We start from the raw sequence: 460,632 nt of genomic DNA, 5'->3' as shown, positions 1-460,632 counted from the left end.
TATGTGAACTATGGGATTCAATCAGAAGAACAAATACAAGAACTGGGGTTCCAGAAGGAGAGCAAGGGAGGAAGGGGCAGGAAATTTTATTTGAAGAAGTGATAGCTGAGAACTTCCCAAACCCAAGGAGAGAACTGGACATCCAAGTTCATGAAGCTAAATGATCACCCTCCTATCTCCATGCACAAAGAACATCTTGAAGACACGTTATGATGAAACTGTAAAAAATGTAACATAAAGAATTCTAAAAGCAGCTAGGGGGCAAAAAAGGTTATAACCCACAAAGGAATCCTTATAGGCTCTCAGTGGGTATCTCAGCAAAAACCCTATGGGCCAGAAATGAGAGTGTGATGACATCTTCAAAGGGTTGAAAGAAGAAACTGCCAGCCAGTGAAGAATGTTCTGTCTGCTAAGTGCCTCTTCAGATATAAAGGAGAAATGAAGATCTTCCCAACAAAAGCAGGTCCTCATCACCTGCCTTACAAGAAATGGTAAAAGGGTTTCTTTGGAGCTGAAGTGAAGACACTACTTATGACATAAAAACAGGAAAATGGGGATCCCTGGGTGGTGCAGCGTTTTGGCGCCTGCCTTTGGCCCAGGGCGTGATCCTGGAGACCCGGGATCGAATCCCATGTCAGGCTCCCGGTTCATGGAGCCTGCTTCTCCCTCTGCCTGTGTCTCTGCCTCTCTCTCTCTCTCTCCGTATGACTATCATAAATGAATAAAAATTAAAAAAAAATAAAAAAACAGGAAAATATAGAGTCAGACTTGAGAAACTCTAATTCTGTAATAAGATGGTGTGTTAGCCATTTAACTGTAAAGGCAAAAAGACAAGAATATTAAAACTAGTTGTACTTACTATCATTTGTTGCTGAGTACATAATATAAAAAGAGGTAATGGCAAAATAATTTAAAGGGAAGAGTGAAAAGTGAAGCTTTTGTACCTGATCAAAGTAGCATCAGCTAAAAAGTGGCCTGTTTTACCCATGTGATGGTGTATGGGAGCCTCCCGGGACCCACAAAGCAAGAACCACAGTAGATGGACAAAAGTAACGAAAAGGAAACCTGGGATATCACCACAGAAAATCTCAAATTCACAAAGGCAGACTAAGCCCGTGAAAAGAAACAATGGGAAGAGACAGCACGATGGCACCAGTCAGTTCTTACATCTCAATGGCAACTCTGAAGGTAAACAGGTTGAAATGACCAATCGAAAGGTACAAAGTAGCTGGAAGATAGAAGCACAAGACCCAACCATATGCTTCCTACAAAAAAATCAACTTCAGGTCTGAAGACACACACAGGCTCCAGGTGAAGGGATGGAAAATGATACTCCATACACGCGAAAACCAGAACACAGGGGTAGGTATACTTCAGTCCCACGAGAAACACTAGGCAAGAAACGGTAACGAGAGGCCATGACGGTCAGTACATCAAGGGGTCAGTATATATGCACTTGACATTGCAGCACCTACATACATCATTAAGCAAGAAGTAACACATCCAAAGTGAAAAATAGTGCAGTAAAAGTAGGGGGACTTAGTGTCTTACTTCCAGCAACTGACAGATCATTCAGATGGGAGATTACCCGGTGCACGTTACACTTCAACCAGACACACTGGACCACATGGACCTAAAACACATTTAAGACCTTCCCTCAACAGAAGCAAAATACACGTTCTCCTCAAGTGCACATGGAACGTGCTCGGGATAGACCATGTGAACAGTATTGGCAAATTGAAGACAAATCGTAACAAATATCTTTTCCAACCACAATGTTGTGAAGCGAAAAATCAAGGAGAAAGAAAACCTATGAATACCTGCAAACTACATAACATAGTCTGGAACAACTCATGGGTCAAAGAAGAAATCAAAAGGAAATTACAGATTATCTGGAAACAAATGAAAATGGAAGTAATACATACAAAACTGATGGAATGCTGCAAAAGGGAAGCTTACGCCAATGGATGTGTATGAAGAAAACAAACACCTCAAATAAATACACCTCAAAGAGGTAAAAAAAGAACAAGTGAGACTCAAATTTAGAAGAAAGGAAATATCAAAGATCAGAATTCTTTGAAATATTCTCTAATCAGCTTCGGTGCCCATTTTTTAGTCACATCTTTTATGTTAAGTTGTCTCAGTGCTTTGTACATTTTAGATGTTAACCCTTTACTAGATATGTTAACCCTTTATTGGATCATTTGAGAATATTTTCTCCCATTCAGTAGGTTGCCTTTTTGTTGATGGTTTCCCTCGCTGTGCAAAAGCTTTTATTTATTTATTTAAAAAATTTTTTTAAATTTATTTATGATAGTCACAGAGAGAGAGAGAGAGAGAGAGAGAGAGGCAGAGACACAGGCAGAGGGAGAAGCAGGCTCCATGCACCAGGAGCCCGACGTGGGATTCGATCCCCGGTCTCCAGGATCGCGCCCTGGGCCAAAGGCAGGCGCTAAACCGCTGCGCCGCCCAGGGATCCCCTGTGCAAAAGCTTTTAGTTTGACATCGTCCCACTTGTTTATTTTTGCTTCTGTTCATCTTGACTGGAGACAGATCTAAAAAAATACCACTAATAAAAAAAAAAAAAATACCACTAAGACCAATGTCAAATACTGTCTATGCTTCCTTATGGGAATTTTATGATTTCAGGTCATACATGTAAGTTTTTATTCCATTTTGACTTTATTTTTGTATATGGCGTAAGAAAGCAATCTAATTTCATTCTTCACCTCATGGTCCAGTTTTCTGAACACCGTATGTTGAAGAAACTGAGTTTTCCCCATTGCATGGTCTTGTCTCCCTTGTTGTTGATAGACCTGTAAGCATAGGTTTATTTTGGGCTCTCTATTCTGTTCCATTGTTTGTTTGTTTTTTAATTTAAATTCAATAGCCTACATAAAGTACATCATTAGTTTCAAAGATTTATTTCAATACTTCATCAGTTGCACACAACACCCAGTGCTCATCATGTGCCCTCCTTAGTGCCCATCCCCCAGTTACCCCATACCCGACAGCCCCTCCCCTCCAGTGACCCTCAGTTTGTTTCCTTTAGTTGAGTCTCTCATGGTCTGTCCCATGGATCTGTGTGTCTATTTCTGTGCTGGTACCACACTGTATCAATTACAATAGTTTTATAGTTTAAAATCTGTTTATGTTAAAAATAATAATAAAATCTGGTATGATGCCAGCTTTGTTCTTTTTTCTCAGGATTGTTTTAGTCGTTCAGGATCTTTTGTGTTTCCATACAAATTTTAGGATTCTTTGTTCTAGTTCTGTGAAAAATGCCATTGGTATTTTGATACAGTTTGCACTGAATCTGTAGATTATTTTGGGCAATATGAGCATTTTAACAATATGAATTCCTCCAATCCATGAGCATGGTGTATCTTTCTACTTTTCTGTGTCATTATCAATTTCTTTCATCAACGTCCTACATTTTTAATTTTGGCATGCAGGTCTTTCACCTCCTTGGTTAGATTTATCCCTGGGTATTAGTTTTGATGCAACTATAAATGGGATAGTTTTCTTAATTTCTCATTCTGATAGTTCATTATCAGTGTATAGACCTGCAACAGATTGCTATATATTGGTTTTGTATCATGCAGCTTTACTGAACTCATCTATCAGTTCTAATAGTTTTTTGGTGGATGCTTTAGGATTTTCAATATATAGTATGTCATCTGTGAATAGTAAGACTTTTATTTGTTCCTTTCCAACTTGGATGACTTTTATTTCTTTTCTTGCCTAGTTGCTGTGGCTAAGACATCTGATACCATGTTGGATAAAAGTGCCAAGAGGAAGAGCTTTCAAATTTTCACTGTTGAATATGATGTTATCCGTGGGTCTCTCATATATGGCCTTTATTATGTTGAAGTACATTCCCTCTCTACTTACTTTGTTGAGAGTTTTTCTCATAAATGGATGTTGACTCTTGTCAGATGCATTTTCTGCACCTATTGAAATAATGATTTCTATCCTGTGTGTCCTTTACATGGTGTATCATGTTGATTGATTTGCAGTTACTGAACTATACATGCATCCTTGGAAGACATTTTACTTGATCACGGTGTGTGATCCTTTTAATGTATTGTTGAAGTCAATTTGCTAATATTGTGCTAAGGATTTCTACATCTATGTTCATCAGGGATACTGGCCTATAATTTTCTGTTTTTGCAGTGGCTTTGTCTGGTGTAGATATCAGGATAATGCTGGCCTTGTAGAATGAGTCAGGAAGTATTCTTTCCTCTTCATTATTTTGGATTAGTTTGAGAAGAATAGGTATTAATTCTTTAGAGTAGAATTTACATGGAATTTAAGAAACAAAACAAATGAGCAAGGGAAAAAGACAAGGCAAGAAGCAGACTTAGCTGCTGAGAACTGATGGTCACCAAAGGGTTGATGGATGGGGGGATGGCTGAAATGGGCGCTGGGGATTAAGGAGTGCCCTTGTCATGATCAACACCAGGTGAGGCATGGAAGTGCTGAATCACGTACACCTGAAACTAATGTTACACTGTATGTTAACTATACTCGAATTAAAAAAATATTTGGGGGCAGCCCCGGTGGTGCAGTGGTTTGGTGCTACCTGCAGCCCGGGGTGTGATCCTGGAGATCCGGGATCGAGTCCCACGTCTGGCTCCCTGTGTGGAGCCTGCTTGTGTCTCTGCCTCTCTCTCTCTCTCTGTCTCAATAAATAAATAAAATCTTTAAAAAATTTAAAAAAATGTTTGGTAGAATTTGCATGTGAAGCCATCTGGCCCTAGTTTTGTTTGTTGGGAGTTTTTAATTACTGATTCAGTTTCATTACTAATAATCTGTTCAGATTTTCCATTTCTTCCTGATTCAGTCTATGAAAATTATATGTCTCTAGGAATTTATCTATTTCTTCTAGGTTGTCCAGTCTGTTTACATATAATTATTCATAGTTGTCTTTTAAGATCCTTTGTATTTTGTGGCATTTGTTGTAACTTCTCTTTCATTTCTGATTGTATTTATTTGGGCCCTCTTTCTTTTCTCTCGATGAGTCTTGCTAAAGTTTTATCAACTTTATCTTTTCAAATAACGAGCTCTTAGTTTCATTAATGTATTTTCATATTTCTTTTACAAAATACTTCACCAAACTTTCTCTTTGATTTCTTTGTTGACCCACTGGCTGTTTAGTAGCATGTTTAGAATTCATGGATGTGATTTTTTTTCAGTTTTCTTCTTGTAGTTCACTGCTAGTTTCATACCATTGTGGTTGGAAAAGGTGCTTGATATGATTTCAGCCTTCTTAAATTTATTGAGCTTTGTTTGTGACCTAACATGTGTTCTGTTCTGGAGAATGTTCCATGTGCACTTGAGAAGAATGTCTATTCTATTTTTGGATGGGATGGCTTATATATATTTGTTAGGTCCATCTGATCTAATGTATTGCTCAAAGCCAATATTTCCTTCTTAATATTTATTTTTTAAATTCAATTAGCTAAATTCAATTTAGTACATCATTAGTTTCAGATGTAATGTTCAGCAATTTATCAGTTACATATAACACCCAGTGCTTATTACATCACGTGTTCTCCTTAATGCCCATCACCCAGTTATCCCATCTCCCAGTAGAATCCCCAACCAAGTTCCAAAGACTTTTTTTTTTTGCATTAAAAATTCCATCCTATATGAGAGTGTACGATGAGGACCAGAGTGTCCTAGAAGACCTGAGAGTGTACTGCAGGATGAGGACAAGAGGGTACTATGAGAATGAGAGCATACTAGGAGAGATAAGTTGTATAGTTTTGTTTGCTTGGTTTGTTTTTTAGTAAATGAGTTTAAGCACAATTAGACTTCAAAGCAAACCTTTCTTAGTCCTGTAATGTTAGTACAACGTACCTAGGGAAAGTGCCTATTCAATGGCAACAAACTGTGTAGCAGAATGACTATCTCCAGGCCCTCACTTAGCTGACTTCAGAAAATTTCAGCTAAGAAATAGGAAAAATAAAAAAAATTAAAAAACCTTAAACTAAGTAGGAGAAATACTGTGGACCAAAAATGTGTGCTTTTAAAAAAAAAAAAAGATTTTATTTATTTATTCACGAGAAACAGAGAGAGAGAGGCAGATACCCAGGCAGAGGGAGAAGCAGGCTCCGTGCAGGGAGCACGTGAGACACGATCCCGGGACTCCAGGATCAGGGCCTGGGCTGAAGGTGGCGCTAAGCCGCTGGGTCACCCGGGCTGCCCTGTCCTGTGCTTGAACATGACTCAAACCCCCAAACACATAAAAGTTGATAAATTCAACTACATAAAAAATTTGGCATGACAAAACACAGATTTAAGAAAGTAACAAAGTAAAAAACATTTTCAACTCATACAAAGGGCTGACCTCCTTGATTGAGAGTGCACAGCTGTAAGGAAGAAAAGGTTTTTACCTTTTTTATTTTTAAAATATTTACTTACTGGGATCCCTGGGTGGCGCAGCGGTTTGGCGCCTGCCTTTGGCCCAGGGCGCGATCCTGGAGACCCGGGATCGAATCCCACGTCAGGCTCCTGGTGCATGGAGCCTGCTTCTCCCTCTGCCTGTGTCTCTGCCTCTCTCTCTCTCTCTGTGACTATCATAAATAAAAAATAAAAAAAATATTTACTTACTTATTTTAAAGAGAGAGAGAGCATGAGCAGTGGGAGGGGCAGAGGGAAAAGGAGAGGGAGAGAGAGAGAGAATCCTCAAGCACACGCTCTGCTGAGTGGGGAGCCTGATACAGGCCTCAATTCCAGGACCCTGAGATCATGACCTGAGCTGAAATCAAGAGTCAGACACTTAACCAATGAGCCACCCAAGCACCCCAAGAAGAAAAAGTCTTTAAAATGTTAAAGAGTTACAATCATGACACCATTAGAAATGAAAAATAATTAACATGTATCAACAATTTTACTTAGTTCATTAATGAGAAAACATGGAATATGTTATAATTGGTTCAAAGGGGGATTCCAAAAGTACCACATATTTAGAAAACAAGGAATTCTGAAATGAATTTATTTATGTATTTATTTTTTAAGATTTTATTTATTTATTCATGAGAGACAGAGGGAGGGCGCAGAGAGAGAAGCAGACTCCATGTAGGGAACCCGATGCGGGGCTTGATCCTGGGACTCTAGGATCACGCCCTGGGAAGAAGGCAGGTACCAAACCGCTGAGACACCCAGGAATCCCCTGAATTTAGAAGTAGATATGAAACATTACTATTCACAGGGAAATATTCAATTGTAATTCATGGAACGTAATTTGCTATGGACAAGAATAATTAATACTATTATCAGTTTTCCACAATTTATAAATTGTAAAGTAGCCCAAAGACAAGAAAAGACAGGGAGACCTTGGGTAGGTGAGCTAGACAGGGCATCTGATAATCTTCCCTCCCTCCACTTAAAAATCTTTCACAAAATTTTCTTGCAAGTTCAACAACCCAGTAGCTTAAGGGACATGAACAGTTCAAGGGAAGAGAAATATAAATGGTCTATTAAAATATTTTTAGAATCTTCAACCTTAGCTTTATAATAAAAGAAATGCAAATTAAAGACAATCCCGGGGGATCCCTGGGTAGCTCAAAGGTTTAGCGCCTGCCTTTGGCCCAGGGTGTGATCCTGGAGTCCCGGGATCGAGTCCCACGTCAGGCTCCCTACATGGAGCCTGCTTTTCCCTCCTCCTGTGTCTCTGCTTCTCTCTCTCTCTCTATCATAAATAAATAAATCTTAAAAAAAAAAGACCATCCCTTCTGCTGGTGAAGCGCTGCTGGTAAAGAAACCCAAACCACGGAGGGTTCTGTGCAATCCGTCAAAAGCATAGATGCATCTGCCTTTCGACACATCAATCCCGCTTCCAGAAATCTATCCATCAGATAGTCTTGCTCACATATAAAATGAACTGTTTTTTGTCCAAACAAAACGTGATTGTTTACAACAGCAAGAGCCTGGAACACGGCTATGCATCCACTGGCAGGAGTGGGGCTGCAGTGTACACGGAGCACGAATGCTGCTGCGCAGAAGTCAGCCCTCAGAGACATGGGAGAAAACGAGGAGGATACACCACAGTATCTTTTGAGTTAGAATGAAAGACAGCAAGAATATTCACATGCAGAAACCTGAAGACAAGTTGGGTGCGAGTAGTTACCTGTCATAGGCTAAGTCCAGTGAGGGGCAGGTACCGGACAGGAACGACGTCACCATACGTCTTCACAGAGTTGCCATACTTGGGCTGTGTGACTGTAACGACTATTCAAAACGTCGCATATGTTTAAATGGTCTAAATGCTCCAATGAAAAGATACAGGGTGACTGAATAGGTTACAATAACAAGACCCGTCTGCGTGCTGCCTTCCAGAGAGTGCCTCAGACCCGAAAACACATACAGCCCAAAGGGATGGGGAAAGATACTGCAAATGAAAGTGAAAAGAAACCTGGGTAGCAATACTTCTATCAGACAAAATGGACTTTGAAACAAACGCCATAATAAGTGACAAAGAAGGGCTACATGGTGACAGAGATGGATCTAACGAGAGAACCCAACAACTGTAAATATCTAATGACCCAGCACAGGAGCTCCTAGTGCAGAATGCAAATATTAACAGACACAAAGAGAAAGTAAGAGTAATACATTAATAGTAGTGACATAAAGACCCAACTTATTTCAAGAGACAGACCATCCAGGTAGAGAATCAATAAGGACACAGTGGCTTTGGACAACACATTAGATCATATGGACCTAACAAATCTATACAGAGCATGCTGTCCAAAAAGAGCAGAATAGACATTCTTCTCAATGTACGTGGAATATCCTTCAGGACAGATCGCATGTCAGGCCACAAGACAAGTCTCAATAAACCTAAGAAGACTGAAATTATATCAAGCATCTCTTCTGATCACAACAGTATGAAACTCGAAATCAGGTAAAAGAAGTAAACTGGAAAAAAAGCACACACATGTGGAGGCTAACCAACATACCACTGAACAATATAAAGAAATCAAAAAAGAAATAAAAAATACATGGAGACCAAAGAAAATCAAAACACCGTGGTCCCAAATCCTTGGTACCCAACAAAAACTGTTCATAGCAATAGAGGTTTACCTCAAGAAAAGTGAAAAACCTCAAATAAACAATCTAACCATACACCTAAATAAATGAGAAAAAGAAGAACAAAGCACAAAGTTACTAAAAGTAAAAAAAAAAAAAAATTGGAGCAGAAATGAGTGAAATACTTCAAAACAAAACAACCAAGTGAATTTTCTCCACACTGTGTGCTCCAGGCACTCTTCACATCACTGTTTCCACACTGCCTACTGATGTTTACAGCCCCACTGCTTCCAAGAACGCAAGAAATTCAGCCCCTCTCATTATCTAACCAATGGCTTTGGGGAAACATTCTCCTTGTGCCTTCCCCTCTTCCTCTTCCTCTCCTCTCTCTGTCTCTCTCTCTCCGCCCCCCCGCCTCATTTCTCCACAAGCATGGCTCCCTCCACTCCCAAGGACCCACAGTCCTCTTCTCCTTTAAACCATGTCTCCACACTAAACAAAACCAGTAATCAATAGAAAAGATAAATGAAACCAGGAGCTGGTTCTTTGAAAGATAAACAAACTTCATAAATTTTTTGGTGGACTCAAGAGAGAGAGCAGACTCAAATAAATTAAATCAGAAATGAAACAAAATAACTGACACCAAATAAATACAAAGGATTATATGAGATTATTACAAAAAGTTTTATGTGAACAAATTGGACAACCTAGAAGAAATGTATTAAGTCCCAGAAACATACAATCTTCCAAAACAGAATTAGAAATAACTAAAAGATCTGAACAGACTAAGTACAAGTAATAAAACTAAATCCGTCATCAAAAAATTCCCAAAAAACCAAAGTGCAGGACCAGATGGCTTCACCAGATGGTGAGTTCTACCAAATGTTTAAAAAAAGTTAATACTTATTCTTCTCAAACTATTCCAACAGAGAAGAGGAAGGAAACCTTTCATATTCATTCTACGAGGCCAGCATTACTCTGATACCAAAACCAAAGATCATGCAAAATAAAAGAAAGCGATAGGCCAATATGCTGGGCAAAGACGCAAAAATCCTGAAGAAAATATTATCAAAATGAATTCAGTAATACATTAAGAGAATCATTCACCACAATCAAAGGGGACTTATTCCAGGGATGCAAGGATGGTTGAACGTCCACAAATCAACCAAGATGATACATCACATTAACAAAACAAAGGATAAAAACTATATGATCATCTCAATAGATGCAGAAAAAGCATTTGATGAAATTCAACATCCATTCATATATAAATTGTCAACAAAGTGGGCTTAGTGGAAATACACCACAACATAATCAAAACCACAGCTAACAATCATGCTCGGTGAAAAACTTAGCTTTTCCTCTAAGATCAGGAATAAGACAAAGATGTCCACTCTCATCACTTTTATTCAACACAGTACTGGAAGACCTAGCCGCAGTGATCAGACAAGAAAAAGAAATAAAAGGCAAAGCTTCCAGGGAAGATGGCAGAGCAGGAGGCTCCTTCGCTCATCTCATCCCACAGAATAACCCAGACAACGCCCACATCGTGTAAATCATCCAGAAAGCAACCCACAGACTGTCAGAACAGACTCTCCACAGCTAACTGTAGAAAAGGGGCCACATCAAAGAGGGTAGAAAGGGCAAGGATGTGCTTGGGAGCAAAAAGGACCTGCAGGACTGTGCTCAGGTGGGAGGGACGCTGCAGGCATGGAGAAAGTAGAGAAGTGGACCCCGCACCGGGCACCACAGGCACAGGAGACCCACACTAGGAAGTCGAGTCCCCATCATCCGAGCTGGCTTTGACAACCAGAGAGGCTTGACTTCATGAGTTTTTACAATCAGTGGGGCTTAACTTTGGGAACTCGGCTCTGGGAGACGTAGAGTGCAATGGGAAACTGAGTCCCTTCCCTTAGAGAGACAGCATAACAAGCAACCCACTGAGCTATAACACCGAAGCAGCAGCATGAAAAACTGTGAGGCACACAAGAAGATTTGTTTACGAATCTCAGATTGTGCACAGGAGAGGAGGGATTTCTAGATTTATCCAAGAACAAAAGGTGCCATTCTTCTCCCCACTACAACCTCAATCCATGTTCACCTGCATGAACCAGCACCAATACTCTCCACCTAGCTTTGCCAGAAGTGTGCCCTGCCCCAGCTCCTTCTGTGGATCTCCCACATCCAACACACCCCACCTCTGTAGGAGTCCAGCCAAGCAAGCAGCCCTGAAAGTGGAGAGGACCTCTCCGAAGTGGCTGCTTCTCTGTAGGAAACACGCGTGCCCCTTCAGCGGCAGCCCTACCAGTGGGCAGGGAGCAGATACGTGGTCTGACTGCGGGCCCCACCCAATGAAAGCGTCTCAGGGGACAACATGGGGAGGGCAGCCTGCAGCTCAGTGCCACTGAGTCTCTGCCTAACAATTGGTCTCATCCAACTCAGCCAAGGCGGCCCTGCCAAGGAATTTCACAGATACAGATAAACATAATAAAGAGTAGATTAATCACATACAAAACATATGAAGGTTAAACTACAGAAACAGTAAAATAAAGTATACCTATAAAATCAGTCAAGGGATTCACAAAATAAAAAGATGTAAAGTACAATAGCATATACACAAAACATGGGTGGGAGTAAAGTTTTAGTGCTTTTAGAATGGGGTCAAACTTGAGTGACCATCAAGTTAACAGAGACTCTTACAAGCATAAGATGTTAATATAAACTCAATGGTAACCACAACTCAAAAACCTAGAAAAGAGATGCAAAAAACAAAGAGACAGGAATGTTAGCATATCATTAAAGAAAGCCATCAAACACCAAGACAGAAAGAGAAGAAACAGAGAAGAACCACAAAAACAACCCTAAAAGAAGTAACAAAATGGCAATAAGTACATACCTATCAATAGTTACTTTATTTTTTTTAAGATTTTATTTATTTATTCATGAGAGAGAGAGAGAGAGAGAGAGAGAGGCAGAGACACAGGCAGAGGGAGAAGCAGGCTCCACACAGGGAGCCCGACGTGGGACTCGATCCCAGGACTCCAGGATCTCGCCCTGGGCTGAAAGCGGCGCTAAACCGCTGAGCCACCAGGGCTGCCCTCAATAGTTACTTTAAAAATAAATGGACTAAATGCTCTAATTAAAAGACATATGATGACTAAGTAGAAAAAAGGAAAAAAAAAAGCAAGACCCATCTATACGGTATATATATACCTTTTTGCAAGTTCATAGGGAACACTCTCCAGAACAGAGCACATGTTAAGCCACAAAACAAGTTGCAACAAATTAAGAAAGACTGAAGTCCTCACATCTTTTCTGACCACAATGGTATAAAACTAGAAATGAACCACAAGAAAAAATCTGGGAAGACATGAATAGATGGAGGAGGCTAAATAACATGTGACTAAACAATGAGCGGGTCATCCAGGAAATCAAAGGAGAAATAAAAATGTACATGGAGCCAAATAAACTGAAAACACAATGGTCTAAAACCTTTGGGATGAAGCAAAAGCTTTTCCAAGAGGGAAGTAAACAGCAACGCAGGCCTACCTCAAGAGGCCAGAAAAATCTCAAAGAAGCGAACTAACCTTATACCTAAAGGAGGTAGAAGAACAAAAGCAAACAAAACCCAAACCCGGAAGAAGAAAGAAAATAATAAATATTAGAGCAGAAATAAGTGAAATATATACAACAGAACAGATAATAAAACCGGAGCTAGTTCTCCGAAAGATCAATAAAATTGATAAAACTTTAGCCAGACTGTTAAAAAAAAAAAAAAATGAAAGAGAACTCAAGTAAGTGAAACCAGAAATGAAAGGAGGAAAAATAACAACCAACACCAAGGAAATACAAAGGATCATTAGGGAATATTAGAGAAGGTCATGCGTCAACAGACTGGACAGTGTAGAAGAAATGGAAGAATTTCTAGAAACCGATAACCTCCCCGGACTCAGCCAAGAAGGAAGAGGAAACACGAACACAGTGATTACCTTGGATGAAGCAGAATCAGTAACAAAACAAAACAACCCCCAAACCCTAAAACAACAACAGTGAAGCCGCCCAATAAACAAAAGTCCAGGCCCAGACGCCGCACAGGGGAATTCTACTAAACACTTGAAGAAGAGTGCGTATGTGCGTATGTATTCTTCTCAAACTAGTCCAAAAAATAGTAAAAGAAGGACAATTTCCCAATTTATTCTATGAGGCCAATATGACCCCGATACCCAAACCAGATGAAGACATGACCAGAGAGAACCACAGGACAGTGTGATGAACCGTCAGAAAGGAAGAGGGTGGACGAGAGGGAGAGAGAAGCTCGAGCGGATGCCCCGCTGCGCGGGCACCCCAACTCGGGGCTCAATTTAACGACCCCAGTATCACGACCTGAGCTGAAGCCAAGAGTCGGTCACTTCATCGACTGTGCCACCAAGGCGCCCCCACTCTCCTCTCTTTTACCCAACATAGTCCTGGAAGTTGTAGCCGCGGCAAGCACACAACAAAAAAGAAGTAAAAGACATTGGAATCTGTAAGGAAGCGGTAGCCCTTCCGTTATTTGCAGATGACCTGATACTGTGTACCGAGGACCCTAAAGATTCTATCAAAGACTAAAGACTCTACTCATAACGCAATTCAGTAAAGTCGCAGGATAGAAAACCAATATAGAAAATTTTGTTGTAGTTTGATACACTGATAATGAAGAAACAGAAACTCACAAAATCCCATTTACAACTGCACCAAATGTAATTAAGTACCTACTAATGACCCTAAGCAAGGGGGTAGAGATCCGTACTCTGAAGGCATAAACCCCATGAAAGAAGTTGACGACAACACAGAGAAACGGGACGTTCACGCTCATGGATGGGAAGAGCCAGGATTACTGAGATGCCCATCCTGCCCGAAGCAATGTGCACACTTAGTGCCGTCCCTATCCGAGTAGCAACAGCATTTTTTCATAGAACAAGAACCAATAACCCTAAAATTTACACAGAAACACAAAAGGACCCATAGAGCCAAAGCAATCTTGGGGGGAAAAAGGCAAAGCTGGAGGCACCACAATCCCATACTTCAAGCTGTACTATGATGCTGTAGTGACCCAAACAGTATGGGACAGGCAGGGAGAGACATGAGGGTTGATGGAACGGGCGAGAAGGCTCCGACGGGCACCCGAGATTATGTGGTCAAGCCACGTACGACAGAGGGGGAGGGAGTATGCAACAGAGAGTCACTTCCACCAGTGGTGCTGGGAAAACTGGACAGCCACAGGCAGAGGAACGGAACCGGGCCATGCTCTTGTAGAAGACTAAACTCAAAATGCATTAAAAATATGAAACTTGAAACCATAAAAACCCTAGGAAAGAGCATGGGCAGGAATTGCTGCGATATCAGCCACAGCAACATTTTTCTAGATGTCTCCTGAGGCGAGGGAAACAAAAGCTATTAGGACTTTGTCAAAATAAAAAGAGAAGATATTTGCAAATGACACGTCTGATAAAGGGTTCCTATTTAAAAATATTTGTTGGCCCTCTGAATATCTTTTTTTCTTATGCAAAAAGGTGTTTTTATTAAAGCATGGGGATGGGATTCCTGGCCAGAAAGACCTGCCTGAGTATCTTTAAAAATTTTTTTTTAAACTTGTTGAAGTGTTTTGTCCATTTTTAGCAGGTCTTTTAGTATCCAAAACATATAAAAAATGTATAAAACCCAACGCCAAATAATAATAATAATAATAGTAATTCAATTAAAAGTGGGGAGGCGGAAGATATGAACCGACGCCTCTCCCCAGAAGAGCAGCAGGTAATCGGCGGCGAGGAGGCGCTCGGCATCGGGCCGTCGGGGGGAACGCAAGCCGCGGCCACAGGGAGCGGTCGCCTCGCAGCCGTGGGGATGGTGGCAGCCAGTGGGGAGCGGCAGCTGTCGGCGAGGCCGAGGCCGTGCGGGAGGGGGCCCCGGGGCTGGTGGGTGCAGGGTGCGGCCCTTGCACTGCCGTGAGGGGCAGCCTCAGAAGCCGGACAGGGAGCTGCCCTGTGACCCGGTGGATCCCCGGCCTGATTGTGACCCGGTCAGTGCCTGGCCTTTGACCCGGTGAGTCCCCGACCTGCCCTGTGACCTGGAGGGTCCCCAACCTGCCCTGTGACCTGGTGGGTCCCCAGCCTGTTCTGTGACCTGGTGGGTCCTGGCCTGTGACCCCGTCAGTCCCTGACCTGCTCTGTGACCCGGTGAGTCCCGGCCTGTGACCCTGTGGGTACCCAGCCTGACTGTGACCCAGTAGGTCCCCGACCTGCCCTGTGACCCGGTGGGTCTATGACCTGCCCTGTGACCTGGTGAGTCCCCGACCTGTGACCCGGTGTGTCCCCGACCTGACTGTGACCCTTTTGCCCCGAGCAGGCATTTACCCAACTTCGTGGAAATACTCGCGTGGAAGGCCCGCGCGCCACCTGCAGCATCCGTCACGGGGGTGCGGCCCCAGAGCCCCTGGGCAGCCGAGCCGCAGGACGCAGGGAGCCGGGGGGTTGCGGGGGGTGGGGGGACCTGCCGCCTCTGCGTGGAATCCAGAACCACCACAAAGTGAGAAAGGGACGTTTGCCAGGCGGGGTCCCTACCGTCAAGACCCCGCGGACCGTCCCAGAGGGAGTTGCAGGGGGTGCTCCCAGCGACGCAGCCGGGCAGCACCCAGAGCCACCCCCGCCCCGGGGCTCCCTCGCCTCTGAAGCTCCCCGATGATGGAGCTGCGGGCGTCGCCTCTCACTCACCTGATCCGGACGCCACGCTCCCGGCCCCGCCATGGGCAGCAGGCAGTGGCCCTTGGCGAGGTGGGCTCCTGCTCCACTTGGCTGTATGGGCCGCGCACCCGTACGCACATGCACACACACACACACACTCACACTCGCACACACACGCTCACACACGTGCATACACAGCCCGCATGTTCTTTATTCTTCAGCTGATGGACGTTTGGGCGTCACACTCGCACACTCGACGCCCCGCTGCGACGCTGTGATCGCCGGGACGCCGTGGTGCTGACACGGAACACGCAGGTCAGCGCCACAGAACAGCGAACCCAGGAGTGCATCATCCAGGGTTTTGCCTTCTTTGTGGAGACTGCACAGCCCCCGTGACCTCGCGTGTGTGCAGCCCACATGGAATCCACGTGCCCCGCGAGCGCGGCCCGGCCGAGTCCCGGCTCTGCTGCTGCCGGGTGTGCACCGCGCAGACGCGGGCTCCCCTGCCACCCCACGGCCACGAACGCCGGCGCGCAGGTACTTGCTGGTAAGTGAGCGCCACGCGGTCTGGAAGATTACACTTTTCGGTGACCAGACGCGGACTCCGCCTTCTGTTGCGGGAGAGATCAGACTCCGAGCCTGGCTCTGAGGAGTCGGCCTTAGGCCTTGGACCTTAGGCCACAAACCAGCCAACGTCCCGGGCCCATCGGGCTGCCGCGCCGGGTCGAACCCGAAGGCGAAGCAGCACGCTTGCCCCTCACAGCCGGAAAGGCCGATAGGGTCGTGTTTTGTGACGAGGCAATTACGCCAGATCCAGCTCTCGGGGCCCTATGCGCAGTGGGTGCACGGCAGCCCCGCTCAGCCCCACGGCCGCCTGGTGCCCCGGCCGAGCGCGGGGCGGGTCGTTGGCACCTGGGCTGCGGAGCCCCCGCGACACGCCGTCGCCCTCCGAACCCCGGCTGCGTCCGCACCGCCCCGCGCAAGCCCAGCTGGGCCGTGGCCACACGCGGCCGTCCTCACCGGCTTCGGGCCTCGTGGGCACAGGCGCCCACGCGGGATCCATGACACTTCTGGGCACGGACCGAAGCCCGTGGGCGCCGCAGCTCGTCCTCGGAGCCGCAGCCTCGAGAGCGCAGTGTTGGCGGCCCAGCCTCCCTCCCTGTCAGCGGAACCGGAGGGCCAGCTGGTCAGTGAGCCGCAGAGCCCAGCGTCCCCGCCCGGGCGGGGCTCCACAGTGGCAGCACCCCCAGGGACAGTGTGTTCCGGGAAGTCCCTGCGTGTTTTGTGCCAGGAGCGGAGCACACGCCCGGGCTCATTCTCTCGGCCTGTGACCGCCTCACCGGAGCCGCCAGGCCCTGGTCGGCCGGGTCTCACGGGCCATCGGCGGGGCCTGCGGAGGGGACGCCACGGAAGTGTCCCTACGGGGTGGGGGACATGGCGCCGGGGCTCCACAGCTCACCGTGTGCCCGTCACCATCACCGGGGGGGCTCAGGCCCCTGCAGAGCCGCCCCGAGGGGAGGTGGGGTACCCCCGGTGCCCCCCACTTCCCACTCCCGTCATGGCCGGTCCTCCTGACAAGCTGCTGTCTGGCAAGGACACGTCCGCTCCTATCCCCCCACTTTCCTGCGCTCGTACTTTACCTTCTCCGTCCTGCGGCGGGGGCACCCGGGCCCCGACCCCCGTCCTGGCGGTGACACGTCCGGCTGCGGGGCCCCGGCATCCTCGTATCCAGGACATAAGCCGCATCCTTGGTGTTTCCACGCGCTCCGCGGCCACAGGCATCACCCTGACGCACACCGGGTGAGGGCCGCTCCGTGGGGCACTGGGGGTCACCTGCCCCCTGTGGCCTCGGGCACCTTCCCCGGGGGTCACCTACCCTCCCCGCAGCCTCGGGCTCCGGCTCCTTCCCCGGGGGTCACCTGCGCCCCCACCAGCCTTGGGGTCCTTCCCCGGGGGTCACCTGCCCCCTCGCCCCCTGCAGCCTCGGGCTCCTTCCCCGAGGGTCACTCGCGCCCCCCCCGCAGCCTTGGGCTCCTTATCTGGGGGTTACCTGTACCCCGAGGATGGACGACCGACCACCTGGAGTCCTGCCTCCTGGGGACGCCACCCCATCACCCGCCTGGAGCTCTGGGCAGTCGGGGCCCCTAAACCCTGGAACCCAACCCGGCGGCGCCGCGAAAACTGCTGTCCCTGCCACCTGCCACTCTGTGTGCGTGTGTGTGTGTGTGTGTGAGTGTGTCTCCCCTCGGCAGGTGCACGGACCGCCCACCTGGGCGCCCAGGACGCTGCGGGGGAGAGGACCACACAGGGACACGACCGAGCTGCCACCAAGCCGATGCCGGTGACGCCCGGCGCCGGGGTCGAGGTGCTCCGGGGCCTGTGACCCGCAGGCTAAGCCCCGTGACCTGGGTGGTTTGGGCGCTGCTGGTTCTCATGTGTCCACAACTTCCTCTGACACCATTAGGCTGAAGGTCGGTTCGCCCGCTCCACCTTCCACGAGACAAACCTTTTAAGAAATGCTCAGATCTTGGGCAAAAGACCGAGCTTTCGTGGTCCGCGGAGCAGGGACCATCGGGGCTGGCGTAGCCCCTGGACCTACCTCCTGCGATGCAGAGGTGCCCGGTCACACCTGACAAAGTATTTGCACACAGGACTCATGCTTACTCTTTTTCCCGCAAATTTACCAAGAATCTGTACACTTGCAGCAAATGTGAACAAATATATTTAGATATATTTAAAAGAATTAAAAAAAACATTTCACAAAACATTTGTTGCCATAGGAATTTTTTAAGCAATAAATGCCCACATCAAAATTTAAACATTGTTCAAAGTATGATCATCTGTACTAATAAGTAATGCAACAAATTATGTAAACAGAGTCAGATACATTTCCCATTTCCCTGCAGGAGTCACTTCCTTCCTGGGATTGAAGCTGTCCCAGACAGTTTTCCAGGGGAGCAATTAAGAAACTGCTATTTTCAGAGCAACAAAAATAAAAGCTTTTATTTGTTCATTTGAATATAAAACAGGCGTTATCACAGATGTACAAAGCTTACTGGTGGTTTAACATACGAGAAGGTTGCCGTCCTTTGCACATAAAAATTTTGTTTGAAACCGTGATTGGTTGAGTACATGAATTTCTCTAACCAGTCACCACACTCTATGAAATAACGCTGCTAACATTCAACTGATAAAAGGGGCAGTTTCCCTTGGGTAAAGTGTCAAGCAGGATTAAATATATATAATAAACAAGCACCATGAGGAAGCCGCCCTGTTGGGTTAGGTCTGTGTTCCAATGTCCGTCGTGTACCCTTCCTTGTGCAAGCTGATCACACGGTTTTGTCTGACTTCAAAGCACAAGGTCACAAGACAAACATTGTTACATTGTCATGAATGATTTACCTACAGCACAACTCCTAATACGGAACGATCCTTCTTTATTGCTGAAACGGGTTTCCTCTCCTTTTCCTTGCACAACCGACCTTCGGTCCCAGCCCCCAACCCTTTGGACCTCAACTCTAACACGAGAGAGGACAGGACGTTGCTAACGCGTTCACAACCGCACCGTCTTGCACGTGAAGCTGATGTGGGGAAGGTGACGGTCGGAGCGGAAGGGATACCTGACTGGTTTGCTCCCGACATCAGCTAGACCTCACAAGCTACCCTGCAGTCGTGGGTTGTCATCAGTATCCCACCCGAAACCCCCTTCCCCTTACACAAAGTGGGTGTGTGTAGGACAGGGTCTTTTTCCTGTGCGTGGTGGGGTTTTCTCCCCCTTGGGAAGCAGAAGACTGTAGGAATGTGTATCTGAAGCGTGTAGAGAAATAGTCACACATGGCAATGAAGTCAAACGGTATTTTAAAAATCAAATAATTTGTGGAGATGGAAGGATGCACCTCACATGCAGACAAATTGAAAAGAAATGACACTTAAAATTTTTAAAAAACAATTAGCCTTGGATCTCGGAAGTCAAACAAAACTCTCTTTTAGCAAAGGGCTTACTGCTGGCGCATACAGCAAAGGCAGGTGAAGACATCGCCTACAACGTAATGAAAAGAGACTCTAAAGTTTGCCCAGCAACGATCTTGGTCATGCATTTCTAGCAACGAGAGCCACGGCAGGGTCATGGTGGGGCAGTTACGGCATCAATCCCGCCCGGGCAGCAAACACCTCTTCTTGGCTGGACACAGATGGGCCAATCGGATCGAGGAGTGTACGGAGGAGACGTGGAAACTGGAAGGCGTGTGGGGCGGCCGCAGCAGCGAGAGACGGAAATCAGACACGTGTTATCCACAGGTGGGAAGTGAAGGCAGCTGGGAGGTTCTCTTGCTCCAGCCGGTGGCTCTGTGGGGAGTCCTGGGGCCGCTCCTGCGGGTCCCCGGGTCCCGCTCTCGCCAGGCTGGGGAGCCCAGAGCACTGGCCAGGGTGACGGTCTCCACGGGAGTCTTTTCCCTTAAAGCTGTTCTGGACAGTCTGTCCACTCCACACAGCGGCCGTCGGAGGGGAATCCGCACGACCCGGCACAAACGACCACAGAAGAGCATTCCTTTCCATACCAAGGACCGGAACGGGGGACGCTAACAAAAATTATAAGAACAAGGAATTCCTGCAGCTAAGAGGACAGCGCTCCTTGCCACCTGCCTTCCCTAATGCCTGCTCAGCGCAGTGGGCACGCGCCGGCGCCGACCGTCCCTCGTTGCCCCGCAGCCAAGGGAACATAGTGCACATGTAGCCTCACATTCCTTCCCCATCTCGGAGATGGTGATAATTTCACTTGCTGGTCTCTGGTTCTAGAAGAAACATTTAGACCGGGCACCGGCGATCTGGGACTGCTCACATCACAAAGTGGGTGTGAGAGAATCTGTCTTTATCTACAGTACAGTGGAGGGGACACCATGCAAGTGACAGGTTCTGCATTTTAAACTTTAAAATCTCCTTTGTTCATTAGTGAATTTATATTTCATATATATATATTTGTTGTGATACTATCCACGCAAGATAATACAACACTTTTTTATATTAGCAAACATTACAAGACTTTAATGTTCTTGAATGTTTTTTCTCTTTTATACTTCTAAAGAGATCAAAATAAATTAAACGTTTTGTACATAATTACATATGAAGAAGTTAACTTATTTTATCTTTTTAGTTTAGTACAAAGATATCTGCAAGATAGTTGCCGAAATACACCTTATTTATAATTTCTTCTCATTCTATGCTAACTTCAAAGGCCGTATGTCAGCCTTTGTTTCTCCAGCACGTTTCTGACAAAGAAAGCTGCTAAACTCTAATTGGAAGGTGCTATTTGGAAGGTTTTCTCGTACCTCAACAAACTTCCCTAAAAGGATGAGATCTAGCAATGGCTTAAATTAGTAACAAGATCCATGTCATTAAGATTTCATGACACATTAAACAGAGAAAACAATTCTTTGTCACACTACATAAATTGTTTAAAAGAACCCATCTGGAGGGCAGAATATTTTTTTAATTGCTATTTTGGCTTTAACAAAATACCACATTTACGAAGAAAGCACTTCTTATCCAATAATTAAAAAAAAAAAAAAAGTTTTTGAAATGGGTTTTTCCAACAAACTGAAGGCAGTAATCCAAAGTCCTTCTGAGCAAACTTCAGTGGTAAATTCACATTTCACATTTCACCCCCATGCCAATCGGGACCGCTGTGGAAAGTCTCACCGCCGCGAGAACAGAGGCTCCGTTCCGGTGAATGTTGCCCTCATGTCTGCAAACTTTAGTGACACTGAGAAAAACGTTTACTTTCCTAGAAAAGTCTACGGGAGCCAGAGACAAGACTACATGTTGTAGGCCACATAGATGGGGTCCAGCTGGTCTGCCAAAAACCCATCTCGCAGGTGCATGCGCTGCTTCTCCCCCCGGGAGTTGATGGGGATGACGCCTATGTCCACCACGACCACAACCCCCACCACCAGGTAATGCTCCTCCAGGACCACGTTGGTCACCAAGGGGACGAGGTCCAAGGCTTCCTGCTCTGACCCGTCCAGCTCCACCACCACCACCAACAAATTTGTCCAAGTGAACACGGCGCTGGAAGAGAGAAAAAATTATCACTATACCGAGGGACTTTTGTTTAACAATTTTGTTTTCTCTTCAACAGGTACCATCTGGTTCTTTCCTGATCTGCCTGCGCAGTGCTGGTCGGTGAGCCTGGGGCCTCCAGCTCACTAAGCCGCTGCGCGGTCCTGTCGCTAGCGTGCTCTCGGGGCGCACACGCCATCCGCACCCGGCCTCCCCTGCCCTCTGCTCCCAGCTGTCGCTGGTGCCCACACGCTGGAAGGGCACTGCACGGCGGCCACCCTGTGAGCGCGAGATCCCTGCGGTGCCGCCTGGGTCCTGCCCTCGGCCTTGGTCAGTTGGGCTGGCAGAGGCTGGATGGCATCGGGGCCTTTGGGGCTGGTCCTGACCTCCCTCGCGCCACAGCAGTGGAGGGATGTGGACGTGGAGGGAGGAGGAGACACGTGCGGAGCCACCCACTCTGTGCCTGGCTGACCGCGGGTCCTAGTCAGAGGGGACAAGCCGGCGATCTGCTGCACACACGGGGCAGACACGGGCTACTGCCGGAAGGACTGTGTCTGGAATGAGTGCCACGAGCAAGCGGTGACCCATGTGAGGAGAAGGCCCTCCAGAGCAGCGGGGATTCATCCACAAGCATTTTATTTGGGATCTTTCGGAGGAGAGTCGCCTGGAGCATCTGCTCTGGCCAATCCGTGGAAGCTGAAGCTTGGTGCTTTATACACTAAGCCACCTGCACTTTATAAGGTCAGTCTTTAAACAGGGGTCGTTAGGGGCCTGGACAGACTGAGGTCAGCAGGGGAGTGGGTCAGAGGGTCCTGGGCGTAGGGGGAGGCGGTGGGTGGGCTCCAGGGCCCACAGCATCCTCCCGCCAGCCACACAGAAGGGGATGTGGGGCAGCAAGGAGTCGGGAAACTCACTCCTGTAACCACAGGGTACGTCTGCTCAGAAAACACAAAGGCGCATCTTGTTTAGTATGAGCAACGTACCCATAACGTGGAAGGGAAATACCGGAGACTGTGTTCACCAGGTGACTCTACTTCTGGAGTCGCTGTGACTAGCGTGTGCCTAGGCCAACAGCTCTGCCACGGTCTGTCTCCGAGTTGTGCCGTGACAGGTTCTTTAGGACGCTATAATAATCGCTCTGCAAAGCCCACATGTGGGCCCCATGGGCTCTGTGATGTCACAGATTAGCCGCCTGGGTAAAATCTTATGGCAGCATTTGACACGGATGACACAGTAGGAGGCACGGAGTTGGATTTCTGTATTTGATGGAGGGGGTTTGCTGGGAAGCTCTGGGCTGGATGAGCATCACTTCCCCAGGGCCACCGATGTCCAAGGAAGGGGAAGGGACAGATTCGGTCGGCTGGACAACGCCACTGTGACAACAGCCACGTCGAGCGACGTGAGTGTCTGCCTTCTGGCTCGGTGCCGGGTTGGAGGAACACAGGCCGGGCGAGGAGAGAGCAGAGGGAGGTTTCCAACCCACTAGAGCCCAGCAGAAGCTGATAATCGGTGCTCATGTGAGCACAGGTGAGTGTGAGGCCCCGTGGCAGGTGGCAACAGCAGTGCTTACAACAAAACCCCACGAGGTGCCACAGGACCCCCTGCCACAGACCTTTAAGGTTGAAACGGCATTTGCAACCAGATGGAAAGTGCTTGAAAAAAGCAGTACAAATGACTCTAAATTGTTTTCTTAAAAATACAGACATGGAAGGCTGTCATCGGTACGGATGGCTAGTTATGGGTAACCGAAGCAGCCCTGTGCCACATCTGGATGTCCTGGCTCCTGTCCACCCTCTAGCGGCCGGGCAGCTTCAGCAGCTCTGGGGGGAGGACGGATGCAGCCAAGTCGGGAGCACAGGGCCGAGTGTGGGGACGCAAACTCTCCTGCAGCCATCGGCTCCCAAGGGGCAGTGACCGGTCCTGGGTCTGCCTGCGCCCGGAGAGCTGCTCCCGAGGGATTCTGGAAGGTGCCTGCCTGGGGGTCCCTGCCTGGACTTGGGGAGCAGCTGCGTCAGGTCTCTGCCGCTTTGGGACCAAGCGTACCAGCAAGCTGACCTCTCGTGCTGTGGGGCCCCGTCGCTCTTCCAGTATGCCTCCTGGCCCCAGGGCGGCACCCATCTGGCGGGCCGCGAGGGGCGACATCCCCGGGTCCCCGCGGGCCCTCGTCTGTGCCAGCACCACTTGCTGCAAGTCTTCTCTCCAACCCTTGAGCTTCCCTGCGTGACTCAGTCGCTGCCGCCTCCCTGCCCTCCTCTCCCTCCTGCGCCCAGAGGCCATGCACCGCAAGGCAGGACAGGCCTGGCGGGCCTCGCTCTCCCGAGGCGGGCCGTTACAGCGCCGGCGCCCCTCCCGACTGCCAAGGCCCGGGTCACGGCGGAGACTCCCCTGCACGGGGCTGTCCCCACGCCCGCTCACCATTCCGTGACGCTCTTGTGGGCTCTGATGACTGAGGTCTCAATGTCTATCGGGTGGTACCTCATCCCGCGCAGCTCCATCGCTTCGTCTAGGGCGCCCACCACGTACAGGGCATCGTGGCGCTCTGCGAGGGAAACAGAGAGCATGAACCTCACCACAACGGCGCTCACGCCGCTTGTTAGCAACAAAGATTCAAACTCCCAAGTGAGCGACCTGACGCCAGGAGAGACTGGTGGGTGCGGGCAGGTGGGTGCAGGCCGCCGGGTGCGGCCTGCTGGGTGCGAGCTGCTGGGTCCTTTGTTCGGGGCGCTGCGCAGCCCGGGGCTGCGGGAAGTGGCCGGAGGGGGACGCCGCCGCCCGCAGCACCCCTGCCCACGTCGGCGCGCGGGGGAGAGAGCTTCCCGGGCCCGGGCGCCCTCCCGGAGCCGCAGGCCGGGGCGCAGCACGGCCCGCGCCACCCCGTCGCCTCTGACGTCACGCGAGCTCCCACCTCCTGGGGAAGGACGGGCTGGGGAGGGGTTCGAGACGCCGCCCGACCCCCGGGGCGCAGGCCCGTCGGGGACAGGCACGGACGCCGCCCGACCCAGGGCGCGGGCAGGGCACAGCTCCTGGTCGGCTCCTGGCCGCTCCTGGGCTCTCCCGCCTCGGGGCCCGCGGGGTGAGGAACCTGCCGCAGCGCGGCCCCGCCCGCAGAACCCCCTCCCCCCCGAGAGCACCCCCGGGAGCCCACGGTTTCCCCACGTCGTACACGTGAGACCACGTCTAGGGCAACGCGGCCAGGCTCCCGCAGCTCCCGCGGCAGGTGTCAGGAGCCTCCCGGGCACCGAGCCCCGGGGTCGGCGGGGCAGGCCCCCGGAGCTGAGCCCCGCCTCCCCGGCTCCAGCTCTCCTGCCGCCCTGGCCCCTCGTGGGGAGAGGTGCCCCAGCTCCGGCCCGAGCGCCCTGCTGCCCCCCTTCCTCCCGGAGGCAGGCGCGAGGCGCGACGCGCGGAGTGGGGCGGGGTCCGGCCTTGGGGCGCGCGGCCCCCTGGGAACGCGGAGCGGCGGCACCTGGCGTCAGCTTGCGGGACTCACACCGTCCTCCCCGCGCCGCGCTGCCCGGGGCCGCTGTGCAGCAGCAGGTGCAGCAGCAGGTGCAGCAGCAGGTGTAGGTGCAGCAGAGCACCACTGGGTCCCGCCCCCACCTCCGGGCCCCGCCCCCGCCCCAGGAGCCCCCGCCTCGCCCACCTCCGGGCCCCGCCCCTCCCCCGCGCCCCGCCCACCTCCGTTGGCGTCCGTGAGCTCCGTCCTCCGCAGGAAGCCCAGGTAGCCCGTCCGCGCCCACACGGTCTGCGTGTCTCCGAAACTCAACCTGGAGCTGAAGTGGTCTGACTGCAGGGACTCGTCTCCGTAGATGGTGAAGTAGCCGCTGGCGTTGTGGGCGCTGTGGACCCAGATCTGCCCGGGAAGCCGCGGGGCGGTGAGGCCGCGGGAGGGGCCAAGGGCCGGGGGCCGGGGGCCAGGGGCCGCCCCCCCCGCCCCCCCCCGGGGCACTTAGAGCAGCCGACTTGCGCTAGCTTGCTCGGACTTACTCAAATACAATTGTTTCTAAAAAGCAATTTGGAAAAATGTTTAAAAGCTTTACAGCCTGTTTTCCCCTTTCGCACGGTTTGCCTACTTCCAGGGAGTCCGGCGCCTGCGCGGCTCGGCCGCCGGGGCCCCTGACTCTCGGTGGCGGCTCGGGTCCTGGCCTCTGGGTCCTGCGTCCCCGGGGGCTGGCGGCTCGGGGCGGTCGGCTGCGGATCCTCGCCCCCCGCCCCCGCCCCCATCCCTGCTCCGGCTCGCGAAGGATCCGCAGAACGGAAAACCCAGCACACACCCGGACGGCCGAGCGGGAAAGGCCCGTAACCGCAGACACGGGGATTCGAGACCCTGAGTGTGTGACACTGGGGCAAGCGGGGAAGGAGGGGAGCGACTCCGGGACACCCCGAGTCTGCAAGCCCAGGGGGAACGGGGCCAGCTCTTCCAAGCTACACGGCATTCACAGCGAAGACGTCTGCGCCTGTTTTCATTATTTACACTGAAAAACGGGCAAGTTCCTGAAGTGAGAGACCATCTGCCTCGCCAGAGTCCCCATGGCCCCGGGCACCGCGGGCACACGCGGCCACCGCGCCGATCCCCGTGGAATGAACCAAACCCTAGAGCAGAGACCGAAGCGCCGCCCCGTGCCCTCGAACGTCTGGTCTCATTAGGACACATGCCCGCTCAGAAAACGAGCGCGCTGGGTGGTGGCGCCCGGCCGGAGCCCGCTGCGAGCCCAGCGCTGGAGGACCCTGGCCCGGTGCCGGCACCGCCGTCCTCCCCGAGCTCACACCGGCCACTACACGCCAAGAAAATTCCTACCTAGGACCCGTACGGGATTCTATCACCTGGGTTCTGATCGTTACATGCAGCTGGGATCCCCATGAAGGATCCAGCAACAGCCCGGGAAGGAAGGGGGGGGCGGCGAGCCGGGCCATGGCACAGCACGGCTGTCTGTTCACCGGGTGTGACACACGCGGCTGCTCTCGGGCTCCGGGGCTGGCGGCAGGCTGTGCATTTTAGCTGCACGAGGGCGGCCTTACTGTATCACGTGAGGTCATGGAACAGTCCGTGTAGCCTCTGCCCCCCCCCCCCCCCACGGGCACCGGGTTGAGGCTGTGTGTGGGGCAGTGGGGTCTGTGATGAGCAGTCAGCCGAGAGCAGGTGTGCACACAGCGGGGGAGGGGGGTAGAGGACCCCACAGCTGGTGTGTCGACACCTGTCCGGATGTCCTCTGTGTGTGTGGGGGGGGTATGGGGGGGGCAGTGGGATGAGGACATGTCTCCTCCAGCCACACGCAGCCAGCAGCAGAGGGCGGCGCAGGGGGCGGCCAGGCGGCTCTCTCCTCCCAAAGTATGAAGTACGAACAAGCCAAAGGGTCAACGCCCCACTGACTTTCCCACACCTGCCGTTTCCTAGGCTGCTTGCTCAGCTCACCAGCCCCTTAGGGTCCCAGATGGGGTCGCACCTGCTCCCGAGCCCCACAGCTCATGGGGACGCACTCGGAGAGGGGCGCAGGAGCCAGCTACTGGTGTCCCCAGGACAGGAAGTGTGGTCTAGGGGCTCCACCTCTGAGGACACCCCCTACTCCCCTCACAGGCAGCACCCCACATTTCATCCAGGTGGATGCTCCACATCTAGCTTCTCCGTGAGGGGCACCCCATCACTCCCTTCACTCGGGGGTGCCCCGTCACTCCCCTCTCCCAGGGGGCGCCCGGTCAGTCCCCTCTCCTGGGGGGTGCCCTGTCACTCACCTCTCCCAGGTGGGAGTCACCCAGGGGTCCTTTTGTTTCTGGGTTGGCAATTATGATCCGAACCCCTGGAAGTATCTATGTGGAAAGAATGTTGTGGTCAGTGAACAAACCTGCTCCACAACCGTCCACCCGATCCTGCCCTCACGCCGTATGCCTACTTCTTTCCTAAAATTGTTTAGGAGGTAGTATGGCTTTAAATCAAAATTACACACAGCACAGCATGACAGAACTACGACGTGACACGTTGCATCTTCTTGTAATTACTACGGTGATAGAGCTCATGTTGACATGATCCCAAAATGAGGGATCTGAATGAAAACAGGATAAATAACGTAACTCAGCTTGATGCTTACAAAATAGGAATTTTCAGATATTTGTATTAATTTTCCAATTACGTTTAACACTGCCGTGGAAGGAAGGCAGTGAATTAAGGAAATCACGGATCACATTTCCAGAGCTGTGCGTGCACTCAGGGCTAAGGTGTGCGCGGCACACGTCCCGCCAGGACGTGGCGGGAGCGAGGGAGGGCTAGTGGTCCCGGCCTGCAGTGTGTCCTCCAACTCGGAGGCCTGTCCAGCTCCCCTCTCCTCCCAGAAACGCCCTCCAGGTTCCCCGCACACCAGGGTCTTTTATTATTGTGTTCACAGCAACATCTCCTTAGTGGATGTTTGCTTGGAAACATTCTGAACGTCACCAACAGCACATGCACATGTGGCGGCAAAAGCTGGTTCTGCAAATTTAGGACACAGCTCATGTCGGTTCTGCTAATCGGATGTCATGGGGTTGAGATTTGGCAAAACGCTGCTGGTAGGAACTCCTGGGCTGTCCCTGGAGTCTGAAGCGTGACGTGCTGGCTCTGGTCGCTGCGTCTCGCCAACAGCTGGTGTCCTGCCATCAGACGGGTACCAACCTGGTACCAAGAACACTGGCTGTTGCTCATGGAGACACAGGTGATAAAAGGTCCAGAGGAGCATCACGTCCAGTGGAGGACAAAGAGGACAACCGGAGCCAAACTCAGGGAGAGGAGCCTCCGCTGAGGTGTAAATCTATGTCCTGCCCCCCTAACTTGGGTAAAGCCTGCCCTCGGCACACTTTGTCCCTGATCACCCTCCTCTTCGTCTGCTGTCCCGGCAGCCGGTACCTGGGCTTTTAGTGAAGCCCGCAGACATGAGAACCACTGTGTTTCCAACCTTCCTTTCGGCCGGTGTGACCGTGGGCCCTAATTCTGGCCAGCGGTACTGAGTGTGTCTAAGGCAGCCTCGGAGCTGTCCCTGAGGTCTGCACCTGTCGTTGCCTCTTCCTGTGTCTCCTGCTGCTGGGATGTGGGAGTGATGGCCAGAGCTGGAGCAGCCACCTCTGACCCGGAGGCAGCCTTGGGGGTGGAATCCGTGCACAGCGCAACACGGCAGGGCCTCTGGGGTGTTTGGGAATTCTTTAATGTGAAAGAAAAAATCTAAACTGTTTCAAACACTGTTTTGAGTTTCTGTACTCGTGCCAAATCTCATCCTGATATATTATTACACTTGAGAAAACTTTTTGGAGAAAATATTCTATACATTTCTTAAAAAGTCAAAGCCCACATGCAGAGATGGAGCCTTATGCAGAAATATAGCTTTCTTCCCTCAATACCTACTTTTCCCGATTCCATCAGGGGCAAGCTATGAGGAGAGCCTCTTTCCACCAAGCGGACCCTGCAACACAAAAGAGAAGGTATGACTCAGGTGGGTTTTCCAGCCCATGGTGTCCTTCCTCTGTCTTCAGCGCCTGGTCAACACCGGGCTGGGCAGTTGCTAGGGATGTTACATCTGCCGGTGAACACTGTCCAACCCATAGACATTTAGAAGTCAAAGAAAAGGGGGTCCAGCAGCAGGGAGCAGCTATGCTCCGTCAGGGAGATGGAGACACGCGTCAGGCCGCAGGCACAGAGGCGACGTCCACTCAGCCTGCACAGCACCGGGGAAGCGACTCCACGTCCGGAGTCACCAGACCTCCACTCGGCACTTGCAGAGGCCAGGAGGGAGGCCAGGAGGGAGGCCCGGGGTGGAGGTCTGGAGCGCTCGCAGCTTGCAGGCCCGGGGCTGTGGCAGCAGGGAATCCACCTCCTGGCCTGGGTGCATCTGAGGCCCAAGAGACCCCGTCTCAGCCAATTCAGACGGCAAACCTTTCAGAAAAGACTTTTTTCTGTTAAGAAGTATTTTCCGTTAGGAAAAATACTTAATGGTGATTTAATCTTAAGAACCGCGGATGGGGGCCCCAGGGGGGCTCAGCGCCTGCCTTCAGCCCAGGGCGTGATCCCGGGGTCCTGGGATAGAGTCCACATCGGGCTCCCCGCATGGAGCCTGCTGCTCCCTCTGCCCCTCCCCCTGCTCTCTGTCAAATAAATAAATACAATCTTAAAAAAAGACAAAAAAGAACTGCAGATGACACTGGTGTGGTCACAACCAGAGCTGACTAAATCCTTCCCAGCTGTCTCAAACACCTGGTTTTGCGTATCTGCCGAACTGCCACCAGACTGTGACGCTGTCCATCTAAAAGGCAGTTTTTATTTAAAGAGAATGAAGCATGAGAAAGGGCTAGGACAGTACGGAGGGGGGGTCAGGGACGCCAGGGGCCACGTCTCGAGCCTGTGGATAGGTGAAGCTCAGCACGCTCGAGCCTCCCTCTGCACGATCGCAGCGGTCCTCCTGCCGAGGAGCAAATGCTCCAAAGACGGAAGGGGCAGGGGAGAGGCGCAGTGGGCACCAGAGGGCGGCTCTGGGCACGCGAATGGAGGCCCGGGGTGAACCTGGGGGTGGAGGCAGGAACAGGGCCGACGCCTGGTCTTCAGCAGGCCTAGGGATGGAGCCAGATGTGCAAGAACTTTCTACTCCAAGTTTGGACTGGACGGTCGGTAACTGCGAGGATCCCTGGGGCGGCCGTGGGGAAGACCTCGGTGCCGACGGCAGGAGATGAGGCTCGTCAGGAAAACAGCCCAGATCTGAGCGGCATAGGGCTGGTCTAGGACACGCCCGAGGCTTCGTGGTGTTGACCTCCGCAGATAAAGTGCCGGGTGCGTGGCGCAGAATTGTGTGGGCGAGGCCTCTGAGGACCAGTGGGCTGGACGGATGGCTCCCGCGGCCCCTGCCTCGTCGCCGCACACGTTCTGCACATTCAGACACGCGGTGTGCGAGTGAGCACTGCTGTGGCCGCGCGGCCAGGAGGCGGACCGTGAGCTCGTCCCAACAGCGGCTCCGTGGACACACTTGTGGCCGGCGCCCGCCTGGGCTTCTGGATGTTGGCAGTTTGCTAGAGACGGACAAAGCCGGGGCCACGAGGCCAATACGGGTGGCCTGGTCCTGCAGGAAACCTGACGGGTCCTGGGGGCAAACGCCACAGGAGATCGGCCCTTCATCCCCAGAAACGATAAACATCCAGAGGGTCAGGTGGAGAAAACCAAACCAAAGCCTCCTTGAAGAAACAGGCAAAGCTGTCTCCTGAAAGAGCTGGGGTACGCGGCACATGCAGGACTGTGCACACGTGGAAGTGACACGGCGTGCGCTGGGAGGGCAGCACGGAGGCGGAAGGCCCCGCTCGGCCTCTGACCTTCCCAGGCTGGGCCCCATCAGGGCGGGAGGCCCTGACCGCCAAGGTGCCCCTATCCTGGCCTAAGAGGCTGCGGCGGGGGACCACATGCCCCGGGTGCAGCTGGCACGGGCTCCTGCTGGAGGGCGGGCTCGGAAGCGGTGGAAGCGGTCCTGTCCTCCAAGGGCACGGAGGTGGCGTCAGGACGCAGGTAGCGCAGCGCACGCGGGGGCCGATGAACCCTGTGGGCCCGGGACATGGATCTTCCGCCCTGTGTCTGGCTTCCTTGGGGCCACGGCCACCCAGCCGGCTCCAGGGGCAGCGAGACCCCTTCCCACGCCCTCGCTCCGCTCACCCTCTGACCTTGCTGCGCAGCTGGCTGCCAGGGCCCTGCCCGGCTCGGACGCCTCGAAACTCAAGCACAAACCCGGGACATCCGAAAACATGTTTTTCTACCGAGGTTGCTGCCTACACTTCAAGTGTTTTTGCTAGAAAATAGGAGACACAGGGGATCCCTGGGGGACTCAGTGGTTGAGCACCTGCCTTCGGCTCAGGGTGTGACCCCGGAGTCCCGAGATCGAGTCGTGCATTGGACTCCCTCCGTGGAGCCTGCGTCTCTCTCTCTCCCTCTTTCTAGGTCTCTCATGAATAAATAAAATCTTAAAAAAACAAAAAAAAAAGACAGCAAGGAAGAACGGAAGCGTGGAAGTGTGACTCCTCCTCTGACCCCTACCCCGCGCTCTGTCCTGGCCCCACCCTCGCCAGCTGCCAGGTGATGCCTGGGGCTGCAGACACGGGGTCGTGGCAGCAAGAGGCCCGTCTGTAAAGGGTCCCGGCCTCGCGGGACAGGCTCTCGCCTGGGGGAGAGGAGTGAGGAGCGCCTTCCCTCCTGGGCCACACCGGCTTGCCGATGTCCCCCCACACAGCCGGCCGCCTCCCGCTGGTGCACCATGTGCTCCAGGGATGGCATGTGCCACAGATGCCACCAGGAGCTGACACTCAGGATCATGGATCACAAACCCAATGCAGGTGCGTCCTGGAGGGACCTGGCCACCCCGTGGGCGCCCGTGGCCTGGATGGGGGGGCACCACTGGCACCTCGGCCCCCACTAGCCGCTCTGCTACAGCAGACGCAGCGCCGGTGCCACCGTCAGTACACGAGACAGGACCCTGAGTGGTCGCCGTGTGAAGGGGCGGCCCTGCGTGTCACGGACGCGCCTCTACAACCCGGCGGGTCTTTCACTTAAACGTCTGAACGGCATCTTCTTCCGAGATAGTCTGAAGGATCTGAAGGACTGAACGCAACGCAGTAAGCGCATCCGCATACGTTTCTGAAGTTCCAGAAGACGGAGCAGAAATCCCTAGAGATGGGGGTGGTCGCTGCCGCAGGCGCCGCACTGCCATCTCCTCCGCGGCCCCGTGTCCTGTGCGGCTGGCGAAGCGCGTCAGGCGGTGGGGAGAGGCCCGAGGAAAGCTGACACGTAGGGACATCACGGTCACATCCCGAGCAGGCGCAGAGCCACAGATGGCACCAAGCCCCGCTGCTGGGGAGGGAGATGCCCCTGTCGCAGCTGCGGGTGACACGCGGGCAGCCCCCAAAGCCTGCAGCGGCCAGTGTCCTGGGAGCCCTAAACCAGGAGAGATCCCCCCAAAACGAGCAGGCAGAAAGGGGAGCGAGCTCACCTACCACCACCCCGTCCAAGGAAATGCCCTGGAACACTACTGGCCTCAGGTGCCCTTGCCCCGACATCCGCCCTCCGGATCCTGAGGAGTGGGTTTTCTCGCCTTTCCTCGGGTGGGAAGGAGCCCGCAGTCCTTTTCTTCCTGTTGCGTCCAGGGGCCACCCGGCCGCGGCTGTGGGCCAGGCCCCGCGAACCCCTTCCTTCAGACCTCCGGGCTTTCTCTCGTAACCGACAGCATTACTCTGAGGACGGCTTCAGATTCGCGAGCCCCGACAGCGCAACGCGGGCGCGTCAGGACACCGACATGGGGTGTGGGGTGGGAGGGCCGCCGCCGCAGCCATGGGCCGAGTCAGCACTGTCAACTCGAGTCTATCCTTTGTCTCACGTCCTCGGCTTCTGGGGAGGCCCCTCTGGGTCCCCGGGGAGCTGGGCGGCGGCCTGACAGCCTCGAGGGGACGGGTGAGTTGCTCCGTGGGCTGGAGTCGGGGGACCTGGAGCACTGAGTGAAGCCCTTCTGGTCCGGTCCCGTCCAGGGCATGTGCTCCACGGACGCCTCCCTCCTGCTGCCTGGGCGGCCTCACACCCCAGCCTGCGGGCCTGCGACAGGGACATGAGCTGCGGGTGGCAACGTCCTGTTGGGGGACACACGGCTGGAGTCGGCAGGGCCCTGCGGAGCGTCCCCGGGGCGTTCTGCAGTCTGCTCCGCGCCAGCGGTCCTCAAGACGCTCTCGCCCTCCCACTCCAAGCCATGTGTGGACTCGATACGTCCTGCGCATCGTTCCTCCGAAAGTTTCCCTGAAGGTCGTGTCAACATCGCAGGAGACTCGCAAGAATGGAGAGTACGAAGAACACGTTCACCTTCCGTAAGATGCACCTGCTAATGTCTTGCTCTGTCTGCCTCCTCGCCTGTGCGGGGTCCTGCTCACACGCTCCGAGCGCCGGCGGGATGGTGTACGTCCTGCCCCCTCAGTCCTCCACATGCTCGGGGCACGGCGACACCGGGCGGTCCAGCGCTGGCCCGGCCGCTTCATCCGCGCTCCTCCTCCACTTGTCCGCTGCCCCGACGACAGCCTGACCACTACCCCCTCACGTCCTGCCTGCTGAGCGCCAGGGTTTGCACTCGGTTGTCACATCTCTTTAGCTTCTAAGGAGGAACATCTCCAAACCTCTTCTGTCTTTATGAAATCATTATTTAAAAAAAAAATACAGCCCCTGCCTTTTAAAAATACCACCTAGGGGTGCCGGGTGCTCAGTCGGTTAGCGTCTGACTCTTGACCTCAGCCCAGGTCTTGATCTCAGGGCCATGAGTTCAAACCCCACATTGGGCTCCAAGCCTACCACGGAGCCTACTTGAAAAACAATAATTAAAATTAAAATACCATTTAAAATCATTAAACAAAAGGGATAAAAAACAATGTAAAAGTTGAAAGTACAAAAACGTTATGAGAAAATATAGGAGAAAAGCTTCACAACCTCAAATTTGATTAAAAAATAGAATCTCAGCTCGGCAGCAAAAGACAGATCAACTGGACCACACCAAAATTAAAGACTGTGCCAGGAATGAAGTCAACAGATGAAAAAGCAATTCATGGGATGGAAGAAAACATCTGGAAGTCACACATCCAAGAAGGGCCTAATACCCAGAACACAGAACACCCACCACTCTAAAAACAATTTGATTAAAAATGGGCAAAAGGCTTGACTAGACATTTCTTTGTAAGAGGCCGATAAGCACATGAGCAGACGCTCGGTATCAGCAGTCATCAAGGAAACGCCAATCCAGCACGGTGAGAACCACCGCAGCCCCGCTAGGACAGCTGCTACCAGGGAATGGAAACAACGGGTGTCGGTGAGGACGTGGAGATGGGAGCCTTGCGCCCGGGTGCAGCTGCCCCGGACGCCGTACAGGGGGTCCTCAAGGTCAACATGGGGCGAGCATACGGCCCAGTCGCCGCATGTCTGGGTGCGCATGCCTCGAGACTCTGAAAGCAGATCTGGAGGAGAGAGCTGGGTGCCGTCCACAGCAGCATCGTTCACCGCAGCAGAGGTGGGCGCAGCCCAAGCAGAACGCGGCCCATCCCCGCAGCCCGACCCCGACACGCTACGACGTGTATGAACCCGGAGGGGGATGGGCTCAAACAGTTGTGAGCCCTGGTGGACCTGTGAGCCGGGCCTGGCCATTCGGAGGCTCCTCCCGGCCCCCGTCCTTGGAATGTGGTGTAGACGTGCTGGAGCCTGCCCGGGCCCTGTGTACGATAGCCTGGTGGGTGGTGCAGGGCCCCACCCTCTGCTCCCACCCAAGACAAGCCCTGTATCTAAGTTCCCTTTGCTCGTGGCCGCCACTGTCCGCCTCCTTCCCGGGGCCAGCCCTGGCGCGCACGCCCACAGAACTCTGCTCAGGAGAACAAGCCGGGCGCAGAAGGAAGGCGCCATACGGCCCACTTAGGCACCTGGGGCCGTCAGGGCCACAAGGGCAGGAAGGAGGCCAGGGCGCTAGTTTTGCTGGGGACAGAGTTTCGGTTCGTGGGGATGGTGGCGAGGCGGCCGCCCCACGGTGGATGGACCTTACATGCCCGAAGACGCTAAGAGGGTGACTACGTCACACACGTTTACTCAGTTAGGACCTCATCACTTAGACATTATCTTGGGGTGCTCTAGTACTTCCTCAGGGCTGACCGGAAGGGCTGAGGGCAACGCGCGGCCCTCCTGGGGATGCCACCCGGAGGCCCATCGGTCCGTTCATGCCCTGAGGTTGGCTTCTGAGCTTGTCGGTTCTTTGTCCCTCCCTAGGAACATTCCAGCACACGGTACTGCCCGCTGGCACTGTCCTGTAAGGAGGCAGGGGCAGGCGGCGCGGGGAGGTCACGGACCACGCAGGAATCCCAGGGAGGCAGGGGCACGCCGCCATCTCGTGGCACCTGCCACACAGCCAGCCCCGAGCTCCGTCCCTGGGGCCCCGTGCTGCCCCCGCTCTCCAAGGGAAGTTCACTTAAGCAGAGAGGCTTTCCTCCAGGGAAGAACCTTCCAGGGTCGAGAACCTAGGACTTTTTCTTTTAAAGCAGCTTTCACTTCCTGATGACACATCAGGAAGATCACTTCCTGCACACGGCCCCACGGGAAACACTGAGCTGGCTGCCCTCGGTCTCGTGGGGGAGACACACTAATATCCTAGAAGCAAAAGGCATTCCTGGTGTGGGGGAGACTTTGTTCATGCACCAGGACACGGAGGTCCTCCTCTTACTGCCTACCCACAATCCTGGCCACTCAATTAAGAATCGCAGCGTGCGTGTGCAAAACCACAGAGCGAGGAGGGACCAGAGTCCAGGTGATGACAGAGCGCGTGCCCTGCCGAGGGGCCGAGTGGCCTTTCTCTGCACAGCTGGTGTCATGGAGCAGGTGCAGGAGGGATAGGCGCTCCGGCCGGGGTGGGGGGCCCGCCGGACCCCTGCTCCTTCGGAGGCCCGAGGCCCGCCGCCACACGACAGGGGCCCTCATAGCTGCCCCGGGAGGGCTCATGGCTCCTGAAGGACCAACCGTGTGAGGCAGCAACTTGCAGGGCGAGGCGCCCCCAGGAGACCAGGGGGATGGGAAGCCAGTCCTGGTACGTCCAAGAAAACCCAGCACTTGTGATGTGGTGGCTGTGAGGACACAACGGACGTCTGGGTCTAGGGTTGGGGGGCCGGGACGAGCAAAGAGCAATCCAGGACGCTTGGTTAAATAGGATTTTCAGATCAACAGCACTTTAAAAGCGTATGCCTCCCCGTGCATATTTGGGACATATTTGTTCTAGAAAGAGGATTCCTCCTGGATCTGAAATTCAAGCATAACTGGGTTTCCTATCGTTTACCTGCAGCTCCAATTTAGAGGATTTGGTAAAGGGCTTTGGGGTAAGATTTAGCAAACAAGCCAGTGGAACAAAAACTATCCAAGCAAATACGTTATGTTTTAATTATTTAAATTTGATCTTTACTGAAAAACGACTACAGAACAATTTCTCAGAGGAACCTAAGATGTTGTAGAAAAAGAAGGAACGTTTCGTCAAAACTCAACCAACTCTGGAACTGTGGAAGGGATTCAGAAACGTCACCGGATGGTTCAGAACCAGGTGGGGGCGGGTGGGGGGCGAGGGCGAGGTGTGAGGTGGCACCGCCTGGATGGGCACCCGCACGTGGCTCTCCCAAAAGGACGGCAGGTGTCAGAACACGGTGCGGAGATCTGAGCTAGCAGCGGGCTCTCTCTAAGGGATGCCGGCTGGGAGAACGCTCAGAGACGTGGGGGGAGGCGCTCGCCCGTCCCGAGGTCCTGGCCGCAGGGCTGGGCCCCGTGCTGCCCCCACCTGCCCAGGGCTGCCTCGGCCGCAGCTAGGGGGCTGCCCGCCCGGACCAGCTCGGGGTGCTCACGGCCGCGTTACGCTGGGCTGGGTGCTGAAGACGAGAACCACAGAGAAGGGAACCAACCGTGTCTTTTCATGGAAGCCGCCAGCTGTGGGGAAGAGTCTGGCTCACAGGGAAGACAAGGCGGGAACTCACCCGTTACCACGAGAGACACTTCACAAATGTCAACTCTTCCCTCTTGCTCAGTTTTCTCTGTCGGTGAAGTCGGGTTTTCAGGACCCTCCTCAGGACCTGCCCCTGCGGCCCTGATCTCAACCCGGAGTGCGGAGCCACAACCACGTCGGCCAGACGGTGTGTTAGAAGACGGTGGGCGCATCTGAGGACAGCCAGCAGCGGACGTAGGGGGCAGCAAACACTGAGACGGGCAAGCGAGTCCCTAACTGCCGACAGAACGCACGTGTCTAGAGGAGCGACACATCGTTTACATGCACTGACCTACACGGTCATCGCTCGGCTCACGGGACGGAGCCCAGGAGGGGCGGGTCCCGCGCCGCGTCCAACGTCAGGAACTGCTCACGCTCACACCAGGAGCCGACCACAAGCTGGGTCCCCTTCCTCTGGTCGGCCTGCCCCCAGGCCCCTCCTGCCGTGGACGAGATCACAGGCCTACTACGCACGCATGTCCGCCCGTCCCTCGGGGTCTGGGCACCACGGACCAGGAACTGACGGACTCCCCGTGTTTTCCCGAGACTTGGGGCCTCAGGTGAGGAGTACGGGAAGCTTTATGCTAGCGTTTGTACGATTTAACTCCTCTTTAAACACTGAAAACGTTCTTTCTTTCCTACCTCAAGTCTGCAAAAACCAAGTGCTTAAGGAAAGACCCAACTGGAAGTGGCTGAGAGACCATGAATTCACCCTATGTGGACATATCAGAAAGAGCATTTTAAAAACTAATGGTCACTTTCAGGCCGTCAACCCTCTCCGGGTCAATTAGGTCCTGGCCAAGCAGGTGTCCCGGGGCTCCTGGTGGACGGGCTACACGAACCCGAGAGTGACCAACGTGCCTGAGTCTCAGTACGTCTCAAGTCAGGACCACAGCCCTGTCTTTATTTTACACGAACGATGAGAAATGGAGAGGCAGCCAACACCTACGGCTCTCCTGTTGCAGCTGCATCCCCGCGGGACCGAGCGCCAGGCCAGCCCCTGCCCCCGGGTCACCCCGGCAGCCAGCGCAGGATGGACAGCCTCCACACCCCCACCCTCACCGGCCAAGGGCAGCGTCACCAAGCCCATTCAGAGCACAGGGACACCAGGGCCACAGAGCCCGCCCAGACCTGAACTCTGATCAGCCGCGTCCCACAGCCCGTCCGTCATGTGAGACGCAGCGAACACGCTTCTGGCTCCGTGGTGGTAAAGGGCCGAGGGGAGGCTGGAGAGTTCCAGCTAGATGAGGTTCGCTCTGGGGAATACCCCGGGAGGACGGTGCTGAACTGCCCTGGGCTTGAAAGCACGAGGAGCCACAGACTGGGATGCCTTGGATGCTGGACAGGTCCCAGGGTGTGACTCCTGGCAGGAGCTGCAGCCTTGGGACGTGGGTGCCTAACGGGGGAGAGCGGCGGTACCAGGGAGGCTTCTGCTCCAGGAAAGGGGTGAGCAGCCTCTCAGCCAGCGGCACAGCCTGGCCGGCCCGGAGCTCAGCTGCAGGTGCTGGAGAGCTGGTGGTGCAGGAGCCGCCAAGGGCGTGGGGGTCGGGCTCCGGGGATGCGGGGGGTCGGGCTCTGGGCATGGGGGGGTCGGGCTCTGGGGACACAGAGGTCGGGCTCTGGGGATGGGGGCTCCAGGGATGTGGGGGGTCGGGCTCTGGGGATGGGGGCTCAGGCTCTGGGGATGGGGATGGGGGGTCGGGCTCCCGGCAGCTGCGGCTCTCGGGACAGACCACACTACGAGGGGCTGAGGAGGCAAGCCCAGCACAAACTTGCGGGGTCTCAGGCCTCCCTCAGCTCCCGGCCACACGGGCCCCCGACCACAGGAGGCTCTGCTGCTGAAGACCTCAGAAGCGCTGGTCAAAGAAATTTTACGAAGTTGTGCCTGCGATTTCTGTTCTGCTCCAGGAGTGAAAACCCTTGGTCCCCTAAGCCAGACACCCCCGAGACTCTGGGGCACTCGTGATACAGAGTGAGACTAACTGTCCTCTGACGGCCACTCGTGCAGTAAGCTGTCCGTCCTCTGCCAGAGGGTCGCATCTCTACCCGACTGGTCCCAGGGTTGCCCCCTGCGTGTTTTGGGGCCAGGCCACACACAACTGTGTGAATGTTACTCAAACGGATTCTTGGGGGCGCTACCGCTCACCTTCCAAAGATTTAAAATGTATAATGTTATTTCCAATAACTTGTAGAGAGTAAAGTAACTTCGTTCTAAACCCTAAAAGTTACATTTAGAAAGGTCTGTGCTCCTGGTCAAGTTACTGTGACTCTTCAAAGCAAGTTTCCAAATCGTGGACATGATCCTGCTGGACTTTGCGGCAGGGGAGCGGGCACGGTGTGGTGGGCGCATGCTAGGCTGTGCCCTTGGCCTCCTGGACCAGTAGGGTCTAGAACAAGGGCCACAGAGGCCAGGCAGGCTCCAATGGGACAGGGTTGGGCGAAGGCGGCACGCACCCCTGGGGCTCGGCACACTGGGCTCTTGGATCGTTGGCGTGGGGCTGTCCCATGCGCCGGAGGGCATTTTCAGCTGCACCCCTGGCCTCCATCCCTGGGACGTCAGCCATACTACTACTCCCTGAATCGTGCAAATCAGAGGTGGCCCGATGTCCACGGGGCCCGAGAGCCCTGCTGGGAACGTGTGCTGGCGCGTGCACAGCCCGCCGGCGCCCTCCTCGGCCTCCCCGCCCCAGCTCACGTGCAGGATTGTCATCTAGGGACCCGCTCAGGCAACCCACTCAGCCGGGCGAGTTCCCCGTCCACCAGCTGTGACCATGAGCTCCTTCCTTCCCTTTGTCGTCAGTAGGCGAGCAAAGGAGGAGACACAGTGTGCGGCCATCGCAGTGCGTCCGCGGGGCACCTGCTAGTAACGTTTGGGAGACACCGGCACAGGTGCCCCCCACCTGCCCCATCACATAACCAAGGTACGGGCACCCCTGTCATTCCCAGACAGTAACATCTACTCAGCAGGGAACCTCGGGGGTTTTGGCAGGTCCTCCTGGATGGGGCAGACAGTCCTTGACAGGTTCTCATCTTGCTTCTGTCTCCACCTCCTTCCCCCACTTGAGAAAACTTACAAATGCTCACCTTTCGTTCTTGCTCAAGGCTGCTTGGGAAGCTGCAACAGAAGGTAACTTCACTCGTGTTTTAATTTTTCACGGGAACACCTTAACACAACATTTCAATTCACGTAAAGGAATGTGGGCAGCGTGCTGGTTGCTTTATAAGGTGCGGCACGGTGCCAGCTACAGTGGCAGGGAAAGAACCGCCGGCTTCCGGCCCGACTGGTAGAGGAGAGACTCCGGCCACCCCAGCCCGTCGGCGTCAAAGCGCAGAGTGGACCGCCCCGCTGGGAACCAAACACGGGTGCAGACATGTCACGGTTCAAGCCAACTGGTGTTGCTCTCCACCTTGCCGGCAGGCGGCACCCACCGAAGCCTGGATGCCCTGCTCCGTCCCTCGCGAGGCGGCCCCAGCACGCTGGGCAACCAACCAACCAACCAACCAACCCACAAGTGCATCGTACCTGTCGTGTCTCAGAGCTCTCATATCAACATAGACGGTGGTTGGGTCAGGTCCCGAGGTCCCCTGCAAGCAAGGACACAGCGCGGTTAACTCAAGTTTGTGCGGGAGGCACCTGGCTCTGTGCTTCCTACTCATTAGGGAGGATTTCTTTGGCAAAAATCTCAAACTGAACAGAACTAAAAAGCACTAAACCCACACCTGTCTCTAAGAAACGTGTTTGTGTCCAGTTTGGAAACCTCGCTTCTGAAAGGAGCATCTACTGGGAGCATACTGGGCTTTCACGGGGCTCGACCGCCAATCCCGTTTACACAAGTGAGAGAGAAGAGGCGTGCCACACGCCATGCCCAGGTGCCCGTGGGCAGGCTGAGGAGGACGGAGGCACGGCTGGCTGAGAGGCTCCCACCATGGGCGTCCCAGGAGGCGGGTCTTCAGAGACGCTTCTAGCTCCGCTTGCGCCTTGGCTTCCCTCCAGCCGAGGGAGGTAGATTTTGCCTGTGACACAGTTTATCAACAGTACACAGCCGGGGGCATGCGTGGCCAAGCTGCCTGTGTCACATGGGGTCCACGTGCTGGTCCTGGCGCCAAAGATCCCCTCAGAACATGCTGGGGTGACTTCTGACCCTGTGGGAGCCACGCAATAGAAGCTACGTTCCACACCAAACGTCTAGCTCTGCGTCTCGGGAAGGCCATGTGAAGCCGTGGGCAGAAAAACACGGTGCCCGAGTGAAACTCCAAAAACAGACAGAACCCCTCACGGAAAATTCGGAGAATACACGGAGATTCTCCAGGAGACAGTGTTCACCCTGCACCTCCGAAGAGTGAGATGAAGACGCCTTGCCACAGCATCCGCCCCCAACACGCCGCCGCCGGGCTCTCCCCTCGGGGACAAACCAGCACCCCCGTCAGCCCCCGTGCGGAGCAGACGCCCTGTGGGACCCCAAGAACCACCTCCCAGCCTCGCTGCTCAGCGCAGCAGCCTTCAGATGGGCGCCGGGGGGCCAAGGGCCGGCGTCCTAGGCAACGCAAACGCAAGGCTGCAGGAGGCCGATTGAAAAGTCCGAAAACACACCACCTAACGTGGGAAGTGAAGTCACACGGACCAGGACCCAAGGTGGCAGAGAAACGCCAACCTGCCAGGCGCCACCGACACGGCTGTCGCACGCGGGTGCCAGGCCTGCAGTGCGGCCCCAGCAGCTGCCCGGCTCCGCACCAGCTCCGGGCCGCGGGACGCCGTGGGGCAGGCCACAGGGACCTCTCTACCTGCTCCTGGAGCCCAAGCGCCCAGGACAGCCGGCGGCACGGACCCGCAGGGACCCAATCACCACGGGAGGAGGAGGGACAGGGGGCGGGGGGACAAGGCGAGAGGCAGAACAAAGCAGAAGGATCAAGGACAAAGTCACACGTGGAAACCACCGCAGTCGCTCTACCATTAAAGGCTAAAAGAACCAAACAAATCCTGGATGTTGACACCACGGCCCAGGGGCGAGCGTGCCGATGGGTGACCATGGACCCGTGGCCCTGGGAAACCTCCCCACACACAGGACGGTGGCAGGAGCAGACGTTTAGTGGCCACACATTCAGATCCTTTCCTTTGTGAGGGAGGCGGGAGGGTGACTCGTGCCCAACCGCCAACTGCTCCCCACGGCAACGCAAGTGCGCCTGACGGCACGGCGTCCATGTGGACTGCTCTGACAAAGCAGGACTTTCTCCTCCCTCTCGACGTTCTCAATGCCGCGGTTCCTTCTCCAGCTCACTTCGGGACAGGGCACAGAGGATACGCACCCCACCCCACACAGCGTGACCGGCCACATCACACGAAGGCCTCTGCTGGAAGGCAGCTCTGGGTAGGGTTTCCAGGCAGTCCGAGGTCGCTCTCCGTGGGTTTGCACTGCTCATGTTCGACGGTCATTGGATGTCTGTGTGACAACCCTGGGTGAGCTTGCACGCCCCGCACCTGAGCCACAGCGTCCACCTCTGCTCCTCCACAAGGGAACGGACAGGACAAGGGGCCCAAGGATGTTCCAAGCTCCAGGGAACCAAGCACTGAGCTTGCACATGGTCACGGTCAGCTCTCTGAAGAGGGATGTCCCTCCTCCCCCCGAGCACCTGCCCTGCATCACCCCATGCACCTGCAGGGATGTTCCCCCCCTCCCAGGCACCTGCCCCGTGTCACCCCACACACCTGCAGGGATGCTCCCCCGAGGACCTGCCCTGCATCAGCCCCACAGGGACGCTTCCTTCCAATGTGCTGTCATCCTCCATGGTCTGGGTGCCCAGGTCCACCCCTTCTAAATTTCCTACGTGGCAGAAATGTCAGGAAGCACCGGGCGTCAGTCTAGTGAGGCCACGTGTCCCCCTAGGTGAGTGCGGGGTCTATTCCCCGGAAGCGCAGACACATAGGAAGCTGTCCAGGTGCACTGCAGTCGGAGGGTCCCTGGGGCGCCCACCCCCCACCCTGTGCTCATCCCAGGCACCCCGCAGAGATGACCGTAGCAAGATCCAGCGGCCTCCAGCGGGCCCTCCTGGCTTGGGGATACACAGAAGCCAGACCACTGGAGGGACAGGCTCAGGACTTCCACTGCATCTGCCCAGACTGAATGACTCCTTGGATCCCAAATGCTACCTGGGACAAAATACGCCTGCGTTTTTTCTAAGTTAATGTAACTCCAGGTGCTGTATCCTAGAGAACAGTAGGGACGACTAGGATCAGCCTCCCACCTGCGGGGGCGCAGAGGAGACATGTCAGCCCCTGCAGCGGAGTCGGGCTGCTGCAGCTGGAAGCGGTACACCAAGAACGCGGCAGAGGGGGCAGCCCAGGGGGCCCAGCGGTTCAGCCGCCTTCAGCCCAGGGCCTGGTCCCGGAGGCCCGGGACCGAGTCCTGCATCGGGCTCCCCACAGGGAGCCTGCTTCTCCATCTGCCTGTCTCTCTCTCTCTCATATGAATTAAAAAAAAAAAAAAAAGAAAAAAGAACGCGGCCGAGAGTTAATAAACAGGTGTTTCCAAACTTGAAAAACCCTAAGGTACAAAATACTGAGATTTCAGCAGATAGGAGGGAGCGTGTATTTAACATAAAATTTCCTCACTTGCGCAAAATTAACTTCACTTTGCCAAAGAATGTAAGCTGGAGTTTCAATGTGGAGATTCCTCAATGCATAAAGGAGCCCCAAGTAGTCAAAGATCATCAGAGATTTGCAAAAAGGATCATCATGAAAGAGAATATTCACTCATTCCAACTGGAGCTTATTCAGACATGAAGACAGAGCATGTTTGAAATTTCAAGTTACGTTAATCAGAAAAAAAGAGGATTCCCTCTAAAATTTAGCTGTAAATATGCGGCGTATGCACATATTCATCCTAAAAATCACTTTTTTCTATTGGTATAAAAGTATCACGATAGTCAGGCGTCAAATACTTCCAGAACAAACGTGTGATATCTCCATCTCAGCTGCAGGTGTCCAGACTCCCATCCCCGACACAGCAGGGAAAACCCGCCCAGTGCTCGGAACGCGTCACGACCAGGAGCAGTGCTCACCGCGATCCCCGGAGCGCTGGCAGCGGCTGGAGCCAGCACTTCAACCCCGGAGCGGCACGAGGGGCGCAAAGCCACGTTTCCGGCGTACCAACGTGGGCCTCTCCACGTGCTGGCTGCAGCAGGGGCCAGGGACGTTACCGAGTGGGGGTTGTGGGAGGCGGCGCCCGGGGGGCACGCCGCATGCCCCGGGCCTCGTGAGCCTCGTGGCCGCGCCAGCAGCTGACCCGGAGCAGGCCAGCCTCGTGGCGGAGCTGCTACCACGCCCGTCTCACCACGCTCAATGGAGTAAGGTGCAGACGACACAGCGCATATTCAAGCAGCAACACATAAAAAGAGGATGTCGTAACCACGCGTGTTTTAGCTCGGGAATGCGGTTGCTTCATCATTTAAAAACAATCAGTCCAATTTACTGTATTACAACAGAACACAAAGGGGAAAAACACGATCGTATGACGGATCAGTGGCAAGAAACCCCTCACTCGTGGCCCAACTAGGAAGACAAGGGAGCCTCTTGTCTGAGAAGGGCCGTGCTCACCCCGGGGCAGGACGACGGCCTTCGTAGCCTCTCCCGGAAGCCGCACCCTAACGGTTTCCTCACTCAGGCCTGTGATCCACCCAGAACCGACTTTTGTGTATTCTACGAGGAAGGGTTCGGGCTCACTTACACTCATCCAAATCCTCAGTTGTTCCAAAACATGTGTCAAAAACACGGTTTCTTTCTCTATTCAGTGGACTTGGTGACATGGGTCTATTTCTCATTTTTTTCTTTTCCAGTTTTGCTGTTTTTGTTGTTTTGCTTCTCTCTGGTGGTCTCTCTGGATGCCAGTACACGTCTTTTTTTTTTTTTTTTTAATGGCATTTTCTGTAGGTTTTTTTTTTTTTTTAAGATTTTATTTATTCATGACACACACACACACACACACACACACACACACAGAGGCAGAGACACAGGCAGAGGGAGAAGCAGACCCCCTGCAGGGAGCCCGATGCGGGACTCGATCCCAGGACTCCAGGATCAGACCCCGGGCTGCCCGGTACACATTGTCTTGACTAGCACATCTTCACAGGCAGTTTCAGCATCAGGGAGCTAAGTCCTCTGACACCCTTCTCTTTCAAGACCGGTTATTCTTTTCTGCAATTCCCTAACAACTCTAGAAGCGTTTTGTCAATTTCTTCCAGAAAAGCCTTCTTAAATTTTGATTGGGACTGATCAGTTTTGGGGGAAAAAAGTCATCTGAAAAATACTGACTCACTGGTGAAGCACCTGCCTTCAGTTCAGGTCACGATTCCAGGGTCTGGGGGTCAAGCCCCGTGTTGGGGTCCCTGCTCAGCAGTGAGTCTGCTTCTCCCTCTGCCTGCCCCTCCCCCGCTAATAAGTAAATCTTAAAAAAAATATATGGACTCATTTACTCCATAACATGACACGTCCATTCCCACTCTTGGTGACCATGAACGAAGCTGCTGTTCACATGTGTGTGTCGGCCCCTGGGGAGGTGTGTGCTTTCATTTCTCATACGTTAACACCCAGGAGAGCACCGCTCAGTCATGTGGCAAGTCCACGTTCAACAGTACAAGAAGTTCACAAACTGTCTCCAAAGTTGTTGCGCTATCCCACATCCCAGAGTGACGAGGCTTCAGAAACTGCTCGGACCCCACCTGACATGGGATCAGCAGTCTGTCTCTCTCGCTTATTAGTAGTCGGGGTCACTAGGAGTTTACCAAATTTATTACTTTTGTAAAGAATTACCTTTTCACCATATTGAGTTTTCCATTGGTCTGTTTTCTACTTAACTCATTTCCACATTTATTTTTATTTTCAACTTTGGGTCTTAATTTTTTTCCTTTTTCCTAGATTTTTTTTTTTTTTTGAGGTGGAAGCTTAAATAGATTTTACACTTGCGGGCAGCCCCAGTGGCGCAGCGGTTTGGCACTGCCTGCAGCCCAGGGCATGATCCTGGAGACCCGGGATCGAGTTCCGCGTCGGGCTCCCTGCATGGAGCCTGCTTCTTCCTCTGCCTGGGTCTCTCTCTCTGTGAATGAATAAATAAATAAATCTTAAAAAAAAAAAAAAAGATTTTACACTCGCCTCTTTCCTAATACAAACATTTATGGCCGAGCGCTGCTTTACATGCAACCAACAAAATTTGATACACTGTGTCTTAACAATCTTTTAAAAGTATTTTCTCATCTTCCTCATGATTTCTTGTTTTATTCATGGGTTATTCAGAAATGTGTTGCTTAATTCTCAAATATTTAGGGATTTTCTGGTCATTTTCCTGTTATTATTAGCATATTTACAGTATACTGTGTGACTGTGGTCACTTATTACTCATTGAAAACTGTTCCATAGTCTTTCTTGGGAATTGTTCATGTTTGAGAAAAATGTCAACTCTGCATCGGCTGGCGTCTGAGTGTGCTTGGGTAGCCACCACAGAATACACAGACCATGTGCCTTAACGGAAACTTACTTCCTCACGGTTCCAGAAGCTGGAGGTCTGCAACCAAGGATCCGGCCCGCGTGGGCTCCGGTGAGCACCCCGTCCTGGGCTTGCTGACCGCTGCCTCCCTCACCGTGTGAGCCCGGGGAGCGCAAGCCCTCATTTCCCTCCCTCTTCTCATCACGACACCAGGACTATCAGATTAGGTCCCCACCTCCAGGACCTCTCTCAACCTTTATTACATTTTCACGGGTGCTGCGTCTCCAGTCACAGCGCGGGTAAGGCTTTAAGATACGGCTTTTTCAGGGATGCGATCCAGGCCCAGCCGTAGGGTGTCTGTGAGGGTCAGTTACATCAAGTGGGACCACCTGCTGCTAAAGCCTCTGTGCTCTTTTTCTTACTTATTTTATCAGTTACAGGGAGAGACGTTAAAGTCTCCAACTAGCACTATGATTTGGTCTTTTTTCCATTTAATTCTGTCAGTGTTGCTCACAAGCTTTGAAGCTCAGTTTTTAGGTGCATCTGCATTCAGGACTTTCACGTTTTACAGTGAACTGCACCCCTAATCATCATGAAGCGGACACCCTCGCTTTCGGGGTCTGTAACAGCACGCCAGTCGTCTTCTCTCACCTCGTGTTTATGTTCAACACATCGACACCCTCGCAGCTACGGGGTCTCTCCTCCAACTGCACGGAGCTCAATCTCTTCAGCCTCCCATCTCTGCCTTTTAATTGGCCTGTTTGTTCATTTACTTTAACTGTGGATGCGACTGGCCGTGTATTTGTCCCTTTCGTTTGTGGTCCTTTCTTGGGGAGAGTATCTCAGTCAGTCAACCTTCTCTAGTGGCTGACGTAGAGATCAACGTGCCTCGCGATCCACCTTCACATAACGTGCCTTATTAACCAGCAGCAGCATTTTTCCATCTGCCTCCGTCCACCCTGAGGTTCATCACTTCGGGCGCCACAGCCACTCAGGCCACAAATGCCTCAATGGTCTTTTTCCACTTCGAATAATTAATAGGCTTTAAAGAAATTTAAATTATTTACCTACCTATACATTGATAGAAAAAAATTCCAAACGTTCCCTTGGATTTACCTTCTCTCTAGCATTCTTGGCTTCTTCCTACAGACCCGAGCTGCCTCACCACCATCCTCTGACCACGCGGCTCAGCTCCTCTCAGAGACCTGCTGCGGTCCACGCACTCTAGGCGTCGCTCCGCTGTCCTCTGCGTCTGTTGTGTCGGTTGTGTGCACTGTCCTTTCTCCTCTGCACGTCGTCTATATAGGCAGGTGGCTGCTTTAGGACCACCTCTAATTTGGCTCCCAGCATCTGGATGAGGACGCGCCCAGGTGTGCTGGCATCTGTTCCGCTCAGCCCTCACAGGGATGTCGAGTCTGCAGGCTGCTCGCTCCCATCAGTCCTCCCTCAGGTCTCACATTGTTCTTCGTCTCTGTCCCCTTACCCTCCTGTTCTGGGATCCCGTTCTGGGATGTGATACGGCCCCAGGGACTGCACAGACTGCTCCACTGCTCTCCTTGTGTGTGTTTGCAGAGCTTCCACTGATGGGGCTGGAAGTTTGCTCCCGGCTGCATCCAGTATCTCTTTGGAACCACGAGCAATCTTCCGTGTCTGTGGCTTTTGTTTCTAGCATTTCGATATGGTTCTTTCTTGTACTTGTGACCTTTGTGTGACGTCCTCCAGCTTTTCATGCAAAGCGCATGCCTTTTCACCCGCACTCTTTAACTTACGTCTCGTAGTTGCCTCGGAGTCTCTGCTAACTCCAGCATGTGTCCTACGGACGGCTTCTACATCCTCCTCGGGCCCCATATTACATGTCCTTTTCTCTCTGTAGGTCTTTGAGCTTTTCACTGTGTGACAAACACGGTTTCAAAGACCTGGGGAGACAGAAGTAGAAAGCCCGCACGCCCCACAATAGGCACATCCTTCTCTGGTCTCGCTCATGGTCTTGGGGACCTGTGCCATCTGCAGGGGTCTGGGCTCTTCAATGGCTCCACTGAGACGCCACTCAAGGCTGGCCTCATGGCTGGGGGCAGGACCAGGAGCGTGGATCTGAGAGTCTGGACACCAGCTTTCTGCTGGACAAGGCGGTCCTCCCTTCCCTCCAGCCTCACTGCAGCCTTCTCCCTCCCAGAGCCAATGCCTGGCCTGTGGAGGCCAACATGCAGCACGTGGTGAAGGCCCAGGGGCCTGGGACACACGTGCTCAGACCTCTTGCCCCACCTCTGTCCCTGGGGCGCAAGGGGGGCCACCTGGGGCTGCCTGGAAGGAGCCACCCAGCATTCCTGGTCTCTGCTCAGCCCTAAGCACCTCTGCCTTCTACCCACTGATGCCCAGTCCCTCGGAGGGAATGGTTTCTCCTCCAGGGCCCCCTGACGCTGCAGACGCCCATTGTTTTGTTTCCTAGAGTCCTAAAGATCGTCAGGTGATTCTCACGGCTCTCCTGCCACCACCAGCATCTGCACGCTCCCCTCTGGACAGGTGGGGGCGCTGGGCAGGGATGCTGAAGGACGGGATTTCCACCCACCCTGCTACGCTGTGTGCCGTATGGTTTGGATGGTCTCTACGGTGAGTCCCTCCAGCTGCCCCTCGGGCAGGATGAAGACAACAGGGGCTCTTCTCCCCACAGATGACTTGAGCTCACGGAGACGCCTGTGCATCTTCAGCTGACAGGTCTGAAAACCTGTGACTTGTGTATTAAGCAGACTGTTTTCGTGGTCCGGCTTGGAACAATCCTGTGATTTATTCAGCCTAATGAGAAAATGAAGTCCATAATCCATTTTAATAAATGTAGTTTCTCACTAACGTCAGTCAGCTGGTTTCTGTGGTTGTAAGTAAGCACCTCGACTGAGAGACATCAGTAACAGGAGTGGTGGCAGTGACACACTGTCCAGGAAATAAGAGGGTCTGGTAGGTGCCAAGGCCAGTGAAAATCCAGCTCGTAAGCTGGGCCAGTCCATGCCATGTACCGACCAACTGGTTAATTCCCAGACTTTCATGGGGGTCAGCAAACCATGTGCAGAGAAGGAGCCTGCCTGTTTCTGCAGTTTCCTAGGAACACAGCCATGACCGGGGCTCACTCCCCACCTGCTTCTGCTCTGAGCCACACACGCAGGGCCGAGTGATGCTGGGAGGCACGCGGACCGTGGGCCCAGGTGGCTCGCTCAGCCCCTCTGCACAAGGTGCCAGCGAAGCCTTCGGTTCAGGGGGCTGCTCACGGCCTGCAAGGCGTAGCGCAGGTGGCCTGGGAGGCGGGGCGAGTCTGCAAGGGCCGCTCAAGTCCAAGACCAACGAGAAGTTCAGACGCCTGTGCTCTTCTTTGCTCAAGGTGCAGACTATACAACTCGCGGACTTCCTGTGGCTGATGAGGAATCAGCCCAAGCAGTGAACCCTGCCTGGGAAGCCTGCGGTTTCAGCCCCAGGGGCTCAGCTCACCTCGGTCTCCCGGGACCCCAAGCCCATCCTGTTACTCCCAGGGCCCTGAAATGTCCAGACGGGGAGATGCTGAGGCTCTTCACCGTGGTGACCCCGCGCTGGGCACACACCTGTTCCCCTGGCCACACAGGGATGGGGAACATGCCTCCCCTCCCCCGCGCCCCCGGGTCTAGAGCCCGTCTGTCCGTGGGCGTGAACGTCACGGCCCAGCCCACAGCTGACAAGGCATCACTTGAGAACGTCTGCTCCAGCAGCCAGCACAGTACATGCGGAGGCTTGAGCTCATTTCTTTGGTGGACAGAGGGTGGGCGTGTGATCGTTTCTAACCATGAGAGCTGTTAGGACAGCTGTTCCGGGGGGAGAGGCTGTCAGAACGGGACGAAGGGTATGTGTTGGTTTGGGAGCCAGGTGATGGGCTGAAGTCGCCATCGGCCATCCCTTCGGGGGCACCCAGCTCCTGAACCCTATGTGGGGGATGCCCCTGCGGAGCTGTGTCGGCCACAGAGCCCTGTCCCTGTGCTGTAACTGGAGCCAGCACCGCGTCCTGCTGTCCTGACCCACCAGCCGCCCGCACCCACCAGGGGCACCAGCATGTGTGGAGGCTCCCGCTGCGGCGGAGTCTGCAGCATGGCCCGAGCAGAGTCTGAGCTGGACAGCGGGGGGGTTGGGGGGGGTGCAGCTCAGCCATACCCGCATCCTCTGGGCGTCGCGCCCTGAACCGGGCCTCCGGCTCCCCCGCGGCGTCTCCAGAAATCTCTTTACGTGTAAGTTGCCAAGGAAGCTTTCTGCCACTTGCGAATCCGAACACGAATCTGAACATCGACCAGTTTCTGGTCCCAAGACGCAGGGCCGTGACACCGCCGTTACTCTGCACCAGCCCGATGGGGCGGCCCAGCCGGAGGTGCGCGAGCTGCAGGCACTCCCGGGGGCACCGGCACTCTCCCCTCCGCCCAAAAGCAGAGGGGGAAAGGAATGGGGAGCTCTAACTAACCAAAGTGTCGTAACTAGCGATTTTCTTGAGAATTTCCTAAGATTTCCATCAGCCTCTGAGCTTCCTGGTTTCTTTCTCTCCAATGATCAACGACTTCGCTTCTCATTATCGGGGGGCCGTATTTCTCTTTCACTGTGTGAGTTTTAAGATTTAAGGTTGGTTATAACTGTTACTATTGATTTAAGCTTTCCCCCCAGGTAAATTAATTGTATTTTTCTAAAATATAACAAAGATCAAAGGTTGCGCTAAGCTGACTTAAGGGAAAAGGGAAGACCTCATTTTCCCTCCTTTCTTTTGCTGATGGGGAGGACGTTCGTTTTCATTATGATGAGCTAACTTTCTGAATTGAATGCAACCATAGACCTTCCAGCTTATGCTTCTGAAGGGTAATTGTGGTTGTAGGCAGTATCTCTGTCAACGGAGGTTAATACGCATGTGACACTTCTTAATAGCACGAAGGGAAATCTATGTGAAAGTTAATTAAACTCAGAAGTCATAACTTGACCTAATGTCCACTTTTGTCAGAGATTCAACAAATACAAACTGTGTTAAAGTCATTTTTATGGTTAAAGATTCTGGGAAGTGTCATGTCTAAGTATAAAACATGGCCCCTACCTCTACATTTCTTCCTCATGTAGAGTCTCCAATAGACCAATATTTCATGTAAAATTCAAGTCAGCCCACTTAATTTTATGAGCCCATTCTTCTGCCACAGAGCTGTGACATCGACCTCAAGAGGGGTGTGTTGAAATAATTAATGTGGCAGTTCCTGCTTCAGAACGGTAAGTGGGTGAATAAATCACTCATTTCTGAGATCGAACAGCTGAGTCAACAGCAGCACAGAAATTATGACTGTCCCAATTTCCTATTTTTATGACGGTCTCACATTTAGATTCTTATACCTGCCCACTTGCATATTTGATAACGCTACATTTGTCAATTTTCAGGATTTTCTCTACACCAGGGTTTCAGGCAGCAGCACAAGCAAGCAGCCGTCACTGTCTGAGCCGTCAGGACACCTTCCGGCATGCTGCCCACCCACACAGCACGGGCCGGACGCAGTACAGTCTCCCGCCCACAGAGACACGCGTCTTCCGGTCGCCCAATTTAGGTCGTACAAAACAGCAGGTGTGACTTAAAATCTAGAGAGAAGGAAACTGCTGAAAACCAGACTGGCTCCTCTGCTGTGTGTGGTCAACTTTGCTTAGACTGTATTCAGAAGCAGCGAAGGTTCTGCCTCCACCTCCCCGCTCCGTCCAGAGGAACCTGACCTCTGCTCTGAACTCAGACTCTTCCCTCCGCAAACAGCTACCTCACCCCCATGTGCTGCAGGAGATCCAACCAGAGAACACTTCTGTTTTCAGGGCCAATGTCTTTTTCCTTTCCTGGACTGGCTACTGGCGCTAACAGTGGGCAGCAAACCCTTGCTTCTCACCAGCAGGGAAGAGCTACAAGTAACACCACAGCCCTGACTTGGTGGAGATTAGTTGCTGCCATGGACTTAACTTCACACAGGAGGCTGGACTCGTAACAAAAAATTGCCTGGTTTCCCCAAAGTGAATTGTATCTGCAGCTAACGGAATCAAATTGTGGTACTTTCACAAGGTGGACTCAGCCATGGGCAGCCATGCGAGGCCCTATCCTGGGTAGTCTGTCACCCAGCGGAGGCTCACAAGCCTCTAGAGGAACAATGACAAGCAGTGGTAGAAAGCATTAAGCAGGAGGGATGAATGCCAGCGGAATTCAGAGCAAGGAAAATACTTGTAGCCCAAGGACTTGGACCTGGAAAGAGACGCAGGATTTTGCCCTGGGAAGACGGCAAGTCCACTTCTGGCCGAGAACAGCGTGGGTCATGGTACCAGAATGTAAGAGCACCAAAGACTCTACGGTGGAGGATGGTGCTTGGTGTCAGACTGTATGAAGTCGGGAGGATGATGGCAGATTCAGAGCGACATCAATGAAAACCATTCTCGTATAGTAAAAACCAGCCCCTAACTTATCTCCACGTAACATTAAAGTCTCACGAATCAGGCACATTTCATTCCGCAGTCATACCAACCTGCCCCCCAAAGACCAGGGAGCCCTCCTCCAAGTGGAAGGTGGGCCCACAACATGGTGCCCAGGCGTGACCGCGGGGCAGAGGGGAGACGCCCCTTCTCCGAACGGGGCTGCTCGAGAAGGCTGGGCAAGCCACCGGCCCACTGGGTGACCAGGATGAACAACCCTCTTGGGGAAACTGTGTGCCCACCGGCCACTTTCACATACGTTGGCAATTCTGCTAATTCTACAATGAAGGGAAACCTAAAATGTTCAGCACCTTTAAACATTTAGGGACAGTATCTGAGATGCAGTGTTATAAATTCCTGTTTTTTCGATATTTTTACATAAAGGGATTAACGGTGATTACTTCTGGGTGGATGGAATGACGGGACTTATTTATATATTATTTGTGTATATAGTTATTGGCTGCTCTGTATTTCCTGATTCATTTTCTAAAATACTCCTTTATAAAAAAGTTCAATCTGTAAGAAATCCAGAAATAGGTTATTTCCCATATTTGTCTACACATTCATAAAGATTCAGTTTTAGTACATTTCACAAATCTTGTTAGGTATTTACTGTGGGCTGGGCCCTCTAGAAACACCTCAGGGAGCAAGAGACGTACCTTTCTGCCCTGACCGAGCACTCCACCTGCGAGTTCGCTATCACCACGCAGGTTGGAGACGTGCACGGACTGACCAGAGACTAAGGTTCTGCTGACCAGCCCTGCTCATGGCCCCTACACTTACTCACTGGCGTCACAGGCACGGCGTGGACAGGCTACCTGTGGGGGAGGTCTTCCCTGACCCCGTGTCCAAGTCGCTCTTCACCCTCCTTCTTGGCTTGTTTTACTGAGAATACTTTACACAACTACGGAAAGATACTCTGTGTTCAGTGTCCACCTCACTGATTAGAAGGAAAAGTTCAATGAGAGTAAAATTGGACTCAGGATGACATAAAGTCACTTGATGCGAGGGGTGTCCCCTGGAGCTGCTGAGGCCCCTGGAGCTGCGGGGACAGGGCTGTGCGGCTGCGGGGAGGCCCCTGGAGCTGCGGGGACAGGGCTGTGCGGCTGCGGGGAGGCCCCTGGAGCTGCGGGGACAGGGCTGTGTGGTTGTGGGGTCCTTCATCAAATACAGTGCACATGCTCACTGCCCCCTCCAAGCCAGAAAGTTCCTGACCTCTGCCTCACCCCTGGTCCTGTCATCCTAGCCAGCAGCTGGAGCCTGCACGCCAGTATCATGGTGTACTTTATCTGTACTCTCAGACACATGGACGTTTCTAGCTAGTTTCAAATGCTAATCATTCAGAAAAAGGAAACTGGGTATAAATGAGTTAAGAATAAACTAAACAAGTGAAAAAACTAAAATGTACAATATTGATTAAAGATAAGGCCAAGTTTGAAAAATAGCGTCATGGCCCAGGATAGTGACATCACTTTGGATGCAGCAGAAATTTTGAAAATAAAAAAAAACCGAGATAAACCCCTTCTATAGATGATGTTTCTCACGCAACCTCATCAGATGGGTCACATCTGGGAGTCCCTTCTCCGCCCAGGTTGGCGGCGAGTCCCGGGGCCTGGAACGCCAGTGAGGACAGGGCTGCCTGGGTGCTTTCCAGGGTCACGCACAGGGTAATAGTGAGCATCTACTTCTGGGGTTGGAAACGGCGGGGGGTGTGGGTGGGGGACAGCAGGTGGGCAGGACAGAGATTGGGAGGCGACCTGTGGGTTGTGCTCGGTTCCATCACCTGCCGTGAGTGGCGTTTTTTCCTGTCACTTTGTTGGAGGAAGTCTGTAGCTGTGCCCTGGGCGGCCTGCTGTGTGTGGCTGGGGAGGGCACGTGGGGATGGCCCTGTCCATCCTCCCAGGCAGCGTCTGCCATGGATCGGGGTGCCGGTGGAAAGGGTTTGAAAGAAAGGATAGTGAAGATGGTCACGAGGGGCCAATGAAGGGAGCGTTTCCAGCCACGGCCACCGTGGCCACCTCACTGCTGGGCCCCACAGACGCCACCTGCAGCCACTATTTCTAGACTGAGCACAGCAGTGAATTCCGGGGCCGGCTGGTGCACTGGGCCTGCTGCCTACACAAGACGCTGTCTATGCTTCTTGCCACCATGAAACGTTTGTCTAGTGCAGAAGCTCTAAAAAGCCTGACTTGGGGTCTGCGCCAACTGCTACTCATGTTAAAACGTTTCAGCACAGACCAAGAACTCTGTGCATGCACCATGGGTGCTGGTCACAGACAAATACAGACTGAAAATAAATGAAGAAAAAGAGAAGAAAACCCACCAGAGAAGTGTGACCAGTCACATGCATTGGATCATCAGGTATCCTGTAAGCATAGCCGAGCATCAGCCACGGAAATGACACTGGCTGTGCCGAGTGCCTGTCACTGAAAAGTCACTCTGACGGGCACACACCTAGATCCCTGTGACACCCACCTGCAAGCAAATCGCCAGGTTCACCCTGCAGCCGAAGGACGTGCTCACGGCCCGTGGGTGGAGACCCAGGTCCTTAAAGAGCTTGGAGAACGACTGGGTGAGCGCTATCCGAGGCCGCTCTTCCGCCACCACCACACACGTGCGCACGCGGGACAGGTCCAGTCCTCGGGCCTGGAGAGAAGGACAGCGGTAAGGTGGCAGCCTTCCAGTGACCAAGCGTGTGACCTCCTCAACCCGACGGGTACAAGCAGCACATGCGCTACCCAGACATTCGTCCCTAGGGCTGTGTGTGTCCACGGCATTAAAGTGTCCCAAGACGTCTGTGTGGAAAAAACCCTACAGGTTCCAGGGGACCAAGGGGCCCCTACAAACCCATCTAAGGTAACAGCGGGACTCAGCAGTGAGGAGGAGCAAGGTCCTGGATAAAATAAAGGACAAGGTCTGGGGAAGCAAGGAAGCTTCTGTACACACCGCTACCAACATGGGCACACGCTGGCCGGAAACAAGAGGACCTGCTTCTAACACAGAATGGAAAAGTAAACACAGGACGCCTCCCAAGTCCCACGAGACTGGAGAGCCCACGGCCAGCTCTGATGGCTGCGCGTGACCAAGCATACTCCAGGGTGTGCACCACGTTGAGTCAGCAAAGGGCAAGTCTCAGAGAGGGACCTCGGTGAGCTGAGCACCAGAGTCTGCGAAGCAGGGGGCTGGGTGGGCAGCGAGCAGGGGTCTCCAGGGATGGACACTGGCTGCAGCATCTGTTCCCCTGACCCCCTGCACTGTGGCCTGGGCTCTGGGGACGGACACTGGCTGGACCGTCTGCCCTTCCGGCCTCCTGCACCGTGGCCTGAGCTCCGGGGATGGACACCGGCTGGACCGTCTGCCCTCCTGGGCCCCTGCACCGTGGCTTGGGCTCTGGAGATGGGCACTGGCTGGACTGTCTGCCCTTCCGGCCCCCTGCACCGTGGCCTGGGCTCTGGGGACGGACAGTGGCTTCTACGCGGTACAGGGACACACAGCCGGGGGGCCTCAGGCTCGCAGAGACCCTGCACAATGTGACTCAGAGCATCACTGGGTGGCACCAAGGCTCCACTTGCGTGTCTGTGTGTTTGGGAGGCAGTGTGGCCTGGGTCTGCAGATGAGGTGCCTGGAGCCAGAGATTCTAAGTTTGGCTCCAGAATTTAGTAAATGTAAGGACCCGGAAAGGGTGCTGAATTTCTCTGTAACTTGAGAGTCTTCATCTCTAAGAACAGTGGTTTCTACGCCAGACGCCTGTTGTAAAGGTTACATGAATCAACACGTCAGCTGCTAAGAAAGCATTTGATCACGTTATTTGTGAAATATACTCATTTTATGAAATAATATAGGTGGATACAAGTAGTAATTACATCTTATATGTTTCTTTTCCTATATGTGTTTATAATTTCATGTAATCATAGATTTACGTGGCTTTAACATTATCTTCTGTTTTCTTGTTCAAGCTTAATGCACTAGGTCTAAATAGGAGAAACTTCAGGAGGTAAGCATAGCACACGAGTATCTGTATGTACGTGGAATATTTGTGCATGCGTCTACACACTCATCTACGTACATGTCATCTGCATATACACAGGGACGTATGTCTGGGTGTGCAAACAATGGACAGTAGCCAGAACGTATGCTGCGACAGGCGATAGGATTACTGCCCGCTCCTTCCCTGGATAAGGACTCTTCACCACGAAAACACGGTGATCAAAATGTTACTGGTTTAAATGGAGAAAGTGTTAATACCTTGTAGGATGCAGACCTACAAATCAGGGTCTTCAAGGAAAACAAAAATGAGAGGCTAAAATCAAGCCTATGACTTGAACACCAACATCAGAGTTGAAGGAGCTTCACTGAACAAGTGAACTCACCAACGGAAGAGCAAGCTTTTGAGGGCAGGCGAGGGAATCACGGGCATCGGGAGCACACCCCGACCTGTCACCTTTGTGGGCGATTATTCACCTTATAAAATCAAGTTTTCACTTGAAATCAGTTTTGTGAGCTCCAGGTGATAGCGGACTATCCCTCAACTCTTGTAATGACTTTAACCACGGGAGCCCCTCCCATGCCCTGGGCCGCGTGCTCCCCGGGCGCCCCGAGGCCCTGGCCACAACTTACCTTGAGGGATTCCGTCTGCGAGCCCAGCCCCTTGGTACACAGCTCCATCACCGAGTAGGAGCAGAACGTGTCCCGGACTTTGTACTGGCTCACGGCAAGAAGCCACAAGGCAGGGTTGGTTTCCAGCTCAGAAGGCGGAATGAGGATGGACTGGTGGCCGGAGTACACGCTGCAGAGACAGATGGGAGGGGCTGCGTGAGGCCAGGGCCACGGGACTCCCCCGAGCCTAGGGAACGCCTGCTGCCCGCCGGCGGGAGCCCCCCAGGTTCGCAAATACAAAATCAATGTGTGTTCACGAAAACCTTCTGCAAAAACCCAAGACAACCACAGGGTCTTGTTCCACGGCTGTGTGTTTGGGCCGCGTCTGAACCCTCCAGCACTGTGAGGCTGTCAGGGGTCTCTCAAAGCTGCTGTATTTGCAAATGTGGGGAGCACGGGGATGCATTTATAAAGATGTACGTGTTCTTCAGAGGAATGTCTAACCAAGTCCTTTGTCTGTTTTTTTTTAATGTAACTGCTACACCAGCTGCGGGGCTCGACCTCACGACCCTGAGATGAGTTGCATGCTCCACCGACTGAGCCAGCCAGGCGCCCTGCCCTTTTTTTTTTTTTTTTTTAATAATTGGCTTTTACTGCATCACTGAAGGAAGAATCTTAAACTCCTATGCATTTAAACCACGTGTGAAAGTCCTCCAATGGTAGTTCGCTGCTAGAGCTGTGCACACGCACACACGTGTCTCATGTGTTGTGGTGAGACCTCGTAATGCCCTGCTGCTACTTTTGCTTCGCTGCTTTAAGCTAATATATAAGCCAGGAAAGGCAGTTAATCTGATCACCTATGAAGGAACAGAAGTAAAAGACAACATTGTACTTTACGCACTATTTACACACATGCTGTATTAAATACGCTCAAGCATCTCAAGGCTGTTACCTTCGTGCGTAACTCAAGTCCATGTAAACCAATTTCTCCTCTTAAATGAACGTACTTCCTCTGGGGAGGGGAGAGTGGGAACTTGGTTCCGCCCTTCCTTCCACTGCTCAGGGTGCTGGCTGGGCAAGGGGAAATCACACGCGGGAACTTTAGCAAGCAACCCACTGGCTCTTGGGGCACGTTATGATAAACACCACTTAAAGACGCTGCTTTTGCGTCAGAAAGTGCCTCAGCCCGTCACTTTGCAGCCCTCAGATGTCCCTCGAGGAAGGACCTGGCTGTGACGCCCTGTGAGGGCTCAGGCCCCGCCGTGACTGGAGAGCTGCTGTGCACCTTCACAGGTGTGACCCCCTGCACCCCTATGCACCCTTCTGCTGCTAATGCCAGTCCTGATGGCTTTCAGAGGCTCCTGTCTCGTGTTTAAAATGATAGACATCTGCTTTCCAGGGGTCATACGCCCCCAATTTGGAATGTTTTAGGAAGAATACAGTATTTTTAGACTAATGAAAGGGGTTTGTTGGCAGATGTCTTCTCACTTGGGTTCTCAAGATGGATTCCACAAAACTCACATCCAAGACACGTGTGTAGAGGAAGACAGCAGGACACATAACCACCTTAGTCTGACCCGAGGCTAGTGCAGAGAAGCAAGCGCACGCAGCAGAGCGTGGGCATGGGCTGCGTGGCAGGGGGGGCGACGGGCACGTCTCTGCCCCACGTGTCTGCTTCCAGGACACTCTTGCTCATCTCTGCAGAATGTGACAAACACACCAAACCCCTCGCCTGGAAACACCCCACCATACATCCCTTCTCCAGACCACAAGTTCTTATACTCAGAACTGAGGTCCTCTCTGCTATTGGTCACAACCCAGACAATCGACAACCAGCGTGTGCGGAGAAAACCTAAGTGTTACTCGAGGAAGGTATCTGATAATCACGGGGGAGCTGACTTTTAAGTGGTAGTCTCCGAACAAGAATGTATGGATTTTATTTAATCCTTCAGAGTAAGGAAGTCTGAGAACAGTCTATGGGACTATCCTTTTTTTTTTTTTTTAAAGATTTTTATTCATAGAGATGCAGAGAGAGAGACAGAGAGAGACAGACAGAGAGAGGCAGAGACACAGGCAGAGGGAGAAGCAGGCTCCACGCAGAGCCCGAAGCGGGACTTGATCCAGGGTCTCCAGGATCATGCCCTGGGCTGCAGGCGGCGCTAAACTGCTGCACCACCGGGGCTGCTTAAGAGACTATCCTGAACTGAGAAGCGAATCAGAACCGGTCTGAGTCAAGCTGGAAGGAAAGCTGAAGAGCTCTGAGGATGCACTGCTATTCCCAGTAACGGGCAGAAAGGATGGTCGTACCCACAACTTTCGAATTTCTTTTAAAATCCTGCTGCCCCCAGAGCGGCATGCTCCAGTGGGGCCCCCGGAGAAGCCCAGCAACATACCTGATGGTTAACGCATCAAAATCAGGGAAGATCCCACTCCCAAGACCAAAATTCTGCCAGTTTTTCCCTAAGATTCGTCCTTGAGAAATGAACTTTGGTCATTAAAGATCACTTTCTACTAAGATCGTTCAAAGGCCAGCAAGCACGACAAGTCTGTCCGGGTCCCAAAGTCCCGACTCCTCTTCCCACGCTGCCTGTGAGCTGTCTGCGGCCACTGTTGCAAGCGACATCCCACCAGACAACCTTTGAGGATGAATGTAGCCTGGAGTTCGCAGTTTGTGAAAAGAAACTTTCATCCAGAAGTTCTTATATCCAGAACCTAGGTCCTTTTTTTTTTCTTTAAAACTTTATGTATTTATTCATGAAAGATGGAGAGTGAGGCAGAGACACAGGCAGAAGGGAGAAGCAGGCTCCATGCGGGGAGCCCGACACGGGACTTGATCCCGGGACCCCGGGGTCATGCCCTGAGCCGAAGGCAGATGCTCACCCGCTGAGCCACCCGGGTGTCCCTAGGACCAAGGTCCTTAAAATCTGTTTCTATCTGATGTAGGAAGCTGGGATGTCTTATTTTGTCCTCACCCTTGAAGCATACTGTGTTATTTTCAAAGTAACCTTCTAAGAATTACACACTTGGGGGCTGAAACAAGCCAAACATCCCCCTGGCTGCACCCCTATGTCCTGGGGCCAAATGATGCCACCCTGTGTAGACCCAGAGGTCCCACGGGCTGTTCCTGGAGACAATTCCCCGGGGCCATGAGGCACAATGCTCTGTGCTGAGAGCCTCTCCCCAGCGATGGGCAGCCCCGGGGACGTGGACACTCACACACGGCTCTCCCACATGGCCCCCTGACGCACACTGAGGTTTCGTCTTGCGATTGTGGGCACCGTCTCACTGTCTGCCCCTTGCACCACAGCCTTCAGACCTCCCCCCTCAGCACACGCACACCCGCGGCTACTGTGAGTTAGAGTCCTGGGTAGCCGATGTGTTAACTCCAGCATGAAGGAGGGACAAACATGACAGAAGTTACCTCTGCTAAGCGGACATTAGAAGAACAATCTCAGGGCCAAACTGAGAGCGAATATGGGATCACGTTCCAGGCAACAGCCCAAGGTCCAACAGGCCGGCACACGACGCCCCTCATCCGTCAGTTACCCACCAGGAAGCACGTGTCCGCTCCTCAGTGAACGGATGTTATTCCACCTGTTCCGGACTCAGGGTTAATTGTACAACCTCAGGGATCCCTGGGGGGCTCAGCGGTTTGACGCCTGCCTTTGGCCCAGGGCGCGATCCTGGGGTCCCGGGATCGAGTCCCACGTCAGGCTCCCGGCATGGAGCCTGTTTCTCCCTCTGCCTGTGTCTCTGCCTACGTCTATCATGAATAAACAAATAAAATATTAAAAAAGACTGTACAACCTCATTAGATCTCCCCACAGGATTTTTATCGAGGCTCACATTTATGCAGCCGCAGCTTCTCACCAAGGATTCTCACATTTCAGCACCAGGTTCCAAACACGTTTGGGGACATCTGAGCCAGTAACTTAGGGAATCAACGGGCTGGTTAAACCTTATGACATTCCTCTTGATGAGGACAATTTATCGTTTCTGTATCGTTCCAAAGGTTTTACTTTGTAAATACTATCGTAAGGAGATCCAAAATGCAGAAAATTAAATACAGAACAGTCACGACTAGCTTTCTCAAAAACATCCATCCGGATTCGCCATCTGCTTGAGCAGAACCCCTCCCACATGAAACGACTGGGGTCCCCTGCGTGGATTCAAGGCTAGAGAATGAGAGACCTGCACACACGCTCGTGAGCACCAAGTATGGTGTGCCTCACGCCCACCAACAGGATCAAGTCAACATTAAGAAAAAAATCAACAAGACTCGATCACAGAGGACAAAAAACCCGACTCACGGATTTCCTCTCCGCCCTTTCCTTGCTCACCCCAACAGATGTCCATTAATTGTTTCCTTTACTAACCAGCACCGATTTCTTGGCAATGGCTACAGACGCTTTCACTGACTAAACAACCCCACTGAGAAGCAGGTTGCTTCCACTGAAGATGATTATTTTCTGAGAATTCCTGGAACCTGAACTATTCTAGTTTAGATGCAAACTTCAGGCAGAACAACATGATTAGAAAGACATGTGGGGAGTGTTTTCTCCACGTCGGTGGCCGGCCTCTTCGTTCTCCTGATGGAGAAGTTTGTAGCGCGGGGATGCTACTCTCGTGATGTCCACCCTACCACAGACTGTGCTTTGGCGTCGTATCTAAGAAGCCCCTGCCGGTCATCCAGAACGCTCCCTTCTAGATCTGCAGTTTTACAGTTCACACTTGGGTCTATGATCCATTTGAGCTAATTTCTGTGACGACTTAAGGTCTGCGCCTACACCCGGTTTCTGGCATCTGGACGCCTGGTTTGAAGAGACCATCTTTACTGTGATGGACGGTCTCTGCTTCTCTATCAAATGTCAGTCTATCTCCAGGTTTCTGCACCACCAAGCGTGAACCCTGACGTAAATAACGGACACTGGTCCATTATGATGATGCATCAATGAGGGGCCTAGATTAAAACAAACAAAAAAAATCCCCTCGGGCGCAGGCTGATAACGGGGGAGCCCAAGCCTGTGTGGCATAGGAGGTGCATGGGAAATCTCTGTAGCTCCCACTCAATTTTGTTGCAAATTTCAAACTGTTCTGAAAAATAAAGTCTTAAAAAAATAAAAACACAGCTGACTAGGAAGGAAAAAAGGACATTTGGATGAAATAAAATTTCACACTCATAATTTAGTGATTCCAGATTATGAACCAGAGAAAATACACAAAATACCGGAAACTATCAGAACTTGGGCACTCTGAGCAAGGCAGGTGCACGGGTCGCGAAGGCACGTGTCACTGTCTCGACTTGCCACCTCAGAACCCCATGACAGGCTGCGCTCACCTTCTGTAGGGTGCACACGCCACAAAATCCACTCCGTGGGAAGCACAGAACCGAAAGGCTTTCACTATGTTCGCAGAGCCGCATCGCACCCGCCCGACGCCCAGTCCTGGGGGCACCTGTGCTCACCTGTGGACTCCAGCCCCAACCAACCACTGCTCTACTTCCCGTCTGTAGCTTTGCTTTCCCAGATGTTTCACAGAAATAGCTCATATGATACAATCACAAACGTGTGGGTCCTTTGAGTGGCTTCTTTCTTGTAGTGTGATGTCCAGAGTTTATCCACGCTGGAGCTGTATCCACCGTAAGGACGTGCACATACACGGTTTACCCTTTCACCAGCTGGCGCACATGTGGATTATCTTTCTTGTTTTTGCAAAGGCTGCTACGGACCTTTCACACATCACATTTTTGGGTGTTTTCCCTTTGTTCTGGCAGATGCCGAGGAGTGGCGTTGCTGGGTCGTACTGTGCATTTAATTTTTAAGAACATGCCAGACTGTGGTTTCACCATCTTACATTCCTGTCAAAGATGTAGGGGAACTTCAGTTTCTGCACATCCTTGGTTACTGTTGCCTTGTGGTGTCGTTTCGAAACCAGAAAATGCAAGTTCTCCAACCTTATTTTCTGGGGTTTGTGGTTGTATCTGTTCAGTGAGTATGAAGTGTTATCTCACTACTTTAGTTTGCCTTTCCCTAAATGAATAAGCAACTTCATGTGCTAATTGGTTACACGGGATTTTTGGTGAAATGTCTATTCAAACCTGTTGCCCATTTTTTGATTACGTCGTGTGTCGTATTCTTGGCTTTTGAGAGTTCGCTTTACATCTGGTTGGAAGGACTATCAGGTTATGATCTACACAGATTCCTGCCCAGTCCGTGGCTTGTATTTCCAACTTTCTTAATAGTGTCATTTGCGAAGCCACATTCATTCACTGTTTCTCTTAGGAACTGCACCTCTGGCACCGTATCTAAGAACCCTAACTCACGATGCCACCTCAGAACCTCAGAACCCCATGACAGGCTGCGCTTGCCTTCTGTGGGGTGTATATCCCATAAAATCCACCCCGTGGGAAGCACAGAACTCAAAGGCTTTTACTACGTTTGCAGAGCTGTATCACACCCCCCAACGCCCACATCCTTTATCACGATGATAAAGACTAATTCCTCGGGACGCCTGGGTGGTTCAGTGGTTGAGTGTCTGCCTTTGCCTCACGTTGTGATCCTGGGGTCCTGGGATTGAGTCCCACATCAAGTCCCTGCAGGGAGCCTGTGTCTCCCTCTGCCTGTGCCTCTGCTTCTCTGTGTGTCTCTCATGAATAAATAAAGTCTTTAAAAAAAAAAAAAAGACTAATTCCTTTAAAGCTAAAACTTTAAGTTTTAGCTCCTACATCCAAATCTGCACCCATGGTGAGTTTATCAATGCAAAATAAAAGTTTACTCTTTGCAGGTGAACATCCAACATCCCCAAGCGTCATTTGTCGAAAATACTACCCTTTCATCACTGAGCTGCCTTGGTATGACTGTTGAGAAATGAAGTGACCACGCGCAGGTGGTCACCGCAGTTCCTGGCTCTCCATTCTGTTTCATTGGCTGTGTTTCCTGCATCGGCCTTCCCGCTACCTTTACACCAACACCGCACTGTCCTGGTTACTGCAGTTAAGTGCTCAAGTTGGGAGTCTGTTTTCTGACTTTGCTATTCTATTCAAAAATTGTTTTGGATATTGTGGATTCTTTTTTTGTATGTTAGGATAGAGATGTCAATTTCTGCCAAGGGGAAAAAAACAAAACTTGCTGAGATTTTGACAGGAATTACATTAAATCTCTAGATCTATTTGTGGAGAATTTCCATTTTAACAATATTGAAACATCTAACCCATGAAGATCAACTATCTAAAATGCTTTTTAAGGCATATTTGATCTTAAAGAAATTTGGAAACCATTGTGACATGATTCTTAGAAAAACAATTTTATGACTGAATGGAATTTTATTTTAATTTTTTAAAAAGATTTTATTCATTTATTCATAAGAGACAGAGAGAGAGAGAGGCAGAGAGACAGGCAGGGAGAAGCAGGCTTCATGCAGGGAGCCCGATGCGGGACTTGATCCCGGGTCTCCAGGATCAGGCCCTGGGCTGAAGGTGGCATAAAACCGCTGAGCCACCCGGGCATCCCCTGAATGAAGTTATGAAAAACTATTTGTATTAAACTTTTTAGAAATGTGGAAACAATCCCAACATTATATACAAGTTCTAGGTAGAAATAACTTTTCCCCTCTTGAATCATTTGAGGTCACTGACCTGATGTCCCATCAACTCCAAATATGTCAGCAGGTACTTACAGTGAATAAGTTTATTTTTCTCCATAAAGCCAATTACAACATCAAAATCGGGAAACATACATTTCTTCCACCTGTCGGACCCTTCAAGTCTGCTGGCTGTCCTGACGGTATCTTTCACAGAGATGCACCCGCTGATGCCATCAGCCTGCCCGGTGGGGTCCTCAGCGCTCTGTGACCCTGACCCTGGCATTCGTGGTTGCAGACAGCAGCGCCCCTGCACACCCCTCAGGTTGGGTCTACGGCTCCAAGTGTGTTTGTTAGGAAGACCCTGGACGGGATGCCATTCCCCTCACTGCAACCCTCTGGGTGACACACAACGGCCTGTCTTGGCCACAAAGGGTCTCTCCCATCCTTTATAGTTAACAACTATTTCCTAGATGTCTACTCTCGCAATCAAGCTTTCAATCGGTTCATCTGAATAGTGAGATCATTTATTTTACTCAAAGTGTTCTCTCTCATCATCTTTACTCTGATGCTGAAATCCCCCCAATTTGGCTAGTGAGAGTCCCCTGAGGGACACGGCCCATCCTACCCGAGTGCTTTCTTGCACAAAGAGACATTCAGATTCATGTGGCGCGCTTCCTGTCCCAGCCCTGAAATCAGCCCCGCCTGGAGGAACACTCGCTGTCTGGGAGGACGCCCTATTCCCAGAGCTGGACGGTGCTGGCGTTCTCACCGCTCCTGGGTGGACGCTCCCGGGGCAGTTCTTAAGCAGGTCTGTTTGGATCTGTGTCTACAGAGGACTTCAGAAGCAAGACGTTGAGGTATCACGTATTCATTTTTAGTGCCGCAGGCGCAATCCAGAGAATGCTGTAATTTCATGACTTCTAAAAGAATTTGAAGATGTTCATTAGGTAAGGGCTCCTTATAAGCCATTCAAGAGCCCCGACTGCACCCCACACGTAACCTCCTTTCCCATCAGTCGCTCTGTCCGTGTCACAAGCATGAGGCTCCACAAGCCAGAGGGACGGGAAAGCACCGCATCCACTGGCCTCGGCTTTACCGGCACCTTTGCCAACACACAGTCCCCTATAAAGTTGGTGCTTTGGGACAGGCTTCTTTCTCAGTCAGCCAAGGGTCACTGCTGGAATGCTGTATTCTTAACTATTCCCCCACCCCCCAAAAAAATTACCCACTATGCTACTGCATTTTACAGCGAGGCAAAAATCATTAAATATTTTAATTTAATTCAATTTGCTCTCTTGGAAAGTTTAATTGTTCTAATTAGAATAAATGCCAGTGTTGTTCAAAAACACAGGACTGGATTTTCATCTGACTTAATACTATTAAATATTACAAATGCATAATAACTATTTCCCAAAGTGCATTTAAAGACACAAGAGAGGGCAGCCTGGGTGGCTCAGGGGTTTAGCGCCGCCTTCAGCCCAGGGCGTGACCCCCGGGTCCTGGGATCGAGTCCTGTGTTCGGCTCCATGCATGGAGCGTGCTTCTCCTTCTGCCTGTGTCTATACCTCGCTCTGTATCTCTCATGAATAATTAAATAAATCTTAAAAAAAAAAAAAGAGAATGTCTACTAGAGCCTATTAAGAAGAAAGTAAATCATAACCCCTTTCAGATTGATGCTTACATTAAAGCAGAGTTAGAAAACTATGCAAACTTAAAGATTTAGGGTGAAATCATGTTATCTGGTGACTGATTTAGAACACTGCCTATAAAGTGAGGGCAGAAAAAACTGGAAGGAGAGATGGAACAAAATGGTCCAAATGTTGGCCCGTGGGGAGCCCAACGGTGGGCACAGATGATCGTCATGCACCTGCAGACGCCTGAAGCCTTAAGGACGCTACCTTTCAAATGAAACTGGAAGATGAGATGCAAGATGCTAACAGTATTTTCTGGTGTCACTGGATGGGGATCACTTTATGTTCCTCACGTTACTTTGTACTTTCTGAAGTTTCTACAGAGAACATGTATGGATGGTCTGAAGAAATGCTGGTAAACCTGCGGTGTTCACCCTCCCTGCAAACCCTGGCTGAGCCTGCAACGGGTGGGTGGGGGTGTGCAGGGGGTAGGAGGGTGAGAGGGATGCAGGGTGGGTGCAGGGGGTACAGGGGCGGGGAGTGCATGGGGCATGCAAGGGCGGGGATCAGATGCTGGCAGGGGGCAGGGCAGGGGTCCCCAGGGACCCGGCTCCTGGCTTCCTGGCAGCTGAGGTTCGTACCCTCCACCCCCCTTCCACCCTGATTTAATACCGATTCCGGGACAGGGAAACTGCTAGAATTTAAAGGCAGAGAACCAGGGCCTGGGCCAGAGTCTTCGCCTGGAAACACGGTCGGCACCAGGCAGCCTCCCAGGAGCCTGGCGTCTGAGGTCCCTGTGCAGGTGCACATCAACCCCCAGGAGTAGGGCCAAGGAGGGATGGGACAGGGACCCATCTGTGGCCCAGCCGCAGCTGGGCTCCGGGGAGGCAGGGGCCCGCCACACACTGTGGCATCCGCTCTGCAAACGCACACATGTGGTCAAGGCTGGGGAGGTACTCACCTGCAGAGGCACCACAGGACAAAGCCCAGTCCACAGTAGGGGTCCAAGCAGATGGCCACCTCTCTGGAGGGGTACAGCTCACACTGCAGCTTAATGGAGCGGCAGAAGGCACTGGTGGCTGCGTGAGACATCTGCAAGACAGCAAGGCCGCCTTCAGGCCCCAGCCCGGCCCCATGCCAGGGGCATCTTGGCAGGGGGCACCTGTCACCAAGCTCTGGCTCCGGAGCAAGAAGAGTGGCTGCCGACCCATCAGCACCCCCCCAAGACAGCGCCCCCCTCCGTCAACCCCCCACCCCATCAGCCCCCCTCTGCCCCATGAGCACCCCCATCAGCCCCTCCACTCCAGTGAGCTTCTCCTCCGCCCTGTCAGCCACCCCCCCCCCCCGCCCCATCAGCCCTCCCTTGTCAACAACCCAACCCCATGCACAGCCTCTGGTGCCCCCGGGGCTGGGAGGCCAGCAACTCAAGCACCTGAAAAGCAGCTTTAGCACTAAGGGGTCCTCCAGCAACTGCACAGGTACCACCGCCCGCGGCCCCACTCCAGGCAGGGATTGTGTGTGACGTGGACTCGTGTCCAGGCCCAACACCTGCCTGTCACGCGGCGGGGTCACCGGGCATAGTGGAGGAACAGCCCACCCCGACGATGAGGGACCAGGCTCGGGGAAGGTCACTCACACTTGAGCCAGAATCAGGGCCAGGGGCAGCGGGACGTGCAAGTCATCCAAGCTCCCGTCTCCGCCGTCACCCCTGTATGATGGAGGTGACAGAAAGGGGGCCCCGCAGCCAGTGTGTAACGTTTATTATAAACTACCGCAAACTGTGTCCAACAAAATCAATTTTCTCATAGAAGCTTTCTAGCCAGTCAAGCCTAAGTTCGTGGTTTTAAACGTGTTGTGAGTGGATCTGAGGTGGATGTCCCCCGGACCTGAGTGTGAGGGCAGACCCGGCCGGGATGCCTGCAACAGCACCCCTAGTCACTCTGGCAGCAGCAGAGGATGCCGGGCGTGGGGGACATCATTCCGAACACGGGAGCCTGAGGAGCTCTGGCAGCACGTTTCATCGGGGGCACTCGGGGGAACCCACACGATGTAATACAGAACCACTGCAGAACCTCACATACGGGAGGTCCAGCCACGACACTGGAGGACGCGAGAAACGCTGCATTTATGAAACGCTCCTCCAACTCCCAGCTGCTGGATCGAGCGTTAGTAAGGTCCTAACTTCCCAAATTACCCACATTCCCAGATTCACTGAAAACAACCTTTGCCGAGTCCCTGCTCCGGCAGGCAGTGCTGTTGGCAGGAGCGAGCCGATCCTTCAGCTCAACAAATGCTCGTGTACAAGCGAGGCTGATGGACCAGCCGTTGCCTCAGGTGCTCGGAGCAGGGTGGAACACGGCCTTCAGCCTCAGGAGCTTACAAGCCAGTGGAAAACCGAGCGAGCTCTGCTCCCTGGGGGTCTGTAAGCACTCCTACGGAGCACGTGGGGAGCAGAGGATGGGCTCTCACCGCACCCTGGTGGGGGCCCTGGGTCTTGGGGGTGAGTCAGCAGGAGCAGATCCCTCAGCATGAGAACAGAGACAAATGCAACCAGGAAAGCTGAACGCCTCACGTCCATGCTCACTGCGACGCTGGACTCCCTCAGCATCACAGACCAATAGCCCAACCTGGAAGAACAACGCCCAGTTCTCGTGGAGACAGACTTGGACCGGGATAAAGGATCAGCTGAGCCCCAAACAGTAAGCTCTGACGCTCTAACTCTGACACGCAGAGCAGACATGTAAGTTGGGGGAATCGGGGGGACGGCAACTGTATTTTTCAGACGCATCTCAGGACATCTCTTGGAAAGGTTTACCTTCCAGTGTGCCATTCAGCCGCCCACACCACCTCAAAGTGAGCGGGATGACACGTGGTGGAAGGGAAAGCCACTACCAGGCTACAACGTCCTGCGGGGACACCCACAGGGCAGTCTGTCGGAGGCCACACGGGTCCTCCACGTGACTTCTGGTTGGTGTCGAGCAAACGTTCACCCAGGATCTATCCAGAACCCTCAGAGTTCACATTACATGTTTGAAGAATATTATAAAACTCAAACCGAACATATAAACATATCCTCATGGGTCATCTTCTAAATCAGAGGTTAAACAGTACCTATTACGGAAAAAAAAATGTTCACTGGGTAAACTACTCTCTCTTAGTTTTTGGTATTGAGCTGAATACTCAATGACATCTTTGTCCAAAAGATGAAAATGAATGAACATTTTCAAGAAACACGGTGACATGGGCCACCCAAGACGTAGAGGGATTTCCATCGTAAGACTATAAACCAGATGATTTCAGCTCTATGCCTCTCAGTATTTAAGGAATATGAGTGTTCATTAAATGAAATCACAACATACTTCATCTCAGGTACTCGTCAAACAAATTATATGTCAAAAGTTGAAAAACTTCCATAAATTTGAGGGGTGCCCGGGTGGCACAGTTGGCACAGCAGCCAACTCTTGTTTTTGGCTCAGGTTATGGGATCGAGACCTGCACTGGGTTCCACGCTCAGCAGACTCTGCTAGAATTTCTCTCTCCCTCTGCCCCTCCCCGCCCCCTGCACCCACTCTCTAAAATAAATAAATCTTTAAAAAAAGAAAGCTTTCATAAATCTGAAAGTCTAGTCACTCATCTCTCTGGGATCCCCAGGGTTTATGCTATTAAATGGAATCCCCAAGTAGTAACAGCACAGATCACTTTACCTGTTTCAAGGACAAGCACCTTTATGGAATCAGGATGTAACATGACAGCCTCCACTCTGTAGATCAGGACAAGGGAAGGATCCAAGGGTGTGTTTTCCCTTCGGCTATGACTGGAGGCGGCTCAAGGCCACTTTGGGCAGTGTGCTAACTCCCTCATTCTGGTCTGAAAAAAAATCTGTACTCAAAAAGGGTTTTGAAGGGGTGCCCGGTGGGGATTCAGTTAAGTGACTGACTCTTGATTTCTGTTCAGGTCATGATCTCAGGGTTGTGAGTTCGAGCCCCGGGGCTGAGATCTGCTCAGTGTGGAGTCTCCTTGAGATCCTCTCTTCCTCTGTCCCTTCTGCTGGTGCACACACGTGCTCCCTCAAATAAATAAATCTTCAAAAGGCTTTTGAAGAATTATTTTATTTTATATTACACTTTATTTGGCTTGGCACCTCGGATTCTACTGAAAAGCAGGGAAGATCCTGGGAAGACGGTCTCCATAGCAACCAGATAACAACTGCGTAGGCAGAAAATGATGAAACTATTTGGAGCACTGGAGTCTGTTAAGGCTTGGGCAGTCAGTGGTAATTAATTTTGGAAAAATTAAGACATTCCCATTAAGGAGAAAGTTGTGGGGACGCATTACATTTAGACCTGCCATGAAAGGCTCAAGAGAGTCCTCCAGGTTGAAATAGAAAGACATTAGACATAACCTGAAGCCAAGTGAATAAATTAGGATTGCAGTAAAGGTAAATACAAGGCAATTATAAACCCTAGTGTAAAATCCTAGGGCAACTGGGTGGCTCAGTCGGCTGGGCATCTGACTCTTGATTTCAGCTCAGGTCATCTCAGGGTCCTGGGATTGAGCCCCGAGTTGGGCTCCATGCTCAGCGGGAGGCAGCTTGGGATTCTCTCCCTCTGCCTCTACCCCCACACCCCCTTTTTCTCTCCCACTCTGTAAAATAAATAAAGGCTTTTTATAAAAGCTAGTATAATTGTAGCAATACTTTATATAACTCCACTTTTCATTTTCTACATGGCTTAAGAGACTAATACAGTCAAACAAAACAATTATCAGCTTCAAAACTGTCACTGTAACTTTGGGTTTAAATTCCATTTTTTCCCCTATATAACTTAATAGACCAATGCATTTGAAAGAAGTATTGCCACATATTTTGGGCCACAGAGTGAGAGAGGTGGAGATGGAGCAGTTTTTAATGTCCCTGAAATTAAGCGGGTGTAATCCAAACTGGATTTGTAGGCTGTCCAACGCAATCCCCATAGTCATCTCAAGGACAAAACGTGTAGAAAATATACAAAAGGAAATGAGAAAGGAATTTGAATGTTTCACTATAAAAAATCAACTAAGCACAAAACAAGATAGTAATTCAGGAAATGAGTAACAGGAAGGTTGTAAGACATATGGAAAATACAGAGCAAGATGACAGAAGTTCCTTCTTTTTAAAAAATAAATTTCATTCATTCATTCATTTTAGAGAGGTCGAGAGAGTGTGTGAGCAGAGCGAGGGGCAGAAGGAGACAAAATCTCAAGCAGACTCCCTGCTGAGTGGGGAGCCCAACACAGAGTTAGATTTCATGGCCCCGAAATCATGACTTGAGCTGAAATAGAGTCAGATGCTTAATCATCTGCAGCACTGGGTGCCCCCACAGAAGTCCCTTATCAGTAATTAGTTTAAATTAAACAGATTAACTCTCCAAAGACAAAAATTGGCAGAGTAAAATACATGATCCAACCATATGTTGCCTACAAAAGACTCATATTTTAAAAAGATTTATTTATTTATTTGAAAGGATGAGAGAGAGAGAGAATGTGTGTGTGTGTGGGGTCCACAGGAGAGAGAGAGAGAAACTCCAAGCAGACTCTGTGCTGTGTGTGGAGCCTACGTGGGGCTGGATCTCATGATCCTGAGACCACAAACCCAGTGGAAACCAAGAGTTAGACCCCCAACTGACTGTGCCACCTATGTGCCCCTAAGAGATTCATTTTAGATCAAAAGACACAAGTAGTCTGCAAGTGAAAGAATGCATAAAGACATTCTATGCAAACATTAACCAACTGACAATTGTTTTGGTTACTTATTGTATGGCAAGGAGAGGCAGCTAAACTAATACTCAACATACAGACTTCAAAGAAGGTTCAAGAGACAAAGGCATTACGTATTAATAAAGGGTTTGGTACGGCAAGAAGATTAATCAGTTGTAAACATCTGCACACCTGACAACAGATCATCAAAACACACGAAGCAAAAATGGACAAAACTAAAGGGAGAAACTGTATTTCTTCAGAGACAGACTTCAATACCTTATTCTCAATAATGGTCAGAACCAGAAAGACAACATGTTAAAGAAAAGGGAGAGAGAGAGAGACTTAATACAATAAACCAAAGAGATGTGAGGGGCGTTCAGAACACTCAACCACAACGGAATATACAATTTTTGCTAGAGCACTTGGGTCGTTTTCCAGCATAGACCATATTTTAGGCCACAAATTAAGTCTCAGTAGATTTAAAAAGATAGATACTGTGTGAAGTATCTTCTCTACCCACAACAGGATGGAGTTAGGAACTGTTAGAAGGAAAACTGGAAAACTCACAACTTGTGAAATTTAAGAAATGCACCCTCAAATAACCACAAGGAAATCACGAAAATCAGAAAATACTCAAGACACAAATGCAAATGGAATACAACATACCAAAACTTACAGGACACAGCAAAAGCCATGTTAATGCAGACATTTATATAAACAGTTATGTTTAAAAACAAGACAGATCTCACATCAACCACCTACCGTTACTACTTAAGGAATTAGAAAATGAAGAACAAGCTAAACCCAAAGCTAGCAAAAGAAGGCAATAATGAAGAGGATAGCAGAGACAAGCAAATGGAGAAATAGTACAATCAATGAAAGCAAAGGTTGGTTCTTTGAAATGATCAACAGAACAAACCTTTATCTAGATGGAATAAAAAAAAAGGAGCAAACACCCAAATTACTAAAATCAGAAATGAAAGTAGGGACATTTACAGCGGATTCTACAGAATTAAATGTAATTATAAGAGTGTACTATGAACATGCACAACTTCTGTATGAAATGGAGAAGTTCCTTTTCATGGCAAGGGAAACACAAATTATCAAAAAGGAACACAAAACCTACCAAGACTAAATCACGAACAATAAAAAAATCTGAATAAACCTGTAAGTAATAAGAAGATCAAATTAGTAAAGATTTCCCAACAAAGAAAAGCCCTGCACCAATGACTTCACTGCTAAAATCTACCAAACATTTAAAGGTGAACTAACACCAGCGCGCCTGGGTGGCTCATTCGGTTAAGAGTCTGACTCTGGATTCCAGCTCACGTCATGATCTCAGGGTTGTGAGACAGAGCCCCACATTGAGCTCCATTCCCAGTGGGGAGTCGGCCTGGGATTCTCTCCCAGCTATGCCTCTGTCCTTCCCCACAACATACACTCGTGTCAGCGTTTCCTCTCTAAAATAAATAAATAAATCTTATTAAAAAAATAGATGAACTAATACCAGCCCTTCTCAAACTTTTCCAAAAAACTGAAGAAGACACTTCTTAACTCATTCTATGAAGTCAAAGATACCCTAAAAACAGAAAAGTACAGAATAATATCCTTGCTGAACACTAATGCAAAAATCCTCAACAAAGTACTAACCCGATGTGGTAGCATATTAAAAGACTTAATACAATAGTGGGATTGGTGTCTGGAAAGCAATATCGGCTCTACGTATAAAAAAAAGAATCAACGGAGGGGGCACCTGGCTGGCTCAGTTGGAGGAGCACGTGACTCTTCATATCGAGGTTAGAAGTTTGAGCCCCATATTGGGCGTAAATATTACTTAAAAACAAATATTTTAAAAAATCAATCATATATGACATTAAAAGAATGAGGGGGAAAACCCCCATATGATCATCTCAATTAATGCAAAAAAAAAGGATCTGACAAAATTCAACATCCTTTTTTTTTTTTTTTAAAGAGGGAGATATTTTATTTTATTTTATTTATTCATGATAGGCACACAGTGAGAGAGAGAGAGAGAGGTAGAGACATAGGCAGAGGGAGAAGCAGGCTCCATGCACTGGGAGCCCGACGTGGGATTCGATCCCGGGTCTCCAGGATCGCGCCGTGGGCCAAAGGCAGGCGCCAAACCGCTGCGCCACCCAGAGATCCCCAGCATCCTTTTATAATAAAAACACTCAACAGACTAGGAACAGAAAAAAGGGCCTCAACACAATAATAGCCATATATGAAAAACACAGAGAACATCATACTTAGCCGTGAAAAACTCAAAGCTTTACTTCTACAATTTGCCTGCTTTTCTATTCAGAATAGTGTTCAAAGTTCCAGCCCAAGCAACAAGGTAAGATAAACAAATATAAGGCACTCATATTGGAAAAGTAGAAGTATCTCTGTTCACAGGTAAAATGAACTTAAATGTAGAAAACTCTTAAATACTTCATACAAAAAATTTGTTAAAAATCATAAATTCAGTAAAGTAGCAGGATAAGAAGTCAGCATATAAAGATCACTTGCATTTCTATACATTAAATGAAAATCTGAAGAGAAAATTAAAACAAGTCCATTTACAATAGCATCAAAGAATAAAATGCTTAGGAATTAATTAATCAAAGAAGTGAAAGACTTGACAATGAAAACTATAAAATATTACCAAACAAATTAAAGACATAAATAAATGGAAACACATAACATATTCATAGACATCAACACTACCCTAAACAACACAGACTCAAAACAATCTCCATCAAGATATCAATGGTGTCTTTTGTAGAAGTAGGAAATACATCATAGAATTCATACAGAATCTCAAGGAAATTTGAATAGCCAATCTTGAAAATAAACAGTGGACTCATACTTCCTGATTTAAAAACTTACTACAAATATACAGTCATCAAAACAGTGCAGTACTGGTATAAAAACTGCTGCACAGATCAACAGAAAATAATACAGAGCCCAGAAATAAACCCTTGCATATATGGCCAACTGATTTTTGACAAGGGTGCTGAGACCATTCAATGTGGGAAAAGAGAGTCTTCTCAAGAAATGGTGCAGAGAAAATTGGATCTCCACATGCAGAAGAATGAGGCTGGACTTTTACTTACCACCACATAGGAAAATTAGAAATATAAGACCCAACACAATGAAACTCTTGGAAAAAAGAGGATGAAAGCTCTATAACGCTGGATTTGGCAATGATTTCTTAGATGTCACCAAAAGCATGAGCCCCGCCCCCCCAAAAAAAAACCCCACAAAATTGGACTTTATGAAAATTTAAAAATTTTGTGCATCAAAAGACACTATCCAGAGTAAGAAGGCAATCTACAGAACAGGAGAAAATTCAGGGATTAATAACCAGAATATACAGAAAATTTGTTACATTCAACAACAAAATAAGCAACTTGATTCAAAGAACTTGAATGGACATTTCTCCAAAGAAGACATGCAAAAGACCAATCACTACATGAGAAGATGCTTACCATTACTAATCATTAGGAAAATGCAAATCAAAACCACCACGAGATACCACTGCACACCCATTAGGATGTCTACTACTGAAAAAAACAAAACACCAGAAAGCTCTTAAGAGTTGGTGAGGATGAGAAGAAGGTGAAACAGTGTGGCCACAATGGACAATATGATAGTTCGCTCCCAGATTAGAAATGGAATCCTCATATGACCCATAGTTCCACCCCTTGGCATATACCCCAAAGAGGTGCTTGTACTTGTATGCTCACAGCAGCATTCCTTACGGGACCCGAAAGCTGGAAGCAACCCCACTGTTAACTGAAGATGAACACATAGTCCAAATGTGAATTCCTTCAATGAAACGTTAACTCTGCCTCAAAAAGGAATTCTGACACCCGTGACAACAGAGAAACCCCCGGGACCTGGCAGTACCTGAAACGAGCCAGTCACAAAAGGGCAGTGCTATAGGGCTCCACACTTCTATGGGGTCCCCAGGGTTGTCAAAATCCCAGCAACAGAAAGGAGGTGGTGGGTGCGGGGAGGGGACGGCTCCATGACAGTGTTTTAATGCCGCCAAACACGTACCCTTAAATCGGTTATCAGGGTGTATTTGTTACGTGTATTTAACCACAGTAAAAAAAAAAAAAAATTGATAAATAAGAGTAAAGAAAGAGGACTGAGGTAAATGGCCCAAAGGGAGGGTCAGACCCCCGAGGGCTTCCCGAGGCTACAGAGGACGTATCAGTACCCTGACAGGGACACCGCCCGGGCCCTGAGGGTCCTCACGAGGGGACAGGTGTGAGTCCGGCCCACCTACACACAGGTATTCAGAGCTGGACTGTGAACGCATCCTCTCCCTCGTTAGTTTTTAACAGCATTTCCTTTTCTCTGGATCACTTTACTGCGAGAACACAGCATATAATACTCAAAACACACAAAACCGGCCTGTTTCTGTCACTGGCAACATTCCCAGTCCGCGGCAGGCTGTTAGCAGCTAAGTTTTGGGGGAGTCAAAGTCATACATGGATTTTCGACTGCACGTGGGGGTTGGCGCTCGTAAACCCAAGTCATTCACGGGTCCACGGCAGTTCCATTCGTTGGTGGGATTGAGGGTCACTGCTGTGGGCAGTGGGCGACGCAGCCAGCCAGGACAGAACCCAGGCTCAAACAGCAAGGAACCCCAGGCACAGAGTTTTAGGACACAACACTGGGGTTTGAGAACTGGCAAGAAGAGAAACATGCAGTTGTTTATTAGGGGCTAACGAGGCTGTATTTACACACGAAAACATAGTTGGAACATTTGGAACCAAGCGGCCAGCCTAGGTAACCACGGACACGGCAACGCACTGCACAGCCTCCGTGAAGGGCAGGTACGCGCCCTATCACACGCCCTGTTGAGTCTTACAGAAGCAGGTTGGGGGACAGCCCCGGGCGGCCTGTAACCGTGCCCCGCAGAGCGTGCTTCTCACCTTCACTCCAGCGAGCATCCCGGTTGTGGACACGCTGAAGTCAAGATAAGCTAGAGTGTCTGGGTTGGAAGGTTTGTAGATCTGGGCAGGCCGCTTCTTTGGCAAATCATCTGGAGCAAAACGAAGGTATTAGCACGGCAGACCCAGTGGGAACGCGGACGAGCAGAGGAAGGTACGTGGCGGGCTCGAGGACTGACCTGTGTCCAGTATGGGGGGCCAGGCCCTGACGTCTACCGCCGCGGCTGCCTCCCTGGACCGTAACAACTTGCAGATCAGCTGCGTTGTCATCAAGCAGGCAGAGCGACTCACCTGGGGGGCAGACAACGTGTGGTTCAGGAAGTGGCGAGCCGCCATATGGTGCCCCTGCGGAGATGCGCTGTGAGGCCGCCGGTGCCGCCAGAGAGGCCCGAGAGCCAGGAGCCCCGCCAAGAGCTCGTCAGCGCCGCCGAGGCCCTGGGGGTTTCTGGAGCCGAGGGACACCGTGCTTATGAACGTGCTCACAGGGGAGCAGCCCACCCGAGTGCCTCGAGAGCTGCCGCCTACACCCACGGACACGACCACGGTCGGTGCTCCAACACGGCCCGACTCCTGGGCCAGGCCCAGGCTGGGCTGTCCTCCTGCCTCCTCCTCCAGGGGGAAAAGCTCCTCCTGGTCCTTTTCAATTTCCCCAAGTGTAAGAGAAATTACATCTATGATTCAAGAAGGAACAGGGAGTTTCTAAATCTCGAGCAAGGAACACAATGACCCTCGGGGCGCCTGGCCGGCTCAGGCAGAGGCGTGTGACTCGATCTTGGGGTCGTGAGTTTGAGCCCCACGTGGGTGTAGGGATGACTTAAATAAGTAACTATTAAAAAAACACAGGACATTTCCATCAATTTGAAGCAAAGCTCCTGCTCTCCGTTCCCAGTGCAGGTTCATACACGGGCTGAAATCCTGCTTCCAGAACGACCGGAGGAGGCCGCCCCCCGCCCCCTGCCCCAGGAAGAGGAAGGCCCGGCCCCCGCAGGCAGGGTTACCTCCACGATCATCTTCACGGTGGGCAGCGTGGTCGCGATGTTCTGCGGGTGCGGGGGGCGGACGGTTATGGGCACACAGCCGGCGTACAGGCAGCCGTAGAACGCCGCGATGAGGTCTATTCCTATGTGGGGAGGAAGCAGCAGGGTTCTCACGCCACTCGACCCGTCCCCGTCAGGCGAGGTGCCAGCCTGGGGCCCCGGACCGCCGCCCGCCCTCTGCTGCGGCACCCAGGCTTCAGCTCCAACTGCCTGGCGGCCTATTCCTCGAGGAGCCCAAGCTTCCTTTCTCTCGTTTCGCTAAGGGATTGCTCGACACCACGGTTCTCAGCGTAGCCAAGGATTTAATCATCGATTAAGTGAACTACTTCAGATACATTTTAAAACAAACGGATACAAACGTGTGCAGGATTTCATCCTAGTGACGCCCCCAAGTCTCACTGCACACGCCACTGTCCCCACACACCAGAGGGGGGTGACCAGGCGCCGCGAGCCCCGCGGAACACAGTGCCAGTGGCTGCCGGGCCAGAGCGCAGGCGGTGAGGTGAGCCAGCCAGCGCGGCCGCCTCCTCACCTGGCGGGTAGACGAGAGCCACGTGGTCCCCGTCTTGCAGGTGTCCTCTCTCCATGAGCATCACGGCGATCTTTTCCGCACGTTTATGCAGCTGCACGCACGTCAGCGAGCTTGCTATGGTTCCCTGAGGATCGCAAGCACAACGGGGGAGTGGTTTTTCGACCTAACAGCTTAATGAGGTGTCCTGCAGGAACCAGCCAATCCCGATTCCAGACACACACCTACGTGGATGGTAGTGAGTCTGCACACCTGTGGGCACTGTTAGCACATTTTGGTCACTTCCCCAGGACCCTGTGCCCCTGGTGGTCACTGCCCTCTCCTTCCCACAGGCTAAGGGCAGCACCAAAGAGCCATCTAGATATACTCATGTGAACAGAAAGTATTTCATTTTTAAAAAGGTTTTACTTACTTAAGATACAGCAAGTGAGCGAGTGCACGAGTGGGGGGAGCGGCAGAGGGAGAAGCAGACCCCTGCTGCGCAGAGCCCCTAGCGCGCGGTTTGATTTGAGGACTCCGGGACCATGACCTGAACCCGAGGCAGGTGCTTCACCCACTGAGCCACCCAGGAGCCCCAACCAGAAATATTAAAAAAAAATTACTTGGGGCGCCTGGCTGGCTCAGTCAGTGAAGCATGTGGGTCTCGACTTCTCAGGGCATGACCTCGGGGTCCTGGGATCGAGCCCCAGGTCAGGCTCCATGCTCAGTGTAGCGTCTGCTTGAGATTCTTTCTCCCCTGCCCGTCCCCCCAACTCACGCTGTCTCTCAAATAAATGAATTCTTTTAAAAAAATAATTACTTAACCTAAAAAAATAGCTAAACTTACAAAAACAAGTTAACCTGGTAATTCTGGGACTTCAGGCTAATCGCCAAGGATGGGGAAAGTCAGGAAATATAAGACAAATTGAAAATATTTTTAACAAACACCACATTAAAAGTCGAGAAAGTCTAAAAACAGAAAAAAGAACCCCAAACAACAAACCAGTACAGGGAAAAATGAACCGTCCAATTCATTTCTGTGGGGTCAACACAAAGAAATGAAAGGAAACTATGTTTGGACCAGAAATTATCTTAAAAGCACCACAGCAACCTCCCGAGGAGCTCCAGTCAACATCAAGCGCCGAACAAAGTGAAGCCGGGCCGTGAAGGGTCCACAGCGCCAGGCTGTGGGCTTCCTGGACCTGGGCAGCGGTCTGTGCCCTGGGAGGGTCCACCACGGAAAGGCCCAAGGCAATGGGCAGCACCGTGCCGACCCGCAGAGCGAGCGGCAGGAAGGATCTCAGGCCCGGGACGCACATGTCACGCGTGAGGGCAGAGTCCAGAGGGAGAGCAGGGAGCGGTGCTCTGGGCAGGGAGGCAATGCCGTGCAGGCAGACGTGACTGGACCCCGGGACCCCCGGACGCAGGCTGTGGTGGGCTGGAGACACACGCAGAATCCCCGTGTACGCAGCCCGTCTGTGAGGCATCTGCTCGGGGAGGGCCGTGCGGCTTCCCTCCCCAGGACACAACCACCGGCCTCCACGGCGGCCACAGTTGTTCCCAAACCGCCACCGCATCGAGCTCCAGGCCGCAGTGCGGGCCCCTGGACTGGTGGGGCCCCGGGGCCGCCGAGCTTGGGCGGGGGGAGGCCCGACTGGCCCGGCCCCGGGGGGAACCTTCCTGTCACACGTTTCCCTTCACGGTCTTTCCCCCGAGGGAAGCTAAGGCATGAGGCGATGGCAACACACGTCAACTGGGCAAGCGCAGGCCGGGGAGGCTGAAGTGGAGCCGCCAACACTGGACACACCGGCGTCCCGAGACGACCCCTGCGCCCCAGCCCCAACCAGCGCCGGGGCCCCTGGCGTCCTCGGGCACGTCCGAGCCAAGGCGGCGGTGTGGGGCCGTGCTGTCTGGGTGCAGCCAGTACCGTGAGCGTCAGCCAGGGGAGGCCGCGCTGCCGTGGGTCATGGCCGGTCCCCTGTCTCCCTGTGCTGGGCTAGACCGCCCCGGGCTGTCCCCACACCCCCCCTCCCCGGGAGCTGGGCTCCCTGGTTCCGGGAGATCTGACGCCAGGCCTCTGGACACGCAGCCTCTGCATCACGGGACAGCATGGGAGGGCCGTGGACGGTGTGCCTGAGAAGCCGCACCGCCCGGTGGCCGAAGACCCACTGAGGCAGGGTATGGGGACACAGGACGGGGCGTGCCTCTATCCCTGGTGCCTCTGGAAGTGTCAGGACGGCGCTTGCCCTCGTAGCAGCTGCGACGTGAGCAGAGAAGCCCCAGCAGCGGCTCTGCTCCGGAGTCAGCAGCAGCGCCCGGGGATTGAAGCTGCCCCCGGCCCCGTGGTGCATGGGGAGCCACCTCCGCCCCTCACCGCCCGGACTCCAGGGAGCCCTCCGGGCACAGTCCACGCCCGGCCCCAGGCCCCTGGGGGGCTCCCACGTAGCCTCCGCCTCCAGAGACACTGGCGACGACGGCCACAGGTGCACGGTCCACCTGGCGGCAGCCCTGTCCATACCCGCAGGGGAGCGCGAGGTTTCTGCACAGGAAGAGCCTGGGAAAAACTGCCTCACCGCAGAAATCAGGGCTGACCTCCCCTCACGGACGTTTTGGGGGGAATCACGATGGAAGGGAGTGCGGGGTGGCTGCCACCCAACCCCTGGCCCACGTCAACAAGGCTGTGAACTGTGCATCACTTTGAAGTTTTATATTGAACTAAGCAGTGAGTGAAAAAATACGAGAAATTAAGAAAAAAACAAGTTGAATTTAGAGTTTAAAATTCTAAGGAAGTTGCTGGAACTTAAAAGAAAAAAAAGAAAAGTTTTGATAACACTTGGCTCGTCTTCCCGTTAAAAATAAGGAACAGTCTCCCGTATGCACAGCAGCCCCCGCAGCCCGCAGCCCCTGTAAAGCCAACTCTCTCGGCACGACGGCGCTACCGCGGAGAGCGCACACGCACGCGGCCTGCTGGCACAGACGGGAAGCTGCTCTCGCAGGAACCTTGTCACGTCCCCAACACACAAGCCACAGAAGGCGCCATGCAGGACGGGGACGCAGGGACATGCGCTGGCCCCTCGCGGCAGGGACTCCACGTTGGACACAGGTGAGACTTTTCAGCGTGAGCTCCGCCGGCTTCTGTCCACATGCATGTGGCTCGGTGCTGAGCTCGAGGGCACAGGAAGCGGGACCCACACACGGGGACCCTGACCTGCAGCCCGGCTGAGCACTGGCTGCTCGCCGGCCCCCACGACCCGCACCTCCTCCCCGCTGCCCCGGGTGCACCCGTCAGGGCTCTGACCTCTGCCTCGCCCCATCCGACCTTCTACTGTTTCTAACAAGGTCGTTCCTGGGGACTTGCTTTCCCCAGCGATCCAGTACGTCACTGCGGCAGGCGACCATGGCCGCGGGATCCGGGGTGGGAGTGCACACGGCCCAGGCTGGCTCCCGAGGACCCTGGGTGACCACCTGAGGGCTGTGGTCTCCCGTGGGCACTGCCCAGGCCGGGCGTGGTTACAGCGGCTCGGGCTTTGCCCCCTGTGGGGACGGGTCCCCCATGAACACGCCCGCAGTGTCTGGGGGTGCGTGTGGGTGGCCAGGGTGGTCTCCAACTGCAGGGGCTGCAGGGCGAGCGGATGAGGGGCCACGCTGGGCAGGGTGGAGGAGGCCTTGGGCACCCGCCTCTGGCTCTCTCTAGGCTTAAATTTCCACACGACACCACTGCAGCACCTGCGCAGCGACACCAAGGGCCAGGACGGCAGCTAACGGGGTCTGAGACATCCCTCCAGAGGGCAAGGACACCCATGCCCGGCTCATCACTCTGGAGGGCCGCTGAGGCACCAGGGGGCCAGGCAGTCAGCGGGACACAGCTGACGACCGCTGGCCGGGCAGCGGGTTAGGGAAGCGAGGAACGCCGAGGGAGCTCAGGGAGGATGCAGGGGAAGAGCAGGGCGGCATGTTTGAGGGGCCAGGATGCAATGCCTGTGAGCGCCATGCAGCCGGGAGCACAGGCAAGTCACGGCCCGGGCTCAGGACCACGTCCCAAGACTCTTCCAGGGGATGCCTGGAACAGCAACTGGGCACAGGCGACCCATGGGGGGCACAGAGCACCCACGGCAGCCCGAGGCCATGACGGCACCTGTGGGAAGGACCAGGTGTGGTTTCCAGGAGCCGTGTCACCTGGGAACTGGTGTGACGACCAGGGGAGACTCAAAGTGGCTGGCGCGGCCCTGGTCCCTGCTCGGAATGGCAGCAGGGCCTCGGACGCTCTGGAACCTACGGAGGAGACCTGCGTCTGCGCTCCGTGCCTTGGCTTTACTTCCACAGCAACAGGAAAGCCCAGTGTATGGAAACGTTGGTGTTTGCTAGTCCGCACCAGCCCGTCTGAGGTCTTGTCCTCAAGCCCACGCGGATGCCACCAGTGAGCTCGCTTCTTCAACCCAAGTGTCAACACGAACCTTTGTGACACGTGGAAAACGATTTTCATTCTAACGGGTGAACGTCTAACGAACGCCTGACCTCTCACAAAAAACTAGTAAGAGACAAAAATACCTCATAAACCTCGTCTGTTCCCTTTTTTAGAGAAAATAGTACCAAACAACTAAAATTATGTGAAACAGCCACAGACAACAAAGAGGATGTCTAGTAAGACGGAGGGGGAGGGGGAGCTGCCCGCAAGCGGCCGGGACGCGCGCTCAGCCTCACCCGGCAGTTGAGCAGCGTGTAGAGGACGTGGTCGGGGGTGGTCTGCGCCCTCCACTGCAGGACCTCCGACAGGAACAGGAACTGCAAGAAAGCACAGCCGTTAGGTTCAAGCCCCCACGCGCCCCATGCTGGAGCCGCGGCGCCTCCGTGCTGCTGGCGGGCCAGGACAGGGCGCCCCCTCGCGGAGGACGGGGACATCCCGGTGGGCAGATGGAAGGGGAAGCCAGCTGGGAGGTGCGCCCTGGGGGACTTGGACGCGCCCGTCAGGGAGGGGGCTGCGCCGGCTCAGGGAGGGTCCCACCCCCCGCGTCCCCGACGGGCTCGCAGCAGATGCTGAGGTCTATGCGCGGGCACCGCGGGCACGTCTGGCCTGCTGTTCGATGGGCCCTCTCCCGCTGGCCGTGTGCAGCACGGTCGTTCCCTGCGGTCACCCAACGGCCCTGCCGACCACACGGATGACACGCGTCCCACGCACTTGGTCTGGGTGAATGCCCCCCTGTGGGGTCTGCTCACGGGGAACACCCGGGAACGCCCCTAACCTACTTCACTAACAGAAACCTGCTCTGTGGTGGGAACGCGGGGACCAGTGCTCTCAACGTACGCCCCTCTGGTCTCCACGACCATGCCCTGTGGCCGGCCTCATCACCGTTCCCAGCAGCTCACACAGCCCGAGTGCCCGGGACAGGGGCTCGCACGACACAGAGCGAGTGATGGGCGTGGGGGTGCAGCCCCGGGCTCCCCCCCTGAGGATGCACACCAGGGACGCCTGGTCCCCAACCAGGGCTGTGACTTTGTGTTTTCTGTGTTCTGACAATTACAAGACGGAGGCCTTGCAATCAGGTGGCGGTGAGGCCGCCTGCGAATTACATCAGGGTGGCAGATAAAGAGAAACAGGTGCCGGGACGCCAGGACAGGACGGGCACCCCCAGACCCAGCCCCAACCGTGCGGCCGTGCCTGCTGCCTCTGCCAGGCCCCTGGGCAGCGTTCCACCACACGGTGCCCCGACAGACACGGGGTCCCTGTGATGTCACAGGGCTGCGGCCGCTGGACCGGGAGGGCAGGATGCAGGGCAGTGGTCCCCTTGGGGCGGGCCGTGGGTGAGGTCGCAGCCTGTGGGCATGGGCCTCGGGGAGGCGCCTGGCCTGGCGCTCACCTTGCGGGCCTGGTCGTTGTCTTCTATCTGGCCCAGGTCTCGGCCGCTCGCCTGCGCGATCCTCTTCCCGGACACCAGGTTCCCCACCATCACGGAGGCAGGGCCGATCTCTGGAAGGAACGTAAGCAAACGGTGAAGTTAGGCAGGACCCCACCCGGTGCGCTAGTGGGGGCTCCCTGGGACGGGCCAGGCGCTGAGAAAACCCTCGCAGGACAGAGAACGACGGTGACTCGAGGTCTGGGTCACAGATTGGGAACAGCGCTCCTGCCAAGTGCACCTGGGGCCCCGAGCCCGTGTCCGTGACTCTGCGGTGGGTGGGACGCGGAGGCCCATCACCCCAGCGGCCGGGAGAAACCATGCAGGACACAGACGCGCCTTGCTGCCCAGGCTCCCAGGTCACGTGGGCGGCGCCGTCCACAGCGACTGCTCTTCAGCGCGTGACCACGGACACAAGGTGGTGACAGGGGAGCGTGTGGCCGGCACAGACACGGACCCAGCGCTCTGGGCTCCCCGCTAGGCCCATGCGGCAGAGCACGAGGCCAGGAGGCACCCATCCCGTCACAGCTGCTCTGGCCCCAGCATCATGGACTCAACGATCAGTGCTCTCCTCACGGGACAAAGGCACGTACGACCTGCTCTCTCAGCTCTCCCCTCTTCCAATGCCAGACGCGACTTTCCATAAGAACTTTCAACATCCCCAACTACGAGAAACCCCAGGCACCCCCCAGGTTTCTCAGGACACCACGATGCACTGTTTTCATCACACGCGTACACGTGTTCCCAGGGCAGGACTAGTCGTCCCGGGAGACTGTGCCATAGCCTGAGCGTGGGTGGGAGACGGAGACTGAGGCGGGGAGGCCGCTCACAGGGGCAGCAGGACGAGCCAGCACGCCAGCCGCGTGTGCTTAGGCCTTGGATTGTGAAACACACGCGTGATGTCGCTGCCCAGTAAGATTTTTGTTAAACCTTCGCCAAAGGCGAACCTACAGGATCCAGAGTCGGGGCGACTGTCGCACTGTCGTCGTGCACAAAGAGTTATCAGCCGCTCACAAAGTCCTAGACTGGGCGAAGGGGTGCAGGCCCCCAGGCACCGTGGCCACAGCATGCCCAGGGAAGATGGGCACACGTGTGAGCCACTGCTCTGTCCCCAGGGCTGATGAGACGAGTCCATGTACAACACGCAGAAGCTGGCTGCATGGCTGGGAGCCCACCCCCTGCCACCCCCACTGTCACTGGGTCCCCTGCGTCCCGGGCCCTGTGACCTCTGGCCAGTGTGGGCAGGACTACTGCATCCTCACCGTCCAGTCTCCTGATAAATCCCTTTTGTGCTAACGGCGCGCAGCCCCAGGGAGCATGGTCTGTCGGCTGGCAGGAGGGCACAGCCGTGGTAACGACACATCCCCAACCACAAGGCGTGGGGCACGCATTCACCCTTGCACCAGCGTCACGGATAAATTCAGGGGGTTCCTCACACGTTCTGAGTGGCCTTCCTGTACACTGGCCACTTCCACACCTCAATGAGTCACAAGGAACAGCTGTCACTCTAATTTGTGCTCAAGTAAACTGAAGCCAAGTTCTGTGCCTGGTAAGAGGCCACCTGGCCAGGGCAGGCCTCAGCTCTCCCACCCGGGAGCTGGGGGCTCCTTCCCTACGTTCCCCACCGGCCAGGCCCCCTGCACACTGTGCTGGGGCAGCAGCCCTCGCATCACACACTCAGGTGGGCAGTGCGTGGCCCGGGAATGTGCACACCAGGGAAGGAGGGCTGAGCACCGCCGACAGCACAGCACCTGGTCAGCACCGGGTTCCCGAGGCCCCTCAGACCCCGCACCCCCTGCCTGCCCGTGACATGTACCTGGTTGCTTCTGTCGAGGTTTAGGCAGGTTTGTGACACAGGTATGGGGACACATTAGGACGTTGCAGGGGTGCAAGGAGCCCTCCAGGAAGAGCTGCTTTGTTTCCGACAAGTGGATCCCACCGAGTGGAGTTTTGGGGAGGGTGTTCGCCGGGACCAAAGCCAGGCAGTAAACCCCGACTTGATGTATGCTGTCAATCGCCTGCAAGGTCAGGGGGGAGGGAACCACGTTAGGGCAGGTGTTGCCCACCAGCGTCAGGCAAACACACAGACTGTGCCAGGCACTGCCCGTCACACGCAGGAGCACATTATAGGAGCACGAGCTGCAGGAGCGGGGTGAAGACACAAGACAACGGACATCCCCTCAAACCCAGCAAACTGACTAATCCCATGTGGCATTTGTGGACTTCTGTGCACACCGAGAAAGGAAAGACTCAGAGGTCAGAAAGAGTGCCCATCACTTGTCTCATCCTCAAGTGAATGGTGGCAGCCACCAACCTCTGATCCCAAACCGCAGTCTGCTTAGTTATTTCCCAGAAACACACACAGAAGCTTCCGAGGCAATGCTACTTCTGGTCCAGGAGCCCAGGTGGCGAGGGCAGCGGGCACCAAGGCAGAGAGGGGCCCTGGCCTGGGAAGAGCTACCTGAAGCACCCTGCTCATCCACTGGAAGCTGTCCTCCTCCGTGGAGTCCGGCCGCTGCTCGGCCACGATCACTATCCTCTCGTCGTGCAGGACGGTCACCGAGAACACGGCTATCCTGTGGGGACAGGAGGGAATGCACACGGTGAGCACAAGCGGGAGATGCTTGGCAGTGAGGAGCCGGGACCGCCGCGAGGAGAAGCCAGCCTTTCCCGCTGAGGCTGCCTGCTGCTCCGCCCGGCAGGGCCACAGCTCTCGGGGCAGGAGGGGCAGCTGCACCGTGACCGTTCTCTCGGCCAGCGCGGGCGGCATCGTGGGACAGGACCCCAGGGTGCCCTCCTCGTGCAGAGGCAGCACCTTCCCAGTGACTTGCAAGTGCCTATGGCTTCTGTGCCCGATGGCCTGACAAGTAGAGGCTCTAGAGCAATCTGAGACTTCCTTCAGGTCAGAAAACCCAGGAGCGGCATCACTGGCATCCACCGTGCAGCCCCGCGGCCAGGTGTTTACGTGGGGGCAAAACCCAGGGCTCTGTCTTCCCACCTGCTTCTCACTCTGCTGTTACCTTTTGGTCTTTTGAAACGATCTACGCCAAAATGAGTGTTTAGGTCTTTTATATATTTACTTTAAAAGTAAGTTCTTAAAAAAGACTTTATTTATTCATAAAAGACACACACAGAGAGAGGCAGAGACACGGGGAGGAAGCAGCAGGCTCCCTGCAGGGATCCCGATGTGGGACTCGATCCCAGGACCCCGTGGTCACGCCCTGAGCCGGACGCACTCAACCACTGAGCCACCCAAATGTTCTTACAGGTAAGTTCTTCAAATAAACATTTTTATTTAACTAAAAAAAAAGTTGATTAAAAAGATTGTGTGCAGCTCAGGATGTTCTTTTTTTAAGATTTTATTTATTCACGAGACACGGAGAGAGGGAAAGGAAGAGGGAGAGGAAGGGGGAGGGGGAGAGAGAGAGAGAGAGAGGGGCAGAGACACAGGCTGAAAAAGCAGGCTACATGCAGGGAGCACAATGCGGGACTCAATCCCGGGACCCCGGGGTCACAGCCTGGGCTGAAGGTGGCGCTAAACCTCTGAGTCACCCGGGCTGCCCATGACGTTTCTATAAAACTACACATTCAGAACAAACGGAATACCTAGTCAGGGGGTCCCATCCGCTGAAGGAATCTGCAATTTCCTATAAAAACCACCACAAGTAGACAATCAGGCACTGGATTCACAGAGCGCTCACCCACCTGCCCCTGTAGACGAATTTCATGGGCTCCACGGCCAGTGCTGTGGCGACGATGTCATCAGCGTTGTGTCTGCGCCCGCTGACCACCATGAGCCCGTCCATCTTCCCCACCACAAAGACGAGCCCCCCGGGGCCGATGAAGCCCAGCAGGCCTGTCCTCACGAAGGGGTACTCGCTGACGGGGGCGCCTGAGCTGGTCACGGGAAACACCTATGGACACATGCGCTGTGAGTGCCGGGCCCCTGGGGCTCACCGGGCCCACGTCCGCGGCACGGCCGCTGCCCCCCGCCTCTGCCGTCCACATGCGGGCTGCCCACAGGCTTCCTCCCCTGGCTCTGAACCTAAGTGACGTCAGAGAGCATTATGAAGAGGTAACGAATGCTAATCCGTCCTTCCGTGCTGAATCCACGGCATGAAAGTGATAAACCAAAAACATGAGTTAGCTGTAAAATGATCTGTTCGTCACTGTTTCCTCATCCGGACGGCACCAGAGGAACAAAGGGAGCAAGTCCTGGCGCCCCGAGACCCTGCAGGTGAGCACACGGAGAGGAGGTAGGCTTGCACAGACTCTGTCCGGCTGGGCTGCAAACTCGATCCACATTCAACAAAGGCACCTGCATGAGGCACCTCATCCCGACACGTTCTCAACTGCAGGAGACGAATCCCTCATGACCCACGTTTCTCGTGCTCGCTGTCATCAGACTGCGCTCTTCCCCAAGTTAGATACCTCGTGGTCAGGAGCTGTCACAGCTGGGAGCACAGTGTGCAGCCTGCAGTGTGCCGCTGACGTGCTGGCTCATGAGGCCGGAAGTGCATGTGCACACGCTGTGCATGGAGCACCTGCCACACGTGCGCAGGCCCAGGACGGGTGTGGGGACGCTGAGGATGAACACGTACCACACATGTGCACGCAAGCTCGTGCTGCAGAAATGCTCGCCTCACTTGGCGTCACGCTGGGCCTCGGCAGGCCCAAGCAGGGCCTCGGCCACGTGGGACAGGGTGCCCCCCCCCGCCTCCCCCTCCCCCCGCCCCCGGCAGCAGCTCTTGGTAAACGCGCCAAAGTGACAAGGGCAGGATTTAGACTGTTCATAAAAAAACTATTCCCGCACTTTTCAACACTGGCTACGAGGAAAGAAACTCTGAGAAGCCCAACGTGCTGACGATTACGGACAGCAGCACAGAGCTCAGGCGCTTCCGCTGGTGAACGTGCTGCGCGGAGCGGGAGCTCCGTGTTCCGCGACCCCGCGCTGCGCTCCGGGCTCAGCCCGCGGACCTACCTCGAACGTGTTCTTGGTCATGCCCGACAGCCCGTAATAGGACGTGCCCGTCGCGATGGCGCACACACACAGCTCCCCGATTTCGTCGGTTCTGCAGAGCTGAGGGATGCCGTCCGGCTTCACCGAACACATGATGGCTGCAGGCACGAAGCACGGGCGGGTCACGGGGGAGGGCGGCGGAGCCCGGCGGAGAGCACCAGAGCACCGAGCCGCCTGCACCTGGGCCGGGCATGCGCACACGAGCGCGCCGCGCCGCTCTCTCCCGCCGAGGCCTGGGGCTGCTGGGGGGCGGGGGGGGCGGCCCGACCCTGACGGGGAGGCCCCACCGGGAGGCCCCGGGCGGCAGGGACCCCCTGAGGCTTCCGCAAGGCGCGCCAGCTGCGGCAGCGCCCCTCCCAACGCCCCCCGGCCCCGCGGCGCCCGCACTCACCGCCAGGCATCACGAGGCCGACGTCCTGCACCGTGAGGACGGACAGCTTCTCCTCCGAGTCCACCCGGATGACGCCGTAGGTCAGCCCGTGCATGGACAGGACGCCGCGGCCCGGGGGCTGGTTGCTGTCGTCGGTGGGCCTGAAAGGGCAGCTCCGCGTCAGCACGCAGGCCGCGCAGGTGCACGCAGGCCGCGCAGGTGCACGCAGGCGCACGCAGGCGCACGCAGGGGCACGCAGGTCCTCGTAGGCACACGCAGGGGCACGCAGGCCACGCAGGCGCCCCTGTACGCGCAGAGGCAGCGGCCGTGTGTGGAGCCCGCAGGCCACCCCCCTGCGAGCGGGGCTCCGGGGCCGGGCCTCCTCCGGCTGCAGGTCAGGGCGCTCTCCGGGCCTCGGGGTCTCCACAGCAGCCCCAGAACCCCCGGGGGCTGCAGGCCCCGCCCCGCCCCGCCCCGCCCCACGCGCCGGGCTGCAGACGGGACGCCGCTGGCCGCGCGAGGACGGCGCCGAAAACACGCGCGAGGGCGTGACCACCGGCGGGGGCGCCCACCGGCCGCCGGGCCCGCGAGCCCCCCACGGCGTCCCGCCTACGGCCAGGCCGCGCTCGTGCGGGTGCCAGGCGCCCGGGGCCCTCCCGCTCCCAGACGTAGAGGCGGCGCCCCCCGAGCCCCCCGACGCCCTCTGAGCACGGCGGAGACGTCCGGTTCCCGAAGCTGCCCGCGCTCTGAGCAGGTCCCGCCGCGGAGGGCGCCCTTTCCCCGCCGGCGCCGGCCGCACGGGAGCACCCCGCACCTTCGGCAGGCGCACCGGGCACGTGCTGCGGCGCGGAGCCCGACCCTCACGCCGCGCCGCCGGCGCCCCACGGCCGGACAGGTGCGGCTGAGGCGCCCGAGACGTGGGCACGCCCGTCACCCGCCGCGGACCCGCCCCCGGGGCTGAGGGGTTGCCGTGCCGTGTGACGGAGCCGCTGAGGAAGGAGAGGCCGGAGCGCTGGCCCGCGCCCACAGACCCCGAAGCGCCGGTGGGCGCTGTGCGGGGCTCGCTGGACACGCCCCACGGAGTCGTGGGTGCACGCGGGCATGAAGTGCCCGGGAAGGCTGTCGTCCTGCGAAGGCTGAAGCCGCAGGGCCGTGCATCTGCGAGAGCGGGGGGCTGCCTTCCAGCCTCTGACCAGAAGGTCCCCCTTCGCGGACGGAGGGTGTCCCTTCCTGGGCAGCGGCCCTGCTGCTCATGCCCGGCACCGTCGGCAGGGGCTGGAGTCTGTACAGGCGGACGTGACCTCCGGAGACCGGGAGCCGCAGAGGCGGTGCACTTGCTTCAACAGAAGTGACGTTTCTAGAGAACATTCTGGCAAAATGCAGGCTTCAGGAGAAATCTGGTCAAACCCGTCAGTGTGTGCACCTGCCTCCATGCGCAGTGTCACAGAGCCTCCCCAAAACACAGCCACACCCAGGCTGACGGCTCAGCGAAGTTCACGCTTGGTAACGGGAACACGAGAGTGAACAGCACACCTGTACGTGACGCGTCCTCCGTCTCTGGTAAGAGCCACGCACGCTTACTTAAGCGCAGCTGCTCTAGGAGCTCCCCGACGTCACACCGGACGGTTCCCCCGACGCAGTCTCACTACCCGCTGTGGTATGGAGCTTGCTTTTTGTTGTAAAACAGTTTAGAGACCATTGTTTTCAGCCAGAAAAGGGATCGCACCACACGAACGGCTCATAGGCTTTGTTTCCCGTCCCCCCAGCTACTCCGCCGCGTCGTGGGGCAGGCGCTCAGCAGGCCCGGGCGGGGAAGCGGCACCTGCTCCTGCTGCACTCCCCCGCACACGACCCAGAGCAGAACCCACCCCTGCCGTGCAACCCCAGGCACCGGCTCTGTGATGCTCCTACTTCCGTTAGGCCCGCTGAGCCCCCTCCAATGGTTTCACGCTTAGACGAGCTACGAAATGTTATCTGAATTTAAAGCTTCCAGATTAAAATCGCTGACAATGTATTTTATCTCGTATCCTAGAAATATCACAGATCTCCCGTCGACCTTTTTTGGGGCAGTCAGAACTGTTCTTGAAAACCCCACTTCGATTCACAGGCTTGTTGGCTATTTTCGCTCTGGGTCGCCGGCTGGCGAGCCTCTGTGCACATCTGTCAGCCTGACCCCACCTCTGGACAGGTGTCCTGGTGCACGGGCCCCTTCCTCAGGGTCTTCCCGGCTCTGTAGCTCCCAGGGCAACGCTTTCAACATGGAAAGTGATTCTGGTGGCAAAGGGGCATCTTTATTCTCTGGAATTGCTAGTTTAATTGCTGCTTTACATAATTATTACCCTTTCCCGCTGGAGCATCAAAGTATTTCAGTATCTTGCAGTTGAAAAGCCTACAGAATAGTTCACTTCCATCCACGTGACCACAACGTAGCTTTAAGAAGTGGGTTCTACCCTCTGTGGTCCAGACGTGGAAACAGACCCAGACGGCGATCCCAGAGACACAGAGACCAGAATATAACTTTGTTTTCATTTTTCAAGTTGCCTTTTTAAAATAATTCTACGGATGAGTTTGCAAATCATAAAATGCTATTTCTCCAATACTTTTAATTTTACAACTAATCCTAAAAGAAGTAGGAAACACAAAACACACGTGTGGATGATGGCCATTTCACAGAGGAATACGATTAAATACCGGGGTGAACACGGGCATGTACACGAAGCCAGGGCATTGGCTGCGGTCCCCAGCCAGAGTCCAACCACTGCTGGCTCCTGGGACCCCCTCTGCATCCTGTCTGTTTGGGGTACGATGCCTGAGGCTCCCATTGAAGACTCTGGGCCCCAAAACCTTCCAGAAAACGCGCTCTGGTGCTGCTGGCAGGTGTTCCGCAGCTCACAGTGCATGGACGTCAGGATGCCTACCAGGCCACGACGCCAACCCTGAGGCCCGGCTCCTCCGTGGCTCAGAGGGGAACCCCTGATGGATGCATGTTCTGGAAATGGCCAGAGTCCCACAGGTCAAAAGGGAACACGTTTCCGGTTTCCCCTTCACTGCTGACCAGACGCAGTTACTGAGTATCGTTTCCTAATTAAATGCACTAAACGTCAGGGGAGCAATCAGCTGCTCTGAGCTGGTACCAGAGATTTAATCTCTTTGTCACCAGGGCGCAGCAAGCTCTCCCGGGAAGGTCACTAATCCGGAGGGGGAAGGAGACCATCTGAACGAGGGGTAGTCGGGTCCCCTCGCAGGGGGAGGGCCTTTCTTTCCAACAAAATCAGGCGACCTCACCACCAAACGCTTGTTTCTTCTTAAACTATCCTATGAATGGAAGCAAAATCTGAGGGGCTGGCCTTTATAAGGACGCTGAGAGTGTCCCCCCGTCCTCCCCCTGGGACCATGGGAGGACAGAGCAGCCATCCTGGGCTCCACTCTGCGCGGCTGGAGTGGGACGGACGGGGCTCCTACTGTGTACATGTGGGAATTCCCCGAGTCTCCAGCGTGCTCGGGGATCAGACGACCCAGCATGAAGGTCAGTGCAGGGCTCGATCTATAAAAGCTTGAATTTGTCCCAGCCTCTGTGGACAGCCGTTCACACACAACACCGGGAACAGGCAGCTTTCCTTCTGCTCCCAGAGAGGAACATAAAAACACAAGTGTGTGGGGTTTCTGTCACATGTGCTTGAAAAACGGCCTAAATATTACCGGTCAGCGGAAGAAACAGGTCCTGAACGTGAGCACTCCCTCCTCTCCTGAGACTGAGCACCAGTCGTCACCCACGTGCATGTCCTCGCGAGCCCGACAGCGAAGCAACAGCCTCAGCAGGCTTCCTGAGCCTAGCAGTCACGTGGACGAGGACGGCAAGCGGACCTGGGATGGCACCCAGCCGGGGAACCAACGTGGACCAGCCACTGTGCGCAGAGGCTGACCTCGATCTGGACTCCGCCGTCATCCCTGATTCTGAGAACGCTGTGGCTGCACCTCATGTTCCCATCCCCTCCTGTCCCCGGATCTACCCACGGGCCTGGGTGAGGATGCCAAGTGCAGAGCTGCGGGGCTCCAAGATGTCCTAGGCAGCGGGGTCGGGGCCCTGGGAGGGTGTGAGGGCTCTGGCTCGGAGCCCCATGGGACGGGCCACGGGTGCTACACTTGCTCAGGTCTCTGACCCACCACGGCGTCCTCCATGGGAACTTAAACCCCACGCGCTGCTCCCCAAGTGCTGGCGGGAAGCAGGCCTCCCACCTGTACTCTGACGTCCTGAGCTGCCCTCTTTGCCCGTGTCGGTGCCTCACTGCAGGGACTGACCTTGGGGGACCCCATGGTTGTCCTTCCCGCTGCTGTGTCGCTGGACCAGGACATGACACCAAAGTCTAGGCTCAGAGCCGCACTAGGATCATGTAAAACGCAAACCAGCAGAGGAGCACACACGCCTCTTCTTGGGCCAAACCTGAGCTAGAAACCCACCTGCATGTGCATGGGAGCTGGTCTGGCGAGGTCACAGGTGGGCAGCTCTGGGTCTCACAGCGTCTGCCCCTGGGGGCACATGAGGTGGTCAGGGGGAAGTGTGCGGGTAGGACCCTCACTTCTCAGTTCACATACTTAGCTTTTTATTTCTTGATAAAATACACGTGAAGCCGGGACGGACAGAATAGCGACTCCACCAGTTTACCACGTGGCACGTGAGCAGGTGCTGAACGTGAAGCCCGCAGGACCCCAGTCAGGACGCCAGTGCAGGTGGGCGGGCAGAGCAGCACCTGGCCAGGCTGCACTCGCGGGGAGAACAGAAGAACCCGCAGGGAAGGGGACGGTCACCTGCCCCCTCCAGGTCCCAGCAGTGCAGACCTTTTTTACCAAAAGCTTCTGGAAACAGAATTTCCCCACTGAAACGTGCTCCCTGGCCACACTGTTTTCTAGAAATTATGAGCTTAGGAAGGGCTTCTCCGCTGTGGGGGACGCGGCTTCCAGGCAGCCCCTCAAGACGGACGGGGGAGGGGAGAGCACAGAGGACCTCTGAAGGGCAGAGGACCCAGAGACGCCATGGCACCCACCCTGGTTCAAGGTCCTCATGGGAGGCTGAGTCCTATCAGAGTCCACCACCTGGATTTGTGGCGGCCACGCGGTCCTGTGTGCAGGTGGCAACGGTCTTAATAATTGGACGTTATTCCCGATCAGTTGAGACAGTCCAGGGTGAGTCCCATCATAAAACCCACACGAGAAAGTGGCACAGCTACTTTCCACGATCACGGTGTGCACTCGCCACACAGGGACACAGCCACCCCCTGCGCAGGGTCCAGGGAACGTGACCACGGCCCTGCGGGGAGACCCCAGCAGGGAGCCACACGCCCTACAGCACGTACTTAGTCTTACGGTATATCCACGGCCCTTTCCCATCACTTTCCGTGGATTCCTGAGATCCACAGAATCGTGGGAGTAGCCAGCCCCCAGTTGCCGAGGCGACGCTTACGGACCACGGCCGCGCGACACACCTGGGAGGACCGCTGTCCCCAAACGGCGCCAGCAAAGTGAATGAGCCTCACTCCTGAGGATCAGGAAATGTGCAGTCAAACCTGTTTGGGGTCAGAAGGGCAGGTGGACGTGCAGAGCCACGCGCCACAAACCTCTTCCGTTTTAACCCGTGGAGCCACGGATGACAGTCAACAGAATACGGTGTTGAACTCAGGGAAACCATGAGAGTTTTCGAGGAGAGCACAGCAGGATTTGGTGGAGGCCAACCTCCGGGTTCACCTGGTGCTGCCTCAGCTCCACCTGTGACCACCGGCCCCACGCCCCGCCCACACCACGACCCCTCCAGCCTCACCATGGGGGATGGGGCCGGCCAGGAGCTTGGGCGTGCCCCCTGCCCCGTCCTGGCTCCTTGCTCTTGGGAAACAGCGGGTGAGACCTGGAAGGCGTGAGAGTGGCAGGCAGGTCTGCAAGGGGAAGCCGACTCTGTGCAAAGCAAGGCTGGCTGCCGGTCGCATGGCCCACCTGCCCTCCCACCTGCACGGGGCCTCACGGGATGGCGGGCGGGGGGGGGGGGGGGACCGGCGGCTCTGAAACCAGCGCTCCCAGCCCAGGTGATGGCGCCGACCCTGGTGTGTGCAGGGGGCTGTTTGGGGCGAGTGGCCGCTGACCGCAGGGCAGGTGCCCTGGAGGCCACTGAGCACACGCCCAGGAAATAAGGCTTAATATGCCTAGTTTTGAGAACAGATTTTTAATCTTCTTAAAAATTTTAACAATTATTCAACATTTTTAGAGAAGCAGTTTTAAAAGCCCTTTGCAGACTCCTTTCGCAGCTAACGTAACAGTGTGCCATCAGGTCTGGCCTGTCCATGCTGCTTACCCTCACATCCAGAGAACAGATTTCTAGGAGATGCACGGAAACACACCACCTTGCTACTAAGGACCGGGTTCCTACGCGTCTGAATCTCTCACTTCACGACTGATGTGTGGCAATAGTTCTACGTGACACGACGGCGCAACCTTAACACCACGGAGAGCAGGGACTCGCCCAGGACCCCGTGGTGGATGCTGGCCACGCCAGACCCAGGACTGTGCTCGGGCTCAAACTGGACCCGGTTTAATCCTGATCTCGGAAGGACACGCGCTCGCCCATCCGCTGGCACAGCCGTCAGCGCTCCAGCCGAGGCGGGACTGAAACGTCGGAAGGGTCTGCGGGGCGTCTCCTGCTGGAGCAACCGTGACACCTTTCAGAAAATGAAGGTTAGATTCCAGTTCATGTTGTCATATTTCCTCATCAATTAAAATTATGTCATATTTTAAATTTCTGGTTCAATCGAAATTAAAACTTGCTTTGGATACCGTAAAGGTTTTTATTTCTCAGCTCGTTAGGCAGTCTGGTTAGTTTTACATTAATAATCACCTAAGTCGTTGGACAGTATCTTATTTACAGTCTCCCAGTGGGTATTTTTGGGAAGCCCAACCTTTGGGTAACGAGGGCACCACTCAGGTGTGTTGTACGCGAACAGCCCCTCCTCCGTCCTTACAGTGCAGCACATTCCTGTGATGCACAACGAAACCTTATGAACAGCTGAACGCAAAGATACTGAGGAGTCAGATCCCGCGTTGGAAATATCCAGGCGATGCAAACAGTCCATTCCCACGTGATGAGGATGGCCAGTGGCGGGGGTCGGTCACACAGGCTTCCCTGCACCTCCCAGCCTGTGTGGGATCAGCTTTCTGCACCTGTAACTGCGGCGCCCGTGACAGGTGCGCTCGGTGCCAGGGCAGGTGGTCAGGAGGGCTGACTGGACCCCGGGCATGAGTCCTGCACCAACGCACCAGCCACAGCTCGAGCGCTCAGAAAGCCAGGACTTTTAGAAGTTTAGGGCACAGTGGCACATGGGGCAGAAACCGCACTTCCACAGGCACAGCTCACTGCAAACATTTCACTCCAACCATACGACATTCACCTGGTCCGCCCTCAAGGAACATCTGACCCGGACACGGGCACAGGGACGTGTGAGGGGCCTGCCAGGACAGGCCGATGCGGCCTGCGCACCTGCCCATAGGTCACTCACAGGGAGACAGGGCTTCTGACTCGAGAATCTGGGCCACCATTGACCCACTCCACTGTGTGCGAGGAAATGAAGCCAGCCCCCGACGACGACGACCTGGGTCTTGCCCTCCTCGCCCCCCACGGCCTGGGTCCTGCCCTCTCCCTCCCCTACGGCCCAGGTTCTGCCCTACCTGCCCCCCCCACGGGGGCCCAGCCGTACCTCCGGATGGCCACAGTGAGAGCCTCTGGAGAGCTGGCGCACGGGCAGATGACCTCCTGGCGCAGGCCTTTACTTTGGAAGACATTGAGGAACGCGTCACAAGACGAGATGGACCCTGGAGGTGAAAGGGGAGGGCGGTCGGCCAGCGGAAAGCACGGGATCGACGGAAGCTGCCCGCACCACGGACGCGCCAACTTCACCGGTACCGTTCAGGAGGACGTCGCCGTGAGAGCAGATCCTCACGGGCCCACAGAACTCCAGGATTTAAGAGTGTGACTTCCGTACTTCAAATGTCCCTGCACGTGCGCCTTTCCCAAGACCCATTCTACTGTTTTTGAGGTGGTGTTTGCAATGTGAGTGCATCAAAACGAAGGGAAGAAAACTGTCCCCGCATCAACCCGGCCAGTGAGATCAGGGGTCACCATGGGGCGCCCGCTGGCGAGACCACTTCCTAACACAGGTTAGCCCGGCCTGGTGCGGGGCGGGCGCTCAAACCAGCTGCTCTGGGGAAGGGACGAGTGACGTCTCTGACTACTACTAGATCCTCCGGTGGCGAGCCCTGGTTTGCGTGCCACATGTTCTCTGATAAATCGTGTGCAGCTTTCATTTACACACATGCAGGCAGCACCGTTTACGGGTGGCCAGAAGCCCACGGTCTTCCTCACTCGGCTTCTGGCTTGCTCCCTGGCAAAGCCAGCCGCGACCTGTTTCGACCCAGAGCAACGCTCCTCGAGGCAGCTTAGTGCCGTCCTAACCACTGCTACTTTGCTTTGCCTGGTGGTTTTCCCTATAGGATTTGATAATGAAATCCCATTAAAGTGACAAGTTACTTTCCTGGTTAATTTCGTGTAGACCACGAAATAGGAATAGCTACTACTTCCTGAGCACCGAGCACGCCAGGACACAGGGACCACCCCCACCGACTCCTGACATCTTGTGACTTAGCTACCCTTTCGCAGCTAACATAACAGGGATTAGAACCAGAAGCTTAGCGCTTTCTCTGGAACGAGGACTGGAGTCCAGGCCGGGGCCTGCGGGCTCTGAACTCCCCACTGCCCAGGGGTCAAACTGGAGGTCGTGAAGTCAGTCAGGGCAGCTCCCCAACCAAGGCAACGGCCAGAAAGAGAAAAGCTAAGCGCAGAAATGGGCCGTGGAGAGTGAGGCTCTCTCCACCCGCCCACTGGTCACTTACAGGGATTTGCACCATCGGCCACGATCAGCATCCGGAGGGAGGAGAGGTTGATGTCTCTCTGATCTCTGTGGGCGACGAGGGCCCAGTGCATGTCCCTGGACTTCACGCAAGCCACCTTTGCTGTGGGAAGAGCGGAGGGAAGGGCGTTAACGAGCACACTGCCGGCCATGGGAGGCTCAGGGAGCCGGGCACTCCAGGGACCCTGGAGACATACCTTTGTACTGGCAGACTTTCTGAATCCAGGACAGCGGGTTCACCTTCATGAGGGAGTACGGGATGCTGATCACGTGCATCATGTTCATGACGCTCTGGAAGCAACACACGGGGGTGACTGCCGACCTGCTGGCAGGACAAGGAACCCCCCCCACTGGGCGGGATGTGGGGACAGGACAAGCCCGGGCCCCGTCACACGTTCGCTCCACGCTGGAGACCAGAGGCACCATTTGCCATCCAAACACCAGAGAGGAGCATGTGTGTCTAGCAGGAGACAGGCCTGGCTCTAGGAGGTGGCAGCAAGAGACTCAGAAACCACAGGTCCAGAGCCAGTGACAGATAGGTGAGGCCGCCAAGACCCGTCACAGAGACCCTGCACCACATCGTCAGTGAGGAGCCCAACCAACAGTGGGGAAGGCAGCTGCCACAACCCCTGGGCAGGGAGGTGGACCGTGGGCTGGCTGCGCAGTCCTCACAGGGGATAGTCACTGGGTGACTGGGGAGACCCAGGTGCCCAGAGGCACAGAGCTGCAGACGGCAGCGCTCAGATCAGCAGCCCTGACCGTGTGAGCACGCACCTGGGGCTGTTTGCACTCCTACCACCTGCCAGCACCCAGGGCACAGTGGAGGCAGCTCTACCGGACCCCCAACCCTCATCTAGGCAATGCTCACAGGCCCTCGTCCTAAGGAATCCGGCCTCACTGAGAAACCACACCCCTGCTTTCTGCACCTATGAACCATCACGCACGTCAAAGCCCTAGAAGTTTCTACCTCTGGACACAGTTCCAGCTTAAGACGTTCACAAATGGGGCAGAGATCACCAACACTCATGACGTGCACAGCAAGCACACAAGCAGTCATGGTCTCAGGGCTGCAGGCACCTTACACAGCAAGGCTGTCTCCATCGCCCACCCGCAGCTCCAAACCGCCCTCCCGCATGGACAGCCCTCGCAAGGATGAGACCCAGCTTCTCCACCTGGGACCTGGGAGGGGTCCGGGTGCTTGCTTGGGCGGGGGGGGGGGGCAGTGGAGACAGGGCATGGGAGGGGTCCGGGTGCTCACTCCTACAGAGCGGGGAGGATGGGGCATAAGAGGGGTCGGGTGCTCACTCCGGAGAGGCAGGGAGGACGGGCATGGGCTGTCGCCCCTGCATGATGGCTCTTCCCCCCCCTCACCCCTGTGGAGGTGGCTCCCCCTGCACGCCCACCGGCCGCCCGGTGGCCCTTACCGTCAGGATCCCGTGCCACAGCCCCACGTCCTTCTTGAAGTCCAGCACGTTCACGATGGTTTCCGCTGTGCGAAGGGAAACAGGACGTTTACCGTGGGAGACCAGGGGCAAGGGCGATGGGCCGACCGGGCGGACACCCTGCCGCCTGCCCGGAGGAAGCTGCCTGCGCTCGGCCCCCCTTCCATCTGTGATGCTCCCGGACTCGGCCCGAAGGCAGGTGGGCGTCAGCAGAGCCGCGGAGTCCGCGGGGACCGAGCGGGGCTGGCGGGTCCGGGGCGCAACTCACGGGGCAGACAAGCCGCCGAAGACACGGGGGAGGGTCCGGGTTCCGGGTCAGCGGAGCCCTGGCGGGGGGTGCGGGGATGCGGGTCCTCCGGGCGGACATCCGTGGCCCCTACCCCGTAGGAGGCCCGGCCCGGGGAAGAACGTGTCCGCGCGGGCCGGGAGCTTGCGCCAACCCCACGGCCGGTCCCGGCGGAGCTGGGAGGGGACGGCTGCCCGGTGGGGGGGGCAGAGCCTGACCGTGTGCCCGCGTGGTGACACTGGGCGACGGGGCCTCCGCGGGGGACGGGGTCGACTGAGGCCCCCGCGCGGGCCGGACCGCCACGGCCGCAGGCACCCGAGGCCAGGAGCCTCGAGCTCAGGCCCCTGCCCCGAGGCCCGCCAGGCGGCCCCGGGCGCTCGAACCGACGCTGCCCCTCCGGGCTGGGCATCCCGGCTGGCCCCGCCCCGGCTGGCCCCGCCCCGGCTGGCCCCGCCGCCCCTACCTTCCGTGTAGCCGCACGCCTGCGTGAGGGCCTGGCAGTGGGTCAGCAGCGCGATCCTGGTCACGGTGACGCCGAGCACGCTTCCGTCCTTGCACGTCTTGTACTGCGACGAGAGGACGCCGTGCAGACGGGGTTCGCAGGGGCCTGGCCCGCCCGCACCCCGCAGCGGCCGCCGCGCTCACCTCTATGTACGCCGTGTCGTTATTGGCATCCTTGATGTGCGGGAACCAATCCCGCGGCGGCTTAGACAGGTGCTTCGACTCGGTGACAAACCACAGCAGCTTCGGCCAGCCTTGAAGGTGAAGGACGGGGGCGGCTCAGGGGGGCGCGACCCGGAGGGCAGGTGGCGCCCACCGCCTGCAAGGGGGGCGGAGGCCAGGCCTCGGGGCGGGGCGGGACCTCCGACACGCCCAGGCACACCCACAGGTGTAAGGCGGGGTGGGGGCTGGGGTGGGACCTCAGACACGCCCAGGCACGCCCACAGGTGTCAGGCTGGGCGGAGGCCAGGCCTGGGGCGGGGCGGGGCCGGGGCGCGGGCCGGGCCGGGAGCCCCAGACAGCAGAGCGGGGCGCCTACCTTTGAACTGCGGGATCTCCCCGGTCGGGCTTTTCGGCAGCCCTTTGTGGCAAGCATCGCTCGTCAAGGCCACGGTGACTCCACAGCTGCCGAGCAAGAACCCGATCTGCTGGCTTCCCGCGTCCTGGGGAGGCGGCAGGGAGGCGCGGCTGAGAGCCGGGAGGGATGGAACCTGGCGGGGGGCCAGCCACGTGGGGCACGGACGGGCGCACCTGCCGCGGGCACCTTGCAGGGCCAGCGAGGCGGCTCGGCCTCGGCCTCCCCATGCGCTGCGAGGGAGGCAGCGCCGCGCCTGGGACCCGACGGCGTGATCCCCGTGGAGGAGGGCGCCGGGACACCCCTCCCCGGGCTCCGAGCACGCGCGCTGTGGGTGCGCCGGACGCCCATTCCGGCCCCTCCTCCGTCGGGGTGCGCCCGGGGGTCTGCGCGCGGGGACAGCCCCCACCGCAGGGCACCGACAAAGCGGCGGGGCCGCCGGCGCTTCCCCTTCCCAGGCCGGGCTCTCCGGGAGCCTCGGTGCATCCTCTGAAAGGAGCTGCCCCCAGGGGGCGGACGTCCCAGGACCGCGAATAGGGCCTGTAAACCGCGGCGCTGACGCGGCTCCCCGGCCCCAGCCCCTGGCCCGCAGGCCCCTCCCTGGTTGAGGGTCCTTCCTCCGAAGGGCTGGGCCCTCAGGACCGCAACCACCTCCCTGGTCACAAGAGCTTGCAAATCCCTGTTTTTGACTTAAGAAAAGCCAGACGACACCTGACTTCGGCCCATCACCTCCAACCCCCTCCTGCAACACAGAGGTGCCAAATTATGTCACCAGGTAAGAGTCCCTCCGTGAGCCCTGGAGCATCTGACGGGCCAGCATGGCGCGTCCCCCCACCGGGGTCTGCTCCGTCCCAGCGTGCGGGTCAGGAGGCATCAGTCACACGCCAATGTGAGGACAGCTCACAGAAGGCCCCTCTTGTGAACTCACTTTGGGTTGTGGCCCAACAACTACCAGCTGGTGTTCATCCGGCTCCATTCCTCACCGACTGGGCAGTTCCCCGGCTCTCCGGAGGTGCCTCAGGCACGGGCTTCGGACGCTCTGCTCCGCGGATGCCTGGTCCCGAGCACGCGCCCACCCCGACCCCTAACGTCAGACCCGAGCTCACGGCAGAGCCTGTCCGGACTTGGGAGACGCTGGCTGAGCCTGCTCACGGGTCTGCCCTGCTGACAACTGGCCTTACCCCAAGCTCGGCCGCCTCAGCCGAGAGATAGCCACAGGCACCCCACTCTGTGACCCCGCAGGGCTCCGCCTGGCAGGGCCCCGGGTGCCCCCTCTGGCTGCTCCGCACTCCTGGCCAAACCATCCAGGAGCTCTAGTCCCCCTGCTATAAACCCCTCCTGGAAAGACAGCCTTCTCCTCCCACCCCAAGAACTAGGACGGAGAGTAAGTAAATGCACAATACTCAACTGTTCAGTTCGTTACGTGACAGGATTTGGAGGACCGGCTCTCATCAGGGCCTCTGTGGCACATCCAGTGGGCACAGAAGCAGGAGGCAGAGGAGACGCTCACGGCCTCCCTCACTGGCACCTACGGGCACATCTTGCCCCATTCTGAACAGCACAGAGCCAGTGGATTCTGCTGTTTAAAAATGAGTCTTCCAGGGCAGCCCCGGTGGCGCAGCGGTTTGGCGCCGCCTGCAGCCTGGGGTGTGATCCTGGGGACTCGGGATCGAGTCCCACATCGGGCTCCCTGCATGGAGCCTGCTTCTCCCTCTGCCTGTGTCTCTGCCTCTCTCTCTCTGTGTCTATGAATAAAATCTTAAAATAAAAATAAAAAAGGAGCTTTCCAGACACAAAGGTCATGTTCTAGAGTCATGAGCCTGAGGACGGACGCTCAGCTTCTGGCTTCATTAAGACAAAGTCATCTCTCCATTCTGTTTTCATAAGAAAACGGTCTGCAGGTGGTACAGGCTGATAATCAGAGGGCCTGCGTGGGCTGGGGAGTCATGAGCACACCACCTGGAAGGCCACAGCCTAGCTGCCTCAGTCAAGTGCCGGCAGGGCCAACAAGGCACAGGTGAGAGTCCACTCCCCTGCACACACCTGCACTGACCTCACTGAACCACCAGGGTGGCCGCTAAAGGTTCTCCTCAGCAAAGGGGGCTGTTGGGGACCAGTGGACAGCAGAGGCAATGACAACATACCTCTCCTCCCATCCGTTATTACTGAAGTCACATTCACACGATTCTAAGGGTGTCCACTACAATTAAAATGAACAGCTTACATGTATGTCAAACGTCCAAAGGATACTTAACCTCATTATTTCAAATCATTGAGAAGTGTTAAGTGGCGGCCAAACTGGGTTTTTTGCATGTTTGCATCAGTGATGTTTGAAAGGATGTGCCTATGGTGTCAGGTGACACAAGGGCAGAGGTACGTGCCTCCCGGCTCAAGTGGTTTCCTGTGCGAACCAGCCCTGCTCTGGAGACACCAGGCTCTGGCCTTTCCAGGTTATCCTTTTGATGCTACTGACTACAGATCTCAGAGGGCCTCGAGCCCTGACTTAAGGTAACCAGCCCTTTGCATTTCCAAAGGGCTTCAACCCACTGAACTTAACATCAAGGGAAGAGGAGCATCGTAAGTCCCCGAGAAGGTTTTCAGGTGAACTGTAGTAGAATTGACCACAGCAACAAAGAATCACCTAAAACAGCGTGGCTCTCCATTCAATCCCCAAGCTCCTCCACGCTTCTCAGCCGTGAAGATCGCAGGACTCGGGATTGGAGGAAGCACCTTGCGGGGTGTCTACCGCACACCTCGAGTGCTGGCAGCCAACACGTGAAGAATCAGGCCACTGAAGGCAGCTCTGAGGTCAGCGGCCACCAGCTGAGCTGCCCTGCTGGACACTGATGTCCGCCCAAGAGTTCAAGGAGGCAACTCCCAGGATTTGTAACCAGGAAACCAAACCAGCAACCATCCTCTTCATTTTCTAAGTGGACTTCACATTCTCTCTTTTCATTCTAAGGAGCAGAGTTTGAAATGTACACATGTGCCGTCAAGGGGCTCTGAGGCATCCCTAAGGCGCCGGAAGGTGAATAACCCCATTTAGTATCAGAGCAGCCACAGGACATCTGGAAAATTCTCCAGAAACTCTGAACCTGGGGCACATGTAAACCACGACATGTTGGAGCTAGGAGCGTCATCCCACAGTTTGTGCAGGACAATGTGCTGAATGACGGTGAGATCAACCCAGTGCAGAGTCCAAGGGCATCATGCAGAATGTAACAGTGACTGAGGGGACCGTCCCTTGTGGACATCAGACCGTGGGTCCTCAGGGATCATCAATGTCAGCCCTAGTAGAGTCTCCTCCCCTTGTCTCTTCCTGGATGTCTCGGGTCTACTTTCCTATGGAACGTCATTCACGTGGATGGAAAAACTTACACTGATATGGGGGATATGTACAACTTAAGTTTCTTATACTTGACCACACTACAACGGCAAGATGTAGATGTACATCTAGTAAATTGTAGGTGAACAAGGGACTCCATCATGTCCAAACACAGAAACATAAGCCACAACCAACAGCCCCCAAAATAAAAAAATATGTATCATTTATTCAGATTTCTAGTGTAAAGACACTGAGGAATGAGATATTCTAAGACTTAGTTACTGACACATTACCAAGCTCAATGTTTTTTTTTTAAATTAAGGTATAATTGACATACAATAGTCTATTAATTTCAGAGGTAAAACAATGATTCAGTATCTGTATACACTGCAAAATCACTACAAAAGAAAAGAACTTTAAAGATTTACTCTCTTGGCAACTTTCGAATGTGCAGCACACTATCACTACGTACACTGTGTCCCCATGACTTATTTATTTGTAGCTGGAGGGGGTAGCTGTCCACCCCCTCCAGCCATTTCACCTACCCCACAACCACCACCACTGGCAACCACCGAATCTGTCCTATCTATGAGTTGTGTCTGTCTGTTTGGAGCCCATATTTAAGAGCAATCATATGGTGTTTGTCTTTCTCTGACTTCTTTCACTTAGCACTTCAAGGTCTCTCCATGTCATTGCAAATGGCAAGACTTCATTCTTTTTTTATGTCCAAGTAATATTACATCACATGTATATAGCACCTCTTCTTTTTCCATTCATCCATTGGTGGACACTTAGGTAGTTCCCATATCTTGACTATTGTAAATAATGCTGCGGTGAACATAAGGGTGTATGTATCTTTTTGAATTAGTGTTTTTGTTTAGAAAAATACCTAGTGTAGCTGCTGGATTGTAAGGTAGTTCTATTTTTAATTTTTTGAGGAACCTTCATCTGGTTTCCACAGGGGCTGCACCAGTCTACATTCCCACGAACAGTGCACAAGGGTTCCCTTTTCTCTACATCCTTGCTAAATACTTGCCATTTGTCTTTTTGATATTAGCCATTTTAAAAGGTATGAAGTGATATCTCATTGTGGTTTTAATTTACATTTCCATGATGATTAGTGATATTGAACATCTTTATGTCTATTGGCCACCTATCTCCCTTAGAAAAATGTCTATTCAGGCATTCTCCCTCTTTTTTTTAAAATTTTTATTTATTTATGATAGTCACACACACACAGAGAGAGAGAGGCAGAGGGAGAAGCGGACTCCATGCACCGGGAGCCCGACGTGGGATTCGATCCCGGGTCTCCAGGATCACGCCCTGGGCCAAAGGCAGGTGTTAAACCGCTGCGCCACCCAGGGATCCCCTCTCCCTCTTTTTAATTGGATGTGTCTTTTGCTATTGAGTGGTATGATTTCTACACGTATTTCAGATAGTATGCCTTACCAGAGACACAATTTGCAAGCATCTTCTCCCAGTCAGTAGGAATGGAATTTGCCTTTTCATTGTGCTGGTTTCCTTTGCTGTGAAGCTTTTGAGTTTGACGTCCCATTTGTTTTGTTTTGCTTCTGTTACCTTTGCCTTTGGTGTCCAATCCAAAAAATCATCACCAAGACTGATGTTAAGGAGCTCACTGCCTATGTTTTCTTCCACGAGTTTATGGCTTCAGGTCTTCAAGTCTTTAATTAATTTTGAGTGAAATTTTCTGTACTGGGTAAGATAGAGGTCTAAGATAGTTTAATTCTTTTGCATGTGGCTATCCAGTTTCCCTAACGTCATTTATTAGAGACTGTCCTTTCTCCATTATGTATTCGTGAATCTTTTAACTTAATGAACCTAAATTAATTGGTGATATATGTGTGGGTTTATCTCTGGACTATTATATTCCACTGACCTATGTGTCTGTTTCTGGATAATAACATACTGTGTTAATTGCTATAGCTTTGTAATGTCGCTTGAACTCAGAGCCAGTGTCCCCAACTTTGCTCTTCTTACTCTAGGTTGCTTTGGCTATTTGGAGTTTTCCATGGTTCCCTACAAGTTTTTGGAATGTTTGTTCTACTTCTGTGAATGGTGCCACTGGAATTTTAATAGGGCCTGCACTGAATCTGTAAGATGTTTTGGGTAATATGGACATTTTAACAATATTATTTCTCCTAATCCATAAGCATGGAATATACTTCCATTTATTTGTGTCTTCCTCAATTTTTTCATCAACGTCTTATGATTTTCAGAGGTCTTTCATCTCTTTGGTTAAATTTATCCCTAAGTATTTTATTTTTTGATATAACTATTGATGGAATTGTTTCTTAATTTCTCTGATAGTTCACTGTTAATGTTTAGACATGTAACCAATTTTTACATGTTGATTTACTGCCCTGCAACTTTACTCAGTTCAGTGAATAATTTGAATAGTTTTTTTGTGGAATTGTCTATATATAAAATCATGTCATCTCCTCAGAGATAGTTTTACCTCTTCCTTAATGATCTGGATGCCTTTTACATCTTTTTCTTGCCTAGCAGCTCTGGCTAAGACTTCCAATACTATGGTGAGTAGAATTGGCAAGAAGAAAAATTTCCAGCCTTTCACAAGTGAGTAAAAAGTTAACTGTGGGCTTGTCATGCATGGCCTTTATTAATTTGAAGTATATTCCCTCTATGCTCACTTTGCCGAGTTTTTTTTTTTTTTTTTTTTTTTTTTTTTTTTTTTTTATCAACAATGAATGCTGACAAATAGACATTTCTCCAAAGAGGACATACAGATGGTCAATGACCCATGAAAAGATGCTCCGCATCACTCATCATCAGGGAAACGCAGATCAAAACCGCAATGAGCTATCACCTCACACCTGTCAGAATGGCTAACATCAACAACACAGGAAACAACAGGTGTTGGGAGGATGTGGAGAAAGGGGAGCCCTCATGCGCTGCTGGTGGGAACACACACTGGTGCAGCCACTCTGGAGAACAGTGTGGAGGGTCCTCAACAAATTAAAATAGAGCTACCTATGACCCAGCGACTGCACTATTAAATATTTACCCCTCAAAGATACAAAAATACTAATTAAAAGGTATACATGCATTATCCACAAAAGCCAACTTATGGAAACAGCCCAAATGTCCATCGACTGATAAATGGATAAAGAAGATGTGGTGTGTGTGTGTGTGTGTGTGTGTGTGTGTGTGTCTCACACACACACACCCACTGGGATGTTGCTCAGTCATCAAAAAGAATGAAGTCTTGCCATTTGCAATGACATGAATGGAGCTAGAGAGTATGATGCTAAGTGTAGTAAGTCAGAGAAAGACAAGTACCATGCAATTTCAATCATACATAGAATTTAAGAAACACAACAAATGAGCAAAGAAGGAAAAGAAAAAGGCGAACCAAGAAATGGCCTCTTCACTATAGAGAACTGATGGTTATCAGAGGGGAGGGGTTTGGGGGTAGGAGGAGTTAGGTGATGGGGATTAAGGAGTGTACTTGCTTTGTAAGTACCGACGTCGTATGGAATTGTTAAATCACTATACTGCACACCTGAAAGTAATATAACTCTGCATGTTAACTAGTTGGAATTTAAATAAAAACTTAAAAAATAACATTTGAATGTTGTGAATGTTTTTTCTGCATCCATGAGCATATGATTATCCTTCATGTTGTTAATGTAGTGTATCACATTGACTGATTCATGAACGTTGGCCTACCCGTGCATCCCTGAAATAAATGAAATAAATCCCACTAAATAATGGAATATGGTCCTTTTAATGTATTATTGAATTCCATTTGCTAGTATTTTGTTGAGGATTTCTGCATCTAAGTTCATCAGGGATATTGGCCTGTAATTTTATTTTCTTATGGCATCCTTGTCTGCTATTGGTATCACAGTAATGCTGCCTCGTAACAGGAGTTTGGAAGCTTCCCTTCCTCTCAATATTTTGGAAGGGTTTGAGAAGGATGGATATTACATCTTTTTGAATGTTTGGTGAAATTCACCAGTGAAGACATCTGGTCTAGACTTCTGTTTGCTGGAGGTTTTTAATCAATCTCCTTACTACTGACCGGTATTCAGATAGTCTACTTCTTCATCATTCAGCATTGGAAGAGTGCATGTATATAGGAATTTATCTAATTCAAGGGGTCTAAGTAGTTGGCATATAGTTCTTAGTAGTCTCCTATAGCTCTTTGTCTTTCTGTGGCTGTAACTGTTTCATTTCTGATATCTGAGTCCTGTTCTTGTTCTCCTGCCGAGTCTAGCTAAAAGTCCCACTACTCTTTCTTATCTTTTGAAAGAACCAGCTTCTTGGTATCACTGATTTTCCCCCCTATATTCTCTATGGTCTCTGTTTCATTTATTCCCACAATGATCTTTGTTCCTTTATTCTACTAACTCTGGGCTTCATTTGCTCTTTTTCTAGTTCCTTGAGGCTCACAATTAGAACCACTGCTGCTGAATTTATAGATTTCGTATGTTCTATTTTTGTTTAAATTAGTCTCAAGCTGTTTTTCTCGCTTTTCCTTTGATTTCCCTGGAAAATCCACTGGGTTGGATCCACTGGGTTGCTCAGTAGTATGTTGCTTAATCTCCCCATATTTCTAATTGTCTTCATGTAAGTGATTTCTAGTTTCATACCACTGTGAGCCAGAAAAGATGCTTGATGTCATTTCACTCTTCTTAAATTTACTGGGACTTGCTTTGTGGCCTAACATGGGGTCTATCCTGGAGAACATTCCAAATGCCCTTGAGAAGAATGTGCATCTGTTGCTTATGGATGGAGCGTTCCACATAAATTAACCATTGGTGTAGGACCCCTACTCCTGCTGTATGGCATTTCTCCCCTTAGATCTACTACTATTTGTGTATATGTGCAGGTGCTCCTGTGCTGGGTACATAAATGTTTACAAATGTCATGTCTTCTCTGTGGACTGATCCCGTTATCGTTATGTAATCCCCCTCTGTCTCCCATTAATAGTCTGTTGTGAAGTCTACCTTGTCTGATGTAACTACAGCTACTCTTTCATCTCCACGTCCAGGAATACCTTTCTGCCTCCCTTCGCTTTCAGCGTCTGTGTGTCCTTACATCTGAAGTCTCTCATAGGCAGCACAGATTGCTCTTGCTTTTTTTCCCATTGACTCACTCTATGTCTTTTGATTAGAGAATTTAGTCATTCTACATTTGAAGCAATTATTGATAAGTAGATACCTATTGCTGTTTTGTTTATTGTTTTCTGCTTTTTTTCAGTAGGGCTTTTCTCTTCTTTCCTTCCTTTTTTCCTTTGTGATTAATGGCTTTCTTTAGTGTTACACTTAGATTCCTTTCCCTTTCATTTTTGTCTCTACCAGAGGTGTTTGCTTTTTGGTCACCATAAGGCTCACATAGAACAGCCTGTAGACACGCGCACATGTACATTTAATACGTGTACGTGTGTGTGTTACGTGTATGTGTATATATATATATAGATAGATAGATAGATAGATAGATATACTCAGCCTACTTTAATTTGATAGCAACTTAAGTTTAAACATATTCTGAGTTTTTACCTGCCCTCCCATACTTAATATTTTCATAGTACATCATTTTACTTTGTGTATCCCCTAAGTACTGTAATTTTCATGATTTTTACTGTTTTTGTCTTTTTATTCCAGTTCTATAAGTAATCCATTACCTTTACTTTACATCGACCTTTACCAGTGAGGTTTACACTCGCATTTATTTTATTGTTACAAATCAATGCCCTGTCTTTTTAGTTTACAGAAGTCCTTAACATTTCTCAAACGGCCTGTTTAGTGGCGATGAACTCCATCAGGTTGTGCTTGTCTGGAAAACTAACGCTCCTGAATTCTGAATGACAGCCCTGCTGGCCAGAGTATCCTTGGTGGATACTCTACGCTCTTTTCAGCATATGGAATATACCCTGTGGCTCCCTCCTGGCCTGCAAGGTGTCTGCTGAAAAATCTGCTGATCGTCTTAGTGATTTCCTTGTATGTATGTAGCAAGTTGTTTTTCTCCTGCCACTTTTCAGAATCATTCGCTCATTAATGTTTGACATTTTAACTATAATGTGTCTTGCTGTGAACTCTTTGGGTTCATCCTATTGTCAGCTCTCCAGGCTCCCTGGACCTGGATGTCTGTTTCTTTCCGTAGGTTAGGGATGTTTCTACTATTATTTCTTCACTTACACTTTCTGCCCCTTTCTTTCCTCTCCTCTCCTTCTGAGACTTCCTAATGTGAACGCTGTTCCACCTGATGTCTGACAGATTAAAACTTAAATTGTCTTTGTTTCCTTTTGCTGCTCTGTGTGAGGTCTACTGTGCGGTCTTCTTGATTGTTGACACTTTCTTCTGCTTCATCCAGTGGGAACTTCCCAGGGCATCCTTCAGTTCAGTTGTAATATTCCTAAAGCTCTGGGACTTCTGTTTGGCATTCCCTTCTGTTTTCTCTTTCCATGTTGAAGTTCTGTGTTTATCCATTCTTCTCTGCAGTTCAGTGAGTGTCTCTGTGACCCTTACTTTGAATTACTTATCAGGTAAATTATTTATTTCCACTTCACTAAGGTTTCATCTTGTTCCTTATTCTTGAACAGATTCCTTTGTTTCTTCGTTTTGTTTGACTCTCTGTATTTTTTTTTTTAAGATTGTATTTGTTCATGAGAGAGAGAGAGAAACAGAGAGAGGCAGAGACACAGGCAGAGGGAGAAGCAGGCTCCATGCAGGGAGCCCGACATGGGACTCGATCCTGGGTCTGCAGGATCACGCCCTAGGCTGAAGGCAGAGCTAAACCGCTGAGCCACCTGGGCTGCCCTGATTCTCTGTATTAAGTGGAGCAGCCACCTCTCCCAGGCTAGAAGGAGTGGTCTGTGTAGGTGATGAACCTTCTCATGCAGTCCTGCCCTTGCTTGTCTCTTGAACTTCTCTGATTGTCTAAGCAGCCAGATTTATTCCAGACACATTCCCATTGTTGAGGGTGTGCCAAGATGCCTCTGTGTTCCAAAGGGAGGAATCCCACCAAGCACCAAGTTTCAGTCTGACTGGAGCCAGGCTCTCTGGCAGCTTTCAATGTATGCAGATATATACAGTCCTGCGGGACCACAATCATAAACCCTACTGGCCTCCACACCAGGACGTCTGGAGGTGTCTCCTGGGCTAGAGTTACAAACATCAGGGCTCCAGATGAGTGTGTAAGTCCCGTCTGGGAGGTGCCAGTGAGCTGTACCAAGATTAAGGGAGAGGGCAAAGTTGGCCCTCATCTGTGTTCCCTGAGAGCACCTCCGTCATCTCCAAATGTGTGGGAAACCCGAAGCCTGTGCCTCAGGCTGCAGCCCCAGGACAAGTGAATAGGCTTTCATCACATACACACTGGGCATGTTTTGTGTGCTGCCTGTGCGTGCCCTGCATAGCCATCTGTCAAGAACTCTCTCCAAGTGGTAGGGTCCTGTGGGGCCCAGGTATGCAAGCCCCCTGGCTACCAGAGCCAGGCATGCATGGGTGTTCCCTGTGCGGTCTGTGGGCACCTGCCGGCTTTAGCAAGGCGGCAGGAGAGTGGGGCTGTGGCGTGCCCACTGGCTCCAGCGCCGCAGCGGGAGTGAACGGGGGCTGGGGCACAGTCCGTGGCTTCAGCAGAGCAGCAGTGGCAAAGTAGAAGCAAAGCACAAAAGCGGCGCTTGTCAGTGCCTCTGTCCCCACAGTCCCCACAGGCCCCTGCCCCTGGGAGACGCTCTAAGATTAGCAAAGGGGTTCTTCACACACAGCGTAATCCCCTTTCGAGCCGTTCCTGCTGCATGGGGCCCTGGGGCGAGTGAGTTGAGTATGAGCTCCATGGGTGTGCTGGGTACAAGCCCCATGTTTTGGGGGCTCACAGTCGGACGCAGGCTCCAAGCTGGAGTACCTGACTTTGGGCGTGGACCCCTCACCCCGGGAGAATGCTCCTAATCTCTGAGATCCCTGCCACGTGTGGGCCGTTGGGCCAGCGGGCGCCTCTGCCTCTCCTGCCCCCTCCCCTTACACGAGGGAGCTGCTCAGCCAGTTCTCGGGCCTTTCCCGGGAGGGAATCCTTCCGGAGTAGCGCTTGGCGTGGGGTGACCGGCGGCGGGGGGGGGGGGGGGGGGGGGGTGAGCTCGGCACCTTCCTGCGCCACCGCCTGGCACGGCCGTCGGCGCAGTACCGGGGCACAGAGGCTGCACCTGAGTAGCCGCCGGGCCCTCAGCAACTGTGCCCCTGCCCGTCCGGCCAACGCCAACGGAGCCCCAGAACCCGCAACACCCCGAGCCTGTTGGGCCACACGCAGCCGCCGAGGCTTCCCAAGCCCGGGCACCCGACCTGTGGGCTGCATCGCTCCTTACCTTTCTCGTGAGCGGCACTTCGATGGGCACGGGGACCACCTCGGCCAGCAGGCAGCCGTAGAACGCCACCATGGAGGCAGCGGGGTCGTTGTTGGGGAACACCAGCGCCACCTGCGGGCACACACAGGGGTCAGCCCCAGGACCGAGGGGGTGCAACCCACGCAGCAGGCCGTTCCCAGCGAGGGCAGCGAGGGCAGAGCCTGCACGGCAGGCGCGCCACTGGCTCTTTTGGGGCAGATGTATTTTAACCAATTTCACGTACTTCCCTTTGACGTTCGAAGCCAGCCACGTCGCGGCCGGTCCCCCGAGACCCTGCCCAGGGCACAGCCACCCAGGCGGTCGGCATGCGTCCTGTCGTGCACCCTCACGCATCCGTGAGCCACGGCCGTGCGCACGTGCTCCGCGGGCGCCTCCTCGTGTGTCCACGCGGCCCCCAGCCTGACCTCGCCTGACCCCACGGGACGCCCTGCCCCTGAGCTTCGTTTGCCTCCCCGCATCCCAGTGTTGTAGGCAAGGGCACCTGAGGGGGCGGGGAGGGCCAGGCGAGCCTGGCACAGGGTGACACCCGCGGCCCCTTGGAGGGCGTCAGGGACATCTGCTCCCCCTCCGCCCATGGCCTCCCAGGGGCCTCGGGGACGAAGCGCCCAGTAAGCACGGGCTATAAAAGCTGGGTCAATCTAGGGTCCCACGGATCACGTGACTTTTAGGATGTCTCCCGACAGCCCCGAGGGCATTTTCGTGATGAACGAGTCTTCCGGAGGATGGCATGAACTGTGCCCCTGCGTCAAGCTCTCCTGCCCCTTGCCTACTCACCTGTTTCCACACGCGCCCTAAAACCAGGATGAATTTAAACACATCTGACAGCATTAACTCCGAGTTATGCAAAGGCTTCACGTGAATTATTTTTATTGCCACATTTAACGTGTTATGCAAATTTGTCAGAACTTCCCTGTATGTGGGCGCCTACTGCCTACAAGCAGGTCACCCGGTGTGGCTCACGTGGGGCTCCCTGGGGTTGCGGGCCGGCTCATCAATGCGCCCCAACTCGCTGGCCCTACTGCGGCCCCTCGGGGAGCGGCCTCACGTTCTGTCCTTGGGTGATGCGCAGCCGTCCGGTGTCTGCGCGCTCCCTCCCCGCGGCCCTGGACAAGGTCGCCGTGTGCTCAGGAGCTCGCGGCTCCCATGACTTAATGTGCACAGGTCACTTCTGCGTTGCCTCACTCAGGAACTTTACCAGTTTTTTCTCGAATACCGTCCTACTAGACGTTATTAGTTTTGCCATGGACAGTGAGTAGGACTCTATCTCCCTATTTCAATAAACAAACAGGCACGAATGGATTCAGATGGCACCTGAGGACAGGACGTGCCGCATCTTAAACTTGGCCTCGTTGGACGGCGGGTGGAAACAAATTAAGCTTGGGATTAAATGAAGGTTTTCTTTCTAAACGGCATTCCTGTGGTTGACTGAAGTCAGCGAGTCATAGATCAGTCACCCCTCAGGCCAGGAAAGGCCATTCTGAGGGACCGTGCTTGAGAGAGCCTGAGGAGTATGTACGGTTGTGCTAATCCTTATTCCGTCCCAGCCAGAGGCCAGGCAGCCACGAGCAGGATCCTCCAGAGGAGCCGAGGATTTACTTGTACGTCTGTGTGTATGAACCACAGCAGTTATTGTAAAGAACCACCTGAGGTTTAGAATAGCCCGAGATGTGTTGTGTCAACGGCAGCCGCGTCCACAGCGCGTGTGTAGACCTGGATCTGGCAAAGCTGCCATCAGGTAAGTACTTGGAGGCTCGCAGCGAGCCGCTGCCCAGATCTCCTTCCCTGAAGCACCCACACGTGACAGGGAGTCATCCAAACTGCAGTCAAATCACGGAAGATGCCGAACTTCCACCCGGAGCGGAGGGCTGCCCCTGTTCCTGTGGGATCAGGTCAGTACAGACTCGCTGGCTTCCCCCAGCGTCTGTTCCAGGTCCGACACCCGACAGCACGGCGGGGACGCTGCGGACCAGCCCGTCTGCCTCCGAGCCCGGGGCTGGCTGCCGGCCCGGCGCTGCTGGTGGAGGCTCACCCGGACCTGAGATCCAGAACTGCCCCGCTCTGTCCGCGCGGCCCCACTCGTGACGCCGCGTTAGGGACGCCCCGCAGGGCTGTGGCAATAGGACGGGATGGCATGTGCCAATGTGAAGGCAGTAAGAGCTGAATATAAATTCGTGCATGATTCTGCTCCTGACATCATCAAAGTGGTGGACAGAAAGGGTCAAACACCTGAAGACTCAGAATAAGAACAAAGTGTTTGCTATTGTTTTGCAGCTTCAGGAAAGGAAGTCTGTGCTTGTATGATGTCTTCCTTCCACGTCAGAACCAGTCACACGTCTGTCTTACTGGTGCCTCCGCGGTGATTCCTGAGCCGTGCACAACACAGCTCCCCTCCACATAATTCTCCGCATATTTCTGACATGGGTCTGGACCTAACCCCCACCCAGGGCGTGGAGGCACCCACCTGGCAGGAGGCGTAGGCCACCCCAGCGTCCATGAGGGTCGTGCTCCTTAGAGCGATACCCCCTTCTCTGCGTGCCCTGGCTCTTTCTCAACGCCAGTCGGCCGCTGGCCCATAGCTCACAAGAGACTCCTCGGGGCGCACGTGCTCCTCCCAAATGAGGAAGCTCTGTCCGCCCCCCCCCCCCGACAGTGCATCTCAGGCTCTCACCACTTCTGAGACCTTCATCATGTTCCAATTTATACAAAAGCTAATTATCAATAATGTGTGCACGTTTTAGTACCTCCAGCTCCTAGAAGGCAGGCTCCACATTGCGCACCTCTGTACCTTCTGAAGCTCCCGCTACACATCTCAAACCCCATTCAGTGGAGGCACATAAATGCCTTCTTAAAAGCCCAAACTATGTTAATAAGGTCACCCACGTGAAAAATGTCTATAAAGGTTTATGTCAAAGACTGAACGCTCATTATCCTGGGGAAAATTATTTTATTCAAAAGTCATTTTGAGAGGGTAAAAAATTCTGTTTATTGCAATAGAAGGTTATGATCAACTGACTACTATCATCATGTATATTTATTTAGTAAAAGTACCTATGTGCACATGCCAGGTACAAACCACGTGAATGATGTTTAGGGTAACTTAGGGAAGTAGTTCCCTTCACACAATTCAAGTCAGCCTTTGCTGAAAAACCTCCCTACATAGTTTCTATCATTTCTATCACAATTCCTACTAACATCTGAGCTGAACAGAGGTGCTTCACTTTGCCATCGTTACTGTAGGAGAACTTAGCGGCTCTGGAGGCCACGGTGCACCAGGACGTTTAACAAAGCCATTCAAGACTGTCGCCAAATCAGAGCGAAGGGAGATGTCACTCTACAATGGACTTTCTATTGTAGTAAACACAAAGCTGACCATCTCAACAGCTTGGCGGCACCAAGGACATCCGCCCCGCTGAGCAGCCTCGCCGTCCAGAACCAGCCCTGGGGTATCGCGTTCCTCAGCTGAAGCCTGGGTCCCCTATCCTCCCCTCCCCTCTGCCCCTCCCCTCTCCGAACCTCGTATATTCCTCCCTGGTGGCCGCTTCACCTCACGTAGCATAAAACCCTCGAGCCCCTCCATGGTTAATGGCGCCAGAAACTATTTCCTCTCTAAGACTGCAGGGCCATCCGGTGCGTACACCGCCACCGCATTGCTCACCCGCTCATCTGTGCACGGACGCTGGGGTTACACCCCCTTCTGGTTCTGTGAATGACGCTGCCCTGAGAACCAGTGTAGACGTGTAGATTGCCGGGTCAGGAGGTAATTCCGTAGTGACTGCTGGGGCACGCACCACTGTCCGTCCTGTTTGCCTCAGTGGCTGCACCAGGGTCGGTTGCTGCCGGCAGCATGAAGTTCCCATTTCTCCGTCCTCACCAGCCTAACCGGTGCGGTGTCTCAGTGTGGTTGAAAGGTACCTGGTCCCGAGGCATCTTTTCAGGTCTTACTGGCCATCTGCCGAACTTCCCTGGAGAAATGTCTATTCAAGTCCTCTGCCCATTTTTTAATCCTCTTTTTTTTTTTTTTGGTTGTTGCTGACTTGTAGGTTTTTTTTTTTTTTTTAAATATTCTGGAGACTAATCTCGTACCAGATACAGGCTCTGTAAACACATTTTCTCCCATCCTCTATGCTGCCTTTCACCCTCGATAGCGTCCTGTGGCACCCTCAAGTTACTGTCATGAAATCCGATTCATGTTTTTATTTTCGTGGCCTGTGTTTTGGTGTCATCTAAGAAATCACTGCCAAATTCTGTTATGAAGCTTCCCCCCAGGTTTATTCTAAGAGTTTTATGGTTTTTGCTCTTAACGTGAGAAGTGCTACAGCGTAGCTCACGGAGTTGTGAAGGCTCACGACACCTTGTGTCATGCATCCCGACTCACAGCTAATGTAACAAAGCCTGAGTTAGTGTGTTCACGGTAAGAGACACTGAACTCGGAATGTCCGACTGCAGGTGTCTGTGTCATGCAGGATGAAGCATTTGCGGGTGTAGTAACGTCAAGAGACTTACCCGGTCTCCAGGTCGTACCATAGGCTCTTGCTTTGTACCTAATTTATGCAGAATGTTGTAAGCAACCTTCATACTTCTTGTCCACAGTTTGCCTATCAACAGAAACGACAAAGACACAAGTAAGTGGACACATGCATTTCCAGTTACATATCAACATACACATGAAGTTATATATATAGAGAGAACTAGTTCATTGTAAGCCTTCAAGTTATCCTCAGTCTCTGGAAGCAAGAAGAAAAATAAGAGCCAGTAACTCAGATTCATAAAATCTGAGAAGCCTCAATGCTGGAATAAGGTTCTGATACAAATACTCTCGGTATGTAAAGTAGCTACAGCAAAGCCACAGAAAACTTATCATCACAGAAGTTCCAGGGGAAGATTTCAAGGGAGTGAAGTAGGGCAGGGATCATTGCAAGAGCGCATTACTGCTGATTCACCTGTTAGTGGGGTCCTGGCTCAAGTGACTGCAATGAATGCAAAGGGTCCTGGGGACACACAGTGGAGCCTGGTCCCCCTCCCTCTCCAAGTCCTGAGTCCTCAGCATCAAATCTTCCTAGCCTCGGGGACTTAGGATTTTTGGAGAAGAATGCTGAGAGTTAAAGATGGTGGTAAGTATTCTGAACTAAACTTTTGAACTCTGGGGAAAAAAAGAGCACAAGGCAGGATCGGTAACAGGATTTTAAAAACTACATCAGGAAGAATGGCCAGCTTTTTTAAAAAAAAAAAATTTTTATTGGAGTTCAATTTGCCAACATAGAGCATAACACCCAGTGCTCATTCTCCCAAGTGCCCCCCTCAGTGCCCGTCACCCAGTCACCCCAACCCCCGCCTACCTCCCTTTCTACCACCCCTTGTTCGTTTCCCAGAGTTAGGTGTCTCTCATGTTTTGTCACCCTCACTGATATTTTCTTTTTTTTTTTTTTTCTCACTGATATTTTCACCCATTTTCTCTCCTTTCCCTTTATTCCCTTTCACTAGTTTTTATATTCCCCAAATGAATGAGACCATATGATGTTTGTCCTTCTCCGATTGACTTATTTTACTCAGCATAATACTCTCCAGTTCCATCCACGTCAAAGCAAATGGTGGGTATTTGTTGTTTCAAATGGCTGAGGAATATTCCATTGTATACATTAGACCACAGTTTCTTTATCCCTTCATCTTTCGATGGACACCAAGGCTCCTTCCACAGTTTGGCTATTGTGGACATTGCTGCTAGAAACATCGGGGTGCTGGTGTCCCGGCGTTTCACTGCATCTGTATCTTTGGGGTCAATCCCCAGCAGTGCAATTACTGGGTCGTAGGGCAGGTCTATTTTTAACTCTTTGAGGAACCTCCACACAGTTTTCCAGAGTGGCTGCACCAGTTCACATTCCCACCAACAGTGTAAGAGGGTTCCCTTTTCTCCGCATCCTCTCCAACATTTGTGGTTTCCTGCCTTGTTAATTGTCCCATTCTCACTGGTGTGAGGTGGTATCTCATTGTGGTTTTGATTTGTATTTCCCTGATGGCCAGTGATGCGGAGCATTTTCTCATGGGCTTGTTGGCCATGTCTATGTCTTCCTCTGTGAGATTTCTGTTCACATCTTCTGCCCATTTCATGATTGGATTGTTTTTTGCTGTTGAGTTTATAAGTTCTTTATAGATCTTGGATACTAGTCCTTTAACTGATATGTCATTTGCAAATATCTTCTCCCATTCTGTAGGTTGTCTTGTAGTTTTGTTGACTGTTTCTTTTGCTGCGCAGAAGCTTTTTCTCTTGATGAAGTCCCAATAATTCATTTTTACTTTTGTTTCTCTTGCCTTCATGGATGTATCTTGCAAGAAGGTGCTGTGGCCAAGTTCAAGAAGGGTGTTGCCTGTGTTGTCCTCTAGGATTTTGATGGAATCTTGTCTAACATTTAGATCTTTCATCCATTTTGAGTTTATCTTTGTGTCTGGTGCAAGAGAGTGGTCTAGTTTCATTCTTCTGCACGTGGATGTTCAATTTTCCCAGCACCATTTATTGAAGAGACTGTCTTTTTTCCAGTGGTTAGTCTTTCCTGTTTTGTCGAATATTAGTTGACCATAAAGTTCAGGGTCCACTTCTGGGTTCTCTATTCTGTTCCATTGATCTATGTGTCTGTTTTTGTGCCAGGACCACACTGTCTTGATGACCACAGCTTTGTAGTACAACCTGAAATCTGGCATTGTGACGCCCCCAGCTATGGTTTTCTTTTTTAATATTCCCCTGGCTATTTGGGGTCTTTTCTGATTCCACACAAATCTTAAGATGATTTGTTCCAACTCTCTGAAGAAAGTCCATGGTATTTTGATAGGGATTGCATTAAATGTGTAAACTGCCCCGGGTAGCACTAACATTTTCACAATATTAATTCTTCCAATCCATGAGCATGGAATATTTTTCCATCTCTTTGTGTCTTCCTCAATGTCTTTCAGAAGTGTTCTGTAGTTTTTAGGGTACAATCCTTTATCTCTTTGATTAGGTTTATTCCTAGGTATCTTATACTTTTGGGTGCAATTTTAAATGGGATTGACTCCTTAATTTCACTTTCTTCAGTCTCACTGTTAGTGCATACAAATGCCACTGATTTCTGGGCATTGATTTTGTATCCTGCCACACTGCCGAATTGCTGTATGAGAGTTCTAGCAATCTTGGGGTGGAGTCTTTTGGGTTTTCTATGTAGAGTATCATGTCATCTGTGAAGAGGGAAAGTTTGACTTCTTCTTTGCCAATTTGAATGCCTTTTATTTCTTTTTGTTGTCTGATTGCTGAGGCTAGGACTTCTAGTACTATGCTGAATAGCAGTAGTGAGAGTGGACATCCCTGTCTTGTTCCTGATCTTAGGGGAAAGGGTCCCAGTGTTTCCCCATTGAGAATGATATTTGCTGTGGGCTTTTTGTAGATGGCTTTTAAGATGCTGAGAAATGTTCCCTCTATCCTTATACTTTCAAGAGTTTTGATCAGGAATGGATGCTGTATTTTGTCAAATGCTTTCTCTGCATCTATTGAGAGGATCATAAGGTTCTTGTTTTTTCTCTTGCTGATATGATCAATCATATTGATTGCTTTACCAGTGTTGAACCAGAAGAATGGCCAGCTTTGAAGAACCTGTACCCTTCCCATCCCCGCCCCCAACCCCAGCCCAGCGTGAGATGCTCCCTCCGTGGGACCCATGTGGGGACACAGCTTGAAATGGAATACAAGGATTCTGAAATCTAACCTGAGCTCAGAGACACATAAAGGTCTCTCACGGTGTGAGCTTCTGCAGCCTTCTGAAGCCGGCAAGGTGTGCGATGTTATGTTAATGTGATCATAGCAATAGGAGCAACTTTAACTTTCCCATAAATTAAAATCACTGCTTTAATCTTTTTCCTATTTTAAATGTAGAAGCTAAATTTAGAATTTTTTTGCTAAAAAAAAAAAGAAATTTTTTGCTTGTAACATTTGTTTTGAATGAAAAAAAGCCAAATTTGTTTTATTTCACTTTGGATTTTGCAGCAGTCCAAATTAGGGTTACTGTTTATCTACCATAAGACTTACCAACTTGTCTCCCTCTTTGTGATTAGGGGACAAAGAAAATGTTTGATATCTTTATTTCTCCAAGTCCTAGTGCATTCCTGCTTTACATTATATGTTCAACACATGCTTCTTTGTTTCATTAATGTCCTAGGCAATCTATAAAAAGCACACAATCACACTTAGGAAGGTTTTGTCTGCCCCTCCACCCTCTTCTAGAGCTCGTTCTCAACACTGCAGCCCCAAAGGCTGGCTACCTTACAAGTATTTGGTATTTTGCTGGGTGATCATATATTTTCCACAAATATAGTCACTAGCTAGGGGCACTTGGTGGTTCAGTTAGTTTAGCATCCAACTCTTGATTTCAGCTCAGGCCATGATCTCAAGGGTCATGGGATCGTGCCCTGGGTTGGGTACCACACTCAGCAGGGAGTCTGCTTGGGACTCTCTCTCCCTCTCCCTCTGCCCCTTGCCTGGCTCGTGCTCGTACTCTCTCTCTCTCTCTAAAATAAATAAGTATATCTTTTTAAAAAAGTCACTAGCTATTAGAAATGACTCAATGATTTTCTTCTAAAAAAAAAAAGCAAATACTTTGTGTTTTCAAATCTCTTTAAATATGAACAATATTGGGGAATGATAGTTAAATAAACAATCAATTTGTTGTAATTGAAAGATTCAATGCACTGCACAAGAATAGATCAGTTACATTCAAACGATTAGCACCCATTATATGTTTTGTTAAATTTTCAACTTCATTCTCAGTTTGGAATATTAACTTTGCTGTCATCGTACATTCATATAAAAGCCAGTTTACAATGAAGAGCTTGAAATGGGCAACACACTTTCAGCAAAATACTAGAAATACATTTAATGTTTTTCAAGGAGAAAAACAAAAAGTTGCTGACTTAAGTGAAAGGAGATACAACAGTTCTTCACTGATTTATAAGGAGGAAGAAAAAAATTCCAACCAGGAAAAGTTACTGGGAAAGTGATCATTCTAAGTGGAAGGACAGAAAGAGCATTTCCTATAAGCAAAGGTTAGTGGACGTCATCACCACCAAACTGCACTTAGGAGAAACGTTAAAGGGACTTCTTGAAGCTGAAAAGAGGACACTGATTAGTAACAAGAAGACACATGAAAGTATAAACCCATTAGTGAAGATAAATATACAGGAAAGGTGGTGGACTGTATAAAGCCAGTATATAGGTCAGAGGACAAAAGTCATAGATAGGGGTACACAAGATAAAAAGATGTAAAATGTGGCACTGAGAACATAAATGTGGGCGGGGGCAGTGAAAATGTACAGGTTTAGAATGTGCTGGAACATACGTTGTTATGAACTTAAAATAGACTGTTATAAAAATAAGCTGTTATATGTAAGTGTCATGGTAACCACCAAACAAACACCTCTAGTGGATCCACAAAATATGAAGAGAAAGAAATCTAAGTGTAACGGTAAAGAAAGTTGTCAAATTACAAAGGAAAAGAAGAAAAAAGGAACAGAGTGGCCCTACCATAACAGCCAGAAAACAATGACCAAAATGCCCATAAGTACCTACTTATTAATAATTACTTCCAATGTAGAAGGACTGAATTCTCTGAACAAAAGACACAGAGTGGGTCAACGGGGAAAAGCAAGATTAATATGCTGCCTATGAGAGACTCGTGGTTGTAAGGACACAAAGAGATGAAAGTGAAGGGACGCAGAAAGATATCCCATGCAAATGGGACAAAAAGCTGGGGCAGCAACACTGGTAACAGACAACACACACTTCACAACAAAGACTGTAATAAACACAATGTGGGGAATCACATAATGATAAAGGGATCAGTCCACTGAGAAGGTATAACATTTGTAAATATTTATGTACCCAGCATAGGAGCACCTACATATATAAATCAAATATTAATAGCTCTAAAGGGAGAAATTAACAGCAATGCAATCATAGTAGAGAACTTTACCACCTTCCATCAATGGATAAATCATCCAGACGGAAAATCAGTAAGGAGACAGGAGCCTTGAACAACACATGAGACCAGATGGAGTTAATTTATGTAGAATGTGCCATCCTAAGCAACAGAGTGCACATTCTTCTCAAGGGGATTTGGAACGTTCTCCAGATCGCACATTAGGCCACAAAACAAGTCTCAGTAAGTCTGAGAAGACTGAAACCATATCAAGCATCGTTTCTGACCCACAGTGGCAACAAACCAGAAATCAATTTTAGAAGAAAACCAAAAAATTCACAAATACATGGAGATTAAACAACATGCTACGAAACAATCAGTGGGTAAAGAAAGAAAACAAAGAAATTTTTAAAAACATCTTTAGAGAAATGAAAACAGAAATACAATATATCAAAATGTACCATTTGCAGCATAAGTGGACCTAAGATGGAGGTACGTGGCAATAGAGACCTGCCTCTGGAAACAAGAAACATCTCCAAGAAATCACCTATCTTATGCCTCGAGGATCTAGGAAAGGAAGGAATGCAGCCCAAGTTAATAGAAGGAAGCAAGTAACAAAGATCAGAGCAACCAAATGAGAGAGACTGAAAAGACAACAGAAAAGATCAACAAAACCAAAAGTGGGTCCTTGGAAAAGAGCAAACTTGAGGTAGCCTCACCAAGAAAAAAGGAGAGTAGACTCAGGATCAGAAACGAAAGAGAAGTTACGACCAACACCACAGAAATGCAAGGGATTCCAAGAGGTCGGCACGAACTGTTAGATCTGTGCCAGCACACTGAACAAGCTGGAAGAAATGAAACATCCCAGGGATATAAAATCTTCCAACAACTATCAGGAGGAAACATAAAATCTGAACAGAATAATTACCAGTGAGGAGATTTAATCAGTAACTACAAACCTCCCTACAAACAGAAGGCTTTCCTAGTGAATTCTACCGAACAGTCCAAGAGTTAATACCTATCCTCCAACTCTTCCAACAAAGAAAAGGGAGTGAATCCAAGCTCATTTTAGGAAGCCAGCATTACCCTGATCCCAAAACCAGACAAGGACACCACAAAAATACAGGCTCATATTCTTGATAAATATAGATGCACACTTCAACAGAACCCTAGCAAACTGAATTCAACAGTGCATTTAAAGGATCACATGACATGATTGAGTGGGATTTATTCCAGGGACACGCGGATGGTCCAATATTGACAAATTAACAGGACACATCACGTTTACAAAACAAAGAATAAAAACCCTATGTCCATACATAGAGGAAAAACATTTGACGAAATTCAACATCTTTTTTTTTGATGAGAAACTCTCAATAAAGTGAATATAGAAGGAACATACTTCAGCATTATAAGTCCATAGATTACAAACCCACAGCTAATATTCTCTGAAACCAGGAGCAAGACAAGGATGCCCAGTCTCACCACTTTTATTCAAGACAGTATTGGAAGTCCCAGCCAGAGTAATTAGGCAAGAAAAAGACATTAAGGATATCCAAGTGGAAAGGAAAAAGTAAAACTGTCTCTATTTGAGGATTACATAATTTTATATACAGGAAACCCTAAAGATGCTGCCAAAACAGACCCACAAAAGACCCAAACTGTTAGAATTAATCAATGAATTCAGTAAAGCTGCAGACTGCAAAACCAATATACAAAAATTGATTGCATTTCTATACACTAACAGTAAACTATCAGAGAAATTAAGAAAATATTTATAGTTGCATTAAAAAGAATAAAATACCTACGAGTGATTTTAACCAAGGTGGTGAAAGATCTGTACACTGAAGATTATAAGACATTGATGAAAGAAACTGAGGAAGACAGGAATGAATGTGAAGACATTCCACGGTCATAGTTCCCAAGGAATCTACAGATTCAGTGCAATCCCCATCAAAATTCCTATGGCATTTTTCACAGAATTAGAACAAAGAATCCTAACAATTGTACTGAACCACAAGACCCCCAAAAGCCAAAGAAGTCTTGAGTAAGAAGAGCAAGGCTAGGGGCACCCGGCTCCCTGATTTTGAACTACATCATAAAACTAAGGGAATGAAAGTGGTGTGGCTTTGGCAGTGAACAGAGAGATCAGTGGACCGGAGAGCCCAGAACTTGGCCCGTTCTCATCCGGTCAGCTAAGATGGCAAGGACACACATGGGCGTGGGAGTCCCTTCAATGCAAATAAATGGCCGTGAGAAAACTGGGCAGCCATATGCAGCCAACCCACTATCTCAGACCACACTTAAAAATGAACATGAAAAATGTGAACATGAGGCTTGAAACCATAAAACTCCGAGAAGAAAGCAAAGATGCTAAGCTCCTCAACATTAGTCTCAGGGATGATTTTTGGGTCTGAGACCAAAAGCACCAACCAACAAGTGGGAGCACATTAAACTAAAAGGCAGAGGAAACCATCAACACCATGAAAAGGCAAATTAGAGATGTCTGCATATCATCTCCCCAGTAAGGGGTTAATATAAAAAATACATAAAGAGGGTGCCTGGGGGGCTCGCTCAGTGGAGCGTCTGCCTTTGGCTCAGGTCATGATCTCAGGGTCCTGAGATCCAGCCCCACATCAGGCTCCCTGCTCAGCACAGAGTCTGCCTCTCCCACTGCCCCTCCTCGTCAGCTCGTGCTCTCTCACTTCCTCTCTGTCAAATAAATAAAATCTTTAAAAAAATTAAATATATTTTATTTTATATTCAACTCAATAGCAAAAGAAAATATTCAATAGCAAAAACACAACCTGATTTAAAAAGGGACAGAGGAATTGAATAGACGTTCTTCCAAAGACGACATCCCGATGGCCAACAGACATGTGAAGAGATGCCGGCATCACTCATCATCACAGAGATTAAATCAGAATCAGAGATATCACCTCACACGTGTCAGGACGGCCGGCGTCTACAGGATGGGAAACCACAGGTGTCGGCGAGGACGCGGAGACGGGAGCCCCCGTGCACGGCTGACAGGAGCAAAGGCTGGTGCGGCCACCACGGGGAACAGTGTGGAGGGACCTCGGGAGGTTGGAACTAAGCTGCCCTACGACCCCGCAGTTCTGCTTCTGGAGATTTATGTGAAGCAAACAGAAACACTAACCTAAAAGATACCTGCCCTGTGTCCGCTGCAGCACTATTCACAGCAGCTGGGACACGGACGCAGCCCACATGTCCATCCATGGATACGGATGGATAGAGACGACGCGCGGTGCGTGCGTCCCCTGAGTATCCGCCACCTAAGGACTGCAGTGTTGGCACGTGTGAGAGATGGTCGACGTGAAGGCATCACGCAGAGCCAAAGAGGAAACCAGGACGCAGGACCTCACTTATTTGTAGCCTCCGGAAAGCCAGCTTGCAGACACAGAGACCAGCCTGGGGCGTCGGGGGGGGGAGGCACGAACCTCCAGGTTTAAGTCGCAAGATGTCACGCAGTCCGCGGAGGAGCAGCCATGCAACCGCGCCAGCTCCAAGGCTGCCCCCGGCCGGAGGGGACGCTCACGACTCTGGCACCTGAGTAAAGCCTACCTCGACAGAGCACAACGCGAGGACCAGCTCTTGCCGACTGCGGGGAACGCTAGGTAATAGTAACGCTCTACTGTCCACTTGAAAGGTGGGAATCGGACACGACGTCCCATCAGCTCATGGCGAGCTTACCTGGGTCCGACCTGCGAACACAGCTACGGAGACTCCGCGGTGGCGCGAGCCTGCAGGACAAGGAGGCAGATGCAGGCACCAGGTACGCGGCCCAGGGCCAGGACGCGGGCACACGGCGGCCGCAGCCCGAGAATGCGCCCCGTGCACGGCGCACAGCACAGAAGCAGCGACACGGGCTTCCCAGTGCTCTGTGAGCTCCCGCGGCTGGTGCTGGGGGTACCTGGAGCCAAGGCAAGTCCCCGACCGCAGAGAAAGCCCGGGGGCGGGGGAGACAGACACAGACACCGTGGTGATGGCGCACGCGGCCAAGGACAGGGAACCCGCAGGCGGCCTCCAGGGCGGGGGAAGCAGGGACTCGAGGCCAGGAAAGCGGTTCCTCAGCAGGACTGACGGTTACTGAAGGTGGCGGGATGCCTGGGGCTCGGGGTGCAAGGTCGCTGCCCTGGTGCGTGGCGGCCAGAAGGCCGTCCCCGGGGCTGCGACAACCTCCGCCTGCCACGCGGCTTCCCTCAGCCGTCCCAGACTTGCCCGGCTGCGAGTGTGCCGACCCGGATCTGGGGGAAGCTACGCTTGACAGCTGAGGGGACCCATGCAGCCGACAATGGGCTGCTCGGTCCGCTGGAGCGAGACACGTGGTGTGGGGAGGGTTCCCACCTGTGCGTCTTCTCCGCGACACCCAATGGTTCGAGGTTCATGTACTTAGAGTCTGTACATGTAGAGCAGCTCCCACAGTCCTCCTCCCTCGCAGCGGCCAGCACCGTCCCTCACGCCCCGGTGACCCACTGTCGCCAGTGGGGAAGCCACCGCTTCTGGCCTCTCACGGTGAATGCCGAGACGGCCCACAGCATGTGCCTGGCGCAGTGGAGCAGACGCAGAGACGGAGCAGACGCAGAGACGGAGCGCGGGGCTGGTGGTGCCTGGGCACACGCATGACCACGTGTCCAGAGGCCTTCGGTGTGCCCCCCACAGCTCTGCTCGTCATCACCCCGCAGAAGGGCACGTCCTCGCTCCTCAGGGGACGGCGGCTGACGCAGGCCCTCAGCCGGGTATCAGGGCTCGTCTTCGGTCTCCTGCCTTGAAGGCAGGGAGCCGGGCTGCGGTCTGTGCCCCCCGCGCCCCGCCGAGCGTTGTGGGCGGACAGGTGAGTGTGCACGCGGGCAGGCACTAGAGCTCCCGCAGGCGGCAGGTGAGCCCCACCGAACAGTCTGCGGAGGAGCAGCCATGCAACCGCGCCAGCTCTAAGGCTGCCCCCGGCCGGAGGGGACGCTCACGACTCTGGCACCTGAGTAAAGCCTACCTCGACAGAGCACAACGCAAGGACCAGCTCTTGCCTCACGGAGCCGAAGTGCTCTGTACCCACTTAGAATCACCCAAAGATGGGGCGCCCGGGGGGCTGTCGGGGAGGCGTCTGCCTTCAGCTCAGGTCGTGGTCCAGGGCCTGGGATGCAGCCCCGTGTTGGGCTCCTGCTCTGCGGGATGCCTGCCTCCCCCTCTGCCCCTCCCTCCACTCATGCACGCTTTCCCTCCCTCAGATGCTCGTTTCCTTGCTGACCCCCCATTTGTTACAGGTTAGCAGCACACCGGCGTCTAAGGAGGCCTCTGCTTCTTCTCAGGACTCAGTTCCCACCACAGTGATGTTTTTCCCCACAAGAAAACCAAACAAACAAAATCTTTCTTTAAAATTACCCCAAAATGTCCTAGAATGATGAAGCCATGAGATGTATGCTCCTGAACCTCAAGCCCATCTCCGTGCGGGGTGCAGGGGTCATGACTGAGTCTGTGGCTGGTACCCCCGGGGCCCCATCCCCCTAAGGCCGGGCCCCGCATCCCTGGGTGTGCCACCAGCTTCCTGACCCCGACCGCCACCGCAGAAGCGTCTTTCCTGCTGCCGTGCCAGCGTGCCACTGACATGGAAACAAACCTGAAATGCACACAAAGCTCATCTAATGTCACACGTGCAGGCACGACAGAAGCCGCTTCGGTCTTTGACTTACTGGCTGGATTCTCTGCAAACCACTCGACCACGTGCTTCCTCCCGGGCCCAGCGAGCTACCCCCACAGTTCACACATGGCAGCGATCGCACGGAATCAAGCACCAGAGACAAGCCTGTGCCTCCCACCTCTTCCCAGGATCACTTTGGAGAGAGACTGTCTTTCCCGAGGGATCCATGTCCACGAGTTCAGACGCCATTTCTTGACCCATCCTCCCGGAAGGCACGACTTTCAAGACTTAGACTCGCCCACTGGTTTCCTGCCCCACCTCCGATTTCCTCAGGGAGCACTAACAAGGAACAACTTCTCATGTTCACACCAAGCACCTCCCCTAAAACATCTCCTCTTGGGCCCTTTTTGTGTCTGCACCAGACACATAAATCCGTGGGAGGCAGCGAGCCCGCACAGTAGTGGCCGCCGTGGAAGGTGAAGGAAGTGCAGAGAATTACCATAGGTGAGGATGTACAGGGGCTTCCCGTTGGTGTCCATCGTGGTCAAGCACGGGGCCTTCGGGGAGATGGTCCCCCACCGCTGCAACGCGGCCTCCAACGACGGTGGCCAGTTGGTAACCACGCCCAGCTGCTCCCCGCGCATGGCCAACATCTGCGCCCCCTCTGGCTTCGGCTGGTTCGGATCTGGTTGTTGCACTAAATACACATGGACACAAAGTTTAAAAAAAAACCACATCCATGTTAGCACACTTTTTAATTCTTTTTACAGAAAGTAAGACTCTTACACAAGTTTACTAGTGGACAGAAATCGCGCACCTGCGCTTTCCTAGAACCAGAGCCAGGACCTACATGGTGGCCTCATCACTTGCACTTTACAAGACAACATCGGGGCAGGGTTTGTCAACTGACAAATGCATCACGTATTTCAACGTGCCTAGAGTCTGGGGCAGCAACATCTCTGCTTAGAATACTGATTGGGGCCCCTGGGCGCCTCAGCGGTGGAGCAGCTGCCTTCAGCTCAGGGTGTGACCCGGGCGTCCTGGGATCGAGTCCCACATTGGGCTCCCTGCAGGGAGCCTGCTTCTCCCTCTGCCTGTGTCTCTCTGCCTCTGTGTCTCTCAGGAATAAACAAAATCTTAAAAAATAAAATAAAATACCAGTTATCAATACACGCGAGTGATTCTGGACTCCAGAGCTCACATCCTGCTAATCAGGTTGCCTGTGCCCACGGACACATCAATTTGAATTTGCAGCAAGTACCACGAACAACCAGCAAGAGCACATTCTCGTGTAAAACAATACATGCCCCAGGACGCAGTACAAAATCTTCCCAACTCGAGTTGGAAAGACCGCTGCTCACGTCTGGAAAAGGTTCCTCTCCCTCACAGTTTGTGAGTGACGCTCTCCTCTGTGGGCCAGGGAGCCAGCCAGTCTTACTTGTACAAACAAGAGAATAAAGGGCTTGGGTGTGACGTGAGCAGCAGGATCCTGTTCTGACTCGGTTCACACGCAGGGGCTCCTGCGTCTGTCCAGAGGGGCAGGACGGGAGCCAGCCACACTCACTCTGCGCCCCTCGGAGCATGCAGGTCGCCCTGAGCACGGTTTCCTGGGCTTCCCTGTACTTCTGCCCCCGGGATGGAGGCCCCACACGCCTGCTCTGGTATCTACATGGCCGGCCAGCACACAGCCCATCCGCAGCGGCCCTGGAGGGCAGGACCCACGGTCTCCGGGTAGGTTCCCGTCTTCAGGGGATGCCAAGATTGCTGCCCTGACGGGTGACCTGGCCTATCGGGCCCGCCACGACGGTGTGTGGTATCACGTGGACCCGGGAATAATGGGGCGGCAAAGGGCCCGGTCACCTTCCAGCAGTTCTTCAAAGTCATCCACAAAGAACTCCCTCAACGGCGGCCGCTTCGGTCGCTTGAGGGTGTTGACAAGCTGCTGAATTTTTGCTGACACGCGGCTACTCACTGGCACCCCTGGAAAAGAAGCATGGACACATGAGCCGCCACACCTCACCTGCTAAACACGCGTGCGCAGCCCCACATCGAGGGGCCTCCAAGCGCCACCCAGGAGCCTCAGGCAGGGGCTCATCCGGGTGGTCACCACGGCGGCGGGGGGAGGCTGACCTCAGGCTGGGCCCGCCCGACCTGGCCCTCCTCACTCACCGACCCCGTCCCTGCTCTGATGGGTCACCGAGCCCACATGGCAGGGAGGCCTCCCCGAGTCTGTCTCCCCATCGGGGCCAGGGCAGGCTGCCGACACATCAGGTTCAGGGGGACGCTGGGGGTCCCTGCAGGCCCGTCCCGTCCTCTCACGGTACAGATGCCCCCACCCCGTGACTCTGTCCCACCCCCGAGTCCACAGGCAAGGCAGCCAGGAGAGCAACTTAAAAGCTCTAAATTCAACATTCTGCGTCACACAGATCACCGGCACGTGGCACACGTTCACACGTAAGATGAAATTCCACTTCGTAATGTACTTCATACTCATAACAACGAATGATCATCTTGAAAATTGAGTATGTGACATGGTTGTTGAAAAGAAACTGAGAGGTCTGACATTTTTAAACCACCCAAACTAACGAGTCCCCGGAGCACCAGGGAGCCAACGTCCTCGGGGGACAGTGTGGCTCTCTAGGGATGTCGCTCCGCGGAGAGGCGCTCCAACACCTGCTCCCGGCCATGCCGGCTCTGGAGGCTGCAGCGGGCAGGGCCCTTCGGGGGCCGCCGCCTCCGCTGACAGGTCAGAGCAACAGACTCTGCTTTGGGCCCAATGTAACGGAGCTCAAGGATGCTTTTCTATCAAAAAAAAACCATTTTCATAGGTGGCCTCTGAAGGCTCTACGGGCACTCTGAGATCGGGATGTCGATTATTTTCTTGTGATCACACAGCCCCAGAGCTGTGAGCGTCTGTGCCCCACTTTCTGCAGCGAACCCCAGTAGAGGGACGGAGGCGGTCTCCGGAGGCCGCTGGCCCTTGGCTCTGCCTGGAGCGCGAACAGGGCGGGGACCACACGGGATTTCACCGGGGGTCAGAGCTCAGACGACAAGGCCGCTAAATGGTGACGAGGAGGGGCAGTGACCAGCTGACGGGAGGGGAACTCGCAGGGAAGGTCCACGCAGCCGCACGAGCTTGGGGAAAGCAGGCACGCCGACCTGGCCCGGGGCTCTGACAGCGACGAGGGACACGTGCCCGGAGGGGTAGGGGGCCCACACCGAGGTTGCGTGGCCGCCTTCGAGAAAAACCGTGCCTCGTGTCCCCTGCGTGGCCAGAGCGTTGAGCTGGGGCAGTGGGGGTCCCGGTCAGGTCGTGGCTCCCCAAGGGGCAGGCAGGGCGGCCCCACTGCTGCGTCATGGCCCCGGGTCATTCTTCCCATTTGGAGAACAAACCCTGTTCCCTCGGATCCAATGCTACCCCAACCACTGTGCTGCGTGGCCCTCCGGGCACCCCTGGTGCAGCTACCCGTGGTGCTAGTGCTTCACGCTCCTTTCCTCACTGACCCCACATTTGCTTAGGATTAGCAAGCACGCCGGCGTCTAAGGAGGCCTCTGATGCTTCTCAGGACTCAGTTCCCACCATGCTCATGTTTTTTCCCACAAGGAAACACTTTTGGCCAATAACCTGAGTTTTGGACCCGGGGCCGCCCCTTTTGGGTAGCTGTGTAAAGGGGGTGACCGACCGGGTCCACAACGTGCCCAGGAGGGGCATCGACCCTGCACCAGGTAGGATCCAGGGATGGGGAGGGGAGGGGCGGGGGGGGCAGAGTGAGCAGGGTCCAGGTTGGGGTTTAGGACGGGGAGAGACAAGAGAGGGGCGGGGTCCAGGTTGGGGTCCAGGGCAGGGCAGGGTGCAGGGCGGGGTCCAGGATGAGATGGGGCAGAGGTGGTGGGGTCCAGGATGGATGGGGTGGGGTCCAGGGCAGGGTGGGGTCCAGGGTGAGGTGGGGCAGAGGGGGTGGGGTCCAGGACAGACTGGGGCAGGGTCCAGGACGGGGCAGTCTGGGGCGGGCCGGGGCGGGCCAGAGTGGGGTGGGGTGCAGGGTCCAGGGCGGGGTCGCAGGCGCCGTGTGGTACTGGCTGGGCACCTACCGTCGCCGGTCTCCATGAGCTCCGCGTTGCCATACTTGGGCGCCGTGCGCGAGGTCGTGGAGCCCTGCGGCCGCTCCACCTGGATTGGGTGCTCTGAGGTGTAGGTGGTCACGTCAGGAGGTGCGGAGTGATTCTCTGTAAAGAAGCAAATCAGTGTCCTGAACATCATGATGGTTACTCTGCCAGCTCCATGGGCGCCGCGGCCTCTGGACGGAAGCACGTCCTGCCGTCCCGCCGCGTCGGGGAATTGCCGCAGCAGGTCTCTGAACCGGGTTTTCAGAGATGCGGTGAGTTACGTGCTCGTTCGTCAGACTGATTTCCCATCTGTCCTAACAGAGGTGGCGGGGCCGATTGTGGGGCCTGCACGCCAGCTGTGAGCACTTCCGCAGGTCAGGGGGTCGCATCCCAGCTGTGCCCACCACCCCCAGGTCGGGGGGTCGCATCTCACCTGTGCTCACCACCTCCAGGTCGGGGGGGTGGGTCACGTCCCACTGGACGTGGCCCCTCCAGGTCATGGGGGCATCTTGGCCTTTCCACACCCCCAACACCACGGATCCCCTAATGAGATGCAGGAAGGGCACTAAGCGGCCGTGATGGGGGTGGGCACCCGGGAACATCAGCGCGTGACCGAGTCCTCACTGACAAATGTGTTTACGACTCAACCGTACAGGCGCCGCGTCACACACCGAGACGGTGGCCCTTCCCTCCGCGCCATGACCATCCCTCACGCGGGGAGACGGCTCTTGTCTTTAACTGAGGAGTTTGTCAAGCCAGACGACCAAGGTGGTTTTGTGCCCTAAGCTGCGACCCTGGACGTCCTACCACTAACTGGTTTCCTGATGATCGGGCTGCTGCCCGTGAGGTTCGTGGCCGCAGGCCATGCAAGTGTGTGAGCAGACAGCGGCCTCCCCCCAAGGCCTCCTCCCCCGAGGGCCTCCCCGGAGGTGGCCCTGCCACGCATACCGGGTGTTTTCAACTCTGAAACCACTTCCAGAAGGCGCGAGAGGTCAAACGGGGAGGCCGATGACGTAAGCGCGCCTCCCGCAGCCTGAGGCAGCAGCAAGCCCAGCGTCGCCCCTCTGACCTCCGCCGGGAACCCACCGTCGCGGACTCCAACCTCGCCATTCCACGGGTCCCCACAGAGGTCACCGGGGCGACCTGAACGTAAGTGGTGTCCTCCCAAGATGAGGACACAGATGCATAGAGGGACGGCGTCCCCCCACCAGGACGGTGGCCTCAGGATGCCTGCGTGCCCACCCGACCGTGGGGGACGGGGACGGTGAGGCCCGCAGTGTGAGCCCTGGCCGGGCGCCTGAGACAGCGGCTGGAGCACTCGTACCCCCTGGGAGGCGACTGCCTCCATCTTAGCTCAGATCTCAGCTCAGAGGGCAGCACGGGTGAGGGGGCGGGGGGATGGCGAGGGGGGCCGCTCCACCGGGGGACCGTGAGGTGTCCTGGACCTGCAACACCGTCTCCACTGCCTGTCAGCCCACGCGCTGTGCCGCCCGGGAAGCAGCGACCCGGGTCTCCTTCCCCAGCACGAGCCGCACCCCGGCCCCCGACAGGGCAGCTGAAAGGGGGTTCACTGCCCCGGGGTTTGACTTGGGTCGACCGTGAGTTGTGCTGTGGCCGCATCATCGGCGGCGGCTGCCGGGCCTTGTGCGGCGAGGCCGCAGGGCCACATCTGCCCCCAGGTTGGGGCAAGAACGACTCCGTGCATCTGGTGGCAGAGCCGGAAACAGCGAGCGCTTGGTGGCTTCGAGGTGCCTTCCTAAGCCGCGTACCTGACGTCCCTTCTCAGAGTCGTGGCTCGGCTGGGAGGCAGGCCAGGCCACCCAGGTAACAGACGCTGCTGCGTCGCTTACTGATGGCAGGGAAGTGCGGACATCAGCAGCAGGTGCTCTCCCCAGCAAGAGCTCACTGGTCCTGTATCGGTCCCCGTCCTCTCAGACTGAAGGAAAACACGGCGGCCCCCTCCCGCCACCCACCGGGTCACCTCAGCCACACACCCCCGCGCTGCCCCGTGTCAGCAATGCCGCAGACGTCTGCTCCCAGCAGCTCTTGGCCGCTGCCGTCCAGCCACCTATGACGGGACGCCCGGGCTCCGTCTCGTCCTCGGACACCCCTCCAGGCGTTCTCACCAGCAACGCACTGGTTTGCGCCCCACCTGGATGCGGCTTCCTCCACGACTGTCGCAGGCTGCGGCTGGTCCCCGGCTGAACATGGAAACCCCACTTCCTAACCCGACCCTGCAGCCGCGTCCGGCTCCGCAGGGCTGACTGGGGCACTGAGGTGATCCGACACCAGCGCCCGGCAAGGCACAGCTGCGGAAGGACAGACACTTCCCCGGGTGAGCAGACACAAGATGAGGGAGGCGAGGGACACGTGACGACCCTGGTGAAAGGCCTCTGCCTCCGACGCTGGCTGATCAGCTGCGTTTCCCGTGGGCATGGGGATCCCCAGGTTTGGGGCAATGGAGCCCACGCAGAAGCCGGTTAACTATCCTTCAGGCCCCAAATAATGTCCAGAGAAGAGGAGGAAACATGGTTTTTGTCTGTGAAACCACGTGCTGGGGCCTCCTAAGGCAGTGCAGTGTGCTCACGGGCACGAGGGCTCCGCTCACAGGGACGGCCACACCCCGAGGTCACTGCCGTCACTGAGGACAGGCAGCAAGGAGAGGGCTCTGTGTGCCACATGCTCAGCTGGCCCGCGTGCCCAGCCACTCCGGCTCGGGGCCTCCCACGTGGGCTGCGAGCAGGTTCCTTGGAGAGTCCTGGACACGAGTCGGACATGACCCTGACGGAAGGCCCCGGCCTCGAAGGGATCCGTGCATCAGCTCGGTGCTGGGGATGCAGCCTGACCACTCGGGGCTCGGGGCCATCCTCCACACAAGCTGACGAGGGGTGGGGACCCCCAAGTGCGCCCGCCGTCCCAGCCTGGGAGCCAGGGGAGATCGTGCTTGCCGCTCCCTCTAGGCCAACCATCCGCACGCAGGACCTCGAGCGCCTGGCGGTTCTGCACAGCCACGCCCCGGGTCGAGGCGGCCCAGGAGGGTGCCAGGTGCTCTGACCTCTGGCTGTGCGCCTCCTACCCCGACGCCGCAGAGTCCCCTGGACACAGGACAGCCAGTCTCAGGGAGGACGTGCTAACATCACAACAGGAAGCTTCAACTGCCAATAACCGCCTCTTGATCGTCACGCCGATGGGGTCACATTCCTGATGACAGCTCCAACCATCCTGCAGCCGCCGCAGATCGCTGACCCGCGGGGCAGGAGGCAGACGCTGTGGCCCTTACCGTTGATGCAGCGTAGGGCTGTGCTCTCTTGGGTTACGGGCCGGCCATGGAGCAGAGACCAGAAGAGGACGACCCGCCACAGCAGGTGCCCCTGCAGCCACAGGTCTGACCCGTCCCGTTGACCACCAACGCCTGGGCTCCCAGCGGCCTCAGTCTCCCTGCTGTAGAGCAAGGGACCCGGCGCTCTGGCCCCCGGAGGATGTCCTTACCATCAGGCCCGCAGCCAGACCTTTGGGTTTCCTTGCACCTGTTTTCCCCGGATGTGGAGACCGTACCAGGAGCTCTGAGAACGAACCTGTGACACTCCTGGCTGGAAAGGTGTAAACGACTCAGTTACAACTTTCTGACTTGAATGCACATAAGTGCTGCTAACGGCAGTGAACAGGTGCACGTCTCCAGTGCGCACGGGCATGTGAGCGCACAGCCGGCCCGTGCTCCTGCGGCAGGAGGCGCTCCACGGAGGACAGGCTCAGACGCTTCTCAGTCCAAAAATCACTCCTTTGATTCTAAGAATAAAAACCAATGAAGTTTTGAGAGCTGAAAATCCCAAGAACATTTCTGAGAAGACACGGAAGTCGACCTGCGTCCTAATGGCACCGAAGGAGCAACGGGGCTCACCCGGAACGGCATTAGGGAAGGATGGGAGGGGTAAGGCCGGGCGGGCGCCGGGGCGCAATCACCAGAGGCGGCGGTCTTGCGGCACGCGGGCGTGGACACATGGGAGCCTCGATGCTCCTGCGGGACAGCCTCTCTGACAGGCTGGCCTGGGCGCCGGCATGCAGGTCGGGAGGGCTCTGGGGGGCCGTGAAGGATTCGAGGGCGGGAATCGCAGATCCACGCGTTCGTGAAGAGCAGGTGGCCGTGAAAATCGTGCGAGTGCATCAAGTCAGCAACACGTGGGGAGATGGAGCAGGTCAGGGGCCCCCAGCAGACAGGCGGGAGGGGAGGCCTGAGCCCTCGGGGACACCCGAGCTGGGGGGGCCTCCCAGGGCCCAGCCCCGCGGGGAAGGACGAGCACGGCCCCCAGGAACATGGGTGGTCAGAGCAGGCCCCCAGCAGATGGACCGAAGGGCAGTGCCGCGTTCGTGCCCCCGAGGATCTGCAGCCATCAGCTGTGTTTACGCTCACCCGCCTCCCAGCAGAGACAAGGAGACCCGACAGCATCAGCTGGTGGGCATGGTGACACCGCACACCGCGGTCCCTCATGAGTCCTAAATCTCTCTGCAAACAGCAGTTACCCTACGACCTCTGCATCCCCCATGGACTGACGGCATCCCAGACACACTGTCAGCGGAGGGGGACCCGGGCCTCACCCAGGGCCTCAGCCTCACCTGGGGACCCAGACCTGGCCCGGGGACCCTGACACCTGACCTGGGGATGCAGACGCCTGACCTGGGGACCCTGACCTGACCCGGGGACCCTAACCTGGTCCAGGGACCCTGACACCTGACCCAGGGACCCTGACACCTGACCCGGGGATGCAGACCTGACCTGGGGACCCTGACCTGACCTGGGGACCCTGACCTGACCCGGGCACCCAGCCCTGACCTGGAAACCCAGACACCTGATCCTGGACCCTGAACTGACCCGGGGACCCTGACAACTGACCTGGGGACCCTGACCTGACCTGGGCACCCAGCCCTGACCGGAGACCCAGACACCTGACCCGGGGATCCTGACCTGACCTGACCCGGGCACCCAGACCTGACCCGAGGACCCCTGACCCGGAACTGACCTGGGGACCCAGACACCTGACCCGGGGACCCTAACCTGACCCAGGACCCAGATACCTGATCCAGGGATGCAGACCTGACCCGGGGACGTAGACCTGACCCAGGGACCCAGACCCGGGGACCCTGATCTGACCTGGGGACCCTGATCTGACCCAGGGACCCTGATACCTGACCCAGGGATGCAGACCTCACCTGGGGACCCTGACCTGACCCGGGGACCCAAACACTTGATCCGGGGACCCGGACATGACCCAGGGACCCGGACACCTGATCTGGGGGACCCTGACCGACCCGGGGACCTGGACACCCGACCCAGGGACCCAGACCTCACGTGGGGACCGGACCTGACCCGGGGACAGACCTGACCTGGGGCCTCACCCGGGGACCCAGGGCTGGAAAGCGAGACGGAGGCTCCAGCATCAGTCTATCCGCTGGATGCACAGGTGGAGTGTAAGCCCACGACCTGGGTTCGTGCTCAGCCCCCTGCCTGGGAGGCGTCCGCCCAGAGCTCCACTTCCGGGTGGCAACCGACGTCTTTTCCTGCCGTGCTTTCCGCAAACGAGCCTCGAGTCTAGAGCCGTCCACTGGCTTCCTACTGGGGTGATGCCAACACATAGCGCCGGAGTCTAACCCTCTTTTCCACATGCCTCCAGCACGTTACACGCACAAGGTTCTGCATGAACACATCCCAGGAACGATCTGGACATGTTCGAGAACATTCTGGTTCTTGCTGGAACAAGGGCCTGCAGTGAAGGGATGGTGTCCTGCCTGACGTGTGGGGGCGACGGCCTGTGGGGCTCGACTGGTGACACCTCAGGACGGGAGGGGTCAGGGGCCTCGTGTCCAAGGGCCGCATACCCTGCGAGAACGGTGAGCTGGGCCTAAGGAAGGTGTGGCCCGAAGGGCCCGCCCCAAACGCGGAGCTGGCCTGAACACGGGGTGTGCGTGAGCCCCACGGAGGGCGTCCCCCGGAAACCCACAGCAACGGGGCTTTTGCGCCGCGGACCGTCCGACAGCCACGCTGCTGCGGCCGATTCTCCTTGGCCTCAGCGGTCTACGACCCCGGGCTTCCCCCTGCCACCGCGCGGAGCAGCGCCATCCCTGGCCCTGGCGGTACCTCGGCCTGAGCGGTCAGGCGGGGGGGTGGCTCTGGGCGCCGCCACGTGCACCCTCCCACGCTCATGCGCTCCCCATGCTCCCTCCCACACTCTCACACACTCCCTCCCACACATGCTCCATGCACTCCCTCACGCGCTCCCTCCCACACTCACGTGCCCCACGTGCACCCTCCCACACACGCTCCCTCCCAGACGCTGCACACACTCCCTCACACACACGCGCTCCCCATGCTTCCTCACACATGCTCCACGCGCTCCCTCCCACACTGCACATGCTCCCTCACAAGCTCACACACGCTCCCTCACAAGCTCCCACATGCTCCCACACATGCTCACATGCTCCCTCACACATTCACATGCTCATACACGATCCCTCACACGCACTCCCTCACGCTCACATGTGCTCCCTCACGTGCTCCCTCATACGTGTGCACACGCCCACCCCCTTCTGTACCAAAGACTTCGGATGGTCTCAACAAAAGCTCAAATGTTGCCAGTTCTGTGACATCATCTCTTTCCACAGAAACTGTCATTCTCCTTTATTCCTTGTTTTATTGGATCTTCCACTGCTTTCTTTCAGGATTTTTCGTATTTATAGAAAGTTTCTAGATATTCTAGGAACATGCCTTTGTGTCCAGTGAGGAATGACTGCAGCGTCGCTCACTGACGCTCGTTCGGGCGGCACTGAGACGGCAGAGACGTGAGTCATGCGACCTTTTATAGTCTGGATAAATTTAATTCTCCAGGCTGTAATTTCCTCTAGGGTTCCACACGAAACGTCACGAGGGAGAACCAAGGGCAGTGATTAATTTGTCCAAAATGACATGTTGCTCTTGGGAAGATTCTGATACTTCCTTAAAGTCAGTGCAACTGGAAGGCTGGGTGGCCCAGGCCGGAGTCAGCGGCAGAGGTGGGGGCCCTGTGCCCGACCAGCCACGCAGGGGATGGGCGACACGCACGGACGCCACTGAGGCTCCGAAACACACGCAAGAAAAGCCTGCTCTACTGCACGGTCACATACCTGTCAGTTTTAACTTAACTCTGATTTCACAGAGGCACTGCCAGCGGCTCACGAAGCAGCGTCACTGTCACTCACGGGTGTGAAACTGAGCTCAATCACGCCACTTGGCATGGCCTGTCACCGTGCAAAAAGGAAGAATTTTCCTCTCTCCTCCTTTTTACTCACCACCACTCCGACAGCACAAAGGAAAGAAACCGTTGTTCCTTCTTCCCCCACTAAAACCGAAGCAGGACGAAGTGGCTTCTGAAGATGCCAGCGGCTGTGCGTGTGGGGACCGAAACCAGACGCGTTCTCTGACCAGCGGCCTGATCTTCTGCAGAACAAAGAGCTCACCTCTGACGCTTCTATTGGCGAAGTCAAAACTGACGCGTTTAACTTCAACCTCACTGGAGGGAGTGCTCTTGAGGCAAAATCCTAAAAAAGCGGTTTGAGTTTTTTTGAACTCTGACAGGTGCCTAAAAATCTAGAAATCCGCACTTGTGACTCTCAGGTGTTTGTACAGTACTTTGTTCACTACCTTTACCTGTTTTCTAAATTTGGGGTTTCTGCAGACATGAGGTTTGATGTGGCGAGGAGGACGTGCGTCAAGCACGGCACCTGGGCCGGCAGCACCCGTGCAGTCGCTGCTTGAATGGGGAGCGCCCGGAACTACCCTGGCACCACCCCCAGAGCAGGTTAGCCGCTCTCTGGAAGACTTTTACTGGGAAACTCAAAACTCTTAATTAATCCATCGCTGAAAATGGGTGAGAAGAGATCCGGATGCCACGCCGTCCCTTCCAAAGCAACACGGACTCGCCGCATGTCAGGCTCAAGCGGAGGCAGAAACACACGCACCTCATTTGCCGGCAGTTCGGCCAGAACCACGGCTCACGCGACGTGCGTTCTTCCACTCTAACCATTCGCACGGAATCTCCTTTTCACGCTATTTTCAAATACCGCAGGCAATGCTTCCTAAGTGTGTGCTTGTTCCGACAGAGAGGGTCTTACTTCATCACAGGAGCCACGTACAACGTGAACGTGACGTGAACCAGCCAAGAACCTTAAATACTTACGGCAGAAAGCAGTCTAAAGCAGAAGCGAGTGACGCCCCCGCGTCCTCAAATGACATCCACGGTAACAGCAAACTCACTTAAAAATTCCCTGCCCTGTTTATCAGCATTATTAAAATGCCACGTAGAGGCGTATTTAGCGTGAGGAGAGAACACGTAGAGACCTGGTTCCAAGTCTCCCTAACGAATGAAAACACATTCCTTTAGGAGCAGAAAGCTCCAAACACTCGGGCCGCCAGAGACACCGGGAATGGTGCACGGAGCCAAACCCAGGGGTTCACCACGTGGTACCACCAACGCGGCCAAGCACCCCAAGAGTCGGAGCTGGGCTCTGTGCCGTCCCACGCACGGAGCCGGGGCCGAGCGCCCAGGGGAATGCGCCGACGCCAAGAGCGGGGCTCCCAGGGCCCCCTGCTCGCCGGTGAGAGCCAGGCACTCACCTATGTGCGTCTGGGCCATGACGTCGGCCAGCCTGTGGGCGGCGCCGCTACCCCCACTTTGGGTGGACGAGGAAGAGGTTGTGGAGGTGGTGGAGCCATGGATGGCCTGGCTGATCCAGTGCTCCATGTTGATGCTGCCCTGGCTGGACGTGGGGGTGCCCTGGGAGTCACCCTGCACCGAGCCTTCGTCTTCCGAGCCAGAAGAGGTATCTGTGAGAGAGAGCAGACCCGCGATGCATCACAGCAGACACACTCAGCTCACACGTCGCAAGCACACCCCCCACACACCCTGTCCGACAGCCTTTGCTTTGAACACTCCTGAGAAGTTATGCCACATCTCAGATTATGAATTATTTTTTAGTATAATGAACTTCTCATCCAAACACCTTAAATAAATATGCTTAAAACGTTGTGTTTTGTTCTTTGACATTATGATCTCAGGCAGACATACTCACCAATTTGCTCCACTCAACAGTTTGGGAAGAAGCCAGGTATTTCTAGGCATACATGCACCAAGCAGGAAGGATGGGGATGGCACGTTCTCAGAGGTGTTGGGCTTTCACGTGTTTCAAAGCGTGTCTGTGCCCTTGTGTGGACCTGAGGGGGTTTCTCTGAGCTATAAACTCTGTGTGAGAGAAGATAACCACGTGCCTCCTCGAAGAGTAGGGTCTCCGCGCAAAGACAACGGTGTACAAGTTGGAAGGACTCTCGTCTCTTTCCCAGCAACCTACGTGCTCAGGACTTTGCTTCGTCCTTTGGTGAGGACATGTGTCATGACGGTATGTATTACGAGCAAACTAAATGTATTTAACAGTCTAGTAAAATTTTTTCACTTCTTTTTCTTTCTAGGAAAATTGTGCATCTTGGATTGAGAGAAGACACGTACTTTTTTGATTAAAATTAATGGCACTATTTTCATTTTTTAAGATTTCACCTAGCAGAGACATTTTCAAGAATTAAGTACTGGTGTGCCTGTTACTTAAACGCCACCATACGAGTGAATTCCAGGTCCCACCGCTGTAAAGTACGTGAGATGCCGGGGGGGATAAAAGACCGTGAGTAGCTCAAGAACACCGAATGAGAACGAGAGAAGTGACAATTTGTTCTAAATCAAGACAGAGGATTCTTTCTTTTCCAACACAACAGTATTTGCAAAGGGTATTTACACTTACATCTTGTTAACACTGTGACATGATCTACACTGCCTGGAAGATTTTTGAAAGTCTTTAGGAATCTGTTAGAAAAGCAGCACTAATATTAGGAGCCTGACAAATTCTCTCCATCTGCCCCGTCTTGTAAAATAGCGGGATTACAGTTTACAGAGAAAGAAAATTGATATTTTGTATTCAGACCTAAGACTCCTTTCAATTTTTTTAAATAATAAATTTACTTTTTATTGGTGTTCATTTGCCAACATACAGAATAACACCCAGTGCTCATCCCATCAAGTGCCCCCCTCAGTGCCCGTCACCCAATCACCCCCACCCCCCGCCCTCCTCCCCTTCCACCACCCCTAGTTCGTTTCCCAGAGTTAGGAGTCTCTCGTGTTCTGTCTCCCTTTCTGATATTTCCTACCCAATTTCTTCTCCCTTCCCTTTTATTCCCTTTCACTATTATTTATATTCCCCAAATGAATGAGACCATATAATGTTTGTCCTTCTCCGATTGACTTATTTCACTCAGCATAATACCCTCCAGTTCCATCCACGTTGAAGCAAATGGTGGGTATTTGTCGTTTCTAATGGCTGAGGAATATTCCATTGTATACAGAGACCACAGCTTCTTTATCCATTCATCTGTCGATGGACACCGAGGCTCCTTCCACAGTTTGGCTATTACTTTCAGGGATCATTTCTATAGTTTGTTCCTTTCAATTTTTTTGATCGTGATAAAAGACAACCTAAAATTTACCATCTTAACCAGCTTTACGAAGTTCAGTATCCACTACACTATCTGTGTAATTGTCCCCAGCACTGACCTCAAGAGTTCTCTTCATCCTGCGAATCTGAAACTCTGTCTCCGCTAAGCAGCAGCCCTCTCTTCCCTCCCACGGCCCTGGACACGGCCGCTCTGCTCTCCCCGTGTGACTTGGGCCACTCCAAGTACCTCATACAGGTGGGTCACACAGTACGTGTCCTTCTGCGTGTGGCTATTGAACTCAGCACAACATCCTCGGGATTCATCCGTGTTGAAGGTGTGTTGCAGAATTCCCTGCCCTTTTAAGGGTGAATTACGTGCTGTTTCATGTATATACTACATTCTGCTTACACGTTCATCTATGGGTGGACACGGGGCTGCTTCTGTGTCTTGGCTACAATAACGCTCCTCTCACTACGGGTGTGCAATGATCTCCTTGAAACCCTGCCTTCAGTTCTTTTGGCCATAGACCCAGATGTGGAATTGCTGGGTCATTAGTGATCTTATCTTTAATTTTTTTTTTTATCTTTAATTTTTTAAGAAACTGCCATTCTGTTCACCACAGAGAAGGCACCTTCTTACACTCCCACCAATAGCACACAAAGGTCCGAATTTCTCCATGTTCTTACCATCACTTTTAATTTTCTGGTTCTTTGTCAGTAGCCATCCTAGTGGGTGTGAGATTGTATCTCATTGTAGTTTTGATTTGTGTTTCCATAGTGATCACTGATGCAAGGCAGCTTTTCATGCATGACTGGCCCTCTGTACCTTGTTGGGAAAAACGTTCGAGTCCTCAGACTTAGGATTTTTAAGGAATACATTTACCCATATATCCATCCAAATATTACCATCTCCTCAACAAGTGTTCTCATGCCTTTACTGTCAATCTTTCATCCCCATCCCATTTTTTCACAAGAAAACCACAGAAAAATATCCCTCATGATATAGACACAAAAAACCTCAAAAAGTATTACCAAACAGAATTGAGCAACCTATAAAATGGGTAGTCTGCAGCAGGACCAAGTGGTGACATTCAAAAGTGAATTAATGTTATACACCATATTAGTAGAATAAAGGGAGAAAAGCCCTAAGTTAACCTTGAAAGTCACAGAAAAAGTATTTCACAGAATCTAACACTAACTCTATGATAAACCCTCTCAACAATGCAGGAATTGAACTTCCTCAACCTAACATAGGGCATCTGTGAAAACCCACAGCTCACACTGTATTTAATGTTAAGATGAACACGTTTCCCCTAAGATCAAGACTACAGCAAGGGTATCTCCTCTTAACACTTTGATTTGATATTATCTGCAAAGCTCCAGCCCATAAAATACAACAAAAAAGCATCCAGATTGGAAAGGAAACATTAAAACCATCTTTAGTCCCAGACAACACGATCTTATATGTAGAAAATCCCAAGGAACACACTAAACAATTTTTGAATTAATAAATAAGTTCAGGAAGGTCACAGGATACAAGATACAAAATACCTATACATGGGCAGCCTGGGGGGCGCAGCGGTTTAGCGCCACCTTCAGCCCGGGGCGTGATCCTGGGGTCCCGGGATCGATCTCGCGTCGGGCTCCCTGCATGGAGCCTGCTTCTCCCTCTGCCTGTGTCTCTGCCTCTCTCTCTCTCTCTCTGTGTCTCTCATGAATAAATAAATAAAATCTTTAAAAAATATATATACTACACAATTAGAGGAATGCAAAAATAGTTTGTAAGTTGTTATCTGGCAAAGGATTTGTATTCAGATTATATTAAAAAAATTTAGTGAGAAGACAGACAACTCATCTAAAAATTGGGAAAAAGTGTGAGGAGGCATTTAACCAATGAATATATACAAATAGCAAATATGCCCATTTGAAATTGCAAATTAAAATCACAATGAGGGACACCTAAGTGGCTCAGCGGTTGAGTGTCTGCCTGTGTCTCTGCCTCTCTCTCTCATGAATAAATAAAATCTTAAAAAAAATTAAAACCACAATGAGATAATATTTCATATCCACTAGAATAGCTACAATGAAAGATCCAGACAACACAGTGTTGGTATGGATGTTGAGAAACTAATCCTCATATAGTGTTAGTGGGAATGTAAAATGGTGGCAGCCATACGGAAACAATCTGGCAGTTCCCTGAAAGTTAAGTATAAACTAACCATAGATTCATTAATTCAACTTCTAAGAATCTACTCAAGATAAATGATACATGTATACACAAACATACATGATTAACGTGCATCGCAGCCTTATTCATAACAGCCAAAAACTGGAAACAAGCTAAATATCTACCAACTAGTGAACAGATAAACAAAATGTGGTATGTCTAATAGGATACAATTCAGCAACAAGGATTTAATCAATGCATGCTACAACATGGAGGATGCTCAAAAATATGCTAAAGATGATGCAAAAGAGCATATATTATAGTTTTATTTACAAAATGTCTAGGATACTCATAGAAGCATATAAACTACCATCAGTGACTGCCTATGGCTGAATGTGCGAATGGGAATTAACTGCAAATGGGCACAAGGAAACTTTCGGGGTGATGGAAATCTCTAAAACTAGACTGTGGCAATGGCTGCATAATCTATACATTTATTAAAAATCATTGAGGGATCCCTGGGTGGCGCAGCAGTTTAGCGCCTGCCTTTGGCCCAGGGCGCGATCCTGGAGACCCGGGATCGAATCCCACGTCGGGCTCCCGGTGCATGGAGCCTGCTTCTCCCTCTGCCTGTGTCTCTGCCTCTCTCTCTCTCTCTCTCTGTGTGACTATCATAAATAAATAAAAATTTAAAAAAAAGATTAAAAAAATAATAAAATAAAATAAAATCATTGAGTTACACATTTATAATAGATTAGTTTTATAAAATGTAAATTACACCTCAAGAAATGCATGAAAGATGAATGTGTGTTCTGCAGGAGCTGAGGATAACGTGCTGTGATCATCAGCTGCATCACGTTGGATGACAGTGTTATTTTGACAAATTATTTAAGAAAAGTTTTTTTTAAAACTCTATTATTCTTGATTTTACCATTTTCCCCTCATTATTTATAAATTATAATGCTTTTTTAGGTATATATTCATTTTCTGTCTTCCTAATGAATTCTTCATTTTCCATTATGCAAGATCCCTCTTTATATGTTGTACTACCTTTGTCTTCCTGTCTATTTTGTCTGATATTAAGAAAGACTTGTATGCTTTACATTTAATGTTTGCATTGTATATTTTTTCAACCTTGTATTCTTAAGTATCCTCACTTATTTAAATGTGTCCTGGTTGGCTCAGTCAGTACAGTCTGTGACTCTTGATCTTGGGGTTGTGACTTCGAGCCCCACATGGGGGAAGAGTTTATTACTTTAAAAAAAAAATACGCTGTGTCTCTTATAGACAAGATAAGATGTATCTTCTTTTATTATTTACCCAGTCTCACAATTTCAAACTTTTAATTTGGTGTTTGGTCCATTTACAAGTTTACAATTATTATAATCATGGATATGAGTGGGCTATTGTTTTCCATACATTTCTATTTTTTCCATCTGTTAATTTTTCCTGTCTTCTACTAGCCATATTTTTTGAGTTTCATTTTATGTATTCTATTAAATTCTTATCTATACTTTATTTTTTAGTGGTTGAGGTACAGCTTATGCATCCTTAACAGACCCATATGGGGTCAATATTCTAACCATTTGCTGCTCTTCAAGTTTGACACTATAAACTTTCTCTTTCACCTCCACTCAAAACACACCTGACACTACTCATTTTCTACTGTTCACACCCTACTTCCTACTTCATAAAAGTAATAGCCACACAACAGTATATCCCATTCACCCATTTTCATCCTATGTACAGGTGTTTTAAAGCACATTACAACAGGAAAACATAGTACTCCATGTTCACCCAACTATTTACTGTTTCTAGTGCTCTTTTTTCCTTTTTACAGATTACATTTTTCATCTAGTATCATTTCCCATCAGCCTAAATGACATCCATCAGCACGCTTGTAGTGCAGTTCTGCTGGCACCACATTCCCTCAGTTTTTGTGTATCTCATTATGTCTTCATTACACCCTTGTTTATTAAGGATATTTTCTCTGAATATGAGCTGACAGGTTTTTTTTTTTAGAATTTATTTATTTTTATTCATGAGAGACATAGAGAGAGGGGCAGAGACAGGCAGAGGGAGAAGCAGGCTCCATGCAGGGAGCCCGATGTGGGACTTGATCCCGGAGCCCCAGGATCACGCCCTGAGCAGAAGGCAGATGCTCAACCACTGAGCCACCCAGGCATCTCCCTCTTAGGACTTTAAATATGTCTTCCTATTGCCTTCTGGTCTCCATAGTGTCTTCATGTAAGTCATTCATCATTCATATGATGTTCTCTTGTATGTAACACGTTTTCCTCTGATGACTTTCAAGATTTTGTCTTAATCTTTGGATTTCAGCACTTTGACTATTGCCAACTTAGGTATAATTTTTTTTTATACTCCTCCTTCTTTGGATTCAATGAACTTCTGGGATCTATAAGGTAGCATTTTACATCAGTCAGAGAAGTTCTTGACTCTTATTTCCTCAAACAGGTTTTCTGCCCTCTTCTCACTCCATCTTGGATTCCAATTCAAAGTAGGCTAACATTGTACCATAGATACTTAAGGTTCTTCTATTAACTTTTCTTTAATTGTGTCTCCCTGTTCCTCAGTTTCTCTTCATTTCCTTTCAAGCGTACAGACTCCTTCATCTTCCCTCTCCAATCTGATGTTACAACCAATCCAGTGAAATTCAACCTGAGTGAAATTTCTTTTCTCTGCTCAGCTCACATATTAAGGCAACATTTTCCTTTAGTTCTTTAGTCTATTTTTATTTGATTCCCTGAATAAATATTTATAAACACAGGTTTAAAAACTCCATCTTCTGCTGTTTCAAACACCTACACCAGAGCTCTCCAGCAGAAATATGAGTCTTATAGTTTTCAACCTTCTAGTAGCCACGTTAAATAATATATGGATACAATCAATTTTAAAAACATACTAATTAACTCAAAATATTAAAAATATTATTGTTTCAGTAAATAATAAATATGAAAATGAAATAACCTTCCTGTGATTTTTTTTCATATGAACTCTTCAAAATCTGGTGTGAATGTCACACTTAAAGCAAATACAGTTGAGGCCAGCCACATGGGGTTAGTGGAGCACAATGGAGACCATCTTATGTTCATTTTACATTAACTCCTTTTTCTGTGGCCCCAGACTGCATTTCTTGCATCTCTTCATATCTAGTTATTGTTTACAGAGTAGTAGGCATTGTGGATGGCATGTGGATTCTATAACCCTCCTCTAAATCTGTGTGCTTCTTATTTTAGCAAGCAGTTCAATTACTGGTTGATCATCTTGACGCCGACAGACTTGGAGTTATTCTTTGCTAGTGTGGATCTGTGGAAAGTTCTACACCTTTCATCTGCCTGAACTCAGATCTCTGCCTCTGCAACGGAGCAGAATGACCAGCCTCACTCAGATCTCAATCCCTAGGCCATGGTCTAAACATTTATTCCAGGCAGAAAACTGGGAACTGCGGGGCTCACCTCACAAGTTGTCCTGCTGTCATGTCAGGTTAGTCTGTCACCGCTGGGGGTCCACGGCCTAAAACAGCTGTTCCATTTGTTTGGGACAGTTTTATAGTTGCTTATAAGTGCATGGGTTAGTCTAGTGCCAGTTATTCCACTATGGTTAGAAGCAGAAGTGCTTGGCAAATCCTTTTTATATTTTTGTATGTAAAAACTAAAGGAAAACTTCTCCTATAAAAGAGTGTCAGTGTAACAATCCCTAAGTAGATCTTTTCCAGAGACTCTGATACTCATCAGTGACTAGTCATTTCACACAGAAAGTAAATACTTTAGGAATATGCTCTGAAGAGCTATGGACACGAGATGAATTCCAACAAATGTTATCAGCAACCAAGAAAAACAGAATGAGAGACAATGAAGCTTAGCCCTAAGATTTCATTCAAACAAATATGGTTATAAATATGTAGACACCTACTACACACAAAATAGGTTGTGAATAAAAATTTTTATGATGATGGTGCTGGCATTTGATTGTACAAAACTATCCCATATGATATTACCACCAGGACTCTTGCATGACGGTGTACAAAGTGTATTATATGGCATACGAGATTTGATTTATAATCAAATAATAAAATGCAAACATTTAATCAAAAATAGCATTTCCAATAATGTTCTTTTATATTTTGCAAAGATATCTATACAATGTTTGATTTTCTACAGTTTTGTGTTTCATCATGAAACAAAAAACAAAATAATCTGAGGATGGATTCAACATGTGAAAAAGCACATAATGAATAATTTCATTGCTTCCTGCAATGAAATGCATTTTAAACTCATCATTTTTCATAAAAAAAAGGTAGCTCAGAAAAATGACTATCTCCTTGAATGGTGTCTAGTTCCAAACACTTGGTTTAAGTGGGTTTGTTATACTTGTAAGTCCATTCTGTTTGCTACAAAAACATAGAAAATAAAACTTTTCACCACATTAACAGTAGACAGTACAGATATAAACCCCTGGTTATATGGTCCAATTAATCTATGATAAATGAAGCAAGATTATGCAATGGCAAAAAGTCTCTTCCACAAATGGTGTTGGGAAAACTGGACAGCCACATGCAGAAGAAGGCATACATCACACACAAAAATAAACTCAAAATGGATTACGGATCTAAAAATGACACTGAAACCATGAAAGTCCAAAAAAGCAGCCAATAGACACTTGGATACAGGCCTTAGCAATATTTTTTGGACCAGTCTCCTCACACAAGGGAAGCACAGCACATGACTGTCAAACTGAAAGCTTTGCACAGTGGAAGATCCATCAACAAAACAAAAGGTAACCCACTGGATGGAAGAAGACATTTGCGAATCATGTATCTGATAAGCAGGTTAGTATCCAAAATGTATAAAGAGGGGCTCCCTGGGTGGCCCAGCGGTTTAGCACCATCTTCAGCCCAGGGTGTGATCCTGGAGTCCTGGGATGGAGCCCCACGTCGGGCTCCTTGCACGAGGCCTGCTTCTCCCTCTGCCTGTGTCTCTGCCTCTCTCTCTGTCTCCCATGAATTAAATAAATAAAGTCTTTTAAAAAAATGTATAAAGAACTTGTACAACTCGAGACCAAAAAAAAAAATAAAATAAAATAAAAAATAAAGAAATCTAAACTATCTGATTAAAAAAATGGGCAGAGGACCTGATTACACATTTTCCAGAGAAGACACCCAGACGGCCAACAGACACATAAGAAGATGCTTAACTTCACTCATCATCAGGCAAATACAAATCAAAATCAGCTATCACCTCACATCTCAGAATGAGGAGTATCAAAAATAAATAACAAATGTTGGTGTGGATGCAGAGAAAGGGGAATGAACCCTCGCACACTGTTGGTGAATGCAAACTGGTGCATCTGTTCTGGAAAACAGTATGGAGGTTCCTCAAAAAGTTAAAAATAGAGCTAACCTATGATCTAGCAATCCTGCTTCTAGTTATTTATCAGAAGAAAATGAAAACACTAATTCAAAAAGATGCACCCCTATACTTTTTGTAGCATTATTTACAATAAGCAAGATATGGGAGCAGCCCCAATGTCCTTGGACAGATAGATGGATAAAGAAGAAATGGTAAACATAAACAATGGAATATTAGCCATAGAAAGAAAGAAATCTTGCCATTTGCAATGATGTGGATGGACCCTGAGGTCATTATGCAGAGTGAAATAAGTCAGAGAAAGACAAAAAGTGTATGTTTTCACTCACATATGGAATCTAGAAAACAAAACACATGAACAAACAGAAACCAGAAAGAGACTCAAATATGGAGGACAAACTGGTGGTGACCAGAGGGGAGGCTGGTGGGGGACAGAGCAGGTGAAGAGGACTGAGCAGTACAAACTTCCGGCTATGAAACAGGTCCGAGGATGCACAGTGTAGTGTGGGTAGCACAGTGGGCAGCACTGCCCCAGCTGCGTCTGCTGACCAGTGACCACACAAACCACGCGGGGCACTGAGTGATGTGTGTAATTGCTGAATCACTGTGTTGTGCGCATCTCGGAGTTGAAGCGTGAGGTTCTTGTACTCTCACTGCTCGCACACAGTCAGGACTAAACCTCAAAATACTCAAAAAAAAAAAAAAAAAAAAAGTGTCATATACGTTCATCTGTTCTTACCGCGGCAGGTAACTTAGGTCCAGAGAAAGGCAGAGTGGTCACAACAGCATGAATAATGTTGGAACCCAATTCACAGGAAAAACACAAAATAATTTAGGCCTGATCCTTCATGTTTTCTAAAGGTACCTGGATATTAACTTTGTGCTTTACTTGGGTTTTGAAGATCATAAAACAAAGATCATCATTATTTGGGTAAAGCAGAGAACTTAGGTAGGTAAATAAAATTCAAGGTTAAATAAAAGCAAAAATATAAATAGACTATTACCTTCAGTCGTTTAGATTGAGGCTGTTGACAGGCCTGTGGACCAAACTGGCCCTCTGCCGGTCTTTGTAAATAAAGTTTTATTAGCACACAGCCACTCACTGCCGGCTTTCAACCACCACAGAATAAGCAGCTGTGACAGATGCTACTTTGTCCACAGACCAAAATACTACCCACGTTACAGGAAAAGTATGAGGACCCCAAAGTGAGGTCACTGCATAAATTGTTCAATTCATTTGGTTTCTTAATACAATCCCATGACATAGTTACATTCGAAGGACTTGAGAATCTGCACACCCCAATCTAGGCAGAAGACAAGTCCAACTTCAGTTACAATTATGGAGGCAGAAACTCTTCCCTTTTGCTACGTGAAAAATTAAGTAAACTTTTGTGAGAACTTAAAGGCTGCATCATTTATGAATCTCAATGAGAAGATTAAAATATATCTTTGTGTCAACACACATGTAATGTTAATTTTCCGTCCACCTTTAATGCAGAGTATACATGCTGGACTTCTGGTTCACAGAATCTGACTCACAGCACCATTAGTTTGAAAGCTGCAGAGACCAGGATTGCCTGGGCAGGCGGTGAATTAATCTTTACGAAGCAGACAGTGGGCCCGCTGCTCACCTGGAGGTGTGTAGGCATCCATCGAGGTCTGCACAACCAAGGACCTGCGTTTGGAAGGCATAGGCACCGCCATCTTCCTTTCTTTATGTTTAGCCAGCGCTGCCTGCACAGCCTCTGTGTGGACGTCTGAAACAGAAAGAGAGCTCAATCACCCCATTGTTCAGGGACATCCCAAAGGCCTTGTGTTCTTTTTTTTTTTCTCCTTTCTGTCTGGTCCTGTGTAATGGCTTATCCTCCTACGGAAACTGTCACCAACAGATGGGTGGGGAAGGAAGGAAAAGAGGCATAGACCGCGGGCTTGAAAGCTACAGGGAAATGACATTCGAATTCATTTAGACTTTCAATTTTTTTTTTAACCTTAGAATCTGTATAAATAATCACATGCTGGCTGCAAAGTGCCACGTGACTATTCTTAGGCCAGCGGGCCTTGACCTGTGTGGGTTTTTCCTCAGAGGTCACACCCCTCAAGCCTCGTGACTTGTTTCGGTGTTCTGTTGAGGGGGCTTGGGCACTTCCAGGCTGTGGCAGTAATCCCCACCGATACTCACCAGGCCCTCCGGGGCCGGTCACTATGTTTGGCCTTTTGAGTATACTAACCCACTGTATTCACCCCACAAATATTTACTGGACGCCGACTTTGTAAAAGCCTCCTCAGGGCTGGGGGTACGGTGCGAACCAGGCAGACAAGGGCTCTGTCTCGTGCAGCTGACTTGCTAATGGGTACGGTACAGGGCAGGCATCGAAACAGGATCGCAGGCTGCCCACGCAATGGGGAGGCCGGGCGGGTGCTGCTCTGTGAAGTCTGACTACCGAGAACAAACGGCCCTTCTGGCAAGAGTTTCCAGGACATGGAGAGCACGCAGCTCCCAGGTGTGGAGAGCGACCGGGCAGGTGCCGGCAGGGGACAGAGACTGGGGAAGGACGTGCCACGAGGACGTGCACGAGGGCTGCAGAGGCCGGGCAGGGAGCTGGCCCCAGTGAAGTCTGACAGGGAAGCGCTGGGGATTTGAAGCGGGGCCGCCAGGACCGGAGCCCGCGAGTGGGGACCATCTGGCTGCTAGGATGAAGGCCGCGGGAGAACAAGCGGAAGCAGGGGACAGGCAAGAGGCACCAGGCAGGCTCAATACTGCCACACCATCCCACTCGGTCCCACGGAGGCGGGGCTCCAAGTACTTCACAACGAGGAAGCAGAGGTATGAAGCCCCCCCACTTACTACCGTGGCGAGTGGTGTTGCTAGGTGTGAACACCGCCCCCAGAGTCCACACCCTTTACCACCAAGCACACCACAATCTAGCTGTTCCTACGAACACGCCAACGGCTTAGCATTTCAGAACAGAGGCCACCCAACCACCCCCACAGGCCACCCGCAGCCGGTGTCTCTTCTTTTGAAAGTGTGAAAAGACACGGTAAAAAGAAAAGCTATTAAGTGGAGGTCAGTATTCATTTACAGGTGCGGAGGAGAGAGCGGAAAATACACATGCAGTGGAATGCTCCGACCTTAAGTACGTTTGACAAATTTTAATACTTAGAAATCCATCTATAGAACCATTGCTGCAACCAAGACAAAGGACATATCAACCCAAAGTTCCCACGTGTGTTCTTCCAATCAATTCTCACTCCGGATAACCAGCTTGGTTCTTGACCTTCACACAAATAGGCTCACACAGATTATGACCTCAGAATTCTATGCGCCAGCGCTACTTGCCGGATATACACATTCGTGTGGCTGCGTGGTTGGGTTCAGTACCTCATGGGTTTGACCGATGAGAATTAATACAACATATGAACACATCGTAATTCGGTCATTATTCCTCCAGTTGATGGATGTGTATGTCATGTCCAGTTCTGGGCTACTACAAAGCACCAGCAGCGAGGACTCACGTACATGTCCACGTATTTATGTGGACATTTTCATTCCTTTTTGCTAAATAGCTAAACATGTAATTGCAGGGCCATGTGGTAAGCCCAGGCTCGAATTTTAAAGAAATCACCCAACCGCTCGCCAAGTGGTTATGGTAGTTCACATTTCCACCAGCCGTGTATGGGATTCCAGGCCTGACCCATCTTTACCAATGCTTGGTACGCTCGATCTTTTCCACAGCAGACACCATCATGGTTGTGAAGTGGAATCTCCTTGGGGATTTAGGTTTGCATTCACCCGATGGCTGAAGCTGAGCACCCTCCGTGGACATGAGTACGGCATCTGTCATGAAGTACCTGTCAAAAGTTTTTTGTCTATCTTTTGAGCTGCCTCTTTGTTACTGATTTATAGTAGTTCTTTACATATTATAGGGACAGTTACTTTCAGGTGTATGTTCTGAACCTATTGACCCTGAGTCCATGGCTCCCCTTACCAGTACACCAGATGAGAAATTGTTAACCTTCAGGAGATCTGCTTTATTTTTTCCAGTGCTTTTTGACAGGAAGCAGCACCTACACCAGCCACCTAGCTTTGCTAACAGGACACCCCACCCCCACGTCCTCCTTCAGACTCATTCCACCCAGCCTGCCCCACTCTGTAGGCATCCCTCTGAAGCGGCTCCAGTTCCCATCCTGGTCTAACGCCCGGGCCCCCCCCACCACCACATTATCCCACAGATCTATCCAACTTGCCCACTGGGCAGGAGTCTGTCCAAAGCACTGCCTTCCTCATCTCATTCTGCAAGCAAACCTACAGTGAGCAGCAGCACACCAAAGTGACACCTGCCATGGAGAGAGGGGAAGATAACCCACATATCAGTTCAACTGCAGCCCGAGCAGGGGTTGGGGGCAGACATCTGGTCTGACTGCCGGCCCACCCATCAACAAAAGCCTCACAGGGGGCAGCAAAAAGAGACAGCCCTGGACTTCAGTTACTCCACCCTCAACAGTCAAGTGGGGGCAGATACCTGGTCGGACTGGAGGCCCCACCTCCAAAGAAAGCCCTGTTGGGCCAGCACAAGGAGAGCACCGTGCAGTACGGTGTGACAGCAGCCCCACAAATAGGCTAAGAGGAGGCATCTGGTCTGGCCCAAGGCAGCCAAGACTGGCCCCTTACAGCAAAGGGACCAAACCCTGCCCACACAGGCAGAGGGCCACTGCAGGTGCCTGGAAGGCAAGCATGGTTTGAGCACAACAGTGGGACACACACAACATAGGAGACACCTGACGTGCCGGGTTCTGGTGAACGGGGGACCCTGTACAGTGTCTCCAACAGAGCAGCACAGGATGCCTTCACGAGACCACTATTTTCAAAATGAGAAGACATACCTGACTCTCCTGCCAAATGAAAACAGATACAGAGAATGAGACACAGTGAGACGAGGAATATGTCCCAAATGAAAAAAACAGTATAAATTCACAGCAAAAGAGCTTAATGAAATGGAGATGAGCCATATGCCTGCTAAGGAATACAGAGCAGTGATCGTAAAGATACTCACTGGCCTTGAAAAAGGAATGGAGGACTCAGACTCTCAGAAAAGAAATAGACAATAAAAAATGAACCGGCCAGAGATGAAGAACTCAATAACTGAAATTAGAAATTAGAAAGTGTCTGCAAGGACGTCCGCTCAGCGCACAGCAGCGGGGCAGGTGAGGCCGTGGCCGCAAAGCCCACTGCCCGGCTGTAAATCCCAGCTCCTCTCTGCAAGCTCGGGCCTCAGTTTCCTTAGGTGGAAAAAAGGAATGAGAGTCCCACACACAGCGGGGCCGTGGGGGTGAAGGACTAGCCAGGACGCGAGGCCCAGTGGGGAGCCTGGCCGTGCAAATGCAGACATTTGCCGGGTACCTCCTTCCCAGGACCTGCTGCTGCTCAGCCTGAGAGGGGACAGCCTCGTGCTGCAGACGCCACCTGCACCAGGGGCCCGGGGCCAGCTCTGCTGCACGGCGACCACTGCTGCTGACACCCTGGCCTCGGCCCAGCGCCAGCCTTGCACGTCTCTCTCCGGGCAGTGGTTCAGGTAGAGCACACACCGGGAGGCCGAGGCGTGGGCAGCAGGCGGAGACGAAAAGTGGAAGGACACGGGGTGGGAGGCCACTGGGACAGCGGGAGGGCCATCCCCAGACACGTGGTCCTCATCTGTCCCCACCACGGCCTCAGTGGACGTGTGGTCCAGGGGCCAGGAGCACAGAGCAGAGGGGCTTAGGTCGGGCCCCCGACATCACCCATGGGGCCTCTCATGGGTCACCACTCGCTCTCTTCCCCGTGGAATTACTTCCAATGAAGGATGAACAATGTCACCATTCAGACACTAAATGAACACGTACCGAATGCCTTCTCTGTGCCAGGCTCTGCTCTGGGCGTAAGTGAGCCTTTTTTTCCCATCATAAACTCATCCCATGTTTAACGAAGGCTTTTGTCCTCAGTGAACGACACGAGAGATAAAGTTTTACATCAGCTATAAACTACCCAGGAAAAACACCAAAAGTTCATCAGAGAAACAAAGGCCAGTGGCCTTGCTGGTATGAAGTGAGGCTCTCAGGCTCTGGAATCGGGCCGTAGGTCACACGAGCCACATAAGCGTTAAAACGGTGCCTGGTACAGAGCAAATGGCCACCTTCAAACACTTCCATCTATGGTTTTATATTTTGCACCGCGAAGTCTTGCACATCTTCCGTTTCAATTTTCATTAGGTTCTTTGTAAGTTGGTGGGGATCTTCCTGTTTTAGTTTAGGGAACATTATTTACTGGGGAAAATTTTTAAAGAAAATAGTAAGATTACCAGGAAACCACAGAAATAGTCAACGGGATTGAAAACGTCCTTAAATTTTAACATTTTAAAATCTACTGTACCTACCACATTTTCAGTCATTGTCATGTCTGTTGACATGTATGCACAGAATTTTTGTTTAAGTTATATTGAGCCATTATGCTCAACCCTCATTATTTCCAATAATCTAGAGATTTCTCTGGAGTCTCTAGGTAGATGACATCCTGCAAATCTCCCTTCTCAACACCGTCTGTGTCCATCGCTGACACAGGCTCCTGTCCCAGAATGAACCAGAGAGGGCCGCTTCTCTACTTTTGAAAACGTACAGAATCAGACACTAATTGCTTGAAGGTTGGGTGTCACACCTGAGCCTGCGGTATTTTTGTGGAAAGGTTTCTAGCTACTGCTTCCTCTTAGTGCTCATAGGACTACTCGAGGTTTCCATTTCTTCTGAAGCTTTTATATTAGGAATGTGTCCATTTAATTAAGTTTTCAACTTTACTGCCATGTGGCTATTCACACTATTCTTTTTCCCTCTGATGTATCTGTAGTAACATGTCCCATTTTTAATTCCTTGTGTCATTTACTTCTTTTTTTCATCATTCTGACTGCAGGTTTTTCTATGTTATCAATATCTTCCAAAAATAATTTTGATCTTTCTTGATCTTCTAAACTTTATCATCCTCATTTCTATTTCATTTTTTTAAATTACTAGGTTTTTATTTTTAGGACAAATTAAGGTTTATAGAAAATTGAGTGGGAAGTGCAGCGTGCTCCTCATTACATCCCCACCACACACTCTTCTCTCCATACTGACATGTTACCTTAGTGTAGTTCCACTGATGAGGCAATGCTGGTACAGAATTAAGTGAAGTCCACAGCTCCCACTGGAGCTCAGTCTTGGTGCTGTACATCCTACAGGTTCTCACATACGCATAATGACATGTACATATGATCACAGTGTCCTATTGAATAGATTCACTGCCCTAAAAATCGCTTGCTTCACCTATTCATGCTTCCCTTCCCCTGAGCACCTGGCAACTGCTCATCGTTTTTATCAACTCCATATTTCTATCTTTTCCAGAACATCATGTGTTTGGGGTCATACGGTATGGAGACTCGTCAAATTGGATTCTTAAACTTTGTCATATGGATTTAAAATTCCTTCCTGTTTTTTAACACTTGATAGTTAATTTCTTTTTAGCACTAAATAGTATTCCATGCTTGGATGATCACAATATGTCTACCCATTCATTAAAGGATGCCTTAGTGCTTCTAAGTTTTGGCAATTATGAATAAAACTAGTATACACATTCATGTGCAAATTTTTGTACAAATACATTATTTCCAGTTCATGTGGGTGAATATCAAAGAACACACTGCTGGATCACATGGTACAAGTAGGTTTTATTTTGTAAGAAACTCCCCAACTGTCTTCCTAAATGGCTGCACCAGTCTGCATCTCCACCAGAGTGACGGATGGTTCCTGTAGCTCTACATCCTCGCCTGTATTTGATGTCGTCAGAGTCCTGGATTTTTGCTAATAATTTATAAATATAATTTATAATAATAGTTATTATTATTGACATGATGTTTAACATCTCCTCCTCATGTATTTGCCATCTGAATACCTTCTTTGGTTAAGGTGTCAGTTCAGATCTTTTGCTCACTTCTTAATGGGTTAATTCCTTACTCTGGTCTTTGGAGGTTTTTTTAATATCCTGGATACTAGTTTTTTTATTTTTTTAAAAATCAGAACTGTGTTTTGCAAAGATTTTTCTTCTGGTCTGTGCTTTACCCTTTTCATTCTGCCTTTTAAAAGCAGAGCAGAAATTTCTAATTTTAATGAAGCTAAGCTTATCAATATTTTTTCTTTCATAGAGTATGCTTTTTGTACCTAAAAAGTCATCATCAAACCCAAGATCACCTGTATTTTCACCTATGTTATCTTCTGGGAATTTTACAGTTTTGGGGTTACATTTGGGTCTATGATACATTTTTTGAAAGATTTTATTTGGAAAATGAGCAAGAGAAGAGAGGAACAGAGGGACAAGCAGACACTGCACTGAGCACAGAGCCGGCTTGAAATCAAGAGTTGGATGCTTAACTGACTGAGCCACCAGGTCTATGATGCATTTGAGTTAATTTTTGTGAAAGGTTTAAGATCTGTGTCTACATTGTTATTCCAGTGCTGTATGTTGAAAGAACTATCATTTCTCCACTAAATTGCCTTTGCTGATCAAATATTGACTATATTTGTGTGGGTCTATTTCTGGGCTGTCTACTATGATACATTGATCCATATTATTTCATCAACATCTGTCTATATCACCACTGACTTTATAAGTAAGTCTTGAAGTTGAATAGTATCAGTCCTCAACTTTGTTCTTTACTGTGTTAGCTAGCTCTCTGGGGTCTTCACCTTTCCACATATACTTTACAACTGACTTGATATCCACAAAATGATTTGCTGGAATTTTGGCTGGGATTGTGTTCAATCTGTAGATCAAATTGTGAAGAACTGACATCTTGACAATATGGAGTCTTATCCGTGTACATGCAAACTCCATTTATTTAGTTCTTATGGCTTATCACTTTTATCATTTTCCTCATATAGGGTTTATAGATTTTTTTTTTTTAGTTCAAAGTATTTCATTTTGGTGGTGCTGATGTAAATGACATTGCATTTTGAATTTTGAATTCCAATTGTTTGTTGCTGGAATATAATAAAGTGATGTTTTTGTATGTTAACCTTCTATCCTGCAACTTTGTTATAATCATGCATTCCAGATTTTTTTATTCTTGGGATTTTCTACATAGACAATCACATCATCTGTGAATAGAGTTTTAATTCATCCTTATCAATATATATAACTTCTGATTTCCTTTTATTGTCCTATCGCATTAGCTAGGATTTCCAGTGCAATGTGAAAAAGGATCTGGTAAGAGGGGTCTTTGTTGCCTTGCTCCTCATTTTGGTGGTTTATCATTTGGTTTCTCATCACTAAATATGGTAAGTTTTTTTTAGATGTTCTTAATCAAATTGAGGAAGTTCTCCTATATTCCCAATTTGTTGACACTTTAATAATGAATGGGTGTTAGATTTTGTCAAATGCTTTTTCTGTTACCTATTGATAGGGTCATAGGAGTTGTCATCTTTAGTTTCCTGATGTGATGAATTATGTTAACTGATTCTTGAATGTTAAACCAGCCTTGCATACCTGGAATAAATTTCACTTGGTCATGGTATACAATTTTTATACAATATTGCATTTGATTTACTATATTGTTGAGGAATTTTTAAAATCTATGTTCATGAGAGATAGTAGCCTATAGTTTTCCCAAATGTGATGCTTTTGTCTAGTTTTACTATCAGGTTAACACTGGTCTCAAACAATGCACTCTCTCTTCCTTTTATCTCCAGGAACAGAATATAGAGAGAAGCATAATGTCCACTTTAAATGTTTGGTAGAATTCACTAGCAGCCCATCTGGGCCTGGTGCTTTGTTTTGGAAAGTTATTACTGATTCATTTTTTTTTGAAAAGACATAGCCTTACTCAGATTGTCTACTTCTTCTGGTGTGACTGTTGACAGGTTGTGTGTTTCAAGGCCTGGGTCCACTTCATCTACATAATCAAATTTGTGGACACAGTGCTGTTTGCAATATTCCTTTATTGTCCTTTTATGGTCTACAGGATAAGTAGTGAAGGTCAGGTTTTCATTTCTGGTATTAGGATTTTTATCTTCTCTCTCTTTTTTTAATTAACCTGGTCAGAAATTTATCACTTCTATTGATCTTTTCAAAGAGCCAGTTTTTGGCACCTTTGACTTTCTGATTTCTTTTCAATTTCATTTTTTTTTTTTGCTTAAGTTATATTATTTTTCTTCTTTGTATTTACTCTGCTCTTTTCCTAAGGTTGAAGCTTACAGATTTTAGATCTTCTCTTCTAACACTGGATTCTGCATATTTGCTTGTAAGCATTAATTTGCCACATTTCACAAATATTGATCACTGGTATTTTCTCCTTTTAGTTCAAAATATTTTATAAATTTCTCAGGCTTCTTTGATCCATGTGTTATTCAGAAGCATGCGGTCTATTCTCCAAGTGTGTGTGACTTCTCCAGTCATCGGTCATGGATTTTTACGTTAATTCCACTGTGGCTGAGAGCATATTTTTATTCCTATTCCTTTCAGTTTAAGAGTGTTTTATGGCCCAGAACGTAGTCTATTTTGGAGACTGTACTGTGTGAGCCTGGGGATGTGTTTTCTGCTGTTATGGCATCAAATACCTTATGCCATCAATTAAATCTTCATTTCAACCATATCCTTAACTGATTTGCTACCTACTGAATCTGTCCATCACTGATAGACAGATGCTGAAGTGCCACTGTAACTGTGGATTTGTCTATTTAGGTCTGTAGATTTATTGTCTTATCTCGGGTATTGTGATATTTTGTTAGGCAAGTGCACATTAAGAATTATGTCTTTCTAAAAGAATCAACCCCTTTATCATATATAATCCCTGGTAATTTTTCTTGCTCTTGAGTCTGCTCCATAAAAAATTAATGTAGCTACTCTAGCTTTTTAAAAAATGAGTGTTAGCATGGTATATTTTTCTCCATCACTTCACCTTTAATCTGTGTCTCTCAAGACAATAGACTACAGTGGCTTGTGTTTTTGGTCCACTCTGATAGTGTAACCAGTGCATTTACATCAGTAACAGTTTAAGTGATTTGTATGTTTCGATTACTATTTAACATGTTAGTTATCTATTGATTGCACTTGTTCTTTGTCTTCCACTTTTTTCTGCATATTCTAGTTTAAATTGAGTATTGAATCTTTTTCTCTCTCTTTACTCCTCATATCAATTATACTTCATTTTTTACTTTTACAAGTGGTTGTCCAGCACTTTTTACAAGTAGCATTCCAGCACTTCAAGGGTGGTACAGATGCTTCATAACAAAGCATACTCAATTCCTATCTCCTGCCTTCAATTACACTCCTGCCATTCATTTCACTAATGCATATGCTATAATCACTCAAAACATTGTTCCTATTATGACTCTGAACAAATTTCTAAGAGCAATTACGAATGATAAAAACAACAGATTTTCTTTTGTCTTTGTGTAATCCTTCTCTAACATTCCAGCTTTCTTTACGTAGATCTGAATTTCTGACGCCACTGCCTTCAGTCCACCAATGAACCCATTTGTTATTTGTTATGGTGTCTCGGTTTCCAGCACTGCCTTTACATTTTTTCTAGGACACCTACCTCCCCCACTGAGATCACCCACCCCCGTTTTGGCACAGTGATTTTTCCCAATGACTTCAGTTCACTGATGGATCAAAGAAGGGTGGCTGGTTTTCCATTGCTTTCTTGTTGTGAGGATCCATGTGACAAAGTCCATGCATCTACTGCATGCTGGCATGAAGCCAAGATGATCTCCTCTACTCTGTTTTACTCTTTCTCATTTCTCCCTCCTGCAGACTTACTCAATTTTCCTTTTCCAACTTCCTAAATTTAATCTTTATTTCTTCAGTTTGCAGAATCACTTACTATCTACTGTAAATATTTTAGGCTATCAATTTATTTTATTTTATTTATTTATTCATGAGAAACACAGAGAAGCAGAGACACAGGCAGAGGGAGAAGCAGGCTCCACACAGGAAGCCCGATGTGGGACTCAGTTTCGGGACCCCAGGATCATGCCCCGAGCCAAAGGCAGACATCCAACTGTTGAGCCACCCAGGCGTCCCTAGGCTATCCATTTCTAAGTACCACCTCGGTGCACATCACAAATTTTGTCTATTTTTTCACCTGAAAAAGCCTCTGAATGTGTCCCTGTTTTCAGCCAGCAACCCACCCCAATCCAACTAATCTATCCCACACTACCTGCTATACACAGACATTTTCAACATGCAAATCTGATCTCATTTTCTGTTTAAATGACTAGGCACAGATACCAAGATTGAGTTCATTTTCGTTAGTTTTAAACAAATAGGACTTTATAGTCTATCTTCAAATGCATCTTCCATCTTCCTTCCAAGTCTCCCACAGCCTTGGTTTTAGAGAGCTCAGTGGGATAAAACTTTCTGCCATAGCAACTTTGCACACCTGCATTGCCCACCATTTGTCTTAAATGTGGCTAGAGAAGCAAAAAACCAGAATTTTAAATTTAATTTAAATTTAAAAGGCCCCATGTGTGTACTGGGCTACCACAATGGACACTGCAGCTACAGATAAGCCTGTCCTTCACTGGAAATATTCAGCTGAGTAGGCAGTCTGATTTAGTGCATTCTTCTCTTACTCTACTGTAACAAAATAGGTTATTTCTGATTTATACTAAACAATGAAAAAGATTTAGTTCATAGTTAATCAGATTGCAGAGTCAGGAAGCATATTAAAATCAGTGAATTTAAATTGACTGGAGAAAGAGAAACCTTCTCAATGTAGGAAATTAAACTTTAATGTCAAGGAAAAACTGACTATAGGGTAAATACACTGGTTGGAAGCAAACACAGTATCTTCCGTATTTGTGTCTCACCTACAATAAATAGCAAATGCTCGGTTCACAAAACTGCACGTGTGTTGAATGGATACCAGGCTACCAGCCCCTACGGCCAGCAAGTGAACACTGCCACACATCGGACTCTAAACTGTCATCAGCACAAAACCACCCTGAGGGGTGGGCTCGCATGTAGAAGTTTGTAGTGATCTCCTTTCCACTTTTAAAGAACAACTTCATTTTTATAAGTCACAAGGAGTGGCTCTTGAATGACCCAAAAGGACACTTTAAACTGTTAAAAATTCATGAAAACATTAAAAAGCTTTTGTTTATAGGACTAATGCCTTGATATTTACTGTATGAGAAGGAAACTGAAAAACTTTGAGATGCAAGACTTCTCAATCATTGTCTGCACAGTCAGAACGCAGTATCACCATATCCAGCAGCCCTGAAAAAATCCATGTACGTTCCTGAGAAGGTGAGTGTGGACAAAACAAATCAGGTGTCAGTGTCATTCCAGAAGTAGTTTGACCTCACAGACATCCATGGAGGGTCTCGGGGTCCCCCTGGGTCCCTGGAGCCTGTCTGGTCTGCTGTCCAGGAAGGAGCCTGGGCTCCATGCCATTCGGCCTGAAGTGCGCACCGGGCCCTGGGGAGGACAGCCGCTCTAGCCCGTGACACATACAGAACGGAGAGGTGCTTTCTAAAGCTATTTGTCAGTTCACAAAGAGAAAAACCAGCAGTTTTAAGCTTATCAGGAAACCGTATGCTGCATGTTTATTTGAACGTTCTTCCTTATAGTTGGTCCTGGTGTGAATAGAAACAACACAAATCCCAAAGTGTTCTTTCCTAGGGCTTCTGGCTGGGGAGAAGGGGGTATTAAAAAACAGCTAGAATTCCTTTAACTTCTAATTTAGACTTATCAAGTAAAAGTAATAAAGTGCCCAATACAGAGTTTGGTATTTTCTAGGTACTTAGGAAATGCCTCTTCATTAATTCACTTTCCAAATCAAATTTTAGTTTCCAAATAAAGTTATTTAAAAAGAGGAGAGGTACACACTATTATAAAGAATTCTAGTAGTTCATTACAATGTAAGGCCATGGGTTTGAAAATGAAATGGAAAAGTATAGCCAAGAGAGATTAAATTTGAGGCTATATGGTTGACTGAATTGATTGTTAATTAGGGCAATTATCTAAGAGATAATAGAATTACTTCTTGGTTGATATAATTTGGTCAGTGAAGCATCCAAAGTACTTCTACTACAAGCTGAGTGGTCTAAGAATTCCAGAAAGCAAAATCTCCTGAGGGCCACAAAACTTTTTGAGTATCTTAAGTCTTCCATGCTGGCTCAGGAAAACACAAACCAGAAAATCCTGACACCTGGACACTAGCAATCAGCCACAATAAGCTCTTCAGACTTCATTCCACATTTTTAAAAAGAATTTGTGAACATACAGTGAAAGTGCAACTCACAATACATTACTGAAATATCTAAATTATGAAAACTCAGGATTAGCTTATTTTAACAAGAGGAAATAGCAGAGAATAAGGTGGTGAGACCATCAGATGAGCCTAACAATGACCCCCAGGTCCTCATTAGCTCTCTTTCTGGGTGGCCGCCACAAGACACAGGAGAGGCACCCATGTTGGTTCAAGAAAATGAGAGCCCCACTGAGCTTCAAAAGCACATGCAAAGGGCCTCTGGATAGGTTTCTCCACGTAAATCAAGCAGTCATTATTTATTCAAGGTGAGAGGAGTATGAATTTTTAGAAATTAAAACAGTCTGTATACAGTAACATTTACACAGTATTCTCTACACAGTAAGTGAAGGTGCAGGGCCATTTCCAACAGCGCTACCCTACGATGGAAACCTCAATCCTCTAGTGCAGAACCAGAGACGATCACCTGTGCAGCCACACAGCCTCTGCATGCATGAGTCAGCACACATCCCCGCACTCATATACCCCCACGCTGACTCACCCTCAAGGTCCTGTTGCTATTACCTTTCAACAGATGTCATCTCACTGACACACTCATCTTCTAAATGTGCATCAATCTCAGGGTCTTTCTAATTCCTCTGTGTGTAATTCATATGCCATAACCCTACCCAAGTCCCCCCTAAATCCTAAACGTCCTAAAATCTTCGAGTGGTACCCTGTCATCTTCAGGATAAAGCCTAAGTTCCCAAGCACAGCACACAACAGACCTTAAAATCTGGCCCATCCTAATTTCTTGCTTTTTCCCAACTGTGCTAGGCTTCTTCACCTTCTTTCCTTCCAAAAATATTAACTAGGAGCTATTTTAGGTGCTTGTCATCCATGAATGAACAAAAAACGATCCTTGTCTTTGTGAGCCTCATGTTCCCATGGTAGACTGGCAGGCAGAGAGGTAGAGACTGATAGGCAGATGCACAGACAATGACAGGTAGGCAGGCAGGAGGACGGATGACTGACAGTGTCAGAGGCGATGACTGCGATGGACACACGCGCATCAGGAGGGGAGGGCAGGGATTGTGTGAGGTGACACCGTGTCATACCGCTTTAACTGGGTGGTCAGAGAAGGCTCACAACAACAATAACCCTTGAGCAGAGACCTGATGGAAAGGTAACAAGCAGTGTGTGTATCCAAGGGAAGAACATTCTAGGCAGCAGGAGCAGAGAGCGTAAAGGCCCTATAGCAATTAGGTGCTTGACAAACATCCAGGAAGCCAGCATGGCTACAGAAAGGAGATGAAAGACAAGACCATGGCGTGATGGGAAGCCAGATCACGGACGTGGCAGATGCGAACTGTACTCTGAGAGCAGTAGAAACTACTGGAACACGGAGAAGAGGAGTGTCACCAGCAAGCCCATGTCTGGGTCGCTGCTCTGGCTCTTCCTATGGACCATGAGCTCCTTCACCCAAAGCAGGCAGAGCTCCGGACTCACCCCCACGTCTGGGATTCTAACTGGAAAGGACAGACACAAAGTGTAGCAGGCGTCCCACATCCGCCACCTCATGAGGATGCTACGTGACATGAACAGAGACCGTGAAGTAGGGCTCCAGGTGCGCTGGACCAAGACAGGTGCGGTTCTCTTCGAAGAGGGCGGTGCTCCTTCACCACCACACTCCACCCTCATCCCTCCCACATCTACGCCTCCACCGTTTCCTACTTTGTCACTTCTCAGACTTCTATTGGAAAAGAAAGCGGTGAGGCAACCAGCTCCTGGCCTGTGTCCTAAAACAGCCGGGAGGACTTGGAGAATAGCCTTAGCCAAGGCCAGGAAACATCGGGTTTATCAGCCCCATCCCTCGTCATTAGGAAAGAGCGGTCACGCAGGAAACAGACTGGGCCGGGTCTTAATTCCCATCTAAATCTTAAAAAAATTTAACACAGAATGTCTGAGCTTAGAATGAGGCATGTGTTTCAATCTCCTGTGTGGTAAGAAGTCAGCCAATAGAGGCAGACAGAGCTAGATCTGCACTGTATTCTGCTGGTACCTGCCATGTCACCATTAACCACCACACACTCCCTGCCCTTGCAGCTCCTCATCTATAAAATGGAAAAAAGAACACCTGACTAGTTTCTGTGAGAACTGAAGATAGTGATGATAATAAATGTGTGTCCACATGTATTTGCACATCTACATGTGTGGGTCGGTATCCACATGTGTATCTCCACGTGCACGACTACCTACGTGTGTCTGTGTTCTGTGTCTGCATGTCTACACACGTCTACGTATCTAGGTCTCCATGTGTAACTGTATGTATCCACAGGTGTGTCTATGTGTGTACTTACACGTCTCTGGGCCAACATGTCTGCCTCTGTTTGTACTTACGTGTGTGTCTGTGTGTCCACATATGTGTCTCCTGTGTGGGGGCTGTGTATACATCGATACGTGTATACGTGTGTGTCTGTGTACCTGTCTACACTGTGACTGTGTGTGCATGTATGTCTACTACATGTGACTTTGTATGTATCCATCTGCATGTCAGCACCCGTGTGTCTACTATATGTGTCTATACTACTTGTCTCTAAGCACATGTGTCTACTGTATGTGTGACTACATACATTCACATGCGTGTCTATGCTTGTGTCAACTGTATGTGTGACTAGGTGCGTACATACATAAAACACTAACATGGTGGTGCCAAGACAAGTGAGGGAACTGAAGCATTTCATGGTAAGGTGACAGCACATGTGCGCGTGCCTCCACCCAGCTAACCATCTGAGAGGCGCCTCAGACACCCGAACGGGGGTGGGCTCCTGACACGTGCTGGGAGTTCAATCACCTCTGGAAACAGAAGGTGTAGCTGAGAACAAGCTCCTGCCTCACTCCATCCCCACCGACCCCACATTGAAGCATCTGAGGGGGTGGAGGGCAGAGCGCTGGGCCTTCACTGCCTTTCGAGCCCACTCTTACTCCAGGACGATGACCCTGATGTCATAGGGCCCGCCCTGCCCCTTCCCACCTCCTCGGCCGGAGGCCAGCCAGGAAATGAGGCAAACGGCTCCTTGCAGGAAAGGGTGGGGGATGGGGCTCGTCACCCCCACTAGTGGAAGGAGCCATGAAAGAGAACCAAGGGCCTGGCTGACCCCCAGCTCTGCTGTGAACTGCCTGGGCCACCTCATCACACAGCCCCGGCTTCCTCCTCTGCAACGTGAAGGAGCAGCAAGTACCGCACCTGTTTGTTGTAAAAACCAAGTGAGATAGTACCTGTGAAAGCGCTCTGCAAAACCTGAAGTGAAATACCAGGGTTATCTCTTGTCATTGTCAGCAATCCACGTCCACCCAGAACTGAGGTCCCAGCAACAACACTTACTGAGAATTTTCCTTAGCAACTGTAGTTAGGGAAGCAGGAAAAAAGCAGTTTTAATGCAGGTGCTGGGGGGGGAAAAAATCTCTCAGAATAACTAAAATATTAATCACCATACAAATTTTCTGATGAAAGAAATTATCGGAACAAAATTAACGAAAGAAATTTAAGCCAGCCAAACCCAGGAGACGGCCGCAACACAAGAGAATCACCAAGACAGCATTCTCGTACAAAGCACCATAAAACACAAAGGGAAAAGAGAACATAGGAAAGTTTAAAGATTTTCTTTTTTTGAAAACTACTTGAGAAACAGAAATCCTGGAGTTAAAAGAGAAGGAAAGAAAATTATATCAGTAACCAGGATGATGCAAAGTAAAACCAAATTGCTAGATAGTAACACCTAAAAAAAAGCAAAACTGGGCTCATGAGAGTAACCACTGTTCACGGTTATGAAATTTTATTTTTATTTTTATTTTTTTAAAAATTTTTATTTATTTATGATAGTCACAGAGAGAGAGAGAGAGAGAGAGGGAGAGAGGCAGAGACACAGGCAGAGGGAGAAGCAGGCTCCATGCACTGGGAACCCGACGTGGGATTCGATCCCGGGTCTCCAGGATCGCGCCCTGGGCCAAAGGCAGGCCCTAAACCGCTGCGCCACCCAGGGATCCCGGTTATGAAATTTTAAAGAGTGGACATTATCTTTAAAAACATGAAAAGAGTTACTGCTTACTGAGTTTGGACGTGTCCCCTGGGGGTATATTTGTTCAGGAGACAGGAGGTCATCACCTGTGATCCCACAACCAACCAAAGGACATTCAGATGCACCCCGTCCTGCCTCTTGCCCACAGCTGCTGCACACACACACCCGCCACCCGTATCACCATCACTGACTAGGGGACTTGGCCTTACCTGACCGATAGCGCTCATCTCGTGACCCTGAGGACCTTCGGCGGTGATAGCGAGTGGAAGAAGCAGGAGTGACGGGAGCCCGGCGCTCGGGAGGCAACGCTTGGTCCACCCCTGGGTTGAGGGAAACAGCAGAGTAAGGTAAGGCTTTACTTGGCGGCCAGAGCTAACACACTTGGTTGAGGCATCTGGGGGGACCGGGCCCTGAGTCCCTGCACACCTGCTGCAGCACACGAGGAGCTGGAGCACATGAGGGCTCGGGCTGGGCCAGGGGACATCACGGACACCGACGGCGAAGGGAGAAGCATTCCGGGCAGGGGAAGACTCACGCCCCGACACTACAGCCGTTAGAGACACCAGCACAGGCTGCCTAACGTCACCATCAGGGAGAACACGGATGACAAAAATGGAGCGCAAACAACCAAGTCACAATGTCCTTCACACGATAAACTAGAGGAAGAGTCACATTAATTCTCGAGGGAATTTAAAATTCTGTTGATCATTAAAGGAACCTTGACATTTAATCCCGTTGGATATCTTAACAATACAATTCAGGGAACCAGGACTGAGCATAAATTGTTCATCTTTGTTCACTCGAAATTTCTAATTCTGAAATCTTACTCCCTCTGATGTTAAAAAACTGAAAAGTTTTTAGTTCGAAAAGGCTTTGACGAATTACTGGACAGGATAAGACGGTCAGATAAAAATGATTTGATGGGTAGTTGTCAAAAGCTGACCTAAATCTGGCGATCATGATACCTATTGCACCGCGGATCTGGAGCAGCAAGAGCACAGTGTCGATAAAACTAAGCTCGTGCAGAAGGAGAGGGATTCCGAGCCCCGGGCATCAGGCAGTGACTGCTGTGCCCTCAGAACAGGGCCAGCAACACATGGAGGAGAGAGCAGGCCGGCGCTGTTTTAACAAACCCGTCAGTCCCTGGTTTCCTGTGATGGCTCCGTGAGGGTTAACTGTACCAGGGACCCAGTGTTTGTCTCATGCTAGTGATTTCTGCACCTCAATTCTTTTTTTTTTTTTTTTTTTTTTTAAGTAGGCTGCACGCCCAACATGAGGCTCAAACCCATGACCTGGAGATCAACAGTCATGGCTCTAGCGATGGAGCCGGCCGGGCGCCCTGGCCTGTTTGTGGTCCATGATGGGTGAGGTTAACTGACTGCAGGTTAACTGCATTTGGCGAACTGCACTAGAATCATGCGGAAGATAACTGGGCCGCAGTCACTTGGCGAGCTCCTGTGCGCGCTCCACTGACACGCCATCAGACGTCTTGATGATGCAGCCGTTCAGCTGCCTAACCCGGTCCAGTGACAGTCTGCAAACGATCTCTTAACAACAACAACAAAAACCCACTATGCCTCTATTTTCATTGAACAGACACACGGAACTGATGAACTCAAGGAGCGCTATGACGTCATGATGAAGAGTGGTGGCCCCTTGGCATTTATGTTCCTGTTTATAAACATGAGCTGACGATCCCCCAGTTGCCGTCTTCAGACAACACACGACCATTGGGATCCAGAGTCGCTAGTGTGCCATGAATTCCCTCTGCTTAGACTTGATTATTCCCTAGTTAACATCAATCGGTATCTTCCGATTCCATCACGTGGTTTTCAGTGGACCTCTTGCTCTTTCCTTCAGAACATTCCACCAGAAAGGAACACCCTGTCCAACACTTCCTCCCCCGTGAGCAATCCCCGACGATCTGGGGACAGCCTTTCAGCTCGGTGTCTTCTTCCCTCAAGACCCTCCTGGTGGGTAGCCCCTGCCCTAATCTGGGCTGGCTGGTCCACACCAGCCGCGTACCCTCCACAGAGGTCCCTTCCTCCCGGGACTTGATTTTGCCTACACGTCTAAGCAAAATCATGTGTGAATTTGAAATCTTGAAAATGTGTGAATACGTGTATTTGAAAGTTACGTGCGTTCGTTGCTCCTCACGTCCGTTGCTGAGAAGTTAAACATCATCCTGATGGTACATTACTCAGGAAAAATCGGTTCATAATTGTTTCTTTTCTCGTCTGTGAACTTTGGCGGTTTCCTCCTTACTTCCACCGAAGGAGCTACAAGCCGGTGTCTCCCTCCCTCGCGGGGTCCTCGCCCGACCCACCCCCGCAGGTCTACCCGAGCGCAGCCGTCCTTCCCGCACAGACCTCTGGCCACCTGTCCTGTGACCCCGAGAAGCGTCCATCACGTGGGGCCGGAGCTCTTCTTGCTCATCTCGCCATCCAGGGCGTCTGCTGGGATCCAGGGTCTGGCTGCGGTCGCCTAGAACCCCAAATCCAGGAACTCTCAGGCCTGCTGCTCCAGAGAACGAACATCTCCGAGGAGTGAGACAGGGTCTCCTGCTTCCTAGACGCCGAGCCTGCCGGCCCCCGCCATGACGCCCGTGAAAGCAGCGCCGCCTGCGACGCTGGGCACCCCTGTCATCGACCCCGCAGATCACAGGACGAGTCCCCGCGGCTGCCACTGTCTGGTCCCACAGGTTACGCTTCATCTGCTCACAGACGCGTCACGCAGTTCCGGGAAGAGTGAAGCGTGCACCCCCACGCGCCAAGGTCAGACCCGCCTGCTGCACACGCAAAGCGCCCGAGCTCCGTCAACCTGGGCCCACAGCCCGCCCCTGGGCCATCCGTGGAACCCCACCCACCGAGGCCGGGAACACAGCAGACAGCAGCTTTCAGAGAAACGAGCTGATGGAACAAGAGAACAGCTCCAACAGCTCACCAGCCACTGGGCATCTCGAGAACCCACCACGTCAGCGAGCACGTTTCCGCCGTTCATCTCCCGTCACCGTGACCGGAACCTGAGGCAGCCTAAAGAACATTCTGATGAGAAAAAGCCACCAAACGTGCAGCAACTGCAGGTTAGAGTTTCCACCTCGTCAGCACAGGGGACCCACGGAAGTGACCGAGGGCCTTCCCGCCGCCCAAGGTGGCGCAAGGATGCAACTCGCCCCCGGAACGCACCGACAGCCACGCTCGCACCCCAGGCAAAACCTGCTCTGGGGAAAGCTGTGGGCCCCAGAGACCACGTGGGGAGGTGAGGGTCTTGGGGGACAGGGTCACCCCCAGACACACCGCAGACCCCAACTCGGTGGGTCACCGAGGGATGAGCACCCACACCTGGCATGCGTGAGCCTGTGCCCAGCCCACACAGTGGTCGCTCGCCAGGAGCCCTCGAATGTTCGCGGGAGCCGCCCCTCCCCCCCAAGACGGGCGCCCTGGGCTCAGGGACAGGCTGGGGGCAGAGGGCGGCTCCCCGCATCCTGGTGTAGCCACCACCCAGCACCCTTCAAGCCCTCCAGTGCCCGTGGTCTCAGAGCCGGATGCACGCCCACCAGTGACCTGCCCAGGCCAGGCCGCCTGGACCAGACCAGCTGCCAGATATCTGACAGCGATGTGTGCCCCGGATTCCAACCTGGGGCTGCCTGTCACTGGTCAGCTCATAGGGTCCACGGGGGAGCCCTGCCCACGGGCGGGGGGGTATGCTCGCGGCAGGTGCAGGGTCCCGTGAGGCCCCCAACGTGCCAGGTCACACGGCCCAGCAGGACTGTCCACTCGAGAACCGCGAAGGGACTGGGGAGGAAGGCAGCCAGGCAGGCAGATGGTCATGCGCCCCTCCCCAGGTCCCCCTCCCTGCCCCTGCCCCCCTACCCAGCCACCACCAGTCACCCACACCCAGTTCAGGAAGGACAACCCTGACCCAATTCTGTAACCTCCACGATCCACCACTTCCAGACCAGATCCCGGAACCCAAACTGTCCTCACAGGAACCGAGGGATGCGGCCACACAGGCCCTGTAGCTCAGACACACCACGGGCTTCAGGCCACGACACCTGCATTGTAGACGACACCTGGTCACTCAGGACGTCCAATGTTCCAGGAAACACTCAGATGGCAAAGGAAACATACGAAAAAGTCTTGGTTTTTGACAAACTTTCATAAGAAGCCACGAAGGGTTTGTGGAAGACGACCTGAGTAAAGATGCACATGGGATCCAAGTCTTACCCTGAGCCCGTGTGGACCAGAAAAATCCCTCGGCAGCGACATCAGCTCCCGCTGGAGGTGGGTGACCTCCCTGGGCCTGGCTGGAACCCACGCCTCTCTGGTCCTGCCCCCAGTGGACTCCAGCACCAGCCGCTCTGCCCAGGCGGATCCTGCTCCAGGACCTGGAGCCGTTTCCGGATCGTCCGCCGCTCTTGTGGCGATTACAGCCTCACAGTAGCACTTACGTCTGCAGCGCAGTCGAGCCTCGGCCAGGAATCCGCAGCACCGTCGCTGCGCGTGCAGTAAGGGACTCTCCACACTGGCCCAGCGTCGGCTCCATGGGGTGGGGTGAGGTCACCTGCCCGACCGCAGAGCCTTCGGTCTCTGCCTCTTGCAGCAGAAGTCCTTGCCGGAACCCAGTACGGATGTGCCGACTGCAGTCCTGTGTCTGCATTCCAGGTGGATTAGGGACTCACTCTGTGGACATGCATAGACGACCCTGCCGGCAGGGCACCTTCGTGCTCCCAGCACTCGGTGTTGGCTCAACAGGTGGAAGCAGCTCGGGAGCCGGCGCCCGCGGTCAGGAGCAGGGCTTCTGCGTGCCTCAGGCCCCCACACAACATCGCGCTCCCGCCTCCACTCACACTCCGGGTGCCAGCATGGACACAGGGGAGGAGGAGCCCAGCCGGTGAAACACCAGGATGCACAACGGGGACTCCGTGTGACCAAGCCCTCGGCTGCGAGAAGACACATTTGTTCAGCAGCGAGAGCAGCGAATTATGGGCCAGGATGGCGACCGTGGCAGCGTCGCCTGGACACAGTTCCCCTCCAGCTGAGGGGGGCTCAGGTCCCACAGCGAGTCGATCTGGACGCGATTCGTACCGAGGCACAGGTAGGGCCGTGCACAGCGGCCAGTGTGGCCCAGGAGGCCCCCGCACCCCCGCCCTGACCCTGGCACACGGCAGCCTGGCTACGGCTGCGTCCTCTGACACGAGAACGTCTGTCTTCCTAGACACCAAAAGCGCATGATTCACAAGCTCTGAAGTCAGCTCCTTGCGGGAGATGCCCTCACAGGCCTGGAAACCCAGCAGGAGTGTGGGCCCTGGGCATCAGGCAGCTGTGCTGAACCACCCGCCCCGGAAACGTGACGTCGGGACAGCGTGTCCGCAGTCAGAGCACCAGACACGGGGCTGCTGGGCTGAAATCCAGGATCAAGGATCGTAACACATGATCCAGCCGATGAGGATATGCCGAGGCCCCGAATCGCACTGTCCCTTAACCTCCCGGGTACGGAAACAGCGGGAACCGTTTACTCTTTAAAAGCATCCAGATCAGAAATGAAGACAAAGCCGTGCTCAGAGGAGGTGCCTGCAGCGCGACCGTCCGTCTGCTGGGACGTCGGGGGACTGCACAGGGCTGAGCAGCATGCGGGCACCCGCCTCACCGCCCACGGGAGCTGTGGCCAGGAGGACACGGGGCGGTGTCAGAGGCCTACACTTCCTGCCACACGCATGGGAGAGCATCCTCCTCCCCGGGTTGGGTGGGGGTGGAACCGTCGAAGACGTGACTGTGTGATTATTCCAGTATCATGGTGAAGCGAGGGACCAGGGGGCCCGTGCGGACTCTGGGGTTGTTGCAGCAGTGACCCCTGAGCTGGGCTCTGAGCAGTGGTCGGGTGTGGGGGCAGAACACACAGGCCCTGCAGCCAGGAGCCTGCGTCACCCGGGAGCGGACAGTGGCCCTTGGACGCCGTCGTGGCCAATGCTCTGCACAGGGCTATCTGCGTCCCTCAGGAGCAGCAAGGCCCCTCATCCTCCAACAGATCCCACGGCCAACTCCCGGGGAGCAGGAGAAAGCCGGTTCCCTTGCCCTCCGGGCCCGTGGCTGGAATTCACGGAGATCTCCGCAACTACGCAGTCACGGGAAGTCCCTGAGCACAGAGCCACGGCCTTGAAGGAAAAGCCAGGGACACGGCGCAGATGAGATTTCCAGAAAGGACTCACCCGAGACACGAGCACCGGGTCACAGGAAGTAGAGTCTGGCTGATTCGTGTGTGACAAGAGAGGACGACCCCGCTCGGCGAAGGAAGTGCCGGTATTTGTGGTCACGCTGGAGTTCCACTGCATCCCATCCACGGCCTTTCGCCGCAGAGACACAGTCAGGGAAGCCGACTGTGCTGTTCAGGGAAGCCCAGAGATGCGGGCCGACAATGGGGTCGGCTTTCTGTTTTTTGAGCTTTATCGGGTTTGGAGACGAATGGGACATTACAGACACAGGGCTGGTCCCCGACAGGTATATCTCAACTAGTATTTTCTCCTCGAAGATGACTCTCTGGACGGGTTTTCTGACCCCTTCTTTCCTTTTAGCTTCCGACTCACTTCTTGTCATCTAGATTTAGGGAAGCTCTCAGCATCGTGCTCCCCAAAGACGTCGTGTCCTCCGGGGTGCCGGAGTCCCAGCAGGGGCTCAGACCTTCCCGGGGACAGACTCGCAGTCCCCACTGTGGCCCAGCGCTCATGCGCCCGCACAAGCCACACTAAATCGGAACCGTCAGTCCCGAACGCAGAATACTGTCTAGAAGTATTAGTTTTCTCTGACAAAAACCACTTAAAAAAAAAAAAAAAAGGCTCACACAACACAAATGCCCTGATAGGAGCACATCTGGCAGGATAAGGCGACCGGCTATATGTGAGTGCCTGTCGTGAGCCCCCATCCCAGAGTCTCAGACGGGGCACACAGGGGACAAACACTCAGACTCGGAACCCCGGCTCCCCGGGCCGCATCCCCAAGCTCTACAGAGTGAACAGACTCACGTGGGCAACTCCTCAGAAATAAAGACTCGCAGCAGAGCCTGAGCTCCTGGACCTGGAGCCACGGGGGCGCCTGCCTTCCCCTCCCGAGGGGCACACAGGCCCCTGGAGCCGCGTCCCCACGTCTGCACCGGCCACGCCAGGCTTCCGTGGGCCGGGAAGTGCACCCCCCGCCAGCACCCGAGCCCACCACCCTGCGTCCACCTACTGCTCCCGGTCAGCTGGCGGCCGGCCCGCAGGAGAGCCCCGGTAGCCGCCGCCTCCAGACCCCGAGGCCAGCGCAACATCAAACGTCTCTCTTTACTTCTTCGGGATTTTCAAATAATGGTTTTTGTTTGAGATAAAAACATGAAGTTACCCTAAAGCTGACAAATGCTCATTTTCTTATCCTACCGGGAGATGCATGGAGCTCACGCCTGGGGGCTTCTTACACGGAGAACGAGGCCGACGGAGGCGATCGAGCGTCGGACGGCTCGATCTACCCATTCTTCTGTTCGCCAACCGCACGGCGCCCTCTGGGAAGAGGATGGCTCGCTCCCGTGGAGCTCAGGCCCAGGGGCCGGCAGAGGCCAGACACACAGGAGAGCGGAGGGCCAAGCATTTCAACAGGAACGTCACCATCGGGGTCGTAACACGCACACCGCACGTTCAGAGGAAAGGCTCGGAGGGCCCAGGGGCTGCGACCGAGAGGCGGCCTGGGAGTCTGGAGCCCCCGTCCCTGCCCGACCCCACATCCCCGGCGCCAGCACAGGGCTGCGGGAGGACTGGCGGACGTGCGCCCACATGGGGTGCCCGCGGCGGCGGCAGCGGCGGCAGGTGGACGGTCTGCCCCGCGAGGCCCCGCCGGGGGTCTCTCTCAGGGGAGTGCGCTCACCGAAGCGAAAGTAAAACAGCGGCCGGTTCCCCGCGGTGCTGGCCGCCCGCTCTCTGACCGCGGCGTCTCGGATGTCGCACACCCCGATGTTGCCGGAGTGCAGCGCTCGTCCCGGGGCTCCTTCACTGTGCTGCAGTCTACACCGGACCACGGCAGCTCCGTTCGCTGCTGTAACAAGTTGAAAAAAACTAATTAATGCAAACTTTAGTTTTTTTTAGATTTGTTACAGCACTGAGCAGAGCTGCCGACCCCATGCAGAATGGCACGAAGAACACCAAAGGGCTACGCAACACGGGCCACCCTCAAAGCCCCTCCGACACGGTCAACCACGTTCTCCGCGCCGCCGCGGCTCAAGAACGTCTCCCGGGAGCGCGCAGACCTGCCTCTGTCTCACACATCAGGATCCTACCGGGACCGGAGCCTCCAGTCTGCCCAGCGGCCCTTCCCTGAGACGCAGAGTGCCTCCCGCCACAGGAAGGGCAAGGCCGGGCCACGGAGACCACCGTCGGCTCAGCGGTCCTGCTAGAGGACGGTCGGGGCATCTGGCCGCACCTGCCCTGAAAGCCCTCCACGCGTGGCTGTCACCAGCCAAACACCTGACTCAGCTGCAGTTCCCTGAATACAGCAGCTGGCAGGGATACCCAGCCGCCCGCTGCGTCAGGCCAGCGCCGCAGGTCCACCTTCATGGAACTTCCTTAAACATCAGCTAAGACACGTACACAGAACCAGAACAGAGCTGCAAACGACAGGACCTCCGCACAGAGCCGGCTCCCTGGAGGGTGCGCTGCAGGAAACGCCGCGGCCGAGCTAGCGGCCCCTCTGGCTGTGTCACAGGCTGGAGGGCGGAGGGGCAGACAGGGTCACGTCTCCACCAGGAGTGCCCGAGCCGACATGTTTCAACGTGGCAACCACGGAGCTGAGGAAGGGGGCCATCCTGCTCCTCTGCGGACCGGGGTCAGGTGCACAGCAGTCCCAACACCCAGCAGGTTAACGTCACCCCCGGCTGACCTGCGCTTCAACCAGGGCTGAGGTGCTCGAACCCCACCCTGGCAGCACGTGCTTCCTCCCACAGATGGCAGACGCTCGAAGGACACACTGTGCACTGCAGGGAAGAACCCACCGCATTCTGGGACCACGTTTCAGTCCCACACGGGGTCCCATACGGTGTCTACATTCTACGTCTGCCCCCCTGTGACATGCACAAAAACCTGTGGCCAACTGGATCTGTCACCATCAGCAAGAATGTTCAACCCGCTAAACCAGAGTCATGTTTGCATCCTAAGTGCTCTCGTGGTTTTGGTTTGCAGTAAGCATTGCAGGGTGATCAACACGTTCTTGCCTTCTATGGACGAAATACGTATCGACTTTGTCAGGCAGTCACAGAAGAGTCCCATGTGCCTCCCGTACCCACACTGCCACCCCACGGCGGAGCTGGACGTGGCCAGCGTCACACCAGGACCGTGACCTTTGCACGCGCTGGGCACCACAAAGGACTCGCACTCCCCGGTGTCTCTTGCACATCATACTTCACTCCTAAGATTAGACGCTCTATGTACCGTACGTACTCGGAGGCTGGGGCAGGTAGGCTCCGATCAGCTTCGACCTCTTCTTTTCATATCCTTTCTGGGTGATGTCGCCTGTAAGAGAAGGAAGGAGACATTCAGAATGGCCTCAGTGTCATCGGGTCACTCATCAGACCCTAAGATGCTGCGAGTTACGCCTGTGTCTTCTGTTGGCCTTTTAATCATGATTTAGAGAAGAAAGCACCTTGTCATTCACCTTGCCCCCAACCCCTGCCCTCAAATAGCCATTTAAGCCCCATAAAAACCTTCATGCTTGTCTCAGCCCCTCCCTGCAAGGTCTTGGCGCTCACAGGACGTGGAATCAGAGCCCGGATGTTCTTCACACCACCAAGTAGAAACCCCCCAACTCTGCACGGCTCTGTTAGGCCAACCGACAAGGGACTGTGCAGGCATCGGCGCTGGGGACGGCCACCCAAAGCACTCAAGTTTTAATAAAAATACAGCAAGTTGGTGAATTTGCTTTTTCTAATGACATATGCTCACTAAATTATAGCAAACCATAAAGCACCCCGAGTGTTTGATGACTGACCTGACCAACCCACAGCTCCCCCACGCAGTCGTGGGCACACCATGAAGTGCACACCTAGTTCTAAATAGCAGAAGTCTACAGAGAACGCATCCCACCATCAACCAGTGAGCATTTCCGAGGCTAACGGCACACTGGGGGGCCGCTGTCCGGTGTACCTGCACCATGGCCGTGCCCAAGTTCAATCGACACCAAGGCTGCTCATCTGCTTTTTGGAAATGCTCCAACTCCCCCCTCATTTTATTTATTTTTAAATATTTTATTTATTGATGTGACAGAGGGTGAGCGAGCACACACGTAAGCAGGGGGAGTGGCAGAGGCAGAGGGAGAAGCAGACTCCCCATAGAGCAGGGAGCCGACACGGGGCTCAACCCCAGGACCCTGAGGTCATGACCTGAGTCCAAGACAGATGCTTCACCCACTAAGCCCCCCGGGTGCCCCTCAAATCCCACATTTTAAAAGGATGCCTAAAATCTCACAACCAAAAACCCCATACGCATCTACACACTGTGGAGCGAGCAGGGAATTAGAGCACGTTCACGGGTCACGCCTTCTGACCTCTGCCCCCGACCACTGCCCCTCTTGTAACATCAAAGACGAGAAAACAACGTTACACCTGTGAGGAGCCAGCCTGAAACCAGAGGAAACCGCTGGGCGCCTGGAAGCCGTGGGTCACGGGGGGGGGGGGGGGTCGGGGGGGGGGGTCGGGGGGGGGGTCAGAGGCGGGCGGGCCCCCAGCCCCGCTCACAGACGAGTCTCTGCTCTTCCTGGACGGGGCAGGAGGACCCGAGCCGCCCCCGCCCCGGGACCGGAGAGCAGCAGGCGCCGCGTCCCTGGGGGCACGACGAGGTGGCGGTTCCCAGTGCCCTCCGGCTCCCTGGTCTGCTCCGGCCGGTGTGGGGCCAGCGCGGGGCCGGGGGGGCCTGGGCTGGCAGCAGCCCTCGGGCTGAGTCCCGCCTGGGGAGCCGACCTTCCCCCTGCGCGCTGCACCCAGAAGGCGGCTGACGTTCAGAGGCAAGGACGGGGAGCACGGCTGCGCCCCGGATGACCCCGGACGAAGCTCCGTGTTCCGGCCTCACCTCGCCATCGAGACGTTCGGCCGCAGGAAGACTAGCCCTTTCCCGGGAAGATGAGGACTCTCCGCCACCTCGGAAGATCTGTACAGGGATGTGCGCGGGGATCTGCGTGGGGACGCATCCTCGGGGGCGCCTGACCCCGCGCACGAAGGGCTGACGGCGGGACGCATCCATGCCCCTGAGCGGGTGACTCGCATGAGCCCCGCTACAGTCCTGCTCAGGAGCAGCAGCTCTCAGGATTTCGGGAGACCCCGCTTGCTAACAGCTCTCACAACCTGCCGAGTGGGAGGACGCGCTTTTCATGGAGTAACTTCACGTGACTCGGGGCCAGCTAAGTCCCGCTCTGGTGGGCAGGCCGGCTGGCAGACCGCCTTCCCAGTGCGTCCTGTGCTCCGCCCCGCGCCCCAACCCAGACCGCTGGCTCCTCGCCCCAAATGCCTCCAGTCCTCACGACGACGGACTTCACACGAAAGAAACTAGCAAACAGTCCCTGTGTCTCTTCCCCGGGGCCCCAGATCTAAGCAGAACACACACTCGGGACGCGTCTCAAACTACTCCCCCTCGAAGCTGCACCTGAATGGTCCACCCCGCCACCTGCTCCGGACGCGCGCCCCGACAGCCCGGCCCGGCCTGGGGCTCCAGCTGCACACACATCGCACCAGCCACATGGGGCCATCCTCACGACGTCCTGGAGGGCCGCTTACCGTTTGGCACACACACGAGCGGCCCACCCTCAATCCCAGGGTGTGAGCCTACGTGGATGGCGTCTGTCTGCCTGTCCCCACACCTGCCCAGGGGGACTGCCGGGGGCCATCTGGGGCAGGGTGGACAGAGACCCCCAGACCCCCATGATTAAAGCACTGGAGGCCACAGCTGGAGTGCGTGTCCCACAAGGATCCAGGGTCTGGGGTGAGGGCAGGGCCACTTGGGCTCCCCGAGCACCACAGCTGGCAGGGGACGGACTGTGGACGGACTTTACTGTCCATGGAGGAAGTCCTGTTGCTCTTAACTCCGCAACTCCTGTAGCCTCTGGTGGACGACAGTCCATGGGTCACCACCTCTGCAAATGTTCGCGAGCAACTTTCTAGCCGGAGGCGTCTCACGTCCTGCCCGTGGGGCTGACACAGCCTGTGAGGGTTTGGAGGCTGACAGGGTAACGGGGGAAGAGTGAGAGAGGAGTGCGTGGATGGCTGATAGGAGATGGACAGACAGGGGGCAGATGGACGGACGGGCACACACACAGACGGTCAGATGGATAGACAGAAGGAGGACACACACGGATGGGCAGACGGACAGACCCATAAGGATGAGACACACGTGGACCTGAGTGCTAACACAGCTCCGCCACCGGCCGACCCCCAGACAACGCCAGGACATCACCAGAACAACACAGCTCCTCCAAGTCTCCCTGCAGCTCGAGGACCCCCGGGCGCCCCCACCCAGGTCTGCCAGGAGCACGCAGCCCTCGGGGTACAACTGCATGTCCGAGGCAGAAGGTCAGCGCAGGGGAGCCGCCGCCCCATCACAGCGGAGGCAGGATTCTGCTCGCTGGGGCTCCGGCTGCCCCATGACGACCCTTAGTTGTCACTCCCGCGCAGGGACCCCGACCCCAGGACCCCGTGCTCCAGCGTGCGCCTCGCGCACCCCAAACGGCGCGTTTCCAGGCTCCCGCGCTCAGGCCGCCTGCCCACCAACCCCGGTCACCAGGAGTAAGGACGCGGGGCGGGAGGGAGGAGGAAACAAGCCACCTTCACCCTGCCCTGCGCCTCCCCAAGGACACTTACACCCTCCTCCCGCAAGTAGCTCCGTCGGACTTGACGTTCAGCAGGAGACCTCAGGGCTCCACGTTCTCCCGCAGACGAGCCCACGTGCACGCACGGCCTACGTTCAAGGCGAAAACCCACGTGAGGCAAAACCAGCCACACGCTGCTGAGAAGAGCTGCGCCTCCCATGCCCCAGGAGAGCCTCCTCTCACTCGGGCCGTGACCCTCTCAGGCAGAGGAGGTGGCCACACCGACGCCGGCACCAAGGGGACACCATGGGGTCCCGTCCCAGCCCCCACCTGGCTCCAGAGCTCAGCTCCATGGGGACGTGAGCAGGGGTCTGTGCAGGGGGCATGGGCAGGGTAACTGTGCAGGGTACCTGTGTGGGGATCTGTGCAGGCACCTGTGGGGGGGACATGTGCGAGGACCTGTGTGGGGATGTGTGCAGGGACGTGAGTGGGGATCAATGTGGAGATGTGCTCGGGGACCTGTGCAGGGATCTGTCCGGAGGGATCTGTGTGGGGATGTGGGTGGGGAACGTGCACAGGAATCTGTGCAGGGACATGCGTGGGGATCTGTGCGGGGAGGTGCTTGGGGACGTGTGCAGGGACATGGGTTGGGGCCATATGCGGGGACATGGGTGGGGGATGTGCACGGGACATGGGCAGGGGCCGTGCACGGGGTGTCAGTGTGGGGACGTGTGCAGGGTACGTGGGCAGGGACATGGTCAGGGGATCAGTGTTCAGGGGGATTAGTGTGGGGCCATGCGCGGATCTGCACCTGTGTGTTGCTTGGAGCAACTGCAAGGGATCATGCTGTCCCCGACGAAGCGCAAGGCCATGCAGAACCCCATCCCTGAGTCCCCAGAGAAAAGGAGAAAACGACGCAGGTACGGCTCACCATCCCCACCGGGCCTGTCCGGTCGCAGCCTGAGGAAGGAGGGAGGCCTCGTGCCCGACCCCATGTGACCCCGCAGCGAGGAGGCGGCGCGAAGGCTTGGCCAGGACCACAGTGTGAGTGACAAATGCACAAACCGCCGCGTCTGAGCAACAGCGCTTGATGGGAAGTGGAGGCACGTCTCTGCGGGGAGAGGCTTGGACCCTGAGCCGTGGGAACCACCCACGCAGGCGCCTCTGGGCATGCAAACCCGCCTCCAGCGGGTACAGGAGCACCAGGGCCAGACAAGGTGATGCGGTGACGGGCCACGCTCCACGTTCAGGTGGGTCGGCATAGCACCCGGGGTCTGCCCCGGACAGGCTGTTCCTCGGGACGTCCTGTCGCCGTGCAAAGGGTCCCAAGGTTTCATCCCGTTCACTCACTGACCCAGCAAACACCTGGTACCACGTACGGTGCGCCGGGCGGTCAGCAGGGCTGCGGGGACGCAGCCGGCACTAAAGGTCTACTCAACGGAAGATTAAGGAAACAGCCCTACTCTCACTTTTGACACTTTCTTTACAGATGGAAATAGGGGTGCCTGGGTGGCGTGGTCGGTTCAACGGCTGGCTCCTGGTTTGGGCTCAGGTCTTGACCTCAGGGCCCTGGGATCAAGCCCCGAGTCCGGCTGCGAGCTGAGCAGGGGAGCCTCCTCTCCTCCTCTCCCCTTCCGCCCTCCCCCTGTGCTCCAAAGTAAGTAAATCTACAAAAAAAAAAAAAAAAAAAAAAGGTGGAAGCAAAGTAGTGACAAAGTTAACGATTCCAAGGACATTCTTAAATTGCCCCACCTGGCAGAGTAACGGGAAATAACGAGAGACACAGTCCGTGTTAGAGACAGTGAGAATGGCTATGCTCTCCCTCCTGCTGGCATCACGATGCAGAATGTGCCAAGACGTTTAAATCTTATCTTCAGATCATATATATAAACTCACTTATTTTAATCCTTTCTAAAATAAAGGCTCAGTGCTGAAAAGGCTGGCTGTCAACCCAAGGGACTCTGGGAGCAGGGAGGAGAGAGGGCGGACTCGGTGATTTTACGCAGTCGTCATTTCTGTGAGACCAATGAGCTGCAGAGGTTCCTCCAGCAGTCTCCTGCCAGCCGAACACACCTGAGCTGGATGACAGCCCTGCGTGAGGCTTGGGCTCCGATCAACAAACCTTGCTGCAGCTTGACGGTAACTTTTCAATCTTTACAAAGCAACACATCGTAGGTCCCAATAACAGGAAGGGCGAGCACACAGAATGACAGAAGAATCCTCTCCTATAAAATGAGGACAATCAGTAACTACGGTCTAACTGAACGTACAGAGCGGGACTGACGACGTGGTCCTGCTGCATGTGAGCACAGAGCGAAGCCAGTCAGATCAGCGCAGGACCAGGTCGCAAAAGCGTGAAGTGAAACTATTCTCCATGGATGCGTAAGCACAACAGCCTCCAACGCAGGAAGGATTCGACGGCAACCCTTCCCCACCTGCTACTTCGCAGCCAGGTCCCCGGCATGGGAATCCCCACGCACACCGACTTCCACGCCAGCCCCGCGCCCACTGCCTCCCTGACGACTCTGCTGCAGCCTGCACCCAGCCAGGGCACATGACGGGAGACTGTCAGAGGGAAGCGCTGGGAATAAACCTGCCTGGATCTCAGTCTTGGTCCGTCGCCAGAATGAGATTTGGATGAACTACACAAAATGACCATGAACCCTCGAGAGAGAAAGAGTAAAAAATATTTCCAACTGAATAAGAATGAAAACCAAAATCTGTGGAATAGAGCCCAAATAGTGGTTAGCAGCAGACTTAGGGCAGAAGAGGTTTGTTTCTGCAAAGAATGTCATCTGATCACTAATCTAAGCTTCTACCTTAAGAAAGCAGGAAAAAATAAACGCAAAGCAATGAAAACAAAGTAGAAATTAAAAGCAGAAATCAGGGCAGCCCGGGTGGCTCAGCGGTTCAGCACCACCTTTGGCTCAGGGCGTGATCCTGGAGACCCGGGATCGAGTCCCACATCAGGCTCCCTGTATGGAGCCTGCTTCTCTCTCTGCCTGCGTCTCTGCTGCTCTGTGTCTCTCGTGGATAAATAAAATCTTAAAAAAAAAAAAAGGCAGAAATCAAATTAAAAATACAAAAAAAAAAGGAAAAGAAAGAAAAATCAGTCAAACCAAAAGCCTACATAGAATACAAAATTAACTGCTATGTCTATTAACAGACTTTGTATCACGGTTATGACTTACAAAATCAAATCACATTAATATGTATCAGCAACGAATATCTGGGATTAAAATTCTAAGAACATTTCACATTCACAATAGTTACGCAGATGAAGTATTTAGGTAAAAATCTAACAAAACGTGCAAAATGTGTACAGGATAAGCAGGATCACACAGAATCTATGCTGAAAGCACAAAATGGTAAAGAAAGAAAGATCCACACACATTAAGAGACACGCCATGTCCTGGAATGGCAAAATCAGAATAAAGGTGCCAATTATTTCCAAATTAATGGATAGATTTAACAGAACTGAATTAAAATCCTAGCAGGATTTTTTGTTTAGATACAGTTGATCCTACAAGTTATATGAAAAGTCAATAGCAAAAACAATGACAGAATAAAGTTGGACGATTTATATTATCCAATTTAAGATTCATCACAAAGTCAACAATGGTCAATGTGGTGCTGGCAGACGGACCCACAGACGGGCCTAACTGCTCTCTGACAAACGTGCAGGATGAATCAAATAGAGAAAGGAGAGTCTTCGCCACGGCGCCCAAATAACTGGACACGGATACGCAACCCTCCCAACCTGACCCTCATACCTTCTATAAAAATTAACTCAAAATGGATCTAAAGATAAAACAAAACTGAAGTTTTAGAGAAGAACATGGGAAAATCCTTTTGAGTTTGGGTTAGATAAAGATGAGCCAGAAAAAATTTTAAAAAGTGGACTTCAAGATTTAGTAATTTATCCTGAAAGAGGCACTCTTGAGAATGAAAACAGAGCTCGTCACCAAGAGAAAGTACCTCCAGACCACATGTGCATCAAAGGACGGGGAGGAGCACCCCCGGAGGACCTGGCGACATGGACACCTGTGGCGGGGAGGAGCAGCCCCGGGCACAGCACCAGGCCCTTCCCTTCCCTGCACGTTGACCTTCAAATACTACCACCGCACCAGGAGGAGCAGCCCGGCGTCCTCAGCATGAGGCCCGCGGCTTCCAAGGCAGCAGGAAGCAGGGGGCCCACTCCGTGTTCCCAACAGCGCCGGACAGCCCCTGACAGAGCCTGAGAGCACCTGATGGCCCCAGACAGCACCCAAAGGCCCCTGACAGCACCCGACGTCCCCCAACCGCCCTGGACAGTGCCCGACAGCGCCCAACAGTGCCCAATGGCCCCAGACAGCGCCCAAGAGCACCCGACGGCCCCGGACAGCGCCCAACAGTGCCCGACAACGCCCAACGGCCCCCGATGGCCCCCAACAGCCCCAGACAGTGCCTGACAGCACCTGAAGGCCCCCAACGGCCCCCGACGGCATCTGACGGTCCCCAACAACCCCCGATTACCCCCTACAGTGCCCGACAGCCCAGGACGGCGCTTGAGAGCACCTGACGGCCCCCAACGGCGCCCAAGAGCAGAACCTGCAGGACCCATGGTTGATGCACAAGAGGAAACACGTCCCGACGACACCCATGGGTATTTCTGCAGCTCCCACCCTCTTGGTGAAAGCAGAAAGGGAGCTGCCCTCGGATGTCAGGTCACACTGCCGACACTCGAACTCCTTTCCAGAAGCATCTCCCTGTGTGGCCTCCTCCCTAAGGGTTTTGTAAGGATTCTCTATGCAGCACTGCCGTTTGGACGCACCTCAGGCACGTAGCCTCCACCTGCACGTTTCTCTGACTTCAAAGCCAGGTCAAGAGGCAGGTTCGCCAGGGATTGTCACCCAACAATCACGCCCGCTCCCTGACTGTGCTTAATGCAGCAAGTTGGCTCCTTTCTATTGTGGGTAACAGATAAAACTGGCTTATTTCTGTGAACTAGAGACAACGGCAGGGAGACCCCCGGTCTCCTGGAAGCAGGCACATGGCTCGAATGGGCGACGTCCCCACCACTGCCGGGGCAACACTCAGAAACCATCCCCCCTCCCTGCTCTGGTTGATCTTCCAGGTGGAAGCCACCGTGTTCCCGCTCCCTCCCCGGTAGCAGCTGTGGCCTTCTGGGCATCTTCAATGTCAGCGTGCCCTCTGCGAGCAGTCTTAAATCCTTGCTGCTGCTCACCACGCACACACAGGTGCACACACGTACACACAGGCGCACACCCATGCACACACGCAGCTGCGTCTGGAACCCAGCACCTCTTGACCAGGATGACAGCCACCCCCCAGGGCATCCCCAGCAAGCAGTCCTTGGGGGGGTGGGGGGGCGCGGCTGTCACCCAGCCGGCCACCAGAGGGCAGAGAGGAGCAACACAGCCCGTGGGTCACAGGAGGTCAGGAGTGGCCAGAACCTGCAGGTGACGGCTGCCACAGCAGCGCTGTCCTGTGCACACAGGTGCGGCTCCCACGTGAATGTCCTCCACTGCTGACGGGCTGATTTTCAGGACTCGGCTAACCCGGTGGCAAAGGGACGGGGGGGTTGACCGGTTACATGTGAGAAGAATTCTGTGCCTTTTTTTTACAAAGAAAAAAAAGTTACCAAACAATCATAATCTTAGATCCAATGTAAAACAAGGAACTCTGTTCCGGAGCTAACGTGCTGCTTACGACCACTGCTCCCACGCAGAAGAACAGCATTTACTTGAAGGACAAAACACGACCCCTGAGTTTCTCGCTATCCCCATTTCATAGGGACCCAGAACGTCTGTGCGGCCTCGGGTGGGGAGGGGTTCTCTCCGGGCTCACCGGTCAGCCAAGGTCACGAGACACAGGGCTGCCAGGCGACGGTCAGCTGTAAGGCAGTCAGCACCTACCCGCGCAGCGCCCACCCAGGACCCAGCCCAGCGCTAACCTTCCCCCACCCCCAGGGTCACTGTGTCAGTGTGTCCGCGTGCCCGTGACTGGGGTCCTGCCCGCGCCTTAGCCTGGGTTCCTGCAGCCCTGCGGGCAACACAGCCCCATAAAGACCCATGGGTGCCACAGCATTAGGGTGGGCGACAAGCTGTGTGACTCCCACGCGTTCCTGCCACCGCCCTTTGGGCTTTTACACGTTTTTTGCTTGTGAATGTGTCTCCGTAACGTGTGTGGTACCCAAAATCATTTTACTTTTTAAATTTTTAAAAATTCTTTACTTTTTAATTTTTTTGTAGCGATGAGAACCTTCCAGATCTCTTTCAGCAACAGTCCACATGGGAGCAACGTCAACAAGGGTGCCTCACCATGAATCTCCCCCCAGAGACCCGACTGGAGGTGTGACCGCCACCTTAGGCAGCACCCTCCGCTCCCCGGATGCAGGAGCTCGGCCTGTTTCAGGTTCCACGTGGGTAAATCATGGCGTGCGCCTCTCCAACTCCCTTCACTCAGCAGAACGCCCGCAGCGTCCATCCAGGGTGTCACAACGGCAGGATCTCAGCCCACCTTCCTCATCCGTCCCCCGTCACGGTACTGTCAGCGGCGCCCATGCTGTGGCTGCTGTAGGTGACACGCGCACGTGCCTTCTCGACGGAGCGTTCTCCCTTCCTGCAGAACCACGCCCAGAAGTGCATCTGCTCGGTGTGTAACCTGTTCTCCGGGGGCCACACCAGGTGGTGCCGACGGCGGCGCACGAGGGCTCCGTCCTCTCCACGTCCCGCCGACACTTCCTGCCGCTCCTGTGTCAGCCGGGTGTGAGCTGCGTCTCCCGGTGAACGAAATGGGTGTACCCTGTCACGTGTCTCTTCGGCACCTCGACGTCACCTTCGCACAAGCATCTGTTCAGTTCCTCTGCCCGTTTCAACTGCATCGTTGTCATCACTGCTGCTGATTTGCACGAGTCCTTTCCGTATTTTGCAGGTTAACCGTCATCAGACGGCCTGCGCCCTGCTCTCCGCCTCGGGGGTGGCCTCTGCACGGGCTAACAGTTTCCCTTACTGCACAGACACTTTTAAGTTTCGTGTCGTCCCGTTTGCTCATTTTGCTTTGGTTCTCTCTGCACTTGGTGTCAAATTCAGGCGGACATCCAGGAGCTTCACAATCTGTTTTCTTCTACAAGTTGTGTTTTCAGGTCTTACATTTAAGTCTATCATCCATTTTGAGTTTCTGTGTGTCTGGTGTGAGAAAGTGGCCCTGCTGGCCGTGCTTCTGCATGTGACCGTCCAGTTGTCCCAACACCCTCTGTGGAAGAGCCTGTCCTTTTTCCAGCGGATCTTCTCTCCTGTTGTCAGAGGAGTTGACTGCAGAGCTGAGGGCCCATTTCCGGGCTCTCTGTTCTGTTCCATTGACCCACGTGTCTGCTGTGTGCCAGCACCATCCTGTCTCAATGACCACAGTTTTGCAGTACAGCGTGAAGTCAGGCACTGGGAGGCCCCGGCTTTGGTTTTCTTCTTCAACATTCCTCTGGCTACTCGGGGTCTTTTTTGGTTCCACGCAACTCTTAGGATTGTGTGTTGCGGCTCTGTGAAGAACGTCCTGGTACTTTGGTGGGGACTGCACTGAACGTGTAGATGGCTCCGGGACAAGTGGACATTTTCACAGTATTTACTCTCCCAACCCATGAGCGTGGAATGTTTTTCCATCTTGTTACGTCTTCCTCTACTTCCTTCAGGAGTGTTCTCTAGTTAGGGTCACCCCTGGTACCTTATGGTTTTTGGTGCGATTGTAAGTGGGCTCGATGCCTTGATTTCTCTTTCTGCTGCTTCGTTGTGAGCATGTAGGAATGCAAACGACTTCTGTGCCCTGACTTTGTACCCACGTTGAAGTCCCAGCAATTTTTTGCTGCAGTCTTTGGGTTTTCCACACAGAGTATCACTTCATCTGTGAAGAGTGAGTCTGAGAACTTCCTAGCCGATTTGCATCTTTTGGTGTTGTCATCTGCTCATATCATTTCCTTAAATACGTTTCTTGCCTCTTTCTCTCCCCGTCCTCCCACTGGAATGGTTGTAACATGGAGACTAGTAGGATCCATGTTCTCCTAGGGGTCCTCCCACCTATCAACCTTTTTTAAAATTCTGTCCCCCGGCTGTTACTGGTCACTTTACGTTGCGCTGTGTTCTGGTTCACAAGCCTGCTCATGCTCCCGGCAGCGGCTGGTCGGCTGCAGTGCATCCTTCCTTTCCGGGAACGCAGGACTCCACGCGGTCTGCTTGCCTTCCCTCTGTTAGACTTCTCCTCGTGCTTCTCTCTTCCCCGAGTTCAGGGACCTTACTTGTGCCTGTTACTCTGAATTCCCTGTCACATAGGTCTGTTACCTGTAAACGGGGTTTGTGGTTTTTTGGGGGTTTACTCTGTTCTTTTGTTTGGAACATATTCCCTGGCTGCCTCATTTTTTCACGTTCAGGGTTTGTTTCTAGTTTTAAAGTCTATTTTTTTTTTCCCACAGATTTCACTTACTCATTGAGGGGGAGACCAAGCGAGCAAGTGAGGCAGAGGCAGAGGGCGAGGACGTGAAGCCGACTCCACACCAAGCGTGGAGCCCAACGTGGGGCTTTTGTTTCACACCCTGGGACAGCGGGAGTCATCAAGCACAACCAAGAGGGAGTGAAGGGCAAGTGATGCCAGGAGCCAGGACCCAGCATTCACACCAACGTTCATGCCCACAGAATATTCATGAGGGGAGAGCAAACACGAAGCCCCCGCACAGCCAGGGATGCGGCACAGGGGCCCGCATGACACACAACTAGTTCACGATAGGCTCTGACGGAAATTTCCAGGTAGAAAAATTCACAGGAAAGACTGGTCTCTGCAGACACCGTGGCTCCCCGAGCAGTGGCCGTGGCAGCCACAGGGGGATGGCGTCCCCGCACCATAGATCCCACGCGGAGAAGGTGTCGGCAAAACGGACATGCTCAGGAGCGTGAACATTCAGACATGAAACAGAACCTGCAAATGCCCTGAAAATAGGAAAACGAGCCAATTCCCAGGAATGCTGTCCTTCCCATGTATGGACATGAATAATGGGAACGTGGGCCGCGGCGGGGCAAACGAGGACTGCGGCCGGCTCATCCACCGAGCGATGTGCAGTACATCCCACCGTGGACTGCGGGGTCCCCAGGCTTCCTCCCGCCTGGACGTGCCCACCAGGAACGCATTTGTCACCATGGAGCTGCCTGTCTCGAATGCTTGTTAAAGCCGGTTCTGTCCCCCTTATTGAGTTTGGGGCACGAGCCACAGACCCTGTGCTGCGCAGGAGGCTGAGGAGCCCGCGCTCCCCACCAGCCGGTGCTCCACAGTCGTGAGGTCGGTGCAGCCCCGCGGCCACTCCCGTCCCCGGCACAGGTCCGCGTGCCAGGTGTGCTCGCGCTCAGAGAGCCAGCTCGGGCCACCGCAGGGCCTGCTTTCCCAAGGCCCCTGGACCCCATGATGCGTGCTCCAGGTTGGAGAAGCTATGAGGACCCAGGCCAACCGACACCAGCAGGGACCTGACGTTCCGGAGTCTGGGCATCAGCACTGGGGAGCGTGTCCTTCCAGGGGGGCCAGGCGGGTGCTGGGCTTGCAGCGACCCCACGTCTGTAGCTGAGCAACCACGGCGCTGCCACAGACGAAGGCTTTTAACGTCCGCTCTCCACACAGACTGAACACAACCTCGTTTCTCACGTGCGCGTCCTGAGGAGATCCCCCCTGGCGGGCGTGCAAACGTTAACTCCCCGAGAAACACGCGGTTCCACATCTCCACGTTTACCATCCTCATTGAAGCAAGAAGCCCCACGAGATGCACCACAGCCTCACGTTCAGGAACCGGCCACACACTCGGCCGCACGCAACGGACAGGCCTCCCTTCGGGTTTCTGATCTGCGGAAAACACACCCCACTGACGGCTGGGAAAGAGACAAACGTCAATTATGTAAGGTCGTGCAAAATGCCTCCAAAAGTCAAGAGCATAATCTAACCCAGTTAGTGCCTGAAAACGTCCTAAATGCAGAATTTCAACAGTAATTTGAATGTAATTAAAAGTATCAGAAAACCTTTTTAAAATGTCGATACTGAAAGGACGACCATGGCGGCTCTCAGACGCAGGCGGCGGCCCAGCCCGGCCGTCACTTCTCACCCACGCGGCGGGGTTTACTCCGCGACGCTCGCGCCCTCAGCCCCGCGGCCTTGCCCTCGTGGCTCCCAGGCGGCGGCGGCCCACACCAGGCGGCTGACGGCGGCAGGCACGGGCCGCGGCCCAGCTCGGGGGTCCTGGCCCTGGCCCTGGCCCCGCCCGCCCCGCCACGGCCTACGGGCCCGGACGCAGGAGCCCGCCGGCTCTGCCCTGAGCTCCCGGCCGGCCCCGCCGCCGCCCTCCCTGCCGCAGAAGCGACCCGCGGCCCGGGGTCCTCACGGCGTGGGACTCGGGACCACGCCCGGCCGCCGCTCCGGGCTGAGGGGCCACGGGACGTGTGCGCCCTCACGCGGGGCCTCCCGGGGCCCTGCCCGCCGACCTGGAGCCCCACCGCGGCCCGACCCCCGCACCGGGCAGACCTCGCGGCCCGGGGCCCAGGATGGCGTGGGGCAGGAACCCGGCGGGGAGTCACGGGAGGGGGCCCGGGGCAGCTCCTCGCGCACTTCCAGCCAGTGGTGCCGAAAGCCGCTCCCTCCCAGCGGGGTCGGAGCAAAGCGGCGCCCCACGCAGACGCTCCCCGCGGGGCGGGCGGCCAGGCCCACGCGGAAGCCTCCCGACAGGCCTGCGTCCCGCAGACCCAGGCCGTCCACGCACACGAGACCACCCTGCTCCCGATTCCCAGGAAGTCCGGCGGAGCAGCCGCGACTTCGGGGGTCGAGCTCCCGCCCAGGACATTCCCGCGGACCCCACGTCCTCCGGGAGCAGCACTGGGCGCGGAGGGGCCGTGACACCTGCCTCCCCACGGCAGCGACACCCTGCCCCCAACCCCACGAGAGCCACAGGGACTGAAGGCGCTGGCGGCACCGGGGCTGACTCAGGGCTCGCCCCTGTGCCGCCCCCACAGGCCCGTCCCCCAGGGCTGCCTTGGTGGGGCCCTCCCAGGCGGGCGCCCCACACCCCTCAGTCTCCAGAGAAATGGGTCGTGCTGGGCCAACGGACCCTGACATCCAAACACTCTGGGCCCAGGCTCTACACATGGGCTGGCGTGGACCCCCCAGGCCACATGCAGGCCCCAGGGGTGCATCTAGGGCCCGGGTCACATGCAGGCCCCAGGGGCGCATCCAGGCCCTGGGCCACGACCCCGACCTCAGATGCCCAGCCCGGAAGTGAGGGGTAGGACTGCGGGACCCCACGGGAGCTAGGGGAGGGACGCAGACCTCGTGGCCAGGTGTCTGACAGCGCCCTGAGGCGACTCCTGGCCCAGGCCTCAGTTTCCACGACGAGGCTCTTGAAGGGGCAGCTTCCACCCAGGGGATGCTGGACCCACAGACCACAGACGGGGTTGCCATCATCAACCTCTGGGACCACACACCTGCCGTCCCCAAAACCCAGGAAACGCAAATTCTCATGTTTTGTTAAGAATAAAAGCACTCCGGAGGCAAACCCATAACCTCGAGACCGGCTGAGGGTGAGGGCGCCTCCGATTCCGTCTGAGCAAGAGGTCGGTTGCCAAACGCGGTGCCCAACCAGCACGTTCCCGCACATCGTGTGAAAACCAGGGAGCGTCAGGATTCAGTAGGTCACACTCTCTATTCTGAAAGAGAAAAGGCATGTCTCTGCCCCTGAGACCATCAGACCCAAACCCTGGGCTGACTTTAAACACTTTATGGAAGAGGCCGCTGTGGAAGCAAAGCTCCCCGAATCCGCGCTTAGACGTGGACGCTGGCCCCTCACCTGGACGCAGGGGTGGGGGGGATGAGGAGCGGTGGCGAGCTGCCCAACCGTCCTCCGGCCCACTGACCCCTGCTTGTCCACCCAGCACAGGGCAACACGGGGGCCGCTCTTCTTAGGGCCCCAAAACGCCACCTGCCAGGAACCACAGCACGTGACCTTGGGCCCTGGCAGGTGCTCAGAGCACGCACGACCCCAGCTCCGCCCCCCCCGCCACATCCCTGATGCCTCCCAGGACGCACAGGTCCCATGGCTGACCCCCCGCCCCTCAGCCACCAGCCCCCACCCCGCACCCCAGTCCCCCAGTCCCACAGGCAGGGCACACTCAGAGCACACTAGATGGCCACACCTGTCGGGTGTCCTAGGAAAGATCTGTGATTAAAGATGCCACACTCGTTGCCACGGAGATGGAACCAACATCCGGTGACCCATCTTGTGGCTACTAAGGACCACGTGGGTAGAAGAAATTTCCCTCTGCATAGACATCAGCTCGCATAGACATCAGCTCACATTCCAGGCCCACTCTCCCTCCGAGCCAACAGCAGCAGCAAGTCTTTATGTCAGATGGAAACTAAGAACCTGGGACTCGCCTCTAACCAAGTGCAGCTCAGAAGCCTAAGGATTTCTGGGCCTTGGTTTCCATGGTAACGGGTTCTGCATGCTGTACCTTTCCCATCCTAGCACATCCCCACCACCAAAGAGGTCCTTGATTTAACTGGGGTGCGATGTATGAACCACAAGACCCCTTCCCTAAAAGCATGAAACTCCGCGATCTTCAGCATATTCCCCAGATCGGGAAACTGTCCCAGTAACTCCCAATGTGCCCAGCACCCCAAACGCAAGCCCCACATGGCAGCCGGCCACCTCATCCTGCCTGCCCCCTGCCCCCACCCAGCCGCCTCAGTCCCTGGAGTCCCTGTTCTCAACATCCCTGGGTGGGGTCGTACACACGGGACCTCTGGTGTCCCCTAGCTTCACGGGCTCGAGGCCGAGCCAGCCTGCAGGACGCGTCAGTGCGTCGTCCCTTTGTACGGCTGAAGGGGACCTCGCTGAGCACGTGCTCGCCCGCCGGTGGACATCTGGGCTGCTTCCCTGTCCGGCTACCACGGACAACGGTGCCGCGAGCATTTCTGCAGACGTCGCACGTGTGGGCGTACGTTGTCAAGTTTCCTAGGCAAACGCCTAGAACGGTCACCCCCTAGCACACTGAGGAAATGCCCAACTTCGCAGAGCAGCTGCCCCATCCCCTCAGGACTGCATGAGGGTCCCCACTCCTCACGCCCTGCCGGGCACCTGTCACGGTCCCGCATCTCATCACGAGCCCTAGTGGGTGTGAAGCATCATCTCAGGGAGGTTTTCACGTGCGTTTCTACAAAGACACATCGTGTTGCACATCTTTTCGTGTGCTTCTGAAGACCCCTGCACGTCTCAGGAGAACCTCCATGCAAATTCCTTTACCTGTTTTTAATTTGGGTTAGTTTTCTTTTCTTTCCTTTTTCTTTTTTTTTAGTTTTCTTTTTACTGTGAAGCTGTATGAGTTACACACTCTGGATTTTAGACTCCGACTAAATTTAATTTGCAAATAGTTTCCCTATTCTGTAGCTCTTTTCTTTCTTGATACCACTAGAAACACAAACATTTTTAATCTTGATAAAGTCCAGTTTTTTTTTTTTTTTTTTTGGTTGCTCGTGCCTTAGGTGTCAGATCCCTGAGAAACCACAGTCGCAGCATTTTTCATCTGCGTCCTCTCCTAAGTGTGTTCTGGGCTGGAATGTGTCCCCCAAAGCTTCTAGGACCTAGATGTCCAGGACCTGGTTATGGGACTATTGGGAGAGAGAGTCCTTAAAAAAGGAAGGTAAAGTGAGGTCACCAGGATGGATCCTGATCCAGGTCCTCCCGAGAAGAGGAGATGAGGACACACACGCAGAGGAACGGCCACGCGGGGACACGGGGAGGGGACGGCGTCTGCACACCCAGGACGGAGGCCTCGGGGACATATGTCCTGCCCACCCGACTATAGGTGCAGCCCTGTGAACCAGCTTCCGTGAAGCCAGTACCAACCTTGGAGCCCTTTCACTACATCCCGTGACCGGATCCACGCGGTCCACCCGCACACTGCAGCGGCCTTGCCAACTCAGTGCTTCCATCATGCAGTCAGAGCCGGGGGCGGGGGCCAGGCCGTGGGGGAGTCTCTGCCCCCCAGGCCGCGGAGGCCCCTGTAGCCCCAGCTGCAGGCGAGGCAGGACCAGGACCAGCAAACGTTTCCCCCTCGGCCACGTCTGCGCGCGGGGTCTCATGTACGGGGATGGAGTGGGCGCTCTCAGCGCACAGCCGAGCTCAGACACGGCAGCCGCCTCCAGGTGCCCTACACACTCGTCACCAGGGGGCACAGGCATTATTTGCGTCGAACTGACAAAGGCTTGCGGCTGGGGGCCAACCGTGGCCACATGCCCTCCCTCCAGGTCACCTCGCGGGCACGGGCACCGAAGGCGCGGGCACCGGGGGCGTACCGGGCTCACTGCCCTGCCCGCTCCTCCCCGGGCCAGAAAGCCACCTCCTCTCAGTTCCGCGTGGACGGGGCGGGGAGGCAGCCCCAAGCCGCACCCTGTGTGAAGCCCGCTGTCCACGCAGAATGGCCACCGAGGGGCCGAGTGCACAGGCTGCTCTGTAACTCGCGACCTACGGCGTGCCCACGACCTGGACACCCGCTCAGGACCGAGGGTGGCACACGGCTCTTCCTCCATGGCCACCCCGGGGCTTCGGGTTCACCGGAGATGGTGGTCAATCCATCCACAGGGACAGAGGCCCCACCCAGGTAGCCAGGCCCTGTCTGTCCACAGCCACCTGAACGCCCAAGCCCGGGTCCCATGGAGCTTCTGGAAGCAGGCGGGGAGCTGAGGGAGGGAGGGAGGAAGGGAGGGCGGGCGTCCTGCAGTCCCAGACGCTGGAGATGCCGCGTCCACACAGACGCAGGGCTGTCGGAGCTGAGTTACAGGTTTGGTGACGCTCTAATTAAAACGTCACACCTCGCTTCACAGAGAAGTAGCAGTTGAGGCCGTCGTGCACACTTACAGCTTGGTACCAGTATAGCTCGCTTCCCAGACGCACAACGGGACGCACGACGGGACGCTGGCAGGAGACCCAGCAGCTCGACTCACCCGAGACACGGGAGCGGGACGGTCACCTGACATGAGAGGTGCCACCGCTCGCAGGTCAGAGGTCGCCAGGCATGAGCGGGAAACAGAAGGCAGCTCTAGTGGCCGCAGCTGCTTCCCGCGGGACTGAGATCCACCAACACCTGCCAGCTCAGAGTCCACGTGGGCACAGCCGCCCATGCCCTCTCACACCGCGGAGCTGCCCCGGGACCCATCCTCTCCAGCTGCCAGGAGGCCTCTGGCCAGGCTCCCGCAGGACCACAGCCGGCGGGGGCTGCTCGTGCACACACAGGCGGACGCCCAGTACTAACGAACTCCGCGCTGCTACATGGCCAGCTGCGACACATGGACAGGCCCACGAAGCCGACACCCGACGCCAGAGGAGGGCCAGCGTGAGCACCCTGCACCAGGCGCCAGGGGCTCCCAGGAAATAGCTGGGGGCGTGCTCGCCCGGCTCGGGGCCCCGAGGACCACGAACACCGGCCACCCGGACACAGACCACAGACCCCTGTTGCTGTGGAAGAGAAGCCACATCATCACGGTCCACGCGGTGACCCCACAGACCCTTCCAGACTGTGCATCCCGGGCGGGAGCCATCAGGGACAAGCAGCTAAGGGGACTCAAGAGGGAAGTTTGGCCCTGCACCTGCCTTGACCCGGCTCCCGGGGCTCAGCAGCCACCCGGGGCCAGGCCAGGCTGCACTTCCATCACCGGGGAGCGTTCCCAGGAGGGGCGGCGTGGCCCCGGGCCACTCGACAGACGTTCACGGCACACGTCGCCTTCTTCCCACTTATGCGACCCATTACTCCAACAGGCGGATCTGCCCGGACTCCATCTCCTTTCCGGATCACAAACACCCACGGAGCAGCTGCTCCGCACCCAGGAAGAGGGAAATAGAAACCAAAGTCATGGAAAACCAAACAAAATCAAACTCCCAGCCCCCTTCCCCTATATTGTTCTTAAGTCCCCTTAAAATTCCGGATAAACCCCGGCCACATGGCGACAGGGAGCCGGGACGGCTCGGTCCTCCACTCAGGCTCCAGCCTGGCTGCCACCAGTCAGCTCAGCGATGCCCGCGGCTCTGGCGCAGATGCCACCCCCGCCTCTTCTCAGCACCGGGACCCCCGTCGCGGGGCCGCTGCCCTCCTGCCCACGGGGCCTGGCGCCCGGACGCCACAAGCGCTGGCCCTCCCGCTCCCGTCACAACACTCCGCGCACGCGGGAAGGAGGGCGGTGGGCGTCTACGCTCAGCTCAGCCCGGCCTCAGTTCTGGAGCAAGCCTGGCGCTCAGGCTGGACCCTGTGCCCCCTCGTGGACTTCTGGTGCCAGCCTCCCGCGGGGCTGCATCATCCCTTGCTGGGGACCCAGCCGCCGTCCAAGGGGAAGCCGTCGGGAGCGACGCCCACATCCAGCCCAGTGCCTGCTGAGCCCAGATCGCGTTTCCAAAGACCCAGAACCCCACCCAGCACCCAGCACACGACTTTCAGCCTTCCTGGGAGCTTCCCAGGGTTGGCGGGCCGCAACTCGGCCTCAGCCGACCCGGACCACCCCCTGGGAGCACTGGCAACTGCCCACCTTGCATTGACCCGGCGGAGAGTCGGTGCATCCGTGTCCTCAGCACGAGAACAGACTCGAGGCCAGGAGCCATGGGACGCTGTGCTCCCGCCTAGGGAAGCAGACGTCACCACACCGGGCGCAGTGGACCCCACGGAGGCCCCGAGCAGCAGGGACAGGTCAGTCCCGTTGGGCACGCGGCAAGGGGCGGGGTGCAGGCCTCCCCCAGGAAATGGCGTACCTGGGCGGCCTGTTGCCATGGCGATGCACAGCCGCCTCGAGAGGCCAGGAATTATAGCTCCTTTCTGAGACTTACTCTCCATACTTTCTATTCACTCTTTGGAAGGAAGGCATCATGAAGTTCTAGTAGAGAAAAAAAACTTTTTCTGCAATCTGTCACATCGAGATAGTAGAAATATCGCTGGGATTTTAATAGGATCCACGCAAAGGAGCAGATGGTACTATTTCAGGAACAGCGCTTGCTGCCTTTTTAGAAACATAGTAAAGTCCCTGCCAAGTAAAAGGCTTGTTTATGCCTTTGCTTTGGAAACGGAGGGAAAGTCCCGCCTCACGATCCTCGTGTATTAAGTGTGTAAGAATTCCGAGGGATTACACACATTCAGTATTTGAAATAAATAACCGTACTGGGTTTACTCGTTTCCTAAATGCAACCCTGAAGGTGACGAAGCCTCCTGGACCGGCCAGGCCTGGATCCAGCTGCCTGAGTCATGCTGACAGAGGTCTTGGGAAGGGTCATGCGGAGGCCTTAGTCCTTTGTTCCCAGACGAGAGAGGCCAAGCTGCCACCCACACTGCCATCCCTGAGGAAGCCCACGATCCCCGTTTATCCACTGTGTGGGGAGGACGTGCCCACATGGGCCAGACCACGTCCCGAGCAGAGGCTGGGTGCTGCGGAAGCCCCCACCCCAGGGGCCGGGGCTCACCAATGGCCTCAGTCTCCTTCCACAGCCACGGCGGCCCCACTGAGGCTCGTGACACCAGAACCAGGTTTCTCTGCTTCCGGTTCCACTCCCACTCCTACTCCTGCTCCTGCTCCCACTCCCAGTCCTGGCCCTGCTCCCCGACCCAGGTGATTTGCGGAACCAGGGATGCTGGGTGACAGCGCAGGTGGATGCACAGACGGCAGGAGGGCTTCGTCCCTCCCTAACAGGACAGCGGAATGGCCCGCGTCCGCTCAGAGGGACGACGCTGCTCCATGCACCTCGGTGGCCTCCCCGGCTGGTGCCGTACACACCGTCCTCTTACCACAGATGGGGTCCGGGCTCCCCGCTGATCCACGGAGCCTCAGGATGGAGAACCGTCCCCAGGGGACTGTGCACAGACACCTCCAGCATCGCACAGCACACGCCTACACGGGGTAACTTTTTTGCCTATTTTTGAAAAACAGTGTGGACTGCAATCAACTAACACAAATGCCACAAAGAAAACACGAACAAATGCAAACAAGCCCACAAAACTCAAACCTCTTCACCGGCAGTACGTGATCTTAGCTTGTCTTCGTCAACACGTGGCCACTGCATGCGCCGTCCCTACATCCCGCCACTCCTGCCTGCCCGCCCACGAGAGTCCACCTGACCCTCTCGGGGACCTGCTTCCCGGTTCGACCGTCTGGGAGCGTGAGCGGCAGCGTGACCTCCCCGTCTGCCTCACAATTCCTCCAGCACAACTAGACACCAGGAACGCGGGTGACGACAAGGCTGGTGCAAGAAGGATAAGGAGACGCTGGGTCCTCAGGACCACCAGCCCCGGGCTCAGCCTTCCCAGCTCCCAAGAACCCACGGCCGACCGCGTGGCCCCACCCCGGGCAGCGACAAGACAAGAAAGAGGCGGGAGATTCACCTCTAGGAGAGTGGGCACCATGGTCTGGGGACAGGCACCATGATCTGGGGACAGGCCCCCTGCACCTGCAGCCCTTGGACTCACACCTGCACCCACACCTGCAGCCCTTGGACCTACACCTGCACTCGCACCTGCACCCACACCCACACCTGCAGCCCTTGGACCCACACCTGTACCCGCACTACACTGGCACCTGCACCCCAGCCCTAGGACCCACACCTGCACCTGCACCCGCACCCACACCCGCAGCCCTCGGACCTGCCGCAGACCTGCCACATCCCGGCTCCGACAGGGAAGCACTTTGTCCTCAGCCTTCAGAGGCCCACGCACTCTGATCCAAACGGAGGAGTCGCGGGTCCTGCGCGCCCTCCCGCCCCCGCCCCGCCGGCTCGCGCACGGAGAGCAGGACCTCACGGGCTCCCGCCGGACGCAGCACCTGTGATCGGCCCACGGTCACAGAAGCCCTTCTGTCGGGTCAGACGCGACTTCGCCTCCCCCCGGGCCCAGGGCTCAAGGCCACGAAAACCGAAGTTCTCCGATGCGGCCGACGGAGCCCCCCGTGCTGTCTTCTCAGCCCAGGACGGGGCACGGCCCAACACGGAAGCGGGCCCCTCGTCAGCAAACCAGAGGAAAGAGGTGGCGCGTGTTTGTAACTGCTGCTGGCCCGAGGCTCCGCACGGGGCTGGACCACAGCTCCCGGCTCTGGGTGGTGGTCAGGCACCGTCGGGGCCAAACCCGCCAGTTGACACCAGCAAACCGGGACCCAGAGACCCCCGGGGTCGGCCCAGCTGCCAGCAGGGGCCGCCAGCACCGCCTCGGTCCCCGCCATGCACTCGGGGCTGCTGCTCAGGAGCAAGTGCTTACCCGAGCTCGCCGGTCACTTCCAGAGGGACCTGGGCACCCGTGCTTCGATGCACTGGTGCTTCCTGCCCTGGGTCACGTCCGCGTCCAGGTGAGCAGCAGTGCAAGCACAGGGCAGCCTGCACGCGTCTCCCGCAGGAGGCCCAGCAGAGCACGCAGCGTCCCGTCCTGTGGGCACCCCCTGCACCGGCCCCCTCACCTCTCCGTAAGTCGAAAGCCTGCATCTGCATGGAGCCCCAAAAGGCCTAAACGCATTAACCGTAGGGCGTCTCACGACAGCCCTCCTCTCTTCAGTTTAAGATCTCGCTGCGACGGAGCGTGCCCTCTGCCCAACCTTGCTGATGGCCCCATGGCCACTGCCGCTGGTCAGGTGCCCGCCGAGCGAGCTCAGGGCTCGACACCCCATGAACACCAGCGCCCGGAGCCCCGGGGGCCGGCATCTGGGGAGCTCTGTCGGGAATCAGGCACGGGTAGCAGGTGCATCCCCAGCCACGCCACGGCCAGACAACCACGCAGAAGGCCAGCCACAGCCACGGTCACACGCACACGAGGCTCGCAGCAGCGTCTCACCGCAGTGTCTCACCGCACATGCCGGCACCCTGCATGGAGAGGCATCAGGGACGGGAGTGCCCGGCAAGCCGGGGCAGCCATCCTCCCCGGGACCCCCGACTGCACTGGCTCCGTCCCAAATCCTCAGACCAATGCACAGTCTGACGAGAACAGCTCTAAGCGTCCCTCTGCTTCCAGGCACGTCATGGCCCACCCGTCCCCACAAAGCTCTGGAACCACCTCTCCTGCTCGGCACCACAAACGTGCCAAATGTCCTAATAGGTTTCATCAAGATTCTGTTTGGTACGTGCTGCTCACAGCTGACCCGTCCATGAGCAGGCCTCGAGGGGGGGCGAGGGGTCTCAAGTGTGGGCAGCAAGACCCAGAAGGTGACCACAGGAGACCCGGGGCACGGACAGGCCCCCAGAGGGGAAGGCACCTTGGCAGGTCCCCGTGAGCCCGTCCTGGAAATAAGCAGCCACGGGAGCAGGTGGGCGCGGGACCATCCCCATCAGCGGATGGCAGAGACCCCGGGGAGGCCCGATCCTTCTCAACGCCGTGGCTACGGCCGACAAACCCATTCGCCATCTCCAAGTCCCGTCCGAAAACCCAACTCTTCGTCCCTTTTATGCGCCCATTCCACAATCTTTCTCCTTTTTATTCTTACCATTACGTTTATTTTCAAAATTCAACCATTTTTGTCGGACATGCAAGACAAGGAAATGCAAACAGAAATGGAGAATGCAGACAAGCACCAGGGGTGCACGCAGACGCTTCGGTGTGCTGCCCACTGCACCACTCAGGATGCGGAGCACCGGGGTCAGGTCGCGGCTGGGGGCACAGGGACTCGGTTTCCCATGATCGTGGCTCGGGCTCGGTCAGGCGCCCTCCACGCCCTGCTCCATCCTGAGCACCTGCGCACCCCCCCTGATGAGAAGGTCCCTACGACCCACCGGCCGCCGGCTCGCTCTCTCCAGCAGGAAAACTTTACAGAACATGAACAGACTCCATCTGTCCGGGTGGCCCTCCAGCTCCCCCCACGGAACCACCTCGGGACACGGCGCCATGTCCGCCCAAGCGCCAGCAGCCCAGCATCTCCTCGGGCACCCGGCTCCCCGCCACCCGACGCCCACGGACCCGCCCCTCCCGCCGCGGACCCGCAGGCTGCCAGAGGCCCTTGCTCTTCCTGGCACATCAAAAGGCAGGAGACCACATTCACAACATAACGTCAAGATGCGCTCCTGTGACCGACCGGAGTGGGCCTGTGCAGGTGCGTGGACGGGAACGAACGCGTCAAGATGCGAACGGTGATGCTCAGTGTCCGCTGCATGGAGACGGGGCTGGAGCCCCAGTGGCCGCACCTGCCCCTCGGGACGCGGCTGCCCCAGAACAGGGGCTGTGCGGCCCCAGCACATTCCCAGCATCCAGCAGAGGCTGACGACAAGCAGTTACCAAACCAAGACTGGTCTACGGATAAATCTGAAAAATTATTAAACACGATTCTGGAATTGTTATCAGGGAGCTCGTAACTAAATGTTTCCTTCCTTCTTCCGCAGGGCTTCTCAACATTTGGTGAGGCGTCGCCAAAAATACCAATGGGCTCAGGCCAAGATACTCGAAACTACTGGAGCTCTGACAGCAGACCCCAAACTCGGTCTATGTGGAGTAATTAACAGTGACTGTGTTTGGACACTTGTCTTTTGTACTTAGATTAAAATAAAAAAAACACGACGCAGAAGTAGCTCACATTCTATTTCGATTCCCTGTATTTCTGTAGTAACGGGCCCCCCTTCCCTCTGGTTTCCCAGCCAACTGCTGAGAAGGGCCAGCTGGAAAGGACCGACGTCTGGGCCTGTCACAGTGTGAGGGAGAGACAGAGATGCACAGAGACACAGAGACGCAGAGGAGTGTGTGGCGGAGGCATGGGCAAGGGGAGGCGCCCGGGGGGCACGGTGTCCCCGCTCCTTGATCACGGGGTGTTGGCATTGCCACCAGGACTCAAGCGCTCAGAGAAAGATGCTCAAGTACTGGCCTCGTTCAGATTCGCGTCCTGGTTTACTCATAATTTTCTACAAATTGTGAAGATGATGCGTTTTGTTACTGTTACCAAAGAATTACATGTAATACAAACTGGATCACGCTGGAGGGCTTGGGGCAGGGCTGTGGCTGGCACCATTTGCCCTTCACTGCCGTCGAGGCAAGAATTACATTCCCTCATTTCTCCGTAAAGAAACAGGTTCCAAGATGGTCACATGTCAATGCAAAAAGCCTGGACCCCTTCCTGGCTCTTGACTTGAAAGCAGAAGCCCCAAAGCACCCCAGAAGTGACTGCCCCAGTGATAGCTCCCAGATCTTAGTCAAGCCCTGAGCCTGAAATCCTCTCGTGACTCAACGACACCTACAGAGAGGACCGTAGGGCCGCACCTGCCGTGTTAAATACGGCACTGGTTTGCAGACTTTGCCTTATTCTCACACTTAACTTCCAAGGTCGGCGCAGGAAACCCAAACTTCGTCCCCGGAGACTCAGTCCCTCTGCAGAGCACCCTGCCAGCGGGACGGGAAGGAGGCCAGCGGGGGGGCCCCGAGCAGCCATCGGACCATAGACGGTCAGCAGGCGGTGGCCCAGGGAAGCCCTAAGTGACCCGGAGGCAGTGCATCCTGCCGTCGGACAAGGTGCCGGCTTCACTGCAGGGCTCTTCCGCCAGGCAGGCCGTCCACTCCCCACGGCCCGGCCCCGAGCGCTCCCCCACCCCCATGGGAAGGACGCTCGGTCAGCCATCCAGTCGTGAGCTGGAGGGTGCCAGCTGGGCTCTGTCGGCATATTCCAACCACCCAGAGTGAGATCTAAAGATGCCATCGATGTCAGCTTGGGCATGGCGCCATTTGTCTCCGTCAGAGGAAGGACCACGGACGGCGACAACCGCTAACCTCACGAAATAAGTCCGTTGTTCTGTGTGGTTTTCGAGACAACCTAGATCTCTGGCTGTTAGAAAACTGGGGCAAATGTCCCATGAAATGACCCTAATGTAAGGATTCCTGGTACTGTGTAGTATTTATACTTGATTCCCACGAGTTGTCAGTGTTTGGATTGGCTTTTTATGGAAACACTGGTTTTGAGAGTTTCCTCTAAAAATTTGCAGAGTTTACACCACAGTTTTTTCCTAGGAAACACAGATTTTTCCCATCTTTCCATCAATCGTTTATTCCAAAAATGACGATCCCTCTTACATACGCACGCGGCACAGGCACATGTTTAAAAACCATCGAGCATAATTCGGTGAGGATCACAAGCAGCAGAAACGGGACAGCGTCCCTACCCACCACACCCGAGCTCCCAGGGATCTGGAGAGCGCACACGATTCTTTTCTTCACTTATAGATGACGGCGCCGTTCATTAAGCCCTCTGTGAAAATTTATCAGACACCACTATGAGTCATCCCCTGTTCACCCGGCTCTCGGGGAGCCATGCTGGCAGAAGGAGCCGGAAGATCCAGGAGACAACAAGCAAACAGTGAAGGGTCAAGGCCAGGAAGTGCGGGAGTAAGCCCTCAAGACCAAGTGGCCCGGAGAGCTCTGAGGTGTCCAAGCACAAAGACGGATGCCCCCGGACTCAGACATGGGGCAGAGGCTGAGCTGAGGCTGGGACGAGTGGCCGGGCACGGGGCGGCCACTGTCCAAGCACCCCCACACCCCGGGTAGGAGAGCACCCTCCTGGTAAGCTGCAAGGCAGGCAACGTCTCAGAAGTCACACGGTCTCCGCACGCTCACCTGACGGGAAGCCTGATCCAGCTTTCTCAGCTCTGAGACCCGGTGTTTCTCTACAAGGGTCCCCCCAACCCCAGAAAGCACTGAGAACACAGAGTCCCCTGGAACGCAAAGGCAAACCTCAAACCTAGGACATATTAGAAAAATATTAGAAAATATTTTTCTAAGCTAATTCAGGCAACACTGGAAGGAAGCAAAGAAGATCGCCAGTTATGCCCTGAGCAGCGGATCGTTCAGGCCGTGGAGCAGCGTCCCCCCGCAGGCTGTCCCGTCAGGATGTAATGGGGGATCCGGAGCGTTGATCCTGAGCCCAGCGCTGCGAGAAGCCGCCCCGGAGATCCTGAGGACGCCCCGACCCTTGCGCAGCTCCTGCTCAGGGAGCTACCAGGACAGCCAACCCATCTCCAGGAGACTGCCGCAGGGTGGCACGGCGCGGGGACTCGCCATTTGCATCCGCGAGGTCACACACACTAGCAGGAAGCGGCGCTCCTCCCTTTCCCTGGTTATGGTCAGCTGGCTGTGGGAGCGCTGGCTCCACTACCTGGGGGCCACAGGTTCAGAGAGCAGCTGTGTGCCTGACACGACGCCAGACCCCGGAGGGGATCGGTCCCGGGGCACACACAGCCGGGCCTGCTCTTTGTGGGGAGCCTCGGAGTAAAAAATAGCAAGTGCACGGCTTGCCAGTCCACAGTAGGGCTGGGGGACCTCAGGACTCGTCACCCAGTAGGGCCGCAGGACCTCCGGTCTCGTCAGCCCACAGTAGGGCCACAGGACCTCAGGACTCGTCAGCCCACAGTGGGGCTGCAGGACCTCAGGGCTCGTCACCCCACAGTGGGGCCGCAGGACCTCCGGGCTCAGGAGAGGCTCTCCCTGCACTCCCTCTGCCTGAAGACAGAGCCCCCTCCACTGTCCCTCCCAGAGGCTTCACCAGCCAGGAAGGCGGCCCCTTGCCACAGGAGAGACAGGAAGTCACCCCCCAGCAGATGGACTGTCACGGTCCCCCTCCCCCCGTCCTCCCAGGGGTCCCGTCCTGTTCCCTCAGTCTTTCATGCTCCCCCTGCAGACCCCCGCCCATGAGGAGGCTCGTCCGTGATCACATGTTCACGTATTTTCCGCTTTAGCAGACGGTGTCAGCTCGGAACTCACAAGGGTGGGGGGAAGCCTTTCCAGGATTTCGCTTTCTACTCAAGAAGGAACCTATTGGCCCCAGACCAGTGCTCTCGCCCCCGGGCTCCACACCTCAAAGCCTCCGTCTGACCAGCAGGGTTCTAGCACCGTCCCTCGTCCTGACGACACACCGCGCTCATGCTTCCTGGTGGCCGTCCCGCCCACGGTGAAAGCCGAGCCCCACGTGACCCTGCACACCCCGCCTGCAGACCCTGCCGCCCCCAGCCCCTCCCCGCCAGGTGCTGTGCTCCGCTCACACCTGGGGTTGGGGTCACATCAGGACAAACAGCTGCTCAGTCAACCAAGTAGCCTGTTAACCTGAGACGCGGAGCACTCGAGGCTGACTTCGGCCCTTGACCAAATCCCCGCCCGGTTCTCGGCTGGGGTCCGAGCAGCCCCGTGCAGGCTGCCCAGGCATGGGGCCGGACCTGGAGCCCCACGGGGAGGAGGGGAAGCCCACGCGTGCACGAGGGCAGGCTCTGGGGGAGGCCGCAGCGTGGCGCAGGCGTTATGACCGAGGAAAGGACGAGGACGGGGCGGACCCGCGTGCAGGACACTCAGCCCTCGGCCACACACCCCTTCCTGCCCCTGCGCGCAGTGCTCGGCGGGCGGAGAAGCTGGGTACTCAAGGGGATGGGGATCCTGAAATCAGGTCACAGTGCGGCCCAGCAAGAGACTTCTTGAGCAAGAATCCATGAAGGTCGGGCACGAAATCCGCTCTCTTCCTGCTCAAGCCGCACCTGGTTCCCAAACGCAAGCCTGACAGTTACGCTGCCCGATTCCAGGAGGGAGCGGCTGCGGCCTCACGTTGCAAACATCAGGAACAGGAGTCAGGCTCAAGGATTTTCTCCTCTGGCCGCACCACACAAGGTTAATCGTCCTGTTCAGAAAACCGGGCTCACTCGCGCCTGAAGCAAACGTGCTCTTGACAAAGCTGCACATGGATATATTTGCAAACGAATCCCTATTTTAGGGAGAATCAGGGCTCCCAATTTAAAGAAATCACTCCACTGTGAAGAGAGGAAGTCATGTGATTTATCATCTGTAATTTCATTTTCAGGTATCGGACGCCTGATAAATGAGCTCTTTGCCTACCAGACGAGACTCCACGTTTCAGCAGGGAGCGCCACTCCTCTTTCCACGGTGTGTCTGTGGCGAGTGTGTGCTGCGACTGGACGCACACGTACCTAGGGACACAGTTCTACATGGCTCTTCCCTTTCTAAATCACGCTGTCTCCCGTTTTACATACCGTTCAAATGCTAAACACTCCATCGTTAAACACCTGTAACCGGGTTTCTTTGAGTGGTTTTGCAGACTTCTCCCTCAGTGTATTTATTCCAAAGCAGCTTCTCTCGCTTCCACCAGCTTTTCCTACATTCTCATCAATAAACAATCCACTGCAGAACATTCTAGAAACTAAAATGATATTGAAGAGTGAATAGAATCACGCAGGCCAGGTGCATCCTAGCAACAGGCCACAACTGGTGGTGACACAGGACGACGACGCCGTTTAGCAAATGAAAAAGAAAAACTTGCCGGGTGTTTAAAAGGAATAAACACACACGGGTCAAGGTTCGTGTGTGAATGTTGATCTGCACATGACCTGAGAGAAACCACCCGCCCCTTGGAACCGGCAGGCGTTCCTTCGGGGGGCGCTCAGCCGCGCGGCCCCGTCCAGCAATCACGCGCCACGGCCTCCGCCCTCGGGAAGCCGCCCGGCTCAGATGTCTGTCCACTGCCCTGAAACCCGAGCCGATGCCTTCCTGTAAGTCACGGGGCGCGTCCCTCGGGGCTTGCAGCCAACGGTTCCCCACACGCACTGCGTTTCCTGCAGTGCCTGCAGGCCGGCTCTGTGCACAGTTTTCGAGTATGGTTTGGGTATTTTCCCCCATCACAGATGAATACTTAAATGTTCCTAAAACCTGAAAGCTGTTCCTGTTTTCACATTTGTTCCTTAATGAATATAAGACAAAGTTTTCAGCATCCTTCACCCTAAAACACCTCCTACCCAACACCAGCTGTATTTTATCCCCTTTTCCCCCCCAAATAAAGTTAAATTAACACCAGAATTTAGCAAACTGGATCAGTTCAAGCTTCAGGAGAAAATGAGAATACAGGCAGGTTGAAACAGAGTTTCTCAAAACTACTTTAAGTCAGGGGTCAGCAGAGCACAGGCTGGGCCAGGTCCAGTCGGCATCCTGCTTTTCTACACGTGGCTCGTGAGCTTAATAACAGCGCCTATGTCGTGACGTGGTTGAAACCATCAAAATAACATTTGGTGACTTTAAATTTTCACACAACTCACATTAAAGTCTCTGTAAGTGCAGTTTCACGGAGCCTCAGCAGGCCCCCTGTGCCTGGCGCGTGGCCACGTGCAGACGTCTCTGCAGAGGCCGCGCCCAGCGGGCACACTCGCCGCCGCAGACGGTCTATCTTGGGAGCATTCCGCGTACCAGGTCAATCCCCGTGTGCAGTGTTTCACTGCTTCACCTCCAAACAGTGCGTGTCCAGTGCAGCCAGAGAAGCACAGGCCAGAGCGAAACGCTTCGTCGTGGAAACGAAGGGAACGCCTGGTCTTGGCCTGAAGGAGCAGCACGCGGCCATGTGGAGTCAGCGCTCAGCTTGGTCTTGGACTCACAGGGACTCCCCCAAAATTTCATTCGCCTCACTTTGTCGCAACATCCAATTCCTTGAGATATTCGCCTCGCTGCCGTGGTCTGGGGCCAACCGGGTAGCACCCCGAGCACACTCGTACCCGTTAGCATCATGGTCTCCACCTGTCAAGTGAGCTGCAATTTCCTAAGGCGCCACCTCCTGCGGCCCAGCACCCCAGCCACACCTGGATCTGCATGTGCACATACAAGTATTTGCCCATTGAGGTTTGAGAGGGATCAATTGCTCCTCAAGCACTCACAGCACGTAGTACATAAAAAATAGCTGTTACTGGGGATCCCTGGGTGGCTCAGCAGTTTGGCGCCTGCCTTCGGCCCAGAGCGTGGTCCTGGGGTCCCGGGATCGAGTCCCGTGTCGGGCTCCCTACATGGAGCCTGCTTCTCCCTCTGCCTGTGTCTCTGCCTCTATTATGAATAAATAAAATAAAATAAAATCTTTTAAAAAAATAGGTATTACCCAGGCCACTTGGACTAGAAACACCCATTTGCTTTTATTTCACAAACTAAGCATAGAAATAAGAAAACAAATATTTTTCCCACCTGACTCACTGAAAAACTCAAACCACCAGACAATAAAGGTCATTCTTTTCTTTGTTTTCCGACCTCGTCCTTCTGTCACAGCCAAACACAACACGGTACAAGCCGAGCGGGTTCGGTCTCCAGCACAGAGCCTGGCAAGGCGACACGGAGTCTCCTCAAACAGCAACAGGGACAGAAAACACCCTCCGTCGAATTTCACTGTGTCTGTGGAAGGAAGCAGCGCCACGCTGCCCTGTGCTGCAGACACGGGGTGGTCATCGCCGGCAAAGGGGAGCATGGGTGGGGAACCCAAGGACACCCCGTCCCTGGGCCGCCCGGGTCAGTGTCGCAGGCCGGGGAGGAACACGGCCTCCTGCGCACGGTCACCAACGTCCCCCTCGCCCGAATTATAGCACGGAGTACACACGTCTGTCAATACAAGTGTCGCCCCCGGAATGTTTACTTCACCTAAGGAACCGTCGGTCCTAAACATACAGAGCACCCCCTTCGTTCCAACGAGCGTAAGAGATCATGAACAAAAGCACAGGCGCACTAACGCAGGGTCACTGCTCGCGCTTTCAGAAACTCCCCCCAGGAGCAAAACGGTCTTCAACCAGCGTCGGCCCAGAAGGTGTGTCTCCGTCCTGCTTCTGCTTTTTAAACCACGTACGTGAGGAGTCATCAGTTTTTCCAATTTCTTTTTTAAAGATTTTATGTATTTATTCATGAGAGACCCAGAGAAGGGAGAGACACAGGCAGAGGGAGAAGCAGGCTCCATGCAGGGAGGCCAACGCGGGACTCGATCCCGGGACCCCGGGGTCATGCCCTGAGCCGAAGGCAGATGCTCAACCACTGAGCCCCCCAGGCTGCCCGAGTTTTTCCAGTTTTAACCAAAGGCATTTTCCTACTATGCCGGTTCCACCTGAGCTCACACGCATTCCAGGAACAAGACACAAAACCACCTTCTTCCACTTGTAACGTGCAAGGGTCGTTTCTAAGCCGTGTCGCCAGGTGCACTTAAATCCCAAACTCATGGAGTCGTTCAAAACCCCAGAGAGACAGACACAGACGCCGTGGAGACCACCCCGAGTCAGCCTCACTGCAACGTGCGCTTCGTTACATCATAGAAATATGACTGAATCTGAATAAACCAAAACCCTGATGACTAACACTCAGGAGGTACCCGGGGAAACGGGACTCTCACTACAAAAGCCACGTCTTTGATTCGTTGTTGCCGATGTCATATTAAATGCACATCCCGTTTCCATCTGGTCCCCTGCTTTGGCGGACGGCCTCTTGCGACGGCGTATGAAGACCTGCAACGATGCCCTCGGCACTTGACGATGGGAAAAAAAAAAAAAAAAAAAGATTTCTAAACCACATCAGGAAAAGAAAATTCTATTTCAAAAATTTGAAGACATTTTAAGGAATAAGAAGTTTAGGGGTTTTTTTGTTTTTTGTTTTTTTAAATAAGTTTTTAAAAAGACGTCTCAAATACTTTTAAAATCAATGCTTCTTTTACAGCATTTCCAAAAACCGTGCTGGCTTCCATGTTCACTTCTCTACTGAGCTATCATGTAATTTTTGCCAATTTAAAACTAAGTCGTGACGACCATTTATTAAAAGCCTACTTTTAATTGGCTTTTTAAAAAGGAGTCCTACAGGGACGCGGGGGTGGCTCGGTCACAAGGCAGGCCGTGCGGGGCTCCCCGCTCAGCCCGGGGCCGCCGCTCCCTGCGTGGGCATGCAGCTCTCCCTCAGGTAGACCTTTACGAGTAAACAAAAAGGAATCCTGCAGATGTGCCTTTTCCTTTCCTTTCTTTGTAGTGTAAACGTGGGCCTCTCAGAAGGCTGTTCACACACGCAGACGTCAGCCAACGGGACACACGACGGAACCCTTTACTCCTACACTCGCCTTTCTTCCCTCCGCTAGAGAGCGTTCCAGAACCCCGCAGTGCCAACACACCGGCACGGCTGCGGGCAGCAGGCCCGCCTAGGCCACGGCGCTCAGGCCGCTGCTCCCGCCAGTTGGGGCCGCGGCAGGTGCAAGGCCCGAGCCTGTCCTGGGCGCTCAGGGCGCGGCCAGCGGAGAGGCACCATGCAGCGGCCGGCAGGATGCGGTTGCGGCCCCACGTCACTCCCCGTCCACAGGGCACCTGCTCAGGGGACTCAGGGTCTCTGCCGAGGGCCAGGCCACAAACAGCGCAACAAGCTCCGCGGACCATGGCCTCCCCGCCCCTTCCTCCAGGGCCCTTTCTCTGGACTGAGACTCGGTTTACAGAAATTCCCCCCATAAACCATGAAACGGTGAGCACACGACCTCGGAACCTAAGTTCCAGGGCTTACATCTATTTCTGACAACCGATGTATTCAGGAAAGGGGATTCTAAGCCACTGGAATAAAAATGCTAAACCCTAAGGTAAACGGGGCTTCCCGGAGCCCAGGTCACGGGTCCTCAGCACGGGCCAGGAACTTGCTAGAGACGCACATATTTGGGGGCACCTGAGTGGCTCCATCAGGTAAGAGCCTGACTCCTGGTGTCGGCTCAGGTCACAATCTCAGGGTCGTGGGACTGAGCCCCCCAACGGGTTCCCCGCTCAGCAGTCAGCTTGAGATTCTCTCTCCCCCTCCCCTCCTGCTCATGCCCTCTTGCTCGTTCTCAATCAATAGAGTCTTTAAAAAATATATCAACTTACTTGTGAAACCAGAGCTCAAGTTCTAACTTCAGAAGAAAAAGCATGTTTTTTCAGCAAGTCCCAGATCCAAACGGGATCAGAAAATAAGCCAATCACACAGGTTGGCAGGTGGAAAAGATTAAAATTACATGGCAACGACAGGGCGTGGGGAGAAAACTAAGCTCCTCGCTCACCCAGATGGTGGCTATGGGTCCGCCAGGAGGTGTCTGCAAACGCCTCCCCGAGCGGCTGCCTGCGGAGGGGAGCAGGGCCCCGGGCCGACACGCAAGGACGGCAGCGGCCCAGGCTGCGCAGTGACACTGGCTTGAGGACGGGAAGACGGCGCCAGATGGGCCCGGCCAAGCAGGGAGAGCCTCCTGTGTGACCGTGATCGGGGCCTTCAAGGGACGTTCCCCGTAGGACCCCGGAGAGCTCGCGGCGAGACCCGCCAGGCAGCAGGTTCCAGCGCCTCACGAGCCCTGCCCGGGCCGACCCGGGGATGGTGGGGCAGCGGGTACATGGATGCGCCAACGGGAAGCCGTGCCTCCCGCCGCCCCGACGGGTCTGTAGCTCCCACACCAGCCTCCCCCCCCCGCCCCCGCCGGCCTCCAGCCTCCAGACCCCGCCCAGACCCACGTCATGGGCCGGAGTGGCTGTCCCCACGCTACTGAGACCCAGACCAGAGTGACCCCAGAGCCGCTCGGAGGCCATCCCTCCTGCGAGCAAAGGCCCCGCTGTCCAGCAAGGGAACACCCGGGCCCTGAGGTGCATCCCCCCACGCCCGCCGTGCAGGATGACACACAGGGGAGCCCGGCTCAGGCCCTTCCGGCCACAGGTGACCCCTGCCGAGCCCCAGCCCCACGGCCACCCTGTGCGCCCATCCCCCAGCCACGCCGAGTCCACCTGCAGCTCCGATTCCCCTCAAGCTGTTTCGCGCGAGCCACACGCCCAGTGTCACCATCCTTTCACGCGGACACGCAGCCGGAGGCGGTCTGGATCCCGGGGAGACCCCGGCCCCCCAGCCGCAGCCGGCACCCATCCCAGCGCTCCCTACGACGCGGGGACTCTGGTCGCCCTGTGAGGCGCCGTCAGGGTAGAGTCTGCACGGATGCGTCTCCACAAGCTGCTGTCCCATCCCAACAGAGTCCCGAAGGATCAGCGGCAAAATCCTTCCCTCCAGAGGAAGGACCACAGGGACTGGAGCACTAAGGAGCTTCCACAGCGGTCGCTTAATGTCACGATCACGGCACGGTGGCAAAGTCCAACTATTCCTCATTTAGCTTTCGTGATAAGAGGCTATTTTTTCGGTAGAAAACCTTCATCAAGTCTCCTGCTTGACGAAGCGTCACCCGTCACCCCAGAGTTGCCACACTGGACCTTCCTGAGCCCAACCCCGAGAGCGTGCTCTCCACCGAGAGCTCGGGAGCCCGCGCTGGCCCACAGTCCGTAGGTGACAGCAGGGCCACCAAGCCCTGACGCCCCACGGAGGAGCCACTGGGCGTAAACATGGCCGTGGGAGGAGAAACGATCTCTCAGGTAGGCGGTCACCCCTGACGAGGGGGGAGCCACCGTCACAGGGCCGCCCGCACGGCCCCAGAGCCAGCCTCCTCGGGCTGGCCTCCGCTGAAGGGCGGCCTCCACGCCTGCTGCCTCCTCAGGCCAGCGGTGCCAACTGTCTTCTGCTCCCCAGAAGCAGTACCGTTCACGGCCTCCTCTGCCCCATCGCCCTTCCATTCTCTGTCCCGTCCTCCCCCCCCACCCTGTTTCTCACTTGCCCCGGGAGCAATTTCTCAGTCCAAGGGAGTCGATGCAGTTGCAGGATCCACTAGGTTCACTGGGAAATCTTTATCAACCCGATGACTGTTCTTAAACTTAAGCCAACTCTGCATGCCGTAGCCCCCAGATGGCCGCCTCGTAACCAGCGTCAGCCCTTGGGTCTGCTCGTCGCCCGTGCACAGGTGCGCACAGCGTGGTGTGAGGCACAGGGCAGCTGCGGGACAGGCCAGCCACACTCAGCCCCACGGGTGAACACTGGCAGAGCCACCCTCTGACCAGCGTGTCCGGCGCCCAAGCACTAGCAGCCGGTCACATTAGACGGAGCAGCCCAGGGCCTGGGTCCCTCGGAGCAGAGGAAGCACGTGAGCCAGACGTCCCATCACCGCGGACCCTCTACAAACGGGCGTTATGCCCAAACACAGAGTACGGTGGGAGAGGAAGACCTCTCCAGGCAGTTCTATGACCCCACAAACGAAAGGCACCCGCGTTCGTCCTACAAGGGAGACGCTTTAAGGCACGTACATTTTAACGGCTGTGAACTCTAGGGGTCTCGCTGCTTCCGCCGTCAAACGAAGCGGATCATCTCAACGGCCGAGGTCCCGCAGCCACATCCAAGGAACGGGAAACGGTCCAGCTCCCAGCACGCAGAAGCCCGGCACGGCAGGCCCAACCGGCCCGGCCCGTGAGCAAGACCACACCGGAGATGCCGAGTGACGGGACCGGACCAAGGTGCAGGGCAAGGGGCAGCCACCCACAGCCCAGGGTCTCAGTCCCCATGGTCAGCCGCCGCAGGTCGGCAGCGACAGTCACGTCCTTTCTCCAAACTAAGCAAAATGTTTCCAAGAGAGAGAAACTGTTAACGCTTGTCGCCCATCTCAAGACTCTACAAACGAAACGTGAGGAAAACATCCTGTATCTTGCTCGTGAAAGCAGCTTCCGATGTCCCCAACGTCACACCGCGGACCTCGCCTGTGCCGCCCGCTGACCCGTGATGAGACTCCACTTCCAGGAAAGCGGCTCATGCACTGCCTGTGTCCTGAGTGGCCGCCCGGGGCCCGGGTTCTGCGTCCCAGCTGCTCACCTTGCCCACGGGCCCGAAACACGTCACAGGCAGTTCTTAAGAACTGGATCTCTTCTTACGTTATATCACATAACGTCTCCGCTGACTAGAGGGAGTTTAACCTTTGCCCCATCAGTAACGAATCATTCCTTTTGGCAAGAGAACCTTACGTACAGGTACCTGTAACCCGACACACCCGCCACCCGCCACTTCCCAGAACTGCCCCGCACAATGCCCAGCACAGGTCAGAGCAAGAAAATCCACGACTGTTCTTCTACAACAAAATAATTAAGAAGAAGGAACTGCATACTATTCACTAAAGCTAAGCATTCTGTTGTTTCACATACAAATTCTGATGAAAGAATTCAGTAGACTATTCCTCAGAAAACAGCACTTCCAGTGATGGCGACGGTGAACAGGGAACGATTCCTAAGTGACGGCTCCTTGGCGCATGACAAAGCAAAGTGCCACGTCCCGAACCTTGGGAACAGGCTTAGTACCAGGTGGGTCCTCGCATGGGGTTGTAACCCCGGAAAGGGCGGATAAAAGGTTCATTTCATCTTCTGCTGGGAAAAGTGACACATTCTTTTTAGGCGATGCTGATTAAAAAAAAAAAACAAAAAAATGCTGCCCCAATACAATCATTACTAAGCTCTCACTCACACACATGGAACGTGGCATAACCGGAGGGATTTCTACGTGGCCCGTCGCAAACCAGCGTGGGATGTACACACGTTTTTCGAACGCCCAACGCCAGGTACCGCGAAGCCGCTAGGATACCAAAGGTCTCTTGCCGGCCACGGAGAGGTCACAGCTCAGCGACCCCGCTCAGCATTCAGTGTTTTATTTGTACAAACTCTATTAAACCCTATTTGGTTTAATAGGATTCCATCTGCCAAAGAAGAGATTCATTTGAGTCGACATGCCACTGCTCACGTTGTCAGGTCCGCGGTGGGAGTGGCTTGTGTTTGCTGCGCCAAGGCCGGGAAAGCCCCGAGCGCCAGCTGGTGCCCCCCTTCCCCGCCGCTGTCAGCTGCTGGATGGAACCACAGGGACCTGCTCCACCTGATGTGGTCGAGATTGCAACTTTGCCTTGTAAAAACCTCTAGAGCATGATGCTGCAAACGCTAATTTGAAAGTCAGGGAATTACTCAGATGACGAAGTTTATGACGAGCACGACTGGCCAACTATATATAAGACCATTATAAGACCCTCTCATTGCTTTTATAAAAAATTCTCATTTGAGGATCAAATGAGAAACACCAGCAATAATCAGCCCTAACTGTAGGTACACCAACCTCTCCTGGCCGGTCAAGGCAGCCTTGTTTGTAATATGGAAGAGGACAGCAAACGACCGTTCTCAGGCTCCTCCAAGCGCCCAGGCCACTGTCACGGGGAAGAGGACAATGCGACACGGGAGATCATTGCTTTCCTTTGGACGCGGTGATCCTGCAAGCGTGCAGCTCTGCGTGGTCAGAACAAACAGCGGTCCTTACACAGCTGGCCTCTGGGAGGAAGGGGGAGGGCCCACGCTCCAACAGCAAACCATCCCAGAAAGAGTGACACAGGGAGGACGATCCACGGGGCGACGTCTCAGCATCAAGAAAGAGCACACCTGTCATCTCGTGCCCGTAAGCACCACTGCGGGGAGGCGACGTCCCCTCCAGGGCTCAGGGGCAAGGGCTCGGCTCAGCATATCCCACCCAGCCTGGCAAACCACAGGCAGCAGTAGGTACCCCGGGCTCTCTGTGCAGGCGTAACATGCACACCAACTCCAGGGCTATTGCAGATCCAATCTTGTCATACCCAGTCCCCCCGCCGCGGCAAGACCTGAGCACCGTTTTTCTCAGCCACGCGTTAGACCTTTAATGATTTTGTATCTCCATCCCACCAAGCATCACCCTCCCGGGCACAGAGGCTGTTTCCAGAAGCAGGATGTGCACGACCATCAGCTGTGAAGCAAGAACTCACATCTAATACAAAAGAGGTGGAGACTTAAGATCACTGTGCAGGTTTGCTGGTCGGTATTCTAACGACTCTGTCCTACTCCAAATATGCGAACACCGAGCCTGTCAGAACCCACCGCTGTGCGTGAAATGGGCTCGCGTTCTGGCCTTCCACGTGCCAGGCATGTGGACCATGAGCCACGACGATGTGGCGTACGCTGCTGCACCACAAGCTAAGATTTCAGGGTACTTGACCCCCGCTGAGCTCTGACGGCTGTGTGCTGAAGGGCAGCGTGGGGCAGCGCTGGGACCGCCCGCCAGCCCCCACCTAGGCCTCGGACTCCTGACCAACAACAAACGCACCTGGTAAGCGGTGGAGACGCAGGTCGCACAGCACAGCACCCGCCCGAGTGGATAAACACTCCTCTTGGTTCACTTTCTTCCGCCCCACTTGAACAACAGCAGAAGCTCTGAGACTCACGAAAACGTACATTACAATGAAACGTCACAAATGACACTGACCTGCAGGTAACGCTCACATGCTGTTTACTCAAATTCTGTAATGGGTACTTGGTCTTTAAATATTTTCTTTACGCATCGTGATGTTGTGTATGATTCTGACTTTGGCCAAAATGTCTAACTTTGATCTAATCACTCTGGCAAAACCTAACATGCTTACGTGCAGCGAATGAGCCAGTCCAGGATGCACCCCGCGGCACTCGACGACCGTCTGGCAGCACAACACCAACCGTCTCTGGAGGCATTACTGGTACCCGTCAAGGGAATAGCCTCCAATTAAAGGGAAAACCACCAGATCTAGAACAAATAAATAGTCTTTACCACAGATCGGTTGGTGATTAGCAATGGTTCGTTTTTAAACGTAGAAACTCATCAGGAGGGAATCCCTGGGTGGCTCAGCAGTCTGGCGCCTGCCTTTGGCCCAGGGTGTGATCCGGGAGTCCAGGGATCGAGTCCCACATCGGGCCCCCTGCATGGAGCCTGCTTCTCCCTCTGACCCTCTCCCTCTCTCTCTCTCTGTCTCTGTGTGTGTCTATCATGAATAAATAAAATCTTAAAAAAAAAAAAACTCATCAGGATAAGCAGGAATTAATAGAGGCAAATGTAAACCTGAAACATTTGCCACATTTGGGCCAATGCTGTTCTCGATGTGCCCATGAAGTGTCTGTACGCTGGTTTCTGGCACTTTTCCACGCTGGCGGTCGTGTGCTGGGCGGGAGGAGAGGCTCCCCACGGAGGACCCCGCACACACCTGTGCGCCCCCGGAGCTAACACCGCACTCGCACAAAGGAAGAACCGTGGATGCTTGTCAAAGGGAGTGGGGCCAGACGAAGGGACGGTCACACCGTCGTCAGCCCTGTGCTTACGAACCTCCTGCCTTGAAGGTACTTAAATTTAACCGGTAGAAGGTTTTCTTTCTGAGAAACGTTAAACAACGATAGATGACAAAACAGGCTGGGAACACCCGTGAGACGCTCGCAGTAGTTCAGTAACGTGAACCTGGCCGTGACGAAACGTCAGGACTAGCTTAGCCGCTGGAGAGAAGCCCTGAGACGGCTTCCTTGCGCTTCTTCACAGGCAGAACCTGAGGTTTACCTTGAGACAGACTGTTCTTTTGTTCCGAGAAAGCACAATATCCTAGCAATGGTCCCTCCAAAGTAAAATCCCCCCAAGAAATGGGAAACCAAAATCACGCCTATAAAATCCAAAAGCGCAAATAATGTGAGATTGGAGACTGGCTCCTACGGTCCATCCCCAATGTGGGCATGTTTTGTGCACAAAACCTTTATTTTCCCTGTTGACTGAGATGCTCTCCAGCATCCTCTCATCCTCAAGTTCTTACCCTTCCAAACAACTCCTAAGCAGAAGCTTATGACCTTTTTCAATTTGAACAGAGTGATACTGTGTTGACTTTTCACTGATACAACAGACATCAGACTCTGCCACTTGGTGACCAAGGACGCGGACTGGCCCCTCTGAGAACACGCATCAGCAGCAGGAAGACGAGCACTTCTCCCTGTGGGTGGCCACCTCGTTACGTGGGACTCCACCAAGGCCGGGATGAGGAAATACGGGGACACGCGTGCGAGGGTTGATCATTCCTTTGCTCCTGCAAGTCACCTGGTCACTGTGAGACCTCAGTCTTCCCTCCTGGGCATGAAACCCGTTTCTCAGAGCCACTACGATGATTGCGTGAACACATGTCCATGTATCAAATGTGTGATGGGACTGGTTCCTGCGTTACAGCAGAGGGCCGATAGCCGCCAAATTTCATATCTTATGTAGCAAAGAACAACTGTTCTCACCCTCCACTATCCCTGCACTAGCCAGATGGGCCTTTGCTGGAGACCCGTGGGAGCCGTGTCCCTGGTAACAGGCAGTGCACAGTACATCCATACGGTGCACGCACATACAGTGCACGACCATACACAGCGCACCTACACTGTCCACAAGTACACACACATCGGGAGCACATGGTGCTCCACATATATACCGTGTGCATAGAGGTCATATAGTGCGTATGCATAAATCCATACACAACATAGATGCTACATATGTAAAATATGTACACAAAATATACAAAACTCTAAAGAAAATGTACAATATATACACAATGTATAGTGTATGAACACACACCAGTGTATATGGTACACATACATCCACATAGTAACAGTTTGCATATAGAGCCCATACAAATACACGCACAGAATATGTGCATGCCTCTATATGGTGCACATGGATACATCCATACGGTGCACGTACTATGTGCTGAGCACACGTACATGCAGCATATGGTACAGATAAAACATGGAAAATGTACAGGCAGCATGAATTACATGCATTTACACGGCTTGTGTTCATATATACCTATGTTTACAAACAATTCACATAGTACGTGTACAATGTACATACATACAGGGAGTATATGCATATACCTCCGTAGCGTACGCATAAGCGAATCATTTAGATCCATAGGGTACACATACGTGCACATGCATGCACATAACACGTATGTGCACACAATGTACACAGCACACAATATACTGTGTGAATACAATGTACATGTGTGCAGAGTGTACGCACATGCAATGTACACATGGCATATACGCGCACAGTGCACATACATAGTATACACACGTGTGATGTGCACAGCACACACCCAAACGCCCGGAATACCCTGCTTACTGATATCCTTCTACACCCCATGGAGGTACTGACAGGTCTACGTGAGTGATTTATTTTTTTAAGGTTTTATGTATTTATGCATGAGAGACACAGAGAGGCAGAGACACAGGCAGAGGGAGAAGCAGGCTCTCTGCGGGGAGCCCGACATGGGACTCGATCCCAGGACCCCAGCGTCACACCCTGGGCCGAATGCAGACACTCACCCGCTGAGCCCCCCAGGCGTCCCTATAAGTGATTGTTTTTAATCAGAACTCAGTGTTTTTAAAAATAATTGTAATGACAACTAGTGACCAAAACCATGAAAACCATAAAGCTGCTTCCCTTGGAGGTCTGGCTCGACATGAAGTTCAGTAAACACGTAAGGCCGGGAAGCTGGCGAGTAAGCTTTCTATAAAATTAGGAAGGAAGCTTTGCCCCCATGTCTTGGCCTCTGAGACCAACCTTCATACTTGACGGAGCTCCTACCCTGCTTCTTGAGCTGCAGATTCTGTGTCAGATTCTTAACTCTGGGAAGCAGACAAACGTCCCAGAACAAGGCCACCTGCCTGCCTCAGAGCTGACTGCCAGCGGCCGCAGCCCCCAGAGCATAGCCCCAAGCCCCGCGGGGCCCTGCACCCCAAGGGTGCCTGCTGCCAGCTGTCTGGCACGTAAAACCTCCCTGACCGATCTGTGTTATGCTTTTAACAATTCCTTGTTTCTTGAATTACGCTAGAAAAAAAGGCATAGCCCATGTGTTCCTATTTTTAAAAAAATTAAGACTTCCTAATTGAGACTGGTCTCTATCAATAGCCTATCATCAGCGTTCACTACAAACGTGTCTCCCCGTGGAATAAAGGTACAAAGTCTTCCAAACAAACAAGTTTCCAGGAATACAAAAATCAAGGAAATTTACGTGAGGAAACCTGTCCAAATCATTGATCAAAGCTACTAGTTAAGTATGCATGTAGGGATTTTCTTCTGGAAGATTTTTTATTTGCAATTCTTAGACCTAGAGGAGAAATTAGGAATGAACGCACCGGTACGTGGAAGATTCACACAAAACTGTTTTTACATCTTTTCGATAAAAATAAAACTATATCCTTTAAGTAAAGGAATGGCTTATTCTTCCTTTGAAGCTATGAAGAGGATTAATAACCACGAGGGAGTAAGGTTGCGTCTGCAGGTCGTAAGAGCGAGTCGGCAACTGAGCGTGCGGGCCTTAGTTCTGGTCCTGGCCCAGGTGGTGCCCAAGGGGAAGCCGGCCCCAGCAGCCGCCCACCTCCCCATCCCCATCCCCCTCCAGTCAGCTTCTCCGAGACCATGAGAGCAAACGTCTAGGACATGAGCGCACGTTCACGGGTCGGTGTCCACAGGAACCCGGGAACCTTGGCAGAGTCCAGACCTGCTCTCACGGGACAGACGGCAGCCCCTCAAGCCCCCCCAGCACGGCGACACCTGGCGTCCCCTCTACCTCGCCGGCCACAGGAAACCCCGGGAGGGGCTCCTGCGCTCATAGTTCTCTCTGGACCTGATGCAGCTCAAGTAGAGCCTGAAAACTCTCCTTCGAAGAACCCACCGTCCATTCACTACAAAAACCTCAGGAAACCTAGAGATCTGGGGGTGGAAGAAATATCCAGAACGACAGGTTTCCACACTGAGCATGCACGCCCGGCCGGCCAGAGACCCTGTCCTGCCTTCGGAGTCCCTGACGGGGCTGCAGTTTGTCCTGGGGCCGGCCCTGACCCCGGCCCCGGCCCCGGCCTTCTGAGCTCTCAGAATCCTGCTCTCAGAATCTGAGCTCTCAGAATCAGGGAGAAACAAGCGTTATCTATGTTTCTAGTTCCATGTAAGAAAGCCTCCTGCGTACCCGACGACGATCCTATCTTGGGGGAAAGCGTGACTCTTCTTTGTAAACAAAATTTATGTCCGTTAAACCACTTGCCACATATCATAAAAGGCATTTATGATATCTGGCGAGTCACTAATATTTTCACGGGCACCTGGGCATCCCTGTAGGTCGGTAAAATCTCACAGACTTTCAAAATTGTGCGAGTGACCACGTTCACCCCTCACGACACGTAACATACACTGAAACGCATGCCGCCGCCTCTGCAGGCGCGCTCGGCCATTTAAGCCGTTTATAAGAGAACAGCACAGCTGTATTAAGTGGGTGTCTGCAAACACTCGTTTGCTTCTGAAAAGCCAGGTACACGCAAAACACACACTTTCTCCAGATACCTTTAACACACTCGGCTTCCTCGGATGATGCAGAAACCACCCCAGGATTTCTCGGGACCCCGTGGACGCACAGCAGTGAGTACGTACATCCTCTGCGGAGGGATTCAGCGTGTGTGCCAAGAATACGTCTAGTCTCATCTCTATCGTAAAGAAATCTACGATACAGGGAAAAAAGCTTCATCACGTGTAGCTACAGCTCCCCGCAGTGTGAAGGAACACCGTTACTTCTACAACAGCCGGCAGGTCGGGGAGGGACCGTGGGTGCCCTTCAAGGATGGAGACCGGCCACGCCGCGGAACTACGGTGCCGCTCCCAGGCAGCGCAGGTCAAGTGCAGCTTGGGGTTCCCAGTGCACGTAAACCATATACCAGAGTCTTCCAAGTGGGAAACGGCAAGAGGGCTTAAAAATGTATAGAACTTAAAAATATGTTATGCTTTAAAAAAAAAAAACAACACAGTAACCAGTTAATCATCTGGGCTGTGAGTCGTGATCGCTGAGCACAAATCACCAGAACGATGATTATGATGAACTTTAAAATATTGCAACAATTACTAAAACGTGACAGAGAACGTGAGCAAATACTATTTGAAAAACGGGGCCAGCGGACTCGCTCAGCGCAGGCTCACCCAAGACCTTTTTCTTGTAAAACACATATGAGCTGCAACGCGCAGTAAGGCAACGTGTGTCTAGGCGTCTGAGACCCCAAGACAGGGAATTATGTAATTTTTTTGACTTCAGAGGAAGTGTTACATGCACATTCAGTAGGAACGATGTCCTATTTTTTGTTACAAGCACTCAGATCACTCCTCTGAAATGTCATCACCCGCCTGACCTTCGGTAGCGAGTGACACCGTGTGGCTTTGACAAAACCAATCTGCCGTCCCTTCTGCCGTACGCCGAGTGCACGCGGGGCAGGGGACGCAGCCCATGGCAGCACCTGCAGGACGTCTGCAGAGGAACGCGACCAAGGAGGGCACGGGGAGGCCATGATTTAGGACCCACAAAGGGTGAAAGGCCATCGACCGTTCCACGTAGTCCGCTTTACCCGTGTTTTCCAGTAGGAGCTCTTGGGAGTAGCTGCCTCGCCTTGTGACTTTCAAGCGCTCGCGGATGATGCACGCTGCTCCCACTCCCACTCCTCCCAACGCCCGGGCTTCATGGGGCGCATCAGCCATGCGCGTTCAGCAGAAGCCATCCGTGAACATCGAACGTGGACCTCACCCCGGGCCAGCGGCAGGACCAAGAGACTCCGCAGGGGCGCAGTGACGGGAGGGGGGACAGCCGAGGCCGGGGGTCCCACCCCGACAGCGGGGTTCTGGGCCCACACGGGGCGGGGGCTCCACAGCCCGCCCACGCCTGAGCCCCCTCTCGCACCCTGAGGTCGCTGGGGACATCCTGGCGCCGGAGGAACAGGGTGCTCGCAGCGCCGCGGGGGGCAGGATGCAGGCTCGGGCGACACGTGGGTGTGAGCACCCACCTCAGGCTCTCAGAGCGCTCCTGGCTCCTCCCCTACGGCGCCTCGACTTTCCGCAGAGGAAAGTCAACCGAGGCACAAATCAAATCAAGGCCATAAAACGCAGCCCCCAGTTTAAACATGAAAATTTAGCGACCCACTTCGCCCGGAAGACGGCTTGGGGCCCTACACACTGCTCGGTGGACCCCACGCCCGCTGAGCCCCCCACCCCAGCACGTGTTCGCAGGACTGGAGCCGACGAGGGCCGTGGTGAACCCCGGGCAGCCTGAGCAGTGACCGGCAAGCCCACGAACCTGAACGGGACGTGGGGCTTCCAGCAGGACGCCCGGAGCCTCAGGCCCCGTGTCCGGAGAGCGAGGATGGAAGGTGAGAGGGGCCTCGGGGCACGGACGTCCCACGCGGAGACCTGGTCTCCCCTCGAGTCCGTGTGTGGGAGCTACACCCGCAGGGGAGGACCCCAGGGGCGACCCGGGGGCGAGGGGGCCACGAGGGTGGGGCCCCCACCACAGACAGCATCCCCCCCAAACAGGCCCTGGGAAGGCGCCTCACCCCAGGGATGCTCGGCCTGCAGGCAAGGCCTCTGGGAGCCCCCGCAGGCCTCCACGCCGAGGGTGGGATGGTCTGCCCCCCAGCCAGGGCGCAAAGCGCTCCTCCTGCGCCCCCCGAGAGGATGCCCCACAGGCAGCGCGGGAGGAGGCGAGGAAGCTGAGAGGGAGTAGCGTGCACACACCCACGCACGCCCACGAACCGCCTCCCAGGGCTCGTCCATGGAACCCGCAGGGAACACACACCAGGACGTGTGCCTTCCCGGGTCGCCCTCCGAGGTGGCGGGGGCCGGAGAAAACGGCGCCGCCTGAGAACGAGGGAAGGGCCCGGCGCTGTCCTTACGCAACCCTCCCTTCCATCCCCGACGGCCTAAACTCGGCACACGGGCAAGGTCCTTAGCGACACAATCTCCCCTGCTCGGGGCTCAGGTGAGTAACAGGAACCCCAAAGCTGGGCCACTGCCCTGTTGCGTCTCGTCTCCAGTAACGGCCCGTCCTCATTCAAGAAGGATCCGCCATGAATAAGGAGCCAAGAGCGAGACACGATGGTTTCTGGTGAGACAGTGGGAGGAAGACACGCGCGTCCACGGCCCTTGGCGCGGTAGCTATGCCCGGCACGGGGATGGCGAAGGAGAGCCACCAGCCAGACCCCCGACACCCTCGGCAAGGGGAAGACGGGCAGGCGCTGGGCATCGTGGAAACGCCAGAAGCCAGCGGACGCTGCTGCCCTCGGACCCGCAGATGCAGGCCTGGAGCCCGAGGGACGAGCTCCGCGTGGGACGGCCCGTCCAGCCCCCTGCCTCCTGAGGACCGGAGCCCAGCTCATCCCCCAGCAGCTCCCCGGGCCTCGGCAGCCGCAGGATCACCCGTCCTGCTCTGGGGGCTCCGAGACCACCTCAGCTCCCGGCTCCCTCCGTGGCCCCAGCCCCCCCGGGCTCCCCCATGCCGAGAGGAGCAGGGCAGACCCACGGTCCCGAGCGCGGGGAACCACGTGCCAGAAATGGCAAATATTCCGGTCCAGCCCATCTCAACAACTCCTTCGACAGCCATGTGGAGTCCTGCAGAAGACCTGGAGAGTCGTGTCCACACGTGGTTTCACTTTTCAAGTGAAAAGCAGAAGAGGAACGAGCACGCAGGCCACGCACTTGGAGGCATCAATTAAAACGTTCTTTCTTTCCGTTCCGAGTATGTGGCTTCAGGGTCTCCAGCTTCCGTAGAAGTGACACATTCACTAAAGCAGTCAAGTTGATAAAACAAACAGACATAGGATCTGCGAGGCCACTTGGGCATCGGCGTGGCCGCCAAGCGCGTGATAACACAGGGTGCGTGCACACAGGGTGGGCCGCCGTGAGGCTAGCAGCCACAGCGTCCTCACATCACAGCATCCTCGTCCCATGCAAGGAAGCCCTTGAACAGACACAGCGCAGGGGCCCCCGTCCGTCACCGGGAGATCAGGTGGGTCAAAGGATGCCCACCGATGGAGCGCCCTGCAGCTGGCCCTCCACTCACGACCAAGCTCTCCAGCAAAGTCTGGGCACCCGTGTCCGCCAGGACTGCTGGTGGGCCCCGTGCGCAGGCCCTTACCGAGTCTCCGTACAGACCGGGGTCTTCAGGGACAGTGACACGGAGCCCCGGAGACCCAAGTACATGCCTGTCTTCCAGGGTCTGCCTCGGTTTCCCCAGGGGAGGTCCATCCACGCCAGGGGTGACCGGGGCCTGCAGAGTGCCAGGGGGTAACGAGCCACTTTCTGCAGCCGTCGAGATGCCGACCGGCAGCTCAGGAACTGCCCGCCCCGGGGGCCACGGCCCATCCCCGGGCTCAGCCCCGCACACAGGGCAGCCTCGTGGGAAGCCTCCGACGCGCATGTGCAGGACCCGTTCAGCTTCAGGACGGCACACGGGACCCAGAAACACAGCCCAAGAGCTCCTGCTGCGTCCCGTATGGACGAGCCAGGAATGGGTGCCCAGGACGGACGGGGCGGCCCCAGGCCACGTCCCAGCACCTCAAGGCTGCCCAACCCAGCGCTCCACATCTAACACTTGGGCAGGGGGCACGTGGCACCAGCCAAGCGCTCAGGGCTCCTGCGTGGACCCCACCCCTCCCCCCAGGGAAGGCACCAGCACGGAGGCAGGAAGACGAGGGATTCCTGGGGTCTCAGCAGCACTGAACCCGCAGGCAGGGCCTTGGGCACAACTCTCCGGGTTGGGCTGTGCGGACGCCGCTCAACCCCACAGACGCTAGGCCTCCGTTCCTGGTGGACAGAGGTGCTGGGGCGTCTGCCTGAACCTCACGCGGGCCCCAAGCCAGTGACCCTGAGGCTGCCGGGCAGAGGTGCCTGGGGGCAGACGGAGACCCCCCTCCCACGCAGCTGCGGCGGCCACGGCACAGCCCCATGCAGGGGCTCCAGCCAAGGAAGGAGCTCACGCATCCTCAGGCGCGGCCCCGGTTCAGGGAGGGCCGGCCAGCACACTTGGTGTCAGAGGCCAGCCTGGGTCGCATGACCCAGCTCTGCTCTCAGAGTACACGGGGGGGGGGGGGGGGGGGGGGGGGGGCGTACACACAGGCTGTGGGCAAAGCCCCACCCCCCAGCCGGGAGGGCACACGGTGGGGAGGTGGGCAGCAGAGGGCCTACGACCGCGGGTCCCCATCCCAGCCAGGGCCCCTGAGCGCCTGCTCACCACCCCCCACCGCAGGTGCGGCACACGCCCAAGCAGCACACACCAGGTCCTGCCAAGAAATCCCAGCCTCCTCCTGGAGGCAACGCTGGCTCTGCACCCGGGTCCCTTCTCCGCGTCGGCGCCGCCTACTCAGAGCTGCCTGGACAGCCTATGGCGGGACCCCGAGGACACAGCGCTGCCGTCGGACCCGCAGGGGCTGGCCCATCACCCTTCTCTGAATGACACTCCTTTAACTGATGCAACAGGCAGCGGCCGGGCCGACCGTCTGCCTCCCCGACCCCGCTCCTCCAGGCTAGAGCGGAGCGTCGGGTGCCCACGTCCCCAACCCGTGGCTCAGTCCCCTGTAGTGAGCGGCAAGCACCTGTTTCCGGGCAAGGAGCGCAGCTGCTGCCGGAGGAATCCTTGTCCAGCCGCTCGTCGCCACGTCGCCTGTTGCACACGCATCCGCTGTTGCCACAGATAAAGTGACTTCCATTCGACTGTTCCCCTGCGTAGGAGGCCGTCCCTCTGCGTCACCGGCACCCACTAGGTCCAAGCGCGTGAATTCAAGGCCGGTTCAACACTGGTGACCTCACGTCGCCCAACTTGATGGGGCCTCGTGAACCCTCGCGCAGGTGAGCCCTGAGGAAGATGTTGTCACGAGCACACCTCCACTTCCGGACGAATCCTCTGCTGAGACACTACTTGCTCACCCAGGATTTTAGACACCAAAACTCCACGTACGCACAAAGATCTTACCAAGAAAACAAAACAAGTCAGCATCCACCGCAGCTCCTTTTTAGAACTGGCAGGGGAGAGACGTCTGAGCCACGACCTGCCTGCGCGTGACAATCACACGCCTCAGAGCGGAGATGCTCACATTTTAAATAAACTGACAGAGTGTTTCCCGCGCTGGTTACAAGGGGGAAGCTTCCCTTCGAGCCGACACATGATACAGACCGAGCGCGGAGGGTGAGCAGGGACCGGAGCCCCGGGCCGCACGTGTCACGTCTGTCCTCAGCGTCCCCGTCTTGAGAAAGGACGTCCTGGCCTCTCGCGCTCCCAAAGGCCCCGGATGACTCGTCGGCAGAAGGGGGATGTGCATCCTTGCTTTTAAATCAAGCTCGTTGGGGATCCCTGGGTGGCTCAGCAGTTTAGCACCGCCTTTGGCCCAGGGCGTGACCCTGGGGTCCCGGGATCGAGTCCCACGTCGGGCTCCCTGCATGGAGCCTGCTTCTCCCTCTGCCTGTGTCTCTGCCTCTGCTCTGTGTATTCTCACAAGTAAATAAAATCTTAAAAAAAAAAAAAAAAAGTCTGACGTGTCATTTCACAGACGAACTCTATGCAGACGTGATTTATTACAAAGTACATAGAGAAACAATAGTCGGCCTGTTCTGTGACTTCACCGTCCCGAGTGGCTGACCGGGTGTGCATCCGAGTACCCAGACCTCCACCAGTGCGGGTGCAGGCTCAGGTCCCCATGGGGCTCTATGTGCTTTACTTCTTTATCCTTGTGCCGCGTGTGAAACCTGGGTTCCCGGGGACCTCGGAAGGCACTTCCCACACACCAGCGACAGGAAACGACTGTGACTAAAACGCAGGGTCTTTTTTTTTTTTTTAATTTTTATTTATTTATGATAGTCACAGAGAGAGAGAGAGAGGCAGAGACACAGGCAGAGGGAGAAGCAGGCTCCATGCACCGGGAGCCCGACGTGGGATTTGATCCCGGGTCTCCAGGATCGCGCCCTGGGCCAAAGGCAGGCGCCAAACCGCTGCACCACCCAGGGATCCCTTTTTTTTTTTTTTTTTTAAGGCCCAAGTAATGGTCCCAGAGAAGATGCTAGGTCCGCCCAGTTTTCTTTCCCAAAGTTTAAAACCCAATTACTTCCTAGACCCCTGCCCAGGATCCTCTCTGGGGCAGGAGAGGCGGGCACAGGGTAGCTACGCGCAAGGCGGACGCACGGACGGGAGGGCCGCACAGGCTTCCTGCACCCATGTGACCAGGTCCCACGGCCGCCGGCTTCTGGCCCTCGCTGTGGGGACCGGGAACCTTCGCGGGGTGGACCCCTGCTCTCCGGGCCTCAAGGCACCGCGATGCCCTGAGGGTTCCTACCCGCCCCCCCTCCCCGCCCCACCACCACAGCCTGCGAACCTGCAGCGGAGTCTCGCTCCACCAAACAGCTGCCTGATGACATAAACGTTCATTCTTCGGGGTTTTTAAAGTAACTATGTCCCCCCGAAAAATCAAAAATTTCTTCTTAATCACAGAGATGACCTTCCCCCTATGGTCCCACACACGGTAAGGGGGGCACAGACGCGGACTCCTCCGTCCGTTTGGGGGTCTGCCCAGGACTGGCCACGCCGCACCGGCCCGCCCCCCACCCGACAGGCAGCAGCTCCAAAATCAGGGAGCAGGGAGCATGAACCCTCTCAGCCGGCGGCTCCTCCCTCCTGCCCCCAGGCCCGTCCACGCGGACCCGGATCTGGCAAAGTCACTGGAGGCCCGGGGACACGCACACAACACGGGCATGGCGGCGGACAGGGCTCACAGGCACAGGAGGCGGGCACCGACCCGGGCCGTCGTGGTCGGCCGGCGTGTGACCCAAGGCTACACCCCCCCCACTCCCCACCCCGGGGTGCAGGGCATCGGGAACCCTGGGCAGGTCGGCGCCAGGACTCAGACGCAGCACTTCGGAGCGAGGTTTGCTTCCTCAAATGGGGAATCGGCGTCCTGTCACCGTCCCCGCGGTGCTCAGGGATCCACGGACGTCACGAAAACCCAAATCCATCACCTTCTCACCTGATTCCAGAATCCCCCGGAACAGACCCAGCGAAGCCTGAGCCCGGGCTAAGCACACGACGTGGCATTTGGCAACAAGCTGCCCACAGCGGGTGGAAACTGGAAGCCGTGACACTGTCACCCTGTCCCGGATCTGAACATGAAGCCGGGGCCGCGGCAGCTCCGGGTGGCGACGCTCACCGCTGAGGGAGGGTGCGCGTGAGATCAGCCCGCCGCGCAGCAGGTCACTCGTGTCGCCCCGGACACCGCGTCACGACCTCGCCATGACCTGCCCCCTGGGAGGAGCGCTCATGCATGGAGCGGTGTGTGCACCCGCGGAGGGAATCCCCACACTGAGGGGCCCTTGGGTCCCGGCCCCCGGAGGGCAGGAGGCACCTGCCCCGCGCCCCTCCCTTCCTCCGTGGGTCCCCGGATGCGGCCACGACGTCCGCCACCCGGCAGTGAGGTGGCATCCGAGGCGACAAGGGTCTTTACGCGCCACTCTGCGAGGCCTCGGCCGCCGCCTCCAGGGGGGGCTCTGCGGGGAAGGACGGCCTGGCTGGAGGGCGTCCCAGCTCAGGCCCCCACTCACACGCCAGCCCTCGAGGCTGCCCCGGGGACCCCAGCCGCCCGGCCCGCCTCTCTGGGACCCGGGAGCCGCATTTGGGGACGCCGGGCCATCTCCCACCCCAGGTCTACAGAGTCCCTCAGGCCGCATCACACTTCTCCAACTTCAGAGGCCAGACCCGACGCAAAACCAGGCCCCACGCAGGGTCCCATCAGCATGTCGGCTTCCCCCTCGGGGCCTGACGGTAGGAGCCCTGCTGGCGCTGGAGCGAGGGTCCCCGGCAGGCGCCGTCAGGCAGCGGACACGGCCCGGCTCAGGCAGAGCAGACCTCCGGCCGCCCGTGCACAGGGCCCCAAGCTCTGTGCCACCGGGCCCCACTCAGGACAGTCGTGGCCCAGGGGGATCCAGCCCGGAGCAGGCCCATGACCTGACCAGACGGGTTCCTGGGCGCTCGGTCGGCGATGGGACTCCCGAGGCTCCAGCACGCGTCCCCCTCACATGGCTGGACCTCCATCCAGAGGACGCCTCGCGTGTGCACAGGACCCTGAGGCTGAAGACGGCCACGCCAGGAGCCTGGGTGACCCTCGTGCCCTCAGGCAGCCCCTCCGCCCGCTGGGTCATGGCCAGGACATGGCCAGGAGCCCACGCATCCACCCCTCTGGGTTCTCAGGCGGACCCGACAGGACCACTCGCCACCACGCACGTCCCAGAGCCCACGTCCGATGGCATCCGGCTCCGTGGGCCACAGCAGCCATCCTCAGCGGGGAGTCACGACTTAGAGGCCTTGGGGCGCTGTCTACTGGATCGCAGCATCCCATGGGCTCAGACACAGCCGAGGCAGGTACGGAAGGCCGTCTGTGCGGCACGGAGCAGCTCGGCGCTCGCTGTGGCCCCACGGGGTGGGCACCCCCACACACACAAGTTCGCGCATAGTCCCCAGTCACCTCGAAAGGAACCCAGCTCGCAGCAAGATCACCTCAGAAACACGCTGGCACCTGCGTTCAGAGCAAACCCGCTGCAGGAGACCTGCCTCACCTGCTGCACGTTCGCCCCACACAATGTCCGGTGGGAAAACACTACCGCGTCCCGGGACTCCCGTCCCCCAGGTGGTGTGCGCACACCTACCAGGGCCCTGCCCCGTTTATTCAAAGCATGACTGACTCGTTCTCTGGAATCCCTAACATGCCCCCAAGCAGAAAACCCCTGAACCTCAGCATAACCCCCTGGGTTCCCGTCACGGCCGTCACGTGAACACAAGTCCAGCTGCGCCAGAAAAGGAAAAGGTAGGAGCGCGTTAGCTGCTCTGACTCACTGCTTTAGGTTTAACGTGAAACTGCTAAAAATACCGAGACAAACACCGTTAGAACATATTTAACTCTCTCCACCTAAACCCCAGCGCCCGTTGAGCACCGCGACCTTTTCCCCTCGTTGCCCAGATGTTCCAAGCGTAAACGCTGGACTTCGACGGGAGGACACCTTCCGGTTCCGGAATCACGAGGAATTTGGCAGCAAGTTCGTCCCCTGGGAGCTGTCGGGAGGCCTCACGGTGCAGAGCGTGGGGGGCAGGCCCGGCGGCACCCACGAGGCCTCCCCGCGGGGCCCGGAGGCAGCGCCCAGGCGGCTGCGGCACCTCACAGTTGAGGCAAAGCTGGTACATTAGGGACGAGTCGCTTCCTGAACTCGCAGCAGCTCCCGTGCCGTTTTCTCAAAACCAGTGCGTATGATCAACGATGAACTCGCTGACCCGTCACCCGTTTATCTTCAGGGGAAACAAACAGAGGACCATTTTTTCTCCCCCAAAATAGTTTTCCTCTCTTCCAAAGGATTCAGTTTAAGCTAAAGAAGACTATCTATTCAGCAGGACCCCGTGGCGTGACGCGGCCTCTCCACCTGGAGCACGGCGGACACACAGGGCAGCCGGGGGCACGGGATGCAATGACCGGCACGCCCGCACGTCACGGCACGCGCCACCGCAGGTGCCTCCCCCCACCCAGGACCAGCGGGGTGACCTCCAGAGGGAAGAGTCTGGCTTCTGTGTCTCTCCTGTTCCACACGAGGGAAAACACACCTGGCCCCAGCGGCATCACACCCTCGAGACACACCCATGCGTCGCAAACGACGAGGCCTCATTCCCTCTCACGGCTAACGTTCCGCATGAGACAGTGTCTGCATCACGTCTATGCAGCGGCCAGTGGGCCAGCGCCCGGGTGCTTCCACGTCTGGCTAGTGTGGACCATGCCACTGCAAATGTGGGTGAGCGCACTTCCCAATCAGCGTTTGTTTCCTTTGGGTAAATCCCCAGCCACGCAGCTGCAGGGTATTAGGGTGGCCCTTTCTGACCCCCGAGGACCCTCCACACTGTTCCCCACGGTGGCTGCACCAGCCCATGTTCCCGACCACAGGGCACCAGGGCTCCCCTGGCCTTGCATCCCCACCAGCGCCTGTTCCCCGTGTGGACGTCAGCCATCCTAACACGTGCGAGGTGGGATCTCGCTGAGGGTGTGACCCGCACTTATCCCCCCAATGCTCTGTGATGTCGGCATCTGTAGGTCGACTTTGGAGAAACATCTGCTCAGGTCTTCTGATCATTTTTAGTCGGACTTTATTCGGTGTTGAGCTATGGGTGTCAAGCTCCAGCTTGAGTTAAAATCAGAGTGGCCAACGTTTCCCCAACAGAGAACTGAGGACAAAAAACCCCTAGTAACGTAGAATATAACCAAATAACACTAAGGGTAAAACTGGTTGGCGGGCATATACGGGAACAAAAGTCCCCAAGAGCGGCAAGTTGTTCCTTCTCTGCAACAAATGTCAAGTCGCGGGTTTACCTGCTTCCAGAAGCCCTTTGCCCGATTCCTCCGGCTGCTCCAGGCCCTCGACTTCTCCATCCAGGAAAACCAGGCCCGGCTTCCTTGGCGCCACACGGTCTTCCTTGAAGAGGCACCGGGGCCTAAAGCACAGGAGCCCCTCCCCCCCCCCAACACTTCCCAAAACTCTCCAGGCTCAGAAACCAAAAACCTGAACGTTTCCTGTCCTTCCACTTACTCTGGGTCATGAAACACATCGTGTGGTTTCTATTTAACTATGAGAAAAGGAAGGAAAAAGAGACAAAGCAGCCCGGTGGGGACAGGGACAGTTGCTTCCTCGTGACAGTCCTGTCTCCCGGGACAGGGCCTGGACCTGGGAGTGGGTGGACGGGCCCACAGCCACCTGTGGGCCCGTCCGCGGCCACTCACTACTGAGCTACCACGTCAGTCCCACCAAGAATAAACCCATTGGCTTATTTTTCACAACTAAGATGTTAAACACGTATGGGAGTATGAGACCCGGGATGCCCAGCGTGGCTCTCCATGTAACCGAGGACGTGAGGCTGGAAGGTGTCTCCCCAGCCTGGCCTCCGTCACCGGGGAGCCTGGACTCCCCAGGACAGAGTGAGTCTGGGGTAGGACTTAGAGGAAACCGTGTTTCTCTGAATTTTGGTTCCAAAAGAGCAGAGGCACCAGAAACACGGGCTCGCATGTCATCGTCTGTGCCGCTCCATGCCCCCTGAGAAGCCGGGCCGCGCGCATCCACCCCGGAAAGCTGCCCGAGGACTCCCACGCGGCCTCCGTGGCGAGGGTCGGAATCCACGGGAGGCTGAGTCCTGGAGAGCCCAGCGGGCACCCCCTTGGGCCAGAGGAGAGGACCCGGAAGCAGGCACAGGGACAGCGACCTGCACTTCACGTGACTTCACGGCTACACGTCGGAGCGCGACTCGCCTGAGAGAAGGCAGCCATGGCCTCGGGCTGGACCCAGTCGTCCCTGCGCGCTAAGGGACGGTGATTCCCACATCAGACCCCGGGGGGCCAGGATGGGCGGCAGGAGCGTGGGACAGAGGGCGACACCGAGGCCCCAAGAGGGGCAGGGCCTGACGGCGAGGTGCCCGGGTGCTGCCCCGAGCTGACGCAGGGAGAGGGGAGCGGGGCACAGGCTCAGCCAGCAGGAGGGGCTGCCCCGTGGGCACCCAGGTCACGGGGCAAGACCAGGGGAAGGGGCCACTGCCAAGGACAATGGGAGATGGGCTGCCGCGGGGAAGGGGCCGAGTCCCCCAGAGCCCCAGACCCAGGGCAGGGCTGGGCCAGGCGGGCCCCCCATGACCAGTGGCAGTGCCACGAGGGCATGGAGCCCCCAGCTTCTGACCCGAGTGTGGACCAGGAATCCTGGGAAGACCCCGGGACCCCCCAGCCCTCGCTTGAATCTGGAGGGGCCGTGACCAGAAACCCCCAAGCCCCGCCCACACCGCAGTGACTGTGGGAACGGGGCCGTTTCCAGCATCAACACTCTTCACTTTAGCCTCTGCCCCTCGGACGCGGCGTGTCGGGGGAAAGCCGTGGCCTGCAGCCCGTTCGCACGGGCGTCTTGCACAGAGCCACGTGCACGCAGGGTCCTCCACAGCCCCCAGCGGCTGCCGGCATGCATCTTCCCAGCGCTGACTCCGTTCCAGCATCCGGAGGCAGCAGTCTGTTTATCCGCCACCCACCCAAGGACGTCCTGCTGCTTCCAAGTTTTGGTGACTACGATCGAAGCCGCTGGGGACACCGGGGGGCTCTGCGGCTGGGCGTCTGCCTTCAGCCAGGGCGTGACCCCGGGGTCCTGGGATTGAGTCCCGCGTCAGGCTCCCCACAGGGAGCCTGCTTCTCCCTCTTTCTGTGTCTCTCAGGAATAAATAAAATAAAATAAAAAAATAAAGCTTCTGGAAACAGGGCACCTGGGGGCTTAGTCAGTTCAGCACCTGCTCTTGGTTTAGCCCAGGTCCCGACCTCAGGGTCGTGGGATCGAGCCCCGCATAGGGCTCTGTGCTCAGCATGGAGTCTGCTGGGGACACCCCGGCCCTCTGCCCCCCTCCCGCCCACTCATGCACACACGTGTGCACTCTCTCTCTAAGATAAAATTTTTTTTTTTAAGATTTTTTTTTTTTTTTAAAGCTGCTGGGAACAGTCAGAGGCAAGTTTGTGTGGCTGAGGGTACGTTCGCTGTTCTGAGAGTGGGCCCAAGGTCCTCCCGGGGCTGCACCCCGCCCGCAGCCTGCAGTCCTCCAGGCACCAGCGCTCCCGCGGCGCAGCACCCTCCGCAGCATCTGCTGTCGCCCGCCCGGGCTCTCGGCCATTCTCACAGGCGCGCAGCGGCCGCAGTCCCTCTTTTGAAGAGATTCACTTTGCTTTCAGGCCCAGCGTGCATTTAACACAAAAACAGCCGTGTCCTGGTGGAGCTCGCGGGCGTGCACTCACACCCAGAACCGTGTCTCACCTACGATCCCACATTGCTTTAAATCCTAAATGCTAGGACGCCTGGGGGGCTCAGCAGGTGAGCATCTGCCTTCGGCCCAGGGCGTTACCCCGGGGTCCCAGGATCAAGTCCCGCATCAGGCTCCCCACAGGGAGCCTGCTTCTCCCTCTGCCTGGGTCTCTGCCTCTCTCTGTCTCTCATGAATAAATAAATAAAACCTCAAAAATAAATAAATTCTAAATGCTAAAAAAATTAAATCAAAAATCCTAAACTCTTCTGAAATGTACTCTGTACATAAAATGCTAAAAACTAATGTTTCCAACTTTTATGTAAACAAAAATAACGGAGTTAAAAATTTGCCAAATACTAAGATTTTTTTTTTTTTTTGCATTTTTAAAAATCGTTAATGTTTCCGTGTGTATCTTCTGGGAATTCAAGGGCTTCCTTTATATAAATTGCAAGCATCCCTTTTAAGAAGTAAGTTTTTCTGGCAGGAGGTAAGGGAGCAAAGCCTCGGGCTGGGTCGGGGCAGACCTGCGGGCTCAAGGCAGAGGGTGCGCTTGCCGAGATGAAAGTGGACCCCTCGTTGGTGGCGCAGCCTCGCCCATCCCCCCGCCCCCCATGCCCTGCCCGCAGCTGCTGCCCACACTCCAACCGGAGCCCCGGGAAGCCCACGAACGAACACTAAACACACAGGAGGATGTGCTGAGGTCCTGGGTACCTGCCGGGGGGGGGGGGGTCGCCCAAGTGGAGACAATGCCCGCGCATGCTTGGCTGCCCTGTGCCCCCGCACTGACCGCCCCCCAGGCCTGGCAGCCGCCCACCCAAATCTACAAGAGCAGACCCCCCAGAGGCACGCAGCAGGGCGGGGCCCCGCAGGCCGCACCAGGTCCCCGAGGTCGGCCAGGACACCCAAACGCCGTCACCTGCATTCCAGCCGGCTCCGGGCGGCCGCACACAGGCCCTCGGCCTGCCGCCGCCACCTGGGGCTGGACTCCTCTGGCCGGACGCCAGGCCCGCACCTGGCGGCCGGAGCCACATGGATGCCAACCCCGTCGATGGGGGAGAGGGAGCCCCACGGAGGCCACAGCATGGAGGAAGAACCACGTGAAAGCGGATGCACGTCCTGATGGCGGGCGGCAGGGGGTGGAGGTGGGGGGGCGGGTCCTGGCCCTGGACAGGCCCGCTCTCGCCACGGGGACCGCCTGGGACGCCACTGCCCCCAACTCGCCACGGCTCTGAGGGCCGGGGTGAAGATGGAGCAGAAGCGGGCGGGATGACCAGGTGTGGGGAAGAACCGAGCAAAAAATACCCCTAAGTTTGCCTGAGATATTCAGGCACGCCAGGCCTCATGCACACCTGCACGCAGTGGCCTCGCAGGGGTGACGGCCGTCAGCAGCTCTTGTTCTAGCCAAACACGCGCAAATACCGCCTTTTAAGATTGTACTGATTCACTGATTACTTACAGATGGGGAACAGTGGCCTAAAACACCAAAAAAAATCTTTAAGAAAATTAACATGAAATCGTATATAATACAACCTTTAAAGGACAACCCACCGGTTAAAGCCAATTAAACACCGGAGGGTCTGCATGGGGGGCGAGGGGATAAGACACCAAGATCACCACAGAATCTCCCGGAGAGGATGGCCTTAGATGACGCGTACAAAGGCATTTTCCTGACCCGGAAAGACTGGAATAGCCGCGTGTAGATGAAAAACAGGAAAGCTTACTGCGTTCATTCCCAAACCAGGAAGTACTGGGAATACGCTCACCGGAGCACAGAAGCCGACGAGCTACGGACACAGGTGAAAAGTGCGACAGATAAGCAGCCACCATTTCCGCAGGGACGCCCCGGTTCTGATCACGTTAACCCTCAGGTCACGGCCTCAGCGCACAGCCCGGGTCTTCACCACCGCCTGCCACAGGGGCGCAGAGACGACCCCCGTTTACAGACGAGAAAACAGGCAACCAACGCGGGAGGCGCCTGCAGGGTCATGGCCCCGGGGGCGACCCTGCCAGCTCAGGGCGGGGGGGGGGGGGGGGGGGGAGGGGGGGGCAGGGCACAGCACGGCAGCAGCACCCAGAACGCTGCAGGGTCCTCCTCCTCCCCTCCGGCTCCACGTGCCCCCAGGCCCAGCACACGGCCCCGCCCGGGAGGGTGCGTGCCCCCGACACACCCTGGCCTCTGCGGGTCACGGTGGCAGAGGATGGGAGCGGAGCCCGCAGGGGAGCCCCACCTCGGAGCGGGGCAGCCACGGGGCAGAGCCCCCAAGGCCCAGCGACCCTGCGCCAGGGGTACAGCCACGTCTGTTCACCCGGGGGCCCTCCTGCGGCACCTCCACGAGCCTGATCCACCCCAGTCACCGCCCTCCTGCGCTCACGCGTGGAACCCAAGATCACCGGCGCTGTGTGGATATGCCGCCCACCCCCCGGCCCTCCCTGTGCCAGGCGCCCTCCCAACTGTGAGCGGAGAGCCGAGCGCCCAAGGGAGCCAGGGCCCTCCTGCCTAAGGCTGGAAGGGTCGGGGGGTGTGCGGGCGGCGGCCGCCCAGGACCCCCAGCACCCTGCCACAAGGCTCTCCTCCCTGCTTGGTCGCCAGGCATCACCGCGGGGCCCAGGCCAGGACAGAGGGCGAGGGCTGCGTGATGAGCCCCCGGGGATTCTGGTCAACACCCTCCCCTAGAACCGCCACCCGGGCGAGCCTCACGAGTGGGTTCTGACAGGCCACTGCCTCGCAAGGCAGAAGCTTCTGGGTCAGGACGCTGGGGAAATACGGGGGTCCTGGGGACGGGGGCCGAGACCCCACTGTCCCCGGGGAGGCGGCCACGGTGGCCCATCCGGGCCCTGCACTCGAGGCACGTGTGGGACAGGAGGACAGAGCCCGGCCAGTCCTCGCAGTCAGGACACCCCCGGCCACCGCGCTCTCCCGGTTTCTCCCTTCGGTTTGATAACGAGAAAAGCTGTTTGTTGACGAGGGAGAAGTACCCAAAGAAACAGCAAAAAAAAAAAAAAAAAAAAAAAAAATTGTTTCTAATTAAAGATTTTTAAATTCTTCCACATACGTTTTAATAGTTGTAATTACAACCCTACTTAACGTTAAGCACTTGAGAAACGAGAGGTTAATTACACAGACTCTGGTAATTATGAGAAGTAAAGTAACGTATAAAATGTCATGATGAATAATTAATAAGGCCTCTTTGATCTGGTCGAGACCAGGGACGCGCTAACGGGCTCTGGCTCTCGGCTTCGGGAAAATCCCATCAAGTGAGTCGGGTCTGGGCTGCGGAGCGGGACCTCAAGATGGGCCTCCAACCCGCGTGAGCGCAGCGTCGAGCATTTTCCATGAGCTTTGCACTCAGAGGCGCGGGAGCGGAGGCGTGGTGGCTCGGGACCCTCGAGGAACCAGAGGCGTTGGGGACAATGCACCCAGGCTGGCCTGCACCCCGTGGGCCTGCACAGTGGGGCCTCCGCGGCCCGACAGCCGTGGGAGCCGCGCACACGGCGGGTGCCTGGCCCAAACACCACCAACCCCCCCAAGGCGCAAAACCACCCAAGGAGTGCCGAACGGCGAAGTTACTGCCTTCGTTGTTTCATTGAAATAACTAAGGTTATTTAAAATTATTCAAACAATTGAAATTACCTCATTTATGGATTTACGACGATTAAAGTTAATACCCACAAATTACTCTGATTAGGACTTTAATCACTGTAGTAAAATAACGGTTCCGAAGCGCCGTTTGCTGAGGTTCCCCGTATCTGCGCCATTTCCCACGTTTTAGGGAAAGAAGAGGGAGGACCGTTCTCATGCTCCGATCCGTCCCTCAGGGCTGCGGGACAAGCTCCGCTTTATATCTGCGCAAGGCTAGGTCAGCAGCGGGGACCTGGTCGTGCTTCCAGAGGGGGACTCCTGTGAGCAGGCCTGACGCACGGCTCCACCAACATCCCTGTGCCCGAAGCGTCCCGGGCGACAGTCACAGGCAGGAGCGGGACCCTCCACACTCAGCATCCGGGCCGAGGCTCTGCAACGTTGCAACGTCGGCGCTCGGGGAGCAGATTCCCTTTAGGCCCGTCGCACATCTGGACACGTCTGTCCATCCAGCGCTGAGTGATGCTGAGCGCCCGCCTTCTCCTGCCGACGCCCCCAGGGACCCCGCACACCGAGGAAGGAACCACAGACACGGCCGGGAGCGTCGGCGGCGGGGAACAAAAGCACCAGCATCCAGTCACCAGGGGGATTGGGGGGGGGGGGGGACAGGGGAGTGGGGTCCTTCCGACACGTGCCCTGCCCCTACAACCGTCCCTGTCCCGTCCCTCCCGAGAGGGTGAGCCGGGCGGGGCCCACGTGGTGCCCCAGCGCGACCCGGGGCTGGGGGGCACCCCAGAGCAGCGGCTTCCAGAAGCCCCGTCTGCAGGAGCGTGTCTCCACAGCAGCTGCCAGGACGCCCCGTTCTGAGCGTCCCGACCACCCCCCCCCAGGGCCCACTCACAACAGGGACCCGCTGACCCCTCCGCCCTCCCACGAGGAGCCGCAGCCCAGGGGTGAGCAGGACCGGCTCTTGGGAAGCTGAGGACGTGCTGCAGGGCAAGTGTCCCCCCCCACCCCCCCGGAGTCCAGGTGCAAATGTGACCTCGCTTCAGAGCCAGGCAGGACGGTCCGCATGTGCAGCAACGGGCCCACGCTCCACCAAGAATGAACCTGAAGCGTGCAGTAGACGCATGGGCAGCCCCGGTGGTCCAGCGGTTTAGCGCCACCTGCAGCCCAGGTCGTGACTCCGGGGTCCCGGGATGGAGTCCCGTGTCGGGCTCCCTGCGTGGAGCCTGCTTCTCCCTCTGCCTGTGTCTGTGCCCCTCTCTGTGTGTCTCTCATGGATAAATAAATAAAATCTTAAAAAAAAAAAAAAAAAAGACGTGCACGTCTCAAGTAGGCACTGTGACCTTGTCGCATGCTCAGGGTACCCGCGGCCTCCTCCCGGGTCAGGTGGCGACGTCAGGAGGCTTCTTGTTCACCCAGGAAACCAGGGCGGTGCGGATCCCCAGGGTGTGCATGCTGGGGACCTGCGAGTGCCGTGTCCTCACTGCAGACCCGCAGCCACCGGAGGGACCGGCCCAGAGCATCCCTGGACAGCACCCCACCCTCGAAACCCCCGAGGTCCGGGCAGCGTCCCCCACGCCTAAGGGACAGAGGTCGCGGGTCTGCAAACATGAGGGGCCGAAGACACGGTCGCCCACCTGCGTTGTCATAAACACTTGTCCTCAGCACTCAGGTAACAAGGGCGCGGTGTTCCCTTCCTGCCTCCAACACCCGCGGCTCCTGGGACCCCACAGCACAGGGGCCGCGCTTCCTGCCACCCTTGGTCACAGCAGAACAAGAGGAGCCCAAATGCAGTGTGACCTCGTAGTAATGACGAATGTGACGTCCGGTGGGTCCCCGGGACTGTGGCAGCGGGACTGTCCCAGCAACACAAGACCGGCTGGGGTGGTCTGCGGTGTAGACCCAGGTCCCTGAGGGCAGATCAGTCAAGCCGGGCTTCCAGCACCCGCCGCACCCCCCCCGCAGGCACGCGTCTACACCTCACAGCCAGCTGACCAGCCCCTCGGCCCCACCCAGCAGCTGCTACTCCGGAGGCTAATTAGAGAGGAGTGTGACCCGCTGGCCTGAGCGCGGGGAGCCAGAGGCTGCGACCCCAGGCCCGGGACAGCTCGTGGTGGCGCAGATGGCAGGCCTCCCAAACCAGCTTATGGTTGGGATCAGCGGCCAGCAGGTTGGAATCCCGCATGGGCAGGAGCACGGCCAATCGTTCCCACGTGCAGGAGGCTCGGAGGCCACGGTGGAGGCCGCCCTGCCATTGGGGGTCCCCACGCACAGCACCAAAGACGACACTCCTGAATTCCGGCGGCTTCCCAACCTCACACCTACCAATGTTTGTCGCTTCTTCCAGTTTTTAAACGAACTCCCGGTGGGCGCCTTTGCTTTATTACGTCATCCCGCCTTCGCATTAGGGAGAAAGAAGTTGTGGAATGTTCCGCGGGACGAAGGGGTCTGCACAACAGGGAGCGAGGCAGCAACGGGGGCGACAGGTGGCACGAGCCAGGCGAGGAAGCACAGGCTACCTCGCCTTCAGCTGCGCCCGCACCCAGCAGGCCCGAGGGGCGCCCGGGGGACGGGCAAAGCCAGGTGTCGGGACGGCCGCTGTGCAAGATGAGGATGGGTCTAGAGGCGGCAGGAGCAAAGCCTGGGCTGGGAGGGGGGGTGTCAGGGTTCCCGTGGGCACCACGGGGGGGGGGTGTGTGTGGGGGGGTGTGAGGGTTGGGGTCCCCACCCACCACCTCAGCCCTAAGCTCTGCACCTTTGCTCCCAGAACCGAGAAGGACACGCTTACTACCTACGCCAGTTTATATTCCAAGGCGACGAAGAGGCCGGGACACCTGTAAGTCGTTAAGGGCCTGATGGGGGAGGAGCTGTGAACAAATCTCAATCTCAGTGGATGTGCCTTATAAGCCGCCCTCACCTGCCTGGCGGTTGTGGAGCCGTTGGATGCGACTGGCCCCCCACCTCCTACGTGTAGCAAACGTACATGGCCCTCCTACGTGTTCTTCTAAAGTGTAAAAGCCGCACCACTGAGGGGCCCGTCCCTCAGGAGCACATAAGCTCCCTCAACATGCTCCCCACCCAGCATTGATTTGGGTTTTTAAATCAAGTGGGGTCTTTTTTGCCCTAGGAAGTGGCCCAGAGCAGTTACTTTTTACACCACGGAGAATTCACCTTGTGCTGAAAGGGATGCGCCCTGGAGAGGGGACCTGCAGCGGCTACAGGACGCCCTTCTGCTCCAGCAAACGCCCCCACCCCCGGGCCCCTCCCCGCTCACCTGGGACCATGTCCACCACCCCGGTTCTGGCTTCCCTGCCTGAGCACCGAGCACAGGCCCCCACGACCCCAACACAGCCCGGCCACACGCCGCCACCGGCAGACCCGATGGAAAGGGTGCGGGGTACACCGTGTACACACGGATGTGACAAATGGTTGCCCTTGTGACAAGAGCACCTACTTTAATTTTATGATACTTGGTTATAACCTACACTTTCACAGCAGTTGCTAGAACAATTAATTTTACATTTATCCTATTTAAGCCAAGCTGTTGAAAAATATGAAACACAGGCAGAGTTTTAGAGAAATCATTTTTAGACGGTGAAATTACTTTAAATTGGAAATTAATGAAATCTGATTCTTGAGGTGGGGGCACACGTGGGGAAACAATTTAAAAACGTTTTTTCTTGCAACCTTCACACAGACCCTCTCAGTTGAGAATTTGCTTTGCTGGAAGGACATCGTATCCCTGGGGTTGAAAACCACCCTGTTAACGGGTACGAATATCAGCTTTTTCACAAGCAAATTCGAACATGAGCCATAGGAGTGGGGGAGGTGGGGAGGGACAGAGGAAAAAGCTCAGCAAATACCACAGATCCAGTAGCAACTGATTAGTTTTTAATCAAAAGTAGTTCATTTATCCTAATTATATACACGCGGACTGTGTTACTTCTATTCATGGAATGGAGTTCATATCTGATCGTAAGGAAATGATTTTCTTATTGAAAAAGAAGAGAACTAAGTGTAAAACGTTGTAAGTCCCTTAAAGCAAAACGCCAGCACCGACTTTCCTTTTCTCACATCTCCCAATAATTTTCCGATTTGGGGTTTTGTCATGGTCTACCCAATGCCACGCATTTGTGGGAAGTCGGAATGCGGCAGGCAGGTGTTGCCTGGGTTTTCCTGACTACTGCCGCCACGCTGAGTGCCAGAAGGGGACCCTGACTCCCATTTAACCCAAAATCTCAAGTCACCTGCCAAGGGACACCCTGTTTTAGATCAACTATTGGTTCTTTCCGGCAGAAAAATCAAATTGAGTGCAGAGAAGTGCCGTCATTCTTCTAAGCAGCAGGCCCAGCGCGTTGCGACGGCGGTTCACAGCAGCAGCGGGCGTGCATGGGGGCACGAGGTGTGCACGGGGGGGGGGCACGAGGTGTGCACGGGGGGGGGGCACGAGGTGTGCACGGGGGGGGGGGCACGAGGTGTGCACGGGGGGGGGCACGAGGTGTGCACGCGGTGTGCGGCGGTGGGGGGTAATCCCAGCAGCTAGTACGGGCAATGATAGCGGTAATAGGACTGCTGTGGTTAGTACGGATCATTCAAGTGAAGGGGTCTGATATTGAGACATAGCTGGGGGTTTTATATTAATAACAGTGGTAATAAAGTTGATTGCCCCTAGAGTAGAGGAAACTGCGGCTGGATGTAAAGGGGGGGCGCGAGGTGTGCACGGGGTGCGGGGGCGCGAGGCAGTTGGTGGGAGGGACGCAGCCCGGGGAGCCGCCTGGCGCCCGCCGTACCACCCCCCCCCCCCCCCCCCCCCCCCCCGCCGACAGCAGTGCCCAGGTCAGGGCCAAGGTGCGCAGAGGGGTAGGGGCTGCGGGGATGGGCGGGGATGGGCGGGGATGGGCGGGGATGGGGGACCCTGCAGGGAGGAGGGGGCGGGGGCGGCGTGGACAGGACCCAACCCGCAGCCTCCACAGGGGCGGGCCCAGGGCAGCCCGGGGCGGGAGCGCCCTCCTCCCAGCGGAGCTCACCGCCCCCGGGGGCCGACGTGGCGGGGCCCTCCGTGGACAGGAGCCCGGGCCTGGGGCCTCGAGCCCGCGACCCGGCCTGCGGGGAGCGCCGCCCGCACAGCCCCGCCCCCGCCGCGGCCCAAGCCCCCGCCCCCGCCCCCGCCCCCCGGGGCTCCCCGCGGCCGGCCACCTGCAAGGGCGTGGGAACCCGCGGGGGGGGGGGGGGGGGCCGGGGCACAGCACGGGGCGCACCCGGAGCCCCGCCCCCGGAGCCCGCCCGGATGGCAGCTGCCCTCCGCCCGGGGCGGCCACAGGAGGAGCCGCAACAACCGTGGCTTCCGGGGCGCCGCGGACCCCCGGGCCCCCCGCCCCCCCCGCCGCGAACCCGCCTCCCCGCGGCGCTCGGGCGCGTGCCGGGGGCGGCACCGGAGCCCACAGCAAGGCGGCGCGGCCCGACCTGCGCCCCGACACCCGCGACGCCAGGTACGGACCCCCAGGCGCCCCCGGGCTCCGGAGAGGACCCCCGCCCTGGGCAGCGCTGCCGGGGGCCGCGGGCAAGGCCCCGGCGAGGCGCCCCCGCCGCAGAGGACCAAGACCAAACACCGGGAGGAAGGCGGATGCGGTACAGACGCTGGAGAACACGGAACCAGGGGCAACAAAAGGAGTTACGCGACCTGAGCCTAAATGGACTACCTGCTCCCACTGAAGGAACAGGGTGACCGAACGGACAGAAGTAGGACCCACCTGCCCGCTGGCCCCGAGACGCCCCTGGGACGCGGACACGCGGACCGACACAGCGGCAGGAGCACTCCAAGCCACCGGGAGGGGGCGGGGGGACATCAGGACTCCTGGCAGACAAGATAGACTTCAGACAAAGGCTAGAACACGAGACAGAGAAGGGCAGGACTTAACGATAATGGATCAATCCAGGAGGAGGCCGCACCCAGCACGGGAGCACCTGAATACTAACACACAGAGCGGGAGAAAGCGACAGTAAACAGTAACGGTGGAGACTCTAACAGCCACTCACATCGATGGACAGATCATCCAGACAGGAAGCCGACAGACACAGTGGCCCTGAGTGACAAGTAGACCAGCAGACCTAACAGATACGGAGGACATGCCATCCAGACACGGAACACAGGGGCAGCTGGGTGCCCCAGGCGGTTACTTCAGCTCAGGCCATGATCTCTGGGTCATGAGATCGAGCCCCACGTCAGGATCCATACTCAGCACGGAGTCTGCTTAGGATTCTCTCTCCCTCTGCCCACCTCTCCCTTCTCTCTCTCTCTCTCTCTCTCTCTCTCTCTCTCCCCCTCTCCCCAGCCCAATAAATAAAAACAGAATACATATTCTGTTTCAAGTTCACATGGAACATTCTCCAAGACAGAGCACATGCTCAGCCACAAAAGCGTCAATAAATTCAGGAAGACTGAAATCATGTCAGGCATCTTCTCTGACCACAATAGTATGAAACTAAAAATCACAAGAAAAAAATCTGTAAAGAACACACAGAGGCTCAACAACATGCTACTAAATGATGAGTGAGTCAGTCAAGAATTCAAAGAAACCAAAAAACACACGGAGACAGATGAAAATCGGAACAATGGTCTAAAACCTTCGGGACACAGCAGAAGCAGTTTTAGGGGCAAGAGCATGGAACCTGCTAAATACTCTCCCTTTCCCTCTTCTGCCCCTCCCACCTTCTCTAGAATAAAAAAGAGAAATAACAGACACCACAAAAATAAAAGGATTCTAAGAAATTATGAAAAATCAGAACACACAAATCGGACAAACTAGAAGAAATAAACTCCTAGAAGCAATCTTCCAAAACAAAATCAGGAAGGAATAAAAAATTTGAACCGACTGATCATCAGCAAAGAAATTGAATCAGTAATCAAAAAACTCCCAACAAACAAAAGTCCAAAACCAGATGGCTTCACAGATGTCTACCGATGAAGAGTTAATACCTGTTCTTCACAAACTACTCCAAAAAAAGACTTTTAAGTTTACTGCATGAGGCCAACATTACCCTAATACCAAAGCCAAATAAAGACACTACAAAAAAATAGAACTATAGGCCAATATCCTTGAACACAGATGGAAAAATCCTCAACAAAATACTAGCAAACCAAATTCAACAATAAAAAAAAATCATTCACGATGACCAAATAGGCTTACCCCAGGGATGCAAGGGTGTTTCAATATTCGGAATCAATGGATATAGAACATTAACAAGAATGAAAACCATATAAGATGCAGAAAAGGCATTTGACAGAGTACAACAGCAATTCATCAAAAAACTCTCAAAGTAGGTTTAGAGGGAACACACCTCAGCGTAATAAAGGTCACCTATGAAAAACCGACAGTTAATATCCTCAGTGGGGAAAACAGCTTTTCCTCTAAGGTCAGAACAAGACAAGGATTCCACTCCACCACTGGAATTCAGAGCACTGGAAGTCCTAGCCTCAGCAATCACACGAAAGAAATAAAAGGCATCCAAATCTGCGAGGAAGAAGTCAAACTCACTACTTGCAGATGATGTGATCCTATATGTAGAAAATAATAAACTCCACCAAAAATCAACCAGAATAAATTCAGTAAGATTGCAGGATAATGAAATATACAGAAATATGTTGCATTTCTATACCTAAAAACACAATAACAGAGTGACAATGATCCCATTTACAACTGCACCAAAAACAGTAAGATACCTAGGAATAAACCTAAAAAAAGAAGTGAAAGATCTGTACTCTGAGCACCTGGAATGACATTCCACGCTCACGGGTTGGAAGAGCAAATACTGTCAGAATGTACACACCACCCAAGGCCATCTACACCCTTAGTGCAATCATCCCTATCAAAACACGAACAGCATCTTTCATAGAACTGGAACAAATAATCCTAAAATTTATATGGAATCAGAAAAAGCAACCTTAAGAACAAAGCAGGAGATCTCACAATGCCAAATTTCAGGATAGACCACAAATCTATAGTGACAAAAACAGTGTGACCCTGGCATGAAACCGACACTCAGACCAATGGAACAGAGAACCCAGAAATAAACTCACGCTCCTATGGCCAATTAATCCACGACAAGGAGGCAAGAATATCCAACGGGGGAAAGGACCGTGTCTTCAACAAAGAGTGCTGGAAAACTGGACAGCCACATGCAAAAAGAATGAAACTGGACTGCTTCCTTACACCAACAACAGAGATAAACTCAAAATGGACGAAAGACCTGAATGTGAGGCTTGAAAGCATGAAAGTCCTGAAAGAAAACACGGGCGCTCATCTCTAGGACATTGGCCTTAGCAGCATTTTTCTACATGGGTTTTCTCAAAGGACACAAAAGCCAAAATAAACTCCCGGGAATGCCCCCAAAATAAGCTTTTGCACAGCAAAGGAAACAATCAACAAAACAAAAAGGCAGCCTCGTGAAGGGGAGCGGAGACCTCGGATGAGGGGCTGACACTGGACCCTCCGAAGAGCTCCTACGGCTCACCGCACACAAGCACGTGACTGAGCGCCAGGCAGAGGACCCGCACGGACGCTTTTTCCAAAGACAACGCGCAGACCGACAGGCCCAAGATGACGCTCAGCATCACTCCGCGTCGGGGAAACGCACAGGGAAGCCCAATGGGCTACGGCCTCACGGTCAACACAGGAAACAGGTGTGGCGAGGGTGCGGAGACCGGGAGCGCTGGTGCCTGCTAGCGGGGCGCAGGCGGGTGCAGCCACTGTGGGGAACGCTGTGCAGGGCCCCAGGAACTGACCCAGCAGTGCCCCTGGGGGTTTACAAAGGAAACAAGAACAGTGATGGAGAAGACCCCTGCCCTCTGGGTGCACAGCAGCGCCTCCGCCACAGCCAGGGCGTCCTCGGGCTGAGGATGGGTGCGCTGGGCACCGGCCCGCGGACCGCCTCTCTGCCTTAGGGGGCGGCCCTGCAGGTACTGTGCCGGGAGGAAAGTCGGACGCCACCCCGTCAGTTGTGCAGGTGACTGGGGATCACACGCACACTCCCGCAAGAAGCAGACTAGGCACCTGGGGACAGGAAGGTAAGAGCATGAACTTATACTGACAACCTGGGTCACGGGGCGGGGGGGAATCACAGACAGCTGTGCACGCACCCAGAGCAGCCCCAGTCACCCACTCCACCAGGATGGGCACAGCCTCCCCCATGAACCTCCCTGAAATCAAGGCGACCCCTTCCCACGCAGCGGTGCTCAGGGGACACGTGGCGCTTGGACCTGTGGACAGCCCAGGCTGCAGGCGGGGCACACCCTTCTCCCGCGGCCAGGCCACAGCAGTCGGGCGAGGCCACCACAGCCCTGCCTGGGCCTCCATGTGCGGCCCGTGTCTCCTCCGAGCGTGTCCTCCCGACACCAAGGGACCACACTGTGTCCATGTCCCAGGAAGCCCACCGTCCTGCCAGGTCGAAGGCCAGGAAGTGCCTCGGGGAGGAGGGCAGCAGCACCAGGACCCGGGCCGGGGAGGGCAGCAGCACCAGGACCCGGGCCGGGGAGGGCAGCAGCACCAGGACCCGGGCTGGAGAGGGCAACAGCACCAGGACCCGGGCTGGAGAGGGCAACAGCACCAGGACCCGGGCTGGAGAGGGCAACAGCACCAGGACCCGGGCCGGACCAGGCCAGGGAGGGCAGCAGCACCAGGGGCAGGGCTGGGCCGGGGAGGGCAGCAGCACCAGGACCCGGGCCGGGGAGGGCAGCAGCACCAGGACCGGGCTGGGCAGGGCCGGGCCGGGCCGGGCCGGGCCAGGGAGGGCAGCAGCACCAGGACCGGGCCAGGCTGGGCTGGGCAGCAGCACCAGGGGCTGGGCCAGGGAGGGCAGCAGCACCAGGAGGGCCCTAGGGAGCCGCGCGCCCCTCGTGTCCCCGGCGGCACGGCCACGTCCCCGGTCACCAGCCGGCACTCGCACAGCAGAGCCGGGAGGCTGCACTTGCACACCCGCACCTGCCTCACGAGGAGGCTCGGGGACCGTGAGCCGTGGACACAGGTGCCGAAACAGGACCCGTGTGGTGCGGCCGGCGCTCCGGTAACCTGATTTCTAGGAATCTAATTTTAAACGTCTGCACAGCTAACACATCACAGAAATACAGCATGTGGAACACTGTGGCAGAAGTACTAAAATATATATATATTAAAAGAAAAAAACACCTAACCAAAAATAAAAGTGGCATTTCAGGCAAAACCCCGGAATTAGAACAGAGCTCTATCCTGAAGCTCTTCAAAACCTTTTTCTTCAACGACGCTCACCCCGTGAGCACTGGCGATCGCGGTCACAGTAGTACGAGAGCTCGGCTCGAGGACCTGCGTGGGCCCGAGGCCCCGCCCACACCCAGGGCCCCGCCCCTGCCCGAGGCCCCGCCCACACCCAGGGCCCCGCCCCTGCCCGAGGCCCCGCCCACACCCAGGGCCCCGCCCCTGCCCGAGGCTCCGCCCACACCCGGAGGCCCCGCCCACCCGAGGTTCGCCCACACCCAGGTCCCGCACCGCCTCGAGGCCCCGCCCCAGCGGCTCGCGTGTTGCCCCGTGGGTCCCCGAGGAGAGGCACCGCCCAACCCCAGGCGGGAGCGGGGTCCAGGGCGCTCGGCCGCTGGGCGAGCCTGGCGCCAGGCACGGCGTGACCCCCATCCACGCCGCGGGCGGGAGGGGGCGGAAACGCAGGAGCCACACTGCAGACTGGCCGCAGGGCTCCCAGCAGCTGCCCCCACTCCCCGCGCAGAGGCCCGCAGCAGGGCAGGGCAGCCGCGCACCTGCACAGGTGGCCTGGGGCGGGGGCGCACTGGGCCTGGGGGGCCGGCTGCCACCTGGCTGAGCTGCACGCTCCTCACGCAGGTGTGTCTCTTCCTAAAGCAGTTTGTACCCAGTTGTACCGGTTGCAGATTACTTAACTGATAAAATACAACTCCATAAAGAGAAACCAATTCCGTGAAAAGCAGAATGCTTGGCAAAGACTAGACGTAGAAAAATTTATTTTAGTTAAAAAAAAAAAAGTGCTTTTAAATAAGAGAAAGTCATGAAAACCTAGGACTCTACGCTGTCCGTGACTTGGCAGGCCGCGGGCTCGGCGTAGGCAGGAGAGCTGAGCTCCGGGGTAGGGCTGCGGCCACCACCCTCAGGGTTCTACTTGAACCTCTTGAGCAGCCAGGGGGTAGGAGGTGCCTCCTGCCCGGGGGAGCCTTCTCAGCACCCAGCCCCTCCAGGACGCACGCGCAGTGCAGGTGGGAAGCGTCCCAGGGGAGCCCCCCACGCAGAGCAGGGCTGAGGTTTTGCTCTACTCCCACATCCAGCTTTTCAATCGCAGCTTAAATAAACTTCGGCCAAAGAAAGGAACTCAGCTGATGAGTGAGCTGGACAGACCAGAAGGGTTCCAGAGTGCACACCCCACAGGCCCCTGTGGGTCCCTCCCCTCCCTCCCCTCCCCTCCCCAGAGCACAGAGCAGGAATGGGGCAAACAGCTCCCTAACTAAAGGTGTCTGGGGTGTGTCACAGACCCTCCCTCCAGGAGGGGAGCCATAACCCCCTCCCCAGGGCGGCAGGAAGGTGAGCGTGCCCGTGGGTACACAGATGGAGAGGCACGCGGCCCCTGTGCCAGCAGAGCTATGCAAACACTTCAGGGTCCACACGTCACAAGGGCTGTCACGTCTGGAAAACAAAGCTGTGCAGAAACGCAGGCCTGGCCAGCTGGAGATGTACGTGCCAGCAGGAGGCCCAGCTACCTCCCCGGCAGGGCACCAAACCCACCGTGCCAGGGCTCCCCTTTCTCCACAGCCCTGCCGACACCCGTGGAGTCTCGCCCCTCTCAGGCGTAGGGTGGTAGCTCACTGTGGCTTGGATTTGCGTCTCCCTGGTGATGCTGAGCGTCCTCTCGTGGCCCTGCTGGCCGTCCGTAGGTCGTCTGAGGAAAGGTCTATGCAGGCCCTTTGGCCATTTTTTTAACTGGCTCCTGTGTTTAGCTACAGAGTTGCACAAGCACAGTGGGGAAGGACGGGGCTCTCCAACAGGTACTTAGCGCACATAGACAACCACCTGCAGGAGGACGCCGGGCCTGACCTGTGCCACGCACAAAATCACGGGATCTGAAATAGTGAAGCTCCTCGAAGAAACCAGGGGAAAGATCCTGGACGCTGGCCTTGGCAAGGATTTCTTGGACAAGACACCCATCCCAGAGGCAACAAAAGCAAAACTAAACAATTGGGAAGACATCAAAGAGCTTCTGCAGAGCAGAGGAAACCATCAAGGAACTGAAACGGCAGCCGCAGGCCGGAGAGCGTCCTCACGCCCTTGGCCGAGAGGACTTCCAGCCAAAACAAAGCATCACGTTTGTGTTTTCAACCTCGTTCAGTCAATCGTGACATTTAGACGTCTGTCTTTTCTGCAAAGTATGAAGCCTTCTGCAGCGGGCAGGCCTCTATGATGCAAGAGAACGACCGAGCGATTGTTTCCCTCCAGGTGGGAGAAGAGAACAGTTTGGGGAAATCCAGCAACGTTCTGTGAGCTCCTGACTACAAACTACCCAGTCGGCAGCCCTCGAGATGGGCCCTGGCCATACTTACCACCCGCGAGACGTGGGCAAGACATTTAACCTCGAACCCTGGACTAGTTTAATTTCTAACCCTACTTGTTTCCTGTGGTTAAGGGACCACCCGATAAAATGATATACATGACACTAGCCAGTGTCAACATCGCTGGATCATTGTCACCTGTGGATCGATGTTAAGACACCGTGGAGAAGTAAAACTTACAAATATAATGTTAGAGTTTTTAAGATTACAAATGAATTACGGGTCTATGTCACATTTCTTATATCCTTTTATATTCTTAACCTTATATTTTTTTACTTTTAAAATATTTGCATTCTAAAAGTATCTCTGAGGATTTTTTTTAAAGATTTTATGTATTTATTCATGAGAGAGACAGAGAGAGAGAGGCCGAAACACAAGCAGAGGGAGAAGCAGGCACCATGCAGGGAGCCCGACGTGGGACTCGATCCCAGGTCTCCAGGATCACGCTCTGGGCTGAAGGTGGCGATAAACCGCTGAGCCACCCAGGCTGCCTTATCTGTGAGGTTTTAAAGACTTAATATATGAAGCATTTAAAACTATGCCAAATAGACATCTAAAAACATATAGGAAGCTTTTTAATAAACATCAGGGCAGAAGGAATTACAGCTCCCAATTCAACACACAACTCATAGCAGCAAAGAAGTCAAGGCAATTCGCAGACTCCTAAAGGAATATCTAATAAAATCCAAAAAGTATATTAAAAAGGTTTTCATTATCATCAACTAATAAGGAAACATCTGCTGAATTAGGCCTGGGAAACCCCATCATCCCCCCCCAGCGCCCGATCCTCACCCCGGCTGCTGAGAACAGACCACGCTGCGCGTGGACCATCCAGATGGGAACACAGAGTTTCGAGTCATCAAGTTTCACCGATTCTACAGAAAATAACCCTCACACTCTGCACCTGTGGATCCTTTCACCCTTTACTGTTCCGTTTTGCTTTGTAGGACGAGGTACGTACGCATTTTAACTGTTTGAAGGTTACAAACTTGTGACGTTTCATTAACTTCATTGTACAATTAAAGGGCACCTTTTTAACCAAAAGGGAAAGGGGAAAATACGCAATTTAAAGACTTTTAATCCTACAAGCCCAGTGATGATATCTAGTTGGCAAAAATGGGGAAAAATTCACTTAAACACTAAATAAACCCTAGAAGTCAGCTTTCCAAGCAAGAACCTACAGAGCTGTTTGGCAGGGCTGGGTTTTCTTTAACGAGACGCCCATAGAGCCTCCCTCAAGGCCCAAGGCACCCGGCTGGCTCCTGCCCCCCTGCAGGGCTGTGCTCTTCCCACGCAGAACCGACCCCCGGCAAGGGCCTCGCTGCTGCCCAGGAAAGAGCCCATCATGGGAACGAGGTGAAAAGTAGGAGATTAGGACACCGGGAGCGGGCTGGTCTCCTACAGGATCTAGTGCCGGGACACCTGGGCCCTCGCTGCCCTGACCCTGACCGGCACCTGTGACCCCAGTAAACGGTCGGGAGGAAACCCAGGTCTCCCGTCACCGTGCCCGACCCCAGGCGGGAGGGCCCGCGGCTGGGGGATGCCGGGAGGGGTAGGTTCAGGGCCGGGCATGGGGCTGGGACAACACGGGGCTGGGACGGCACAGCAACCACCCCCGGTCCCTTCTCCTGGGGGGCGGGGGGGTAGGGAATGTGAAATCAGAAAGTTCCAGCCAACAGAGGTCTGAATGTCAGTTTTCTTCAAACTTCTACGGACATAGTTTCCCTTCGCGGCTCCTGGAGGACTGAAGCCATGCACAGGGCAGCGTCCTCCCCAGGCCCCTGGCACCCGGGCCCCCGGCTGGCAGGACTGAGCCAGACGCACACTTCTTTGCTGGGAAGACACCAGGGCAGGAGCCACCGGTCCGAGGTCTGTGCTGCACGCAGCCACCGGGGGAGCCGCACCCTGGCCTCACCCCTGGGCCAGGGTGAACGACCGGGAGCAGGCCTCCCAGGGACTGCACCCAACGGCCAGACTCCTGCCATAAAACAGTTCAGGAGGTCCCCGGGGTGGCCCAAGGACCTGCCCACACCTGTTCAAAGGTTCAAGGGCAAGGGCAGCTCCGACCGAACTGGCTTCCGACAGGTGCAGGAAGGACCCTGGGCCGCCGGAGGCCAGGTGAAAGTGCCTTCGTGGAGGAGCCTGGCCACAGCCAGGCCGCCCGAGGGCGGAGGGGCAGCAGGAACCCCCGGGCACCTTCCTCCAGACAGGAGACAAGGAAACCTGCTTCCACTGGAGTAAAACTCTGATTTGTCTGTAACGACCGACTATCGTGCTTTATGCTTCCAACATTTTCAGTACCATTTCAAAGGCTTTAAGGCCCTAAATCAGAATTTTCTTTCTACTGGGACACAGAAGTACTTTGGTTAAAGATACATATGGAAATGTGCCAAGAGAAAAGGGGCAATAACACCCTCGGCACGAACGCCCTCCGCCCCGGGACCGCCAACAGCGGCTCTCAGGTCGTTTACAGGAGGGGACGGCGATGTGCATCGCGTCTGCAAGGACAGGTCTTCCCAGGAATGGCGTGGGCTGGGCAGAGGCCTGGGCTGCGAAGGGGCAACCAGCACTTGCAGGGGCTCCAGCCTTACTCGTCTCAGCCAACGAGCACATGGATTAGAGACCCCGGCACGGTGCAGTCCTGGAGGGTGAGCAAGCCCCGGGCACTGCAGGCCGCGGCCTCCAGGGAGAGGGGCCAGGGCAGGCCTGGAGGGGGCGGGTGGGCCTCCCTGGGACGCTTCGGCAGCCTCTCCGACTGGGAAAGGACAGACGTCGGGGCCACTCACCACCCTTTTCCATTTTACAGACTTAGAAATATTTACATACCAAGTGCACTAGTGTGATGCCTCAGGTGTCAGGACCCCACGGACCCTGCACGTCACCCCCCACAGCTGGGTCCTGGCTCACGAGTGGACGGCGGCCGCCTCACCCAAAATGCGGCCCCGAGCTGCAGGAGGGCTGCAGACTCTCCGCCCGCACTCGGCACCGACAGCAACACGTGCACTCTCCTCCTGACCCAGAAAACGTGAAGCGGAACATGTAAACACGCGTCTCCTAGCACAGGGAGCGAGCGGCGGGCTCTGTGACCTCAGCCACAGAAGGGCTCTTCTTGGGCCCTGCTGCTGTGCAGGCCGCGGCGAGGCGGGAGGCCCACGTGCTCGCCGAGGCACACACGCCCCGGGGACCGGGGACATGCCGGCCGAGCGACAGCGGCCTCCAGGTCCCGGAGGACAGCAGCACGCAAGCGGACCCCGGGACCGCTGCCGTTGGGGAGGTGCACGAGCACCTCCGCACAGGCCCGATGCGGGCGACACGGAAGCGGCTGCCACCACTCCCCGGCCGCCCCCGCCTGCGGGAGGGCTCGAGGAGCAGGCGGGTTCAAAAGCCCGTGGCACCTCACCCGAGCCTGCGCTCCCCTGGGGACGTTCTCACGGGACGCACATGGACAGACGCGGGCACGCGCAGCTCGGGCAGGGCTCGCCCGCCCATCTGTGAGTCCTCCCCACCTGGGGGTAAACTACGTGGGAGCCCGCTAGCCACCTCTTCAGAAATCTGTTTCTGTGAGCCCATTTGCCCCTTAAACGGGCACCAGCCCCCTCAGGAGCCACAGAAATCGCCAGCGTGCAACAAGAGCCTTTGTCCCGTCAAGGCATCTGGCCCCCAGGCCAACGTCATAGGACGGTGTCCTCTGCTGCCCCTGGAGCCGCTGTGACAGCCCGAGGCGCTCCGCAGAGCTCAGGGCGGCGGCATGCCCCGGAGTACCCCAGGGCCCACACCCCAGGGCCGGGAGATGGCTCCGCGGCCTCCAATCTGACCTCGGACTTGCCAAGTCAGTTCTTTCCAGCTGCTTTCCGGCCTCAGGAGGGAGGCCCTGCGGGCAAAGCATTCCTGCGGGGAATCGAAACTACGCCCAGAGCAGAAAGAGCGGTCCTGGGTGGGCGAGAACCCCATCACAGGGCCCATCCACACGCACTTGCCCACCTTTGGGCCACACGTTCCTTACATAAACTTGCAAGTATTTCCAGCACTTTGAGGACTGTCTCTGGGACACCGTCCCCAGTCTTCCCAGTGGTGGCCTCCGGGAGACAAACTCACCTGGTTTCGCCACCACTCATCTGCCTTGGATTCTGTGGGTAGTGAGTGGCCAAACCTGCAGCTTGGGGTCCCTGGAGCCAGGTGTCCCTGCACCCCGGGGTCCCGGCTACAGCAACATGCGATTCCTCATTTGTAGAACTACTGAGCTGTGTGCCGCCACAGGCTCACAGGGCCCAAGGACACACGGGCCAGCGTGGGGCGTCACTGGTGCCGCAGAGGTCAGCCAAGAGCCCGTGGAAGGAGGATTACAATTTTCCACACAATCAACAAGACCGGTGAGGGTTAAGCAAGTGGAAGTTTGTTCACAGGTGCTTGCTCCAAAGACGCCCTTTCCAAAGGTTATCAAGGATCCAGGCAGTCAGGATCCCCCCACACACGCCGTATGGGGGCTAGGGGCCAAAACGAAGACTGAAGGAGGAGGGAGACGTGAGCACGCGAGGCAGAGAGAACCTCAGGAGAACTTACAACAAAGTCCCAAATGAAAATTCAACCCGGGCCTCTGGTCACCTCGCAGACCCGGTCAGCCCAAATTACAAGCAACAGCATTCGCACTTTCATCTGAGCCTACAGGTGATCTCCTGGAAACACCCCACTAGGAAGATAAATCGAAAGAGAACAAAAATCAATTCACGATGCAGCATAATGACTCAGCCAGACTAACCAAATTAATATAATCTACTGAAAGTCAAATCATATGTTTAAGATTAGGTTATTGTGCAGCTCAGGGGCAACTTTAGATTTAAGATACTTAAAGTGGAAAACGATCATGCTTCCCCTCAATTCTGATCACCAGAGCCCCAGCGAGACCGAGATGGAGTGGCTTTCATCGCTTACAGGACAGATGCGATCATAAACGTGCACAAGTGACCCGAAGACAGGATGGGTCTCTGTGTTTTCTGCTTGCACTAGTCATGGGGCTTCCAGGAGCAGTGGAGCAGTCACAGGACGAGTCCACGGTCGACACATGGTATGTAAACCCGTCTTTATTCTGGGATTTATTTAACAAGTCTTCGAGGGTCCCTGCTACGGGAGCATTTATCTTCATTTACGAAGAGCCACGGGCTTTCTGGCTGAGGAAACAGGAGGTCGTACCGTCCACAGTATTTGCACGGCCCGTGTTCTAGCAAAAGGCCCACACGCCTGCAGCATCGCCATCACCAACACACGGATTCAAAATTCTGATGCAAACAGGAATAACCAGGCAACGGGGGGAGCAACAACTAGCGAGAGGTTCTAGAGAATCTGAGACGACATCGCGGGACGGCCAGTGTCGCACGAAGACCTCACCCGTCTCAGTCATCCCTGCCAACGTTGGCCTGGATTAAGACTTTATTTACACACAAAGGAAGCTGTAAGATTTGTTCTGATTTCACTTATAGGTGGGACGTAAGAAAAAAACAAAAAACAAAACAAAACAAAAATACCCCAGATGAACAAATACCCAGAGCACACTGGTTGTCTTCAGAGGGAGGGGGCCCGGGGAGGGCAGGTGAAGAGATGGAGACGTACAGGCGTCCAAACAAGTGACAGGGCTGAGAGGAGCGGCACAAAACACAGCCGGGACCACTGCGGGGACTCTGGAGACAGACGGTGACGACCGTGATGACGGAGAGCGTGCCGTGACGCGTGCGGTTGGCAGACCACTGCGTACACCTGAAACTAATATAAACCTTGTACGTCAACCACGCTTCACTTTGGGAAAAAAAAAAAAAGATCTGCCCTAACACGCTTCTCTAATCACTAGATTGTCTTCACGATCATGAGTAACCACTAAATAGCTTCCTCTCAAGGATCTGAAACTAAAAATAGGATGACAAAAGAAAGCCACATCCTGACAACTTTATTAAGCAGATTATAGTTATGAAAATAAAGGATGTTAGAGGCTAGATTCCTAAAATACCCTTCGAAGAACTCTGTACCAGTAACAGCTGGTCGTTGTTACATCAGGTGGAAAAAATGGGATACATGGAAGTAGGTTTAAAAAAAAAAATTCACATTCACCATGAAAGTTGGCATCTTTTTTAACATCCTACTTCCTACTTTGGACTTGATCAACCTACTTCGAGAGGGTCGGCCTCAAGTGGGGAGGCAGGAAGGTGCGCGGCAGGCGGCCGAGCCGCGGTGGAAGAGCGCCCAGGGCAAAGCAGGTGCGGCCTGGCAGCAGGCACGTGGCCTAGGCACGCTCTCCCAGCAGGTTTTCCTCTTGCAGGGACACCTGTACCTTGGGTCCCACGTGCTCAAAAAGTAATAGCGCACAGCGAGCAGAGGGCTGCCGAGAAACACACAGAAGCATCCTCCACGACAGAGACCATCCGCGTTAAAAAAAAAAAAAAAGTCTATTTGCAACATCTGACTTAAGAGTCCAACTTGCGCCGTCCATTCCCACTGACGAGACGGCAGCTCCCGGGAACCAGAGAGAAGCGGGTCCGAGCTGCGGGCCTCCCCCCACCCCCCGGGAGCTGGGGAGCGGGACATGCGCCGCACTCCGTGGGTCCGGGCACCACCGCCTCCCGCACGCGGGGGCTGCGCAAACCTGGCCACCGGCACCCCGCTTCCAGCCCGGAGCCAGGCCACCTTTCCCTGGACAGACGCTGCAGACACGACCCCCGGCACCTCACTTACAGGCTTTTCCCCAGAAACACAAGAATTAACAAGCATTGTCTCTCGACCGAAACGATCAGGATTTCTGATAAAACCATCCTGCCCAGCCTCCTGACTCTAAAGGGCGCTGCGCACGGGCGTCGGCCCCGAGGGGCTCCGTTTTCTGTTTGTCTTCCACGAGAAACGGGTCTCAAACACGCAGATGAAGAGCCGAGTAAGAGACACCCAGGCGCCCGCCCCAGGGGACAAATTAGATTTTTTTTAATTTTTTTATTTATTTATGATAGTCACAGAGAGACAGAGAGGCAGAGACATAGGCAGAGGGAGAAGCAGACTCCATGCACCGGGAGCCCGACGTGGGATTCGATCCCGGGTCTCCAGGATTGTGCCCTGGGCCAAAGGCAGGCGCTAAACCGCTGCGCCACCAGGGATCCCCAAATTAGATTTTAAATGTGACGTTCCCGGACGGCACAGGCCTCAGCCCCGTCACAACCACGGGGAAGGGACTGGGAGCAGCGGTGCCGCTGGAGCTGGGATGGCCCACGCATCCCCCGAGCCCATGCTCCCACCGACCCCGGGGCCCACGACACCCAAGCTCCACCCCACGGCGCCCACGCTGCCCCCCAGACCCCACAGCCCGTCGTGTCCGAAGGAGCCTGAGCGTAGGCTGGCCCCCAAGCCGTCCAAAGGCAGCCTCGCTGGCTGGGAGGTTAAGAACGGTCAGGAAACCGAGGCTCTAACGAGAGTGGGGAGTTTCTAACCGTTTGAAATCCAGTGTCCTCATCTGTTCAAAAGGGAGGAGGTCATTTCCTCAGAAAACCTTTTTAAAAGACTGAAAAAGACCAACATGAAAGCGACAAGGGCACGGGCGGGTGTGCGGCGGGCTCGCAGCTCTGCGCCCCGACGCCGCCAGCCCACGGGGCCCGCCACCCCCCCACCCCCCGACTCGCGCAGGCCGAGTGGCCCTGTGACTCACCCGCCCTCCACCCGGGGCACGTTTCACCCAGAACCCGACGTGTGCCAACCAGGAGCCCGAGTCATCAAGGAAACAAAATTAAGGCGACTTCCTGCCTGTGTCCAGGGCCAGATCTCCCCGAGAAGAGGGAAGAAATTCTAGGAGAACAGCACTAAGTCCCTCGCTAGCGGGACGGCGGAGTCGCTTATCCCGTCTCCGGGCGGGGAAAGAAAAGCAAACTCTGCTTCCTTCTCCTACGAAGTGAGAAGCCACCGAAGCCTGGGCACCGCGATCGGCAGCCAGCAACCGGCAGCGCAGCCTTCACGGCCGCCAGGGTCGCGGGAAGGTGGCTGTCGCGCGGGCGAAGCGCAATGTGAGCCAGGCCACCCTCACAGCGGGTCTCCCCGCGACGGGACGGCGACGCGTGGTCGCACGTTAGCAACGAGGTTGCACCCCGGCGAGGGGATAGGCTCTTCCTGGGCTTTAAGCGTGTAGGTTGAACGACCCCGGATAATCCCATCCGGCCGTGGCCCACATTGCTCCTTAGAGGCCACCATCCACTATGAAGCCCACCGGCTCTGACGCCCGCTCTGTTGGCAGAAGGAAGTGAGAACGGGACATGCCAAGCCTGATCGTCCTCACCCAAGAACCCAGTGGTCCGTGCCCGGTTCCCACGTCAGGTTACTTTCAAGTAGTTATTACACGTGATTGAAGCCGTAGCCTCTCCAACACCATTAAGTCCACAGGGTGCGGGTTGGGGCAGGGGTACCCCAACACCCTACTGCCCGTGTTTGTCTTACTAGACGCTTCGAGCGGCGCTTGCATGGGGCACGCAGCTAGGCCCCCAACTCTTGGTTTTGAGGCTCAGGTCACGACCCTGGGGTCATGAGATCGAGCCCCATGTCGGGCTCCCACTCAGCACTGAGCTTACTTGAGATTCTCCCTCCATCGACCTCCCACTCGTGCTTGTGTGCGATCTTGCTCGCTCTAAAATAAGCGAATCTTTTAAAAATAATACAATAAAAAATAAAAGCAGCCTATGAAAGTTGACAAGGAAAAGCTGGCATGCACGATCACAAACCCAAACAGCGCTCAACCCAGGTGACTGGCCGGGCGAACGTGGAGGACACGCCCCAGGACGTCCGCGATGTCGCCGTGCAGGACAACGCCCTAGGGTGCTCAGCAGGCAGGGCCCGGGGCCCTCGGCACAGCTCTGAGTCCTCCGAGTGGCCTGGCCTCTCAGACCCCCCCTGGGCTCCCGGGATCCCACCTGCAGGTCTTGTCAGGTGACGTCCATGTGCACATATCAGCGGAAGGGGCATGGTGACGGGGTTCAGCCCAGCATCTCTGCACACACTGAAGGAGGAACACGTGCGGCAGAAGAAAGTTGTCCCGTGTCACAGCCAGGGGAGTCCTGGGCCTCAGGGGGCATCCAGCCCGCTCCCCCAGGTAGCTTCAGGAGTGGCTCCAGCTGGAAGCCCAACGCGGCCCAGAGACACGCCAGGACTGTGAGGTACATACAGTGTGTGCCCCAGGTACACCTGGGCCAGAGCCTAAGACGTGCTGGCCAGGTACACCTGAGCCAGAACCTAACCAGGATGTGCCACCCAGGTACAGCTAGAGCAGAGCCTAACTAGGATGTGCTGCCCAGGTACACCTGGGCCAGAGCCTAACTAGAACATGCCACCCAGGTACACCTGGAGTGGAGCCTAACTGGGACGTGCTACCCAGGTACACCTGGGCCAGAGCCTAACTAGGATGTGCTGCCCAGGTACACCTGGGCCAGAGCCTAAATAGGACGTGCTGCCTAGGTACACCTGGAGCAGAGCCTAACTAGGACGTGCTGCCCAGGTACACCTGGGCCAGAGCCTAACTATGATGTGCTGCCCAGGTACACCTGGAGCGGAGCCTAACTAGGACGTGCTTCTCCTACCTGGATAAAGTCAGCAGCAGGGGAGGCCAGGGATAGAAGCACCAGGAGCTCTGTCCCAGTGGACACACCTGGGAGAGAAAGAGTGGACCTGGGTATTTACCAGGCAGACGTCATGGCATGACGTCACCGACCCTCAATGCTACAGGGTGGGTTAGCAGCTCCACCTGACAGCTGAGGAACAGGCCGGGGGGCACTGGCTCGTTCCCCCGACGATGCCGTGAGCGTGGAGCAGGGCCCCACACACTCACCAGCTGCACAGCACTCGGGAGGAGGTCTTCTCAATGGACAGACTCCTGTGTTCAGTCCAGAGAACCTCAAGATCCTCCCACAAATCCCTGCAAATAGGATTCAGAAAAACATCCAAAGAGATTCGGGAAGCACAGAAGAAGGTCATCCACAAGTTAAAAATGGAAGTTTGTGCTTTACGTTCCCGCTGCACTAAACTCCCACCCCCTGAGGGCTGCCGGCCACCCGTCCTTTCTGAAGCACTCGGCCAGCGAGAGTATTTCATCTCCTCTCCTCCGACGACAGCAGCTTTGCACCTGCTCTTCAACACATGTGACGTCCTATCGAGGATGTCGGCCGCGCCTGTCGGCACACGGAATACCCCGGCCTGGCTGAGCGCGCTGTCTGCAGCCCAAGCCTAGGCTCCGCGTGTACTCGTCTCTTCACAAAGACCGCTCGAGCTCCCCGCGAGGTTAAGTAAGAACACGGTTTACGTTTCCGTCTTCATTTCAGGTAAAATGGCCTACGAAGCGTATTTTTCCCCAAGACGCACCTCTTGATACTTCCTCAGAAAGACCGTCAGGGTGGACCGGGCCAAATTCATCTTTACAGGGAGGGGGCTTCGGCTCGGCGAGAAAGGAGAACGGGGAGTAACGCAAGGGTTCAGAGTAGACGCTCATGTGATGTCCTGAGGCGACGTCAAGGAGTGTGGCTCTGTGTCAGAGCAGGGCACACCGGCCCCGCCTGGCCGGGCCACGCAAGTGTGCACTCAGGGAACTCTGGCACATGTGCCCCCTGCCCCCCAGGCTGTCTGTTCGCTGAGCTCCTGACACAGGCCCGGCTACGCTCGCAAGACACTTGGTCAGAACACGAGGAGAATCATCCTGTGATTCTGGAACCAAGTTTCCCTCCGCACCCGACAAGTGCCCAGAAGAGAAGCCAGACCCATGAACGCCGCCACCACCTCCACCGCAACCCAGCCCCGAGCCGGCTGCAGCTGAAGCAGCCCCCACGGAAGGCTGATGTGTTTACACAGCCTTTGTAAGTCATTTTTAAGTTATTCAATTTATTATTAAATTATTAAATGACCTAACCAGATAATTCAGTAAAAAAAGAAATTAGTTCATAATTGTGAATAAAAATTAAAATGTAATGAATCCCATCCCCGGTGCTGGTAGACTGGTGTGGATCTGGCCCATGGGCTCCAACCATTTCATTAGGACACAGAAACAGATTTCCATCCCAATCAGCAAACACAGGATTTAAAACCAGCAGCCCAGAAGAAAGACACATTCCTAACCCAGCATCAACCACAGAATCCCTTCATTTCTCATTATCTTGGATAGTGTGGTCTTCTTTTTTTTTCCTCCTGATTTTTAATACCCACTGTACAAAGCCCTTTAGTAAAGAACGGTCTCGATTTGGGATGCGCACGGCACGGAGAGCCCGTTTCACCCGCCCAGGAGGTCCAGGCCCAAAGCTAAACAGCAGCTTCCCTCCCGGAAAGGGACTGCTCCGACTGCTCGCTGTAATTTTAATTTTTGCAACACAGTATCTTAGCATTTTCCCACTTTATTTGTCTCAGGCTTGTTAAAACAAATAACCCCAACCGGGTCCCAAAGAAGGAAGCGCGGAATACGTGTGTTTGGAGAGCCCGGGCACGCGCTCCGCGGCGTGTCGACTCCGGTATCCCGGCCCACGCCAGCTGGGATTCCCGGTCGGCGTCTCCTCTCTGGGAGCGCTATTTATTATCATCACCAACAAATGGATGCAATTAGTTCTTTGGAGATGTGACACGTTTCTGACCCTCTTAGCAGAAAAGAACGGAGCGTTGGTAACAATAGTTCACCTCCGAATGGTGTGCAAACACACACACAATCACACACAATCACGAAAAAGGAACTGAAGTGGCAACTTCCAGAGTAGAAGAGAAAGAGGAGCTGCAACGTGAGAGGGGTGCCAGCTGATAACGGGCGGCCGGAAACCTATCACATCACCCCAGACGCCTTACAGCAGATAAAACGTCCGCTACTCCCAGGATCAGCAGTGATATGCAAAACTACGTCAAAGAACCGTGACCAAGAACTTGATTTTTTTTTTTTTAAGATTTTGTTTATTTATTCATGAAAGACACACAGAGAGAGAGGCAGAGACAGGCCGAGGGAGAAGCAGGCTCCATGTGGCGAGCCCGATGCGGGACTCAATTCCGGGACCCTGGCGTCCCGCCCAGAGCTGAAGGCAGGTGCTCCATCCCTGAGCCCCCCGGGCGCCCCAAGAACTTGATTTCTTTTTCAGGGCACTTGAACAATTATGACAAGAACTGGAAGTGATCTTGAATAACATGCCTCGGCTCTGAACTGGTGAGTCAGTCTATATATATATACATCCCCGTGACATCAAGACGAAGATTATCCAATACATTCTCGTTACAATTCAGAAGAATGCTACAACTCATCCCATAAATCACTGCTTTAAAAAATAATAAAATAAAATAAACCAGCTCTAAAAAAAGAGTCAACCCATTTGCAAAAGGCTGGGATGAGGAAGGCAGAGTGACTCATAACATCCAACAGCTTGTAGCCTCCAAACCATAACAAGCGTATAAAGCCAGTGGGCCCCGCATAAAACAAAATAGAGTCATTGTTAGCGCTTTGACCTCTGAGGCTCAGATCTGAGCATAACCAGGGCGTCAAATATCCTCCGAGCCCTTGGAACAATTTTACAGATCTGTGCCTTTCGTGTGTGTGTGTGCGTGTGTGTGTGTGTTTACTCGCCCAGCTTCCCGGCTAAATTTGACATCTATATTTATTCATCGGGAAAAGAACATTCGCGTTTAACTATTTTCCTAACTCCGAAGAACTCTTATCATTCGAGTCCACACATTTCCAATCCCACGCCCACCGATGCTGCCATTTTGTAAATACTTTTTCTTTAAACACAGGTAACAATATTTTCCATCTGCCATGCCAGGGACTCCACCCCCTTCACCCCAATTCTTCCTGCTATTGGACAACTGTGAGGTAGATAGAACATTTTGTGGCCAGTCCTGAGGTCTATTCCAGCTGGGGGGCAGGGGGTGCCTGTGGCCCTCAGCTCGCCCCCTCCACCTGCTGGCCCTGTCCCTTCCTCCTCTACAATTATGACAACTGATCAGTGGACGTCTGCAGGAAACCGGGGGGGGGGGGGGTTGTTTTGTTTTTTGGTTTTCTTTGGCACATTTGTTGTCCAGAGTCAACTATGTCCTTTCAGTGAGGATGATGTTCACAAGGTCTGGGTGGCGGGAGACTTTGGAAGGCGGTCCTGCGGGGTCCGCAGGGTCAGAGCCGCGAGATCTGCAGTTACGGGGCCCCCAGGACACGGGGCCAGGACTCGAGGGCCAGAGCTAAGCGTACCTGTCACCTTGGGCCCAACAGTCCTGAAAATCTACAAGCATCTCGGGGCCCACGCCTCTCACTTCGCGCTCTTTGGTGCCGGGAATGTGAGTGCAAACTGCGAGAATGCAATTAAAAACAAAACAAAACACCCTTGACCGACACAAAGAACCACAAAGAATGGGGCATAGGTGAGCTTGCGCCCCCCGCGTCCCGCAGTGGGGCTCGCTCACCACGGAAGTGCTCCTCCCACTGCGCTGGACACTCCCGACGCGACTGTGGCTGAACCAATCTGGAATGTTAATCAGTGAAGCAGGACAAGGACTGAATCACCCCCGGAAGCAAAAGTCAGGGGACAGCGGACGCACCAACAAAACCCCGCGACGTGAAACACGGCATCTGTTTCTTAAAGGCCTCTCCTCCACAGACACCAAGCAATCCTCGCAGGCCATATCCCGGCGGTTTCTCCAAGATCCACGAAAATAAGAATCCAGCCGCTCCCGCAGGAGAGAAGCGCGGTGTCCGCACAGCCCACAAAACAACCCACAGCCAACGCAGAGACTTCCTGCTACCTTTCAATCAACAACTGAAATTTTTTTCCGAAGACCCAAGTCTCTTCTACGTTTTGTTTCTTCTTTTTTCGACTGCTTCTATTTAAAGCTCTTCCTTAAGTATTTGACTTAAAAATATATTTTTAGATATTTACTTACGCGTTAATGAAATTAATTATTTGGCGGCCCTCTTTTTTTTAAAGATTTTATTTATTTATTCATGAGAGACACAGAGAGAGGCAGAGACACGGGCAGAGGGAGAAACAGGCTCCACGCAGGGAGCCCGACGTAGGACTCGATCATGGATCCCGGGGTCACGCCCTGGGCTAAAGATGGCACGAAACCGCTGAGCCCCCCAGGCTGCCCTTGGCGGCCCTCTTAAAGCCAAAAAGGAAAGCACCCAATTCCAACAGGCCACCACGTCGGAAAGGAAGAAGAAACCACGGGGGTTGGGGGGGAAGGAGACCCAGCCACTGACCGGGCCATGAGCCCACTCCCCGCACCCCGCACATACGCGGCTCAGGCACGTCCAGACCCAGGGCCGGGGGCCGCCTGCCACCTCGCCCCGCACGACGCGTGCAACTTCGGGGACCTGCCGCTCCCGGGGAGGGAGGCCCCCCGTGCTCACGGGGGCGCAAAAGGAAAAGGAGGCCGAGTTCTGCAGCCGGAGTCCGTCGGCAGCCCTCACCCAGTGACCCAGGAAGGCGACAGCACCGCGGCCTCCGACACGATGCAGGGCAGCGCACCGGCCGACCGGGCAGGTGTGCAGGCCCGGGGACTGGCTGCCGTGCTCTGTCAACTGACATCACGTGTGCTTCACACACAACTGCTTTCCCCCTGCTCTGAAGCAACGAGGCCCCGGGAGTCCCACGCTTCCACGATGGTTGCTGATGCTGTCGTTCGGGACGAAGACTCAAGGGTTCTCTCAGGACCGCGGCTAAAACGGGATAAACGCTGATTTAACTTTTTCACGTTGCGAGTGGACACGCCCAGGGATTTTTAAGTTCCACAATGTGAAAACAGAGATTTCTGGTCCTTCCAATCTTTGGCTCCTCTGAACACTGGAAAACAAGGTGATCCATGCAACTGAAGCACGAAAGGTGTTCTGTGTGGTTACGGGACCTGGAGTCCCAGATGAACCTAAAGAACGCTCCGTCCCTCATCCATCACTCGGCAGCGACAGAGCAGGTCCGAGATGACACAGCTACTGCGCGGCCTGAGGGGAGGGGGGCTGACAGGCCAACGTGCTGACCGTCCGACTGCTCCGTTCTTCAGTGTTCAGCCTGGGTCTAGCGCGGTTTGCAGGAAAGGAGAAAAGACCACGAATCTCCCGCGGGCCAAGACATCAACGAGAAACCCGCTAAGCCCTTTCTAAAAGGCCTGTCAGACACGAGGTGTTCACGGAGACTCGGACTGTGTGAACCTGGGCCGAACGTGGCTCTCCACCCTCTGGGCGGTGGGGACGTAGCACTCATTCCTCCTCCAAGAGGGATGGCCGGGGGCAGGCCAGTGTCATCCAACAGGGAAGTGCGCCCCAAGTCTACAGCCACGAGCAATGCTCCCCGTGCAGCCAGCGGCGGCGGCCCACACGTCCTGCATGGTCCCAGGCTCCAGGAGCGGCTGTGAGCTGCATCCAGGCCAGTCCCATAGGGCTCTGACGGCTTCCCACTTTGGTGACACAGCTGGGGTGTCGACACTTGCTGTTGGTGTAAGGCGGACACAGCAGCCGCGTTGAGGGAAAGCATGAACGCTGGGTTGCCACAAGGAACACAGGACACAATGTGCGACGAAGACCAGGAGGGCCTCAGGGTGAGGGTTCCTCCTAAAATCACAGCGCTTGGGCACATATTTTCCACTGGAGAGTCCGTCCCTCCAAACGACGTGTCCATGCTGCACCCTTCACCTGCCAGCTTAAATCTAAGCATCGATCCCAGCTGCCGGGCCCATGTGCCCCCTGCCTTCAGGTCCTCCGAGGTACCAGCAGAGCCTTCGTTGCCTTCCACCAGCCGGAATAGTGTCTGCTAAGCACACAGAGTCCAGGAAACAGCTTCCTCTCCTCCCACGGGACTGCCTCCCATTACAGAACATCACAATACCCTGCAGCACCCCAAATTCAAAACAGAAAGACAGAAAGATGCTCCCTCCCTGTAGACCTGAAAGGCCGGTAGCCCCGGGCCACAGCCCCAGGAGCATCCTTCCTGGGCCTGAGCGTGTTGGAAGGGGAAGCACCGAGTCCCATCAGCTCCTCCCTGCTGATGAAAATTGGCACGAGCGAGTGTACTTTCTGGCTCCCCGCCCTCCGGGAACCGTTACACACGCGCGCGCACACACACACACACACACACAAAAGTTCACCAGGCTGCACCGCTCCGACCACGCAACCCGCCTGGGCCCGCAGGCCAGGGCGCCGGGGCACCAGGCCACAGTCGGAACCGGAGCGGCTGCTGCTTCCAGGGACCCCGACCCGACCTCCAAGGAGTGACAGTCGGGCGCGTGACCCGGCTCAGGAGCGCGGGCGCCCGCAGGACCCGCGCCCGGACCCCGCGGCCGCCGCACCATCGCGCAGGGTCGCCGCGGGGAGGCCCCGGCTCGCGGCCGCACAACAAAGGCGGCGGGTGGCGGGGTCGCGGGGTCGGGGGGGGCACAGCCCGGGCCGCCCCCACCCCCCCGCGACCCCGCGACCCCGCGACCCGAGTCCGCGCGAGCACAGGCCGCCGGCAGCTCGGCGCTCAGGCCGCGGACGGGCCCGGGCGGCGGGGAGCGCACGGACGCGCACCAAGGACACGGCGGCTGCAGGCGGCCCCCCGCCCCCGCCCTGCGCCCCCGCCCCCCCGCCCTGCACCCCCCCGGGCCGCCGCAGCGCCCCGACCCGCCGGCTGCCGCAGCTCGGGGAGGGCCCGGCCTCGGCCGCGGGCGGGAACAGGGCCGCGCGCCCCCCCCGCGCCCCCTGCCCGGCCGCGGCGCCCTCGCCCCCGCCCCCCCCGCCGCCCTCCCCGCCCCCTCCCCCCGCTAACCCCCGCCCCCCCCCCCCCCCCCCCGCGCCAGCGCGGCCGGCCGGGCGCGGGGCCTGTTACCTTCCGACAGCTCCAGCTCCAGCTCGGCCAGCCGCGCCCGCACCTCCAGGGGCAGGGCCATGCCCTCCAGCCCGCGGTCCGCCATGCTCGCCGCGCCCGCCCGGCCGCTCCCTTTGTTCCAGGCCGCGGTCTGGCCGCTCCTCGCGCCCCGCGGACCCGCACCGAGCGCGGCAGGCCGGGCGCGGCGCAGCGAGCGCTCCTCCCCCGGCGCCGCCCCCGCGCGGCCCCGACGCCCGGCCTCGCGCCCGCGCCCCCGCCGCCCCCGCGCGCCCCCGCCCCGCCCGCCTGCCCCGCCCCAAGCTCCGCCGGCCGCGCTGACCGCGGGGGCGCGCGGGGGGAGGGAGGGGGAGGGAGGGGGGAGGGAGGGGGGACGCGAGGGGGCGCTCGGGGCGGGGGCGGGGGGAATGGGGGGGCGCTCCGGGAGGGCCGGCGGGGGGCTGAGGATGCGGAGGGGGGCGCTCCGGGCGGGGCGGGGGGGCTAGGGATTTGGGGGCGCCGGGAGCGGGGGCGGGGGGAGGCCGGGGACTGGGGGGAAGGGAGGGGCTCGCTCCGGGAGGGGTGCGGGGGGTGGGGGGCGGCGCTGAGGATGAAGCAGGGGCGCCGGGAGGGGGCGCCGGGGCGGAGGGATGGGAGGGGCGCTGGGGGGGGGGCGCTGAGGACGGAGCAGGGGCGCGCGGGGCGGGGATGGGAGGGGCGCCGGGAGCGGGGGCGCTGCGGGCGGGGGGGGGGGGGGCCAGGACGCCCCGGTGGGCGCGCGCGGGGGTGGGGATGGGAACTGGGGACTGCGGAGCGGGACGCGCGGGGGCGGGGACGCGATCGCGGAGGGGGGGGGGGGTCGGCCGGGAGCGCGCCGGGAGGGCGGCGGGGGCGCGGGCGGGGCGCGGGCACGCGCGGCGGAGGTGGGGGCGCGGCGGGCGGGCGCAGCGCGCGCTCCGGGGACGCGCTCGGGGACGCGCTCGGGGACGCGGGGCGCGCGCCCCGGCCCGGCCCAGCCCAGCCTCCGCCTCCAACCGGCTTAAAGCAAAAATACCTGCTAGAGCCGGGCCTGCCGTGCAGACTTACACGGAGGTCTTCTGCGCCCGGAGGGCGGGATGTTTTCCGTGAATACGTGGGGGGAAGGGCGGGTGGCAGCGTGGCCGTGGGCAGGGGAGTCGGGAAGTCCCTAATCTGGCTCTAGAACGGGCCAGCCTGTGCCCTTGGGCTAATCCGCGCCCCACCCGGGCTGTTTCTCGGCCTGGGAAAGGAGAAGAAGTGGACCCACCTAATCCCCGCCTCCCCAAGCAGCCTCAGGGCTGTGGCCCGATGACACAGGGCCAGGGGACCTGACACAGGGCCAGGGGACCCCGCGTCCCCAGACCGGGGGCTGCCGCGTCTCCCAAGGCCCTGGCGGCGAGGGTCTTGGGACATGGCTGGAGGCCCTTTTCCTTCCAGTCCCTCGGGCCTGCCCCTTGGAGGGTCACCTCTGTGCCCTAACTACCAAATCTGGGCCTCTGTCCTGATGGTTTGTCCCCCTGGCCCACTGAAGACCCTTGCTGGGATGTACTCCCCCCCCCCCACCATCCCGAACTCCACAAACCCAAAGTAGGCCAGCTCCTTCGGATTTCTAACTATTTCTACCATTTCCTTAATTATTCGGGCTGGAAACTCCTGCAGACTCTCTTCCCGGGGCTGCACACACACTCTGCTCCTCCGTCCTCCCAAGGCCGTGGCAGGAGGCCTGGATCATTCCAGGTCATCCCTGTGACCCCTCCTAGCGCTGCCCTGGAGCGTTCCCACCTGGTTCTCCTTGACCATGTCCTTGACCGCGTCCTTGACCAAGGGAGGGGCTGGCCCTGGCTCCCAGTTCCCAGCTCAAACACAGGCCATGGCACGTACCGCAGCGCCTGCTGAATACACGCGCAGCCTGGCCAGAGACCCGAGGCCCTCCCCACCTGACTCCAGCCTGCAGACCCCACACACCACCCCATGCTCTGGTTCCCAGGCCCGGGTGCTCGTCTTCGGCACCTTTGCCCTTTGTTTTCCTTGGCACTGGTCTTCACCGTGTGCCTGCACCCCTGCTTTGCCCACACTCTCCGCCTCCATCCCTAACTCCAGAGTCTCTCCCTCCCTAGCTCTCTAGCTCTCCTCCCCCTCCTCACTGTCCTTATCATATTTGACCTTTTGTTCATCTTCCACGTTAGCGTAAAGCTTCTCAAGACGGAGCTTTCCTCGTCTGTGTACTTCCCCTTGAAGTGACAGTGGTGACAACTGAGAGAGGTGCTGGCATCTGTCACACAGCCCTGTCTTCTTGGTGGGGAGTTGTGAGGGGAGACGGGCACGTCCACGCCGAGCTTCAGAGGAGTGAACCCCAAGCTCCTCAGCCTCATGTTCCGTGGGCATGAGTGCCGGGGACGCTGGGAGCCACGCTGGATGCCCCATTGCTGTGTCCTCTTCATGACAAACAGACCACCGAGCCATGGCGAGCCCTGAGGCAGCCTGTCATGCTGCGGGCGGACGGCTTCGTAGAAATCAGGGGCAGCGGAACCAGGCCTCACAGCCCGTGTCTGGAGCAGAGCCTGGGCTCCCTCGTAGCAAAGTGGGACGGCACGTTCCAAACGGTGAGTGGCATCAAGTGCCCGCAGGGCAGGACGATGTCACAATGAAATATTCCCTTTCCGATACAGGGTTGGGTATGGGACCTTTGTGGGTGACACCGTAACAGTCTGGTGCCAGAGAAGACCATGATTTTGCAGTAAACACACCGGTGCTGTTCTCAGATCCCCGGTCGAGGCTCTTGGTTTCAGCAGCTCCCCGCAGACACGCACACGGCGCGGGGGATGGCGCGCGGCCCCCCGCAGCCTGACAGACCTCTGTGTCTGGAGATCTGCCCGTCCTCCCAACTCGGTGCGGCCGCGGCTCCACGGCCCGCGTCGCCGTGCAGTGCCTCGGGTAGCCGCCTGCACCTCCCCGCCGTCCCCTGAGCGCGCCCGTTACCGATCCCCCTCGGCTCTGCCCGCTGCCCGCCTCGGGCCTCGGCACACCCGCACCCCACGCCCCCTCCTCAGCGGGGCTACCAGGCAGCCCCCCGAACAGCTCGTAGTGCCTGGCTCCGCGATGGGCAGCGGCTCTGTGCCTTGAGCCCAAGAGCTCCTTGGTCTGACATTGAGGCTCCCCGGGTCTGGCACCGTTTCCTCCCCCACCTGCTGCTCGCCTCCCACCCAGCACCTGCCCGCACCTGCGGAGCACCTACCTTGCTGCCCCTCGTCCTGCTGTCCCCTAACCCTTACCCCGCCCGTGTCCCTGCCAGTCACACTCGCTCTCGTCCGCTCCAACGCCGCTTCTTCCGTGAAGCTTCCTTCCTAACCCCGCTGGGAAGACTCGCCACCTCTTGAATTGCACTCCGCTGTTCCCACCTGTTCCTCCGGGTTTACCTAGGACTCCCCGGGCGCCGACTAAGGCCCGTTTCTCAGCGTGCCCCCGGGCCTTGCGGCGTGGAGGGACCGTTTCCCCGCACCCACGCTCCAGGCCTGCAGCCTCAGGGGACGGGGAGCGTGTGAACACCCCGTTAGACGTGCGTGAGTGTCTTCGCAGAACGGCCTGGTTCGAACCTGTGTGGGGCGGATGTAACAACACCCCACAGAGGTTTATTACAAGGAATCGGATAAACGCTAAGGGCTGTTGGCTTCAAACGTCGGCCCAAAGCCCTGAACGTTGTTGTGTCGTCGGAGTTATTTTTAGGAAGCCACCGGAGAACCCCAAGGCCGCCACCTGAGTGGTAGGACGCCAATAGCACTATTAACACACTGGCGTGGCCTAATTTATCAAATAAGCCAGTCTGTCTAACAAAACATAGAGGGTCCACGACCCAGCACACAACCATCGGGCGTGAGCGGGCGTGTGGGCTTGGCCAAGCCGAAGGCAGCCTGGCCTGGGCCAGAGGACGGGACAAAGGGCGGACACGCGGCCAGAGCTCTCCCCACCGCTGTCCGGCCCGGGGACGTGTCCTGGGGACCTGGGCGGGCCCGGAGGGGCGGCCGCGTCACGCTAGTCGGCTAATCATCGAGCCGGCTGGGGTCCCCGAGCCTCCGCTCCGTCTTGCGCCACTGCCTGCGATGGGCCGTCAGGCACCGCCCCATGGCTGCCCGGGACGGCGCGCCTGGTGTGCCCCCGTTCCACGCCACTCCTGGCCAGTTTGGGAGAGACCTGGGCGGCTCGGGCATGCCCCATGAGGATGGCACAGGGCGCTGAAGGGAGCCCGTGGGGCCACGTGCGCGTGGCAGGGCAGGCGGCCGGCCGTGGGGGGGCGGCCCAGGGCTCCCGGCTTGCCTCACATGAGCATCTGTGCCAGTCGTACCCTCGCGGCTGAAGCCGTCCTGCAGAGGAACGCTGATTACCTCGCTCCTTATCGATCCATACGGGGTTTGGCCGTCGCGCTTTCTCCAGGAATCAACCTGGCGAATCCTCACCCGCCCCAGGTCATGGGGGGGCCCGGTGGTTGCATACTCCAGTGGGTTTCCTGGGGGCGCCTGAATCACAAACCCTGAGAAGTGGGGGGATCGAACCAGCCTTCGAGGCTCAAGCTCAGCTACACAACTGTGTGTGGGCCTCGGTCTCATCCGGGGCTAACCGTGCTGTCGGTATTCAGCTCGGGTGCAAGGAGTTGGGTTTCAAGACAGCAAAAGAGCGAAGAATCTATCACGGGAAGTTTGGGTTTCATCGGGCAGTACTTAGAAAGCCGCTGGAACCCCGAATGAGAAGACTCCGTGCGCGCAGGGCATCGCTAACACTTGGAGACTGTTTTCTTACATTGTTCCAGAACCAACTAACCTGAGTGCGACTGTGTTGAGGGAACCGTGCGGGCGCTTGCAGCCCGCCGTGTGCTGTCCTCCTCGGCAAGCAAAGAATCACCCCCCCATTGACCTGACTGGGAGCGGGCGGACGGGCAAGGAAGAAAGAAGTCATCGCAAAAAATCCCACAGCACAATGACTTTGGTTCCCCGCGGCACTGCCAGCCCTGCGGAGGACTCGACTGTGAGTCAAAGACGCCAAGATGGAAAAACAAGTGTGTGAAATTCATCTTGGACAAATAGCCGGAACGTTTTCTTGTATACGTTACTGCAGATCAATACGCAATTATCAATGAGGTGATTATTTCTGATCACGTTACTGATTCGTTGATCACTTGTACGGTGCTGCTGTGGTCGCACAAAACAACAAATTATCCAAAAATTAATCCTGTTTGGTCTTAGATTGCATCATATTTTTATAGCATATTTCCTCTGCCAATTATAATTGACTAATGCCTGGCTTAATTAAGCTAATGTCAAGATTAATTGTCATTCCCAGAACTCGTATCAATTAATCGCTGAGACAAGTGACACATGGGCTTTTTTTTTATTCAAGATTTTACAAAGTGTTCTCAGATATAAGGGAGGTTTTCTTTTTTTCTTTTTTTCTTTTTTTTTTCTTTTGAGTGTTTAAAACATAAGCATTTGAAGGAGATGAGAGGAGAGTGGTTGGAGACTAAAATCCTGCCATCGAAAATCCACAGTGGGAGACAGCCTCGTAGATGAAGACGTTAATTTTCACCCGATTGCTTCGAAATGGAAGATATCCATGTGTACCAAGTGCAGTGCTCCTGAAGGGCTTCGGCCAGGCCGCTAATGCTCTGCCACCGAGTCCCGAGGGCCGTCTAAACACTCAGTGTGTAAAACCCAGAATCGTGTTTTTGTGAAGATCATCAAAAGGGGTGTTTTCACTGAGCCTGCAGCAGCTCACACACACTCAATGAGGATAAACAAAAATAAAGACCATGATTCCCGGAGCTCCTGGGGGACTCAGTTGCTTGTGCACACCCCTAGGCACATGCACCACCAGCACACGTGCCCCCGGCACACACACCCCGGCACACGCACCTGGGTACATGCACCCCCGGCACGCGCACCCCCTGCACACGCACCCTGGGGACACACACCCCTGGCACACGCACCCCCGGCACACACAGCCTCAGCACACGCACCCCCGGCACACACAGCCTGGGCACACGCATACAGTGAGACAGAAGGGTGCTAGAGCAGAAGGGACTGAGTGAAGAAACAGAAATGCAGGCACCCAGAGCTCCAAACCAGTGATTTTAAAACACATGACAAATCTGATAAAAATCTTAAAAACAGGGAAGCAAAATGATAATTTGGAATGTTGCTGTGGAGAGTAGCTGATGGTTGTGGGATCCTCGGGCTGCCCTGAGGCAGAGGCTCACCCTGGACAGCTGTGAGTGGGCGGCCCGCTGGCTCCCACGGGAGGCTGCAGGTCTGGGTACAGGGGTCAGAGGGCGGCGCTGCCCCCACGACGGGGGACCTGCCCCCACGACGGTGGAGATGCCCCCATGACGGCGGACCTGCCCCCACTACTGTGCCCCCCCTCCCTGCCACCACCTCTGGCTCCGGTGGCTGGGGGCAATGTCTCCCTGGCAGCGTCCAAGGTCCCCTGCTTGTGGGGACGCCGGTCCATGGGTTACAGGTCACCCTAGGGAACTCCTCCAAACTTGGCCATCGCTGCAAAGACCCTATTTCCAAATAAAGCCACAGTCCGAGGTCCTGGGGGTTTGGACATCAAAGAATCCTTTTGGTCACACGGTCCAACCGTAACAGATGTAAATATGGGGAAAAACCAAATCTAGATGGAAAGCCTTACGTGCCAAACAGCAGGAAATTCTGAGGGGCGAGCTACTTAGGGGCCGATTCTAAAACCAAGCAGCCCCAACGGGGGACTTGGAGCCGTAGGAGCAGCTCTAAGTGACATGGTACACACGGCGTGAGACACGTTTGAAGAGCAGAAGCTGATAAACTAAAAGGCAGCGAAAGACAATTATGAGAGGGGTTGTGAGCACCCCCCGGCGGAGTTCGCAGTGTGTGGGCTCCTGAAGGCCGTGGGCCGGGGCTTTTGTGCGGGGCGGTGGCGGGCGGGCAGGCCTCCTGGGGCAGGTGGGGGCCGGGGGGGCCCCGGGTGCAGGAGGGCCCCCGACCCCCCACAGCCGCGCTGTCCTCCCAGCACTGGGTCCGTAACTCCCGTGAGGGGACAGGCCCGAGGTCGGAGACGGGCCGGTGGAGGGGCTCGGGCGCAACTCAGCCGTGGGGCCCGATGAGCTGCGCGTGAAATGCATTTTTGATTTAGCGCTGCCTTCGGCTGCTGTTGGCAGTTCAGGATGTGGCCCCACTGCGGCGACGGACACCTGCAGGGCGATGACACCTGGGTGGACTGCACTTGCCTCATTGATCAACTGAGAAGCTACTCTTCTTTGTCATCTAAGATAGTTTCATTTTTTAATTTTTTTTTTACTTGTTTTGGTGTGTTTTTAAGACTTTATTTATTTATCCATGAGAGACACACAGAGAGAGGCAGAGACCCAGGCAGAGGGAGAAACAGGGTCCCCACGGGCAGCCCCATGCAGGACTCAATCCCAGGACCCCGGGACGCCCTGAGCTGAAGGCAGACAGTCTACCACTGAGCCACCCAGGCCACCAGTCTCACCTTTTTTAAAGAAAAGATGTTATTTACTTGAGAGCCAGAGAGCAAGAGTGGGAGGGAGGGAGGGGCGAGGCAGAGGGAGAGGCGCTCCCCGCCTGCGCCTGCTCGGTGTGAGACTTTCACTTTAATGTCCCTGCAGGTTAAGTCACGTTAGTGGGGAGATGCCTGCTTGAACACATCCTCTGATTCTGCAAGTTTTTAGGAGAACAAACCATTAACTTTTATTATAATAACACGGTTATTGGTGAATGTGTGTTTTTTCTGCAGGCGAGTGGGCTTCCTGGCACTGACCGCAAACCTCGCCAGGGCAGGAGGCAGCAGGGGGCAGCCTCCTCCTGCCAGCAGGGCCCACCTCTGGCGGACAGTTCACACGTGTGTTCTCTGCACACAGCTCAGCCCCAGGAGGAACAAAAGAAGCCAACATCTGAGCTGTTCCTTTCTCTCTCTTTTTATTTTAAATTTTATTTATTTATTTAAGAGAGAGAGTGAGCCAGAGAGCACGCGCAGAGGGAGGGGCAGAGGGAGGGGCAGAGGGGGAGTGAGCAGGGAGCCGGATATGGGACTCGATCCCAGGACCCTGAGACCACGACCTGAGCCAAAGGCAGACGCCCAACGGACTGAGCCACCCGGGGGCCCCTGGGCTGTTTCCTGTTCATTCTCACCAGTCAGATGGGATACTTCACTTTTCCTGGGGCAGAGTGTGTGTGTGCACACGTGTGTGTAAATACAGAAAGGCTAGAAATGTTACAGTAATAGAGTTTTGTCCACATGGAAGAAAAAGAGCATGAGGAATGAGGAGATATCTCCCCCTCAAAAAAGTTCTAAAATACTGAAAATGGAATCAAAGATGAATTAACATGAATGGCCTTCCATTAAATTTTAGTGAGAGATTATTGTAAGATATGGGAAAATTATGGATGATGACCAAAAAACCAGTGGAGTAGGAAAAGATAAGGCAGTTAGTTTTAGGAAAACAAACAAGAAAGTACCCATGATCACAGTATGCTATAAATAGGTCATATTCAGAATGAATTTCTTTGTAATGTTGATGCGGTTGGATTTAGGTCTATCATTTTGTTATTTGTCTTCTGTTTGCTGTTCCTCTGTTCCTCCTTTCCTGACTTCTTTGGAATTGGTCCATTTTTTTTTATCCCCGTGCTGACATCTTCCCACATGTCTCTGCACTGTCATGTGCATCGTTGCCATATACGTGCATTCCACACACACTCGCACGCGCTCTAAACCCCACAAACCAGTGCGGTGATATTTGCTTTCCCAGTCATATGCCATACGTCCTACAAAAATTAGGACATGAAAATTTAAAGTGTAGAGTGTTTTCTGTTTACCATTTTTTATATTCTTTATTCATTCTCGTGGATCCACGTTCCTATCTGGGGTCATGAAAACATTTCCTTACAACCGGTGGTGCAATTTTGCTGGCAGTGCAGTATCGTTAGAGCATCTTCCATTTTGAATATTTGAAATGTTACCAGATTTAGAACTCCAGGTTGGCGGGCTTATTCTTTCGGAATAACCGCACTCTTGCCTCATTGTCTTCTGGCCCCACCGTTTCTGACGGGACACGTTCACTCCCATCATTGCCCACTTGCACATAGTTGTGACTTTTCTCTGGCTGCTTTCAAGATACTCTCTTTACCTTTGGGTTCAACAATTTGATGTGCCTGGTGGTGTGCCCGAGTGCTGTTCTCTTTGTATTTATCCTGATTAAAGTTTGCTGAGCTTTTTTAATCTGTAAGATTTTGCTTTTTCACAAAACTCTGGCAATTTTCAGCTATTCTCCCAATATTTTTTTTCTCTGCTCATTCTTGCTGTCCTCTCCTTTGGAATTCCTCCTTCCCTTGGGCTGTACTGATTGCTGTTGTCCTGGGGGCCAGTCTGCCAGTTTGACTCTTCCATGTCTAATTTTTCAATAGGATTTCTCTATTTTTCACATAGAATGGTTCATTGGCCCTTTCTTCTAACATCTGCAATCCACTCTTAAGCTCATCCTATTAATCTTTCATTTTGTGTACTGCACTTTCCCATTTTCTAATTTCCCTTTGGTTTGTTTTTATAATTTACATTTCTCCATTAATATTCCCCCATTTGTTCCCTTATTATGACCATTTAGTCAAATGGCTATTGCAATGTGTTCTTACAATAGTTGCTTGAAAGTCCTTGCCTGCAAATTCCAACATCTGGGTAACCATGGTTCAGTTTCCAAAAACTGCGTTTTCTCTTGACTGTGACTCATCTTATTCCATTTCTTTGCATATATAGTAATTTTTTGTTGTATGCTGGACATTGTGGGCAATGTATGGTAGTGAGAGAAAAAGTCCTGTTTTCTTCCTCCACAGATGTTCGGGATGTTCGGGCAACAGTGAAACTAGTGGTTCTTACTTTTGGTCTAGTCAGCCTTGGTTTTATCCTTTCTTGCAGCGGGACTGTTTTGATTTAGAGCACATGTTTAGGACACGTCCCTTACTGTAGTGTGGACTATATTCCTAAGGTTTAGACTTCCTGAGATTTTTAACTCCATTCCAGAATCCTCAGCAAGGTCTCTCCAGCGCCTAGGCCACTATCTCCCAGAGCTGCGTGCTGCCGATGCCACCGTCCGCCTCTCAGGCTGCGGCAGGTGATCTAACGAGGCCTCCTCGAGGAGTCCCTCTCCTTGCTGTGCAGCCTCAGACTGAGCCAAGGAATCACAAGGAACCCCATGCAGACTTCTTGGACCTCCTCCGTGCACAGCACCCCCTTCTCAGAAACCCTGCCAGACCAGCCCCAGCCACTCCGAAGACCTGAGCGTCAGCTTCTTCCTCCTGCACTCAGAGACCACCTCCAGGCTGAAAACCAGAACAGTCATGCAGCAACACTGCGCTCTCTGCCTGAGTTTCTCTTCTCCTGTGGTGCTCATTTTTAAATGCCTGAAAAGAGTTGTAGCCTATATTTTGTGGTTGCCGTCAGTGGAGAGAAAGTGTGGTTGGTGTCACTTGCTGTGTGAGGGCTGGCAGTAGAGGTCCTGAAAAATATTTCATAAGCATAATAATGTAAATACCAGTCCAAGTTGGAGAAAAAGCATGAGGAATTCTAAAGGGATGTCTCCAAGAAAGAAAGAAAAAAAAAGACATTAATAGAATGAACACACTGATAGGAGTTTGAGATTGATTTATTTTGATTTACATAGTCATAAAAGTGTAAATTCTGAAAACTGACATAAAAAATACAATAGAGGGGGCAGCCCTGTGCTTCTCCCTCTGCCTGTGTCTCTGCCTCTCTCTCTCTCTCTCTGTGTCTCTCATGAATAAATAAATAAAATCTTTAAAAAAAATACAATAGAGTTAGGGAGGCAGAGAATAGGAAATGAATGTGTGTAGGCTTAAAGAAAAAGAGGTAGATAAGAAAGCTATGTCCACATCTTGTGGATGTCGACAGTCAATAGGTAGTATCTAAAAGTGAAAAATAAAGACACAGCACTATAAGCTAATTATTTAGAAACATAGAGGTAAACACACACACACACACAAAAAAACCACCATTAATGTGACTGTTTGCCTCTAGGAAGTAGGATGGGGTAGCCCTGGCGACTACCGTTTTTATTAGAAGTCTAATTGTACAAATTATCTTTCCTACTACGAAAGATAACAGTACAGAAATGTGCATAAAAGCTTTGGCACTTAACAAAGAAGTAGAAAGCCAACTGGTTCTCAACCATGTTAGAAAATTGATTTTCATTGAAAGTCTATTTATACCATTTTTAAGCATTTCTATTGCAAAATATGATATATAGAAATGTGCATGGGCAGCCCGGGTGGCTCAGTGGTTCAGTGCCACCTTTGGCCCAGGGCGTGATCCTGGAGACCCGGGATCGAGTCCCACATCGAGCTCCCTTCAGGGAGCGTGCTTCTCCCTCTGCCTGTGTCTCTGCCTCTCTCTCTGTGTGTGTCTCTCATGAATAAATAAATAAAATCTTTAAAAAAAAAAAGAGATGTGCATAACTGTTATTGGTAACATTCAAATCACAAGAAAGCCACATAACTGTGAACCAACTGAAGAAATTGAACATGATTCACTTCCCAGAAGTCCCTCCTAACTACAACACCCTCATTTTCACCAAGAGACCATTCTCCTGACTTGTAATTATTTCTTTGGTTTACTTAACCAGCACTCCATGCATCCTTATAAAATACAATTTAATTTTGCTCACTTTTAAACTTAATATATAGAATTACACCGTAAGTATATATGTTTTGCTTTTTATTCATTCAACTGTAGGTTTATAGATTTTTCCATTTTGTTTCTTGTCGCCTACTTTTTCTTTTCTTCTAAGTAAATATTCTTTGAATGAATATATCTGAGTTTATCAATCCATTCTACCATTCCCCTGCTGATGGACACTTGGGCTTCTTCCTGATTTGGACTATTATGAGGAAAATATAACAATATAATATACTTCATTATTATTAATCATTTATTAAATACTTATATTTATTTATATTTTAATGAATGTGTTGTTTAATGCTTATTAAATATTAAAATCAATATTAATGTTATTTAATAGTCACTTATATTGTTAAATATTATGTTATTTTTTATTTAAGATTTTATTTATCTATTCATAGAGACACAGAGAGAGAGGCAGAGACACAGGCAGAGGGAGAAGCAGGCTTCATGCAGGGAGCCCGACGCGGGACTCGATCCCAGGTCTCCAGGATCAGACCCCGGGCTGCAGGCGGCGCTAAACCGCTGCGCCACTGGGGCTGCCCAAATATTATGTTATTATTTGAGATATGATATATAAAACATATATCAGGTGTATATCATATCACATATATATAGGACATATATATCTCATATGTTATACCCCGGTGAATATAGGTGCAACTGTCTCCCCTGCTCTAAATTGCTCCCTACGCCGTATGTTGCTGTGCACATTCAGGCCCTCTTTCCTGTTCCACTCACCTGTCTGCTCCTGCACTAACGCGGCACAGTACCGACCAACACAGCTTTACAGCATCTAAACGTTTGACAGACTGAGGTTCATCTCTCCTTCCCCTCCTCCCGTCTCCTCCTTCTTCAAGCCTGGCTGTTCTTCTCCTGCATTTTTGTTCATATTTGGAGTTATTGTGTCAGGTGTCACTCTGCAAAACACTCAGGATTTCAAGTGCTATTTCCCCTGAACCTAGAAGTCAATTTTGGGATCAACGGCCTGTTTGCATTTGGAATTTTCCATTCCATAAACACAGTGTATCTCTCCATTAATCAATAATGTCTTTCAGTAAAGTTGTATAATTTTCTTCATAAAAGTCTTTCACATCATCCTTTTATAGTTATCCTATTTGCTATTTTTGGAGGCCACTTGTAAATGGCGTATTTTAAAATTACATGTTCTATTTGTTGCTCTTATTTAGAATACAATTGAATTGTTATATTAATTTTATTAAATTATTTTATCAAAATCTTTATAATTTACATTTTATGAAAATATTCTTAATTCCAAAATTTTATTTGCAATTAAAAATTTTAATGCCTATATAACCGTTTCATCTGAAAACAATGACAATTTACTATCTTCCTTTGCAAATTTAACAGTCCTGATTTTTCTCCATCTCTTACTGTATAAGCCAGGACATTCTGTTCAGTGTTTCAGTGGTGATCCCAGCGATGGGAGGCATCCTTTTCTTGTCCACCATTGAAAAGGGAAAGTTTTCAAACATTTGTTAAATATAGGGCTGATGGTGGATTTTTGTAGCTTCTCTTCATCTGATTAAGAAAGCCCTAGTTTACTCACTTTTTAGGCTGATACTGAAATTCATCAAGTGCTTTTCTTGCATATTGGGCCTGTACTGGCCCACTAATATGGAAAATAATTAACTGATTCTTTCAAATGTTAAACCAACCTTGTATTCCTTGGATAAATCTGACGTAGTAAAAATATGTTATCTTTTTAACGTATTGCCAAATTTGGTTTACTATTACAGTAAAATTCATCAATAACTCCTCCGAAAATAACCTAAAATTGAGAGTGATACACTGGCAGTTTTTTCCTTTCCTTCCTTTCCTTTCTCAAACAGGCCGATTAAGGTTCTTAACCTCTTGGGGGGCTGTGGAGGAAGGTCCCTGAATCCCCAGCATTCTCCCAGCAGAGTCTGTGGGTCCCTCTGAAAGTCCAGGCACCACAGCAATCAGTTTTCCCCACTGAGATTAAGCCAAAAGGTGACAAACAAAAACAGAAAGGAAAAGGGGAGGGGGGAGAAAAGACAAGAAACAAAAAAAGATAAAAAATGCACCACACATAAAACAACAGCAGGGGCCGAGGCACATTTGCAATTCCCTGGGGGAAGTGCAAGCCAGTGAGCTGCAAAGCCTCCCAGTGGTCGACGTGTTTATACAAAGGATTTATTTGGATCCCGTGATGGGGCTTTACCCTATTTTGAAAAATTTCACATCTGTGTCCACAAGTGAAATTAGCCTAGAAATATTCCTTATGCATTTGTCCTTGGGATCAAGTTTTACTAGATCATTTAAATGAGTTGCGAAGCATTTCTTCCTCTGCTGTCTGGAGGAGAGTGTGAGGATGGGCCCGCTTCTTCCTTGAAGGTATCAAATAACTATCTAGTGAAACCAGCTGGCCTGGTGTTTTCCTTTAAGGGAACACACTTAGTGCTGATTTACTTCTTTAAAAAAAAAAAAAAAGATTTTGTTTATTTGAGAGCGAGAGAGCACAAGGCAGGGGGAGCAGCAGAGGCAGAGGGAGAAGCAGGCTCCCCGACACGGGACTCGACCCCAGGACCCTGAGACTGGGACCTGAGCCGAAGGCACCTGCCTAACTGGCTGAGCCACCCAGGCACCCCCGCTGATTTATTTCTTTAAACTCTTTTAGATTGTTGAAGTTTTCTGTTTCTTCTTGAGACACTCTTGGTCCTTCCTCCCAAATTTGTCCACTTCCTCTCTATTTTCAAATTTGTTGGCATAAAGTCATTAATAATATCCTGTGTCTGAGGTGTTCGTGTGCTTGGCATCTGCAGTGCTGGTTCTTTCCAACTGAAGTGTAGGTGACCTCCAGTGTCATCCTAGGGTCAGGTCAGGTGTATGATACAGTGATCGAACACGTCTACACCTGATTTCTGGCTCACCGGGGCAGGTGCAGGAACCGTCTGCCACCGTACAAAGCCATTGCGGTATTGCTGACCGGGTTCCCTGTGCTGCCCCCCTCATTCCCACGAACTATTTATTTCATGACTGCAAGTCTGTACCTTTTCATCGCCTTCACCTACTGTGCTCACCTCCTACTCCTCTCCCCTCTGGTAACCACTAGTTTCTTTTCTGTATTTATGAGTCTGTTTCTGCTTGTTTGTTTTTTTAAATCCATATATAAGTGAAATCATATCGTCTCTGACTTCACTTAGTGTCATATCCTCAAGGTCCATCTATATTGTTGCAAACAGCAAGATTTCATTCTTCTTAATGGCTGAGTAATTCTCTGCCACGTGTACCTAGGTATATGTATCTTCTTCATCCACTCACCTGCTGATGGACCCTTGGGTTGCTCTCATACATTGGCTATTGTAAATGATGCTGTAATAAACATAGGGGTGCACAGGGCTTTTCAAAATAACATTTTTTGTTTTCTTTGGGCAAATAAATACCCAATGGTGGAATTACTGGATGATATGGTAATTCTATTTTTAGTTTTTGGAGGCACCTCTATTTGGTTTCCACTGTGGCTACACCAGTCTGCATTCCCAGCAGCAGCGCATTGGGGTGTCTTCTCTCCACATCCTTGCCAACATTTGTTGTTTCTCATGTTTTTGATTCTAGCCGTTTTCACTGGTGTGACGTGGTATCTCACTGTGGTTTTGATTTGTATTTCCCTGATGATGGGCGATGTTGAGCATCTTTTCCTGTGTCTGTTGGCCACCTAAATGTCTTCTTTGGAAAAATGTCTATTCAGGTTTTCTGCCCATTTTTCAATCACATTATTTACTTTTTAGCTGTTGAGTTATATAAGCTCTTTATATATTTGGATATTAGCCCCATATCATTTGTAAATATCTTCTCCCGTTCAGTACGTTGCCTTTTGTTTTGTTGATTTTTTCCTTTGCTGTGCAAAGCTTTTTATCTTGGTGTGGTCCCAATAGTTTATTTTGGCTTTTCTTTCCCTTGTCTGAGAAAACATATCTAGAAAAATGTTGCTAAGGCCAATGTCAAAGAGATAAATGCCTCTGTTTTCTTCTGGGATTTTTTTTGTTTCAGGTCTCACATTTAATCCATTTTGAGTGTGTGTGTGTGTGTGTGTGTGTGTGTGTCTGGTGTAAGAAAGTGGTCCAGTTTTCCCAATATCTTTTGTTGAAGAACTGTCTTTTACCCCATTGCATGTTCTTGCCTCCTTTACACATTAATTGACCATATGAGCATGGGTTTATTTCTGGGCTCTCTATTCGGTGTGTCTATTTTTGTGCCAATACCATACTGTTTTGGTTACTATAGATTTGTGGTATAACACGAAATCAGATTGTGATACCTCCAACTTTGTTATTCTTTCTCATGATTGCTTTAGCTATTTTGGGTTTCCGTGGTTCTACACAAATTTTAACCATTATTTTTTTCAGTTCTGTGAAAAAAATGCTGTTGGTATTTTGATAGGGACTGCATTGAATCTGTAGACTGCCTTGGGTAGTATAGATGTTTTAACAATATTAATTCTTCCAATCTATGGGCATGGAATATCTTCCCATTTGCTTGTGTTGTCTTTAATTTCTTTCAACAGTGTTTTATAGTTTTTAGTATCTATTATTTGCGACTTATATTTAAATCAGTCTCACAAATGGTTTTGTCAATTTTATCAGTGTTATTGCAGAACTTTTAGCTATTTATTTTTATTTTTTTAAAGATTTTAGTTATTTATTCACGAGAGACACACAGAGAGAGAGGCAGAGACACAGGCAGAGGGAGAAGCAGGCTCCATGCAGGGAGCCTGATGTGGGACTCGATCCCGGGTCTCCAGGATCACGCTCTGGGCTGAAGGAGGCGCTAAACCTCTAAGTCACCGGGGCTGCCCAACTTTTAGCTATTTAATGTCTGGTTTTATTTTACTTAATTATTGCTCTTCATTATTTACTTAATTCTTTTTCAAAAAATGGAAGATTAACCCCAAAAAGGAAGATATAGATGAAATGGGGGCCAGTCTACCAAGAATGAGTCAAGAACACTCACTTTGATGTCTTATCTCTGACATCCTGTTTGTCGTTGCCCTTGAAAAGTACTTTTGTTTGCTGGTTACCCAGGGTCTAGGATGGATATGCCTTCCCTCGAGAGCACTATATTCCTGTCTAAGAATGTTGGCAATAGCAATGGTTGCAACCATCTCAAATCAATTCCATAGCCCCATTCTTCCTGGCCTCTGCGTTCCAGATCATAGGCACCCACAAGCAAAGAGCTGATCTGTGGCCTCAAATTTCCCCGAATTTTTTCTTCTTTTCTCCTGCTCTGTTTCCTTCTAGGGTAGCTTCCTGTGGTTGGAGTAGAGAATGGGTTTAGATATGGCTCACTCTTAATCTAAGAGTGATTGCCCTTTTTGGGGTCCCAGCTTAGGGTCAGGATGTGTCCTTTAGAGCCCTGGATATTGGGCTTGACTTCTCTTCCTCTACTCTTTTTTTTTTAATTTTTCTTTATTTATGATAGTCACACAGAGAGAGAGAGAGAGGCAGAGACACAGGCAGAGGGAGAAGCAGGCTCCATGCACCAGAAGCCCGACATGGGATTCGATCCCGGGTCTCCAGGATCATGCCCTGGGCCAAAGTCAGGCGCTAAACTGCTGCGCCACCCAGGGATCCCCTCTTCCTCTACTCTTGAATGAACAAAAAACCCACCAAAACCAAAATTCATGGCGGGGGGCGGGGGGAGCAAATGCTCTCAGGGCGCGAGCACCTTTGATACCGAATATGCTCTCATATATATGATGTATACACATGCTTATAGCTCTCATTACAGACTTTCATAAAATAATTTGTTCTTACTGTTTTCAGATTTTTGATACACCTAAAGTAATTTTTGAAAAATATGTAAAACTGTGATACATAATATTCTTCATTGTTTCTTGCTGGAGAGTTAATTTGACCAATCCAGGTTGCTGTTTCTGGAAACCAAAAGACATTAATTTTTTTAAGATTTTATTTATTTATTTATTTATTTATTTATTTATTTGAGACACAGAGAGAGAGGCAGAGACCCAGGCAGAGGGAGAAGCAGGCTCCCTGCGAGGGACTCGATCCCAGGACCCCAGGGCCAGGCCCTGAGCCGAAGACAAACGCTCAATCACCGAGCCCCTCGGGGACCCTCAGAAGCCATGATGTAACTTCAAAGTAATTTTACATGTCTTTTTTACTAAAGAAAACTAAAGGAAAAGGCAGACAGAAACAGCCCTGAAGCCGGTGGGCCTGCAGAGCGAGCGAGCAGCACCCCTGACCCAGCAGTAGCCGCGGCCGGCGCATGGGGCCCGCGTGGGGCCCAGCCAGGCCAGCGGGGACCAACGCCCGACCTGAGTCTCCAGTCCCACGGAGAGGGGAGCCGGGGAGAGGGTCTGGAGGTGGCTCTTGTGTTATCACTTCCCGACTAAAAGGCTTAGTCATGTTTCTCCCGTTGATGTTAACACTAGGACATGATTATCTTTCTCTTTTAGTGTTTTTAACGTTGCCATTCCCATATATGGGCAGAAGGCTCTGTGCAGTTTGACCATGGGGGTAAATCCCACATCTGGGACCACCTCCCAGAACGAGAGAGACCATCACGATCCATCAGTCCTTCGCCATCACACCCGAGCCCCCGACCAAGGCGTGGCTGACGGTTCTAACGGTCATTGCCTCGCTCTTCTTCAGAGGTCTACATCACGTGTGCGCCTCCGTAGGACTTACAGTTCCGTTTGGTCTGCTTTTGAATTTTTTTTTTAATTTTTTTTTTAATTTTTATGATAGTCACACACAGAGAGAGAGAGAGAGGCAGAGACATAGGCAGGGGGATTAGCAGGCTCCATGCACCGGGAGCCCGACGTGGGATTCGATCCCGGGTCTCCAGGATCGCACCCTGGGCCAAAGGCAGGCACCAAACCGCTGCGCCACCCAGGGTTCCCCTGCTTTTGAATTTTATGTGAATTGAGCGATACTGTACATATTCTTCCGGGATTTGCTTTTTCCCCTCGATACTGTATTTGTATGATTCATCCTGTTGGTATATGTGTGTGGTGTCTCGTTAATTCCATAGGATCCTATTGGATGAATAACCTCTGGCTCGTTTCTCCATTCTGCTGTCGGTGGGCACGTGGGCTCTTCCCACGGGGCTGTTCTGAATCGTGCTGCTTCCAACGTGCTCGTACTTAGGCCTTTACACGCATCTTGGAGGCGCATGTGAGGGGTGGGCTATTCAGGACAAGGTATGAATACCTTCAACTGAACTAGGTGATCCAAACCGCTTCCAAGCGAACGCACCCCCTCAGCCTCCCCTCGGCCTAACGCGTCGCGTCTTTGCCTACATTGGAGGGTGTCCAACGGTAAGCGATGTGGTACGATAGCAAAGCAGTAGTATTTCTGTGTTGTGTTTGAGGCTTTACTTATTTATTTTTCTCCCTGATGGCTGATGAGACTGGGCACACTGTCGTACGTTTATTGGTCTTTGCATCACCTTTCTGTGACCTGCTCATTGAAGCCGTTTTGTTCATTTCCGATGGGTCATTCTGGCCTTTCCTGCTGACTCGCACAAGTCCTTTGTATACTTTAGATACTAGTCCTCGGTCAGGATCTTTTCCCACAGGATGTCTTATCTTTTCATTCTTTTTTATGGCATGCTTTGATGAACAGAGTTCTTAATTTTAACGTTTGGCAATTTTTTCTTTCCATGATTGGGGTTCCTGTATCTTTTTAAAGAAATCCTTCCCTGCGCAAAGCCATGAAGATATTCTCCAGCAGCCCTTTCTAGAAAGTTTTACTTCCCCTTTTGGGTCTTTATGTTTTTCCCTCCGGTAATTACGGACCTTACACTCACCAGATGGTCTCCCCACCCCTGGAGAAAACAATCCTAAACGGTGGATGCATTACCAAAAGCAAGAAGCAACTACCTGAGGGACCTTCTCCCGGCGCTTGGAGGGAGCCCTGCGTCCCTGTGTCCCTCTGGGGTCACTAGCAGCAAGCGCTTGGGGGAGGGCCGTGTCCGCCCTCCGTCACCAGTTCCCATCAAACCGGCCGCGGCTGTAAGACAAAGATGTAAGACATCTGCCAGCTCAGATCTACACATTCTGTGAGTTAGCAAATGTCTTCATGTCCTTGCTTAAATGAATAAGAATGGAAAGCTTAGTTTCATCTGTCTGCTCCGAGGACATGTCCTAATAAATGTCTTCAAGACGCACATCGAGAGTCACAGGAGTCAGAAGCACCCGCAGAATCCAGGGCTGCGTGTGGGCTCACGTGCTTGCAAGAAGAAAGAAAATGCTCGGCCATGCCTGGCTTTCATCGAAACACCAGTAAATTTTATCTCTCTTCCTTTCTGGGGCTTAGTGTCTGTAATACCCACAATTTTCAATGTTCCTCGAATAAAGAAAAACATTTTGATGCTGTTTCTGAATCTTTGTTCCACTTTGCTGTGAGAAGCCTGTGTATATTCAGCAACACTAAGGTATAATTTTTTTTTCCGTGACAAAAGAACATGGACTTTCTTCAGTCTGAATCCAAAATCATTACTTATAAGGAGAAAAAAAAGAGCCAGGAAGGGAATTCTCTAAATAGTGTGCAGTGGATTTTATAAATCACAGCCCCTTTCCTATGTGTCGGTGCGGAGTACACGGACGCACGTGTTCTCCAAGTGTGTAAGCCACTCGGGCAGAAATCATCCTATCGGAGATGATGTCACCAGGTGGCGTCTACAGAAAACGCCGCAGCATTTGGTGGATTTTGTGAACTTCAGCTGGCAATACTTGTTTTAACAGAGAACGGGACGATGACCGTGAGAGCACGGTGGGCAGGACGGGGTTCTGCGGCGCCAGCAAGGGCCAGGCACCCGGAGAGACGAACAGAGCCACGTACTCAGAGCGGGAATGGCAGAGAGCAGGGGTCAAGGCCACGCGGTCCCACAGAAGGCACCCGCTCCCAGACTTGTCCTTCCCTTATCTGGCATCCCACCAGGTCAGCCCATGCCGGACCTGACCGTCCTGGGACGTGTGTGCTCTAGGTGCCGGGGTGTTACCTGGTCTGGGAGCCCTCGGCGGCTTCGTTGTCCCGGGACTGTTCGTTATACACCGGGACGCCCAGGCGCTGCCCCCAAACACCAGCTTATGCTCCGTCCTGAGGACACTCCGGCTAGATCCTCGGGAAGCAGGGAACACAAGGGTCAGGAGGGCGGCCTGACATTCCAATTCATCTTTTTATCACCGATTCCATGTGGTTCTTCCTCCCAACAGCTGGCGCAACCCGCAGGCCCACGGGGAGAGGCTAGCAGGCGGCGCGCAGGCCAGGGCTGGGGGCTGGGGGCTGGGCCCCAGGCTTTCGGAGCCGCGTCCCCAGCAGCCGCCACTCGGAGAGGAGCTCTGTGCTGAGAAACTTTACCAAGGCTTCAACTAATCTGCTCACCTTCCACTAAAGGGTCATCAGCGTCTTCTTACCAAAAAAGGAAAACATGTGGTCAGAGCAAATTTCTTTTTAGTATTGTATTCCTGGTACCATTAAGTAATGGGATGGCATTTGTGTAAATAAAAAGAGGTAAGGGGGGACTGGCTGGCTCAGACTGCGTGGTCTCAGTGTGTGGCTCCTGATGTCAGGGTTGCAGGTTTGAGCCCCACGTTGGGTGTAGAGATTACTTAACAATAAAATCTAGAAAGAAAGAAAGCAGGGATCCCTGGGTGGCTCAGTGGTTGAGCGTCTGTCTGCCTTTGGCCCAGGTAGTGACCTCGGGGTCCCAGGATCCAGTCCCACATCGGGCTCCCTGCAGGGAGCCTGCTTTTCTCTCTGCCTGTGTCTCTGCCTCTCATGAACAAATGAACAAATAAAATCTTAAAAAAAAAAAAAAAGAAAGAAAGAAGAGATAAAGAGATAAAGATAGAAATTTTTAAAAATGGTAAGACTGCTAAGGATTCTGGTTTGTTAACACTTATAATTTTTAGGACTCAAGGGTAAGGAATCCAGACTAAGGACATCACAGTGTGGCTTCTGAGAGACCCTGGAGGTAGCACATGTTCCAGAAATCCTGATGAAGCAAAAAGGAACAGAAATATTTTTATTTATCAACAAGCATGGCGTTTCAGGCTGAACCACAGCAGCTTGGCAGGGGTAGACGAAACTCATGTGTCCGCAAAAATGGTTTTTTTTTTTTAAAGATTTTATTTATTTATTCATGAGAGAGAGAGAGAGAGAGAGGCAGAGACACAGGCAGAGGGAGAAGCAGGCTCCATGCAGGGAGCCCGACATGGGACTCGATCCCGGGACTCCAGGATCAGACCCTGGGCCGAAGGCGGCGCTAAACCGCTGAGCCACCAGGGTTGCCCCGCAAAAATGGTTTTTAACGTGCTGACATTTCCACTGAATCCTTTCCAATGGGACAGGACTTTACTAAATACTGATAAGTACTCAAATTTATAATCAACAAAACACAAATACAATGTTCCTGTGTCTCATTGCTACTTTCTATTTTCCAAAATAAAAATTTTTTTAAGGATTTTATTTATCCATGAGAGACAGAGAAGGAGGCAGAGACCCAGGCATTGGGAGAAGCAGGCTCCCTGTGGGGAGCCCGATGTGGGACTCGATCCTGGGACCCCAGGGTCATGCCCTGGGCCGAAGGCAGATGCTCAACCACTGAGCTACCCAGGTGCCCTTCCAAAATAAAATTTAAGGAAGAATTTTATCAAGAAAACGTTTTAAAGGTTATCACCCCCCGAGGACCTTATGATGAGCCGTAGCGCCGGCTCTCGACTGATGTTCATTTGCATCTCCCAGTGACAGTGATGTTGCTACACCCGATGTTATCAGCTGCGCTGTGATTCACTTCTCTTTCCTTTGGTTTTTTAGTTTTTTCTTTTTCTTTAAAGATTTTATTTATTTATTCACGAGAGACAAAGAGAGAGAGGCAGAGACACAGGCTGAGGGAGAAGCAGGCTCCATGCAGGGAGCCTGATGTGGGACTCGATCCCAGGACCCTGGGTCATGCCCTGAGCTGAAGGCAGGCGCTCAACCACTGACCCACTAGGCGCCCCCGTTTTTTATTTTTTTGCTGTTATAAATAAATCCATAATGGACATCCTTACATGTCCTACTTTATGCATATTCCTGATTGTTTTCTGAAATGCGAAAGGGTTGCTTCATGAGACAGGAGGGCCTGGGAGTGGTGTGAGTGCATCGAGTGTGCACCACTTGTTAGACGCCCTGGGAACGTGGACATCAAGTGACAGGGCAGGGCCCCCACCATCCGTGGGCCTCCCCACCCCGTGGGGCCCTCTGAGCTCTGATTCCTCTGCAGCCGAATGTGTCAAGGGCTCTTCCGTAGAAGTAGCTGTGCCAGTGACCACAGCAACTCGGTTCACCCAGTCCCAGTCCCAGTTCCAGCAAAGCTGGATGAAGCCCAAACGGGCAGGCCACGCTCAACCCCGTCAAGTGCCGTTCCTGGTTAGAACAGCCATCTCTCATCAAACTAGGGGACTTGGTCCAACCTGGGATGCATGCTTGGGTTATTTTAAATTTCTATGCTAATCAAAATTTTGTAGATGAGATTCTATCTCAATGAAAGCTCTCCGTGTAAATCCTGGTTAAGTAAATTGTTACCCTTTAACTGACTTGTTTTTAAAATCCAGGTTCCAGAAGCTCCATGGGAAACATGCTGGCACGCCGCCCCTATATTTAGAAACCTACAGCCCCAGGGAGGAAGGGACCATGGGGGAGGACAGGGCCGGTGCTGGCCGGGGGATGGTGGGCAAGTGAGGGACACGCTGTGGACAGAAGCAATGGGGAGCTTCAGCTGCATGTCTGCCGGTGACACAAGGCCTACCTGACACTCGCCCCCATCCCTTCCTGCAGCTGGTGCCCACCCCGGTCTCTATGAGCCGTCTTCACCCTCTGCAGCCCTTGGCCTCTGGGTCCTGGTCCCGGGGTCAGCCCCAGGGACCCCGCGACCTTCCTGGGACATCCAGCAAAGGGCGAAAGTGCTTGGGCTCTCAGAGCCTGCTTGGGGTTCCAAGCCCCCTGCCCTGGGGCTGCCACCAGGGACACGGAACTTCTGCATTCAGATCCCGGGAAAACAGTCCTGTCCCTCAGGGACACCTGCATGTTAACAAGATATTCTTTTTGATTTTTAAGATTTTATTTATTTATTCATGAGAGACACAGAGAGAGAGAGAGACAGAGAGAGACAGAGAGAGGCAGAGACACAGGCAGAGGGAGAAGCAGGCTCCCTGCTGGGAGCCCGACGTGGGACTTGATCCCGGGTCTCCAGGGTCACATCCTGGGCCGAAGGTGGTGCTAAACCACTGAACCACTGGGCTGCCCCAATAGGATATTCTTGATACCCTAAAGACTACTTAAGAGATTGGTGCACGAGGGACAGGACCCCAGGGCCTTGTCCTTGCTCCCCCTGCCCCGGGGTTGCCAGACTGCCTTCACATGTGGCCCCTCACCCCTTATGCCCTCCTCCTTCCCAGGCCATGGGAACACTGACCCGGGGTGGGGGTGGGGGGTTCTTCCAGTCCAAGGGCTTATGTTAACTCCTCCTCGCTCCCGGGAGGGCCCCTCCACCAGCACTGGCCGCCACACCGGGAGCCCCAGGGTCGCAGAGGGCTCACCCCGAGCCAGGCAAGACCTGGAGCAGGAGGTTTCTGGAATACGGGTAACACCCGCAGAGGGGCCACTGTGGGCCCGGCCAAGAGGCAACAACAGGGGCAGTCGGAACAGTCCCTGCCCGGGGGGACATCCCAACCCGAGTGGGGAAAGCTTACCCGGGTAGGACCCCACGAACCCGAGGAGCCGTCCGTGACTAAACGGTTACAGCAAACAAATCAAAAGCCGGAGTTTTAAAACGTCAAAATGAGACAAAAGTTACCTGAATGAGTAAGAGGTCAAGTGCACGGTCCTGCTGCGTCGCACAGAAGCAGAGCCCCCGTCAGTACGATGCCAGCGTTTATTCTATTTTACTGGTTTTCAATATTATATATTCTCAACTTCTCTGAAAAATTGATCGTTTTTATTTATGCTAGAAATTCCACGTAAGCGGGACGTTAAACCGGAGCCGGTTTTCCAGGCGGGAGTTCAGCTGCGGGGATGTGTGTTTATAGAGCCGAGGCGGTGGCGTGTGCGGTGGGTTAGAGCCCCCGGGCCGGTCCGCCCGCATCCGGGTTAGAGCCCCCGGGCCGGCCGGGGCAGGACGCGGGTCCGTGCGCACCGCAAGGCACCACGAAGCTGGGGCCACTCGCCTGCTGACGATGCGGGGACCAGGGCTGGGCGGCCTGGCGCAGGTGTGGCTGCGCGGCTCCACCCACGGCCCCAGCTTTGGAGGCGCCCCGTGTCTGCAGAGGGCAGCTGGGCTCCTTCCCACAAGACCCGGACGCTGCACATCCCACGACAGGGCGAGCGCCTGCCCGGGTCACGCGGGCTGCCACCCCCGGCCTCGGCCCCACGTGGGCAGGAGGGAATGGCCCTGGCGCGGACACGGGGAGGGAGGGCGGCTGGAAGGGATGGGCGGGCTCCCTCCCCGAGGACACCTCCTGCACGTGCAGACAACGAGACCCGTCGGGGACGTTTTCTGGGAACCGGTCACAAAACGGGCCGGCCTGCAAGGTGTGCAGGTGGGGGTCCCCGCGGGGCCGGAGGTGCCCTGTGCTCAGCTGGAGGCGCTCCGGGGCCCCCGTGCAGCCTCGCTCGACCCACCCGCCCAAGAATCGAGCAAAGATTGCAGAAGAGTCTGCAGAACCTTCTAAACCGGCGCAAGACCCACGGGGCCATTCCCGGCCACCCCGAGCCCTCAGCGGGCAGGTGCCTGGAGGCCGCGGGGCCCTGTCGCGCCGGCGGTCACAGCCAGGGGGGCCTCACCGGGAGGCCTGGTGGTCCCCCCCACCCCCTGAGCTCCCTGTGAAGCCCCTGCGCCCGCGGGTGGACGGCTATGAGCTGCTTCTCTGGACGGGGTGCTGCCCCCGCTGCAGCTGGCACGCCCTCTGCGTCCCCCGTGGTCGGGGACACACCTGGGGACACGTTCCGGGGCGGCTGGCTGGGCCTCCTGCGGCCGCAACGCGAGTCCTCGAGGCGGAGACAGGTGCGACCAGGGGTCAGCGCATCCCAGGGCCTAGGGCATTGCGAGAAGCGCCTTTGGTCCACGCTGTCAAGTGTCCATCCTCGGCCCAGCTCCACGGGGAGCTGCTAACGGACGGTGTGCTCCGACTATTATGCCTTGTTCCTAAAATAACCTTCCTTGGGAAAAATGAAAAGCTGCATTGGGTTTTTCAGAGACGACCACACACGTCTTTATCCGATCTGTGAAGTCCTCTGGCACTCTCCTGCTCTTGTGCTATTTTTTGAGTTTCAATTTGGAAGGAAATTTTTTGACTTGCCCCCAGTTCAGATGGATTTAAGGGTCCTATTAAAAGGAAAGAACGTGATGGAAGGAACTAGAAAGTCTAGCAAAGCCGCTCTTCTCTCCCGGGCCCGCATACAAACGGTGGGTTTGGAGGAAGCACAGACCAGGAACAATCATCAAACACAGGGCCACCAAGCTGAGGGCAGGAGGGCCACCGGCCCCCTCCCAGCTGAGGACCTGAGCGCGTCCAAGCACTTACACAGCCCCATGCTCCCCGTGACCAAAGTCACACATCGATAAGCTTCACAAAAAAAATTTTTTTTTCCTTAAAGAAAGTGCCATCTTCCTTTCTGAGAATATTTCAATAAAATCCCTGGGAAGGGAACCAGGATCGGGTCCCACGTCGGGCTCCGTGCATGGAGCCTGCTTCTTCCTCTGCCTGGGTCTCTGCCTCTGTGTGTGTGTGTGTGTGTGTGTGTGTGTGTGTCTCATGAATAAATAAATAAAATCTTTAAAAAAAAAATCCCTGGGAAGGTAACACGCTGTGACCTGTGCCGACCTGCGGGAGTCGGGCCCGCCAGGTGTCAGTTTGTGGCCGCCTGCGCAACTCCATGTGTTAGTGGTGTTTATCCATTTTAAAAACGGATCACACAGTGAATTTCAATGTCCTTAAGGCTCCGAGGTGGCTTAGGACCTGTACACAGGCTCCGGCCGAGCTGGAGGCAGAGGCCGGCACTGCACCCGGGGTGGGAGAGTGGCCATCGGGGAGGCCGAGGGCCGCCAGGGAGGGAAGCAGGATCGGCCACCGAGGGCTGCGGCAGGTGCAGGGAAGCAGGCTGCCTCCCAGCGCATCTGGAGACGCAGCACTCTGGGCCTGCTGCCGACGTGAGCTCTGAGACCACGTCCACTGTGACCGGGACGGTCACCATGTCACCGTCGGCCGCCCAAGCCACCAGATGTTGGCAAGTCCCCGGGTCCCTAGGGATCTCGTCCGCTGTCTGGCGGCTTGGCCGTTGCCCAGGGTCCTGTTCTCCTGTTTGGCAAGCTCGGAGACACCCCACGGCCCCAGCCCGGCCCGGTGCTCCCGGCGCACCGCCGGAGTGAGCACCCACAGCCTCCGTGGCCCGGTGCCCTGCCTCCTCCTCACACGATTCCGCGTGCACCTCAGTTCTGTCCCTCCGAGGACAGATGCCAGAGGCGCTTATAGAAGCGCAACGATCCCGACTGTGCAGGATTGAAAATTGTGTCGTTAACTATATTGCAACAGTGAGAAAAATGTACCAGCAGTGACTCTCGCATCTGGAGGGGATGGAGACAACCCTGAGGCTCCCACTTCCCTGGGGCTTTCCAGGGCCTGACCGGGGAGACGGTCGAGACCAGAGATGTACGCAGGTGGCAGCCCACGTGGGGTCCCGGGCTGGGTCGTAAGCCTGTCACCTGCCACCGTGGGACGGAGGGCACGCAGTTCATGCCACCAACACACTCCACACGTGCACACGTGCTCCAGCCTCCCTGGGCACCCGTTTGACATGCCACCCTTCACGTGTGTCTTGGTCTGGGTCCTCGGGTCCGCTGCGGAGGGCCGTCCCCTGCAGGTGGCATCCGTGCTGAGGACCGTGTGTCAGAGTAAAGTCTCCAGGCAGCTTCTAGTTTACAACGTGACCACGTGTGATAAGACTATCTTTGTCGTGTCTCCACTCCTCTTCCCTTGACTGCCCAGAAAGGACTCCTGAGCTCCAGATTTTGGATTTTTTTTTTTTGTCTACTTATGTATTTGTTAAGCTTCTAGTGAAAATTAAGATGGAATTGCTCTAGCTTACATATTTTTTAAAGATTTATTTATTTATTTGAAAGAGAGAGAATGCGAGCAGGGAGGACAAAGAAAGAGAGAGAATCTCATGCAGACAGTGCACTGAGCAGAGAGCCCGATGCGGGGCTCGAGCTCACGGCCCTGAGCTCACGCCCTGAGCTGAGATCAAGCATCAGGTGTTGGGCCGACTGAGCCCTGGGCACCCCTGCTCCAGCTTATTGAGACAGTGCACACTCCAGGGCACAAACAAGACCCAGGGAGTGCGGACCAAACCGCAGGAAGGCGGCTGGAGGCTCCTGCAGGGGATGTGCAGCTACGTGCGAGGACTTGGTCACTCCAGGCCCACACAGCTTCTTAAAAAGTCGTGCAGGTATTGTTTGGCTCCAGGGCTGAGCCTCTCTGATCTTTATTTGGTGTTTTCACCGTGATCCTCACCCGCCCTTTCCACGGAGCGTAAGCGGCTCTGTTTTGGGAAGCATCCCCGGCTTCTGCAGTGACAAACTAGTCCCGGGCGCCGGGCTCCGCAAGGTGGCTCTCTGGTCCGAGCTCTGCGTCGCCGAGCCCGGCGGCGGGGACCGAAGGGCCGGGATTACAGGCAGACACACGGCCACCAGCATCTGCTCCCTGAGTTTGCAGGCGAAAGAGGCGTGCGCAGTTAGAGACCGGTCCACGGGAGGGCCGCCGGAGCTGGGGGTCTACAACTGAGGCCTCGGCGTGTCAGAGAAGCTGCAGGTGGATGTGGGGAGAATGGGGGTGCAGGTCAGGGGCCGGGATGGACCGGGCTCTTGGCCTCTCCAGGCCCAGCAGGTATACATACACCTGCACTTACCCTCACACAGTCTACCAGGGAGATACTGTTTTCCTGCTTTTCAGAGAAGAAAACCGAGACCAAAGGAGGTGAAGCAGAGCTGGCGACCATCCGGGGCTTATTCCAAAGCTCTTCATACCTATGATGGGCTGAAGTGTGTGTCCCCGCTCCACACATGGACCTCAGAATGTGAGCATGTTTGGAGATGGGGTCTTTAAAGAGGTGACTAAGGTAAGACGAGGTTATTAGACGGGGTCCTACTCCCGTATGACCGGGGTCCTTGTGAGAGCAGGGATGAGGACACAGACACACAGAGGGACGGCCACGCGGGACACGGGGAGGGGATGGCGTCCGCACGCCCAGGAGGAAGCCTCAGGGACACCGGCCCTGCCTGCCCAGCCGCGGGCTCCGGACTCCAGGACGGGGACGGGGAACGTCTGCTGCGGGAGCCCCTCTGCATGCACTTTGTCACGGCAGCCCCACAGAACCGTCGCCAGACAGCCGCTGTTGGAGCAGCGGGGCAGAGCAGCGCTTCCCAAGGAGCGTCCCAGAAATGCCAGTAGGGGAGCTGGAACAGGGGTCCTGACGTTGAGTTTGGATAGGCCGGCTCCAACAAAGTCAAGTGATTTTCTTACACTTGAAGAATTTCTTATATTTAAAAAAAAATATATTTTTATTGATTTATTTTTAGAAAGATAGAATGGAGGAGTGGAGGGGCAGGGAGAGGCAGAGAAGCAGACCCCCCGCTGAGCCCGGGTCCCCATGGGGCTTAACCTCACGACCCTGGGATCATGACCTGACCCAAGAGTTGGGTGCTTAACCAACAGCACCCCCCAGGCGCCCCTCTTACATTTTTATACGCTAATATAAAATGAAAATCGCTGAGAGGGGCACATAAAAAGCAGAATTTCTAAGACTTATTTAGACACTTAGGGACCATGTCATTGGAGGAACCACCACTCCATGTAGACAGAGCCTCAAAGACCGAACAGATAATGTCCTCAGTAGGGAAGGGCAATGGCTGTGTTGGGAAGGGTCAGCTGGGTCAACAGCCGTATTAGTAGTGAATTAAAGAAGGGAACTTGTGCCACCCCCCCTTCTCACTGCTCTTTCCATTAATACTAGACTTACGAATACAAATGAAATTTGTTTGAAGCGTAATGTTGAACGTGAAACTAGATACATCATCAGCTCTTTAATTTTTTTTTGTACATTAATAAACATTTAAAGTGTATCAAGTAATTTCCTACCAGAATACCGATATTTTTTCACACATACCCAAAAAACTCAGGTAAGTATTTCCCATGTAAACCGTCACACCCTGGGAATCCCTGGGTGGCTCAGCAGTGGGCGTCTGCCTTCGGCCCAGGTTGTGACCCTGGGGTCCCGGGATCGAGTCCCGCATCGGGCTCCCTGCATAGAGCCTGCTTTCCCCTCTGCCTGGGTCTCTGCCCCTCTCTCTGTGTCTCTCATGAATAAATAAATAAAATCTTTAAAAATAATAAATAAATAAACCTTCACGCCCTGACAACGTCCTCGGGATGCCCATCCCGTGACCTCTCTTTTCTACCAGAAGGACCCAAACTGGATCACCCGTCGCATGGGACGAGAGTGGAGGACGACCGTGTGTACCTGTGCGCAGGCTCGTTTTATTCCAGCCGCCATCCCCTTTGCCTCGCAACCACGAAAATGGGGAAGAACATTGTGACACAACGATCTTCAGCTTTCTCGTACAACAGTGGTAAGCACTGAATCCGCGGCTTCCTCTCGCAGTATTTGGACGCCGAGGCCCGCGGCACGTGTGACCAGCCCACGGCAACACGGATGACCTGACCTCCAACCAAAGAAAACCACCTATTCGAACCACCGTTCCCCTCATTTCACTTTCCTATTTGAGTGTCGCCGACACACGTCACACCAGTTTCAGGTGCACGACATAGTGATTCAGCACTTCTATGTGCTGTGCTCCCCCTATTTTTAAAGGGAATGTCGAAATTTGTATAAGTATTTGTTATTTTGTTAGGACACTGAATTTCATTGCTCTATTATGTGTATTTTATAAACGTATCTACTAAGCCTGAGGTTCCAGAAAGATAATCTGTACAAGTGCTTGGTCTTGATTCCCGAGAGCTTCCCTCAAGGGAGATTATGTATGTGTCTATTCTGTGCCTATTTTCAGAGGGAAGTTGGAAACTACATGTATCCTCGGTAGGAGAGTAGTTGTTAAGTGAGTTATGATGTATTCGGGCAATGTGACAGTGTAATTGGCGTCCACATTATATTTATGAAGAATTTCTGTTAACATGGGAAGTGCTCAAAATATGTAAAATTCCATGTATAAGCTCAACCATGTAATCCTACACGTACACAGTCATGTATTTTAAAAACTGGAATAAATAAATAAAAATTGGAAAGAAATTCTGTGGAGGATTTCCTTTTTTCCGGCTCTCCTGTGGGATAATTGACACGTAACATCGTATGCGTTGGTGGTGGACGATGGGGTGATGTGACACACACTTGTGCTGTGAAATGGTCAACACCTGGACTCCCTCGCGTGCTTACCACCACCTACGCTCTCGACAGTTTCCCAGTACATGGTGGCCATGCTGCCCGGAGCTCCCCAGAACTTACCCATCGGGCAGCTCGGACCATTTGACCAACATCCACCCGATTCCCCAGCCCCAGCCCCGGCCATCGCCCATCTGCTGTTTCTGCAGGTCCACCTTTTCGATTTTTTAAGTATAGCTTTTCGGGATTCCATATGTGAGATCATACCATACTTGTCCTCCTCCGACTTACTTCATGCAGCGTAGTGCCGTGCGGCTCATCCACGGGGTCACGGATGGTAGGTGCCCTTTTTCCCACAGCCGGATGCTGCTCCGTGTGACACACACTGCAACAGCCACTGCCTCGTCTAGTCATCCACGGACGGACACTCACTTGGCTGTTGTGATAATGGTGCAGTGAACACAGGTGTGCAGATATCCCTTCAAGATCCTGATTTTGGGGGCCCCTGGGTGGCTCAGCGGGTGAGCATCTACCTTTGGCCCAGGGCGTGACCCGGGGTCCCAGAATCGAGTCCCCCATAAGGCTCCCTGCAGGGAGCCTGCTTCTCCCTCTGCCTGTGTCTCTCAGGAATAAATAAATAAAATCTTTTTTAAAAATCGTGATTTTCTTTCCTTCAGATACACCCAGAAGAAGTAGGATTGCCGGATAATATGGTAATTCTATTTTTAATTCTTTTGAATTTTTAAAAAGATTTTACATATTTATTTGAGAGAGAAGGAGAGCACGAGCTGGAGGGGCAGAGGGAGAGAGAGAATCTGAAGCAGGCTCCATGCTGACCTTGCAGCCTGATGCGGGGCTGGATCCTAGGACCCTGAGATCATGACCTGAGCTGAAACCAAGAGTCGCACGCTTAACTGACCTCACCACCGAGGCACCCCTGTTTTTAATTTTTTAATTAAAAATTAAAAATCTGTGCCCGATGAGGAGGCCTAACTCATGACCCTGAGATCAAGAGTTGCATGCTGCACCAACTGAGCCAGCCGGGAGCCCCTATATTTAATTTTTCCGATGGACCCTCTGCTTCTTTCCGTGGTGGCTGCACCGGTTTGCATTCCCACCACCAGCACCAGCACCAGGGCTCCCTTTACTTCACATCCGCACTAACACATGTTTTCTCTGGTCTTTGATAATAGCCTTTCTAACAGGTGTGACGGAGGTAGCTCATCGTGGGCTGTTTGTTTGGTTCAAGTTTTTACTTACATTCTAGGTAGTTAACAGAGAGGGTGATGTCGGTTTTGGAGTAGAACTGAGTGATTCTTCACAAACACGCAACCCCCAGGGCTCATCATGACAGGTGCCCCCGTTGATACGCATCCCCCATGTAGCCCATCCGGCGCCCCCCCCACCCCCCACCCAAAGATACAAATATACTGGTTCAAAGGGGCACACGCACCCCAAGGTTTGTGGCAGCCTTATAACAATAGCCGAATTAGGGAGGGAAACCCGAGCTCCATCAGCTGCTCAATGACCAAGAGGTGCTGCAGATACACAACCGCGCGCCACACAGCCACTAACGTGAGGTCAGCCGTTTGCCACGAGTGGGTGAGCTCGAGGGCCTGTGCCGAGCGAAATGAGTCCGAGAAAGCAGCTCCCATGTGATTCCACTGGTGTGTGTAGACAGAGGAGCACAGCGGGGATAAGGAAAAGAGAGCTGGAGGCCGGCAGGGCGAGCGGGCCCACGGACGCCCCTGGGGCACTTGCGCATGTCTTCTTTGAGGAAGTGCCTCTTCGGGGCCCCTGCCCTCTCTTCAATGGGCCACTTGTTTTTCTATGCAGTCGCAGGAGGTCCTTTAATATTCGGGAGACTAGCCCTTACGGGGGTGCGGGGGTGCGTGGCCTCAAGCGTTGCCTCGCGCTGCCGCCCTTTGCTGCGCAGAAGCTCTTGGTTTGATAAAGTCCTACCTGTTGGCTTTTGCCTCTGGGGCCTGTACTTGCAGTGTCAGCTCCGAAAACTGTGGCCGGGACCGCTTGGCTACGGTGTATGACCCTTTCAACGTGCGGCTAAGTTCGGTTTGTGGATATTTTGTTGAGATTTTTTTGCACCTGCCCCTGCATTTCTCGGGGATGCTGCTCTTGCCGCACAGCGCTCTCTTGCCGTGCGGTGTCCTTATCTGGCTTTGGCATCCGGGCACGCAGGCTTCGTATCAAGAGTTTGGAAGTGTTCCCTCCTCTTTAATTTTTCAAGTTTGAGAATGAGCATGAATTCTTTAAGTATTTGGTAGAACTCACCCGCGAAACCATCTGGGCTTGGGCTTTTCTTTGTTGGGAGGCTTTTGATTACTGATTCAATCTCCTTACTTATTTTCAGGATGTTTAGATGTTCTATTTTTTTTTTTCATGAGTCAGTCTTGGTAGGTTGCGTATTTCGAGGATATTATCCTCTTCTTCTAGATTGTCCAATTTGGGACATATGACTGCTTTGGGTAGACTCTTACGACCCTTTGTATTTCCGTGGTATCCCTTGTGACATCTGTTTCATTCCTGATTTTATTTAATTGCATTTTCTGTCTCTTTTTCTTAGTCTAGCTAAAGGTTTGTTAATTTTATTCATCTTTTCAAAAAAAAAAAAACAGCTCTTAGTTTGCTTGCTCTTTTCTATAATTTTCCTGATCTCGATTTCATTTATTTCTGCTCTGGTCTTTGTTATTTCCTTCCTCCTGCTACTTTTTGGTTTTAGTTTGTTATTTTTCTAGTTCCTTGGGGTCCTAGGTTAGGTGGTTTGAGATCCTTCATTTTCTTTTTTTTTTTTTAAGATTTATTTATTTATTTGAGAGAGTGAGAGCAGAGGGAGAGGTGGAGAGAGAATCTCACATGGATTCTCTGCTGAGCCCAACACGGGGCTCGATCCCACGACCCGAGCCACAATCAAGAATTGGACACTCGAGCCAACTGAGCCACCCAGGCACCCCAGGATCTTTCCTTTTTCTCACTGTAAGCATTTAATACTATACACTTTCCTCTTAGAACTGTATTCATTGCATTTCCTATGTTTAAATATGTTGTGTTTCTGCTTTTTGCTCCTAGATATTTTCACCTCCGTTTTGATTTCTTCTTTGACTCACTGGTTGCTCCGGAGTGTCTTGTTTAGTTCCCACTCCTTTGTAAATATTCTGATTTTCCTCCTCTTAATGATCTGTAATTTCAATTACTGTGGTCGGAAAAGATACTTGGTGTGATCTGAGTCTTCTTAAATTTGCTGAGCCTGTTTTTTGTGACCTAACAAACGGTCTGTCCTGGAGAGTTTTCCGCGTGTGCTTGACCAGAACGTGCATTCTGCTTTTGGGTGGGATGTTCTGTATGCGTCTGTTAACCACAATTGTTCTACACTAAGGCTCGAGTCCAACACTTCCCTGCTCCTGTTTGTCCAGCGACGGTAGTGGGGCACTGAGGTCCCCGACTGTTACCCTATTGTCTATTTCCCCTTCAGATCTGTTGGTGTTTGGTTAATACCCTCGGGTTCTCTGACATCAGGCGCGTAGGTATTCACAATTAGGTTATCGTCTTGACGAACTGAGCCCTTTATCATTGTACAATGACCTCTGTCTTAAACTAGCTTTTGAGTGACAGTCTATCAGGTCTATTGGGTCCGCTGTGAGTGGCTGCCCGCCGCTCTCCTGCGGTTTGCACCCGCAGGCAGTGTCCTCTTCTGTCCCTAGACTTTGAGTCTTGTGTGTCCTCAAAGCTCAAGTGAGTCTCTTGCAGGCAACCCACAGCTGGGTCTCCTGCTTCTACATCCACTCAGGCATTCGAAGCCTCTTGACCAAGATATTCAGTCCATTTACATGTAGAATGACTCTCAGGCAAGGACTCACTAACGGTGTCTTATTCATGGTTTCCTGATGCTTCATAGTTTCCTGTTTCTGTCTCTCTTGGCACCTTCCCTTTTCCATAGCGTGTGCTTTGATTCTTTTACCTACTAGATGTTTCAGCTTTGTGGTTAATATGCGGCTTACAGAAAAAAACATTGTGGGTACAACAATCAGCCATATGCTGATAACAACTTCACTTTGACACCATCCAACATTCACCCTTCTATTCCTTCCCCTTTTATGTTTTGAGGTCATGATTTGTATCTTTTTATACAGCAGGTCCATGAACACATCGTAGCTAAAGTTACTTTCGATACTTCCATGGTTTCCTCTCTTTCCTAGAGTGGTTAACTCATAACCATGTTACAGGACTAGAGGGTTTGGGATATGACCTCGTATCTGGGTTTGCCAGTGCGTTGTGTGTTTTCACACGTTTTCATGTTGCTGACTAACGTCCCTTTATCTCAGCCCGGAGAACGTTTAGCATTTCAGGTCTGGTGGGGTCTCCTTCAGCTTCTGTTTGGGCATATCTACCCCTCCTCCGTTTCGGCAGGACAGCTGTGCCAGGTGGAGTACACCTGGTGCCCGGGTATCCCTTCAGCACCTCGGTGCTCCTGCTCTCTCTTGGCCTCGAGGTTTCGGCTGAGAAATGCACAGAGAGCCTCATGGGGTCCTTTGTAGGAGGTCAACTTCTCTTCTCTTGATGCTTTTAAGATTCTCTCTTTGACTTTTATTTTATTATAGTGTGTCCTGGGGAAGATATTTTTAAGTTGAATTTGTTGGTGACCCAGGACATTCATGAACTTGGGTGTCCTTATCTCTCCCCAGACTTGGGAACTTCTCAGATGTTATTTTTTTAAAAATATTTATTTATTTATTTATTTATTTATTTATTTATTTATTTATTTATTTCTGAGAGACACAGAGAGAGAGGCAGAGACACAGGCAGAGGGAGAAGCAGGCTCCATGCAGGGAGTTCGATGCAGGACTCAGTCCCAGGACCCCAGGATCACTCTGTGGGCTGAAGGCAGACAGACACTCAACCACTGAGCCACCCAGGTGCCCCAATTTTTATTTTTTTAAACTTCTAAATTTGTTCACATATTGCTCTCTTGATTTCATTAAATTGTCTTTGTTTTTTCTTATGGCCCATTGAGCTTCCTTAAAACAACATTTTGAATTCTTTATCGGGTAAATCACAGAACTCCATGTCTACAGTTACTGGAAAATAATTGTGATCTTTTGGTGGAGTCACGTTTCCTTGATTTTTCATGTTGAACTCTTGCGTTGCTGTCTGCGCAGTTGAAGCAGTCACTGCTCTTGGTCTTACAGCTGCCTGTGGGAGAGAAACACCTTCTGTCGGCCTCTCGAGGGAGTCTGATGCTCTCTCAGACCTGCTCATACACCTGCTCCGTATTTCTTGATCTGTCTTATGGCAAAATGCTCTGCTTGCCTGCCTCCTGGCCACCGTGTAGCGCAGCAGGCCAAGTGTCACACGCTTTTCTGCTTTCCCAGGGTGGAGCTAATTCTCAGGCCTGGTGTCTCCCAAGCCCGCAGACCCAGGAGGGCCGTCCGTGCATGCTCTCCAGCTGCCTGCAAGGGTCCGTCTGCCCGTGGAGTGTATACAGGGGGCTGGTCGTGGAGAGGGGACGTGCGAGGGTGAGGCGGAGAGGGTGTGGGCGGTACCCACGGGTACCACGGATGAGGTGTCCTGGCGGTTTGCAGGCGGGCCCCCTGATGAAAACCGGACATGGTTAGTAGGATCTGCTGTCTTTGACCCCATCTGAGCCCCAGCTGTGGTTTTCTCAACCACTCCCCACCCCAGTCATGCAGCTCAGGACCCAGCACCCTGGATGGAGAGAGACGGAGATGGGCCTCGATGGCAGCGTCCGCACAGCTGGGGGAGCCAGGTGCTCACTCACACACTCCCTTCCCCCCACGGGAGAAACCGTGGCTGAAGAGGGCTGTCTTGGCCTGAGCTGTGCTGCCGGGCAGTGGTGCTGCTGCTAAACGGTCCCTCTTCTCTTCCCCCAGCACCAGACTCAGATCCTTTCGCTCCTTCGGCACCCGGAGCTTCCCCGCTGGGCTCCAGGACATCCACGAGGCTCTTTCGTCCGTGGTGACTGCCTGAGACAGGGTTCTCCAGTGGCCCCAGGACCACGGCCCAGAGGGGCTGAGCTGGGTCACGGCCCATGTTAGGGCTCACAGCTGGGGCCCAGGTCAGTGAGCCTGTACCTGAGGCTCCCCCGGGTTGCTTGTTGGATCCCCAGCTCCTACAAGGATGCACGTCGAGCTGCTGCTGCTGACAGGGGTCCGAGCAGTAAGGGGTCTTTTTTGGCTCCTTGTGAGTCACTGCCCAGCTTTTCTTCTTATTTCCCTCCAGTGTCCATGTCACAGATGCGTGGTAAATAGATCTTCTCTATACAGTAGGGATTAGAAGAGATAGTCATGGAAATTATTGCTCACTCTTTCGTTCGTTCGTCAAAACCATCAGCCACCACTCAACACATACCTACCAGTTGTTTGTTTTTTAAGGGACTGTTTTCCCACAAGTCGCTAAACTCTAACAGAGATGGACATGTCTGAAGGTGCCTCATACAAGGCACTGTCCTCTGCAGAAGGACCATCTGAGGATGCGAGGATGCGCACTAATTCTCCTCCGACCCTCAAATTTGATACTGTATTTCTCTAAGTGCATTTTCCCCACATTTTAACTTCTCTGTAATACATTGTATCCTAAAATGATAGCCTGTCATGAGCTTGGCCGGCACAGCTCTTCCTTTCTGTGTGCTCGCCCTGGTGTGCCTTGTGGTCAAAGCCGTCTTAGGTTCCCCAGAATATGGAAATCACTCCTTCCCGACTTTCTTCTGTGCTTCGAGCAGCACGAATGGAGATAGCAATTTCGCTGTGTGCTCTGCTCAGTCTTCTGGGATAAATAAAAAGCAAAAATATTTTCTCATAACCCAAAGTCCGCTTTTTAAAAACATTTTTTTGTTTATTTATTTGAGAGAGAGAGAGAGCAAGAGAGCACCAGCAGGGAAAGTGGCAAAGGAGAGGGCAAAGCAGGTGCCCTGCAGAGCAGGGAGCCCGACGCGCGGCTGGACCCCGGGGCCCTGAGGTCAGGGCCTGAGCCGAAGGCAGACGCCCAGCTGACGGAGCCACCAGGCACCTTCCAAAATCTGCTTTTTATCCCCATATCCTGCACATGTGTTTAGGGGATGAAACTTTTATTTTTAAAGATTTATTGATTTATTTGAGAGAGTGTGTGTATATGCGTGAGCACAAGCAGGGGAGGGAGGGGTTGGGGAAGAGGGAGACGCAGATGCCCCCCCACAGATCGTGGAGCCCGACGTGGGGCTCGATCCCACGACCCTGAGAGCACGACCTGAGCCAAAATCAAGAGTAGGATGGACACTGGAGCACTCCTGGATCCTGACATCCTGAGCTCGTTCTATCACAAGCCAAGTGCCTCTGCTGTGCAGGCGGCCTCTGGATTTTTCAAATACTTCCTCTGTTAAACGAGTCAACACCACCAATGAACTTTTTTAAAAGATGCTCTTCAAAATGGAACATAACCAGAATCCAGGGTCTACATGAGGGTCACTCTCGGTTGTACACCATATGGGTCTCAACAAACGGTCCGTGACACGTGCGCACCATTGTGGCACCGCCCGGCGTGGCCTCACTGCCCCGAACGCCCTCTGTTCAGCGTCCGAGTCTCCCTGCCGACGCCCGCCAACCCCTCCCGGCCTTCCTGTGTCCACGGTCTGGCTTTTCCCAGGACGTCCTGGTGGGCGGCACGCGGCACGGGGTCTTTTCAGATGTGCTTCCGTCGTTTCCTGATACACATTTTGCACCGGCCTGTGTCCCTCCACGGCCTGGGGCTTGTCTCCCCCGAGCGCTGGATCACATTCCACTCGTGCCGACAGACCAGAGCATACTTGTCCACCGGGTCCTGGTGACTGCGGGTACACCTGCTGCAAGCACCTGTGTGCAGGCTTGGTCTGGACACTGGTTCCCAACTCTCTCGGGTAAATCCCGAGGAGCCCGGTTGCCGGGTCATATGGTGAGAGTATGTGCAGTTTGGGTGATTAGTTTCGAATGTTGAAAACATGTCATTCATGACGAATGTGCCATCTGGGGGGGACAGTGACGATGTGGGAGGCTGAGCGTGGGGGGCGGGTATATGGGAATCTCTGCGTCTTCCTCTCAATTTTGCTGTGAACCTAAAACTGCTCTAAAAACAAAGTCTTTATTAAAAGAAACCAAAACCCTAAAGACAGAAACAGACCTCAATTTTGTCCAGAAGATGGTTTGGACCAGCGCTTCCATTGACTTGTGATCTGTTCCCACCGAAGCCCTAGGAGGAGACCAAGGTCCCTTGGGCTTGCAGGCCCGGCTGGCCCGCAGTTCTGAAGGACACCTGCAGCTTGCAGGTGAGCTCAGGTGATATTCGTGGCCGTGGAGGGAAGCCCCTTCGAGGTCCTCACAGTGAACGAAGCCCCAAAGTCCCCGACGAACAGATGAAGACCATGGGGCTCATATGTCCCATGGCACCTGCTCAGTTCTGAGGAGGAAGGGGGTTGTGGCTCCTGGCACTGCGGGGCCCGGCCGTGGGACATGTGGCGGAGCAACGGGACGAACACGGCAGGCCCCCTGGCATGCGCTGCTGCAGACCTGGAGGCCACAGAGATGGCAGGTCCGGGGTAACGGGCTGGGCACCCCCCCACACTGTCCCTGGGAGCCCTCCTGGCCTGACCCCTAAGGGCCTGGGGTCCCCAGGCACTGACCTCTCACCCTCTACTCTGACATCCACGGCCTCGTGGATTCGCATCCACACCTCCCGCTTGGAGCTGACAGACGGTGCGTGGCCACAAAGGGCTGCCCCCGGGCTCCACCTGCCGTGTCTGGGGCTCCCCAAGCACCTCCTCCAGGTATTCCCATCCCCACCCTGAGCACTCGTGCCCATGGCCTCGGCCAGCACCGCCACCCTGGCTCACACAGTGGCCCCTGGGCAGCAGATGGGCAGGCAGGGCTGCGGCCTCCTGAGCCCCCGGGGCTCGGCCCCCGCCTCGTGGAGGCCCCTCAGGGCCCCCCGCCCCCGCGCACGCACACCCTGGGCGGCCCGTCAGTGCTCCCTCTCCGCCGCCTTGCCCGGTGAGCACCGTGCATCCAGACCCGTGCCCCCGTCTCCCGGCCACCCTCAGCCTGCACCCCCGCGGCAGCCCCGCTCGGGGCACACCCGGCCTGCGTGGGCTTGGCCTCCAGCCCCCGCGCCCCACCCGGCTGTTCTGCGCCCTGATGCTGCTCCCAGCGGGGCCGAGGACACGGCGCGGCGACATGGAGGGCTCCCGGAGGCCGGCGACACGCTCTCCCTCCGTCCCAGGACCAACCTGCCCGGCGCCGGGGTACCCGACTTCAGCTTCTGACGAGCCCGAGGGCCAGGCTGCTGCTCACGCAGCCCAGCGACAGACAAGCTGGGGGCGAGGGGCACAGAGGGAAGGCGCTGGGGCCTCGCAGGTGGGCCTCTGGCCGGGAGGGCAGCTAGCAGTGGGGGCGGGAGGGCCGCGGGGTCGGGGGTCGCAGCCCCGCCTGCCTGGTGGGCCCTCTGGGGACCGGGGCACTCGAGGAGGCCACGGCTGCTGATGGCCACAGCTGTGACGGGAAGGAATCGAGCCTCCTTGACCTAAGCAGCTAAAACACACAAGGTCACGGAGGCGGATGGTTGTCTCCGACATGAATCCGACGGCAGGGCCGACAGCAGGAGCAGCTCCCAGGGTGTGGGCGGCTTGGCTCAGGGCCACCTCAACGGTCCCGGCGCCGTCCACGCTACCTCCGCAGGGACAGCAGGGCGGTGACAGGGCCGGGCGGCCTGGACCAGGAGTACTTGCCCCCCGGGACCTGCGGGAACACCCAGCACCGCCCGACGGGCAGCACGGGGTCGGGGCGCTGTGCCTCCGCTGCTCCAAGTCCCGAGTCCTCCCGCACAAACGGCATCACAGGCTTCATGCAATGGGCACTATCCTCGCCTGGGCCACGGCCGGCCTCCTGCTGCTGGGTGCCGCCTGGGGGTGGGTGCGGCCCTGGAGTGACTGGGGCCTCACCCACTCGCGTGCCTCCCTCTGGGCGAACCACCGCCCTGTGTGGCCAAGCGCGACTGGAAGGCGGCCATGGGCAGTTGACTGCGGGGGCCCCCAGCCCACCTTCTCCCCTCCCGGTGCCGCCGGGGCCCGGCCCCCACGTGCTCTTTCGTGGGCTCCCTGTCCGTTAGCTTAAGGTCGCAGTCAAATTCCTGCCCCCACCTCGAGCACAGCGCCCCTCGCGAAGTGGAGTCCCCTTCCCCGACGGCCAGGATGCATCCTCGCCACGGCACGGTCAGCAGGGTGTGAAGACTCTGGTTGTTCCCCCAGGGCTCGGGGTCTGGGTGGGTACAGACAAGAGATTATTACGGGAAGTGGCCCACATGGCCCTGGGGACTGAGAAGTCCCGTGAACTGAGCTCTGCAGGTGGAGACACAGGGGGCCCAGGAGCGGGGCGGGGGACGGGGCACATGCCTGGGGCGGAAGGTGCCGTCCAGCTTGACAGAGAGAGCGACTCTCCCTCCCCCTGCCTTCCAGTCCTACTTGAGCCCTGAGCCCTGGGCGATGCCTCCCCGGGGGTCTTTATCCGCCCACCAATTCAAAGGCCAGAAACGGTCACAGCCGCCCCCGAAGTACTGCTCCACCGCCCGTGTGGGAGCCCCCGGCCCGCGAGGGGACACATCACCTCAACCTTCACGCCTGACAAGGACAAGTCTCTCCCAGAAGCCCCCCCCCATTACCGGGGAGCCTTCCCGGTGCCGTCCACCCACCCGGGTGCCAGCTGCCCACTGCCCTGCGCCCTCCGGCTCTAGCACGCTGCCGTGGGCGACCTGCCCGCACCCAGGGCAGGCACACTCGCGGAGCGCACGGCTCCCGGGCTCCACTCATGCCCTGGCTGCTGGCGGAGCACATGCTCAGGAGGGCCGGGGTCGTGACGTGACCCCCCCGGACAGCAGTGTCCTGCTCCCTCTGTTCTGGGACGGGGAAAGCCACTGTCCTGGGGGGTGTGGTGGGGGCAGGGGCGGGGCACACGCGGAGACGGGAGGGAAGGGAGACAGGGAGGCCGTGGCAAGGTCCCACCGAGATGCCAAGGGGAGGGACAGCTCTGGCCCCCGGGTGCGGCCAGGTGCAAAGGCAAGGGGCCCAACGCGGAGGCGGTGAGACCATCAGGGAGGTCATGCTGGGCAGGCCCAGCGCCCGGAGGCAGGAGCCAAGAGCAGGTGCGCCCAGGGGACCAACAGAGTGGCTGCTGCAGCCCAGGGACCAAGCTGGCCCGGAGATTCCTGTGACACTGCTTTCCTGCTCCACATGTTAGGGGAGCGTCGGAAGAACGGGAAGTGCATGGGAGTCTCTCCTCTGGGTGCAGGTGTCACTCCCGTGTACACCCTGCCGGGTCGCCCCTGACTGGCCACACGTCCGGGGGTCAGGGTGCGCAGCCCCTCTGAATCGCTGGCCTTCTGTCCACACTGCTCCTGAGCCGCAGGCGACAGCCACCGACTGAGGATGGATGTCTCAGCAACTCGGCGGGCCGCCGCCACCTATCTGGCAAAGCTTCCGAGAATCTGATGTATCAAGTCAATTATGAAATACCAGACTTTAAACCCATACGGGAGAAACTTAATCACTTTTTTAAAAAAGAGCAGACATTTGTCCTGGGGCAGAGAGAATGAGTAATAAGTAAATAATTGATACTGGAGTCTAGGTTTGCGGGGGCAGCCTCCAGTGCAAGGCCGTGCGGAGCTCAGAGCTGTTGGCGTTTAATAACTGGGATCGGAGCACAACAAAGCACCGAGCGCCGAGGGCCGGACACTGGGCTCGTAGATGTAACCCCAGCCAACACGCTGCTTCTCAGGAGGAGCATGGAAAACAGTTCTGAGGCTTCCATCTGATCCACTTGGGGACCTGCCTCTGAGGCTGAGCTGTCAGAGCCGAGAGGACACCCCGGTGGTGGGTGCACCGCCTCAGGCAGGCGCGCTGCGGGCAGGTACTGACGGACAAAACCATCTTTTGAATCTGCCACCAACTTGCAAGCGGGTGTGCCCCAAAGGCCACTAAGAAGTCGGCTGGAGCGCACATTTGCTCACTGAAACCGGGTCATAAACGGGACACAGGCTAGGAGCCCACCGCAGAGACGCACCTCCCACCCGCGCTGCCACGTGAGCAGGGGTAGCCTGCTCGGTGCCCAGCGAGCCTGCAGCAGCCCACCCGGGAGGCCCCCCCAGCCACAGCCTGGGTCCACGGAGGCCGCTTCAGCTCCTCCTCCCCAGCCCTGCTTCCCTCGGCCAAGAGGAGCCAGACCTGAGAACGCGCTCTAGCAAACATCCCTCCCAAGCAAACGTCCGAGTCTGCAAGACCCTCCACAGGTGGGGGCTGCCAGGGTGTCAGGTGAGCAGATGGGGCCATCAGGAAGGTGTGAGTGGCCGTAGGAACAACACCAAGGAAGAGGAAAACCCAGGGCAGCGGTTTCAGGGAGCCTGGGCCATCATGGTCCTGTAGAGGCAAGAGGAAGAAGGGAGAGACAAAGAGGGAGAGGAGGCTTCCTGCATGTTCCTGGCCCCTCTGATCTCCTTCCGTCTCTCCACAGGCTGAGCCCCAGCCAGAAGCCGGGGAGTGAGGGCTGCTCAGCCCTGCGCACTGCCCAGAGCGGCGACTTCTGCGTGGTGTGGGTGGGGAGTGGGCAGCCAGGGAGGTGTGCATGGGTAGTGGGAAGGGTGAAGGATAATGTTGGGCAGCACGTTACCTGCGACAAGCCTCAATACCTGAGAATACCTGAAGGAGGCTCCCGGGGACCCTCCTGGAAAGGGAGGCAGAGAAGGAGAAAGAACGTGACAGAGATGGAGGGAGGAGGCAGAGGGTCAGAGGAGGACACCAGGGCAGGGAGGGGGCGACAAAAGGCAGCACCCCAGGCATGCCCGGACCAGGGCTTCCCGGTGTCCACAGGTGTGCCGGGATGCTCCCCGCCGCAGGAGCTCCAGCATCCATCCCAGGATCTTGAGCCCTTCAGAAGGAACCCATATCATCCACCATTAAATAGAGAAAGAGAAGAAAAATGGAAACATAGCCATTTCCCCAAAGGTGAAAGTGTTATTAGTGCCCAGACCTGAGACAGGATGAGGACCCAGATTTTAGATCACAAGTGTCTCTTTTCTCTTAATATCCACAGATCAACAAAAGGACGCCTTCGGGGGGTACTTACGGGAAAGAACTCAATGCGTCCTTCCAAATCAGATTTGAATTTTACCTCCAGAATCTAAATGTGGTGGAGGTGAGCCACGCATTTTAAGGGAATACTTTTACATTATGCTCCTTAGAAAAGCTTTTTGAAAAGTTCCTGAAATACATCAGGGTTTTAAGTTTGTCACTAAGAATACATTTGGCTTACAGTTTGGATTATGTGATTTGTAAATAATAATTAACGCAGAGGCATTTTGAGGCACTTATGATCATCAACATTTTCTTTATTCATTCAGCTTCCCATGCTGTCTCTTGTATGCCAGGCACCATTCTGGGTTCTTAGAAGGTGTTTACGAGTCGGTGGCATTTTGTGATGGAAACCCTGTAAAAGACTTGTTGAAGAAATACTTTTAAATGACAGCTAGGCTGAGGCAGGAATATCTATCATATATTATGTAAAAAAAAAATTGGCAGAATAATAGATAATGAAACTTCATTTTTGTGAAACAGAAAGGTATACTGTGGCTTTTAAAATAATAGCCATCTACTTGGGTGTATGATATCTATTACTTTTAAATTATTAAATTTATTATAATTTTGAAAGTCTATACATCAAGTAACTAGAAAAGGAGGAACAAATTAAGCCCAAAGTTAGCAGAAAGAAGGAATTAATGAAGATTACAGAAGAAATAAATAAAGTAGAGAACAGGAAACAATAGGAAAGATGAACAAAACTATGAGTTGGTTCTTTGAAAAGATAAACAAAATTGGCAAACATTTAGCTGGACTAATCATTAAAAAAGAACCAAATCAACAAAATTACAAATGAAAGAGGAGACATAACAACTGACACTACAGAAATACGAAGGATGAAAAGAGACTACCAAGAACAGTTATATGTCAAGTAATTGGAAATCATGTAACTGTCAAGAACAGTTATATGTCAAGTAATTGGAATTCTAGAAACATACAACCTACTAAAACTGAATCAAGAAAAGTAGAGTCTGAACAAATTACTAGTAAGAACACTGAATGTTTATTCAAAAATATCCCAAGAGATCCCTGGGTGGCGCAGCGGTTTGGCGCCTGCCTTTGGCCCAGGGTGCGATCCTGGAGACCCGGGATTGAGTCCCACGTCGGGCTCCCGGTGCATGGAGCCTGCTTCTCCCTCTGCCTATGTCTCTGCCTCTCTCTCTCACTGTGTGCCTATCATAAATAAAAAAAAGAAAAAAAAACTCTTAAAAAAAAATCCCAAGAAACAAAAGTCCAGGACCAGATGGCTTCACTGGTAAATTCTAATACATGTTTAAAGAATAATTAATACCAATCCCTCTCACCCTTTTCCAAAAATTAGAATGGAAGGAAACACTTCCAAACTCACTTTACAAAGCCAGCATTACCTTGATACCAAAGTCAGATAAAGACACTTAAAGAGGGGCAGCCCCCGTGGCTCGGCAGTTTGGTGCCACCTTCAGCCCAAGGCGTGATCCTGGAGACGCAGGGTCAAGTCCCACATCGGGCTCCCTGCATGGGGCCTGCTTCTCCCTCTGCTGTGTCTCTGCCTCTCTCTCTCTCTCTCTCTCTTTCTGTCTGTGCCTCTCATGAAAAAATAAATAAAATCTTGGGATCCCTGGGTGGCGCAGTGGTATAGTGCCTGCCTTTGGCCCAGGGCACGATCCTGGAGACCCGGGATCGAATCCCACGTCAGGCTCCCGGTGCATGGAGCCTGCTTCTCCCTCTGCCTGTGTCTCTGCCTCTCTCTCTCTCTCTCTGTGACTATCATAAATAAAATAAATAAAATAAAATAAAATAAAATAAAATAAAATAAAATAAATAAATAAATAGATCTTTTTTAAAAAGATACTTTAAGAAAAAAAAAAACAACAGCCAATATCCCTGACTATAGATGCAAAAAATTCTCAATAAAATAGTAGTAAACTGAATTCAACAGTGCATGATAAAAATCATATACCAAGGGGTACCTGGCTGGCTCAGTCAGTAGAGCATGCAATTCTTGACCTTGGGATTGTAAGGTTGAGCCCCATGTTAGGTGTAGAAATTACTTTTTAAAAATACTTTTAAATAGTTCAGCATTATTTTTTTAAAAAGAATCATACACCATGATCAAGTGGTATTTATGCCTCCAATGCAAGGATGGTTCAATATATGCAAATCAATAACAATATACCACGTTAGCTCAGCAAAGGATAAAAGTCATATGAACATCTCAGTAGATTCAAAACAAGCATTTGACAAAATTTAACGTCTGTTCATTATAAAAACTGTTCACAAATTAGCTATAGAAGGAATGTACCGCAACATAAGAAAGGTGACGTGACAAGCCCACTACCAACATCATCCTCAGTGGGGAAAGCTTGAAAGATCTTCCTCTGAGACCAGAAAGAAGACAAGGGCTCCCACAATCACCACTCCACCACTCCTATTCAACAAGGTACTGGCAGTCCTAGACTCAGCAATCAGACAAGGAAAAGAAATAAAAGGCATCCAAATTATAAAGGAAGAAGTAAAACTGACTCAATTGGAAGATGATGTAATGTTATGTATAGAAAACCTTAAAGTCTTCACCAAAAAAAAAAAAAAAAAAAAAAGAGAAGTTAAATCCAATCAAGAAACTCAGTAAAGTTACAGGATATAAAATCAGCATACAAAAATCAGTTGCATCTATTTTTTTAAAAGATTTTATTTATTTATTCATGAAAGACACAGAGAGAGAGAGGCAGAGACACAAGCAAAGGGAGAAGCAGGCTCCATGCAGGGAGCTTGACGTGTGACTTGATCCTGGGTCTCCAGGATCACGCCCTGGGCCGAAGGCGGCGCCAAACCACTGGCCACCCGGGCTACCCTAGTTGCATCTTTATACTTTGAAATATCTGAAAAATAAATAAATGAAACGATCCCATTTGCAATAGCATCAAAAACAGTAAAATATTTAGGAATAAGTTTAACCAAGGAGGTGAAAGATCTGTACCCTGAAAACTGTAAGACATTGATGAAGAAAACTGAAGATTGCACAAATAAATGGAAAGACATACCATGATCGTGAATTTAAAGAATGAATGTGGCTAAAATGTTCATGCTACCCAAAACCATCTATAGATTCAATGCAATCCCTATAAAGATTCCAATGGGATTTTTTAAAGAAGAAAATAATTCCTATAATTCATATGGAACCACAAAAGACCTCGAACAGTCAAAGTAATCTTGGGAAAGACGAACAAAGCAGGAGGCATCACATTTCCTGATTTAGATTACAAACCATGTTACAAAGCTAAGTACTCAAACAGTAGGATATTGACTCAACAACAGACAGGTCAATGGAACAGACTGAAGAGCCCAGAAATAAACCCAAGCACATTTGGTCAACTACTATTGGACAAGAAAGTTAAGAAAACTCAATGAGGAAAACACAGTCTCTTCAATAAATGATGCTGAGAAAATTGGATATTCACAGGTGAAGGGATGAAACTGGACTATCTCACAACACTCACAAAACGTAACCTGAAATGGATGAAAGACCTCAATGTGAGGCCTGAAACCATAAAAGTCCTAGAAAAAAAAAAATCACTGGAAGAAAACCTCCTTGGGACGCCTGAGTGGCTCACTGGTTGAGCGTCTGCCTTTGGCTCAGATTGTGATCCCGGGGTCCTGGGATCGAGTTCCGCATTGGACTCCCTGCATGGAGCCTGCTTCCCCCTCTGCCTGTGTCTCTGCCTCTCTCTGTGTATCTCTCATTAATTAATTAATTAATTAATTAACAAAATATTTCAAAAAAAGAAAAATTCCTTGACATGGATATTAATTATGATTTTTTAGAAATGACACCTAAAAAACAAGAAATAAAATAAAATAATAAACAAGTGGGACAACATCAAACTAAAATCTTCTGCACAGAAAAAAGCAACTATCAGCAAGGTGAAGAGGTAGTTACAGAATGGGAGAAGATATTTGCAGATCATACCTGATAAGGAGTTAATATCCAAAATGTGTAAAGAACTCATACAACTCAATAGCAAAAAATAATAATTAATTAACTAATTAGAATAAACAAAAGCCAATAATCCAACTAAAAATGGGTAAACAACCTGAAAAGCCAGTTACAGGCAAGTGAGCACTGGGGGACTGATGTACAACGTGACGAGTACGGTCAACACTTAGAAGATTCTAAAAGTTCCCAACCCAAGGGAAGAAACACTCTTTTGTAACTAATAAGATGGATGTTAACTAATTTATTGTGAGGATCATTTCATGACACATGTTGGTCAGGTTTTCATGCTGAACAGCTTGACTTACACAGTGCTGTATGTCGACTGCATCCCAACAAGACTGGGGGAAAAAAAAGAAGAAAAAAGAAAAAACAAGGAGAAAAATCTAACAGTTATTTCTCTCATGTGTCTTGAATCACAATAGTAATTCACACTCATTATAAAGAACTAATCATGTACACAGGTAAAGTCACTCCCCTAAATGCAATTTCTCAGAAGTTACAAATGGTGGTTTTTTTCCCTCTGGATCTTTTTCTATGCTTCTACATAAGTAATTTTTTAAAACAAAATGCTATTATATTATGCTTACTGATTGATGACATTTTAAATTTAAGATATTATAAATGTTTTTTCCATATCGGTTTCTATAAGTATACTTTATTCTTTTGAAACAACTACACAATATTCTCTTAGTCAGATATATCCTACTTTATCTGACCCTTCTCTAGTGATAGAAATTTAGAATATTTTAACTATTTTTCCATAATAAGAAATGCTTCCGCGGGCATCTGGCAAGCCTGTCAGTTCATCTGCATTTCTGCCTTTTCCTTCAAATATGACTGCCAAGGTTGTCATTTAAAAAGTCTTGCTGGAGGGACAGCCCGGGTGGCTCAGCAGTTTAGTGCCACCTTTGGCCCAGGGCCTGATTCTGGAGACCTGGGATCGAGTCCCACGTCGGGCTCCCTGCATGGAGCCTGCTTCTCCCTCTGCCTGTGTCTCTGCCTCTTTCTGTGTGTGTGTGTGTGTGTGTGTGTGTGTGTGTGTGTCTCATGTAAAAATATGTAAAATCTTAAAAAAAAATAAAAATAAAAAGTCTTGCTGGAGTAGCGTACTGCTTTTTGGTTCAGTTGCCTTCTTCCCAAGTAGTGCCAGGCAACAAATGACCACAGACCCTGCTTCTCCTGCTCACGGATCTGGGCGGCTGGCTCACCCGTGAGTCACCTGCCCGTGGGCGGCCTTGGCTGGGGGTCAGGGCCACTCTGCTCTGCTCACGTGTGTGATGCCGTCCAGCGGGGTGGCCCCGGCTCCCCACGTACAGGGAAGGAGACAGAGAGAGAACATCTCCAACCACACACCTCTCAAGGTCCTGCTTGCGCTTCTCAACATCCCACGAGAGGCCTACACTCAGACGTGCCACCAAGTCATGCGCGGGGGGCATGGACTCGGGAGGGATATGGAGTTGAGGACGTTTGCTAGGAGCCATACCCCCCACACGGGGGGAGCAGACTTACTGCCCCCCAATATGGAACAATAATGAACATGTATCCTACCCCAGGCTTACTGACATTGGAATTTATCAGAATTTATTAGAAATTCTTGCTAATCTAGTAGCTTAAAGAAATTCATGCTAACCCTTCCTTTAATTTTTATTTCCCACATTACTAGTAAGGTATATTTTTATTTCTATAAGCATACTAGTTATCTATATTTCTTCTGTGAATTACCTCTTCATATATTTTTAGTATTTATTGTTTCTTTAAATTTATTTATTTATTTATTTTATTGTTTTTTAATGATGCTTAATTTTTTTTTTCCAGAAATGCAAGGACCCAATTTTCCTTCTCTAGACCATGGTTTTATTTATAAAGGTGAAATGGAGGATCAAACAACTTTTCAGGTAATTCAACCAAATGAAACCTGCACAATGCACTCAATTATCTGGATATTCCAAGGGCAAATTTTGATATGAATTGTCTCTGTGATTTCTTTAGTTCTCTGCTTTACTTTGCAGCTTCATCCAAGAAAGATAGATTATTTCCATTGTACTTAGACTAAAGAATGTAAAAATAAGACATTGCTCCACTTTGTCCTTAACGAAACCAAAATCTAACACTAGAAATGAATTCCACCTCTTCTATTTTCAGTAGGTGTGTCTAACAAAGCCTTTACTAATTTTACCTAAAATCTTCCAAGGCTTTGTATTTGGGCATGTTCTTTTTGGCCATTTTGGCTGAACTAATGAGTCAAATCGCAAAGAAAAAATGGGTCTCAATTCATCTGTCCTGGATGGCGTCCTTCAAACTATCAGCCCTTCCTTTGGCAGGTCAGACGTGACCCTCAGAGAGAATACGTGACCAGGAGTAGAGGCATTGCCCAGATGCCAGTGAAGGGTAAAAAGCAAAAAGATAGGTTATTCCAGTAAGAGGGGAACTAAAAATAATAAAAGATACAATCATTTGCAGAGGTTACAATTTCCCCTCTAGAAATGAAAAAAATCAAATTGAAATGATTAAAATAAATTTTGGAGGGAAAGTAGCTGCATGTAAATCAACCTTTAAAATTCAAAAGCATGCCTGTATACTAGCAACAGCGACCAAGCAGAAAACATGGAAAGAGAGGAAAGAGAGAAAGCATGCATGAGTGTGCTGCCCCCCTTCCTGCAGGATCTAAGAATATGGCACATCTTTAGAAGTTTTGTAGATAAAGGTGAATCGCTTCTGTGACAAAAATTGCAAAGCATCTTTATGAGATTAGGAGGTCCTGTTTCTGAGAATGACCAATAAGATCCAACACGCTCACAGGAACAGCTGCAGCCTTCAGAGATCTGCAAACGCGCCTGCGTGGGGGGCCAGGGCTGAGAAGCACGCAGTGTGGGGACGTCCACACCAGAGGACATTGTGCGAGTCGGTGCTGTTTCTGCAGCCTTTTCAGAGACCAGTGCAATGAGCAGGTGCACAGCCCCCGAGGTGCTGGTGGGAAACCCCACTCCTTATGGCTCGGAGCGCCAGACAAGGATCCAGGGGAACCCATGAGAGAGAGAGAGAGTCTCAGAAGGGGAATTCAGAGAGGGGATCCTCACACCCTGTCTGTCTGTCTCTGAACTACACATGTGTGGGGCAGACTCTAAGAATATTTGCTAAAGAGAGAAAATATGAACAAAGACTGGTTAACAGCCCAACAGGATGACTGCCTGTTGAAACCAAGAAACAGTACTCCCCAGAGAAAATTCACAGAATCCTAAGGCAGCACGGCTTAATATTTTGAATTTCCAGAATTTCCAAAATTACCTTACAAACAAACACCCAGGGGAATGAAATTCATCCTCCAGAGAAAAGAAAAGTCACTGATATGAAACCTGAAATAATTCAGGTGCTGGAACTAACAGACCAAGATTTTAAAATGGCTTTTTATAACTACTCTCAGTGAAGTAGAATATGTTCACAGGAAAATAGAAATAACAAAAAAAGAGAAAATTTCTAGAACTGAAAAAACCTAATGTCTGGAATAAAGACTTCTCTAGACACACTTAATAGCCAAATGGAGATGACAGAAGAAAGAATAAGTGATCCTAAAGATCAGTAAATACAAAAAAAGCATAGTGGGGAAAACAAAGCATGAAAGTTGGTTTAAAAAAATAAGAAGATTGAAGCCCAAAGTCTCTAGTAGGTGGCATCAAACGGTCTTACACACGCATAACTGAGTAATGGGACAGAACAAGTATTGAGGAGATACGGCTGAACTTTCCCATCTATAAAAAACATAAGTTTACAGATTCAAGATGCTCGGTAAGTACCAAGGCACAAACAAGGCTGTGCTGAGGCATCGTCAAATGGCTGAAGCCAAACACGAAGACTAAATCTTCAAATGACAAGAGAAATCCAACATGTTAAATATGGGGAATCACAATTCAATTAGTGGCTGACGTTTCATGGATATGAATGGGGCCAGGAAGAGTGCCGAAAGGAAAAAGCTGTCAACCCAGAGTTCTCTCCAGTGAAAATATCTTTCAAGGCAAAATTGGATCTATTTTTGCAAAAAGGCAGCTGGGAAATTCCAGCTTCTAGTTCCACTTCCAATTCACCACTCTCCTAACAGCAAGTAAAAAGCTGAGCAGACTGAAAAATTAACAGCTCTTCGTGGATCCACTGGGGGTGGGGGGAGCGGGACAAACCACTGCCCCCAAGACTGGAGAGACAGACACAGGATGCAGAGAATAACAACTTACCAGAACAGAGACTCACAAGCAGAAACCACCTCGGGAACCCGAACCAGGGCAGGAAACCTGCACCGTGATGAAGTGTGTACAGCTCAGCGTGGACAACTCTGAGAGCTGTACCCCAGAGGGAGGGACCCCCGTCACAGGTGGGGGAGGGCTGGGGAGGGAGACAACAATATTGTGAGTTTACCTCCAGGAGTTCAACCAAGTTCTCACAGTAAGTATCAGAGAAAAATGCTTCCAGCAGGAGGGGGAATAAAGGAACCTGAGTACCCTGCTCTGAACAAGGTTTTCCTCACGAAACTAGCTAACCAGAGCCTAACCTGCCAGGGTTTTATCAGGGCCTAAGTGACCAAAGAAAGGGAAATAGCCAAGTCCAGACACTCTAGCCATCCTGAGAAGCACTTGTGTAGGTCACATCCAGGGGCACACGATCACTAAAAGACTGAGCTCTAATCACAAGGCTGTGAAACCCTTCTCCTCCCATACACCTCACCACCACATCACTACAGGTTTCTTTAAAGCAGTTCCTTTTACCCAGTACATCATGTCCAGTTTTCAATAAAAAATTACAAGGCATATCAAAATACAAAAAAAAAAAAAAAAAAAACACAGAGGCACAGCAAACATCAGAACCAGACATGGCAGGGATATTAGAATTATCAGGAAGGGAATTTAAAACAACTATGATTAATGTGCTAAGCATTCTAATGGATAAAGTAGACAGCCTGCAAGAACAGATGGGCAATGTAAATAGAGAGATGGAAATCCTAAGAACCAAAAAAGAAGTGCTAGAGATTAAAAAATAAAACACACACACACACACACACATACACACTCACACACACACACCATAATAGACATGAAGACTACATTTGATGGGCTTATCAATATATATTATGATACATATATCATGTAAAAATTCTCAACAAAATGTTAAAAAATTGAATTTCAAAAATATGCAAAAAGAAATATATATCATGACCATGTAGGATTTATCTCAGGTATGCAAACCTGGCTCAACATCCAAACATCCAATGATATAATCCATCAATACACAGGCAAAAAAAAAAAAAAAGAAAAGAAAACTCACATAAGCATATCACTAGGTGCAGGAAAAGAATTTGCAAAATCCAATACCTATTCATGATAAAAAAAAAAATTCTCAGTAAACTAAGAACAAAGGGGAACCTTCTCAACTTGATCCATTCCTTTTCAACATCATGCTGGAGGTCCTAGCTAATGCAATAAGGCAAGAAAATGAAATAAAGCATATGCAGATTGGGAGGGAAGTTATAAAATTGTGTTTGTTTGCAGATGACATGATCATCTATGTAGAAAATCTGAAAGAATCAACAATAAAAAACCTGAAACTAATAAAGGGTTTTAGCAAGGTTGCAGCATACATGATTAACATACAAAAGTCAATTGCCTTCCTGTATGAACAAGTAGAAACTGAAATTAAAAACACAACACTAGGGATGCCTGGGTGGCTCAGTGGTTGAGCATCTGCCTTAGGCTCGGGGCATGATCCTGGAGTCCCGAGATCGAATCCCATGTCGGGCTCCTTACATGGAGCCTGCTTCTCCCTCTGCCTGTGTCTCTGCCTCTCTCTGTGTGTGTCTCATGAATGAATAAATAAAAATCATTAAAAACAAACAAACAAACAAACAAACAAAAAAAAAACGCAACACCATTTACACTAGCACTCCCCAAAATGAAATGCTTAGATATACATTGAACAAAATACATACAAGATCTATATGAGGAAAACAAAACAAAACAAAACAAAACTCTGATGAATGAAATTAAAGAAGAACTAATTAAATGGAGACATATTCCATGTTTATGGGTGAGAAAACCCAATATTGCCAAGATGTCAGTTTTCCCCAACTTGACCTATAGATTCAATGCAGTACGAGTGGAAACACCAGCAAGTTATTCTGTGAATATCTACACGATAATTCTTAAAAAATGAATCTAGATACAGATCTTACATTATTCACTACAAATAGTGACATGGACCATAGATCTAAATGTAAAGCACAAACCATAAAATTCCTAGGAGATAACATAGAAGAAAACCTACATGACCTTGGGTATGGTCTTGCCTTTTTAGACACAACACCAAAGAGATGATCCACCAAAGAAATAGTTGATAAACTGTTAAAATTTAAAACTTCTGCTCTGCAAAGGACAATATCAAAATAATTAGGAGACATTCCATAACTGGGAAAAAATATTTGCAAAAGACACATTTGATAAAGGACTATCATCAAAAAAATATACCAAAGGAACTCTTAAAACTTAACAGTAAGAAAACAAGTGATCCAATTAAAAATCAGTCAAAGACCTGAACAGAAACCTCACCAAAGCATATGTACAGATGGCAAATAAGGGTATGAAAATATGCTCCACATCTTATGTCGTCAAGGCAATGAAAATTAAAACAGCAATGAGATACCACTAGGTACCTACTGGAATGACCCAAATCTGGAGCACATGACAACACCAAATGCCAGCAAGGATGTGGAACAATAGAAACTCTCATACATTGGTGATGGTAATACAGAATGGCCCAGCCACTTTGGGACCTTTGGCAGTTTCGTATAAAACTAAACATATATCCCCACCAAACAAGCCAGCAATCATGCTCCTTTGTACTTATTCAAAGGACATAAAAACTTATGTCCACATGGAAACCTGTACCCAGATGTTAATTGCAGCTTCATTTATAATTGCCAACACCCGGAAGCAACCAAGATGCCCTTTAATAAGTGAATGCATAAATAAACTATGGTGCATCTAGACATTGAAATATTTTTCAGCACCAAAAAAATGAGCTATTTAGCTATGGAAAGACACGGGGGAACCTTAAACGCATATTACTAAGTGAAAGAAGCGTATCTGAGAAGGTTATATACTGTATGATTTGAATTATATGACATTCTGGAAAAGGTGAAACTATGAGGACAGTGAAAAGATCACTGGTTGCCTGCAGTGGAAGTGGGGAGGGATAATTATGCAAAGTACAGAGGATTTTTAAAGCAATAAAACTACTCTGTATGATATAGTGATGGATTTGTCATACGTTTGTCCAAACCCATTGGATTTACAGCATCACGAGTGGGCCCTTAGGTAAGCTATGGACTCTGGATGGTTATGATGTGCCAATGTGGCTTTATCCCTGGTAAAAAAATGTACTATTCTGGCAGTGACGCGGAGTGCTGGAGTCTGTGCATGTGTGGGGACACAGAGTGTATGGGAAATCTCTGTACCTTCCTCTCAATTTTATTGTAAACCTGAAACTACTCTAAAAAAAAATAAATCCTAAGAAAAGAATCAAAGCAAAATACCTTCTCATATAACAGAAATGAATTTGCCACCAGAAAACTAACACTCTAAGAAATGAGAAAGCCAATTCTCCACGACAAATGGAGTTGGTATCAGATTTGCATTGTCAGAAATGAATAAAGAGTATAAGAAAGGGCAAATAGCTGGCTAAATACAAGTCTTTTTTTGCTCTATTTGCCTCAAATTTCTATATACTACAAGTGACTATTTAAAGCAAATACTGTAACAGTACCTTTGGAGTTTATAATATATGCGGACAAAATATATCTAAGAGCTGTAACATAAAGGATGTGGGGTGCAAGAAATACAGACTAATTGCAAAGTTTCTGCATTTTTACATGACATATTAAAATAGTGACTGCAATTGGAATCTGAAAAGTAAAGGGCATGGTGTACATTGTTCTAATGGAATATGCTCCACCTTGTCTCTCCCACTAAATGCAGCTATTTAAAAACAACAGTATAATGCGCGGAGCAGTGAAATGAAGTCCCTGCAAACAGTAGCAGGCAAACTGAGAAGAGCAGAATTTGAATTATCCCCAAACTGACCTTACCATTGTTATCTTTCAGTGTTGCCCAGCCTGAACTCTGTGTGGCCTACAATCCAGAAGGGAGAGCGCAGATAGAGAAGTCTCCAGATGAAGCTGCCTAACTCTGATGTGAGTAATGAAAAAGGGTGTCCTAATGCTCAGAAATCTCCTATTTTTTTAAATCTATTTACTCACATCTCAATCTCGAAGCAATTCTGGGGTGGTAGCAGTGGAACAATCAGGGCCCACCCACAGGAGCTTAACCCAGCAAGCAGAAACTTCCTCTCCATTTGAAAATGGTGTGATAGACAAAATGAAACATTATTGGGATCCCTGGGTGGCTCAGCAGTTTAGCACCTGCCTTTGGCCCAGAGCACGATCCTGGAGTCCCAGGATCGAGTCCCACGTCGGGCTCCCTGCATGGAGCCTGCTTCTCCCTCCTCCTGTGTCTCTGCCTCTCTCTCTATGTCTATCATGAATAAATTTTTAAAAAAATTAAAAAAACATTATTGCTTTTTCTCGTTCTTCTCTGGACACATGATTAGTTGCATGAAGTATACAGCAGAGGAAGACAATTAAAACTCGCCTCTTCTGGTTGGAAGGTTGAAATGGAGAGTTCTGAGAAATTTGAAAAGTGCCAGGGAAATTGTGGAAAAGGAGAATCTCAGGAAAGTGGATCCATGAAGTTGTTTAAGAACATCTGGATTCACCTCTGAAGTATGCATGCATATGACCTTAAATATATCCATGAGATATATTACATATTCACAGTTCCATATGTACAATTTCCATAGGATTAAACAAAACCTAGAGTCCCATTATAGAATATTCAAATTGTTCAGGATACAATCCAGAATTGCTTGACATAAGAAGAAATGGTAAAATCTCAAATTGCATGGGAAAAGACAATCCATAGACAATAATGCCAAAATGACACAGATGTTAGGCTTATCTGAGATTTTAAGTCAGCCATTATAAAAACGTTCCAAGAAATGAAGGCGAAAGCTCTTGAAATGAGTGGAAAGATAGAAAGTCACAGCAAAGAAAAAGAAAATATAAGTAAAAACTAAATGGAAAATTCATAAATGAAAGATACAATCATGGAGAAATTTAAAACTCAGTGGATACTCTCAATAGCAGAACAGAGATGAGAGAGGAAAGAGACAGCTTGAAGAAACATTAATAGAAAATCTCCAACCTGCACAATAGAGAGAAAAGATTAAAAAAAGAAGAAGTAGATGGTTTCAGGAACCTGTAGGATCACATCAGAATGTCTAACATCCATGCCACCAGAGTCCCAGAAGGACAGAAGAAAGAACGAGGTGCAGAAAAAAGCACTCAAAGGATGATGACTGTAAAATTCCCACATTTGACAAAGGACATAAACCTCAGTGTCTTTTCAGTTTTAAGAAACTCTATAAACCCCAAATGTGATAAACTTAAAGAAATGCACATCAAACACATCATAATTACACAGATGAAAACTAATGACTAAGAACAAACTTTGAAAGCAATGAGAGTAAAATGACAGGGTATTTATAGGGGAACAAGGACCCAGATGACTGCAGATTTCACATGAGAAACCACAGAGGCCAGAAGGAAGTGACACACTTTTTAAGCACTGGAGAGAAAGGGCTGTTAACTTGGAACCATATATCCAGTGAAAAATATCCTCCAAGAATTTAGATGAAATAAAGACGATGAAGCAAAACAAAGAGAATCCCCTGCCAACAGGCCAGCTTCAAAAGAAGCTAACGGGTTAGCAGTTCAAAAGAACTGCTAACGGGTATTCTTCAGACAGAAGGTAATGATACCAGAAAGAACCTTAAAACATCTGAGTAAATACAGTAGACCATTGTTCTCCAGCTCTTGAAAATATGCTTGGCAGTTGAAAGCAAAAACTACAACATTGATTAGTTTTCTAGTGTATGTAGATATACTATAGGTGACAAGTGCAGCTTAAAGAGGGGATGCTGAGGGGCCCTATGTGTGTCCCATTTGAAGCAGTAAAACTTTTGACTGTGAATATTTATGCATATTCTAGTCCCTATAACATTCCTTTAAAAGACTATACAGAGAAATAAAATAAAAATCAGAATAAGTATTTAAACTATTCAAATAACAAAAAATAAAGCAGACATGGGGAAACAGAGGAATAAAAATCAGAGGGGATAAGAAAACAACTAATAAAATCATGGATCTCAATCTAAGCATATCAATAATTACATTAAATATAAGTTGTCTAAACACACCACTTAAAAGACAGAGACTGTCAGAATATATGGGAAAATGACCTAAATATATGCTGCAAAGAAATATTTCAAATATAGTGACATAGACAGTTCAAGGTAAATGGATAGAAAAAATAGGCTATGAGAATTCTAACAAAATAAAGCTTGAAAGTAACATCAGAAAGTGGTGGACTTGGTGGCTCCAAGTTCTCATCCCCCTAGTGAAATATTGAAAAACCAGCAGAAACTGTAAGAATCAATTTCCTGAGAACTCTGGAAAACAGTAAAGGTTGATAGCAACTACGTGAGAACTGTATCAAGAAAAAGGCACTTCAAATGGCAAGAAAGCTTTGTGGTGATTTTCCTTGTCCTGGTCCCACTCCCACCTGGCACAGCGGCTGTCCTAAGTCAGCAAGTACCTTAACACGGTGGCAGTTTTAAAGCAGCAGCCCGTGTTACCATTGTGGAATCATCTCCCTGGTACTGGAGGGAGCGGAACAGACCTTATTAGCAAATGATCGTGTAGGTCTGTGTCACCCATCTGGGGCCTACCTGAAGGACCAACGCAAGGCACACAAGGCAGTTTCACCTAACTTGGAACACAGGCTAGAAAAGTGACGAGAATTGCATGAAAACAACACAAGCCTTGGGACACCTGGGTGGCTCAGTGGTTAGCATCTGCCTTCAGCTCGGGGCATGACCCTGGGGTCCTGGAACCAAGTCTGGATCAGGGTCCCTGCATGGGGCCTCCTTCTCCCTCTGCCTGTGTCTCTGCCTCTCTCTCTATGTGTGTCTCTCCTTAATAAATAAATAAAATCTTTAAAAACAAAAACAATCCAAACCAATAACCCTCAGACTCCCGAAGCAAAACTTTGCAGTAAGATATATAACAAACTGCTTAAGGCATAAGTTGGGAGGGTGTCTTAGGGAAACCAGGACACGCAGGAACACCTGTGTATACTGGAAAATTTAGAAAGCAAAACACATGCCCAGGCACAATCATGCTCAGAAAAACCCAAGAAACCCCTAAAGCTTCCCTTTGGGCTTATTCAGTGCAAGCCTGGCTAACAGTTAAAGGAGGGGCCTAGCACAGCACAATTTGCAAAGATTGGGAGAGGCCATGCTCGCTCTCACTGTATCTCTGTGACTGCTCCCTCTATCTCTGTCTCTGCCTTTCTGTCTCCCTGTGTATCTCCCTGACCTTCTACCTCTCTGTGTCCCTCCCTGTTTCTTCTTTCTGTGTCTCTCCCTCTGTCTTTGTCTCTGCCAACTCTTTTTTTTTTCTTTTCTGTTTTTGTTTGTTTCTTGTCTTAATTCCCAGCATTCTAGAAAATCTCATCAAGATGCTAGTTGGACATAAGCTGAGGATCAGAGAGCACTTCAAAGGGGAATACAATGTCTTTAAATGCCAGTTTGGGAAAGTCTCAAATCAACTTCTATAATCTTCAACAACCAAAACAACAGCAAGCGAGGGTGTGATTTCCAGAGTAACCACTTTATACTCTTCAAATGTCATCCTCAGCAGCAACAAAAGGCACACAAACAAATAGGAGACCATAGCCCATTCAAAGGGACAAAGTAATGGACGTAAATCATCTTGTGGAAGTCCAGACTTCAGAATTATTAGAAAAAAAAAAAAACCTTTAAAATAACAGTTTTAAACATCCTCAGTGACCTAAAGGAAAACAGAGACAAAGAGCCAAAGAAAATAAGGAGAATCATGTACAAACAAGACAAGAATATCAATAAAGAGGTAGAAACAAAAAAAAGAAAAAAAAACAGAAAGAAATTCTGGAGCAGAATACAATAAACAAAATTAAAAATCCACTTGAGAGTTTCAACAGTAGTTTAGGCATGCAGAAGAATCAGCAAACAAAAATAGGACAATAAAAAAATATTGAGTCTGAAGAAGCAGAAAGAAAAAAGAGTGGGAAAAAAAAAAAGAGCAGAGCCCAAGGGACTTGGTGAAACAACCAACATATGTATTTGTGTATATTCTATATGTATATCCACATAGAAGTCCCAGAAGGAGAGAAATACAGAGAGGTGCAAGAGGAATATTTGAAGACATAATGATAAAAAAAAAAATGTTCCAAATTTTCTTTTTTAAAAACCCATAAACCTCCAAATCCAGGATGTTCAATAAGCTCCAATTAGGTTAAACTCAAAGAGACCTACATGAGATTCGTTATAATTAAACTGTGGAAAGACAACGACAAGGAGAGAACGTCAACAGAGGGGAGTGACTCATCGTGTGTAAGGAATCCTCCTGAGATCAACGGCCCGTTTCTCACCAGAACCTTGGCAGCCAAACGACAGTGGGCTGACATATTTAAAGAGCTAAAGGAAACTGTCAGAAGAGACTCCTATATCTGGCAAAGCTGTCTATTAAAAATGAAGGAGAAATAAGACAGTCCCAGAAAAACGAAATCTGAGGAAGTCTACGACCACTAGACTTGCCCTAGAAATGGAAGCACAGAAGACAGCAGCTCATAGCTGGGTGAGACTCACGTGTAAATACACGTGTAAAGGTAAATACACGTGTAAAAGTGAGCAGATTGTATTCTGGTTTGTATTTCTACTTTTTACTTCCTATAGGATTTTTTTTTAAATATTTGATTCTATATTATTGGACACTTATGTATAAAGATATAACTCGTGATAAGAATATAAACAGGAGAGGGCGGAATTGTCCAGGAGCAGTTTTGTGTGCTTTAAAATATGAATTGGTAACAACTCATAAATTGTTTTTAAATTTAGGATGTTAAACATAGTCTCTATGGTAACCAAAAGAAAATATCTTTAAAAATATATACACAAAAGGAAATGAAAAGACAATCAAATGGTTCATTATTTAAAAAAAAATCAACTGAACATGAAAGAAGGCAGTAATGGAGGAAATAAGGGACACAAAAGGATGTAAGACACATGAAAAGAGCAAAATGGCAGAAGTTTTCTCTTATCAGCACTCTAAACTTCCAATCAAAAGGCATACACAAGTAAAATGGATTAAAATTAAGGAAAGAAAAAAAACAACAACCATGATCCAACTATATGATGTTTACAAGAGACTCACTCGAGATCCAAAGACACAGATTGAAAGTGAGAAAACTGAAAAGATGTTCCACGAAATAGAAGCCCAAAGGGACCTGGGTGGGTATACTAATATCTGACAAAATAGACTTTAAAATAAAAGGCCACTGCGGGTCCTGGCTGGCTCAGTTAGTGCAGCATGTGACTCTTGATCTCGGGGTCATGAGTTCAAGCCCCATGTTGGGTACAGAGATTACTTAATAAATAAAAGTAAAAAATATAAAAATGTTTACATGTTTAAAAATTTTTAAAATAAATTTAAAACTGTTAAATGAGAGAAAGAAAGGTGTTATATGTTAATATACGCACCAAATAACAGAGAACCAAAAGATACAGAGCAAGCACTGATAGAAGGGGGAGAGATAAGTAGTTACACAGTAAAATGCAATAATGGATAGATAGGTTCACCTGGGGGGCTCAATCAGTTAAACCTCTGCCTTCAGCTCAGGTCATGATCCCGGGGTCCTGGGATGGAGCCCTGTGTGGGGTTCTCTGCTCAGCAGGGAGTCAGCTTCTCCCTCTGCCCCTTACCCCACTGGTGATCTCTCTCACTCTCTCTTGCTCTCTCAAATAATTAAATAAAATCTTTTTTAAAAATAATGGATAAAAATAATGGATATTGCAGACAGGCCACTAAAGAAGAGAGGAGGACACAAGCAACATTTTAACTGTAGCAACAGACACATGCAGAACACTCTGCCCAACAATGGCAGAGTACACACCTTTCTCCAGTGCACGCAGAACATGCTTCAGGCTAAAGCATACATTAGATCACAAAACAATTCTCAATAAATAGAACAACTGAAATCATGCAAAGTATTTTTTCTGATGACTATGATATGAAGCTGGAAACAATAATGAAAGGAAAACTGGAAAATTCACAAATATGCAGGAAACAACACAGTCTTTAACAACCAATGGGCCAAAGAAGAAATCAAAGATGAAATGAAGAAGTACTTAAGAGATGAACAAAAAAAAAAAAAAGCAAAAAAACAACACAACACACCAAAACCCACAGGATGTAGTAAAGGCAGCATCCAGAGTGAAATTCATAATTGTAAATGCCTATATTTTAAAAAGAAGACCTCAGAGAAATACAAATCAAAACCATTGATAAAGGGTTAGTATCCAAAATATACAAAGAACTTATAGAACTCAACACCCAAAAAACAAATAATCCAATTAAAAAATGGGCCGAGACATGAATAGACATTTCTCCAAAGACGACATCCAGACAGCCAACAGACGTGTGAGAAGATGCTCCACATCACTCATCATCGGGGAAATAGTAATCAAAACCACAGTGACATACGACCTCACATCTGTCACAACGGCTAAAATCAACAACACAAGAAACAACAGGTGCTGGGAAGGATGTGGAGAAAGGGGAGCCCTCGTGCGCCACTGGTGGGAACGCAAGCCGGTGCAGCAACTGCGGGGAACAGTGGAGGGGCCTCAGGAAGTTAGAAATAGAGCTGCCTATGACCCAGTGACTGCACTGCTAGGGATTTGCCCAAAGAATCCAAAAGTACGAATTTAAAGGGATGCACGTGCCCTGCTGGTCATAGCGGCATTATCAACGATAACCAAGATACAGAAGCAGCCCAGGTGTCCACCAGCCAAGGACTAGATAAAGGAGATGTGGTAACAGGTACGATGGAATATTACTCAGGCAACAAAAGGAATGAAGCCTTGCCATTTGCGACAATGTGCACGGAGCTAGAGAGTACCATGCCAAGAGAAATAAGTCAGAGAAATGCATCCACCATATGATTTCACTCATATATAGAGTATAAGAAACAAAACAAACAAGAAAAGGGAAAAAGAAAGAAAGAGAGGCAAACCAAGAAACAGACTCTTAACTATAGAGAACACAGTTACCAGAAGGGAGGTGGGTGGGGCGTAAGGGGACCAGGTGATGGGCCTTAAGGAGTGCGGTTGCCGGGAGGACCAGTGGGTGTTGCACGGAGATGCTGAGTCACCACATTGTACACCTGAAACTAATATTACACTCTACGTATTAGCCAACTGGAATATAAATAAAAAATTTAAAAGCTCCGCAATGAGATATCACCTTGCCAGGCTAATATCAAAAAGACAAGAAAGAGCAAGTGTTGGTGACGATGTGGAAAAAAGGAATTCTCATGCACTGTTGCTGGGAATGCAAATTAGTGCAGCCACTCTGGAAAACAGTATGGTGGTTCCTCAAAAAATTAAAAATAGAAATACCCTATGATCCAGTCATTATACTTCTGAGTGTTTATCTGAAGTAAACGAAAACATTAATTTGAAAATATATATTCATCCCTGGATTTACTGCAGTAATGTTTGCAATAACCAAGATGCAGAAGTGTCCATCAGTGAGTGAATGGACGTAGATGTGTACACACACACACTGGAAGATTATTCAACTGTAAAAAAAAAAAAAAAGAATAAAACCTTGCCATTTATGATAACATGGATGGACCTAAAGGGCATTATGGTAATTGAAATAAGTCAGACAAATATTTCGCTTACATGTGGAATCTAAAAATCAAAACAAAATAGACTCATAAATATAGAGAACAAACTAGTGGTTGTCAGAAGGGAGAGCGGTGTTGAGAGGGATGAAGTCGGTGAAAGGAACTAAAAGGTACGATCTTCCAGTTGCCAAATGAGTAAGTCACAGGGATGAACAGCACGGCATAAATAATAGTCAATAATAGTGTAATAACTTTGTACGGTCACAGATGGTAACTCCACTGATTGTACGGAGCATTTTCTAACGTATAAAATGTCAGAGATCACTGTGTACCCCTGAAACTACTATAATACTGTATGTCAATGATACTTCAAGTTAAAAATTAACATATTGGGATCCCTGGGTGGCGCAGCGGTTTGGCGCCTGCCTTTGGCCCAGGGCGCGATCCTGGAGACCCGGGATCGAATCCCACATCAGGCTCCCGGTGCATGGAGCCTGCTTCTCCCTCTGCCTATGTCTCTGCCTCTCTCTCTCTCTGTGACTATCATAAATAAATAAAAATTAAAAAAAAAAAAATTAACATATTAATAAATTACAAAGAAGAATGATCTCCTGTCAATAACCCAACTTTACACGGTGAGGCACCAGAAAAGGAAAAGTAAGTCCAATGCTAGCAGAAGAAAGGAAGTAATAAAAGTTAGAGAAGAGATAAGTCAACTGGAGACTAGAAAAACAATGAAATCAACGAAACTAAAACCTTCTTTTGAAAAGATCAACAAAATTGACAAACCTCGACTGAAAAAGGCAAAAGAGAGAAGGTGCAAACAACTAAAGTCAGAAAGGAAAGTGGGACACCGTTGACTTTACAGAAATGCAAAGGATTACAGAGAGACACCATAAACGATCCTCTGCTAACAAAGTGAGTTAGCTAAGTGAGATGGGTGAATTCCTGGGACATACAAATCACCTAAACAGACTCAATGTGAGGTGGAAAATCTGAACAGACCTGTAACAAGTAGAGATTGAATCAGTAATTAGATATCTTCCAACAAAGAAAAGTCCAGGGCCAGATGGCTTCACTGGAAAATTATACCAAACATTTAAAGAAAAATTGGCACCATTTCTTCTCAGACTCTCCCAGAAAATAAAAAAGGAGGGCACACTTGCTAACTTATTCAATGAACTGGCATTACTTTGATACCAAAGCAGGATGAAGACATCACAAGAAAAGAACTGCAGGCCAATATACCTAATGCATATTGATTTAAAAAATCCTCAATAAAATACTAGCAAACCAAATCCAAGGGCAAGATAAAAGGATTATACACCATCACCAAGTAGGATTTATTCCAGGAATGCAAGTATGGTTCATCATAAGAAAATCAGTTAGTATAATACACCACATCACTAGAACGTAGGGAATAAGCCATATGATCATTTAAATGAATGCAAAGAGGCATTTGAAAAAAATCCAACTCTCTTTTAGGACAAAAACATTCAGAAAACTAGGGACAGAAGGGAAGTTGCTCAACGTGATAAACATCATTCATGAGAAACGTGTGCTAATATTATACTCAGTGGTGAAAGGTCAAAAATTTTACCCCTGAGACTAGGAACAAGACAGACACTCTCTTTCAATCCTGCAATTCAACATTATCTGGAAGCTCTAACAAAAGCAATTAGAACAGAAGAGGAAATAAAAGACATCCCAACTCGAAAGGAAGAAGTTAAACCATCCCTATTTGCAGACGGCATAATCCTGTACATAGAAAATCCCGAAGAAGCCACAAAATAGCTACTAAAGCTAATAAAGAAATTTAGCACAGCTGCAAGGTGTACGACCAACATACAAAAATCAGCTGCATCTCTGTAGACGTGCAATGAATAATCTGAAAATGAAATTAAGGAAGTACCTGCGTTTGCAGTAGCATCTAAAAGAATAAAATGCTTAGCAGTAAGCCTAACCAAGGCAGCAAACCATCTGTAGGCTGAAAACCACCAGCACCGCTGAAATGAAGTAAATCTAAACAAGGAGAAAGGCATCCCGTTTGTAAGAAGGAAGGCGTGATGTTGTTATTACGTCAATAGTACTCGACGTGACCTGCAGAGTCCGCGCAACCCACCCCGAAATCCCAACGGTCTTCTTTGCGGCAACGAAGAGGGTGAGCCTCACACCCGTGGGGTATTGCAGTAGACCCTGAAAGGCCAAAACGACCTTGGAAAATAACAAAGTTAGAGGACTCTTGATTCCAAAATCTATACCAAAGCTCCCGTGAGCACACCAGAGCAGCCTTGCACAAGACTAGTGAGTCCAGGGGACGGAGGGAGCGGCAGCCGGTCCAGGTATAACCTACGCTTGCCTCCACGGCTGCTTATCCGGAGCCGAGCCTGCTCACCGAGGACAGTAGTCTCTTCAACAGGTGGCGCCGGCACAGCTGGGTTTCCACACTGAACAGAATGAATCTGGCACCCACCTGACACCAGATATAAATAATACCTCAACCTGAGCTGAAGGCAGGTGCCCAACCACTGAGCCACCCAGGTGCCCAGTTATACAAGGTTCTAAGGGCAAGAGACAACACTGAAAGATTTTATTTATTTTTTTTTTTAATTTTTATTTATTTATGATAGTCACACAGGGAGAGAGAGAGAGAGGCAGAGACACAGGCAGAGGGAGAAGCAGGCTCCATGCACTGGGAGCCCGACGTGGGATTCGATCCCAGGTCTCCAGGATCGCGCCCCGGGCCAAAGGCAGGCGCTAAACCGCTCCGCCACCCAGGGTTCCCCGAAAGATTTTAAATTGCAGGTCTTCTATTTTTGCAACAACGTGAATAAAACGTGAAATTTTGCTAAAAAATAAATAAATAAATAACAATACCCCAAATGGATCCTGAATATAAGAGCTAAAACTAATAGACGCACTGCGGTGGATCACCATGGCCTTGAATTTGATGCTGGACTCTCACTTATGGCAACAACAGGATGATCAGCAAAAGAACAAAGAGACACATTGTACTTCATCAAAATAAAAAATTGTTTACGTATCAGAGGACCCATAGAACAGGAGAATATGTTTGCAAATCGTATTTCTAGATATTTAACATCTAGAATATGTAAATAACTTCCACAATACAACACCAAAAAGACAACTCAATTGAAATATGGGCAAAGGACTCGCATACACATTTCTCTGAAAAATAGGCACAAATGGCCCATACACACGCCAGAAGATGCTCAACCTCCGTAGTCATCAGGTGACTGCGAGTCAGAAGCACCACGAGACACAGCTTCACACCAATAGGATGAGCGTAGTACAAGCAGTAAACAAGTGTTGGTGAGGATGTGGGGAAACAGAACCCTCATACGCTAACTGTTGGTGGCGATGCAAAATGTCGCCGCCACGGTGAAAAATAAGCTTAGAGAAGTGAAATCATTTAAAATGAGCTCTCTGATGATAATGGCATTAAGTCTCAAAGGAAACTAGAAAATATTTTGAGCTAAGTGAAAATGAAAATACAACATATCGAAATTTGTAGGATGCAGCGGAAGCAGTGCTTTTGGGGTAAAATGAAAGCACTAAATGGTTATATCAGAGGGGGGAAAAGAGTTCTCAATTGAATAATCAAAGTTTACACCTTAAGAAATGAGAAGAAAAGAGGAGCAAAATAAACCCCAGGGAAGTAGAAGGAAGAAAATACAGACAGAAGAGCAGAAATCAAAGAAATTGAAAATAGAAAGTTGCCATAAAATGTCAATAAAATCAAGAGCTGGTTCTTTGAAAAGATCAATAAAATTCATAAAGCTCTAGCTGGTAGGCACAGATAGCAGAGAGCAGCTCATATTGTGTCCTAACAACTCATATGCCTTTTGGGAAAAACATACACATACACACATACAGAGAAAGACAGATGTGAGTTTTTGACCGCAGCTGCTCAGTCTTGGGCTGCGGGGCCCCCTGGCCGCCCACGGCTTCCCGGAGCGTGGGAGTGGGTTGGCACAGCCACGGCCCGGCCCGGCCAGCTCCGGGCAGATGTGTCAGCAGCGGAGACCCCCTGAAGTCGGATGCGGGGGGCACCAAGCGCCCCGAGGCGGGAGTGTGTGCGGAGCCCCACAGGTGTCAGAGGAATCTGTGGGTCCCTCTAACATTGAAAAATCGTCACCCTCTGACGTCCGGCAGCACCCTGGGGAGATGCTCAGCTTGAGGACCACGGGCTTAACCAATAAACGGGTAGGACCAACGGCTTAGAAAATCTTCCCATGAAGCAAATATCAGAACCAGGAAGTTTTAGAGTCAAGTTCCACTAAACCTACAGGGAACGGTCATTCCAGCATCACATAAAGTCATCCAGGAAATCGGGGGAAAAAGGGGGGGGTGGATATTCCCAACTTATTTTATTTTTTTTCCCCAACTTATTTTATAAAGCTGATTTAATTTTAATACCAAAGCAGCGTGCGGGTGGGGGATCGATGTATAAAATCCACTCCACACTTGGTGGCCTACAAACCAGACACTGACGGTCTGTCGCTCTCCTGCGTTGGCAGGACTCACGGGAGTGCTCTGGTGCTCCAGTGAGGCTCCCGGGATGGCAGTGGCCCCAGGGCTGGGGCGGCCGGGCACCCGCGAGCTGGCTGGGTGGGGGCGCCTGGAAAGCCGGGCGCACCGGGAACGCGGCACCAGGCCCCCCACCCCCACCCCCCGGGTCTCAGAACTTGGACTCAATCTCATGGCCTCTGTGGCTTCTGCAGCACGGCCGGGAGGTTTCCGACCTGGCACCTGATGGTTCCCAGAAGAGCGGTCCCCGAACCTACAAAGCCTTACTAAGACTCGTGCCCGGAAGCAGCCCAGCGTCAGGACAAGTCTGCCTCCTCGACTGTTTAGACTGGGCTGCAGCGCGGGGCCAGTCGGAGGGGAAGGGGCCTGCCTCGTGGTGCGGGAGTCCTGGGCGTCACGGCTGGCCTTTGAGGATGGGGTCATCCGTGAAGGCCAACTACCTCAGCACGCATGAACAGGAGGCCAAATCCTAAACAAAACTTAGGAAACTGAATGAGCACTATAAAGGAAAGGTGCTGTGTCACCAACAGCCTAGACTTATCCTGAGGTTGCAAGGGGTTTAGCCTAGAAAATCAATTAATGCAATTTACTACCTTTATACGTTAAATGAGGGAAATCTCATAGACCCTTTCAGTAAGTACCAAAAAAAAAATTAAGTATTTGACAAAACTCAACACCCATTTATGAGTCTTTCGGCAACCTTGCAGTGGGTGGGAGCTTCCCTTCTGTGATAAGGAGTATAAATAGAAATTTGTCACGTGTGCTGCTAAGAACTGAATCTGAGAGAGTTACCAGTTTGCTGCAGTCACGCCTGAGCTGACAAATCCACACAAAGGTCTCGCAGTTCTCTCGTGGCTGGAGGTCTGGAAATCCCCTCCTAGACAAGCGAGGTGACAGAAAGTGCAGTTTCCCAAGACAAACAGTTGGTGTGCGTAGCCTCAAGATCGTCGAATTCCACAGGAGACTGTTCGGAAGGGAGTGTCTGAGTTCCAGGGGACACGGAGCTCCCGAGATAGAACTTCCCCCAGTTCCTGCGTCAGGTCTAGAACAGCGACGAACGTCGACACAAAGGCTCCTTGACCCGACCTACGTCACGGTTTACATTCTCTCACAGAGCCAACAGATCTTTGTCGGAACCCCAATGACACTCTTCGCAGAAATAGAAAAAACCCATCCTAAAATCTATATGGAATGTCCAGGGGCCCCAAGCAGCCAAAACAATCTTGAAAAAGAAGAACAAAGCTGGAGGCCTCAAGCTTGCGGATCTCAAAACTAAGCGGCAGCTCTGCAAACGGCGCAGTGCTGACAAACCAACAAACAGATGAAAACAGTGGAGTGGAGAGCCCAGAAAGAAATCCTCACATTCACAGTCAAGCGATTGCCACCGAGGGTGCCAAGACCACTAGATAGGGCAAGAGCAGTCTTCTCAACAAACGGTGTTGGGAAAAATGACTTTCCACCAACAGGAGAAGGGAGCTGCACCCTGACGTACGCCATATACAAAAATTAACTCAAAATGGACCAAACACCTAAACGCAAGAGTTAAAACTGTAAAACTCTTAGAAGAAAATACAGGAGAAATGTTCATGGTTTGGGATTTGGCAGAGATTTCTGGGATATGACACCGAAAGCACAGGCAGCAGAATTAAAAGTAGATGAACAGGGCTGCGTCAAAATTTGAGACTTCCGTGCATCGAAATACACAATCAGCAGAGTGAAAAGCATCCTATGGAATGGAGGAAAACACTTGGAAATTCTATGTCCGATAAGGAGTGACTATCCAGAATGTATAAGGAGCTCCTACAACAAAAAACAACCCAACTAAAGACAGGCAAAGCCTCGAATAGACATTTCTCCAAAGAAGACATACAAAGGACTGCTATGCCTGTGAAAAGATTCCATGTTATTAATTATTAGGTGAATGGGAATCAAAGCCACGATGAGATAGCACCTCACGCCCACTAGGATGGCGACTGTCGTAAAAATGGGGACTAGCACGTGTTGGCAAAAATCTTTGTGCGTTGTTGATGGGAATGTGAAGTGGTGCAGCTGCTTTGAATCACTATGGCGATTCCTCAAAAAAATAAAAAATTCAGAATTAGCACAGGACCCAGAAAGTCCATTGCTCAGTTCGTACCCACACGAAACGAAAGCAGGGACTCAAACGGACACCCGCGCACTCGTGTTTACAGCAGCCCAAAGCTGGAGCAACCCTGGTGTCCATCAGGGGAGGAATGGATAAACAAAGTGTGGTGTTTTATATAAAATGCAGTGTCTTTCAGCTTGAAAAAGGAATTAAGTCTGACATGTGCTGCCACATGGATGCACCTTGAGGACATTGCTCCGAATGAAATACGTCAGTCACGAATGTCATTGTTGAACAGGGACGAGGTCAGTTTTGCAAAATGACCCGAGCTCTGCAGGTGGACGGTGGCGATGGCTGCACAACAACGCGGATGTACTTAATGTCAGTAAGCCGTACAGTTAAAAATAGTTAAGACAGTAAACTTTTACATTATGTGTATTTCACTATGACTTTTTAAAAATAAAAGAAAGAAGGGCAGGTGGATGCATCAGTCGGTTGAGCATCTGACTCTTGGTCCTGGCTCAGGTCATGGTCTTAGGGTTGTGGGACTGAGCCCCGCAGGGGGCTCCCAGCTCAGGGAGAGTCTGCTTGGGGTTCCCGCTGCCCCTCCCCCTGCTCGTGTGCTCTCCCTCTGTCTAAAATGGATAAATCTGAAAGAAAGAAGGAAAGAAAGAAAGAAAGAAAGAAAGAAAGAGAGAAAGAAAGAAAGAAAGAGGAAAGAAAAGAAAAGAAAGAAAAGAAAAGAAAAGGAAAGAAAAGAAAAGAAAAGAAAAGAAAAGAAAAGAAAAGAAAAGAAAAGAAAAGAAAAGAAAAGAAAAGAAAAGAAAAGAAAGAAAACAGAGATTTGCATTCTTGGCATCTTCAAATGTCTTACAAATGTCTCCAGCCTTTGTCCTTGACTCCCCCTCGGCCTGGGTCAAGAGCCCTCACCTTCCCAAGCCTCTCGCTAATGAACATTTATGGTAAGAGCCCCCCACCGCCCCATCTCTGGCATAGGCTTGTACTTTTTGAGCCATGCTTAATCTAAATACCTGGGACTCACTGAATGTGTGATTTGTTGACTCAAAGAACATGGGGTTTGCAGCTTCGTATCAGTATCCCTGACACAACTCAGCAAGCTTGGTGACGAGTGGGGCAGCGCAGAAAGGCGTTCTAACAACCAGAAGCGAGACAGAGGGCGGCCCTCTCTGCTTCTCTTCAACACCGTGAGGCCCTTGCACTGGAGAACAAGCAACCGAAGAGGACTGTTGTAAAAGGAAAGACAAATTGTCATTATTCACCGTTATTACACGGTGGTCTTCGAAATGACCCCCAAGAGACATGGACAAAGTATTAAGACTAAAGAGAAAATTTGGCCAAGTTGCTAGATACAAACATAAAATCTGTGCAAAACTCAACTGCATTTCCGTATACTCGGAATATATAGAAAATGTAATTTACTAAAAATGCCACTTGTAATAGCAACTAAGGAAAAGTTACCCGGTACCTGTCACTGAAGTTCATCTTCAGCCTCTGCTTTTGGCCAAGATCTGCTATTTGGCTTTTGGCTTTGGCTGTGGGCATGTCTGGTTCCGGCTTTAATGTCATTTCTTGTTTCCCCGAACCCGTGTGTGATCATAACATTGTGCAGGAGCCATTAGCAGTGCAAACAAAGCATGTATTAGATTTTATTGCCAATATGTAAATATTTACCAGTATGAGTAAACATCCTACATGTTTGTTGAAGGGGAAAATCTCAGTTTCTCTCCATGCTGAGGTGTTGGTTGTAGTATAACTGTGTGTTTGTCATTGCTGGAGTAAAATAAAGTTCTGCAATAATTAATGATAGTTGTGAAAGCAATTAATTTTGTGCGGAAAAACAACAATAAAGAGCTTCCAAATAGCTAAATAAGTAGGGGGAAACACTACACGTTAATACGAGTATTTAGGGAAGGCACTCGCCAGGTAAATCTAGTAAGAACGTCGTCATCTTTAACCAAGATATATTCACAAAACTCTATGTAATTATACAAGCACAGTACTAAGAATTAGATTATGCAATTATTCTAGCTGTCCTAGAATTGCTTGGCATACCAGCACTCATCACATTAAAATAATAATCTTTAAAAGTCGTACTTAATTTTCAATTACTTTTATTTAAACCATGAGCTCTTCGAGAAAAATTATTGTTTGCGAATCCTTCGCATTTGCTGAAGATAAATTAAAAGCATACTGTTGCTGGCCACTTCACAATTTCTCGAGAAGAGACTTATTCAATAAATACATAAAGATATAAAAATGAAAGTTTTAGAGAAGGTGAGACACCTCAGACATGGCTTGCCTTACTCTCCACCTCACTGAAAGCGAGAGCAAGCCAGCAGCTCGGCCCCTGGGGCAGCCACCAAGCCGCGGTCGATTCTGAGAATGGACTCCCTCTGCAGCAAAACATCAGGCTAAAATTCTGATACTAACATTTTAATAAAAATGGAAATATTTCTTCATAAAATAGGCTTTCTTTAAAATGTTATGTTTATCCATGTATTTACTTAGTCTTCTGATGTTCAGCTTCGGCCATGGCTTTGATCAAGGATCTGCTCTGACACTTGGCTATTTGTCACTTGGCAAAAAAAATGTGTTTGATGCATTTCTAGTTGCTCCGAATACAGCTATAAAAATTATCTACAAGACCATTATGGAGAAAATTTGAGAACTCATTTGAAAACCATTACAGAACACCTTAGGATAGAGAAATATAGTTATGACCAGGAATAATCAAGATCATAAAGATGTTATTTTTCCCCAAATTGTTCTAAAGATCCAATGTGACTTTAATCTAAATTTCAAGAGGGATTTTTGTGTAATTAGAGGGGTTCATCCCAGAATGTCTATGGAAGGGCAAAGAGCCAGGAACAGGTGGGACACTCCTGAACACCTGCCCAGTAGAGACGAGCCCAATATCAAGACCCGTTGTTATAGGACATAGCCCAGTGTGGTGGTATTGGTTCGAGGATGGACCAGTGGAAAAGAAGGAGAGCTCAGAGAGAGACCTGTAGGGACGCCTGGGGGCTCAGGGGTTGAGCATCTGCCTGCGGCTCAGGGCGTGACCCCAGGGTCCCGGGATCGAGTCCCACTTCGGGCTCCCTGCATGGAGCCTGCTTCTCTCTCTGCCTCTATCTCTCCGTGTCTCTCAGGAATAAATAAATAAAGTCTTTTTTTTAAAAAAGAGAAAGGCCTGTACATATTTGTGAATAAGAATTTTTGTATTTTGAACATATAAATACCTATTGATGAGTGTGATATAAATATGAAATTATCGAAGCTATTAAAAATACAGGAATTTAATTACTACATCAAACAATCTACCACAAGGAAAGAAAAGTCTTCTAAATATTAGCCCTTCACTTGACTCTGCCTCCCACATAATTGAGAAGTTGATTTTTTTGTTATCGTTAATGTACCCTTGTGATCAACACCCCACGAATAAAATTCTCACATTCACACTTTTAGGGGTCCTCATAACCGTGTTATCAAGATGCTATCATGCACTGTCTCCTCCTGCCTTGCGTTTTAAGTGAACAAATTAGTAGGATTATGAATTTTCTTTTACTACGTTAGCAACAGGATTGTGGCAGATTTTGAGCCCCAGTGAGGCAAACCATCTTTCCTATGAGGAGAGAAAAACTCTCCAAAGCCAAAAGCTTTAAATCAGTTAAAGCTTTAAAAATCCCACACACTGATGACCAGCTCCATCGCTCCAGTCCCGTAAATCCTCTATGGAGGGAAATTCTGTGAGGTCTCAGAGTTCGTTTCTTTTTGGTCTGGGACTCTATTTTTTCAGCAATCTTCTCCGCATCTGTGTCCACCCCACACTGACACATGCAACTGCACCCTGTGAAGCTCGCCCACGCGCCGCACTGCTGGTGTGCTGCAGGCTGGCAGCGACCGTGACTTCCATTCCCTTTGTGTGCCCTGCAACGTCCAGGCGGTATGAGGGGTGGATGGATGCTGCAGAGAGGTTTTGAGGAAGAATTAGAGTAGGACGGAGGGCAGAAGCCGGGAAGGAAGGTGGGTGGAGGAGGTATGTAACATGGGGGCGGATGGTCTTAGGACTAATGACGTAGAAACTTATTTATGATATAATGTTAAGTGAAAAAAAAGATTATAAAATAGTATGTGCGATGCCATCCTATTTTTGTAAAAAGCAAATTTATATATGTGTATACTATCTATATATAGTCATACACGCATGCAAATACTCACAGGGACTCGGTCAGAAAAATACCAGAACATTAGTGCTTAATTCTTGTCACTTAATTTTTTGGGGTGTATGTAATTTTTATTTTATTTTTATATATCTCCTTGTAATTTCTAAATTTCCTAATGTGAACGTGTGTTATTTTTGGAATCATTAAAAACATTTTTTAAAATAAAACGGAGTTTTCCGCTTCTGGCTAGGAGGGAGGAACAGCGTCCAGACTCGTCTTTCCGCTGTGGCAGCTAAAAATTCAGACATAACGTGTTAAGCAAACCCTCTGCTAATAAGCCACAGCACAGAAAATTGGTTTTGGAGGTTGAACAACAGACCACGTAGGACTGCATCCCTGGGAGAGGGGAAGCAAGGGAGATGAGCTTTCCAGGCAGCCCAGGTTTCTCCCCCAGAGCAAGGCACCATCCGGGCGCAGGTGGGGAGAACAGGCCTGGGGTTGCACTGAGCCGGGGAGGGGGGAGGCAGCATCAAGCCCCCGCCGAGAGGTGGGAGGCACCGTGCTGCGGATGAAGAGCAGTCCCCCGGCCAGGAGCTTAGGGCCTGCAGGGAGTTCCCGGGGCCTTCTGTTGGAAACCACTTGCTCGTGATCAAGCAAAGCTCCTCATACAGGGACTCCCAGCGAAAGAAGGAGCGTGGCGGGGCCACGGCCGAGTGATTCGAGAGCTCACACAGGGCGGGAGCTGTTCACATTCCCCGTGGTCAGAGCGGACCAGTACCCCCGCCCAGTGCACAACCCGCAGATTGCCTCCCTCCTGAGGCTGAACTGACCCCATAGGAAAGACGCACTCACCCGGGCCTTGCCTTCAGATCAAGCCTCAGAGCTCCAGCAGAACGGGGAACCGCCTCAACGCTTTTTAAAGAAACACCAAAATCTATAATTGAGAATCTAAAGTCCCAATGGCTGGTACCCGAGAGAAGCATCACTCGGTAAGCACCGGCGCTCGAAGATGCGAGACGCAATCAGAAGAGAAGTCGGCGGATAGAAACCGACCCAGGAGTGACAGCGATGGAGGAATTACCACGCGCAAGCAGGAAAGCCATGAATACGTCCACTGGGCTCAAGAACACAGTGGGGCATATGAACCTCATGAGGAGAGAAATGGAAAATGTGAAAGATATTTTTAAAAGAACCAAATGGGGCAGCCCCGGTGGCTCAGCGGTTCAGCAGCGCCTGCAGCCCAGGGCGTGATCCTGGAGACCCTGGATCGAGTCCCACATCGGGCTCCCTGCGTGGAGCCTGCTTCTCCCTCTGCCTGTGTCTCTGCCTCTCTGTCTCTCTCTCTGTCTCTCATGAATAAATAAATAAAATCTTTAAGAAAAATGGAAAATGGAAACTCTAGAGAGGAAAAACACGAGAGCTGAAATAAACATGGTTTTAAACGGTATTAACACCAGATGAGACCCGAAGAAGGAAAGCTCAGTGAGCTGGAGATGCAGCCAAAGGTAGTATCCAAAATAAAGCATAGAGGGAAAAACAGTGAGTGGAAGCCTAGCGCGCCAGAGGGCAAGACCCAGTGGTTGGCAGATGGAGAGCGGACGGGGTGCAGAAACTATTAATGATGCAATTTTCCAAATTTGGTAAACTGTGTAAGCCTGTATCCCAGAAAGTCAACAAAACCCCAACAAGTGCAAACACGAAACCACAAGAAGACGTATCATAATGGAGGCATTTAAAACCAGAGATAAGAAACAGACTCTTAAACGTAACTAAAGAAAAGTGATCAGAAAGCACAATTAAAAAAAAAAAAAAAAGACAAAGTGGACTTAAAATGAAAACTTCTGGCGCCTGGCTGGCTCAGTCGGTGGAACATGATTCCTGATCTTGGGGTTGTGATTGTAAGCCCCACGTTGGGTGTAGAGCCTACTTAAAAATCTTTTTGATAAATCTATAGAAAACTGGCAAAAAGTGGGGAGAGGGGATTGGGGACTCCTCCACTTTAAAAACGCACCGTGAGGAAGAAAGAAAGCAAGTCTCAGGCTGGGAGGAAGTACCTCACCCGTTTACCTGACGATGAGCTTGCACCTAGAATTTATGAACAACGCTTATAATTCAGTAAGAGGACAATTCAACTTTTTTTTGATGGCAAAAATATTTGGACAGATGGTTCATAAAACCAAGGACGCAAATGGCCAGTAAGGACCAGAAAATCTGGCTATGCCGGTGCAAATCAAACCCCGAGGAGGGTCTACTCAGCACCCACGAGGCGGCTGAGGTTCGGAGGCCGGCGGTACAGAGCAGCGGCGGGAAGCTCACTCACTGCTCGTGGGGGATCCTGGGGCGCAGACACCCCCCCAACCCCCGAGTCTGGCACTTTCCCATGCAGGTGGGGGGGGGGCCCAGGCAGGATGCCGAGGCCGGGCTCCCCTCCTGCCCTCTGACATCACAGTCCTCCCCGTGACTCCAAAGGCCAGGGCGACGAGCTCGACCGCCTCTGGGGGAGCAGGAGGCCGGCTTCCCCGCGGCCCTCTGGGGACTGGGGTGCAAACGATGCCTGTGTCTTTAAACACTGGGCGGCGTGTAAGGTACTGGGCCACAGTGACTGTTCCCATGGGTGGCGAGCCAGCAGCCCGCACTGCACCGCTTGGGACGCCAGGCCCAGGAGAGGTCGACAGTCCCTGTGCTGTGGGGCCGGGGCCCTGGCAGATTCGGGGGAACCCGTGAGCCAGACCCGGCCCTTCCTGCTCGTCTCTACCTGTAGCTCCTGCTATGGCATCTGCTTCTCACGTGTGCAAGGAGTATGCTGCTGATTTTTACACGGATGCAATGTGCCAAAAACCGTGCTGGCCCAACCACGTGGAGTGCGCAGTCTCGGTGGCATCCAGCCCGTTGATGGCCAGGGCTCCATCACCTCCGTCCGTCCACAGGTCGTCTTCCCAAGTTATCCCTGTCCCCATTAAACACGAGGGCCCGCTCACCCCCCGCCCCCGGCACCCACCATTCCACCCCCGTCCCTGTGATCGGACAGCCCCAGACACCTTACAGCACTGCGGTCACACCATTGGCTTATCTCACTGGTCACGACGTCCTCCAGGCTCATCCATGACTGCGTAACATTCTACGGTGTGTACGCATTGTGTCCATCCGTCCGTCCATCCGTCCATCTGTCCATCCATCCACAGACACGCGGCTTCTGTTCCTCTGTGACTCAAGAACACCTACTCTCCTTTTGCAACATCAGTAGGTGAAGTGCGTCCCCCAGAGGCCCCTGTCACTCCGACCCGGGCTGCAGCCCAGCCTGAGCTCTGCTGTGCTTGCACGCCCTGGGTTGGCGCGGGGACGCTGGGGGGACCTCTGAGGGCTTGGCCCCAAACCGGGGATGTGCACCGTGGACTCCTGCAGGTGGCCGCGCTGTTGGCTGTGGCTAGGAGCAGCCACGGGCAGGAAGTGCCCTGAGACCTGTATCAAGTCTTTCTCCTGCCATCGCCCTCTCCTGACCTGTGTTATTTTTATTTGCTAGTTATCATTGCTCTAAGAAAATCTAGAAAATCTTTGTTCTAGAAAATCTTTCCGTTATCAGCATGAGGGTCGCAGCTTCACGTTGTGCAGAGCAGCTTTCGGTGCAGATATCTGAGCCTTCCGCGTGTACGCGGGTCACGGAAACGACCCGAATCTGATGCCCTGCTCCCCCCATGACACCTCCCGGTGGCCACGAGACACAATGAGGGGGACTGTGGGGCGTTGGAAGGGACCCCAGAAGACCCCGTCCTTTGAGAGCAGCAAGGGCCACTGCCCCGGCCACCGTGCACAGGGGCCCATGTGACCCGGCGGGGACGCCTGGGGGCCAGGCAGCCGAGGACCCGAGGACCTGAGGCCCTACACCCCGCACACGCCCAGGGTCCCAGTCGGCAGCCGTGTTGACCCTTGGAGACAGGCAGGCCGAGCCCGAGCCACGCAGCAGGGCTCAAGCCGGGTGACCCTGCAGCCAGCGGGTGAGGCGCCCCAGGCCCGGCCCCTGCTTCCGCCGGGGGCTCGGATCACACCTGCGACCCCCTCTGTAATCCCCCCCGACCCCGCTGGGCTCAGGCAAGCAGGTGGGGCTCCTGGACTGGATGGGAAGCTGAGGGAACCAGCCCGGTGGAGGGCACCCCAGGGCCCTGCACCCCCCCCCCGTGATGGGGCATCCGGGACACCTGTGGCCCCGCTGCCCCCCTTGCCGGCTGTCCCCCAACGACAGCGAGCCTGCGGTGATGTAAGCAGACGTGCAGGTGCCGAAGATCCCACTGGCTGCCCTCTGTCCCCGCCTCCGTGGCAGGCCCCACGCGTGTCCCGCGCCAGGGCGTTCACCGTCCACGGCACCAGGGGAGGATCTGCGGCGGCTGCCGGCCCTGCGCACCTGCCACCGCCTGAACCACCTTCCGGAAGGGTCACATGCTAACCTCCCTGAAGGTATTTTGCAAAAGCGGACTGACCGCCTTCGGAGGCCGATGCTGGAGCGCTCTGGGCGCTCGGCTGCCACCGCGGCCATGCGAGTCCCCCCCTTCCCGGGCCTTCTCCCTCCCTTCGGCCCCAGAAGTCACGGTCCCTTCGCGTCGCCTCGTGCACCTTAAAGGCCGCGTGGTGGCCGCGCCTGCCTGTCTATCGGTGACACCGTGGACACGAGTTCGAAGCCTGAGCTCGGGACCCCGGCGCCGCCCCGCGGCTCAGAGCGCCTGTGCGGGCTGTACCTGCCGTCCCTGCCAGACACCCAGACCAGGGAGGGGGCGGCGTCACCCCCTTCCCGCTGCTCGCCCGACCCACTCCCCCCGCCCCGGGGCAGAGGGCGGCCGGCCCAGGGCGTGGCAGGCGGGCTGATGGTGCCCAGGACGCCCGGCCGCATAGACGCCTTCCTACGGCCGCATGCCTGGTTCTGCTGCAGTTTAGGGGACGGGAGGGCACCTGGGCAACCTCGCGGGTGACACGAGGCTGCAGGGGGCGGAGGGGGGGGCGAGGGGGAGGGGATGCACTTTTTAAACAGTTCATAATCAGGAGAGTAAACATACTCACCTCCAGATGAAATCATTTTCAAATATCTTACTGTGAACCCGGCTTTAGAAAACGTCACCTCTACACGTGGGGATCTATCCCTGGCTCAACCCCATGCGAGGACCCTTAGCAGGACTTTCTCCCGGGGGTGATGGCGGGGGGGGGCTCCTGAGTCCTGAAGCCGCAGCCCATGGGAAAGCACAGAGGGGACCAAAGACTTTCGAGCCCCTTCACTACCATTTAAACGTTAGCAGCCAGAGTGTCCCCTGATATTTGTGCACCTGCTTGTGTTCCATCATGTGGGTATTTCGTTTTTAAAAATATTCTGAACTGACAGCCCGGGTGGCTCAGCGGTTTGGCGCCGCCTTCAGCCCAAGGCATGATCCTGGGTACCCGGGATCGAGTCCCGCCTTGGGCTCCCTGCATGGAGCCTGCTCCTCCCTCTGCCTGGGTCTCTGCCTCTCTCTCTCTCTCTCTCTCTCTCATGAATAAATAAAATCTTTAAAAAAAAAAGAATATTCTGAACTTACTGTGGTGAGAACACCCTGTCACCAGACTCGGGGCGACCGGTCGTCCGCTCCACGTCGCCCAGTGTGTGGAGGAACTGGAGCCCTTGAACACGGCGAGTGGGAATCCACACGGGCGGCATTTCTGAGGATAACGAGTGGATTTGGAAACCGAGCTTCTCTGCAGGCGAGGAGGCCTCATTTGCAACGTGCCTGCGCACTTGTGAGCAGCCAGCAGCAAGCTGAGGGTCCTGGGAGCAGGCCCGGTGCAGAGGTGGGGGCGGGGGGGAGGCCTGGCCGTGCTGCCCCCTGGGCTCCCCGGGCCCTCGTCCACACGGGCGGCCTGCTGAGCCCGGCGGCCAGGTGACCGCGGCCCGCAGCTGTGCTATGCAGGACTGCGCTGTCACCCAGCAGACCCGCCTCTCGGGGGTAGGTGAAGCGCGTGACGCCGCTGCCCCGGGGCTCGACAGGCCTCACCTGGCACCTGTCCACACACAGGTGGGCCCCAGGGCACCAGCTACAAGCTGCCCTGCATGGGTGGGGGGGTCGAAGCCGGGAGCACAGAGCCTCGGGCCTGGCTGCGCTGGCAGGGGAGGGGGTGGGGGGGACTTCGGGGTCAGGGCCGGGGAGGTGTGGCCAAGGCGGCAGGTGCACTGGACCCCCCTGCATCGTGAGGGTGGGCACCCAGATGCTGCGACCCGAGGGCACCAGCCGTTGGTGCAAAACACACAGCAGCTTCCAGGACTCGGACGTGGAGAAAACCACACGAACGTCTCATTAATACTTTAATGTTGATGCCAGCGTGAGGGGATAGTAGGGGTCGGCCCGCCTGTAAAATATTCGGAGCTAATTTTACCTTTGACATCCTTGCGTCCATGCAGAGACCAAAAGTGACCCGTGGGGCTTGCACTGTCTGCGGGGTGCGGGGTGCAGGGTGCAGAGGCCCCGGGCCGCCAGGTGTGCTGGGTGTGGGGTCTGCGCCCAGGACGCCCGCGACCTGGGGGGGCTGCAGACGCCGGGCCGGTCTCCTCCACGTGGCACAGCAGGGCTGGCGGGGACCCCCCGGCTTGCTCACTCGGGGTGGCAGTCACCCCAGTCCACCTGCTGCTCCCCAGGGCGACCATGGAGGGCGGGAGCCTATGGGCCGCACCGCAGGGGGGGGCTCCCCAGGGGACCTCCGGGGCTGTGGGGGGGTTGGGGGGGAGCGGCGGGGCAAGCCTGTCTACACCCACTCGCCTAAGAATCTCAGTAGGAACCCCCACCCAGGCCGTCCAGCGGGGAGTGCTGCCCACACGGACGTCCCGGGGTCACCCGGCCACGACACCCTCCACACTCCCCCTCGACACCCGCGGCACAGAGCTCCCCAAACTCTGTGCCCGGCGCCCTCTGGACTCCACTGCCAAGGCCTGGAGACAGCAGCGCCAGCGGGAAGTGGGAGGGTCTGGGGCTCTGGGGCTCCGCGAGGGCACCCCCCCCCCCCGCTCCCCCGACCTCAGCCCACCCCCACCCTGCAGAGCTGGGCCCGCTCCCAACCATGGCTGCCTCCTCTGACCTTGGCCCCCTCCCGACCTGGGCCCCCCACCATGACCCCCCCACTGCAGAGCCGCCCCGGGAAGCAGCCAGGATGCGCATTTGGGGGCTGCCCGGGACATGCTGACGCAGGGAGGACCCCGGGAAGATCAGTGTCGTGTCTTCAGGTCACCCCAAGGCGGCGGCTGGGCCCCAGGTGCCCTCGGAGCCGGGAGCTCGGCCCTTCTTGGGGAAATGAGGGCCCGCGGGCCGGGGGAGCGGCTCCCCTGGAGGACGGCTCCGTGAGGACCCGCTGAGGCCCACTGAGGCCCCATGCACATCCCCGCGGGCAGCCTGGGGGCGGGGGGGGGTCAGGCCCCGGGTGCAGCCCCGGGAACCCCCTGCAGTCCGCTACTGCTGCTCCTGCCGGTGGCTCGTCCACATCCTCAGGGCCGGACCCCGCATTCCCCAGGCGATGGCCTGTGTGCTGTGTCCCCGCCGTCGGGGCGCCTCCTCTGGGTGGGACACGGGTCTGCCTGGCCTGAGGCGGGGGGAGGGCCAAGGTCACGGGCTGGACGCCTGAGGTCACTGAGCACCTTGCCCCCCAGGCCTGGCGCAGGCTTTCCTGGCTGTGCAGGGCTCCCGGGGGGTCCTGGGCAACCCCAGGTGCGCCCACCCTGCCCCGCACCGCCCAAGGCTCCTGCAGCCCGCCGTCCCCTCCCTGGCACCGACGGGCTCTTCCAGGACCGGCGTCCACACGGGCCACGGCCCCAGCCCCAGCCCCAGCCAGGGGCCCGGACCCCTCCCGCCCGTGGTGACTCGCGCTCCCCCCACGGCGGCACGAGCCTACCCCAGTCCCCCAAGCACTGACTCTGCTCCCGGAGCCATATTTAGCCTCCTGAAGGCTCCGCGCCCTGAACCAGAAACCACCATGGAAATAGGCTGTGCAGATGCGCTGCTTCCACCAGATGTGAGGGTGACCACGGGACCCAGCCACCCCGGGCCCCACGGACGATGGGGTGCTGCCCCCACCGGGGCCCAGTGGTCGAGAAGCATCTCGGGGGAACAGGACCCAGGTCTGTGATGCGGGGTCTGCAGGGGGACAGGACCCAGGTGTGTAACGGGCCTGAGGCTGGGTGGAGACCCCCTAACCACTTCCTGAGCTCACCCGTCAGGGCAGGACACAGCCTGAAGCCCCCACTGGGCGTGCGCTCCTCAGGGTACCCCGGCCCGTTCCTGGACGTCCAGCTGAGGTCTCCCCTCCCGCTGCGCTGTGGGGTGTGTGGGGCCGAGTGGGCTCGGAGCACTTCCTAGGGTCCGGGCCTAACGCCAAGGGTGGGGGGTCTGTCAAGTGGGCTTTCGCCATCCTCAGAGGTGGCACCAGGACAGAGGAGAGCCCGGGCATCGGCCACCATGTCACCTACAGCCCCTGGCTCAGCAACTCCAAGCACGGCTCTGCGTGCATCTGCTCGGGGATAGGGGCTCCGACCTGGGATCTCGGGGACCCCGGGGACCGGCTGAGGCTGAAGGGGCGGTGGGGGGTGGGCTGAGAGCTGGGTGGTCCTGGGGGTCAGGTCCGCCCCTCGTGGTGCTGAGCTCCAGGAGCTGAGGCAAGGGCGCCTTGCTGTCACCCCACAGGGTGCTCCTGGATCCTGGTTTCAGCATTTTCATGCACGATTCCCTTCACTTCCAAAGACCCAAGGGGTAGGTTTGCCGTCCCCCGTTTGTCATCTGTGTTGGCTGAGGCTCAGGGAGGTGGCGCGGCAAGGCCAAGGTCATGTGGCTGTTAAACACGTGGCAAAGCACGACTTGCATCCCGGGCCCTGGCGGCCCTGGGGGGGCTGGGACACGACACCTGTGCCCCAGGCGGTCGCTGCCTACGGGCTCCCCCGATGTAGGATGAGGGCGGGTGCTGCTCCGTCCCCGTGTGGCCTCAGGATGGCCCGCGGGGTGGACCCGGATCTCTGACCCCGGGCTGTCCCCGCGCAGAGCCGCCCTCACACCCAGCACCTCATGTGGGTCTGCGCGTGGTGAGGATCGGGGATTCAGCATGTGCGTTACCTGTGGTGCTGGCAAGGTGTTGGGTGTGTCGCGTAAATAAAAAAGTACTAAAATTAGCTTAGCCTGTTAGTGTGTTTTTCTAACACGGCTCCTAGGAGATGTGAAGTTACTCCAGGGCCTGACCTTCTAGGTCCCGCGGCAGGCGGGTCTGCACTGCGGGGACACGGCCTGCTCTGTCCCCACTGGGGAATCCCTCGGAAGGCCAGTTTGGAGGCACCTGCGGGAGGCAGGGGCAGGGGCGGCTCCCCCTGGCCCTCTGGACACCCCCCGCAGTGTCCCGTGGGCAACGGGCCTTCCCGCCGGCGGGGGAGGCCCACAGCCCGCCCAGGTCTTGGAGGCCACGCGGAAAGGCACGCGGAGATGCTGGAGCTCACGGGTACCCACCCCTCGGGGATAGGCCAGGAGCACCTGCCTCCGGGCAGAGCTGCGCCCCCCAGCCCGTGGCCCCCAGCCCTCAGAGCCTGGCCTGCAGGGGCGTGTGGCCCGGAGGAGGACGCTCTCCACGAGCAGGAGGACGGAGCTGAACCGCGGCTGCAGCCCACGTCGCAGGGACAAGGACACCGAGCCTCCCGCACACCAGCCAGGTTCGGGGCTCCCTCCTGCCCACGTGGACTCACGGCACACCTTCCTCCCTGCAGGTGCCGAGCATCCCACTGAAGGTCCTCTAGCAGGTCCTCCAGCAGGTCCCACTGTGCAACCCCGCCTCATCCCAGACTGCTGGTCGCAGGGAGGACGCACGTGCAGATGTTCTCCCCCAGGGGACACATGAGCCTGCCTCCCTGTGGGGGGTGGGGGTCGTGGGTAAGGCCGTGGGGGCGGCAGTCCCACTGTGCACCTGCGGGTCCCGGGGCCAGGTGCTGGCCTGTGACACCTGCCCTCTGCAAACTGAAGCCCAGGACACGTGACGTTTGGGGGTGGGGGGGTGACCGGGAAAGCAAAGGCTGAGACCCGCTCCGAGGGGGAAGGAGCCATGGCCACATTTCTGGCAAACACTCATGTTGGCCGCCGATGGGGTCCTGGGAGGGCCCCCCCCGGCCTGGTGCATGGGAGGAAGGCAGCCCTGGCTGGGGCCTGGTGCCATCGGGTGGGTGAGGCCACTGGAGGCGGGGCTGGGTGCCCTCGGGTGCCCTCGGGGCAGGGTGGTGTGGGCGCCGGCTGTGCTCCCATAATGTTTCTCCGATTCCTCTTTAAAATGAAGTAAGATGACGAAGTTCCCTCCCACAGGCAGGAGGTGCACAGAGCACCATGACCCGAAGCAGGACAGGCCGCTCAGGGACGCAGGTCCATCCGCCCCAAGCCCAACCAGGGCCCATATCTGCGGGTGCTCGCCACCCTGGGGTTCGCAGGGTCGCTCAGGGCTGGGTGAGCCCAGCAGGGCCCGGCTTCCTTGCCCAGGGGCTCGGTCACTCCCATCCCGGCAGGACTTGTTCGCAGCTCGCTGGTCCTGGGCCCTGCACCTGCACGCGGATGCCTCAGGGCGGCCCCAGTCCCTGGAGAGGACGGGGACAGCTCCCCACGGCTGGGGCCCAGGACACAGAGCCCCCCCAGGCTGACCCAGGACCAGGAGGATGAGGGGTGGCTCCCCACACCCTGGCCCAGGACACGGGGCTCCCCCCGCCAGGCTGACCCAGGCCCAGGACACAGAGCCCCCCCAGGCTGACCCAGGACCAGGAGGATGAGGGGTGGCTCCCCATGCCCTGGCCCAGGACACGGGGCTCCCCTCCCCCAGGCTGACCCAGGCCCAGGACACAGAGCACCCCCAGGCTGACCCAGACCCAGGACACAGAGCCCCCCCCCAGGCTGACCCGGGGCCCGTGTGTGCCCTGAAGCCCCACCTGCCGAGTGCCGTGCACGTGATGCGCAGACGCGAGCAGGCTGCTCCTGGGGGCCCCGGGGACCGACCTCATGCCCCCCCCGCCCCAGCTGTGCCCCCGCTCACCACCTCCCTGCCCCCCCTTCCTCCCCATGCCCACCGACCCAGCCCTTCCTCCACCTGCCGCGTCTTCCCTTCTGTCCGTCAGTCCGCCTGCACCTAGTGCCACCCTGCTGCCCTGGGGATGCCCCCCGCCCCCCCACCTGACCCCCAGCACCGAGTCCCGTACCCCCTTCCCCACTGGGTCGTGCCTGCCCGCCGGGCTCTGGGCTGTGTCCCTGACTGTCCGCCTCCTGTGGTGACCTCACGACCTCACCCCCCCACCACTGAGGCCGCCCCGAGAGGGACCCTGCCCACAGGCACCAGCCCCGGCTCCTGGACCCCGATTCCCGCCCTGAGAACAGGGTGTCGGGGGGGCTTCTCCTGGCCGCTCACGGGGCCTCAAGGGTGAAAGAGCCCAAGTGAGGGAGTGTCGCTGGGAGGGGAGCTGGACCTGAAGGCCAGGGCCGGGGGAACCGGGGGGCGGGGGGGTGGGGAGGACCCCAGATGGTGCACCCAGGCCCGGGGGTCAGGGGCGTGGGGGACCGCTAGGCTGGCAGGTGCCCCGGGCTCCGGGGAGGAGAACGGGTGTCACCTAGGCCGGCGGGAGCAGCCATGGAGAGTCCCTGGTGCGGGGACAGGATGAACCTGAACCCCCCCAGCAGACCCCCCAGCAGACCCCCCAGCAGACTCCCGTGGGTGCTGGGGGCCTGGCTGGCCCCCCACCCCCACCCTGCCTCCGGACAGCCCTCCCTTCCCTTTGCAGAGGCTCAAACAGCAGCTGCCACCATCCCCATGTCCCCCCAACAGTCCCTGGAGGAGATGCCTGTGCCTCCTTCTGACAGCCCAAGGGACCCGGCTCCGCAGCCCAGGCGCAGTCACTGTGGGCCTGTCCGTTGCGCCTTGAAAGTCACTTGGAAGACGGAGCCGTGAGGATGGACGATCCCAAACCTGGTCACTACTAAGGGGATTGACTCACGGACGCAAACCAGCCACATCCAAGGCCACCATCGGCCTCACCAGGGGCTTCTACTGAAGCTTATTTTTTTAAGAAAGACTTTATGTATTTATTCGACAGAGAGAGCAAGAGAGCACATGCAGGGGATGGGCACAGGGAGAAGCAGACGCCCCTGGGCAGGGAGCTGATGCCCCATCCCAGGCCCGGGGTCACTCCCTGAGCCGAGGGCAGGCGCTCGCCCACTGAGCCACCCGGGGCCTCACTACTTAACATAGAGAAGGATTAACAGCAAGCCTTCCCACACTATTCCAAAAAATAGATCAGGGAACTCTTAAAAACTCATTGTACGAGGCCATGGTTACCCCGATACCGACGCCAGACAAGGGCAGAACAAGAGAACTGCAGGCCAGAGTCTCTCAGGTCATAGAAAATCCTCCACAAACTCTGAGCAAACCACATCCAACAGCACCGTGAAAGGATCAAACCCCTCGACCCCGTGGGGCCACCCTGGGATGCGTGGACAGAGGACGCAGCACTCTGACAAAATGTGGGGTAAAAATCACATCGTCCCGTCCACGGACGATGCAGAGAAAGCACCTGCCCAAGCCCAACAGCCACTCCTGGTAAAAGCTTCCAACGAAGTGACAACAGAGGGAGCGCGCGTGCACATGGGGAGGGCCGTGTCTCGACGTGACAACCCGGGAGCTCTTCTCGGACGGGCCACCGGATCCCAACACGCCAGTGAGCGCGGTGCTGGATGTCCCAGCCGGGGACCAGGCCCCACGAGGACACACGGCGTCCAGATGGGAAAGGAGGAAGCCCCCCCCCATCACGGTTGGCACATGACGCGATAGGCAGACAGAGAAGCCGGGAGACTCCACGCGAAAGCTACTCAGTCTAATCAATGGATTCAGTATTGATTGCCGATCGCAGGATGTAGAATCGACACCCACCTGTTGTGTTTCCATGCACTGGTGGCAGACGATGAAAAAAAAGAGAGAGAGAGAGAGAGAGAGATGTTAGTAAGGCCGTTTACCCTCACATCAAGAATCAAATACTTAGGGACACATTCGACCATGGAGGTGAGACGCGTGGACACAAAACTCGCTAAGACGTTGACGGAAGAAGTTGAGGAAGGTAGTAACCATGCGCACGGTCTGGACGAGCTAATGGAGTTAGAATGTCTATATTATGCAAAGCGGTCTACAGATTTAGTGCAGACCCTTATCAGAATTCCAGGGGCATTTTTCACAGAAACGGAACAAACGACCCTGAAATGTGCATGGAACGACTGCCGGCCCCCAGCAGATGAAGGAATTGCGAGAGGGAAGACGAAGGCCGGAGGCGTCGCGTTGCCCAACTTCAGGCTGTGTTAGGGCAGCAGTAAGGAAGGCCGCTGGGTATAGGCAGAAGGACAGACGTACAGGGTGGGGACCCCAGAAATAAACCCACGCGAATGTGGTCAGTGAGTTTGCGACAGGAGGCGAGCGAGGCAAGGGGACGAGGATGCCACGTGCAAAGAAACAAAGTGGGACAAAGTGCCACACGCCAGACACAAAACATCACTCGAAATGGGCCAGAGACTCAAAATAAGACCTGAGACTCTAAGACTAAAGGAAAACAGAGGCAGGGAACTCCTCGACGTTGTTTTCCTGGAATTTCTGGATCTGACACCAGCAGCAGAGGCAACAGAAACTCCAATAAACGAGCGTCATGGCTTCAAGGTAAAGGCAACAGCGCAATGAAGGGCGGCCTGTGGGGTGTTGGCAGGTCGGGTGTCGACATCCGAAATATGTAAAGAACTTATAGGATTGACAGGTAAGCAGACAGATCGGGTCACAAGGTGGGCCGAGGAGCCAGAGGTGTCTTCCAAGAGAAGGGCCAACGGCCGCGTGAAAACACGTCAACGGTGCTTGTCCCCAGGGTGACACGGGTATGGACCCATGGAGACCACCGCGGTGTCCCCTCGCGTGGGTCCCTGCGGCCGGCGTCTACAGGACGGGAAGCCACAGGGGTCGCGAGGACGTGGAGACGGGGAGCCCCCGAACATGGCTGGCGGCAGTGCAGGCTGGCGGTCACCGCGGGGGCAGGTGCGGGGGCCTCGGGGTTGGAGTGGGGCCACCGTCTGCCCCCCCCCGAGCCCGCTGCCTGGTGTCTACATCAGGAACACAGAGCGCTAGGTCAGGACGTACCTGCCCCGTGTCTCTGCAGCTGGGTGCGGACGGACAGACGATGCAGGGTGCGTCCTGGCGTCCCTCAGCCACGCGTAAGGGTGACATCCTAGCACGGGGGCTGTGAGGGCGAGGCCTAGGGAGCAAGTCGGAGGACACATTCTCGGCGCCTTCTCACTTGTCCGTGGAGCCTACGGCAGTGAGGTGACTGTCGGGAACGTGGGGGGCTCCTTGGGGCGGTGGGAGGCGCACCACAGGGCTTGAGACCTCGCCATGGGACGCAGAGGCCCCGGGGACCGCACTGCACGGCCCACACGGGAGCTGCCAGCAGCACTCGCCCGCGCTGCCAGGGACAGCCGAGCACCTGGGCTCCCAGGGCCCGTGTCCCGCAGGCCACCACCCGCTGTCATGCCCGCGCCGTCAGCAGGGCAGTGACAGGCGTCACCTGCATCTCAGTGTAAACAGTCACCCGAGGGAGCCGAATGCTCCGGGACACAGGCCACACGGCCATGCAAAGGCCGAGCTCCTGGGTCCCCGGGGCCTGGCACTGCCTCCCTGGACCGGGCGCCACCCACTGTCCCTTGTCCCTCCCATCCCACAGCGGCTCCTCCACGTTCCCTGTGAACTTTCCCTTCTGGGTGGACGTGGTCTTGGGGCCCGGGTGGGACGTCCCGCGGCTGCCCTGGAGTGTGCGTGTGCACGCGTGTGTGGGCGGGCCGGTGACCCTGTGCTAATCCCTGCACCCGGATCTCCGTTTATCCCGGTGATTTGATGCAGCGACGCTGGACCATCCTGGGTGGGAGCCCCGCACGCCACGGCAGCCTGCGGGGAGAGAGAGGCCCGCGTGTCCTCGGCCCCACGGGCAGGTGGGCCCTAGGACGGCGGGCGCACCCGGCCGAGCCACCTGACGCCGACCGAGCAGCGGCGTGTTCTCGGTTTCAACCGCATTAAAACCTTAAAGGCCTGTGGCGTCTGTTTTCGAGTCTCCGCTGAGGGCAGCTGCCTGGGCCAGGCGGTCGCGCTCACGCGGGCCACGTGTGTGCCGCAGGAGGGCAGGACACAGGCGCGGGCCGGGTGGGCCGGACGCCCGCGGGAAACTCTGACAGGCGCTCGGGGGCCCCGACGGCGAGGAGTCCGGGGAGGGGAGCCCTGCAACCCGGGTTCTGGGCTCACACTGTGTTCGCAGCGTTGGCAGCCCCGCACGAGGCCCCGGGCCGAAGGCGGGTTGCACACGGGGCTCCGGAGCACTCCTGCCCGCCAGGGCCCGACCGGATCCCAGGGCGAGTGCCACCCGGAGGCACGTCCCCGAGGGCTGGTGAGACGCTGCGGGGGTGGGCGGAGTCAGGACCTGCAGGACCCGCGGGGTCCCTCCTGGAGAGCGTCTGCCGGGTTCCCAGGCGCCAGCAGCACAGAAGGCCGGGGATGTGTCTAAGAGAGTGGAGGGCGCCGGGGTGCGGGGGGCAGACGCCGACGGAGCCCAGGAGCCTGGGCGGGACCCTGGGGCACCAGCCCTCAGGGGAAGCTGGAGGGTCCCGAGGGGCGGGGGCTCGGAATCCTCCCCCAGGGCCAGGACCCAGCAGGAAGCCCCGAAGCCCGGGGAGCCCGTGACCTTGAGAACCAAGGCCGAGGTCGGGCTGACGTCCCGGGCTGGCTGACTGCGGCCCCGACGGTGGGAGCCAAGATGGGCCGGCGGCCGGGGCGCGGGGACACCGCGGGGCCCGTCCCCCCTACTGGCCTTGGACGAAGGGGCCACGTCGGCCCCGGGGCATGATGGCCGGTGGCCCCTGTGCTCGCCCGGCCTGTCGCGCGGGGCCAGGTCCATGGAGTAAGGCCCTCAGGCGGCGGGGACACGGCACCTGCTGCAGCGTCCAGTGTGCGGAGCTCTGAGCCTGAGGAACCCGCACCCCAGAGGCACGCCCGCCTCGGCCCTCGACGCCAGGCATGTGCGGGTTGGCCAGCGAGGCATCGGCGCAGCCCAGAGGACCCGCGAGCCCGAGGGGCCTGGGAGGCAGGTCCAGCCATGCACGGCGCTGCCGCCCTGCTGACCGTGGGCCCAGGCTGTCCCAGGGCACGGCCCAGACGCAAAGGCCACGGGGATGGCAACCCTCCGGCAGCGCGGGCGGCATCGGCCACAAGAACACCGTCGGGCGGCCACACAGCCTCCGCGGGCTCTTTGTGGAAAACCCCACAGAGCGAGCAAGGTCAGACGTGGGGCCCGGGCTGGGAGGTCAGACGCACCCGAACCCCGATGTGCGGCCCCAGGGCGCTGGGAGGAAGCCTTGGGCCTCACGGGGAGGACGGCCGACCCCGACGGGTGGCGACCCCAATGGGGGCCTGAATGGCAGGTGTTCCCAGGGACTTGCACCTGTTGCTTTCTCTGCCGGCAGGACGTTCGCAGGTGCATTTGGGGGGGACCCCTGGACGACGGCGTCAGATTCGCTGGGGGAGGCTCACGTCGGGCAACCGTGGACGGCTGGAACCCCGGGTGCCCCTCCTCCTGGTGCTCGGATAGCCTAGGGTACTTGGTGGCCGCCAGGCACGTCTGCTGGCCTTGGACGTGGCCCTTCTGCGAACCGCCCGACGGAAAGCAGGGGAGCCCGGGACTGCTCCCCACCGATAGTGGGGGCCCTGGAGCGCGGCAGGAGCGGCGGTGTGGCTCCCCTGTCCGCATGGGAACCGAGTGCCTCCGGTTCCGAGGCCCTGCAGGGACACGGGGGACAAAGCCAAGAGCGGGAGGGCAGCGCTCCCAGAGTGCCGGGGCCGCGGTGGCGGGTGAAGCCCCAGGACTGACCCCAGCTTGCGTTCCCCGCCCGCTGGCTGCGTGACCCCCGGGACAGCTGGGGGACCCCGTCCACGCCACCCCCACGTCTCAGGCACCCTCCACCCCTGCCGCCCCACAGCCTGGCCCAGGGCGCCCGACGAGGCCAGGGTTCCAGGCCTGCGGCTGACTGCCCCCCCTTGGTCCCCCCCACCCCGGGCTCCTCAGCCGCCGGCACCCCTCACGGCCCCGGGCCAACCCCAGCGGCCCGAGCACCGGGAGCCCTGCTCGGCACAACTGGCGGCCAGCCTGGCCCTTTACAAGCTGGGACCCGGGGCCTGAGGACCCCCCGCCGGGGGCCAGGACAGGCCAGGAGCCCGAGGGCAACACATGGCGCACAGTGCGGGGCTCACCGGGGCAACGCCGGGGCCAGTGGGTTGGAGAGGGTGCCCCCACCGCGGGCCATCCAACGGGGGGGCTGGGCAAGGGGACCAGGACGGACGGGACGAGCAGGACGGGGCGGCCCTAGAGGTGCCGGCCGCTGGCTCCCACACCCCACCCAACGCTGCTGGGGCCGGGGGCCCTGGAGGCCACAGGGGCACAGGGCTCGGCCTCTGCCTCCTGTGCCATCACGATCCGAGGGCCCCCCGCGTCCCGCACGTGAGGACGGCGACCGCCGATGATCCTCAGACCCCAGGGGAACCCAGCTGGAAGCCAGTAACCCGGGGACAACACAAAGGTCTCCCGTCACCTGGAAGCAGAACCACAGCCTTCCACATAACCCGGAGGTCAAAGGAGAAAGCTCAAAAATGATGATTAATAATAATAATAATAATAATAAATACAAAGAAGTGGGATTCAGCTGAGCAGGAAATTCCCAGCACGCAACGCCAATCGCAGATCACAGATCCATCATCTTCGGTCCCACGAGGGAGCGAGGGGCAGAGGAAACCCAAAGCAGGCAGCGGGCCACCTGCAGGACCCGTGACCTGCGGCGCCCCCACCCCGAGTGGGCAGCCGGCTTCTGCGCCACGACTCGACAGCCCATGCCCCACAAGCACCTGGACGCCTGGCGGCCGCGGGCACCCCTCCCACCTGCTTCCTGGCCTGCGGGTCAGCACCCGGGTGCCCCGAGCTCGTGGCCGGTCAGACAGCAGGACGGACCGGGCGCCCTGACGCGGATGCCGAGCCCCAGGGCGGCCCCAGCCCAGCCGGCAGCAGCAGGGCCTCTTCCAGGCCGAGGTGGCTGCATGGCCGGTGGCGCCCCCGCTCCTCCCGCGCCCCCCCCCCGAGGAGCCCCCCCCCCCCCCGCGTGCTCGCAGCCCCGGGACTCCCACAGGACGTTGTGGGAGGGGCACGCGGGGGATGGCAGCCGCTCGCCTGACCGTCCCGGGGTGGCAGGGGCCACCGTGGCCCAAACCTTGGGTCTAGGGGGGGCCTGGCCCGGGGTCCCCGCTGCACCGTGGCCAGCCCCTGCCGGGGGAGCCTGTCTGCCTCCCGTCGGCTCTCCAGCCGCCTCCTCTGGTGATGCCATCCCTGCCTGTCACCCCCTTGTCCGCTTCGGCTCAGGGCAGGGCCACCCGGCCCAGGCAGGCTCCTGGCCCTGCGGGGCACCCGGGGTGCTGGCGGTGCTCCAGGTGTCTCTGGTTCCTCAACCACGCGGACCGGGGCGGGCAGGTCCTTGTGGCAGTGCCCCGTTGTTCTGACGGCCCCCTACCTCCTGCCCGTCCCTGGGTGGCAGGCTGGGAACAGCGAGTGGGCCAGAGCAGATCCCGGACGCCGCGTCCACCGTGCATCATGCCCTGCAACGGGAGGCCACCCGCCAGTGGGGTGTCCCAACCATTGCTTTTGTTTCAGGATTCGGAGAAACACAGGATTGTTAACGTTCGTGAAAGGCGTGGACTTCAGTCTCCTGGGGGAAGGGAGGCTGCAACGCCAGGGTCAGCTCTTGCGCCTTCCCATGGCCATCCAACAGGCCCTGGCTGGCCTGTTGGCCCAGGGGAGCAGACACGGTGGTGAGGGCTGGGTCCCCCGCCCCGAACACACACATCTGGGAGCAAGTGGTGCTGAGGTCAGCAGAGCCACCAAACCGAGCCTACGCTGGCCAGTCCTGGCGAGGGATGGCCATGTCAGGCACTGGGTTCTGGATGGTTCCATGGAAACAGCAAAGCACCACCCTCGTTCTTCCAAGCTTTCTAGGCCAGCGCTGTGCTGAAGAGAATACACACTCCATCTCCTCTCAATTCCATAAACATTTATTGAGCGTCTACTACGCCATGGTTAGTGTACTAAGAAGAGGGGATACACGGGTGATCGGGATGAGCTTACTCCCCGCCCCGTGGAGCACAGAATCACAACTGTGACCAGTTCCACGAAAGAAATTCCTAGCAACGCACGATGACGGTTGAGGGGAACGCCTGTGGTGTCGGCAAAGAGAATTAGGGACCCTAATGAACGGGGCGCCCGGACAACACGCGTGCATCTGTGGCGACTCTGCAGGTAGCAAGGGTGGCAGCACACGATGAAGACATCTAGTAAGTGACAGTACAGATCCCCTCTGTGTGGCCGAAGTAGAGTTAGGCTGTGACCCAGAGCACGGGCGCACATATGGGCCAGCGATTCTGGAGAGACTGAACACGCACACGCATGCACACACACGCACACAGATCGTCTGTAACGCCTACAGAATAGGGAAACACTTCATAAACAAGACCAAGACGCTAGGACCACAAAGGAGAAGATTGATAAATTTTACTACATGATCATCAAAAAATTTAAGATAAAACACACTCTAGAAAAGTTAAGACAGCTGGTAGAGGTGGGGGGGGTGCCAGTAACATACATCACAGGTAAAGCGTTAGTGGCTGGAACAGATCGAGAACACCACGTTGGCAAGAAAAAAGGTAACCCCGTAGAGAAAATGGGAAAGGGAAATGAACAGGCAGTCCGCAGACAAGGGAGACCAGGCAGTTACGTCCAGGCAGCCACGTGCCCCACGGAGAGCCCCGATGTGTTCACCCGCCGGCAGCACCAGCGTCTACGGGGGGCTCGACACTTGGGTCCTGAGGCTCGCGTCTCGTCTGAAAACCACAAGGACCTGTCACCTAGTGACTACGGGAACGTCTCGCAAGACACGAGAAGATCCCGATGTAGGGAGAGACTGGTCTCTGTGGTAAATCTTGGAGTCAGTGACTGAGTGCTCCCCCGAGTGCCTGAGACCGCAATGCCGAGCGGGGACCCCCACGCTGCAGGCGCTCAGAGTGTGCCACAAGCCTCGAAAATCCAAACACCAGCCGGAGGTAAACCATGCTCCATTCTCATGTACACTGATGGGAAGAGACAAGAATCGTTTTTTTTTTTTTAAAGATGTATTCTTGAAGAAATGTTTAATTAAAAAAGTCAAAAGAAAAATTGAACAGTGCCTAAATCTTTATTTTTCATAACCTACATTTTTTTTCAAATTAGACAGTTTTACACTGAATGACACAAAAGGAAACTTAAATTATCAATAGTTTACACGTAAGCTTGATTCCAGTCTCAATGAAAAGAAGAACAAAAACAAAGGCCCTCGAGAAAGCTTCCGTATTCCATCCCGCTCCGCGGACTGGCGGCTGCTGGCTCTGCTTCTGACTCGGATTGTCTGCTGCACTCCGGGTGCCAGGCCGCGAAGCGCACGAGCCCCCCGCCGCAGCTCACCGGCCGCCCTCGGGACCTACTGAACCAGCTTTCCAACGTGAACTGCGTGACCCTGGCTGACACAGCAACGCGAAACGTCTTCTGCTGCCCGCTAGTGACAATCAGTGATGCGGGGACAGGTGGGCCGGGCCGGCAACATCAGGACACCAACTCTGAAAAGCCAACTACTCTACTCGAAATTCATGTCTGGTGAAATGGGGCCAGATTCTCATCCCTCTATTTCCAAATTATAAGCATCCTCACACAACTTTACAGGTTAAAATGTCATTTGTGATGGCTGCATCTCTGATTCTACACCCGGAGACGCTGCTGGGAAAGGAGAGAGTTAATGTTTCTAAGAACGGACAAGAGCCTCGAGCCAGAGCCACCATCTACGTGCTGCGTCCCAGCCTCCTCCGTGCTGGCTCCCGTTCTCTTTTGTGAGTGGGAAAATCTCACCGTGATCTCAGAAAGGTGGTTTTTTGGACATTATATAGCTATTTGACATATCATCTTTGCTTAATTAAAAAGGGTGGCATAAAAATCCCAGCAGAGGCAGCGTGCACGGGCTTGCGTTGGCACGGTCACAGAGGAGCCCCTCGGCCTGCTGCAGCGAGCTCGAGCACACACCCCGCTGCCAGGGTGAAGGATCTGTCGTGCCTGAACACCGGGGTCCCAGCTACACAGGGCGTCCCCGGGGCATCCACAGTAAGGACGCCTGGGGCCCGCCTGCGCAGCTCTTCCCGCAGTCAGTACTCATGAGCCGGGGGTAAGAGGTCAATTATTCCTGATTTTAATAAGTCACCAATCCCTCAACTACAAAAAAATACATCCCCACGCTCCTTTTACAGGCTTCTGTAAAACACTAGCACTGTGTAGTTCTAGATATTTGAGTACTGGCAGCTTCTCTGACGGAGATGGTCAAGCACACCAGGGTGGGTTTTCCTCTGGCAGGGCAAACCTTGCGTAGCTATTTATGATTTTAAGTAGATTATCTTTCACTTTCTCCTGAAGCTCCTGCCAGTTTCTGCTTCCTACATTACGCTTTCACATTAGCTATGATTAGTACATATTTACAGACTTGTGAGAAGAGCATGAAAACGTCAGAAGGCTTTACTAGGACTTTCCATTTCCCTTCTGCAGCAGCAAAGAGGCAGAACCAGTCCAACACACCAGCATCAGAGAAAAAGAAAAACACCTCAACAAATTAAAATAATATTCAAACCACAACATTTAGTTTATCTACATCCAGCTCAATAGCAACATTTATAATATATCAATAATTTTTATCAGATTTTTCTCTTTAGGGTACCTTTTTAATATGTTCTGATTATTTACAACTGTACAAGCAAAGCACACACTCCCAAGTGCACATATTTAATACAGTATCGACTATTTGCATTTACAGGATTTCTCAACAATCTGAAAAAGGTCAACTGTTGAAGATCTTCAGGGTATATTACAGACACCACTGCCAGGTCCTGCGCTACAGAACGCTCACTTGGCGACACCGCGGCGGCAGCCCCACGACACTGAGCAGCTCTGTGACCCACTCGCGCCAACCCGGGGGCCGGTCTCCACCAACTCTAAGCTGTCTTATACAAAAGTTAAGGCAAAGTCATTTTCAAGTTTAAATTAAATTCAAGTCTTTAAATATTGGATGGAAATAATTTTTTAAAAAAAACCCTCAGTCTTGTTAAATAACATTTTGTGGAATCAACTGTATGGTTACATTTAGCAGGAAATAGTTTAATGTCTGCTGCTCAGAATACTTAAAGAAAAAATTTAGGCATTTTAAAACAAAATAATTTATATTTAACTTTATTATAAACTGCTAGCTTTAGTGCATGCGTGTTCTTCAGAGGGCAGCACTTCCAGAAGGGAACCAGCGAGAGCCTCGTCCTGGAGGGAACTGTCGGCCTCGCCACCAGGGGCACCGCAGACACTGCGCTCTCACGACTGAGGTACCACTTCCACCGTGTGCCGACGACGCGCAGCTAGGGAAGGCGCCCGGGGAGCTGGATGACGGGGGCAGATGCGGAGCTACGCTGGCCCCCACGCCCTCCCCGCCAGCTCGCAGGAGCAAGACAACATCAAGGTACATTTTCGCGGTGACACGTCAGTGGGCAACCAGGTTTATGTTTTCATTTAAGTTCTATTCACAATGTGCTTTGACTCTATCTTACACAACAGCCACTTGAGACGGGAGTGAGAGGCTGGTTACTTGCTTGCAGCACATCAAAACTCAAGGTTTCAGGGCTCTCTTGGGTGCATCTTGCCCAGTAGATCAAAAATGGGCTATACTTTTTTTAAAACAAAAACAAAAACAAAAACAAAAACACTAGCGTCACTTGCTAATAAGATTCTGCATGAAGCACAACTCCCATGCCAGCGAGGGCATGACCTGACCCCACCCCTTCTCCAGGCCACACTGACCGTGTCGCCTCCAGCCTCGATCCCAGGTGTCCTCAGCCCACCCATCGGTCTGGACATCTCAGAGAAATGCACTTGCTAACCAGTTATTTTTAAAAATGAAGTAGCATAGTTCCGCTTAATTTAGAAAAACTCACTATATATAGCTTGCATTCATAGCCACGTGGAGGCTTAATAAAAATATCAATTTGTTAGGATAAATGCATTTTCTATCCTGAAAAAAATCAGACTTATGCATCACCTCCAGTTAAGCACCAACCTAAAATAAGGTTTATATTAATTAAATCCTGAAAAATAGACTTTTTTTCAAGAGGGGGGAAAATCCGACTCATGGAAGAAAAACCACTTGCAGGCACCTCACCGGCCTCGTCTACGCTGCAAGCCCCTAACCAGCGGCTCACTCTCGGCCCCGAGTGGGACAGTGCTTAGATGTGGCGACCCCGGCTCCTCACAGCCCTCCCAGCCCTCGGCGCTCACTGAGGGGACTTGGGAGGGGTGCTCTGTTCTCTGTGCGGACGCTTTCCGGTGGCCGGAGGCGAGGGCCGGCGGCCTGGCGGCCTCCTCTGGTCTTTGGGTGGTCCCGGGTTGGACTTGGGGGCAGGGGGCTCTCTCTCGGCGAGCTTCTTTTCTTCTTTCCCACAACCGACAGCATTTGGCTTTTGTTCTTTTGGGAGCTGCAATGGGGAAGACGGAGGCTCTCTACTCGTCCTCTGACAAATCTCCGCGTAGCTGGGTTTTCGCAATTCCTGGGAAACAGACACAATGCTGGGATTATGTGCACAAAGGGACGTCTCCAAACATGCGAAAATAAAGTTCTCTTTAGCTAAAAGTGAACAAAGTTTTCAGTGGTAGCTCAATTTCACATTCAAGAGTGCTGTCATCACTTGTAAAAGTTCATAAATTTCAGCAACTTGTGTTTCCCCTGCAGCACAACGTGTCCCCCCCGCCCGCCCCACGACACTCTAGAAAGATCTTGTAAAAATAAGTAAAACCAGAAAAGGTCCTGAGACATACAGTGCCGACCTCTGTGCACTCTTGAGCCACACGGAAGCCGAAAAGGTGTGAGGAAAGGTGCCCCTGGAGAGAGCCAGGAGCAGCATCTACCTCCTCCGCCCACATGTCCTTGCAAACACCCCCACTTCCCATGGCACAGGCCCCCCACCTCTTACCAAGGAGCTCCCAGGAACGTTTGTGCCCATTTCAAACCACCAGAGGCTGGCGGTGTGGATTCAGGACAGGTACAGGCAGAGTTAAAAACTTTTTTTTAAAAGTTAATTTTTCAGGTAAGTGGAAGCTTGAAGGCCAAACAACAGAAGAGAAACTGAAGACTGTTTCGCCTCCGTAGGCCACTTACTAACAGTAACTGTGACCTAGAAAAACGCTTCTTTTAAAGATGCAGCCTTGCTGACAGGGTTTAACTCCCGAATCTAACGACAGAAGTTCACCCCAGATCCAACTGAGGACAAGAGGATCAGAATCGATGAGGCCAGGTCCAGCAAGGGGGAGGAGGGGGCTGGGACCAGGACGGAGCCGCCTGTGGGGAGGAGGTGGGCAGGGCCTGTGTGCTCGGAACCCACAGGGAACACAGGGCTGCAGTCTCGAGACTTCAAAAGACAATCTTGCTCAACCAGCAGTCAAATAAGAAGAGCCCGGGGTGGCGGCCACGAGAATTGACCCGGACACTCATGGGAGGCCAGCAGCCAATGCTCCAGGTGCTCGGCACCAAAGGCACAGCACCTCCACACGTAAACATCCCATCGACCAGACTTCACTGACAGCAAGCTGCCCCAGCAAAGGAACTATGGCTCCTCCCCACACCGAGCCCCTCGCCCACGGGCGGCAAAGGTGTCCGGGACACGTACCGTGGCAGCGCCGTTCACCTGCACCGATTTACTCGCTGTTGTAGTTAGGGCAGAAGGAAGTCTGTCCACACTCGAAGCTTCTCTCTGCTTCTCCACCACCTTGGGATCCCTGTAAAAATGTCACCCCAGGTATGAATCTCCGTGCACGACCAGCAACAGTGGTGTGACCACACGGAGGCCCAGCAGCAGGAGGTACTTACTCAGGCAGACAGGCGGGGGAAGGGGAGCGCCCGTAGGCTGCAGACACAGCACAGGGGGCCGGCACCAAAGGCTCTCTGGGGGTCACTGCGGGGAGTGTGTTCGTGCCTGCGTCCGCGTTCAGACTCTGAAAACCAGGGGAATGACAGTTTAAATAGGACAAAAAGCAGCCATGAGACTTCCAATCACACACCAACAGGTCCCAATGTGAACGACAAGGTGGCTTCCCTCCTCCCTCCTGGGGGCCCGGGGGGGCACCAGGCCAGGGCTCCCAGCTCCGCTTCCACCAATGGGAGCAGCTGGAAAACACTGCCACCTGGCAGCGTGCGGACATAGAGCCCATGCCGGCCAACACCTCATCGCTTCTGAGACTCACCCCCCGTCCCACCCCAAGCTTCCCTTCAACAACTGTCCACAAGCTTGTTTTCTCTGCACAGTAAGTATCAAAGGCATCTTATTCCTGACACCCCAGGGCCTAGCACAGCCTGGCACACAATGAACCTTCAAGGAGGTTAAATGTTAAATGTGGAGTCTCCAACCTAATTCTCTGTGGCTCCTTCTTGTACCTAAAACCAAACAGATCTACGCTTCAATCCAGACATAAATCTGGGTGCCTCGTGGAGGCTGGCAGGTGTGTGAATGCCTAATTTCACAGCTGAGGAAAACGAAGCTTGGAACACGTATATAAACTTGTGGGTGATCATAGGGCAAAGACGTATCACCAGATGCTCTTCCTGCAGCCACTGCCCCCTGCACAGCGGCAGTTCAGCAGGGCAGTCTTCCTCATGCTGCATGACCAACATGCCACTGGACAGGAGATTCAGGGCACAAAGAACGTGTTCCTACAATTCTACTGTCAGAGCAGATCAGAGGTTCAGAACTGGCTGAACCGAAAGCATCTAGAGGAAGCGGATGGACGGGACGGCACTGCGGCCCTGCCAGAGAACCAGACCCTGCACAGGTTCACGTTTGAGCTAAAGGAGCCCAGGCTGGTAGGAATGTGGGAGTGGGAAACACCTCCTTTAAAGGTTCATTTAAAAAAAACAAACAAACAAACAAACAAAATAAATAAATAAAGGTTCATTTACTCCAGGTATGGTCTTGATGTGCCTGGAGTGCAGACGGCGGCCAGGCTGGGACCCAGCGCACAGCCCCTAAGGACAAGCTGTGAAGGCCCTCCCCGCCAGCTCCCACACTCGAGCAGCAAGGCAACAGAAAAAGCTGTTGCAGGGGCTCCACTGAGAGCTGTGACAGAGACTTTTTCCCCTGGCTGTGGAATTTGGTGCAGACTTTTTAAAAGTAGCTATTCTTGAAAAACAAAACAAACTACACACGGAGACTCACAATGTAAAAAATTTTAGTTGCTGGTTTTGAAGTGGGATGGAGGTTAGCCTGTCCTCCAGTGCCCGCCACCTAAGGGAGTGAACCAGAGGCCAGGCAGGACCCTGGACTTCAAAGTCCCTCAACCACCCTGACGTGGACATCCCTGGGGAAGGCACTTGTGACCCAGACACTGTTGTCTGAAAGTTTAAGACTTAAAGTAATGCCCATGACATGCCCAAAGTAGTGTGTGACGGTTAGTGCAACACCGATTCTTGGAGTCCACTCTGCCTCAACCGTTAACAGTGGGAGTGGTAACCATGCAGCAGCATGACAAGGATGGATCTTGCGGCTTCCTACGTCCCCCGAGCCCTGGCCTGGTGACAGAGGGGCTTCATAGGGGCTCTGTAAGTGTATATGGTCTGGCTGCGGCTGCAAGGTGGGTCTGCCCCAATCCAGGGGCCTTCTGGCGGGGGGGGGGGGGGGGGGGGCAGCGACTGTGGTGTGGAGCCAGGCAGAGATCTCACACAAGGACACAGGTTACCATGGCAACTCGCATGCCTGGCGAGAGCTCGGTCGGGCGCCATCCATCAGTCCCAGCAGCTGCACAGACCTCAGTGCCTTGTTCCCTATTGCAGAACCCAGAAGGGGCACGGTATGATTGGACTCTCCGGCTTCTGCAGCTCACTTGATGCTTGGGGCTGTGGTGGGTCAGAGGAGTGAGAGCAACTAGCATGGTTGCAGAGCTGACCAAAGCCACCAAGCAGTATTACAGTAAGAGGTTTCTAGGCTTCTTGTGGAGCAGAGCACTTAAAAATTGTATCACTTCTGCTGTAACTGAGATTTCTGTTTTATTTTGCGGACTTGTAAAATAAAGGCAGGACCTTAATAACAACAAAGTGCAGTCTGAGTGTGTGACCGTCCCACACCCAATCCACATGGCCTCTGGACCGCTCACCCTCCTAAAGCTCTTCTGCATACAAAGACTGCCTGTGTGAAGAGTGTGGCAGAGAGCCCAGCACAAACTCAACACTAAGCAAGCATCAGTGGTATGGATCTTACCCTTTCTTTTGAGGACCCTATTAACAAGCTAGATAGCCTGTTTTCAAACAGATCCTCTGTCTTCAGGTGGCCTGCTGCCCCAGGCAATGGAGGGAAGTTGGACAGTCCTAATTCGAAGCTGGGGGACGGGGGCTTTGGTGGCGTTGGAGACTGAGTTTGACTCCTCTGAAAGAGAAAAACAGTGTCACGTTGCAGAAGCACAGACCATAACATACGAAGACACAGCGGCAGCATAAGGCAAACAATCCGTTCTCTAGGCTTCTGATTTCTACATCTGAGTGAAACCACAGAGAGGGCTCCCAACCACCACAACACTCCGGCATTTAAGCAAAGGTCATTGATTAGGCAGCTGTATCCATCAGGAGCACAGCTGTAAAGCCGAACCCCTGTGAGGCTGCTGCCGGCTACACAGAGATACCTCTGCAATGCCAAGACTGCCCAGTTCTCCATCCACGGTCCGCCGACACAGACTGGGGGACACAGGTGTGCAGCTGAACACAGCACAGAGATGGTGGATGACAAGTGAGGGAGGCAGACTCAGCCCCACCACCTGAACATCACGATAGCCTGAGTTGAGACCCTGATTGTCCTCATCTCCAGACAATGCTTGTATTACTACAGAAGTGCTTGTCATCCAACTTATTTAAAAAAAAAAAAAAAAAAAAGCCACTCTGAACTCTCTGAAACTTACATAAGAAATTTTTACAAAGATTTCCATTAAAAAATGGTTTAGGGCAGCCCTGGTGGCACAGCGGTTTGGCACTGCCTGCAGCCTGGGGTGTGATCCTGGAGACCCGGGATCGAGTCCCATGTCGGGGTCCCTGCATGGAGCCTGCTTCTCCCTCTGCCTGTGTCTCTGCCTCTCTCTGTGTCTATGAATAAATAAATCTTTAAAAAAAAAAAAAATGGTTTAACAAGGGGGAAGGGGCTTCCGTTATCTGAAACCTAATTTATTCAAACACTTTACACTTTATTATTTTTTTAAAAGATTTTATTTATTTACTCATTAGAGAGACAGAGAGAGGCAGAGACACAGGCAGAGGGAGAAGCAGGCTCCACGCAGGGAGCCCGACATGGGACTCGATCCCCGGACTCCAGGATCATGCCCTGGACTGAAGGCAGGCACTCAACCGCTGAGCCACCCAGGGATCCCCACTTTACACTTTAAAATCACTATGTAAAACCATGGTATTTCATAACAGATTTTTATCAGATTCCTTGAGTTTCTTTTCTTCATAATGATATCCAAGAGTAATTTATAAACCCAAGATCCCAAGAGAAAGGCAATGATGTCTTTTTATTGAAAAATTATCAAACCAACTTGCTTCAACAGGCTAGAGTCCTATTTTGAATGTCCAATTCCTCGGCTGAAGAAGATAAGGAACAGAAGGGGAAAAGGAGTTTAGGTGGAATGCAGACACTGTCTGTTGAATGTGGGCTCTTCTGGAAACAAGGCTTTCGTGGGGCTTGCTTAGCTGGACGGGACCAACACTGCACAGCAACTGACACCAACAGGATATTCCCTATAGAGGCAGAATCTGGAGAAAATCTGTAGAACTCAAGAGACAGCAGGTCAAAGAGTGAAAAGGGACCCACACTGACAAAAATCCCATGGTCTCTCTGGGAAATTCATCCCAAATGACATAACAAGGTAAGGCCATAGCCAGAGACCTGAGCAAAACAGATTTAAGTAATATGCTTGAAAGAGAATTTAAAAGTAACGACCATAAGGACACTCACTGGGCTTGAGAAAAGAACAGTGAGACCCTTATTGCAGAGATGAAAGAACAACAATCAACAACTGATCAGGGATGATGAGCACAATAAACATGATTGGAAATGGGCTTGATGCAATGAACACCAGGCTGGAAGAAGCAGAGGAACAAATCTGTGACCTAGAAAATGAAGTAATGGAAAGTAACAAAGCTGAACAAAACAGAAGAATAATTATGGAACAAGAGAACAGACTGAGGCAACTCACATTCGTATCACAGGAGTCAGGAGAGAGAAAAGGGGGAGGAAAGTTTATTTGAGGAAGTAACAGTTGAAAACTTCCCTAATCTGGGGAAGGAGATGACATCCAGATCCAGGAGCATAGAGAACTCCCATCAAAATCAAAAAAAGCGGGCAGCCCCAGTGGTACAGCGGTTTAGCGCCGCCTGCAGCCTAGGGCGGGATCCTGGAGACCCGGGATCGAGTCCCACGTCAGGCTCCCTTCATGGAGCCTGCTTCTCCCTCTGCCTGTGTCTCTGGCTCTCTCTCTCTCTGTGTCTCTATGAATAAATAAGTAAATAAATAACTTAAAAAAAAAAAAAAGTAAAACTCTAAAAAAAAAAAAAATTTAAAAAAAGGCCAACATGAGACATACTCTAATTACATTTGCAAAATACAGTGACAGAGAAAGAGTCTTACAAGCACCAAGACAAAAGAAGTCACTAACTTACAGAGAAGACCCATAAGGTTAGCTGGAGATTTCTTACAGAAACCTGGCAGGCCAGAAGGGAGTGATATATTCAATGTGCTGAATGGGAAAACTCTGCAGCCAAGAACACAGTATCCAGCAAGGGTGTCATTCAGAATAGGAGAGACAGGGTTTCCCAGATGAACAAAACCTAAAGAAGTTTATGATGGCTAAACTAGCCTTGAAAGAAATATTAAAGGAGGCTCTTTGAGGGGAAAAGAGACACCAAAAATTGAACAAAGACAGGAAAGGATCAGAGAAAATCTCCAGAAACAACAAAACAAGCAATAAAATGGCACTAAATATATATCTATCAATAATCACCCTGGATGTAAATGGGCTAAATGCTCCAATAAAGAGACACAGGATGTCAGAATAGATTATAAAACAAACAAAAAAACCGCAAGACCCATCTATGTGCTGCCTACAAGAGACTCATTTTAGACCCAAAGACAGCTCCAGATTGAAAGTTAGGGGGTGGAGAACCATCTATCTCGAGCAAGTGGATGTCAAAAGAAAACCAGATTAGCAATACTTACACCAGATAAACCAGATTTTAAACCAAAGACTGTAATAAGAGGTGAAGAAGGGCACTGTATCATAGTAAAGAGGACAAGATGATCTAAAAATTGTATTCATGCATCCAACAGAGGCACACCCAAACATATAAATCAATTAATAAAAACATAAAGAAATTCCTTAGTGATAACACAGCAATAGTAGGGGACTTTCACACTCCACTCACAGCAATGGACAGATCATCTAAGCAGAAAATCAACAAGGAAACAATGGCTTTGAATGACACACTGGACCAGATAAGACTTCACAGATACATTCAGAACATTTCATCCTAACACTGCAGAATATACATTCTTTTCAAGTGCACATGGGACAGTCTCGAGAATAGGTCACACATATTATTAGGTCACAAAGCAGGCCTCAACAAGTACAAAAAGACTACGATCATACCATGCATATTTTCAGACCACAAGGCTATGAAACTTGAAGTCAACCACAAAAAAAAAAAAGATTTTTGGAAAGACTATAAACACATGGAGGTTAAACAGGCTAAGTAAGCAATGAAGGAGTCAACCAGAAAAATCAAAGAATAAAAAAATACATGGAAACAAATGAAAATAAAATACCATGGCCCAAAACCTTTGGGATGTAGCAAAAGTTGTTCTAAAGAGCAAAGTATATAGCAATACAAGAAGAGAAATCTCAAATAAACAACCTAAACTTCACCTAAAAGAGCTAGAAAAAGAACAACAAAGCCTAAATCTAGTAGAATGAAGGAAATAAAAATAAGAGCAGAAATAAGTGATATAGAAACAACAACAACGAAAAAAAAACTCATTAAAGAGATCATGAAACTAGGAGCTAGTTCTTTAAAAAATAATAATAATAAAATTGATAAACCCTCTACCCAGACTTGTTAAAAAGAGAAAGGACCCTAAATAAATAAAATCACAAATGAGAAAGGAGAAATTACAACACCACAGAAATACAAACAACAAGAAATTATAAAAAACTTTATGTCAACAGATTGGACACCTGGAAGAAATAAATTCCTAGACATATAATCTACCAAAACTGAAGCAGGAATAAAGTGAAAAGTTGAATAGACTGAAAACCTGCAAGGAAGGTGAATTTAAAAAAAAATCTCAACAAACTAAAGTCCAGGGCCAAATGGCTTCCCAGGGAAATTCTACCAGCATTATCCTAATTCCAAAATCAGATAAAGACTTCACACACACACACAAAAGAGAGATCTTCAGGCCAATATCCATGATAAACATGCATGCAAAAATTCTTAATAGAATACTAGCAAATTGAATCCAACAATACATTTTAAAAAATCATTCACCACAATCATGTGGGATTTACTGCTGGGTTGCTGGTAGTTCAATATCCACAAATCAAGCAACATGATCCACACCACGTTAATAGAAACAAAGGTTAAGAACCATATGATCGTTTCAGTAGATGCAGACAATGCATTTGACAAAGTACAACATCCATTCACGATAAAAACCCTCAATAAAGTAGGTATAAAAGGAACATATCTCCACATATAATAAAGATCATCTATGAAAAACCCACAGCTACTACCTTTAGTGGGGAAAAACTGAGAGCTTTTCCTGTATAGTCAGGAACAGGACAGGGATGTCCGCTCTCACCACTGTTATTTAACACAGCACTGGAAATCCTAGCCACAGCAATCAGACAACAAAAAGAAATAAAGGTCATCCAAATCAGCAAGGAAGAAGTCAAAACTTTCACTATCTGCAGATGACGTGATAGCCTATATAGAAAACTGGAAAAGATTCCACCAAAACGCTACTAGAACTGATACATAAATTCAGTAAAAGTCACAGGATACAAAATCAATGTACAGAAACTTGTTGTATATCTCTGTACCAATAATGAAGCAACACAAAGAGAAATTAAGGAATTGATCTCATTTACAATTGCACCAAAACCAGTTAAGATATCTAGGAATAAACCTAACCAAGGTTTTGTGTACAGGCAAAAGACCTGTACACTCTGAAAACTATGAGACACAGGTGAAAAGACATTGAAGATGACACAAAGAAATGGAAAGGCATTCCACTGCTCATGGACTGGAAGAAAGAATATGGTTGAAATGTCTCTATATCCCAAAGCAATCCATACATTTAACACAATCCTTGTCAAAATAACAACAGCATTTTTCACAATCCTAAAATTTGTATGGAACCACAAAAGACCCTGTATAGGCAAAGCAATCTTGAAAAAGCAAAGCAAAGCTAGAAGTATCACAATTCTGGACTTCACACTGTGTTACAAGGCTGTGATCATCAAGACAGTATGGTGCTGGCACAGAAACAGACGCACAGGTCAGTGAAACAGAACAGAGAATGCAGAAATGGACCCTAACTATATAGTCAGCTAATCTCTCACAAAGCAGGAATGGAAAAAAGATTTATCCAATGGAAAAAATAAACGGTGTTGGGAAAACTGGACAGCCACACACAGAAGAATGAAATTAAACCACTTTCCTATACCACATACAAAAATAAATTCAAAATGGAGCAGAGACCTAAATGACAGCTGAAACCATAAAAATCCTAGAAGGCAACACAGGTAGTAATTTCTCTGACACTGGCGGCAGCAACTTCTTTCTTGGTATGTATTCAGAGGCAAGGGAAACAAAAGCAAAAATGAACTACTGGGATTTCATCAAGATAAAACATTGCCGCGTAGCAAAGAAAACAGCCAACAAAACTAAAAGTCAACTTTCAGGATGGGAGATATTTGCAAATGACATGTCTAATAAAGGGTTGGTATCCAAAATATATAAAGAACTTCTAAAAGTCAACACCCCAAAAAGGAATAGTCCTATTAAAAAATAGGCAGAAAACATGAACAGACATTTCTCCAAAGACATCCATCCACAGGGCGAACAGACACTTGTAAAGATGCTCAATATCAAACATCAACAAGGAAATACAAATCAACACCACAATGAGACACGACCTCACACCAGTCAGAATGGCTAACATGAACAATTCAGGAAACAACAGATACTGAGGAGGATGTGGAGAAAGGGGAACCCTCTTGCCCTGTTGGTGGGAATGCAAGCTGCTGCAGCCACTCTGGAGAACAGTGTGGAGGGTCCTCAAGAAGTTAAAAATAGAACTACCCTAAGATCCAGCAATTGCACTACTAGCATTTTACCAAAAGGATACAAAAATATTAATTCAAAGGGATAAATGTGCCCTAATGCTTACAGCAGCATTATTTAAGCAGCCAAGATATGTAAGGAGCCCAACGGTCTATCAACTTATGATTGGATAAAGAAGATGGCCTGTATATATGTGTGTGTGTGTGTGTGTGTGTGTGTACACACACACAATGGAATATTACTCAGCCATGAAAAATGAAATCTTGTCATTTGCAACGTCACGGTTGGAGCTAAAGTAATATTAAGCTGAGTGAAAGAAGTCAGTCAGATAAAGACAAATATCATACGATTCCACTCATGTAGAATTGGACAAAACAAGCAAAGGGGAAGAGAGACAGAGGAGAGGGAGCGAAAGAGGGAGATAAACCAAGAAAATAGACTCTTCACTCCAGAGAACAGACTGCTGTTCTCCAGAGGGGAGGGGGAACGAGTGACGGGGATTAAGGAGGCACTTGCTGTGATGAGCACTGTGATGTGATATATGGGAGTGTTGCATCACTACGCTGCACGCTAATATTACACTGCATTGATTAACTGGAATTATGATAAAAATTCTTTAAAAAAATAAAATGCACCAGAAAGTAAACACACACACACACACACACACACACACACACACCCATAAATCCCTCTTTCCTGCACCTCTGCATGTTTCTCACCCTTATTATGGTTCAGGTGCCCGAGGTTCAGCTTAGTTTTGGTGAGTGACGTGCCCTCAGAAGCAAACTCGCACCTACTAGCCAATCAGCCCCTGCATGCTCTGGGTAACTCAGCGAGGCTCTAAGTTATACACAGACCTGTGGTCTCCAAGTTCATAGGGGTTTTATTTTAAACATCTGCATTTTTCTGAGGTGAACCCAGCTTTTCAGAAGACATTTTCAGACATTCAGACTTCAAAAATTTACTAAATCTTGAGTTTCTGGGCACTCGAGAGGCAGGCAACAACTGCCTAGATGCAGGAATTACACTAATGGCACTGGCAGTGCCTACAGAGGAGGTCTGATTTCCAAAGCAGTGTTTAACATTTCTTAAGATTTGCAGCACTTGAGGTGAGGTAGGAATGCGGCCCTACAGCCTGGTTGGGCCAAGTTACTTGTCTCTAAGTTCCTGAAGTTACCAGCATGTGCCATCACAACCACAGATGCACCCTCTTTAAGAAATGCACCTGCATCGTGCGCCTGGCCTTCCAAGTAGCCACAGGTATGAGTCAGGGACACAAAATGTAACAGAGATGGCAATGGGGATAAATGTCACCTCTGACAGTAATTTAGTAACCAAGGAGAGTAATTTACTTAAGGGAACTAATAACTGCAGACCTGCTCTGCTCGTCTTGCTAGTCCAAATGTCACAGGAATTCATTACTTCCAACTGAGATTAACCACTATAAACTACCTTACCAAAGGGTTTGCCAAAACCCTGACTAAACAGACCAAGAGGTAGAATTATGGGCATCTTATTAACTACTAATTGGTACTTTCTAAGTTCTAGACAGAGACAACCTACCTTTTTGTGATGAGAGAGTGCATCCTCACTGGCTCAGGGACTGGACCAAGAATTCACTCGAGGTCTTTCCAGTCCTCCAACCATCCACATCTCGTTTCCTCCCACGTGGCCGCGGACACGACTAACTGAGCACTTTGTGGAAACGCGCTGGCTCCCCCCGCCCACCAGAGCTCAGCAGAAGCGTCATCCATAGGAGGACAAACTACTGATGTAAGCCAAGCAAATGTGGCCGCGTCTCCGGTATGTGCACTCACAGGAGCCCACTCCATTCCCCTGGGTCCAGCCCTATGTTAGAGCAGAAGGCAGTGATGCGTTTTCTACTCAGGGGATACAATTCAATGTTCTGAATGAAAAATCCCGATGAACTAACTCCTACACAAGAGAAGTTCATTCTGCTTGTCAGAACTATTCATTTCACTTAATTTACCTTGTACTGTACCCACACAGAACTCATCGGAATGTGTGCATCGACCCCCGTGTGCCTACACTATGTCTTCAGCCATGCCCATGCCGAGCACACAGCGTGGGAGCACACAGACACCCGGTGGCAACACTCTGGACACTAGTTAGCATCCAGCAGAACCGCCTCCAGCCTCTCCTCTTCAGGCCACAATGTCCACTACCACCTGCTGTGCATCAGCATGAAGATGAAACCTCTGCTGAAAAGCTCCCCAAATCTTTACCTCCATTCATATAGTTAAATCTCAGGTTTGTCTAGTATGAACTAGGTTTAAAGGTGTTGCAATAGTGACAAGGGCTAGATATACTCACTGTCAGCTTTTCCTCCCGTTTCTTCCGGTAACCAAAGGAATTCTTCCTAGAGAATAGGAAAGTAAAAGACTATGAACTTTTTCCCCACTTGGAAAGCTTTTCATTGAGTACATGTGCTTATATGTCTTTCTTACTTTGTAACAACTTTAAAAAATTTTTTTTATTTATTTGAGACTAGGGGGTGGGGGATAGGGGGGAGGGAGGGAGGGAGGGAGAGAGAGAGAGAGAGAGAGAGAGAGAAAGAGAAAGCACGAGGAGGGGGAGGGGCAGAGGGAGAAGCAGACTCCCTGCAGAGCAGGGAGCCGGATGCGGGGCTCCAACCCAGGACCCTGAGATCATGACCTGAGCTGAAGGCAGATGCTTCACCCACTGAGTCTCCCAGGTGCCCCCAACAGATGACTTCTGTTTGAAAAATCCCAGCCTTAAGTATACACAAAACAAAAATTTTATAGTAAAAGACTAAAAGTGATGTCTAGATTAAAAAAACAAAACAAAAAAACAAAAAAAGAAAAACATTTACTGACAGATTTTCCTAGTGTTCATTTAGAATTTATGATACAAATATTTGAATGTCCACTCAGTTGCAATGACAAGATATATAAAATCAGACCACGAACTACACAGGTGAACTGTTAAACACTGCTAATGAAGGTCTATCTGGTTAATCATTGAAGTGGAAAGACCCGGAAATAGCCCAGCCTGCTCTCTCTCCCTTCGTGTCAGCTCTGACATGACCACATCAGCCCCCTCCCGCTACCACTGGCAGGCACCAGGGTGTCCAAGCCCCAGGCACTGATACCCAGCTACTGGCTGTGTGCACAGGGCTCCAAGTTTCCGGGGCCAGCATCGTGCCTCGCATGGAATCAACAAACACTGACAGAGCAGGCATGTCCCGGCAGGCCCTGAGGCCACACGCCACTTTCATGCCTTGGACAGGCTTATGTGGCCTAACAGCCCACATGCTAATTCTAGTCCATAAATTTCTGTTTTTATTTACTTATCCCGTTGTTATTCCAACTGAATACACTGGTACTGAGGAAGTCAGAAGGGAGCTCAAAGAAAGAATCCTGACTACTCCTTACTTGCCAGAAACCTACAAGCAGTGTTGCCCAAGGTGCCTAACTACCTAGGAAAGGCTCAGAGCCCTCGACTTTGCCAAGCAAGGACAGTCTGGGGCCTCAGGAGAAGCAACTAGGCAAATTTCTAGGATTTTGTAGCAAAGCCACACCCTCTCCTGTAGAAACTATTCCAAAAATAGCTCCTGCTTTCAACTGGCTCCCAGTGGAGAACGTGTGGCCATGGACTCGAGCTGCCCCTCGCAAATGGGGCACTAAGCCCCAGGGAGAAGCACCAACACCAGCAGGAGGAGCGTGGTCACCCCTACGGCCTCACAGGGAGTCCCTTAGAACCAGTGACTGGGGGAAAGATCCTGACCTGCACCACAGGTGGTTGTGGGGGTGCTGAGCGCATGGGCACCACACCACCATCAGGAGCACTTCCCAAAACCAGATGGCAGCACTTCAAGCAACATCCTGTCTAGACGCAGAAATGGCCCAAAGTATGGATTTACACTGCTTCTCCAGCAGGGAACCTAAGGATCTGGCTGGCTGAAAGCTCGGCAAAGAGCAGTGCTCAACTTCTGGTGACGGGGAGGCCCTGGGGGGATGCCTGTGGAAGAGACGGCCTGAGGACATCTGTGATGCGGCTAGCACTTTAGAAGAGACCCCAACAGCTGGGCGAGAAGAGGTGCGTCTGCCTCTTCTCCCAGTGCTGCAGGTGATTATTTGGGCCCTACCTTTGTCCATCCTGGAGGTGGCAGGTGGGCCTCCATCACGGTGTCGGCACCATCGGACACATCTGAGGCTAAGGGAAGGGGCCAGAGCAGCACGCACAGTGCAGACACCGTGGAGCAGTGGGGCAGGGACTCTTCACCATCACGCCCATCTTTCCATCAGCGTGATGTTTGCTCCCTGAGTCTGTTGGCTAGGCTGTGTCAGTCCCCCAGGACGGACCATTCCCACCAGGTGACACACCTGAGGCAGCCATCCACTCAGATGGAGTTCTCCTGCTTCTGCACCTGGCTGGGGGCCACCCTGCAGGCCACTGCCACGCAAGGCCAGGGCGGTGCTAGGGCCCCTCACTCTGCTCCTTATCACCGACAAAATTTAAGGAAAATAAAACTCAAGAGAAAGAGGGTTGCTTGTGGGGGTCACTAGCCAGGGACACGGTCACTTGGGCTCCCCCTCACACCATGAAGATCCCTTGTCTGCAGGCACAGGAAACGTGAGGAACAAGAGAAGGAGCCACTGTCAGTATCAACCAGGGCTTCCTGAGCAGCTATTCCCTGGGCTGCGTCAGCTCAACGCCTCTCCCCTAATGCCCTACAGAGGGTGGTCACAATCTGCAGGGGTCAGACTAACCGGGCAGGAGTACCAAAAGCACAAGCCCATTCCTGCCGTCCTTTGGAAGTCCAAACCACGAGTGAGGATCACATGTGACTGTGTGGCCAGAGGTGGCCACGCTGGTCAACCAGATGCTTCTGTTTTTCTGATGCTGGGTGGCCCTATCTTTCCACTGCCAGGACACTTCCTGTGGAGCTTTTCCCTATAGGTGGTGCTGGAGGTGGTGGGGAGGAAGGGATAGGGCGTGTTCTCTGCACCATCCCCCAAGGAGCATGGTTCCACACCTGAGACACCACTCGGGTGTCATCTTTAGGGCCTGGCCTCAAGTCCGCAGACCCTGTGCAAGCATCTGGCGTCCGCTATGCCCCAGCTCCTGGGTGGCGGCCACTGCCTGTGGCCACTGCCTCTGCGTCTCCTCACTGACCTTCGCTCTCCAGCACCCATGACAGCAAACGTCCTAGTGACGTGCAGCAGTGCTACTGTCAGCCACTCTGACGCCGTCCCGTGGCCCTGACCAGGCCAGACGGCATGCACCATGCCTCTGGGCCCCTCGCACTGCCAAAGTGCAGTGAGCACAAGGTGTCAAGAAGAGAGGGGCCAGCGCTGCCAGAGCTCCCTGGCAGACTTGCAGACTTGAGGCTGGCACTGCACGCAACACTAAGGCATCTCCACATCTGATGCTTTCCAAGTTGGTGAGAAAAAAAGCTGAGGCAGGTTGACCACTTGAGGGGATTTCCTTTCTGAAAGCCCATGTACAACTGCCCACTAGAGAACAAACGGGCCTGATGCACACCAGAGACTCACCTCTACCGCATCTGACCTCACTCTCCAATGAGGGGAAAGGGGCAGGAGGCGCCAGAGCAAGCAAGCCACCTCCAGAGGTGAGGAGAAGGGAGAGGCCGATCTCCGGGTTATGACCTCAGGTGCCAAGGGCCCCTGGGTGCTAGTCCGTGCCAAAGGACAGATAAGCAACGTCTCCACTAAATGCAGCCAACAGGTACCACTAACTATCACAGCCTTTCTTTGTAAGTCAAGCTGGTACAAATGGAAGTGAAAGCCCGGTGTGCATGGCCGCACCATCCGCCAGCTGGAAAGGAGCAAGGCTGGGCCAGGAAGCTGGGCCTCTGTGGAGCTGGGGGCCGTCGGGGAGGGCGTGGGGTCGCTGGTAGCTGCAGAGCTCCAAATCCCCGCAGAGAACTGTGATCTAACATGCTTCTTTCCACCCACAGTTCTCACTCAACAACTCTGTACTACAAAGAAGGTGAAGCTGGTAAAGTCTCATTACGTAAAACCTTTGTCTGTGATGTAGTTGAGAATAACAATTATAAAACATACCTAAATTGGTGGAATTTGAAAATACTACTAGCTTATTTAGACAGGCAGGTCCTAGCCGTTGGACAGTGGCTCTAAAGGACTCACCTCCCTCTCCCCAAGCCAGGAGGCGACTCCGCGCTGCTCTGCTCCACTCGACCAGACCCAAGCTCCCTCTTGGTGTAGGTTGGAGGGTTCTGTATCCGTGTTCTAGGCTGACCTGTCTGCCGGGTTTGCGGGCTCCGAACACCATTAATTAGCCGGTCTGCGGTGAAGTTAAATATCGAAGGGCTTTCTAACAGCCCAGCTCCTCTCTCTGCACTGGGAATGGCATGGCGTAGATGAGATTTACTAGGATTCCTGTAAACAAAAGGTTTGCATGCACTCAAGTTTATAATGCAATTGTGGCATCCTAAGACGAGATCGCTAATATACGAATGTCTCAGGGAATATGTGATATTTAGAAAAATATTTAAAATGTTACTGAAAAAATAAAAATAAAAAAGATAAAATAAAACGTTACTGAAAAGACAGTTCATGCATACGATATCTGACAGCGCAAACCTATAAAGTACCAATGTTCTGCTTAGTGGCAGTCCAAGCCCATGTTAAAAGCAGGCACACGCAGAGACAAGCTGTGGAGAACCTGTCCTTTATGTAGGCACTTCAGGGTTTATTCTCACAGAATGTAAGTGCCTTGAGCACTTTTATCTGCATCGGTCAAACATATGCCAATAGGTCATCAGAAGCAGCTTCTTCACTTAGTCAACGTGACTCACACACGTGGTGAGGACTACCAGTGGTGAGGACTACCAGGTTTGACACTGTTTCTCTGGCTTTGCTCTTCAAGGGCACGACGTGACAATGACCTCTTACCGCAAACCCCAGAGAACACAGCATTTCAACCACTCATGAACTTGCCTGCTTCTTGGAGGGTACTGTCTGAGCGAAGTCAGAGGAGATGCTGCAGGTTTGAAGGTTGGAGACGTAAACCCATTTATAAATCCAGTACTTGGAAACGGAGTTACCTAGATTCATTAAAAACAAACAGGTCAACAAGCCATAAACAGACCTGGGATTGGCTAACCCTGTACCCTGTGGTGGCCTGGGCCATTTCTAAACGTGCCAAAGAAGCTCTGCTCCATTTTATACCAAAAATATTCTCAGGCTGAAAAGAACACGAGCCAGGCCAGATCACAGCCAATGACTGGTATTTCCCGAGCCAGGCTCAGGCTAAGGCCTTTTCCCGGCTGACTACAGTGATCCCCCCACAGCAGTCTGCCGAGGAAAGCCAACGACACCAAGGAGGCTAGAGCCGGGTACACGTGGGGACAGGAAACGGATGTTAGAGGTAGCACAGGACCAAAAACTGTTTGCTGATTAAAAAAAGAAGAAGAAACAACAGAGAGAAAACTCTGTACTACAAAGAAGTTGAAGCAACAGAAAACTCTGGGGCAGAAAGATACCCTTCAAACTTTGTTAGAATCTTCAACATAGTGTTTAAGAACTGCTGCCAGAGTCCAACTACTTATAAATGTATTGATCACACCAGAACTAGATTCTGAACACTACACCACGAGACAAATCACCTCCTCCACACACTGGCACATGCAGAATTCTATTTGTGTAACTGTGCTCAAGAAATTAAAAATAAATTAGTTCCTAACCCAATAATTTAACATGACTGGCTGAGAAACCACAGGCACCGTATCTTCACACCTGCTCAGAGTGCCACAATATGCTTTAGAGCACGCGAAAGGCCTCACGTGCCCACCTCCAAACCAGGATCAAAGGAACCCTCCTAATGGCCAGACAACTGACCCCGGGTGCCAACCGCCCCTGCTCCAACAGGGATGGGTGCGAACAGACAAATGAGAAAAGCAACTCAAGAGGAACTCACCAGCACTGGCATGGCAGTTAGCCTCGTCTGGAGAAAGGCCCTCTTTCGACACACCAGCTACATGGCTGTTGGCACACTCTTACAGAAAGTAGCAAAGATTTCAAAAAAGTAGTGCATTATCAGGATCCGCTCTAAGACCGAGATGCAACTCTGCACAGTGGCACCTGTCTGCTAACTGCCCCCCATTGCGGCAGTTCTAGACCTCAGAGCTCTGCTGGCGCCCAAGAGGACCTGTCCTGACTCTTCCTGGCTGCCCTTCTCATGTCCCACAAGCCATGGGCCAAGTCCACACACCTCAGGGCACGTTTAAGGAGCCGTACAGCTTGGCCCTGATGGAACGCGCCAGCTTCATCTCCCAGCTCCCCGCCTGAACCTACATGTCAGTTCGGAGACACCCATAATGCCACAATCCCCGGTGTCTGGGCACACGTGGCCCACCCTCCAGCAGCCTCCCTCCCTTCCAGCCCCCTCCGATAAGCTCAACAGAAGAGGCCGTTACACCTAACAAGCCCCTAATTGTAAGTTCCAGTGTTCTCTGTCCCTTATTTTCAATCACTGCCTGCTTGACTGACATCGGTGTCTTTTCCAGGCTGCATTCCTTCACAGACATGCATCTTTACGCGCTGGTATGAAACAGGCACCAACCATCCCACAGGAGGCGACGCTCGTCTCTCCAGCTCCCTCTTCAGTCAACGATACCCCAGATGACGTCCGACATGGTGGGGCCTGGCTCGCAGGCATCTCTCACATCCCGCAAGTGACCCGAGCACCACCCAACGTTCCTTCCTGACTCAGTCCACAGCCATAGTCTCAAAACCATTAACTCGACTCCTGCTTCCGACCACAACCTTCCCCATGCGCCATGTTCCTTCTCTGGTTCCAACCTAAGCGGTCCTGCCACCTCAGGCACACCTGTCCCTCAGTCCACCCCACTGACTCAGGTGGGAGACCAGTGAAAGTCGTGATGCTCACATCACACACTCCACCAAGCTTGTGCCAACACCCAGCCAGGGATCACCTGACCTCTCCAACCTCTCTGGCAGCACAACTGCAGAAAAGCAGCTGGACCCATGACACAGGCCAGTCAACCCTACGGCTGGTGTGAGAAAACAAGGTCATCGGTCTTCTACTTGTCCTCAACTGTCAGGAACCTATAAAAACACCTCTGTCTCCGGGATCCCTGGGTGGCGCAGCGGTTTGGCGCCTGCCTTTGGCCCAGGGCCCGATCCGGGAGACCCTGGATCGATTCCCACATCGGGCTCCCGGTGCATGGAGCCTGCTTCTCCCTCTGCCTGTGTCTCTGCCTCTCTCTCTCTCTCTCTCTCTCTGTGTGTGTGTGTGACTATCATAAATAAATAAAAATTAAAAAAAAAAAAAAAAAACCACCTCTGTCTCCTTAAAAGCATCTCTCCTGGCAACCCTCCTGTGCTCAGGAGTAACCTGGTTATCCGAGAGCTCAGATCACATTCTGTGTTTTACTGGAGATTACACAGCCTAGGAAGTTACGACTACACAGGAGGGCAGGTAAACTGAGCCAACGATCAAAATTATAGCATTCCAAGGTTTTTAAAAGATTGCCCACAGCTGCATATTAATCTCCCAACTAAATTTGAACCCACTGTAGAAGGTGACAGCCTATTTTATGAGCACAACCCGAACATACATCTGGTTCCACTATGAGATCAAGACCTCCATTCTTCTGAATACCTAGTGCAGTGTCCACAACAGGACTTCCCGCTGCATGAGCTCCAAGCAAAGACAGGACTCACCAGGGGTGGGTCAAGATAGCTGTGCGTTGCCGACCACGTCTGGGGGGCAATCAGGCTGTACAGGGGGAACTGCTGCTGGGGGCTGTAGACCGGAGGTAAGTAAAAGGAGGCTGTGTAGCGCTGCTGCGCATAAAGGCTCATGTCCAGAGGTCTAAATCCATTCTTTGGCAAAAATGTGTTTATAGCTATTGCCTTTGCTTTTATCCGTGCCTGTTTGGAAATACAGAAATTTCTATCAGAATACTTAGGAATTGATTTGCAAGTAAATGAAGTATAACCAATGGTCTTGCTTACCTTAATTGGTTTTCCTTGAAAAGTCTTGACTTCTTCTCGCAGATATTTGTAAGCCTGAGGGCAAAAATCACCCAAAATGCCACTGTGTTAATCTTATAAATAAGATGAACTGACAGTTAACTCAATACCTCAAATAAGGAATGGTACAGCTAAAATATGATGGACAGGATCTAGAACAGTGATTCTTAACCTACTATGGGGTCACAGATTCCTTACAAGAACTTCCATGAGCTAGAGAGCCTCTAGCAGAAAATCTCACAACAGCATTTACATGCAATTCTAGTAGTATTAATAGATACCATAAAAGCCTCTCACAACCACAGGCTAAAGATCCTGACCTGGGAAAAATAATGGACACCTAGTCCCAAGTGTTAACCAATATGAAAATGGAAACATACAGTTCAAGAAAGGGAAACATGAAGGCTGTAGTCTTCAGAAGTCCCTATTTATGGAGCCCCTTATTCTTCTCCAAGTGCTCTCCTTAACTCTGAAGGCTCTGACCTCGGCCTACCACACTCCCCCATCCTGGTGAGGATGGCTTACACCTACTCTGCTGACAAGACTTCCCTCCCACCGCCTGGCTCCTCTGATGCCCTTCCCCTCCATCTCATTCAAATTGGTCTTTCAGACTTTTGCTTCTCTCTTCTGAACCTCACAGCATTCACATCACTCACCACTTAGTACCATGCAGCTGACCCTTGAACAACACGGGTTTGAACTACAAGAGTCCACTGGTATGCAGACTTCTTCCGATAAATACAGGACAGTACTATAAACGTATTTTCTCCTCTTTATGATTTTCTTCACAGTATTTTCTTTTCTCTTGCTTATTTTACCGTAAGAACACAGTATATAACACAAGTAATATACAGAACATGTATGGACCTGTAAGGATTCATGTAGGTCAATGGTAGACTATCAGTAGCTAAGATTTGAGGGAGTCCGTAGTTACATGCGGATTCCTCACCGCTCGCCTGTTGTTTAGGGGTCAGCTGTACTGGCATTCCTTGAAGCATGTTCATGTTTCCCCCAAGTAAGACTCCTCCTTTTAGGCCAGGGAGAGCATCTTAACTCCTTGATCTCCTCACAGAGCTTTCCCGGGGGCCTTTCCAACTATCTTACAATATACAATGATGCCTTATCAAAGTTAAAATTACGTACAAGTTTCCCAAAACACTTCCCAAGTATTAAAACTTTTCTCTGTCCAGATGAAAAAACTCATTTTCATATGCTGCCTGTCTTACACGTCCTTGGAAAATAATGTCATAGGCTTTATCTATCGCCTCTAACACTGTGTCCACAAACATACCTATTTCAGTCTCTACAACCTGATTTCCTCTGCACTTTATAATCAAACTTCGGACAATAATGCAGCAGTGATCTCAACGCCCCGATTCAGTCCCCAATTCAGTTCATGTACTACTTGTTAAGTACTGGTAACGCTGAACTTCATGGGGTGGGAACAGCTTACCTGCTGTGCGTCAGCTTCTGTTTCAAATGTAATAAACCAATTATCATTATAGGCAAATTCACAGTTTATAAATTTCGGTAAATTGTCTCCTTTAAATAGTGCTTCTACTTCCTATGGGAAATAGAAAGGTAAAAATTAATTCTCGACGAAAGCACATTTGTCCTCACCAGGAGAAATGGTGCATACACGCAGTGCTTACAGTCTACCATACTGATGGCTAGTAAAGGTCTTTCAGAAGACCTGAAGAGCTAAGTGTGGCTCAGAATCAGAACCCTACTGCCACAGGAAGTAAGTACAGTACTTACAGCTTTTCTTAGTACACCAAGATACCATTAAGCTAAATTAATGTGAAAATTTTGTTTCACTGTACCAGAAAGCTGATAACTGCACAATTGGGGAAGCAGGGCAGTAATGTGAGAAATTTAAACATCAGCTGAACTTTTATTTTTGGTCAAAATGGATGAGATTTACCTTCCCGTCGAAATAATTAAAGACAAAAGACAAAATATATGAAATAACAATTATAGCAGAGCTCAGGCCATGCTGGGCAGGTGAGCCTGGAGCGCCCATGGGGACCCTACAGCCCAGTGCCAGGACGTGAGCTTGATCCAGCATCACACCTGCAGGGCTCTCAGGGGGTCTCCCTGGGCTCAGTATGCATAAAGAGCCCCCTGAAACGACTAGAGGGAGCAGCAGCAGAAGTCACAGGGACAGGGAGTGTGTCTCCCCTCAACCAGGCAGAGTGGAAAACATTCCCAATGCATAAGACCTCAAGGCACAGCGTGCAGAAGGACACTGCTTCGGCGTGGGGAAGAACGGGCCCTGCTTCCACCTGATAATGCTCCTAAAGGGTCAAACTGAACCTCAAAGCTCAAGATCAGTTCCAGGAAACAATACAGAAACACTCAGTACCCAATAAAGTAAAATCCAAAATGCCTGGGATCTAGTCAAAATTTATCAGGCACACAAAGAAACAGAAAAACATGATCTAAAGGAGGAAAAATATCAAATTAGACCCAGAAATGATATAGATGATAGAATTAAAAGGCAAGGATATTAACATAGTTCTTAGATATGTGTTCTATATTCCAAAAGATAAAGACTGGGTATGTTAAACAGACATGGAGGAGCAAAGAAAAAGACCCAAAAGAACTGGAACAAGAAAGGTACTAAGTAGGATTAGCAGTTAGTCAGGAACTTTGAAAAGAATAGAGAAGAAACAAAGTATGTGAAGAAATAACAGCTCAGGAAACTTCCACTCAAGAGACTCTCAAGCTACATCAAGGTGCATCATCATCAAATTGTTTAAAATCTTCAAAGCGCTAAGAAAAAGGGAGCAGTGACATGCAGAGGAAGAAGTGAAGAATGACAGAGCCGGCCTCAGAAAGAACGCACACCAGAACATGGGAGACAGCATCTTTAGACACGGGAAGGGAAAGAAGCCTGTCAATCCTGAGTTCCACACCCAGCAAAATATCTTCCATAAAGGAAGACAAAGATTTCTTCAAAACAAACAAATATATATAAAAGAATAAAGAGAAGAATTTCTCAGACACACAAAAGCAGAGGAGACCTGCGCCACAAGAAACAAAGGCCTACGGGGGCAGCAAGGAGGCCAGAGGAGCCGCAGACCTAGACACGCGCAGGAGCAGCACTGCATGTAGTAAATGGGGATAAATAGGAAACATAGTCTCCTCATTTTTAATCTCTTTAAAACTGACTTGTTTGAAGCAGACAACAAAATCCTGTGTGGTGTCACAGTGACAGCACCGGGCGGCGTGGGAGGTAGACGGATGCTGCAGAGGGTGGGCAGCAGGGCGAGATTAACTACAGGCAGGTGCAGACCCGCTAAACATGTCACCACAACCCCTATAAGCAGCCACAAAAACAAAACAGTTATTTCTAATAAGCCAAAAAAGGAGACAAAAATAATGAATTTAACCCAAAAGAAAGGGAGAAAAGGAAAGAACACAGGAACAGTATAGACCATGAGGAAACAAGCAGCAAATTTAAACCCAAGGACGTGATTGATGACTGAAATGAGAACAGTCCAAACTCCCCACTTAGCTGGCAGCGATCTTCAGACTAGCTCAGAAAAGTACGACCCGACTCGAGGCGCCCACAGGAAGTCCTTCAAACTATGAAGACGCAAACGGGCTAAGGGCACAGGCACCAGGCCGTGCCACGCCACGCTAGCAGTGACTGAACAATGCAGAGCGGTTACACCGATCCCAAAGTGAACTATTACCAGGGAAGAAGGGCCATTTCATAAAAGACTATTAATCAACCAAGCGAACTACAGTTGAAAGCAGTGTCCAACCACGGACAAGAGCATGGCTGCCGCAGAGGGGCTCTGCGTGGTCAGCGCTCCGCAAGCCACCTGCCCTCTCAGTCAGCTCGCCTTCGACCACTTTTCCCTTTCCTTTGTCAACCCTTCATTTGTCAGAGCTTTTCCTCTGAGCTGTCTCTCTTAAAACTTCTATGGTTCAAGTTTTACAACAGACACAGGGCGTGTGTTTGGCATAATAGAAATATACCAACATCCATGTCTGCAGCCAAAAGTAGAAAATCCTTTTCGGTTATAGTCTTTACAAATATCTCTCAGGACCTGTGTTTTAAATATTATTGTGCGTTTATAAACACATCCAGCTCGGCAGAAAGAAAGAGGATGATCCTTCATATTTAAAACTTTAATAAAAAAAAAAAAAAAAACAGGACAAAAAATTCAATCCTAATTACTTTTCTTCACATATAAAACTAGGAAAAACAGCCTGAGCTGAACAGAAAGTAAAATTTGTTAGAACAATGCCAGTCAAGAAGAGTATAACTTCTTACCCTAGGTTTGTCACAATCTTCACTTGCACGCACACTCATCCATTTCCCCTACGGAGACGGTTCTGAGTATGTACGCAGCTTGAGTAACTCGGGCCTAACAAAGACCTGTGACTGACAAACCAAACTTCCTGGGGTCTCGAAGAGTCCTGGCGGCAGACAGCCCCAACGCTCTACACAGATCAGGAGCTGACTCCATTGGAACCCTGCAGGAAGGCTCATTGTAGTCTCAGGCCACAACGGCCAGGTTTTTACTACGGTCCACCTCAATTTAAGTATCTGGACAAGCAAGAGATTTTACAGCCAAGCAGTAATGGCAGACGACTTCTCATGACTGTCTGCCACTATCAAATACTGTCATTTCCTAAGTTTATTGCCCAAGTTGGTACTTTTCAAATTAAACGATCTGCAGATCCATTTACATGAAAAAGATGTCCCAGCCTTTCACTGTGCCAACTTCTGCATTGGTCCTGGTAGGTCAGCCTGATTCAGGAACAGGCCACATTCCCTGCGCTCTTCAGAGAATCCCCCTCTTGTCATGGAGAGATTTGTTCTGAAACGTTATTTAACACACAGGCGCCTGGGTGGCTCAAACAGTTGAGTGTCCCACTCTTGTTTCAGATCGGGTCATGATCTCAGGGTCGTGGGACGGACCCCCACGTTGCGCTCTGCACTCAGCGTGGAGTCTGCTGCTCCCTCTTTCTCTGCCCCTCCCTCCATTTGCACGCACTTTCTCTCAAATAAATAAAATCCTTTTAAAAATATTTACCTAACATAAAAACATCTTATCTTAACCTGTGGGTTATTTTGTTATTTTTAAATGAATATTTAAAAGTTTGAGTACCACTCTAATAAACAAATCACACTGTAACTTACAGTGTGTAAGTCCTGGAAAGAAAGTGTTGCTGTGCATATACTTTAAAATATACCCTCCAAGAAACACAGAAGTAAACAGAAATAAAACAAAAACACACACAAAAAAATCTGAGCACCCTTCCAAGGAGACTTACTTCTACAGGAGTGGACTCGGGTATTTCACGCAGGATCACGATGCAACGACTCTGATTTGGCCTTACTTTTTCTCCCTTCTCATCCACTTGGACTAATGGTAAAGCTACAAAGAAAAGAAAAATGAAAGGTAAAATACAAATATTGAAACAAATCATTTGCATTCTAGTTACGACATAATAGGGACACTACAGTGTGATGTGCTACGTTGTATTTAACTAAACACCCTGAAGACACATATATACAGTGGGTTACCTCAACACAAACCATCAGGTTTTATGCCCAACCTGCATGTTACATTTTTCAAAACAAAGGAACACAAGAATTAAAAAAAAAAAAAAAAAATCCTTTAGGAGCTAGAATAAATTTAACAGCATGAAACAAGGATTTTCAAACAACTACATGTAGATCACAACTCAGTTATTAGCTTCTTTTCTTCTACAAGCCCCTAATGTAAAAATCATTTTCTGTCTTACTCTTACTTCTTATTTAGAACTCAGAAGGTACCATGTGTGCCCCAACAGCTTTTCCCAGTGATGACATCCTCCAGACCACAGGCCACGGTCAGCACAAGGAGGCTGGTGTTGGGGCAAGTGCTAACACAGAGAGGCTGGATTCCGACCTCACAGTTTCTATACACCTTCCTTTGTGTGCTGTTTTGTTTTGCTGTCACATCTGTGAAACCACATCATGCGTGGATTCCAGTCACAACACAGCATGATCACAATTGGGCGCAGAGCTGACCACCCCCACACAGGGTTACCAACAGCAGGAATGGAAGACTGAAAAAATTTCTCAAAAAACTAGAATTGAGGTTAACAAAGTTTCAGTATCCAGGACCAATACATGAAAATGAATTGTTTTTCTACATACTAACACCTATGCAAAACTGTAATAAACACATTATTTAAAACTGTGTCAAAGACAGGAAATCATCATATATCATGTCAGATATGGACAACTTGTGCATTGAAAAGTGCAGAACATTACCAAGACAAAATTTTAAAAGATATAAGTAAATGCATGCAGATACTGTGTTCAGTGAATGGAAAACTCACTATCGTTACGATGTCAATTCTCCCCACACTGATTTATAGATTCAATGCAATCCCAATAAAAATATTTCTGAAAAACTGAAACACTGATTTTAGAATTCATATGGAAATGCAAAGTTGGAGACTTCGCACCTAAGCCAGAGTGACCAAGACACTGCAGTGTAGGTGTCAAAACAGAACACAGCCCCAGAGATAAACCCATGGTGCTGGACAGATGATGCTGACAACAGCACCAAGTACAACTTAGTGGAGAAGGGAGAGCCCTTTCAGCTAGTGGTGCTAGAACACCTGCAGACCCACATGTGAGGGGGCTGAGAACTGAGATCCATACCACAAGCCACATACAAAGAGTAGCTTCAAATGGACCAAGGACCTAAAGACATAAACCCTCAAACTGTAAACTTCTGGGAGGAAACTTCCATGACTTTGGATTAAGCACAGTTTTTTTTTAGATACAACACCAAAAGCCAAGATACATAAAAGAAAAAAAAATCAATAAATTGGACTATACAAAAAGTCCAAAACTATGTTGTTCAAAAGATACTATTATTAGAATAAAAAAGAGAAGCTAGAGACCAGGAAAATGTATTTGCAAATCACATACCTGGATAACAGCATATATCCAGGAAACAGATAATGCAGATCTCAAATTTCACACACACCCATCAAACCTCAATTATAAGAAAACTAATAAAATGGTGGTAGGTAGAGGGGGGCACGTGAATAGACCCTTCAGCAAAAATAAAAGGATTGCATAAACAAGCACATGAAAAGATTGTTCGATGTCACCAGGCATGAGGGAAATAAATTAAAACTACAATGAGATAAAATTAGGAAATCTGCAAGTAAAATGCCCATGTGCACCAAGTGCTGGCACCGCAGGTGACACTCACTCTGTACACAGGTAGGCAGTTTCACAAGTTAAAACCCCCCTACCATACCATCCCGGCTACTCACCGAGGCTACTGACCTAGAGAAACGGAAGCCTCTGTCACACTGACTTTTACATCTTAACGTAGTAGTCAAAACCCAGCAGTAACCAAAGTCTTATCAACTGGGTGAATACACCAAATGTGGTCTGCCTACGAGATGGAGTATGACTCAGCAATAAAAGGCTATAAAAGCTACTGATAATACTCAACAATTATGCCGAGTGTAAGAAACCAGACCCCCTCCCAAAAAAGGACTATTGCATGACTGATTTCATTTACACACAGTTTTTAGAAAATGAAAACTATAGTGACAAAAAGCAGATGAGTGGTTGCCTGAAGCAGGAGGAAATTCTGGGGGGTGGGGGTGGGGGTGTGACGGTATGTTCATTGTCTTGATTATGGGAGTTCTGTGCGCATGTATAAGATGTCAAAACTTGACAAACGTACACTTAAACCATGTGCAATTTAAGGTGTGTAAATTCTACCTCAAGAAAACTATAAAAACAAAACAAACAGGGTTGGCGAAACTGTGCCTCTCACCCCAGGGTCTGGAACCCAGTTCAGGTGCCGCCCCCCCTACCCTATCCCGCCCACTCCCCGGACATAAACATTCATCTTTAAGCAGGAGGGTCGGTCCTGCTCAGATCTTTATACTCTTTTACCTCTGAACCCACGAAAAGCAGAGTTCTATTTTACTCCTATCTAAACTCTATACAGAGGTTACCATCCTATACATATCTGAAATAGGCTTTGGTATTCAGAATTATGATTTTTTTAAATGGAGTCTTGTTGAAAATATAGGCCGAGTTCATTTTAGTTTTTCTGGTATTCACTGTGTGACTATCGTAATGTATTTATTCATACTCTGGTGACAAATATCTGAGTCTATTTTTAAATTAGGAATTTCAACTACATTAAGTGTAAAAGCATCTGAATCAGACATTCTGTACCCTGCAGCACTATGTACCATGCATATTAAGATATAAAGACATAATTTATGCAATTCAATCAACACTAGAATTTTGGTGTTGAACGAGCAAATATTCAAATTAAAACAAAATGTTATCAAATATCTACTGTGAAAAAAAATATCTACTGTGTATCTAATTTTATGTTGGGCATTTTGCAGATGGGGTTAAGATGCAAACAGGAGATCTCTGCTCACAGAGGCTTATGTATGTCACCCTCTCCAGAAGTACAACTAATATGCTAACTACACTCTATTCATTAGGTTATTACATGTGCACATATATTTCTATCTAAAAATGGGAGTGAAAAGAAGCAATTAGACATTAAAGAGCTGAACGAAGATGGATAGGAGGTACCACTACAACTCAAGACCCTCCCTACCAGCACAGGAAGGAAAGGTGGAGGAGGGGTGGAGAGGTTAGACAGCAGAGGGCTGTCTGTCCATGGAGACAAACGGCTCCCTGAAGCAAACACACAGGGCAACTGAACATCCTCGTGGTCTGCATGAATGACTCCTAGCCAACAAGCATCAACCGGGAGACTGGCCACGGGGCAGCCAATTCCAAGGAATGCCTACACAAAATATCGACATCTGGGATTTCTAATAATAAACAAAGAACGTTAACCAAGTAAAGTGTTTTTAGGTTAGGAAAGCCACTCGCCTTTCTAAGTGGGTCAGACAGAACCAAACTCAACTGATCCATCAAACAGATTTCTGTTCTGAACAGAATGTGAAAAACAAAGCAACACTGGAACACATAAAGCTATCTTGGGCAACAGTGGTTATAATTTGGGCAACAGTGGTTTATAACAGTGGTTATAGTTTGCTCAGTTATGAGCAAACTGTATAGACGGTGTTTGCTCATGTCTTCACTATGTGCTTACAAAGTTTGCCTAGGAACACAAAGTAGTGAACTGCGATCTGTGAATAGAAGTCCAGCTAAGTTTTAAGATAAGATGTTCACCTATTCTTCTGTTAAGTCAGATGCACACAAGAAAACATCATCACTGCCTGTCAGCCAAGCCAGAGACGGTACGTAAACACTACGGCCTACGTATCAGTGATGGAAAGTCATAGTGGTGACACAGGGAAGTGGGGCTTTGAGGCATGATGGGTGTGTCCTCACTGAAAATATTTGGGGTAGGGGGACACAGCATATACCGTGTTGTTTGGAAGGACTCAGAACAGCCCTGAGAGGGGAAGGTACAGAAATAATTCATCTGGTACTTGCAGTCCTGTTACAGAAAGTGACTTTTTATAATTAAAACAATCCCTAAAATTAAAAAGATACCCGATATTTATATTTAATATAAAATATTATATGAATTTATATAATAATATATTTATAAATATAATTTATAAGTTTATATACTGTTTTTTATTTTTTATATTTCTATACTTATAAATAAGTACATATTCATATACACTTATAACATATTATATATAATATATATTTATATTATAAATATTTATCTTTATAATATAAATTATATTATATATAATATTTGCATATTATATAAATAATCATGTATATTTAATTTAAAACTCATTCCCCAGTGATGCCATGCTTGGTGGTGGCAGGTAGGGGTGGAAGCATTATAAAGGCGCTAAGAAAACCCCGGGCAGTGATGGTTTCACTCACGTACACTGGAGTCCACCCGGACCCAGCTGTGCACTTCACATACACGCAGTGGAGTTCATAGCATATCAGTTACAACCTCTGTCCAATGGTGACTTTCACAACATACATAAAATGGTTAGGTTGTAGACACCTCAACACAGCTTACAAGCCCATACTCCCTGAACCTCTGTGGGTCTCTGACAGGATGTTTAAACCTCCCTCTGATGTTGCCAAATGTCCCAGAAATAACTTCATTCACAACACCCTTTTAAAGTAAAACAGTAATATTTCACCAAAACTTTAGCAGGAAGTTGAAATTTAAAGAAGGCCTTTTTGGTGTTAGAATGCTAATGAGAACGTGTTGTACTTTACGTTAAACACCAGCATTTACTGTACTTTTCAGCAACATCCCAGCCGTCATCGTCTCTGCAGAAGCCTGTCTTCACCCCAGCCCTGTGATCTGCGACATCCTGGGTCTGAGGTATGTAGCCCTTCGATGCACCTCCCCAGCCACAGGGACCAGAAAAACCAGGAAGGTGTGGGACGACCCTGCCTGTCGTCAAGTACCTCAGCACTAAACGACTATGGGACCTGAAGGCCAGGTCCGAGTCAGCCCACACTGCCGTATACTTACACCGCAGCACTTCCACAATCAAGTTCATGTCCGTACTGAGCTTCTTGACGTGGTCCAGGTTAGCTACCGTGGTGATTGGCACATACTGATCGCTGTCCATCTGCGATATGAGGTACATGTCACTAGCAAGGTTCTCCCTGCACAGAGAAGACAACAGCTTTTAATTAATCCTTCTTTAAAAGGAAGCTTCCAAACTAGCATGGCACATTAGTGCTTCAGAGCTAGATCAGAGTTCGAACCTCAACTGTTTCTTGTCATCTCTCTGACCTTAGGTAAAAATTTTTAAAGACATTTAGGGAGGGCAGGGAAGCCAAAAGTACAGTGCACTTTTTATAATCACAACTAATGAGTGGGGAAACCCTTAAAACATGTATTTATAGTTCTACATGTTTGTTCTACACGGTGTTTGCCTCACTTATTAAAAATACAGTTTTGGGCAGCCCCAGTGGCGCAGCAGCGGTTTGGCGCCGCCTGCAGCCCAGGGCGTGATCCTGGAGACCCTGGATTGAGTCCCACATCAGGCTCTCTGTGTGATGCCTGCTTCTCCCTCTGCCTGTGTCTCTGCCTCTCTATCTCTGTGTCTCTCATGAATGAATAAATAAAATCTTTAAAAAAAAAAAAAAAGATTTTATTAAAAAAAAAACACAGTTTTTTTAGATAAGAAAATTCAGCTGAAAGAACACAAAGCTAAGGAAACTATGGAAAGGCTGGTGCCCAGGTGGCTGCTGTGCCACCTGGAACACATGCCAGGAGAGCTGCAGCTCCAGCCAGGGGCAGCCAGAATTACAGAGGAGGAAACGGGACCAAGAACACAGGCCCTGGCATCATGACAGGTAAGCTGCAGGCACCAGCAGCTCAGGGGAAGGTGAGACACTTGCTGGTGTTTGGGCCTGTGGTGCATGCTTCTCGGAAGTCTCCATAAACAGGACAATGTGCTCAAAACATCCCAACACTGACACAGGTCCCAGTAAAGGTCGAGGACAGTCTCGAAGATCCATGAAGACGCAGATCCACAGCGGGCCATGCTGCTAAGTCCCCACCCTCCGGGAGTGCAGGAGAGGCAGGACAGGGCTGTGTGAGGTGCCAACCCCACCGCCACCTCACAGCCTCACAGCAGCAGCTATCCTTTCAGAGCATGCCCTGAGGCAGTGAGCAGGGGTCCTAACTGTGGAGCTGTGGGCCAGAAAGGAAAGCTGGGGCGCCCCCCACCCCGCCTGTCCCATCCACACGGCCCCATGGTCTCTACAGCAGCCATCCTCAGATGCTCTGTGCATGTCTCGAGGCCGACCCGGAGAAACACTTGAAAAATTGCCATCCCTGAGCAAAAACCTTACACGTGGCCTATCAGTTACCTTCACACTCAAAGAAAATGACCCACCACCCAACCCCATCTTCCTGTATGTGTGGTCCTGCCACTTTGAACTTTAAAGGTTCTCTTCCATTTGTCAGCAAAAAGGCACTACTCAGGACAAAGAATAACTGAAAATAACAGAGCGATCAGCTGGTGCAGGGTTGCCGTACCGGGAGAACTAGCATAGGAAACGAGTCCTCAGACGTCACTGTGCTCAACAGTGTCTCTGAGACGGATGAACTGAGGCCCCGCCCCCAGAGTCTGATTCCCTGGGACTGGGGGACATTGGGTGGCCAGGACTCGAATTTCAAAAAGCAACCCCCAGGTACGGACCCATCACGATGGACCTGTGGAGACCCGAGGGAACCAGGCCCAGTTCTCCACCATGTCAGAGCTATGACTACTGCACATTCTCCATTTCCTATGAAGAGCTACACACAGACCGAGGTATCAGCTGATCTATACCCTTCCCAACAGTTTCCCATCTGTATATCATAACCAGTGCACAACACCTGAGACAGTGGCTTCTAGAAAAACCACTAGGATCCTTACCTAGATAAGCAGAATTCCAATGTCTTTTTAAGTACTTCTCGGGGGTCCTCCTGGCTTTCTGGTTGAGATTCATTTCCTCCTACATAAAACAAATGATCACCTCAGGAAAAATGGCTTAAAATTTACCAAGCAGATGATTCAACACAGATTCTCATGTTTTCAATATACACATTAATTCATCTACACTGTGCAGATAGTAATAAAATCACTATTTTACCTACTAAAACAAAAGAAATCAGATTCAAAAAAAGCTTAAAATCCTATTTCTCCTAAACAAAAACAATAGTTTCAAAAATAATCTGTAGAGTAAGATTTATTAGCATGGTTTACAGGTACTTCTTTCCCCTCCAGAAAAAAAAGTGTAAGTTTAATACCCTGTCATAATTGAAAAAGGACTTTCAGGTAGTCTACAAGAACACAGACACTAAAACAATACAATAAAAAGGAAAGAATAAAAACAAGGAAATAGACAAATTCAGGCCAAAAACATAAAGGCTGGGGATTGTAAGCACACAGGCTGTTAAGGACCATGCAGTCCCTCCACTGGAGCCTTATGAACTTGCTTTTTAAACATCCAGCCACTCAGAGCTACAGATAAGTGCTGTGCTTCAGAAACCCCACGAGAGAATACCACATAAGCAGACCCTCAACAGGACACAGAGGCTGGCACCAGCTTCTAGCAGACACTTGTCCTAAGATGCCAGATGACACAGTGGACAACGTCTGAGCATGTGTCCCGTGAGGCACCAGTCACAGACTAGAGAGGGCTGGAGGTCAGGGCAAGGCCCCGGCACCGGCTGGTACCCACACACCATGAAAGCAGGATTTTCATACTGAAGTTTACTGAGGCCCCCACCTTCCCCAGCACTCTGCACGAGGCGAGGGCCCCACTTTTAGGATGGCCAGAATTATCAAAGGCACCAAAACACTAAGAACTAACAGTTTTTCATTCACTTCTACATAGATCTGAATAATACTATATGTGCAATTTTCTGACAACAAACGCTTAAATTTTAAAAGTCAAAGACCATCAAAAAATAAGGTCAAAGTAGGGTATTTATTAACAAATAAAGACAGAGCTTGTGCCTGTTTCATACAGAGCTTTAACAAAATCCAACCCCAACTAGCAAAAGCAAACAAACAAAAAAACCCCAACCAACTCAAAACAAGAAAATAAAATTAATGGACTTGATGAAACTAGAGCTTACAAATGGCCCTTGAAACCACAATCTAATGTCATTCCTCTGTCCAGAAAGGCCTCTCCTGAGCACTCATTTAAATGCACTTTCCGCCACAGATTTCAGACATGTACGGTCTCCTGCATGCCAGTCACTACTGCAACACTGTTTATTCAGCCTCAAGAAGGCAACCTCTCAGCTCTTGGTGGGACAGGCAACCTACAGTTGAATAAACAAACATTACACATCAAGTCAGACAGACTCAGACACAAGGGACGCTACCCCATGGCACGGGGAGAGCACGCCGGGGCTGCTGTAGGCCAGCCTCACGGTGCTCCAGATGTGGCACGGAGCAGCACCGGCGGGGAGACGGCGGGCCAGCCGGGGATGTGGGGAGCGCGCTGTCTAGCAGGGGGTGCAGGAGGGCATGGCACTGGGCTGGGGGCCCTCAACACCCGGGAGGCCAGCATGTCCGGGAGGGAAAACAGGGGCCACACTAAGAATGAGGCCACAGAGTCAGGGAGGCTGGCTGTCACACCCAGCAGGCCTTGCAAGCCACAGTGAGGAGAAATCTAACCTAAATGTGACAGGAAACCAATTTACATCTTGGAGAGATGGCTCTGCTCTGCGCTGAAGATGGACAGTGACGGCACAAGAGGGAAGCCAAGAGCCTGTGTGGATGCCAATGTAACAATCAAGGATAAACTATGTTTGAGACTATTCCAGGTAAGGGTAGGACTTCAGCCAAGAACACAGGAAGAGCCGAGTTCTAGGACTGACCCCTAGGCATGCCGATCATGGCATGGTCAGGTGATAGAAGCCCCAGATTCCACACTCGGTCTGGCAGCACCACGTCACTGGAGCCCCGGAGGATGGTGGTGCTGGGGATGAGGCTATGGCCACAGTCTATCTGGACAGTGCATGAGAGGACCCGGGAGGCGAACAGCTGGTCCAGACGATGCTTCTGCTGAGTTCTGCTCAGGAAAGACAGGGTGTGCGGGCGGTCTCATTTAACGTAAGAGAGGACAGAGCTACGTGGAAGACTCCTCACACAGCCGAGGGAGTAGGGGGTCACAGACAGAGGCTGTGAGACATATAGGTGACCAGGGAGTAAAGTTCTCTTCACAATTAAGACTGACACGAGGTCATTAGCTTCTAGGCAAGAGAGAACAACCAGCGAAATAGCTGAGGATGGAGGGGGAGTGCCAGCAACGAGATGGCAAAATAGGAAGATTCCCACTCATGTTCCCCTTAGCAACAACCCGGCATCCAATCTCGGAACAAAGCACCCTATGGGAGCTCTGGCATCAGGGAGGACATTGAAACCCAGGTGCAGTCCAAGGCTAAGCAGGGCTGTTTGAAAAGGCAGACCTGCATCTAGGCAGCTGACTTGCCAACAGGCCCAGCCACAAATCCAGAAACCCTCTGCCGCCTCGGGACTTGGCCATGACCCTGTTTGGCTTCATCCGGTCCCCAGCATCATCTGGCAAGGAGGAGCCTTGCCCACCTGAGCCCGGGATCATAGGCACACAAGACCTCATGCCTGGCTGGGGAGCCCACAGGGGCCCATGACCCAGCTCCAGTCCCAATGGGCTGCAGTTCAGTTGACATACTCAGGCAGACTGCAAGTCCTACAAGGGCCCTGGAACTAGGCTCCAGCCATCTCCAGCCATCCTGAGCAGGCCTGCTGGCCAACAGTTCCCATGGAAAATGCCTGTAGTTGGTACCTCTGGACACAGGCCAGCCAACCTGAGGCTGACAATAGGTCCTCAAGTGAACCTATGACTTGGCTTCAACCTCTCCCAGCTGCACCACCCAGAGATATACCCATCATCCCTGCCCCCACAGCCCCCGGGGACCAGCCAAGATCCACAGCCAGCTAACAAGCTCACCAAACGTTGACTCCAGTTCAGACCCAGCTCCAACCCATCATAACTGCAAATGCAGAGGGAATGCCATCAGCCCGAATCCACAGGAGAACGTCCCTACCTGACAAAAACCAGTCTGTAAAGACAGGAAGAGGTGTTTGCTCCACAACTGCACAGCATTAAAATGTGGCTACAAGACTCAGGTACATAAAACACCACCCAAAGAAACTAACTGGGCTCTAAACAGATGGACAATTGGCCTAACAAAGGATTCAAAATAATCACCTTAAAGAAAGTCCATGAAAATCTAAGAGAACACACACAGAAACAACTAAATAACATCAGGAAAATGATGCAGAAACAAATAAGAAGTTTAGTAATGAAAGAGAAACCACGGAGAAGAATCAAACAGAAACCCTGGAGCTGAAGAGCACAAGACCTGAGAACTCAAGAGAGCGCTTCCACAGCAGGGTCAAACGTGCACAGGGAAGACTCAGCAAACGCAGACAGGTCATGTGACATAACCCAGTCTGAGGGATGAAAAGAAAAAACAATGAAGACCCCTGGGGAAGTGTGAGTAACGTGGCACCATGTGCTGCAATTCTGCACATGAACGCCAACTACCTGAAAAAGAGATTGAGAAAAACAAAACCATTTACAACTGCATCAAAGAGAACAAAATACTGAGGAACAAATCCAACCAAAGAAGTAAAAGACCCGTACCCTGAAAACCATAGACACTGATGACAGAGTAAGACACAAATAAGTGTTGGGAAAACCGGACAGCAACACGCAAAAGAATGAAACAGAACCTTTATTTTGCATCACATACAAAAATCAACTCAAATGGATTAAAGATGAACATAAGACCTAAAACTGTGGAACTCCTAGAGGAAAACATGGGGAAAAAGCTCCTCGACACTGATCTTGGCAACAACTTTTTGGATGTGACACCAAAAGCACAGACAACAGAAGCAAAAACAAACAAGTGGGACGACATCAAAATAAAAGCTTCTGCCCAGCAAAAGAAACTATCAACAAAATGAAAAGGCAGTCTATGGAATGGGAGAAAATATTTGCAATAGCTCTATCTATAATGGGTTATATCCAAAATATAGAAGCAACTCATTCACACTTAATAGTAAAACAAAACAAAATCCTGATTTAGAAATGGGCAAAGGCGGGGCGCCTGGGTGGCTCAGTCAGTTGAGCGTCTGCCTTCAGCTCACTCAGGTCATGATCCTGGCATCCTGGGATCGAGCCCCACGTCAGGCTCCCTGCTCAGTGGGGAGTCTGCCTCTCCCTCTGCCCCTCAACCTGCCCCTGCTCATACTCTCTCTCCATAAAATCTTTAAAAGAAAAAAAAAATGGGAAAAAGACCTAAATAGACATTTTCCCAAAGATTTACAAATGGCCAGCAGGTACATGAAGAGGTGCTCAACATCACTAACCATTAGGGAAATGCAAATTAAACTACAATGAGCTATCACTTCCCACCTGTTAGGATGGCTATCATCAAGAAACCAAGATAACAAGTGTTGGTGAGGACTGGAGAAAGGGGAGCCCTCATCCACTGCTGGTGGGAATGCAAGCTGCTGCAGCCACTCTAGAAAACAGTAAGGAGGATCCTCAAGAAGGTAAAAATAGAGCTGCCCTATGACCCAGCAACCCTACTTCTGGGCATATATCCCAAGGAAATGAAACAGCTCCCTGCGCTGAAGAGCTCCTGAAGAGCTCCCTGCGCTCCCATGTTCACTGCAGCACTATTCACAGTAGCCGAGACCCAGGCCCCACGAGAGCGGCCGTCCGCAGATGCACGGGGAAGGAAGATGTGATATCCACACACAATGGGGTATCAGCCATAAAATAGGAGGACTCCTCCCATGTGAGACATGAGCCTTGAGGCCCGGAGCTAGGTGATATAGGTCAGAGCAAGGGAAAAACCTCATGATCTCACCTGTATGTGCAATCATAAAAGTTAAGATCCTACAACCAGAGAGTGGATCCATGGTTATCATGGGCTGGAGAGTGGGATCAATGGGGAGAGGTTTGTCACAGGATACACACTTGCAGTTATCAGACGAATGAAGATGTTCTGGGGATCTCAGGTACAGCATGGTGACTATAATTAACCATACTGTACTATATACTTGAAACTTGCTGAGAGAGTAGATACGTGTTCTCAGTATACCAAACACAACACTCTGTGAGGTAATGATGTGTTACGGTAATCATTTCACAGTGAATATATAATACCAAATGATCGGCACTGGGTACCTTAAATATATTCAACTTTCACTTGTCAATTACACCTCAATAAAGCTTACACTGTATCCTTACGCTTTTGTCTTTTCTACTGCAGTGACCATCCTCTTACATGATCTATCACAAACTTACTATGTGTATTGTCAGTCTCTACCAAACAAATAAAAGCTCAAGTAAAGCAGGGGCTCTCATCAGTTATATTGACAGACATATCCCAAGTAAATGTGGCACACGGTAAGTTTTGAATAAATACTTTCTGGGACAGCCCAGGTGGCTCAGCAGTTTAGCGCCGCCTTCAGCCCAGGGCGTGATCCTGGAGACCCGGGATCGAGTCCCACGTCGGGCTCCCTGCATGGAGCCTGCTTCTCCCTCTGCCTGTGTCTCTGCCTCTCTCCGTGTGTCTCTCATGAATAAATAAATAAAATATTAAAAAAAATTATTTTTGAATGGAAAAAGAAAACAGAGTAAATAAAACAAGTTTTCCAGGTGTAGGAACATCAGTCCCTAAAAGATATGACATACAACTTTCCCAGGCCCGGGCTCAGCAGGGGGGCATGCTGAACGAAGAGACAGAGCAGGTGCCGGGACAGGGTGCAAAGGACACAGGGCCTCTCAAGTAGGCGGCCCACTCACTGCAATGGTGTGAGGCAATCACTGGCATGGTGGAAGAACCACCCCAAAGGATGAGAAGTAGCATGCATCTCTCCCTCACACAGGGCTAGAAGTAGTGTCTGTTCCCGCCAAGTGGACCAGAATGCGGCAGGTGCACAGAGTATGGTGTCCCTAGGGGTGGGAAGTACTGGCCCCAGACTAAGCACCATTCCACTCCTACCTGACAAAATTTTTTCTCCCAAATTTATTTATTTATTCCTGAGAGACACACAGAGAGAGGCAGAGACACAGGCAGAAGGAGAAGCAGGCTCCATGCAGGGAGCCCAATGCGGGACTCAATCCTGAAATCCTGGGATCACGTCCTGAGCCAAAGGCAGACACTCAACCACTAAGCAACCCAGGCATCCCCTGCCTAACAAATCTTAAAGCAAGATTTAAAAGGATCAAACTGTTTCCAAGTCAGTTAGAGGCATCCTGGAACAATAATCAAACTATTTAAAGAAACACAAAAACATTAAACACCTAACCAAAAATTACTATGAAGGTCAAGCAGAGAACTGTGACCCATTAACTCACAGTGTCCTCTCCAGGTGTAAACACTGAACCTGTGCAAATGCTTCAGAAGTCAGGTAGAAACCTGAAAAATAGTCTAAAAGACCCTAATAATAGGACTTCTACAGGTGAAAACTACAACATCTGATATTAAAAATATACTCGAATAAATAAATAGAAATAAAAAATGTACTTAATGGAATTAACAACAGATTAGACATTGTAGAAGACTAATAAACTTGGAAGATATTCCAGAAACATTCCAGAATGAAACCAAGAAATAAGAATTTTCAAAAAAACAGTGGATGGGGCATCTAAGTGGCTCAGTGGGTAAAGCGCCTGGCTTCAGCTTAGGTCATGATCTCAGGGTCCTGGGATCGAGGCCTACTTCAAGCTCCCTCTCCCTCTGCTGCTCCTATGCTTGTGTACCTCTCTCTCTGTCAATCAAATAAAACTTTTAAATATGTATGTTAAAATAAAAAAAAGACAGAGGTTCAGTAAACTCTGGGACAACTTCAAAGGTCTTAATAGAGGAATAACCGGAGATCATGAAAGAAAAGAAGTGGCCAGGGGGGCACCGAGGGGGAGGATTGACATTTGAAGAAATTATGGCCAAAATCTTCCAAATTTGATGAAAACATTTATAAATCACAGATTCAAGAAGCTCAATGAACACTTGCCACAAGAAACAAAGAATGTTTTAAGTTACATCATGATGAAAATGCCCAAAACCACTGATAAAGACAAAGGGGTTGAAATAAATAAATAAATAAATAAATAAATAAACAAACAAACAAACAAACTGACAACACAGAATTCTACACCAAGTAAAAATGAATGTAAAATAAAGATGGTTTTGAAAACCAATCCATCACAACAGATGTGCACTACAAGAAACAACATTTAAGTCTTTTAGGTGGAAGCAAAAGTATACCAGAAGGAAGTCTGGATTTACACAAAGGAATGAAAACCACCAGAAGTGGTAACTACAGAGCACCCCCTAACAACAGCAAAATACACATTCTTCTCAAGGGCAAAAAGAACATGTACTAAGGTGGCCCAGATTCTGAGTCGCAGTACAAATCTTAATAAATTTAAAGGGATTCAAGTCAGATGAATTATGTCTCATGACTATAAGGAGATTAAATTAGAAACCAATAAAAAATTCCCCCGGAAATCCCCAAATATTTGGAAACTAAATACCAGATTTCTAAGTTACCCATGGACCAAAGAAAAAATAATAATAAAAAGAGAATCAGAGATAATTTTGAACTGAATTAAAAAAAAAAAAAAGAACACAGAAACACCACCACACCCACAATGTACCAGAATTTGTGAAACTGTGCTAAAAGAGTACTTTGAAGATTTATGGAAATAAATGGCTACTTCAGAAAAAGACTGCCTCTCATCAATGAGCTCAGTTTCCATTGTAAGACACTAGAAAGAAAAATTAAACCCCAAGTAATGAAGAGAAAGATTATAAAGATCAGAAGAAAACCAAGGAAACAGGAAGGAGGAAAAACAATGAAACCAATTACTGGTTCTGTCCGACAATCAACAAAATTGACAAACCTCTACACAGATTCAAGGGGGGCGGGGGAGAGGGTGGGAGATGAGATGAATTACCAGTAACAGTAATGAGTGATGTGACATAGCTACAGATCCCACAGAGGGTGAATACACAAAGCATTATGAGCAATTCTAAGCAATGGAGTTGACGCTTGAGATGAAGTGGGCTGAATCTTTGTAAGACCCAAGGAAACAAACTCTCTCAGAAAGAAATGGGACAACCTGAGTAGCCCGACTTGAAACAAACTGTAGGGGCACTGGGTGGCTCAGACAGTGGCGTCTGACTCATGGTTTCAGCTAAGGTCTTGGTCTCACAGTTGTGGTTTTGAGCCCCACGCTGGGCTCCACGCTAGGTGTGGAGCCTATTTCTTTTCTTTCTCTTTCTTTCTTTCTTTCTTTCTTTCTTTCTCTTTCTTTCTTTCTTTCTTTCTTTCTTTCTTTCTTTCTTTCTTTCTTTCCTTTCTTCTTTCTTTTTTTAAAGATTCTATGTATTTATTTTTGAGAAACAGAGAGAGAGCACACAAGAGAAGGGAGAGGGGCAGAAGGAGAAATCAGACTCCCCGCTGAGCAAAGACACCCCCCCACATGGAACTCCATCCCAAGACCCTGAGATCAGACCTGAGTCGAAGGCAGACACTTCACCAACTGAGCCACCCAGGTGCCCAAGCATGGAGCCTATTTAAAAACAAACAAAAACTGTAGCTGAAAACTTTCCCTCACATAAAACCCTAGGCCCAGATGGCTCCTCTTCATTTAAAAAAGAAATGATAACTTCTTCCACAAAACTGCATAGAAGGGAATATACTGAACAGAAAACTGCAGACCAACAACATCCATCATGAACACAGCTATGAAAATTTTATGCAAAATTCTGGCCAATCTAATCCAACAACTAATCAAAAGCATGTTACATCATAACCCAGTGAAGCTTATCTCAGAATATAAGGTGGATTAAATACATGAGAAATCATCCTAACACACCAGAAGAAAAAAAGTATGTTCATCGCCACAGACGGAGAAAAAAGCATGACAAATTCAAACAACCACTCCTCATAAAAACTCTTGGAAATCCTAACAGAAGGGTACTTCATGAACCTCACAAAGGTCATGTGCATAAAACCAAAACTGACTTTACACTTACTGGTAAAATGGAATGTTTCTCCCCCTATCATCAGTCAGATGTTTCCACTCATGATCTGTCCACCTTTGTTTTAAAACTTTTTTTTCCAAGATTTTACTTATTGTGGGGCTCGAACTCACAACCCCAGTATCAAGAGTCACACACTCCACAGACTGAGCCAGCCAGGCACCCCTCTGTTCACCTTTGAAATGAAAGCTCAATCCAGGGCAATCAGGCAAGACAAAGAAATAAGAGGCAGAAGGAAGGGAGGAAGGGAGGGAGGGACACCAGAAGGGATAGGAAATAAAGCTGAATGTATTTACAAGTAACATGACACTATGTAGAAGACACGGTGATGGAATCCACAAAAAGTTCCTATAACTGAGACGCCTGGGTCATTCAGTGGTTGAGGGGCTGCCTTTGGCTCAGGTTGTGATCCTGGGGTCCTGGGACCGAGTCTCACATCAGTCTCCCTGCATGGAGCCTGCTTCTCCCTCTGCCTGTGTCTGCCTCTCTCTCTGTGTCTCTAATGAATCAATAATTTTTTTTTAAAAGTTCCTACAACTAGTAAGTGAGCTTAACATGTTTCCAAAGAATATTAATTTACCAAAATTAATTACATTTCTATATACTGTTATAATCCCAAATTAAATTTTTTAAAAATTGCTTTAACATAGCACCAAAAAAGAATATAAAATACTAACAGATAAATATTTAAGTACAAAAGATGCGGAAGACCAGTACGCTAAAAGCAAAAACTATAGCCACAAGGAATTAAAGACCTAACCAAGTGGAAAAATTAAAGACCTAACCAAGTGGAGAAAAATGTCCATTTTCTCCAATGGATCTATAGATTCAATGCAATCCCAATAAAAATCTCAGCATTTTGGAGACAGTAACCAGCTCATTCTAACTTGTACGGAAATGAAAAGGAACTAGAATAGCCAAAATAATTCTGAAAAAGAACAGAATTGGAAAGCTAACACCACTTGTTTTTAAGAATTATGTACAGTAATCAAAACAGTGTGGCACTGTTGTGAAAACAGACTTAACAGATGGATGGAAAAGACAGTCCAGCGATAAACCGACATGTGTAGGGACAAACGATCCTGATGACAACACAAAGGCAGCTCAATGGAAAGGGGGAGTCTTTCCAGCGAATGGTGCTACACCGTTGCATACCTATACATGGGGGGAAAATATTGCTGTGTACCTCACACTATATACAACAATGAACTTAAAATGAGCCACAGACCTTAAAAATGTAAAATTTAAAATTACAGAACCCTTGGGAGAACATCTTTGTGACTGGATTAAGCACAGATTTCTTGGGTACAAAACCAAAAGCAGGATCCATAAAAGAAACAAAAAAACTGATAACCTAGACTACGTACAAAATTAAAAACTTTGACTTCTCAAAAGATACTGTTAGAAGAACAAAGGCCACAGACTGAGAGAGAATGTATTTGCAATTATAAATCTGATAAGGACATATATACAAAACGTATAAAGATCTCCCAACACTCAGTAATAAAACAACTCAATACGAAAATGGGCAGAAGACCGGAACAGACCCTTCACCAAAATAGTATATGCATATGATAAGATGTTTGACACCACTACTCATCAGGAAACACAAATTAAAACTATAGTAAGACTCAACTACCTACCTTTCCAATGGCTACAATTAACAAGTGCTGATGAGAATGTGCAGCAGCAGGGGCTCCTATCCACGGCAAATGAGCATACAGAGGGCACTGTGACAGAGGTTAAGCCTATCATATGATCCATCTCTTCCATTCTTATGCATTTACCCAAGAGAAATGAAAACATGCATCTATACAAAGTCTTGCTTTATAAATGTTCTTTTATTAGTGATAGCTCTAAACTGGAAACACCCAAATATTCATCACCAAGTGAATGGGAAAACAAACCATGCCATGTGATGGAATGGAATACTGCTCAGAAATAAGAAGACACAACCTATGTGAATGAATCTCAAAATTAGTAAACCAAGTAAAAGAAGCCTGACAAAAAGAGCACATGTCATAAAAATCTATTTATATCAAATTCTAGAAAATGCAAACTAACCCAGAGTGACAGAAAGCCTATCAGTGGTTGCCCAGGGCAGGGAGAGGGCACAGGAAGCCTTTAGTGGTGACAGATATGTTCATGATCTCGATGGTGTTACAGGTATATATACATCTTACCAAATTTGGTAGAGAAATCAGTGCAGGAGTGGCAAACCGGCAACTCTATAACGGACTCAACACTGTGCTTCAAACCAAGGAAAATAAAACTTACAGAAAAGCTGGGATGCACGTCAAATATGTGAAGTTTACTGTACATCAATTATACTTCATTATTGCTCTATATCCCCAAAAAATTAAGCAGAGGAGCGTGCTAGGGTCTGAGGAGAAAACAGAAGGCGCCAAACAGCAGTTCGGGAGCTCTCTGCACTGAGCCCTGTGGCAGCACTGTGGGGCTGTGCCGAGCGAGGGCCAGCGGGAAGTCTGTGATCCCGAACCCAGCCACAGTGGATCCATTCAGGAACAGGCACACAGGAGGCAGAGAACTTGATGGAAAGAAGGTACTACTGGGAAGATGCTCTGGGTGACACAGGCAGAGGCGGGGGCGGGGGGGGGGGGCGTGGGAGGCAGATCACAGCACAGGCATCCAACACTGAGGGCTAGTAGCCACAGTGAAGGCAAGGTCTTCACAGGGCTGATCTTTTCAGGGGAAAAAGAACACTGACACACCTCTGTGGTGTGGAAGTCTGGTGTGCAGGACCAGACCACTGCAAGATCGGGTGTTACCACACCAGCTCCTGGTAAACGACAGCAGCAATGCAAGCGGAAGGTGGGCCTTCTCCAACACAAGTGTAGCTCTAGACAGTCACCTGAGAGATCAACACGCTCAACAGGCGTCTGGTCCACTCGATTCCTATTAGCCAGTGTAGGGGAGGATTTCTCCCACTCAAGCTGCCCCATCCCACTGTGAATGATCAGAGTGCAGCCTACCCCAGTCTGCTGGGACTTTAAAATGTGGCTGGTCTTTTATATAACAGTGGATCCAAAATCAGAGGGGAGCCATCATGTCCCATCACCCTCGGTATTTCTCCACTGGCCCACATCCTGGTCCCAAAGAGAACGACTCTCTTCCCCCTGCTCTTTTCTTCTGAAACAGCCTTAAATACTCCATAAAAGAACCAACCTCCTTGGAGTCTGACTCTCGATTTCAACACAAATGTTTCCTCTCTGACCTTTTACTGACACCTCACCCTACAGTTCATCTTCTGCTTCTCCTAATTAAACCAGACCCGCCTTTCAGGAACTGCTCAGATCTTATACACCCTGTGGCCCCTTCCTGACTAGAACTCTTCATCTCTGTATCCACTTAAGAGGGAATTTAAAGTAGAATCAAAGGAAGCAATGAAAGGCACAATGATTAGAGAAAGACTTAACAGGCTAAATTTTAAAAAGGAACATGAAAAAGCTCACATTCTACATAAAAATGAATTCATAAAATATCTTTACCAGTTTCACTATTTTCAGGCGGAGATTCATGTTCTGAGTGATCCAGAGCCAAAGTGCTCACAGCGGTTTGGTCTGACTCCTGCAAATCCGATAGTGCCACATTGTCATGACTTTTGTCACCATCGCCATTGGCATCCAATCCTGTAATTAGGAATTTTACCCCAAATTTTATGGTTAGAAGAATAATTTTCTCTTAAAACAAAACAAAACCTTACAGCTGCAGTTACTTCAATTTTTTAACTTGATTGTGAAAGATCCTCTGGCTCTTAAATACTGTAACAAATCACACGACACAAATTTTAATTTTGTTTTCAATTTTTTAAAAACTTATTTTCAACTCATAACCCCGAGATCAGAGTGGCATGTTCTACCAACTGAACCAGCAAGGTGACCCAATTAGCAATTTCTTACAGAAGGATTAAATGAGAACAAAGACAAAGCCTTGAGAGCAAAGGTGCTCCTCATCATACTCATGCTTATAACTCACCCTCCTGGCCGCAGTCTGTGCAAGGGCCTGAAGACTCCTCCCAGTCCGCACTCACACCGCCGTCTGCTGCACTACCCGCATCCAGATGCAGCACAGGGGTCCCCCACACTTTAGCATTAGGGTTTAACTCTGAAACCTTGGCAGTCGGTACCTAGGGGAAAATGGGACACAAACATTTGTCTCTGAATTCCAGTCAAACACAATTTTACTTATTAATTCATACGTGAAACGCATCTGTGCAAGAAAAAGGCCAGAACGGCAGAGTCTGTCTTATGTGTACACTGGGGATGAAACGTGGTGCAAAGTAACAAAAGTCGAGACACCAAGCTCGGCTTCACTCACCATCAGCCTCCTCAGTTCCTACTGAGTGGAGGGCTCTCCAGAAGTTGCAAATGAAAGGATGAGGGACCTGCCTTCACAGATATTCAGTAAACAACTGGGGATCCAACTGTCATCTCTATTCTAGACACAATTCAGACTTACAAACCTGAACAGAACGCAGATGAATACGTTCTTAAACAAAGCTCAAATACTCATACTATGAAGGATACAGAACACGCGAGCCGCTTGGAAGAACAGAGATCTTCTAATGGGTCTGCAAGACGGGTGCTCCGTGCTGCCTCCACTGTGAACCTGCTCATTTCCACGGACACTGGCCTCCTTTCTGTCCGGCTGCTGGGGCAATACTGGGACAGTGTTCATATGCTCACACCTTCATTTCCTGGTGCACCTAACAACCCCCTGAGTTTTCTTCTCTTGTTCACACATCTCAAGTGAACCCAAATCTAAAGAAAAATCAAGGGCAGCCCGGATGGCTCAGCAGTTTAGCGCCGCCTTCAGCCCAGGGTGTGATCCTGGAGACCCGGGATCGAGTCCCGCGTCGGGCTCCCTGCATGGAGCCTGCTTCTCCCTCTGCATGTGTCTCTGCCTCTCTCTCTCTCTTTCTGTCTCTCATGAATAAATAAAATTTTTAAAAAATAAAAATAAAGAAAAATCAATGTATCTGGGGCAGCTACTCCCCAAACTCCAGTTCATTGTCAGTTCTATCAGCAAACCTAGCCAAATAATACCCAGGTAATACAAGCCTTGATACCACTACGCAGGGATCAGAGCTTCCTGGGAGGGGGATGAGGGTCCCGGTCCCAGAGGCCCCCAGGGAGCGCCAGGCAGGAGCGAGCCCTGAACTGGAAGCAGCCTCCCAGCACCCCTGCATGAGCCCCAAGGGCAGATGCGACCCAATACTACCATGATGAGCCCTCGAGGAAATGTGTAGATTAACAATCTTTAGATGACAGAATAAATTCATTCTGGCTGTGGTGATTAAAGCTTTCGGTGAGAAACAAGACTATCTCCGACCATGACAGGAGAGGCCAATGTGGTTACACGACAGCATGCATTTTGCACCCCGAGGAGGTGAGAGAGCCCAACAGGCTTTCCCTTCTTCGAGGGTATCACACTCCAGAAGCACGGATTCTTCAGTCTCCCTTCTGATGGGACATCTAAACTTCCAGTTCGTTTTCAGTGCAGTGTGAGGACAGAACGATGAACAAAGCAGACACAACCCCTGCTCTCATGAGGAAAGAGCGCAACGCAGGAGACACTCCATATTTCACAGACATCATCACCCTCCTTCATCATTTACTCTGTTTTCCACCTGTGTTTTGTTGTTGTTCTTTGTTTTGTTTACCTCATGCCCCTCTCTCTTTCCTGGTCCAATGCTGATAGAAAGACCTTTTACTGGCTGGACTCTCCACCACACAACACACATGAAGTTTTCCCACGTTACTGTATTCAACCCACTAAGCTGGCCCTGACCTCCACTACACAACCACACATCCTCTAAGTTCCTACCACCCACGAAGGGGTCCTTGCCACTGTCAGCACCTTCTGCAGCTAACTGCGCTGGAGCATTCCCAATACGTAACACGATTTTAGGCAGTTAAGCAGTATTCAAGTGTGTATCTCACATGCCACAACTGAATAGAAATCTATCCTTAGGTAATTTACTACTTAAGCAGTAAATATTCAAATCCAAATCAAGTATTTGGGATCTAACACAATTTCAAGCAGCTAACCAGTGTTGAAGTGAGACTCTTGAGTGACAAGGCATGAAAGAATGGAGACATATAATTAGGAGCTGCTGGCATGACAACTACGTCGAGTCTGCTAGGTGCCAGGCACATTCCATGGACTTTCCTGAGCTTAATCACAACAACCCTATGAAGCTTTCACAAATAAGAATACTGAGGCAGAGAGAGGTTAAGTAATGTGCCCACCAAGAGAGTAATTAGAAAACTGTTCTAACATCAGCAAAGACAAAACATTACCAAGAGTTCATGACCTCCATTTAATTCACATGAAAAATAACTTGTCTTCCTTGTATGTCTTTAAGGTGTGGGTCTTGTCCTGCAGTCATGTGGAACTCTAAGCAGCCATCAACATCTCAAGTTTCACCTGCTTGGCTACCTGTTTTATTTTTCCACTGAAAAGTCATGGCTGAGCAGTGGTTATTAAAACCAAAAGTGAGCTGACCTCAATAGCTGCATCCTGAAGCAATTTTATATAAATGACCCACACCACTCTTTCAAAGTACAGCATCCATAAATCCTGATGTTCTGAAGAAACTCTGCACCCCAACACCAGGCTCCATTAAAAAAAAGAAAAAAGAAAAAACCAACAACCTAACAATTCATAAATCTGTGTTTTCTGGACAAGAGAAAGAATGGTCCACTGACAGGTTACTGAGTAGGAATCAGAGGAGCTAGTATCAGAGAAGGGGACAAGGGAGCTGAGGAATATAAAGTAGGTGAGACGGCGGGGGAAGGAAACTTTCAAACTTTTTATTTCGTAATTGGTAATCACACCTTGCTTATGTACTTCAAGGCCTAATTTTCTAGAGTTTTTGCCTCCACCACTACTTAAGAAACAAAAGCTATTAACTTCAATGTAACTCTTTTTAGCAAAAATCCCAACTGTGGGAACAGAAAGGAGGTTAAATGTACATTTCCCTAAGTTACAGGGTTACATTTACACTTATGTTCATGTAATTGGGACTAACATTTGAACCACATCTATCTCCTTACTACCATCAGTCGTTTTTCTTGTCTACAAAAATCACTAATAATAAACTATCATCAGGGCTCCTGAGTGGCTCTGTCAGTGAAGCGTCTGCCTTTGGCTCGGGTCATGATCCCAGGGTCCTGGGACTGAGCCCGTATTGGACTCCCCTACTCAGTGGGGAGTCTGCTTCTCCCTCTCCCTCTGCCTGTGCCATACCCCTCTTCTCATGTGTATGAGCACACACACACACGCTCTCTCTCCTCTCAAAATTTTTAAAAATTAAAAAATTATAAAAAAAAAAAGAAATAACAAATGTTGGCGAGGACGTGGAGAAAGGGGCACTCTCTTATACTGTTGGTGGGAATGCAAACTGGTACAGCCACTCTGGCAAAGAGTATGGGGGTTCCTCAAAAAACTGAAAATAGAAACTCCTATGATCCAGCAATCCCACTTCTGGATATTTACCGAAAGAAAACAAAAATACTAACTTGAAAAAAGTGTCTGTACCCCATGTTCAATGCAGCATTATTTACATTTATAATAGCCAAGATAGGGAAACAACCTAAGTGTCCACTGAAAGATGAATGAATAAAGAAGACGTGGTATATATATGTACAATGGAATATTACTTAGCCATAAAAAAGAATGAAATCTTGCCATTTGCAATGATGCAGAGGGAACTAGAGGGTATTTTGCAAGAGAAATAATCAGACAAATACCATATGATCTCACTTCTATGTGGATTCTAAAAACAAATAAACCAAGCTCATAGACAAAATCAGTAGTTGCCAGAGGTGGGAGCAAGAGCTGGGAAAATGGGTGAACTGTTTTTTTGCTTCTAGTTTAAATGAACTGAATTTATAAATACATAAACTACTGGTTGAGTCAATGAGATTCTGCTGTTAGAAGTATGCCTTTCAATTATACAGTGAAAAGGACTACTTTCAGAGCAAGACTAACTTCATGTTTGTTGAGCGTTGGTGTTTATCACAGACTAGCTAGAAAGATGCTCAAATTAGCTGCCCACTGCAGCAGCATCTGTGAAGCTTCTTTCAAATGAGCAGGGCCGGAGCACCATGGTTGGAAAGCTCTGCAGGTGCTTGGACTGCCAGGAGGCAGACTTCAGAGCCAGGTAAAAGCGGCAAACTTGTAGCAGAAAGCACAGATTCTGAGTTTTCTATCTATACTGTCCACATGTGGACTTTTGAGAAGTGACTTTAAAATTCAATGGACAAATGCCTGTTCTGTTCCAACAAGGGGGTCATGAGGAAGGACACGGTCCGGGCAGGGCAGCCTTCGAGAGTGCACACAGAAGAGGCCTGCACCAAGCTGCGTCTGAGGGCCGGCAGTGCTGGGTGCAGTGCTAACCAGAGCTGGCACACCAGCTCTGGCCTAAACATACCAAACAGCAAACGGAGTCACGGTCTCCAGCTTGGAAACGGTTAAGCTAATGCTGTGACTCACAGCCTCACGTAAACATTCAAATGACTGCCCATTACTTAGAATAAAACTTCATGGCAGTTAAAAGCAATCAGAGTGAAACACCCGCCTTTCACAGCACAGTAATAAAGACTGATAAATCATACTTACTAACTGTCCACCTCTATTTTGCCATCCCCAAATAACAGCATCCTCAGCCACCAGGAACTGATACGGGGGCGTCTCCATCCAGTACAAGGCGACTTCTAGGTCTGGTGGCCTCCTGTGCAGACACTCATTAGGTACCTGTTCCTCTTCGAGGGCTTCTCTGCCACCCGTCTGTGCCCAAGGACAGACCTCCTGGTACCCACTGCAGCCCTCGGCCAGTCCTTCAGAAAACGGCTGACTCACAAACCCTCCCAGTGGGTAACAGGCAAGTTCATTCACAAACTGGGAGTACAATTCCTCTGGGAAGCTCTGCCAATCCCCTCTTGCAGGGCTTTCAGGAATATTTACAGCATCTTCTGTGAGTGGTAAGACGTGGTCCCCGCAGGGTGGTACCGCGATCTCTGCAGCCTCACCTGGGATGACAGGAATGACCTGCAGGCCCTCGTGACAAGGGGCTGTATATCTGTCCGCTGGGGCAGCCTCAACACTGGCCACACACGAACAGCCCTCAAGAGTCTCACCTAATTCCAATTCCCTGAGAGTCACCCGTGGACTTTCCATGGAATCCACAGCACCATGTACCGCAGGTCCATTAAGCACGGGCACGGCACGTCTCTGGCTGACACGGTGTGCGTGTGTGCTCATCCCACACACATCGATGTTGTCTCTGTCCCCTCCCTTACCTGCTGGTGCTGGCTGGCTCGCCCCCGACGTGCCACCGTCTAAGGCATCAGAACTTTGCTCAGCTGACCCTGAGGAAAGCGGCCCCAGCCCTGCATTTTCATCGCTGTTAAGAGAGTCCTTCTCTTGTACCTGTGACCTCCACTCACCTGAACCTGAACTCTGGTTTGGAGGTGGGGCAAGATCCACATCCTCGTGTCCATCATCCTTCACTGCGCGGGGCTCATGGTTCTCCTCCGTGGGACGGCTTCTGCAGCCGGGCTGCTCTGCCCTCTCGGGCCTCCTGCGCATCCGTACAGCCAGACTGGGCACTGCCCCACATGGTGCCGTATTGGTTTCCCGCTTGACGGGGGTTTCAGAGTCTGACTTCACGCTTCCTCCGTCCTTCTTCTTGGTCTCTCTGGGACTGCCTTTCAGTGACTCTTTTCCAGCACTTTCTAAGCTTCGCCGGTCACTCTCTATACTCTTCACAGACATTCCATCTTCTGGGTTAAAACTCAGGCTAGTTTCACTTTCTTCTTCAGCGAAGGTGAAAGCAAATGCAGAGGAGATGAAGTTACTCTTAGGACACTGGGAGCCATCAAGAGTCTTGTCATCCGGGAGCACCTCCTGTGAGCTTCTGAGTTCCGGGGCGCCCTTTCTTTGGCACGCTCCCTCCGAGTGTGTCTTGCACGGTGTACCAATCAAATCACAGATGTGTGCGTGGGCCATGCCGGCCCCGCCGTCTGCACACAGGTCTACCTGATGTGAAGATCTCCATTCAGAAGCCCTCTGTCCATGACTCTCTTCCTCAAAAATGCTCATTTTCTCCTTATCTTGATAAGATGAACCATCTTTGTTCGCAGGCTGGATGCCTCCGGGTTTCGGGCTGCAGCCGCCCTGCTGCTGCCCCTCGCCCATCGCGGGCCCCAGGAGGTGCTCCGGTCCAGGATCACCAGGTCTCTTAGGGGCTGCTTCTTGGCAACCGGTGTGAATGGGGAGACGCTCGCTGCCAAAGCTCAGGGAAGCGACACGGCTTTCTGGACTTAAATGAATCCCTTCTAGAGCCTGGGGAAGGAGTCTACTTTCTGGTCTGCTACCATGGCAGCTCAGGGGCCGGACAGAATTATCCTCGCCTTCCTTCTCCGAGCTCACACTCCGGCCTACACTGGCTGCCACAGCCCCGGGCTCGCCGTGTCTCTCAACTTCTGAAAGGACGGTAAGTAAATGGACATGTGCGCCAGCCATCAGACTTACCTGGCCCGCACGACAGCTCTCACACTCCTCGGGGGCGCCCCGCGCACGGTCTGCGCTACCACCCCTCTTGGGGAGTACGCCCACGTCACATAACGCACCGCTTTCAGTGTGATCCTTAGAGAACCCGGCGTAAGTGTGTGCCCTTAAAGACATAGTCATTAGTTCAAAACCCGGCGTAGCGTTTGGCGTAGCGTTTTCCTTAAACACTGCCGTCACTTTGCTTGCCCTGGGCACGCCCCATGGGGACAGCTCTTCCCGCCGAGCGTCTAATTGTCCCAGCCCCTGTGCGGCCCTCAAGGGCGGCCAGGCCCCTCTGCGAACTGCCTCAGAGGTGACAGCTGACCAACTGTCTTCTACTGCAGCTGCTTCACACTCGGGGGCACCCAGCTCATCAGCTACGTCCAGGCAGTCAGGGTCTATGACACAAATACTGTACAACTCGCGCGCTCTCTCATGCCTCCGAGCTTCGTGATCCACACACACAGGGTTTTCGGCCTTCGCCCCCCTCCCAGGTGTACCCGAGGAGCTCACATCGCTGCTCATCTCCACATCCACCGCTACAGACCTAGCCCCGGTGGCCGGGGGCTGGCCGAGGTGGCTCGGCACAAGGGCTGCTTCCCGCACATCCCGGCCACGAGGCCCCAGAACACAGGAGAGAGACGCGTCACGTCTGGAATGACCATCTTCCGAGAGACCCGGCTTACAGACGGAGCTCACACAGTGCGTGACCGAGACGCTGTCACAACCCCGGGCAAGAGCAACGCCTTCGGAATTCTCCGCGCTCTCCTGTAAACGCTCACACCTCATTAGGAATGGGCATGCTGGAGAGGAGACCGAGTGCGACGAATGCCTCAGCCCCCGACCCTGCTGGCACCCTGGCCCCATGAAAGCCGTCGTCCACAGATGAGCTCCGGCAGCTGCCCTGCTGCCTCCATGTCTGACACCGTGAAGCTCCTCACCTTCAAGGGCATCAAGTAATGAAGACAAAGCTTTACTTATCTTGTTCTCCGGCTCCGGCTGCTCCGTAGATTGCTGCAACAGACCAGCTTTTTCACTGTCACAGTCACTACTTAATTCTTTGCTGAAGCAACAACCCATGTTCCAAAGTTCAAAAACTCACAGAACCATGCCTGGCGTTCTCGGAGTCTCCACAAGTGCAGCTCACGCTAACTTGTTAGGATTTCTGACGAGCAGCCGACACCCAGATACCAAAAATAACCCCTTGCATGCAGTCACATGTCCCTGCCACTCAACCCAAAATCCAAACTACGATGACAGGCCCTGCCAAACAGCCATCCTTCTCCACGCACTAAAAACCAAACGGCACGTGGAATCCAAAGACTCAGAAGAACAATAAATAATTTTTATGTGATTTTTCCTACTCTCATAAACTCAATTTTAAAAATCCCTACAATTGTTATCCCAACCAGAACAAGATATTTCAGACTCTTGCTTCTTCCAGTGTTTCAGCATTCTCTAAATAACCTACCACGGATGCGGGCAATCAAAGAAGTGAGCGTGTAGATTTCCCAAGGAGAAACAATTAACGTTCTCTTCAGAATGTACAGGCAGGGCTGCCTGGGTGGCTCACGTCATGATACCGGGGGTCCTGGGGTGGAGCCCCGCACGTGGGGGCAGGGGAGGGGGTAAGCTTCTCCCTTTGCCACTCACTCCCCTTGCTTGCACTATCAAATAATCTTAAATAATCTTAAAAAATAATCTTAAAAAATAATCTTAAAAATAATCTTAAAAAAAAAAAAGGCAAAAACAAAACCTAGAATACATAGGCAGTCATAGTTGTAACTCATTTTCTGCCCCGAAAAGGAAGTCTGCGGGTGTACAGAAATCATTGTGAGGCATGAAGTTGGAATGGTGTTCATTAGGGATGCACACTGGAATGTTTATGGTGAATGGCCCATCATCTGGGATTTGCTCTAAAACACCAGGCAAGTAAGGAAGTAAATACATACGTATCATTTTTCTAAATGTGTGTGTGTAGAGGGAAGGAAGAGATAAAACAAAAGTAGCAAAATTGGGGGGGAGGGGGAACTCTGAGTTCACAGGGGGCATGCAGGGTTTTACTTTATGTTCTAACCTGCACAGATGTCTAAAAATTCTCATTAAGGGATGTCTGGGTGGCTCAGATGTTTAGCGCCTGCCTTCGGCCCAGGGTGTGATCTTGGAGTCCCGGGATCAAGTCCCACATCGTGCTCCCTGCATGGAGGCTGCTTCTCCCTCTGCCTATGTCTCTCATGAAAAAATAAAATCTTAAAAATAAATAATTAAAATTCTCACTAAGACAAAGGAAAGAGCAAGAGAAAAAGAGAAAAGAAGAAAATCGACACCCACCAGGCCAGTAACAGGAAGTACCTCGAAAGCTCCCAAGTCCTTCTTGGTCCAGGTTACCTGTTCAGGTGTGAGGCTCAGCTTGTGTGCACTAAGTGAATAAGTTTTGGCAGATCATCTCACCTCTGTGTGTCTTTCCTCATTTGTGAAATGGGGCCAACAGTAGCACCTACTTTTAAGAGTCGTCATGAAGACACTGAGTAAAATACTCAGAACAGAACCTTAACACCACTGTGGCCCTCGCACTCTGGTCCCGGCCCACCTTTAGAATCACCTCTTACTCTGTGATGCCATCCTCCTTACCTTCTCTATTTCATCCAAAGGACCCAACCAAACAACCAGAGCACAGCCTGTATTTGCTCAAACCATCTGTCAGGTCTCCTAGCTGTGCTTTCCCACTCTTACCGTCCTTTGTAAGGCCATCCCTCCCAACTGTGCAAAACCACTGTCTCCCAGCACCACACGCTGGTCACTCTACATCTCTTAGAAAAGCATTCTAACAGCAAGTCTTAGTTTCTGTACCATCAGCTACCTCAAACTGGGGTCTGTGGTGCCTTGGGAATCTGCAGGTACCCTAAAAGATTAAAAGATGCAAACACAGGGACGCATGGGTGGCTCAGTCAGTAAAGCATCCAACTTTTGATTTCAGTTCAGATCATGATCTCAAGATCCTCTGTTGGGCTCTATGTTCAGGACACAGTCAGCTTCTCCTTATTCCTCTGCTCCTCCCCATGCTCGTGGACACTCTCTCTCAAATAAATTTAATTGAAAAAGATGCAAACACAAAATCTTAAACATTTGCCAATGTTTGTATATAGCTTTAGGAGCACGGTAGCACCACGTGACAATACTTAAATTGACCTGCTCTGAGAAAAAAAGTTTGATTTAAAATGCCCCAAATTTGGGCAGCCTGGGTGGCTCAGCAGTTTAGCACCACCTCTGGCCCAGGGCCTGATCCTGGAGACCCAGGATCGAGTCCCGCATCGGGCTCCCTGCATGAAGCCTGCTTCTCCCTCTGCCTGTGTCTCTACTGCTCTGTGTGTCTCACATGAATAAATAAAATCTTTAAAAAAACAAAAAAATAAAATAAATAAAATGCCCCAAATTCAATCCTGCCTAGTGAGGACTAAGTGACACCACATAAGCCAGAGAAACAAACAGGCAAAAGTTGTGGGAGAGTTGTTCATGTGGTGTTCAGGAGCTCAGGCTGTGGAAAACTCAAAGAAACCCTAGGTAACTAGTACCACGAGTACCTGGTGATGTAGCTTTAGTTCTAGCAAAACATCACTTGCTAGTCTAAATGAATGTCATTAATCTGCATTTTATTGGTTTGGGCAATGAAGTTTTAGGTCTGTGTAAAATTACATGCATTAAAAGTTTATCAGTAGTTCTCTATTATTAGAAAAACAACTTAATAACAACCTAGAAGAAGTTCCCATGTAAAAGGTTACAAAACATCAGGCAAAATGGTGAACTAAGAAGCTCTAAGCTTCCATCCCCTATAGAAACATCAAGAAAACAACCAAAAGTTTCTTTTTTTTTTTTAAAGATTTTATTTATTTATTCATGAGAGACAGAGAGAGAGAGAGAGAGAGAGTCAGAGACACTGGCAGAGGGAGAAGCAGACTCCAAGCAGGGAGCCCAATGTGGGATTCGATCTCGGGACCCTGGGGTCACGCCCCAGGCCGAAGGCAGGTGCTAACCCACTGAGCCACCCAGGGGTTCCCATAACCAAAAGCTTCTAAACCAATTCTGCAGTACTCTGAAAAACCATCACAGGTTTATTAATAGCAACTACGCAAACCAAGGAAAAGCTCTCCTCCATATGTGGGCATTTCTGTGGCATGGTGTGGTCTTGGTCTCCCCTCCTGGAAGTCTGCAAACCTGATCTACATGGGCATGTGTCCATCTGTGCTATCTTAGCTGGAGGCTTCCTGAAGGACTAACTCACTTGGTCTCACATAACTCCGAACACAAATGGGGAAAGTAGCAGACAATGCTCACAAAAGCTATACGGTGGCTCCCAACCGACACCCACCTAGGGTAGCAGGTTACTGGTGGAGACACAAAAGAACCATCTGAAGCCCATAAAGGCTTGAGTGAAACTCTCTGGGAAGTCAGGGCAGTCATAAGCAGCCATGTGTGTGGGAAATTCTGAAAGCCACCTCCCAGCGAGACAGATGCTCACAACAGTCCTGCAAAGAGCTCAGGCTTTCACCTTGGGTTGATTCCCTAGTCTCTAAAAGCAAGTGGAGCTAATTAATAAGGGGCTGTCTCAAAACAAAGCCAGTCTATGAAGACTGGGAAGGTTATTGTATTCTCTTTCCTCCTTTCTTCATGGAAGAGGGGTCTGGTCTGGCCGTTTCAGTTCATGACATTTAACAGAGACCTCTGTCAAAATTTTAGCTGAACACAAGCTAAAGGAGCAGACTCCTCAGTGAACACATATAACAAGGAACAGCCTTTACAAAAATAATCTGGAAAAGTCTTGAAACAATACATTATACACATTATAAACAAAACCAAATACCCAGTTCTCAGTAACAACAACAAATCACAAAGCATACAAAGCTCACTCATTCAGAGGAACAAAATTCACTATCCCTGAGAAAGCTCAGACATGGGACTTATTCCACAGACTTTAAAACATTCTTAAATATGCTCAAAAGCGAAACAAAGACATGGATAAGGAACTAAAAATAATCAGTAAAATGATATGTGGACAAAATGAGAATACCAACAAAAAGATGGGTATTTATAAAGAGAACCAAACGGGGTGACTGGGTAGCTTAGGCAGTTAAGGTTCTTGCCTTCGGCTCAGGTTGTGATCCCGGGGTCCTGGGACTGAGGCCTGTGTCGGGATCCCTGCTTAGCAGGGGTTCTGCTTCTCCGTCTGCCCCTCTCCCCAATCATGTGTCTCTCGATCACTCTCAAATAAATATATCAAATATTTAAAAAGAGAGAGAACCAAACAAATATTCTCAGGTTCACCAGTACAGTTACTGAACTGAAAAATTCACTAGTGGGGTTGGCTTGTAGTAGACTTGGCTAGGCAGAAGAATCAGCAAATTTATACAGGAGACAAATTAAATTATCTAAAGCAGTTAAAGAAAAAAAAACAAGACAAAAGTGAGTGGAGCCTACTGGACTTCTGGAACATCATCTATGTCCCCTATGGACCAACACTCATATCATGTGAGTCCCAGCAAGAGAGGAAAGGCAAGGGAGCATATCTGTAGAAACAGTGTCCAAAAACTCCCCAATTTTGATGATATTTCATGGATTTACAAATCCACAACCTCAACAAACTTAAAGTAGGATAAACACAGAGACGCACACCAAAACACATTACAATCAAACTGTCAAAAAAAAACAATATTTTCATTTTGGTATTATTAAAGGACTCTGAACGATAAAAAGAAAAAAGAGAATCTTGAAAGCAACAAGGAAAAGCTACTTGTCAAGTACAAGAGGCCTTCGGTAAGAGTATCAGCCAGTTTGTCATCAGAAACCTCACAGGCTAAGAAGATGGGGGCTGAAACAACTGTCCACTAAAAACTCCTTATCCAGCAAACCTGTCCTTCAAAACTGAAAAAACTAAGACATTCTCAGATAAACAAATGGTGAATTTGTCTGTTAACACCAGGTCTGCCCTGGAAGAAAGGCTAAAGGAGTTCTTCAGGCTAAAATGAAAAAAACATGACCAGTAACTCAAAGCTGTACGAAGACATAAAGCTCTCTGTAAAGGAATACATGGACAATTACAAAAGCTGGTATTAGGGGATCCCTGGGTGGCTCAGTGGTTTAGCGCCTGCATTTGGCCCAGGGTGTGATCCTGGGGTCTCAGGATGGAGTCCCGCATCTGGCTCCTGGTATGAAGCCTGCTTCTCCCTCTGCCTGTGTCTCTGCGCCTCTCTCTCTATCATGAAATTAAAAAAAAAAAAAAAAAAAAGCTGGTATTAATTTAATTTTGATTCACTGCTCTACTTTATTTCCTACAAGATTTAAATGGCAAATGCATAAAAATAATTATACATCTCTATTATTGGGCATACAGTAATAAAGATATAACTTGTGATACCAGTAACATAAAGTAGGGGGAGAATTTTACAGGAGTATAGTTTTCACATGCTACTTTAAGTAGGATCAATTTAAATTAGGCAGTTATAACTTTTGGATGTTATATGTAATTCCTATGGTAACCAGATAGATATAGATATGATATAAACATGACATATCACAAATATATGATATAAAGATAAGTTTTTAAGGACACCTGGGTGCCTCAGCAGTTGAGTGTCTGCCTTTGGCCCAAAGCGTGACCCCGGGGTCCTGGAATCGAGTCCCACATCAGGCTCCCTGCATGAAGCCTGCTTCTCCCTCTGCCTGTGTCTCTGCCTCTCTCTGTCTCTCATGAATAAATATATAAAATTAAAAAAAAAAAACGATAAGTTTTTAGAATGACTAAACTATCAATTATGCCATGGTAATATTTATGAAATTTTTCAATTTAAGTAAAGTATGCTGTGCAGAGAAGTTATCAAAGAAGTACATTACAAGCTTCCTGCCCTTATGGATCTTAAAACTTCTAAGAGAAAACAAAGACATTTGAAACACTTTTTAAAAATAACATAGAACGTAATTTCTTAAAATAAATTTTAATCAAATATGTAAGAAGTGAAACAGGTGATTAAAAAAGGATGAATCAATGAAGAGAAAAGTTAGAGCCAACAATGCAGGACATGAAATCTGTTAAAACAGGCAAAAAGTTATAAAGGAAAAAAAAGGATTAGAGTTGATTTTATTCCAAGTACTAACTCGGTCACTTTTCAATTATATACCCCTAATCCATATTTACAATAGTTTCAATAGTCTTTTCTATATAACAAATTTATAAAATAGTAAGTAATAAAACATCTGTTTACTTCAAACTTCAAACCTCTCAGGCTCCAACCTTTCCACTGAGGTCTAACTGGCCCCACTGGCCCACTTCATTGCTTGCTTGAATTTCTACCAGGTGGATTTCCCCTCCACAAATCTTTGCTTCTCCAGTTTTTTCCATCTCAAAATAAATGAAACCACCATCCCTCAAGGTGCTCAACTATCCCTGATTTATCTTTCCTTCATCCCAACCTACACATCCAATCCACAACTTGGTATGGTTAAACCCACCTTCAAAATAATTTTCAAATTATTCATTCCTAGGCTGATCCACCATCATAACTTCTAACCTTCATTCCTTGTTATTTGCTTTCTTTGCTCACTATAATCCATCATATATAAAAACATAATAAAGCCAAAATAATCTTTCTAAAATACAAGTCACACTATTCCCCACCTAAAATCCTCCAGCTTTATTCCAAAATAATTTCATCCACTCAGAGAAAATTCTAAGTTTTTGGTTTGGGGTATATTTCCTACTTGTTTCTTTTTTTAAATGAAGTAACAGATGCCAAAGAGGAAGTATCTCATCTTGAGTTTGAACTCTGAAGTCAGGTTACCTGGGTTCAAATCATGGTTCTATCACTCTGCAGTTAAGTAATCTTGGGAAAATTACTTAAGCCTTTCTGGGTCTCAGCTTCCTCTAGCTAAAGATTAATTTTTTGATGCTCACTGATTGGCTAGGGTTATAAAGAGTTACTACACAGTAAGGTTTAGAGTGGGAGAGCTATATAATGAATATGATTAATATTACCACTGGATAAATGCAAAGCTGTTCCTGAATTATTCAGACATTTATTTTGGCATCACTATGGCAATTCTCCTTCTCACACCATATCCAGCTTGGGGGAAAGACTGAACCTTCGAGACTGCTTCCTGAATCAGCCTGCTAGACACGCTCACTCAGCCATCAAAACACCTGCAGCCGCTAAACCAACGACCACACCCACACACTCAGGCGCACCATGAATGATGCCAGCTAGAAAGATGTTCAGAGCAATGCCATTTTTAAAGGCAAGAAAGAAATAAACAATATAAAAGCCCCCAAACCAAATGGCTGAAAAACAATGGCAGAGCAACACGAAGAAAATACCCTAATGGCAAGGACAAGGAGGCACACAGATGAAATCATGCTATGTAGGAAAAAATGAGGTCAACATATACATATATATAGACACACATATACATATATATGCACATATACGCATATATATGTATGCATCTATACACATATACACATATATACATATGTGTGTGTGTATATATATTACAATAGCATAAAATGTGTGTATCCTTTTATTTTCTGTAAAGATGCTCATTTGTTGTAAATAAAGCTTTATTAAAGGACACACACTGTAAGCCCAGATGTCTCTCAGGGCATCTTCTAGCTCTAGTATTTAATGATCCTATGAAAACCTAAGTGTGCAACACCCACTGGTGTTTACCACTGTTAAACAGCATATCCACATTTTTAAAAAGAGTTTATTTATTTATTCATGAGAGACAGAGAGAGAGGGGCAGAGACACAGGCAGAGGGAGAAGGCTCCATGCAGCGAGCCTGACGTGGGACTCGATCCCGGGTCTCCAGGATCACACCCTGGGCTGCAGGCGGCGCTAAACCGCTGAGCCACTGGGGCTGCCCGCATATCCACATTTTACAAAAGCCTCATGTCAGAGATGGGATTGCCCAAGGGACACCAGGCATGTTGGGTATCAAGGCCAGAACAAGAACTTGCCACATCAGGTCTATTATAGGACATTAACTCTTAAAAATGACAAAGAAAGCATGTGTGTAAGCAGTACTAGGTGCAATTTATTTCTGTACAGAAATAAAATACTGAATTCTGGATCAAGTGTTTCAATTCTTTTCTAGTTAGGTCTTATCTCAATACTTGCAAATAAAGTAATAAAACAGGCAAAAAAAATGCCAAAGAATCAAAAATTCAGTTTCTAGCCTTGTTTTAAAGAGATGTCTGAATATTATGTTGGACTGCAAATCAACCATAGGGAAGAAGAAAATTGGTCCTTAAAAAAAATTTTTTTTTAATGATTTCTGTATAATTTTCCTCTTAGATTACTACAGGTCTTATATTTGGATCTTAAACTGCTTAAAATATTACAAAATTCATTTAAAAATCAATGTAAAATGCAGTATACCAAAAAGCCCTACATATATTATAACAATAATAACAATATTTTGGAGGGGATCTTTCTACCAAGAAAATTCTACCTTATTTAAAAAATTCTACTCTATTAAAAGTAGATCAGCAATCCAATCCCTGGTTCAATTTCTACATGAACTACTTACAATTTGGGCAAAGTTTTCTATAATTTTATAAGATGACTTTAAAAGTTTTTCTTTTATTTTCTAAATCGTGCCAGGTCTATAATCACTTAGAAGGCTGCCAAACTAAGTTTGGAGTGGCTCCAAACACACCCAACATGAGCGTGTACACATAAGGTAAAGAAAGAGTTCAAAACCAATGGATCTCCATTTGTTTATTTTCACTAACCACAGCTAACTATGTTAAACCAATTTTCTTAGTAAAAGGTTAGTATAACCTGTGTACTTTAAAGAATATAGGCTTTCAAGATGTAGAGCTAATCATATACATTCTACAGATTATCAGTGAACTATTACAAACACTGTGATGAGTATCTGACATTCAATGAACGCATGGTACACAACGTCTGCAGAACTATACAAGCACAACTATATACACAGCACACGTAGAGAAGTCAGAGGAGGACATACAGTACTGAACACTTAGAACCCATGTGGGTCTCCCCCAACCCACACCCCTTTGTTGGGAAACATCAACAATTTTCTAATTTTGTTACAATAAATATTTGTTCATGAGGCAGTATTTGTGAGCCTCAACTGAACTAAATTACCTGACTCAAAGCTGGGATGGAGCTTGTCTGAGAAGTGGTTTGAGATATGGGACCATTCATCTGTAAAATTGAAAACATCAAACGCACCCTCATTACAATGTAAGCAGTATTTTCAAGCTACAGTAATTTAGCAAAAACAAAACCTATTGAGAAAAAACATTTTTACATAACAAAGAAATTCAGTGAGATATGCAGAAAGATATAGGAGCTTTGAAACTTAAAATATTTTAAAATTCTGACTGACCACCATAGGCAAAATTCCTTGTAATTTCCATGGGGAAAATTAAGAAAAATCTGCTTTGCTTGACAGGATAAAATCTTAAAAGCAGTCAAAATAAAAATTTATATTACAATATTAATCAATTCTTTTAAATACATACCATTAGAACATGTGTAATGTTATTACAGTATTTATAAATCACTGTCATTTTTCTAGAGGGTTTAAACTCCCAAGAGTTTTAAGCATTTGTTTTGTCTCACCTTGTCCTGATAGCTTCCTCTACTACTAAGCTATCCATAAACTTACTCAGACTAGAACACCTGTATTTAGGTTTAAGATATGCCAGAGTTACTACTCTGATGGTACTTATAAAATCCAACATAACATCTGTGATCAGAAGAAGAGCAGAGTGAGGCCCCAGACCAGCTCTGGCCTCGCCCCCTACTCACCAGATGAGCGCTGTCTTTCCCTTCCTGGACTCGCTGGCCCTGCGGTTCAGCCACGACCTTAGTGTCCTGATCAGAAGTCATGAGCTGTTTACTCTGTGGCCGCACTGGGAGAAGCTGAATGGCAACTGTAGGGTGCTGTAAAACAACAAAACAACCCATCAGTAGCTTATAGTACAGAATACAACAGATTCTTCAAATTAATACTAGGAGGTCTTCAAATCTTCAAGTTTTCCAGGACATTTGTTGCTCCTCCGGAATCTAAGTAGTTTATTTACTTACTTACTTATTTTTAATTGAGGCTCCAGGCCCAGCATGGAGCCCAACACAGGGCTTGAACTCATAGCCCTGAGATCAAGAGCCCAGCTGAGATCAAGAGCTAGCTGCCCAAATGACTGAGCTGCCCAGGCATCCCTGCAGTCTAAGTTTAAACAAATCTGCCCATAATTTACACCTTTATATTAACCCAAGAATATCGTAAGACTAGAAATTGTGTGCTAACACATACAAACCCACTCATGGCCAGAAAACCATCTTTTTAAACAGAAAGTAACAAAACTAATAGAACTCCAATTTGTATTTTATGAATCCCAAATTTACATATATCATTTTGACTGTCGTTCCAGGACAACAGTTGTCAAGAGAAATAAATAGTAATTAGTTAAAAAGGAGTCCCTTCAAAATCCTGACCCACACAAACCAAAAACCACTTGAAGACAGTAGGAGTGGTGCTGCAAAGCAGGCTTTCCAAAGTACTGGCTCAGCTCAACAGTCAGGAAACTAAATTTCAAACAAGATAGCTCATTTGATTTTCCCAAACAGAGTAGTAATTCTGGTTCACAAGAGACTGAATACTCATGATTTTGTACCATCAGCATGAGAACCAGGGTTCCCAGATACCCAGGGCCAACTCTGGTGTACCCTCTTTCTGCAGCAAGCCACACCACCCCACACCACCACCAGGACTGGATTTAATCCAGGTACCTTTCAGGCTCTTCTGAAAACAGAGCATCCTCTTGCCAGATATGGAGATTTAAAAGCTAGCTATTTCTGTCTCATGAGGTAACCATGCAGGTGTTTAGTTTTTATAATGGTGCTCCCTACATTCAATAACCTGCTTATAATAAATTCCCAAAACCCTTGTAATGAAATAATCTGATGGTCAAAAGCAATCTCATCGAACGGTCCACTATATCATCAGCCACAAAAGCACAAGATCACTTCTGTGCTATTAGACAGGTTTGGCAATATAAACTGCTTAAAAAGAAAAAACACTTGAAACCAATCAGTTTCACAGAGGTCAACGTCTTCCAAAATACAGAATGAATGATAGGTGTTAAACTGTAAGAGTTTGCAATATGTGAAACTATCATAGAGGCAAACATTGACTCTCCCCAAATACCAAATCCAGGAAATGAAGTCGTGGGATGGTAACCAAACCGACAAGTCACAAAAGGGCTTACAGTTTTACCACTATGCACTTCTAGATTTGTTAAGATTCTCAAAGAAAAAAATGTTTGGTTAAAAACTAGGTAAGATAGCCAAAATGGGGAAAAATTCAACTACGAATTTCTTTTATTACAACTACTACGTGTATTTTTTCAGTCAGAGATTCTGTGCCTCCTGAGAGAACGAGCAGCAATGCCAGGAAGTTGTCTTTCAAAACAAACAAATAATATCCACACACCTGGGGGACGCCCAGGTGGCTCAGGGGTTGAGCATCTGCCTTTGGCTCAGGGCGTGACCCCGGGGCCCTGGGATCGAGTCCTGCACTGGCCTCTCCACAGGGAGCCTGCTTCTCCCTCTGCCTGTGTCTCTCATGAATAAAAAAAAAAAAAAAAAAAAATATCCACACACCCAGGATGTGGTCTTATTACAAACTTACAGCAAACAGGAGCACTGAGGAGTACCAGGTACAGGAGGATCCAGACAAGCAGGCTGGCTTCCTCAACACATACTGGCCAAACCACTGCTTTATTTGGTTGTATGGCTTTATTCAATTCAAACAAACAACAATCAGGGAAGTCACAGTGATGGCATATTTTAATAAAAATGATGCTGTGGTCATCTTTAAAAAAAGAGGCCTAATCTTACAAAGTTGCATACTTATTTACAGGCGCAATAACACGGTGGTTAGAATTTTCCTCAAAATAATACATGTGGCAGAGATGTGGGAGTTCCTATTTGTTCCCCTTGGAAGAGGGGTATGGGGGTTAACAATCTGATCCACTCTACTTCTGCATGCTTTAAATGTTCCCTGACAAAAGGTTAAAAAGGTAGCATGGCAGTGTCCTAGCACAACAGACACAGCAGGCCTCTTATCCACAAACAAGTCATCTTGACGTCACGCCACTCTCTCTCTTAATTACTGACCTAACATGCACTGTTTTTCAAAAGTCCTACAGCTGGAAAGAGGGCTTACTGATCTCCACCTTGTTTAAGCAGCACGAAAGGTACAAAGTATTAAATCAGACTTTATCAAATGTCTGAATCTAAAATAAAACAGAGTACGATGATGCAACAGTGACAATAGTTCAATAAATAACAAAACCACCTTTTTATTACTAGGTCAAAAGACCAAACCTACACTGAGACTTAAACCATTTAAACTACTGCTTCCAGGAATCGCAGAAGAGCAGGTCTCTAGGTTTTAAAGAGGAATACGCAAGGGGGGTGGGGGTGGGAACTTACCACCAAAACAAAGCATTTGCAGCATAAGACCTAGTAGTAGTTTGAAAACCTGATAGTGTCAGAGGCAGCCCTCACAAAGCCTTCCTGAGCTGAACAAAAGGACTTATTTCCCCTATTTGATTTCATCTCTGGATGTGAAAAGGCAAAAAGATGCAGTCAAAGGGCCCTGCCTCCTGTCCTGTGGTCTCTATATAGGGCCAGACATTTTTAATTTCACCTGTCAAAGGTACATGTAAAGTTTAATCAATCTTATTAAATACTTGGGAGAGTATGGTTCTCTCAGATCTGTTCATAAAGAATCCTTTTCCTGTATACCAGAAATGTTTGTTTGCTTCATAATGAAACATCCCATCTCGGAAGGCCCCATGACATTCAGGTTCACTTCTCCTTAGTCCCCTCTAACTGGGACAACTCCTCAGTCTTCCCTCATCTTTTCTGTGCACGTTCCAAGAGTGCTGGTTAATGCTTCTGTCACACGAACCTGGGGCACTGCACTAGGAAAGCAAGGAAGCCAGTGAGCACGCTCAAGGTCGCAGCACAGAACCAACAGGAAAGGAAGGCAAGGGCTCTCCCAGCTACAGGTGGACAACAGGCAGAGCATGCAGAGCAAGCGGGTAACACCCACCTTAGAATCCACAACAGTTTAGAACGCCACCACTACGCTGGTTACTTTTGGAGGTTGTTGGGATATCAACTCACTTTTCTGAAGACTTCTAAAGACAAACTGTCACCAGCCTGCCCCTCCTGGATGACTACTGCAGCATGACCAGGTGCTAGTGAGAGCAAACTGCTCTCTCTGTACAGGAGCCACAATGAATAAAAACAGTGAGCAATCAAATTAGAAAATGAAACTGTTTGCAACATCTAATGAAGTAACAATAACCATAGATGTCTCCTAAAGCCCGGTGGAGAGTTGATGGAAAGCTTCATAATGGTCAGATCAGATGGACATTAAGGTGACTTTCAATCCCATCACTAATGTGGAACAACTAGGTGCTAAATTCTTCTTGATGTGAGGAAAGAGCACCGTTTATTAAGCATTCTTGCCAAAAAAAAAAAAAGAACCTGTAGTTAATCAAACCTCTAGATCGGACTCACAATTTAAAGGAAATTCTGGAGCAATATATGTTAAATCACACTGACACAAAGCCATTAGCTAAAACCAAAATGTGGGGCATTCTAGAAGACAGATGACCTCATTTCTGCAGCAAACCTAAGACATGGAAAAATGGGAGAGATTTTTTTATTGCTACAAAATACAAAAGCTTTAACCAAAATAACCTTACGTAACGTGAGAAGTGTATCTGGATTGAAATAAATTAACTTTAGAATGACATTTTTGACAGGAAAAATTTGACTGCCTAGGTAATAAAGGATATTATGGAATGATTATTAATTCCACTGGGCACAATCCAGGTGCTGTGTCTGTTTAAAGGTCTTATCTGGGAGATATATAAACTAAAGACTATGGATGACATTATATACCAGGAATTTGCCTTAAAATATGCTCACAATTTTTTTTGGAAAATTTAAAGGAAAAAACAAAAATACAAGAATGCAGCAAGTAGCTGGTGGTAAGACTACATGATGGGCACACAGAGGACTGCTCTACTACTCACCCTATCTCTGTAGTTAAAACTTCCCACAATAAAAAGTAAATAGAAAAATCTGGAGCACCGGGTGGCTCCAATAAAAAGTAAATAGAAAAATCTGGAGCACCGGGTGGCTCAGTGGTTGAGCATCTGCCTTGGGCTCAGGTCATGACCTGAGGTCCTGGGATCAAGTTCCGCATAGGGCTCCCCACAGGGAGCCTGCTTCTCCCTGTGTCTCTGCCTCTGTCTCTCATGAATAAATAAATGAGAAAAATCTGACTAGGATATGTACTAGTATCCATCTAAAACTTCACACACTGTTACTTAAAATCTGTGCTACATATAAAAATATGTAAACTATTTAATGTTCATAGCAGTTTTAGTAAAAAAAAAATTATAGAAAAGCAGAAACTAATGCAATGTATCACACCTATATAAAATATTGAGAGATTACATTAAGTTAAAAAAAAGCAGGATAGAAGACTGTGGACAGTATAATTACAGCTATGTTCTAAAAATTCACATAATTTTGTGAATATTTACAAGTAAATACACCAGATTAACTAATATGTGTGACTTAGTGTTAAAATACCAGTACTGTATTTTGTTTCATTTCTCAACTCTCAGTTACTCCTCTGGCTTGCTGGTTCCACCTTTACCACGTTTACCAATCAAGCACCCAGTCCTTCCTACAGAAAGCATAAAGTATTGATCCAGCAGGAAAAGCATCCAAGTCCCTTCCCAGTGGGTTGTCAATAGAGATTAATAAAACCACCAATTGGCTGCAAACATTAACATTTTCTTGTAAAATGCACAACTCAGTTTTGTTCTTTATGAGAGAGGGTCTCAAACACTGGCCTGAGCCTGTCATGGGTCCCAGAGACCTCCCCAGGCCCACCAGTCACACCAACTGTCACAACAATGCCAAGATGCTGTTTCCTTTGCACTCACACTCTCTCCTGGTAAACTGCTGTGGAGTTCTGGTGCAGTTAGAAAGAACAGCCAAGGTTATAAAAAAAAGACTATCAACAACAAAACTAAAAGACAACCTACAGAATGGGAGAGGATATTTGCAAATGACGTATCAGATAAAACACTAGTATCCAAGATCTATAAAGAACTTCTTAAACTCAACAGCAAAGAAACAAACAATCCAATCATGAAATAGGCAAAAGACATGAAGAGAAATCTCCCAGAGGAAGACATAGACGTGGCCAACAAGTACATGAGAAAATGCTCCGCATCACTGGCCATCAGGGAGATACAAATCAAAACCACAATGAGATCCCACCTCACACTGGTGAGAATGGGGAAAATTAACAAGGCAGGAAACCACAAACGTTGGAGAGGATGCGGAGAAAGGGGAACCCTCCTGCACTGTGGGTGGGAATGTGAACTGGTACAGCCACTCTGGAAAACTGTGTGGAGGGTCCTCAAAGAGTTAAAAATAGACCTGCCCTACGACCCAGCAATTGCACTGCTGGGGATTGACCCAAAGATACAGATGCAGTGAAACACCGGGACACCTGCACCCCGATGTTTATAGCAGCAATGTCCACAATAGCCAAACTGTGGAAGGAGCCTCGGTGTCCATCAACGGATGGATAAAGAAGATATGGTCCATGTATACAATGGAATATTCCTCAGCCATTAGAAACGACAAATACCCACCATTTGCTTCGACATCGATGGAACTGGAGGGTATTATGCTGAGTGAAATAAGTCAATCGGAGAAGGACAAACATTAATATGGTCTCATTCATTTGGGAAATATAAAAAATAGTGAAAGGGAATAAAGGGGAAAGGAGAAAAAATGAGTGGGAAATATCAGAAAGGGAGACAGAACATGAGAGACTCCTAACTCTGGGAAATGAACTAGGGGTGGTAGAAAGGGAGGTGGGCGGTGGCTGGGGGTGACTGGGTGACGGGCACTGAGGGGGGGCACTTGATGGGATGAGCACTGGGTGTTATTCTATATGTTGGCAAATTGAACACCAATAAAAAATAAATTTATTAAAAAAAAAGACTATTAAAACACTCCTGGGATCCCTGGGTGGCGCAGTGGTTTAGCGCCTGCCTTTGGCCCAGGGCGCGATCCTGGAGACCCGGGATCGAATCCCACGTCGGGCTCCCGGTGCATGGAGCCTGCTTCTCCCTCTGCCTGTGTCTCTGCCTCTCTCTCTCTGTGACTATCATAAATAAATAAAAATTAAAAAAAAAAAAAAAACACTCCTCACTTTTCAAACTATGTATTTTGTGTAAGGTCAGATTTCCTTCTCATCCTTCAACCAAAATAACATATCACTAACAGATCAAATGCAGAAACAGAAGAATCCCCCTGAGAGTCTATTAAATATTGAAAAGATTTATAAAAATATAAAACAAGATCATTCTCATTAAATTATTTTTTTTGTTTTGGAAGATTGTTACCTTTTCATAACCAATGTTATTTACATTACGTGTAATGGCTTTGTGATTACTGTCAAAAAATATCTTTTTAAATTTGTCTTAATTTTTATACAAAAACACAATAAGCCCTATAAACAAAAGTTCTTAAAGATCTTCAGGGCAGCCCAGGTGGCTCAGTGGTTTAGTGCCGCCTTCAGGCCAAGGCCTGATCCTGGAGTCCCGGGATCGAGTCCCACGTCAGGCTCCCCCCGCATGGAACCTGCTTCTCCCTCTGCCTGTGTCCCTGCCTCTCTCTCTCTGTCTCTCTGTCTCTCGTGGATAAATAAGGGCTTAAAAAAAAAATCTTCAATAATGTTTAAAAGTGTAAAGAGGTCCCAAGATCACAATGTTTGAGAACCACCAATATAAGACAAAACGAGTCCTGATGTACAGATCCTCAATGTTCCCGGAGAAGAGACATCCTATGCTCATGGATGGGAAGACAAAGTAGTCAGGATGGCAATACTCCGCACATCTACAGTCAATGCAATCCCACCTGCCTTTTTTGCAGAAATTGATGAGCTGATCCTAAAATTCCTATGGAAATGCAAGGGACCCAGAATAGCCAAACAATCTTGCAAAGAACAAAGTTGGAAGACTCACACTTCCTAATTTCAAAACTTAGTACACAACTATACCAATTAAGATAGTGTAGTACTGGCACAAGGGGAGACATACAGATCGTAGACAGAATTCAAGAGTCCAGAAATAAACCCTCACATTTATGGTCAGTTCATTTTCAAATGGGTGCCAAGACCATTCAATGGGGAAAGAACTCTTTTCAACAAATGGTGCTGGGACAACTGGATATCTACATGCAAAAGAATGAAGGTGGACCTCTACAACACTCTCTCTATATAAATTAATCAAAATGGATCAAACACCTAAATAAGGGGCACCTGGTTGGTTTAGTTTGTGGAGCATGCAACTCTTGATCTCAGGGTTGTGAGTTCAAGCCCACATCGGATATAGAGATTACTAAAAAATAAAATAAACTAAAAAAACCCCAACAAACAACACCTAAATGTAAGAGCTAGAATTACAAAACTCGGAAGAAAACACAGGAGTAAATCTTCATGAGCCTGGATGAGGCAATGTCTTCTTAGGACACCAAAAGCACAAGCAACAGAAGAACAAATAAATTGGTTTTCATAAAAATTAAAAACTTTTGGGCTTCAAAGCACACCACCAACAAAGTGAAATGGAAGAAAATATTTGCAAATTATATACCTCATAAGGGTCAGTGTATATGTACAGAGAAAGAAACAGAGGAGTGTGTTCCTAAAACTCAATTGTAAGGGGCAAATAAGTAAAAACAAAAAAACGAAACAAAAAAACCCACAAGAAACAAACAAACAAAAACCCCAGCAGAGTATGAATTGACATTTTCCCAAAGAAGACATATAAATGGCCGATAAGCACATGAAAAGATGTTCAACATCATTAGTCATTAGGGAAATGCAAATCAAAACACGAAATACCACTTCAAACTCACTGGAATGGATATAATCAAAAAGACAAATAACAAGTGTTGGCAAGGATGTAAAGAACTGGAATCTGAATACACTGCTGGTGGGAATGTAAAATGGCATGGGCACTTAATAAACAGTTGCAGATATTGAACACAAAGTTATCATATGACCCAGCCATCCCATACCTAGGTACATACCCCAGGGGACACAAAGCATGTATCATCACCAAAACTGGGTACATGAGTATTCATAGCAACACAACAGCCAAAATGTGGAAATAACTCAAAAAGTAAACTATTAGAGGTTAAAATCCTTATTTTCATACTCGTGTTTGGTGTACTTCAGTAGATTAGCGAATAACAATGATAGAATCAGTTTGAGAATTTGATAATTTCTAAAACCATCAAAATAAAGTTATCATTCTTTTAAACATGAATTTTTTTTCCTGCTTACAAAAGGGTGGTGTGTAAACACAGATGATGTGTCTGTGTACCAGAAATGCAAAAAGAGAGAGAATTAGCATTTGGACCTCTGTTATGCAATGATTACTCTAAGTGCTTTACTTGTCACTGAATCAACTTCAATTCTTACTGCTGTCTCCTGCCCACTCAGCAGACTGGGAAAATGAGTTGAGATAGCTCAGTCAAGGTCGCAAAGCCAGGTAAATCCTCTGAGTTAATTCATACATGCACCTAATAATTTCTGCTCTTCAACTCTATGTTGTGCAGGCCGCTCAGTGCAGGCTGCTCACCCTATCAATCCACGCCTGAGTATGCCCATTAGGACACGACCACTAAAGTACCTGCAGTTTCCTGAGCTGGTCTTCATTCCTTCTCTTCTATGCTGATAATTCATAGGCATCAGTGCAGAGATTCTGATTTTTAGCATTTTAAAATAAGCACTTTTTATTTTAAATATTTTATTTATTTATTCACAAGAGAAAGAGAGAGAGAGAGGCAGAGACACAGGCAGAGGAAGAAGCAAGTCTCCATGCGGGGAGCCTGACGTGGGACTCGATCCCGGATCTCCGGGATCAGGCCCTGGGCTGAAGGCGGCACTAAACCACTGAGCCACCTGGGCTGCCCAAAATAAGCGCTTTTTAAAAAACCAACATGGTGCCTAAATATAAGCCAAATACTTCAACTTTTTATACAACAACAGTGACCTGACTCAATACAAAAGAAAAACTGGCCGCATTGAGAAATGACATGTTGCACCTCCCTGGGGAATTTTCAAATGTATAGGTAAGTTTTTGCTTTATGAGTTGACCTTGAAATGTAAACATTTCATATGAGATGAGATTCTATTACATGAGGGCCAAATAGAAGACCTCTTTTCTCAATCAAAAAACATTCTTCTGAAGTCACAAGTCACCACTTCTATGTTCACCCAGCCACTCAAAACTTCCCTGTCTTTGCACATTTTATTCTTCTTGCCTGAAATGTTCCTCCTTCTTCGGCGGCTTCCTTCCCATTCCTCTCTCACTCCTTCTCCATGGACTCAAAGCCTTCTCTGTTTCTCAGGCACTGGCCACATCTGTGCTTCTCAACCATACTATCCTGAGTCTCTTTAAGAAATCCATGTGTTTCACCTCCTTATGTATAGAACACAGCAGAAATATGTATCCCACCAATGATATGTTACAATTGACCCCCCAGAGAGTCCTGTCAGTAATACTCACTTACAGGTGGTTTAGCTGCAGTATTGCCCAATACCACCAAATATTGCAAATACCAATATTTGCAACCACAAAATGAAGGAGGAGTCAAGTTTGCTAAGGCATCTTCTAACTCCACTACTTTACTGTTGGGAGGAAGGAGTTCAGGGACAGAACCTGAGCAAAGGAGTTGGACAATACAGACATAAGTTCTAAGACAACTCAAACGTAACTCCTAGGATTATTTTACAAAAGAGCAGTAAATGAATATTCAACAAGTAAAAACAGTTTTATCCAAATATGGAAAATGGGGGTGGGTTGAGTACTTCAGAGACTGCCCCAAATTAAGTACTATATGATCCTCTTTGAGAATCAATTAGAAAAGCCAAAATTTGTTACTTTCAATGTCTAAACATAGTTTGTAGAAAGACAGTTTACCTACCAGACCTCTGAAAATAAAACTCTTTGGAAAAAAACAGAAAAGGTCAATGAAACTAAATCAAATCATTAAAGCACAATTATAGCATTGTAGGATTTGGAAAGGCATTTGTTAATACTAGTAACTTTCCTTTAGAACTCAATATGCACACCTCTAAATAGAGGTATAAGAAAATTAAATACCATAATAGGAATTACAGTTCCCATTCGCTTGCTCTGTGCTACAGGTTGCATTATATTGTTTATCTCACGGCCGAGCAGCTGACAGCATTGCTCTATAATATTTAAAATGCACATTCCTGTCTTATGGCAAATTAGTCTATACCTTCCACAGCACCTTACAAAAATCATATATCCAACTGAGTCTGCAGGCTTCAAGAGTAGGGACATCTAAAGAGCAACAGACAGCTGTGTCCAGGACAGCAGTTACTCTGGCTCTTTGTTTTTTCCAGTTCAGTATCACCAAGCTTTCTCACAGTAACTGTGGCAAAGACATAGATGAATGAAAGAAAGGAACCCAACCTTAGCAGCTGCTTAATTACACATTGGAAATGGCATCCAATAGGGAAAGAGTCCTAAACAGATGCTGCCAATAAGCCTCCAGATCAATTTTTTTATTTTTTTTAAAGATTTTATTTATTCATGAGAGACACAGGCAGAGGGAGAAGCAGGCTCCTCGAGGAGAGCCCAATGCAGGACTCAATCCCAGGACTCCGGGATCACACCCTAAGCCAAAGGCAGACGCTCAACCGCTGAGCCACCAAAGGCATCTTCAGATTAATTTTTTAAACTTCCTTTTACATGTGTACACCTGTGCTTCTACTAAAAGATACAGCTGCAGGAAAAAGTAACTTATTTTTTACAGTTCAACCTGATTCTGCTCCTAGAGAAGGCATAAAATCAGACACAAGACACTTATTTCTCAGCCATATAGGACTGGAAAAGTATCTATGTGAGAAATAAACCCCAAAAGTTACACCTAAAAATTTTCCCACTACTTGCTTTTTAGAATTTATTTCATAATTCCACACACACTATGAGAAAGGTCCCTTCCAGCTTTATGAATAAAGTGGTTCGTGGCAGGGCGCCTGGGTGGCTCAGATGGTTGTGTTGACACTTGATTTCAGCTCAGATCATGATCTCGGGGTTGGGACATTGAGCCCTGGGATTCGTGCTGGGCGTGGAGTCAGCTTAAGATTCATTCTTTCCCTCTCCCTCTGCCTCTCCCTCTTACCGAAGGGAAGGGGAGGGGAGGGGAGGGGAGGGGAGGGGAATGGCAATGTTATCGTGGAGAGGTCAATTATTTGAAAAGATCATTTTACCTAGAATTCTTGTTAAAATACAATACAGAACAAAAAGAGAGTTTAGGTTATCTCATTAACCCTCTGGTTGTTAAGTATTTTTGACAAACTCCAAGCAAGGAGTCCAATATTTGGTTATAAGGAAGCCTAAATAAAATATCATTTGAAATAAGTCAAAAAAAAAAAAAAAGAAATAAGTCAAACAATAAATATGGAGATGAAAAATCCTATCTCTTACTTTGTAATGGTTACTTTGTAAAAGAGGGTGCAAAGCTGAGGTAGGTGGTCATATCCTTAGAGATGGGACCTTTCTGCCCTCAAACTAGAATGTCTTCCGCTGACCATGAGTCATTCCTTCTCCAGTAGAAGAGCATCTCCTAAAGCAGACACACACCTTTTCACCTAAGAGGAGATGGAAAGGGCAGCAAACCACATTAGGCCTACCCTATATAGGGTGCAAGCTCAGCTAATCCACACACCTGCCAAAACACCATCAGAAGTGCTGTATCAAACCTGCTGCCTCCAAGGACACAATGCAGCCATTCTACTTCCTGTAACCTAAAATGGAAGGAGTAAAATACAGGAAGAGATTTTTTTCACAAAGATGTTCAATTCCACAGTTGAAAAGCTAATTGTCCTGAGTTCAGCCTGTTTTAGAACGCATTCTGACTTCCATTTTCCCATTAAGAACTATTTCCCACGTTGCAAAACCACAAGGCCTGGCCAGCCAGAGCTGCCACAGTAGCAGACCAGGCTGCCAGCCCATGACACTGCTCTGGTCCTATTCAGGGCCCCTACTCCTGCATCATCGGTTCATCTGCTGCACAGGCACTTTCGGGTCAGTGTGCACCTCTACTTTCGCCATTTCTTCCCTTAGCCACACACAACCTCCTGATAGCAAGCCAAGCCTAGAGTCCAGAAAAGAAAAAACAGCTTACTGCTGGCATTTCATCTGTATTTTTCACCTCATGGACAAAGAGCAGAACTTCCTCATTCAATCTCTATCAGAATTTATTTTTATCCTAGGGAATTGCATATATGTAGCTCTCCCTTGCTTTATGACGCAGTTTTGTTAACTTCATTTTGAACACGGGATCATATTCTTGAGATGATCCACGTTCTCCCAAAAAATCTTCACCTTCTCTCATTTACATTTGAACTCAAAAAATGCAGACAGCCAAATGTAGTATTGTTAAATACCTGCACCTAGGAAATGTCAGAATCAACACCACAAAAAAGTCTTTTAAGAGACCCGAAGTCCTCTTCAAAAAACGAAATCTAGATAGGACTCTAGATAGGACTCTGGATAGGGCGTTGCTTCAACCCTTTGCAAAGGAAAAGTCTCCATTCACCCCAATCTTCTTGTGCATTTTCCGTTTCTTTGACAACTGCCAAAAGCATTTTATTACCCTTCCCAATTTACTGTCACATAACTACAGCTTTTCAACTGTAAGCAATGACACTGATGTAAGACAGGGATGGTGGTGAGCAATCCTAGAAGTCACGCATGTTAGCAAATGACAGAGCATCAGAGCTTGGCAGTGGCTCACAGCACACTCAAACCCTGTGCTGCTCCAACTACGGCATGCTGATTATGCCTAGGAGGGCACCAGAGAATCCGAACAAGAGGTGATAAAATTGTCCGAAGTCTGGGACTATATATAAAGTGGTGTACCGGGGCTCAGTCAATGAAGAATCTGCCTTCGGCCGTCACGATCTCTGGGTCCTGGGATCCAGTTCTGCATCAGGCTCCCTGTTCAGCAGGGAGTGTGCTTCTCCCTCTCCCACTGCTGCTCCCCCTGCTTGTGCTTACTTCCTTGAACTGTCAAATGAATAAATAAAATCTATAAAAATAAAAAAATAAAGTGGTTTACGTAAAAAAAAAAAAAATTTTTTTAAACCAATACAACAGGGGATGCCCGGGTGGCTCAGTGTTTGGGCATCTGCCTTTGGTTCAGGGCGTGATCCTGGAGTCCCCGGATCCAGTCCCGCAATCGGGCTCCCTGCCTGGAGCCTGCTTTTCTCTCTGCCTGTGTCTCTGCCTATGTGTGTATGTGTGTCTCTCATGAATAAATAAATAAAATCTTAAAAAAAAAATAAAATAAAATAAACCAACACAACAAAAAGCTTGTAAACCTGCCACTGACAGACTATTTTCACTTCTTCACCCTGTAGTAAACATGTAGTTTTCAAGGATGTTAAATTTTTTTAAAAAAGCTTTGCGGGATCCCTGGATGGCGCAGCGGTTTGGCGCCTGCCTTTGGCCCAGGGCGCGATCCTGGAGACCCGGGATCGAATCCCACGTCGGGCTCCCAGTGCATGGAGCCTGCCTCTCCCTCTGCCTGTGTCTCTGCCTCTCTCTCTCTCTCTGTATGACTATCATAAATAAATAAAAAAATAAATTAAAAAAAAAAAAAGCTTTGCTTTGGGAAAAGGTAGTTCTGACCTATGTTAATCAATAACCAATATGTCAAAACAAAGCAAGAACATCTTGAATGTATAGTTTTCTCCAAATGAAGGACAATGAAATTCAGGGAGTCATGAAAACATTCCCAAGGGTATGTGCTGGGCTCTAAGTCAAGAGCTGTTTGATCCAACAGATGGTACAGATAAAGATAACAACTTACCTTCCCCAAGTCCTCACTACAGACCCACAGACATTCCCTAAAATCCTGTTATGTGAACAGGCAAATCATCTTCCTTAAAAATTAAAGGCCATGGGGCACATGGGTGGCTCAGTTTTTAATTGTCCGACTCTGGATTTGGGCTCAGGTCATGATCTCAGGGTCCTGGGATGGAGCCCTGTGTCAGACTCCACACTCAGCGGGGAGTCTGCTTGAGAGTCTCCCTCTCCCTGTCCCTCCCCGGCTCACGCTGCTTTCCGCCTCTCCCTCTCTAGTAAATGAATAAATGAATCTTTAAAAAAAATAAAATAAAATACCATTTCACAGCTTTCTATGTGGTGATAAAATATGTCTCATTTCAAGACTCCCATTAATGTGCATCCCTCTTTTCTTGAATTTGGTATTCCTAACAGATGCATTATTTCTTAGCACTTTGGTGAAAGAAAAGGAAATAGTCTGTAACAATCATAATTCTACATAACTCTTGAAAATCAGACCTCATAAGTCAAGGTGAGGGACCCAAATACAGCCTGAACGTAACTTGAAAAAACTTTATGAAAATGAACAAGTTTTTCTCACTAATTTATCAAAGGTTTGGAGAAAAAATAATATATTAACTGAAGGAGCACTGGTCCTCCACCTGTGGTCTGGATCCCATTTCCTCCTCTTTTCCTGTATCTTCAGTTCTTCCACCCAGCACTGTTCAAAACATGTGTTGCCTAGCCATCACCAAGAAACATACAAGGGAGACAAGTGGGAAGGACAGAGAAGTAGGGACAGGGATGAACAACAGCACGGGGCCGGGGGCCTCCCAGGCAGGATGCAGCCTCTCCAAGGATGCTGTTCTGACAAGATGGCCTGCTTGCTGCTAAGATGTACCCATGGCCTGCTTGCTGCTAAGATGTACCCATGGCCTCTCTTCCTCAGCCTGCAGGCATGCTTTCCTCCTCCTCCTCCCTTCCCATCTGCCATGATGCTTGTCTTCCGCACTAAGTTCAGGAAAGCTCTCTTGCCCTTTGTGACTGGAAGTAACAGTACATTAAAGTAGGCAACCCTGAAAACTGACACATGAACCCTTAACCACTTTACCTTGCATATGCCCCTTCACTTGGGCCTTTTTCTTAGACTGAGCCAGTCCATCAGACCTTTTCTTTCTCACACAAACCACATCCATAATGCATCACCTATGTCTCTGTCTCTTTAAAGTGCAACTTAGTTAAAAAAAAAAAATAATGAATGGTATAGTCCTCCTAGAATCATTCTCCAGTTTTTTATGAGTATCTTACCCACACACCTAAGTTAATAGTTTTCTTAGTGATTTGTTTTTAATGAAACAAAGTTTTCAGATTAGTTCTCATAGGAGTATTTCTACACTATTTTTATCAGTGTCTACTAATCAAATCTTTAACTGCAATAAGGTGTACAAGTTCCCGAATGAGTTTGGGAACACACTGAACTGGCTTTTGTAAGTGACAACTTAACTGATAGGTAGAGAAAGAGGGCAGAGGGGAGCAGGCAGCGGGCCACTACGGTCTCCCTGGGACCGAGCCGCACCTGCAGCTCCTTCCTCTCCGGGCCTGACTTGTGCTCCTCTGCTCCAGTTCTCATGGCTTCAGTTAACACCACATGCCGAGTATCAGTGCAACTAAGCAAGCATCTGATGAACAAACTTGACCTACAGACTCCTCCAAGTCCATTGTTTAAAAAAAAAAAATCCATTCCCACCACCCTTCTCATTTGAGACAAATAAAAACCGACAATCCCTCCATCTCAAAGAAAGAGAGCATATCATCTACCCAGCTGCCCACACAAGAAACCTACAAATACACCTTTAACCTCTTCCTCTCACAGCAGCCTACATCTCTGTCTCTATTACTTGTCAACTGCTCAGATAACCATCGTCTCTGAACCAAATTATTACCTCAACTTTTTCCAGGTCTCCAACCCACCAATTCTTCACAGATGGCCTTTCTGAAACAGACCGTCCTCCACCCTGTAGTCTGCACTTGGGACCCCTCCTCCACCTGGCCCCCTGCCTGGGTAGCAAACCCTTCACACCCAGTGCACGTCAAATGCAGGCTCTCCAATGCTGAGTATATTCCTGACACAGTACCTGGCAGAGTAAAATCTCAGGAAATATGTGTTTAGTCACTGTGTCTTTCATGCAATAAATACTCAAGAAGAAATTCTTGTGTTTAAAATGATGACTCCAAGTAAAAGCCTCTGTTGCTGCATACTACAAATAATGTGTTCATGTGGGAAAAGGCAGTACTTTGAGGTTGGGGCAAAATCATTGTGGGTTCATTTTCATTTCATATACTCTCTAGATTATGTGTATATGTGTCCATCTGTGTGTACTAGGAATCTAAACATATAGAAGAGTTAAATACAAAGTCATGTTGACAAACAAAAAATCATATTTCATTATCAAAATAACAAATCCTACAAGTTCCCAAGTGGCAAACACATGCTAAAAACTATTACTTGTATTGAAGGGAGAGGTCAAAGATCTTTTTGAGAATCTGCTGAAAGCTGAGTCCTTCCACTGGAAAAACAGACATATATACCAGAAATATTAAAAAGAGACTCAGAAGTTCAAGGACTTATGAACAAAAGGCTGGGCATCTGAGGAGGGGGTCAGGAGCAGGGGCTCGAGGCTCGCCCAGACCCCGACTCCCCGCTACCTGCTGGTAGAGCCCCTGGGCACTCATCTCACCTGCTGTGTGCATGTTTAGGGCAGGCACAGCAGAGACTAAACCAATACAGTCATTACTAGTCACTAGGCAGCCAGAGGCTGGACCTGCGGAGCCATGAAACCACACTGACTCACAAAGTAGCAGCCAGGGCCCAAGACAAGGTATGACAACTGAACACGCTTTCACCTTTGCCAACATGACTGTGCTAATCAGAAAATAGTGAAATACAATGAATATCACCTAAAATGAAGTGTTCCTTAACAAAAGTGACACTACTCATAAAAAAGAATTTAAGGGATCCCTGGGTGGCACAGCGGTTTGGCGCCTGCCTTTGGTTCAGGGCGCGATCCTGGAGACCCGGGATCGAATCCCACGTCGGGCTCCTGGTGTATGGAGCCTGCTTCTCCCTCTGCCTATGTCTCTGCCTCTTCTCTCTCTCTCTGTGTGTGTGACTATTGTAAATAAAAAATAAAAAAATTAAAAAAAAAAAAGAATTTAAGTTCCATAGTTGGGAGTTCAAAAATATATACTACTTTAGATAATCCTTCAGTCTGATATATACCAAAGGATATGTATTCTAGGCATACTATCATCTCTATTTTAGAAATAACTGGATAATAATCCTCAGCCAGTTAGGATCATAGTTCAACAGATGAACCTAATAACACCATAAAAGTTCCAAGCAAACTATCAGAGTCAGCATCGGCTCCAGTAATTCTGAATGACTCTTCAGCAAGGTAAATGAACTTTTCTCAGTCCTGGGTGTGGGGTACCCCAGCTCCAAGGATACGCACTATAAAAAGTACTATTAAAACTTTCTGGTTAAAACCAGCATTTCTGCAGCTTAGCTGTGCTGTGTGGCACAGGCCACCAATCTATCAGGTTACCTGGACCTAACACATATGTAGGACACCTAAGCTTTCTAACAGTTGGGTCTTGTTTGCAATGGATTTAGAAGCAAGTAACTAGACAGACCCCATTTTCTCCTCTTGATCATGTGATGGGAAGCAAACTGTCTCTAGGCCTCAGTTTTCCAAAGAGCAAATGAGGTGTTCTGAAAAACAAAAACAAGCAAGGATTTTGGGTCCTCTGAATTCTAAACCAAATACATTGCTGAGGGTGAGAACTGTGGCAATCTGCATTCATTTCTCACATTCTATAGGCAAGATCCAGGCTGTTAGGAAGCAAGGAAAAGTGTTGTTGAGGAGGGTAAAGGCCAGGAGAGGTGGTATAGTGCTCACCCAAGTAACCCTCTCTTAGGTCTGAGCTCCTCCTTACAGCAGCAGAAGAGAGGAGTATGAACACAGGTGCTGACACATCCAAAGCCTGAACATGAACCCTGCACCAGCAGCATGGATGTCAAGGGTAGAACTGTCTGTGCAGTTTAGGAAGGCAACCACTGAATGTACAGGAATTTCTCAAATTTTATTTCTCTAAGACAACAAATAAACTGCAGTCTTAATATGAGATACAAACTGGAAGACCTATTTGTGCCTTCCCAAGTTGATTAAAGCCAGTAAGTTAAATTATCTAGAATGACAAATATGCTTAATTTTCTTAAAATAAATGTTATTTCAAATGTGTTTTTAAAAACATATTTCAGGGGCAGCCGGGTGGCTCAGCGGTTTAGTGCCACCTTTGGCCCAGGGCCAGGGCCTGGATACCCGGGATCAAGTGGGGCTCCCTGCGTGGAGCCTGCTTCTCTCTCTGCCTGTGTCTCTACCTCTCTCTCTCTCTCTCATGAATAAATAAATAAAATACTTAAATAAATAAATAAATACACATTTTGATAGCGACTTTAAGAGTCTTACAAAAAAAAAAGAGTCTTACAAAACAAAACAACAACAACAACAACAAAAAAAAAACAGTAAAATGCCAATTTAAAATTCTAGTATACAAGCCCAGCGGTTTAGCGCCGCCTTCAGCCCATGACCTGATCCTGGAGACCTGGGATCGAGTCCCACGTCGGGCTCCCTGTGTGGAGCCTGCTTGTCCCTCTGCCTGTGTCTCTGCCTCTCTCTCTGTGTTCTCATGAATAAATAAATAAATATTTAAATAAAATAAAATTCTAGTATACATAATGTTAACACTTTCACCAATTTCAGTTTTTGAAATCCTACTGTTCAGAAGCATATTTTGTGAATTCTGTAATTAGAGTGCCACACAGGACTGAGCCCAGACAGGACACCAAAGGCAGAGAGCCCTGGCTTTGCCACCTGCTAACTCGCTGTATTTGCATTGACCTTAAACTTACTTCTGTGAGCACGGGTCTGAGTGTCAGAGCTCCAAAATCCTAGGACTGCAACAAGAGTTACACTCTTCTCTGGCAGTTATTTTCATAAACAAGTTATCAAGTCTCAGTTCATAAAACAACAGGCTCCGAGAATGACTGTCCTAAAGTGCTAACCACTGAAACTGTATGAATTGCATTAAATGAAAGGTTTCCCTCCTTGTAATTCCACAGTGAAAAATGGTGCTGATGAAAACAAAATTTTCTATGCAACTGGATTAAGGCTGATTAAATGTACCATAATTACGATTAAACACTTGGTAAATATATTGTTTACAAGTTTTCAATAACCTTACCTAACTGCACCAATGCACCAGAATGTAAATTGGAAGTTAATGATCCAACTTTTATTTGCTCTGCTCATAATCACCTACTAATGAAATTTGTGGCCATATAATAACCCTGGAAAAACATCTGATCTATGGCTTCTTACCTTGAACTGTAATCTTCAATTTCATGAAAAACTTAGAGTTAACAGATCAAAAACCTTCACAATGACAAGCACACTCTCAATATTCTGAACTTCAAAGGAAAACACCAACAATGTCCCTGGCCCGATGGAGACTACTAAAACTTAGGGTCATTTAGGACCTCAAGGCACTCTTGTGCAGGAACGCAATTCACTCTGCCAGTGCAGTTTCACCGGGTCACAAAGACGTACATTCTGCACGCCTGACTGCTTCTGCAGTTGTGTGTGGCAAATGTATTTTCTTCCCCGGTCCATTCATGCCTGGGGTTAACTCTCCTGCACAGAGGCCTAAAAGGGAAGGATTTCAGCAGAAGAAATGTAAACATCAACATATACAAAGAAGTGTGAAGAGCCCCAAGTGCTGTGAGCTACTACAGTCTTTGGACCTTTGCTCTTCACTGAGGCCCGCCCTGTGTGTGAGGTGTGAAGAACATACTGCTGATTCATCAGATACTCATTTGTACAATGGTCTGTACTCAAGTGACCTGTTGACAGAAAACCAGAAAGAGCACTAGCGTCTGAAAACAAGAATCTCTGGAGACACAGATATTGATCAAAAAGGAACATGGAACTTCTAGTAATCCTAGGGAAAGTTTCATCCAAAAAGTTCATCCTAAATTTCTGCACTAAATGACAACCAGCATACTATCCATTATTTGAATGTTTTACCTCCTGAAAACACAAGTAAAGGGAAAATGGTTTTGAATTCTAAATGCCTCGATCTCTAAAAGGTAACTTTCCACAGGGACTTCAAGTCTCCTTTCAAAGGTTCACACAACTCCACGACTCTGCAGAGTAGAGAAAAGCCAGACAGTAATGGATGACAGTACTATATAGTCTGGGGGATACATACATATATCTATAGTAAGACAGGAATTACACCGATGGTAAGATTTAAGGATGAAAGAGATAATGTAATCAACAAAAAAAGAACTGTTCAGAAAGTAGTCTTTGAAGAACAGGTTTTAAAGGACACAATATTTTCAGAAAAAAAATATTTGAAAAGGGGATGTTTAACATGTTCAGAGAACTGTAATTAACTTATAAATTTGTACTGAACCGATCATGTTTTTACCCTTATATTTTGAGCTTTGACAATAAAACAAAGCTTTTTGAAAAATAAAAACAGAATTGGGGCAGCCCAGGTGGCTCAGCGGTTTAGCGCCACCTTCAGCCCAGGACCTGATCCTGGAGACCCGGGATCGAGTCCCCCACATTGGGCTCCCTGCGTGGAGCCTGCTTCTCCCTCTGCCTGTGTCTCTGCCTCTCTCTCTCTCTTCTCTGTGTATTCTCATGAATAAATAAATAAAATCTTTAAAAACAAGCAAAAAATAAATAAATAAATAAATAAATAAACAAACAAACAAACATTATGTCTATCTAATACAAACCAAAGAGTTTCTAAACAAGCTATTCTTCATTTAGGCCAGGGCTTGGCCTTTTCCACCGTGACAAACACAAGAATAAACACAAGGGCCCTCCCTCCACCTCGCTCCGGGTCGAGTAATACCCGTCAGTGTGTGCCCTTTCCTTCCTCTCCTTAAAGCAGAATAATCACTTAAAAAGGCAGTTCCGGTCATGTAATTCTCCTGCTGAAAACCCTCCAAGTGCTTTCCACTGTTCTTAGGATACAAAGCAAAATTCTCACCTATCCTGAGATGGCTTAAATCCTGTGCGATCCAGCTGCTACATCGACAGGCCCTCCTTTACTCTCAGCAAATCCATGTGCTGAGAGTCGCTGACACCGGTCCTCTGCCCGGCAGGCTGACTCTGCCCCACCACACTCTTCCTCAGGGAACCTCCTGGTCCTCTCAAGCCTACAACAGCCAGCCCAATGTATATGGATCTCATCTGTGGTTATGTGGTCATTTACCTGCCTCCATGGACTGTGAGCTCCAAAAAGGAGGGCAATCCATCCCTTTTATTCATCTTTATAACCCAAGGATTTATTCATGAATTATTTAGTGACTATTCTGTACCATTCAAAGGTCCAGTGGGTTCATGTCAGTGAACAAAATAAAACCCCTCACCCTGACAGAGTTAACATTTGAACACCAGAAGCCAGACCCTACATAAAATACGGAAATTACACGGTATGTTATAATGTAGTAAGAGTTACCAAAAAAAAAAAAAAAAAAAAAAGCTGGGGCGGGGAAAGGAGATGAGGGGGCCTGCCACAGGATGTGCTGAAGCAATACAACTGTATACAAGAGCGAGACCACTCAAGGGAGTGTGGTGCTGAGAGCCATCAACACATCTTGCAGATGGAAGCTGCAAGAATCCAAATGCTTGTCTGCTTGGCTTTAAATAAAACAACTCACTTTCCTAAGCCCTTCTAGACCGCAAACCTTAGAGAAAAGTTCTGGCATCATTTGTCTTTGTGTTGCTAGTATCTTACTGACCAAAAACACCTGCTCAAGGAAGGCATGAACTCTGTGTTTCCTACCAGACCCTGTGGCAAGGACTCTCCACAGGGGATGAAAAATGGAAAAATCCAATGAAGTTTAAAACTATGTTTTCACTATTGTAATTGGTTTGTTTTAGGGTAATATAATTTAATTTTATTTTTTTAATTTTTTTTATTTATTTATGATAGTCACACAGGGAGAGAGGCAGAGACATAGGCAGAGGGAGAAGCAGGCTCCATGCACCGGGAGCCTGACGTGGGATTCGATCCTGGGTCTCCAGGATCGCGCCCTGGGCCAAAGGCAGGCGCCAAACCGCTGCGCCACCCAGGGATCCCTATAATTTAATTTTAAAGCCAAAGAAATTGGCATTCGTTATCAAGAGGGCAAGTTTTTTTTTTTTTTTTTTTGTATGATAGTCACATAGAGAGAGAGAGAGGCAGAGACATAGGCAGAGGGAGAAGCAGGCTCCATGCACCGGGAGCCCGACGTGGGATTCGATCCCGGGTCTCCAGGATAGCACCCTGGGCCAAAGGCAGACGCTAAACCGCTGCGCCACCCAGGGATCCCCAAGAGGGCAAGTTTTTAAAGACTAAGAAAGAACACAATCTATGTCACATGATTAAAGGACTCCATCCAGGGGCACCTGGGTGGCTCAGTAGGTTAAGTGTCTGCCTTTGCATGGGGTCATTCCTGGGACTGATCCCTGCTCAGCTGGGAGCCTGCTTGTGCTCTAATAAATAAAATCTTTAAAAAAGTAAATAAAAAGGGGCACCTGGGTGGCTCAGTGGTTTAGCGCCGCCTTCAGCCCAGGGCATAATCCCGGGGTCCTGGGATCAAGTCCCACATTGGGCTTCCTGTGGGGAGCCTGCTTCTCCCTCTGCCTGTGTCTCTGACTCTCTCTCTCTGCGTCTCTCATTAAATAAAATCTTTCAAAAATAAAAAATTTGAAAATTACTCCATCCACAATGCAGTATGCACTATATCACTATCAAATCACAAACATTTTGTAAATATGACTGTGCACTTTCTATTGCACTCATTTCAAGTGAAAATTTTTATGTTTACAAAGGCATGCAATTGTACAATCTGCAAATCATTTCCTTACAACCGAAATGAAAGGTGTCTTTAGACACGCCTTTTTCCATCTAGCTGAGCAAAGTTTACTAAACATCTACAGATGGTCCCCAACTTATGATGGGTCAACTTATAATTTTTCAACTTCACAATGGTGCAAAAATGATACACATTCGGTGGAAACTGCACCTCAAATTTTCTTTTTCTTTTTTTTTTTTTTTCTTAAGATTCTATTTACTTATTCACGAGAGGCACAGAGAGAGAGGCCAAAACACAGGCAGAGAGAGAAGCTGGCTCCATGTGGGGAACCCGACACGGGACTCGATCCCAGGTCTCCAGGATCACGCCCTGGGCTGAAGGCAGCGCTAAACCACTGTGCCACCAGGGCTGCCCTGTACCTCAAATTTTCAATGCTGATCTTGCTCCAGGTAGCAGGCTCCCTCCCACTCAGCCCCACAATCAGAGGAATAACAACCGAGATTCGCTGACAACCGTCCGAGATTCGCTGACAACCGTCCGGCACCCATACTGCCATTCGGTTTGTCACTTTCACTATGGTATTCAAGGAATTACATGAGATATTCAACACTTCACGAACAAACAGGCTTTGTGTTAGATGATTTTGCACTAACTGCAGGCGAATATTAAGTGTTCTGAGCAGGTTTAAAGTAAACAAGCCTAAGCTGTGATGTTAAAGGTTAGGTGTATGAAACCCATTTCCAACTTAACATTATTTTCAACCTACAACCAACTTAACAGTATTTACAACCTATAACCTTAGGTATATCCTAAGTCGAAGGAGGTCTGTATAGGGTACCTGGACCTGAGTTGGGCAAAGAGATTACAAACCTGAAAGGATCGCACCCACAAGGAGCTTACATTAATTCATCAGGTGCTGTGCCTGACGTGCTACAGAAACAGAGAAGCACTCTAAGCACCTTAGAAATGAAGGCAAGGATTCCTGAAGGACTCCTGAAATACCTTTATAAGGATGGATTAAAGAGCAAAGTTAAAAAAAAAAATTCTATTTCAGGCAAAGAAACTACAGAGAGCAAAGGCAACAGCACGGTTTTGAGGCAGAGGCAGTGGTGAGGGCGAGGCAGCCTGCAAGGAGGAGGCAGAAATGCCCAGGGCCCTGGAGCCTGGCCCTCGGCGTTTCTCACTTATTAGACAGGGGACAGTCACTGATGAGTTTTTTTTAAAAAGGCCTGACAACCAGGATACGCCTTTAAAACAACCTCCGGCCATAGTGGAACTAAAATGGTGTGCTGTAAATGAAAGAGACACTTTATTTTTCTCACACAAATAAATGCTACCTAACTTGTAGGTTTCCAAGCCAATATGTGTGCATATCAGATTTCGTAAAGAACACTTTCACTGAAGCTTAAGTCGCATCTCAACGATTATTAAAACCCTCTCCAAAGATTAAGTAGCATGCTTTCAAATTTGAGCTAAATATGAAATGTCTTTTGTGTTAACACAATGTACTCCTGACCCAGGTCTCACTATCAGGGAATTAGGGGGGATGCTGAAGAGAAAACCAGACTGTGACAGAAGGCCCAGAAGTGGTGGCATCACTCACCTGCAGCCCTTATAACTCAGCCATGAAAGCATCACCAGAAAAGTGCTGAAAAGACAGTTTATAGAACTATTAAAGGGACAATAGGGACTTTGGGGCGGGGGACGATAGGGAAGGAGATGTGAGCCAAGTTAAGACTTCTCTTCGCTGTTCCTAAAGGTTAAAGACGCTGACATGCAGAAAAAATAAAGTGTTGGAATGTTAGGGAAAAAAAAAATGTCCACATTGGAGTTATTTTCCTTCCTTCTAATAAGAGAACCTGACGGCTCTCCCTCTATAACTCCATATTCCTGTAAGAAGCTCCAGGGGAAATAGAGTCGCTCTGGGGAGATCACCGAGTGCACCAAGCAGCAGCAGCCTGAACTGAAGCAAACTACAATCATATCTGGTGAGTTGAAAGCTCTCAGAAGGCAGTGCCTCATTTACTGTGTACTCTAAAATTAGCTCTTACAGAAAAAAGAGAACTCTTCACAGGATAAAGTTTTAGAAAACAGCATAAGCAACAATGCCCAGCAACAGTGTCTGTTTTTAACAATGTATTTTCCATAAAAACAACTTCAGTGTTTGTTTTCTTCTGCCCATTAGAAACAGGTTGAGTCAATGGCCTTATAGGAGGAATGACAAGAATATACTGAGATTTTCTTGCATTTATCTGAAAAAAATCCCTAAGTAGGAGAAAACTCTGTGAATGTACAACCATGGATTATGAAAGCATACTTAAAACTTGTGCCTTGAACTTGAGGACAATAACAATCTAAAGTAACATGTATCTACACAGCTTTTTTTTTTTCTTTTTTTTTTTTAAATTTTTATTTATTTATGATAGTCACAGAGAGAGAAAGAGAGAGAGGCAGAGACATAGGCAGAGGGAGAAGCAGGCTCCATGCACCAGAAGCCCGATGTGGGATTCGATCCGGGGTCTCCAGGATCGCGCCCTGGGCCAAAGGCAGGCGCCAAACCACTGCGCCACCCAGGGATCCCCTACACAGCTTTTAAAGATCTCTAGGGACCATCATAAAGATAGCACATGTTACTAAAAGTAGAAGACCTAAATAATAATCCTACTTATCACTATGGAAAGTATGAAGCCCAGCATGACACTCTGAAGTAACAGTGGAAGCAGTCCGTCGGCCACTTCTCTTGGTAACACGGACCTCAGGTCTCTCCCTACAAAAACCTGTAAATACGGTTGCAATCTACTTGCGGGAGTGGGGCTCCTCCAAGGCACGGCTTATTCTATTACTCTTAACCTGGTGCTCCTGCCTTGCACTACGTATTTCAGAATTAGGATATGTGAAGACTGTTAGGATAGACGTGTTAGGATATGCGAAGACTGTTTCATAAAAACAAGTGACTAGAATGTTTTCACAGAGTTTAATTAGGTCTGTCAAAATTGTGCTTATTTGCAGAAATCATCGTTAAGTTCAATAAATTTTCCAATGCTCAACTTTTTTTGAAGCATGCTCCCTAAGGAGCCCCAAGGAAAAATAAAATCTTTTATTTTAAATAAAATCAAGTATCTCCCTCAATGTGCTGCCATTTAATTTCAGCTACTCTTGTACAGAATGCATTAAATTAATGCTAGCAATCACATTATCACCTATTTTCTCTCCGGCTCCCACTCAGATATAGAAGTCCTTTGCTCAGAATACACATTTTATCCTCAGAACTTGCTTTCTCTGCCCAAATACATGGAATCAAGCAAAAACAACCCCACAAACAAACAAAACCGAACAAACAAAAAAACTGTCCAGCAAATCAGAATGGATAGAGAAAGAATACTGAAAACAGCAGTGCGGTAAATAACACTTTCAAGTTTTCGTTAAAAAAAAATCGAGTGATGAAAATAAGCAGTAAAAACGGCCCAGACGGACTTGCTGGGACAGCCCTGCGGGGCTGGATGAAGAAAAGCGAAGCAGCAGAAGTCACCGCTTCATCAATAAGAAGCCAGGACATCCTTTCATGGAAACAAGTCAGCTCCCATTAATGTTCCAAAATACAGAATGAGGAGAGTCATTTCGAACCCAAAAGCAAGTTTCAAAGGAAATGCACCAATCCCCTTTACGGCTGAAATGATGATAAGCTTGCTGACCTGATGCCTCTGTGGGGATACCCCACCTCGGCAACCCGAGCAATCCTGAGTTCGGAGGGGTCACCCGCGGCCGGATTCAGGAAACCGCCTCCCGGTGCAGAGCAGAGCCGAAGCCCCACGCACCCCGACTTGTGCAGAGGAGGCCGAGGCCGGCCGACGGTAAATTAGAGGGAGGCAGGCAGGTGGGGAAGTGTGCAGATTGCACAGTGCGCCGCCTGCACCGCAGGACGCGAGCGGCGCCCCCACCCCACCCCACCCCCTGCAAACGACAACTTCGCACCTATTTCGAGCGCATTGCAAATTCTCCACGCAACTCGAGAGACCAGCTTTTAAAAAAAAAAAAAAATACGGGAAGAGAAGGAAAAAAAACTTTCCAGAAGGAAGGTAACTTGCACCCCCCTCCCCCCCGGCCCCCCCCCTCCCGCTTGCTCGGCTGCCCCGCTCCGGCCCCACCGCCCGGGGGACACGACCCGCGGCCGGGAGCGGCTCGCACGCGCCGGCCAACTGTCCGCCCGCCCGCCCGCCCGCCCGCGCCCGGGAGGCGTCGCGCTGCAGGGGGAGGCCGGGCGCCGACCCCTCCCGCCGCACTCCCGCCGCCCCGGCGCGGCCCGCACGGGCTCCCACTTCCTGGTGCCCGGGTCCCCGCCGCTCCCCGCCCGGCCGGCGGCGCGCGGGCCCCGGGCGGGCGGGCGGGGCGAGGCCTCCGCAGTGCGGGCCGGACGGCGGCGCGGCCCTGCCCCGGCCCCGCGCGCCCCCGCCCGCCCCCCGCAGCCCGGCCCGGCCCCGCAGTCCCGCCCCGCCCGGCCCGCACTCCGCCCGCCGCGTCCTCCGGGAAGATGGCGGCCCGTGACAGGCGGGCGCGCCGCGGGTCCGAGCGGGCGGCCGGGGCGGGGGCGCGGGCGGGGGCACCCGGCGGCCCGCCCGCCGCCCGCCGCGCTCACCTGTCAGCAGCGCCGCCGCCGCCCGGCCGCCGACCGCCGGAGCCCCGGTGCCCGGCGACCGCGCCACACGCGGACGGGCCGAGAGGGAGGGGCGGGGAGGGCGCGGCCGGCCCGGACGAGCGGCGGGGGCGGCGCGGCGCGGGCTGGCGGCGGGCGGCCGCGACTCCTTCCCGTTTCGGGCCCGAAAATGTCTCAACCTCGCGACTCCGGCGCCCCAACGCTCCTTCCCGTTCGCATGAGAACACACAGCTCCCGCTTCCGGGGCTCGCCGGAAGTCCCGCCCCGCGCGCCCGCGCGCCCGCGCGCCCGCGCACTCACCGGCCCCGCCAGCCGACTGGCGCTCAGCGCCCGGGAGAGCCTCACGTCATGGCGCCGGGGCGCCCCCATTGGCTGCGCGCGGCACCAGGCCCGCCCCTCCGCTTCCCGGCCTTTCCGTGCGCGCGCCCCTGCCGGCGGCGCTTGTGATTGGCGCGGGCGCGCACGCAACCCCGCCCCGCCCCGCCGTCGCCCCCGCCCCCGCTGCGACCTGGAGAGGCGGCGCTGTCGCGGGGTACGGCGACCCCCTCCTGGCTCCCAGATAGCGGTCGGCGGGCGCCCTCACCCCCTCACCCCCTCACCCCCTCTCCCCGGGGCCGCGCCCCACGCGCCCCTCACACCCCGCCCCCCTCACCCCCTCACCCCAGGACCGCGCCCCCGCCCCCTCACCCCTTCACCCCCCCTCCCCGGGGCCGCGCCCCACGCGCCCCTCACCCCCCCGCCCTCCTCACCCCCATCTCCCCGGGGCCGCGCCCCCGCCCCCCTCACCCCCTCACCCCAGGACCGCGACCCCGCCCCCCTCACCCCTTCACCCCCTCACCCTCCTCACACCCCTCTCCCCGGGACCGCGCCCCCGCCCCCCTCACCCCCTCACCCCCTCACCCTCCTCACCTCGGGACCGCGCCCCCACCCCCCGTCCCCCTCACTCCCTCACTCCCTCACCCCAGGACCGCGGCCTCCGCCCCCCTCACCCTGGGGCCGCGCCCCCCGCCCCCCTCACCCTCCTCACCCTCCTCACCTCGGGACCGCGCCCCCTGTCCCCCTCACTCCCTCACCCCGGGACCGCCCCCCTCACCCCCTCACTCGGGACCGCGCCCCCCGCCCCCCTCACCCTCCTCACCCCTTACCCTGGAACCGCGCCCCTCACCCCGGAACCACGCCCCCCTCACCCCG

General features: G+C 51.6%; 2 protein-coding genes across 9 annotated transcripts; both read right to left on the bottom strand.

Annotated features, from left to right (window-relative positions):
* Nucleotides 1-18,730: 18,730 nt before the first annotated feature.
* Nucleotides 18,731-270,215, bottom strand: DIP2C (disco interacting protein 2 homolog C). 5 transcript variants are annotated; one of them, XM_072825983.1, is made up of 38 exons: nucleotides 270,042-270,214; nucleotides 179,578-179,649; nucleotides 178,013-178,180; nucleotides 170,333-170,443; nucleotides 153,427-153,552; nucleotides 142,383-142,592; nucleotides 133,727-133,861; nucleotides 131,495-131,614; nucleotides 130,134-130,331; nucleotides 118,550-118,641; nucleotides 114,008-114,118; nucleotides 102,306-102,429; nucleotides 101,912-102,021; nucleotides 101,730-101,832; nucleotides 100,963-101,027; nucleotides 99,736-99,829; nucleotides 99,522-99,641; nucleotides 98,330-98,444; nucleotides 90,618-90,757; nucleotides 90,188-90,324; nucleotides 88,912-89,120; nucleotides 87,668-87,782; nucleotides 87,023-87,224; nucleotides 85,171-85,280; nucleotides 84,017-84,097; nucleotides 79,340-79,463; nucleotides 78,769-78,890; nucleotides 77,950-78,061; nucleotides 77,753-77,862; nucleotides 68,029-68,159; nucleotides 57,877-58,045; nucleotides 55,735-55,905; nucleotides 40,839-40,900; nucleotides 29,170-29,227; nucleotides 27,537-27,611; nucleotides 25,485-25,659; nucleotides 24,225-24,348; nucleotides 18,731-21,818 (listed from the first exon to the last, which is right to left on the bottom strand). In XM_072825983.1, the coding sequence occupies exons 1-38, from the start codon at nucleotides 270,124-270,126 to the stop codon at nucleotides 21,566-21,568; spliced, it is 4,839 nt and encodes a 1,612-aa protein (XP_072682084.1). In that variant the 5' UTR covers nucleotides 270,127-270,214; the 3' UTR covers nucleotides 18,731-21,565. The 5 variants fall into 5 exon arrangements, 4 of the variants coding, with proteins under 4 accessions (XP_072682084.1, XP_072682085.1, XP_072682086.1 ...); XM_072825984.1 differs by having other exon boundaries at nucleotides 178,013-178,177; XM_072825985.1 differs by lacking the exon at nucleotides 178,013-178,180 and having other exon boundaries at nucleotides 270,042-270,213.
* Nucleotides 270,216-365,349: 95,134 nt separating this feature from the next.
* LARP4B (La ribonucleoprotein 4B) lies at nucleotides 365,350-459,678 on the bottom strand. Of its 4 annotated transcripts, none has more exons than XM_072825982.1 (18): nucleotides 459,621-459,678; nucleotides 431,655-431,789; nucleotides 430,986-431,045; nucleotides 414,240-414,390; nucleotides 413,753-413,893; nucleotides 401,053-401,131; nucleotides 399,150-399,286; nucleotides 393,940-394,043; nucleotides 390,098-390,208; nucleotides 388,627-388,680; nucleotides 388,333-388,542; nucleotides 385,585-385,691; nucleotides 384,772-385,023; nucleotides 380,951-380,996; nucleotides 372,489-372,653; nucleotides 370,109-370,233; nucleotides 369,909-370,017; nucleotides 365,350-368,792 (listed from the first exon to the last, which is right to left on the bottom strand). In XM_072825982.1, the coding sequence occupies exons 2-18, from the start codon at nucleotides 431,733-431,735 to the stop codon at nucleotides 368,520-368,522; spliced, it is 2,205 nt and encodes a 734-aa protein (XP_072682083.1). In that variant the 5' UTR covers nucleotides 431,736-431,789; nucleotides 459,621-459,678; the 3' UTR covers nucleotides 365,350-368,519. The 4 variants fall into 4 exon arrangements, with proteins under 4 accessions (XP_072682083.1, XP_072682081.1, XP_072682082.1 ...); XM_072825980.1 differs by lacking the exon at nucleotides 459,621-459,678 and adding an exon at nucleotides 459,424-459,570; XM_072825981.1 differs by lacking the exon at nucleotides 459,621-459,678 and adding an exon at nucleotides 458,483-458,823.
* Between the last annotated feature and the right edge of the window lie 954 nt (nucleotides 459,679-460,632).

The sequence above is a fragment of the Canis lupus genome, chromosome 5 (genome assembly GCF_048164855.1).
Source record: "Canis lupus baileyi chromosome 5, mCanLup2.hap1, whole genome shotgun sequence".
Taxonomy (NCBI): Eukaryota; Metazoa; Chordata; class Mammalia; order Carnivora; family Canidae; genus Canis; species Canis lupus.
This window is presented reverse-complemented; position numbering and strand designations above follow the sequence as displayed.

Coding starts and splice junctions, on each gene's coding strand:
- DIP2C (XM_072825983.1), bottom strand. CDS start 270,126: ATGGCGGACCGCGGGCTGGAGGGCATGGCCCTGCCCCTGGAGGTGCGG. Junction 89,121..90,187: donor TGACCAAGAACACGTTCGAG/GTAGGTCCGCGG, acceptor ATGTGTCCATAG/GTGTTTCCCGTGACCAGCTC. Junction 25,660..27,536: donor GTGACTCCCACCTGGGAGAG/GTGAGTGACAGG, acceptor CTTCCCGGGCAG/ATCTGGGTCCACAGCGCCCA.
- LARP4B (XM_072825979.1), bottom strand. CDS start 421,901: ATGGGTTGTTGCTTCAGCAAAGAATTAAGTAGTGACTGTGACAGTGAA. Junction 388,543..388,626: donor TTCAAGGAAAACCAATTAAG/GTAAGCAAGACC, acceptor ATTTCCAAACAG/GCACGGATAAAAGCAAAGGC. Junction 368,793..369,908: donor AGGTGAACGGCGCTGCCACG/GTACGTGTCCCG, acceptor TCTGTTTCCCAG/GAATTGCGAAAACCCAGCTA.